Source organism: Schistocerca cancellata, chromosome 1 (assembly GCF_023864275.1).
Source record: "Schistocerca cancellata isolate TAMUIC-IGC-003103 chromosome 1, iqSchCanc2.1, whole genome shotgun sequence".
Taxonomy (NCBI): domain Eukaryota; kingdom Metazoa; phylum Arthropoda; class Insecta; order Orthoptera; family Acrididae; genus Schistocerca; species Schistocerca cancellata.
The window spans coordinates 89401751-89978466 of NC_064626.1; the positions used below are offsets into that span (position 1 = coordinate 89401751).

At 44.3% G+C, this 576716-nt stretch overlaps 1 protein-coding gene across 1 annotated transcript; it reads left to right on the forward strand.

The window, feature by feature from the left end:
• Nucleotides 1–2078: 2078 nt before the first annotated feature.
• LOC126166000 (estradiol 17-beta-dehydrogenase 2-like) lies at nucleotides 2079–415398 on the forward strand. The gene is made up of 7 exons (XM_049920367.1): nucleotides 2079–2202; nucleotides 314175–314269; nucleotides 322622–322804; nucleotides 346779–346911; nucleotides 377889–378000; nucleotides 393348–393440; nucleotides 415132–415398. Exons 3-7 carry the CDS (start codon nucleotides 322669–322671, stop codon nucleotides 415252–415254), a joined length of 597 nt encoding a protein of 198 aa, XP_049776324.1. The 5' UTR covers nucleotides 2079–2202; nucleotides 314175–314269; nucleotides 322622–322668; the 3' UTR covers nucleotides 415255–415398.
• The last annotated feature ends 161318 nt before the right edge of the window (nucleotides 415399–576716 follow it).

Below are 576716 nucleotides of genomic sequence, written 5' to 3' on the forward strand. Positions count from 1 at the left end.
ACATTTTATATCCTCTCTACTTCGACCATCATCAGTTATTTTGCTCCCCAAATAGCAAAACTCCTTTAGTACTTTAAGTGTCTCATTTCCTAATCTAATTCTCTCAGCATCACACGACTTAATTCGACTACATTCCGTTATCATCGTTTTGCTTTTGTTGATGTTCATCTTATATCCTCCTTTCAAGACACTGTCCATTCCGTTCAACTGCTCTTCCAAGTCCTTTGCTGTCTGGCAGAATTACAATGTCTTCGGCGAACCTCAAGGTTCTTATTTCTTCTCCATCGATTTTAATACCTACACCGAATTTTTCTTTTGTTTCCTTCACTGTTTGCTCAATATAACAGATTGAATAACATCGGGGATAGGCTGCAACCCTGTCTCACTCCCTTACCAACCACCGCTTCCCTTTCATGTCCCTCGACTCTCATAACTGCCATCTGGTTTCTGTACAAATTGTAAATAGCCTTTCGCTTCCTGTATTTTACCCCTGCCACATTCAGAATTTGAAAGAGAATATTCCAGTCAACGTTGTCAAAAGCTTTCTCTACGTCTATAAATTCTAGAAACGTAGGTTTGCCTTTCCTTAATCTATTTTCTAACGTAAGTCGTAGGGTCAGTTTTGCCTCATGTGTTCCAACATTTCTACGGAATCCAAACTGATCTTCTCCGAGGTCGGCTTCTACCAGTTTTTCCATTCGTCTGTAAGGAATTCGCGTTAGTAATTACAGACGGCTATACGCAAAATGGTTCAATATTTCTGCATGGATCTTCCAACGACTTGGTAAGGATATGCCACATCGAGTTGCTGCACTACTCCAGGCAGAAGGATATTAAGAGGTATCCCGTGACTTATGTCATCCGTGTGCATTAATTCAAGTCGTGTGGTAGGGACACTGGAGTTCACGAAAACCTCTGAAGTATGTTAAGGAAGAGAGCTGTAGAATGGAGACTTCTAAGTACTTGGGTCTCTCAGTTGAGGAAGGAATATATTTTTAACGAGACTAGAAAGTTTATTGTAAGAAACGCGACGACAAGGTAGTTGTGGCATATCTCTTACTATAAATGTTGGCTCTGACAAGGGGAACTCCCCATCGCACTCCCCTCAGGTTTAGTGGTGAAATTACCCAATGAACAGCCCGTCAAAAACAGAGCATAGATCAACCATGAAAACAGGAAGAAAGTATACTGAACAGTGAAAAAGAAAACTTTACCCTCCAAGTTCAGCACATGTATCATCGAATAAAGTGCAACAGCCGCCCTGTCGTGGTTCGGTGGTCACGATGTTCGGTTGCAATGCGGGAGAACCACGTTCAATTCTTCTTTGTGCTTTTTTTTTAATTACAAAATTGTGAACTGTCCGTCTGGATATTGACGTGTCTGTTCTCCTTCTTTAGTTTTGAAAATTGTCATATTGAACAATAGTTACAGAATATGAGTCACGTGGTAGAGTATTTTACCGTGGCAAGTAAATGTGATGAATAGGGAGACCAGGCTAGATGTCCTAGACCTCTCGCAGAAATTAAAACAACAAATAAACGGTTTTAAACTACGTTACAACAGAGAAATTCAAGAGTTAAAACTTCCAAAACGAAACGAAGACTCATAACATGTGGTAGTTGTGTAGTAGAAATAGGAGGTACGTTCGTCTGCAGATCCTTTCCTTACACATTCCTGTTGCAAACGGGCGTTACACCACGGCACAGACACAAATTTGAATACGGCGAACAGAGACGTCGATGACCGGACAGACAGTTCATAATATTGTGAAAGAAAAAGAAAATTAAGGGGCACAAGGGAGTTCTGAACATAGATCTCACGCTTTGGAGACCAACGCCGTAACCACACGAGCTACGCTCGATGGAAATAATCTTGAACTTAGACCACTGAATGTTTCTATTTTGCTTCTTTTCTCATAGTTCAGTATACCCTCTTCCTGTTTTCATGCGTGATCTGCGTTCGATTTTTTGACCGGCTATCCTCTGGTCCGTCTTAGCACTAAATCTGAGGGAGGTGTGATGAGGAGTTTGCCTCGTGAGCAGCGGCATATTTTCTAATTCTGAGCTGCTGCGCAGGCTGCGACTCGGGCCTCGGGCACGAACTAGCGCGCCGCCTGGACGCTCTGGGAGTGCCAGTGTTCGCGGGCTGCCTGTTCCCTGAGGGTCCCGGTGCGCGCAGACTCGCCGCAGACTGCTCCTCCAGGTTGCGAGTGCTGCCGCTAGACGTCACATCAGACCAGCAGGTGGCCGACGCCGTCGCCTCCGTCCAAGCAGCACTTTCGGCCGCGTCAGGCACAGGTATCTCAGAACAATAGGACGAGTATTGCAAATATAGAATACTTTTCAAATACCGCCAGTAAGATATCTCTCCTAAGACAATGCTCTTTATTAAATGTTACTATTTTCGGAAGGTTAATGGTTCATGTTCAGAGATTTTGTAGTGAAAAACTACCGCCATTTGGCAAAGGATAAGCCACCTGTCCCCAGTTTAGCTTACTGCCGCGTCTCAAATAAATTTTGCTCGGAAGGTGAGTGTTGTCATGATCCCCACTTTGATTATTCTCTTTTCCCCACTGTCATGGAACGTGCTGATACCTCGGTCGCTCCACTTGCTCCTAGTCTCCAGTACTTGGGGCTGTTTCCCCCCTCTGACATAAACACTCCCATCACAGCACACGACATTAAACTTATCCTCCGGTCCAAACGCAACACGACCTCTGGTCATGACTGTGTCACCTACCATCACCTTCGAGAAAGCCCCTATTCCTTCCTGACTGTCCTCGCCCATCTCTAGAATGTCATCCTGTCTACTGGCTTCTACCCTGACCTATGGAAGACTTCCCGCGTCCTCTTATTCCTCAAACCCAACAAACCCCCTTCTGCCACCTATTCCTATCGTCCCATCTGCCTCACCTCTGTCTTCAGTAAGGTCCTTGAATCCATCCTCTCCCACTGTATCCATCAGCACCTTGCTCAACACCACCTCCTCCTCCTTACCCACTGTGGCTTCCAACCCTCCTTCTCTGCTGAAGACCAACTCCTCAACCTTGTTCACCTTCTGTCCCTCCAGCTCAACTCCCATCACTCCGCCATTTTTATTTCCCTTGACCTCCAAAATGCCTATGACCATGTATGGCATCCCGGTCTCCTCTTTAAACTCCAAACCTACGCCCTGCCTATCAATTTCGTCCATCTGGTCGCTTCCTTCCTCTCGCGCCGTCCTTCCTATGTCACCCTCCACAACACCAACTCACGTATCTTTTATCCCATGGCTGGCGTCCCCCAGGGTTCTGTCCTCTCCCCTCTCCTTTATCTCTTGTATATCGCTGATATGCCCAAGCCCCCCCCCCCCACCAGTCCTCCTTCTCCAGTATGCTGATGACACTGCCTTCCTGGCTCTCTATCCTACCCTTCAAAGGTCTCAATGTACCATCCAAACCCACCTTAACCAGTTCATCACTTGGTGTAACCAGTGGTTCCTCCGTCTCAACCCCTCCAAAACCCAGGCAATCATCATAGACCGCACCACTCTCTCCTTTCGCCTCCATGATTTCTACCTCACCCTTTATGGTCGTCCCATCCAGCTCACCCCCACCCTGAAATACCTTGGCCTCACCCTCAACCGACACCTCACCTGGACCCCTCATCAGACCGTCCAGCAGAAAGCCCATTCCCGCCTCTGCCTTCTGAAACTCCTGTCTGGCCGGACATGGGGATTGCATCCTTCTACCATCCTCCTCACCTACAAATCCCTCATCCATCCTATCCTCTGTTATGCCAGGATTGCCTGGATCTCTGCCCCCACCCACTTTTACAAGGCCCTCCAAATCCTTGAACGCCATGCGCTCCGCCTTGCCTTCTGTATCCGCCTTCCTTCCCCCACACAGCTCCTGTATGAACTGATCCCCTTCCCCCACCTCCTCCTGTTCCTCCAACATCTCCGCATTCTTTACATTCTCCGCAGGCTTGATCCCCCCCACCCTCTGGTTTCCTCCTTCCTCTCCACCCCCTGCCCGTTGCCGTGCCTCTATCGCTGTATCCCTCCCTCTCTCCACCTCCACACCCTCCATCTCCTTCATCAGGGCAATTTCCAACGCCTCCCCCTCCCGGATGACGAACTTCGCCGTGACATCTACCCTTCCTTCCAACTATAACCTGGCCTTCTTCCTCCCCCCCTCCCCAGGGCCCCCTTTTTTCCTCTTCCCTCCTTCTCCCAGAGCGGATTTTCCTCCTTCCCCTCCCCCTCCCCTGAGACCCTGTACCCCATACTTGCCTCTTTCCTTCCCACCTTGCCTCTTTCCTGGCCCTCTTCAGCGCGCCCCCCGCTCATCTCCCCCATCTCTTCCCCTCCCTCCCTTCTTCCGGTCTCCCTCATCTCCTTGCGCCTGGCAGATCCTCTGTTTTGATCATCGCCAATGTGCTATGTCAGTGTTGTGTTTAGTGCTGTTTCTCCTGTGCATCAAGAGGTGTGATTTTAATTGTGTACTGCCTTGAGGTTCGCCGTCAGTGTTTGTTATGTGCTACGCCATCCGTCGATACCTTTTATGCTCCAGTCATACAGTGCCTTGTGTTCTTTTAATTGTCGCAGTGTGTGGCTTTTTGTGTGGGCTACTTTTAAACAGTTTTTATCTCCATTTTACGGTCACCCCATTTATTTTGTCTATTGCCTTCCATGATGTGCCCCCTTTTTTATATCTATGTTCACCATATTCTCTCCTTTGTTATTTTAAATGTCTTCTATTGTTTGTTCTATGTCTTTCGGCTGAAGAGCAGCGCATATGCTGCTGCCAGCCCGCCCCGGTGGGGAATTGAAATACAATAAAGAAAAAAAAAAGAGTGTTGTCTCCCTCTTATCCAGTGTGGCTTCCGACCCTCCTTCTCTTCCAAAGACCAACTCCTTAACCTCGTTTACCTTCTGTCCATCCAGCTTAACTCCGGTCGCTCCGCCATTTTGGCTTCCCTCGATCTCCAAAATGCCTATGACCGTGTATGGCATCCCAGTCTCCTCTTTAAACTCCAAACCTAAGCCCTGCCTATCAACTTTGTCTGTCTGGTCGCTTCCTTCCTCTCGCACCGTCCTTCCGATATCACCCTCTACAACACCAAGTCCCAACCCTTTTATCCAATAGCTGGCGTCCCCCCAAGCTTTGTCCTCTCCCCCTCCTTTATCTATTGTACACGGCTGATATGCCCTAGCCACCCCCAACAGTCCACCTTCTCCAAAATGCTGATGCCACTGCCTTCATGGTTCTCTATCCTACCCTTCAATGGTCCCAACTCACCCTCCAAACCCACCTTGACCAGTCCATCCTATGCTATGCTATGCCAGTGTTGTGCCTGGATCTCGCCCCCACCCCACCTTCCCCCACCCTCTTTTATAAGCCCCCTTCCTTCCCCCCCCCCCACAGTCCTCTGATGCGTCCCTGCCCATCTCCCCTTTCTCCCCACTCCCTCCCTTCTCCCTCATCTGTAACCAGTGGTTCCTTTGTCTCAACCACTCCAGAACCCGGGCAACCGTCATAGGCCACACCACCCGCTCCTTTGCCTCCGTGATTCCTACCTCACCCTTTATGGTCATCCCATCCAGCTCATCCCCACCCTGAGATACCTTGGCCTCGCCCTCGACCGTTACCTCACCTTGACCCCTCACCTCCTGACCATCCAGCAGAAAGCCCATTCCCACCTCCACCTCCTGAAACTCATGTCTGGCTGGACAAGGGGATTGCATCTTTCCACCTTCCTCCACACCTACAAATCCTTCATCCATCCTATGCTATGCTATGCCAGTGTTGTGCCTGGATCTCGCCCCCCCACCTCCCCCACCCTCTTTTATAAGTCCCTCCAAATCCTAGAACGCCACACACTCTGCCTTGTCTTCTGTATCCACCTTCCTTCCCCCACACGACTCCTGTATGACCCATCCCCTTTCCCCACCTACTCCTTTTCCTCCAACATCTCTGCATCCTTTACACTGTCCACAGGCTTGATCACCCATTGGTTTCATCCTTCCTCTCCACCCCCCACCTGTTGCCGCACCACTATCACTGTATCCCTCTGCCTATCCACCTCCACACACTCCACACCCTTCATCAGGGCGATTTCCAGCACTCCCCCTCCCAGATGTTGAACACTGTGACATATACCTATCCTTCCAACTGTAACCTGGCCTTGCTCCCTCCCGTTTTTCGTTCTCTCCTTGTCCCAGAGCGGATTTTCCTCCTTTCCTGCTTGAGTCCCTCCTCAACTGTGTCCCTCCCACTTCCTCCCCCCCCCCCCAGTCCTCTGACGCATCCCTGCCCATCTCCCCTTTCTCCCCCCTCCCTCTGTTCTCCCTCATCTCCATGCCCCAGGCAGATCCTGTGATTTTCTCATCGTCATCAGTGTGCTACATCAGTGTTGTGTTTGGTGCTGTTCTCCTGTGAGTCGAGAGGTGTGATTTTACTTGTGTGCTGGACTTGTACCTAGTGTTACTGTCAGTGATTGTTATGTGCTATGCCATCTGTCGATTCTTTTGTGCTCCGGTCATACTTCGCTTTGTTCTTTTAATTGTCCCAGTGTGTGGTTTTTTTTGTGCGCTACTTTTTTACGGTATTTATCTCCGTTTTACAGTCACCCCTTTTTGTCTATTGTCTTCCATAATGTTCCCTTCTTTTATATCTCTCTACACCATGTTTTCTCCTTTATGTTATTTTTAAATGTCTTCTATTGTATGTTTTATGTCTTTTGGCTGAAGAGCAGCGCATATGCCACTGCCAGCCCGCTATGATGGGGAACTGAAATACCATAAAGAAAGGAAAAAAAGTAAGTGTTGTCAATACGACCACGTTTTTATGTCCGTTTCGTACAATCACTAGCAATGACTTGTTCTCGTCCAGACACCTTTTTCCTTCGCCGTAGAGTTCGAGCATTACCGCAACCCTCCTCTGTACTTCTGCCGTCGGAGGGTTGCACGGAACTTAAAGTTCCACCGCCATTCTTTCAAAGTGCTATGCTCGGCTGTTATCCAGCCGTTGCGTTGAGTCTCCTCTCACTTGTCCATCGAGACAGTTGCCCGAATCTGAAGTGGTGACGCTGTGTAACAGTAAACTGCCACAAAAAAGAGTGTTGTGTTGCACTTACGTTTGTTTCATCATAACCGACAAGAAAATCGTCTCTAGTACGCAATTCTATCGTCCATCCCTTACTTGAGATGGCTGAATGGGTGCGCTCCTAAAGTCGTGTTAAAAGCGAAAAGTAAATAAAAAAGTAAATTTTGGGGGAGGGAGCTTATCCTTTGCCAGATTTTTGTAATTTTTCTCCATAAAAAGCTCGAATATTTAGTATTAATCCTCTGAAACTAGTAGCATTTATACATAATTTACAGAACATTCAAGCAGCACAATTCAGATGTTCAAATGAGCACAGCTGATAAACATATAACTGATTAAAAGCTCGTTGATCCACTGTAGCTGTATTTATTGTAGTTCCTGTAGAATCACACTAGCAGTTTCACACAGTTTTTAATCGCGTCTTCTGGTGCATCTCTGTACAAAAATTAACAGTACTTTTATAACATCGAAAAAGTAATTACATAGTCGCAATAGATTATATGTGGATTGACTAATTTCAAAAACGTATGAAACTGGACATACATTAACCAACGTGCATTATGAGCCTCTGTCACAAGCAAGTTTATCATATTGATTGTGAATATATATTGGTGTGTTGCGGACCTATTCACATTGCTATTACATGTAGCTACTGCCGTTTACGGCTGACAAGGTGTAATGGTAGACGTCGTTCCGCAATATCCTTCGCAGATGTGAAAACTGGAACTTGCGTGACCACCTTTGATGTGTCTATCATTGCAGCAGGAACCACTACAAAGTGATAAAATTGACTTACGTTGATGTAAAAACACATACAGGTTAGTCACCTGAAAATGAATTAAACATAGCTTAAAACCAGAACAATTGAATATCAAATGTGTAGATGCTCTATGCAAAGAAGAGCAATACTGTTGTAACATGTAAATAACGTCAATGGCCTTATAACAAAACTTCTGTTGTAAGATGGTAACTACACTCATGCTCATAAATTAAGGATAATTGCAGAATGTGGTCCACACAACGTGCCACTACACAAAACTGGCACTAATAGCATAGGCGCATAGGGAACACACACGACACAGATCTGTAAGTCCACGGTATTGGTGATAAGTTGAGAAAATCGTGCCGAAACACATGTGCTACAAAACGCCACTGTTACCTGCTCATGTACCCAGACATCAATATGGGATGTGATCACCATGTACACGTACATAGGCCGCACAACGGGTTGGCATACTCTGGATCAGATGGTCGAGATGCTTCTGGGGTATAGCCTCCCCTTCTTGCTCCAGTGCCTATCGGAGCTCCTGAAGTGTCGTAGGGGTTTGAAGACGTGCAGCGATACGTCGACCGAGAGCATCCCAGACGTGCTCGATGGGATTTAGGTCTGCAGAACAGGCAGGCCACGCCATTCGCCTGATATCTTCTGTTTCAAGGTACTCCTCCAAGATGGCAGTTCGGTGGAGTCGTGTGTTATCATCTATCAGGAGGAAGGTGGGACCCACTGCACCTCTGAAAAGGCGGACATACTGGTGCAAAATGACTTCTCGATACACCTGACCTATTACAGTTTCTCTGTCAAAGACATACAGGGGTGTATGGGCACCAGTCATAATGCCACCCAACACCATCAAACCACGACCTCCATACAGGTCCCTTTCAAGGACATTAAGGGGTTGGTATATGGTTCCTGGTTCACGCTAGATGAAAACCCGGCGAGAATCACTGTTCATGCTACACCTGGACTCGTCCGTGAACATAACCTGGGACCACTGTTCTAATGACCATGTACTGTCTTCTTGACACCAGCTTTTACAGGCTCTCCTGTGAACAGGGGTCAGTGGAATGCACTTTGCAGGTCTCTGGGTGAATAAACCATGTCTGTTCAGTCGTCTGTAGACTGTGTGTCTGGAGACAACTGTTCCAGTGGCTGCGGTAAGGTCCCGAGCAGGGCTACCAGCGGTTCTCCGTGACCGTCTGCGGGCACTGATGGTGAGATATCGGTCTTCTTGTGGTGTTGTACACTGTGGACGTCCCGTACTGTAGCGCCTGGACACGTTTCCTGTCTGCTGGAATCGTTGCCATAATCCTGAGATCACTCTTTATGGCACACGGAGGGCCCGTGCTACGACATGTTGTGTTTGACCAGCCTCCAGTCGCCCTAGTATTCTACTACTCATAACGTCATCAATATGTGTTCTTTGAGCCATTTTCAACACACAGTCACCATTAGCACGTCTGAAAAGTCTACACACTTACTCGCTGCACCGTACTGTGACATGCACCAACACACTCCTGCTTGTGTGGACTGCTGCCAGCGCCACTGTGGGACGACCGCTTGTCAGATGCACAGCATGGTCATGCCCCGAGGTGATTTAAACCCGCAAACCGCCCACCAGAGCATTGTTTCACCTTGTATCAGCATTATCCTTAATTTATGAGCATGAGTGTATAATGGATAATGTGCTAAATGAGAATTTGAACAGCATTAATGCTACAACCAGGATAAACATACTGAACTGAACTTACTAATTGGCGGTGCTATGATGAGAATCGATTAATAATTTTTGAGAGCATTTCTCATGGGGAAATGAGATCTGGTAAAAAGTACTTTAAAAATGAACACGCATAGTCTTGACCGCAAAAAAACATTTATTTTTTAACAAAAGGAAATTCAAATAAATGTCAATTAACAGCACGTTTATCTATAAAATTCAGTTCGACAGTTGTATCTCTCTTTTATTTGATGGGAAAAGCTGATCATTCTCTGCTGTTTCGGAAGGTGCAGGTCATGTAAAATATAAAATACACTACTGGCCTTTAAAACTGCTACACCACGAAGATGACGTGCTACAGACGCGAAATTTAACCAACAGGTAGACGATGCTGTGATATGCAAATGATTAGCTTTTCATAGCATTCACACAAGGTTTCCAACCGATTTCTCATACGCAAACAGCAGTTGACCGGCGTTGCCTGTTGAAACGTTGTTGTGATGCCTCGTGTAAGGAGGAGAAATGCGTATCATCACGTTTCCGACTTTGATAAAGGTCGGATTGTAGCCTATCGCGATTGCGGTTAATCGTATCGCGACATAGCTGCTCGCGTTGGTCAAGATCCAATGACTGTTAGCAGAATATGCAATCGGTGGGTTCAGGAGACTAATACGGAATGCCGTTCTGGATCCCAATGGCCTCGTATCACTAGCAGTTGAGATGACAGACATCTTATCCGCATAGCTGTAACGGATCGTGCAGCCACGTCTCGATCCCTGAGTCAACAGATGGGGACGTTTTCAAGACAACAACCATCTGCACGAATAGTTCGACGACATTTGCAGCAGCATGGACTATCAACTCGGAGACCATGGCTGCGGTAACCCTTGACGCTGCATCACAGACACGAGCGCCTGCGATGGTGTACTCAACGACGAACCTGGGTGCACGAATGGCAAAACGTCCTTTTTCCGGGTTAATCCAGGTTCTGTTTACAGCATCATGATGGTCGCATCCGTTTCTGGCAACATATCGGTGAACGCACATTGGAAGCGTGTATTCGTCATCGCCATACTGTCGTATCACCTGGCGTGATGGTATGGGGTGCCAATGGTTACATGTCTCGGTCACTTCTTGTTCACATTGGCTGTACTTTGAACAGTGGACGTTACATTTCAGATGTGTTACGACCCGTGGCTCTACCCTTCATTCGATGCCTGCGAAATCCTGCATTTCAGCAGGATAATGCACGACCGCATGTTGCAGGTACTGTACGGGCCTTTCTGGATACAGAAAATGTTCGACTGCTGCCCTGACTAGCACATTCTCCAGATCTCTCACCAATTGAAAACGTCTGGTCAGTGGTGGCCGAGCAACTGGCTTGTCACAGTACTCCAGTCACTACTCTTGATGAACTGTGGTGTCGTGTTGAAGTTGCATGGGCAACTGTACTGTACACGCCATCGAAGCTCTGACTCAATACCCAGGCGTATCAGGGCCGTTATTACGTCCAGAGGTGGTTGTTCTGGGTACTGATTTCTCAGGATCTATGCAGCCAAACTGCGTGAAAATGTAATCACATGTCAGTTCTTCTTGGTGTAGCAATTTTAATGGCCAGTAGTGTACATCGAAAGAAGTGACCAAATATATTGCTTTTTTCCGATTGCGCAAGGAACGCTGTAACAAAACTGACGTCAACATAAATCATCATACATAATTATATTGAGGAAAAATTTATAATCACGTCTTCGCACCAACCGCAGGACAGACACGCCGGTATGGACATTGTATCTTCACGTGCGTATGTGATGGCCGCTTTGCTGCGCTGCACCGCGCCCAGTATCCAAGAGTCCGCACCGCAACGGCTGGGTGCCCAGCAACCAGTGTCGGCCGCCGTATCGCTAGCCGTCTCGCCCTGTCAGCACATGCCAAGTCGCTACTTCCTGTCGCTTGTCACTGCTTGGGAGAATTCCGACCAACTTGTCCAAACCAGCACATCCTATTGTCTAAGAATACTGTGCTCTTTTTTTGGGGCGGTGGGGGGGGGGGGAGGGGGGGTTGGAGGGTGTAACGGAACATATTAAAGGCTTTACTTTACCGAAGTATGCGATACCCTCCAAATTCAACCAGTTTAATGAGTATTTATGATTATAGAAAAGTTATTGTGTATGTTAACAATGATTGCATAACATGTCTGCATAAACAGTCAACCCATTAAATTATACTGAATAGCTGACCCACACAAAAGTTTATATCACTTGATCACTGATACAGCAAATGTCATCATGTAAAAACACTGAGTTCATCTTAAATAATTAATATGAAGTACGAAAAATAGTGGACAACTTAGCTATTTTGGATCTCCTTAAATAAAAATCACCCAGTGAAACCTATTTGTTCACTAGGAGCGTTTTCACTCAGTATTCACGTAAACAATCATATTTTAGACGAAAACCAATGTAATTCTTAATGATTCATGTTATTTACTTATTTATGCAAATTAGAGAAGTCAATTGACGAACTTCTAAAAAACGGCCTTTTTGTAACAAAGAATTATTCTGTCAAGTCAACAAATCTGTCTGTCATTTTAATAACATGTTAAATTATGTCACTCGATGCAAATTAATAACTTTTCTGCACAAATTATGATAACAGATGTACATGTGACTTATAAACTATATCTCTTTTTAGTAGTTCTTTGACAATGTTATAAATACGAGCAGCAAGAAAGGTCGAGAGGCAGTCGGAATGTCACTTTGGTAAAGTGTGTTTGTGTGTTATTGTTTGAGGTGGATAAACAATGCAAAGAACATGTAACGGAAGTACTACTTTGTGTTGAGTCATGGTCTTTGGTGGACAGTGGAATTAAGATGGCCACCAGAGTAACAAATATTTGAAGTTTACATATTTGTTGGTTTCGCTCATTCTTTATCATCAAAAGCACATAAAAAACACGGGACCTCATGTTTTTAACCCTAGATAACCAGATTTAGAGCCAGCATCAGCATCGAGACACAGCAGCGATCCAGCAAGTAGCAGCGATTACCACAACACAATGCATTTTAATGGCGCCAACCTAACATCAAGTGCTAACAAGCTCCGTAAATGGGAGTGCAATAGTGCGATTATAGCAATTAGCTATATCTACGACTAGGCGACCATTACAAGGGGCGTCCAACATCTAGGTAATACCCACATCCGCGACCCCCTTTGGACAAGGCGGCATCCTTGGCCACCTCAAGCAGCTAATTCTGGCTGCAGCACCTGTACAAGCTGCTTCAAAACACACATCTTGCATACCAGGTCGGTGGAATAAGCTGCTGTATGTGCTCGCCCTGCAGTGCAGATAGCAAGTGAGCTAGTTCGTAATACCACCAGCAGAGGACGATGGGAGAAGGGACCTCCCCACCCCTCATCCCTCCATGCAAGCCCTTCCTCCCATCACATATCGCCCCTCTGGTTATTTCCTGTTGAACAAAGCATTCGGTGACAGAACTCTTTGATACTGATACCTGAGAAATTCCTGTCGAAGCACATGTTCTCAACCTCTGCCCCTCCCTCCCTCCCTGCCCCCCCTCTCTCTCTCAATGGGCTGCTTCCTGCCGAGCAAGCATCTGTCATGTGCCGAAATAATCACTCTGTTGTCCTGAACATAGTATTGGATACCTGATAAATCACAAGCTGTGGATGTCTTGGAAACATTCTCTCATTCTATTAGATTGTTTCACTAATTACTTAAATAGGTACCCTCAGCATGGGACAGTTTTTCCTTGCATCATATTGGTGTATACTAGAATGGGAAATTCAGAGATTCAATCATGCAACTGTCAGTTTCCAAACCCTACTCTTCCCACTTCAGGATTTTCTCCCTACCTCCAATTGGTGGTTACAGACACAGTTAAGTAGTTAGGTAGGAAGTTAATTAAATAGGAAGTATCTGAGAAATCAAAATTTCAGCTCAGTTGCGCCACGTCCTCAAAAAGTTTGCAGGAGGGGCCGGACAGATGTTTGTTCGCAATACAGCCATCGGAAACAATAAATTTATCAGTCCGGAATTTGACGGTGCGATTCGGTTTTTAAAAGACCAGAGAACGCCTGCTACATTCAGAAGGAGGCGGAAGTACCTATTGTGTAATAGGATATAGACGACAACAAATACCACCGCAAGGCAGAGTCCACAGTAATGTACTGACAACCACTAAACACAACAAACGTACACCATGATCCAATCTGCAGTAGTAGTTGTTGTGGGTAGATGTCACAATGTAATGTCCTGCAGTCGGCAGGAAAGAACTAACAATCAAGTCTGAACACACTTTATTATAATTAAAACAAAAATGCCTTCTTGGCATGCATTAATTTTCAAACGCTATAACAGCAAAGAAACCCCACAATTCTTGTGGTGGCGAAACCAGATAAGAGAACAAGGCAATGAAAGAGACTAACGACCAAAATCTACTGTACCAGTTACAAAGATACAACGTACTACAGAATGCTATGGCGAGTGCCTACTATGCTGCAGCCAGCACAAGTATTGGCCAGAGCTGTTCTAGTGCCATGTACACACTGCCGGTCTGATTCCTCCTGGCGTGCTTATAACGCCGATTCAGTGGAGTGCTACATGTAGTCACATGAGTTCCAATTGGTGGAACACTATCACATGACTTTTCGCGAAGTAGTTCCGTGTTTATTCGGAAAACTTGTTATTGTTTACATCCACTAGCGATGTTTCGATCTGAGCTCTTGAAGAGAGGTCGGCAGTCCATCTTGCTTGTCTATTGTGCGGGCCCTCTAACTGATAAGGGGCCGCTACGACACAGAGATTGCTGGAACTGTCGCACATACCGTGCAGTCATGTCCGGAGGTCCACATGGAGTGCCCCAGGTCAGATGTAACACACCGGCAGTTATCACTCTGGACACGTGTCTCAGTTATTGTGTTCAGTCTACAGCTGAGCTTCGCCCACCAGAGAGGACCGTCAGTTGTGGGGGCCAGCCAGGATGAGTGACGTGGTTGGAGTTTGGATGTTATCAATCAGTCCAGCACTAACACTCACTATATGGAATCTTCTCAAAATTCCACATAAAAATTCGAGAATACTCACAACACATGCGAACACGAAGGCTGCCCAATACATACTGAGTAATAGCTCATTGTCCACCCGACCAGAGGGTGACATGGATGAGTCAACTGCATGCCCATTCCCCACCTAACTGGTTCAGAGACTCAGTGAAGGGCCCACCTTAAGCCGGAAATGTCAATTCATTCCACTCACCAGCTACTCTGCCATTCATCTGCACCCCATCCAGAATCGCCCTGGGAAACCATCCAATTATTCATCAGTGCAAAACTCTTTAGATGTTTTAAACCCTAACAAACACTGTTTACAATGTACACCTCTGTACTCAGTACCAATCGCAACCATTGGATGTCTACTAAGAAATATCTTACATGACAGTAACTACATGGTTTTTAACAAAATTCTGCTGTATATCTGTTGAGGTAATTGGGATGCATGCAAGTTGCCTGCTGTCTTTGATGCTTTCCTGGAAGAGAGAACCCTCTGCCTCTGAATTGACATGGATCTGCATTAAAGGATGATAGAAAGTAGATGTAGTGATTGGTTGAGAGGATTTGTAATGAGGTACGATTTAACGGTAGATTGGAGATGTATTCTAGAGGGATAGTGATCTTGCTGCAGGTAATGTATCACACATTTAACCAGTTTTTCCGTTGTTCTTTCGGGGTGCATCAGTTGTGTGATACAACTTGCGTTGACTCGTATACAGTCGAGTGTTCTGTGCGAGACTTAGAGCGCCATCTGCCTGAAATCATTAACAGCAAACCTGTCCATACCTAATTCAGCAGAGGACTCCCAATGCATGCGTGATGAATCATGACCATCGATGGGAAAGCCGTTCCAGCACACTCCTACAGATGAACATAGATGTATGCCAAGTACTCTATTTCTTTGCCACCTCTTGGACATAAATCGAGGCTTCAGTTTCATAACTACAGTGATTCTAAATTAATGACAGGGGTTTGTGACGTACTGCAATCCATGTGTATGCATTTGCTTGATAAACATTGTGTTTTTGTGGAAGAGTTCTGTTCATGGAGTTAGTGCAGCATGGTGTATAATTTCACATATCAAACACTGCTGCTACGCATTTGTCTTCATGTTCTATGATCAGTTCTCTCTTCTGATCAAATTCTTGGTATGTAATTCAGACACTACAACAATTCTACAGAGTTGATAGCACAAGTGATTTACTTAAAATGTTTCACACTCATTCCATCTGGAGCTCCATCATACATAATGCAAAAGTTTATTTTTCTTCTTCTTAATCGTCTGTTATATCATCACAACAGTCTCAAATTATCAGGCTCCTATCTACTACACACTAATATGGAGCACTAAACTCGTCAGCACGTTAGCATCTAGAGAGATCGTGTGTAATTGGGCAGGTGCCATAAGGCGTGTTCCCAGCACGGTTGTAACATTACATATTGAAACCAGTCGCCAGCCTAATTAGGCATCCTTGTGTCAAGCAAAATGATAAAGCAGAAGGCATTGCTAAGTCTAATCTAACCTTCCTTGACACACATACTAAACTCTTTCCTCACAGCTGTTCCTACTACTACACAGTAACCTAACCTTACAGATAAATGTGCTAGTTACAAACAAATGGCCACAGAGATATGCCTCTCAACAACACGTACCTTTATTAAACCAATTACAGACAAACATGAAACTAGTAGCAATACTGAACAGGGAAAAGCTTGAAATCATTCTGAATTTAAGTCAGTGGGTCTGATAATGCTCATGATCTATAACTTCATTGCTTAGTACAGGGTCTCTATGACTGTGCATTAACCAACCTGCATTTAAAACAGTAAACAGTTCTTCCTTAAACTCGGTGTGACGCAACTAAACAGAATGCAAAGGTAACTATACTGGCTCTGAAGGAGCCTTTGCATTGCTTCATTAACTAACTAGCCTAGTGCATGAGGACCCTTGAACTTTCATGGTTCGAAGAACCATGCTCATTAACAAAACTACACCAGTGCGTATGAGAAATGGTAAGTATTCTTATCATTAATTATTAATTAAGTAAAGCACAACAAACTAATTTTTTTTTTGGTCATCAGTCTACTGACTCGTTTGATGCGGCCCGCCACGAATTCCTTTCCTGTGCTAACCTCTTCATCTCAGAGAAGCACTTGCAACCTGCGTCCTCAATTATTTGCTTGACGTATTCCAATCTCTGTCTTCCTCTACAGTTTTTGCCCTCCACACCTCCCTCTAGTACCATGGAAGTCATTCCCTCATGTCTTAGCAGATGTCCTATCATCCTGTCCCTTCTCCTTATCACTGTTTTTCACATATTCCTTTCCTCTCCGATTCTGCGTAGAACCTCCTCATTCCTTACCTTATCAGTCCACCTAATTTTCAACATTCGTCTATAGCACCACATCTCAAATGCTTCGATTCTCTTCTGTTCCGGTTTTCCCACAGTCCATGTTTCACTACCATACAATGCTGTACTCCAGACGTACATCCTCAGAAATTTCTTCCTCAAGTTAAGGCCACTATTTGATATTAGTAGACTTCTCTTGGCCAGAAATGCCTTTTTTGCCATAGCGAGTCTGCTTTTGATGTCCTCCTTGCTCCGTCCGTCATTGGTTATTTTACTGCCTAGGTAGCAGAATTCCTTAACTTCATTGACTTCGTGACCATCAATCCTGATGTTAAGTTTCTCGCTGTTCTCATTTCTACTACTTCTCATTACCTTCGTCTTTCTTCGATTTACTCTCAAACCATACTGTGTACTCATTAGACAGTTCATTCCGTTCAGCAGATCATTTAATTCTTCTTCACTTTCACTCGGGATAGCAATGTCATCAGCGAATCGTATCATTGATATCCTTTCACTTTGTATTTTAATTCCACTCCTGAACCTTTCTTTTATTTCCATCATTGCTTCCTCGATTTACAGATTGAAGAATAGGGGCGAAAGGCTACAGCCGTGTCTTACACCCTTCTTAATACGAGCACTTCGTTCTTGATCGTCCACTCTTATTATTCCCTCTTGGTTGTTGTACATATTGTATATGACCCGTCTCTGCCTATAGCATACCCCTACTTTTTTCAGAATCTCGAACAGCTTGCACCATTTTATATTGTCGAACGCTTTTTCCAGGTCGACAAATCCTATGAAAGTGTCTTGATTTTTATTTAGCCTTGCTTCCATTATTAGCCGTAACGTCAGAATTGCCTCTCTCGTCCCTTTACTTTTCCTAAAGCCAAACTGATCGTCACCTAGCGCATTCTCAAACTATAGCTCTTTAAATAACAAATGTGCTTTCATAAGCAGTCTTTTGTCCTACTCATAAGTATAATTGGCTTTGCGGATGACAACACAACATTAAATTCAAGTTTTTACCACTTTCTCAAAATAAATTAGGACGCTCGGAATTAAATTCATTAGTATAGCATTCCTGTCCCGGTTTGTGATTTGGGATAATCGTGGGTGTAAGGTAGATATTTTGGCAACACCACAATTATTATTATAAAATCAACCGGATCTCACAAATACCTGGGCCATTTACAGAATGCCAAATATAAACAATTTTGTGGAAGGCTGGAGGTATTGGTGGCGTAATTTGCAGTGGCTATTAATCTGGCGGCGATGCAATCATAGCAATACGATCATAGTAATACTGTTGGCCTCGCCCTGTTACATTTATTCTTGGCGTCGGAATGATATTTATAGGGCCAAAAACCATGCCATGGTAATGGTATCATCAAATGCAGCATCCGGGGCCCATAAAAACTTCCATTAAGCTCTTCTGGCCTCAAACCTCCAGAAGTATCAGCCACAATGATCCGCTACTGCTAACGAGATGTTAACCACAGCACTGCTCAGCCCAGACTCCTTACCTGTCACAAAGGACGCGTTGCCAATTGGGCGCCAACCACACTTTTTCCACTCTACTTTACTACTTCCAGGCTACTTCCGTAGCTGCGGCGCTTCTCCACATCTTCTACATTCCATCATATGTTCCCTAACTATGGACCAAGTAATTTACAGTACATTATGTAACAATCATTTCAGTAGTTATTTAAATTCACAAGCACAATTTAAACAACATCGTTCAAAATTTCAGATAACCGCAACATGTACACATAGTCAAAGAACTTCCATGGGAGATACAACGTTATACAGGGTTATTGCAAATGACTGAAGCGATTTCACAGCTCTACAATAACTTTATTATTTGAGATATTTTCACAATGCTTTGCACACACATACAAAAACTCAAAAAGTTTTTTTAGGCATTCACAAATGTTCGATATGTGCCCCTTTAGTGATTCGGCAGACATCAAGCCGATAATCAAGTTCCTCCCACACTCGGCGCAGCATGTCCCCATCAATGAGTTCGAAACGGTAAGGCTTCTGCTTTAGCCTTTTCCGTAAGATTTTCCAAACCGTCGGCTGTGGTACGTTTAGCTCCCTGCCTGCTTTATTCGTCGACTTCCGCGGGCTACGCGTGAAACTTGCCCGCACGCGTTCAACCGTTTCTTCGCTCACTGCAGGCGGACCCGTTGATTTCCCCTTACAGAGGCATCCAGAAGCTTTAAACTGCGCATACCATCGCCGAATTGAGTTAGCAGTTGGTGGATCTTTGTTGAACTTCGTCCTGAAGTGTCGTTGCACTGTTATGACTGACTGATGTGAGTGCATTTCAAGCACGACATACGCTTTCTCGGCTCCTGTCGCCATTTTGTCTCACTGCGCTCTCGAGCGCTCTGGCGGCAGAAACCTGGTGTGCGACTTCAGCCGAACAAAACTTTATGAGTTTTTCTGCGTATCTGTAGTGTGTCGTGACCATATGTCAATGAATGGAGCTACAGTGATTTTATGAAATCGCTTCAATCATTTGTAATAGCCCTGTACATAAGCAACACTACAAATTGACATAAAAATATCGATACAGATACAAAATAGGTCAAAAATAGGTGTTACAAGCTATTTTTAACATCTCTTGAATCTGTGGTGAAGCTCTCTTTGTTTACGAACAGTTTTCTAACACGGCTATTAAAACAATGCGGGTCTTAAGATGTTGCTCGGAACAAAGTTGTCTAAGGCATGTTGAATGATGCTTTGGCATTTTTTTCCATTTGTGTTCCCCATTTTCGTCCTCAGTAGTGAATACTTAACATTGACTACTCATACTCTATAATTTGTATGCTGTCAGTAAGCAAAAATATTTTCCTACCTTTCCTAACACTTTTTGTACACCCGTAGACATAGTTGATATCACAGACATAAGGTCACTGATACCTTCGTCTTCATTAACTGATTCGATAAGTTCAGGTCTGACATGTAGTAATACCTTGGAAATCGTAAAATAAAGTTTTTAGCGATGAAGACGTTCCCAAGGATTCTCTACATGCAAAGTCTGAATTGTCGCATCCCTTAAAAATGGGTGACAGTGGGTGGCTTCGTTACATTTAAGAATTTCAGGTCTGCTTGATGCTATGACGTATAGAGGGTCGGTTCCATGAGTCGGTTCTGTAATTATCTGCTCGAAGTAATTTTCGGAGAAGACATTCACAATGGTGATGGAATAATACGTCCAAACTGATCATTTGCGTGTCCTGAGATTTAAATGTGCGTTGACGGAAAAAAAAAAGTTGTTGTGTGACACAAATGAAGGCGCTAAGTATGAGTAGGGGAGAGAGGAGAGTGTCACCCCCAACGTGCGGGTTAGCGCCCCTTCAGGGGCAGTGTGCAGATTGCCACCCTTAAGGGGCATTGACGTCAGCTGATGACGCGAGCACGTGATGTCACGTGACGTCAGCTCGTGACGCGATTGACGTCATTCAAGATGGCGGCCGTGACGTCAGCTGATGACGTGGTTACCGTTGTTTAAGATGGCGGCTTTTTTCGGAAAGTTTGAATTTTGGCGGGAAATTGAGTTATGTGCTTCTACGGGTAACCTTTCAGCCCCCAACCATCCCCCCTTTCCGACTTTTTGCAATATGGCGCATGGAAAACGGGCAGTAAATCTGAATTTTTTAGGGAATTTAGCTCTAAGTCCTTACTCTCACAGCTGAGGTTAGTTAGTGCAGTGTTGCTGTCACCAGAGTGTGCTAGTGGCGCCAATGGCGGGAAACAAGAGCCTGAGTTGTCAGTGCTTGTTGAGCTGCTGGCGAGAAAGGATCATGTGTTCGATCATCGAGATGAATGTGAAGGATAGGGCAGCTATCAATAGCTGCATGTCATGTACACATTTGGAGGAGGACTGCAGCCACAGTTCACAACATGAGGTATGGAAGAGTATGATAATGGTAGATATCGAAATACACTCCTGGAAATGGAAAAACGAACACATTGACACCGATGTGTCAGACCCACCATACTTGATCCGGACACTGCGAGAGGGCTGTACAAGCAATGATCACACGCACGGCACAGCGGACACACCAGGAACCGCGGTGTTGGCCGTCGAATGGCGCTAGCTGCGCAGCATTTGTGCACCGCCGCCGTCATTGTCAGCCAGTTTGCCGTGGCATACGGAGCTCCATCGCAGTCTTTAACACTGGTAGCATGCCGCGACAGCGTGGACGTGAACCGTATGTGCAGTTGACGGACTTTGAGCGAGGGCGTATAGTGGGCATGCGGGAGGCCGGGTGGACGTACCGCCGAATTGCTCAACACGTGGGGCGTGAGGTCTCCACAGTACATCGATGTTGTCGCCAGTGGTCGGCGGAAGGTGCACGTGCCCGTCGACCTGGGACCGGACCGCAGCGACGCACGGATGCACGCCAAGACCGTAGGATCCTACGCAGTGCCGTAGGGGACCGCACCGCCACTTCCCAGCAAATTAGGGACACTGTTGCTCCTGGGGTATCGGCGAGGACCATTCGCAACCGTCACCATGAAGCTGGGCTACGGTCCCGCACACCGTTAGGCCGTCTTCCGCTCACGCCCCAACATCGTGCAGCCCCCCTCCAGTGGTGTCGCGACAGGCGTGAATGGAGGGACGAATGGAGACGTGTCGTCTTCAGCGATGAGAGTCGCTTCTGCCTTGGTGCCAATGATGGTCGTATGCGTGTTTGGCGCCGTGAAGGTGAGCGCCACAATCAGGACTGCATACGACCGAGGCACACAGGGCCAACACCCGGCCTCATGGTGTGGGGAGCGATCTCCTACACTGGCCGTACACCACTGGTGATCGTCGAGGGGACACTGAATAGTGAACGGTACATCCAAATCGTCATCGAACCCATCGTTCTACCATTCCTAGACCGGCAAGGGAACTTGCTGTTCCAACAGGACAATACACGTCCGCATGTATCCCGTGCCACCCAACGTGCTCTAGAAGGTGTAAGTCAACTACCCTGGCCAGCAAGATCTCCGGATCTGTCCCCCATTGAGCATGTTTGGGACTGGATGAAGCGTCGTCTCACGCGGTCTGCACGTCCAGCACGAACGCTGGTCCAACTGAGGCGCCAGGTGGAAATGGCATGGCAAGCCGTTCCACAGGACTACATCCAGCATCTCTACGATCGTCTCCATGGGAGAATAGCAGCCTGCATTGCTGCGAAAGGTGGATATACACTGTACTAGTGCCGACATTGTGCATGCTCTGTTGCCTGTGTCTATGTGCCTGTGGTTCTGTCAGTGTGATCATGTGATGTATCTGACCCCAGGAATGTGTCAATAAAGTTTCCCCTTCCTGGGACAATGAATTCACGGTGTTCTTATTTCAATTTCCAGGTGTGTAGATGACAGAGGAATAGAAAAACAATTAAAATCGCTCGAAAGAGGAAAGGCCGCTGGACATGATGGGAGACCAGTTCGATTTTACACAGAGCACGCGAAGGAACTTGCCCCCCTTCAAAAATGGTTCAAATGGCTCTGAACACTATGGGACTCAACATCTTAGGTCATAAGTCCCCTAGAACTTAGAACTACTTAAACCTAACTAACCTAAGGACATCACACACACCCATGCCCGAGGCAGGATTCGAACCTGCGACCGTAGAAGTCCCGCGGTTCCGGACTGCAGCGCCAGAACCGCTAGACCACCGCGGCCGGCTGCCCCCCTTCTTGCAGCGGTGTACTGTAGGTCTCTAAAAGAGCGTAGCGTTCCAAAGGATTGGAAAAAGGCACATGTCCTCCCCGTTTTCAAGCAGGGATCAGTTGTAGAATTTTGGAACACGTATTATGTTCGAGTATAATGAATTTTCTGGAGAACCAGCATGGGTTTCGAAAAGACGATCGTGTGAAACCCAGCTCGCGCTATTCGTCCACGAGACTCAGAGGGCCATAGACACGGGTTCACAGGTAGATGCCGTGTTTCTTCACTCCCGCAAGACGTTCGATACAGTTTCCCACAGTCGTTTAATGAACAAAGTAAGAGCATATGGACTATCAGACCAATTGTGTGATTGGATTGAAGAGTTCCTAGATAACAGAATGTAGTATGTCATTCTCAATGGAGAAAAGTCTTCCGAAGTAAGAATGATTTCAGGTGTGCCGTAGGGGAGTGTCATAGGACCGTTGCTATTGACAATATACGTAAATGACCTTGTGGATAACATTGGAAGTTCACTGAGGCTGTTTGCGAATGATGCTGTAGTATATCGAGAGGTTGTAACAATGGAAAATTGTACTGAAATGCAGGAGGATCTGCAGCGAATTGACGCATGGTGCATGGAATGACAATTGAATCTAGGGTGCGTTTCTTTTTTTTTGTCACTATTTGTGTTTTTTTTTCTTTTTTTTTCTTTAAATATTTGAATCTCTTATTTTTTCTTGTTTTAAAAAATTTTAAAATTTCTTATTTTGTTTCCAAAAGTTTTATTCTTGCTTATTTATTCACTTTTTCTTTGTATTATATGTAAGTTTTGTTAAACTAAATGTTCTATTTACACAAGTGTGATGTGCTGCGAATACATAGAAAGAAAGATCCTTTATCATTTAGCTACAATATATTAGGTCAGCAACTGGAAGCAGTTAATTCCATAAATTATCTGAGAGTACGCATTAGGAGTGATTTAAAATGGAATGATTATATAAAGTTGATCGTCGGTAAAGCAGATGCCAGACTGAGATTCATTGGAAGAACCCTAAGGAAATGCAAACCGAAAACAAAGGAAGTAGGTTACAGTACACTTGTTCACCCACTACTTGAATATTGCTCACCAGTGTGGGGTCCGTACCAGATAGGGTTGATAGAAGAGATAGAGAAGATCCAACGGAGAGCAGCGCGCTTCCTTACAGGATCATGTAGTAATTGCGAAGACGTTACGGAGATGATAGATAAACTCCATTGGAAGACTCTGCAGGAGAGACGCTCTGTAGCTCGGTACGGGCTTTTGTTAAAGTTTCGAGAACATACCTTCACCGAGGAGTCAAGCAGTATATTGCTCCCTCCTACGTATATCTCGCGAAGAGACCATGAGGATAAAATCAGAGAGATTAGAGCCCACACAGAGGCATACTGACGATCTTTCTTTCCACGAACGATACGAGACTGGAATAGAAGTGAGAACCGATAGAGGTACTCAAGGTACCCTCCGCCACACACCGTCAGGTGGCTTGTGGAGTATGCATATAGATGTAGATGTACATGTATATGTAGAAGAGTGTAGAAGCAGAAAAATTCAGTTCAGCAGATTGCGACAGTGCAGAGGGATGGAGCCGAGATGCATGTCGTGACCGATTCACGCTCTTGCACATGCGCAACTGTCGAGATATCCAACATGAAACATTCACTCTCCCAAAATGGAAAAGGTGGACAATTCACTTCAGTGGAAGCATATTCGAATACACAATATATACCATTGAAGAGCAGCTGTCCGTTCCCATGCTTGTGACTGATCAGAATGTATTCTATCGAGGAGCTATTGGTGTCTGACTGGGAGGAGTTCAGCAGCCATGTTGCTTGTAAGCATACAGCCAACAACTGTCCTCATAGCCTCCTACATGTAGAATAGAAGTGATCATTAATTCTTGAACACATGAAGAGGAAGAATACAGCCCTGAAAATAAATGTTTTGCATCGAGATGCATTAAAGATGCATTACACAACTCATGCAAACATCTGTCTCTGTTGGAACTGTCTGTCATTTCTAAAAGCTCCCACCCCACAAGGGACAACTGCCTCTGATCCAGCATGCTGAGAAACTGCGCTAGAGGGTCCTGCATTGTACTGGTCTCCATCGTATGCACCTTCCGTTGAGCAATCCATAAGAGACATTCCAGCTTCAGTGCAAGATCAGATGGGTAACCGCGCTGGTGTGGATGTTGTGGATGAGATGATACCAACCTCCAGTGCACCGCCACATTCACTATTCGACTCATGGTATGTGTTAACGGTTAGCGATTCAAAACGTCTTCATGTAGGAATTGAAGTTTCACGCTCCATCGTATGCACCTTCCATTGAGCAATGCACAAGAGACATTCCAGCTTCAGTGCAAGATCAGATGGGTAACCGCGCTGGTGTGGATGTTGTGGATGAGATGATACCAACCTCCAGTGCACCGCCACATTCACTATTCGCCTCATGGTATGTGTTAACGGTTAGCGATTCAAAACGTCTTCATGTAGGAATTGAAGTTTCACAAGTTTTCCAACAGTGTTAGTGCTCTAAAATGTGCCGAAAAATATTAAAGTGCGGTTTTCGACTACGAGTGGGATGAACTCTGTCACGCAAAAACATACACCAAGAAGCATATGACTATAGAATATGTTCCGTCCCACTGCTACCAGGACATCTACTGTGGCGGTCTAATAAGTAAATCGTGAATAAACAAATGTATTCATAATCTCAAATTTGTGTTTGTGTTATTTCTCTAGACAAAATTATCCTACACAGAAATTTCACGCATGTTTACGCACGTAAATGCATGTTTACAAACGTTTACGCTCGCATTTTGTGACAAAATGATCCTACATAAAATCCTCTTGCACGCCAGTACCTAACTCAGAAGGTATCAAGCAGGCTGGGTCAAACAACCTTGTCGCAAGCACTTTGTTTTAGGTGACTGGTCTTGCGAAGATGATGAAGATCCTGCTTGGAAAAAAATTTCGCAATACCACTTCAAACTTACGTAAATATCGATCCTAATTACGTAATTAATCACAAATATCGGTCCTAATTACACAACTATATACATAGCGCTGCACAAGGAAAGCCTAAAATCGTAAAAACAGACTATAACATACATCTGGTGTTATCCTGCTGGGAAAAAATTATACCACTCCAAACTTACTCAGATATAGATATTAATTACAGAATTAGTCACAAAGATAGGTCCTAATTACACAACTATTTGCATAGAGCTTCACAAGGACGACAATACTCCGCAAAAACTGACAACTGGTGTTATCCTGCTGGGGAAAAAAATCTCGCAATACCACTCGAAACCAGCGACACAAACACTCAAACTCTACCCTACACCTATCAGCTAGGGAGAAAAAGTCTAGGGTGTAAGGTACAATATTTATTCTTTTTGGTGGGAAATACGTTCAACTGACTAGATGCTGGTGTTGGACAGAGATGAGTTTTAAAAAAAAAGTGTGTTACCTGTAACCATATACCATCTATCCCTGTTTGACGTCAGAGTTCACTACACATGCCTACTAAAAATCACCATCAGCTAACCGAAACAAATACACGCTATCACAGGTGATGGAAAAAATGCCTCACAGTTATAATTACACTTCGAAATTGTCGCGAAAAAAAAAAACAAAAAACAAAACGGCACTCATATTGAACATGTCATAAAGCATCACAAGTACTGGGGGAAATTGTCGTCGTAAAAGACTGCGTTCTCATCCATGTACAATCACAAACTACCGAAAATCAACCTACAGGATGGAGCTACTCAGCCAAAAGCCTCGCGGTCGTGCTGACCGCCGCCTGCAATACAGTAGCCGGTATGGCTTTCCCCAAATGCATCTTCATCGTCTAAATTATAGTGATGCAGTCATCCCCTAATGGCCAGGATAAGTCGCTGTGACAGACTAGACAGGTCTCCTACCGCCTCTCATGTATCATCACGTAGGACGCTCCAGCAGGGACCAGATGAGAGCCACAGTATCATGGAGAATACAACCGATATTCTCCGAGGGATTATTTAACATCGTCCTCGACTCCTATGATAAATGGCTCTAAGCACTATTGGACTTAACATCTGAGGTCATCAGTCCCCTAGACTTAGAACAACTTAAACCTAAGTAACCTAAGGACATCACACATATCCATGCTCGAGGCAGAATGCGAACCTGCGACCGTAGCAGCAGCGTGGTTCCGGACTGAAGCGCCTAGAACCGCTCGTCCACAGCGGCCGGCTCCTATATTTAAGCAACTATTAACAAAAGGCGAAAAAACGTTCGTCACTATAATAAATGTTCTTTTTCCCCGAAAATAGACGAAGTCCAATTTCATTTAGCTTTATGAGCAAAATCGGTATAGTTTTTTATGTTCGACTGAGAAACTTGTCATGTCAGCAAAGACATTTACGTGGAAACTCGAAAAACAAAATAGAAGTAACCGATATTTACACTCACGAATACCAATGTTGGTAATGTAGCAGATTTCAAATCACTCCCTTTTGATTTAAAAAGTCAAATAAAGTCTTTCTCATATCTAGAGAACTGGCAAATGTGTCTTCCACCTGCTAGATGCACACACCACAATCGATCTTCTCTCAAGTAAATGAAGAACTCAAATGCGAAGAAGCAGTCAATGGAATGATTTACACGGGAGGGAATAATGGCCCAGCGCAAACACATATTCATATTGAATCTTGTCAAATTTCCGCATGATCACCAAAGCTGTCCAACAAAAAGTAACTATTAGTTCGCTATTCAGCCGTCTAGAGGACAACACAGTTAAGTTAACTACATTCCCGCATTGCAACAGCTCTCTCCATGCGGACGGTCCCAGCTGTTAGCAGGAAACGTGATTCATTCCAGCCGCGCGACTGCTACGGTCGCAGGTTCGAATCCTGCCTCGGGCATGGATGTGTGTGATGTCCTTAGGTTAGTTAGGTTTAAGCAGTTCTAAGTTCTAAGGGACTTATGATCACAGCAGTTGAGTCCCATAGTGCTCAGAGCCATTTGAACCATTTTGAATCATTCCCACCACAGGCGATGCATAGACAGAATCATCCTACGAAATCGGTCACATATATACACTCCTGGAAATGGAAAAAAGAACACATTGACACCGGTGTGTCAGACCCACCATACTTGCTCCGGACACTGCGAGAGGGCTGTACAAGCAATGATCACACGCACGGCACAGCGGACACACCAGGAACCGCGGTGTTGGCCGTCGAATGGCGCTAGCTGCGCAGCATTTGTGCACCGCCGCCGTCAGTGTCAGCCAGTTTGCCGTGGCATACGGAGCTCCATCGCAGTCTTTAACACTGGTGGCATGCCGCGACAGCGTGGACGTGAACCGTATGTGCAGTTGACGGACTTTGATCGAGGGCGTATAGTGGGCATGCGGGAGGCCGGGTGGACGTACCGCCGAATTGCTCAACACGTGGGGCGTGAGGTCTCCACAGTACATCGATGTTGTCGCCAGTGGTCGGCGGAAGGTGCACGTGCCCGTCGACCTGGGACCGGACCGCAGCGACGCACGGATGCACGCCAAGACCGTAGGATCCTACGCAGTGCCGTAGGGGACCGCACCGCCACTTCCCAGCAAATTAGGGACACTGTTGCTCCTGGGGTATCGGCGAGGACCATTCGCAACCGTATCCATGAAGCTGGGCTACGGTCCCGCACACCGTTAGGCCGTCTTCCGCTCACGCCCCAACATCGTGCAGCCCGCCTCCAGTGGTGTCGCGACAGGCGTGAATGGAGGGACGAATGGAGACGTGTCGTCTTCAGCGATGAGAGTCGCATCTGCCTTGGTGCCAATGATGGTCGTATGCGTGTTTGGCGCCGTGCAGGTGAGCGCCACAATCAGGACTACATACGACCGAGGCACACAGGGCCAACACCCGGCATCATGGTGTGGGGAGCGATCTCTTACACTGGCCGTACACCACTGGTGATCGTCGAGGGGACACTGAATAGTGCACGGTACATCCAAACCGTCATCGAACCCATCGTTCTACCATTCCTAGACCGGCAAGGGAACTTGCTGTTCCAACAGGACAATGCACGTCCGCATGTATCCCGTGCCACCCAACGTGCTCTAGAAGGTGTAATTCAACCACCCTGGCCAGCAAGATCTCCGGATCTGTCCCCCATTGAGCATGTTTGGGACTGGATGAAGCGTCGTCTCACGCGGTCTGCACGTCCAGCACGAACGCTGGTCCAACTGAGGCGCCAGGTGGAAATGGCATGGCAAGCCGTTCCACAGGACTACATCCAGCATCTCTACGATCGTCTCCATGGGAGAATAGCAGCCTGCATTGCTGCGAAAGGTGGATATACACTGTACTAGTGCCGACATTGTGCATGCTCTGTTGCCTGTGTCTATGTGCCTGTGGTTCTGTCAGTGTGATCATGTGATGTATCTGACCCCAGGAATGTGTCAATAAAGTTTCCCCTTCCTGGGACAATGAATTCACGGTGTTCTTATTTCAATTTCCAGGAGTGTATTTGATCGCTATACTTACAATTAAATGTTAGGATTGCGGTTTCAGTTGAATGACATTCGACAGTGAGCGAAGTATCGGAAATACACCCTGCTGACGGCTGTGGCTCTGGAAATAGAAATATCCGTACCATTCTTTTGATATGACATACTCCTCCCTTCGCCATCAGAGTATTCCACGTCAAATCCATACCTTTCTTACGACTGTACATAATCATTTCCTATGTACATGTCTGAAAACGAACGCATACTTTATAAACCTAATTCTCAAGGCAAACCTGTCACACATCCCTTACTACTGAGTATAATACTCCGTCAATAACTGATTGCCGGCGATACGATACATGTCTCATAACTTTTCTTGTGAGTGGTACCAGTGTGTCCTAGAAAGAGAGGCATAATCGTCTTACAACAGCGAGATGTTAAAAAACACAACCATATTACCATCACAAGTGGTCTTGGTGCGTACAAGCATCAATGTTAAAAGCTATACCTGCTTTACAAATCGTGGTGCAACATTACCTCTGAATCAGGTGGTTTTTTTGTCCAGACAAATACCGTGACACCGAATATAGGAGGTGATCACTGGAGTATATAGTATCAGACCAACAGTGCTCCTACACTTCACCAACGGCGCAAACCTCATAATAAATATATTCAATTTAGAAAGTGATTCGGTTAAGTAAAGTGGTATCAACCGGTATTTGCAACTCCCTCACGCCACCGCCGCTAGATATTTCTCCAGTATTTGTAACGCATTCTGTGTCGATGCCATGTAAGTTCGGTGATATATCGACTGGGCTACAGGCGATGGTTGATTGAGAAAGATGACAATCAGTGGATGGTGTGCTGATTCAGTTCGTAAGAAATGTACATTAGCTTATCAGATCTCTAGTTCTATGCTATCCGCTAGAAATGTTGTCTGGGATACGGAATCAAGTCTCCCCATTCAGGCAGAGATCTGCGTTGGATCTTATGGAGAAGTCCTTTATTGATTACAGCCACTAGTGAATCACATTTCTGGCGCTCTCATACCTCTAAACGAGTCACCTTTCTCGAACCTATCTGCTGGAGTAAAATTCCAGCCTCGTTTTAGGTAGTCCCTTTGCATCTTGCAGCTGCTGCCATTTCTGCAGCTTTATGCACATGATCGTTCCAGTTTAAGTCGGGACTGAGTAGGAGTCAGAGGATACTATATCTTCCACATTCTGCATTCCATGTAGAAACAGGCTAAGCTGCGTTACTACGACAGGACTGTGTTCTGACCATTCATGGAAACGGGAACTGCAAGAAGGACAAGGATTTTTGCTACTGCACTGTGATGCGTCCCCAAACTACATACAAGTACTACAGATCCAAGTCCATTCACATCTATCTTCCCGACATGCTAACTTCGTTATTTTGTACCATCCAGCAGAGAAAAACTACGAACTTTAAAAGCTCCACTAACTTCATCCGATAGAGAACTCGATAAGATTTTTACTGCATCTCGCTCATCCCATATATCGAAAACAAATACCGCATGCATGCAGGCATCGAGCACATGCGACGATCTTATTAAATATACAGGTATTGATCAACTGCACAGACCAGTTTAAAGTTTCATCACCCGTACTGTAGGAGGATGATTGTATCCCATGGACTACATTGTAAGTCGTAGGAGATGCTCCCTGTGACCCTGTCTCTTTGATTAGAAACATACTTTTTTTCTGCTCTAACACAGCATCGATTTCTATCACGTAAGCCAGAACAGAACCACGTCTCAGACGCGACGCAGTCAAGTCATCTGTGCTACAGAGGCTCTACCTTTCTGCTGTGTCAGTGCAGTTACGCCTCTGACCTCTCTAGTTGGCTACAACATGTGATATCTGTGTCGAAGCCTTGTGTAACAGTACTTTCCATATCAGCAAGTAGACCATGATGTAACTGCATCTGGTCGGCTCATGTGTTAGCCAGGGCAGCATCGTGATATTACTCAGTCATGTGAAGAGATAATGGTAGCGCTATCTCACATTGCGATTCGCACGTGTGATCTGGGTCTCTGTTAATCAGTGCACGAATGTTGAATCCACTATTATACTCCCACTTCACATCGAAGTCTTAACTTTGTCAAATAACTTCAAAGTCCAACAATTCCTGCATAAAATCACTCCTTACAATCTGAAATCATCCTAAGGCCAGCAACAGCTGGAAATCTTTAGTCCAATCTCAGCTGAAATATTTCTAACAAGGGAACCTCCACATCGCACCCCCTTCAGATTTAGTTATAAGTTGGCACAGTGGATAGGCCTTGAGAAACTGAACACATATCAGTCGAGAAAACAGGAAGAAGTTGTATGGAACTATGAAAAAAAATTTATAAAATATACAAACTGAGCGCTCCATGCGCAACATAAGCAACATTCAGGAGAACCTGAGCTCAGCAGCGTCGTGGTCCTGTGGTTAGCGTGAGTAGCTGCGAAGCGAGATGTCCTTGGTTCAAGTCTTTCCCCGAGTGAACGTTTTATTTTCTTTATTTTCGCAAAGTTATGATCTGTCCGTTCGTTCATTAACGTCTCTGTTCACTGTAATAAGTTTAGTGTATGTGTTTTCCGACCGCACCGCAAAACCGTGCGATTAGTAGACGAAAGGACGTGCCTCTCCAATGGGAACCGAAAACATTTGATCGCAAGGTCATAGGTCAACCGATTCCTCCACAGGGAAACACGTCTGATATATTCTATACGACACTGGTGACGGCATGTGCGTCACATGACAGGAATATGTTGTCGGCCCACCTAACTTGTACACTTAGCGAATGGGTAAAAAGATTCTTCTACCTTGCCCGATTTAGGTTTTCTTGTGGATGTGATAATTACTCCCAAAAAAGTGATGAAAAAATAAGAATTTGGCACATAAACTGAAAATAAAAAATTAAACTTTTCACTCGAGGGAAGACTTGAACCTAGGACCTCTCTTTCCGTAGCTGCTCTCGCTAACCACGGGGCCACGGCGCTCCTTGACTACGCGTCTCCTTGATGTTGCCTATCTTGTAATGGACTACTTAGTTTGTATATTTTACTAATTTTTTTCATAGTTCCACACAACTTCTTCCTGTTTTCTCGATTGATCTGTGTTCAGTTTTTCAAGGCCTATCCACTGTGCCAACTTATAACTAAATCTGAGGGGGGTGCGATGGGGAGGTTCCCTTGTAAGTTTCACATCCTAGCAACATTTCTCCAACAGTGTGGCAGTTACATCACTAATCTCCAAACACTTCTCGCTTACACATATCGTATTGCTGCTGGTTAGCAAGAGACTCCCCGCTTCACTCATTAGCAGAGGCTGAGCACTGGCTAGCGCACTGGACTCCCATTCGGGAGGGGGGAGACTGATCAAACAGCGTCCAGCCATCTAGATTTAACTTTCCCATGATTTCCCTGAATCGCTTCAGGCAAATGTCGGGATGGTCTCTGTGAAAGGGCACAGCTGATTTCCTTCCACATACTTGACTCTATCAAAGCTTATGCTCCATCTCTAATGACCTCGATGTCGACAGGAAGTTACCCAATCATCCTTTCCTCCTTTACTCAATAGCACAGGATTTCCACCAGCTCTATCAAAGGACTCGTCCTAGATTGCTCTTTCCGCTGATTTTTTTTTTTTTTTTAGTCGCGACGACTGTTTTTCCAAGCCATGGTAACATGATTTCACTTGGTCTGTCTTCCCAGCGAGCATTCTGCTTTGTGTTTACAAATTTTATTTCTGTATTAATTATCCCACTGTCTTTAAAATACTGTAGTGGAACCACAGTTTAAGATAGGGAAGTTACATTTGGTGCAGTATTTCGGAGTGCACAAGTTACAGCCGGGCGTGGGCTGGATTGCAGTAAGTTACGCTGACCAGCAGTTGCGAAGTGGAATGCAGGCCATAGGGGTCATTGAACCGCCGAAAAGCGTAAACGCAGCGGTTCGCATGTCGCAAGCTATAGGAAGAAGGGGCCCGCTGGCGCAACCGTGGTCTGGGGCGTACGTGACTCGGAGAAATGCGTTAGCGAAACAGAACCGCGAAGCCGAGTATAAATAGTTGCCGTTTTCTAACGAGATTCGTCCAAGTGCGGCAGCTCTCCTGGATGGCGGCGCGTGTCACACTACCGGCGACACACGGCAACAGATGGGGCGACAGCGTCCCAGTCCACGGCGGGTCGTTGGTTCGACCCTCTGAGGCCGACGCGGGGTTTGCAGCCACTCTTCGGGTCGCTACCGCGGACAGTCGTCTCGGCTCCCGACACACGCGGGATACTTAAGCCCTGTCCACACGCAACGATCTGTCTGCGCAGACATCGGCGCAGATGTCTGTACATGCAAAAGATCGCTGCAAATGTGGTGTGTTCACACGACACAAACCCCAATCTACTACTCGCCCGCCATCTGTCGGTGTAGAAAAGAAATATCAGTGGCAAACGATTACGCTCACCTTAAACGTCAAAAATTTAATTCAGTTATTTTGAAATATAGAAATGTAGGAAGTTCTATTGTGGTCTGTGTTCGCAGCTTGTGTTGCAAAAAACATTCAGACCAACCGCAGGAAACAGAGAAAGTGGTCAAAATGGTGTAGACAGTGGCTGCTAAAGCGAAAGCAGTTTTCTCACGTACATTTAGTGCGAGAGTTGCAGGGCTAACCTGATTTGTTTTACATTACTTCGTGTTCCATTTCCTGGCACATTGACACTCCAATTTCATCTTCAGTTGTACTCCTGCTTGGTCTTGGCGTTTCTTGATCACTAAGAAAGCCAAGCAGATCAAAATACCATAACATTGGCTGGTATACTTGATCTACTCTTACACCAGATCTTCTATATTTCTGAACTTTGGATAACTCTTTTCGGTAAACAGTTCGCTGACAGACTTAATTTACTTGACTTGCCTTCATGAATCATCCTTCAGGAAAGCATAAATAGCTTCAAGTGTGTTGGGTATTATTTTACTCGACGCTTGTTTCGATATTGCAGTTGAAAATTCCAAATCCTTGTAGCTCCTTCCTGTTGCTAGGAATCTTAATGTTACCGCCAGCCGTTCATGAGGAGAAATTGCCCTTCTCATACAAGTATTTTTTCTCATAATATGAGGGGTTACAAGCTTTAAGAGATAATTATAAGTTTCGACATCCATCCGCAAATAATTTCGCCAGTTCGCAACGAATTTTTTTTTTAATTACCGTTTCTCTGTTTGCCGAGGCGTCAACTGCCCGCAATATTTCAATTAGAGCATTGTATGCTGCTGTCTTTTTGTCTCGGTCACTATATTCTTTACTTTTAATCTTCCACAAACATGGGTGGTTTCTATATATTTCAATGAATTCACTTACAAACTCTCGAGAACACTGACGAGTATCAGCCATTTTAATGCCCTGTACGCACAAATACAAACACTAGACTGAGTAAACAGCTGTTTCGCGCCAGATTTGCGGCGATCTCCTGTACACACGCTCCAACTTGTCTGTGCAGATGTGGTTTGAACCCACAGATTTGAGAGGTTTCGCTCAAACTTCCAACTCCAACTTCCAGGTTTGCACACACCTCAGGTTGGTGCAAATCTTCTGTCCACACGCAACGATCTGTCTGCGCAGATGTGATGTGTGCAGACACTTGCGCAGGCAGATCGTTGCGTGTGGACGGGCCTTTACAAGGCGACGGCCGCAGGTTCGGACGGCGGAACGGGAGCGGTCATTACCGCCGCATTCCCAGCTACGCCAGCCGAGGAAGAAGCAGCAGCGCGGCCGGCCTACGGCATCCGGCGGAGCAGTGCGGAGTCAACGAGGACTGTGGCCGCTGAGACGGTTGCTAGCGCAGCCATCCTGACGTAATTGGAACTCTGGAGCTGGCGTACAAGGCCGGCTCGACACAGTGCGTTGCACAGGCCACTGGGGGTGGTACTACCTCAGCAATGCGGCGGGGGGGGGGGGGGGGACGAGTTTTAATACGACACCTCCTGGCACCCACCCACTACAATACCAATAGTACTCTTAAGCCCGTCTCACACGGAGCAAGATTCGCTGTAAGTTTCCTTGCTGGCTCGCGCGGCGGCTACCTTGCGGGCTCCGTCGTCTGATAGCGGGCTACCTTGCTGGGAACCTTGTAAGATTTCCAGGATAGGTCCGGTGCTATTTTTCTTGCAAGGTTCCCTGCGTGCTACCTGCGTTGGCCAATCATGAGGCGTTTCGTTTGTGACGTCAGACGCGGAAAGCTTGGGCGGGAAGCCTATGTTGATAGTCGCTTTTCTGCTGTTGTGAGGTGCGGTAGGAAGTTCTTATAATTAATAAATAATGGCCCGGCAGTGGTCCAAGGAAGCGATTGAAGCATTGATATGCACTTACAGGGAAGAACAGTGCCTGTACGTCGTGAAAAGCGCGAACTATTATAATAAACGCTTGCGTGCAGAAGCACTCGAAAGAGTTGCAAGTGCCGTGTGTCTTGTTCGACCATATACGACGAGCAAGGAGTGCTATAGCAAAATGCACAATTTTGCGTACTCAATTGAAAGTGGAGTACGCCAAAGTAAAATCATCGAAAAGCAGTGGCGCTGGGACGAACGGCGTAAGTACAAAGCTACGAATTTTGTGTTGAATGTAGAAACCTACTACTTGCAAAAATCGGACACATTTAAGACTATTTCCTAGAAATATCACACTGAATATTCACACGATTTTTGAAACGACATAATCTTGAATGGTAATGGATTACGATGTAGCTTTCTTCTGAATCAGAGGCGAAACCATGCAAAGCAGTTCTTCAAATACCAATACATCCATTCGTATAAAATTTGCTAAGGATGTACAACCTTGTATCCTATAAAATAAAGTCGTATATAACAGTCTTTGTTGGTATATTTATTAAGTCCAACAGTAATGAAATGGTGATACTTTTCAAGCAAAAGTAGGTTTATGGGAACCAACCTCAACTCTTTGTGAAGCATGGAGAGCACACCTTTTCCAACGTTTCTCCTCTTAATCCAGTTTTTCGTCCATTCTTTCTTTCTTTCTTCTTCACTCATTAGCATGCATTTCTGCATCGTTTAGCACCGGCTGGGTCGGAGATTTTCTCCGCTCAGGGACTGGGTGTTGTGTTGTCCTAATCGTCATCATTTCATCCCCATCGACGCGCAGGTCGCCGAAGTGGCGTCAAATCGAAAGACCTGCACCAGGCGAACGGCATTTCAGCACCAAAACAGCTAATAACGCCAGTTTGCTCTGAACATCTGTACCTGAAGCAGCCATCTTCGTTCGATACAACTTGCAGCCGATCACAACACAACCAGCTGGCGATCTTGCACCGTGGGAGAGCTTCGGCATGCAAGATAGCCGCCTCCTTTCCCTGCAAGCCGGCAGGCATGCACGCCATCTCGCAAACTTGCGGCGAACCTTGCTCCGTGTGAGACGGGCTTTAGCAGCAAATAAACTCATGCAAAGATGACTTTCTTAAAATTAGAACAAAACTGTTACATTCTCACATGCTAAGAAAGGGTTGGTCACTAGCTTTTATGTGGTGGTTGTTATTGAGAACAGGTGCTGTTTTAAGAGTTGACTAGCGCGACCGCATTTCTTGATACGGCTCAACGTCCACTTTCCAGTCGGACTTAGGTGTACCGGAGGCTGTGGATCAACTTCCTCGTGCTGCTGCGGGTTTCTTACTTGTATCTGTCATACACAACATTTTTCTATAATTACGTGCAAAATACAAAAAAAAATTCTAATAATATATGAATTTATATTGACAGTTTTGATGTAAGATTAGGGTTGTACTGCCATAGATTTCACGGTCTTCCCTGCAACGATGGAGCGAATGTTGTGGGGAAGTTTCTTGTTCTGCTGTCGCTTGATGATCGAAAAGTTTGGTAGGAAGAGAATGAGTTTATACAAGGGAGCAATATGATGGAAATGATTAATCTGTGTGGCCAAATGCCGGCCGAAGTGGCCGCGCGGTTCTGGCGCTGCAGTCTGGAACCGCGAGACCGCTACGGTCGCAGGTTCGAATCCTGCCTCGGGCATGGATGTGTGTGATGTCCTTAGGTTAGTTAGGTTTAACTAGTTCTAAGTTCTAGGGGACTAATGACCTCAGCAGTTGAGTCCCATAGTGCTCAGAGCCATTTTTGTGTGGCCAAATCAGATATTACGTACTCGCAAGTTATGTTGAGTAATGTGTATGACCAAGGCTACAGCTGATAAAAACGGAACTTAACAGAAAGTTCTTTCGCAGTACAACAATTATTATGATTTCGCTGTGTTTCTTAACAGAGCACTACCAGGTCTATGTGACGATATTTTCGTTCTTATTCTAGAGCTATGGACGGTGGTAAACAACGCAGGGATCAGCGACGTGGGCGAAGTGGATGTCATGCCACTAGAGAAATTCCAGCAGGTGCTGGACGTAAACACGATGGGCGCCATAAGGGTCTCCAAGGCGTTCCTGCCGCTCCTCAAGAAGTCCAAGGGCCGCCTCATCAACGTTACCAGCCCTTTAGGTAAGTAGGGTAGTTGAATATGTGAGGGGCACGTTGACTCAGCACCAGTAAAAACAGAAAGACGTTGACAAAGTAAGGTACAAAAAGCAAACTGCTGAGAAAGGAGGTTGTTCACTGCAGAAAGTTTAATTAGGATCAGATGGTATCTTTTGCGAAGTGATGATTTCAGTTTCTGTGAGCATTTCCAGAAAGACCAGTTTTACATAGTATAATGTGAAGTTGAGGCTTCATCCAAGAGCACGTAATCGGCGGCTGTAGTGAATAAACTGCAGCTGATGAAATACATAAATTAAACAGGACACACTTTTTTTAGCAAACGTGATTACAACACCACAAGAAGAACGAGCAAGTAAGTTTGACATTCACATCACACACAGTTGTTGAGAGGGCCATTAGCGGTATTTAGACTCTAGTGTCCTGTCGACGATGAGGTCATGTGTGACGGACTACAGTCACGGATTGTGAAAGAATTGAGAACGAAACCAGCAGTGTCCTTTCCAAAGGAACTGAAAACTGATTGGTAGGTACTCACAGACCGCACAAGAGAAGGTTACTATTGTGGATGGGGCCGTAGACAGTTACTGTTTACATTAGTTTTAGTTATGTCATGTTCCGTAGATCATTTTCCCGATTATTTTATCGATATGATGTGTAAAAAGTCAGATTACTCTGACTACATATATATATATATATATATATATATATATATATATATATATATATATATATATATATATATATATATATATACGAATAGTGCTAACATTACTGAAATTTTTACTTCTACACATGCAACTACATTTAGAGGTACAATTTTTTTTTCACTAGTTCTGAAACAGAAACTCGTCCATGGAATAGAAGGAGTTGTCCAAAAGAAATGATTTTAAGCTAGATTTAAAACTTGATGTGCTACCTACCAGACACTTTATGCTGTTGGGAAATGATCAAAGATTTTTGATACTGAATAATGTACTCCTTTTTGAGCAACTGACAGCTTCAATAACGGATAGGGAAGGTCAATTTTCCCTTTAGTGTTGTACGTATGAACATCACTGTTCTTCGAGAATTGAGATGGATTATTTATAAAGAATTTCGTTGGCGAATATCTGTACTCTGATGGTGCAGTTACAAAAACCTAACTACTTGAAAAGGTGCCTACGAGACGTCCTTGGGTGAACTCCACGAATTATTCTCACTGCTCTCTTTTGTGCAATCAATAGTTTATGTCTAAGTGGTGAGTTACGCCAGAAAACTATTCTATAAGACATTATTGAATTAAATATGCGTTAGGAGGCTAATCTGTTTATTATCAAGACTAGCGATTATATGAAGAGCAAAAGAAGCTGAACTTAGTTGTTTGAGAAGCTCAGTGATATGCTGCTTCCAGTTCAAACCGAGTGAGGTTAGGCAGTGGTAGCACACTGGATTCGCATTCGGGAGCACGACGGTTCAATCCCACGTCCGGCCATCCTGATTTAGGTTTTCCGTAATTTCCCTAAATCACTCCAGGTAAATACTGGGATGGTTCCTTTGAAAGGGTATGGCCGACTTCCTTCCTCATTCTTTCCTAATTCTATGAGACCGATGACTTCGCTGTTTGGTCTCTTCCCCCAACCCAACTCATCCAGTTCAAGTTGTCATCAATGTGAACACCCAAAAATTTGGAGAAATCTACCTTGTTAACTGAGCCATGTTCATATACTACATTAACTGTCGTTATGACTCTATTCGGTGTACGGAACTGGATATAGTGAGCTTTTTCAAAATTAAGGGAGTGTCCATTTTCTGAGAACCACCTAATAATTCTTTGAAAGACATCCTTAAGAATATCTTCAGCTGCTTTTTCTGGAATGGGATTTATTATAACACTCGTTTCATCTGCAAGAAGTACGAGTTTCGCTTGCTGAACGTTAAGTGTGAGATCATTCACATGAATAAGGAACAGCAGAGGACCTAAAATTGAACCCTGTGGGACTCCCTCTGTGATAACTCCACTAGAATTTACCACCCTCCCAACATTATTTGTGCTATTCAGCACAACTTTTTGCTTCCTGTTCATTAAGTATGATTAAAACCAGCCCTGTTTATAGCCTTCAATTCCATGAAGCCTGAGTTTTTCTAAGAGTGTGACATGATCCACACAGTCAAATGCCTTGGAAAGATCACAAAAATACCATCTGGCGATAATTTGTTATTTAGGGCCTGTACTATTTGATGGGTAAATGTGTAGATAGCATTCTCAGTCGAGTAACACTTCCGTAATCCGAAATGTGACGTGCTGAGTAACTTATTTTCACTTAAATGTGAAACTACACCTTAATACATAATTTTTTCGAATATTTTAGAAAATGAAGTCAGCAATGAGTTTGGTCTATAATTATTGAAGTCACTCTTGTCTCCTTTCTTATGAAGAGGTTTGACAATTGCATATTTCAATCTGTCTGGAAAAATTCCTTGTGCTAGCAAAGCATTACAGATATCGCTAAGGATTCCACTTATTACAACAACACTTCAAAATTCTGTTAGAGACTCCATCAACACCACATGAGTTCTTGTTTTTCAGTATATTTATAATTCCCTTAATTTCAGTGGGGGATGTTGGTGCTATTTCTAAAGGCCTTAAGTCCTGGGAAATGACATTTTTAACATATTTTTTGCTTCTTCAACTGAACCCTTTAACCCTATTTTTGCTGCTACATTCAAGAAGTGATTGTCAAAAATACTTGCAACTTGTGAATTATCGCTCACAACATCATCATTTAGCTTTATTGCTATGGTATGCTGTGCATTGTCAGGCTGCCCTGTCATCCGTTTGACAATATTCCATATAGTTTTAATCTTATTATCCGCATTATTAATTTCTGTCAGAACACACAACCTTCTCGACTTCTTAATGACTTTCCTTAAAATATTACAGTATCTTTTGTAGTAAGCAAGTAATGTCGGATCCTGACTTATTCTGGCCTGTCTGTATATTTCCCTTTTCCTCTTACACGATAACTTAATTCCCTTAGTAATTCATGGCTTATTTGACTTTGTAATGGCTTTTTTGAATAACGTTTCAGGAAAGCAACTCTCAAATACTGAGACAAATTTACGGTGAAATAACATGAACTAGGCATCAGCATCATTTTCTGTGTATACTTCATTCCATTCTACCTCTTCTAGACTGCACTTAAAACTCTGTGTCCTGTTCGCATTAACAAGCCTCCCTGGCTTGTATGAACCTGCCTGAATCTTGTAAGGTGCTATATGTGTTATTTCCATTAACTGCGCATCATGATCAGATAGCCCATTAACAACTGGGTAGACATTGTTTCCTGCTCAGCACTGTCTATGGAAATGTTATCGATAAGTGACCTACTATCCTGCTGCATACGAGTTGGAAAATTTACTACAGATACTAGATTGCAACAACCAAACAAAGATTCTAGCTCATTTTTCCTATTTGTATCTTTTAAGAAATCTACATTAAAATCACCACAAACTGCTTTTTGTCAGACAGGTAGCTCAATAATGCCTCAAGATTTTTCATGAATAGCTGAATGTTACCTTGAGGGGATCTGTGGATTGTTACGATTACTATAGAAGTATATTGCAGCAGCAACTCACAAGCACATATTTGAAGGATCTGATCTACACAAAAACTATTTGTTTCAATATTTTTGACTTTGTGTCCAGTTTTTATATAAGTAACAACTCCTCCTTTTTCCATGTTAACTCTACATGAATAAGATCTAATCGGCAATACCTTAAATTTAACTTCTTTATCCCTGCGGTTACATGGTGTTCAGAGAGACACAAAACATTTATACCTTCAGAATTTACCCCATTTTCTAGGTATACAAGAAGCTCAGCTATCTTCTTTTTCAGTCATCTAATGTTCTGATGAAACAAACAAATTTTATTAATTTGGATACTGCTAAAGACATTATGGCACTGATCTGTTTTAATCTCTTTCTATACTCTCTGTCTGTAACCTGATTCTAATCTACAAAATGCGTCCCTCTGACTCCAGTAAACACAGGTATTTTGTTTTGTGTGCATGTGGCCCCCCTTACATTTTCTGCAAGAAGAGCAACTTCTCTATCCTTCCCCCTCCTATTCAGGTGCAGGCCATGACTAGTGTAACCCCACCTCCCAATTGCATCAACAGGCACAGCACAGATCAAATGGCTCTGAGCACTATGGGACTCAACATCTGTGGTCATCAGTCCCCTAGAACTTAGAACTACTTAAACCTAACTAACCTAAGGACATCACACACATCCATGCCCGAGGCAGGATTCTAACCTGGGACCGTAGCGGTCACGCGGTTCCAGACTGAAGCGCCTAGAACCGCATGGTCACACCGGCCGGCCACAGCACAGATACGAGATTTAGTTTCTGCCAACAGTAACCCCCGCAGCTCTGTTAACACGTCTGACAGCCGTATTAACCCAGGGCTGGTCATGGCGCTGCAAATCATCCACGAACCCCACACGAGTGTGAGCTGTTGCTGCACCTATTGCATCCAGGTCACAACTAATACTATCGTCCGAATTGCTAGCCAGGCTGTTTCCTGCTCCTTCTACTATAAGAACATGGTACTCGCCATCTAAATCTTTGCACTAGGTCCCCTAGGTTTTCTGTAACCGAGCTAAGCTTAGCACTAGGTTTCACAATGCTTGTGACCTGGTACTCGACTTCTAGCCTGGCCTTTAGCAACTGGCCTACACCTCTCCCGTGACTGTTACCTAACAGCAGTACTCTTTTCTTTCTGCTTGACTTTACTCCCGACCTAGCATTTCAGATGTTACTACGAGTCTGCTGCTCCCTACTTTGCTCAAAAACTGATTCAGGCTCTTCTACTTCAGGTAACAAATCAAATTGATTGCTCACTGGAATCTGAAAAGTGATTCCTGGGGTTTTCTCCTTCTGACTACGACTTGTTACCTGTTCCCAGCTCCCATTGTCTTTTTCCCGCTTCAACCTGTCTAATTCAGAGTACACTATTTCTAGTTCAGCCTGAAGGGCAGAAATATTTTTTCAATTATTCAAAATGACAGTCACAATCGCATTATTCATTTTGCCGCCAACCGGTTTCAACCCGCGATGGGGTCATCTTCAGGGCAGTTTACACCATTTGGTCACTCGCTGGAGCCGTCACCCTGCCTGCGCATGGTTGGCGGCAAAATAAATAATGCCATTGTGACTGTCATTTTGCATAATTGATTATAAGTAAATTGATCGCTGTTTATCTCCATACATCTATGTTGTGTAAAAAAAAATCTTTTTTTTCCTGTTCCACAATTTTCTTGTCACGGTTACATAATCTACAACTCCATTGGCGAGCCTCATACTGCACTATAACAGCGTCCCCGCTACAATCTCACCAGTGAAACACCAACCCACAATCCTGACATTTCATTCCCGTGCTCCCTAATCTACGACAACGTCCACATTTGTCACACATGACAGCAGATTAAACAATAAAAATTACACTACAAACAAACAACACAAATACAAACAATACAAATTACACTACAAACAATTCCCCTACACCAATTAATAATTCGCAGAAAGCAACTTAGCTTGCGGTGAGATGAGCAGAGAACTTCTGGACGTCAGGCGAATGTAGCAGTCGGCGAATGTAAACAGCGCGAAGTTAATTGGTGGCGTAGGTTATAACGGCGGAAATCACGAAACGAGTAAGAAACTGAAGAGGCTCGATATTTTCTAACGACAAATTTGAACAGGTGCTTTCACTGAATTATGTATAAATACTCTAATGGAAACAGAAACAACACATTAATGACTTCACTGCACAATATGGAAAATTAACTGTACGGAAGTATAGAAACACGGAAAACACGAACCGAATGCAAACTATACACACACGATACTCTTCACAATAAAGCTACACAGACACTACCCGGAAATTACTACACAATCAAACACACAACTTTATTTTTTCTAAGAACCACTTATTTACACATTCCTTAAAAGATCACAATTAGACAATATGGTTCAAGGCCTAGTTAATGAAAACTTGAGATGCTTTCTGGGCTGAAGGCCCAAAACCACATAAAAAACAAGAACGGCTGAAGGCCTGGCTTACAAATTAAAAGCAATTAAAAACAGAAGGTAAATTTTTAAAAAACGTGAAATTGAAAACAATTAGCGGCTGAAGGCCTACACTACACGTCTGAAGGACAACTATAATGTAAACGCATTAATAAACAGTTTTTTTCTAACCAAGAAATTTCTTTTTAAACTTTCAACAGAATGACCAAAAGCCTAGTTATGAAATGTTAACTTATTGCACGGCTGAAGGCCACAAACAAACTTGAAACAAGGGCTGAAGGCCTGAACACCAAGTCAGATAAACAATTCTTAAAAAAAATCTCCTTTAAAGAGTACACAGGGCTGAACGTCTTATTAAAAGGGATTCACGTAAATCCTCGGCTGTAGGCCACACATAAAAGATCGAACAACTAACGGATTAGGGCCTGGATTACAAACAATTGCAAATAGAACAAATTTTAAGAGAAAAATATTTTTTTTAAATAAATTCAATCTTCAAAATTTTAATTTAACACTGCCGAAGGCCTTTATGTATAATTTAAAGGAACTGAATTAATACACGGCCGAAGGCCTCCCACAATACTTCAAACTAAAATGAAAATCACAATCTAAAACAAACAGAACAAGTGGTGCTCAGAAGTGTTCCAAGGGTCGGCCTGAGTAGGTACCTCAAACGTAAGGTGAGGTGAGACGCCGGCCGGGGTGGCCGTGCGGTTCTAGGCACTACAGTCTGGAACCGAGCGACCGCTACGGTCGCAGGTTAGAATCCTGCCTCGGGCATGGATGTGTGTGATGTCCTTGGGTTAGTTACGTTTAATTAGTTCCAAGTTCTAGGCGACTGATGACCTCAGAAGTTAAGTCGCATAGTGCTCAGAGCCATTTGAACCATTTTTGAGGTGAGACAGGCAGCCAAGAATTGAAGTTAAGTAATCGGATGGCAACCCAAACTTGGGACGGTCCAATGAGTGACCAACAAATTACCCAACTCCCTTCCGTCCGACCAACGGCACAACGATGGAAAATATCGACTGAGGACGAGAATACGAACAGCACTACGTCTTCAGACATTGGCGTGTAAAACAGCCAAGGGAACAATAACCACTCTAAGCAAAATGTGAACCAAACAACTTCAAAAGCTGTCAAACTACACGCTATGTCAGACAGCATCAACACAACGAGGAAAGGCACACCGCAGGAAATCCACGCTAACGATCAGGGCACGTAACTGGGGCGTTAACGGCCACAGGGCAGAAAATACCGCTGGTGCACTTCACTGGCAAGTAACAGTCAATTTAATAATTAATCACAATATAGGAAGACAGCTGCAAGAATTCGCCAACTCCAACACATCATACATTGTTGCTAGCCCGAACAGCTCATGGAGCAACAACACGCAAATGAATCATGTCACAATAGTTGACGTTTCAGAACAGGTTAATTGATCACTCAACTTCAGGGTCCAAGTTCGGTGGGCAACGAAATTTGTCGCTCTCGCCATCTGTATACGTGCATATACACGCATGCTCATAAATTAAGGATAATTGCAGTCTGTGATGACACACAACGTGGCACTACACGAAACTGGCACTAATGGCATAGGCACATAGGGAACACACAGGACACAGATCTGTAAGACCACGGTATTGGTGATAAGTTCAGAAAACCGTCCCGAAACGCATCTGCTACGAAACGCCACTGTTTCCTGCGCATGTACACTGAAATCAATATGGAACGTGATCACCATGAACACGTACACAGGCCGCACAACGGGTTGGCATACTCTGGATCAGGTGGTCGAGGAGCTGCTGGGGTACAGCCTCCCATTATTGCACCAGTGCCTGTCGGAGCTCCTGAAGTGTCGTAGGGATCTGAAGACGTGCAGCGATACGTCGACCGAGAACGTCCCAGACGTACTCGATGGGGTTTAGGTCTGGAGAACAGGCAGGCCACTCCATTCGCCTGATATCTTCTGTTTCAAGGTACTCCTCCACGATGGCAGCTCGGTGGGGTCGTGCGTTATCATCCATCAGGAGGAAGGTGGGACACACTGCACCCCTGAAAAGGCAAAATGACGTCCAAATACACCTGAGCTGTTACAGTTCCTCTGTCAAGGACATGCAGTAGTGTACGTGCACCAATCATAATCCCACCCCACACCGTCAAACCACGACCTCCATACAGGTCCCGTTCACGGACATTAAGGGGTTGGTATCTGGTTTCTGGTTCACGCGAGATGAAAACCCGGCGAGAATCACTGTTCAGACAATACTCGGACTCGTCCGTGAACATAACCTGGGACCACTGTTCCAATGACCATGTACTGTGTTCTTCAGGCTTTACGGGCTCTCCTGTGACCAGGGGTTAGTGGAATGCACCTTGCAGGTCTCCGGGCGAATAAACCATGTCTGTTCAGTCGTCTGTAGATTGTGTGTCTGGATACAACTGTTCCAGTGGCTGCAGTAAGGTCCCGAGCAAAGCTATCTGCAGTACTCCGTGGCTGTCTGCGTGCACTGATGATGAGATATCTGACTTCTTGTGGTGTTGTACTCAGTGGACGTCCCGTACTGTAGCGCCTGGACACGTTTCTTGTCTGCTGGAATCGTTGCTATAATCTTGAGATCACACTTTGCGACACACGGAACGGCCCGTGCTACGACATGTTTTGTTTGACCAGCCTCCAGTCGCCCTAGTATTCTACCGCTCATAACGTCATCAATATGTGTCCTTTGAGCCATTTTCAACACACAGTCACCATTAGCACATCTGAAAACGTCTACGCACTTACTCGCTGCACCGTACTCTGACATGCAGCAACACACCTCTACGTATGTGGACTGCTGCCAGCGCTACCGTGCGACGACCACAGGTCAAATGCACCGCATGGCCGTACCCCGAGGTGACTTAAACCCGCAAACCATCCACCAGAGCGTTGTTTCACCATGTATCAGCATTATCTTTAATTTATGATCATGTGTGTAGTTATCCCATGACTTTTGTCATCTCCATGTGTATTATGCCTACAAGTCATGGACAAGTATAGTAAATATGATTCTTTAAACTACTCAGTGTTAGTCTCCATGTCGTTATTCAGGATAAGCAACGAGCATAAGCATAAATGTACATTGATATTTGCGCTTAGTCACTTGAACATTAATTATCATGTAATAAAAGGACGCCATTAATTATTTAATCGCCGGCCTTGATGGCCGAGCGGTTCTAGGCGCTTCAGTCGGGAACCACGCGGCTGATGCGGCCGCAGGTTCGAATCTTGCCTTGGGCATGGATGTGTGTGAAGTCCTTAGTTTAGTTAGGTTTAAGTACACTACTGGCTACACCAAGAAGAAATGCAGATGATAAACGGGTATTCATTGGACAGATATATTATACTAGAAGTGACATGTGATTACATTTTCACGCAATTTGGTGCACAGATCCTGAGAAATCAGTACCCAGAACAACCACCTCTGGCCGTAATGACGGCCTTGATACCCCTGGGCATTGAGTCAAATAAGCTTGGATGGCGTGTACAGGTAGAGCTGCCCATGCAGCTTCAACACGATACCACAGTTCATGAAGAGTAGTGACTGGCGTATTGTGACGAGCCAGTTGCTCGGCCACCATTGACCAGACGTTTTCAGTTAGTGAGAGATCTGGAGAATGTGCTGTCCAGGGAAGCAGTCGAACATTTGCTGTAGCCAGAAAGACCCGCACAGGACCTGCAACATGCGGTCGTCCATTATCCTGCTGAAATGTATGGTTTCGCAGGGATCGAATGAAGGGTAGGGAAACGGGTCGAAACACATCTGAAATGTAAAGTCCACTGTTCAAAGTGCCGTCAATGCGAACAAGAGGTGACCGAGACGTGTAACCAATGGCACCCCATACCATCACGCCGGGTGATTCGCAAGAATGGCGATGACGAATACACGCTTCCAGTGTGCGTTCACCGCGATGTCGCATGACACGGATGCGACCATCATGATGCTGTAAACAGAACCTGGATTAATACGAAAAAATGACATTTTGCCATTCGTGCACCCAGGTTCGTCGTTGAGTACACCATCGCAGACGCTCGTGTGTGTGATGCAGCGTCAAGGGTAATCGCAGCCATGGTCTCCGAGCTGATAGTCCATGCTGCTGCAAACGTCGTCGAACTGTTTGTGCAGACGGTTGTTGTCTTGCAAACGTCCGCATCTGTTGACTCAGGTATCGAGACTTGGCTGCACGATCCGATACAGCCACGCGGATAAGATGCCTGTCATCTCGACTGTTAGTGATACGAGGTCATTGGGATCCAGCACGGCGTTCCGTATTACCCTCCTGAGCCCACCGATTCCATATTCCGCTAACATCATTGGATCTCGGCCAACGCGATAGCAATCTCGCGATACGATAAACCGATAAACCACAATCGTGATAGGCTACAATCCGACCTTTATCAGTGTCGGAAAAAGATGGTACGCGTTTCTCCTCTTTACACGAGGCATCACAACAACGTTTCACCAGGCAACGCCGGTCAACTGCTGTTTGTGTATGAGAAATCGGCTGGAAACTTTCGTCATGTCAGCACGTTGTAGGTGTCACCACCGGCGCCAACCTTGTGTGAATGCTGTGAAAAGCTAATCATTTGCATATCACAGCATCTCTTTCCTGTCGGTTAAATTTCGCGTCTGTAGGACGTCATCGTCATGGCGTAGCAATTCTAATGGCCAGTAGTGTAGTGCTAAGTCCTGAGGACTGATGACCTCAGATGTTAAGTCCCTTAGTGCTTGTTGTGAATTGGCAAGAGAGCCAACCCGGTATGAGAAGAAGCCGAAAGGCACGCGTTTAAGCTCACGCAGGCTGGCGTGAGGTCTGGAACAGGTCAAGGAAATTAGAGTAGCAAAAAAGGACGTAGCTGTGGGATACTTATCTTTAATCCATAAATGGTGAACATCGCTCGTGACGGTACATGTTTTACAGCATCAATAGTAACTGGTAATGGCGCCTTGCTAGGTCGTAGCAAATGACGTAGCTGAAGGCTATGCTAACTATCGTCTCGGAAAATGAGAGCGTATTTTGTCAGTGAACCATCGCTAGCAAAGTCGGCTGTACAACTGGGCGAGTGCTAGGAAGTCTCTCTAGACCTGCCGTGTGGCGGCGCTCGGTCTGCAATCACTGATAGTGGCGACACGCGGGTCCGACGTATACTAGCGGACCGCGGCCTATTTAAAGGCTACCACCTAGCAAGTGTGTTGTCTGGCGGTGACACCACAGTGCTTACAGCCATTTGAATCATTATTTAATCGAACGTTACTGAAAGGCAATAACAAAAAATTACCGCAGGTATCAATGCGTATTTACTGTCTTTTTTTGGTTATACTATTATATTCCTCACGCATACTCACTTCTTCTGAGTATCTGCTCACTTCTTCCTGAACTGGACTCCAGTATAGCAGTGTATTGGCAACGGCGCCACCGCCCTAGCTCACATTTCCCGATACTCACAAGTCACCGAACAGTACCGATTCTATTGTTTCAGCTGTCAGCCCTGAGATGAACTGGTCCGGGACGGGATCCCACTTCCGAAAACGCCACGAAGTTGATTGTCATCATGTTCATTTATGCTCGTGTTCATTTTCAACTGTGTAGTACTTTCTTTTATGTAATATTCCTATATGAATAATAATACTAATAATAATAAGAACAGAAACTTTAACACCAAGTTTGTGAAATTCCAGGCAGATGGCCAACTCCGATGGGTAGTGCATACTGCCTGTCCAAAAGTGCGCTGATAATGTTTAGCAACGTCTTGAGAATGGAAATGAAGCAATGGTCCGTCGCTGTCTGTACTGTGGATCCTTGTGCTTGTGAGTAAGTGTGTTATAGATTAAACTATGTGTACAGAGTTCAGTGTATCAATTCATTAGTGAAAAATAAACAGTACTCCCTAATGCCACAGCCTCGCATACAATGTAATGAGCAGCAGGAAAATGCACCTATCGGTTAAAGGCGCTGCAGTCTGGAACCGCAAGACCGCTACGGTCGCAGGTTCGAATCCTGCCTCGGGCATGGTTGTTTGTGATGTCCTTAGGTTAGTTAGGTTTAACTAGTTCTAAGTTCTAGGGGACTAATGACCTCAGCAGTTGAGTCCCATAGTGCTCAGAGCCATTTAAACCATTTTGAATGCACGTATCGGATCATTAAAAAGGCGAATATACTCCTGTTTAGAAGACTCAGACTGAAAAGTGGGGTACCAGCTGCCTCATTCCACCTTCCTCAGCATCTTTAAAATTTTTCCCAAGAAGTTTGGCACGCAACATATTCGCATTCTTTTCTACATGCAGTTCACCTCCTACTTCCACAAATTCACCTAACTGTACCTCACATCCAGTAGGTCATCCACTCCCAGTTGCCCAGTCTCACTCGCTCATTCAGACCAGCCCACTGTCATTGTCTCTTTGTGCCTTCTCTGTCTCCCATCTCAGAGCCACAGTCTCATTCTTTCTGTCCCACTACTACTGTCACATCTCACTGGCACTCCCTCTTTCTCTCTCTTACTGCTGCTATCTCAATTATTCCTTCCCACTGCTGCTGTCTCTTCTCTCTGATACCTTCTCTCTTACTCGTTGTCATTGTCAGAGACTGTGTTCTTCACTATCACTGTGTCTCACCTACGTCCAATTTCTCGTTCTTTTTATTCTTGTCCCACTGACATTGTGTCTTGTACTCTTTTCCTAGCGCTGTTATGTCACTGTCAATTATGTACCGATGATACTGTATCTCTCTCTTTCTCTCATACTGCCCTTGTCCCCTTCGCTCTTTCTATACCACAACCATTTTCTACTATCGTCCCGTATTTTTTAATCTTCTTTCTTCTCTCTCAGGAAAAAAGCACAAATATTTTCGCATGCCAAAATGTTTGGGGCAGTTTTTAAAGATGCTGAGGAAGGCAGAATGAGGCAGCTGGTACTCTACTTTTGAGTCAGAGTATTTTAAACGGTAGCAAAAAATTTTTCAAATGTGTATGAAATCTTATGGGCTTAACTGCGAAGGTCATGAATCCCTAAGCTTACACACTACTTAACCTAAATTATCCTAAGGACAAACACACACTCCCATGTCCGAGGGAGTACGCGAACCTCCGCCAGGAGGTCCATGACTATAGCGCCTGAGGCCGCTCGGCTAATCCCGCGCGGCTAAACGGTAGCATATTACCTTTTTTGTGCACCAATAGTAATAGTTTCCTCTTGATTCTCTTCTTTTTGCTGCCACAGTAGTGCATGTCACTCATATGGAAATTACTTTATGAGTCGCTAAAATGTTGGTAGTTTACTTAGGTGAAATTGAAATAACACAGCCGGCCACAGTGGCCGAGCGGTTCTAGGCGCTACAGTCCGGAACCGCGCGACCGCTACGGTCGCAGGTTCGAATCCTGCCTCGGGCATGGATGTGTGTGATGTCGTTAGGTTAGTTAGGTTTATGTGGTTCTAAGTTCTAGGGGACTGATGACCTCAGATGTTAAGTCCCATAGTGCTCAGAGCCATTTGAACCATTTGAAATAACACAAAACTAATTTTACATCTCAAACCGAATTTTACGTGCACAAGTTTTTGCGTGCACTTGAATATTATAACATGGGTCTCTTAGGCACTTTCTGATCATAATGGAGACATTTTACAGTTACGTCTTTTTATAAATTGTTATTCTTTTCACACAGTATTTTGCACGAGTAGTTTGTGTGTAGACATAGGGTAAGTTCAACCTCTGCATCTCGAAAGCAGGTTAAGTCTTTGTAGTGATCTCGAGAAATTATTTTGTGACATCAGATACCATGAAAATTACCAACCAGGTCGCCCTACGTTGGGCGCCAAAAATGAAGTGAACTGGAAAAACATTTCTCTCTTTGCTGTCGAACATGAAATGACGAGTAGATGTCTAATGAGCTTGTCACATATTAGGAGCCAACAATTATTTGATATCAGTAATTAAATGATATCAATACCAATTGTTAATAATGATGGGGTTGATGTATGAATGTAAAAGATTGCTTATATGATCAAAACATGAAAGAAATGTATTTATTATCGTGCCGTTTACACAAACCAAAACAAAATTATTAATCTCAGCGCAGATTTCACTGGACGTGGACACGACTCTGTTATTAAGGGAAAGGAGGAGAGAATAAATTGCCGCGCTATTATTTGTTATCGTTGGTCGTGTAGTGCTGTCGGCGGCAGGCGCTGCGTCGGTTCAGCGCGTCACCTCGGGGTTGTGCTGCGCGAGTCGGTTGCCCTCATCGGCAGTCGCGGCTTTGCGACGAGGCCCAGCTACGACCTCCACTTTGTCTGACAGTTGTCAGTCGCGTGTCCGAAGCTGTGCTATCACGGTGTCGGAAGGCTTCCGTGGTGTCTCCACGACTCCCCACAGCGCTTCTCCTCCATCTCTCAGCCCAACTCCTCTTCGAAATATTCTGTCTTTCGGCGTTGTCATTGGCGGACAAAATTTTCAATGCAGCCCCATGACATATCGTCGTTCCAGAGCCACGCCTCTCCATACGGGGTGGAAATTTCCTATCTGGTGTGGGCTGGTGTGTGCCTCATGAATTGGCATCTTTCTCACGATTTCACATTCTTATATCGTTTTCCCGCATTTCAAGGCTGTTAGCAGCTACACAACTGTTCTTTATAACAGCTCTCTCTGTGTGAGGCCTGGACAGACTCATGTTTGGGCTTCGTCTCAAAAGCTGTCAGCATCCGTGATTTATAAGGAATGTCCTTGGAAGGGGTTTCAAAAATGGCTCTGAGCACTATGGGACTCAACTGCTGTGGTCATAAGTCCCCTAGAACTTAGAACTACTTAAACCTAACTAACCTAAGGACAGCACACAACACCCAGCCATCACGAGGCAGAGAAAATCCCTGACCCCGCCGGGAATCTAACCCGGGAACCCGGGCGTGGGAAGCGAGAACGCTACCGCACGACCACGAGATGCGGGCTGGAAGGGGTTTATTTCAATAAATGATGATTAGGGATCCTAGGCGGGTCCGGCAAATGTGGGTGGGTTTTAACAAGAATGCTTTTACTTGTTCACTTTCCCTACTGGATCAGGTCGTTGGCTCTGGCTGAAGGCCTGTTATGAGACCCAACCTGTTAATTAAAACTGCCCCTTTAGTAATTTTGATTAATATTTAATAATTAAATAGTGTTCAGGAAACTGATCAGTACTAAACAAACAAGGATAGCATTGAAAACATTTATTGAACAATAATCTTCCTAACATCAAACTGAACAATGACATACATTTATAAGTGATAAAATGAAGTTAGTAATGGCATGTTGTTGTTGTTGTTGTGGTCTTCAGTCCTGAGACTGGTTTGATGCAGCTCTCCAAGCTACTCTATCCTGTGCAAACTTCTTCATCTCCCAGTACCTACTGCAACCTACATCCCTCTGAATCTGCTTAGTGTATTCATCTCTTGGTCTCCCCCTACGATTTTTACCCTCCACGCTGCCCTCCAATACTAAATTGGTGATCCCTTGGTGCCTCAGAACATGTCCTACCAACCGATCCCTTCTTCTGGTCAAGTTGTGCCACAAACTTCTCTTCTCCCCAATCCTATTCAATACTTCCTCATTAGTTATGTGATCTACCCATCTAATCTTCAGCATTCTTCTGTAGCACCACATTTCGAAAGCTTCTATTCTCTTCTTGTCCAAACTGGTTATCGTCCATGTTTCACTTAAATACACGGCTTCACTCCATACAAATACTTTCAGAAACGACTTCCTGACACTTAAATCTATACTCGGTGTTAACAAATTTCTCTTCTTCAGAAACGCTTTCCTTGCCATTGCCAGTCTACATTTTATATCCTCTCTACTTCGACCATCATCAGTTATTTTGCTCTCCAAATAGCAAAAATCCTTTACCGCTTTAAGTGTCTCATTTCCTAATCTAATTCCCTCAGCATCACCCGACTTAATTGGACTACGTTCCATTATCCTCGTTTTGCTTTTGTTGATGTTCATCTTATACCCTCCTTTCAAGACACTGTCCATACCGTTCAACTGCTCTTCCAAGTCCCTTGCTGTCTCTGACAGAATTACAATGTCATCAGCGAACCTCAACGTTTTTATTTCTACTCCATGGATTTTAATACCTACTCCGAATTTTTCTTTTGTTTCCTTTACTGCTTGCTCAATATACATATTGAATAGCATCGGGGAGAGGCTACAACCCTGTCTTACTCCCTTCCCAACCACTGCTTCTCTTTCATGCCCCTCGATTCTTATAACTGCCATCTGGTTTCTGTACAAATTGTAAATAGCCTTTCACTCCCTGTATTTTACCCCTGGCACCTTTAGAATTTGAAAGAGAGTATTCCAGTTAACATTGTCAAAAGCTTTCTCTAAGTCTACAAATGCTAGAAACGTAGGTTTGCCTTTCCTTAATCTTTCTTCTAAGATAAGTCGTAAGGTCAGTATTGCCTCACGTGTTCCAGTATTTCTACGGAATCCAAACTGATCTTCCGCGAGGTCGGCTTCTACCAGTTTTTCCATTCGTCTGTAAAGAATTCGTGTTAGTATTTTGCAGCTGTGGCTTATTAAACTGATTGTTCGGTAATTTTCACATCTGTCAACACCTGCTTTCTTTGGGATTGGAATTATTATATTCTTCCTGAAGTCTGAGGGTATTTCGCCTGTTTCATACATCTTGCTCACCAGATGGTAGAGTTTTGTCAGGACTGGTCCCATCTCCTTAAATTCCCACCTTTTTGCAGTTTCTTCAGTTTTAATCTACAGCTCATAACCAATAGATTGTGGTGAGAGTCCACATCTGCCCCTGGAAATGTCTTACAATTTAAAACCTGGTTCCTAAATCTCTGTCTTACCATTATATAATCTATCTGATTATATATATAATGGCAATGGACCTTAAATTCCAAAACTAACTCTTAAGGTCAGATAGTGCATCTGTACTTGTTATTTTCTACTCCTCCCCTTGTCAGACGGCATAAAATACGTCAGACAAACCTACTTCAATTACCAAATTCTCAATAAGAGCGTGGCTGGAGTACTGAGCTCTGGTGATCACAAGCGTGCGTAATACCGGATTAAATGCCGAAGCCGAGCATCACGTTACCAAATGCAGCGTCGTGGACAGGTCAACAAGCTGCCGATGGCGTCTGCGTTGTCGAGGAGCCTCAGTTGTAACAAAAATGAATTTAATTTCGGGAACAGGCTTCCTGTTCGTAAACTCCTATTCAAAAGCTAATTCTGCTTTCTTTCCAATTGTCTCGCACTCGTTAAGACGGGACTCACCAGCCCAAAGGCGGAATCCAGTAACGTCTTTAATAAAGTTTGGCTCAAGGAAATTGCTCTGCTCCTGTCTGCTTTCTGTGGGACTGTATTCCCAACCGTAATTGGCGGAATCATCCTGTTTCTAAGAGTAAAACACGACAGTTCCCCTAACTGAATACTAGTTTCAGTTGCAGCTGGCAGACTAATTCAAAGTCCTGCACAGCACACTGGAAAGAATTTACTCACCTACAGCAGAGCCGAAAGCACGACGTCCGCTCGCTACAGAAGCTGAGACGCTTCTCCTCGATAACAGCTCCAAAAGCTTCCCTCTGCAAAAATCAGCACCCCCCACGCTATTTTTCGAGCTGGCCAATCCCGTGGCTCTACACCAGCACAGTTCGCTCCCGCTATTATTTGCTGACTTCTTCCAGCCAATCAAAACATTCCGCGCCTTACTGCGCCTAGGTTGTTCTGGAACAAACTGAAACTCCGTTCAAAATTGAACTCACCAATCGCCGGCCCTAGTGGCCGAGCGGTTCTAGGCGCTACAGTCTGGAAGCGCGCGACCGATACGATCGCAGGTTCGAATGCTGCCTCGGGCATGGATGTGTGTGATGTCCTTAGGTTAGTTAGGTTTAAGAAGTTCTAAGTTCTAGGGGACTGATGACCACAGCAGTTAAGCCCCATAAGGCTCAGAGCCATTTGAACCATTTGAACCCACCAATCGTGTCTCTCTGTTCGCCCTCGCGTGGGAAAAGGTCATTGCACTAGCTTAACCCCGCGTTTCTTAGAAAGCCCCAGAAAACGTTTAGACTCGTGGGAAGGCTCGTCTCTACATAGTGGTGTCGGTGTAACGCCCAGCGCCAACGAGGTGCCGTCCCTCTAAAGGCCCGTCCACGCGCAACGATCTGCCTGCGCAAATGTCTGCGCACATCACGTCTGCGTAGACAGATCGTTGCGTGTGGACAGAAGATTTGCACCAACCTGAGGTGTGTGCAAACCTGGAAGTTGGAGTTGGAGGTTTGAGCGAAACCTCTCAAATCTGTGGGTTCAAACCACATCTGCACAGACAAGTTGGAGCGTGTGTACAGGAGATCGCCGCAAATCTGGCGTGAAACAGCTGTTTGCTCAGTCTAGTGTTTGTATTTGTGCGTACAGGGCATTAAAATGGCTGATACTCGTCAGTGTTCTCGAGAGTTTGTAAGTGAATTCATTGAAATATATAGAAACCACCCATGTTTGTGGAAGATTAAAAGTAAAGAATATAGTGCCCGAGACAAAAAGACAGGAGCATACAATGCTCTAATTGAAATATTGCGGGCAGTTGACGCCTCGGCAAACAGAGAAACGGTAATAAAAAAAAAATTCGTTGCGAACTGGCGAAATTATTTGCGGATGGATGTCGAAACTTATAATTATCTCTTAAAGCTTGTAACCCCTCATATTATGAGAAAAAATACTTGTATGAGAAGGGCAATTTCTCCTCATGAACGGCTGGCGGTAACATTAAGATTCCTAGCAACGGGAAGGAGCTACAAGGATTTGGAATTTTCAACTGCAATATCGAAACAAGCGTCGAGTAAAATAACACCCAACACATTTGAAGCTATTTACGCTCTCCTGAAGGATGATTCATGAAGGCAAGTCAAGTAAATTAAGTCTGTCAGCGAACTGTTTACCGAAAAGAGTTATCCAAAGTTCAGAAATCTAGAAGATCTGGTGTAAGAGTAGATCAAGTATACCAGCCAATGTTGTGGTATTTTGATCTGATTGGCTTTCTTAGTGATCAAGAAACGCCAAGACCAAGCAGGAGTACAATTGAAGATGAAATTGGAGTGTCGATGTGCCAGGAAATGGAACACGAAGTAATGTAAAACAAAACAGGTTCGCCCTGCAACTCTCGCACTAAATGTACGTGAGAAAACTGCTTTCGCTTTAGCAGCCACTGTCTACACCATTTTGACCACTTTCCCTGTTTCCTGCGGTTGGTCTGAATGTTTTTTGCAACACAAGCTGCTAACACAGACCACAATAGAACTTCCTACATTTCTATATTTCAAAATAACTTGAATTAAATTTTTGACTTTTAAGGTGAGCGTAATCGTTTGCCACTGATATTTCTTTTCTACACCGACAGACGGCGGGCGAGTAGTAGATTGGGGTTTGTGTCGTGTGAACACACCACATTTGCGGCGATCTTTTGCATGTACAGACATCTGCGCCGATGTCTGCGCAGACAGATCGCTGCGTGTGGACCGGGCTTAAGGCGTGCCTCTGTTGTCCGCGCAATGGGTGCCTACCTGCACCGGCGGCCCGTCTCCCCCAGTGGGACGCTTCCCCATGCCGACTCGTAATGGTCGGTTGTAAACTTCCGCACCTCTCTACCCTGCCTTTGAGCAGTGCTGCTCGTCCGCTCCAGCCAAACTCCGTGAAAATATTACGTGAACCCCGACTTCCTGCAACGTACGAATTTCTTAAAATTAATACGCGTCTTATGCCGTCTGATACTCCCTATATGAATTTCAATAGGCTGATTGCCTGATAAATAACATAATAACCGATATCTAACTCGTCATTCCAACAATTATCATATTAAAGTAAGGCGCAAAATACTGCTACCTATAGAAAACAAATGGCAGTTATAAGAGTCGAGGGACATGAAAGGGAAGCAGTGGTTGGGAAGGGAGTAAGACAGGGTTTTAGCCTCTCCCCGATGCTATTCAATCTGTATATTGAGCAAGCAGTAAAGGAAACAAAAGAAAAATTCGGAGTAGGTATTAAAATCCATGGAGAAGAAATAAAAACGTTGAGGTTCGCCGATGACATTGTAATTCTGTCAGAGACAGCAAAGGACTTGGAAGCGCAGTTGAACGGAATGGATGGTGTCTTGAAGGGAGGATATAAGATGAACATCAACAAAAACAAAACGAGGATAATGGAATGTAGTCGAATTAAGTCGGGTGATGTTGAGGGTATTAGATTAGGAAATGAGACACTTAAAGTAGTAAAGGAGTTTTGCTATTTGGGGAGCAAAATAACTGATAATGGTCGAAGTAGAGAGGATATAAAATGTAGACTGGCAATGGCAAGGAAAGCGTTTCTGAAGAAAAGAAATTTGTTAACATCGAGTATAGATTTAAGTGTCAGGAAGTCATTTCTCAAAGTATTTGTATGGAGTGTAGCCATGTATGGAAGTGAAACATGGACGGTAAATAGTTTGGACAAGAAGGGAATAGAAGCTTTCGAAAAGTGGTGCTACAGAAGAATGCTGAAGATTAGATGGGTAGATCACATAACTAATGAGGAAGTATTGAATAGGATTGGGGAGAAGAGAAGTTTGTGGCACAACTTGACCAGAAGAAGGGATCGGTTGGTAGGACATGTTCTGAGGCATCAAGGGATCACCAATTTAGTATTGGAGGGCAGCGTGGAGGGTAAAACTCGTAGGGGGAGACCAAGAGATGAATACACTAAGCAGATTCAGAAGCATGTAGGTTGCAGTAGGTACTGGGAGATGAAGAAGCTTGCACAGGATAGAGTAGCATGGAGAGCTGCATCAAACCAGTCTCAGGACTGAAGACCACAACAACAACAACAACAACATCCTTACTGTCGAGAAAAATATCTTCTTAAGAACATTGACTTATTTCACACACCTGTGTGAGACCAATTCCCCGCACTTTTTGGACGCACCTCCCTGTGCCCGTGGGATGCTGGAATTTTCGGCACATCCCTGCTTTCTAAGGTAGATAAAATGACTGCCCTCTGGCCTGAAGAATTCACAAGTCTTCATGCATACGTTCTTGGCGTTTCTTCCCAATGGCTGCAGGTGTCCAACAGTTCTCGGCACACTTCTCTTTGTCAGACAGGCCCTTTGCAGTGTTTCCCTCCTCGAGTCAGGCGAGAGCTTCTGCCTGGCTCCCCGTTGTGTGCTTGCAGAATGACTGCAGTGTCCTCTCCTCGGGTGCTCGCCCCAATGTGTCCGGTTCCCTCATCCTCGTTGGGCGCTCGCGGCGAGTTGTGGCGAAAGTGACCGCGGGCGGACGTAATACAATATCGACAAAAGTTTCAACGCTGTTTGTTATCAGGATCGTAGGAATGTCCTAAAAATTACACCCATTTGATGTGCATAGCCGTATTAGAATCTGCGACTCGGTTTTGATCCCCAAATTTCTTTATTTTGGGATAAAGATTTTTGAAAAATCGTAGATGGTATTTCTAGACAAATTCCTGGAGAATATAACGTTATTATTTAGATCTGAAAAGACAAAAATATCAAGAAAATTTGAAAGTTCTTGGAAACTGGGATCCTAGGAGTACTTGGTAAAAATTTCAGATATTTACTTTGGATAGCCGTCTTGGAATCCACGACTCGGTTTTAGTGCAAAAGAGTGGAACATAAAACCTCTTTTTTGAGTTTTCCGAAGTAACCGCCCCTGAACTAATGGTGGCACCATAAAATCCCCTAAAGCGCACCGTAGGCCACATAAAATATAAGAAGAGCCAACCGATTTGTAGCATTTACCTCAGGAGGAAGTGTGTAATATTCATACTTTGATCATTTACTGTAAGGCGACTGATGGCCTCAGACGTTAAGTTCCGTAGTGCTCAGAGCCATTTGAACCATCATTTACTGTAAGTGAGTGACAATAAAACGATCCTTCTGTTGGGTATACGAAGGGCTATTCAAAACCACCCAACCTTTCTATCACCAACAGAAACTGAGGTATGAGCCCTGAGAAAATGTCGTTTCTATGTACAGCGTTTTGGAACATATTAGGTACCGCACGTAGTCGCATGCATACCGCTAAAGGTAGTACGCTGTATAGGGGCTGCAATAAAAAGTCTGATGCCTGTGGATAGATTGCCCCGAGAAACTACTTCATTGTACTGTGTAGCTTCCTGTTCATAGCAACGATAATTGAGCTGTCATATATCATCTTGGTCGCCTTCTCCTGTAGTCGTACTTGTTCGAAGTATTTTGCCGGCAATGAGTAACATTCGATAATGAACAGTTGCGATGTTATTACTCGCCAAGGATGTTAAGAGACACCTTATTTTGTTGTGAATGAAATCTCTTTCGCTCTGCAAAGTGTATGCTACATTGATTAAACGTGACAAAATGAAACTCTGTGCCAGACCGACAGAGTGTGAAGGTGTTGTCAGACATGCATCATTCAGCTACCACACAGACAGTACCCACCGAATGCCGAATATGAGGAGTGCCGCCATGGAGTGTTCACGAGAAGGTGGGCTTTTTGAAGCATACACTGAAGTGACAAAAGCCCTAACATCATGTCGCGTCTCTTTTAGCGCGGAGTAGTGCACCAACTCGATGTGGCAAGAACTCAGCAAGTCCGATTGTAAATCACGGCAAAGTATGTAGATGAGTATTTGTAAGGTGCGAAATTATAGCCACCTTACAACCATCTCCAGTGTCCATAACTTTAAAATCCTATGGGTCATCAATGCCTGAGCTATTGTCCCTACTTGCTGGTTTGGCACATCAGTCATAGAGAAATAGTGAGAACAACGGTTTATTATAGTTCAGATATATCAGTTCCCCACCAGAGTCTGTGAAAAAGGTCTGTGGATGTTTTTCACATATTGTTCTATGCCTTGGTGGCACATTTTTCAGTAATAATTTTCTAGAGTGCGTCACTCAGTGGTAAGACAACCGCTATGCACAGCTAAAGTAGAGTCACGGGCTGCCTCAACACTCTGTCACATAAAATTGCTCCCTGCTCCCTGCCGCCGTTGGATAAGCAGCTGCAGCAGCAAATCGTATACTCCTAGCTCACTCATTTGTTACATAGTTTAATTCTTAATTTCTTTGCGTGTTTTTGGTACTTGCATTGTTTAATTCATAAATTTCGGGCGTATTATAGTATTTGAGAGTTGTAGCATCGCGTTTTAGTACCTGAATAGTGTAAATTCGCGTATTCTCCTTCCGCCGCCGAGCAGTGTGTCAGCAGTGCACAAGTGGCAACATTACTGCATTTACTAGGCAATCTCGTATTTTAATAACTGTTTAAATTTTGTGTCGATTTGTTTGCGCTCTCTGTAGATTACTTCAGACGTTCTTTGCACAACAGTTTTTAGCATGGATAGGGACTGCAACTGCTGTGTTCGGATGCAGGCTGAGTTGGCATCCCTTCGCTCCCAGCTTCAGGCAGTGTTGGCTTCGGTCACACAGCTTGAGGCTGTTGCCAATGGGCATCACTGTGGGGGTCCGGATGGGGGTTTGTCGGGGACGGCCAGCTCGTCCCACGCATCCCCCGATCGGGCTACAGCTGTGGTTGCCCGGGATACTGCCCGCATTGAGGCTGATCCCTCACCTGTTGTAAAGTGGGAGGTCGTCTCAAGGTGTGGCAGGGGGCGAAAGACATTCCGGAGGGCTGAACGGACGAACAGGTTTCAGGCTCTGTCTCAGGCTGATACTGATCTTCGGCCTGACATGGCTGCTTGTCCTGTTCCAGAGGTTGCCCCTCAGTCTGCAAGATCCGGGCACTCGCAGAGGGTGGGCTTACTGGTAGTTGGGAGCTCCAACGTCAGGCGCGTAATGGGGCCCCTTAGGGATATGGCAGCAAGGGAGGGGAAGAAAACCAAAGTGCACTCCGTGTGGATACCGGGGGGAGTCATTCCAGATGTGGAAAGGGTCCTTCCGGATGCCATGAAGGGTACAGGGTGCACCCATCTGCAGGTGGTCGCTCATGTCGGCACCAATGATGTGTGTCGCTATGGATCGGAGGAAATCCTCTCTGGCTTCCGGCGGCTATCTGATTTGGTGAAGACTGCCAGTCTCGCTAGCGGGATGAAAGCAGAGCTCACCATCTGCAGCATCGTCGACAGGACTGACTGCGGACCTTTGGTACAGAGCCGAGTGGAGGGTCTGAATCAGAGGCTGAGACGGTTCTGCGACCGTGTGGGCTGCAGATTCCTCGACTTGCTTCATAGGGTGGTGGGGTTTCGGGTTCCGCTGGATAGGTCAGGAGTCCACTACACGCAACAAGCGGCTACACGGGTAGCAGAGGTTGTGTGGCGTGGGCTGGGCGGTTTTTTAGGTTAGATGGCCTCGGGCAAGTACAGAAAGGGCAACAGCCTCAACAGGTGCGGGGCAAAGTCAGGACATGCGGGGACCAAGCAGCAATCGGTATTGTAATTGTAAACTGTCGAAGCTGCGTTGGTAAAGTACCGGAACTTCAAGCGCTGATAGAAATCACCGAAGCTGAAATCGTTATAGGTACAGAAAGCTGGCTGAAGCCAGAGATAAATTCTGCCGAAATTTTTACAAAGGTACAGACGGTGTTTAGAAAGGATAGATTGCATGCAACCGGTGGTGGAGTGTTCGTCGCTGTTAGTAGTAGTTTATCCTGTAGTGAAGTAGAAGTGGATAGTTCCTGTGAATTATTATGGGTGGAGGTTACACTCAACAACCGAGCTAGGTTAATAATTGGCTCCTTTTACCGACCCCCCGACTCAGCAGCATTAGTGGCAGAACAACTGAGAGAAAATTTGGAATACATTTCACATAAATTTTCTCAGCATGTTATAGTCTTAGGTGGAGATTTCAATTTACCAGATATAGACTGGGACACTCAGATGTTTAGGACGGGTGGTAGGGACAGAGCATCGAGTGACATTATACTGAGTGCACTATCCGAAAATTACCTCGAGCAATTAAACAGAGAACCGACTCGTGGAGATAACATCTTGGACCTACTGATAACAAACAGACCCGAACTTTTCGACTCTGTAAGTGCAGAACAGGGAATCAGTGATCATAAGGCCGTTGCAGCATCCTTGAATATGGAAGTTAATAGGAATATAAAAAAAGGGAGGAAGGTTTATCTGTTTAGCAAGAGTAATAGAAGGCAGATTTCAGACTACCTAACAGATCAAAACGAAAATTTCTGTTCCGACACTGACAATGTTGAGTGTTTATGGAAAAAGTTCAAGGCAATCGTAAAATGCGTTTTAGACAGGTACGTGCCGAGTAAAACTGTGAGGGACGGGAAAAACCCACCGTGGTACAACAACAAAGTTAGGAAACTACTGCGAAAGCAAAGAGAGCTTCATTCAAAGTTTAAACGCAGCCAGAACCTCTCAGACAAACAGAAGCTAAACGATGTCAAAGTTAGCGTAAGGAGGGCTATGCGTGAAGCGTTCAGTGAATTCGAAAGTAAAATACTAGGTACCGACTTGACAGAAAATCCTAGGAAGTTCTGGTCTTACGTTAAATGTGTAAGTGGCTCGAAACAGCGTGTCCAGACACTCCGGGATGATGATGGCATTGAAACAGAGGATAACAAGCGTAAAGCTGAAATACTAAACACCTTTTTCCAAAGCTGTTTCACAGAGGAAGACCGCACTGCGGTTCCTTCTCTAAATCCTCGCACAAACGAAAAAATGGCTGACATCGAAATAAGTGTCCAAGGAATAGAAAAGCAACTGGAATCACTCAACAGAGGAAAGTCCACTGGACCTGACGGGATACCAATTCGATTCTACACAGAGTACGCGAAAGAACTTGCCCCCCTTCTAACAGCCGTGTACCGCAAGTCTCTAGAGGAACGGAAGGTTCCAAATGATTGGAAAAGAGCACAGGTAGTCTCAGTCTTCAAGAAGGGTCGTCGAGCAGATGCGCAAAACTATAGACCTATATCTCTGACATCGTTCTGTTGTAGAATTTTAGAACATGTCTTTTGCTCGAATATCATGTCATTTTTGGAAACTCAGAATCTACTATGTAGGAATCAACATGGATTCCGGAAACAGCGATCGTGTGAGACCCAACTCGCTTTATTTGTTCATGAGACCCGGAAAATATTAGATACAGGCTCCCAGGTAGATGCTATTTTCCTTGACTTCCGGAAGGCGTTCGATACAGTTCCGCACTGTCGCCTGATAAACAAAGTAAGAGCCTACGGAATATCAGACCAGCTGTGTGGCTGGATTGAAGAGTTTTTAGCAAACAGAACACAGCATGTTGTTATCAACGGAGATACGTCTACAGACGTTAAAGTAACCTCTGGCGTGCCACAGGGGAGTGTTATATATAAATGACCTAGTAGATAGTGTCGGAAGTTCCATGCGGCTTTTCGCGGATGATGCTGTAGTATACAGAGAAGTTGCAGCATTAGAAAATTGTAGCGAAATGCAGGAAGATCTGCAGCGGATAGGCACTTGGTGCAGGGAGTGGCAACTGACCCTTAACATAGACAAATGTAATGTATTGCGAATACATAGAAAGAAGGATCCTTTATTGTATGATTATATGATAGCGGAACAAACACTGGTAGCAGTTACTTCTGTAAAATATCTGGGAGTATGCGTACGGAACGATTTGAAGTGGAATGATCATATAAAATTAATTGTTGGTAAGGCGGGTACCAGGTTGAGATTCATTGGGAGAGTCCTTAGAAAATGTAGTCCATCAACAAAGGAGGTGGCTTACAAAACACTCGTTCGACCTATACTTGAGTATTGCTCATCATTGTGGGATCCGTACCAGATCGGGTTGACGGAGGAGATAGAGAAGATTCAAAGAAGAGCGGCGCGTTTCGTCACAGGGTTATTTGGTAACCGTGATAGCGTTACGGAGATGTTTAACAAACTCAAGTGGCAGACTCTGCAAGAGAGGCGCTCTGCATCGCGGTGTAGCTTGCTCGCCAGGTTTCGAGAGGGTGCGTTTCTGGATGAGGTATCGGGTATATTGCTTCCCCCCTACTTATACCTCCCGAGGAGATCACGAATGTAAAATTAGAGAGATTAGAGCGCGCACAGAGGCTTTCAGACAGTCGTTCTTCCCGCGAACCATACGCGACTGGAACAGGAAAGGGAGGTAATGACAGTGGCACGTAAAGTGCCCTCCGCCACACACCGTTGGGTGGCTTGCGAAGTATAAATGTAGATGTAGATGTAGAAAATTGCCATCCTGACTAAATGTCACTCCACCATCAGCACACAACTGGGCTTGTGTCACAAACTTCCGACAGTCTCAGCCAGCAATCTCAGCCTTAAACCACGCATCTCCAGAAATATCAACATGTTCCATCGTGGGTACATTGTGACCTAGTTCATCAGCATTGCCTTGTGTATTCCCTAAGCGGTATACTACTTCAAAATCAAAAGTCACTCAGCTGTGGGTCCCATCAGGTTAAGCGTTTAGTCTGGTATGTAAAGCACATCAGTTGTTTTGTCGCTGCATGATCTGTTGCGATTTTGAAACACCAACCATACAGCTAGCAATGGAAATATGTGATACAATGTATCAGGATGAGCATCTTCTTCTCTGTAGTTGAGAATTGTTTTCTGATTCATTTAGCTGTCTCAAAACACATGCTATTGGTGTGATCTGGCCTGTCTATTTACTGTCTTAACACACACCCCAAGGGTGGATCCTGGCAACACATGATAGCACAAACCATCCTTGATAATCCAAGAATTCTCCCAAACACTCAAAGGCCTACTCACAACCCTCAAGCATTGAAACTTCGCTATCTTTCTTAACAGATAATGTAAGAGGCCTTCATACTTCTGCAAAGTTTGGTACGAAGTTCCTTTAACTATTAACCAAAGCTAAAAGGAACAAAATTACTTTATACACAACTTGTACAAAGCACAGGTTGTTTGCACACTATCCTCGCCGATAAAAGGGCCCAAATAGTCAACTTCTGTCAACAGAAAATGACGTCTCTCGAAACTAGGCGTTGCTTGTGCCACTCACAGTCGACTTAGGAAATTAAACAATGTACCATGTGTTCATGGATATCTTTAGAAAACACTGTAATACGGATGTGTAGGATGTACTGTAATAGTGTCTAAGAACACTACACACTATTTCGGATTTAGGGCTTGTAACAGCTAGTCCAATAGATATTAGAATATCGCCGGAACCTTAAATTCAGTCTTAGGTACGTCTTCCAGTGTTACCTTCAACTCATGGTAGCACTTTGGGAATTCATAGTTGTAAAGTAATGACAGTGTTCCAGGTTATCCAAGGTTTCTATGATATTTGGTATTTGCTGTGCGTAGTTACAAAAGATTGTTGATACAATATCTACTGGTGTCCTACCAACCCTCTCCAGGTTGGTATTCCTATTATTCCATTACAGAATAATTGGGTTATAAATTCTTCCATGACCGATTGCAGGTAATGTGGAATTCAGTGGGGCTTCCCATACACTGGCATTTCATTGACAGTTATCGTCCTGTGGTGTGTACAACTTTTCCATTACCTCCATATCATTTCCTTGCAAATGCGACACATTGCTCTGCAGTGAGACTAAACCAGCAGACTGTCGTGGCTTAGAATACTTCACTCTGAATTATTCTTCCTCTACCACTTACAGGTTGACTAGCAGTGCAGAAACAACAAAATATGGTGTATAACGCACTTTGCTGTGTCAGTTCCTCATTTTTTGCTGAAGGTTCAACTGGACATAAACTGTTAACTGGCAAATGTGCAGCTACAGCCACCCAAACTATCTTCCTTGTACATTTCGCTATTTTAATCTTTGAATCGAGTCTAACGGCATGTGCACACAGTTTAGTTGGCTTTCCCAATGTGTCGGGCATTGCAGTTTTCTTGGCTGTAAAAACTAAACAGAACAGGGCGTGATGTCTGCTTAGGAAATTCAATCCAAATACACACATCGAAAAAAGTTTTGCATCGCCTCGGTTACAAGACTTCCGGAACCTGTACAGAAAATTGGAATAGTGTTCAATATAAACATCATTTACGCCCATTTTATTGCTAGTGAAAACCACACATTGCATGTTGTACCTCCATACAGCGAGACCTTCAGAGGTGGTGGTCCAGATTGCTGTACACAGCGGTACCTTTCATAGCCAGTAGCACGACCTCCGGCAATGATGCATGCCTGTATTCGTCGTGGCATACTATCAAGTTCATCACGGAACTGTCGGTCCAGATTGTCTCACTCCTCAACGGCGATTTGGCCTAGATCCCTCAGAGTGGTTGGTGGGCCACGTCGTCCATATACAGCCCTTTCCAATCTGCCCCAGGCATGTTTGATAGGGTAAATGTCTGGAGAATATTCTAGCCACTCTAGTCGAGCGAATTCGTTATCCTGAAGGAAGTCATTCACATAGCCGTATTAGAATCTGCGACTCGGTTTTGATCCCCAAATACCTTTCTTTTGGGATAAAGATTTTTGAAAAATCGTAGATGGTATTTCTAGACAAATTCCTGGAGAATATAACGTTATTATTTAGATCTGAAAAGACAAAAATATCAAGAAAATTTGAAAGTTCTTGGAAACTGGGATCCTAGGAGTACTTGGTAAAAATTTCAGATTTTACTTTGGATAGCCGTCTTGGAATCCACGACTCGGTTTTAGTACAAAAGAGTGGAACATAAAACCTCTTTTTTGAGTTTTCCGAAGTAACCGCCCCTGAACTAATGGTGGCACCATAAAATCCCCTAAAGCGCATTGTCATACACGAAGACGCATGCCTCGACAATATGCTGCCGATATGGTTGCACTATCGGTCGAATGATGGCATTCACGTAAAGTACAGCCGTTACGGCGCCTTCCGTTACCACCAGCGGCGTACGTCGGCCCCACATAATGCCACCCCAAAACATCAGGGAACCTTCACTTTGGTGCACTCGCTGGACCGTGTAAGGCATTCGGCCTGGCCTCGTTGTCTCGAAATACGTCTCCGTCGATTGTCTGGTTGAGGGCACATGCGACACACTTCGGTGAAGAGAACGTGATGCCAATCCGGAGCTGTCCATTCGGCATGTTGTTGGGCCCATCTGTACCGTGCTGCATGGGGTCGTGATTGGGAAGATGGATCTCGCCGTGGACGTCTGGAGTGAAGTTGCGGATCATTCAGCCTATTGCACACAGTTTGAGTCGTAACACGACGTCATGCGGCTGCCCGAAAAGCATTGTTCAACATGGTGGCGTCGGTGTCAGGGTTCCTCCGAGCCATAATCCGTAGTCAGCGGCCATCGCCTGCAGTAGTAGCCCTTGGGCGGCCTGAGCGAGGCATGTCATCGACAGCTCCTGTCTCTCTGTATCTGCTCCATGGCCGAACAACATCGCTTTGGTTCTCCCAGAGACGCCTGGACAGTTTCCTTGTTGAGAGCCCTTCCTGGCAAAAAGTAACAATGCGAACGCGATCGAACCGCGGTATTGAGTGTCCAGGCATGGTTGAACTACAGGCAACACGAGCCGTGTACCTCCTTTCTGGTGGAATGACTGAAACTGATCGGCTGTCGGACCTCCTCCGACTAATAGGCGCTGCTCATGCATGGTTGTTTACATCTCAGGGCGGGTTTGGGGACATCTCTGAACAGCCAAAGGGCCTGCGTCTGTGATACAATATCCACAGTCAACGTTTATATTCAGGAGTTCTGGGAACCGGTGTGATGCAAAATTTTTTGATGTATGTGTGGTGTGTAGCTTTCGCTATCCTGAGAAAGTACTTCCTCACAAGTCTGGAAGTCCTTCTCTCCCACGTAATTCGTAATGGGACGCCATCTTTTGACTGTAAATAAACACATAAGTTGAAAAAACAGTACTCTTCTGTATCTTTGAGTTACAAGCTGCAATCACGTACTGTAATATCGAGTCTCAGTCAATGCGGTTACTACTTACAAAGTAACTCAACGTTTTTCCGATTATTCTGTGCACTCTTCCTGTTCTCCCATTCGCTTGTTGGTATAGTGCACTCACTGTTTCTTAATTTTAGAATTTGTAGAATTTCTTACTTTTATTAAGTCTGACGTGAAACTGGTTCACTGGTACCCTAATCAGTTGTCACCATCTCCAGTGACCCTCATTCCAAAATGTAACGGTTCATCAATGGCTGAGCTGTTGTCCGTGTCCCTGCCAAACAGAGTGAATGAATACAGTCCCCACCTACACCACTTAATGAAGCCATTGCTTCTGCGAACATCAAACCATTGCGCATTTCACCAACACTTCTGAAACTACTTGCAGAGGGTTTGGATGTGCTCTGTTAGAGGATGGTGGGGTCTCATGAGTCGAAAGATGCTCGGTAACAGAATCCCTTTATTATAAAAGTGACCAGTATCCACGTCTGGTGTGCCCTGAGAGGTAGGCATCCACCAAAACACCTCGACAGTGAAGCGTTGCTTTGAAGATTCCTGAAGCTGCTGTGTCCAGTGCAGGCCAAGTGAGGCGCAACTATGCGACCGGCGGCCGAACTATGTCAGGAGCTGACGCAGTATAGGGGCACAGACAGGCCGAGAGGGGGGACGGGCTGAGAGCCTGTCCCAGTCGTGGCTGGTGTTTACTTTTCCAGGGAGCGAACCCCGGTCTGGCGTCTGGATGGCGGCGTCTGGAGCAGGTCGACTGCCAGTGGCTCTGTGACTAGGAGAGCCTCAGTTCGATCCTCGGCCCTTCAAAGCGACATACTCTGCGTGATGAAGTGTCCCTGGTTCCGGGAACTAGCCAGGCCTCGACTGCAGGGGGGGAGGCGGCGCCATGTGGGTGTCGCACCACATATTGTGGCACGTGCTCTGTTTGTGGTGTCTAACCCTTTTGCGTATGCTTTCAGCATTACTTGTACATATTCCAAAACCACGTGCTCAGACTGCTTTCCCCTGGCCAGTGGCAACGCTGTGATATGGTGTCCTTTCGGACATGTATCCATTTAAGTACATAGTTCTGGCAACACCGGCCATGACCATCTTCTTCTGTGCGGATGCGCACATATTCCCAGAAATCTTACGGGACTTGGTAAGAATGTCTTCCACGAGTAGTGAGTGTGTTGGGGTGGGACAGTACGAATGTAGTGTGTGGACATACAAGGCTAGAATGTGGGTCTCGCTGGAGGCGTGCGCGAGATAGTCGCTGCAGTCGCGCTATCCTCTGTGCCCTCGGTGGCTCAGGTGGATTGACCGTCTGCCATGTAAGCCGGAGATCCCGGATTCGAGTCCCGGTCGGGGCACACATTTTCATCTGTCCCCTTTGATATACAGGGTGTTACAAAATGGTACGGCCAAACTTTCAGGAAACATTCCTCACACACAATTAAAGAAAATATGTTATGTGGAAACGCTTAATTTCCATGTTAGAGCTCATTTTAGTTTCGTCAGTATGTACTGTTCTTCCTCGATTCACGGCCAGTTGGCCCAATTGAAGGAAGGTAATGTTGACTTCGGTGCTTGTGTTGACATGCGACCCATTGCTCTACAGTACTAGCATCAAGCACATCAGTACGTAGCATCAACAGGTTAGTGTTCATCACGAACGTGGTTTTGCAGTCAGTGCAATGTTTACAAATGCGGAGTTGGCAGATGCCCATTTGATGTATGGATTAGCACGGGGCAATAGCCGTGGCGCGGTATGTTTGTATCGAGACAGATTTCCAGAACGAAAGTGTCCCGACAGGGAGACGTTCGAAGCAATTGATCGGCGTCTTAGGGAGCACGCAACATTCCAGACTATGACTCGCGACTGGGGAAGACCTAGAACGACGAGGACACCTGCAATGGACGAGGCAATTCTTCGTGCAGTTGACGATAACCCTAATGTCAGCGTCAGAGAAGTTGCTGCTGTACAAGGTAACGTTGACCACGTCACTGTGTGGAGAGTGCTACGGGAGAACCAGTCGTTTCCGTACCATGTATAGCGTGTGCAGGCACTATCAGCAGCTGATTGGCCTCCGCGGGTACACTTCTGCGAATGGTTCATCCAACAATGTGTCAATCCTCATTTCAATGCAAATGTTCTCTTTACGGGTGAGGTTTCATTCCAACGTGATCAAATTGTAAATTTTCACAATCAACATGTATAGGCTGACGAGAATCCGCACGCAATTGTGCAATCACGTCATCAACACAGATTTTCTGTGAACGTTTGGGCAGGTATTGTTGGTGATGTCTTGACTGGGCCCCATGTTCTTCCACCTACGGTCAATGGAGCACGTTATCATGATTTCATACGGGATACTCTACCTGTGCTGCTAGAACATGTGCCTTTACAAGTACGACACAACATGTGGTTCATGCACGATGGAGCTCCTGCACATTTCAGTCGAAGTGTTCGTACGCTTCTCAACAACAGATTCGGTGACCGATGGATTGGTAGAGGCGGACCAATTCCGTTCTGTGAACGTTTGGGCAGGCATTGTTGGTGATGTCTTGATTGGGCCCCATGTGCTTCCACCTACGCTCAAAGGAGCACGTTATCATGATTTCATACGGGATACTCTACCTGTGCTGCTAGAACATGTGCCTTTACAAGTACGACACAACATGTGGTTCATGCACGATGGAGCTCCTGCACATTTGAGTCGAAGTATTCGTCCGCTTCTCAACAACAGATTCGGTGACCGATGGATTGGTAGAGGAGGACCAATTCCATGGACTCCACGCTCTCCTGACCTCAACCCTCTTGACTTTCATTTATGGGGGCATTTGAAAGCTCTTGTCTACGCAACCCCGGTACCAAATGTAGAGACTCTTCGTGCTCGTATTGTGGACGGCTGTGATACAATACGCCATTCTCCAGGGCTGCATCAGCGCATCAGGGATTCCATGCGACGGAGGGAGGATGCATGTATCCTCGTTAACGGAGGACATTTTGAACGTTTCCTGTAACAAAGTGTTTGAAGTCACGCTGGTACGTTCTATTGCTGTGTGTTTCCATTCCATGATTAATGTGATTTGAAGAGAAGTAATAAAATGATCTCTAACATGGAAAGTAAGTGTTTCCGGACACATGTCCACATAACTTCTTTTCTTTCTTTGTGTGTGAGGAATGTTTCCTGAAAGTTTGGCCGTGCCTTTTTGTAACACCCTGTATATCAACGCTCACTAGCAGCTGAAAGTATTAATATATAATTCTAATTTCTTTCTGTGCGGGTGCGTTAAAGGAGAGCGTGTACCGTGGTGTGCCTACAACCCCAGAGGATATGAAACATCGTATTGAGGCAACGTACGGCAACATTAGACCAGATATACTGCATCGTGTAAGACATTCATTACGCGGTAGATTGCAAATGTGTGCAGCAAATGATGGGCATCGCTTTGAACGTTTATTGGCCTGAAACGTCAGGACACACTCATTTACATTCTGTAATTTAAAACAAAAAACAAATTTGCAAGTTTAACTAAATTCTCGTGTAAATGTACATTTTCTTCTAACAAATCTGCGGACTTAACGTGCTGTTCAAGTCTCTTGTGTTTTCTGTTCTTTTTGTATCACTAATTAATTGGGTTCTCTCCGATACACAAGACTGAACTGCTGAGGAGTTACTGAAGCGTAAATTTTACGTTAAAAATTACTCTGGATATACTTAACATTTTACAATGTAACAAACGGCATTAACTATTTTTTTTCTATTCTCAGTCGTGCTAAAAATAATAACAGGTATCCATTTAAAAAAAAACATAGGTGTGCGTTGAAAATCAGACTTCCGTGCGTTTCTCAGTGGTTTGTATTAACCAATTGCACAGGCCCTTCTCCTCACTTTCGACCTGCTTAATTGGTTATTTCGTGTTTGTTGCGGTTTGGGAGGTGTTTCCAGTGGTAATGTTAGGTGATTCACCTGTTTCCCTGGTGGAATATATAGCGAACTAATAAGAAGGCTGTCTGCTATATATGGTAGCCAGCCAACATCAGCCATTCATCACTGGTATTCAGTTCACGTGTCAAACTGATCGCGATGACGAATGTTTCTGTTTCTCGCACCATATTTATGACTGCAGCTGTGTATCTTTCCACCATCCGCCTTCTTATTATTTCCATCATCGGCCTTCTTATTAGTTCGTTAGTTCGCTACTTCATTACATCTCTCAATAAAATTAAAATTATTCTGGAGATAACATTATCTCTACTAAAAATCCAGGAGTCCCATAGACTTTTGCGATAACTGCTCTGTTGAAAATATTTTACTTTTAATATGTGAAGGACGAATATTTTCTTATTATTGACCTCTCAGCCCGTAACAACTACTGTGGAAGCTGTTTTTCTCGTCAATTGCTTTGTTCATTTTTTGTCAATCGTATTAATATAATCAAAATGCCTGAACTCAGGCTACAATGCACAATTGGCTATAAAGCACACAACATGAATATATATGCACCATTAAAGTTCATTTTCATTGTACAGGCACATATTCATAAGTCCTGAAAATGCTTCAGGTTTTTTAGCGTAAATTTTCTCTTTTTCTCTGTTACGTTGAGATCATTCACCTCTTATTTCCTTATGTCTTTGTTTCTTTCAGGACACATATAACAGAAACAGAGTGTTTGAAACTGAAGTACTTTGGAAATATTGAGAAGACTTTTCCGGATGATAAAGAAAGTGTTCGACAGGAAAGAAAAAAGAATTGTGAGGTAAGCTGATACGCAGTCTGAAAATTCAAAAGGCACGAAACACAGAGCTATTAGCATGTATGCCTATTCTTTGCTACTGTTATGGCAATTAATCTTTTCGCTAACGCATAGCACACCGCAAGCGAAATTTATTTCCAAGCTTCCTGTAACATGTTGTATAGAAGCAGCTGGGACTATGTGGGAGTTGAGTCGTCATGTAACGTACACTCTAGTTTGCAAAAAAACCATTAGATAGCGAGAAGTGCCGTGATGTTTCGGAAGCGACCAGGGCTTACATCCCTTCCGATTCCTTAAGGCAAATGTCGTGATGGTTACTTCGCAAAGGACACGACCATTTTGCTACACCGTACTTTATCAGTCCCAGTTCCTGCTTTGTCTCAGATGACCTTGCTACCAAGGAACTGTTGAGCCCCACTCTTCCTTCAAAGCTCGGATGGTCGGAGGGGTGTTTCCCTGGTGGAAACGCGAGCACTTGAACCCAGGTAGCGCCCTAGCTGAGCGAGGTAAGGTGGTGTCTTCAGTGGCAGAATATGGAATTGAAACTGCAGTACTCACCGAAAATGTATGAAGTGCCTTACAGACATACTATGAGATAAGTACATACCGTGTATGAACCGTAACAGTGAGACGAATTGCAAACTGCAGATTGAACCAAGCTTGTAAATAAATTATTCATAAAGTTTATAGCATTTGTAATTATTATACTTTATAAGATTCATCACAGAAAGGGAGCAGACAGACGTAGAATAAAACAACACGTCAATTAAAAGTTGATGATGCCAGAAATCGCGATAACACCTCACTTTTGTAATTAAACAAATCAATAAGCACTTACAAACAATTTATTTAAATATGGGCAAAGATGTGCGTAGACGACGATCTGTCAGCGTTAATACATGGTATCACGTATGACCAGTCCCGTTCCTTATCCAACTGATTACTAAGTTTATTTCACTATAATGCAACTTATATAATGCATTCAAAGCTGATGGTTTGACTAGAGTTAGTGCTGCAGTGCCGGATGTAGCAAGAATTTCATAATGTTATTTATTATTATGAAGTTTACATTCTAATATTCCATTACGCGGTAGCAGATAGACTCAGAGTACTGAGCAATTATTTGAATACGTATGTATGTGCAATTTGTCTATAAGTTTCTTGATTGGTGGTCATGAAAGAAAGAAGGCTGGATAACGAAGTGGTCATCTGATCAAATCATTAAAACAGCTCGCAGAGCATTGCTCTTGCTCTTTTTGTTGGCTTTAGTCAGTTCGGCAAGATCCGTATCGAGTTTGGGGGGGGGAGAGGGGGGGGGGCGGCAAACAGTCGTTGGGGTTTCAGACTGTATTAGAAGGACTTAGAATATTTTTCATCATAGCGAGATGGACAGTCAGAAATTTTTCAAGACGATAAATACGGCTGGAATTTCAAGTCGCTTTCAGTGATTAATTCTTTTTCTTTTACGTGAACTTTATCGCTCTTCAACTGTTTGTAAGCAGTTGTGATTCTGCTGCATAAATTGTCGATTTAAATTGTGTGACGAAATTACTCTGTATTAGTGACAAAAATCTTGATGATTTCGCTTTGAATACTAGCGAAATTTTGCCCTGTCGAAATTTTAAGAGCTGATACTACATATCTAACTGATCTGAAAAATTTTCACTTAATTTATCAATATGATATGAGACTACCGATCACATATATGTGCTTATTTAAAATTATTTCTGGTTAAAATTCAAAACATTGTGCTGTAGACAACGTCATTACCTTAGGCGATCCTTTTCACATATTTACTTTCCCTCTTAATTGATCATTTCGTGTTTCATTTCGCTATTCTCAGTACTAGCAAAAAGGCTTCAGAATTAGTTTTTGTTACGTTTCGTGCTTAAGAGCATCGGTGATTTTAGAGAGGCACACTGAAATATTAGGCCGTGCTTTGTCAAAAGCAGTCTGTTTGTGCAGTCACAGTGACGCGTCATCAGCTGGTGCAACTTGAGGCATAAAGCCTATCCCGTTATAATATTAATACTGCTATAAACAATGGTTCAAATGGCTCCGAGCACTATGGGACTTAACATCTGAGGTCATCAGTCCCCTAGAACTTAGCACTACTTAAACCTGACTAACCTAAGGACATCACACACATCCATGCCCGAGGCAGGATTCGAACCTGCAACCGTAGCGGTCACGCGGTTCCAGACTGTAGCGCCTAGAACCGCTCGGCCACAACGGACGGCCGAATGCATAGTTAAAAAGTTTTTTGGACGTAATGATGCTCTGATCGTGGACTGAAATCGATCATCTCTAATAAAATGTAATGTTACAGCTGTCTGATGCATAATGCAGTTCTATACTTTCATTAAAGCTGTACAACGCCGCCTCCATAAAATTAGAGATTTATTACTTTGGATCTTAGACCTGCTTTGAGGTTATGTTTCACTGGTCATACAGAGACAGGAAGGCTATGATACTTACCGAACAGAACCATGATGCCAAGGTTCTCTAAAAAGTTTTCAGACTGTTTCTTCTTTCCTTATCACAATCACCTATTAACCCTTCTAATACCGAGTATTTTTTGTTACACTGAGTACCATTGGGGTCTTTAGTGACCCCAACGGAATTTAAGTTTTATTGAGGATAGTTTTAATAATGGTTGAATAAAATCACATTCCTTATTTTTTCTACAATCTAAAACATGATGTCAGTGACATTACATTAAATTAAAATGCATATTTTTTTAAATTATTTATTTGCGTAAAATTTACAAGCGATTCTCATGAAATTACAAACATTTTTGATTAAATTCCTAACTGACATTTATGACGCATTACACTTACAGCAATAAATTGCAGAATGGTTTATTCACACAGAACATCCACATTTTGAACATTTATCGGCGAATTATCTATCCTCAGACCTTTTACAAAACGGACACCTTCCTCTTTATTTTGTCTGTACTGTTGATGGAAGTACTAGGGAAATAATTTTGTCTGGCTTTCTTCCGACGAACTGCTTTCCTAATTCTATGACAAATACTCGTCCCTTGTAGTTGGTCCTTTCTGCCCAGTCTGGTGTAAGATGTAGCCATATGATAAATGCATTCAGTGCACTGATATCAATCATGTTGTAAAATAATACCATTGGCCACCTTCTGCTCAACCTTTTTGTAGTGTACGTTCTAACCAGCTTGTCCATGGTATCTACTGCTGATTTTGTTTTATTATAATCCAGAATCATTACTGGCTTGCATTCTTCACGATCTTCCACTTCCTCCCTTGAATGCATTGTACTGAGAAAAGCTACAACTTTTCCCTTTTTCGGAGAATATGAAACAATTGAAGCATGCTCTTGGAATCGAAAAATAGATGAATATTTGACTCGACCTTTGGTCTGAGTGAAAGCTTGTGGTAGTTCTCCTTTATTTTTTCTAATTGTTCCTAGGAGTGTGACATTGATTTTCAGAAGTTCTCTCGCCAAACTAAGGCTAGTGTAAACTTGTGTATTGAGAACGTAAGACGTTGCACTATCACATCCAGCCCATAATTTCAACCTATATTTTCCTGGTTTTGAAGGAATATATTGCCGAAATGGACATCTACCACGAAATGCTACAAGTTGTTCAGCAATTGTTACGTTGCTGTGAGGAACATATGCTTCTTGAAATGTGAGTACCTTCATTTCAAATACTTCTATAATGGGAGTCAGCTTGTCAGGAGCACGGTTGTGAAGTCTCACATCTGCGTCATCAAATCGGATGCACCTTTAAATTTGCGTAAAGCGATTTCTAGCCATTGCTTCACTAAAAATGGGTCTACCATCCTCATTGTTCCACAGATGTGTAACTACTTCATTATGGGCCTTGTAAGCACCTGCTAGGCTCAAAATACCGATAAAGCACTTCAGTTCAATGGCATCTACTGGTTTCCATTTACTACCGTAAACAAGACTACCCTCTTTGTTAGTCCACTTTAGAATTGCATCAACAATGTTTCTCCTAAGAAACAACTGAAACGCTGATTCTATGGAGTCTACATTTTTCACTGCGAATTTTGTTGGACCTGGCTTTACTCGCATTACGTTCCATCTCTCTTCTCTTCCAAAAGCTCTTCTCGGCTCGTGTTTGTGCCACAATTCTTTTTTGTTTTTAGACCTATACAAAATAAAAAAAAAAAAATACAAAGGGTATATCTTGGCGCTAGACCATAACGTACATTTACAAAAATACAATGTGTAGTTACATATAACAGTCAGAAATATGTGTTACTTCCTGTTCAGGCTGGACATCTGCGCTGTCCTAATCTTCTTCTGAACTTCCGTCTGATTGAGGAATATTCTAAGACGTCAATTTTTCTATCGCTGCATGAGACATCAGAAACCATATCGCTGATATCACTATTTGATTCTACAGACAGAGAATTATCCTACAGTAATATTTCAAGCACTTCATCTTCGGAAAGGTGACGAAACATTTTCCACTAAATGTAATACACACAATACAAGTCTCCGCTTGTATGGAACAAATAACTGTCGGCTTATAAAGTATTGGCAACAATCACACGTTACAACAATATTTACAAGAATAAAAGAAAGGAAATACAGCAACAGTTACGGATTCAACGCAGCATTATTGGGTAATAATACCGCAAGAGAGAAATGGGGTCGCATTTAACCCCAATGGTATTCAGTATTTCTCTCTTGATTTTCTGCAAAACTAAATATTTTCAAAAAGTTATATTAATATATTACGAACCCATTACTTAATTCAGGAAAAGTCTGAATTTTTCATAGTTTTTAGGTGTGGTGTCACCGCCAGACCGACACCCCCGGGATAACAAGGCCGCCCAGCAGTGTTAGTGACGTCACACTAAGCGGCCCATAGCCGACGCAGCAGTCCACGGACACCTCCGTACAGACGCGCCTGATGCTAACGATCTTCTGTCCGTCATACAGAAAGGAGCGAACTATAATTCGAACCAAAGACCAAATTATATATATTCTTGTAAACAGCATAAAGGTTCATAACGAAATACCGATTACATATACGGGCAGGAATAGGTTCTAGAACTCCTCTGAAAAGTGTTTATCTTCAGTACCAGAATGAACATCAAATTGTCAGGTTTTCTAAATAGAAAAGCACTTTGTTAGTAACAGACAGCAATAATGAGACTTGCAGTTGGTGATTTCTACGTGGAAAAGGAAATAAGCTGTAGAGAGATTGAAAATGGTAAGTAAAGAGAGCCTCAGCCTTTTGCTCACATTTTTACATGTAATGCACTTGGTTGTTTTTCATTCCCTTACCTTTCATAACATTTTTAATATTGTTTCAAGAAGTGTATCTTCAATAGCAGAGTGAACTTCAAATTGTCAGGGTTTTCTTAAAGGAAAGAGCAGTCACTTAGTATCACAGTGCAAGACAGAATCTTGTGTTCAGTGATGTCTATGTTAAAAGGAGAATATTTGATATCTATCTTTTGTTTCCATTCTTTATTACTGGGGATACACTTGTAAAAATTCTTGAAAAGAGCTGTCACCATGAACATATGAGTAAATTCACAATAGTCATGTGTTTTATGAGATAAAGCGAACTCTTGTTACCTTATTGTAAACGAAAGTTGTGAGGGTTTTGCTACGTATGACAGTGTTTAAGATAATTTACTTTCAGTGTAATAGCTTGAAAACGTTAAGTCCTGCTGTCAGTTGGCGTTTGTCACCACCTGTATGCGAGTTTTAAAGCTAAATAGTGTTCTGACAATTATAAAATAGTGGAAAAGTTCCTCAATCGATTAAATTTATTCCTGCCCGTATATGTAATCGGTATTTCGTTATGAACCTTTATGCTGTTTACAAGAATATATATAATTTGGTCTTTGGTTCGAATTATAGTTCGCTCCTTTCTGTATGACGGACAGAAGATCGTTAGCATCAGGCGCGTCTGTACGGAGGTGTGCGTGGACTGCTGCGTCGGCTATGGGCCGCTTAGTGTGACGTCGCTAGCACTGCTGGGCGGCCTTGTTATCCCGGGGGTGTCGGCCAGACACCACACTTGCTAGGTGGTAGCTTTAAATCGGCCGCGGTCCATTAGTACATGTCGGACCCGCGTGTCGCCACTGTCAGTAATTGCAGACCGAGCGCCACCACACGGCAGGTCTAGAGAGACTGACTAGCACCCGCCCCCAGTTGTACGACGACGTTGCTAGCGAGTATACTGACGAAGCCTTTCTCTCATTTGCCGAGAGATAGTTAGAATAGCGTTCAGCTACGTCCATGGCTACGACCTAGCAAGGCGCCATTAACCATATCTAGAGAGAGTCTCACTTGTATCATCAAGAATGCTGTATACAAATGATGGATTAAAGTTAAGTATTACAGAAGCTACGTACTTTTCTTTATAGCATTCATTACGTATCCTGTTTCAAACCTCACGCCAGCCGGCGTGTGTAACGCGTGCATTTCGGCTACTTCCGAGTGGCGTGGCTGTCGTGATACGCCACAACATTAGGAATAGGAAATAAGTTATATTTTACAGAAAAATTATGGCCTGGCGTCATTATAGACCCCACTGTATTAGGAGGGTTAAATACTGTAATACCAAGAAATAGCTCCAAGATAACGTCTATGACATGTTTATCTCCGACGTCAGATTTCCCGACAGTTTAGCACAACAAATCATACAAAAAATGACGCTTTCAAGAGAGCTCTTTAATGTGGTGTATGGCAAACTGCATATTTTCGTAACGGAAGTGTAACTACGAATTTTAGCTTCAGAAACATCTAAAACACAAAGGCTGCTCAGTTTGCGTCTATCAACTAATCGCAGAGCAAGATTGTAACATGAAGAAAACATCTACTATCGCTGTTTCGTCTTACAAACTCATAAACACTGCAGAATCTTCCCGATATTCTGGTGGAATTTTTTGTACAGCTTTGCCACATCAGTAAACGTATGGTCATTAAACGTAGTTATTCCGTCAGTTTTAAACTCTGTAAGCTGCTTTCCTGTTGTCAGAGGCTCAATGTCGAGACCATCCCCTTTAAATACGATGTAACCATAACTTTTAAACAGGTACAAACGTGAAGTGAGGTTTATAGAGAGAGTTTTGGAATATCCTCTATTGTAGTGAACATCGTAGGATCTGTCGTTTTCTGTGGGTACTTAAACATATGACCAATTTCCACTGTGTTAACAGTAAATGCTGACAATCTTGTATTCCCCAGTCACATACAGGTTTTTCTATGTACCATGTTTAACATTAGAAGAAGCAATCCGTTAATTTGATGGATGCCGTTTTATTTGGTATTTTTAGAATGGTAGACAAATATGGATATATACCAATCTATTTCCTATTGTTTATACAGTCTACCAGAATAGGTTCTCTTTTTTCTGAAGAATTATTTGGTACAATGAACATTTGATACCTAACAATTACTGAAAATATGTATGATAACAAAATGTAAAAGTGGTTAATTTCCCTTAGCAGAAACATGTGTGTTAACTTAGTTTTGAATAGCATAATACACAGTAGGGAAAACCTTTGTGGCCCTGATTTCGCTCATCCAGTGACACCTAAGACATGTGTATTCATCAACTTAAATGTGTTCCACGAACACATTTCTGGACTCTATACATAAATGCTTGCTCCTGTTCTTCCCTCCATATCCTCCAATTTGACAAATCTTGCGAATGATGATACGTTGCGGTACAGCATTAGGAAGCGAATTTTATACCCTTGTGGCCTTTTATGCTGAAGCAAACTCTTCTTCCAGCTAATATATGAACATATTTTTGGTTACTTTTTCACCTGTTACTTCCTTACAGAGTGACCATGCATTAATAACTACCAAATCAAATACACTGAAAAAAAGACATGCATGGCCATCTGCGAGATCCATTCATCAAAAGAAGCTCGTTTTTGGTCTCTTTCCCCAGACAGCATGTTACTCACGCCACGTGAGTTGTGTACAAATGTGCTACAGCAGATTTTGGTGACTGTGGGATTTCCCTTTTAGATTTCTTCATAGTACTTACAATTCTTGCACTCTTACATTACAAACTTACTGCAAGTCATTTGGTTATGGAAAAATTGTCACATGTAATATGTTTTCCTGTGGATAACAAGGGTTGCAAGAGAAACATATGTGGGACTCTGCCCATCTTTATATAGGTAAGGAAAACCACTCACCAAATACGTAGAATTTGTATCAATTTCAAGCCAAAACTTTATTCCAAATTTGTCTGTTTATTGGTAATATATTGAATTAAAGAGTATCTAGGACTAAATGGAAACAGTTACTCAACCGCAGTGATATTGTCAGTTAGACTTTAACTCTCCGAAGAACTGGCAGTGAAAGGACTCCAGACAGTGGCAGGAGGTGCAAAGCGATCTGTTCTTATTCCTTTGGAACAAGTGTCCTTTTCATAAAATGGCATAAACCAACCACAGAATTTCTGGAAAAATTGTGGTCTTCACATATTCGACCATGACAACTTCAACGGGTAGTTTGTTTCTCGTAAACATATAGTGGCTTCTATTGTATCCAGTCATCATCATTCAGTTTTAGACGGGCTCTATTTTCTGTACACCTCTTTATGTTTTGAAGTATGCTATCATCAATTAGTAGCCTCCATGTAATAGAACATATACGTTTTCTGACAGACTCCTTCGCGAAGTTGTAGGTCCCATTGCTACCTTAAAAATGTTCTATCGTGTCTGTCTTCCAGGAAAGTTTGTGTCGGTGCTATAATCGTTAGCTGTTTTACAACTTTCAGTGAAATGACTTCCTTTCACCTGAGATTTTGTTTCCTTCTAATGTTGTTAGCTGGCGGTAATGGCACAGTGTTGTTTAACATACCTGAAAAATACGTTATAGAATAATTCAGTTAGAACTTAAATAACGAATTTCAAATTATTATACAGCGAAATCTTAGGAAACCTTATAAAACTTCTCGAAATTTGAGTAGAAATACAGTAGTACTCTTACTGTTGTTACTATTACTACTACTACTACTACTACTACTACTACTACAATTACTCTAAATCTACGTCTACATGGTTACTCTGCAATTCACACTTAAGTGCCTGGCAGAGGGTTCATCGAAACATTTTCATACTACTTCTCTACCATTCCACTCTCGAATGGTGCGTGGGAAAAAGGAACTCCTAAATTTTTCCGTTCGAGCTCTGATTTCTCTTATTTTATTATGATGATCGTTTCTCCCTACGTAGGTGGGTATCAACAAAGTATTTTCGCATTCAGAAGAGAAAGTTCGTGATTAAAATTTCGTAAATAGATCTCGCCCCAAAGGAAACCGCCTTTGTTTCAGTTACTGCCACCCCAAATCGCGTATCATATCAGTGACACCTCACCCCTATTGCGCGATAACACGAAACGGGCTACCCTTCTTTGCACTTTATCGATGCCCTCCGTCAATCCTACCTGGTAAGGATCCCACACCATGCAGCAATATTCCAGCAGAGGACGGACAAGTGTAATGTAGGCTGTCTCTTTAGTGGATTTGTCGCATCTTCTAAGTGTTCTGAGAGTAATAATAATAATAATGTAAATGCTATACAGACACATATGCTTTAGGTAAAGCAATATTGGTATATTTATCTTCGGCCTGTCCCTGTCCGTTAAGAACAACGCCGCTGTCTGCGAAGTCACTAATTTCATCGATGAGAGTGATATATTCATCATCATCACTAGCGTTTGCGGCGTCATATTCTTGTAATTTGTCGATTTCACTAATATTACAACAATTTTCAGCTTAGGAATCATCATTTTACAATGAAATAAAATATTTTAAAATTTTTTCATTAGGGACACCAAGTCTGGGAAACGCCATTATGAAACAACTGAAACATGGTCAACACAAACTGCATCACTTGACCAGTAAAGCTTCCTTCCACATCGACAAAGGGTCTGCAGAATGCCAAAAACCAGCAAGGCAAACAGTAGTACCTATCAAAATAATGGATGGCAGACGTTCTAGTACGTGTTCATTGAGCCACTTTTCAGAAAGGTCGTAAATGTGCAGTTCTTTGCAGACGTGTACCTCAAACGTTTTCATTAAAAGGCATATAAAATGGGTTGTTGTTGTTGTTGTGGTCTTCAGTCCTGAGACTGGTTTGATGCAGCTACTCTATCCTGTGCAAGCTTCTTCATCTCCCAGTACCTACTGCAGCCTACATCCATCTGAATCTGCTTAGTGTATTCATCTCTTGGTCTCCCTCTACGATTTTTACCCTCCACGCTGCCCTCCAATACTAAATTGGTGATCCCTCGATGTCTCAGAATATGTCCTACTAACCGATCCCTTCTTCTAGTCAAGTTGTGCCACAAGCTCCTCTTCTCCCCAATTCTATTCAATACCTCCTCATTAGGTATGTGATCTACCCATCTAATCTTCAGCATTCTTCTGTAGTACCACATTTCGAAAGCTTCTATTCTCTTTTTGTCTAAACTCTTTATCGTCCACGTTTCACTTCCATACATGGCTACACTCCATACAATTACTTTAAGAAACAACTTCCTGACATTTAAATCTATACTCGATGATAACAAATTTTTCTTCTACAGAAACGCTTTCCTTGCCATTGCTAGTCTACATTTTATATCCTCTCTACTTCGACCATCATCAGTTATTTTGCTCCCCAAATAGCAAAAATCCTTTACTGCTTTAAGTGTCTCATTTCCTAATCTAATTCCCTCAGCATCACCCGACTTAATTGGACTACGTTCCATTATCCTCGTTTTGCTTTTGTTGATGTTCATCTTATACCCTCCTTTCAAGACACTGTCCATACCGTTCAACTGCTCATCCAAGTCCCTTGCTGTCTCTGACAGAATTACAATGTCATCAGCGAACCTCAAAGTTTTTATTTCTTCTCCATAGATTTTAATACCTACTCAGAACTTTTCTTTTGTTTCCTTTATTGCTTGCTCAATATACAGATTGAATAACATGGGAGATAGGCTACAACCCTGTCTCGCTCCCTTCCCAGCCACTGCTTCCCTTTCATACCCCTCGACTCTTATAACTGCCATCTGGTTTCTGTACAAATTGTAAATAACCTTTCGCTACCTGTATTTTACCCCTGCCACCTTCAGAGAGCATTCCAATTAACATTGTCAAAAGCTTTCTCTAAGTCTACAAATGCTAGAAACGTAGGTTTGCCTTTCCTTAATCTTTCTTCTAAGATAAGTCGTAGAGTCAGTATTGCCTCACGTGTTTCAACATTTCTACGGAATCCAAACTGATCTTCCCCGAGGTCGGCTTCTACCAGTTTTTCCATTCGTCTGTAAAGAATTCGTGTTAGTATTTTACAGCTGTGACTTATTAAACTGATAGTTCGGTAATTTTCACATCTGTCAACACCTACTTTCTTTGGGATTGGTATTATTATATTCTTCTTGAAGTCTGAGGGTATTTCGCCTGTCTCGTACATCTTGCTCACCAGACGGTAGAGTTTTGTCAGGACTGGCTCTCCCAAGGTTGTCAGTAGTTCTAATGGAATGTTATCTACTCCGGGGGCCTTGTTTCGACTCAGGTCTTTCAGTGCTCTGTCAAACTCTTCACGCAGTATCATATCTCCCATTTCATCTTCATCTACATCCTCTTCCATTTCCATAATATTGTCCACAAGTACATCGCCCTTGTATAGACCCTCTATATACTCCTTCCACCTTTCTGCTTTCCCTTCTTTGCTTAGAACTGGGTTTCCATCTGAGCTCTTGATATTCATACAAGTGGTTCCCTTTCCTCAAAGGTCTCTTTAATTTTTCTGTAGGCAGTATCTTTCATACCCCTAGTGAGATAAGCCTCTACATCCTTACATTTGTCCTCTAGCCATTCCTGCTTAGCCATTTTGCACTTCCTGTCAATCTCATTTTTGAGACGTTTGTATTCCTTTTTGCCTGCTTCATTTACTGCATTTTTATATTTTCTCCTTTCATCAATTAAATTCAATATTTCTTCTGATACGTCTTTTTATATATTTGATCCTATGCTGCCTTCACAATCCATCCCTCAAAGCTGCCCATTCTTCTTCTACTGTATTTCTTTACCCCATTCCTGTGAATTGTTCCCTTATGGTCTCCCTGAAATTCTGTACAACCTCTGGTTTTTGCAGTTTATCCAGGTCCCATCTCCTTAAATTCCCACCTTTTTGCAGCTTCTTCAGTTTTAATCTACAGTTCATAACCAATAGTTTGTGGTCAGAGTCCACAGCTGCACCTGGAAATGTCTTACAATTTAAAACCTGGTTCCTGAACCTCTGTCTTACCATTATATAACATGATACCTTTTAGTATCTCCAGGGTTCTTCCATGTATACAGCCTTCTTTCATGATTCTTGAACCAAGTGTTAGCTATGATTAAGTTATGCTCTGCACAAAATTCTACTAGGCGGCTTCCTCTTTCATTTCTTAGCCCAAATCCATATTCACCTACTATGTTTCCTTCTCTCCCTTTTCCTACTCTCGAATTCCAGTCACCCATGACTATTAAATTTTCGTCTCCCTTCACTACCTGAATAATTTCTTTTATCTCATCGTACATTTCATCAATTTCTTCATCATCTGCAGAGCTAGTTGGCATATAAACTTGTACTTCTGTAGTCGGAGTGGGCTTCGTGTCTATCTTGGCCACAATAATGCGTTCACTATGCTGTTTGTAGTAGCTTACCCGTGCTCCTATTTTCTTATTCATTATTAAACCTACTCCTGCATTACCCCTGTCTGACTTTGTATTTATAACCCTGTATTCACATTCCACGCTCCGATCCGTAGAACGTCAGTTTTCTTTCTCCTGATAACGACGTCCTCTTGAGTAGTCCCAGCCCGGAGATCCGAATGGGGTACTATTTTACCTCCGGAATATTTTACCCAAGAGGACGCCATCATCATTTAACCATACAGTAAAGCTGCATGCCCTCGGGAAAAATTACGGCTGTAGTTTCCTCTTGCCTTCAGCCGTTCGCAGTACCAGAACAGCAACGCCATTTTGGTTAGTGTTACAAGGCCAGATCAGTCGATCATCCAGACTGTTGACCCTGAAACTACTGAAAAGGCTGCTGCTCCTCTTCAGGAACCACATGTTTGTCTGGCATCTCAACAGATACTCCTCCGTTGTGGTTGCACCTGCGGCACGGCTTTCTGTATCGTTGAGGCACGCAAGCCTCCCCACCAACTCCAAGTTCCATGGTTTATCGGTGGGATAAAATGGGTATTGTAGAAAAAAATCAAGCAGATCAGCCGGCCGAAGTGGCCGTGCGGTTAAAGGTGCTGCAGTCTGGAACCGCAAGACCGCTAAGGTCGCAGGTTCGAATCATGCCTCGGGCATGGATGTTTGTGATGTCCTTAGGTTAGTTAGGCTTAACTAGTTCTAAGTCCTAGGGGACTAATGACCTCAGAAGTTGAGTCCCATAGTGCTCAGAGCCATTTGAACCATTTGAAAGCAGATCAGCTCTCAAAATAATGAGTGTAGCCCTTCTAGTGTCACAATAATTTGTAAGCCTTAATTACACATATGCAATGACTTACGTTTTGTTCGTTCATAGCAATTGCTTTTATCCGAAAATTCCAGTTGGTGTTTTTTCCACTTTGACCTCTATTTCCTGTTTTCTTTTGCATACACACAACAGTACATTTGCTGGACTAAAATGAGTAATTCCTGTAATACAAAATAGTATAGAAGGAAGTCAGCGTTGGCCATAATTTTGATAATTTATTGACAGCAAAATCGACTTTAAATCACATAGTGATCATCTATGAGTTTAATTTGTACAGTACAGCACTGAAGATGATCACTATGTGAGTGAAAGTCGATTTTGCTATCAATAAACCATCAAAATTACGGCCAAAGCTGACCTTCCTTCTAATTTCACGTATATGGTCGTTGTACACACAGCACTCTATGGAGTCGCCAATCAACAAAATAGTTTACCTGATAAATACATTGCTTCTTTTTCTTAAAACCTTTGGAATGACATTAATCGTGAGAGCCATTCATAATTGGCAATAACTATAATTTATGCTGTTGCAGAGTAAAATATCCTGGTTGGCAAAAACATGTTGCTCCAGTTTTGATACAACACTTCTGTTGTCCTTGCTGCAGCTTGTGTTAACCATTTCCATTTAGTTTCCAAGAAACTAATTAAAACTACAGGCAAACAGAACGGAGCCTATAGCTCACTGTCTTCACTATCTAGAAGGTATGCTTGTACACTAGTCAACTTTTATTCTATCTCACTGCCCCAATAGACCCTTTGCGGAACACTGTTAAGCATAACACAGTAATTGTTCAGTAATTGTTCGATAGTTTACATCACATAATGGAAGTGATTGGCAGAGACTATAGTGGAGTACATTGGAAATATTGTTTGTTGCCATTTAATATACTTAGTCTTCCACAGGGTCAAGCAAACCATTCATTTCGTAGGTATTAATCGTAGCATCCATTCTAGCTATACTATGTTCTCTAGTCAAAGAGGACATAAAATTTATTCTAGGCAAATATCAGACCACCTTATAGAATCGATAAGATAGTTCCCGATATCATTGCTCAATCCTGGTACCATGATTTGACATATAAATTTGTCATTTATCTTTATCCTACAACTGACGCTGACTCACATTAAACCTTAAACACCCTATCCTATTTTTCTTGTCGTTGTTCACGCTGTTACATTGGTAGTCTTCTTATAAAGAGAAGTCATGATTTGATTTTAAGTAACCTCACATCTCCATTTGGAAAAAAAAAAACCAGAAAAATCTTATGTTTTATCCAGGCCTATAAGATAATAATCGTTTATACAGAGTTTCTACAATATCCCAGGCATATATTCTGTTATTTACCTTGCAGAAAACTATTAAATGCACCTCACCTTTCTTTCTGTAATTGCTCTTGATAGTCACTGGTACTCAATTGCCCCCTTTGGCACCAACCTGGTAGATGTTCTGCTCACACCTATATAATACGACCAATAAGGCATGTCCAAGTTTCAGCATATCAATAAGTTTCGAGTTGCATGGGGACTTGCTGACTAAGTATAGGTGTACCGGTACACGCTAGGCAGTCTCCCTGATGTCACACACATGTGGCGTGGAGGGAAGTGGAGAGATCGAGAGGAGGACCACATGGATTTGATATATAAGTAAGTTTATTCAGTAAGATCTCAGACAAGTCAAGTAATGATGTCGTGTTTTAACTTGCGTAAGTTTTACTTCTCATGGTGTTTTAGTGTAAGTACAATTAGAGCAGGGGATGGTCTGTAACGTAAAAGAATAAAATGTGTAGTGTATCTACAGTTATCTATGTGGTAAATTCTCCAGGATAAGCTCTCTGGGAAATTGCAATGGTTCCATGTAGACGAGTGTTGCCTAGTGGACGGGGCCGTAATGAAGATTTTGTTGGGATTTCTGATAAAATGTAAATGTGTGATTACCTAATATCACATCACACCAGGATCTCTTTGTGCAAAACGACAAGCAAGGAGACAATAACAGTATTGGTAACAATGATAATAAAGTTGGAGTGGTCACTTTAATGTGTCTGATCTAAATTGGTCTTATCGTGGGTGAGCTAGAATTGTGGAATAAAGATAAATAACAAGTTTATGTGTCAAATTACAAGTCCAGGAATGAAAAATGATAACAGTAATCACCTTACTGATTTAGCAAGAAACTTTTACGTTTTCTGAAATTAAAATCTTCTGTCTTACAAGTCGCATCATATTTTTTTCAAACAATCGACGTTTAAGCCCCTCTGCCGGGATCTTGTGGTGTCCACTGTAGATTGGACACTGTCAGATACCAGTGCAGCCTTCTCTTTTAGAGGGGAGTTTTCCCGCGCTTGCGCTGGAGAGATCGGATTATTGGGGAAAAACCCTATGGTGCCACTGGCAGCCCATCGTCATTAGATAGTAAGAGCTTTCCCGCGCGTATGTCGAAGAAGGAGGTTATTGGCTAAAACTCCTGTGGCTGCCACTGGTGGACCAGCGTTACTGGTTAGAAAGGAATGTTTTCCCGCACTTACGATGGAAAAGAGTTACTGGTTAAAATTCCTCCTGCTGCCATTGGTGGGCCCATATCATTGGCAAGAAGCGAAACGGACAGATCATGAGAGCAGGAATGCTTGTCCAAAATATTATTGTCCGCCGAGTTCGCTTCCAGGGCGTTGGTTGCATTGCTCACACGTCGCGGCCGCGTATTCGCTTTATTTATGACGGGGAGCCACGATGCTGGAAGCCTATAGCCGTCCTCCCTATTGAAACTACATGCGCTCTTAGAAATTTCATCCGCTTCTCCGACTCCTCTTCTATAAATGTTGGTTTCCTTAGTCACCACACGCACGTTATTGAAATCGATGTCAACAGCACAATTCTTGTGATGTTTTACTACTGCCTATTTCAAACATTGTTTTAGCAGCATGTGGCGTTCTTGCTACTTTCAGTTTCGCCTATACTCACTTTGCCGTAGGCATACCTCATTTCATACATGCCCGCAATGTGGAGACCATCAGGGGCATACATTTTTCATCGGAAAAACACTTTTACTTTAGTTCGACTGAATAACACTTTTCCTGTGAATCCAAAAAAGGTAACTTAAAGTGAGAATATGGTACCGCGTCTTTTCTATTAAAATAATTAATATTTCACTTAAAAGCCTTGTATGTGGACAAACCGAGTAGCCATTGGCCTTCACTGTCGTCCTTAAAAAATTCAATTCCGATTCCAAGTTGTTGAGGACAGAGTGTTGAGCACAGCTTGCTTCTGGGCTGGCTGGTGGTGCGAAGTGGCTTCTAAATATTTGTCTCAGTAGGCTTTCTATACACACTGTGTCCTAGATTTTTTTTTCTTTATTGATTTTCAATTCCTCCCGAAGGGGGCGGGCTGGCAGCAGCTTAGTACGCTGCTCTACGGCCTACAGACTTTTTTAAAAACGGAAGAAGAAAAGAAACAAGAAAAACAGGAGATAAAACGGTGACTTAAAGTGTAAAATGGCGGAAAATGCGGAAAGTTAAAACAGAAAGCAAAGGGGTTGGCAATGTTAATAAAATACACAGGAATCAGACAATTAACATAGTAGACACACAATTAAAAAAAAACATGGCGACAGTTTGGTTTCTGTTCGCAAGAGATAAAAAATCACACCCAGCGACAGTATGATGGCCGTTCGCAACACTTCCCAAAAGACACAACACGGAACACTCACTGTAAAACACTGCACGAAAATGGCGGCACAAAGATGACCATCCCGAGCCAAAGGCAGATGAGGCGGGGGGGGGGGGGGAGGGGGGAGACCTGGAGGAGGGGGAAAAACTAGGAGGGAGGAGAGGAAAAAACGAAAGGGGGGGAACCATGGAGGTAGAGGACTCATAAGGGGGAGAGGGGCAGGGCAGATGCGGAGAGAATGAGAAAAGGCAGAGGAGGGAAATGCAAAAGGACTTGGGGGAGAGAAGGGGGCAGAGATTAGGGGAGGTGGGGAAAAAAGAGGATGGAAGGGGGGGAGAGGGAGCACAGGAAAAGGACAGAGAAAAGGAGGGGGAGTGAGGATCAGAGTGGATACGAGGGATAAATGGAGGGAGTTGATGGAAGCCACCTTGGGAAAGGAGATGAAGGGTGTAGAGATGGAGGGTAGGGGGGACACAACAGTGAAGACGTGGCAGGGGGCGAGGATGGGAGAGGAGAGGAGCAACCAGGGGGTGAGGGGGATCAAGGCGGCGGGAGGTGCAGAGGATGCGGATATGTTCGAGGAATAGGAGCAGATGGGGGAATGAGGTCATAGAGGATCCGCGTGGGGGATGGGAGGCGCATACGGAAGGCGACGCAGAGTGCATGACGCTCAAGGACCTGGAGGGACTTACAGAATTTTGGGGGTGTGTCCTAGAGTTTTTTTTTTCCTTATTGTTATTTTAAAACCTGTACAACAGGCAGGCTGTCAGCAGCATTCTACGCTGCTCTTCAGCCATAGAATAGACAGTGAGAAAACAACAGAAAGAATACACATAAGTTACGTAACAGTGGGTAATAAAACAGTAGACACATAAAGACAAACATGGAGCCGTTCACACTCGACGATAACCCACACTACAAACTGATGTCACGATGCACTAACACTGAAGATGGCGATGGCACAGATTAACGATGGAGTGTGACGGTGAACACTGAACACTAAACACGACGGCACATACGAGACACTGATGGCGATGATCTCCGGCGTGCGAATGTCCACTTAGCGTGTGCGAGTCTGGGGACCTGCCAAGAGGGGAAGAAGGGTGAGGTGGGGGAGAGGGGAGGACAAAGATGCCAATGGCTGAGGGGATGGGGGGAGGAGGAGAGGGACAGGGGAGGGGAAGCCCAAGGGAGGAGTGGGGAGAAATGGAGGAGGGAGGGAAGAGGGAGAGAAGGGTGGGAGGGTGCCCAAAGGAGCAAAAATCAGGAAGAGGGAGGGAGGATCAAAGTTGGTAGGAGGGGTAGATGAAGGGGAGGAGGGCATCATCAGGGAGAGGGAGTTGGCGGAAGCCACCTTGGGAGAGAATAAGAAGGGTGGAGAGATGGAGACCGGGTGGGACGTGGGAATACAGGTGCGGCAGCAGGCGGGGGTGGGAGAGGATGGACGAGAGAAGCGGGTGAGGAGGATCAAGTTTGCGGGAGATGTACAGGATCTGTATCCTTTCAAGGTAAAGGAGGAGGTGGGTGAACAGAATGAGATCGTACAGGATCTGCGTGGTGGAGGGGAGATGGATGTGATAGGCGAGGCGGAGAGCATGGTGTTCAAGGATTTGAAGGGATTTATAAAACGTAAGGTAGGCGGAGATCCAGGCCGGATGGGCATAACAAAGGATAGAGCAGATGAGGGATTTATAGGTGTGATGGTGTAGGTGCCCAGACCCCACGTACGGGAGGAAAGGAGCTTGAGGAGATGGAGTCGGGAGCGTGCCTTGGCTTGGATTGTCCGGAGATGGGGGGTCCAGGAGAGTCGACGATCGAGGGTGACGCCAAGGTACTTAAGGGTGGAGATGAGGGCGATAGGACGGCCATAGATGGTGAGATAGAAATCAAGGCGGAAGGATGGGGTGGTCTTGCCTACAATGATCGCCTGGATTTTGGAGGGATTGACCTTGAGCAACCACTGGTTGCACCAAGCGGTGAACCGGTCAAGATGTGATTGGAGAAGGCATTGGGAGCACTGCAGGGTGGGGGCAAGGGCAAGGAAGGCGGTGTCATCGGCAAACTGGAGAAGGTGGACGGGGGGTGACGGCAGCGGCATGTCCGCCATATATAAAAGGTACAGAAGGGGAGAGAGGACGGAGCCTTGGGGCACACCGGCGGAGGGTAAAAGGTGTAGGAATCCGTGTTATGGATGGTGACGTAGGAAGGACGGTGGGAGTGAAAGTAGCCGATCAGACGGACGTAGTTAATGGGAAGGGCGAAGGTTTGGAGCTTGAAGAGGAGACCAGAATGCCACACATGGTCATAAGCACGTTCGAGGTCCAGGGAGAGGAAGATTGCAGAGTGACGGGAATTAAGCTGTTCGGAAAGGAGATGAGTGACGTGAAGGAGAAGGTCGTCAGAAGAGAAGGACGGCCAAAAGCCACACTGGGTAACGGGAAGGAGGCGGTGCTGGTGGAGATGCTGGTGGATGCGTCGGGTGAGGATAGATTCCAGGACCTTGCTGAAGACCGAGGTAAGGCTGATGGGATGGTAGGAGGAGACGGCGGACGACGATTTACCAGATTTAAGGAACATCAGGATATGGGAAGTTTTCCACAGATTGGGGTAGTAACCGGTGGACAGGACTACATTGTAGAGCCTGGCCAGGGTGGAGAGGAAAGAGACAGGAGCTTCACAAACGTGACGGTAGGTGACACGATCATGACCAGGAGTGGTGTTGGTTTCATGCGGAGTGTAGCAATGAGATCCTGTGTAGTGATAAGGGCATTGAGTTCCGTGTGTGCAATGTTGTCCAAGTACTGGAAACCAGGTGTGAGGGGAGGGACAGAGGTGTCAGTTCGATTGCGGACATCCGGGAAGAGGGAGTAATCGAACTGAGGATCATCGGGGATGGAAAGGACATCAGAGAGGTAAGAGGCAAAGTGATTGGCCTTACTAAGGGTGATCATCATGGAGAAGAGGATAGTGTGGGGAGGGTTTAGTTCCAGTAAGGTGATGGAAGGCTGACCAGAACTTGGAAGAGTTTATAGGTAGGGTAGCATTTAAACGGGTGCATGTCTGTCGCCAGTTCCGGCGTTTCTTAGCCGCGAGCAAATTTCGAACATGTCGCTGGAGTTTCCGGTGGCGTCGGAGTGTGTCCGGGTCACGTGTGTGGAGGATGGCACGGTAGAGACGGCGGGATTTACGGAGGAGGAGGACGGCCTGTGGGGGTAAGGTAGGATGGTGGGGGTGGATGGCGACAGTAGGGATGTGGGCCTCCACGGTCTCAGACAAGGTCTGCTGGAGATAGGAGGCGGCGTGGGTTACATTATCAGGGTGGTGGTAGGTGACCTGGGTGGAGAGGGTATTCCGGTAGGCATCCCAGTTGGCACGGGAATAGTTATGGACGTACTTTGGGGGAGGGTCATTGCGAGGGTCGGGGTGGGGGCGACGACCGTCTGAAATGGTGTGGAGGACAGGGAGATGGTCGCTACCAATAGGTTCCAGGACATCCACCTTTAAGCGGCCAAGGAGGTTAGGGGAGGAAAGGATAACTTCGGGAGTGGAGTTGGATTCAGGATGGGTGTGCTGGGGGATGGGGATGAGGTCGCCTTGAAGGGAGGAGAAGAACCGATGCCATCGCCGTAACTGGGCGGCGGAACGACTATGGATGTTGAGGTCGGCGGCGATCACATAGGAGGAGAAGGTACGGTCAATGTGGGAGAGGAAGTCGAAGGGAATAGGGACGTTAGGGCGGACATAGATGGTGGCGCAGGTGACGGTAAGGCCAGGGAAGAAGAGACTAAGGAACAGGTGTTCGGTGGGGTCGGGAAGGAGAGGTTGGAGCTGAACTGGGATCTGGCAGTGGTGACCAATGGCAACTCCGCCACGCGCAATCGGGAGGGTATTATCGGAGTGGTGAAGGAGGCAGGGCGATGTGTGGATGGTGTGGTGGGGTTGGAGGAAAGTTTCACTGAGGAGGAAGGCATCCACGCAGTGGGTGGCAAGGGTGTGCAGGAAGAGGATCTTATTGGCGGGAAGGGAGCGGATGTTGTTGAAAAGGATACGGTGCTGTCGCGCCATGACAGGGAATTAGACAAGGGTGTCAAGACAGGAGAAGGTGAAATGGGCCTGGTTGTTGGAGTGGGTGGCATACATTTTTAAGTGGAAAATGGAACGGGCGGGGAGGGATACCTGTTGCAGGGTGTGAGGGCACTGGAAAGGGTGGACGTTTTGTAAGACAATGGTGAGGAACCTGATGATGTCCTCAGCGGTGGGGGGGGGGGGGGGACGAAGGAAATTGCCAGGAGGGGTGGGGGCGTCCAGAGGATGGACATGGACGGTGAGTTTAGGAGTCGTCGGTGGGGGTCGGGCTTTACACTTTTGGGAGTAGGTGGGATGGGGGAGATGGCCGGTATTACAGGAGGGAGGGGATTGAAGGTTAGGGCACTGCCGGAGGGAGTGCACTTGCCTACAGTGTGGGCAGGTGGGGGCCTTGGGGCACTCGGCTGTTGGGTGTGCATTATAGTGCAGACACCTCTGGCAGCACAGGGATTGAGGAGGGGAACGGGAGGGGTCGACCTTATAGCACTGGTTGAAGAGGAGGGCACCCTCCATCAGGAGATGGTCAATGGTGGGGGCGTCCTCGGAGAAAACCTGCATACCGCGGGTGGGGCCGGCCGAGTTGAAAATGCGGTGTACCGTCTGCACCTCCAGTGTGGGATGCGCCTTGAGCTCCGCCAACACCTCCTCCTCCGTGAGCGAAGGACTGATTTGAGTGATCACGGTGGTGAGCGTCGGCGGGCGACGCGGGGGTTGGGGTTGGCGGGTAGGAGATGGAGAAGAGCAGGGGTGTGTGAGGCGTTGGGGCCAAAATGGGTGATGGGGAGGCGGGAGAGGATGTCAGTATGGAGGATGGGGCTGTGGGACGAGATGAGAACGGAATCCCGTCTGGGAGTGGCGAGAGAGATAGGGGCACCAGGGAAGTGTTGGCGGAGGAGGAGGGAGAGATTCCGGGCCTCAAGAAGGAAAGGATTGGGGCAGGATACGAGGTATTTGTATAGAGAGAGGGGGGAGGAGGAAGAGGAGGAGGAGGAGGAGGAGGAGGCAGAGGCAGAGGCAGAGGGAGCAGGGCGAGGCGGGGAGACATCCATGGCATCCTGGGGGGGAAGGAAGATCGGGCAGGTCCTTTTTGGGAGCGGAGGAGGTGGTGGTGCCACTAGGGCGTTTAACGGCGGCAGAAGGGTGGGTGGTGACATGAGGGATGGGAGCTATAGAGAGGTGGCGGGAAGGGGCAGGTCCCGACGTGGACGTAGCAGTTGGCGCCGGAGATGGTGTCGGTGAAGGCGACGGCGACGGTGGTGGCGGTGATGGCGTATTCGATGGGGAGAGTTGGGCATGGGCAGTGGCCCGATGGGAGCTGTAGTGACAGGCTGGGGGAGTGGGGGGAAAGGATCAGAGGGAGAGGAGTGGGAGGAAGAAGCTGGAGAGGGGACGACAAAGAGTGAGGGTGAAGGGAGAGTGAGAAGAGGATGGATGGAAAGAGGGGTGTGTGACTGGGCACACCATGTAATAGTGGTGGTGGTGGCAGAGGGGGAGGTACAAACTATGGCTGTGGTGATAGTGGTGGTAGTGGTGGTGGGGGCTGACATAACGACAGGGATAAACAAAAACGCACAGGACGAAAAAGAAAGGACAAAAACTGGGGACAGATGAAGACGAAGACAGATGAAGACGAAGACAGATGAAGACGAAGACGGAAGAAGACCAGAGTCCAACGCTGCTGGCGCTGGCGCTGGCGCTGACGGCGACGACGGGTGGCAGGAATGCCGCAGCTGCTGCTGCTGGAGGGCTGGCTGGCTGGACCGCTGCTGCTGGAGGGCTGGCTGGCTACTGCTGCTTCTTGGCTGGACCGCTGCTGCTCGGCTGGCTGGCTGGCTGGCTGGCTGGCTGGGTGGCTGCCTGGCACCTGAAAACCTAGCGCTTCGATTAGTGCTGGAATGGCACAATCGAAGGGCGGTATCCTTGTGGAGTACTGCCGGAGATGTGTCCTAGAGTGTTTTTGAAACTTTTATGTACCAACACATCTAGGGATGGGAGACAGAGAAATTGTGCAATCCATGAAGCTCTTCTTTGTGGCTATACAGGGTGATCCATTGATCGTTACCGGGCCAAATATCACACGAAATAAGCGTCAAACGGAAAAACTACAAAGAACGGAACTCGTCTAGCTTGAAAGGAGAAACCAGATGGCGCTATGGTTGCCCCGCTAGATGGCGCTACCATAGGTCAAACGGATATCAACTGCGTTTGTTTAAATAGGAGCCACCATATGTTTTAGTTGGATCACTTTTTTCGCTGTGTGATAGATGGAGCTGTAGTAATCACAAAAATATGGCTTACAATTTTAGACGAACAGGTAACAGGTAGGGTTTTTAAATTAAAATACAGAACGTAGGTACGTTTGAACAATTTATTTCGGTTGTTCCAATGTGATACATGTACCTTTGTGAACTTATCATTTCTGAGAACGCATGCTGAACACAGCGTGATTACCTGTAAATACCACATTAATGCAATAAATGCTTGAAATGATGTCCATCAACCTCAATGCATTTGGCAATACGTGTAACAACATTCCTCTCAACAGCGAGTAGTTCGCCTTCCGTAATGTTCGCACATGCATTGACAATGCGCTAACGCATGTTGTCAGGCATTGTCGGTGAATCACGATTTCAAATATCCAACTTCCCCACAGAAAGAAATCTGGGAACGTCAGATCCGGTCAAAGTGCGGGTCATGGTATGGTGCTTCGACGACCACTCCACCTTGAAACGACCCTTAGGAAAATTATACATGACTGTGCTTAAACTGACACACAATATTTTTAGCGCAACTCCATCTGACTATCAAAAATCCCTACAAAAGAATGGCCCTGACTAACATTAAACTATACCTTTCACAAATCACTTACCTCACAAAAATCGTCATTACTCGAACTACTGCAATACAGCGAGCACCACTACTGCCAGCTAAATAAAAGATTCAAACTACGGAAGGCACTAACTACTGATAGGCATAGTTAGCAAATGAAAGATTTTAATAGAGAACAAACAATGTATTTACCTTAATAATCATAACATATATAGCAGTTCATGCCATCCAGTCTTACAAATTTCAAATCTCCGCCATTTCTCTCCCCACATCCACCACTGCTGGCGGCTCACCTCCAACTGTGCAACGCTACGCGCTGTAACATCCAGCTGCCCAACTCTACAATAGCCAACAACAATGCAAATCAGCCACAGACTGCACACAGCACAACCAGTGATTTTCATACAGAGCGCTATTTGGCGTTACCAATAAAAAAACCTATAAAACCTATACAGTCTACTTACATACACTGGCTGTGAAGAAATTCTCCATCACATGACCGACAAGAAAGAAATTATGAAATCTACCGACATGACGACAGACGAGATAATCATAATGACAGACCTGAATTTCATCAGAACTGGCGGGATTCAAACAGAGCAGGGCACTTTCGACAACGTGAATTTGTAGAAGCTAGGTCTCCTAATCCCAATAACGACGCGCGCCAACAAAGGAACAGACAATGACTCGCACCGCAGGCAGCCGCGTGCGCCGGCTGGCTCAGAGAAAAATAACATGACGCTAACCTTGAGAAAAATTTTAGCATTCCTCACCGACGTATACCGCATGATAATTCCGTTCAAGTTGAACCTCTGCGTACTAGGAAGAGTAAAGGTTTACACCACATTTCACATGTAAAACCGTTTATTGAAAGATAATCTGCTTTTTAACTTTGTCTTTGCCATAAAACTCTTCACTTCACATTTCTACTATGCTTTGTCAGACTTAGAATCTGTTAACATGCAACAATGTCTGAAGTTAAATATCCAGTCAAGAACCAAGAGAACTTATTTAAATAGAAATTACGAATGCTTTGTTATTGCGAACAGACGACACAGTGTAATGGTGTGTGTACATTCTTGCTTGTTAGTTGCACGATTATGTAACGATTATAAGGCTCACATACTTAGAACATTTGCCAGTACTGCTAATGAGATTTTAATGCAACATTTTGGTTTCACTTGAAAATACATTCTGGATTTGAAGTACTTTCAGTGAGATACCAGATGACACAGTGGTTAGTTTATGTGACAACTACACGATTTTATCCCGATGCTACTAATGAGTGACAATATACAATGTTGCTTTTGCGGTGTATCTGTTTTATATCTGCACAGTTTTTCTGAATTCTTCTGTAAAGTAAAACATGTTTTAGTAGTAACTTTTGTGGTATAGCTACAATGAGACTGCCTTTTTTGTAGCACAACAGTACGTTACAGCACAGTACTTTCATCACTACAGCAATAAGCGTAATAACTAAGATATCCATACGCAAAGCATTTCACTTTTGTTTATCATGAGGTAAGTACAATGACTTTTGCAGAAATTAGCTTTCACAGGACGATAAATACGACACTTCCACAGAGATTATCTTACAGCAAGACGCACATTTAGCGCTACAGGACACGCATTTGAGTGCTTAATTTTGTACTTAAACCATTTATTTTTCAAGATTTTTGAATTACAAAGAAAGTTTTCCATGATACATTTCATTCCATTGCTGTAATCTGTAACACCTGAGGGTATAATTACATTAATCCTCAGGGGGTACACGCTTACTTTTGTGTACCATGTGTTTGACAAGCACAAGGAGCCCTAGCTAATATGGTATTTGCTTATACAACTTTACACATCAGTACCATATTTCTCTAACACATAATTACATAGCTATCTGATCATTTAACTGAGAGAGACAAACTTTTTTACTACGGCAGTGACAGATGTTTACATATCTACACTCTTGGATAACTTCACACTTACGAAATTGTATTTTGTCTGTACTTTGTGAACCGTTCATATTTTTTTGGACCCATTGTGATATTATGAGAGCTTTGAATTATATATTTGGTATGGGATCACGATTTTTAAAGTACGTTTGAGGTAGATGACACTTTTGACATGAGCAGAGAATTTTTTTTAGGTTTTGAAATTATTGGAGGAAGCTACGACGATTTTGAGAGTTGACTGAGGTGTTATGATGTTATTATTACGATGACTATGTGTATTATGCTGTTGTGGTATGTTTATGATCAATAAGCTGATGCTATATGAGTTATTTGAGTACGCTACGTATCTGTTATGATGAAATATTGAAGAAATGACGACGAATAAGGTAAGGAATAATGAGTAGTGGTTAGGGACTCTGGTTTGTGAAAAAGGTTGTTGGAAACCAAGAATCGTACTTTAAGAGTTATGAAATGTATGTAAATGCGTGAATGTATTACAATGCCAACAAAAATTTTTTGGACTCTGTTACGTCAATAGGATTTTGTCTCTACAGATTTGTAACACAAATTCTTGACCTGTGAAATATTTTTATATGAGACTGTCACTGTAGCGGAAACTGCTGTCGTAAATATTTCCGTAAGAAAGTTAAGTGACCACCTGCTGTGTCAGACGCCTGGAAAAAAAGCCATTAGTGTGGGCCTTTTCAGAGACACAGAAAAAAAGGGGGGCCATTATCCTCGCTATTGACATTTCTTTGTAGAAAGCATCACAAATACGACACACTCAAACTTGAAAACATATGATAACACTGTGGAGCTCTTAATTTATGATATTTACTGAAATGCCTAATGAATTGACGACAAATATTTTTATGTCTATACACCTGATTATGACTGCTGTCTTTCTAGTTGAGAGATTTTTCTACTAAGTTATGAAATGCCTCATGACTACTGAATGATGTTCTTATGCTTTACTTTGTACATAGTTGCTTATTTCATTTGATATCTGGTTTCCAGCTGTCTTGCAGCATTGGTTTCATAAAATAAAATTAAATGCATTTGCTAATGTGAACACTTTCTGTCAACAGATCTATTAACTAATTATTTTATGATCCACATTCTTCGAAAAAGGAGCTCTCGGAATGGAAAGAACAATAAGAAGGGACTAATAACAGTATCTGTATATATAATTTTCTTTTCGAGTACTTGATAATTTTTTGTAGAATTCGATTTTGTGGTGCACCATTTTAATTACATAGATATTAAGATGTGAATATACATTTCCCTTGTCTGCACTGTTGTCTTTAGTGTAATTTTTTTTCTGCTTGAGCCATGTCGTGTTTAGATATCAGTTATTTCATTTGCTGCTGCTGTTTGCCAGGCATAGTGCCACTAAATTTCACTTTACATTACTCTGTTAAACCAGTTTTACTACTGATTTATTTTTCTTGTTTGCTGCTCATTGCCTTCTATTAGTTGTAATAATGCAATTGCTTTGACAATTTGCATTTTTGTCATTGCTGTTTGTGTTAGTTTGTTTTGCGCTGCTGCATTGCCTCATCCCTTTGTTTATGCATCTGAGCTCAGTAGATTTAAGTTAGCTTAACGGGGGGTAGGGTATATAAGAGAATGACTTGCGATGAATTGGAAGAAATGCATTGAGAAGTTACATGAAAAAAGTACAGAAAGCAGGTATTGATAGGACTTTTGGGAATAATGATGAACGAAGGGAGATCTCCAAGAAGCAAAGAAAGTTTTGTTTGCAAAAACACTGCAGTGAAACAAACCCTGTCCTTTCCTTTTGTGTCATTTCACTATGTGTCTGTGTACCTTGTGTATTTGTGTATTTGTGTTCTTCCTGTCTTTATGTGTTTATCTGATAAGACTTATGTTGTAGAATTTTTCTTATACTCAGCTACATTCACTATGATGGGGAATACTGTTATCCTCAAATATAATTTGCATTTATAATATGTTATTTACTTTGTAAAGATGTTTAGACATTATTTATTCTGTTCTGTTTCAATGCTCATGTGTGAAATTAATGTTTCGAAAACTATTCTCATTATTTTATACATTTACTTATGTCATAATTCCTGTAACACTGATGTATATGTTTATTTCTATTCTTTTGTAAAGCCTGTGTTACTAGAAATGTTATCTATATTGTTATGTTCTTTAATGGTGTATTTTGTACCTTTGTTATTGTATTCTTATGTTATAAAATTGTAATTGACACCAGTTCATCAAATTAAGTAACTTGTAAGGTACATTTCACTGCACATGTTTCTGTTGGTCATAGTATAGGCACAATATGTGAGAAGTAGGGACTGTTTGCACGTGTGTTAATAATTCAACAAGGGACTGGATAACAGCATTGCTGGTTCTAAGGACAATTCCAAAAACTTTGTGAGTGCACAATTGGTGGTTATGGACTTGCTATATTATCCACAAGAATCTTCAATGGTGATTGTGCACCCGCTATAATGGCACCTCTTATTACTAGGCTAATTACTATTTAGCTCTACAGGGCCTTTATACTGAAATGGTTCTCCACACCACCTAGTACTGTCTTTCTATGTGTGTGAGTAACTGTTTGTTCACTGTTGTGGGTAAATACATACAGCGTACACAGGGCGGTGTGTGAAACTGATAGCGATTACACTCTTCCGCTGTTGTAGAAATCTGCTCCAAATGCTGCAGATACCGTGTTGAGCTGGAAGTGGTAACCAAAGTATGGAGAAATATCCTTCGGGGCTCTGTTGCATAGCAATCAGATTGCTTTCAGTTCTGAGAAATGTCCAGTTACTATTGTGGATTTGAATGATCCATGAAGTGACTTCTTTTCCGAAGAAAACATCGAACTATTTCACTAGAACTGAACGCTCCCGTCAGAACTGTTCTCAGCTGGTGTTTATTAGTAGATCACAATAGCAGTATATCGCTGGGTGTATAATAAGACGTACCTTCTTGAAATGAACAATATTTTATTGTTCTATTAACTGATTTCCTTCCATATGCACTTATATTTTACAATGTGAATAAAAAAACTCGCAATGGCGTCGATTTTTTACATCACAAGAATGGCTCTCCTCTCCTCAAAATTACTCTTCACAAGAACAAACCAAAAACTATATCCTAAGAATAATTATGTAAGCGCTGACCGCCACAGAGTAATAAACAATATCTTTGTCTCTCTCTCGCACTGTCACAGCAAGTTACGCTGCATGATACATCATATATGCCCCTCTTGTGGACGAACGTTTTTGGGCAAAAACAAACACGAGCGTTCACACAACACTATATCGGTGATTGTTTATGACGCTGTATTAAAGTCCACTAGAGTATTAATGTCCACTGTATTTCTTATGATATTTTGGTATTAGTGAATGACTATCTAAATGTAATTTATAGATTTGGGTGCATATACTGCTGACAAAGGCTGTGCTGAATTCCTGATGCAGCATATATGCATAGCTTACATGCTTGCTTTTATTCATTTGTCGAGGATGGCATGAGATGTGATCAGAAACCTTTTTTATCATCACTCAAAGCTTCTGTCACTCGCCTTGGGATGTCTCAAACGGATAATCTAGCCATTCACCCAAGCCCCACAAAGGAAAACCAAGGAAAACCTCGGGGTAGATTTACCATCCTCATATTTCTCATTTGCAAAGATAATTAATTGAATTACAATGGAAAATAAAAAAAAATATTTACAATATGGATTTTTTTTTGTTGAATGAATTTAAACACTGCTCACAAGAAACACAACACTGTTAATCTTCTGTGTCTTGAGGTGAACCGTTGATACGTTGGTTTACGTCCATCTACGATTCCCTTCTATCAGTGATCTCCAGGTAACTGATTGAATTCTATTCCCATTTCACCGTCTCCTCGTGGGTATTATGGTTTTCCGCATATGGTTAACATGAAAATAAGAGTCAGTGTATGTTCCGTGGAAAAGGTGTTTGATCTATGCTGAGCTGAAATAGAATCTAATCTAAAGTTCTTTCTAATTCTCTGTCCTGAATTCGAAATATTCGGAAGTCGTAAGGTGTTCTTCATTTCTATCAACAACCCTAGAATGCACTATACACAAATCCAACTGGAGCTGCCATGTCAACTTATGTTCGTTATCTTTCAGATGGACTTTAACACTTGTTGATGTGCTTGTAACTGAAAGGCATTCGCTCAGTTGGTAACTTCGCGAGCAACAATTGATATAACATAATTTACATACACAGGTATGTTACAACAATAGCACAATTCTAAAGACAATGTTCATCACAAAAGATTGAAACAAAGTGATATGAGTCCTTTTAAAACTGAGAACGGGTTACCCCTTCCGAACAGCATGACTTCAGCTCAGCGAGTAAAAAAGCAAATACAAACATACATTGAGATTGTTAAATTGACATAAGAAAAAATATCTTGCCATAGACCAGATTCATTTGAGTCACTAACCCATGGTGATTATGCATAGTGAAACCTGATTGAAGTTACTATCAACTAAATAAAAAAAATTTTAAAAGAAATCATTCATATTATAGGTAAATTCTCTGCATACTGAAAAGAAAACTTATCTTTACAGTGGAAAACAAATACATAATGTCTGCATATCTCTCGTACATTATGCCTGAAAAGAAAAACTAACTACAAAATTGCAAAAAGAAAGAAACTATCCTAAGTATGATTCATAGGTTTGATGAAAATTTTCTAATCAATATTATTTGATAAGACTAGTATTTTCAATCTTCAGAATCTTCAGTCATCATGAAATTGCTTTAACAAGTGATGAGGATACATTCCTTTCACCCTTCCATTCTTCACATCCTTCAAAACATAAGTTCCTGGATGGGGTATTTTGGTAATCACAAATGGTCCTTGATACAATAATTGCCATTTTGTGTTCTTCCTCTGTGTAAGTGAAGCCTTAGGATGAGTTTTTACTAAAACTTGGTCTTTCACTTTATATGTTTTTATTTTTCCAAGTCGATTGTCAAAATATATTTTCCTTTTTCTTGCCTTGTCCATTATATTAAGTAAGGATTGTCGTACTTTATTTTGTAGGTCTAGTTTGTTAATAACTACTTTAGGAATTGCTCGAATCCAGTCATTCTGTTCCTGTTTTCCAAACATCAGTTCGTATGGGGTGTATTCTGTCGTAGTATGTGGCATATTGTTTACAATTTCCTGAAAATCGTGAAGATAATCGATCCATTTGGGTTGCTGGTTGTGGCAATATGTTCTCATGAACCGGTTTAATTCACGAAAAATTCGTTCCACGGGATTCGCTGAAGGGTGGTACACTGATGTTAGAATTTGTTTTATATCACAACTGGCTAATGTTTGCCTCCAACGAAATCCAGTGAACATTGACCCATTGTCAGAAAGAATAGCCTCTGGTTTGCCAACCTTGACTATATAATCCTTGACCAGCTTCTTGGCTATGGATGCAGCAGTAGCTGATTTTAATGGATAAAGTTTTGACACACTTAGTAAATATATCAAGAAAAGCTACAATATATTTGCATCCTCCCTTTGATGATGGTAGAGGACCACAGACGTCGACCGAAATGATTGACAGCGGTTTAGTGGGAATAATAGGATGGAGGAAATCTTTCACACAAAAATTTCCTGGTTTGGCTAGCTGACAAATTTTACATTTCCTTAACTGTCTGTGCACTTTCCTGCGAATGTTTGGGAAGTAGCAATATGCTTGAATCTTCCGAGCACACTTTAATACTCCAAAATGTCCCCAAGTGATGTGCGTGTGCAAAATTAAGTCATTCCCATTCTTCTCGGGAATACACACCTTCCAATTATCTGAATCAAGATGCCCTTTGAAAAATAAGACGTCGTCCTCAACTTTGTACAGTCTCTTCAGATCATCGTTTCCAGGCTTTGCTAAAGTTTCCTTTATTGAATGCCAACGAGGATCTTCATTCTGAAGTTTTTCCATGTTCTTACACATGTCAAGAAAATGTTTCCTATATATTCTATCAGTCATTATAAGAACATTAAATTCGGACGGATTGTCCGTGATGTTGATAGTTGACAAATCTCCATCTGGCATTCTAGACAGTGCATCAGCGATGAAATTATCCTGTCCGCTTAGGTATTTAATTTCAAATTGAAACTCTTGGAGTGAGAGCGTCCATCTTGCTAATCTTGGATGTAATAATTTACATGTTTGCAAAAAACTTAACGCTTTGTGGTCACAGTATACTGTTGTCTTCGTTCCATATAAGTAATAGTAAAATTTCTTAAATGACCAGACTACAGCCAATGCTTCCCTTTCGGTAGTCGTATATGTTCTTTCACAAGCAGTTAAGAGTCGGCTAGCAAAGGCTATTGGACAGAAAGTTGATTTTCTGTCTATCATCTTTACTTGAAAGAGGCATGAACCTATTCCAATTTCCGAAGCATCTGCCATTAAACCGAATTCTTGGCTCATATCTGGATGATATAATATTTGTGAATTGACTAAGGCATGTTTTATTGCTTCAAATGCTTTCTGACATTGTTGCGTCCACACCCACGGAGTATTTTTGCGCAACAAGCTGTACAACGGTTCTGCAGTAATAGAGTGGTCGTGAATGAAACGCCTGCAGAAAGAGACAACTCCGAGGAAGCCCTTTAACTGCCTTTTTGTTGTTGGAAGTGGCAAGTTTTTGATTGCCTTTAGTTTCTCGGAGTCCGGTAAGGTGCCTTTTCCATTTATAAGATGACCCAAAAATTTGATTTTATCTCGAGCAAAGTGGGACTTTTGCAGATTTGCGGTTATGCCTGCTTCCTTGAAACGTTCTAACACTCTTCTCAATAAATCAACGTGCTCCTCCCATGTGGTCGTAGCTATGAGCATGTCGTCCACAAACAAAGTTAAATTGCTTCGAAGTGCAGGTCCCAATGCATAATATAGAGAATTTATAAAAACTCCTGAGCTCACGTTTAGCCCGAAAGGTAAAACCTTAAATTGATAGCTTCTACCTGCATGTACAAATGCGGTGTACTTTTTTGATGGTTCGTCTAGAGCCACCTGCCAAAATGAACTTCTCAAATCAATATTTGTTAAGTATTTCATCCCCTCGAACTTTTGAATTAGCTCATCGATATTTTCTGGATGAGTTCGCACGGGCACGATAATCTTATTTATCTGCCGCGCGTCTAGCACGAGACGAACTTTTCCTCCCTTTTTCGAGACAACATGAAGCGGACTACAGTATGGACTCGTCGAAGGTTCGATCAGATCCCATTCAAGCATCTGGTGGATTTCCGCATCAACTGCCTTTCGTTGGTGCCACGGTACTGGATAAAAAATACGGCAGAAAACTTGGTGTGGTATCACATCTAAATGGCATGTGTATCCCTTGATTACACCAGGTCTTTCTTGAAAGACTTCATGATATTCCTGTAGAAGATCATATAATTGCTTTCTATGGTGTTGTTGCAAATATTCAGGTTCTTGTACCTTTTCATATACCATATCTTCAGGGTTTAAAACTGGTTGCAAGTAATTAATTTGGTAATACCGTACAGGTTTGCTATGTATCCACTTTATTTGCAGCTTTCGTCCCTGACAATACTTCCCATGGGTACTATATTCCCTGTGAAGATTCACTTGATGTTTCTGATCCATTATTGTAAAACTGACACGGCCTAGAGAAAAATCGATATGCCAATTTCTCTCTCTAAATTCATCTATACCCAGGATACAGTCCTCAACCAATTTTTCTATTACAAGGAACGTGCAATTTATAGCTACATTTCCTATATCTAACTGGAGTTGAGTCTGCACTTTAACCTGAGAAGACTTATGACCAGTAGGACCTACAATTCTACAACATTGAACAGGAAAAATCGGTGGATTTGCTTTCTGAAGTATTCTTTGAAATAACTTCTCAGAAACGACATTTACTGCTGCTCCTGTATCTAAAGTAACTTGCACAGTAATGCCTTCAATTGCCGCCTGAATTTTCGCAACAGGTTCAGTGATATGTTCCTCTTGACAAGGCATCATATCCTGCTGAAGTTATTCTATTAATAATTTGCCATCATTGTACCGAAAGAAATTGACGCTTGAATTTTCGCCCCTGAAAACTTCCTCGACTGCACCGTCGGGGCTTCTGACAGTCGAGTTTAGTTTGACGATTGTCCATTGTTAGTAGATGTCTGCTCCGTTACGTCGGTTATTATTGGTGGTTGATTTCTCCATTCATTTGCATTATCATTTGGTATCCAACCTGAAGTTTGTGGTTGGTTGTGATATTCTTGGGTTGGTTGCTGATATCGGCGTTTTTGCTGATAATTCCCTTCTTGATAGTATCCTTTCCTCTTCTTCTTATTATTCCTCCATTTCTGTTTATATGTTTGTTCACATTGTTGGTCATGATTACACTGGTCGGGATTTTCGTTACCAAATTTCACGTTTTTCTGGAAATAATTCACCTGTGGGTTTGGTGAATTGTGTGCAAAAGGTTTGTTTCCATACTGTTTGTTGTTACTATTGTATTTGTTAGGTTGGTAACTTGGCTGGTTATAGCGCACACGTAATTCTTCGAACAGAATGTCTATGGAATCCAATGTGGCTAGAAAATCTTCCACATGTTGTTCAGGCACATGTAGAAGTTTTTCCTTAACTTCAAGTGGAAGTTTGCCCTTTAATATTCCAATGATAACCTGCGTCAGGATTGGTTCATTCCAGTATTTACTTTTATTTATATACTTCTCGAAATACTTTCTTAAAGATCCATTTTTGAAAGAAAAAGGTTGTGGGTCAAATACTTCCTTACGTAGTCTTTCTTGTACTCCCTTATTCCAGTATTTGTGCAAGAAAGCGCGTTCAAATTGGTCATAATCTTGACACCAATCGGATGCTTCTGACGCCCACATCGATCCATCTCCATGTATGAATCCTACAACGTACATAATTTTTTGTTGCTCAGTCCACATTCGCGGCAATATCCCTTTAAATTGCTTGGTAAATACCACGGGATTGATCGACTTCCTTTCGGGAATAAATATCTGGAATTGACGATATTTAAGCATTTTTTCTTCATTCATGGTCACAGGTGTATTCTGGTGGCTACTTCGCGGCGAATGATAATCTCGATAATTTGTTTCTGGTTGATTACGTAAATATGCACCAATGCATGGATATTGTTGCATGGATTCGGTTTCACTGGTTTCATCAGGAATAATGTCTGCCTTTGATAAATCGCAAGTAGTATGTGCCCCTCTAGTGTTAACTAGACCTTGCTGGCATGCTTTTAATGTATTTTCTATCTTTGCTTTCCAAGCAGAAAATTCATCTCCTATATTCTCCTTAATCTCTTTAACTTCTGCCTTAAGTTGTTCTTGTGCAGCTTCGTTGTTAACTTGCACGTTAGAAACCGTTTCTTTCGAGGTTTTGTCAACATAATTTCGCACTGTCTCGGTTTGCTCTTTCGCCCAAACTTCAATGTCCTTAGAGAATGCGATCTTACGTTCATTGAAAAGTTTCTCTATGTGTTTCTCGCCTTCGAGACTGAGAGTGTCTATCCTCCGAGTAAGCTCAATGACAGCTTGCTCGTTATCGTGCTTAATTGTATTCACGTCTTGCGCAATAGTGTTCTGTACATGAATAACTTCCTGCAGTTGATGATTTAGTGTATCTTGACGACATAAGATGTCTTTGTATTTGTTTGTTAATTCCTGATACTGTTGTTCTTGTGTAACTATGAGTTGTGCCTGACTGGTAATCAAGTGACTCTGCTTTGTTTCCAAACTCTGGAATTTTTCAGTAATCTTATCATTTATTTCTTTTAGTTTATTAGACTGCTCCTGAACCAAATTAAATTGCGCACTCTCCAATACTTGGAATCTACGATTCATGTCGTTTGCAAACGTGGATTGTGCCGTTGCAAGATTAGATTGCGATGTTTCCAATGCCTTAATCCCTTGTGTTATGACAGTCAAACTTGACATCAGCTGGGATAACAAATCGGTATTCTCAGCAATTGGCGATTGCACTGGGCTTAATGAGGATTGTACCGACACAATTTTCGGTACAGTCATTTCGTTTTCGCACGCGTCTGTGTCAGAGATGAAATTCATGTTGTTTGTTTGTTGGTTGCTGCATATTTCTCTGGACTTTTTTCGACATATGAATGTCGGAACTAGCAACCGTTTGTGTCGACGGCGTGAGCGCATTAATTATTGCTGGTTGCTCAGCCGTAATCGACATATCGCTAACTACGGCGGTATTAAATTCTGTGGCACTAGTTGACGATGCATTCATACTATTTAATTCATTTTGTGGCAGTGTGATGCGTGCTTGCTTATTGGCTTTGAACATAGATCTAGTTATCACCATGTAAATGAGCATTTGACAGTTTCTCCTCTAAATAAGTTCTACAAAAGTGACTATTGAACTTTTACACACGCAAAAAACGTTAATGTCCTAATGCTGTCAATGTACACTTTACAATGTGACACAAACACAGTACATAGATAACACATAAAATATTGTCATACTATATCTACTGAAATACAGGAATTCTAGTAAAAGAAATATATCAACACTTTTTATACTTAGAAAATTAATAGATTAAAGGTCACTAAATGCATAAATGCTCAAGAAAGCTAGTAATTCAAATGTTCTGGCCTTTTTGAAGTTTCTGCTCGGCTGCTGGGACGGCGTACTCGTTCTCTTCACAAGATACTCCCGCACGTTCAGTTAGCATTAAACATACACAGGACCATAATGTAGTTACTCTATAAAACTAGACATATATACACACAATGAAACATTAATTACTAAATTGCTAACATGGTTATATTTCATGTTCACTATGAATGTTGTATCAGGATCGAGTCCTGTCTAACGGTAGACATGTATAATGGCACCTCTTATTACTAGGCTAATTACTATTTAGCTCTACAGGGCCTTTATACTGAAAAGGTTCTCCACACCACCTAGTACTGTCTTTCTATGTGTGTGAGTAACTGTTTGGTCACTGTTGTGGGTAAATACATACAGCGTACACAGGGCGGTGTGTGAAACTGATAGCGATTACACTCTTCCGCTGTTGTAGAAATCTGCTCCAGATGCTGCAGATACCGTGTTGAGCTGAAAGTGGTAACCAAAGTACGGAGAAATATCCTTCGGGGCTCTGTTGCATAGCAATCAGATTGCTTTCAGTTCTGAGAAATGTCCAGTTACTATTGTGGATTTGAATGATCCATGAAGTGACTTCTTTTCCGAAGAAAACATCGAACTATTTCACTAGAACTGAACGCTCCCGTCGGAACTGTTCTCAGCTGGTGTTTATTAGTAGATCACAATAGCAGTATATCGCTGGGTGTATAATAAGACGTACCTTCTTGAAATGAACAATATTTTATTGTTCTATTAACTGATTTCCTTCCATATGCACTTATATTTTACAATGTGAATAAAAAACTCGCAATGGCGTCGATTTTTTACATCACAAGAATGGCTCTCCTCTCCTCAAAATTACTCTTCACAAGAACAAACCAAAAACTATATCCTAAGAATAATTATGTGAGCGCTGACCGCCACAGAGTAATAAACAATATCTTTGTCTCTCTCTCACACTGTCACAGCAAGTTACGCTGCATGATACATCATACCGCACAGTCACAACAGATGGCTGTTGGCCATCTCTACAAGGACTACAGTGGATCTGCATATTTGATGACCCACCAATACCATTATTTCTACAAGGACTACAGTGGGTATACACCATTGATGACTCACCAGTACCATTACTTCTACAAGGACTTCAGTGGGTCTGCACCTCTGGTGACCCACCAATACCACAATCTCTACCAGGACTACAGTGGGTCTACTCTGTGATGACCTACCTACCAATATTCTTCAAAACTTCGAATGACTCTGCTGTGGGTTTGCTCTGCTGTGGCCCATTACCTGTCTGCATGTCGAGAGTCAGCACTGTCTTTCCGTTGGAAGGACAACACTACTTCTTCAAGACTGGAAATTCACTACTTCCGTGTGCATTGTCTTTTACTACTGAGACTTTGAGAAAAGAAACGGCAGTTTTACTGTGATGAATGATCAGGAGTGTCTTTATGGACTGTGATAAAATTTTAGCTTTTGACCCAAATTGTTGCAATAAGTGTGTGCATTTGATATCTTTGTTATTGTAATTATGAAAAATTTTATCAAATCATTATTGGCCACTGCTCAAAACAATTTGTAAAATTTTTTGTGGGGGCTAATATGAAAAGTCCCCTTAGAACAATTTCAGAATTACTGTGCTGATAAACCTCTTACATTATTTGCTTTTCAAACAGCTGAGCAAAACTGAACGTACTCAAACATTCACTAAAGTGACACACAATATTTTTAGCGCAACGCAATCTGACTTTCAAAAATCCCTACAAAAGAATGGCCCTGACTAACATTAACCTATACCTTTCACAAATCACTTACCTCACAAAAATCGTCATTACTCAAGCTACAGCAATACAGCGAGCGCCACTACTGCCAGCTAAATAACAGATTCAAACTACAGAAGGCACTAACTACTAGTAGGCATAGTTAGCAAATGAAAGATTTTAATAGAGAACAAACAATGTACTTACCTTAATAGTCATCAAAAGTCATAATACACTCCTGGAAATGGAAAAAAGAACACATTGACACCGGTGTGTCAGACCCACCATACTTGCTCCGGACACTGCGAGAGGGCTGTACAAGCAATGATCACACGCACGGCACAGCGGACACACCAGGAACCGCGGTGTTGGCCGTCGAATGGCGCTAGCTGCGCAGCATTTGTGCACCGCCGCCGTCAGTGTCAGCCAGTTTGCCGTGGCATACGGAGCTCCATCGCAGTCTTTAACACTGGTAGCATGCCGCGACAGCGTGGACGTGAACCGTATGCGCAGTTGACGGACTTTGAGCGAGGGCGTATAGTGGGCATGCGGGAGGCCGGGTGGACGTACCGCCGAATTGCTCAACACGTGGGGCGTGAGGTCTCCACAGTACATCGATGTTGTCGCCAGTGGTCGGCGGAAGGTGCACGTGCCCGTCGACCTGGGACCGGACCGCAGCGACGCACGGATGCACGCCAAGACCGTAGGATCCTACGCAGTGCCGTAGGGGACCGCACCGCCACTTCCCAGCAAATTAGGGACACTGTTGCTCGTGGGGTATCGGCGAGGACCATTCGCAACCGTCTCCATGAAGCTGGGCTACGGTCCCGCACACCGTTAGGCCGTCTTCCGCTCACGCCCCAACATCGTGCAGCCCGCCTCCAGTGGTGTCGCGACAGGCGTGAATGGAGGGACGAATGCAGACGTGTCGTCTTCAGCGATGAGAGTCGCTTCTGCCTTGGTGCCAATGATGGTCGTATTTGTGGTTGGCACCGTGCAGGTGAGCGCCACAATCAGGACTCCATACGACCGAGGCACACAGGGCCAACACCCGGCATCATGGTGTGGGTAGCGATCTCCTACACTGGCCGTACACCACTGGTGATCGTCGAGGGGACACTGAATAGTGCACGGTACATCCAAACCGTCATCGAACCCATCGTTCTACCATTCCTAGACCGGCAAGGGAACTTACTGTTCCAACAGGACAATGCACGTCCGGATGTATCCTGTGCCACCCAACGTGCTCTAGAAGGTGTAAGTCAACTACCCTGGCCAGCAAGATCTCCGGATCTGTCCCCCATTGAGCATGTTTGGGACTGGATGAAGCGTCGTCTCACGCAGTCTGCACGTCCAGCACGAACGCTGGTCCAACTGAGGCGCCAGGTGGAAATGGCATGGCAAGCCGTTCCACAGGACTACATCCAGCATCTCTACGATCGTCTCCATGGGAGAATAGCAGCCTGCATTGCTGCGAAAGGTGGATATACACTGTACTAGTGCCGACATTGTGCATCCTTTGTTGCCTGTGTCTATGTGCCTGTGGTTCTGTCAGTGTGATCATGTGATGTATCTGACCCCAGGAATGTGTCAATAAAGTTTCCCCTTTTTGGGACAATGAATTCACGGTGTTCTTATTTCAATTTCCAGGAGTGTATATACAGCAGTTCATGACATCCATTTTTACAAATTTCAAAACTCTGCCATTTCTCTCCCCACATCCACCACTGCTGGCGGCTCACCTCCAACTGCGCAACGCTACGCGCTGTTAACATGCAGCTGCCCAACACTACAATGGCAGACAACAATGCAAACTGGCCACAGACTCCACACAGCACAGCCAGTGATTTTCATACAGAGCGCTACGTAACGTTGCCAATAAGAAAACATAAACAGCCTACTTACATAGCCCCCATGCTCCGCACAAAAAATTTTACAAATTGTTTTGGGCACTGGCCAATACAGATTTGAAAAATTTTTCATAATTATAATTACAATAACAAATAAATCAAATACACACACTTATTGATACAATGTTAGTCAAAAGCTAAAATTTTCTCACAGTCCATAAAGACAGTCCTGATTATTCATCACAGTGAAACTGCCGTTTCTTTTCTCAAAGTCTGAGCAGTAAAAGAAAATGCACACGGACGTAGAGGATGTCCATGCAGTCTTAAAGAAGTAGTGTTATCCTTCCAGTAGAAAGACAGTGCTGACTCTCGACATGCAGACAGGTAATGGGCCACAACAGAGTAAACCCACAGCAGAGTCATTCGAAGTTTTGAAGAATAGTGGTAGGTAGGCCATCACAGAGCAGACCCACTGTAGTCCTGGTAGAGATTACGGTAATGGTGGGCCACCAGAGCTGCAGACCCACTGCAGTCCTTGTAGAAGTAATGGTATTGGTGAGTCATCAAAGGTGTAGACCCACTGTAGTCCTTGTAGAGATGGCCAGCAGCCATCTGCTGTGACTGTGTAGGTGCACAATCACCATCGAAGAGTCTTGCGGACAATGTAGCAAGTCCATAAACCACCACTTGTGCACTCACAAAGTTTTTGGAATTGTCCTTAGAACCAGCAATGCTGTTATCCAGTCCCTTGCTGATTTATCAACACACGTGCAAACACTAACAATCCCTACTTTTCACATATTGTCCATATACTATGACCAACAGAAACGTGTGCAGTGAAATGTAACTTACAAGTTACTTAATTTGATGAACTGGTGTCAATTACAATTTTACAACATAAGAATACAATTACAAAGGTACAAAATACATCATTAAAGAACATAACAGTACAGATAACATTTGTAGTAGAACAGGCTTTACAAAAGAATAGAAATAATCATATACATCAGTATTACAGGAATTATGACATAAGTACATACGTAAAAGATCAGAATAACTTTCGAAACATCACTTCACACATGAGCATTAAAACAAAACAGAATTAATAATGTCTAAACATCTTTACAAAGTAAATAACATAGTATTAGAAAAATTCTACAACATAACAACATCAGCCAAACACATAAAGACAGGAAAACCACAAATACACAAGGGTACAAAAACACATAGAGGGATATGACAAAAGGAAAGGACAGGGTTTGTTTTACTGCAGTATTTTGCATGGAGATCTCCCTTCGTTCATCATTATTCTCAAAAAGTCCTATCTAAGCCTGCTTTCTGTGTTCTGTTCACATCCTCTTTCAAAAATAGTTTTTCTCCACTGTACACTACCTTTTTTTTTGCCAAACCATTTTCTTATAGCTTCTCAATGCATTTCTTATAAATTCATCATAGTTAGTTTCTTATATAGTCTAGCCCATCTTAAGCTAACTTAAATCTACTGAGCTCAGATGCTAAACTAAGGGACGAGGCAATGCAGCAGCAATTTGTCTGCTACTGATGTACGGATTTTCCGCGACAGCAGCCCCTACTTGGTCATCATCATTTGTTGCAGGTCGTGGTTGACGTTTCACATGTGGCTGAATTATTTTTTCCTTTATTGAGTTTCAATTCCCCCCAAAGGGGGCGGGCTGGCAGCAGCTTATTACGCCGCTCTTCAGCCTACAGAGTTTGTTTTAAAAAGATGAAGATAATAAAAATAATAACAGTTGGCGATAAAATCGGTGACTGAAAGGTAAAATGGCAGAAAATACTGGAGCTTAAAACATAAAACACAGGGTGGATGATGCTAATAAAATACACAGGAAGCAGAAAAAATAAGAGACAGACAATTAAAAAACATGGCGACAGTCTGGTTTCTGTTCGCAAGAGAGAGGCTGAAACTTCCTGTTTCCTTAAATAACGTAACTATCCGCCGAACGATCCGGACACTTGGATGATGTCGTCCAGGATACCGAGCAGCATCCATAGCACACGTCCGTTGGGCATTTGTATCACAATAGCCTTACATCAACATGATACCGAGCTATTCCGAAATTGGTAAACGGTCCATTTAAACACGGGTAATGTATCACGAAGCAAATACCGTCCGCACTGGCGGAATGTTGCATGATACCACGTACTTATATGTTTGTGACTATTACAGCGCCATCTGTCACAAAGCGAAAAAACTGGTCCAACTAAAACACCCACCTTTCTTTACGTACTACACGAATATGTAATAAAAAGGAGGGTTCCTATTTTTAAAAAAGGCAGTTTATATCTGTTTGAGCTATGGCAGCGCCATCTAGCGTGCCAACCATAGCGCCATCTGGTTTCCCCCCTTCAAGCTAGACGAGTTTCGTTCTTTGTAGTTTTTTCATTTGATGCTTATTTCTTGAGATATTTGGCCAGTTCACTATCAATGGACCATCCTGTATAACAAATGTGTCATTCATATAACGTATTCAACAAGGAGGCTTAAAAGGAGCGCTACTTAATGCATGTTCCATAAAACTGTCAGCTGCTACTGACAAGAAGGGTGACCCAAAGCAAGCAAAAGGAAGTTGGCAAGTTTATCCCATTCAGGTCTCAAAGGAACGGATTCTTTGTATATCTTCTGTATTCCATACATTCTGAGACAGGTATTAGAGGCGTTAGATTATTTGTAATAAAGCTATCGATTCTGGAGTCTGATATCACATTTTTCGCTTTCCGAACGATTTTGTTTGTCGGACCGTTCTTTAACTTTAGGTGCGCAGGATCAGCTAATAGTTGCTCCATCTTCTTGTGGTAGTCCACAGCGTTCATAATACGAATTCGTCACAACGATGCTTTTCCTTCTCTTGAGTTCATTAAGAGCTTTCCTTTCCTGAACCGAAAACTTCCACTTCCGTAGAAGTTACGTCACATCTTGCCTTACTTCTTCGGCCTCCATCTTCAGAAGACAAAATAAAGATTCTTCGACGACACTTACGATTTTTTCAAAAGTAAACCTCTTTGACGTAGTTGCGAAATTTAGACCTATGCTCAGTACTGAAACACTGCTTCATCGAGTACCTCTGACTAGAGGTTCACCTCTACTCGATTCGAATCCACAATGACGACTTTCTTGGACACTTTATCCGTTAGTTCTAAGAAATTCTCCTTTTGTTTCATAGCACCGAAGTCCGAAAATCTAGCTGAATGATAAAACGTTATTCTATCTACCTTATCCCAGACATGAGGTGAATATGTTGTCGCCAGTGAGCTCCTGTAACAACGGCCACGAAAGCCTGCAGATTTATATGTTTTACCTCTTCTTTGACTAAAGAACATGTCAAGCTAGACGCAACAGATTATAACTGCAGAATGAATAATGTACACTCCTGGAAATGGAAAAAAGAACACATTGACACCGGTGTGTCAGACCCACCATACTTGCTCCGGACACTGCGAGAGGGCTGTACAAGCAATGATCACACGCACGGCACAGCGGACACACCAGGAACCGCGGTGTTGGCCGTCGGATGGCGCTAGCTGCGCAGCATTTGTGCACCGCCGCCGTCAGTGTCAGCCAGTTTGCCATGGCATACGGAGCTCCATCGCAGTCTTTAACACTGGTAGCATGCCGCGACAGCGTGGACGTGAACCGTATGTGCAGTTGACGGACTTTGAGCGAGGGCGTATAGTGGGCATGCGGGAGGCCGGGTGGACGTACCGCCGAATTGCTCAACACGTGGGGCGTGAGGTCTCCACAGTACATCGATGTTGTCGCCAGTGGTCGGCGGAAGGTGCACGTGCCCGTCGACCTGGGACCGGACCGCAGCGACGCACGGATGCACGCCAAGACCGTAGGATCCTACGCAGTGCCGTAGGGGACCGCACCGCCACTTCCCCGCAAATTAGGAACACTGTTGCTCCTGGGGTATCGGCGAGGACCATTCGCAACCGTCTCTATGAAGCTGGGCTACGGTCCCGCACACCGTTAGGCCGTCTTCCGCTCACGCCCCAACATCGTGCAGCCCGGCTCCAGTGGTGACGCGACAGGCGTGAATGGAGGGACGAATGGAGACGTGTCATCTTCAGCGATGAGAGTCGCTTCTGCCTTGGTGCCAATGATGGTCGTATGCGTGTTTGGCGCCGTGCAGGTGAGCGCCACAATCAGGAGTGCATACGACCGAGGCACACAGGGCCAACACCCGGCATCATGGTGTGAGGAGCGATATCCTACACTGGCCGTACACCACTGGTGATCGTCGAGGGGACACTGAATAGTACACGGTACATCCAAACCGTAATCGAACCCATCGTTCTACCATTCCTAGACCGGCAAGGGAACTTGCTGTTCCAACAGGACAATGCACGTCCGCATGTATCCCGTGCCACCCAACGTGCTCTAAAAGGTGTAAGTCAACTACCCTGGCCAGCAAGATCTCCGGATCTGTCCCCCATTGAGCATGTTTGGGACTGGATGAAGCGTCGTCTCACGCGGTCTGCACGTCCAGCACGAACGCTGGTCCAACTGAGGCGCCAGGTGGAAATGGCATGGCAAGCCGTTCCACAGGACTACATCCAGCATCTCTACGATCGTCTCCATGGGAGAATAGCAGCCTGCATTGCTGCGAAAGGTGGATATACACTGTACTAGTGCCGACATTGTGCATGCTCTGTTGCCTGTGTCTATGTGCCTGTGGTTCTGTCAGTGTGATCATGTGATGTATCTGACCCCAGCAATGTGTCAATAAAGTTTCCCCTTCCTGGGACAATGTATTCACGGTGTTCTTATTTCAATTTCCAGGAGTGTATTTAACCCTGTGGAAAATCAGAAACACCTCTGTAGAAAAGAGAAGCAGCGGTTCAAACATCGCGAAGTCAGATAGTAAGCAAGTACGAAGCCAAGATAGGAAATCTGAAACAGGAATGAATATATGGAATGACTATACGAAGGAAATGAACTGGAAGACAATATTATGAAAAGTGTGAAGGAAAGTAGATGAAGAAGAGATAAGTGATACTGCGAGAAGAATTTGACAGAGCACTAGAGATCAAAGTCGAAACAAGACACATGAAGTATACAATGATGAGTCAGAACTTTATAACAACGTACCCAAATTATAGTAGGCGTCAGTGAAGTGAAATGAAAAGAAGACAAGGATTTCTGGTCCGATGAGTATAGGGTAATATCAACAGCAAGCAGAAAATGGTATAACGGGAGTGGGATTTGTTATGAATAGGAAGGTAGGGCAGAGAGTATGTTACTCTGAACAGCCCGGTGACAGTGCTGTTCTTATCAGAGTCATCAGCAAACCAATACTGACAACGATAGTTTAGGTACATACACTCCTGGAAATGGAAAAAAGAACACATTGACACCGGTGTGTCAGACCCACCATACTTGCTCCGGACACTGCGAGAAGGCTGTACAAGCAATGATCACACGCACGGCACAGCGGACACACCAGGAACCGCGGTGTTGGCCGTCGAATGGCGCTAGCTGCGCAGCATTTGTGCACCGCCGCCGTCAGTGTCAGCCAGTTTGCCGTGGCATACGGAGCTCCATCGCAGTCTTTAACACTGGTAGCATGCCGCGACAGCGTGGACGTGAACCGTATGTGCAGTTGACGGACTTTGAGCGAGGGCGTATAGTGGGCATGCGGGAGGCCGGGTGGACGTACCGCCGAATTGCTCAACACGTGGGGCGTGAGGTCTCCACAGTACATCGATGTTGTCGCCAGTGGTCGGCGGAAGGTGCACGTGCCCGTCGACCTGGGATCGGACCGCAGCGACGCACGGATGCACGCCAAGACCGTAGGATCCTACGCAGTGCCGTAGGGGACCGCACGGCCACTTCCCAGCAAATTAGGGACACTGTTGCTCCTGGGGTATCGGCGAGGACCATTCGCAACCGTCTCCATGAAGCTGGGCTACGGTCCCGCACACCGTTAGGCCGTCATCCGCTCACGCCCCAACATCGTGCAGCCCGCCTCCAGTGGTGTCGCGACAGGCGTGAATGGAGGGACGAATGGAGACGTGTCGTCTTCAGCGATGAGAGTCGCTTCTGCCTTGGTGCCAATGATGGTCGTATGCGTGTTTGGCGCCGTGCAGGTGAGCGCCACAATCAGGACTGCATACGACCGAGGCACACAGGGCCAACACCCGGCGTCATGGTGTGGGGAGCGATCTCCTACACTGGCCGTACACCACTGGTGATCGTCGAGGGGACACTGAATAGTGCACGGTACATCCAAACCGTCATCGAACCCATCGTTCTACCATTCCTAGACCGGCAAGGGAACTTGCTGTTCCAACAGGACAATGCACGTCCGCATGTATCCCGTGCCACCCAACGTGCTCTAGAAGGTGTAAGTCAACTACCCTGGCCAGCAAGATCTCCGGATCTGTCCCCCATTGAGCATGTTTGGGACTGGATGAAGCGTCGTCTCACGCGGTCTGCACGTTCAGCACGAACGCTGGTCCAGCTGAGGCGCCAGGTGGAAATGGCATGGCAAGCCGTTCCACAGGACTACATCCAGCATCTCTACGATCGTCTCCATGGGAGAATAGCAGCCTGCATTGCTGCGAAAGGTGGATATACACTGTACTAGTGCCGACATTGTGCATGCTCTGTTGCCTGTGTCTATGTGCCTGTGGTTCTGTCAGTGTGATCATGTGATGTATCTGACTCCAGGAATGTGTCAATAAAGTTTCCCCTTCCTGGGACAATGAATTCACGGTGTTCTTATTTCAATTTCCAGGAGTGTATATCAGGCTATTGAAAGTATAATACTGTACGTAAAGGGAGATGAAAATCTAATAGTCGTGGGGGCTGGAATGCAGTTGTAGGGAAAGGAGTGGAAGAAACGTTCCAGGAGAATATCGACTTGGGGCAAGGAATGAGAGAGGAGAAAGACCAACTGAGTTCTGTAATAAATTTCAGCAAGTAATAGCGAATACTCTGTTCAAGAATCACAAGAGGAGGAGGTATATTTTGCAAAAAGCCGTGTGATACGGGAAGATTTCATTTAGATTACATCATGGTCAGACAGAGATTCCAAAATCAGATACTGGATTGTAAGACGTGCCCTGGAGCAGGTATAGACTCAGATTACAATATAGTAGTGATGAATAGCAGGCTGAAGTTTAAGAAGAATCAATACGCAAAGAAGTGGGGTACGGAAGCACTAAGCAATGACGAGGCACAATTAAAGTTCTATAAGGCTATAGATATAGCAATAAAGAATAGCTCAGTAGGCAGTACAGTTGAAGAGGAATGGATATCTCTAAAAAAGGCAATGACAGAAGTTGAAAACATGGGTACAAAGAAGGTAACTTCGAAGAAACCATAGCTAACAGAAGAAATACTTCAGTTGATCGATGAAAGAAGGAAGTACAAAAATGTTTAGGGAAATTCAGGAATACAGAAATACAAGTCGCTGAGGAATGAAATAAATGGGAAGTGCAGGGAAGGTAAGACGAAATGGCTGCATGAAAATGTGAAGAAATCTAAAAACAAATGATTTTTGGAAGAACTGACTGAGCATATAGGAAAGTCGAAAGAACTTTCGGTGAAATTAAAAGCAAGGGTAACATTAAGACTGCAACAGGAATTCTACTGTTAAATGCAGAGGAGAGAGGGGATAGATGGAAAGAGTACACTGAAGGCCTCTATGAGGGGGAAGATTTGTCTAACGTGATAGAAGAAGAAGCAGGAGTCGAATTAGAAGAGACAGGGGATCCAGTATTAGAATCAGAAATTAAGAGAGCTTTGGAGGACTTAAAGCAGAAGAGATGACCAACATTCCATCAGAATTCCTAAAATAATTGGGGGGAATGACAACAAAACAACTATTCACTTTGGTGTGTAGAATATATGAATCTGGCTACATACCATTTGACTTTCGGAAAAATATCATCCACACAATTCCGAAGAATGCAAGAGCTGACATGTGCAAGAATTCTCTCAGAATCAGCTTAACGCATCATCCATCCAAGTTGCTTTGAAGAAAAATATACAGAAGAATGGAAAAGAAACTTGGGAGCGTGTTAGATGACGATCAGTATGGCTTTAGGAAAGGTAAAGGCACTAGACACGCAGTTCTAACGTTGCGGTTGACAATGGAAACAAGACTAAACAACACAAGTTCACAAGAGTTATCGACCTGGAAAAAGCATTCGACAGTATAAAATGATGCAAAATGTTCGAAATTCTGACAAAAATAGTTGTAAGCTATAGAGAGAGAGACCATTAATAAACAATATGTGCAAGATCCAAGAGGGAAAAATAGGAGTGGACGACCAAGAAAGAGGCGCTCGGACTAAAAACAGTGTAAGACACGGATGTAATCATTGCCTCCCTGTTATTCAATCCGTACATCGAAGAAGCAATGATGAAAATAAAAGCAAGGTTCAGGAGTGGAATCAAAATTCAAGGTGAAAGTATATCAGTGATACGATTCGTTGATGACATTGCCATCCTTTGTGAGAGTGAAGAACAATTACAGGATCTGCTGAATGGAATGAACAGTCTGATAAGTACAGAATGTAGGCTGAGAGTAAATCAAGAAAGGCGAAAGTATTGAGAAGTAGTAGAAATGAGAACAGCGAGAAACTCAACATCAGGACTGAAGGCCTCGAAGTAGATGAAGTTAAGGAATTCTGCTACCTAGGCAACAAAATAACCAATGACGGGCAAGGAAGACATCAACAGCAGACTAGCACTGGCAGAAAGGACATTCCTGGCCAAGAGAAGTCTACTAGTATCTAACATAGGGCTTGATTTAAGAAAGAAATTTCTGAGAATCTACGTTTGGAGCACAGCATTGTATGTGTGTGAAACTGGACTGTTGTAAAACCAGAGCAAAATAGGACCGAAGCATTTGAGATGAGGTACTTCAGACGAATGTTGAAAATTAGGAGGACTAATAAGGTAAGGAATGAGGAGGTTCTGTGCAGAATCAGAGAGGAAAGGAAATGTGGAAAAGACTGACCAGGATTAGGAACAGGATGATAGGACATCTGTTAAGGTATGAGGGAATAACTTCCATGGTACTAGAGGGAACTGTAGAGGGGAAAAACGTAGGAGGAAAGTAGAGATTAGAATACATCCAGCATGTAATTGAGAACATTGGTTGCAAATGCTACTCTGAAATGAAGAGATTGGCACATAAGACGAATTCATGGCGGGCCTCATCACACCAGTCAGAAGGCTGATTAGTCAATAAATAGATAAATACAATAAACCGAAATGCCGGTATGTCCACCTTTGGCACGGATTACAGCGACGACGCGCCGTGTCATGGAAGCAAAAAGGCCTTGGTATGTTGCTGGAGGGAGATGGCACCACATCTTCACACACAAGTCGACTAATTCTGCGGAGGGGGACGATGAGCTCTGACACCATGTCACATCCCAGGTGTGTTCGACTGGGTTCAGATCTGGCGAGTTGGGGGGCTAGCACACCAACTGGAACTCGCCACTGTGTTCCTCGAGTCACTCCGTCACTCACCTGGCCTTTGATATTGCGCATTATCTTGCAGAAAAATGCCACTGCCGCTGGGAAACATGATAGTCATGAAGGGGCGTACGTGGTCCCCAGCTAGTGTACGTTACACATTGGCCGTCATGCTGCCTTGCATGAGCTCCACTGGACCCATGGATGCCCACGTGAATGTCCCCAAGAAAATAATGGAGCCGCCGCAACTTTTTCCCGTCCTGCAGTAGAGGTGTGAAGAAGCTGTCCCCCTGGAAGATCGCGCCCTCCCATCGTCATGATGAAGAAGATATCGGCAACGCTCTGCCACTGCGCCAACGTCCACAGCCGATGGTCATATCCCCATTTCCGTTGTAGTTGCCGATGTCGTGGTGTTGACACTGGTACATGCACAGGGCGTCGGCTGTGGAAGCCCATCGGCGCACTGTGTGCTCAGATACACTTGTACTCTGCCCAGCATTAAAGTCTGCTGTTATTTCCACCACAAATCACTTGTTTTACCAGTCTGCCCAGTCTACAACATCCAACTTCTGTAATGAGGGGTGGCCACTCAACACCAAGACTTCTGGACGTGGTTTCACCCTGGTTTCGCCAAGTGTTGAAGACATCAAGGCACCCGATTTTCGGTATGGTCTACATCAGCATTACCTGGAAAAAGCTTATGGCTACGGTCGCAGGTTCGAATCCTGCCTCGGGCATGGATGTGTATGATGTCCTTAGGTTAGTTAGGTTTAAGTGGTTCTAAGTTCTAGGGGACTGATGACCTCCGAAGTTACGTCCCATGGTGCTCAGAGCCATTTGAACCATTTTTTGCTGAAACAGTAGTGTTTGGAGGGCTATTACAACTATTGGTGCCAGAGACCATAGGAGGAGGTCGATCTACGCAGCAATATTATAAAAGGAGACTGGAAGGTGTAGTGTAGAGGATCTCTTTTAGGCACGCCTATCACCTAGAGGCTGTAAACCACATCTCTGGGACGAGATGTACGCAATGGGTTTGTTTCTAAAACGTACAACTTTTTTTCTTGCATCAGCCTCTATTTTCTTTTTTAAATAGAGACAGCAGTAGCACATTTACGATTTTTTTATAATATATGTGTCACCTTCTTTCTTTGCAGAAGAATCATTGACAAAATAACTTTCAGTCATGATAATCTTTACTAAATAAAAACCACATAGCGATGGTAGATGAATTAGACATAAAATTGTGTAGTGCAAGGGGCAAGTATATGACGTAAGCACCTGCTGTCAAACGTGATTACACTACAATATATAAAAAGGAGATAGAATGTTAATAATGTCTCACATCTGGAAATATTTCAGAGATGTTGGAGCATATTTAAGACTGATGGCGGCCCTCTGTGCAAGCAGCCTCTGGTGGCTGGTGCAAAGAGATGGCCTAGCTCCTCCTGCTGCTGCTGGGTGGAACACGTACTTTATACCTCTTTATCCAGGTGCCCGGCGTTAGCTTTGAGCCGTTACCCCACGGATCCGCTGCCTGCACTACTGAGAATTCTTCCACACTCCATCTTTGACTTGCCTGGATGTGGAGGCTTGGGCAAGGTACTGCTCGTTAAGCCTCCTGTACTGGGAATTACAAAGCCACGATGGCCAAAGCACATGTGGTTGCAGTTATGATGAAACATGGGACTAGGGAAAGGCAGGATTCGGTGTGGACGGGGCCTTACACAGTTACCGTTGGTTGCTCAGGTCTTTTTTTTTTAATTTGGCATACACTTTATTTGGAACCAATCGCAAATGACAATAAGGAACAATTATCAAATTTGGCTATTAATACCCAATGTCTGAATAAAAATATTTCTTAAGCAAGTTGCACTCACGGCTTAAGGCCTTATTGACCAGAAATTCAAATTGTTTGTTGGCTGAAGACCCCAATAGTAATAACTCAAAAACCATTTGACGGCTGAAGGCCTGGACAGCAAATTCTTACTAAAATATTATAAAAAGGACAATCATATTAAGAGACAATATCTAATTAAAAATTCTTAAGACAAAATGCATTCACTGCTGAAGGCCTCATTGACTGTCATCACAATCTGATTAAAACAAGAAAGAAGGGGGCCTCAGACAGTGCTCCAAGAATCGACCTGGGAAAGTAGCTCAATTTCGTAAACGATGAGACGGGCAGCCAAGAGTTGTATTCACTTAACCGGATGGCAACTCAAACCAGTGACAATTTAAACGCTGGCCAACACTCTTGCAACATCCACCTAACGCCTGAAAAACAACACAACCATGGAGTAACCCAGGCAAGGCGGAACCGGCGGACAGCACTGCGTCTTCTGAATCCGGTGTTAGAAGATCCATCAGTCCGAAAGAAACAAATATCCGAACCACAATCGAGGAAGGTGTCTAACTACATGACTTACTGGACAACAGTGGCAAGGTGAGGAAAGGTACACTGCTGTGAAAATACGCCAAACTCCAGGGCAGGTAAAAGGCGCGTTATCGGTCACTAGGCAGAAACATACCACTGGTTGAACTTCAACAATTAGCACAATAAATTCAAGGATTAATATGAAGCGGAGGACGGCTAACTGATTTCGCGACTCGCTCTTCGTCTCAGCGACCCTGCGAGCAGCAATGCGCGAACCAGTGGTGTGATCTCAAAATAGTGGAGGTTTCACTACTGGGTTAATGTTCACTCAACTCAAATGTCTTGGGTCCCCTCGATCTGGCAGTGCCTGCGTTCCGCCAGCGGTCCCGGCATGTCCCCTAACTGCCGGATCTCTCTGCTGCTCCGTCCCAACCGGAAAACACTTGATGTCCTTCCAAAGACAGTGTCACGGTACTACATATTGATAACCGCTGCTGCTGCCATTCACGGACAGACAACGCTAGCAAACGTAGTGGCGCCAGTAACCACAAGAAGAAAACGAGACGCCACTATCCCTATTACACGATGTCAACGTATCAGCGGCACCAACGCGAGCCGCAACACGGCTCATATGACTACACCATCGCACAGGCTATGGATGACATCCTCACGCAATTTGTTTAAAGGAACATTTAAATTTTCTTGTTTTCTGTCTCCATGGATGTGGTAACAGTTTGTTGTTGTTGTGGTCTTCAGTCCTGAGACTGGTTTGATGCAGCTCTCCATGCTACTCTATCCTGTGCAAGCTTCTTCATCTCCCAGTACCTACTGCAACCTACATCCTTCTGAATCTGCTTAGTGTATTCATCTCTTGGTCTCCCCCTACGATTTTTACCCTCCACGCTGCCCTCCAATACTAAATTGGTGATCCCTTGATGCCTCAGAACATGTCCTACCAACCGATCCCTTCTTCTCGTCAAGTTGTACCACAAATTTCTCTTCTCCCCAATCCTATTCAATACTTCCTCATTAGTTATGTGATCTACCCATCTAATCTTCAGCATTCTTCTGTAGCACCACATTTCGAAAGCTTCTATTCTATTCTTGTCCAAACTATTTACCGTCCATGTTTCACTTCCATACATGGCTACACTCCATACAAATACTTTCAGAAATGACTTCCTGACACTTAAATCTATACTCGATGTTAACAAATTTCTCTTCTTCAGAAACGATTTCCTTGCTATTGCCAATCTACATTTTATATCCTCTCTACTTCGACCATCATCAGTTATTTTGCTCCCCAAATAGCAAAACTCCTTTACTACTTTAAGTGTCTCATTTCCTAATCTAATTCCCTCAGCATCACCCGACTTAATTCAACTACATTCCATTATCCTCGTTTTGCTTTTGTTGATGTTCATCTTATATCCTCCCTTCGAGACACCATCCATTCCGTTCAACTGCTCTTCCAAGTTCTTTGCTGTCTCTGACAGAATTACAATGTCATCGGCGAACCTCAACGTTTTTATTTCTTCTCCATGGATTTTCATACCTACTCCGAATTTTTCTTTTGTTTCCTTTACTGCTTGCTCAATATACAGATTGAATAGCATCGGGGAGAGGCTACAACCCTGTCTTACTCCCTTCCCAACCACTGCTTCCCTTTCATGTCCCTCGACTCTTATAACTGCCATCTGGTTTCTGTACAAATTGTAAATAGCCTTTCGCTCCCTGTATTTTACCCCTGCCACCTTTAGAATTTGAAAGAGAGTATTCCAGTCAACATTGTCAAAAGCTTTCTCTAAGTTTACAAATGCTAGAAATGTAGGTTTGCCTTTCCTTAATCTTTCTTCTAAGATAAGTCGTAAGGTCAGTATTGCCTCACGTGTTGCAGTATTTCTACGGAATCCAAACTGATCTTCCCCGAGGTCGGCTTCTACTAGTTTTTCCATTCGTCTGTAAAGAATTCGTGTTAGTATTTTGCAGCTGTGGTAACAGTACAAGTGTAGAAAATTGTTTAAATATGGAATATCAGTGTATACTGATGATGTCGTTTGGGTTTTTAATGTACGATCGTGGTTTGAAAAGTTCTCAGAATAGAGTAGAAAAGAAGCACTTACATCACTGAAACTTTTTTTTTATTTTTCAATGTAGTCTCCTTGTAGATTAATGCACTTGGTCCAACGATGTTCCAGTACCTTGATCACATTTCGAAAATGAGCTTCCTCCAGGCCTGCTGAATAGCTGTCAACTCCGGCTGTCAATTCTTCATCTGCAGTGAATCATCGTCCGTCAAGAAAAATTTTCAGTTGTGGGAAGAGATGGAAATCTGACGGAGCCATATCAGATGAATAAGGCGGGTGTGGTAACAATTCATACCTTAGTTCGTGTAATTGTGCCATGGCGACTGCACATGTGTGCGGGCGCGCATTGTCTTGATGGGAGATGACTTTCTTCCTTGCTAAACCTGCCCTTTTTCACATACCTTTTGTTGCAATTTGTCCAGGAGGTTAGCATAGTATTCTCCAGTAATTGTTTGCTCAGTGGGGAGATAATCTACAAACAGATCCTCTTCGCGTCCCAGAACATGACCGTTCCCGCCGAAGTATTTTTGCTTTCTTTGGTGGCGGAGAATCAGAATTTTTCCACTGCTTTGACTGTTGTTTTGTCTCCGGGGTATAATAGTGCACCCAAGTTTCATCCGTGGTCACAAACCGGCGCAAAAAATCTTGTCCGTTTCTCCTAAAACGGGCCAAACATTGCTCCGATATGTCCATTCTCATGCGTTTTTGATTCAGCGTCAAGAGTCGCGGCACCTATCTTGCAGATAATTTTTTCATTTCTAATTCTTCAGTTAAAATGTGATATACCCTTTCAGATGACATCTGGCAAGCGTGAGCAATTTCACACACTTTCAATAACTGAGATAAGAGTGACAGAAATATAGATACAACCAAGTTTTGATTGTGACATGTTTATACTAATTAAGACAAGAATAGCTCAGACTTCTAGTGGCGTTTCTTTCGGCGATAATTAAGATAAGGCAAGAGATAGAGGAATTTGTGTTTCGGTAGCAGCATCCATTTACAGTAATAAATTATAGCAATTAAGTAAGGAAGGTCGCAAATTATAGTCATTAAGACAAGATAACATAAATATACAGGGTAATCAGAACAGTCTGAAAATCATGTAAGGATATCGCAGAGTAATTTGTGCGGAGAAATAATTGTTAAGAAAAAATTCTATACTTTCCCCGTTTCTAAGTATTAATTAGCATTGAAGTTAGCCAACCAGGCCGCTTAGTGTGCAGATTCAAGTGGCCCAACAGATACAGTGAGTGTCAGTCGTTCTCATAGCGTACATGACAGTGCACGAGTCTGCTCAGCCTTTGGCTCGGGTATGATCCTTACTAACATCCCATGCCTAGCTTTTGCATCACTCTCTCATCGGTTTTGGGAAACCAAACGAAGAATATATTTGGCGACACCGCCTCTTGCGCGCAGCTTGAATTTGCGCGCGCAGCGCCTGTAGTGGCTAACTTCAGTGCTGCTTAGCTCGGAAACAGCGCAACGTACCGAATTTTTTTCTTAACAGTTATTTCTCTGCATCATCTACATTGCATCTCCGTCACTATCATTTCAGACTGTTTCTGGCCACCCCATAGAGGTAACCTTGTTTTGATAACGGGTCATAAATTATATCCAAATAAATACTAGATGTTGTGGGTTGGCAAGAGAGCCAACCCGTAACTACTAGAGGAAGCCGAAAGGCACGCGTTTTAGCTCACGCAGGCTGGCGTGAGGTCTGGAACAAGACAAGGAAATTAGACTTAGAAAAATCTGACGTAGCTGGTGGAATACTTAACTTTAATCCATAAATGGTGAACGTCGCTCTTGACGGTACATGTTTTACAGTATCAATAGTAACTGGTAATGGCGCCTTGCTAGGTCGTAGCAAATGACGTAGCTGAAGGCTATGCTAACTATTGTCTAGGCAAATGAGAGCGTATTTTGTCAGTGAACCATCGCTAGCAAAGTCGGTTGAATAACTGGGGCGAGTGCTAGGAAGTCTCTCTAGAACTGCCGTGTAGCGGCGCTCGGTCTGCAATCACTGATAGTGGCGACAAGCGGGTCCGACGTATACTAACGGACCGCGGCCGATTTAAAGGCTACCACCTAGCAAGTGTGGTGTCTGGCTGTGACACCACATTAGATAAGAACGTAACTGGGCTTCTGGGAGAGTGGAGACGGTAGGGGGTCCTTGAAAGTGACAGATGGGGTTTGTTTACATAGGGGTCATAAATCATTGCGACAAGACTGACACTGATCCAGCTGTTACGAAATACACATGGTGACAGAAAGGCAACAAGACAAAACAAAAATAGTAGGCAATTAGGCAGCCAAGCCTGTCCTTTGGGATGGACCAGTAGATAATACAAAATGAACAACATTTCTGCACGAAGTTAAATTTCGCTCAGGCCTCAAACCCGGAATTCACGCTTTTATAGATGGTATGTCACTTATTACGTCTCGTGGAGTGTCTTATGTTGTAACTTCTGGTTCCGAGATGGATTGAGCCTTCCTCTTATGTTGCTGGACTATCACGGCTGGGAGGAAGGATACGTCGGGTAATTTGACTGGGCCACGTACGGTATGTGTCAGGTGCATGGATAATGCACTGGGCAGTGCAATGCGAGGTGTTCCCAGGTTCGAGTTGAAATCCTGCACACGAGCGTAATTAACTCAAAAAATGTTAATGTACTACACAGCGAGTAAGATGTGGCTAACTTAGTATAGTTGTTCATTTTTCAGCTTTTTAATCTGAGTACTAATACCTTGTCTATGTTTCCAGGTAACGCTACAAGTTATGAAGTGGTTAACTAGGGGCGACTTTTCACAGGTGATCGACGAGATGGTAAGAGCCTGCGTCGGGAAGAATGCACAGGTATGTACTTGAGAAAATCACCATATGTCAAAATCATTTTCATCTCTATGAAAGACGTATATTGATAATAACCATCTGCCTTAAATCTCATGATTTTCGTAAGATAGACGCCTCATGGTTCGCATCAAAGTCCTAACCGCTCTGGTTGAGGTGTCTTATGGTTTTAGACGATCACTTTTACTGGTTGTTTGTTTCGGTTTTCTGGCTAGCTACTGCGCACTGAATGTGAGCACGCGACAGTGTGTCAAACGTTATCTAGACCAGTGGTTCAATTCTCTGAGCCTCAGGGCGTGCTTCGGAGGCTGCGACGACATGTCGGTATCAGGCATTTGCGTTACTGTAGTGATGCTGAGAAGACGAATAAAAATCCGTTGACTTATCTTCGCGAGCCCTTGTAATGCATGAACCATACATTTCTGACCAACGTAATAACAAATATATATGTACTAAATGTACATTTCTGCTGTGGAAGCAAAGCACAAATGAAGCAGTGAATTCAAAAATAGTAAAAGTACACTTATCATAGATCTGCCATAATTTTCTGGTCTATATATTACAAGGTGTTTGTGTCTTGCAAAATATTGAAGCAAAACAATCACTCGCTTCAAGAGTAAAAAAAGAAGATAAAAATTGTGTTTTTTAGCTGATTTGGTAATCATTTGAGTTCGTTTAAACATTATGCCTATTAATTTGTGTCTAACTGCACGCAAATACATGGCGAAACTTGAAATCGTATTCACAAAGATGTCAGAACATACAAGACACTAATAATTTAAAGTCTGAGACGTAGGCTTCACTTTGTGATGCATCGCTATCATTGCCTTGAGTTGCCATAGTGTGGTTTAGGTTGAAATGGCTCTAAGCACTATGGGACTTAAACACCTGAGGTCATCAGTCCCATAGAAATAGAACTACTTAAACCTAACTAACCTAAGAACATCACACACATCCACGCCCGAGGCAGGATTCGAACCTGCGACCGTAGTAGCAGCGCGGTTCCGGACTGAAGCACCTAGAACCGCTCGGCCACAGCGGCCGGCTACGGTCTAGGGGTAGCATCTTTTGCTCGTAATGGAAACGTTCTGGGCCCCGAGTTCGAACTTCGACACTGTTTGAACTTTGAATACAAATCATCAGCAGTGGCATCTGTGGACTTCCAGCGTAATAAGTAATCGTCGTCCTGCCATCGGACTTGACAAAGACGGCGAAAATGGGGACAGAGGTTCAGGGCAACCTCTTGCCCTTGGGGTGGGGAACTGCCCCTAAAATGGGAGAGAATCAGCAACGATCAAGGGCATGAGGCTGCAGAAGGCAGTGGAAACCACTGCATTAGAGACACGTAACTTGTATCCACAGGACATGTGGCCTGTAACTGAAGAAGTGTCATGATGAGCTCTCCGTTGGCAAAAGATTCCGAAATAGTCTCCCACTCGGATCTCCGGGAGGTGACCATGAGGAAAAGAGTGAATAGTCAACGAAAGGATGACGTTCTACGAGTCGGGTCGCGGTATGTCAGAAGCTTGAACGTGGTAGGAAAACTAGAACATCTGAAAAGGAAAGTGCTAAGGCTCAATCGAGATATAGTGGGGGCCAGTGGAGTGAAATGGACGGAAAAAAGATATCTGGTCAAACGAATATAGGGTAATATCAACAGCAGCGGAAATGGTACGACGGGAGTTGGATTCGCTGTGAGTAGGAAGACAGGGCAGGGAGTGAATTCTACATCTACATCTACATTTATACTCCGCAAGCCACCCAACGGTGTGTGGCGGAGGGCACTTTACGTGCCACTGTCATTACCTCCCTTTCCTGTTCCAGTCGCGTATGGTTCGCGGGAAGAACGACTGTCTGAAAGCCTCTGTGCGCGCTCTAATCTCTCTAATTTTACATTCGTGATCTCCTCGGGAGGTATAAGTTGGAGGAAGCAATATATTCGATACCTCATCCAGAAACGCACCCTCTCGAAACCTGGCGAGCAAGCTACACCGCGATGCAGAGCGCCTCTCTTGCAGAGTCTGCCACTTGAGTTTGTTAAACATCTCCGTAACGCTATCACGGTTACCAAATAACCCTGTGACGAAACGCGCCGCTCTTCTTTGGATCTTCTCTATCTCCTCCGTCAACCCGATCTGGTGCGGATCCCACACTGATGAGCAATACTCAAGTATAGGTCGAACGAGTGTTTTGTAAGCCACCTCCTTTGTTGATGGACTACATTTTCTAAGGACTCTCCCAATGAATCTCAACCTGGTACCCGCCTTACCAACAATTAATTTTATATGATCATTCCACTTCAAATCGTTCCGCACGCATACTCCCAGATATTTTACAGAAGTAACTGCTACCAGTGTTTGTTTCGCTATCATATAATCATACAATAAAGGATCCTTCTTTTTATGTATTCTCAATACATTACATTTGTCTATGTTAAGGGTCAGTTGCCACTCCCTGCACCAAGTGCCTATCCGCTGCAGATCTTCCTGCATTTCGCTACAATTTTCTAATGCTGCAACTTCTCTGTATACTACAGCATCATCCGCGAAAAGCCGCATGGAACTTCCGACACTATCTACTAAGTCATTTATATATATTGTGAAAAGCAATGGTCCCATAACACTCCCCTGTGGCACGCCAGAGGTTACTTTAACGTCTGTAGACGTCTCTCCGTTGATAACAACATGCTGTGTTCTGTTCGCTAAAAACTCTTCAATCCAGCCACACAGCCATATTCCGTAGGCTCTTACTTTGTTTATCAGGCGACAGTGCGGAACTGTATCGAACGCCTTCCGAAAGTCAAGAAAAATAGCGTCTACCTGGGAGCCTGTATCTAATATTTTCTGGGTCTCATGAATAAATAGAGCGAGTTGGGTCTCACACGATCGCTGTTTCCGGAATCCATGTTGATTCCTACATAGTAGATTCTGAGTTTCCAAAAACGACATGATACTCGAGCAAAAAAACATGTTCTAAAATTCTACAACAGATCGACGTCAGAGATATAGGTCTATAGTTTTGCGCATCTGCTCGACGACCCTTCTTGAAGACTGGGACTACCTGTGCTCTTTTCCAATCATTTGGAACCTTCCGTTCCTCTAGAGATTTGCGGTACACGGCTGTTAGAAGGGGGGCAAGTTCTTTCGCGTACTCTGTGTAGAATCGAATTGGTATTACTGCGATCAGGTCAGCGACAGGGTGTCATCATCAGAATAGACAGAAAGGCAACTCAGACAACAATAGTTCAGGCATACATTCTGACGACGCAAGCAGAAAATGAAGAGGTAGAGAAAGTATAAAACAAAAGTGAAAGAATGATTCAGTATGTAAAGGGTGATTACAGTCTAGTGGTCACGGGGGATTGGAATGCGGTTGTAGGGAAAGGAGTAGAAGAAGCGATTATGGGAGAATGTAGGTTTGGTACTAGGAATAGGAGAACAGAAAGACTAATTGAGTTCTCCAATAAATTTCGGCACAGTCCGGCAGATATTCGCAACCAGATAATGGAATGTACGGCGTACCTCGGAGCAGACATAGACTCAGATCACAACTCAGTAATGACGAGAAGAAGACTGAAGTTTAAGAGACTAGTCAGGAAGAATCACTGGGCTAAGAAGTGGGATACGGAACTGGTACGGAAGGAAGAGATACGCTTGAAGTTCTCTGAAACTATAGATGCTGCGGTGATGAATATGTTAGTAGACAGTACAGTTGCAGAGGAACGGACATCCTTAAAAAGGGCAATCACATAAGTTGGAAAGAAAAACATAGGTACAGGGAACGTAACGGCGAAGAAACCATGCGTAAGAAAAGAAATACTTCAACTGATCGACGAAAGAAGGAAATACAAAAATGTCTAATTTAGACGAACGTAATATCTCCAGGATTGTTAATCTTTTACAGAAGCTCGAAATTTAGCGTGTATTTCGATGCGAGATGCCTGTAATAGTTTCATCAACGACACTGTATCTCCAAACCTGGCAGAAAATCCAAAGAGATTCTGGTCGTATGTAGAATACACTAGCGGCAAGACACAGCCAATGCCCTCTCTGCACTATAGCAATGGAAATACTGTCGATGAAAGTGCTGACAAAGCAGAGTTTCTAAACACAGCCTTCCTAAATTCCTTCGCCAAAGAAGGCGAAATAAATATTCCAGAATTCGAATAAAGAATGGCTGCCAACATGAGTAACTTAGAAGGAGATATCCTCGGAGTAGTGAAGTAACTTAAATCATTCAATAAAAGCAAGTCTTCTGGACTAGACTGTACATCAATTAGGTTCTTTTCAGAGTATGCTAATGCAATTGCTCCAACTTAACGAAATACACAACCGCTCGCTCGACGAGAGATTCGTACCCAAAGACTGGAAAGATGCACAGGTCACACTAATATTCAAGAAAGGCAGTAGGAGTAATCCACTAAATTACAGGTCTATATTATTAACGTTGATATGCAGCAGGATGTTGGAACATATATTGCGTTCAGAAGCCCGCATCTCGTGGTCGTGCGGTAGCGTTCTCGCTTCCCACGCCCGGGTTCCGGGTTCGATTCCCGGCAGGGTCAGGGATTTTCTCTGCCTCGTGATGGCTGGGTGTTGTGTGCTGTCCTTAGGTTAGTTAGGTTTAAGTAGTTCTAAGTTCTAGGGGACTGATGACCATAGATGTTAAGTACCATAGTGCTCAGAGCCATTTGAACCGTTTTTGCGTTCAAAAAATGTGAATTACCTCGAAGAGACACAGTCAACACGAATTTAGATAACATCGTTCTTGTGAAACACAACTACCTCTTTACTCACACGAAGTGATAGTGCTATTGACAAGGGATTGCAAATTGATTCTGTATTTCTATATTTCCAGGATTCTTGACGGTATACCTCGCAAGTAGATTGTAGTCAGCTTGTGTACTTACGGAATATCGTCTCAGTTATGTACATTCGTGATATTGCTGTCAGAGAGGTCACAGTTCGTAATAATTGATGGAAAGTCTTCGAGTAAAACAGAACTGATTTTTGTCGTTCCCCAAGGTAATGTTACAGGCGATCTACTAATCCTTTTCTATATAAACGATTTAGGAGACAATTGAGCAGCCGTCTTAGGGTGTTTGCAGATGATGCTGCCGTTTCGCGTCTGCTGAAGTTATCATAAATCAAAACAAATTGCAAAACGATTTAGGAAACATATCTGTATAGTGAGAACATTGACAATTGAAACTAAATAATGAAAAGAGTGAGGTCATTCACATGAGTGCTAAAATATGAAAGGCAACTTGTTAGGACTATTTAATTGATTGAGAATGATGGCAAAATTAAGTGCGCTAACAACATTTATTTTTCCAAACAAGACATAAATTATACTAAACAAGTTATAGATTAAATTCCGTAAACAACCAACAGACGATTAAACACTCCACTGGGTGGCGACTGGTTGGCAAAGACAGTTTAACTAGTTGATCAGGTAGTCAAGTACTCTGGCCCTAAAAATGTAGATAACGCAAGCTGAATTGATCTGACGCTGAGCAGACTTTGACTGATCAGATCTACTGAAGTTTCTCTACATACGTGCAGGTGAGAGCAAGTGGCGATTGAGATCTGTACTCGCTGGCAATGCCGGAGCGGCAGTACATTACCCTGTTTACTTTGTGCAGCCACGTGACTTGCAACTGGCGAGATGTGTGCGGCGGAGGAGGTGAATATTGGAGGCGGCACCTGTGAATCGATCGCGACCATGAAATAAATGCAAAAATCTCATTGTCTAGCGATCAGGCAGACGGATCGCAATTTACTCTCTACCAGAGCCCTGAAATCACAGTAGATTTCAGTGTGTGACACACCCGTTCGCTGGTCGTACCAAGGACCAATTTGGCTCACTTATAAGACAGAGCACACAAAGATACCAACGTCAAGACTGGTAAATCAAAAATGAATAAGTGTACCGTCAGCAAACGAGTAGTCTGAGACGTTTGAAGTCACACTGTCGGTACAGTAAGAACTTCACCACAGGCTCCCCAGTCTAAACTACACGCAAGTGAAGCCAGTTTCAGGAGTTTTGGGAGTACCAACCACACATGCCAGAGCTTCGACCAGAACAGCTCAATAGACCCCAGTCCCCGCACCTGAGAGCTTCCCAGCTATCCAGAAAAAAAAAAAATCCGTTTCCCCGCAAAGTGCCCGAACGACACCGCCTTCACACCGTCTTGAGCCAATTACAAGATTCTAGAGGCTCTAAATCTCCCCTCCAACATGACAGAACAAACCCACGTCGAACCAGGGCAAGCCTTAAGAAATCTGCGTCTCTGAAAAAAAAAGAAAACAGAAATCGTCAATTACTGGCTTTTTTAAGTTTTTGTAGAAGGGGAAAAGATGATTTTCCCCAAATTCATGACGCTTCCCGTGGCACCAAGCGAACAGATCTTTATCTAAATCGCCTGTGCCTTGGAGCCTGTTAGTCCTAGCTATGAGATGCAATAAAGATACCATCTCTAAACGTTTCTCAGTTTTGTGGCGGCGTTCGTAGCGACAAACACTTCGCTGTAGAAACGACTTACGGAGTCACCGCCACACTTTTAATAGCGGGCCGACCGGTCCGCTGGAACAGTGAACAGAAAGATGAAAACCGAAACACTCTGATTAAATAAAAGTCGGTACTTATCTTTATTAACGAAGATACTGAAACACAGTAGTGAACTCCGTGTCTACAGAAATCTGTCTAGTTCGAGTCGGAGCGGCTAGCTCAGCGTCGGCTGACGACAAACAACAACTCTGCTGCGATGAACACACAACTGACTAGCAAGTACACAAATCGGTGGCGAGTATACAACTGAGCGGCGAATACAGAACTGTCCTAGCGCTCGCGACTCCAGCGCTTAAGAAGCCAGAAGCCAGCAGTGGCGCGCGCAGACTTGTGGCGATTTCCTGTATCGCTGGCGCTGCTTATGCGGACAGCGTCCGGACTTTGATGCTGCCAACCTTTTGGCAACGGGCTCGGTTGGCATTACTGGCTAGGATATAACACTCAGATGCCAGAGTTTTCTTATACAGTGGGGGCAACCAAGGGAAGTGGCTCACTGGCCTTCTTGCAATATCGGTGAACACGAAAACAGGTGTATTTTTATTAGACTTGGCTCTGCACACAATGCCCGGTTTACGACTCCACTGTGTAGACACGTTCCTTTAGACCGTCACCCCAGCCCAGGCTTCTGCTGGCGCTGCAGCAGGTATCATGGCATTGTCCTGCTGGAGCCCTGTCCTGACGAGGGGCTGCCTTGTCTGCCCTGTACGGCTGTGGACCTGTCCGGCAAGATTTATTAAGGGATGGGCTCAACGCCAATTGCTTTCAACTCCCAACAAGCCGTTTCTACAAGCTAAGAATCATAAAAATAGCTCGTGCTTTTAGCGTCCTACCAGGCTCGATTAACGTCTGCTCTGGCCGTTAACATTCTGGAGTCTTGCACCAGGTGTGTCAGATTGTAATAAAATCTTTAGTAATTTTCTGTATACGAAAAATAGATGATAGAGTAACTTCTCCTCTCTCAAAGGAATTCGGTTACATGATAGTCTAACCTAAATGCCATGTATTCAACTAAATACCTAGGGATTACAATTATGAACAACTTAAATTAGCAAATTTACACAGAAAATGTTATGAGGAAGGCGAACCAAAGACTGTGTTTCATTGGCAGAAAACTTAGAAGATACAAACAGATCTAGGAAAGAGACTGTGTATACTACACTTGCCCATCCTGGTTTTGAGTACTGCTGTACAGTGTGTGATTAACGGAGTTCATCGAGAAAGTTCAAAGAAAAGCAGCACGTTTTGTATTATTGAGGAATAGGGAGAGAGTGCCATTGACATGAGACAGGATTTGGGGTGGACATTGTTAAAACCAAGCCGTTTTTCGTTGCAGAGGAATGTTCTCACGGTTTTTTAATCACCAATTTTCTCCTCTGAATGGGACAATATTTTTTTGATGCTGACCTACATAAGAAGAAACGACCATCAACATAAAATAAGGGAAGTCAGAGATATAAGTGTTCGTTTTTTCCACGTGCATTTCGAGTTTGGAATAATAGGGAATTATTTTGAAGGTGATTCAATGAACCCTCTGCCAGGCGCTTAAGTGTAATTTGCAGGCTATCAAAGGTAGATGTAGATGTTCAGGGGAATTCGGGAATACAGAAACAAAACCCACTTAGGTATGAAGTGGGTATGAAGTGGAGGATAACTAAAGTGAAATGGCTACATGACGACTGAGGAAATCTAAAAAGAAATTATAGTCAAGTGGACTAACTCAACATAGAGAAAAGTCAAAACAACCTTCTGCGAAATGGATGCAAAGGCGGTAACATTAAGAGTGTAATGTAAATCTCAGTGTTAAATGATAAAGGGAACAATACAGGTGGAAGATCGAGAATGAAGTGCACGGATTAGATAGGGTGTACAACAGAAATGTAGTCTTTCGGCTCTGCTGTTGAATCCATACGTCTAAGACGCAATGGCGGTAATAAGAGGGAGCTTCAAGAATGGGATGGACATTCAAGGCTAAAGATATCAATGTCAAGATTCGCGGATGACATTGTTAGCCCCAGTGAAAGTGAAGAAGAATTACATGATCTGTTGAATGGAATGAACAGTCTTTTCAGTACAGAATATGGATTGTGAGTAAATCGAGAAAAGGTGAAAGTAACGAGAAGTGGCAGAAATCAGAACAGCGAGAGACTTAATATCAGATATTTACTATCAAAAACAGTCTTGATCACAAATTATTTATTTATCACAGAATTGTATGGCAGTGAGATATGGACTGTGGGAAAATCGGAACATAAGAGAATCTAAGCATTTGAGATGTGGTGCTACACAAGAATGTTGAAAATAGGTAGAACGATAAGGTAAAGAATGAGGAGGTTCTCTGCACAATCAATGAGGAGAGGAATATATGGAAAACTCTGTCAATAAGAGGGGACAGGATAATAGGACATCCGCTAAGACGTCAGGGAATAACTTCCATGGTAATAAAGGGAGCTGTGGGAACATGAAACTATAGAGGAAGGCTGAGGTTGGAATACATTCAGGAAATACAGGGTGTTTCAAAAATGACCGGTATATTTGAAACGGCAATAAAAACTAAACGAGCAGCGATAGAAATACACCGTTTGTTGCAATATGCTTGGGACAACAGTACATTTTCAGGCGGACAAACTTTCGAAATTACAGTAGTTACAATTTTCAACAACAGATGGCGCTGCAAGTCATGTGAAAGATATAGAACACAACGCAGTCTGTGGGTGCGCCATTCTGTATGTCGTCTTTTTGCTGTAAGCGTGTGCTGTTCACAACGTGCAAGTGTGCTGTAGACAACATGGTTTATTCCTTAGAACAGAGGATTTTTCTGGTGTTGGAATTCCACCGCCTAGAACACAATGTTGTTGCAACAAGACGAAGTTTTCAACGGAGGTTTAATGTAACCAAAGGACCGAAAAGCGATACAATAAAGGATCTGTTTGAAAAATTTCAATGGACTGGGAACGTGATGGATGAACATGCTGGAAAGGTAGGGCGACTGCGTACGGCAACCACAGAGGGCAACGCGCAGCTAGTGCAGCAGGTGATCCAACAGCGGCCTCGGGTTTCCGTTCGCCGTGTTGCAGCTGCGGTCCAAATGACGCCAACGTCCACGTATCGTCTCATGCGCCAGAGTTTACACCTCTATCCATACAAAATTCAAACGCGGCAACTCCTCAGCGCCACTACCATTGCTGCACGAGAGACATTCGCTAACGATATAGTGCACAGGATTGATGACGGCGATATGCATGTGGGCAGCATTTGGTTTACTGACGAAGCTTATTTTTACCTGGACGGCTTCGTCAATAAACAGAACTGGCGCATATGGGGAACCGAAAAGCCCCATGTTGCAGTCCCATCGTCCCTGCATCCTCAAAAAGTACTGGTCTGGGCCGCCATTTCTTCCAAAGGAATCATTGGCCCATTTTTCAGATCCGAAACGATTACTGCATCACGCTATCTGGACATTCTTCGTGAATTTGTGGCGGTACAAACTGCCTTAGACGACACTGCGAACACCTCATGGTTTATGCAAGATGGTGCCCGGCCACATCGCACGGCCGACGTCTTTAATTTCCTGAATGAATATTTCGATGATCGTGTGATTGCTTTGGGCTATCCGAAACATACAGGAGGCGGCGTGGATTGGCCTCCCTATTCGCCAGACATGAACCTCTGTCACTTCTTTCTGTGGGACACTTGAAAGACCAGGTGTACCGCCAGAATCCAGAAACAATTGAACAGCTGAACTAGTACATCTCATCTGCATGTGAAGCCATTCCGCCAGACACGTTGTCAAAGGTTTCGGGTAATTTCATTCAGAGACTACGCCATATTATTGCTACGCATGGTGGATATGTGGAAAATATCGTACTATAGAGTTTCCCAGACCGCAGCGCCATCTGTTGTTGAAAATTGTAACTACTGTAATTTCGAAAGTTTGTCTGCCTGAAAATGTACTGTTGTCCCAAGCATATTGCAACAAACGGTGTATTTCTATCGCTGCTCGTTTAGTTTTTATTGCCGTTTCAAATATACCGGTTATTTTTGAAACACCCTGTAATTGACAACGTAAGGTGTAAGTGGTAGTGGGAGACGAAAAGGGTAGTATAGGAAAGGAATTGGTGGTTGGCCGGATCAGACCAGTCAAAAGACTGATGACTCAGAGACAGTGATTTAATAGCGGAAAGATGGTGCATTCTACAGTAAAAAGGAAGAGACATGATGATACAAGACGACATTGTTATACTACCATTGTTTACATGTGCCTGAGGAAACGCTAATGTTATTTTATTCCGAACGCTGTGGCACCAGTAGGTGTGTATATATATATATATATATATATATATATATATATATAATAGTAACAAATATTTGGATGCACTGTAAAGCTATACGTATACCTGTAGATCACATTTTGACGTTATCAGAGATCATCTTAAGAGAAGCTTGCTGATAGATGGTAAAAGGGTCTCTGGACTGCATAATTTTTTTCTACATGACTTAGATTAGCATCTAATACTATTGCTCGTCGTTTTTTAAAACCATTTATCCCACGTTTAACTATTTTCGATTGAAACCTTGGGCTGTCGTGTGTTCTGCCGGATATCAGCGTCGTACCTGCATGGTATTTCGATAATGTAGCTCGTAACCTTCAACAGATGCGACCTGAGACTTCTGCTCGAGTGTTTTTTTTTTTCATTTTTTATTCTCTTCCCTGATGGGGGAGAGCGGGGGTGTTTTAAGGCTCGCATTGCCCTTTTCAGCCATACTAGGATATACAGTACATTAATTTCTTGATTTAAGATTTAATAACTTTCTCGCAGTTCGTTTACAAAATTGCATTGTCATAATGTTTACAATACATATCATTGCAGTTGGATTTATAATTAGTAAGAAAATTTTAATATTTCGGAGACCATGCACTTGGAGGAATGTTGGGCCTAGGAAACCATCCATTTCTGTCGTTACTTAAAGCGTTACTGGCACACATGCAACTGATGGATTTTATAGAGTAATACATACTGAAAAAAGCCAAGCTTCAAGATATATTTTTCAAATTTAGTTTAGTTCGTCGATAGATCACAATCGCAGAAAGTATAATTATTTTCCCAAGACGAAAATGTGAGGCGAGTTACTGAGCAAATTTCTTCCTCTTGAGCTTCCGAAATTACTTGCTCACTCAAAAAATGTGACGTAGTTGTAGCAGGATTACAGAGTACTGCGGAACCTATCGAGTACACGTAAAACATTACGTCAGTGATCATACTGGCTCAGACATTAATGACAGTAGCTGTTGCATTCCGCTCAGTCCGGAACCGCGCGACTGCTGCGGTCGCAGGTTCGAATCCTGCCTCGGGCATGGATGTGTGTGATGTCCTTAGGTTCGTTAGCTTTAAGTAGTTCTAAGTTCTAGTGGACTGATGACCACAGATGTTAAGTCCCACAGTGCTCAGAGCCATTCACTGTTTTCTTTCCGAAATAATTCTAGAAATGGACAAAACAGGGCCTCACGAGTCAAGAGGCGGGTAGCAAGACTTCCGTACATTCAGTAATTAAAACTTCCGGGCCAAGAGGCCGTGGTCCAATAGTAGAATTACTTCTCCCTGACGTCAGGGAGAATTATACAACAATACAACGATAACAACAATGTACGGAAGTCATAGCGTGTAGGCTTTCACGGCTGGCGTCTTCAGTAATTAAAACTTCCGGGCCATGAGGCCGTGGTCCAATAGTAGAATTACTTCTCCCTGACATCAGGGAGAATTATACAACAATACAACAATAACAACAATGTACGGAAGTCATAGCGTGTAGGCTTTCACGGCCGGCGTCTTCAGTAATTAAAACTTCCGGGCCATGAGGCCGTGGTCCAATAGTAGAATTACTTCTCCCTGACGTCAGGGAGAATTATTTCTACTATTGGACCACGGCCTCTTGGGCCGGAAGTTTTAATTACTGAAGACGCCGGCCGTGAAAGCCTACACGCTATGACTTCCGTACATTGTTGTTATTTGAAATGAGTCCAGTTTTAAACCGACAAGTGGCTCGCGCGTCGAGAAAATCGCAGCCCGACCTCTACTCGGGCACGGCCCTTGTAAACAGTCGCGGCGCAAGCTGTGTTCAGGCTTGGTGTTCAAGGTGTCAATCTACGGAAATTAATCTACATAATACAATATTTAAAATGCACTGTCGTTATGTGTACATTACATTTAATTGAAGTTGGTTTTATAATTTGTTGGACAATCTTTTTCTACGAAATTTAATCTACATACATGTATACAACATTTTACATAAGTTTTGGTTCGGGGTGTACATATGGAGATACTTTGTACTTATTTTGTTTTGGGTTTTTCAAGATTTACATACATCTACATTTGTTACTTAATACTTCTTGGGTAATATATGGTGATATTTGGTGTACGCAAGGATGGTTGTGTGGTGGCACAGACAGGTGCCTTACTTTGTGTGTGTGTGTGTGCGAGCGCTCGCGCACGCGCATGCCGAGTGTTTTGTTTTGTTTTAATGTTGTGCGTTTTGGGTTCCTTTGTTTGTGTATCTTGCAGTGTTTCACGGCTCTGTTCGTTCGTCTAGGTGTGGGTATTGCGCCAAGTTTTGTGTTTTAGGCTCCATGGTGGGGGCGGTTTCTGGGAATATTTTCGATGTGTTATGTGCTACTGTACACGCCGGTATTATGTATTTGTGTCGAGGTTCTGTTTTGGTCGGCGGTCTAGTTGTGATTATGTCTTCCACGTTGGGGCGTCTTTGTAGGATGTGTGTGCCATAGTTCGCTCTGAGTCGGGTAAGTCTTGTCTGTAGGGGTTCTGTTTTTGTGATTCGGTATACGTCGTTGCTAGGAGTTAGTGGGGGTAGTCTTCGTATACTTCGAAGCAGTCGTCTTTTGGTTCCGTACAGTCGGTTTGCGACTGGTCTTGATATGCCACCTAGGGACGCTGTGACGTATTGCATTAGTGATTTGATGACTGTCTTGTATGTATGTATCGCCGCCTTGTTGTCGCATCCATGGAAGCGTCCTTGGCTTAGTCTTATTAGGTTTTGTCCGTTTCTTATTTTGTCTAATAGGTGCGTCGAATGGGTGTTCCAGTTCATCCGTGTACACTCACAGGTAATTTTGCTGTTATATTTAGTGGTGCGTCCCACAGTGTTAGCCGAATGCCTTCGTGTAATTGTGTTCGTTTCTGTGTCATGTTTCTATGTCTCGAAAGGATTGTTTGTGTTTTAGTGGGGTTTGGTTTTATCCGCCATTTTGCCATTCATCCATGTCTCTAATTTTCGGAGATAAGCTTCTACCTTCTGTTGCATTGTTGTTGTTCTCAGTCCAGTGCATCAGCATGCGGTATCGCCTGCATACATTGCTACCGTCTCGTCAGGCGTCGAGGTTTTTGGTACATCTGTAGTGTGTAGCGTGTACAGTAGCGTGATAGTACTCTTCCTTGGGGGACACCTGCTTGTGGAGTCTCCTACGCGCATCTTGCACGTTTTGTTGCTTAAGTAGGCATTAATTATTCGGATAATTCTGGTTGGTATTCCTAGTTGCTACAGTCTGAATAGCGGGCCCCGATGCCACAGCTTATCAAAGGCACGAGTGAGGATAAGAGCGAGTGAGCATTTTTCTGTATTTCCTGTATCCTTTTGTCACAGCGTTTGTCAGTTTAAATAGCGGTTTGTTTCTCGAGGGATTCGGTCGGAAGCCAGATCGTATCGTCGGGTGTAGATCTTTGTTTCCTATGTGTTTTTTGAGTCTGTCCGTGATGATGCGTTCATATGTCTTTCCGATGACGTCTAACAGAGAGATCGGTCGGTAATATTTCGGGTCTGGGCGTGGTTTGTCTGGTTTTAGTAGTATTATTGTTTTACTTGTCTTCCATGTAATGGGGATGGTCTCGTTTATCATGCAGTAGTTAAACATTATTGCTAATATCAATGTCAGTATGTGAAGTGGTGCTTTTTGTAAACGTATGAGTCGGATGTCGTCTTCACCTGCTGTGGAGTTTTTCCCTGAGAATATAGCATTTGTTATTTCCTCGTTTCTCATATGTCCTGTTAGTTGTTGCTCGTCTTCGGTTTCAGTTGTTGATGTGGTGAGTATTTGTTGTAGTCTTAGGTCTACGAATCGTTTGAAGTCATTGTTGAATGTCGTGTCTTGGGGAAATGTGTATACGTCCTGTAACACCTTCTTGAATATGTTCGCTTGTTCTTTTCTGTCGGTCGTTGGTTCCCTATTGTCTGTTAGGGTCATGTCCGTTTTTTGTTTCTGTCCTATTAGTGCTCTGAACCTTCTCCAGTATCGTCCGGCTTGTCTGCAGTTAAGTTCGCTGCATTTCTGATCCCACTGTCGTTGTTTGTGTTCGGATATGATGCGCTTGATGCACGCACTGAATGTGTTCCAGACTTGTTCTAAGTCGGGATTGTCGGTATGTTTGATCTCTTTGTACAGTCTTTTCTTCTGTCTTAAGTGGTCTAGGGCTTCTTGCGATATGGTAGGTTTCGCGTCTTTTGTGATAAGGCTTCGTCTATGGCTTGTCTGAAGGTGTTTTCGAGTATTTTGGTTACCTGTTCTAGGTTGTGGTCATCTGTTATGGTGATTGGGATGGAGAACTCGCGTGTTAGGATATCTTTGTACTTATGCTCCTCGAGTTTTCTTTTTTTTTTTTCAACAAGAGGTGGAGTCCCTCCACGCCCACACCGGCATGATGGCCAACACAAAAGGTCTACCGCCATCTCTGCATAAGGGTTAGTATTCACTAAAGTGAGGTGTCGCAGGATGTGGGTACTGCGTTGTTTGCGTACGTCTGGTTAGGATTAACCATTAATACGCGCTCATCTGGAGATAGATTGGTCGAAATCTGACGAAGGGTAGCGGTTTGAAGGGCAGAGGAAAAAAAGTGCCAAGGCAAGAGCCAAGGGAAAAAAAAAAACCTCTGCGAAAGTTAGGTCAGGCGGCAAGAGCAGTAGCGGTTGTCTTGCTGCCTGCGATAGGTTGTGCAAGGATAGGCTGTGTTAGTAGTGGGTATCATGCATGTCGATACCTTGACGTTGTGCGTTTGTGCTGCTCGGCGGCTGGCGCTGGGTGCTGGTACAGAGTCCTCGTTCAGCGTCAGCAACCTGCAACAGTTAGGTTTGTTATCGATCTTGTGTCCGATAGGTCATATACCGGAGGCACAGTGTGAGGGAATGTTGGTGGATTGTTTGTGCGTCTGTGGGCGAGCTCGTCGGTGTCCCTGCTGTGGCCTGTTGGTCGGCTCTAATAGCAGCTGGTAGTTGCCAGTCAGTGTTGCTGATATGCAGGGGCTTGACGACATTTGTCGCTGTTTGCGTATGTTAGTTTACCATAGGTGGCTATGCCCTAGCTAGCAGTGTCTTTGGTCGCTTGTGCTTCCACCTGTGGTTGTGATCGTAGTTTCCCAGAGTGAGGATGAAAGGATTGTTCGAGTGTGTCGAGTTCCTGTATAGTCGTGTGGCGTGTTTTTTGAATACTTCCTTGAGGGTATCAAGGCGGTATTCATGGTGAAGATCCACGGTGCGTGTGTAGCGTGGAGCGTTGCTGATGATTCGTAGCACCTTGTTCCGTATGATCTGCAGGCGGCGCAGTCGTGTAGGAGCTGCATATCCCCAGACGGGAGCTGCGTACGTCATCAGGGGCCTAATCAGTGTCATGTTTAAGGACGTCGACACCCTCCTATTCAGTGTGCTTTCGCTGTTGAGCATTGGGTAGAGCTGTTTGAGCCTCGCGTGCGCTCGGTTGGCAACGTATTCGATGTGGTCCCCCCATGTAAGTTTCCGGTCCAGCCAGACACCAAGGTACCTGACTTTCTCTCGGAAACGTATTGGGCGTGCATGTAGTGTTATTGGTCTACAGTGTTGGTGTTTGCGCAGTAGTTTCGGTCTGCGTGTGAACAGAACTGCTTCGCACTTGTCGACGTTTACTTTAATACGCCATCGCTCCAACCAAGACTCAGCTGTTCTGAGTGCTGTCTGTATTCGTGAATTGATGTTCGACGGTTTCCAGTCTTGCGCGAGGATGGCTGTGTCATCCGCGTAGACGGCTAACGTCGTGTTTTGTGTCGCTGGGAAGTCATTAATGTACAGGTTAAACAAGATGGGCCCTAGGATGCTCCCTTGGGGTACTCCAGCTTGGATACTGTGTTGTGTTGATTGTTTATCCTGCACGTTAGTGTTGAAATAAGTGTTCGTGAGATATGAGTGTATGAGACGTACGAGTCCGTCCGGGAAACCAGCTTCGCTTAGTTTGCGTATGAGTCCGTTGTGCCAGAGACGATCGAAAGCCTTTTCGATGTCTAGGAACACGGCCCCTGTGGCTTTGTTCATGTTGTAGCCGTGTGTTATATGTTCGACTACGCGGAGGAGTTGTTGTGTTGTCGAGTGGTGATTCCTAAAGCCGAATTGCTCCGGTCTTAGGGTGTCGTTGGCGATGCAATGCCTAGTGATACGTTTTAGTATTACCTACTCAACAATCTTGCTGAGCGAACACAGCAGACTGATGGGTCGGTAATTTTGTGGGAGGGAGTGGTCTTTCCCTGGCTTCCTGAACATCAGGACCTTGGCCGCCTTCCAAAAGTCAGGGAAGTGTTGGTGTGTCAGGATGGCATTCGTTAAGTGTGTGAGGTATTCTACGGCTTTATCCGTGAACTCCTGGAGGACACGGTTTTGAATGCCATCAGGCCCAGGGGCTTTTCTAGCGTTGGTGTGCTTGATAGCCCATGTGACTTCATTTGTGCTAGTACGTCTTATTTCGTTGCGCGAGGGCTGGGCTACAAGTCGTGTAACCTCCTGGTCCGTTTCAAGTGTGAATGCTGGGTCTGAAGGAACCAGATTCGGCATGAAGGACGCTGCAAGTGTTGTGGCCATAAGCTCTGCCTTTTCCGTCGCGGAGTAGGCCGGGCCGTCTGGTCCTTGTAACGTGGGAATGTAATGTTTCTCCCTGGTGAAGTGTCTGGCCAGCTGCCACACGCCAGGACGTGCGGTATCCAGCCCAGCGAGTTTCTGTCCGCATTGCTCGTATCTGAATGTTTGTATTTTACTCCGTATTATGCCCTGGAGTCTGTTGACGTGCAGTTTATAGAACGGGCGCCTGGTACGCTGCCAGTATCTCCTGAGGCGGTTCCTCACTGAGATAAGGCCCAGGATTTCCTGGGGCAGGGCCGTCGAGTGTTGTCTTGGTGTTGTAAATGGAATGGCGTCAGTCATTGCGTCTTCGACGGCAGTTGTGAGAGCCTCCACAGCCTCATCGATTTGCTGTGTGTTGTTAATTTCGTGTCAGGTATGCGACTATCAAGCGTTTCCTTGAACAGTGTCCAATTCGCACGCTTGTAGTTAAGCATCCTGCGTGGTTCGATGTCCTGCAGTGTCTCTTCCATGTGCAGTATTACAGGCATGTGCTCCTCGAGTGGACCTGGTCCAGTATTTATGTCTGTGGCCCTCCCCCTCCACCGACGGCTGCAGGCATTCCCTCTGCGGTGCACGCCCGCTCGCTGCGATCTTCTAGAACGGTGCCAATCAGTTTTCCGTCCGCTGCTGTTCTGGATGTTCCCTCTGCGGTCTGCGCCCGTCGGATCCGCTCCTGGACGTTGCACGCTCCGTCCGCTGCGCCTGGCACAGGTGTACAGCTGTGCGCGTTGCTCCTTTAACAATTCCAGAGCAGGATCTCAGGCATTACTTAACTGGTATCCCATGACGCGGTTCATGACATTGCCAGTTACTTTTATCTCAATAGATTCCCCTGTAACACTTGTAACCTCCCCCTCTCTTATCGACCTTAATGACAGTGAAAAATTAAACCGCGTGTACCTAATGGAAATTTGGGAAAAGCGATCGTCACCGAGGTTAATTTGTCGGTAAAGAGGGAGGAAAGGGTTACATCTAAATGAAAGGAAAAATGCTAATGAAACTGGTGGAAATTAATTTTGAAATAGGGGTAAAGTTAATAAAGAAAGTAAATGTGCGGCCGTTACGTTAACAATCAACTAGCGATAATTAGATATTTGAGATTTGGGGGAAATTACGGTCGCCAGTACTAAGGACAATTACTATAGTAACTGAAAAAGAAAGATTATTACACATATAATTAGCACTAGAAGCTTGGCAACTGAAGGTTGACAAGTGTAGTGTGAAAACTGAAAGTTTGTCAGAAGTAATAAATTTCGCTACACTCTGACTTAATTTAGCAAAAGAATTAATAAAACCGGAAAATCGAAAGTTAATTTAGTGACTAAAGTTAATAGTGAGCTTTCTTTCTGAAGCACATCGAAATTCAGTAAAATACGGTTAGTCTTGGACTACCTCAACAATCATTTCAAAAGCTACTTGAATCTACGCAATTTAGAAATAAGAGATTTAACTTTGAACTTGAATTAAATGATTCTGAACAATTAACAATCGTAAAATTTAGTATGTACCAAGCTGAGCTGCAGTCACAGGTAAGCTAAAATACGGTAACAAAACTCGCACTCTTAATTCGTGCTTGTGTAATCTAAATATTGTAGCCAGCTATGAATGCCTTAACTTAACTTTGAAATTAAAGCAGTGAAATCGTATTATGTTACTTTAATGCTGGCGTTTGAATTCCAACGACACTCAGGTTCATTTCGGAAAAGGAAGGGACCCTGCTTGGCAATGCAATTGGGACAATGAGCAACAAAAGTTTATGCTAAGTTGCTGTAATTTTGTGATGCAACAATTTTAAAAGTTTGAAAAGCTGCGGTCTGCCATACAGTTCTAAAACTTTACGTGCTTCCAGTCTTCCTTGTTGGTTGATTGAAGGTTTGAAGCCGTCGACCGAGGAGGTGGCGACAGTCACTCATTGTCGGCCGTCGCTGTTGCAGAAGCTGGATGTTGGTGCGCCTTCTTCTCGACACGGTCATCAGACGAAACGGGCTCTTGATGTGCGCCAGCTAATGCTTCCCATCCGCGACACCATGTCAGAAACTATCATCGCAAGTCGAGCGCAATTACATGCTGCCAAACCCCGAAAGCGCGGCAACTCGCGGGAGCGTCGCACAACACACCTGCTCCACTGCACCACCCAAGCCAGACCCCCTCTGCCCGCTCTCCACGCGGCAGAGTTAACTACCAAAGATCCTACACACTTTGATTCTTCACACGACCTATCGATGTAATCGTTCGATAGCAGTTTTCCCTAGGCAAGACCCAGCGTAAAAATACAAATAATATTTACGAAACAAACCAATTATACATCGACATAAACGCATAAATATATATATATATATATACAAATAGTAAAACAATTACAATATGTAAAGACACAGAAATGTCATATATTCAGGTAACAAAAATAAGGAAAACAAATTTATAGTACAATAGATGGAAATAAGAGGATATGCATTTCCGGCGTTACACACTGTCCAAAAATCTGGGTGTCTGTGCTAGAATTTTGGTTCCCTCATAATAAATGGCATGATCTGGTTCTAGACAGTGTTCAGAAATGTGTCTCTGATGTTCTTTGCACCTGATATCCACTGTTCCTGTCATCTGGCCAATGTAGGACATACCACACTGACAAGATATAAGTCCCTGGTTTCCGTAACCCCATGTCGTCTTTAACACTCCCCAAAAGTCTCCCAATCTTACTGGATGGACAGAAAACACACTTGATATTGTTTTTACGGTGAATCCTACGGATTCAGGCAGGAACAGGACCAGCATAGAGCAGATACGCCATGTTCTTTGCTTCACCTTGCTCTGCTTCTGGAACCTGTGGTGTAGTGTCTGGTTGGGGTGCCCTCTCAGTTTGTTTGGTGGTGTATCCATTTTTGCAGAACACAGTTTTAATATGATCTATTTCTGTCGATAGACTCTCTTGGTCTGACAGGGTACATGTTCTGTGGACCAATGTCTTAAGTACCCCGTTCTTCTGCGCAGGGTGGTGACAGCTGCTGGCCTGCAGATATAAATCAGTGTGTAAGGGTTTTCGATACACACTGTGGCCAACAGATCCATCTGCTTTCCTTTTGACTAGTTCGTCCAGAAACGGCAGCTGGCCATCCTTCTCCAGTTCTCTGGGGGAGTTGATATTTGGGTGCATGAGTTAAGATGTTCAAGAAAATCATTGATTGAGCCTATCCTTCCCAAGAGGCCAGATCACGGCTGTCTCTAATGCCCTCAAATCTCTCCATAAACATGTTGGTAACCACATGAGACAGTGAACTGGCCGTAGCTACACCTTCAGGTTGCTTGTAATATTGGTTCCCACACAGGAAATGTCAGTATATGCCTGAATAGGTCCAACAGAGCACCATAAAATTTGTCCGCAACCAGTTCTAGTGAGTCTTTCAGTGGGACGCTAGTGAGCAGCGTTATCACATCAAAACTAACCATGATATCTGAATCTGTGATGCATAGTTGCTTGAGGCGTTGCAGGAAGTCTTCTGAGTTTCGGATGTGGTCAACACATTTCCCCACATACGGAGACAGCAGATTTTTCAAGTACTTGGCTGTTGCGTACATAGGTGCCCCAATGTTACTGACAAATGGGCGTAGTGGCACACCGTCCTTGTGTAACTTAGCCAGACCATATAGTCTAGGTGACACTGGTGCTTTTGTCCGTAGTTATCTGATGGTCTTATTAGGCATCTGTGTTTCCTTCAGGAAAGCCCTGGTCTTCTTCTCCACTTGTGAGTGGGGAGCAGACCACGGAGGGAGCGACGGCAGGACACCTGACAATCCAAGATGTCATTAGATCGCCGGGAAAGCCTGAAGAGTTACATCAAAAGACTCCACGGGTAGGAGATGTATCAGAATATCAAGCAGCTGGACAAGCTTCGTCAGAGGAGAGGGACGATGCTGAGTTCTCTCAGCTTTTTGCTGAGATTTCCAAATGGAGAGGTGCTACCAGTATTTGGCATATTTAAATATCACATCAACTCCAGAGCGGCGAACAAGATAAAATGGAGAGCAAGCATGGCACTGGTGAGAGAGGGGATTCGAGATATGCGCCACAGGATAGATGTTGCAGCGACGAAGCTGTTACACCTTCATCCGTATATGGCTGCCGCCGTAATTGGGGAAGATTGGGTCTAGTTAGAACGTGGCTCCTGGTCTTTAGCGGAGTGCGCCAGGAAGAATGCCTCATCTTACCAATCTGTATAGTTTGAGCGCTTGAGTAAGAAAGCACAGCATATTTTTCGATTGTTTTCTCTGACATTGTCATTTGTGGGGATTTTACTGCTTTGGACACATTTACAATTGAGTGCTTTGGAGGATAGTGAGTGCACGTTGGCGATGTATGGTGGAAATTATAGTCAGTTCAGGTATTGCATCGTGTCTATCACCATGTTAGGTCAGGTCAGGTTAGGTTAGACGCAGCTGTATCGTCCGGGTCGTCTGATTTCTATCTATCATCCTGCAATCTCCTGTCTCCATCATCTGTTAACGTTTTACAGTCATACGTTATTATTATTTAAATAAGCAATTGTTCTGTTTCTATAAAATCTCTGCATGTCTTTCAAGTGCATTTACTTTGTTAGTATGCGTTTCGGGTAATGTGTTGTTTACAAAAAAAAAAAAAAAAAAAATTCTCATTCAACCCTAACCTGAGCCTTAGCGTTTCTCGTTACAGCACACACGAAAAAGATTACAATTACGTCCGCACTTAGAAGCTATGACTCATAGTGCTGGCACGTCCAGTGCATGATGCTAGACCGACGTTCCACCGCACTGGCCCCGGGATAGCAGTGTCGCAGATTACACGAAGTAGTGAATTAGATTGCAATTCCGTTCACATTCATAAGGTATGGCCAGAACGTCTTGTGACTCATCGTGAGGTTATCATGGACTCAACCAGGTGATCCACTGCAACTAGAGTGAATAATCGTTATTAGTGAAAAGGATTTGTGTTGGTGGTCTTATTGCTAAGTTGAGACGAATTCCAATGTTTGTCCTACACTATCTCGAATGCAAAAGCACGCTGACGTGGGATCTAAACCACAATTTCTGGAGAATTAAAGTAAATACTGTCGAGGGGTATGGCTTTCTTTGTATGCACTACAGGCAGCCAGGACCGATTATTGGTTGTAAAACTATGTTCTATATGTCCATAATTTTAATTATTTGAATTGGGAATTGATTATATTAACTACCAAACTGCAATGCTGACAGATCTACTGTGTACTATTTCTGGGTTGGATGGCTGTCTATTTCTCGTAAGCAAACCAGTATGGGCTACAATGCCTTCCCAAAGGTATTCTTTGTTAGTGTGAACAACATAGAAAATAATAACGACAGAAAATAACTACAACTATACATCTGTAGAGGACCTGATTGTCTTGCTGTCAGAGATATACAACAAATTATACTTCACCGATACGCAAAGGAGCCAATATGTGTCAAGAGTCTTAGGCCAATTCCTGTTAAATTTTCTGCATACGCTGTCCTAAGGTCGTTCTGCAATATGTCTATTTTGGAAGTAATACTAGCTTGTATGTTGTTTATCATGACGTTTCTACTCGTTGTGGCTCCTAAAATTGGAATACGTAAGTGTTATATTTTTAGGTGAATTTGTACATGTTGTGGAAGGCTGAAGTTTTAATGGATAATACGTTAAAGGCAGGATGCAACACAATATCTAAATACTATTCTTAAAAAATAACAGTCAGAACCTATAGTGGCTACTCTGCCTGGTAACTAACGATTTCGTGTGCCCCCGTTGCTTTCTATAGAAGCTAGACTGGGAAACAATGCTTTATTATGCACTCGCAGGTTTGGCTGACATAAAACATATCTCCCTCAGATGTCTTGTGGTCATTCGTTTTTAACTTTTGTCCGAACTCTAGATCGTTTATAAGTAGATCATGCGATTATGATGTCTATTCCTAAACTATTTTCGAAGGCATACACATACACTCCTGGAAATTGAAATAAGAACACCGTGAATTCATTGTCCCAGGAAGGGGAAACTTTATTGACACATTCCTGGGGTCAGATACATCACATGATCACACTGACAGAACCACAGGCACATAGACACAGGCAACAGAGCATGCACAATGTCGGCACTAGTACAGTGTATATCCACCTTTCGCAGCAATGCAGGCTGCTATTCTCCCATGGAGACGATCGTAGAGATGCTGGATGTAGTCCTGTGGAACGGCTTGCCATGCCATTCCCACCTGGCGCCTCAGTTGGACCAGCGTTCGTGCTGGACGTGCAGACCGCGTGAGACGACGCTTCATCCAGTCCCAAACATGCTCAATGGGGGACAGATCCGGAGATCTTGCTGGCCAGGGTAGTTGACTTACACCTTCTAGAGCACGTTGGGTGGCACGGGATACATGCGGACGTGCATTGTCCTGTTGGAACAGCAAGTTCCCTTGCCGGTCTAGGAATGGTAGAACGATGGGTTCGATGACGGTTTGGATGTACCGTGCACTATTCAGTGTCCCCTCGACGATCACCAGTGGTGTACGGCCAGTGTAGGAGATCGCTCCCCACACCATGATGCCGGGTGTTGGCCCTGTGTGCCTCGGTCGTATGCAGTCCTGATTGTGGCGCTCATCTGCACGGCGCCAAACACGCATACGACCATCATTGGCACCAAGGCAGAAGCGACTCTCATCGCTGAAGACGACACGTCTCCATTCGTCCCTCCATTCACGCCTGACGGGACACCACTGGAGGCGGGCTGCACGATGTTGGGGCGTGAGCGGAAGACGGCCTAACGGTGTGCGGGCCCGTAGCCCAGCTTCGTGGAGACGGTTGCGAATGGTCCTCGCCGATACCCCAGGAGCAACAGTGTCCCTAATTTGCTGGGAAGTGGCGGTGCGGTCCCCTACGGCACTGCGTAGGATCCTACGGTATTGGCGTGCATCCGTGCGTCGCTGCGGTCCGGTCCCAGGTCGACGGGCACGTGCACCTTCCGCCGACCACTGGCGACAACATCGATGTACTGTGGAGACCTCACGCCCCACGTGTTGAGCAATTCGGCGGTACGTCCACCCGGCCTCCCGCATGCCCACTATACGCCCTCGCTCAAAGTCCGTCAACTGCACATACGGTTCACGTCCACGCTGTCGCGGCATGCTACCAGTGTTAAAGACTGCGATGGAGCTCCGTATGCCACGGCAAACTGGCTGACACTGACGGCAGCGGTGCACAAATGCTGCGCAGCTAGCGCCATTCGACGGCCAACACCGCGGTTCCTGGTGTGTCCGCTGTGCCGTGCGTGTGATCATTGCTTGTACAGCCCTCTCGCAGTGTCCGGAGCAAGTATGGTGGGTCTGACACACCGGTGTCAATGTGTTCTTTTTTCCATTTCCAGGAGTGTATTCCGTATATCACCATGTAGCAGTCACAAAAAAGAATGTAGAGAGGGAGAGAGAAAGGTGCCCTAATTTCTTATATTTTACATTACCTGTGATTTTCTGTGTGTTAATCGAATCTAGTGGTAACGAGTACAGCATTACGTTATTTGTTTTGAGAGAATTCTTCTTCTTAGTGAGGAGTGTATAGCAGCTTTTCTGTAAACATGAAAACATACACTGCTATGAAGTGTGGACAACAACCTTATAAGACAAATTGTGGGATTTTTTGTTAGTCTCAGACCCAAATCAGTTTGGATTAATACATGTGGGATATAATTATCACACACCCTCTTAAGTTTAAGTCCCCTAAACAAATTTTCTGTCACAGTGCTGTAAGAGGAATACATCAGATGCAGGCATTATAGGCATTTTACAAACGATTAGTCGTGTTTATCACCGTGAAACAGGCCAAAAAAGAAGTGTTAGTAATGTTCTATCTACTAACGTTTCCATTGTGCAGCATTCGTCTCTCAACATGACGCCAGTATTAGCTTATTTATGCTTCATCACCAAAGACAGTGTTGTAGATGGAGTATTGTCCGTGACTTAACTACATGTGAGGAGCAGAAGGGACGTGAATTCGTGGGAAAATGTTAACGTTCAACGTTTTACGCATGATGATATTGTTGTAGCGAGTATATGTAGGGGCGTTCTTGCTACTAAATACACTACTGGCCATTGAAATTGCTACACCAAGAAGCAATGCAGATGATCAATGGGTATTCAGTGGACAAATGTATTATACTAGAACTGACATGTGATTACATTTTCACGCAATTTGGGTTCATAGATCCTGAGAAATCAGTACCCAGAACAATCACCTCTGGCCGTAATAAGGGCCGTGATACGCCTGGACATTGAGTCAAAGAGAGCTTGGATGACGTGTACAGGTACAGCCGCCCATACAGCTTCAACACGATACCACAGTTCATCAAGAGTAGTGACTGGCGTATTGTGACGAGCCAGTTGCTCGGCCATCATTGACCAGACGTATTCAATTGGTGAGAGATCTGGAGAATGTACTGGTCAGGGCAGCAGTCGAACATTTTCTGTATCCAGAAAGGCCCGTACAAGACCTGTAACATGCGGTCGTGCATTAACCTGCTGAAATGTAGAGTTTCGCAGGGATCGAATGAAGGGTAGAACCACGGGTCGTAACACATCTGAAATGTAACGTCCACTTTTCAAAATGTCGTCAATGCGAACAAGAGGTGATCAATGGCACCCCATACCATCACGCCGGGTGATACGCCAGTATGGCGATAACGAATACACGCTTCCAATGTGCGTTCCCCGAGATGTCGCCGAACACGGATGCGACCATCATGATGCTGTAAACAGAACCTGGATTCATCCGAAAAAATGACGTTTTACCTTTTGTGCAGCCAGGTTCGTCGTTGAGTACATCATCGCAGGCGCTCCTGTCTATGATGCAGCGTCACGGATAACCGCAGCCCATGGTCTCCCAGCTGATAGTCCGTGCTGCTGCAAACGTCGTCGAACTGTTCGTGCAGATAGTTGTCTTGCAAACTTCCCCATCTGTTGACTCAGTGATCGAGACGTGGCTGCACGATCCGTTACAGCCATTCGGATAAGATGCCTGTCATCTCGACTGCTAGTGATACGAGGCCGTTGGGATCCAGCACGGCGTTCGGTATTACCCTCCTGAACCCACCGATTCCATATTCTGCTAACAGTCATTGGATCTCGACCAACGCGAGCAGCAATGTCGCGATACGATAAACCGTAATCCAGCCTTTATCAAAGTCGGAAACGTGATGGTACGCATTTCTCCTCCTTACACGTGGCATCACAACAACGTTTCACCAGGCAACGCCGGACAACTGCTGATTGTGTATGAGAAATCGGTTGGAAACTTTCCTCATGTCAGCAAGTTGTAGATGTCGCCACCGGCGCCAACCTTGAGCGAATTCTCTAAAAAGCTTAACATTTGCATATCACAGCATCTTCTTCCTGTCGGTTAAATTTCGCGTCTGTAGCACGTCATCTTCGTGTTGTAGCAATTTTAATGGCCAGTAGTGTAATTTTTTTTTTGTTAATAAGGTCATGTCGGTGAATCTATCAGCTCACAGACCAAAATAATTTTAGAGCGTTTTTATTCTTACAGCTTCCACTGGCTGTAACTAGCTTTTGCGATGCGACACACTGCAAACCTTCTAAAGCACCAGCTTTAAATACACTCCTGGAAATGGTCAAAAGAACACATTGACACCGGTGTGTCAGACCCACCATACTTGCTCCGGACACTGCGAGAGGGCTGTACAAGCAATGATCACACGCATGGCACAGCGGACACACCAGGAACCGCGGTGTTGGCCGTCGGATGGCGCTAGCTCCGCAGCAGTTGTGCACCGCCGCCGTCAGTGTCAGCCAGTTTGCCGTGGCAGTTTGCCGTGGCATACGGAGCTCCATCGCAGTCTTTAACACTGGTAGCATGCCGCGACAGCGTGGATGTGCAGTTGACGGACTTTGAGCGAGGGCGTATAGTGGGCATGCGGGAGGCCGGGTGGACGTACCGCCGAATTGCTCAACACGTGGGACGTGAGGTCTCCACAATACATCGATGTTGTCGCTAGTGGTCGGCGGAAGGTGCACGTGCCCGTCGACCTGGGACCGGACCGCAGCGACGCACGGATGCACGCCAAGACCGTAGGATCCTACGCAGTGCCGTAGGGGACCGCACCGCCACTTCCCAGCAAATTAGGGACACTGTTGCTCCTGGGGTATCGGCGAGGACCATTCGCAACCGTCTCCATGAAGCTGGGCTACGGTCCCGCACACCGTTAGGCCGTCTTCTGCTCACGCCCCAACATCGTGCAGCCCGCCTCCAGTGGTGTCGCGACAGGCGTGAATGGAGGGACGAATGGAGACGTGTCGTCTTCAGCGATGAGAGTCGCTTCTGCCTTGGTGCCAATGATGGTCGTATGCGTGTTTGGCGCCGTGCAGGTGAGCGCCACAATCAGGACTGCATACGACCGAGGCACACAGGGCCAACACCCGGCATCATGGTATGGGGAGCGATCTCCTACACTGGCCGTACACCACTGGTGATCGTCGAGGGGACACTGAATAGTGCACGGTACATCCAAACCGTCATCGAACCCATCGTTCTACCATTCCTAGACCGGCAAGGGAACTTGCTGTTCCAACAGGACAATGCACGTCCGCATGTATCCCGTGCCACCCAACGTGCTCTAGAAGGTGTAAGTCAACTACCCTGGCCAGCAAGATCTCCGGATCTGTCCCCCATTGATCATGTTTGGGACTGGATGAAGCGTCGTCTCACGCGGTCTGCACGTCCAGCACGAACGCTGGTCCAACTGAGGCGCCAGGTGGAAATGGCATGGCAAGCCGTTCCACAGGACTACATCCAGCATTTCTACGATCGTCTCCATGGGAGAATAGCAGCCTGCATTGCTGCGAAAGGTGGATATACACTGTACTAGTGCCGACATTGTGCATGCTCTGTTGCCTGTGTCTATGTGCCCGTGGTTCTGTCAGTGTGATCATGTGATGTATCTGACCCCAGGAATGTGTCAGTAAAGTTTCCCCTTCCTGGAACAATGAATTCACGGTGTTCTTATTTCAATTTCCAGGAGTGTAATTTTAGAGCGTTTTTATTCCTACAGCTTCCACTGGCTGTAACAAGCTTTTGCGAAGCGACTCACTGCAAACCTTCTAAAGCAGCAGCCTTCCCTGATACCGAAGGTGTGCGTGCTGGGCGCAGCTCAGGTCTCGTTTCTGTAACAGTCACGGGCAGGCCGTCGGAAGAGGCGGTGTGAGTTACCAGGCGATGGGGGTTGCACTCGTTGGTAGCTGTTGAAGTGATCGTTAGTAAGGCAGGCACACAGGCCGGTGATTCCCTCCTCCCACCACTTATCTCCGTGGAGGATATTACTTGGTCCTAATCAGATAGTGATACTCGTGTGGGCTGGCGGCCGCGTGTACGGAGAGGTGTTGAGTGCCGCTGTCACCCAGTATCCCAGCTCTGGTTCCACCGAAGTTGCTACCCGTGCTTGGCCTCCGGTTCCTCTGCTGCAAGGGCAGCTCCTCCAGAGAGACACGCAGTTTCTCGTTCGAAATTTTTTTTTGAGGCTTACCGACAGACGGCGTCTGAATGATGCAGCTCTCTCTATGACTGTATTTTATCACATATCGGCAGAGTCACCGCGACCTCTGACTTGATAAGTAGAAATAGTTTATTTTTTGCTGCACTGCGGACATAGCACTGTCTCATTTCTGTGGTGTGGATATGTATATATTGTGAGAGGTACACGCCTTTTTATTCCGTCTGCGAGTCCTAGCAGATCTAACGCACATCGTCAGTGTACTTGAAGGCTTGGATATTGTCACTAATTTGTTCCTGATACACCCAGATGGCCCATGTGTAGGGGGAGATTATAGCAGTTTCAGCACAGCACAGCACTCCTGCACACGTTTGAAGGAAGCCCCAGACTAACCTCAACAGTGTGATGATTGGTATCCCTAATACTCGAATGTTTCAAGTGTCTTCTAGCAATGATACACACACACCCTGTCTAATAATTATGCAGTAGTTTATATTGTGTTATGTGTCTTCATTTCCTCTGAGCTCTGGCGGACCGAAGCTGACATCTCCCGAGGATGGTTCCGAACAGTATAGAAAAAAAGTACACTACTGGCCATTAAAATTATAACACCACGAAGATGACGTGCTACAGGCGCGAAATTTAACCGACAGAAAGAAGATGCTGCGATTTGCAAATGATTAGCTTTTCAGAGCATTCACATAAGGCTGGCGCCGGTGGTGAGACCTACAACGTGCTGACATGAGGAACGTTTCCAACAGATTTCTCATACACAAACAGCAGTTCGCCGGCGTTGCCTGGTGAAACGTTGCTGTGATGCATCGTGTACGGAGGAGAAATGCATATCATCACGTGTCCGACTTTGAATAAGGTCGGATTGTAGCCTATCGCGATTGCGGTTTATCGTATCGCGACATTGCTGCTCGTGTTGGTCGAGATGACTGTTAGCAGAATATGGAATCGGTGGGTAATACGGAACACCGTGCTCGATCCCAACGGCCTCGTATCACTAGCAGTCGAGATGACAGTCATCTTATCCTCATGGCTGTAACGGATCGTGCAGCCACGTCTCGATCCCAGACTCAACAGGTGGGAACGTTTGCAGGACAACAACCATCTGCACGAACAGTTCTACGACGTTTGCAGCAGCATCGGCTATCAGCTCGGAGACCATGGCAGCGGATACCCTTGACGCTACATCACAGACAGGAGCGCCTGCGATGGTGTACTCAACGACGAACCTGGGTGCAAGGAATGGCAAAACGTCATTTTTTCGAATGAATCCAGGTTCTGTTTACAGCATCATGGTGGTCGCATCCGTGTTTGGCGACATCGCGGTGAACGCACATTGGAAGCCTGTATTCGTCGTCACCATACTGGCGTATCACCCGGCGTGATGATATGGGGTGCCATTGGTCACCTCTTGTTCGCACCGACGACATTTTGAACAGTGGACGGTACATTTCAGATGTGTTACGACCCCTGGCTCTACCCTTCATTCGATCCGTGCGAAACCCTACATTTCAGCAGGATAATGCACGACCGCATGTTGCAGGTCCTGTACTGGCCTTTCTGGATACAGAAAATGTTTGGCCAACACATTCTCCAGATCTCTCACCAACTGAAAACGTCTGGTCAATGGTGGCCGAGCAGCTGGCTCGTCACAATGCGCCAGTCACTATTCTTGATGAAGTGTGGTATCGTGTTGAAGCTGCATGGGCAGCTGTACCTGTACACGCCATCGAAGCTCTCTTTGACTCAATGCCCAGGCGTATCAAGGCCGTTATTACGGCCAGAGGTGGTTATTCTGGGTACTGATTTCTCAGGATCTATGCACCCAAATTGCGTGAAAATGAAATCACGTGTCAGTTCTAGTATAATATCTTTGTCTAATGAATACCCGTTTATCATCTGCATTTCTTCTTGGTGTAGCAATTTTAATGGCCAGTAGTGTACTTACATCGCTGAAACGTTTTTAATTTTTCAATGTAATCTCCTTGAAGATTAATACACTCGGTCCAATAATGTTCCATTGCCCATCTCGACAATGAGTTTCTTCCAGGCCTGCAAAATAGTTGTGAACTCCAGCTATCAATTCTTCGTTTTGAAGTGAATCTTCGTCCACCAAGAAAACTTTTCAGTTTTGGGAAGAGGTCGGAGCCATATCAGGTAAATAAGGCGGGTGTGGCAACGATTCATACCTTAGTTCGTGTAATTTTGCCATGTGTGCGGGAGCTCGTTGTGTTAATGGAAGATGACTTTCTTTCTTGCTGAACCTGGCCTCTTTTCGTGTATCTTTTGTTGTAATTTGTCCAGGAGGTTAGCATAGTGCTCTCCAGTAACTGTTTGCTCAGTGGGGAGATAATCTACAGAATCCCCTTCGCATCCCAGAACACTGATGCCATGACTTATCCCTCCAAAGGAATTGTCTTTGCTTTCTTTGATGTCGAAGAAACAGCATGTTTCCACTGCTTTGACTGTTGCTTTGACTCTGCGGTATAGTAGTGCACCCAAGTTTCATCTGTGGTCACAAACCGGTGCAAAAAATCTTGTTCGTTTCTCCTAAAACGGACCAAACATTGTTCCGATATGTGAATTCTCACGCTTTTTTGATCCAGTGTCAAGAGTCGCGCCACCCATATTGCAGATAATTTTTTTTCGTTTCTAATTCTTGTTAAAATACACTCCTGGAAATGGAAAAAAGAACACATTGACACCGGTGTGTCAGACCCACCATACTTGCTCCGGACACTGCGAGAGGGCTGTACAAGCAATGATCACACGCACGGCACAGCGGACACACCAGGAACCGCGGTGTTGGACGTCGAATGACGCTAGCTGCGCAGCATTTGTGCACCGCCGCCGTCAGTGTCAGCCAGTTTGCCGTGGCATACGGAGCCCCATCGCAGTCTTTAACACTGGTAGCATGCCGCGACAGCGTGGACGTGAACCGTATGTGCAGTTGACGGACTTTGAGCGAGGGCGTATAGTGGGCATGCGGGAGGCCGGGTGGACGTACCGCCGAATTGCTCAACACGTGGGGCGTGAGGTCTCCACAGTACATCGATGTTGTCGCCAGTGGTCGGCGGAAGGTGCACGTGCCCGTCGACCTGGGACCGGACCGCAGTGACGCACGGATGCACGCCAAGACCGTAGGATCCTACGCAGTGCCGTAGGGGACCGCACCGCCACTTCCCAGCAAATTAGGGATACTGTTGCTCCTGGGGTATCGGCGAGGACCATTCGCAACCGTCTCCATGAAGCTGGGCTACGGTCCCGCACACCGTTAGGCCGTCTTCCGCTCACGCCCCAACATCGTGCAGCCCGCCTCCAGTGGTGTCGCGACCGGCGTGAATGGAGGGACGAATGGAGACGTGTCGTCTTCAGCGATGAGAGACGCTTCTGCCTTGGTGCCAATGATGGTCGTATGCGTGTTTGGCGCCGTGCAGGTGAGCGCCACAATCAGGACTGCATACGACCGAGGCACACAGGGCCAACACCCGGCATCATGGTGTGGGGAGCGATCTCCTACACTGGCCGTACACCACTGGTGATCGTCGAGGGGACACTGAATAGTGCACGGTACATCCAAACCGTCATCGAACCCATCGTTCTACCATTCCTAGACCGGCAAGGGAACTTGCTGTTCCAACAGGACAATACACGTCCGCATGTATCCCGTACCACCCAACGTGCTCTAGAAGGTGTAAGTCAACTACCCTGGCCAACAAGATCTCCGTATCTGTCCCCCATTGAGCATGTTTGGGACTGGATGAAGCGTCGTCTCACGCGGTCTGCACGTCCAGCACGAAGGCTGGTCCAACTGAGGCGCCAGGTGGAAATGGCATGGCAAGCCGTTCCACAGGACTACATCCAGCATCTCTACGATCGTCTCCATGGGAGAATAGCAGCCTGCATTGCTGCGAAAGGTGGATATACACTGTACTAGTGCCGACATTGTGCATGCTCTGTTGCCTGTGTCTATGTGCCTGTGGTTCTGTCAGTGTGATCATGTGATGTATCTGACCCCAGGAATGTGTCAATAAAGTTTCCCCTTCCTGGGACAATGAATTCACGGTGTTCTTATTTCAATTTCCAGGAGTGTATGTTATGTCCTTTCAGATGACATCTGGCAAGCGTGAGCAATTTCATGCACCTGCAATCGGCGATCCTCCATGACTATTTTGTGCACTTTTGCAAAGATTTCTGGAGTAGTGACACATCTTGGTCGACCACTGCGTCGATCATCATGTAAGCTCTCCCAACAAAATTTAAAATCGTTTGTCCACATGACAACAGTTGAATATGAAGGAGCAGAGTTCCCCAGTCTGGTGTGGAAATCGGCATGAATATCCTTAGTTTTTATACCTTTCTTTACGAAGTACTTAATCTCTGCTCGAATCTCGATTTTTCCACTACGTGGCAATAACAACACAGCCGCGCCACCGCCACAGCTCTCTTCTAAGAGCACTGACGTGGCACGTGTTTCAGGCAACAGGCCAATGAGAATCGCGTGAACAACTCGTTACGCTAGTATTGACCTCTCGTTGTGATTCCGAGAACTTTTCAAATCACCCTCGTAGTTTTAAAAATACACTCCTGGAAATTGAAATAAGAACACCGTGAATTCATTGTCCCAGGAAGGGGAAACTTTATTGACACATTCCTGGGGTCAGATACATCACATGATCACACTGACAGATCCACAGGTACATAGACACAGGCAACAGAGCATGCACAATGTCGGCACTAGTACAGTGTATATCCACCTTTCGCAGCAATGCAGGCTGCTATTCTACCATGGAGACGATCGTAGAGATGCTGGATGTAGTCCTGTGGAACGGCTTGGCATGCCATTTCCACCTGGCGCCTCAGTTGGACCAGCGTTCGTGCTGGACGTGCAGACCGCGTGAGACGACGCTTCATCCAGTCCCAAACATGCTCAATGGGGGACAGATCCGGAGATCTTGCTGGCCAGGGTAGTTGACTTACACCTTCTAGAGCACGTTGGGTGGCACGGGATACATGCGGACGTGCATTGTCCTGTTGGAACAGCAAGTTCCCTTGACGGACTAGGAATGGTAGAACGATGGGTTCGAAGACGGTTTGGATGTACCGTGCACTATTCAGTGTCCCCTCGACGATTACCAGTGGTGTACGGCCAGTGTAGGAGATCGCTCCCCACACCATGATGCCGGGTGTTGGCCCTGTGTGCCTCGGTCGTATGCAGTCCTGATTGTGGCGCTCACCTGCACGGCGCCAAACACGCATACGACCATCATTGGCACCAAGGCAGAAACGACTCTCATCGCTGAAGACGACACGTCTCCATTCGTCCCTCCATTCACGCCTGTCGCGACACCACTGGAGGCGGGCTGCACGATGTTGGGGCGTGAGCGGAAGACGGCCTAACGGTGTGCGGGACCGTAGCCCAGCTTCATGGAGACGGTTGCGAATGGTCCTCGCCGATACCCCAGGAGCAACAGTGTCCCTAATTTGCTGGGAAGTGGCGGTGCGGTCCCCTACGGCACTGCGTAGGATCCTACGGTCTTGGCGTGCATCCGTGCGTCGCTGCGGTCCGGTCCCAGGTCGACGGGCACGTGCACCTTCCGCCGACCACTGGCGACAACATCGATGTACTGTGGAGACCTCACGCCCCACGTGTTGAGCAATTCGGCGGTACGTCCACCCGGCCTCCCGCATGCCCACTATACGCCCTCGCTCAAAGTCCGTCAACTGCACATACGGTTCACGTCCACGCTGTCGCGGCATGCTACCAGTGTTAAAGACTGCGATGGAGCTCCGTATGCCACGGCAAACTGGCTGACACTGACGGCGGCGGTGCACAAATGCTGCGCAGCTAGCGCCATTCGACGGCCAACACCGCGGTTCCTGGTGTGTCCGCTGTGCCGTGCGTGTGATCATTGCTTGTACAGCCTTCTCGCAGTGTCCGGAGCAAGTATGGTGGGTCTGACACACCGGTGTCAATGTGTTCTTTTTTCCATTTCCAGGAGTGTATGATGGTTGGGAAAAGACGGGGAGCTTATTTCTTATTAGTACAAGAAGAAAGAGGGAGGGGAGCGCTTCGCTTTTAAACTGTTAGCAACTTATAACCGCGAAAGTGGCCCCTCAGATTTCCGCAGTGTAACGTCTAGACGTCAGCGAGTTGTGATAGGTTCACTGTAGCGGGAAGCTACCTCTCCTAATCCCAGCTAGCTGTGGCGGCCATCACAGACGATATTGATACATATTGACTGGTAATGCAAATTTATCTACCATGTGTGGTGAGATGATCTGACTTACTGTTGGACGGACATGTGAAGTTCCCTTGTTCGTGGCCCTCGGCCAGAACTGATATAGCAGAATCAGGGATTTTTTCCTCCAGGTCGGATTTCCCTGTAATTACACATCTTCTTGATATTTGTTAGCGTTGCGTTCACTGCAACGTCGGGGTCTGATGGTTGGGCTATCCTGCAGGTGACGTGTTTTTCGCTGCAGTGGTTGCACTTACTAGTCGATTCTAACTCTAGGAGCGTATTTTTTGTAGTATTGTGCTAGAAATACAGTACCTTCGGTTGTTGTTGTTGTCGAGGTCTTCAGTCCATAGACTGCTTTGATGCAGCTCTCCATGCTACTGTATCCTGTGCAAGCTTCTTCATCTCCAAGTACCTACTCAGATGTACACCCTTCTGAATCTGCTTAGTGTACTAATCTCTTGGACTCCCTCTACGGCCGCGCGGGATTAGCCGAGCGGTCTTAGGCGCTTCAGTCATGGACTGTGCGGCTGGTCCCGGCGGAGGTTCGAGTCCTCCCTCGAGCATGGGTGTGTGTGATTGTCCTTAGGATAATATAGGTTATGTAGTGTGTAAGCTTAGGGACTGATGACCTTAGCAGTTAAGTCCCATAAGATTCCACACACACTCCCTCTACGATTTTGATCCTCCATGCTGTCCTCCCATACTAAACTGGTGATCCCTTGATGCCTCAGAACATGTCCTACCAACCGATCCCTTCTTCTAATCAAGTTGTACCACAAATTCCTCTTCTCCCTAATTCTATTCAGTACCTCCTCATCAGTTACCCGATCTACCCATCTAATCTTCAGCATTCTTCTGTAGCACCACATTTCGAAAGCTTCTATTCTATTGTTGTCTAAACTGTTTATCGTCCATGTTTCACTTCCATACATGACTACACCCCATACAAATAGTTTCAGACAAGACTTACTGACGCATAATCTATACTCGATGTTAACAAATTTCTCTTCTTCAGAAACGCTTTCCTTACCATAGCCAGTATAAATTTTATATTCTCTCTACTTCGACCATCACAGCTGTTTTCCTCCCCAAGTAGCGAAACTCATTTACCACTTTAAGTATCTCATTTCCTAACCTAATTACCACAGCATCACCTGATTTAATTTGACTACATTCCATTATCCTCGTTTTGCTTTTGTTGATGTTCATCTTACCTTTCAAGATACTGTCCATTCCGTTCAACTGCTCTTCCAGGTCCTTTACTGTTTCTGAAAGAATTACAATATCATCGGCAAACCTCTAAGTATTTATTTCTTCTCCATGAATTTCAATTGCTACTCCGTATTTTTATTTTGTTTCTTTTACTACTTGCTCAATATACGGATTGATTGGTTGGGTTTGGTTTGTGGGATTAAAGGGACCAGACTGCAACGGTCATCGGTCCCTCGTTCCAAAACGTAAAAACACCCACGCAGAGTAAAAAACTGATAATGGACACAACAGACGACACAGGATAAGAAAAACTCAGACAAAGAAAAGACAAAACGAATTAAAATCTCACAGAGGGTGACAGTGGTTGGCCGACCACAGAGACAAAAAAGGAAAAGCCAACCACTGAGAACTCATTAAAAATTCAGACTATAACCGTAGGCCAAAGGCCAGACTCGACACAAAATATAGACAAACATTTAGATCATGTGATAAAAAAAACCTGCCCGAATAAAAAGCAAAACTAAGTCCGCCATGGCAGAGACATCTGTATCTGTTAAAAGGGCAGGGCGCGTATCAGGCAGCGCTAACGTCTGCCTGAGCACAGCTAAAAGGCGACACTCCAACAAAATGTGGACCACAGACAAAACGGAGCCGCAGCGACACAGAGGGGTTCCTCACGGCGCAATAAGTGGCCGTGCGTCAGCCAAGTGTGCCCAATGCGCAACCAGCAGAGGACAACAGACTCCTTGCGGGAGACCCGCATGGATGACCGCCACACAGTCGTCGTCTCCTAGATAGGACGGAGTTTGTTTGGCACGGGCAGGTTGCGCCATTCTGTGTCCCATAAATCGAAGATTGCCCGCAAATCAGTCGCCGGCCAGCCGGCAATGAACGTTGTTCGGAATGGTCCCCTAGGGTTAGAGCATAACCAACACGACCAGCATCCATCGAACCGTCAGTGTAAACAACGCCAGAGCCCTGATACGTGGCGAGGATGGAATAAAAGCGGCGGCGGAAGGACTCTGGAGGAACTGAGTCCTTCCGGCCCTGTGCTAAGTCGAGCCGAAGGCAAGGGCGGGGCACACACCACGGGGGTGAACGCAGAGGGGTCCGGAAAGGAGGTGGAACAGGGAACACCCCAAGCCTGGAGAGAAGCTCTCGGACGCGGACCGCAATCGTACAACCCGACCGGGGCCGACGTTCTGGGAGATGGACGACTGACTGCGGGAACAGGAGACGATCATGTGGATGCCCGGGGAAGCTACGAACATGGGCAGCACATGAGGCCAGTAAATGTTGGCGCCTTAACCGCAGTGGAGGGACACCTGCCTCCGCAAGTATGCTGTCCACAGGGCTGGTCCGGAAGGCACCAGTGGCAAGTCGTATTCCGCTGTGTAGGATTGGGTCCAGCACCCGCAACGCAGATGGGGATGCTGAGCCATAAGCCAGGCTCCCATAATCCAGACGAGACTGGATTAACGCCTGGTAGAGCCGTAAGAGGGTAGATCGGTCGGCGCCCCAGCTGGTGTCGCTCAAGCATCGCAGAGCATTTAGATGCCGCCAACACATCTGTTTAAGCTGCCGAATATGAGGCGTCCAAGTCAACTGAGCATCAAAAACCACACCTAAAAACCTATGTGACTCCACCACAGCAAGAAGTTCGCCACCAAGGTAAAGCCGCGGATCCGGATGAACAGTGCGTCGCCGGCAGAAATGCATAACGCAGGTCTTGGCAGCCGAAAACTGAAAGCCATGCGCTACAGCCCAAGACTGCGCCTTGTGGATAGCGCCCTGCAGCTGACGTTGAGCAGTTGCAATGCCATTAGAGCTATAGTAAAGGCAGAAGTCGTCAGCATACAAGGACGCTGAGACAGACGTTGCCACCTCCGCAGGGAGCCCGTTAATTGCTATTAAAAACAGGCAGAAACTAAAACAGATCCCTGTGGCACCCCGTTCTCCTAAACTCGGGAGAAACTATGAGAGGCCGCGACTTGCAAGCGGAAGGTACGATGCGCCAGAAAATTGCGTATGGAAATCGGCAGGGGACCCCGAAGACCCCAATCATGAAGTGTAAAGAGGATGTGATGGCGCCACGTAGTATCATACGACTTCCGCATGTCGAAAAAGACAGCGACCAGGTGCTGACGGCGGGCAAAGGCCGTACGGATGGCTGACTCCAGGCTCACCAGATTGTCGGCGGCAGAGCGGCCTTTACGGAACACACCATGAGATGGAGCCAGGAGGCCCCGTGACTCCAGTACCCAACTCAATCGCCGGCTCACCATCCGTTCGAGCAACTTGCAAAGAACGTTAGTGAGGCTAATGGCGCGGTAGCTGTCCACCTCCAAAGGGTTCTTCCCAGGTTTCAAAACGGGGATAACAATGCTTTCCCGCCATTGCGACGGAAACTCACCCTCGACCCAGAGACGGTTGTAAAGGTCGAGGAGCCGTCGCTGGCAGTCCACTGAAAGGTGTTTCAGCATCTGACAGTGGATGCGATCTGGCCCAGGAGCGGTAGCCCAAGCGGCTAGGGCACTGTGAAATTCCCACTCACTGAATGAAACATTGTAGGATTCAGGATGGTGGGTGCGAAATGAAAGGCTCCGACGTTCCATCCGCTCCTTAATGGAGCAGAAGGCCAGTGGGTAATTCGCAGAAGCGGAACTCAGAGCGAAATGCTCTGCCAAGCTGTTGGCAATTACGTCGGAGTCAGTACAAACTGCTCCATTCAGTGAGAGCGCAGGGACGCTGACAGGGGTCCGATAGCCATAGAGGCGTCGAATCTTGGCCCAGACCTACGACCCCCCAGGGGGTCCACAACTCTTTTGTGGATACGTGCGTGGTGAGCACGGGGCCCTGAGCCATTGCAGCCTTCTTTCTCTCCAGGGCTGCATTTGCTTTCCCTTCCCCTCCTTTCCCCTCCATGCTCCTTTCCCCTCGCCCTCTCCTCTCCCTCTCTTGGTGTCCTTGCTTATGTTGGCCCCCGCTATCCGCCTGCTTCTGTTGGTTTTCCAATTCGGCTTTGTTGCATAATCATCTCCTCCTTTTGGCATTCCTTGGTCCCCCTCTGGGGTTTGACCTCCATTACAAAATTTCTCCTCCATAGTGTGAGCCATTTGGGGAAGAGCACCTTACCTAGTGTCTCCGACGTGCTCCCTCCTAGTACATTCCACCTTTTCTTTCACGTCGTTGTCTGATACTAGAGTGCATAGCCAGCATGGTAGCCAGCCCATGTGGTGGGGTCGCTATGTACCCTTTTGGTTGAGCCCCCTGAACACACAGGGATCACACTTCTGATACCTGAGCTGTGACCTCCTCATGCATGCCTTGGAGTGGTTGCTCGTCATCCTGGAGCATCGGAACTCCCGGCAATGGCCACTGTGCCAGACGGCATTTGCTGTGGCTGGGTGGCGCCCGTGAGGAGAGCCCCTGATCGGAGTGGGTGGTATCAGGGCGGACGCTATGCAAATGAAACGCATACGGGTCCAGAACTCTTGCCGTTCTTCTGCGGTCGTCTCTCTGCGTGGAACTGATTCCTCAAGTGCTGCTTCTCTTGCCCCTTCGGCCTTCCCTTCCATGGCTACCCCTGGGAAGAGGGTCAGGCCCATCGGCTAGGGGCAAAACCTTTCCCCCATTATCTAGTTTGCACCAGAACTGATGGAGATACTTTCACCAATACCAAACCTTTATTCTTTGTGGAACACATTGAAGACAAGTTTGGCGAAGTGGACTCCCTAAGCAAGATGCGGTCGGGTTCGTTGCTGATAAAAACTGCTTCAGCTGCCCAATCTGTGGCCCTTCGTGCCTGTACCCATCTTGGCGCAATACCTGTGTCCATTACCCCCCACCAGTCTCTAAATATGGTACAAGGTGTGATTTTTCACAGGGACCTAATCCTTCAAACTGATGAGGAACTTCGGGACAACCTCGGACAGCGGGGTGTTCACTTTGTTCGGCGTGTTCAGAAGGGCCCTAAAGACAATCGTATTGATACTGGTGCCTTTATCCTGGCCTTTGAAGGGGATACCCTCCCTGGTCTATCGCTGTGATGTGAAGCCGTACACCCCACCTCCTATGAGGTGTTTTAAGTGCTTGCGTTTTGGACACATGTCTTCCCGCTGTTCACAGGTCCCTCTCTTTGGTGACTGTGGACGTCCACTCCATGAGGGGAGTCCCTGTGTTCCCCCTCCTGTCTGCGTAAATTGTCATGGTAGTCATTCTCCACGTTCACCAGATTGCCCAGTATATAAGAAGGAAAAAAAGATACAGGAGTATAAGTCCCTCGATAGTTTAACCTACACAGAGGCCCGTAAGAAATATACACGACTCCACCCTGTGTCCATGACATCTAGTTACGCCTTGGTTACATCTTCACCCCTTCCTCCCCCTTCCTTACCCCCATCCCGGACCCCTCTCCTCCCCCCCTCCCCTGCACCTCCCACACCTTCTCCTATTGGCGCTGCTCCCCCTCCCCAGCCGGAGAAGTGTCCCACTCCTTCGGCGTCTGCCGGTCAAGGGCACCTCTCCTGGGATGCCCCATCCCAGCACCTTCCAGGCCAAAGGTCTGCTGCCGCGCGATGACCGCGAGAGCCGCGGTCTGTCGGCCCCCGGGTCGCCCGGTCTCTTTCTGTTCCTGATCTTGCTGCAGCTGGCTCCTTCATGCCACACAGCCCTCCTCGATCTCAGCCTGAACGGAAGAAGAAACAGAAGTCCCAGGACAAAGAGCCTCTGGTGTCACCGGAGGTCCCTTCCCCGACTTCACAACCTGATTCTGACCTGTCGTTCATGGATGTCGCCCCCTCCTTGTCGGTAACGGGTGGGGACCCGGTGGTATGACTGGATTTAAAGTGTTCAGCCCCTATTTAAACCATCGTTCTGTGATTCTCCAATGGAATTGTAATGGATACTATCGTCATCTTCCGGAATTGAAATCCCTTCTTTCGTCCTACTCTGCAGCTTGTGTGGTTCTCCAGGAATCTCATTTTTGTGATGCTCACTCACCGACCCTCCGTGGGTTCCGTGTTTTCTGTCAAAATTGGGTTGGACCCCTGCAGGCTTCTGGTGGCGTTTGTACATTGGTCCGTACAGACATTGCTAGCACGTGGATTCCTCTTCAAACTACATTGGAAGCGGTTGCTGTTAGGGTCCACTTCGACTCTGCAATCACAGTTTGCAATCTTTATCTCCCTCCTGACAGGACTCTTACACCTGCTACCTTAACCATCCTTCTTCAGCAACTTCCTCCTCCCTTCCTCCTCCTTGGGGATTTTAATGCTCATCATCCTTCGTGGGGCAGTGCCTTTCCATCTAGACGAGGTCTTCTTATAGACCAAATTATTACAGACCACGACCTGTGCCTTCTTAATGATGAATCCCCTACTCATTTCAGTGCCGGTCATGGTACCTTTTCTGCCATTGATCTTTCTCTTTCTTCTCCCTCTCTCCTCCCTTCATTACACTGGTCGCCACACGACGACCTTTGTGATAGTGACCATTTCCCGTTGATTATCACGCTCCCTTCCCGCTCCCCGATGGACAGGTTGCCTCGTTGGTCTTTCCAACGCGCCGATTGGCCTCTATACACTGCACAGGTCGCGTTTTCTCCCTCTTTGTCGGGTTGTATCGATGACGTCCTACGTGACGTGTTTGACGCGATTGTTCTCGCTGCTAGCTTTGCTGTCCCGCGCTTATCTGGACTATTTCGTCACCGGCAAGTCCTGTGGTGGAGTACGGCTATTGCCACTGCCATCCGTAATCGCCGTCGACCTTTGCAACACTTTAAGAGGCACCCATCCGTAGCCAGCCTTACTACCTTTAAACGCCTTCACGCTAAAGCCCGTTATTTAATCAAACAGAGCAAGCGGATATGTTGGGAACGATTTGTTTCTTCCCTTGGTTCTACTGTCCCTCTGTCACGGGTATGGGCTACACTTCGCTCTCCCCAAGGTTGCCATCGGCAGTCCACCCTCGCAGGCCTTCACCTCCCAGATGGCATATGTATGGACCCATTAGTTCTTGTAGAACATCTAGCGACCCATTTTGCAGTGGCATCAGCGTCAGCCTCCTATCCAGCTGCTTTCCTTCATAAAAAACAGCAGGCTGAAGCTTCCACCTTATGTTTCACTCCTTGTGAGTCAGAATCTTACAGCGAACCTTTTACTGAATGGGAATTTCTTTCTGCTCTATCTTCTTCTCATGATACGGCCCCTGTCCCAGATTCCATTCATAACCAACTGCTTCAACATCTCAGTGCTCCACAACGGCAACATCTTCTTCAGGTGTTTAACCGTATCTGGCTCCGGGGTGACTTCCCTTCTCAGTGGAGGGATAGCATTGTGGTTCCTCTCCTTAAGCCTGGTAAGAACCCCCTATCTGTTGACAGCTATCGGCCAATTAGTTTGACCAATGTTGTTTGTAAGTTACTTGAACGGATGGTAGCCCGTCAGCTCAATTGGGTCCTCGAATCTCGGGATCTATTGTCCCCTTACCAGTGTGGCTTTCGAGAGGGACGGTCTCCAATCGATCATTTACTCCGCTTGGAGTCCGCAGTCCGGCAGGCTTTTTCCCAGCGCCGCCATTTGGTTGCAGTGTTTTTTGACCTTCGCAAGGCCTATGACACGGCCTGGCGCCATCACATCTTACTTACCCTTCATCAGTGGGGTCTTCGGGGCCCACTCCCGATTTTTATCCGCCAGTTCCGGATCCATCGGTCATTCAGAATCCGAGTTGGTACTACTTTTAGTTCTCCACGGACCCAGGAGACGGGCATCCCACAGGGTTCTGTCTTGAGTGTCCTTCTTTTCCTCATTGCTATCGATGGACTTGTGGCCTCTGTCGGTCCCTTGGTCGCCCCAGCCCTGTATGTGGATGATTTCTGCATTTGGGTTAGTTCCTCCTCGATGGCATCTGCAGAACGGCAGCTCCAGGTAGCTATACGGCGTGCCTCTGCATGGACCCTCTCACACGGGTTTCAATTCTCTCCTTTAAAATCGCGAGTGGTCCACTTCTGTCGCCGTACTACGATCCACCCTGATCCAGAGCTCTATCTCGCTGCACAAAGATTGTCTGTGGTCCCACAGTTTCGTTTCTTGGGTCTTCTTTTCGACAACAAGCTCACTTGGCTGCCCCATATCAGACTCCTGAAGGTAGGATGTTTCCGTAAACTCAATGTCCTTCGCTTACTTGCCCACTCCTCTTCGGGTGCGGACCATTCCCTCCTCCTCCGTCTTTATCGTGCTCTAGTTCTGTATCGCTTGGACTATGGTCGTCAAGTTTATGGTTCAGCTGCTCCTTCCACACTGCACGTGCTGGATCCAGTCCACCATCATGGTATCCGTTTGGCCACCGGTGCTTTCCCTACTAGCCCTGTTGATAGTCTCCTGGTTGAAGCTGGGATCCCCCCCCCCCTTTCTGTTCGGCGGGCCCATCTTCTGGTGTCTTATGCACTCACTATCCGTTCCTCTCCCACTCATCCTTCCTATTCTATCCTGTTCCCAGACCATGGACGTCACCCACCCGACTCCCGCCCTCAGGCGGGTTTACCATTTGGGCTGCGCCTTGCGTCTCTTTGCCGTGATTTTCAGCTTCCTTCTTTGTCCTGTCTTCCTCGCTCCCTTCCCTCTACCCCTCCTTGGTTAGTTCCTTGGCCTCGAATTCGGATGGATCTCCGCCGAGGTCCGAAAGATTCCATCCCCCCGGTGGTGTTCCGTTCCTTTTTCCGCCAAACTTTATGGGAGTTTCGGGATGCTGTTGTTTTTTACACTGATGGCTCTAAATCTGCTGATCATGTTGGGTATGCCTTCACGTCCTCTGTTGGAAGGGAAAGTCATCTGCTGCCACCTACATGTGGGGTGTTTACTGTGGAATTGATGGCAATTTCCCAGCCCCTTACCTTTATTAAACAGTCCCAACACAACCGCGTTTTGTTATGTACGGACTCGATGAGTGGCCTTCTTGCTATTGACCGGTGTTTTTCGCGCCATCCCTTGGTCTCTGCCATCCATGACCATCTCGCTGATATTCACCGTGCTGCTTGTTCCATTGACTTCCTTTGGGTCCCTGGCCATGTGGGTATCCCGGGTAATGAGCTCGCTGATCGTTTGGCTGGGGGAGCAGTTACTTACCCCCCTTTTCTGTAACCCCTCCTGCAGCGGATTTACGGCTTCACATCAAATCCCGCTTCACACAGTCATGGGCCAATTCTTGGGAGGCTACTCCCCTGTCTAATAAACTTCGTGCAATTAAGGTGACACCAGGCCCGTGGAGTTCTTCCTTTCGCCTCTCCTGAAAGGACTCAACCACACTGTGTCGTCTCTGCATTGGCCATACCAGGCTGACCCATGGTTTCCTTTTGTGTGATGAGCCACCCCCACTATGTGGTTGTGGAGCCTTCCAGTCAGTAGCCCACATTTTGGTTGAATGCCCCATTCTTTTGGCTCTGCGTGCTAGGTACAGACTCCCCCGCACTTTACCTTCGATGTTGGCTGACGATTCCCGGATGGTCTCTCTGGTTCTCGGTTTCCTCCGGGAAAGTGGTTTTTATTCTCAGTTTTAAGGTTTTTAATCTCTCTCTGGTGTTGGGGCAGGGCGGTGAGTGTTTGGGTGTCTCCCACTGTATGCAGTGTTCGGCGATTCCCGATTCCCCTCCCTGACCGAAATCCTCTTTTCTTCCCCTTTTACTCTGTTTTTACCCTTTTTTTAAGGCTTGGTTAGTCTTTCTATTCCCATACATACTTTCTACATTCTAGCAGTTGTACCTTTTACGTCACAGGTGGTCTTGCCTATGCTGCTTCAGCATAGTGTTGGGTTCGTTCTCTTGCCGACTTCCCTCATTTTGTTTTTTACCAATGACAACATGACTGCCCTTTTACGTTTTTACCTTTTTCCGTTTCATTTTTCTGACTTTCCTGAGATGTCCCATTAGCGGAATGGAGCCTATTTGAAACAAGGGACTGATGACCTTGCTGTTTGGTCCCTTAAACTTCAAACAACCAACCAACCAACCAACCAGACCTACGATGGAGTGACACGGAGGCCAAAGGTGGACACATACCGCTCCCAGCACTCCTGCTTGCGTTGGCGGATAAGGCGGTGGGCTCGCGCACGCAGCCGTTTGAAGGCGATGAGGTGTTCTATGGAAGGATGTCGCTTGTGACGCTGGAGCGCCCGCCGGCGATCTTTAATCGCTTCAGCGATCTCAGGCGACCACCAGGGCACAGTCCTCCGCCGAGGGGACCCAGAAGACCGGGGAATGGCAGATTCTGCGGCAGTAACGATGCCGGTGGTGACCGAGTGAACCACCACATCAATGTCGTCATTAGAGAGAGGTTCAATAGCGGCAGTGGAGGAGAACAAGTCCCAGTCAGCCTTATTCATAGCCCACCTGCAAGGACGCCCAGAAGACTGACGCTGTGGCAGTGACAGAAGATCGGAAAGTGGTTACTACCACACAGGTCGTCATGCACTCTCCATTGGACAGACGGTAAGAGGCTAGGGCTGCAGATCGAAAGGTCGATGGTGGAGTACGTGCCGTGTGCCACACTGAAATGTGTGAAGGCACCATCATTTAAAATGGAAAGATAGAGCTGTGTCAATACATGCTCAATGGTAGCGCCTCGACCTGTTGCCACTGACCCACCCCACGGAGGGTTATGGGCATTTAAGTCGCCCAGTAACAAGAAAGGTGGCGGCAATTGGGCTATCAGTGCAGCCAGGACATGCTGCGCGACATCACCATCTGGTGGAAGGTAAAGACTGCAGACGGTAACAGCCTGTGGCGTCCACACCCGAACAGCGACAGTCTCTAAAGGTGTTTGTAGAGGGACAGACTCGCTGTGAAGTGAGTGAAGGACATAGATGCAGACGCCACCAGACACCCTTTCATAAGCTGCCCGGTTCTTATAATAACCCCAATAGCCACAGAGGGCGGGGGTTCGCATCGCTGGAAACCAAGTTTCCTGAAGAGCAATGCAGAAGAAAGGGTGAAGGCTGATAAGTTGTTGGAGCTCAGCTAGATGGTGGAAGAAACTGCTGCAGTTCCACTGGAGGATGATATTGTCCATGGCTCAGAAAGGTGTGAAGGGACTGGAGAAGCAGATTACGCCACTGGGTCACCTGCTGCCTCCAATGGAGCACCTGTGCAAGTGCTATCCATTGCGTCAGAGGGACCGGCGAGTTTGAGGTCCTCAGTAGACGCAAGAATCTCATCCTCAGATGCAGAGCGTGTAGGTAGAGGTGGAGTAGGTGCCACCGCAGGTGCCTTGGTCTTACAGGTCTTCAATTTCGCTTTCTCTCGCTGTTCCTTAGGTTGCCGTTGCAGGGAGGGCTTATTGGAGTCAGTCTCTGGGACTGAAGATGAGCGCAAAGCCCGACGACCAGCGACCTGTGGCTTCTTCAGCCACTGGTGGGTGTCTGCTGTGCTGCTGGTAGGAACCTGGGAAGGGAGTGATCCAAGGGATCCCTTCCGAGCGAGAGAAGCCGAAGAAGACTTAAACTTCTCCGGCTTAGAAGTTGGGACTGGCGTCCCCGATGGTTAGGGGGGGGGGGGGTGTTGCTCCTGAAGTAGATGGAGCAGGAGCAACAGGGAGTGAAGTGGCCCCCACAATCAAGGGGGCCCGTGGGTGCTGACTGATCTTAGAGCCAACCATATGGGATGATGGGAGAACCGTTGTTGCAGCAGCGGCATAGGTCAACAACATTGGCACAGGATGGAGCCTCTCATATTTCCGTTTAGCCTCGGTGTAGGTCAGGCGGTCCAGGGTCTTATATTCCATTATCTTCTTTCTGGAAGACCCGGCAGTCCGGCGAACAGGGGGAATGGTGTTCTCCACAGTTAACACAGACAGGAGGTGGGATACATGCAGTATTGGAATGCGAAGGACGTTCACAATATCGACACGTGCTGCCGGAAGTACAGTGGGATGACATGTGCCCGAAATTCCAGCATTTAAAACACCACATCGGAGGAGGGATATATGGCTTCACATCACAACGGTAAACCATCACCTTAACATTTACGGGTAAGACATCACCCTTGAAGGCCAAGATGAAGGCACCGGTGGCTACCTGATTATCCCTCGGACCCTGATGTACACGCCGGATGAAGTTAACAGCTCGTCATTCTAGGTTGGCGCGCAGTTCATCGTCGGACTTCCCTGTGGAAGATAATACCCTGTACCATGTTGAGACTCTTATGGGGTGTGATGCTAACTGAAACATCCCCCAACTTGTCACAAGCGAGCAACTTCCGTGACTGGGCAGAGGATGCTGTTTCGATGAGAACTGAACCAGAGCGCATTTTGGACAAGCCCTCCACCTCCCCGAACTTGTCCTCTAAATGCTCCACAAAAAACTGAGGCTTGTTCGGCATAAATGATTCACCATCAATTCGCATACTGACTAGATACCGGGGTGAATAATCGGCACAGCTGTCTTTAGCCATACATTCCTCCCATGGAGTGGCCAGGGAGGGAAATGATCCCGTTGAGGTTAGACCTCGATCGCTTAGAGACTGCTGGTGGAGGCCCACCAGCGAGAGATGATGTACCACGTTTCATTGTGGGTCATCCGCCCTGATGCCACCCACTCCAACCAGGGGCTTTCCCCACGGGCGCCACCCAGCCACAGCAAAGACCACCTCGCAGGATGGCCTTTGCCGGGAGTCCCGATGCCCTAAAGGGATAGGCGTCTACTCCTAGGCGTACATGGGGAGGTAGCAGCTCTGGCATCAGCAGTGCGATCCCTGTGTAGTCAGGGAGCTACCACCAAGAGGGAACATGACGACCCCGCCACAACGGACTGGCTACTGTGCTGGATGTCGGGTGTCGAATATCCATATGTGTCATGAGGGCGAAGATGGAAGTGCATAATGGAGGGCATGTATGCTACCCAGAACACAGTGCAGCTGATGTGGCCGGAAGCTCGGTGTAAGGCCAACTCCATGACAATATCGGGTGTGCCAGATCTTAGGGCAAGATAGATATCGAATGCACCATGTAAGGCGTCCTTCCCCAGATGGTACGCACTAACGGAAAATTTTGAAATGTAGTGGTCAAACCCCGGAGGGAACCATTACATTAAGGCCGAAACGTTGGAGACACCTTTTAGTCGCCTCTTACGACAGGCAGGAATACCGCGGGCCTATTCTTACCCCCGAACCCGCTTCTGGCCTTTTTCAAATATACCACCTCCTCTTGTGATTCTTAAGAGCAGTTCTCATTCTTAGTACCAATCCGGTATTCTGCTCCCAGCTCTTTCTTTTACTCCTTTCCCCTATAACCGAATTACAATTCTAAATGATTATTGGATTTTCATCTCCCTTTACGTGCTGAATTGCCCGTTCAATATCCTCATATACTTGATCTCTTCATATTCTGTTTGTGTCGTTGTTGTCGGTGTTGGTATGCCGTCGACTCACATGAGAACAACCCTATCACAGAACTATTCATAAAGATTGCTACTCACGTTATACCGTTATCTGATACTACCACTGTCTGATATTTCCCTATACTCATCTGGTGAAAAATCTTTGTCTTCTTTCCATTCCACGTCAGTGACTTTCACAATATCTAGATTGAGCCTTAGCATTCCCCTTCCCTATCGCTTTCAAAGTCTTGACATTCCACGCCGAGAGCGTTATCGTTTCGTTGATTATTCAACCTTTATCTCACGATGACCTCCCGCTTGGCAGCCCCCTCCGCGAGATCAGAGTGAGGGACTAGCCTAGAATCATTTGCCAATGGAACGATCATCATGAAACTTTGTCAGTTACAGGCCCCATATTCTGTGGATAACATTGTGTTTTTAATGCAGTGGTTTCCATCGTTTTCTGTATCCTGATGCCGTTGATCACCGCTGATTATTCCTCCTTTTAGGAGCTGTTTCCCAACAGAGTAGCCGTCTTAGATTGTTTGCAGATGATGCTGTCATTTACCGTCTTGTAAAGTCATCACATGAGCAAAACGACTTGTAAAATGATTTAGATAAGATATCTGTATGGTGCGAAGTGGCAATTGACCCTGAATAAAGAAAAGTGCGAAGTTATTCACATGAGTACTAAAAGAAATCAGCTAAATTTCGATTATGCGATAAGTCACACAAATCGGAGGGCTGTAAATTCAACTAAATACTTAGGGATTACAATTACAAATAACCTAAATTGGAACGATCGCATAGATAGTATAGTGGGTAGAGCAAACCAAAGACTGCGATTCAATGGCAGAACACTTAGAAGGTGCAACAGGTCTACCAAAGAGACTGCTTACACTACACGTGTCCTCCCTATTCTGGAGTACTGCTGTGCGGTGTGGGATCCGCATCAGGTGGGAATAACGGATGACATCGAAAAAGTACAAAGAACGGCAGCTCGTTTTGTATTATCGCGAAATAGGGGAGACAGTGTCACAGACATGATACGTGAATTGGAGTGGCAATCATTAAAACAAAGGCGTTTTTCGTTGCGACGGGATCTTCTCATGAAATTTCAATCACCAGTTTTCTCCTCCGATTGCGAAAACATTCTGTTGGCACCCACCAACATAGGGAGAAATGATCATCACGATAAAATAAGAGAAATCAGGGCTCGCACGGAAAAAATTTAATGCTCGTTTTTCCCGCGTGCCGTTCGAGAGTGGAACGGTAGAGAGACAGCATGAAGGTGGTTCATTGAACCCTCTGCTAGGCTCTTTATTGTGAATAGCAGAGTAATCAGATGTAGATGTAGATGTAGATGTAGAGTGCCCTGCACGTCTTGTCCGTTCTTCCGCCCTACTCGACAAGGCCTCTGGCAGAGCGACGGTGACTTCTCGTGTCGGAATTCTTCGGCCGCCATTGCTTTTATTCAAAATTTAAGCAGTGGCTGGATTCTAACCTGGAACTGAATGTTTTGATTACTAGCGAGAGACGACACACCCAGACCACGAGTCCTAATTTTGTACGCACAAGTTGGGGCAAATAAATGTGAACTGGAGAACAGGGTTCCAGAGTACAAAGAAACACAGCAGAGGAAATGAAATACAGTTCCAACCCGACTATAGCAATTGCTGGAAGTGACCACCATTCATCTCTTGGCGCTTCTGGGCCCTGGTCAGCTAGGTGCTGGAGGCATATCGAAGCTGCGCTGCTAGAATTGCTACAGTCTCATCCGAAATGTTCTGCTGCAGTTCTTGAAGACTAAAAGGGCTGTTGCGATACACCTTAGACTTGAGAGTTCCCCACGCAAATTTATCGCACACTGACAGATCAGGTGACCTGGGTGGCCAGCTAGAGCGGCGACCAGACCGCAGGGTCAAGAATAGTATTCAACCGCATATTCGACGTGATACGCTGGTCTCTTGCGAAAAGCGTCGGGTTCATTTGGTAGGACTCTGAAGCTTTTTCTGGTAAACTGGAGCCACATTTTCTGGAGTGCAGGCACGCTTCGTACTGTTTTTTGACTTGTTCAAAACAGATCCTGTCTGATGCCATTTTTGGACTCCTGGCACTTTTTTAAGACACTTAGACACCACTAAACTTCTCAGCAAACAACTTGGCACACTATTCACATTTATTGTGTCACGTATCTTGCCGCAGTGTACAACGGTTGTTGCACTGTGAATACCATCGTCCCCTGTGCACTGCTCCATTCTCTCTGACACACCCGCCCCCTACGCTGTGAACCTTCCCGCCCGGTTGGCCTGGTCCCCGGCACGAATCCGCCCGGCGGACTTGTGTCGAGGTCCGGTGAACCGGCCAGTCTGTGGATGGTTTTTAGGTGGTTTTCCATCTGCCTCCGGGAATGCGGACTGGTTCCCCTTATTCCACCTCAATTACACAATGTCGGCGATTGCTGCGCAGATAAGTTCTCCACGTACGCGTACACCACCATTACTCTACCACGCAAACATAGGGGTTACACTCGTCTGGTGTAAGACGTTCCCTGGCGGGGTCCACCGGGGGCCGAACCGCACAATAACCCTGGCTTCGGTATGGGGCGGCGGAGGGGTGAAGTGGACTGCGGTAGTCGTCGTGGGGTTGTGGACCATGCGGCTGCGGCGGCGACGAAGCCCCTCCGTCGTTTCTAGGTCTTTGGTTAAAATACAATACAATATAATACAATACAATACAATCACTGTGAACCGGTGTTGATCCCGTGGCGGCGTACGCGTGGCGTACACGTCACGGAGTGCGGTTATGCGCATACATTCACGTCTAATCGTATCCACTCGTCCGGGACACGTATTTGTCCCGCCCCCTACATTCAGTGTTATGTGGATACAGTTTGAAGTAAAATGTAAATGTCGTGTGACTAGGGCCTCCCGTCGGGTAGACCGTTCGCCGGGTGTAAGTATTTCGATTTGACGCCACTTCAGCGACTTGCGCGTCGATGGGGATGAAATGATGATGATTAAGACAACACAACACCCAGTTCTTGAGAGGAGAAAATCTCCGACCCAGCCGGGAATCGAACCCGGGCCCTTAAGATTGACATTCTGTCGCGCTGACCACTCAGCTACCGGGGGTGGACACTGTTTGAAGTATGAGTTGTGAATAGAGTTACTAGTAAACAGGTATTAAATTAAAACATTGTGCCTCATACTGAAGTTTACGGCATTAACGGTGAAAATGTAGTAAATGACAAACTGTTTTTTTTTTTTCCTTTCATTAATTTCTGAGGGTGTAAGCGTGTGAAAACTTCGTAAAGGTTTGAAATTATATGTAATGTTTGCTAAAAGACGATAAATGCTCTCATTTTCAAATAGTCGATGAATATAGACTGGCAAATTTGTACGCCCTAAGTTGCGTTGGACGGCACATACAAAATTCTAGTATTAGTACTTGACTTACTGTGTTAAACCTTTAGCGTATGGTTATACCTCTTAATTAGTAGATTATGACAGCATTTTAAATTTTGAAATTCGATCAGTAAGTATAAGGGACACTAAAAATCGAATTTATGTTGCCTCTGGAGGCTGTTTTCAATATTCGTTCGTGAGGAAAATTATTTGAAGAGAGTAATTTGCCACTGCTTGCATTTTTTATTTTTAGAATTAAACTCAGTTTATACATTGTTGTCTCTCATTTGCAAATGATACAGAGACACTATGACTCATCTCATCTTAAACCAATAAGTGCGAATAAAAAATCTGAATGAGATGAACGAAAAATCTTTTTTAAACATATCATAAAAATCAAAACATTAAAAGTTTCTCGTCACGGTCTCTGAGCTGTAAAGGACAGTAAAATTCATCTACAATTACACACGGTAATAATTCTTCTTCCTGAAGGAGGTTTATAAAGAACAACTCAGAATGGAAACAAAACAATTGTTCAATTGCGTATCACATCTGCCAGAGTTGTAACACGTGGACGTGATTTAATCGATTTTTAATGGAAAAATAGCAATCAGACTTGGTATTAAACACACCTTTACTTGTTGCTGACCTCTAATTTTTTTGTGTTTGTTCTCAGGTACTTGACTTCGACATTCTAACTACAGCATACAGTTGTTTTCTGTGTTTTCAGAGAAGACACACGGCTGGTTTCATGGACACTATTCTATTTGATACAATTAACATGGCACCAGAGTTTATAAACGGGCTATTCTGGACGATTGTCAACATAATATACCGATAAGAAAGTTGCCAACATATCGTCGGAGGAAGAACGTTCCGAGGTGGATGAGGAGGGTGCGATGAAGCAGAAAGCCTTTGTGTGTTATTACTATCCAGACACATGTATCAGTATGTACTTTTCCCTTCCTGAGTGAATTATTTGTATTGACTTTACAATAAAGTTTTTAAAAAATATTGATACCTTTTATTAACTGATACAGCTCTTCTAACAATTGTTTCGCTACTACTAAGATCCATGTAGCGTCGACCAAGAAGACAAGTAATGAAGAGATATGTTCGAAAACTAAAGTCGAATACATGTAGAAAACATAATGTGCTCTGCCAAGTGTCTTCGGTCATTACGCACTTAAGAAAAAACTATAATAAATCAGTAATGACAGTGTTTGAATTTACCATCTAATTTCGTATGAATTTTATCCTTAGTCAACTCCTAAAGTAACAGAGAAACAGATATGTGGAAACCATCGTACACTCAGATTGACACCAAACGCGTACAAGTGGCTGGCAGTAATATACAAATGTGAAAATATATTACGCCTTGATTTTACTGTATTCGCACGTTCCGGCAACGTAAGAACACACATAAAATTCGATTTTCATTCCATATTTTTGCCTATCTGTCCACAAATTTTCCTCAGTATTTCTTATTGTAACTAATGTCTGAATACCTAGAATCCATTTGACTGGTAGTCCTACTCTTTTCTTCCTGCTAGGACTCCCATTCTGTGATTCGTCAAGGCAATCTCTCCTCTGACATCATTTTGTAGAGTGAGGTGACAAAATCCAGGAGACAGCGGTATGCACCTATTAGACGACAGTAGTATCGCGTATACAAGGTACGAGTGGTGTCCAGAAAGTAAGTTCCGATCGGTGGCGAAATGGAAACCACAATGAAAATCCGATAAAGCTTTGCACAGATGTGTTGGGCAGAGTCTCTAGTACGACCCTACATAGCATCACGTCGCTCTTCTCATTTCTGAGTTCACAGTGAGCGCGTAATGAGGTCTAGAAAATAGTGTCTCCCGCCAAGTACGAGGGCCTGGTGAAAAATTTCGCCTGAAGCTATGCAGCCAACGTTACGTAACTGTCGCGCGGTTTCTTCTTCAAGACAATTCTCAGCCGCATTCTGCAGGGGCAATGAAGACGCTCCTGCATCGTTTTCAATTGAAAATGTTTGATTACCTACAATACAGCCCGTAATTGTATCCCTCTGACTTTCATCTCTGGTCACATGAACCGTTGGCTATGAAGACATTTTGGTACAGACAACGACCCGTAGGCCAGCATAGAGAATTGGCGGAGAGCACTGGCGGCTGCCTTCCATTATGAGGGCATTGGAAAGTTGGTACAACGCTACGACGAATGTCTAAGTCAGAACGGCGACTACGTAGAGAAGTAGCTGGAAGGTGTAGCTAACTGTTACAAATAAAACATTTCTGATTTTCAATGTGGTTTCCATTTCGCGATCAATCTGAACTCACTTTCTGGACAGCCCTCGTATAAAAGCGCAGTGCATTGACGGAGCTGTCATTTGTAGACAAGTGATTCATGTGAAAAGGTTTCCGGCATAATTACGTCAGCACGACGGAAAACAGACTCTGAACACGGAATGGTAGATGGAGCTAGAGGCATGGGACAATCCATTTAGGAAATGCTTCGGGAATTCAGTGTTCAGAGATCCATAGTGTCAAGAGTGTGCCGAGAATACAAAACTTCAGGCTTTAACTCTCACTACCAAAATGCCGGCCGGTGTGGCCGTGCGGTTCTAGGCGCTTCAGTCTGGAACCGCGTGACCGCTACGGCCGCTGGTTCGAATCCTGCCTCTGGCATGGATGTGTGTAACGTCCTTAGGTTAGGTTTAAGTAGTTCTAAGTTCTAGGGGACTGATGACCATAGATGTTAAGTCCCATAGTGCTCAGAGCCATTTGAACCATTTGAACTACAAAAATGGGTTATGGCAATAGACGAGCTAGGCGAGTGCTTTTCCTATCAGCGCCTGCAGTGCCTCTGCTGGGCTAGTGATCGGATGGGCACAAGGCGACTTGAAAACTGTGGCCTGGTCAGATGACTCCCGATTTCAGTTGGTGAGAGCTGATGGTAAGTTGGAGTGTGGCGCAGACCTCCCATGGACCCAGGTTGTCAACAATGCATTGTGCAAGCTGGTGGTGATCCTATAATCGCATGGTCTACGTTTACATGAACTGGATTGGGTCTTCGGGTATGTTCGGTTACATGGAGACCATTTGCAGCCATTCATGGACTTTATGTTCCCAAGCGACAATGTAATTTTTATGGTTGACAATGCCCCATGTCACCTGGACACAGTTGTTCGCGATTGGTTTGAAAGGCGTTCTGAACAATTCGAGCGAAAGATTTGCCCACCCTGTACGCCCGACATGAATCCCAAAGAACATTTATGGGACGTAATGTCGAGGTCAGTTCGTTCACAAAATCCTGCACCAGCAACACCTTCGCGGTTGTAGACGGCTATAGAGGCAGCATGGCTCAATATTTCTGCAGGGGATTCCAACGACGTATTGAGTTCATGCTACGTCGAAAGGCTGCACTGTGCCGTGCAAAAGGGGGTCTGGCACGATATTAGGACTTTTGTCACCTCAGTGTGTGTTCGTACCGTGTGACCTGTTTGTCTTCCAAAAAATCAATAATTAGACCAGTGACATCCATTTCCTTGCAGGCAATATGAGGTGCAAAATTTTTATCTTGATCACCAACAGGACAATCAAAATAAAATGTATATGCCTTCTTAAACAAATGAGTTGTTGGGTTTCTATGGGCTTTTGGGGTGAATTTCCCACACACATGACAAAAGTTTTCGGGGTGGTTTAGACAGCAACGAAATTTACTGTTGTTGTTGTGGTCTTCAGTCCAGAGACTGGTTTGATGCAGCTCTCCATGCTACTATATCCTGTGCAAGCTTCTTCATCTCCCAGTACCTACTGCAACCTACATCCTTCGGAATCTGCTTAGTGTATTCATCTCTTGGTCTCCCTCTACGATTTTTACCCTCCACGCTGCCCTCTAATACTAAATTGATAATCACTTGTTGACTCAGAACATGTCCTACCAACCGATCCCTTCTTCTAGTCAAGGTGTGCCACAAATTTCTCTTCTCCCTAATTCTGTTCAATACCTCCTCATTAATTATGTTATCTACTCGTCTAATCTTCAGCATTCTGCTGTAGCACCACATTTCGAAAGCTTCTATTCTCTTCTTGTCCAAACTATTTATCGTCCACGTTTCACTTCCATACATGGCCACACTCCAGACAAATACTTTCAGAAACGACTTGCTGACACTTAAATCTATACTCGAAGTTAACAAATTTCTCTTCTTCAGAAACGCTTTCCTTGCCAGTTTTCTTAGTGTAAGTTTTAAACACAAAAAGTTTGCACTATCTTTCACACGAAACACTCACTGAGAATCTCTTTCACACCACTGGATTACCACACCAACCTTTTACTGACGATTTGTAGGTATTATAGCTCTCCTCTGCAAATCAAAAACAAACAAACATCAGAACAGAAGAACGGCAAAAAGCGAAATACGGCAATACGAAAAACAAAAAACCTTTAAAAACTCCAAAATGGTACGTGCTAGAACATTTTGAAAGCTATATTCGGATTCTACACACCAAATTACATACTAGTTGATGTATCACATCCCAGATGCAAAATGGCTGTTGACTGCAGCTATCGAGCGTGCAGGGTGCAGTCGTATGCAAGTTGTGGCTCAAGTCGACACCAACGATGCTTGTCGCTTGGGTTCTTAGGCCATCCTCAGATTACAGCTGCTGCTGGCGAAGTTGATAAAAGCTGCTGGCTTTACAAGCCGGTTTCAAGCCGATATATCAATTTGCAACATTGTTCTCAGAGTCGATTGGGGTCCTTTGGATTGAGCCTGAAGATATATTGCCCATTTGAGACAGGAGGAGGGGAAAGAGTAAATCCTCTTTAGGTAACCTTCGTTTACCTGATCCAGGTGGTAGCCCTTCGTGAAGGCCCCTAGCCAGGCTTACGGTGAAGACTTCAACGGCAGTCAAGGTGGAGATGGAGACCGTCAAAACGGCTGAGCTGTCAGATGAAGCAACCCTGCTTTTAGGAGATGGAAAAGTGTTAAATAAAGTTCGGGGCGGTTACAAAGGCGACTGTTCTCTCAGTCAGGGGTGACCTAAAGTTAACTCTGAGGGTTGGATGCTTTCGATCTTCGTTTTAAATCTGAGGACTCGGCCGTACTCACCCTCTTAGCTATCTCAACCTTGAGGCATGTTGGCAAAACTTTCGGTAAAGATAATTCCAGGAGGTAACCGGAAATGAAAATCGTCCACCGCCTCGAACGGTGCAACTAGGCCTTCGGTTTCTGGGGAGCCTGGAATATTACGAAGGGAAGAAACGGAGTTTCCCAGAACATCAGCGTAGAAGATACGAGCCAAACGAACACATCTGCTCCGAAGCCTAAACATCAATACGCTCTTGAAAAATTAAAGCAATTGATCATTGTTTTGGAAGAGAGAAACATCTACAGACGAGCTTTGCGAGAGACCAGGTACCTGGATTAATAGCCAATAGATTCAGAAAGGTACAGAATTTATAAAGGAAAACCTGCAGTAAAAAATTGTTCAAACATAACTGTCCTAGAAACAGCCTTTGTCGTCAAGAAGAACATTAATGAATCCATCGTCAATTTTACGTCACCATCAGAGAGAAATTTCTTTCTTTCCCGTGATTCTGCAAATAAAGTGTACTCTGTTATCAATGAGCATGCTCCTATAAATGAATATAACAAGTGAAACCCATAAAAAGTGGACATCTTTTGAGAAACTCTAAGATGCAGCAGCGAAAATTCCTCATCATCATACTCAATAAAAATTTTCTGGGTTTGTGACCGCATTGTGTCAATATGTAAAACTACCGACTTTTCGGTCACTGTTGCAAGTGACCTTCTTGACTGTGACAATGGCCACGGAAGCCTACGTTTATACCTTCTTCATCATGTTAAAATCGGTCATTTTAATACCCGAGATGTTAGGAAAAAGGAATATAGAACAGTAGTGGAGAATAAACGGCACATATCAGAATCAATAAAAATGGGGAGGGACTTATCACCTTTTGCAGACATTTCAACCTACAGCTAACGTCCGCATTCTTCAAAACCCTTAAAAGGAAACGTGAGTTTCTCCCAACAAAATAATAAGGATGCTCCTAATTGACCACATTTCAATAACAGCTAGAAATCGAAAAGATACACTAAATGCCAAAGTACGAAAGACCCTTACCTCTCAGAGATCAAAATAAGATTTCAGCAGAAGAGACCCAAACCGAGGATAAAAAAGAAATCTAGAATCAACACAGAGACACTGAAACAAAACAAAGGTAAGTACCTTAAAGTACTGTCGATTATGTGGTTGAACAGCTGGGAAGAAAATAAAAAAGCCTAACCAAGGAGCCGGCCGATGTGGCCGAGCGGTTCAAGGCGCTTCAGTCCGGAGCCGCGCTGCTGCTACGGTCGTCGGTTCGAATCCTGCTTCGGGCATGGATGTGTGTGTGCCTTTAGGTTAGTTAGATTTAAGTAGTTCTAAGTCTAGGGGACTGATGACCACAGATGTTAAGACCCATAGTACTTAAAGCCATTTGAACCTTAGCCAAGAGGTCCGAAGGTTTGGTAGGACTTCCGAAGAAACGGAAGCAAAGATGGAATGGAAAGTTTGACGAAGCACTTGAAAGAACATTAAAATGATGGAATAGGGCTAGCTCTAGCAAGACCGAAGACAAATGGGAAGACTAAAAGAACTAAAGGAAAGAAACAATCAAGATTATAAGAGCAGAGAAGACGAATATGACAAAAGTAAAGTATAAACCGTGGAAGAAGAGTTCAAAGTACAACACCAAGGAGTTTTCCAGAACCTTCAAAGAGGAGATGCAGAAATATCAACCACAAAATCTGAACTTTAGGCGAACGGATAGGAACGTAGTTACAGATAATGAAGAAAACTACCACCTCTTGGCAGACTATTTCAAAGTGCTGATAAACTTTTAAGAGCCTCAGGAAAGACTGGATGCTCAGAAACAAGCCCTCAATAAGTTAGATTCCAAACGTCTAAGCCTCAGTGAAATTAGGCAGGTAATCAAGGAGCTCAACGATAATACGACACCGGGTGAAGTTGGTACTGGCGCATAAATGTGAAAGATTGGAGATAAAGTCGCTGCAGATGTAATACAACGTCTTATAGGAGAAATATGGAAAACTGAAAAGATACCGACAGCCGGATTGATATTCTCACTGGAGAATATCAATCCTGCTCCGAAAAGACAGATCATGCATTGCATAGATATCAACCACAAGACACTCAGAGAAGTAGAGCAATAAGAAGCCCAAACACAGTAGTAATTTTTTGACGTTTAGAGGAATTCGAAACTGATAGAACAACGGGGGAAATCGTAAAACAGACCTTGACAGTCACCAGCTCAGAAATTAATTATTTTAGGAAATCTCTAAGCCATTTGAAACAAAGGGTAAATGAAAAAGGCAACAGTACGGATGCGAACAACTACAGAGGGAACTCGTTACTTTCATTTGCGTATAAGGTTCTCTCCACAGTCTTCTTTACTGAAAAGAGTTAAAGAATAGACTGGTCACCTCACTGGAGAATATCAATCCTGCTCCGAAAAGACAGATCATGCATCGCATAGATATCAACCACAAGACACTCAGAGAAGTAGAGCAATAAGAAGCCCAAACACAGTAGTAATTTTTTGACGTTTAGAGGAATTCGAAACTGATAGAACAACGGGGGAAATCGTAAAACAGACCTTGACAGTCACCAGCTCAGAAATTAATTATTTTAGGAAATCTCTAAGCCATTTGAAACAAAGGGTAAATTTAGGCAGACAGTAGCGCACTAGCTGTTTACTTACTTGTTTTTAAGTGCCAGGTACCGTTTGTTTTGAAACTAGTAGGCGTCAGTCAGGCTCCTAGTGCCCCCTGGTACAACCCAGAAAGGCCAAGTTACGTATGTAGCTTCTTTTGTGTTTTCTTAGTAGTATACTTCTTAAATTTCATGTGTGTTTTTACTCTATATAAGTGGTTATTCTCGCTTATTGTAATTAAGTGTAAATTCAGGCCATCAGTAGCGCAATAGTTGTTACCTTGCTTGTTTGGAGCCTTGTGCCTTGCAAGCGTGTCAGGCTCCTACTGCCATCTGGTACTCATACATGGAAAGGGCAAGTTATGTATTTTGAAGAGCAAGTGACGTTTCTGCAACACCTGTACTGAAGGCACGGAAGCAGACTAACCAAACACATGTTCAGCAACCTCTGGAAAAAAAGGTATGGATTAGTAAAAAATCTCAGAATGCCTAATGTTACAGAGAGATACATTTGGGAGAATATAAAATTGGGAAGATTTCAAGCTGAAGGAAGAAAGAAAACCCTCCAGTGTGGGCAATAGAACAGAAGTAACAGGCTAGCTGAAAAGATAACAGAAACAAAGGAAAATTTTAAGAGTAACCCTTTGCATGTAGTGACGGACACTGTCAAACATATCTGTGACGATCTTGTGCTGATTACATAAAGCAGTGACGAAGAACACCGGTATCATCTGGTTCTTCCCATTCAACTTGATAAGAGCTTCACGCAGAAGCTGAAACCAGACGTAAACAGTAATGAAATCCTAAACTCAGATTGGAATGTATACCGTAGAGACAGGCTGAACAGTGAAGGGGGAGGCGTGTTTATAGCGATAAGAAGTGCAATAGTATCGAAGGAAATTGACGGAGATGCGAAATGTGAAATGATTTGGGTGAAGGTCACGGTTAAAGCAGGCTCAGACATGGTAATTGGATGTCTCTATAGGCCCCCTGGCTCAACAGCTGTTGTGGCTGAGCACCTGAAGGATAATTTGGAAAATATTTCGAGTAGATTTCCCCGCCATGTTATAGTTCTGGGTGGAGATTTTAATTTGCCAGATATAGAGTGGGAGACTCAAACGTTCATAACGGGTGGCAGGGACAAAGAATCCTGTGAAATTTTTTTAAGTGCTTTATCTGAAAACTACCTTGAGCAGTTAAACAGAGAACCGACTCGTGGGGATAACATATTAGACCTTCTGGTGACAAACAGACCCGAACTATTTGAAAAAGTTAACGCAGAACAGGGAATCAGCGATCATAAAGCGGTTACGGCATCGATGATTTCAGCCGTAAATAGGAATATTAAAAAGGGTAGGAAGATTTTTCTGTTTAGAAAAAGTGACAAAAAGCAGATTTCAGAGTACCTGTTGGCTCAACACAAAAGTTTTGTCTCAAGTACAGATAGTGTTGAGGATCAGTGGACAAAGTTCAAAACCGTCGTACATTATGCGTTAGATGAGTATGTGCCAAGCAAGATCGTAAGAGATGGAAAAGAGCCACAGTGGTACAACAACCGAGTTAGAAAACTGCTGCGGAAGCAAAGGGAACTTCACAGCAAACATATAGCCAAAGCCTTGCAGACAAACAAAAATTACGCGAAGCGAAATGTAGTGTGAGGAGGGCTATGCGAGAGGCGTTCAATGAATTCGAAAGTAAAGTTCTATGTACTGACTTGGCAGAAAATCCTAAGAAATTTTGGTCTTATGTCAAAGCGGTAGGTGGATCAAAACAAAATGTCCAGACACTCTGTGACCAAAATGGTACTGAAACAGAGGATGACAGACTAAAGGCCGAAATACTAAATGTCTTTTCCAAAGTTGTTTCACAGAGGAAGATTGCACTGTAGTTCCTTCTCTAGATTGTCGCACAGACAGAGGGATAGAGAAACTATTAAAATCGCTCAAAAGAGGAAAGGCCTCTGGACCTGATGGGATACCAGTTCAATTTTACATAGAGTACGCGAAGGAACTTGCCCCCCTTCTTGCAGCGGTGTAGCGTAGGTCTCTAGAAGAGCGTAGCGTTCCAAAGGATTGGAAAAGGGCACAGGTCATCCCCGTTTTCAAGAAGGGACGTCGAACAGATGTGCAGAACTATAGACCTATATCTCTAACGTCGATCAGTTGCAGAATTTTGGAACACGTATTGTGTTCGAGTGTAATGACTTTTCTGGAGACTAGAAATCTACTCTGTAGGAATCAGCATGGGTTTCGAAAAAGACGGTCATGTGAAACCCAGCTCGCGCTATTCGTCCACGAGACTCAGAGGGCCATAGACACGGTTCCACAGGTAGATGCCGTGTTTCTTGACTTCCGCAAGGCGATCGATACAGTTCCCCACAGTCGTTTAATGAACAAAGTAAGAGCATATGGACTATCAGACCAATTGTGTGATTGGATTGAGGAGTTCCTAGATAACAGGACGCAGCATGTTATTCTCAATGGAGAGAAGTCTTCCGAAGTAAGAGTGATTTCAGGTGTGCCGCAGGGGAGTGTCATAGGACCGTTGCTATTCACAATATACATAAATGACCTGGTGGATGACATCGGAAGTTCACTGAGGCTTTTTGCAGATGATGCTGTGGTGTACCGAGAGGTTGTAACAATGGAAAATTGTACTGAAATGCAGGAGGATCTGCAGCGAATTGACGCATGGTGCAGGGAATGGCAATTGAATCTCAATGTAGACAAGTGTAATGTGCTGCGAATATACAGAAAGATAGATCCTTTATCATTTAGCTACAAAATAGCAGGTCAGCAACTGGAAGCAGTTAATACCATAAATTATCTGGGACTACGCATTAGGAGTGATTTAAAATGGAATGATCATCTAATGTTGATCGTCGGTAAAGCAGATGCCAGACTGAGATTCATTGGAAGAATCCTAAGGAAATGCAATCCGAAAACAAAGGAAGTAGGTTACAGTACGCTTGTTCGCCCACTGCTTGAATACTGCTCAGCAGTGTGGGATCCGTACCAGATAGGGTTGATAGAAGAGATAGAGAAGATCCAACGGAGAGCAGCGCGCTTCGTTACAGGATCATTTAGTAATCGCGAAAGCGTTACGGAGATGATAGATAAACTCCAGTGGAAGACTCTGCAGGAGAGACGCTCAGTAGCTCGGTACGGGCTTTTATTGAAGTTTCGAGAACATACCTTCACCGAAGAGTCAAGCAGTATATTGCTCCCTCCTACGTATATCTCGCGAAGAGACCATGAGGATAAAATCAGAGAGATTAGAGCCCACACAGAGGCATACCGACAATCCTTCTTTCCACGAACAATACGAGACTGGAATAGAAGGGAGAACCGATAGAGGTACTGAAGGTACCCTCCGCCACACACCGTCAGGTGGCTTGGGGAGTATGGATGTAGATGTAGATGTAGAAGAATAACACGTCAGTAGGCTGACAGCCGTGTAAGCGATATCCTATGTTACGCCTTCCCTGTCAGAATTCTTGAAACAGCACCAGAATTTTTAATTTTGAAATAATTAATGAACAGTCTGAAAGATGCTTAATTACTTGACATGGTCCCGCTACATGTGATACACACCATCTGTCCAAAACTTTTCCAAACTGATTTTATTCGTGGCGCTTAAGTGACGTCAGAGCCGTAACTAAAGTGCCAGCTTGAAATAAGAGCCGTAAACAGCATACATACATGCAGTTGACCACTCAGCTGTGAGCAGGTATATCTGTGTTATCTTCCTAGTATATTTCTTAAATTTCGTGCCAGTTTTTGTCTGTATTTCAGAGGTTTCTTCTCATGTGTTTGTGACTGCAAAATGTTGTCAGGAAGTCTGTAGCAAGTTGCATATCTAGGTTTCAGTATGTGCTTTTATAATCAGTTCTTAAGTTAGCAACACTGGGATGGGTAAGATGTGTGCAGGCTGTGTGTGGACGCAGAAGCTGGCCGCAGTTCGCGGAAAGCTGGATGGCCTTTCGGTTACCGTCAGTTGTCTTTAGGCTGCTGCCCCAGGGTGTAGCGGTGGCAGAGAATCTGGTTAATCGCACGAAACACCTCAGCTGTCGCTTTTTTCTGCCATGGGCTCTGCTGCCGAGGCACTTCCCAGTGTACCCAATGTAGTGGATCTTCCCTCACAGGAGGATGATGAATGGCCGCTGGAAACGCCTTCTCATCGTTCGTTGCACAGGGCCAATGTGTAGGATGCCCGTGTGACCTCGCCCGTTCACCCTGTGAGTGGATTGGTGGCCAAACCTTCAGCAAGGTCCGAGCAGGCACACGGGGGGAGAGGTTTACTAGTTATTGGGAGCTCCAACATTAGGCGCGTAATAGAGCCCCTAGGGCAGATAACATTCAGCGCCAGAGAGAAAGACAATGTGCACTCGGTATGTATGCCGGCGGGCCGCATCCGAGAAGTGGCGGAGGTCTTGCCTGCGACCACACAAGTTAACAAATTTAATTTTTTTCTGCATCTGGTTTGTAAAGGGGTCAATTTACTTAATTTTGGGGTGATGAATACATTGGTAAAATCAGTTTTTCTCTATGAAGTCACATTTCCTAGATACACAGAAGAATAAAAATTGGTAACAGCGAAAATTGACACAATTAAGGGGCTCCGGAACGCCCTATACCTGCAATGTTAAAATAACGCTTATAAATTACATATTTCCTCACAAAGTATTTGAGGTAGGAAGTTGAACTTTTTACAGATTATTTATTGGAATATGGGCTACAACTTAACACAGGGATTGTACAAAATTTTAGTTCAGTTATTAAAGATGTTTTTTTTTTCAATTGTAATGAAAATTCACAATATTTTTTGCAATTTTTTATTTATATATTCAAAAATATACAGTTCTTTGGAAAAAGGCTGTGTTAAATTATGCAGAATGTACTGTGTAACATTTACTGAAACTTTGAAACATATGTTTGGAAGATCCTTAGAAAACATGTAATTAGTATGAGAAAATAAAAGTTTTGGGAATCGAGCGACAAAGATTGGATTAACTTTTTAGTGCATTCCAGGTCCATAGGATGGATTATCTTCATCCTCTGCAAACTCCTCCTCCAGCTTCCTCTTGTTCCTCCTCCTGTTTACTCTTGCTTGTATTTCTAGACTCTTTACAGCCCTGTCTGCAGCCCGAAGGCGTTCCTTGTCTAAAGCAAGCATCGCTCGTACCATGTTAGAATGATATTATTTACAGTAATAACACATACCTTTGGCTTTCCAACATTTCTCCTTTTCTTAAAAGCCTTCAGAGGATTTCTAATAACTTTACTTTTACTCATTATTATACTTCAACAAAACAGAGACTCAAGAAACAGAATTAATTACGAATATTTTCGAGATAACGACAGAGTAAATAAACATGAAACAATCGACAATCACACCAGCGATATATATTGAACCATCACAGGTTAGCCACAACACATACTTTATCTCACATCACTAAAATGTACCTGATGAACACGGACGTTAATAATAACACCATTTGACAGCAGTTTAACAGCACCACAGTGGGTCACGCCCATGTAGAACACATTTCAAAAAAAATTTAAAAATAGTTGTAGTCTTCGGAATTGGATAAATTATATATCTATTAAAAGGTAATAGTCTGCAGATTCAGAAAACGCAAAAAAGTAAAAATTGAACTTTTCATGATTTTGAGCCTTTCCGGAGCCCCTTAAGTCAAACAAATACACATTCAGAACGTTGAAATCAAAACTATTTTGTATGTATATAGGCATGATGCCAATGAAAGATCCAAATTAGTTCAGAAGCGATTTTCACCCTTAATCGGCTTTGGTTTTTGAAAAATGCGACGACGGAGCTCTTCTTTTGTTTGCGTTTCATCACTCTCCCTAACAAGACCCCAGCAGTAGTCATCCAACATCGAAGGGTTCCAGTGGCCTTGGTAACCGGGTTCCATGGTAAGAATGTCTTGGTGAAAGCGTTCACCATGCTCATCGCTTACGGCCCCCAAATTGTTCGGGAAGAAATCAAGGTGAGAATGTAAAAAGTGAATTTTAAGCGACATTCTACACCTTATGTTCTTATAGTTGTTCAACAGATCTTTCACAATGGTAACATAGTTTTTGTCTTTTCTGTTACCCAAAAAGCCCTTCGCAATTGCTTTAAAAGAAAACCAATCAGCTAAATGGATATCTGTGAGTTTGATATCAAAGGTTAGATATTTCAGCAGTTTTCTTATTTGTGGTCCAACAAATATACCCTCTTGCAGCTTTGCCTCGCTTAATTTGGGAAATTTCTCTTTTAAATGATCGAAGGACTCACCTTCTTTATCCAGAGCTTTTACAAAGTTCTTGATAAGGCCCAACTTGATACGGGGAGGCAAAATGATTTTATCGGGCTCAACCAGTGGGGTGTTGTTCACATTTACGTTTCCAGGAACATATGACTTCCTTATAGGCCACTTCTTGACTGTATAGTGGTTCTTGGTGTCACGGCTGTCCTGAAGGCACAAAAAGCAGCAGTGTTTCGTGAATCCAGCCTGTAAACCTGTAAGGAGTGCAACAACTTTTAAATCACAGCAAAGCTACCATTCATGATCCTTATATTTGATTGCTTCTAGTACCAAAGCCATGGCTTCATAAGTTTCTTCCATGTCTACTGTGTAAGTCAAAGGTACCGATGGAAATGCATTGCCATTATGCAGTAGTACTGCTTTCAAGCTGGTTTTACTGGAGCCAATAAATGGTCGCTACTCCTGTGGATTATGTTGCACACCTAGCTGCATATTCAGACCATTGACATCTCCACATACACACATTGGATTCTGCATATCCAAATACTGAGCGAAGGAAGCATCTCTTGATCTGAAATAGGAAATTTTTGTCCCTGGAGCTAGAAGGTTCCGTTGTTGCAGTATCTACCCCAAGAGTACAGCTTGCTGTTTCGAAAGTTATATATGGCGAACCAAATCGTTCAATTCCTATTGATTAAAGAGCTGAGGCGAAGTGTCATGATGGTGAGAGCAGTACTCTTCTATATGTTCAATACTTTCTGATTCACTTGACATGGTGTCTAGTTCCATGGCTTTCAAGTTACAGCAGGAACAGGCAACCCCTCATCGCAGTGCACAGGCAAATGCACTAACATTACATTTGGATACTTTATTTTATGTCTAATTTTGCTTAAATGTCCCGAAATGTCTGTAAAACTGAAGTAGCAGTCTCAATAATGGTCTTGAGGCTCACACCTCACCATCGGAACAGCGAATGGCATGGCTCGGCGCTTTCCTTTCAACCACTCGGTTAAGGTTGCAGTACTGGTTATGCAGGCAATATGAGGTGCAAAATATTTATCTTGATCACCAACAGGACAATCAAAATACAATTTATATGCCTTCTTAAGCAAATTAGTGGTTGGTTTTCTTTCGGATTTTGGAGCGAATTTCCCACACATGTAACAAAACTTGTCGGGGTGGTTTAGACAGCAATGAGATTCACTATTTGCCATTTTTCTTAGTGTACACAAAAAGTTGGCACTATCTTCGACAGGAAAAACTCACTGAGAATCTCTTTCACACCACTGGATTACCACACCAACCATTTACTGACGATTTGTATATCTTCTAGCTCTCCTCTGCAAATCAAACACAAACAATTTAACATCAAAACAGAAGAAAGAACAGCAAAAAGCGAAATACTGAATACGAAAAATAAAAAAACCTTTAAAAACTCAAAAATGGTACGTGCTAGAACATTTTGAAAGCTATATTCGGATTCTACACACCAAATTACATACTAGTTGATGTACACACCCCAGATGCAAAGTGATTTCCCTAAATCACTCCAGGCAAATACCGGGATGGTTCCTCTGAAAGGGCACGGCCGACTTCCTTCCCTAATCCGATGAGACCGATGACCACGCTGTCTGGTCTCCTTCCCCAAACCAACCAACCAACCAGATGCAAAATGACTGTTGACTAGTGCTACCGAGTGTGCAGGGTGCAGTCGTATGGAAGTTGTGACTCAAGTCGACACCAACGATGCTTGTCGCTTGTGTTCTGAGGCCATCCTCAGTTCACAGATGCTGCTGGCGATGTTGATGAAGGCTGCTGCCTTTAAAAGCCGGGTACAAGCAGAGATATCAATTTGCAATATTGTTCTCAGAGTCGATTGGAGTCCTTTGGATTGAGCCAGAAACTTCATTGACTCTGTGACGGTCTCGGCTGCAGATTTCTGGACATGTATTTTTGGCTGGGTAGTTGTAGGATTCCCCTTTACAGATGCACTACACAAAGGAAGAAGCTACACGGATAGCAGAGTTATTTTGGATTGCACATGGGAATATTTAGGCTAGGCGGTAATTTGAGGTTCTCTGAAGAACGCTCACCAAACGACACGCAGATAGGAAAATCAGACCACGGTCAGAGTAAAAACACTTTGAAATTCAAAATGTTATCAGTAAATTGTCGAAGTAACGAAATTCCCAAATTTACTGCCCTCCAGAAATCTTCTCACCCGAAGTAGGAAGCTCTGAGATATATAGCGGTTCATGGACGCATATCGAAAAAAAAACAGATTCACGACATAGAAGGGGAAAGGTTCACTGCAGTCGATAAAAGAATTTTGTATATCGAGGTCCAAATTGAATCTGATTCTGATCTGGACGTTTGTAGCAGATCTACACTCCTGGAAATTGAAATAAGAACACCGTGAATTCATTGTCCCAGGAAGGGGAAACTTTATTGACACATTCCTGGGGTCAGATACATCACATGATCACACTGACAGAACCACAGGCACATAGACACAGGCAACAGAGCATGCACAATGTCGGCACTAGTACAGTGTATATCCACCTTTCGCAGCAATGCAGGCTGCTATTCTCCCATGGAGACGATCGTAGATATGCTGGATGTAGTCCTGTGGAACGGCTTGCCATGCCATTTCCACCTGGCGCCTCAGTTGGACCAGCGTTCGTGCTGGACGTGCAGACCGCGTGAGACGACGCTTCATCCAGTCCCAAACATGCTCAATGGGGGACAGATCCGGAGATCTTGCTGGCCAGGGTAGTTGACTTACACCTTCTAGAGCACGTTGGGTGGCACGGGATACATGCGGACGTGCATTGTCCTGTTGGAACAGCAAGTTCCCTTGCCGGTCTAGGAATGGTAGAACGATGGGTTCGATGACGGTTTGGATGTACCGTGCACTATTCAGTGTCCCCTCGACGATCACCAGTGGTGTACGGCCAGTGTAGGAGATCGCTCCCCACACCATGATGCCGGGTGTTGGCCCTGTGTGCCTCGTCGTATGCAGTCCTGATTGTGGCGCTCACCTGCACGGCGCCAAACACGCATACGACCATCATTGGCACCAAGGCAGAAGCGGCTCTCATCGCTGAAGACGTCACGTCTCCATTCGTCCCTCCATTCACGCCTGTCGCGACACCACTGGAGGCGGGCTGCACGATGTTGGGGCGTGAGCGGAAGACGGCCTAACGGTGTGCGGGACCGTAGCCCAGCTTCATGGAGACGGTTGCGAATGGTCCTCGCCGATACCCCAGGAGCAACAGTGTCCCTAATTTGCTGGGAAGTGGCGGTGCGGTCCCCTACGGCACTGCGTAGGATCCTATGGTCTTGGCGTGCATCCGTGCGTCGCTGCGGTCCGGTCCCAGGTCGACGGGCACGTGCACCTTCCGCCGACCACTGGCGACAACATCGATGTACTGTGGAGACCTCACGCCCCACGTGTTGAGCAATTCGGCGGTACGTCCACCCGGCCTCCCGCATGCCCACTATACGCCCTCGCTCAAAGTCCGTCAACTGCACATACGGTTCACGTCCACGCTGTCGCGGCATGCTACCAGTGTTAAAGACTGCGATGGAGCTCCGTACGCCACGGCAAACTGGCTGACACTGACGGCGGCGGTGCACAAATGCTGCGCAGCTAGCGTCATTCGACGGCCAACACCGCGGTTCCTGGTGTGTCCGCTGTGCCGTGCGTGTGATCATTGCTTGTACAGCCCTCTCGCAGTGTCCGGAGCAAGTATGGTGGGTCTGACACACCGGTGTCAATGTGTTCTTTTTTCCATTTCCAGGAGTGTAGGTGAACTCAGGTTAATTATCGGATTTTTTATCGGCCACCCGATTCATCCGAGACACTCACAGAATCATTGAAAGAAAGTGGCGCAAAATTACCCAGATCATGTAGCAACTACTACTAGCTGAAGACGACTTCAACCTATCGATTATAGACTGGGGCGTCTATTGATTCGTGGCAGGTGGTATGCACAAGCTGCCTTGTGAAGAACTTGTGAACACGTTTTCCGGAAACTTTCTTGAGTATCTAATTCGACACCTTATATGCTGCAGAAATATGTAAGATCTCGTAGCTACAAACAAGCCTGAGCTGTTCTGCGGCGTCAGTATAGAGACAGGGATTAGTGACGTTGTTGTCATCATAGCTACTTTAGTTACTAAAGCTAATAAGTCAGTCAAGAAGACTAGGACAGTATATCTGCCGCAAAGAGCAAACTGACAGTTGTTAGCATCTAACTTAAACAGTGTATTGGCATCATTTAATTCGAGTACGATGCAGATGAAATATGGGCAAATTTTGAAAGGACTGTAAATCATTTTCTGGAGAAGTATGGGTCGAATAAGTGAATTAAGAACGGAAAAAAACCAACTAGATTTAACAACCAAATGCGAATAATGTTGAGGAAGCAGAGGCTATTGCGCTCTCGGTTGAAAAGAGAATGTGCAAATGACGAGAGGCCAAAGTTAATGAAAAATCGTGCCATCTGTAAAATCAACCGCCACCCTCCTACCTGAGCAGTAGATCTTGCCACGAACCGAGAAAATTCCGGCCCTACGTAAAATCGCTAAGTGGTCCTAAGGCACTCGTTGAACAGTCTTGTGTGGCAGTAGAAGACAGCGAAAGTAAAGTCGAAGTATTAAATTTCGCGTTTAAGAAGTCGTTCGCACAGGAGAATCGTACAAACATACCGTCGTTTGGCTATCGCACCATCGCACAGACTCCCCTGTGCAGGATATAGTTATAAGCATCGCTGATGTAGGGAATCAGCTGAAAGAGTTGAAAGGTAATAAGTAGCCATGTCTGATAGAATTCCATTTCGGTTTTGCAAAGATTACTCTACAGCACTGGTCCCTTACCCAGCTTACATTTGTCGCCGAACTCTCGCCCAGCGCAGAGTCAAAAGCGACCGGAAAAAAGGGCAGATGACTCGTGTCTATAAAAACGGGTAAAATAACGAACCTGCGCAATTACAGACCAATTTCTTTAACATCGGTTTGCTGCAGATTCCTGGAACATATGTCAGTTCGAGTGTAAAACTTCTACTTGAGACGGAAAAGCTTTTGTCCACAAATCAACACGGTATTAGAAATCATCGCTCGTGCGAAACGCAGCTTGCCCTTTTCTCACATGGGCTCATGCAATCCATGAAGGACAACAGGCATATTTCATATTCCTCGATTTCCGTAAAGCACTTCACACGGTGCCACACTGTCGCCTGTTAACGAAGGTATAAGCATACGGAATAGGTTCCCAGGTATATAAGTGGCTCGAAGACTCCTTAAATAACAGAACCCAGTATGGTGCTCTCGACGGCGAGTCTTAATAAGAGGCAAATGTATCGTCAGGGAAGCGTGATACGACCGCTACTATTTTCCCCATATATAAAAGACCTGGCGGTGCGATTAAGCAGCTGTCTGCGGCTATTTACTGATGATACCGTGGTGTGGGGAAGGTGTAGTCGTTGAGTGACGGTAGGAGGCTACAAGAGGACTTACAGAAAATTTCTAGTTTATGTTATGAATGGCAGCTGACTCTAAGTGTAGAAAAACGTAAGTTAATGCAGATGAGCAGGAAAAAATAAAGAGATGATGTTCGAATACAGTATTAATAGTGTGCTGTCTTACACAGTCGCATCAGTTAAATACGTAGGCGGAACGTTTCAAAGCGATAAAAAATGGAATGAGCATTGAAGTACTGTAGTACGGAACGAGAATGGTCGACTTCGGTTTATTGTGAGAATTTTAGGGAAGTATGGTTCATCTGGAAAGGAGACCGCATGTAGGATACCAGTGCCACCCATTATCGAGTACTGTTTGACTGTTTCCGATCCACAGCCCGCATCACGTGGTCGAGCGGTAGCGTTCTCGCTTCCCACGCCCGGTTTCCCGGGTTCGATTCCCGGTGGGGTCAGGGATTTTCTCTGCCTCGTGATGGCTGTCCTTAGGTTAGTTAGGTTTAAGTAGTTCTAAGTTCTAGGGGACTGATGACCATAGATGTTAAGTCCCATAGTGCTCAGAGCCATTTGAACCATTTTTCCGATCCACATGTAGTTGAAGCAAGACATCGAAGCAATTCAGAGGCGGGCTGCTAGATTGCAAGCCGGGGTGGCCGAGCGGTTCTAGGCGCTACAGTCTGGAACAACGCGACCGCTACGGTCGCAGGTTCGAATCCTGCCTAGGGCATGGGTGTGTGTGATGTCCTTAGGTTAGTTAGGTTTAAGTAGTTCTAAGTTCTAGGGGACTGATGACCTCAGAAGTTAAGTCCCATAGTGCTCAGAGCCATTTGAGCCATTTGAGCTGCTAGATTTGTTATCGCTAGCTCAGAACCACAGCCAGTAGTTATGGAAATGCTTCGGGAACTCAAACGGGAATCACTGGGGGGAAGAAGACGTTCTTTTCGAGCACACTGTTGAGAAAATTTAGAGAACCGGCATTTGAGGCTGACTGCAGAGCTAGCGTACATTCCGAGTAAGAACAATAAAGAATGGAGAGGTCAGAGCTCATACGGAGACATACAGACTGTCGTTTTGCACTCGCTCTGTATATGAATGGAACAGCAAAGGAAATGACTAGTATTGCTACAGTGTACCCTGTATTCTCTGCCACACTCCATACGGTGGCTTCCTGACCTATGTATGTAGATGTAGAAAGACAGAGGGCAGGCAACGAGACGGATTATCCCCAGCTATCTTTATTATCCTCCTGGAGAAAATAATGAGAACCTGTGAAGAAGCTGTGAAGTTGGAAGGAATAAGTGTAGTATACCTTGGGTAGAAAAGAAACAACTTGGAAATCAGGTGTTTAACTTTTGCCGATGACCTTGCCCTTTTAACCACAAACCGGAAAGACGGAAATCTTGCATGAAGACGGATCTCAAAGTCTCATACGAAGTGACGAAATATATGGAACACAGACACCAAAGAGAAAAATACTTGGAGGTAAAATATGGAAAGATTCGAAGAACAGGTAAATTCAAATACTTAATACAAAGAATCCAACACAGTGAATTGGATAAAGAGGCACTCGAAGGAAGAGCCAGAATATTAGGCCTTTCTTGCAAACTAACACAGAACAGGTACAACAAACGAATTACATCCTACAATAAAAAAACAGGCACTACAATTCAGGTATAAAACCAGAAGGGTCAGTCAGGCATCAGTAGCCGACCGAGACCGACGCAGCAACAGGGAAGTAACCGTTTTTGTGTCATTTACGAGTTCCTAACCAGGAGCTAATTTTATTGTATCGTCTGCGTGTTTTAATAGTTTAGTTTCTTGAGTTTCTGCGCGTAAATTTAATATGTAATAGCCACAATTGTCGCGTTTACGTTTGCTTCGGAAAGTAAACCGATTTTGTGGCATATTACAAGTTCCTAATCAGGGGCAAATTATTTAGTTTCACCTGAGTGCTTCGGTAGTTAGGTTTTCGAATATCTGCGTATTACTGGACACAGTTCCCACGTTTCCGTCAGGGTTTAGAATAGAGTTGCGTAGCACGTGCCGATGGACAGTTAATTTGCATAGTATAGTTTTCCACGGTCTTTAGTATTGACAGGGACTGCGACAGTTGTGTGTGGATGCGAGCCGAGTTGGTGACACTTCGCTCTCAGCTTCAGGCTGTGATGGCTTCGGTTACACAGCTTGAGGCTGCAGTGGATGGGCACCACTGTTCTGGGCCGGCCGTGGGGATCCAACGGACGTTCAAGACGTCAGAGTCCTCCGATCGGTCCTCACCGGTGGCCAACCCAGTTACTGCTCGCACTGAGGTTGACCCCTCACCTGTGGTCGTGTGGGAGGTCGCCCCGGGGCGAAGCGGGCGGCGAAAGACTTCCCAGACAGCCGCACGTACGGCCTCACCGGTTTGTCTGACAAACAGATTCCAGGTGCTGCCTGTGGCTGACTCTGCCGCTGAGCCAAATGCTGTCGCCTGTCCTCTTTCAGAGGAAACCTCTCAGCCTGCAAGATCGGGCAGTTGCAGAGGGTGGGACTATTGGTAGTTGAGAGCTCCAACGTTAGGCGCGTTATGGGGCCCCTTAGGGACTTGGCTAACAAGAAGGGTAAGAAAACCAATGTGCACTCCGTGTGTGGAAAAGGTCCTCCCGGATGCCATGAAGATCAGAGGGTGCAGCCAGCTGCAGGAGGTTGCTCACGTCGGTACCAATGATGTGTGTCACTTTGGATGAGAAGAGATTCTCTCTGGTTCCGAGCAGCCAACAGGAGTGGTAAAGGCTGCCAGTCTTGATTGCAAGATGAAAGCAGAGCTGACTATTTGCAGCATAGTCGACAGGACCGATTGCGGACCTCTGGTACAGAGCCGAGAGGAGGATCTGAACCAGACGCGCAGATGGTTCTTCGACCATGTAGGCTGCAGATTCCTCGACTTGCGCCAAAGGGTGACTGGGTTTCGGGTTCCGAGGAGGTCAGGTATCCACTATACGCAGAAGGCGGCTACACGGGTAGCAGGGGCTGTGTGGCGTGGACTGGGCGGTTTTTTTAGGTTAGAAGGTCTCGGGAAAACACAAGAAGGGCTTCAGTCACAAAGGGTGCAGGCTGAACACAGGAAGAACGTAGATACAGGAACCGTTGGTATAACAGGTGTAAATTGTCGTAGCTTTGTTGGGAAAGTACCAGAGCTCCAAGCGCTAATAGAAAGCACTGATGCTCAAATCATTATAGGCACTGAAAGCTGGCTGAAGCAGGTTATAAGCTCGGCCGAAATTTTTGCGAAGAACCTAACGGTGTACAAAAAGTATAGGCTAAACACGGTTGGCGGTGGCGTGTTTGTTGCTCTCAGAAGTAGTTTATCTTGTCGCGAAATTGTAGTAGATACTTCCTGTGAGTTAGTATGGGCAGAGATCATTGTTGGCAACCGGAATAAAATAATAATTGGATCCTTTTACCGACCACCCAATTCAGATGATACAGTTGCTGAAAGGTTCAAAGAAAACTTGAGTTTGATTTCAAACACGTACCCGACTCATACAATAATAGTCGGTGGTGACTTTAATTAACCCTCGATATGTTGGCGAAAATACATGTTTAATTCCGGAGGTACGCATAAAATATCACCCGAAATTGTGATAAACGCATTCGAGCATCATTTCATGAGCCCACGCGAATAGTAAACGGTTATCAAAACACACTTGACCTCTTAGCAACAAATAATCCTGAGTTAATAACGAACATCAAAACCGATTCAGGGATTAGTGAACACAGAGTTGTCGTAGCGAGATTGAATATTGTAATCCCCAAATCCTCGAAAAATAAGCGAAAAATATACCTATTCAAAAAATCAGATAAAAATTCACTTGACGCCTTCCTGAGAGACAATCTCCATTCATTCCAAGTTAATAATATAAGTGTAGACCAGATGTGGCTTAAATTCAAAGAAATAGTATCGGAAACAATTGAGAGATTTATCCCAAATAAATTAACAAACGACGGAGCTGATCGTCCTTGGTACACAAAACGGGTTAGAACACTGTTGCAGAAACAACGAAACAAACATGCAAAATTTAAACAGACGCAAAATCCCCAAGATTGGCGATCTTTTACAGAAGCTCGAAGTTTAGCGCGGACTTAAATGCGAGATGCCTATAACAGTTCTCACAACGAAACTTATCTCGAAACCTGGCAGAAAATCCAAAGAGATTCTGGTCGTATGTGAAGAATGTTAGCGTCAAGAACCAACAAATACCTTCTCTGCGCGATAGCAATGGACGTACTATCGAAGACAGTGCTGCCAAAGCAGAGTTACTAAACACAGCCTTTCGAAATGCCTTCACAAAAGAAGACGAAGTTAATATCCCAGAATTCGAATCGAGAACAGCTGCCAACATGAGTAACGTGGAAGTAAATATCTTCGGAGTAGTGAAGCAACTTAAATCACTTAATAAAAGTAGGTCTTCTGGTCCAGACTGTATACCATTTACGTTCTTTTCGGAGTATGCTGATGCATTAGCTCCATACTTAACAATCATATACAACCGTTCGCTCGACGAAAGATCCGTACCCAAAGACTGGAAAGTTGCACAGGTCACACCAATATTCAAAAAAGGTAGTAGGAGTAATCCACTAAATTACAGGCCCATATCGTCGATATGCAGCAGGATTTTAGAACATATATTGTGTTCGAACATTATGAATTACCTCGAAGTAAACGGTCTATTGACACACAGTCAACATTGGTTTACAAAACAACGTTCCTGTGAAACACAACCAGCTCTTTATTCGCATGAAGTGTTGAGTGCTGTTGACAAGGGATTTCAGATCGATTCCATATTTCTGGATTTCCGGAAGGCTTTTGACACTGTACCACACAAGCGGCTCGTAGTGAAATTGCGTGCTTATGGAATATCGTCTCAGTTATGTGACTGGATTTGTGATTTCCTGTCAGAGAGGTCGCAGTTCGTAGTAACTGACGGAAAGTCATCGAGCAAAACAGAAGTGATTTCTGGCGTTCCCCAAGGTAGTGTTATAGGCCCTTTGCTGTTCTATATATATATACGATTTTGGAGACAATCTGAGCAGCCGTTTTGTTTGCATATGAGGCTGTCGTTTATCGACTAATAAAGTCATCAGAAGATCAAAACAAATTGCAAAACGATTTAGAAAAGATATGTGAATAGTGCATAAAGTGGCAGGTGACCCTAAATAATGAAAAGTGTGAGGTCATCCACATGAATGCTAAAAGGAACTCAAACTTTGGTTACACGATAAATCAGTCTAATATAAAAGCCGTACATTCAACTAAATACCTAGGTATTACAATTACGAACAACTTAAATTGGAAGGAACGCATAGAAAATGTTGTAGTGAAGACTAACCAAATACTGCGTTTTATTGGCAGGACACTTAGAAAAGGTAAGAGACCTACTAAGGAGACTGCTTACACTACGCTTGTCTGTCCTCTTGTAGAATACTGCTGCGCGGTGTGGGATCCTTACCAGATAGGACTGACGGAGTACATCGAAAAAGTTCAAAGAAAGGCAGCACGTTTTGTATTATCGCAAAATGTGGGAGAGAGTGTCACAGAAATTATACAGGATTTGGGCTGGAAATCATTAAAAGAAAGGCGTTTTTCGTTGCGACGGAATCTTCTCACGAAATCCCAATCATCAACTTTCTTCTCCGAATGCGAAAATATTTTGTTGACACCGACCTATATAGGGAGGAACGACCACCACGATAAAATAAGGGAAATCGGAGCTCGTACGGAAAGATATAGGTGTTCATTCTTTTCGCGCGCTATACGAGATTGGAATAATAGAGAATTGTGAAGGTGGTTCGATGAACCCTCTGCTAGCCACTTGAATGTGATTTGCAGAGTATTCATGTAGATGCAGATGTAGAAAGTCAGGGAACACTTTCAATTATTTATTGCACAAGAACTAAACATTGTACTAATGTCATACAAATTGCAATTTGAAGAGAAACACTGAAAGGTTTTTTTTCTCGTGTTCTCTCCCTCTCTCTGCTACATCACGTGGTAGAGGCGGTACATACACCAGATCTTTAATGTCCCCCACAGAAGAAAGTCACACGGAGTGAGATCTGGTGATCGGGGAGGCTATTGGCCGATCCACGCTTCTGCACTAGCTCCAATTTGAATGGTTTCATAGACAGCTTCTGTCGCAGGACTTTCCACACTATCATTGGAGCCATTTCGAGTTCACGGGATGCACGACGCACCGATTTCTTTGGACTCATGATGTCTCTCGTACACGCTCCAGATTCACTTCATTCACACTGGGACGTCCGCTTCTCTTCGCGGGACACAAGCAACCCGTCGTAATGAATTTTTTGTGCCAGTGATAAATGGCCTTCTTTGTCGGTGGTTTCTTACCGTACTTGGTTCTAAACATCCGTTGAACAGCTGTAGCACACTTGTTTTTGTCGAACTCCAACACACAGAAAGCTCGCTCCGCACCTGAACTCGGAAAAAACTTTCAGTGTTTCTCTTCAAAATAACATATGTATGATATCTGTATAATGTTTGGTTCTTGTGCAATAAATAATTGAAAGTGTTCCCGGACTCTATGCACACTCTGTATTTAATGTGGTAGGCATATACAATCAAAAACCCAAATGTATGACCACGTCTTTGGAACCAGTTAGATGCAAACTGTAAGTGAATGAAAAGTTATTAAACCAGTAATGACGTTTAAATATCTTGTAATTGAACTGTCCAGCCGTGTAAATGTCGTAAAGGAAGTTAGAGAACAACTAGCAAAAGCAAACAAAGCGGCAGTGTGTTTAAATCATACTATTTGGAAAAACGAGCATATAGGAAAAGTTGCAAAGGCAAGGATATGTAAATCAGTGGTGAGACAAATTTTGAAATACATAGCTGAGGCAAGATCGGAAACCATATAAAGGAAAAATATTGCAAAGGATTATAGAACAGATACAGAGAGAAATGAAAGCATTAGAAAAGGATGTAAAGTGGACTCCATTAATGAGTGGGCACATAAGAGAAAACACGAATGGAACGAACACATAGAAAGGATGGGTGAACGGAAGATTGTGAAAATCGTAAGAAATAAATTACCGACTAATGACGGAAATATTGGCTGTCCTCGGATAAGTTGGACTGACAGTCTCTGGGTACACTGACGGGTACTGAAGGAAACAGGCTTTAGCCTAGAAAGAAAGGAAAGAGAAGAAAAAGAAACTACTTCATAAGACTATTTGTCCCTGCGTTTACTGACAAAAAAGGTAGCTTTTTGCAAAGCTTGTTTACACAAAGAAAACACTTTTATAAATGAACATAAAAATTAAGTGGCCAGTTATTCCGAAACGTCGACGTCCTTGCACCTATTTCCTGCATAATGTACACTCGACAGTACAAAAAGCGTGCCACCCCTCAATTCCAAACTGTAGGCCGCACATGACTGTATGCAACTAGCACACCATAGCTGTGTCGCAGGTTCTCTAAACCCTGTGCTGTACAGTCATTTGGCTCAACACAATGGGTACCACAAGAGACTGCTAGGAACACAGTCCTTTATGACAGTCAATCCAGATATAAGCCAATACCACCCTAGAACAAATATTATAAAACACGTAGTTAGAGAAGAGACGGTCCTTAATGCTTGTCAATTGAACTTCATTACAATAACTGACACTTCAGAATGTAACGTCACGAGTCAATACGCAATAGCATTTATTACTCTACTTTACAGTACGGGCTCGTAGCTTTGGAGCCTTTGGCGGTGATTCAAACAGCTGCTTTTATCTTAGCGTGACTCATTCGCACCTGTCTCTATGCTAGCCGTGGGAAGCGGTATCTGTGTCACTTCGAGTGACTGAATATTCAAACCCCCAAGAATCTAAATAAACTATATTAAATATTATTTAATATTGTTCAAAGTCGATACACTGCCTTTTATTATTCAAGAGATTTTGACATAAAAATTTCAGCCTTCTATCTGGCATTCTTTCAGAGTTAGAGAAAATTATCTAAAACACCCCGAATCGACACATGTAAGATTAAAGTCAGTTAGGATTCGTAACAGTTTGTCTTTCAGTATCATTTGGAATCATTACTGGAGTTCACAAATTGTCAGGTCAATTTATTTGGATTTTCGTATTATAAACGTTAACTACTTTACATTTTCGTAATATCAAAAATCAGACAAAATTATTATTTATGTCCAATATTGTTGTGGGAGTAAATGAGAGTGAGTGAGAGTGTGCATGTGGCACATAAGTTAAATTTCAAGATCAAATTTATGTAGTACATAACGTAATCATAGCGTTGGAAAGATGTTTGTGCCCACTTTGCTGATGACGTATGTGTAAGTGTACTTGCTTTTGTAAGAAGACAGCCAGAATAGCCATTTGCAGAGTAACAGTTTTCTAAAGTTATTTCGAGATTAGTTTTGTGAATGTATGCTTTCCCGGCGTACACAGCTGGCGAAGAGTACTCGGGCTTCCAGCCGGGTGGCGGTGTCTTCAAACTGCGACGTTTCGACGAGTGACATACTCATCATCTTCTGGCGAAACGTCGAAACGTCGCAGTTTGAAGACACCGCCACCCGGCTGGAAGCCCGAGAACTCTTCGCCAAGATTAGTTTTCTTTTCGTTTGGTTTTGTTAAAAATTTTATTAATATTTGCATGATGAAGTGACGTAAATGCATCTGTGAATGTTGATTGGCGTAAGACAGTTTTTGCGCGAGAAAGAACTCGAAGGATTATTTTGATTGGCTGGTCATTTTGGAGAACCAATCAGAGTTAAGCATATCGCGTGCATTTCAAGTAGTTACAGGCCCTGGAAGGAACGGCAGTGAGGAGTCGCTAGTCAGCTATCGGACGTGCAGGTCATGTTATATGCGTCCGTCTTTATTATGTATAAAATGAAGAAATAATTGGCTTCTCGCGTCAAGATTGTGTGGCCATAATAGCAGTTGCATTTACGGACAGTTATGTGAAGTTTGGAATTTCTAGAATTGTTTTGTTGGAATGATAACCGCATGTGAACTTTCGACCTTTGTAAAATTCCGCGTGGCATGTTTCATATTCGTCTATGGAATATTCGGCGAGCAATTTCTTTATTAGAAATCCACTGAAAAAGGACCGAGTGTGAAACTCGTATACTGTAGCAGAGTAATGACTGTTAATCGCATAATAATTCGGGTCGGACTTAAGTACATTCCTGGCTGCCTTGTGTGTGTACTGGGTTGCATGAACTGTGAGATGGCGACAGAAATATTATTCGTCAAATACGGGCTGATGGCAAGTGTTTTATTCTGAACCTAAAGAAATAAAAGAACTCGTTGCAGAATTTTGCCATTTTTCTAAAGCGATGAAGCAATCGCCCTCCACCCGAAATTTGTTATAAAATATTACAGGATAGTTTGCTACCAGAGTTTACGTGGACTTTGCAAACGTAAGTATTGACGGCGTCTTTCTTCAACGCTGCTTTTAACATCGTCTGGGCAGTATCTACTTATGCAGAGAAACGGGCTGATGATCAAATAAAGAAACTGTAGTTGGACAATACGCACGAGTGAAATGAACTTTCACCAAGAAACGGCAGCAATTGTAACGTGGTGCCAGACGATGTCAGCGACCATTGAACTACCAGAGACGGCGTGTCTACTGCAGCGGACCGGTATCTGAAGCAGTGGGTAGCCGTGGCGGAAGCGGTGGCCCGTGTTCTGATCAAACGTAGGCAGAGCCTGGGGGATGGACCTGCAGTTTGATCTCGCCGTGCAGTCAATCGGATGAGGCCAAGTGTTCTACTTAAAGTTTTGTGTGTGTGTGTGCCAAAAAACTTTGCAGAATGAGCGGAAACATTCAGGGAATGGTAGATGAAAAACTGGAAGCAGATTTGGAGACAGTTAAAGTTGAAAATGATTCCATGAGAAGTGGTTTCAGTTTTGATGTATCACAAGCTAAAAGAGATGCAGTTTGCCAGATTCAGTGTATGCAAATTATGGGACTGATAGTAAACAAAATGTATCGGAACCCAGTGTCCCGTTTATGGTTCAAATGGCTCTGAGCACTATGGGACTTAACATCTACGGTCATCAGTCCCATAGAACTTAGAACTACTTAAACCTAACTAGCCTAAGGACATCATACACATCCATGCTCGAGGCAGGATTCAGGCTCAAAATATAGAAAAAACGCTGTGAAGATAGGCATGTTACCTTGGAAAGAAAAATGAAAGAAAGAAAAGAAATGTACTGTTTGGTTTACAAGTGACAAGTAAATTTACTAACACAGAATCTAACATCCATCGGTTTCATGCAAATGTGAATGAGCAGTTATGTAACACATCGACAATATTTGAAATTTGATCCAAGTAGTAATGTTCATCCAAAAGAATTTTGGATGAACTTTGAGGATGTGTTGCTCAAAAGTATGGAATGACAAACAAAAAATAGGGTTTATTACTTCCAATCTAATGGGAGAAGCTAGAAACTGAGGTAATTTAGCTTCAGATAAATATGACCGATTAGTGGAGTTCAAAGAGGCTTTTTTCCATGAGTTTTGGGGAAAAAGAAAACAAATGGAGGTTTTAAATAAGTTTTGGTCTGGATAGAAGTATGATCCCAAGGGAGAAAGTGTTAAAAGATTTGTACAAAAATGGGTTACGTCTTTGTCCTATTTGAATTCTAAAACAGAAACAGAGAAATTTATTATGGGGATTGAGAACAAGTTGCCGTTATATTGGCGAAATAAGATCATATCAGCACCGAGGGATGACATTGACCAGTTTGTTCATTATTTGGAAAGAGTTGAGAACCTTTTGAATGAGGAAGAGAGTGCTAGGAGAGAATATAGGCCTCCCACTAGACCTAATGAAAACAGAGCGGACGTCAATATAAACATGGTCGGCGTGCCGCGACCGAACAGTTATACAGGAAGAGGGGGAAGAGGAGGTACTGGTGGGGGCAGGTTCATTGACCAAGCCCGGTATTTCGAGTCCAGTCAGCTGCAGGCCGATGACGTAAAGGGGAGGTGCGGCCTGACAGGTGATAGAGACGTCAGAGGCAATGACGTGACAGGAAAACTGTCTGTGATGACGCCAGCATTTACAGACTGAACCCGTTCAAAGTAAATCCGCTAGCGATGCCCAAGGTAAGAACGGTACCTACACAACGTTTTGAAAGTAATGTTAGTGAAAACAGTAGGGCAGAGGAGAGTGACGCTGAAAAACAGTTTGATTATCCAATAAGTTCAGTAGCTTTTTGTGAGAGGGGAAGTTCAGATAGAGATCACAGGAACCATTTTAAGGAGGAACCAGATACAGAAAAATACTCAGATCAGGAGGTGGTGGTGAATCAGCACTGCGAAACAGATGAGAGGCTACCTATAGACTATGGAATTAGTACTATAAAAATACAGGAGGGAGAGGATGAAAGTGTTAAGGAATTTTTGAATAAAGTGAGTAGAGTAAATTCAGAAACTGAAGACAGAGAATCAGGAGAGGAAGAAGAATGGGGTAACATAAATAGTTCTGCCAACACTATAGGAAGGGTTGCAGAAACAGTGTATATTTCAGATGAGGAGGAGGAAGAAGAGTACGGTGATGCTTTTTGCGTTTTGGTGAAAGCTGCTAGCAATAAAAATAAGACGCAAGAGGATCTTGTAAATGTACATTTAATTTCCACAGGAGGGGTAGGTTTCGACAGCCGAGAGATGGTGCAGGATTTGCTAAACGAGCCTGAGTCTAAATATCTAAAAATAAATCCAAGACAACCAATAACTGAGGTAACAGTTTTTAATGAAAAACTTGAGTGTTTAATAGACAGTGGCTCCGAAGTGTGTGCAGTGTCACAGGAATTTGTAAGTGCTCTTCCAGAAAGTAAAGAAGTAACTATTACGCCAGTAAGTGGGTTTAAAATAATTGTGGCCACTGGCAGAACAAAAAGGTAGTAAAACAAGAGTTAACGATATCCATTACTATAGGTGGTGTTCAGATTGTACAGAATTTTTTGATTATTAATGGACTTAGTGTTGAAATATTGGTAGGGGCCGATTTCCTACATAAATACAAAGGAGGGTTAGACTTTGGAAACCTTGAGGCCGTAACAAATGTACAAGGTGAAATTGTATCCATTCCTTTTGTTGCAGAAAAAGGATTTATTGTCAAAGATCTGCCTATACGTTATAACAGGACCATGGTAAACATCGAAGAGAGAGATGATAATGTAGAAGGGAAAGAAGCAGGTCATTCTGGGACAGGAGAAAATCATTCAAGCTGTTAGGAATCAAAAACATACTGGACCTGAAAAGATGCTTAAAGGAGCAGCAATTAAACAGCAGTAACTAAGAAACCTCAGGGGGCACACATTCTTTGCATCGTCAGGTGTTTGACGAACACCACACGTCCCGAGTTTTTGGCAATACTATTTCCTTTTCTTTTCGTGTTGTCAACCTTCCTCTTCATCATTCAGAACTTCTGCTATCATCTTTCCTTCTTCCCTATCAGTAAATAATGTTCATAGTGTAGTAAAAATAATAGAGAGGCAGGAGAAAGCTAGTGTTTCAGTAGATGACTAAAGCACTAATTAGAATGAGACACAAATGAAAATGATATGGTAAAGCATACAGTAACGTGATTAATTTTCCGAAGTCTGTGACATGTTGTAAGAAATGCGTTCAAGGCAAGAGAGGATTGCCTGCATAATGAATAAATCAAATGGTATATCAGGTGTTTTGAAAGCCACAGAGAGGTTGGCTTAAGTGTATTTAATAATTTCAGTAATGTGTAATTTTCTTTAATATTGTGTACGAGATGGATTTGAGAGTCACATAAGTTGGCGTGACTCATGTTTAGTATTTTTATATAACGACCTTTTATATTTACTGTCTATATATTGTGTATTTTAGTATATGAGATAATGAAGAGCCGTAGTAGTTGGCTAGTAAGGCGTATTTGCAGAGCCACATAAGTTGGCATGAGTAATGTTTCAGTAATTTTGTAAAATTGTTTTGTAATCTTTGTACATAATGTATATAGGAGGGGTTGCAGAACTGCAGTAAGTGGCCTGAATAATTTTCAGAGGATTAATATGAAAATGTTACTACAGTAAAGTTTGAAAAAAAAATAAGAAAAAAAGAAAATGTTTTGAAAAAATTCTTTGAAGAAATTTTTACTTTTGAATCTGAGAGTCAAGCTTTGAGATATATTATTTATTAGGAATAAATGTGTGTGTTAGGTTAGGATGTAAATACTGAGGATGGACTCTTAGACGTACCGTATATTGCAGGTACGACAAAGGTGACAGAACCAGATATGGTACTGAAAGAGAACCCAATGTCGAGACGGAGCCGGACGCTGTATCCCAGTGACGAGCCCTTGTGTAATCAAGGTGTAAGTGTTTGTGAACTGTACCCATTTGCTTCACCTGTGAAAGTAGTCAAAAAGCCCAATTTGTTGTTACAACAGTGTTAAAAAATTAGAGACAACCCCCACATCGCCGTCTAAGATTTAGAAAGGACACAATTTGTAGTGCCTGAATTATATTTCAGTAAAGTTCTTGGACGCCGCTTAAATGACGAAATAGAATTGTTGTTTTTGGTTAAATATTATGCGGAAAATGCAAAAGTTTGATTAGAAAAGAGGTTGTTGTTGTTGTTTCAAGAACTTATGTAAAAAAATCCCTTATATGAATGTTTGGTAAATTTAAATGTAAAAGTACATTCCTGGCTGCCTTGTGTGTGTACTAGGTTGTATCAACTGTGAGCTGGGGACAGTGATATTATTCGTCAATTATATCCGGGCTGACGGTAAGTGTTTGATTTTGGACCTAAAGAAATAAAACAACTCGTTGCAGAATTTTGCCACTTTTCTAAAGAGATCGCACTCCAACCGAAATTTGTTATAAGATAGTACAGGATATTTCCAGAATGAGATTTTCACTCTGCAGCGGAGTGTGCGCTGATATGAAACTTCCTGGCAGATTAAAACTGTGTGCCCGACCGAGACTCGAACTCGGGACCTTTGCCTTTCGCGGGCAAGTGCTCTACCAACTGAGCTACCGAAGCACGACTCACGCCCGGTACTCACAGCTTTACTTCTGCCAGTACCTCGTCTCCTACCTTCCAAACTTTACAGAAGCTCTCCTGCGAACCTTGCAGAACTAGCACTCCTGAAAGAAAGGATATTGCGGAGACATGGCTTAGCCACAGCCTGGGGGATGTTTCCAGAATGAGATTTTCACTCTGCAGCGGAGTGTGCGCTGATATGAAACTTCCTGGCAGATTAAAACTGTGTGCCCGACCGAGACTCGAACTCGGGACCTTTGCCTTTCGCGGGCAAGTGCTCTACCAACTGAGCTACCGAAGCACGACTCACGCCCGGTACTCACAGCTTTACTTCTGCCAGTACCTCGTCTCCTACCTTCCAAACTTTACAGAAGCTCTCCTGCGAACCTTGCAGAACTAGCACTCCTGAAAGAAAGGATATTGCGGAGACATGGCTTAGCCACAGCCTGGGGGATGTTTCCAGAATGAGATTTTCACTCTGCAGCGGAGTGTGCGCTGATATGAAACTTCCTGGCAGATTAAAACTGTGTGCCCGACCGAGACTCGAACTCGGGACCTTTGCCTTTCGCGGGCAAGTGCTCTACCAACTGAGCTACCGAAGCACGACTCACGCCCGGTACTCACAGCTTTACTTCTGCCAGTACCTCGTCTCCTACCTTCCAAACTTTACAGAAGCTCTCCTGCGAACCTTGCAGAACTAGCACTCCTGAAAGAAAGGATATTGCGGAGACATGGCTTAGCCACAGCCTGGGGGATGTTTCCAGAATGAGATTTTCACTCTGCAGCGGAGTGTGCGCTGATATGAAACTTCCTGGCAGATTAAAACTGTGTGCCCGACCGAGACTCGAACTCGGGACCTTTGCCTTTCGCGGGCAAGTGCTCTACCAACTGAGCTACCGAAGCACGACTCACGCCCGGTACTCACAGCTTTACTTCTGCCAGTACCTCGTCTCCTACCTTCCAAACTTTACAGAAGCTCTCCTGCGAACCTTGCAGAACTAGCACTCCTGAAAGAAAGGATATTGCGGAGACATGGCTTAGCCACAGCCTGGGGGATGTTTCCAGAATGAGATTTTCACTCTGCAGCGGAGTGTGCGCTGATATGAAACTTCCTGGCAGATTAAAACTGTGTGCCCGACCGAGACTCGAACTCGGGACCTTTGCCTTTCGCGGGCAAGTGCTCTACCAACTGAGCTACCGAAGCACGACTCACGCCCGGTACTCACAGCTTTACTTCTGCCAGTACCTCGTCTCCTACCTTCCAAACTTTACAGAAGCTCTCCTGCGAACCTTGCAGAACTAGCACTCCTGAAAGAAAGGATATTGCGGAGACATGGCTTAGCCACAGGCTGTGGCAGAGAAACGGGCTGGTGATCAGAGGCCGTACCGAGGTAGGTGGAACTTTTGTAGTGTACAATACGACGAGGGACAGTGATCAAAACATTTACGCCACCCAACTAAACCCGCCCCGCCGCAAGAAGACTTATCACATTCATTAAATGATGTGACGAGTTGTTGTTCGTGATTCGAAACTGAACCCAGAGTTAACCAAACAAAGCTTGTGTGTTTGATCGAGACTCTAGTAGGTATGAAGAGACGTAAAATATCGAAGCTTTCACCAGTATCAATTTGCAAGGCCAAATGTCCGGACCTGGAAATAAATGACGATACGTTTTTGCACTACACGGGGAACCACATGAAGCTTATATTGCCACTGACAAGTAATATCGAAAGGTATGTAATAAAGTGCAATACACAACTGTGGTAGGCCACTAAGTGAAGCTGTGGTGATGGACAGGCTCTAGAACATAGGATATACACTCCTGGAAATTGAAATAAGAACACCGTGAATTCATTGTCCCAGGAAGGGGAAACTTTATTGACACATTCCTGGGGTCAGATACATCACATGATCACACTGACAGAACCACAGGCACATAGACACAGGCAACAGAGCATGCACAATGTCGGCACTAGTACAGTGTATATCCACCTTTCGCAGCAATGCAGGCTGCTATTCTCCCATGGAGACGATCGTAGAGATGCTGGATGTAGTCCTGTGGAACGGCTTGCCATGCCATTTCCACCTGGCGCCTCAGTTGGACCAGCGTTCGTGCTGGACGTGCAGACCGCGTGAGACGACGCTTCATCCAGTCCCAAACATGCTCAATGGGGGACAGATCCGGAGATCTTGCTGGCCAGGGTAGTTGACTTACACCTTCTAGAGCACGTTGGGTGGCACGGGATACATGCGGACGTGCATTGTCCTGTTGGAACAGCAAGTTCCCTTGCCGGTCTAGGAATGGTAGAACGATGGGTTCGATGACGGTTTGGATGTACCGTGCACTATTCAGTGTCCCCTCGACGATCACCAGTGGTGTACGGCCAGTGTAGGAGATCGCTCCCCACACCATGATGCCGGGTGTTGGCCCTGTGTGCCTCAGTCGTATGCAGCCCTGATTGTGGCGCTCACCTGCACGGCGCCAAACACGCATACGACCATCATTGGCACCAAGGCAGAAGCGACTCTCATCGCTGAAGACGACACGTCTCCATTCGTGCCTCCATTCACGCCTGTCGCGACACCACTGGAGGCGGGCTGCACGATGTTGGGACGTGAGCGAAAGACGGCCTAACGGTGTGCGGGACCGTAGCCCAGCTTCATGGAGACGGTTGCGAATGGTCCTCGCCGATACCCCAGGAGCAACAGTGTCCCTAATTTGCTGGGAAGTGGCGGTACGGTCCCCTACGGCACTGCGTAGGATCCTACGGTCTTGGCGTGCATCCGTGCGTGGCTGCGGTCCGGTCCCAGGTCGACGGGCACGTGCACCTTCCGCCGACCACTGGCGACAACATCGATGTACTGTGGAGACCTCACGCCCCACGTGTTGAGCAATTCGGCGGTACGTCCACCCGGCCTCCCGGATGCCCACTATACGCCCTCGCTCAAAGTCCGTCAACTGCACACGCCCACGCTGTCGCGGCATGCTACCAGTGTTAAAGACTGCGATGGAGCTCCGTATGCCACGGCAAACTGGCTGACACTGACGGCGGCGGTGCACAAATGCTGCGCAGCTAGCGCCATTCGACGGCCAACACCGCGGTTCCTGGTGTGTCCGCTGTGCCGTGCGTGTGATCATTGCTTGTACAGCCCTCTCGCAGTGTCCGGAGCAAGTATGGTGGGTCTGACACACCGGTGTCAATGTGTTCTTTTTTCCATTTCCAGGAGTGTATATCAATTGTTAACTAAGCACAATCAGATGCCACAAATTAAATATGTTTACCAATAGTGTGATACTGTAACCTGAAACGACGATACAAATTATTTTTGCACAGCGGGGACTGTAACCCAGCACCTTTTGGAGGAGGTTCTATGCATTTCGTCGGACGAAGATGATGAGCCGGGTTCGCCGTGCACGTCCGAGGCGTTGGATACGCCGACGGAACATTCTGACTAGGCCGTATTTCGGGCGGATGTGTAAATGGTGGACAGAGTATACGCAGTCCGATGGTCTTCGATTTGAAAATGGGAAAATGGGTGCTACAGAGAAATATGATGAAAACACTTTGAACTTTACTACACCTAAGCATTATGACATTACGGATGAGTTTAATTTCTTTGCAAACAAATATGCTTCTGTAATTATTAATAAAATAGTAACATATGTGTATAGGATTAATGTAAGAGTAGAGAGACTAACACTTGATGACAGGGCAAATAAGAAAAATTTTGAGGATCAAGGTGCATTGGAGAAAGTAAGGCTTGCTTGTAGTAATAAGTTAGGTCCGTTTAGTTTAAGGCCTGAACGGTCTTCAGGTGTTCCTTGGCGCAAGTACAGTAGACGTAATCGATTTAAATTTGTTACATATTGTAAGCCGGAGACAAGTGCTGATATAACTAAAGTAAAGTCATGGACTGATTTGGAGAATCAATGTAAATGTAAGAACAAATTGTTTCAAGGTGTCAATCCATTTTATTTGGGATTGGAGATAGCTGGAGATGAGCCTGTTAAGAATGATGTTGTTCAGAGTGAAGTAAAATATGTAACCTTTGTAGTTAGGAACAGAGTGTATATGACGTTTTGTAAACGAAAAGGTACGGTCACATTTTAAATAAAGATTATTGTTTACAGCTAATGTCTGCGTTGGAATTTTTTTATGGAAACTGGGACCATATCAGAAACTATCCTGACGACCTGCGCCTGGCCTTCTTTGTTCCTACGTCACAGCAACGAATCGACGATTTAGCTTTAACATTCTATGGAAATAAGATTAATTACTCAGCTGCTGTAATTGTTTTAGAAGAATTGTGGTACTACAAACCTAATTTGCAACAACTTATCGCACAATTTAGGGATGCATACAGAGAGTTTGTGTTCATGCCTAACGGTATAAGGTGTGCCCATCGTTACTACGACTTTAGGCAAGTATTAGTATTACGAACCATTTGGGACCGAAAGGCCTCATTGTACCAACGGACCACGCGCCCCGCCCAGCCATTGTAGTTCAAATGACACTCCGTAAGTGCACGAAACACACGCTTCTTAGCCTGAAACGATTCAAAATATTTTTCTATAAACCTTACACGTGACCAATTATTCACTAGAAATGAATCAGTATAATCAATATACTCCGTCCGTTCAGCCAATCTACGAAGCCGAACATTAAATGACAAGGCGGAGTCATTACAATTTGAAATTGCTGGCACTGGCTTATAGCTATGAAAACACATGAAATGTGTGTCGTTTCTTCACCAGTAGTGAAATGAACACATCTTCGGCTCGATGTAACGCAACGAAATGTTCTCTGCTGCACGGACTCCAACACCACGCATATCGTCGTTGTTGGCGCCACACAAATAGGTGTCAACTATCAAACTCCCTTTCAGTATTAGTTAGCGTCGCGCCATTCGTAGAGGCCTGGAGGAGTTTGTCATCGTGAGGAACCAACGAAACGATAGAACAGTATCATCTCGAAGGGTTAAAAACATTAGTATCGGAACTAGAATCCCAGTCCAGAGTCAACATTTTCGAAATCTCAGTAACACATAAAATAAGAAATGAAGGTGCTATGACCTTACATAATCACTAGTTCATGAACTAAAATAAGATTACTAGTGTAAGAAAGCTTACTAGAGACAAAGGTTCTTCAAGCAGCGACTTCCGCCTCAGACAACCAAAACTAATCCAACTCTGTTCCAGTCAGTAGCGAATAGACATATTTAATGTTGATCTGGCACCACGGCACAGTACTGCGTTTTTTACTTTGCTTTACTGGAAGTGAAGAGGATATGTTTATGGCTGTTAAAAACTGGTACCCCCAAGTGAAATCGAACCCACCCCTCGGCCGTTTCAAGTTAGCCTCAGTTCAACCAACCACCGAATTTCATATGTGTCAGCATTAAGTTTTTGCCATAATTGGGCACGCAGCACACGGTACGAGGAGTCTTGGCTTCCACTTGAACTGCCGTTCTGATTAACCTATTTGTGTCTTTTAGTCAACGTCGCTCTATCAACGCAAAGCTGTGATATCAAACCCACTCTTTTCCTTACTTTTTTAAGCCGTATTCCGTCTGTCTGCTAGGCGCACCAAGGTCAGAGACAGTTTCGTTCATTTTGTAACCAGCCAGTAATAGAAAAATCTTATGGAAACATGTTTGGGAAAGGGCCCAAGAGCGTCTATCATTGTAATGTCAATTTGAGCGCCATCAGCCAGTGGCCGATTGATACAGACCTGGGTCCATCCAAGTGATCGCGGTACATTGGGCGTAGAGCCTATGGTCTCCAGTGGCCTTTTATACCCTCGAATCAGCATGTATAACATTATGTAACGTGGTTTTTGATATATTACGTTGTTTCAGCATGTTTCGTGGCGATTTTGTATGGAATGTAGCATAAAGTGTATTTAACTATGGTCTTGTTTCGTTCACGTTTGTGGTACATCTCATTCCATTACAACTTCAATATTTCTCATCTTTGACGTTATGAGGAGCGTCGTATACGCATTGGAAAACGGAGTCATAAACGGAGTAAAGTCTAGCATTTGCGACACTGTGTTCTGCTTCTGTTTAATAAAAGGGTGAAAGCAGTGGAGGCAATTCAAAACTGTGGTGTGACCGCCAGACACCACACTTGCTAGGTGGTAGCTTTTAAATCGGCCGCGGTCCGCTAGTATACGACGGACACGCGTGTCGCCACTGTCAGTGATTGCAGACCGAGCGCCGCCACACGGCAGGTCTAGTGAGACGTACTAGCACTCGCCCCAGTTGTACAGCCGACTTAGCCAGAGATGGATCACTGACAACTACGCTCTCATTTGCCGAGACGATAGTTAGCATAGCCTTCAGCTACGTCAATTGCTACGACCTAGCAAGGCGCCATAGCATTTGATAATTATTATTGTGAAGCCAGTTGTACAGTAACGAGAGATGTTCAATTATGGATTAAAGTTAAGTATTATATTAACTACGTACTTTATTTGCTACTATTAATTCGCTTAACTGTTCCAGACCTCACGCCAGTCAGCGTGTAATTAAACGCGTGCATTTCGGCCTACTATAGCAACACCGTGTTGGCTCTTCTGCCAACACTTCAGAAACACCTGTGCCCTGTATGGAGTGAGTGCTCGCCACAAAGTCAAGTTGTACCGCTTCAGGTACGATCATTTTGAGATATAAATAATCACATTCAGGGAGCTAAAAGGGCGTTAATCGAGGATGTTTCTGCGATTTACTACTCTGGTTAATGACAATGTATCAAATAACTGGCAAGCGTGTCAACCAATTAACCTTCGTCCGACACTTGCCTTCAGTAGTCGTATTGAGGTTGAAAGAAAGGACGGAGGATTACGGTACAACGTCTCGTCGGAAACGAGTTTAGATGCGAAGCAGAATCTCGAAGTAGGATTGATCCTGGCATTTGTTAATACATTTAAGGAGTTCGTCATAAAACTGAATACGGCTGGCTTGATGGCGATCTGAAGTACTGTATGGTAAATTCATAGCGAGAAAAGACCTTGTTAAAAAAAGAACTAAAATCCTCTGTGCTTAGAAATTCGTGCTTAATAGAACGTTAAATGATGTACAGGGTGATTATAATTAAACTTTCAAACCACTGTAGAAATAACACCAATGGTGAGAATGACATCAAGTTGCAGCGTAATATTATCTGAGAAGGGGGAAAAGTATCGCAGAAGAAAAGAAAATAGTTACAAAATGTAGCAATAGATAGCGCTGTAAGCATCATAATTTAATAGTGAATGTAACTCCATCTTCTGGTGGAGTACGGGACTATGGCTGTTAAATGTTCAAGAAAAAAGAATATCAATCGCCGTTGTATAGGTTGCACGGAAATAAACCTATACAACGGCGATTGGTATTGTTTTTTTTTGGGCGGGGGTAATTTGATAGTGGTCGACTGCAAATGACGAATGAATCATACAGCAGTGCTTCAGGCGTACGTTTGACTTTAAACAAACTGTGCTACTCAGTGTGCATGGGTGGGAAAGGATTTCGTACTGTTAGTTACGTAAGCCCATCCACCACGGCGAAGTCATATCACATCAAGGAGAAAATCGGTTTTTAATTGTCCTGAGGCCAAAAATCGCATAAAAAGCATCTATCAAAGTAAAATCGGATTATTAATTTTCGTGTGACTTGCGCAAAACATGTTCAACATGCTGTTTACCGTTTTCTGCAACAAGTTGAAATCGAGAAACAGCATGTTACACAACTGATCGAAGTGTTTCCATGGTCACGTTCAGAATGTGTTGCGCAATGCATGACTTCAATGCAGCTAAGTTTGCAATCGAAACACTGAACCTGGGCCCGGCGGAGGTTCGAGTCCTCCCTCGGGCTTGGGTGTGTGTGTCTGTCCTCAGGATAATTTAGGTTAAGTAGTGTGTAAGCTTAGTGACTGATGACCTTAGCAGTTAAGTCCCATAAGCTTTCACACACATTTCAACATTTTTTGAAACACTGAACACAACATCTTTCAGATAGCCCCACAGCCAGATGTCACACAGACTAAGATCAGGTTATCGGGACGGCCAGGCTGTAGGGAAATTGCGGCTGATAATTCTAGCATTTCCGAAATAGCGCTTCAGCAGCTGCTTAACTGGATTTGCAATGTGTGGAGGTGCGCCATCTTGCATAAAAATGATCCCATCCACGTATCCACGCCACTGGAGATCTGGAATGACGAGTTTGCCAAAAGACACTCATAGCGCTTACCACTGACTGTGCAGGTAACAGGACCGGAAGCACCTGTCTCTTCGGAAAAATATGGCCCTATGATAAATGATGCCGTAACCCCACACCGCACAATGACTTTTTCAGGATGAAGTGGTACTGTTTGGTTTGCGTGTGTATTTTCCGTTTCCCATATTCGACAATTCTGTGTACTGACATATCCTGTGAGGTGGAAGTGGGCTTCATCTGTCCAAAAAATCTTCCGCAGCCAATCATTGTCCACTTCCATGCGAACAAGAAATTCTAAGGCAAAGGTGTCTCTTGCTGTCAGTTCAACAGGAAGCACCTCGTGCGCATGGGTAATTTTGAATGGATAGCAAAGAGAAGGATGTTTCGTAGGACTTTACGCACTGTGCTCACGGTTATGTCCAATGTTCGGGCAATTCCCCGTGCAGTACACGTTTGCACACCACCGCTCGTCTCCTCCTGCATCGCTGTCCCTACTGCTTCCACTGATGTCGAATCAATTCGTTTCCTCCCTCTACCAGGTTGCACACCAAAAGAACCCGTCTTTTCGAATTTCCCAGTCATTTTCTCCAGACCTACGACAGTCATCGGACCAACGCCTTTCTTCAAACCCTTCAGTGTCCACAACTTCTGCAAAGCGTCGTGTGTACAATCACCATTCTTGTAATACAACTATACCAGCAGAGCGCGATCCTGCATTGAGACAGTCATGGCGAAAATCGCAGACGTGAAAGGAGGAAAAGCCGTGTACCCGGCGTGTTTATGCCAATTTCAATGGGTCGTGCGCATGACAGGTGTTTTCATTTACATATTCTGACACATACAGCGCCATCTATTGATCAATTTTCACACTATTTTTTTCTTCTGGCATACGTTTTCCCCATTATCTGATAATATTCCGTCGCAATTTGACGTCATTTTGAGCAGTGGTGTTATTTCTACAGCGTTTTGAAAGTTTAACTTTAATTATAATCATCCTGTACATCATTTGTTAACAACCCAACATTAATGATGAACGTAATACAGAAAACTGAACACAGCACAGCAAGACACTGCAATATACACAGTGGTAGTCAGGGGAAGGCGGGATTCGGTTACGATTGTGGACGGGCCGTAATCAGTTACTATTGGTTGCCTCTTTTAGTTACACACATTTATTTTTTTTAAAACAATAATTCCAGACTCAACAATAAATAAAAAATACCACACGTTATTTACGAAGAAATAAACAACTGTGTAAATAATAGTGTTTGAAGTGCATTACAATTTAGCAAACCTAAAATACAGATACAGATAATGTTAAAAAAAAAAAAGAAAAAGAAACAAGCCACTGTGATCCGGCTGAAGGCCTTACACGCCAAGAATGGCAATAAATTAAGAATGTTCAAGAACTCGCTGCAATTACAACTTACAGGTATTGGAATATTAAAAGGTAAGTGCCCACAAACACAGCAGAAGATATCAGACGCCAGGAATGGCAGTAAATAAGGTTTTAAGGCTTACTGCTACAACACCAATACAAATTAGAATTTTAAGGCAAATGACCACAATCACGGCTAAAGGCCTTACACGCCAGGATCGGCAATAATATCAAAAAAAATATTGAAACCTTCTGTAAAACAGCAAATACAATAGCAAAAGTTAATTTAAAAAACCAAGAAACTAATCCAGACGGTGCTCCAGGAATCGACCTCTGAGAAGGTCCAGCAACAAATACTTTCGCGAGCTGTGAGATAGGACCCAAGAGTTGCATTCACTTCGCAAGATAGTAACACAGACTAGTGGCAGTTTAACAAATGACTAATGATAATCTTGCTGCAGCTACCTGACGTCCAATAAACTAAATGCAACGATGGAACAATACGCCAAAGCCGGAACCGGCGGTCTGCACTACGTCCCCAGAATACTATATTTAGAGCACCCTAACAAGAAAGAAACCACCACCAGATTTCCGTCCGATTCCACAAACCCAAAAATCTGAACAAACAAGTCACAGTACAGAACACCAGACAAACCAACAGTAACTAAAACCCTACTTGGTTCTGCGTGCGAGGCAAAACCTAAACGTAACCAGCCACACATCATTACAGATGTGGTGTCACCGCCAGACACCACACTTGCTGGGTGGTAGCTTTAAATCGGCCGCGGTCCATTAGTACATGTCGGACCCGCGTGTCGCCACTGTCAGTAATTGCAGACCGAGCGCCACCACACGACAGGTCTAGAGAGACGTACTAGGACTCGGCCCAGTTGTACGACGACTTTGCTAGCGACTACACTGACGAAGCCTTTCTCTCATTTGCCGAGAGATAGTTAGAATAGCCTTCAGCTAAGTCCATGGCTACGACCTAGCAAGGCGCCATTAACCATTTCTAGAGAGAGTCTCACTCGTATCATCAAGAATGCTGTATAAAAATGATGGATTAAAGTTAAGTATTCCAGCAGCTACGTACTTTTCTTTATAGCATTCATTACGTATCCTGTTTGAGACCTAACGCCAGCGTGTGTAAACGCGTGCCTTTCGGTTACCCGTCACTGTGGACTGGCTGTCTTGTCAGTCCACAACAGCAGAAACAATCGTAAAGAAAACCTAAACCAAGTACCAAATGAGTGACATCAAATTCATTAGGCACACAAACGCCCACTGAACTCGCTGTGACAACTCTGACAAAGATTGGTAGAATGAAACAAATCTCTTCACCGCTTTATTAATTCACAGTCGAGTAACCACAGGGTCTAATCACTGAGCCAAGTGCTTTTAACACATTAGGGTCTTCAAGTAATAAGTGGTACGCAGATCCAACAAACTGCACATGATGGCGCGATGGTAATCTGTTAAACATCACAAATGTACTACGGGGCCCACACGGGTGACTGACTCTGCTCTACTTAGATTTGAAATGCACTCATCTTAAAGCTTGCTGGATTCCGTTTACGAGGAGGTCGCGCACCCACGTGACCACAGCCCCTCCATCAGGCAGTCCATGTGTGCCGCCAGTGGTACCGGCGTGTTCTGGCGCTGCACGGACCTGTCGCCTCCTGAGTCCCCAACCAAACTGCCACAGTCACACACTCGCAGCTAACGTAGTATTAAGTAAAAAAAAGAAAGCTCTGTAAGAGAAAAACTATGAAGCTTTACAAAAACAAACAGACAAAGCAACAGAAATATATAAGGAAAAATGGAATGAAGAGAAAAGTATTTTAAGGAGATTTTACTAAGAGTTATAGAATGCTTAAGCATCTAGCTAGTGAACAAAGAGATGTAGAAAATATAAATGTAATAGTAGAAGAACAATGGATACAACATTATGGAGATTTGTGTTCTAACAACTTCCTAGAAAAAGAAGAAGAAAGCAATGGGCCTATTTATGGAAATGTAGATCCCATTATCTTAGAGGAATTATACAAACAGCATTAAAAAAATGAAGAATAAGGAGGCTATAGGAGAAGATGGAATAAATGAATAATTATTGAGATATGGCTGGACAATACTAAATCAGAAATTTCTGAATTTATTCAATAGATGTTGGCATGGATAAATATTCCAGGATCCTGGTCACATGCTCAGGTTATGCTTGTATTTAAAAATGGTGCTAGAAATAGGTGTGAAAATTATAGGGGAATAAGTACTCTGAACACAGGATATAAAAGATGTGCAAAGGTATAGAGTAAAAGAGTATAAGCCATCACATATGTTTCATTACTAGAACAAAACGGCTTTGGAAAGGGACGATCCTGTATACATGCCACTTTCACAGTTACGCTGGTAACAGAAAAAAAGGGGTTTCACTCATAACTTTTATTGATTATGAAAAAGAGTTTGGCCAGGTAGGTAGGGAAAACTTATGGAAATTCTTGAAGTAAAGAGGATACGCGAATCACTTTATTAAAGTACGAAAATGAATATATAAACACAATCATCAGCGTGTATGTCGGAAACGGAAAATACAGTAAAAAGATACATATAAAACAAGGTGTATGGTAGGGTTGTAGCTTGTCTCCTATTTTGGTTACAATCAATACAGATGATCTGATCCAACAATGGATGTACTCGTATGTAATTAATGGAGGCATTTGTATTGCATCAAATTTTACACATAACATGGGTAGAGTAGAGAGTTTCAGGGAGAGCATTAGGGAACGATTGACAAGAATAGGAGAAAGAAATGTTGTAGAAGAAGAACGGGTAGCTTTGAGAGATGAAATAGTAAAGGCAGCAGAAGGTCGAGTAGGTAAAAAGACGAGGACTAGTAAGAATCACTGGGTAACAGAAGAAATATTAAATTTAATTGATGAAAGGAGAAAATATAAAAATGCAGTAAATGAAGCAGGCAAAAAGGAATACAAACGTCTCAAAAATGAGCACGACAGGAAGTGCAAAATGGCTAAGCAGTGATGGCTAGAGGACAAATGTAAGGATGTCAAGGAATATATTAATAGCGGTAAGATGGATACTGCCTACAGGAAAATTGAGGTGAAGAGCATCACTTGTATGAATATCAAGTGCTCAGATGGAAACCCAGTTCTAAGCAATGAAGGGAAAGCAGAAAGGTGGAAGGAGTATATAGAGGGTCTATACAAGCCGATGTACTTGAGGACAATATTACGGAAATGGAAGAGCAAAACGAGGATAATGGAATGTAGTTGAATTAAATCGGGTGATGCTGAGGGAAGTAGATTAGGAAATGAGACACTTAAAGTAGTAAAGGAGTTTTGCAATTTGGGGGGCAAAATAACTGATGGTGGTCGAAGTAGAGACGATATAAAATGTAGACTGGCAACGACAGGGAAAGTGTTTCTGAAGAAGAGAAATTTGTTAACATCGAGTATAGATTTAAACGTCAGGAAGTCGTTTCTGAAAGTATTTGTGTGGAGTTGTAGCCTTGTATGGAAGTGAAACATGGACGATAAATAGTTTAGACAAGAAGAGAACAGAAGCTTTCGAAATGTGGTGCTACAGAAGAATGCTGAAGATTATATTGGTAGACCACATAACTAATGAAGTATTGAACAGAATTGGAGAGAAGAAAAATTTGTGGCACAACTTGACTAGAAGAAGGGATCGGTTGGTAGGACAAGTTCTGAGGCATCCAGGGATCACCAGTTTAGTACTGGAGGGCAGCGTGGAGGGTAAAAATCGTAGAGGGAGACCAAGAGATGAATACACTAAGCAGATTCAGAAGGATGTAGGTTGCAGTAGGTACTGGGAGATGAAGAGCTTGCACAGGATAGAGTAGCAGGGATAGCTGCATCAAACCAGTCTCAGGACTGAAGACCACAACAACAACAATGATGCTATTGAGTGGCGACCAGATTATTATATGTAAAACTGAAGACCAGGTTCAAAGAGCAGTTTATATGTTACAGAAGTTACGTAAGAATTATAGTTTTAAAATTTGCATAAATAAGGTAAAAATGGCCTTCAGAAGTAGATATAGTGTTAGAACCAAAAGTGAATCGATGAGTTGGAAAAGGAATCATGTTCACTTCTTTTTTTCAAGTTACTTTTACCGGAGATTTCTGATCTTTATATTTGTACGCATCGTTTAGTATAAGAAGGTATCATGTGCCAACAAAAAAATCCTTGTTAGAAGAGTGCTGAGAGAGGGGGCCGTGTCCGTATAGACAACCTTGTAGTGAACCTGTTCTAATGAAAACGAAGACAGTGGACTATGTTAACAAAATTCTGCGATACATTCCTGACGAGGAGAATCAGTTTTATAGCAGTATATGCCAGTGGCCAGCGAAGGATGGAGCATCTCACCATTATCCGTTTTGCTGTACTTTGCTTGTGGTTGTGTTTTTCATAGATTATGAATAAACCTGTATGCTCTTAACACGCTCTTTTATTGCTATAATCAATATGAATAATATAAACTTGCATAACACAGTCATTCCCATGCAAACAGAATGCTAGTTGCCTCATCAAAATCTTCTGGTTCGATAAAGGGTCATCGCTAGGATATTCAAACTGTATTTCTGACCACACTCTATGGCTAAAATCTGTTTTAATTGTGCATACCGTTTCACCCTGGGTCCATCTACTACATGGCAACTCCACCACGACACCATTCTTAAACTCACAGCCTAGTAAAACGAGGTTTTGTTTCACCTAAAAATTTACTTTCTGGGACATGTCTCCTTTTGAGACTCACCGATTCAGTCGTAATCAATGACACTATATTAGAACATCTTACGGGTTTTAATGACTTAGGGACGCACGTCAGTTATAAAATATGAAAAAGATTTTAGAAAAAATTACCTACGTTCCAGGAACATGCGGTACAATAAATAGAAGCCCAAAAACTAAAACTAAAAAAGAAACAGGTATGAAGCTCTGCGCCTATTTTTCTCTGTGGATCTGAAACATGGATATTGATTAAAGCTGATAAAAGCAAGACAAACGCTGCCGAAATGACATTCTTGAAAACAGGATCGACACTTTTAGATAAAATTTCGGATGAAAAAATAAGGGAAGAGTCAGGAATAAACTATTTGCAAGAAAAAAATTGTAAACTATGGAAATGACTGTAAACAGCAAGTTGACAGTATGTCGAAGGAGAGGATTCCAAGAAGAATGTTCTAATACAGCTTAAGGAAACAAGATACTCAAGAAGACCAAGAAAGCGATGGTTAGATATGTTTTGAAGCAATATTCCCTAATTCATGAAAGTGATGGTTAGGTATGTTTTGAAGCAATATTCCCTAATCCATGGAGCGCAGAAGAAGAAGAAGTTTTATCTACGTATAACAATGATGACTAATACAGTCACTTACATCTCTGTTATGAGAAGTGGAAGTCAGCTGTACCGAACATTGATGAGACGACCTGGGACGGGTTTACCATAATGTGTCGTCAGTCATCACCAGAAAATCAACAAGTAACAGAAGGATATAGTCGAAGGCTTTGACAACTCTGCTCAAACTTTGTTTGTTAAAGTAGGTTTCGGGAACAAGACACTATTCAAAATCATCAATCATGTACGTGAAACTGCTATTTGTTGCAATTAATTAGCTTCTTTATTTCACTTTATGAATTACGCACACGTTAGTTCTGTGTTGACGTTTTCATCCTCTTTAGGTTTGACGATTGTTCATAGCAAGCAGGAGGTATTCACTTACGCAATACTGCATGTACAGTTCGTATTTTTCTGACAGTTTTCCTTCTTTCCTTACCATAATGTTTCAAAATGTCTCTTACAAGACGAAGATGGAATGAAATGCATTAATATTTATTCAAAGCATAGAAGTGGCTGCCTTGTAATCACACTATTTACGTTCCTTTTGATTGAACCAATATGCTAAATATTTTATCCGTTCTTCAGGTTTTCTTTCTCTTTTATGGACGTTTGACCGTCGTCATGCAACAACTTGGTAGCACCACTCCGCACAGCGTTGATAATTTCGGAGTATACATTAGAGCCAAATAATAAATACATAACCATACTGAATGAGAGACCAACACGTAATAATGTCGTCAAATAGTCATCGTATAAACTAGCTAAAAATCCTTTACACAGGGTGTCGCTGGGGAATGGTCAGTATTCTGTCAGTATGACAGAAAAGATCATTCTAAGCAAAATAGTCTAGTAAATATGTGCTCTACAACGCTTACCTTAATAGCTATGACCACTTGTTCAGTAGAACGTATGTGTTTCGCAGTAGCCGAGATGAACAAGTGCTCATAGCTCTTAAGGCATGCATTAAGGAGCACGTTTACTAGACTATTTAGCTTAGAATGATCTTTTCTATCATACTGACAGGATACTGACCATTCCCCCAGCGACACCCTGTATACGCCCCAGAACAAACATCTTTAAAAGATTAGACGTCATGTAAAATACGAGGATTGGAACTTTAATAGCGGAACTATTTATTTACAGCTCGTACAAAATAGATACGTGCTTCAAAGTTTTCCTGATCATCAAAGTAGTCACTAGAATTGTGTATAACCCGTTGTCAGCGATGTGGAAGTCGTAGGATACTCTTAGCAGTGCCAGTTGTGTTGATATTTCGAGTGGCGCGGTCTATTACCCGACGAATTTGTAGCAGTTCTGAAGCGAATGCCGTGAACTGTTTCCTTCAGTTTATAAACCGAGTTGACCTCACTAGGGCTTAAGTCAAGGGAGTGCAGTAGGTGGTATAGCACTTAGCAGCCCCGTCAGTCAAACAAATCAGTTACAGCTTGCACTGTACGTGCTTGAGCATTGTCCTGCAAAATGATGGCCAGGTCCTGCAGAAAGTGTCATCACTTCTGTCTCTAAGCTGGTCGTAGGGTTTGTTCCAAAAATGAACAGCATAGAGACAGAAGTGATAACACTTTGTGCAGGAATCGTTTGTTGAAGATGTCTTCAGTCCTACCCGTAACCGTAACCGGTAGGTTTGAAGTTTACTTTCGTTCAGTCACAGACGGACAATCATGTTATATTAGGAATGATAACTAAATGTGATTTTTTTTTAAATCTTGCTTACCATAATGCACCTCCTTCATTACCTTTGTTGTGCATTTTTCAGTAGTTGAATTTATTATTAAGCTCAGATTATCTAGATAAGGAAGTTCAAAAAAATGGTTCAAATGGCTCTGAGTACTATGGGACACAACTGCTGTGGTCATAAGTCCCCTAGAACTTAGAACTACTGAAACCTAACTAACCCAAGGACAGCACACAACACCCAGCCATCACGAGGCAGAGAAAATCCCTGACCCCGCGGGAATCGAACCCGGGAACCCGGGCGTGGGAAGCGAGAACGCTACCGCACGACCACGAGATGCGGGCAAATAAGGAAGTCCGTCGTTTAAGATTACATATCAGGTTAAAGCTTGTTTGGCTGAACTACCCATTGTTCCATTACGAAATAGTCTACTATGCCACGGAATCTAACAGAACTAACTCATATTCTTGAGTATTCGTAGTAACTTCTATATTACGTCAGTAATTTTGAGAATTATTTTTTTTTTTAGTTGGTACTCTGAATTCTCTTCAACATGCTTAGAAAATCGGTTCTTACTACAATGATTTTCCGTATCCGAAAGGTGTAACATTTTACTGCTACCTAATCGCAGTATAATTTGCGCAGTTTATTGTTTATACCTCGTTAGACAGATAAAACAGAACCTGAAGATTTCCTGCGGGGTTTTTTAGAGCCTACTTCTCCGCTAACTGCGATCTTCACTCCATCCGTATAAAACATCGTCGACCCTGGGAGGACGGTAGTAAACAAGACGTAGATTTAAAAGATTAATTTTAGGGCATCTTTGTTGTGGTTGGAACACTAGTAGCTTTTCATCTCGTCTAGTAGCCATTCATTTTCCGGAAAGAACTGAGGACCGTATTGCAGTTGTTATCAAAACATGCTTGCTGTCATGTCCAGCAGGTGAGAAGTGGGAACTAAACTCTAACCGCATGACTTTACACAAACCGGTTGCACGCGTCGTGGAGGAGAGCCTTGGGCAATCCACGTGGAGCTATTTGTGAGACGTAAACTCTCGTCGCATGGCAACACAAACCGGTTGCACGCGTTGTGGATGAGACAGCTGGGGCAGTGCAGCCTCGGACTTCGGCCGGCTAACAGCAGGACACAACACACGAACGCAGTGGCCGGGAATCCGCTGTGTCCCGAGGTCTTCTCAGCTAAGCGAAGGTAAGTCAAACGCTTATTTCGATACAGCGTATTCCTTAACTTTGCAGTCAAGTCACAAGGGATGTATGAACTTGCCACCCAGCGAGGTGGTACAGTGGGGAATCATGATCACAAAGGTAAACATCCCCCCCGTCTGATCCTACGTTTTACGTGGTTCAGACAGGGATTTTAAGATGTGGCAAATACGTTTATGATTTGTTAAAGAGGAACGCTAATGGTTTCCTCTCTCTTGACGACGAGACGCTAAGCTCTAACATAACTTCCTTTCTTTTAGTGAGTTGTGGGAGTGAACTGGGTGTATTGCAGGTCGCCTTCAGCCTTGACTGCAAGAGTTGAGTCACCAAAGTGAAAATTATGCAATAGTACACTTAACAGTTTGATTTTTGATGACGACAGCGCTGTGTGTATCGTGCTTAGAACTGAGAAATGTACTTGTAATTATGCCGCTACCCCGTGTCAAACGCTTTCTCCAGTTCGATAAATTCTATGAACTTGTCACGATTTTTGTTTAGTCTTGTTTGCAGTATCAACCGCAGCGTAAGAATTGCCTCTCTGGTGCCATTACCTTTCCTAAAGCCAAACTGATCTCATCTAACAAATCCTCAGTTTTCTTTTCCATTCCTCTGCATATTATTCTTGTCAGCAACTTTGATGATTCAGTGTTAAGCTAATTGTGCGGCTATCCTCGAAATTGTTCGTTCTTGCAATCTTCGGAATTGTGTGGATGATATTTTTCGAAAAGTCCAGTGGTTTATCGGCAGTCTGATATACTCTACACACCAATATCAATAGTCGTCTTGCAAACACTTCCTCCAAAGATTTTACATATTCCGACTGAATGTTATCTATCTCTTCTGTTTTATTTGACCTTAATTCGTCCAAAGCTCTTTCAAATTCTGACTCTAATACTGGATTCCCCATCTCTTCCCTGTTGACTCCTGTTTTCTTCTATCACGCCATCAGACAATTTCCCCTCCCCCTCGTAGAGGGTTTCAGTGTACTCTTTGCACCGATTCACACTCTCCTCTGCATTTAAAAGCGTATTTCCCGTTGCACTCTTAATGTTACCAACTTTGTTTTTAATATCGCTGCAGAATGTTTTGAGTTTCTTATATGCTAAGTTAGTCCTTCCGACAATCTTTTGTTTTTCGATTTCTTCACTTTTTCATGCAGCCGCTTCGCCTTAGCTTCCCTGTACTTCGTATTTATTTTATTCCTGTCTCCTCGTATTTCTGTATGCCTGGATTTCCATGAACTTTTCTTTTACTTCATTCTTTCGTTGATCAACTCAAGTATATCTCTCATTAGCCATGGTTTCTTCCTAGTTACATTCCTTGTACCTATTTTTTTTCTTCCCAACATCTTTGATTGCCCTTTTTAGAGATGTCCAATCTTCTTCAACCGAACTACGTACCGAGCTACTCCTTATTGAAATATCTATATCCTCAGAGGACTTCAAGAGTCTCTCTTCATTCCTTAGTACTTCCATATCCCACTTCTTTGCACATTTATGCTTCCCCACTAGTGTCAAACTTCAGCCTACTGTTCATCAATACTAAACTGTGTTCTAAGTCTATATCTGCTCTTGGGTATTCTCTACAGCCACTATCTAATTCCGCTATCTGTGCCTGACCATGATGTAATTTAACCCGAATCTTGCTCTATCTCCCAGCCGTTTCCAAGTGTACCTCCTCCTCTTGTGAATAATGAACAGAGTATTCACTATTACTAAGTGAAATTTATTGCAGAACTCAATGAATCTTTCTCCTCTCTCGATATTACTACCAAGATCAGATTCATCTGTAATTCTCTCTTCTACTCCTGCCCCTACAATCGCATTCCAAGCTCCCACGACAATTAGATTTTCGTCTCCTTTTACATACTGAATTACCCATTCAGTATACTTATATACTCTCTCTATTTCTTCACCTTCCGCTTGCGATGTAGGTACGTATACCTGTACTATTGTTGACGGTATTGCTTTGCTGTCGATTCTGATGAGAACAAACCTATCACTGAACTGTTCACAATAACTCACTGTCTGCACTACATTCGTATTCATAACGAAACCTACTCCCGTTACATAATTTTCTGCTGCTGTTGCCATTACCCGGTACACGTCTGACCAGAAATCACTGTCTTCTTTCCGTTTCACTAACCGCACTATATCCAGATTGAGTTTTAGCATTTACTTTTCAGATTTTCTAGGTTTCCTGCCAGATTCAAACTTTTGATATTCCACGGTCCGACTCATAGATAGGAGTCCCCTCCCGGAGATCCCAAGATCCCAAGTGGCGACCTGTCAGGAATCTTTTACTAATGGAGAGATCATCATAACACCTTTTCATTTAGAGACCACATGTCCTACGAAATATTCTACTATGTCATGGAATCCGTCAGAACTAACTTATGTTCTTGAGTATTCGTAGTAACTTCTATATTACGTCAGTACTTTCGAGATTTTTTTTTTTGCAGTTGGTACTCTGGATGGTCTTAAACATGCTTAGATTATCGGTTAATACTACAACGATTATCCGTATCCGAAAGGTATAACATTTTACTGCTACCTAATCGCAGTATAATCTGCAGAGTTTATTGTTTATACATCGTTAGAGAGATAAAATAGAACATGAAGATGTCCTGCGGGGTTTTCTATAGCCTACTTTTCCGTCAACTGCGATCTTTACTCTACCCGCTTAAAACATCGTCGACGCTTGGAGGACGGTAGTAAACAAAAAGTTGATTTAAAAGGTTAATTTTCAGGGCATCTTTGTTATGGTTGACATTATGGAACACCAGTAGCTTTTCATCTCGTCTAGTAGCCATTCATTTTCCGGAAAGTGCTGAGGACTATATTGCAGCTGTTATCAAAACACGCTTTCTGTCATGTCCAGCCACATTACGTGTGTTTAACGCAGTGGTTTCCATTGCTTTCTGCACCCTCATGTCGTTGATCATTGCTGATTCTTCCGCCTTTGTAGGAACTGTTTCCCACCCCACGTGTAAGAGAGTGCTCTGAAACTCTACTCCGTCCTCCGACCTCCTTGACACGGTCATTGGCAGAATGAGGTTTTCGTCTGCCGCCACTGCTGAAGATTTTTACTGAAAATTTAAGCACTGGCGAGATTCGAATCCAGGACCCAAATCTCTTTTGTAATTATACTTAGATACCACACGTAGACCACGGGATATAACGTGATGGCGTCTCCTATAAGGTTGTATCGCAGTGTGTAATACTTGCTTTACGCTTTTACTTGCAGCATATACACTAAAGCTATATTTGAGAGCCTGTAGCAAGGCTACGAAGTGAGTATGGAATGTACCACAACATTAATTCGTGAATGAAAAGGTACTAAGCGTTAAAACCTAGACAGTAATTGTATATTGAATCAAATGCAGGATGACTCACATTGCAATACGTAATGTCAAACAACGTGCAAGCGCTTATGAAATAAAGTAATTATAAGTAATTCGTGCCTAGAGACACACTAAAAATTGCGATGTTAAAATCGCGATGTTAAATCGATAGCACACTGCCTGGTATATTTGTTAAGAGTGCCTAGCAGTTTCGCAATACGCACGTTAGGTGACACTCAAATACAGTGTACACCATCACAAAACACACTGAACACAATTAAATACTGATGATTGCTTAGCTTAACTATTTTATCGCTCTTACTGAGCCTTCATATGGGAGACTAAGCACTTACAGAATCGAATATTTGTCTTGTTGTTGTCCGCAGCTCGTGGTCGTGCGGTAGAGTTCTCGCTTCCCACGCCCGGGTTCCCGGGTTCGATTCCCGGCGGGGTCAGGGATTTTCTCTGCCTCCTGATGACTGGGTGTTGTGTGATGTCCTTAGGTTAGTTAGGTTTAAGTAGTTCTAAGTTCTAGGGGACTGATGACCATAGATGTTAAGTCCCATAGTGCTCAGAGCCATTTGAACATTTTTGAACTTGTCCTGTTGTACGCGAAACACATAACCTAAGCAAGGAAGACACTTTCTGCCTCACCAGTGGTACATCTAGAAGCAGACTGATATTCTCAGCATTTCGAAAGGTGTCACGTCAACCGACCTGTAACAGCTCAGCTTTAAAGTCCAGCCAATCGGCGTTTATGAGACTGACCACCACCAGACAAGCAGCCTCTTCTCATTATGCGCTGTTCACTTCACTTTTATTTTCCTTCGTAAGAATGTAAACGATTCGCTATCTACTGAGACAGAATCTGGCCGGTTCATTTCATTAATAGGTCGCTCACCAAGTGCATTATTTATATGTACGTAAATGGTAGTTTCGGACTAAGTTTTCTTCCCACGTAGTTCTCTGTTAGTGCAAAACTTGGTACTCCCACGCTAAAAGATGGCTGGAGAGCAGTATTTGTTGTCCTGGAACTGAGAAAGCGTCAGATCTTCCCCACTGGAGCAAGTCCTGAACAGTTCACCACTATGATCTGGCCACCGCCGTCCAACGTCAAAAGAAATCGCAGCTGAGCGCCTCGGACAAAATGATGCAGTGGAAATGAGCGTTTGTCGTCATTGGCCGGGAGGCCCCTTTCGGCGCAAGTCCGGCCGCCTTGGTGCAGGTCTTACTACATTCAACGCCACATTGGGCGACCTGCGCGCCGGATGGGGATGAAACGATGATGAAGACAGTACAACACCCAGTCCCTGAGCAGGAAAAATTCTCGACCGAGCCGGGAATCGAAACCGGGCCCGTAGGACGGCTGACCACTCAGCTATCGGGGCGGACAACGCTACAGTTATGTTTATTTATTTTAGCTTACGGTCTCGCGGTCTGCGTTCTCGGTTACGGCCTTTGGTCCGTTGTGACAAAAGATGGGAGTCGCATGGAACATTAAGGGGCTCCGGAACGCACTATACTTGCAATGTTAAAATAACGCTTATAAATTACATCTTTCCTCACAAAGTATTTGAGGTAGGAAGTTGAACTTTTTACAGATTATTTATTGGAATATGGGCTACAACTTAACACAGGGATTTTACAAAATTTTAGTTCAGTTATTAAAGATGATTTTTTTTAAATTGTAATTTTGCAATTTTTTATGTATATATTCAAAAATATACAGTTTTTTGGAAAAAGGCTGTGTTAAATTATGCAGAAGGTACTGTGTAACATTTACTGAAAGTTTGAAACAAATATGTTCGGAAGATCCTTAGAAAACATGTAATTAGTATGAGAAAATAAAAGTTTTGGGAATCGAGCGACAAAGATTGGATTAACTTTTTAGTGCATTCCAGGTCCATAGGATGGATTATCTTCATCCTCTGAAAACTCCTCCTCCAGCTTCCTCTTGTTCCTCCTCCTGTTTACTCTTGCTTGTATTTCTAGACTCTTTACAGCCCTGCCTGCAGCCCGAAGGCGTTCCTTGTCTAAAGCAAGCATCGCTCGTACCATGTTAGAACCTATCTTCATTCCCATATTTCTAAATACCTTGCACTTTACAATGTTGCCATCATTGAAAGTCTCAACAGCATCATACACACCAAAGTGAAGTGTTTCTATTCCAACAAATACAGTCTTGGGGATTCTCGACCATATAACACTATTTACACTTTCATTGGGGTTTTGAGTTTTTCCGTGAATACACTTTTTCAACAGTTCAGGTGCTGCTAAGTGTCTGAAAATAGGTTTTATCACCTCCATTATTGCATGAGGCAGACTATGCTTATGAGTGTACACTTCACCAGTTAGCAATCCTTTGTTATAACACCATTTGACAGCAGTTTAACAGCGTCACAGTGGGTCACGCCCATGTAGAGCACACTTCAAAAAAAAATTAAAAATAGTTGTAGTCTTCGGAATTGAATAAATTATATATCTATTAAAAGGTAATAGTCTGCAGATTCAGAAAACGCAAAAAAGTAGAAATTGAACTTTTCATGATATTGAGCCTTTCCGGAGCCTCCTAAACGCTAAGGTAAAATCCGCGCCTCTGTGGCCACTAACAGTTCTACAGCAAGCTCCCATTATGTACTATAATTAGTTGAGACAAGATGTTGAGATATTTATGCCATTCATTTCATAGGGTCATGTCTCTGCGATTATGACAACGTACAGCGTAGATTACACCGCGTGTACTTAAAACTCACCGACAAAATTTCTGAGGTTGTTCAGTGATATGTAATGAGTGTTTTGGTGTAAGCCAGGTGCGGTCTTCGGTGGATCATTACAGAGTAGTAGTAGTACTAGTAGTAGTAGTAGTTGCTTATTTTAAGTTGAACAAAATGAAATACTTAATGTTGTATAGCTAGAGAAGGCCGAAATACACGCGTTAAACTCAAGCAGGCGAGCGTGAGGTCTGAAACAGGATACGTAATGAATGCTATAAAGAAAAGTACGTAGCTTCTGGAATACTTAACTTTAATCCACATTTGTAGAACATTGCTCTTGATGATACAGAAGTATTATAGCAATTGAATACGGCGCCTTGTTAGGTCGTAGCAAATGACGTAGCTGAAGGCTATGCTAACTATCGTCTCGGCAAATGAGAGCGTAATTCTCAGTGAACCATGGCTAGCAACGTCGGCTGTACAACTGGGGCGAGTGCTAGTACGTCTCACCAGACCTGCCGTGTGGTGGCGCTCGGTCTGCAATTACTGACAGCGGCGACACGCGGGTCCGTCGTATACTAGCGGACCGCGGCCGATTTAAAAGCTACCACCTAGCAAGTGTGGTGTCTGGCGGTGACACCACACTTAACTTTGAAACAACCCATTGCCACAGGAATCTCATGTAGGGTTACATTAATTTGTTATTAACTCTGAGTACTAACGTATCAGTTGATACAGTTCAACATAATAGTCTCTTCTCCCCGAGCACAACTCACTACAAACTTAGCTGAAATTCTGTCGAATACAACTCTCGCACTGCTGACTGTAGAGAGACGACGCTGTCGCCTTCGGCGATGACTGCTGACTGGGCTTAGCGGATCTCCGCCCTGGCATAAACAAGCACCCTCCAAAGGTGTCTCTCATTCGTCGTCGCGTCTAGTAGCGCTTGTGCTCACTTGTGGTTGCGTCACGAGGTCCCAACTTGTCGCGGGACTCCTTCTGCAGATGGCACCACAGCAACAAAAATAGCAAAATTTATTTTTGTATCGGCGTTTACATGCAGGCCCAGTTGCATTTTCTTTGATTTCTTATCCTCATTTATCCTTCAATACGGCAATGAAAATGCCTACAGTACAGTGACGCTATCGGCGTTAAACGAGGGCAGTTCAATAAGTAATGCAACACATTTTTTTTCTCGGCCAATTTTGGTTGAAAAAACCGGAAATTTCTTGTGGAATATTTTCAAACATTCCGCTGCGTCTCGTATAGTTTCATTGACATCCGACAGGTGGCAGCGCTGTACGGAGCTGTTAAAATGGCGTCTGTAACGGATGTGCGTTGGCAAGCAACGGGCAGTGATCGAGTTTCTTTTGGCGGAAAACCAGGGCATCTCAGATATTCATAGGCGCTTGCAGAATGTCTACGGTGATCTGGCAGTGGACAAAAGCACGGTGAGTCATCACTTCGAACCTGAAACAAAACGGCAATCAATAGAGTGGCGCCACACCCACTCCCCTACCAAGAAAAGTTTAAAGCCATACCCTCAGCCGGTAAAGTCATGGTTACAGTCTTCTGGGACGCTGAAGGGGTTATTCTGTTCGATGTCCTTCCCCATGGTCAAACGATCAACTCTGAAGTGTATTGTGCTACTCTTCAGAAATTGAAGAAACGACTTCAGCGTGTTCGTAGGCACAAATATCTGAACGAACTTCTCCTTCTTCATGACAACGCAAGACCTCACACAAGTCTTCGCACCCGAGAGGAGCTCACAAAACTTCAGTGGACTGTTCTTCCTCATGCACCCTACAGCCCCGATCTCGCACCGTCGGATTTCCATATGTTTGGCTCAATGAAGGACGCAATCCGTGGGAGGCACTACGCGGATGATGAAGTTATTGATGCAGTACGACGTTGGCTCCGACATCGATCAGTGGAATGGTACCGTGCAGGCATACAGGCCCTCATTTCAAGGTGGCGTAAGGCCGTAGCATTGAAAGGAGATTACGTTGAAAAATAGTGTTGTGTAGCTAAAAGATTGGGGAATAACCTGGTGTATTTCAATGCTGAATAAAACAACCCCTGTTTCAGAAAAAAATGTGTTGCATTACTTATTGAACTGCCCTCGTATGATGTGTGTCATGTTTGGAACGAACTTGTTCCTGTCACTCACGGTGCTGTAGGTTGATATGAGTAATAAGCCCTCAAGCTTGTACTATGGGTAATGTCGTTGATGACGAGTTGGTCGATACGCACGTGAATGCAGTGGCAGGATAGCGCAACGGCACTATGCTCAGCTGTTCCCGCATAGACAGCAATCAAATCACTGTACTTTTGCGTCTGTCGGTTGTTGCACAATTCTGTATTTCGTTTTGTACGTTTTGGTGATTGTATGTTACAGATTTTTCATTGATGTGAAGGTGTGTGCACAGGAACAAAATTCGTTGGCTAACAGATCGCATACGCTATAGTTACACTGTAAGCAGGCTCGCGACACGCCGGCTCCGTCGTACCAAAACACTCACGAGGAACTGCTCGAGTGCGAGTTGAAAGTTCTGTCTTTGTTAAGGGGCTCCGGAAAGGCTAAAAAATAATGAAAAGTTCAATTTTTACTTTTTTGCGTTTTCTGAATCTGCAGACTATTACCTTTTAATAGATATATAATTTATTCAATTCTGAAGACTACAACTATTTTTAATTTTTTTTTTAAATGTGTTCTACATGGGCGTGACCCACTGTGGCGCTGTTAAACTGCTGTCAAATGGTGTTATTATTAACGTCCGTGTTCATCAGGTACATTTCAGTGATGTGAGATAAAGTATGTGTTGTGGCTAACCTGTGATGGTTCAATATATATCGCTGGTGTGATTGTCGATTGTTTCATGTTTATTTACTCTGTCGTTATCTCGAAAATATTCGTAATTAATTCTGTTTCTTGAGTCTCTGTCTTGTTGAAGTATAATAATGAGTAAAAGTAAAGTTATTAAAAATCCTCTGAAGGCTTTTAAGAAAAGGAGAAATGTTGGAAAGCCAAAGGTATGTGTTATTACTGTAATCCCCAACATAGCTTGTGTCCCAAAGAAGAAGACAGTTGGTGTAAATATAACAAAGGATTGCTAACTGGTGAAGTGTACACTCATAAGCATAGTCTGCCTCATGCAATAATGGAGGTGATAAAACCTATTTTCAGAGACTTAGCATCACCTGAACTGTTGAAAAAGTGTATTCACGGAAAAACGCAAAACCCCAATGAAAGTGTAAATAGTGTTATATGGTCGAGAATCCCCAAGACTGTATTTGTTGGAATAGAAACACTTCACTTTGGTGTGTATGATGCTGTTGCGACTTTCAATGATGGCAACATTGTAAGGTGCAAGGTATTTAGAAATATGGGAATGAAGATAGGTTCTATCATGGTACGAGCGATGCTTGCTTTAGACAAGGAACGCCTTCGGGCTGCAGACAGGGCTGTAAAGAGTCTAGAAATACAAGCAAGAGTAAACAGGAGGAGGAACAAGAGGAAGCTGGAGGAGGAGTTTGCAGAGGATGAAGATAATCCATCCTATGGACCTGGAATGCACTAAAAAGTTAATCCAATCTTTGTCGCTCAGTTCCCAAAACTTTTATTTTCTCATACTAATTACATGTTTTCTAAGGATCTTCCAAACATATTTGTTTCAAACTTTCAGTAAATGTTACACGGTACCTTCTGCATAATTTAACACAGCCTTTTTCCAAAAAACTGTATATTTTTGAATATATAAATAAAAAATTGCAACAAAATGTTGTGAATTTTCATTACAATTGAAAAAAAATCATCTTTAATAACTGAACTACAATTTTGTAAAATCCCTGTGTTAAGTTGTAGCCCATGTTCCAATAAATAATCTGTAAAAAGTTCAACTTCCTACCTCAAATACTTTGTGAGGAAAGATGTAATTTAGAAGCGTTATTTTAACATTGCAAGTATAGGGCGTTCCGGAGCCCCTTAAGGTTCGTTTGAAAGTGATAACAATTATGACAGGTACAATATTAGCTGGAAATGACTCACCCTGTGCATCAGGAGGGCGACGGAAAATGAGCGTCCGGGAGGTGCAGAGATCAACGTTCTATGGGATCTCACACTTCACAAAATGGACATCGTCGAAATTCAAGGAATGTTCCAAATAAACCATTAACTTACACCATGAAACCCGAGTCAAAAATGGCGCGCCACAGTGATCACAAAAGTTCAAACCACCAAGATAGAAGGCGGACTCCTGAGGAATTGCGAACTGTGCAGAGCGTTCCACTCTCAAAGAATCCATATAGACTCAGGCTGGTGTAATGGGATTATGAGAACAAATGGAATGTGATGGCATGCAACCGAAGGCGAATCAGTCTATCTTGGAGCTTATCGTGAAACTGGCTATCCTTTAAGGCGTAGCTCCAGATGGTACAATAATATATTTTATAGGCACGAGGAAAATAGACATCCAGAGCCAGAATTTGTCCAGTGGTTCCAGTTGGTGTGAACTGCAATGTCACACACTTTCCAAAAAAATGTTCAAATGTGTGTGACTTGATAAGGGACCAAACAGGTAAGGTCATGCCCGAGGGAGGTCTCGCACAATTTTCAGGAGGGATAATTTGCTCTAAAGGAGTATGATTTTTATCCGCAGCTAGAAATTAAGTAAAAGCAAGTTATTTTGGCCAGCTATTGGCCAGAAGCGCTGCTCATATCATAGTTGTGGTTATCTTACGCCCAATTTCCTACTCTAGCTTCTTGTGACGTAAATACACTACTGGCCATTAAAATTTCTACACCACGCCACGAAGATGACGTGCTACAGACGCGAAATTTAACAGACAGCAAGAAGATGCTGTGATGTGCAAAGATTAGCTTTTCAGAGCATTCACACAAGGTTGGCGCCGGTGGCGACACCTATAACATGCTGACATGAGGAAAGTTTCCAATCGATTTCTCATACACAAACAGCAGTTGATCGGCGTTGCCTGGTGAAACGTTGTTGTGATGCCTCGTGTAAGGAGGAGAAATGCGTACCATCATGTTTCCGACTTTGATAAAGGTCGGATTGTAGACTATCGCCATTGCGGTTTATCGTATCGCGACATTGCTGCTCGCGTTGGTCGAGATCCAATGACTGTTAGTACAATATGGAATCGGTGGGTTCAGGAGGGTAATACGGAACGCCGTGCTGGATTCCAACGGCCTAGTATCACTAGCAGTCGAGATGACAGTCATCTTATACGCATGGCTGTAACGGATAATGCAGCCACGTCTCGATCCCTGAGTCAACAGATCGGGAAGTTTGCAAGAGAACAATAGTCTGCACGAACAGTTCGCCGAAGTTTGCAGCAGCATGGACTATCAGCTCGGAGACTATGGCTGCGGTTACCCTTGACGCTGCATCACAGACAGGAGCACCTGCGATGGTGTACTCAACGACAAACCTGGGTGCACGAATGGGAAAACGTCATTTTTTCGGATGAATCCAGGTTCTGTTTACAGCATCATGGTGGTCGCATCCGTGTTTGGCGACATCGCGGTGAACGCACATTGGAAGCGTGTATTCGTCAGCGCCATTCTGGCGTATCACCCGGCGTGATGGTATGGGGTGCCGTTGGTTACACGTCTCGGTCACCTGTTGTTCGCATTGACGGCACTTCGAACAGTGTACGTTACATTTCAGATGCGTAACGATCCGTGGCTCTATCCTTCATTCGATCCCTGCGAAACCCTACATTTCAGCAGGATAATTCACGACCGCATGTTGCAGGTCCTCTACGGACCTTTCTGGATACAGAAAATGTTCGACTGCTGCCCTGGGCAGCACATTCTCCAGATCTCTCACCAACTGAAAACGTCTGGTCAATGGTGGCCGAGCAACTGGCTCGTCACAATACGCCAGTCACTATTCTTGATGAACTGTGGTATCGTGTTGAAGCTGCATGGGCTGCTGGACCTGTACACGCCATCCAAGCTCTGTTTGTCTCAATTCCCAGGCGTATCAAGGCCGTTGTTAAGGCCAGAGGTGGTTGTTCTGGGTACTTATTTCTAGGATCTATGCACTCAAATTGCGCGAAAATGTAATCACATGTCAGTTCTAGTATAATATATTTGTCCAATGAATACCCGTTTATCATCTGCATTTCTTCTTGGTGTAGCAATTTTAATGGCCAGCAGTGTATACCATACTGCCTTTGCTAGATCATTCACACGAGAAAGAACAGTAAGCAGCAGACCACCTCCAACTTCTCGCACAACAAGAAATAACTTTCCAGTGAATTTACCATCCAGATTAACAGTCGGTATAATTGTATACGAAAGCGTTAAGGCACCGATGTTAGCTGACCTCTAATTTCGAGGGCCCCTTCCATACGCACTTCCATATCAAACCCCGACTGGTCGAAGTTGGAAACAAATTCCTTACTAAACGATAGGCTGAGTTTGTTTATTTTATCTACAAATTTTCGGGCCGATTCCACAGTTTGCTGAACATCGTCGACTCTTTGTCTGAAATTTCGTTACCTTACGTCTTGCAATACTGTAACAGTGAAGTTATGCAGTCATTCACTGCTTCTCTTGAAAGCAAAGCAATCTACGCCGCGCGCAGTTGGATGTGAATAACGTAACAGGTCACTATGACTCACATCCTGTAAATTGCATCGAGTATCCTTTAAATGCGCACACATCGGTTTTTTATAACATGTGAGCCTTGTTCTTCCTTGAATATCTTATGTTTTTCTTATACACTGCACGGTCATGTTGCTGCGGACTTACCTGTTCACCTTTTTTTTCATGTACGCAATTAAGTTTAGTACCTGCTCCTTGGACGATGCTTGTCCTTTCCTACGTTTCATTGGAGACAGGATTTGTGGCTCTCTGCTGATGAATTACATGGCTCGACACCTGTTTCAGTATCACTTTCACTTGTTATGCACGTGTCGTCATCACTGCACTCATGTACAGGGCTATTACAAATGATTGAAGCGATTTCATAAATTCACTGTAGCTCCATTCATTGACATGTGGTCACGACACACTACAGATACGTAGAAAAACTCATAAAGTTTTGTTCGGCTGAAGCCGCACTTCAGGTTTCTGCCGCCAGAGCGCTCGAGAGCGCAGTGAGACAAAATGACGACAGGAGCCGAGAAAGCGTATGTCGTGCTTGAAATGCACTCACATCAGTCAGTCATAACAGTGCAACGACACTTCAGGGCGAAGTTCAACGAAGATCCACCAACTGCTAACTCCATTCGGCGATGGTATGCGCAGTTTAAAGCTTCTGGATGCCTCTGTAAGGGGAAATCAACGTGTCGGCCTGCACTGAGCGAAGAAATGGTTAAACGCGTGCGGGCAAGTTTCACGCTCAGCCCGCGGAAGTCGACGAATAAAGCAAGCAGGGAGGTAAACGTACCACTGCCGACGGTTTGTAAAATCTTACGGAAAAGGCTAAAGCAGAAGCCTTACCGTTTACAATTGCTACAAGCCATGACACCCGATGACAAAGTCAAACGCTTTGAATTTTCGGCGCGGTTGCAACAGCTCATGGAAGAGGATGCGTTCAGTGCGAAACTTGTTTTCAGTGATGAAGCAACATTTTTTCTTAATGATGAAGTGAACAGACACAATGTGCGAATCTGGACGGTAGAGAATCCTCACGCATTCGTGCAGCAAATTCGCAATTCACCAAAAGTTAACGTGTTTTGTACAATCTCACGGTTTAAAGTTTACGGCCCCTTTTTCTTCTGCGAAAAAAAAACGTTACAGGACACGTGTACCTGGAAATGCTGGAAAATTGGCTCATGCCACAACTGGAGACCGACAGCGCCGACTTCATCTTTCAACAGGATGGTGCTCCACCGCACTTCCATCATGATGTTCGGCATTTATTAAACAGGAGATTGGAAAACCGATGGATCGGTCGTGGTGGAGATCATGATAAGCAATTCATGTCAAGGCCTCCACGCTCTCCCGACTTAACCCCATGCGATTTCTTTCTGTGGGGTTATGTGAAAGATTCAGTGTTTAAACCTCCTCTACCAAGAAACGTGCCAGAACTGCAAGCTCGCATCAAGGATGCTTTCGAACTCATTGATGGGGACATGCTGCGCCGAGTGTGGGAGGAACTTGATTATCGGCTTGATGTCTGCCGAATCACTAAAGGGGCACATATCAAACATTTGTGAATGCCTAAAAAACTTTTTGAGTCTTTGTATGTGTGTGCAAACCATTTTGAAAATATCTCAAATAATAAAGTTATTGTAGAGCTGTGAAATCGCTTCAATCATTTGTAATAACCCTGTATATTGTCCGCACAGTCGAGCGTATATGACATCACCTATTCCACTGACTTATGTTGGAGAAACACTAATATTTCATGTGCGACTCTGCGAAATTCCTTTGGTCCATTTATGACGAAATATTAACTTAGGCAACTGTTGTCTCAGGTGTAATGCAATGTTTGCTTTGTTTGTCCTTGCCATTGCTCTGCTTTGTATCAACTCCACTCGTACTGTAGGTCTATATCTACATCTACATCTACATCCATACTCCGCAAGCCACCTGACGGTGTGTGGCGGAGGGTACCTTGAGTACCTCTATCGGTTCTCCCTTCTATTCCAGTCTCGTATTGTCCGTGGAAAGGAGGATTGTCGATATGCCTCTGTGTGGGCTCTAATGTCTCTGATTTTATCCTCATGGTCTCTTCGCGAGATATACGTAGGAGGGAGCAATATACTGCTCGACTCTTCGGTGAAGGTATGTTCTCGAAACTTTGACAAAAGCCCGTACCGAGCTACTGATCGTCTCTCCTGCAGAGTCTTCCACTGGAGTTTATCTACCATCTCCGTAACGCTTTCGCGATTACTAAATGATCCTGTAACGAAGCGCGCTGCTCTCCGTTGGATCTTCTCTATATCTTCTATCAACCCTATCTGGTACGGATCCCACACTGCTGAGCAGTATTCAAGCAGTGGGCGAACAAGCGTACTGTAACCTACTTCCTTTGTTTTCGGATTGCATTTCCTTAGGATTCTTCCAATGAATCTCAGTCTGGCATCTGCTTTACCGACGATCAACATTATATGATCATTCCATTTTAAATCACTCCTAATGCGTACTCCCAGATAATTTATGGTATTAACTGCTTCCAGTTGCTGACCTGCTATTTTGTAGCTAAATGATAAAGGATCTATCTTTCTGTGTATTCGCAGCACATTACACTTGTCTACATTGAGATTCAATTGCCATTCTCTGCACCATGCGTAAATTCGCTGCAGATCCTCCTGCTGTGAGTTACTTGCCGACAAAGCAGTTCAACTACCCTCCGTAGCCTCGTGCTGTGCGCATCATTGGATACCTCCAGTGCCGTCTCCCATTAGCGTTAGTAGCCGGTTTTGTGCTTGCAGGGTAGACAATATGCGGAGCGTCGAATGCCGTAAACGTCGTCGGCCGTTTGCGACCTCGCGCTCAAGGAATTCCTTGTCACAAAACAGCGCTCCAGAATTTGATCCTCTATAGCATTTATTCCTATACCTCACATGGAAACACCTTTCAGTACGTGTACTACTCGTATTCCAGCATTCGATCTCCTAGATGAAGTTTCTGGATTCTTTAATGTGGACAGTCTGCCACCAAAACTTTACAATCCGTCGATTTCTTCTGAAATGGGGTTGTGTTGTTGTGGTCTTCAGTCCGAAGACTGGTTTGGTGCAGCTCTCCATGTTAGTCTATCCTGCGAAAGCCTCTTCATCTCCGATTAACTACTGTAACCTACATCCTTCTGAATCTGCTTACTGTACTCATCTCTTGGTTTCCCTCTAAGAATTTTACCCTGTACACTTCCCTCCAATACTAAATTCGTGGTCCCTTAATGTCTCGGAATGTGTCCGATCCACCAATCCCTTCTTCTAGGCAGGTTGTGGCACAAATTTATTTTTTTTACCAGTTCTGTTCAGTGCCTTCTCATTAATTACATGATTTACCCATCCGATCTTCAGCATTCTTCTGTAGCACCACATTTCGAAAGCTTCTATGCTCTTCTTTTCTGAACTGTTTTCCATGTATCACTTCCACACATGGTTACATTCAAGACCAAGACTTTCAAAAACAGGCTTCCTACGACTTAAATCTACACTCCTGGAAATAGAAAAAAGAACACATTGACACCGGTGTGTCAGACCCACCATACTTGCTCCGCACACTGCGAGAGGGCTGTACAAGCAATGATCACACGCACGGCACAGCGGACACACCAGGAACCGCGGTGTTGGCCGTCGAATGGCGCTAGCTGCGCAGCATTTGTGCACCGCCGCCGTCAGTGTCAGCCAGTTTGCCGTGGCATACGGAGCTCCATCGCAGTCTTTAACACTGGTAGCATGCCGCGACAGCGTGGACGTGAACCGTATGTGCAGTTGACGGACTTTGAGCGAGGGCGTATAGTGGGCATGCGGGAGGCCGGGTGGACGTACCGCCGAATTGCTCAACACGTGGGGCGTGAGGTCTCCACAGTACATCGATGTTGTCGCCAGTGGTCGGCGGAAGGTGCACGTGCCCGTCGACCTGGGACCGGACCGCAGCGACGCACGGATGCACGCCAAGACCGTAGGATACTACGCAGTGCCGTAGGGGACCGCACCGCCACTTCACAGCAAATTAGGGACACTGTTGCTCCTGGGGTATCGGCGAGGACCATTCGCAACCGTCTCCATGAAGCTGGGCTGCAGTCCCGCACACCGTTAGGCCGTCTTCCGCTCACGCCCCAACATCGTGCAGCCCGCCTCCAGTGGTGTCGCGACAGGCGTGAATGGAGGGACGAATGGAGACGTGTCGTCTTCAGCGATGAGAGTCGCTTCTGCCTTGGTGCCAATGATGGTCGTATGCGTGTTTGGCGCCGTGCAGGTGAGCGCCACAATCAGGACTGCATACGACCGAGGCACACAGGGCCAACACCCGGCATCATGGTGTGGGGAGCGATCTCCTACACTGCTGTTCCAACAGGACAATGCACGTCCGCATGTATCCCGTGCCTCCCAACGTGCTCTAGAAGGTGTAAGTCAACTACCCTGGCCAGCAAGGTCTCCGGATCTGTCCCCCATTGAGCATGTTTGGGACTGGATGAAGCGTCGTCTCACGCGGTCTGCACGTCCAGCACGAACGCTGGTCCAACTGAGGCGCCAGGTGGAAATGGCATGGCAAGCCGTACCACAGGACTACATCCAGCATCTCTACGATCGTCTCCATGGGAGAATAGCAGCCTGTATTGCTGCGAAAGGTGGATATACATTGTACTAGTGCCGACATTGTGCATGCTCTGTTGCCTGTGTCTATGTGCCTGTGGTTCTGTCAGTGTGATCATGTGATGTATCTGACCCCAGGAATGTGTCAATAAAGTTTCCCCTTCCTGGGACAATGAATTCACGGTGTTCTTATTTCAATTTCCAGGAGTGTATATTCGATGTTAACGAAATTCTTTTCTTCAGAAACACTTTCCTTGGCATTGCCAGTCTACATTTTAGATCCTCTCTATATCGGCCACCATCAGATATTATACTGCCCAATTGGAAAAACTCATCAACTGCTTTAAGTGTTTCGCAGTGAACACATAGTGTGTTGTGGGGCGATCATTCTGTTGCATAAATAATTCAAAAGCGAAGATCGTTTAAACACTGTTTACTAGGTGACAGGTTTCAACACGCTAAAGGTCGCAGAAATAAAAACTCATATTTTATATATCTGATGAAATAGAATGACCAAGAGAGCAGTTGTTTTTTAATTATTATTTCTGCGACAATGATTTTATATCAGGTGGTCTGCCTCATGTAACGTTATATCGAAATGATTTATGCATGTTAAACTACATCCAGATCCCATGATGGCACGTTTAATGTGTTGAAACCAGTCATCTAGTAAACAGTGTTTAAGCGATCTTGGCTTTTGAATTATTTATGCTTTAAGTGTCTCGTTTCCTAATCTTATTCCCTTAACTTCACCTGGTTCAACTCGACTGTATTCCATTATCCTTGTCTTGCTTTTGTTGGTGTTCATCTTATATCCATCTGTCAAGACATTGTCCATTCGGTTCAACTGCTCTTCCAACACCTTTGCGTCGGCCGGAGTGGCCGTGCGGTTCTAGGCGCTACAGTCTGGAACCGAGCGACCGCTACGGTCGCAGGTTCGAATCTTGCCTCGGGCACGGATGTGTGTGATGTCCTTAGGTTAGTTAGGTTTAATTAGTTCTAAGTTCTAGGCGACTGATGACCTCAGAAGTTGAGTCGCATAGTGGTCAGAGCCATTTGAACCAACACCTTTGTTGTCTCTGACAGAGTTACATATGTCACTGGTGAACCTCAAAGTTTTTATTTGTTCTCCCTGAACTTTTATTCCTTCTCCAAATTTTTCTTTTGTCTCTTTTACTGCTTATTCAAAGTACAAACTGAATAAATGGGGTATGTTTCGAAAGACTGCCAGTCATCGCCGACAGGTAGTGCGTTTACCAGCTCATAGTTAACCACTTTCTCCAACCCACTTGATGTCGATGCAGCCCAGCTAGGAAGTCGTCCTGTGGCCATGGAGGCGACTGTGAAATAGGCCACGGCGCGTTATTGTGACATAAGCATCCGGGGCTGCGAGGCGATAGGTGAGGTGAGCTTCGCCGCTGGCATTGTACTACAGAAACAGGTAAATACCGCAGCCTAACGAGGCTAGGGCACTCTCCGGCGTTCCATGAAATCTCAATTATTGGCCAAAGCGGATAGTTATAGTTCAAGTTTGTTTATTTATTGTTCGTGAATTGAACTACTCATTGGATGGATTGATCACGCTATACAAAAACCTGTGCTTTATTCTGTACTTCGTACTGGCCGGCCGTTCACTACGTGAACTAGTCATTAACGACCGCCCGCAAGTTGCTGTTTGTTCCCGTAGTTTCTGTGTCACCTTCTCTGTGTTTGATCTACAACCTTGTTGCTGCCCATTTCCTTATAAAATATAAAACATATGCACCTAAAATCATCAGCCTTGCAGAAAGAATTGGTGGAAAAAATTGCCGATTTCTGACAGGTACAAAGGGAAGTCATGTTGCCAGTTATCGTGCTTCTGTCCATATATTAGAGGTTGTAGCCGCACCACCGTATAGGATAGGGAAAGTTAGTTTTGTGCGATATACTGAGCACAAGTTGCAGCCAGGTGTGGGCCAGATTGCAGTGAGTTATGTGTACCAGCAGTTGCGAAGGAGAGGCCACAGGGGCTAGAACCGCCAGAGAGGGCACAAACATCAGTTTTCATGGCGCAAATCACAAGCAAAAGGGGGCCACTGGCCAACCTGTTATGTGTATGAGACACAAAGCGGTGCGTTAGCAAAACAGAGGCGCACAGCCAAGTATAAATAGGTGTCGTTTTCTAATGAGATTCATTGAAGTGTGACAGTTCTCCCGGATGCCGGGGCGAGTCACACCACCAGTTACACACGGCAGGTCACTGGTCATTGGTTCTACCCTCTGAGGCCACTCCACAGCTCGCTAACGCAGGCAGTCATCCTGGCTTCCAACACACCCCAGAGGCATCCCGAGGCGAGGGCCGCTGATTCTGACACCACATCACGGGCGCTTGTCGTCGCTGCGATCTCAGCCATGCCGGCAAAAATAAAGACACAGCTGGCCGCCTGCAGCTCATACTGAGCGGCGTTGAGTCGCCAGGTACGCGGATCGCTGAGTCAACTCCTGGCATCCTGACGACGCTGCAACTCCACTGGCGTCCAAGGCCAGCTCGACACAACCTTGCATTTCACACGCCGCTGGGGTGCTTCCTCAGCATTGCAGGGCCCTGTGACGCAGACCGAGAGGAACGAAGGCACTGTAGCCAAAAAAAAAAAAAAAAACAATAAATCACTTGGAAAGCTCAGGCCGAGTTTTAATACAGCACCTCCTGGCACCCATCCGATACAACGTGAAGCCACACAGTAGTGCCAAAGGAACGAGAGTGAAAAACTTCAATCAGTGGTCAAGGCCCCTAGCTCTGACAACGATTGGCGCCACTGACGGGGCAAAGCAGTGGTGAGGTATATGACAATGGAGCGGGAACACGCTGCAGTTTTACTATTCTACTTGCGGTAATCTAAATGAAGACTTCTCAGAATTTCGAAGAAGCGAATTAATGAAAAATAGAAAGTTTAAGACTGCATTTCCGATGAGTTTAGAAGTCGTTCTTTAGGATGTTGTTCAACATTTGCCTCACATTGGCATCAGTGTCGGTCAAAGCGCTGACCCTCTGTGTAAAGTTCTGTACTTGTCGTTTTGTGGTAAGCTTGTGTCGACAAAATGCTGTCGCGTCACACACGATATCTTTTCCCAGAATAGAATTGTCCACGTTTTGCATTTCAGTCAAATCACAGCAGGCATCCATGCGTCGTTGTTTTTGTTCGGCAGTCAAGGTGCACGGCATGAACATTCCGCACTTTTTTTTTCTGTTCCTACAAACGTTCTAGAGAATATCTTTACAACTTGATTCAGAGACATTGCTTCATTGCGATTTTGACACAACTACTCTGACACAATATGGCCACACTTTCACAACTTAATACTGCCGGCTGACAACTGACTGGCCGGCCGGAGTGGCCGTGCGGTTCTAGGCGCTACAGTCTGAAACCGAGCGACCGCTACGGTCGCAGGTTCGAATCCTGCCTCGGGCATGGACGTGTGTGCTGTCCTTAGGTTAGTTAGGTTTAATTAGTTCTAAGTTCTAGGCGACTGATGACCTCAGAAGTTAAGTCGCATAGTGCTCAGAGCCATTTTGACAACTGACTGATCGCATGCACAATTGTTGATTACAGGTGTTAGTTCGTTCTGCCTCTGTAGTTACTGCACGTAGGTCACTTATACACTAGTAATAAAATTTTTTGGTACTTTTTCGACGGGCCGGCCGCGGTGGCCGCGTGGTTCTAGGCGCTTCAGTCCAGAACCGCGCGACTGCTACGGCCGCAGGTTCGAATCCTGCCTCGCGCATGGATGTGTTTGATGCCCTTAGGTCCGTTAGGTTTAAGTAGTTCTAAGTTCTAGGGGACAGATGACCTCAGATGTTAAATCCCATAGTGTTCAGAGCCATTTGAACCTTTTTTTTTTTTTTGTCGGCCGACAGTGTACATCACTCGACATTTTCAGCTGTGCCTTCTTCTCGTGTGGCTATTCACAAGGAAAATCACCAACCTGAAACTATTTTAAGCAAAGAAAAAGCACACTTGAGAGATGTCATCCCCGGCTATGTACCCCCCGAGTATAAATTTGGGACATGTTTGTAATAGAAAGCGGTTAAAACTTTCTCAAAGTACAGGTTTTAAATTTTCGTGCGCGCCAATTATTTGTCCTTGTCCTCCCCCACTGCAACCGCCTAGCGTCCGGGAGCGATGTAGTGTATTGCGCAGTGACAACCAGTGCGATGCTATTTGTCGGATGTTGATGGCGAGGGAAGGGGATTTGGGAGGGGGCCACGTGAACCAAATATGTTTTGAAATACCGTTCGAGAATACTTCTACGTTAAAAATAGTAATACGAGTACGTAATACGCCAGCCTCGCACATATGTACCTTCAATGTTATTTTAAGAATATTGTCGTACTGATATTCTGCAGCTACATATACTCCTCTAAATCAAAATGAATAAACCTAAGCGACTGCATAATTATTAAGAAATGAAGTTAATCATTTTAAATTTACAATTTAATCATGCAAATCACCCTCCAAATGTACTTCACTTTAACAGTGCTAGCTTCAAAATACAAAGAAAATAACGCACATCAGCTATATTAATAATCAAACAGCGCTTCGCTGCTTTTTTAATTGCACAGTAATTCGTTTCATTCATTTACATTCCATTTGGGAAGGGCAACATAAAAATGTTCAAATGAGAGAGATCTCCGGCACCAACTACAGATTAGAAGCTGCGCAACCTAACACAGTGAACAAAGCATGTTATCAATGTCAGGACAGTATTTCACCAGTCTCTTACTTTGTCCATTGCAGAGTAGCGGCTGCAATGGAGAGGATCGAGTGACAAACAAGCGGTGCGCGATGAAGTTTAAAAACTGTGTTTCCAGAAGGTCATAGCTGTGTCCTATCAGCATTATGTCCAAAATTTTTATGCGGGTACAATTGATAGATATATCTTGCAAGTGTGCTTTCTTCTTCTTAAAATATTACGTCAGATGTTTTTCGGCACATATGTGCTACTCTTTGCGCGTGTCACTATATTTCTACATTCCGCTACACGTCTATACAAATACACTCCTGGAAATTGAAATAAGAACACCGTGATTTCATTGTCCCAGGAAGGGGAAACTTTATTGACACATTCCTGGGGTCAGATACATCACATGATCACACTGACAGAACCACAGGCACATAGAGACAGGCAACAGAGCATGCACAATGTCGGCACTAGTACAGTGTATATCCACCTTTCGCAGCAATGCAGGCTGCTATTCTCCCATGGAGACGATCGTAGAGATGCTGGATGTAGTCCTGTGGAACGGCTTGCCATGCCATTTCCACCTGGCGCCTCAGTTGGACCAGCGTTCGTGCTGGACGTGCAGACCGCGTGAGACGACGCTTCATCCAGTCCCAAACATGCTCAATGGGGGACAGATCCGGAGATCTTGCTGGCCAGGGTAGTTGACTTACACCTTCTAGAGCACGTTGGGTGGCACGGGATACATGCGGACGTGCGTTGTCCTGTTGGAACAGCAAGTTCCCTTGCCGGTCTAGGAATGGTAGAACGATGGGTTCGATGACGGTTTGGATGTACCGTGCACTATTCAGTGTCCCCTCGACGATCACCAGTGGTGTACGGCCAGTGTAGGAGATCGCTCCCCACACCATGATGCCGGGTGTTGGCCCTGTGTGCCTCGGTCGTATGCAGTCCTGATTGTGGCGCTCACCTGCACGGCGCCAAACACGCATACAACCATCATTGGCACCAAGGCAGAAGCGACTCTTATCGCTGAAGACGACACGTCTCCATTCGTCCCTCCATTCACGCCTGTCGCGACACCACTGGAGGCAGGCTGCACGATGTTGGGGCGTGAGCGGAAGACGGCCTAACGGTGTGCGGGACCGGAGCCCAGCTTCATGGAGACGGTTGCGAATGGTCCTCGCCGATACCCCAGGAGCAACAGTGTCCCTAATTTGCTGGGAAGTGGCGGTGCGGTCCCCTACGGCACTGCGTAGGATCCTACGGTCTTGGCGTGCATCCGTGCGTCGCTGCGGTCCGGTCCCAGGTCGACGGGCACGTGCACCTTCCGCCGACCACTGGCGACAACATCGATGTACTGTGGAAACCTCACGCCCCACGTGTTGAGCAATTCGGCGGTACGTCCACCCGGCCTCCCGCATGCCCACTATACGCCCTCGCTCAAAGTCCGTCAACTGCACATACGGTTCACGTCCACGCTGTCGCGGCATGCTACCAGTGTTACAGACTGCGATGGAGCTCCGTATGCCACGGCAAACTGGCTGACACTGACGGCGGCGGTGCACAAATGCTGCGCAGCTAGCGCCATTCGACGGCCAACACCGCGGTTTCTGGTGTGTCCGCTGTGCCGTGCGTGTGATCATTGCTTGTACAGCCCTCTCGCAGTGTCCGGAGCAAGTATGGTGGGTCTGACACACCGGTGTCAATGTGTTCTTTTTTCCATTTCCAGGAGTGTATCTTACAGGTACAACTACTTTAGGATATTTCTACTCTTTCCATAAGCTATCACATTTCCGTCTCGTTCTGTTGTTAGTTGATCATAACTTGTATTTAACCGGATGGCATATTGCAAAAAAATAATGGCTGGCGATATGACATCTTCACAGTAGTGGTTTAATAGTCATTTTTATTCGCAGAACATTATTTACATAGAAAGATTTGCCACAGTAATTCTAGTCATCAGAATTTACTTTTATTTTCTCCATTATTATTCTTTCTTTTTGCGAAAGGAGAAGCCGGGGGGGGGGGGGGGGAGGTGTGAAACATTCGTTCCGTTTCAGCTATAAAACCACTTTACTGTTGCCCTTACTTCAACTTATATACCGAGATATGTATGAAGGAAATATTTGACAGTCTTCACCTTTACCGAATCGTGTCACTGTAAATAAAAGCAAGACGATATAAGACGAGAATAGTAGCAGTGGCCAAACATCTCTGTTTTCTTGTGTCGTCACATAATCTCCTCATGCTGTATGTCGAATTCTGGAGTCATCCCCATTTGTGATATTTATATATACAACCTATTAATACGTGTATTGTTGAATGGAATGTGAATGTGGGATTCTATTATTTTATTTTATTTTATTTTTGTTTCGCTGTAAAGCTATGCGAAGACACGGATCGTTCTTAGATTTTACTTACACAAAAATGTAGCGTGAGATCCTGTATGATTACTGAAGTTAGACGAATCCGGGCTCAAAAACAGTTAATCATTATTGGCTATATACACACACAGAATAGTATTTCACCATTTTCAATACGTAAGGACCTACGTGTGATTTAATTTCGTCTTAGTGCAGGCCAAGTCTGTGTCCTATTTCATGTAACGTAAATCATCTGAATAAACCGTTAAGTACTTCGGAAACATCAGTTTCCTACAGATCATAAATGAAAGAAATAATATCAACCTGTGAAAATAACGGGATTATAATGACGATAATTTGAAACTGTCGCCGTCCAGCGATGTTCAGCTTGCTGCCGGAGCGGCGTCTGAAATTCTTCTAAAATGATGGGATAAGTAAACGGGATATATGGTGCAGGCTACAGTTAAAATTAACAACACCAATACCTTAGGCTATTATTGGAGCTCACTGTTCAAATAAAACATGTACACACCGCATTATGTAGACTACGCACAATGGCGTCTTATCAGAGCAAGACAAACCAACAGAGAGTCTGGTGCTTTTTGTTTCACGCCGATATGAAAAAGAACAAAGATGATAATAATAACACCTATGTTACAGATAAGTTTTTGTTTATAATCCCTTTCTTCCTTGACTTTCAGCACAGTTTCTTTCACATATGACAAATATAATTGCTTAATATCGTGGGAAAATGTTTAATAATTTATAGTTCTCATAATCTTGGCCATGGGACGTCATACATTGCTTCTCTCCAAGTAACTATTCGACGGGGAGATCTTCGGAAACCGAACTGAGCAAAAAAAAAAAAAAAATGCAACTTCACAATATAATGATATTGGGCACAATAAGCAGAATGTCTACTGTTGGCCTGCCCGTTCCCTTATGTGGATGACAATATAATACTGAATAAAAAGTTTTTTGTAGGCAAAAGAAAGTAATGGGGCGTGGTTATTAATGCACTGGGTACGCAGTGAAGTTGACCCCAAAGCGTTTGCCTCGCTGAGTCAGCTGACAACAACAGCGGTTTGGAAGGAGGCGGAAATTACTCAATTACGACCTATAGCCCAGCGGAGCCAAACCCGGCGATAAGATAAGCACTGTACCATGGTATTGTAATCCAAAAGAAAAACAAATGCAGCTGTTCGTGTTGTCAGGAGAAATGAGCAGCTACGAACATTTGTGGTCAACATTTACTTCCCTCTGGAGCTTCTAACTGTGCACTGTTTCAATCAATGGCCCACTAATCAAAATTAACTCTCTGTCCAAGACTAACGGGTATTTACCACTTTATGAAAATAACATTAACTGAGTAAAACGAGAATACAATAGAAAACCTAATCATCCCAAAATTGCAATCATCCTGAATGACTTCCGTTATTTAAATTCAACTACAGTTTTTTTCTGCGTCTTTGTGGTCCAATATTAACACTAACAATACCAACACATTTTCCATATTGTAATACCAAAGAAGGGGGAAGGGGTTACTTTGTATCCACAATAAATAATTAAGAAAACACAAATTTACTTAATTGTCGTTGATTCGGTCCACTACATGCATTTTAAATCTATAAAGATGTGTAAGAACTATCGTGAACCTGAAAATATGGATATGATATTTGTTGTGAAAAGTCACATTCCCTATGAAACGTTATTTGGTTCAAATTTTACTGAAACACTCAAAACAGGTACGTAAACTGATATAACAAACCAAAAATTTTACGAAATTTTAAAATACCAAACTAGATTACGAAATTTTCGAAAGGTGTGCACAAAGTTACCGCCCCCCCCCCCTTCCCCAACTTGGTATTTCAAGCGTCAAATATGATTATCTCGCCATTGTCATTTGAAAAACTAACTTTTTTCAAACATATTTTTCACAAAAGTCGCCTCTCCATTTCATGAAAACCAAACATAGTATGTACAATACGGTGTCCATCCAGATTACATCCACTATCTGTAATCTTTCAAATACGGCCTCGTCATGAGATGTGCTCTCTCCAAGAACTAACTTACAAAACGCTGATCTGGCAAAATCATGTTATGTGAATTCAAGATGAAGGGGGAGAAAGGAAAGGAAAGGAAATGATGATATCAACTGCATTGGGACTTCATGTGAAATCAGTAGCGATGAGTGAAAATGTGTGCCGGAAAGTACTCGAACCTGAGATGTCCTGCTTACGTTTTTTTTAAATTTATTTATAAGGGAATTACGAAAAAAATATCTACTTGCCATCGCCGCTTGTGTCTCAACGAAAACGAAAACTGCACCTGTTTAATCATCGCTAACCGCTTTTGTATCGTCTCGTCTCTGTAGAGCTGTAGCATGGGAAGCAAGGAGAGGATGTTGGTTAGTGGCCGCTATCCTCGTTCCATAACACAAACTGCACGCAATTAATAACTGAGTTTTTTATTCATAAATGAAGAGCTACTTAACTTGAGCTTCCACGTGCTGCGGTACAAGCTCTCCTACATAGGCTGGTTTAGCCCCACTGCTGTTGAAGTACAAAGTCCACTATGAGCACTGTTATGTTCGCTATGTGCTGCTTGATTCTAAGCTAGAGGCTGTGACTGCGGCTCCGTCTCGGTGACACGCTGGAACTCACACAGAGTACAGACTCGAACTAACTCGAACGAACTATCTGGCCCTCCGATCCACAGCGGCGATCCTAAATACTGGCAGCTGAGAGAGCGTCGGCGGCGCGTTTCCAGCGAGTCTATCATTGGCCTCGATCGATCTTCTTGTGACCTCTATGCCGCATGGTGTGCTGGGCACTTTACGCCAGCACAGCACCTCTTGCGGCGTCGACGCCTATCTACACAGATCAAAAAATGCCTCACCTCGGTTCCAAGAGTTCCAGAACCCGTACAGAAAATGGGAATAGAGATCAACATAAACATCATTTCCGCCCTTTTTTATAACTCATCGAAACAATACATTGCATCATACAATGAAGGCTTTCACAACCGGATGTTTCAGCTGCTGAAAATTTTTCCAGGTTGTATGGCCGTGGTCCATGGAACTCTTCAATCCCTGACGTTTCGTCTAAGGCTACGTTGGACATCTTCGGAGGTGCTCCTCGTTGTGCTGAGTCTTGCCGGCAAGACTCAGCACAACTTATTCGAAATCCCGTAACTATCTCGCATTGTGACGCAGAAGTTCGAAATTTGATTCAACGGTGCTAACAACCTGTTGTGTCTAGACAAGACAGCCTAGACACAATGAGAGGAAGCCGAAAGGCACGCGCTTAAACTCACGCAGGCTGGCGTGAGGTCTGAAACAGGATACGTAATGAATGCTATAAAGAAAATTACGTAGCTTCTGGAATACTTAACTTTAATCCACATTTGTAGAACATCGCTCTTGATGATACATTAATAGAATCTCAATATCTATACTGGTAATGGCGCCTTGCTAAGTCGTAGTAAATGTAGCTGAAGGCTATGCTAACTATCGTCTCGGCAAATGAGAGCGTAATTCTCAGTGAACCATGGCTAGCAACGTCGGCTGTACAACTGGGCTGAGTGCTAGTACGTCTCTCTAGACCTGCCGTGTGGTGGCGCTCGGTCTGCAATTACTGACAGTGGCGACACGCGGGTCCGTCGTATACTAGCGGACCGCGGCCGATTTAAAAGCTACCACCTAGCAAGTGTGGTGTCTGGCGGTGGCACCACACAACCTTCCTATGAAATAGTGCGAAAGCGAGGCATCCGGTGACGTCACTCTCGGGCTAAGTGACGCTTCAAACAACAACGCGCGGACACATGCGAAAAAAATGAGTAATACGCTAAATGACAGACCCCTATTACCAATGTTCATTTCAGCAGGATTTGGGACTGGGATTCGTGGTTTCCTGCCAGAAAAGTCACGGTTCGTAATAATCGACGAAAGCTATTGAAGAAAACAGAAGTAATGTCTGGCGCTCCCCAAAAATGATGATGATGTTTGGTTCGTCGGACGCTCAATTGCGCGGTTATCAGCGCCCGTACAAATTACCAAATTTGCTCAGTCCAGTCTCACCACTTTCATGAATGATGATGACTGATGCATCTAGAGGCAGGTGAAAATCTCTGATTTACAGAAGGCTTTCGACACCATTTCTCACAAGCGTCTTCTAACCAAACTGCGTGCCTTCGAAGTATCGCCTCAGTTGTGCGACTGGATTCGTGATTTCCTGTCAGAAAGGTCACAGTAATAGACGGAAAGTCACCGAGTAAAACAGAATTAATATCCGGCGTTCCCCAAGGAAGTGTTATAGGCCCCCTATTGTTCCTGATCTATATTAACGACATAAGAGACAATCTGAGTAGCCGTCTTAGATTCTTTGCAGATGATGCTGTAATTTACCGTCTTGTAAGCTCATCAGGTGACCAAAACGACTTGCAAAATGATTTAGATAACTGTATGGTGTGAAAAGTGGCAATTGACCCTGAATAAAGAAAAATGTGAAGTTATTCACATGAGTACTAAAAGAAATCGGCTAAATATCGATTACGCGATAAGTCACACAAATCTGAAGGCTCTAAATTCAGCTAAATACATAGGGATCACAATTACAAATAATCTAAATTGGAACGATCACATAGATAATTTTGTGGGCAGAGGAAACCAAAGACTGCGATTCATTGCCAGAACACTTAGAAGGTCTACTAAATAGACTGCGTACACCACGCTTGTCCGCCCTATTCTGGAGTATTGCTGTGCGGTGTGGGATCCGTATCAGGTGGGACTGACGGATGACATCGAAAAAGTACACAGAAGGGCAGCTCGTTTTGTATTATTGCGAAATAGGGGAGACAGTGTCACAGACATGATACGTGAATTGGAGTGGCAATCATTAAAACAAAGGCGTTTTTCGTTGCGACGGGATCTTCTCATGAAATTTCAGTCACCAGTTTTCTGCTCCGATTGCGAAAGCATTCTGTTGGCACCCACCTACATAGGGAGAAATGATCATCACGATAAAATGAGAGAAATCAGGGTTCGCACAGAAAAATTTAAGTGCTCGTTTTTCCCGCGTGCCGTTCGAGAGTGGAACGGTACAGAGACAGCTTGAAGGTGGTTCATTGAACCCTCTGCCAGGCACTTTATTGTGAACAGCAGAGAAATCACGTAGATGTAGACCCCGGCGGGAAGCGAGAACGCGACCGCAAGACCACGATCTGTGGACGTTCCCCTACGAAGTGGTATAGGCCCTCTGGCAGTCGTATTAGATTGTTTGCAGATGATGCTGTCGTTTGCCGTCTTGTTGAGTCACCAGATAGTCAAAAACAATTGCAAAGTGATTTAGTCGCGATAGTTGTACGGTGCGAAAAGTGGCGAGTGACTCTCAATAATGAAAAGTGTGAAGTCATCCATAAGAGTACTGAAAGGTATCCGGTATACAGTACTTGGGTTACAAGATAAATCACACAAATCTAAAGGCTGTGAATGCTGCTAAATACTTAGGGATTACGATTACGAGTAACTTAAACTGGAACGATCACATAGATAATGTTGTGGGGAGAGCGAAGAAATGTAAGAGCACCTAGGAAAGGCAACGTGTCTACTAAAAGAGACTGCCTACACTACTCTTGTCCATCCACTTCTGGAGTACTGCTTTAAGGTGTAGGATCCCAATCTGATAGGGCTGACAGAGGACGCAGAAAATGATTAAAAAACAAAAGGCAGATCGTTTTGTACTGTCGCCAAAAAGGGAAGAGAGTGATGATGTTTGGTTTGTGGGGCGCTCAACTGCGTGGTTATCAGCGCCCGTACAATTTCCCAACCTTTGCTCAGTCCAATTTCGCCACTTTCCTGGATGATGATGAAATGATAAGGACAACACAAACACCCAGTCATCTCGAGGCAGGTGAAAATCCCTGACCCCGCCGGGAATCGAACCCGGGACTCCGTGCTCGGGAAGCGAGAACGCTACCGCGAGACCACGAGCGGCGGACAAGGGAAGAGAGTGCCACAGATATGTTACGAACTGGAGTGACAATCACTAAAAGCCGTTTCTCGTTGCAGCAGCATCTTCTCATGAAACTTCACTCAACAGCTGTTTTCTCCGAATGCGAAAATACTATGTTGGAGCCCATCTACGTAGGGAACAATGACCATCGTAACAAGATGAGTCCGAACTCGCACAGAAATATTTAAGTCTTCTTTTATTCCATGTGCTTTTCGAGAGTGGAATGGTAGAGAAATAGCTTGAAGGTTGCTTGATGAACCTTCTGGCAGAGGGTAATCGTGTAGATGTAGATGCAGATGTACACGTGAAGCTCCGTTTGGCAACACCTTCGATACCGCTTGTCCATCTTCACCTCAAAAATTTACCTGTACGGAGACAGCCTCTCATTGATTCCTAGGCGCTGGTGTGGTGGCGACCATTTCAACATCCGTCAGTTCAGTGGCGCTAGGTCGCTCACTTAACACTTGCTGGCCATCTGCGAAATCTAAGGCCGCTTAGAAATCAGTGACTGGCTCTCTCTGTAAGGGAACATGTTTAAAGTGCCCAATAAAGATGAAGCAGGGAAATGCAGAACGAAGCACGGAACACCGTCCTGCTTCCATACGTACAAGGCGTCACTGAACGTCAGGGCAAAATTCTCCGTCGTGGAGGTATTAAGCCGATTTTTCGTAGCAACAACGAAGTAAAAGACTTTCTGGGCTCGACGAAAGATACAATTGACAAGTTTCATGCAGCCGGAGTTTATGAAATCGGGTGCGAATGTGGACTGGTATATGTATTCCAGACTGGGCGTCCAACAAGCAAAAAGTTATCTGAACACGAGACATATATCCGCCTCAGACAATACAACAAATCAGCAGTGGCAGAACACCAGGATCAGTGCAGGATGAAGATCGAATTACGAGAGGCTCGCGTACTGGCGAAACAGCCGTTTAGCTTGAGGAGGAAGACTAGAGAGGCTATAGAAATAGCCAAGCGACCCGACAACTTGAATAGAAAAGACGGGTACGAACTTCCAGCGTCTTGGCTGCTAGCTGTGACAGCTTTGCGGAAGGACAGCTCTCGCCAAGCAACAGGCGTGTCGTAGGCCACAGCGGCGGAGGGTACACGGAGTGCTGACGCGCCCTAGCCGACACTAGGCAGATAGTAAACAGCGCTACGCTGCAGTCGCCGCTCAGTATCCTATTCGCCGATTTCCACCAATGGCAAGCAATAAAGGTACGTCCAATGGAAAACGCCAATTTCCGCCAATGACAAGACGCAATGCAAAGACCATACCTTTCCTCCACACCCTCATATCCAATGACAGCACTTCTCAATAGTACAGGGTGTTTCAAAATGACCGGTATATTTGAAACGGCAATACAAACTAAACGAGCAGCGATAGAAATACACCGTTTGTTGCAATATGCTTGGGACAACAGTACATTTTCAGGCAGACAAACTTTCGAAATTACAGTAGTTACAATTGTCAACAACAGATGGCGCTGCGGTCTGGCAAACTCTATAGTACGATATTTTCCACATATCCACCATGCGTAGCCATAATATGGCGTAGTCTCTGAATGAAATTACCCGAAACCTTTGACAAAGTGTCTGGCGGAATGGCTTCACATGCAGATGAGATGTACTGCTTCAGCTGTTCAATTGTTTCTGGATTCTGGCGGTACACCTGGTCTTTCAAGTGTCCCCACAGAAAGAAGTCACAGGGGTTCATGTCTGGCGAATAGGGAGGCCAATCCACGCCGCCTCCTGTATGTTTCGGATAGCCCAAAGAAATCACACGATCATCGAAATACTCATTCAGGAAATTAAAGACGTCGGCCGTGCGATGTGGCCGGGCACCATCCTGCATAAACCACGAGGTGTTCGCAGTGTCGTCTAAGGCAGTTTGTACCGCCACAAATTCACGAAGAATGTCCAGATAGCGTGATGCAGTAATCGTTTCGGATCTGAAAAATGGGCCAATGATTCCTTTGGAAGAAATGGCGGCCCAGACCAGTACTTTTTGAGGATGCAGGGACGATGGGACTGCAACATGGGGCTTTTCGGTTCCACATATGCGCCAGTTCTGTTTATTGACGAAGCCGTCCAGGTAAAAATAAGCTTCGTCAGTAAACCAAATGCTGCCCACATGCATATCGCCGTCATCAATCCTGTGCACTATATCGTTAGCGAATGTCTCTCGTGCAGCAATGGTAGCGGCGCTGAGGGGTTGCCGCGTTTGAATTTTGTATGGATAGAGGTGTAAACTCTGGCGCATGAGACGATACGTGGACGTTGGCGTCATTTGGACCGCAGCTGCAACACGGCGAACGGAAACCCGAGGCCGCTGTCGGATCACCTGCTGCACTAGCTGCGCGTTGCCCTCTGTGGTTGCCGTACGCGGTCGCCCTACCTTTCCGGCACGTTCGTCCGTCACGTTCCCAGTCCGTTGAAATTTTTCAAACAGATCGTTTATTGTATCGCTTTTCGGTCCTTTGGTTACATCAAACCTCCGTTGAAAACTTCGTCTTGTTGCAACAACACTGTGTTCTAGGCGGTGGAATTCCAACACCAGAAAAATCCTCTGTTCTAAGGAATAAACCATGTTGTCCACAGCACACTTGCACGTTGTGAACAGCACACGCTTACAGCAGAAAGACGACGTACAGAATGGCGCACCACAGACTGCGTTGTCTTCTATATCTTTCACATCACTTGCAGCGCCATCCGTTGTTGAAAATTGTAACTACTGTCATTTCGAAAGTTTGTCCGCCTGAAAATGTACTGTTGTCCCAAGCATATTGCAACAAACGGTGTATTTCTATCGCTGCTCGTTTAGTTTTTATTGCCGTTTGAAATATACCGGTCATTTTTGAAACACCCTGTATATAAACAAGCGCCCATTCAGCAGTTAGCAATACACCCTGAGGAAAGCGTCTTGCAGTTGTCGCCGACACGTCGAAATTTTATTGTTGGCAATACGGTCATAAACCCAGGAGAATTTTATGGGCTGTGATAAAGGCCGCGCAAGCCTACGTTTACATTCATTTAGTAACTCTGCTTCAGTGGCACTGTTGTCAGTAACATCGTAACTGTTATCGCACAGTGGAGATAGTGGTTGTGTCTTTTCTCTGGTATACTTAACGTACAACCTCAATTTCTTTGGAAATTTTGTGTACAGTTCTGCCACTGAGCACAAGAGAAATTACGGGACGATGATAGATTTTTCGCACGCGTTCTATATAGCGACGCAGCGTCATTCACCAACAACGGTAACGTAAACCGGCATAATATGCACTATTTGACAACGGAAAATCCACAACGGCTGCGACAAGTGGAACATCAGCGACCTTGGCGGTTTAATGTATGGTGCGTCATTATGAGAGGCCCAATTTTATCGATGGCAGTCTAAATGGTGCAATGTATGCTGATTTCCTACGTAATGTTCTACCAATTTTACTACAAGATGTTTCACTGCATGACAGAATGGCGATGTACTACCAACTTGATGGATGTACGGCACATAGCTCGCGTGCGCTTGAAGCGGTATTGAATAGCATATTTCGTGACAGGTGGTTTGGTCGTCGAAGCACCATACCATGGCCCGCACGTTCACCAGATCTGACGTCCCCGGATTTCTTTCTGTGGGGAAAGTTGAAGGATATTTGCTGTCGTGATCCACCGACAACTCCTGACAACATGTGTCAGCGCATTGTCAATGCATGTGCGAACATTACGGTAGGCGAACTACTCGCTGTTGAGAGGAATGTCGTTAGACGTATTGCCAAATGACGGGCATCATTTTGAGAATTTATTGCATTAATGTGGTATTTACAGGTAATCACGCTGTAACAGCACGCGTTCTCAGAAACGATAAGTTCACAAAGGTATATGTATAACATTGGAACAACCGAAATAAAATGTTCAAACGTCCCTGCGTTCTGTATTTTAATTTAGAAAACCTACCTGTTACCAAGTGTTCGTCTAGTATTGTGAGTCATATGTTTGTGACTATTACAGCGCCATCCATCACAAAGCGAAAAAAGTGGCCCCACTAAAACATCCATATTTCTTTACGTACTACACGAATGTTTAATAACAATATGGGTTCCTATTTACAAAAACGCAGTTGATATCCGTTTGACCTATGGCAGCGCCATCTAGCGGCCCAATCATAGTGCCGTCTGGTTTCCCCCTTCAAGCTAGACAAGTTTCGTTCTTTGTAGTTTTTTCGTTTGACGCTTATTTCGTGAGATATTTGGCCCGGTCACGATCAATGGACCACCCTGTACAGCCAGATTGGGAGTAATGGAGACAATCTCATACGAAGATGTCAGGAAAATTTTTATCTGCTTTTTTAAATAGTTGTATTTTGGGATTATTTTTGGTGGGTTTGGATATTAACGTATTCAGACTAGCTACAACCACCTTGTGGTCACAAATCCCTGTATCTGTCATAATGCTCCTTATTTGGTCAGGATTATTTGATACCAAGAGCTCAAGTATTTTTTCGGAACCATTTTAACTTCGAGTAAACTCCTGAATTAACTGTTCAAAATAATTTTCTGGGAACGCATTGAGGTCGACTACTGACGACGTCCTATGCCTACACACGCATTTTCAGTAACATATGGAGGGTAGATTGTGGGATATCTATTTGAAATGACACTAAAATTTTCTTTGAACTGTTCATTAACCGTATCACCTGAGTCGGGGGATCGGTAAAATGAACCAATTTAGTGTTCAGATTGTCAAGTGTAACCTCTGCCAATACTAACTCACAGGAATTATACAATTTCAAATGGTTCAAATGGCTCTAAGCTTTATGGGTCTTAACATCTGCCCGCATCTCGTGGTCGTGCGGTAGCGTTCTCGCTTCCCACGCCCGGGTTCCCGGGTTCGATTCCCGGCGGGGTCAGGGATTTTCTCTGCCTCGTGATGGCTGGGTGTTGTGTGCTGTCCTTAGGTTAGTTTGGTTTAAGTTGTTCTAAGTTCTAGGGGACTTATGACCACAGCAGTTGAGTCCCATAGTGCCCAGAGCCATTTGAACTTAACATCTGAGGTCATCAGTCCCCTAGACTTAGAACTACTTAAACCTAACTAACCTAAGGACATCACACACACCCATGCCCTAAGCAGGATTCGAACCAGAGACCGTAGCCGCAGCTCGGTTCCGGACTGAAGCGCTTAGAAGCGCTCGTATACGATTTCACTACAAGGCAAACCACTTCTGACAGCAATTAACATTCTGCCACCAACTGTATTTAGTTTATCGTTTCTTAACACGGTTAGGTCCTTTGTAAAAAAATTCGGCTGAACTTATTTCCAGCTTTAGCCACATTTCAGTACCTATAACGATTTGAGATTCCGTGATTTCTATTAGCGCTTGGAACTCTGGTTCTTTTGCAACACGGCTACGACGATACTGATTGTTCTTATATCTTTCTGTGACCACAGAAAGGCAAAGAAGCATAATATTATTGCATGATGGAGCCTATGCTAATCAAGTATCCACAGCAATTTCATTACTAATGGAGCCATAATAATTTCGTCGCCAGCACCAACAAACTGCCGCTGACGTCGTGACGCAACGTCTATAAACAGATAAGCTTCAACGACAAGCGAATTCCCCTATAAAGACTCAATGCGTTTCAATCTGTTTCAATTGTAATTTCTTTCGTGTTTTGCAACTAACTTTCTTCAGTATTTACATTACTAATAATAAAGAAAATTTTTGTAAAATCTTGACAATGACGAGACCACCCTTAATAGTAGTTACTACTTTTTATTTTCTCTCTCTTATTCATTTATTTTATTGTAGCTGTTATTGTATGTGGTATTGCGTATTCTTTTTGGGGGTGTATTTTTATGTATCTGGACATTCTATTAGCAGGTGAATTTACTTATTTATCGTGGTATATGGCATCCAGCGTAAATTGTGGCCTCTGCCATTAGATTCTGAGCGCCAATCAATCATAGTTAAGCTGCTCGCTCGCTATTGGAGCAAGGCGTGCTGCCAGCGAAAAGTTTCATTTTGACAGCTGCCAACTACATAAACTGTGTTTACATTCAATAACAAGTTATATTAGGGCAATCTCATTACCAGTTTCCAATTTATTTAGCTCTTTCAGTTATAACTGAATAAAATTATAGCCGTTTCCTCAATTACTTATGAATTAATTTACGGGAGTTTTCTGCTATATGTTCTTTTGATGTTGCCAAATTCTGACGTGGCTACTTTCGTTAAGTGCAAGTTAAACGGGTTTTTTTAGATTTAAATAATCGAAAAACACTATCAAATTACGCAAAGTAGATCTCTGAGAATCGTTTTCTTCAGAGCGCTCCAAACAGAGTCAATAAAATTAAAAAAGGTATTCATGTAACTTTACAGAGATCAGTATCAGATTATATGCTCGCAGTTTCAAGACCGATTAATACAACCAAAATTGTACATTACATGTGTTAGAATTGTTTGATTATATACAGGGTGAGTCACCTAACATTACCGCTGGATATATTTCGTAAACCACATCAAATACTGACGAATCAATTCCACAGACCGAACGTGAGGAGAGGGGCTAGTGTAATTGGTTAATACAAACCATAACAAAATGCACGGAAGTATGTTTTTTTAACACAAAACTACGTTTTTTTAATGGAACTCCGTTACTTTTGTTAGCACATATGAAGATATAAACAAATACGTAATCAGTGCCGTTTGGTGCATTGTAAAATGTTAATTGCATCCGGAGATATTGTAACCTAAAGTTGACGCTTGAGTACCACTCCTCCGCTGTTCGATCGTGTGTATCGGAGAGCATCGAATTACGTAGGGATCCAAAGGGAGCGGTGATGGACCTTAGGTACAGAAGAGACTGGAACAGCACATTACGTCCACATGCTAAACCTTTTTATTGGTCTTTTTCACTGACGCACATGTACATTACCATGAGGGGTGAGGTACATGTACACACGTGGTTTCCGTTTTCAATTACAGAGTGGAATATAGTGTGTCCCGACATGTCAGGCCAATAGATGTTCAATGTGGTGACCATCATTTGGTGCACACAATTGCAATCTCTGGCGTAATGAATGTCGTACACGCCGCATTACATCTGGTGTAATGTCGCCGCAGGCTGCCACAATACGTTGTTTCATATCCTCTGGGGTTGTAGGCACATCACGGTACACATTCTCTTTTAACGTACCCCACAGAAAGAAGTCCAGAGGTGTAAAATCAGGAGAACGGGCTGGCAAATTTATGCGTCCTCCACGTCCTATGAAACGCCCGTCGAACATCCTGTCAAGGGTCAGCCTAGTGTTAATTGCTGAACGTGCAGGTGCACCATCATGCTGATACCACATACGTCGACGCGTTTCCAGTGGGACATTTTCAGCAACGTTGGCAGATCATCCTGTAGAAACGCGATGTATGTTGCAGCTGTCTGGGCCCCTGCAATGAAGTGAGGACCAATGAGGTGGTCGCCAATGATTCCGCACCCTACACTTACAGTCCACGGTTGCTGTCGCTCTACCTGTCTGAGCCAGCGAGGATTATCCACGGACCAGTAATGCATGTTCCGTAGATTCACTGCCCCGTGGTTTGTGAAACCCGCTTCATCGGTAAACAGGTAGAACTGCAACGCATTCTCTGTTAATGCCCATTGACAGAATTGCACTCGATGATTAAAGTCATCACCATGTAATTGCTGATGTAGCGACACATGAAACGGGTGAAAGCGGTGACGATGCAGTATGCACATGACACTACTTTGACACAGTCCACCGGCTCTCGCAATGTCCCGTGTACTGATGTGTGGGTTCATGGCAACAGCAGCTAACACACCAACTGCACCCGCTTCTCCTGTGACGGGCCTGTTACGGACCCGTTTGCGTGCTACGACCATACCTGTTGCATACAGTTGGCGGTAGATGTTTTGCAATGTGCGGCACGTTGGATGCTCTCTCTCCGATTACCGTTCTGCATACACACTGCAGGCTTCAGCTGCATTTCGTCGACAATCGCCATAGATGAGTATCATGTCCGCCTTTTCAGAGTTCGAATACACCATGGTCACAGTTCCTACAACACTACACTATCACAGACGTCTGGTAACACGGTGTACTACAGCTGGTCTGCGTGCGGAGACGAATGCAGAATAAAAATAGCAGCAAGCGCTACGTGCGGACACTGAGACAGCTAGACCAAACCCCAACAGTGCACTACAGCCACACTCGTAAACACGGTCGTCATCGTAAACATGTCCCTGCAGATGCTGCTCGCCGACCGTGGCCCGTGTTTGTTACAACACGCAACTGAACGTCGGAGGTTTCAAGCGTCAACTTTAGGTTACAATATCTCCGGATGTAATTAACATTTTACAATGCACCAAACGGCACTGATTACGTATTTGTTTATATGTTCAGATGTGCTAACAAAACTAACGGGGTTCCATTTAAAAAAACTTAGGTTTGTGTTAAAAAACATACTTCCGTGCATTTTTGTATGGTTTGTATTAAACAGTTACACTAGCCCCTCTCCTCACGTTCGGTCTGTGGAATCGATTCCGTCAGTATTTGATGTGGTTTACGAAATATATCAAGCGGTAACGTTAGGTGACTCACCCGGTATATTAAAGTTCCATCTTATTAGTGGACACAGTACTACAGTTTCTCGATTCTGATGATGGAAATTATCGGGTGAAAAGTACAATAGTCGTGTTCCCTGTTGATGGTCTCAGATTTTCAAGTTGTACTTTGACGCTGTTTGTAGCCTTATCTAAACCGACAAAGCGACTATACGCACAGCAATAGTAGGAACTAACTTGGTCACATGAGAGGTGCTCACATACCCCGGTCCAAAGTAGTGGACGTCGTTAGGTCGCAGCGTAAACACAGAAAACGATCGCTGGAAGTGCTTCCGTCATGACTTTCTTTTAAAGTCATTTAGTTTATTAACGATGACGAAAGGATGGAAAAGTCTATGGAATGTGCCTGTAAAATGATAAAATCAATTACATCGTGTGAAAATTACAGCAGCAGGGAACGATGTAGAACGCAGTGGTATTCAGGTATGTAAAAGCAAAGTGTACACAATAAATATCGCATCGGCGATTTGGTTAAAAATATCATTAGGCAGTAACGTATGCAATACAGAGCCGCGCGGGGTAGCCGCGTTGTCTTAGGTGCCTTGCCACGGTTCGCGCGGCTCGCCCCGTCGGAGGTTCGAGTCCTCCCTCGGACATGTGTGTGTGTGTGTGTGTGTGTGTGTGTGTGTGTGTGTGTGTGTGTGTGTGTGTTGTCCTTAGCATAAGTTAGTTTAAGTTAGATTAAGTAGTGTGTAAGCCTAGGAACCGATGACCTCAGCAGTTTGGTCCCATAGGAACTTACCACAAATTTCCAAATTTATGTGATGTAATGAATGGCTCAAATAGTATTAGATTTTTGTGAACTTCATAGCTCTAATGATTCTTCAGTTTCTCCCGGCGTATTTCTTGCTCGAACGGTCCACGAGTGTACTGCCGTTCCGTAGTGTCCAACGGGCAGAATACTTCGGCAATCAGACACGTAGGTGCCCTAATGTTGCTGACAATTGGGGGTAACGGCACCCCTTCTTTGTGGACTTTAGGGAGTCCATAAAGTCTTGGCGGTACAGGTCCTTGAGGTGTCAATTTCTTGGCGACACTCTCTGCTAAATCTGCGTCCTTGAGAATAGCTCCAGTCTTGTTCTCCACTGTATTTGCCAGCAAAATACCTGGCAGCTTTTATGTGGGTAAATGCCCTTATCACGTTCGTAATTCTGTGGATTTCGTAAAACGTCTCGACAACTTCAAGCTGAAAGACTCAGATACTCTGGCGACTTTTGACGTTGTTTCATTAGTCTTCGAGAGTCAGTTGAGCTTATTGCACAGAAATTTGACGAGGAGACAACCGACCTTTTCAAGCACGTTCTGACCTCCACGTATTTTCTCTTTAATGGAGAACGCTATGAACAAACAGAAGGAGTCGCAATGAGGAGCCCACTCTCGCCTGTGCTCGCGAATTTCTATATGGAGTACTTCGAGAAGGGAGCTTTGGCGTCATCCAAATGGAAACCTACTTGTTTTCTACGTTACGTGAATGACACGCTCGTGATCTGGCCCCATGAAGGGGACAAGCTCCTAGACTTCCTTACACAACTGAACTCCATACATCCGAACATAAAATTCACAATGGAGATCGAAGCAGAAGGAAGATTACAATTCCTGGACGTCATGTTCAAAAAAAGAGCGGATGGCACCCTGGGCCACGGGGTATACAGGAAGAAAACGTACACCGACCTGTATCTGCAAGCGGATAGCTGCCACCACCCTGGGCAGAGGAATGGGGTGCTAAAAACACTGGAGCACAGAGCGCGCACCATCTCTGACGGAGAGAGTCTGCCCCAAGAGCTGGAACACCTCAAAACTGTATTCCGGAAAAACGGGTACTCAGAATGGCAGATCAGATACGCTCTCCGCCCACCTCTACAGTACAGCGTGTGGAGACGGAAGAAGTCACGGAGAAAGAGATAGCCACTGCATATGTACCGTATACTGGCGCATTATCGGGGAAAATAGGACGAATATTGTGGAAACTGTGGTGTCACCGCCAGACACCACACTTGCTAGGTGGTAGCTTTAAATCGGCCGCGGTCCATTAGTACATGTCGGACCCGCGTGTCGCCACTGTCAGTAATTGCAGACCGAGCGCCACCACACGGCAGGTCTAGAGAGACGTACTAGGACTCGTCCCAGTTGTACGACGACTTTGCTAGCGACTACACTGACGAAGCCTTTCTCTCATTAGCCGAGAGACAGTTAGAATAGCCTTCAGCTAAGTCCATGGCTACGACCTAGCAAGGCGCCATTAACCATTTCTAGAGAGAGTCTCACTTGTATCATCAAGAATGCTGTATATAAATTATGGATTAAAGTTAAGTATTCCAGCAGCTACGTACTTTTCTTTATAGCATTCATTAAGTATCCTGTTTCAGACCTAACGCCAGCCGGCGTGTGTAAACGCGTGCCTTTCGGTTACCCGTCACTGTGGACTGGCTGTCTTGTCAGTCCACTACATAGCCACTGCCTATATACCGTATACTGGCGCATTATCGGGGAAAATAGAACGGATATTGTGGAAACACCGAGTAGGAACTGTCTTTTGCCCACCAAATAAAACGCGAGCATTATTGGGAAGTGTCAAAGACGATCTCGGTTTGCGGAATGCCGGCATATACCAGATTCCGTGTCAATGTTGGGAGACTTATATTGGACAGACAGAGAGCACCATCGAAGATCGTTGTCAAGAACATCAAAGGCACACTCGACTTGGGTACCCCAACAAGTCGGCGGTCGCAGAGCACTGATTGTCCGAAAATGACGAAAGGAACTACCAACGCACCAGGGCCCTGGCACAGACATCCAAATACTTGTACAGCGTCGTTAGAGAGGCTATCGAAATTCGTACCAGGGACGGACTCATCAACCGAGATTGCGGTACAACCTCAGCAGGGCATGGGAACCAGCCATGAGTCCAATTAAAAAGACGCTGCCGGCCGCGGTGGTCTAGCGGTTCTAGGCGCTCAGTCCGGAGCCGCGCGACTGCTACGTTCGCAGGTTCGAATCCTGCCTCGGGCATGGATGTGTGTGATGTCTTTAGGTTTAAGTAGTTCTAAGTTCTAGGGGACTGATGACCATAGATGTTAAGTCCCATAGTGCTCAGAGCCATTTTTTTGAAAAAGACGCTCAGCAAAGGAAACAAACGGGCGACTAGGGCGGACGAAGCAATTACACCGATGCCACCACAGACGCCGACGCCAGCGTCTCACCGACCACTGACGCGCGGGCGCGGACTGCGGGGAGAACGCCTCGCGAGGGGACAGGATTTAAGACGGCGACCCGCCCTCAGGAGCTCAGTTCGTCAGCGCACCTGACGATGGTGACATGTCTGATCGCCGAAATATTGTGACCGTTGGACATTATGGGCCGGCAGTATAACCGTGGACTGTTCGAGTTCATAGCTCTTGTTCCACAGAACCGGCTTAAAAAAAAGTTCTGTGTATGGGACTTTTAGAAATTACCAGTAATGTTTCAGATTTCGAGGTAGAATGGGATAGGAATGAGTATGGAAATAGGATCACATTTGAGGAAGTGGAAAAAATGGTCAATAGATTGCAGTGCAATAAAGCGGATGGGGTGGATGAAATTAAGTCGGAACTCATCAAATACAGTGGAATGTCAGGTCTTAAATGGCTACACAGGATAATTGAAATGGCCTGGGAGTCGGGACAGGTTCCATCAGACTGGACAAAAGCAGTAATCATACCAATCTTTAAACATCGAAACAGAAAAGATTGTAACAACTACAGAGGTATCTCTTTAATCAGCGTTGTGGGTAAATTCTTCGCAGGTATTGTTGAAAGGAAAGTGCGAGTATTAGTTGAGGACCAATTGGATGAAAATCAGTGTGGGTTTAGGCCTCTTAGAGGTTGTCAGGACCAGATCTTTAGCTTACGGCAAATAATGGAGAAGTGTTATGAGTGGAACAGGGAATTGTATCTATGCTTTATAGATCTAGAAAAGGCATATGACCGGGTTCCTAGGAGGAAGTTATTGTCTGTTCTACAAGATTATGGAATAGGAGGCAAACTTTTGCAAGCAATTAAAGCTCTTTACATGGACAGTCAGGCAGCAGTTAGAGTTGACGGTAAACTGAGTTCATGGTTCAGAGTAGTTTCAGGGGTAAGACAAGGCTGCAACCTGTCTCCACTGTTGTTCATATTATTTATGGATCATATGTTGAAAACAATAGACTGGCTGGGTGAGATTAAGACTGTGAACACAAAATAAGCAGTCTTGCATATGCGGATGACTTAGTTGTGATGGCAGATTCGATTGAAAGTTTGCAAAGTAATATTTCAGAGCTAGATCAGAAATGTAAGGACTATGGTATGAAGATTAGCATCTCCAAAACGAAAGTGGGAAAGAAATACAAACTGATTGAGTGCCAAATAGGAGGAACAAAGTTAGAACAGGTGGACGGTTTCAAGTACTTAGGATGCATATTTTCACAGGATGGCAACATAGTGAAAGAACTGGAAGCGAGGTGTAGCAAAGCTAATGCAGTGAGCGCTCAGCTACCATCTACTCTCTTCTGCAAGAAGGAAGTCAGTACCAAGACTAAGTTATCTGTGCACCGTTCAATCTTTCGACCAACTTTGTTGTATGGGAGCGAAAGCTGGGTAGATTCAGGTTACCTTATCAACAAGGTTCAGGTTACGGATATGAAAGTAGCTAGGATGATTGCAGGTACTAGTAGATGGGAACAATGGCAGGAGGGTGTCCACAATGAGGAAATCAAAGAAAAACTGGGAATGAACTCTATAGATGTAACAGTCAGGGCGAACAGGCTTAGATGGTGGGGTCATGTTACACGCATGAGAGAAGCAAGGTTACCCAAGAGACTCATGGATTCCGCAGTAGAGGGTAGGAGGAGTCGGGGCAGACCGAGGAGAAGGTACCTGGATTCGGTTAAGAATGATTTAGAAGTAATAGGTTTAACATTAGAAGAGGCACCAATGTTAGCACTGAATAGGGGATCATGGAGGAACTGTGTAAGGGGGGCTATGCTCCAGACTGAACGCTGAAAGGCATAATCAGTCTTAAATGATGATGATGATGATGATGAAACGAGTCATCATGTGTGTGAACGTGACTATGTAGTTTCTGGAAAGGCATGTTACATCAGATTTTTAAGAAAAAATTAAGTATTGTGATGAAAGCAACACGTGGTTTATTCAAGCGAAGCCTGGATTCAGACACGCCAAACTGTGATTGATAGTGTACTAGGAGCACAGTCGCACATCTACAACTACATCTACATTTATACTCCGTAAGCCACACAACGGTGTGTGGCGGAGGGCACTTTACGTGCCACTATGATTACCTCCCTTTCCTGTTCCAGTCGGCCGACCGCGGTGGCCTCGCGGTTCTAGGCGCTGCAGTCCGGAACCGCGCGACTGCTACGGTCGCAGGTTCGAATCCTGCCTCAGGCATGGATGTGTGTGATGTCCGTAGGTTAGTTAGGTTTAATTAGTTCTGAGTTCTAGGGGACTGATGACCTCAGATTATAACACTCCCCGTCTGCTAACTACTGTACCATAACCTCAATGCCAGAAGCAGGTTGTAACATAAAACAATTTTGTAAAAGTAACTATGGCACAAAGCAACAGAGCAGTGTTACCCTCTGAGAGGAATTTTGTTAAGTTGACCGTATTGTTCCTAATGGAAGTGGCTTATCGGAAATGAAAGTCAGAATTACATTAATATTGGAATAGTGACAAACAAAATTTTGCCTAGCTATACTGTTTATAGAATAAGGGAAACGGTCGCCAGCCTAATTAGGCAAGAGAAAGATTAACATTCTCGTTTATGAAAGTAGGTATAAGTAACTATAATGGACAACATGACAGACACAACCTAGACTTAGCAACACGCGAGTGCAATGAACTCTAACACACATATGTTTTAAGATTGAAGCTAACAGTTAGAGCAGCAGGAACTATTTTCAAAATTATAACAGGTACAGAAAAACACTATCACTTTCAGGGTTTACACAAACTGAGTGTTCTTTATACTGTTAATGCACACAAGAGAGACAAACACTTGGCATACATGAGAATGTAACGTTTCACAACTGCAGCTTTCTCACTTTTACTACAACGAAACACATGTTGACAAAATTGCAAGAAACTGACTCTCCTTTTTAAAATTTACTACAGACAACAACGTGATCATTTACTTTATAAGACTCAGCCTAAAGTTTGAAGTTGGTAACAGCACTTTAAATAACAGTTTCAATAGGCATTATTTAACAAAGCTCTAGGCTTCAACGTACTTTCAGTAAGGGCACTCGGTAATCACTTTACTTCAAACGGAGAGGACCCTGAGAGGTGTTATAATGAGGAGTAAAATCAAGGTAGGTAAATAAATTCCGATATGAATTACCTTATATTTCAGCACACTAACACATCCATTAGGCTGATCCTTCACTGTACATCAATATAGTATTACGTTACAGTGATTGCGCAATGTGGTGGCAACTGCATGTTGGTAGGTGGAATTACAGGTAGAATTGCCGGACTTTATCGTATCTTCATGGCGATGATTCATACAAATTCCAGAATAGATCCAGCTATTTATCCACCCATCCGAGGCATTGGAAAGAAGCAGTAAAAGCCTCTCTCTGAATCAGCATGATATGCACCTTTACATTGACAGTGCACAGACTGGTAGCTCGTCTCCGACTGGTGGCTCGTCTCCGACTGACTATCAGTTCCACCTTTTCCACCTATGCCAACCACAATTTGCGCGCTCTGCACATTTCCGTTCCCGAGGGGAACCACTACACCTTTTACATACAGAATAACTAAGAGCCCTAAGTGAGGATCAGCAATTTACATAACAGCAAACAAATACATTAAATAGAACAGAACATTTTCACATATTAACACTTCAACAAAAAAATTATTCACACAAAATTACAATTACCTACAATAAGTTCTGTTCCCTCCAAATGGGACAAAGAATATAAATTGCAGATACACTACTTTGCATAGAATCAAATCACGACATCAAAGGTTTGACAAAGAAAAGAATACACAATTTTATGTTATCGATTTAAACACATTTACAGAAGATCAACAACGTAACATTAAATAAAGCAAAAGCAAAATAAATTCATACAGCATAAGAGCTGTGGTGTTACACATGCCCCATGTTTCGTTGAAATTTCCTGTAAGGGATACTTCAAGGAAACATCTATAACACCTAAGTGGTGCTGGCTGCAAAAAAAAATTATTCCATCCAACTTTAGTTGGGAGAAAAAAAAAACACACACATTACAAATATACAGTATATACACTAAGAAATTGCATACATTTCTTCCAAAAGATTTTCAAAATAAGACATTTACAGAAATTTTCATATTCACACTAATTTAAGGAAACTAATTTTCATCATTACACAAAATATCTTTAAGCATGTTCATTTCATACACACACACAGTTCAATTAATAGTCAATCAGTACAGAATTAATCTGCATATTAGTAGCAAAGGTATAGCCTTCAACATAAAATAAAAGAATAAACACATATACAATAGCACAGAACATTTTAACTTAACAAAACGGAAGTTTGTCTCTCAATAATTTTAAAAGAATGTAAAAGTATATTAATATATACACAAGTATATTAATGATCACAGTACATTTTACAAGGTTCAGCAATTAATGAAATATTGAAAATATCAGTTTGCATCCACATATGTACAAATATTTACACAAACAGCTATGGAAACCTTTTCCAACTGACTCCTTAAATACCAAAGTAACTTTGCAAGGTTTTTTTTTCAAATTAATTAACTTTAAAGCTGCTCTTCATTAATAGCAGTCCAAAATATTTGTTACACATAAACACACTAACATATTCAGAGCCTATCTTTAATCATCACTGCTGTGTTTTAAAACAAGGCAGTCCAAAACCTTAAGTTATAAAAAAAAAAACTTAGTCTCAAAAATATCTACATCCATTTAAATAAGAATGCATATATATTTTATAATAGCTTTTCACTGACTTCAATAAGAATAGTCAGTTTATAACATATTGCTCAAAAAACCTAACTTAATTCACTGCTTGCCTCAGCACTAGCAGTCCATGTTACACATTCTGCCCATTATTGGTTTAGCAGTCTTTTTGGATACACATTTAGGCACAAATACACAATTTAGATAAAGACTAAAAAAAAACACCTTTTTAAGCTGACACACTGCCCCATCCTCTAGGTTTGGCAGTTTGTGACCACTTATCATCTTCTTGCCCCACAATGGCAAGTCTTTTGGCTACTGCTCACATAGTATATTTTGTAGTCCTTAGCTCCAGGACCACAGCATTCTTATTCTTTTGTCTTGTTTTGCTGCCCAACAACATATTTTTGAGCAGTTTATTGTCATCATCTTTAAGCTTTTTCATCATTATGTCACATCTTTGGTAAAATTTGCATTAATGGTATAAAACATAAACCCTGCAACTTTGAAACAGCAATTAGACACTGGCAACAAAATCATTTCTTTTTCAAATGACACAATCAGGTAACATATACATTAAAGAAGAAATTTTTAAATGTCATACTTGGGATCAAGTCAGGATTAAGAATTTCTTACTACTCCTTTATCATTGCTTTTCCACACACAGTTAGGTCATTACATACATCAAGATCAGGACAATAATTTCATATCCTATTGCAAGTGATTTCTGCCAACTCTTCTTGTGGCACAAGACATAAACATCTCATATCTACTTTACACATACCTTAGCCAGGTTCATCTCCTCAGTTTTAAACACATATACAGTTTTCAATATCATATTTGCCCCTTTTCTTTTTCAAAAACATTTACATTTAATTATATTATGGCATTCATTTACCTTTTCTTTTTAATATTCTTACCTTTTCTCATCCATATTCCTCTTTCCAATTGCTTTTCCATTACATTTTTCCTTTACAGTACCCACTATACTTTCATTATTCTTGGTCATTTTCTAGTGTACCCACAGTATTCTACATTATTTCCACAAACAATACACAGTACATTAATATTATTGCCACACTATTCAATACACTCTGATAGAGAAGAAGAAAGAAGATAGTAAAAGTTCTGAATGATGAAGAGGAAGGTTGGCAGCACGAAAAGAAATGGAAGTAGTGCTGACAACAACTTGGGTCCCTGGTGTTCGTCAGGCACCTGACAATGCAAAGAGTGCATGTCCCCTGAGGGTTAAACAAACCTCATCTGAGGACATGTACCTTTAAATACACAACATGGTGCAAACATAAGCCCTTTCTGATCTTTAAGTATATTAGAAATTAATTATTATCTTGTGGAGTTCTTTGCACTCTCGTTAAGTTACCATAATCATCATTAGTCATAAAGTTTTCAGGTTTCTCACACTACATTGCCCTGTCTTCATAATTAGACTGGCAACAGTAAGTATTCAATTGAAAATAAACAGTTTCTAAGCAAAGTTAAACAGTACACTACAATAAATAAGCAACCTGCCCCAGGCCTCAAGATCAACAAAACAATAATCCACTTTCAGGTAACACTCAGATACAATATTAAGTCATGCATTATATTAACAGTGTATGTACATACAATGTCCTGCCCCCACTCTCTTTATTAACAAGGCAGTCTTTTATGGTTCATAAACAGTCACTTAAATCTGGTGGCTTTTTAGGCCTCCTGTTTGCTACATCTTTCACTAACCCATTCAGATCTTGCCAACGTTTTGTTTCATCAGGTGGCTTTTTAGGTTTTGGAATTTCAAAGTCTTTAGCAAGATACAACATCTCCTGTTTTGCTATTGTTGTATCAGGCGGTTCTTTTTGTTCCTGTGCCTCACACTTACTCAAAACATTAGTTAAAGCTTGCCCCAATATAGTGTTATCAGGAGGTTCTTTCTGCAAATTATGCACCTGTGTTACATTACTTAATAATTCATTCGGTTTTTGCCCAGATTCACTTTCTGTATCTTGCCTTGGAAAAATGTCACTAATTTTCTCATACCCCCTTTCAGTAAAAGTATATTCGCTTTCGTCTACACCTGAAAATTCATCTTCACTGGAATCATTACTACTCTCTTCCTCACTATCAGATTCATTTAAGTACTCGACTTTTGAACAATAGGGAAAGTTATTATATTCATTCTTATCTTTACTCATATATCCGTCATCATCTGAACTATCACTGATTTCACTTTCGTCATCAGATTCGAGCAATAAGGCAACTTTTAAACAGTGAAGCAGATTATCACTAGATGTTTCAGTCACTTCGTTTTTCGACTCATTTTCTACACACTGCACATGGTTTGGAGACTCGGGCACTTCGGTTATATCACTTTGAACGATTTCAGCCTTAACTTCATACTTAATATAATCGTCACATACTTCAATAACTTTCATTTCATTTCCTTCCATGCTGTCATTTTCAGGTAATCGTGCGAAATTCTTACTAGGCCCTTCTGCATCAAAACTATTAAACACCTTTCCATCAACAATAATTTCATCTGCACTGCTCATAATGTCATGATTACTAACGTCCTCTTCTACATCTTTTTTACCTATTATTAATTGTGCACACGTCTTTTGCGTGGCATATTCTACCTCCCTTTCCTCTTTATTCATCACAACCTCCCCCACATTTACGTCTTTTACTTCATACACATCATTAACAGTACAAATGTTCTCCTTTCCACTCGCCTTTTCTGGCTCCCTTTCATTCTTTAAAAAAGTCTTTTCACACGATTCCGATACCGAGTTATCATTATCATATGACATATTAACTTTATTTTCATCTCTACATTCATCTACTACTGAAACCGGCCGTCGGAAGTGTCCGATCCCGCCTCTTCTGTCTCTCTCTACGGCAGCCATCTTGTTCCGACGTCTGCCATTTGTGTCTGCTGCCAAGTGCAATGTACGCTGCTTCGGCAACGGCTGGCCCGAGCACAAACCGTCACGTGACTTCGCACTGGGAACGCCACTATGTATCATTCCGCGCCCGTCTGCTATAGGCGCGCCCTTAACCTTCCTGCCCCGTAGTTCACGTCTTTCCTTCTCGAATCTAATATTTGGCATCTTTTCTTTGGGCCCAAAACCGGTTTCCGCGTGAATCCGGCCCGTAACACACGCGGTCTTTAGTTTTCCATTTCGTCTCTAGTTTGGGAATTTCGTGCTATGTATCCTCTGCCGCGCGTCGTATAATTTCCTCTACCTCTCGCACGACCTCTTTGTATCGTGTTTACACGAAATCTATCGTTTTCCTGTCGTTCAGCTTGGTCATTACTTTCTCGCGAATAATTATTGTTATTATGGGGACGGTACTCGCGATTTCTTCGCCAGTGATCTTCATCCTCTACCCTTTCCAAGAACGCAGAAAAACTACTGTGTGTACTCCCAACATATCGTTTCGAATCCTCAGGCAGTTTCTGCCAAAGAACCCAAACGATCTCAGCTTCAGTTCTTCTAGCCTTCAAATGTATCAGTTTTCTGTACCATGATTCGCAGAATTCTTTCATGGTTTGCCTACCTCTGATGTCATACAACCTGGCCATTAGAAATTCACGCCACAACTGGTCTTGTTTTTGTTCTGACCAGTATTCGTCAATAAATTTTTGTTTAAACGTTTCAAAATACATCTGGTTAGTATCAAGATTCAACCCCCACCTTTTTGCTTCTCCCGTTAATGCACTGATTACAACATTAATTTTTTCCTGATCAGACAAATATTCAGGAAAATTTCTTTCGCAGTTCTTTACAAAGTCTAGGGGGTGCCATCCGTTATGCCTCTTTGCAGGGTCGAATTTCTCTTCGCCCTCTAATATTTTACTGAGAGGCATTCTTTCAGTAAAATGTGTAGGTCCGGTTTGTATTTTCCTTTCCAAGTCATACACTTTGCCTTGGATTTGTGAAGTGTTATGTTCACACTTCTTTTCGCAAGTAAGAATCTGTTTGGTTAGAGCTCTGCTTGTTTCTGTTACAGATTGTTTAATCTGGGCAAATTCCGGGTTACATTCTGTTTGTATTTCGGATTTAATACCGAATACCTTTTCGTCTACTTTAGTGACGACTAAGGGTTCTATTTGATCTTGAATTTTAATTACTTCAGTGTCAAATCTTTCGTTAATGTCATCAATTTGTCCTTGTACATTGGCAATATTGCCATTGATGACAGTAATTTCGCTTTTAATACTTTTGATTTCATTACTCACTGTTCCTACCCTTGAGTTGACTTCTTCAATTTGTTTACTAAGTCTGGTACCCTGCTCTTGCATTTGTTTACTAATATCACTACTCTGTGTTGTAATTAACTGTCTTTGTTCTACATTTTGTTGCCCTAGTGCTGCAATTAGCTGTCTTTGTTCTACATTTTGTTGCCCTAGTGCTGCGATTTGTGCCTTAATATTGTCATTTTGTGCAGCATTTTGTTGCCCCTGTGCTGCAATTTGTGCAGACAACATTTTTAACAAATCAGTTACATCTGGTGTCTTTTCACTTTTAGATTCTATTGCCTTTTCGTGTTCAGATCCTACACCCCTTTCTGGTTTTGGTGATTCAAACATATCCCTTGATTCATCAGCATAGCCACTGTCTTCGACAACATCGCCTACCTTGTCTTGCTTATTACGCGCTACACACATAGCTTCGATCTGTTTATTAACGTCTGCGTGATAACGTACGTAATTAAACTCGCGCGTCATGCCATCTGTTGGTGTGCTGCCTGAACTGCTCTCGGTTGCATTCTGCTCTCGCGCGTCTAGACTTATTTCTAATTTCCTGTCCATTTTAGCTATTATTACGTACTGATACCTTTTATTTTTAATTTAAACTGAACTTTCACTACTAGTTCTGTCAAGTTATGTACAGGTTCGTGCCGCTGGACGTTTTATGTTCACTCAACGTTTGTAAAATGCTAACTACTTATAATTTTTTCCGTCTGTAGGTGCAAACTGAACAACGTCCTGTCACGCGGCGCCACGTATAACACTCCCCGTCTGCTAACTACTGTACCATAACCTCAATGCCAGAAGCAGGTTGTAACATAAAACAATTTTGTAAAAGTAACTATGGCACAAAGCAACAGAGCAGTGTTACCCTCTGAGAGGAATTTTGTTAAGTTGACCGTATTGTTCCTAATGGAAGTGGCTTATCGGAAATGAAAGTCAGAATTACATTAATATTGGAATAGTGACAAACAAAATTTTGCCTAGCTATACTGTTTATAGAATAAGGGAAACGGTCGCCAGCCTAATTAGGCAAGAGAAAGATTAACATTCTCGTTTATGAAAGTAGGTATAAGTAACTATAATGGACAACACGACAGACACAACCTAGACTTAGCAACACGCGAGTGCAATGAACTCTAACACACATATGTTTTAAGATTGAAGCTAACAGTTAGAGCAGCAGGAACTATTTTCAAAATTATAACAGGTACAGAAAAACACTATCACTTTCAGGGTTTACACAAACTGAGTGGTCTTTATACTGTTAATGCACACAAGAGAGACAAACACTTGGCATACATGAGAATGTAACGTTTCACAACTGCAGCTTTCTCACTTTTACTACAACGAAACACATGTTGACAAAATTGCAAGAAACTGACTCTCCTTTTTAAAATTTACTACAGACAACAACGTGATCATTTACTTTATAAGACTCAGCCTAAAGTTTGAAGTTGGTAACAGCACTTTAAATAACAGTTTCAATAGGCATTATTTAACAAAGCTCTAGGCTTCAACGTACTTTCAGTAAGGGCACTCGGTAATCACTTTACTTCAAACGGAGAGGACCCTGAGAGGTGTTATAATGAGGAGTAAAATCAAGGTAGGTAAATAAATTCCGATATGAATTACCTTATATTTCAGCACACTAACACATCCATTAGGCTGATCCTTCACTGTACATCAATATAGTATTACGTTACAGTGATTGCGCAATGTGGTGGCAACTGCATGTTGGTAGGTGGAATTACAGGTAGAATTGCCGGACTTTATCGTATCTTCATGGCGATGATTCATACAAATTCCAGAATAGATCCAGCTATTTATCCACCCATCCGAGGCATTGGAAAGAAGCAGTAAAAGCCTCTCTCTGAATCAGCATGATATGCACCTTTACATTGACAGTGCACAGACTGGTAGCTCGTCTCCGACTGGTGGCTCGTCTCCGACTGACTATCAGTTCCACCTTTTCCACCTATGCCAACCACAATTTGCGCGCTCTGCACATTTCCGTTCCCGAGGGGAACCACTACACCTTTTACATACAGAATAACTAAGAGCCCTAAGTGAGGATCAGCAATTTACATAACAGCAAACAAATACATTAAATAGAACAGAACATTTTCTCATATTAACACTTCAACAAAAAAATTATTCACACAAAATTACAATTACCTACAATAAGTTCTGTTCCCTCCAAATGGGACAAAGAATATAAATTGCAGATACACTACTTTGCATAGAATCAAATCACGACATCAAAGGTTTGACAAAGAAAAGAATACACAATTTTATGTTATCGATTTAAACACATTTACAGAAGATCAACAACGTAACATTAAATAAAGCAAAAGCAAAATAAATTCATACAGCATAAGAGCTGTGGTGTTACAAGATGTTAAGTCCCATAGTGCTCAGAGCCATTTGAACCATTTGAACCTGTTCCAGTCGCGTACGGTTCGCGGGAAGAACGACTGCCGGAAAGCCTCCGTGCGAGCTCGAATCTCTCTAATTTTACATCCGTGATATCCTCGGGAGGTATAAGTAGGGGGAAGCAATATATTCGATACCTCATCCAGCAACGCACCCTCTCGAAACCTGGACAGCAAGCTACACCCTGATGGAGAGCGCCTCTCTTGCAGAGTCTGCCACTTGAGTTTGCTAAACATCTCCGTAACGCTATCACACTTCCCAAATAACCCTGTGACGAAACGCGCTGCTCTTCTTTGGATCTTCTCTATCTCCTCTGTCAACCCGACCTGGTACGGATCCCACACTGATGAGCACTACTCAAGTATAGGTCGAACGTGTGTTTTGTAAGCAACCTCCTTTGTTCAAAAAAAAAAAAATGGTTCAAATGGCTCTGAGCACTATGGGACTTAACATCTGAGGTCATCAGTCCCCTAGAACTTAGAACTACTTAAACCTAACTAACCTAAGGACATCACACACATCCATGCCCGAGGCAGGATTCGAACCTGAGACCGTAAGGGTCACGCGGTTCTAGACTGTAGCGCCTAGAACAGCACGGCCACTCCAGCCGGCCCTCCTTTGTTGATGGACTACATTTTCTAAGCACCCTCCCAACGAATCTCAACCTGGTACCCGCCTTACCAACAATTAATTTTATATGATCATTCCACTTGAAATCATTCCGCACGCATACTCCCAGATATTTTACAGAAGTAACTGCTACCAGTGTTTGTTCCGCTTTCATATAATCATACAATAAAGGATTCTTCTTCCTATGTATTCGCAATACATTACATTTGTCTATGTTAAGGGTCAGTTGCCACTCCCTGCACCAAGTGTCTATCCGCAGCAGATCTTCCCGCATTTCGCTGCAATTTTCTAATGATGCAACTTCTCTGTATACTACAGCATCATACGCGAAAAACCACATGGAACTTCCGACACACAAAATTGGATTTTAGTGTTTAATCGATGCGCTACGAGACATCGGCATATAGTGTAACATGTGACAGTGGTCTATTGCTAAGGATGTTAGACTGTACGCTGTTACTGCTTCCTCTCCCTGCTACTCGTGCATCAATACTATAGTGCTGCCACCCTGTTGGGTCACAGGTCCGCTTCGTCGAGTAACGCTCTCCCTTTAGCCTTAGTCTTGCTTCGTGTATCAGCGAGTAGCTGTTCAGTACCGCAAACGGTGAGGGTGGCCGTGTTCCCATGTTTTTTCCTGTTGTAGCAGGAATAGGAGGACCGATGTTGGCAGCACTGGTGGCTGTGTGCCAGTGGGTGGGCGCCGTGGTGCTGGCGTCGCTCGTGGGCTGGATGGCCAGTGTCGCCCTGGACAAGCTGAGGCCGCTGCGGCTGCTGGACCGCCTGCAGTCGCGAGCCGTCCTCATCACAGGTCAGCAACCAGCTCACCTAACGGCAACATTTCTCAGACTATGGCGTCACATACACTGATGAACCATAAAATTACATAATTTTTAACATTTTTATGCAGCGACAGCAACTGATATTTTTTATATAAGAATATACAGCCTACAGTTGCAGGTTAGCTTTATCGTTTACCTAGGTTTCAACGCTAGTAATAACGTCTTCTTCAGAACCTGTTTTTCTTCTTTATTGTGATTTTAACCACCTTATACAAGGGCGGGCTGTCAGCAGCACAGTACGCCGCTCTTCAGCCTTGAGTTTCACAATAAGCAGTACATATAGGTGTTACAGAGAATACAGTCAAAAAGGCGAGCAAAAAATGGAGACACTAAAAAACCAAAAACATGGAGTCGTTCACGCTGGACGAGAAACATCACTAACGCTAGTTCACACGGCGCACATAACATGGACGATGGCGACGGCACAAGTGAACGGTGGTGGCGTGACGGCGAACAAACACTAAACACAAACGAAGGCACACACACGAAACACTGATGGCGATGATCTCCGGCGCTCGAATGTTCACTGAGCGTGTGCGAGTCCAGGGACCTGCCAAGAGAGGAGGAGGAGGAAGGGGAATGGGAGAGGCAGAGGGGAGAGCAGAGATGCCATAGGCAGGGGAGAGAGGGGGAGGGAGGAAGGGGGAGGGGAAGCCCAAGGGGAGAGGGGTCTAGGGAGGGGACAGGGGAAAAGGAAAGAGAAGGGAGGGAGGGTGCCTAAAGTGAAGGACACAGGAAATGGAGGGGGAGGATCAAAGTTGATAGGAGGTGTAGATGGAGGGGAGGAGGACATCATCAGGGACGGGGAGCTAGCCGAAGCCACCGTGGGAGAGGGTAAGGAGAGTGGAGAGATAGAGACCGGGTGGGACATGGGAATACAGGCGTGGCAGCGGGCGGCAGTTGGAGAAGATGGGGGGACTAGCGGGTGAGGAGGATCGAGTTTGCGGGAGGTGTACAGGATCCATATCCCTTCAAGGAAAAGGAGGAGGTGGGGGAAGGGGATGAGATCGTACAGGATCTGCATGGGGGAGGGGAGACGGATGCGATAGGCGAGGGGAAGAGCTTGGCGTTCAAGGATTTGGAGGGATTTATAAAAGGTAGGAGGGGCGGAGATCCAAGCCGGATGGGCGTAACAAAGGATAGGGTGGATGAGGGATTTATAGGTGTGGAGGATGGTGGAGGGGTCCAGACCCCATGTACGGCCAGAAAGGTTGAGGACACGGTGTCAGGAGCGTGCCTTGGCTTGGATTGTCCAGAGATGGGGAGTCCAGGAGAGGCGACGGTCGAGGGTGACGCCAAGGTACTTAAGGGTGGGAGTGAGGGCGATAGGAAGGCCATAGATGGTGAGATAGAAATCAAGGAGGCGGAAGGAAGGGGTGGTTTTGCCTACAATGATCGCCTGGGTTTTGAAGGGATTGACCTTGCGCAACCACTGGTTGCACCAAGCGGTGAACTGGTCAAGATGGGATTGGAGAAGGTGTTGGGAGCGCTGCAGGGTGGGGGCAAGGGCAAGGAAGACAATGTCATCGGCAAACTGGAGAAGGTGGATGGGGGGTGATGGACGCCGCATGTCCGCCATGTACAAAAGGTACAGAAGGGGGGAGAGGACGGAGCCTTGGGGCACACCGGCGGAGGGGAAAAAGGTGTAGGAATCTGCGTTATGGATGGTGACATAGGAAGGACGGCTGCAGAGAAAGGAGCCGATCAGACGGACGTAGTTAATGGGAAGGGCAAAGGTTTGGAGCTTGAAGAGGATTCTTCAGAACCTGTTTTTTTTTCTTTATTGTCATTTTGAAACCTCTATTACAGGCAGGCCATGCAGCAGCAGACGACGCCGCTCTTTAGCCGCAGAGAACACAAATATACAAATGAAGACATTTAAAGAAAAAATATGGTGGACATATAAACGGAGACAAAACACTTTTTAAAATACAAGGTGCCGTTCACGGGCATAGAGTCCAAGATAAAATTGTTCAGACACTTCGACACAGACAGAGACGAAAATTGTCACACGTGAACGTAGGGGCAGAAAACGAATAACACTGAATCACTGAAGCACAAAACGACGGCACACACAGAACACGAGGCGTTGATCTCCGGCGCGCGAATGTTCACTATCTGAGTCCGAGGACCTGCCAAGAGCGGAGAAGGGGGGGGTGGGAGAAGGAGAGGTGATAGCAGATGCCATGGGCAGGGGAGATAGGGGGAGGGAGGAAGGGGGAGGGGAAGCCTGGGGGAGGAGGGAGGGGATGGGGAAAAAGGAAAGAGAAGGGAGGGAGGGTGCCTAATGGAAAGGACACAGGATGTGGGGGGGAGGATCAAAGTTGATAGGAGGGGTAGATGGAGGGGAGGAGGACATCATCAGGGAGGGGGAGCTGGCCGAAGCCACCTTGAGAGAGGGTGAGGACCGTGGAGAGATGGAGACCGGGTGGGACGTGGGAATACAGGCGCGGCAGCGGGCGGGGGTGGGAGAGGATCGGGGACACGAGCGGGTGAGGAGGATCGAGTTTGCGGGAGGTGTACAGGATCCGTATCTTTTCAAGGAAAACGAGGAGGTGGGGGAAGGGGATGAGATCATACAGGATCCACATGGGGGAGGGGAGATGGATGCGATAGGCAAGGCGGAGAGCATGGCGTTCTAGGATTTGGAGGGATTTATAAAAGGGAGGGGGGCGGAGATCCAGGCTGGATGGGCGTAACAAAGGATAGGGCGGATGAGGGATTTATAGGTGTGGAGGATGGTGGAGGGGTCCAGACCCCACGTACGGCCGGAAAGGAGCTTGAGGACACGGAGTCGGGAGCGTGCCTTGGCTTGGATTGTCCAGAGATGGAGAGTCCAGGAGAGGCGACGGTCGAGGGTGACGCCAAGGTACTTAAGGGTGGGAGTGAGGGCGATAGGACGGCCATAGATGGTGAGATAGAAATCAAGGAGGCGGAAGGAAGGGGTGGTTTTGCCAACAATGATCGCCTGGGTTTTGAAGGGATTGAACTTGAGCAACCACTGGTTGCACCAAGCGGTGAACCGGTCAAGGTGGGATTGGAGAAGGTGTTGGGAGCGCTGCAGGGTGGGGGCAAGGGTAAGGAAGGCGGTGTCATCGGCAAACTGGAGAAGGTGGACGGGGGGTGACGGAGGCGGCATGTCCGCCATGTACAAAAGGTACAGAAGGGGAGAGAGGACGGAGCCTTGGGGCACACCGGCGGCGGGGAAAAAGGTGTAGGAATCTGCGTTATGGATGGTGACATAGGAAGGACGGCTGCAGAGAAAGGAGCCGATCAGACGGACGTAGTTAATGGGAAGGGCGAAGGTTTGGAGGTTGAAGAGGACTCTTCAGAACCTGCAACAAGTTAATATTATAATGCGCTAGTAAATTATATTAGATATGGTCATCCTACAGGATGCAACGTGTAGTACTTACATAAAATATTATTTAAAAGTTTGCCTAAAACAGGCCATGTCCTAAGTCAACTTCATAAAACTTGGTGCATAACCATAAGGTTTTGTCACTTCATTAAACAAGCTGTAGCAGATTCACTTTAAGTCCGTTGTATGGGCCTCGTCGTGTGACTAGAGACTGCGGACCGCGAGGGCTTCACGGTCTGCCTGACAGAGGGCGGCGCGCATGTGCGAGACGTATAGAATCAAACTCTTTATCATGCACGCGTCAGATAACCTTTTTGCTATGAATTAATTTTATTTTTTACTATTGTAAGTTAATTACAGTATCCAGCATGACTACGTTTTAAATTCTAATACAGAGCCTTATAAACGGACCAACAATTCTCGTATGAAACTGTAGGAAAGGATCTATTATTCTACATACTGCGAGGTCACATGCATTATGAATTATTGTAAACCTAGTATAGGCTGGAAGCCTTCGAAGTATGCCCTATTTTTGAGATACAGTTGATCGTTCAGTAAATTGCCTCTATCTGTAATTAGGTGTGCATAAATTTGTAGTTCCTCAAGCTTGTCGAGTCTATATCCCTTAACTTCATGATGTAGTAGCTCTTTGTCACGTAAAGGTTTAGGTGTATGAGCCATTTGCACCAGGTGTTCTTACGCCCTTTATTGGAAGATGTTCTTTAAACCTTACTGCTATAGCTCTGCCTGTTTGGCCTATGTAATAACATGGGCAATCATCACACATAATCTTATACAGGGTGTTACAAAAAGGTACGGCCAAACTTTCAGGAAACATTCCTCACACACAAAGAAAGAAAATATGTTATGTGGACATGTGTCCGGAAACGCTTACTTTCCATGTTAGAGCTCATTTTATTACTTCTCTTCAAATCACATTAATCATGGAATGGAAACACACAGCAACAGAACGTACCAGCGTGACTTCAAACACTTTGTCACAGGAAATGTTCAAAATGTCCTCCGTTAGCGAGGATACATGTATCCACCCTCCGTCGTATGGAATCTCTGATGCGCTGATGCAGCCCTGGAGAATGACGTATTGTATCACAGCCGTCCACAATACGAGCACGAAGAGTCTCTACATTTGGTACCGGGGTTGCGTAGACAAGAGTTTTCAAATGCCCCCATAAATGAAAGTCAAGAGGGTTGAGGTCAGGAGAGCGTAGAGGCCATGCAATTGGTCCGCCTCTACCAATCCATCGGTCACCGAATCTGTTGTTGAGAAGCGTACGAACACTTCGACTGAAATGTGCAGGAGCTCCATCGTGCATGAACCACATGTTGTGTCGTACTTGTAAAGGCACATGTTCTAGCAGCACAGGTAGAGTATCCCGTATGAAATCATGATAAAGTGCTCCATTGAGCGTAGGTGGAAGAACATGGGGCCCAATCAAGACATCATCAACAATGCGTGCCCAAACGTTCACATAAAATCTGTGTTGATGACGTGATTGCACAATTGCGTGCGGATTCTCGTCAGCCCACACATGTTGATTGTGAAAATTTACAATTTGATCACGTTGAATCGAGGAAGTACAGTACATACTGACGAAACTAAAATGAGCTCTAACTTCGAAATTAAGCGTTTCCGGACACATGTCCACATAACGTCTTTTCTTTATTTGTGTGTGAGGAACGTTTCCTGAAAGTTTGGCCGTATCTTTTTGTAACACCCTGTATAGGCCTGATTTCGCTGACTTGTCACCGTCTTTCTCAAGGGAATGAACCAAATTTTGCTTTAAACTATTACTCGTCGAGTAGGAAACCTGAATTTTTCAACAGGCGCCCTATCTTGTAGGAGACATTACCTATATAAGGAACCGACAACCATTTCTTGGTCTGATCTTGGGTTTGAGTATTTGTGTTTCCTAAAGTCGTTGTCCTTTTTCCCGTTTTCTTATGATATACCTGCCTCACTATCTTTGGATCATAGCCGTTATTCTGTGCAACACTCTCGAGAATTTCTAATTCTTTTTCGAGGTTGACATTTGACAACGGAATAGAAATAGCCCGATGGATACTAAGAATAGAAAAACGCCATTTTATGCGCTTGGGGGTGGGCAGCATCCTGTAGGATGACCATATCTAATATAATTTACTAGCGCATTATAATATTAACTTGTTGCAGGTTCTGAAGAAGACATTATTACTAACGTTGAAACCTAGGTAAACGATAAAGTTAACCTGCAACTGTAGGCTGTACAGGGTTATTACAAATGATTGAAGCGATTTCACAGCTCTACAATAACTTTATTATTTGAGATATTTTCACAATGCTTTGCACACACATACAAAAACTCAGAAAGTTTTTTTAGGCATTCACAAATGTCGATATGTGCCCCTTTAGTGATTCGGCAGACATCAAGCCGATAATCAAGTTCCTCCCACACTCGGCCAGCATGTCCCCATCAATGAGTTCGAAACGATAAGGCTTCTGCTTTAGCCTTTTCCGTAAGATTTTCCAAACCGTCGGCTGTGGTACGTTTAGCTCCCTGCTTGCTTTATTCGTCGACTTCCACGGGCTACGCGTGAAACTTGCCCGCACGCGTTCAACCGTTTCTTCGCTCACTGCAGGCCGACCCGTTGATTTCCCCTTACAGAGGCATCCAGAAGCTTTAAACTGCGCATACCATCGCCGAATGGAGTTGGCAGTTGGTGGATCTTTGTTGAACTTCGTCCTGAAGTGTCGTTGCACTGTTATGACTGACTGATGTGAGTGCATTTCAAGCACGACATACACTTTCTCGGCTCCTGTCGCCATTTTGTCTCACTGCGCTCTCGAGCGCTCTGGCGGCAGAAACCTGAACTGCGGCTTCAGCCGAACAAAACTTCATGAGTTTTTCTACGTACCTGTAGTGTGTCGTGACCATATGTCAATGAATGGTGCTACAGTGAATTTATGAAATCGCTTCAATCATTTGTGATAGCCCTGTATATTCTTACATAACATTATAGCCACGGAACTTACCATCGAAATAAACCCGTCCAGGCGATAGCAGCATCACCCAGTGAGGGATAACTGCCAGTCAGACCACACGCAAACTGCGTGTAGTGTGAGTGAGCGTGCTGGTCGCGTGTAGGATAGTGAAGGAGGCGCAGTCGATCTGAATTTGACCGGGCGCGGATTGTGATGGCGGGAGGCCCGGCACGAGCGTTTCAGATTTGCTGTTCCAGGAGTACTGTGGTCAGTGTCTTCAGCACGTGGCGTAATCAAGGTGAAGCCACGTAGAGATGTCACGGGCAGGGACGGCCACTCCTCACTGCAGGTGTCGAACGTCGTAGACTGGGCAGTCTTATAAAACAGGACAGGCGGCGAACTGTGGCGAAACCAACGTAAGACTTTAAGGGGCTCCGGAAAGGCTCAAAATCATGAAAAGTTCAATTTTTACTTTTTTGCGTTTTCTGAATCTGCAGACTATTACCTTTTAATAGATATACAATTTATTCAATTCCGAAGACTACAACTATTTTTAAATTTTTTTTTTGAAATGTGTTCTACATGGGCGTGACCCACTGTGGCGCTGTTAAACTGCTGTCAAATGGTGTTATTATTAACGTCCGTGTTCATCAGGTACATTTTAGTGATGTGAGATAAAGTACGTGTTGTGGCTAACCTGTGATGGTTCAATATATACCGCTGGTGTGATTGTCGATTGTTTCATGTTTATTTACTCTGTCGTTATCTCGAAAATATTCGTAATTGATTCTGTTTCTTGAGTCTCTGTTTTGTTGAAGTATAATAATGAGTAAAAGTAAAGTTGCTGTTGCGACTTTCAATGATGGCATTATTGTAAGGTGCAAGGTATTTAGAAATATGGGAATGAAGATAGGTTCTAACATGGTACGAGCGATGCTTGCTTTAGACAAGGAACGCCTTCGGGCTGCAGACAGGGCTGTAAAGAGTCTAGAAATACAAGCAAGAGTAAACAGGAGGAGGAACAAGAGGAAGCTGGAGGAGGAGTTTGCAGAGGATGAAGATAATCCATCCCATGGACCTGGAATGCACTAAAAAGTTAATCCAATCTTTGTCGCTCGAGTCCCAAAACCTTTATTTTCTCATACTAATTACATGTTTTCTAAGGATCTTCCAAACATATTTGTTTCAAACTTTCAGTAACTGTTACACAGTACCTTCTGCATAATTTAACACAGCTTTTTTCCAAAAAACTGTATATTTTTGAATATATAAATAAAAAATTGCAAAAAAATGTTGTGAATTTTCATTACAATTGAAAAAACATCATCTTTAATAACTGAACTAAAATTTTGTAAAATCCTTGTGTTAAGTTGTAGCCCATATTCCAATAAATAATCTGTAAAAAGTTCAACTTCCTACCTCAAATACTTTGTGAGGAAAGATGTAATTTATAAGCGTTATTTTAACATTGCAAGTATACGGCGTTCCGGAGCCCCTTAAGGTGGGCAGAGTACAAGTGAGTCTGAACACACAGCGCACCGAACACTCCTAATGACGAGTCTGCACCTCATTTGGCGCGGTTTCAGAGCGTTGCATGGTCTGATGAATCGCGGTACCTTCTTCATTATGCCGATGGGAGGGCGCGAATCCGTCGTCTTCCAGGGGAACAGCTCCTTGAAGCTGGCGGCGGTCCCATTTTGCGCTGGGGGGCATGCACGTGTCCATCCATGGGTCCAGTGGAGCTCGTGCGATGCATCATGACGGCCAAGGAATATCGTACACTGGTTGCAAACCACGTACACTCCCTTCATCACGATCATGTTTCCCGGCAGCACTTGCATTTTTCGATAAGGTAATGTACGGGTAGTATAGGGACAGACGGGTCATATACAACATGTACAACAACCAAGAGGGAATAATAAGTGTGGACGATCACGAACGAAGTGCTCGCATTAAGAAGGGTGTAAGACAAGGCTGTAGCCTTTCGCCCCTACTCTTCAATCTGTACATCGAGGAAGCAATGATGGAAATAAAAGAAAGGTTCAGGAGTGGAATTAAAATACAAGGTGAAAGGATATCAATGATACGATTCGCTGATGACATTGCTATCCTGAGTGAAAGTGAAGAAGAATTAAATGATCTGCTGAACGGAATGAACAGTCTAATGAGTACACAGTATGGTTTGAGAGTAAATCGGAGAAAGACGAAGGTAATGAGACGTAGTAGAAATGAGAACAGCGAGAAACTTAACATCAGGATTGATGGTCACGAAGTCAATGAAGTTAAGGAATTCTGTTACCTATGCAGTAGAATAACCAATGACGGACGGAGCAAGGAGGACATCAAAAGCAGACTCGCTATGGCAAAAAAGGCATTTCTGGCCAAGAGAAGTCTACTAATATCAAATACCGGTCTTAATTTGAGGAAGAAATTTCTGAGGATGTACGTCTGGAGTACAGCATTGTATGGTAGTGAAACATAGACTGTGGGAAAACCGGAACAGAAGAGAATCGAAGCATTTGAGTTGTGGTGCTATAGACGAATGTTGAAAATTAGGTGGACTGATAAGGTAAGGAATGAGGAGGTTCTACGCAGAATCGGAGAGGAAAGGAATATGTGGAAAACACTGATAAGGAGAAGGGACAGGATGACAGGACATCTTTCTAAGACATGAGGGAATGACTTCCATGGTACTAGAGGGAGCTGTAGAGGGCAAAAACTGTAGGAATTCATGGCGGGCCGCATCAAACCAGTCAGTAGACTGATGACCAAAAAAAAAAAAAAGTGCCATGTGACAAGGCCAGGAGCGTGAAGGAGTTGTTCGAAGAAAACAATGGCGAGTTCCAATTGATGTGCTGTTCCCCCAACTCGCCAGACCTGAAAGGATGTGATTGAACGTAGCGTCAGACCTCATCGCCCCCCTTCCGGAATTTACGGGGATTAACTGGCCTGTGTGTGCAGGTGTGCTGTCTACCAAGGCCTCATTGCTTCCATGCGACAAAGCGTCGCCCCTGTTACCCGTGCCAAAGATAGACACACTGGCTGTTAGCTAGGTGGTCGTAATATTCTGGCTGGTCAGTGTACATTGTATATACGTGTGCCCACAGTAAATGGATATAATTTATTTTCCAGGATGAATTTTCTCTCTGCGCTGTTTTGAAACTTCCTGGGAGATTAAAACTGTGTGTCGGGCCAAGACTGAAACTTAGGATCTTTGTCTTTCGCGGACAACTGCTCTGTCGCCAGAACTATCCGCTTTAGTAGGAGAGTCACTAGCGGAAGCTGAGTTGTGATATCAGGTCATGAATGGTGCCTGGACAGCTCCGTCCGCGCCACAGAGTCCTGACCTGAATCCTATAGAACACCTTTGGTATGTTTTGGAACGCCTTTGTGCCAGGCCTCACCGATTGACATCGATACCTTTCCTCAGTGCAGCACTCTGTGAAGAATGGGCTGCAATTCCCCAAGAAACCTTCCAGCACCTGTTGAACGTATGGCTGCGAGAGTGAAAGCTGTGATCAGGGCTCAGCGTGGGCCAACGTCGTATTGAATTCGAGCATTACCGATGGAGGACGTCACGAACTTGAAAGTCATTTTCAGCCAGGTGTCTTGATACTTTTGACCACAGAGTGTATATTATTTTATTCTAGCACGCCAGCAGCATGAGTTTATGTAACCGATTTCCACGTTAAATAATCGGAAGTATAGAATGAAGTTTACGTTCTGCAGCCTAGTGCTCATATGAAACTTCCTGGCAGATTAAAACTGAGTGCCGGACCGAGACTGGAAGTCGGGACATCTGCCTATTTTTTTGAGGGCAGAGAAATATGAAACTTTCTGACAGATTAAAACTGTACTGGACCGAGACTGGATGTCGGGACGTTTGCCTTTTTCGGGCGGAACGAAAACTATGTTCTGGAGATAACCCCAAAGCTGTAGCCAAGCCATGTCTCTCCTTTCTTCCAGTATTGGTAGTCCCTCAAGTTTCACAGGAAAAATCATGTGGAATTTGAAAGGTAAGAGACAAGGTATTGATGAAAGTACGTCCTGAGGATGGTTTATGGGTCATGCTTGGCTAGCTCAGTTGGTAGAGCTGTTGCTCCTGGAAGGCAAACTTCCTAATTTCCAGTGTTGACCTGGCTCAGTGTTTTAATCTGCCAGGAAAATTCAATTTAAATTACAAACAGGGGGATAATGTTAGATTAGCACATTTCAAAATGTTCAAATGTGTGCGAAATCTTATGGGACTTAACTGCTAAGGTCATCAGTCCCTAAACATACACACTACTTAACCTAAATTATCCTAAGGACAAACACACACACACACACACACACACACACACACACACACACACACACACATGCCCGAGGGAGGACTCGAACCTCCGCCGGGACCAGCCTAGCACTTTTCAAACACATTTTACTAAGTTATTTGTATCGGTAGCAAAAACCTCTGTGCAAAGACGCAGAACAGCAGCACTTTCGGTTATACACTACAAGTGTGAATGTAGTTACACTTTTCTGTGTGTGTACAGTGACGTGGATACCCCAGGGCTAGGGGTAGGGTGGATGTGAATTTCTTGTACCCATAGTGTTACCCAATACATCAAAACTCATACTAATGGCGGAACGTCATTTTGAACTGTCTTCCAGAGCCGCTTTATAACAAGAGCGTAACTGCTTATTTAAAAAAAAATTAATAATGCATGATATTAAAATGTTAAAGATTGAAAAACTATAGGACCATGACAGGATCTTGCAGGCTGGCAGATATAGCTATCGGGAGACCTTGTCCAGGGAACGGTGATGAGCATAACCTTCCTCACCGTAGCAATTAGAGATATGAACAGCACTCGAGCTGAAAGCACCCCAGACTCCTCTCTCTCCTGTGTGTGACAAGTTTCCTCCAAAGCAGCCAATGTACATGTGTCGAAAGCAGTCTAAGCCCCATAACTGATACAGCCTAAGAGAACAATCGGAGAGTCCGCAGCTCGTGGTCGTGCGGTAGCGTTCTCGGTTCCCACGCCCGGGATCCCGGGTTCGATTCCCGGCGGGGTCAGGGATTTTCTCTGTCTCGGGATGACTGGGTGTTGTGTGCTGTCCTTAGGTTAGTTAGGTTTAAGTAGTTCTAAGTTCTAGGGGACTGATGACCATAGATGTTAAGTCCCATAGTGCTCAGAGCCATTTGAACCATTTGAACAATCGGAGAAATGGTTAAAAGTAAATAAAATCATTAAAAAATTAGACAAGCAGTAGTATTATTAGATTATATAACACATCTAAATAGGATGTATGCTATCCATGATGTGTGCAGAGCCCTCTTATCCTCTGTAAGCAAGCTTCTCGTAACTTCATCTACAGTAGTGACAATACGTGATCTACGTACGTCGCTTTTTACGATTCCAAATATGTATGCCTTGCAACTTGCATGTATTGGGAGGGAATACCAAAGGATTCGGAATCCAAGTAAGAGAACGTTATCGGTTTCTCATGCACAGGACCAGGTACAGAAAGCTGGCTAAAGCCTGAAATAAGTTCTGCAGAAATTTTTACGAAGTCTCAGACGGTGTTCAGGAAAGATAGATTAGGCAGAATTGGTGGTGGAGTGTTTGTGTCTGTCAGTAGTGGTTAATCTTGTAGTGAAGTCGAAGTAGATACTCAGTGCGAATTGGAATGGGTGGAGGTTATACTTAACAGCCGAACTAAGTTAATAATTGGCTCCTTCTACCGACCCCCGGACTCCGATGACATAGTTGCTGAACAGTTCAGAGAAAATTTGAGTCTCGTAACAAATAAATACCCCACTCATACGGTTATAGTTGGTGGGGACTTCAACCTTCCCTCGATATGTTGGCAAAAATACTTGTTCAAAACCGGTGGTAGGCAGAAATCATCTTCCGAGATTGTCCTAAATGCTTTCTCCGAAAATTATTTCGAGCAGTTAGTTCACGAACCCACGCGAATTGTAAATGGTTGCGAAAACACACTTGACCTCTTAGCCACAAACAATCCAGAGCTGATAGAGAGCATCATGACTGATACAGGGATTAGTGATCACAAGGTCGTTGTAGCTAGGCTCAGTACCGTTTTTTCCAAATCCACCAGAAACAAATGCAAAATAATTTTATTTAAAAAAGCGGATGAAGTGTCACTAGAAGCCTTCCTAAGAGACAATCACCATTCCTTCCGAACTGTCTATGCAAATGTAGACGAGATGTGGCTCAAATTCAAAGATATAGTAGCAACAGCAATTGATAGATTCATACCTCATAAACTGGTAATAGATGGAACTGATCCCCCGTGGTACACAAAACAGGTCCGAACGCTGTTGCAGAGGCAACGGAAAAAGCATGCGAAGTTCACAAGAACGCGAAATCCCGAAGATTGGCTAAAATTTACAGACGCGCGAAATTTGGCACGGACTTTAATAGGTTCCACAACTAAACATTGTCTCGAAATTTGGTAGAAAATCCGAAGAAATTCTGGTCGTATGTAAAGTAAACAAGCGGCAAGACGCAGTCAATACCTTCGCTGCGCAGTGCCGATGGTACTGTTACCGACGACTGTGCCGCTAAAGCGGAGTTATTGAACGCAGTTTTCCGAAATTCCTTCACCAGGGAAGACGAATGGAATATTCCAGAATTTGAAACACGAACAGCTGCTAGCATGAGTTTCTTAGAAGTAGATACCTCAGGGGTTGCGAAGCAACTCAAATCGCTTGATACGGGCAAGTCTTCAAATCCAGATTGTATACCGATTAGGTTCCTTTCAGATTACGCTGATACAATAGCTCCCTACTTAGCAATCATATACAACCGCTCATTCACCGATAGATCTGTACCTACAGATTGGAAAATTGCGCAGGTCGCACCAGTGTTTAAGAAGGGTAGTAGGAGTAATCCATCGAACTACAGACCTATATCATTGACGTCGGTTTGCAGTAGAGTTTTGGAGCATATACTATATTCAAACATTATGAATCACCTCGAAGGGAACGATCTATTGATACGTAATCAGCATGGCTTCAGAAAACATCGTTCTTGTGCAACGCAGCTAGCTCTTTATTCGCACGAAGTAATGGCCGCTATCGACAGCGGATCTCAAGTTCATTCCGTATTTCTAGATTTCCGAAAAGCTTTTAACTCCGTTCCTCACAAGCGACTTCTAATCAAGCTGCGGGCCTATGGGGTATCGTCTCAGTTGTGCGACTGGATGCGTGATTTCCTGTCAGGAAGGTCGCAGTTCGTAGTAATAGACGGCAAATCATCGAGTAAAACTGAAGTGATATCAGGTGTTCCCCAGGGAAGCGTCCTGGGACCTCTGCTGTTCCTGATCTATATAAATGACCTGGGTGACAATCTGAGCAGTTCTCTTAGGTTGTTCGCAGATGATGCTGTAATTTACCGTCTAGTAAGGTCATCCGAAGACCAGTATCAGTTGCAAAGCGATTTAGAAAGGATTGCTGTATGGTGTGGTAGGTCGCAGTTGACGCTAAATAACGAAAAGTGTGAGGTGATCCACATGAGTTCCAAAAGAAATCCGTTGGAATTCGATTACTCGATAAATAGTACAATTCTCAAGGCTGTCAATTCAACTAGGTACCTGGGTGTTAAAATCACGAAAAACTTCAGTTGGAAAGACCACATAGATAATATTGTGGGGAAGGCGAGCCAAAGGTTGCGTTTCATTGGCAGGACACTTAGAAGATGCAACAAGTCCACTAAAGAGACAGCTTACACTACACTCGTTCGTCCTCTGTTAGAATATTGCTGCGCGGTGTGGGATCCTTACTAGGTGGGATCGACGGAGGACATCGAAAGGGTGCAAAAAAGGGCAGCTCGTTTTGTATTATCACGTAATAGGAGAGAGAGTGTGGCAGATATGATACGCGAATTGGGATGGAAGTCATTAAAGCAGAGACGTTTTTCGTCGCAGCGAGATCTATTTACGAAATTTCAGTCACCAACTTTTCTTCCGAATGCGAAAATATTTTGTTGAGTCCAACCTACATAGGTAGGAATGATCATCAAAATAAAATAAGAGAAATTAGAGCTCGAACAGAAATGTTTAGGTGTTCGTTTTTCCCGCGCGCTGTTCGGGAGTGGAATGGTAGAGAGATAGTATGATTGTGGTTCGATGAACCCTCTGCGAAGCACGTAAATGTGAATTACAGAGTAGTCATGTAGATGTAGATGTAGATGTAGAGAGCATGACAGTTTCGTCTTGTCACCATGGCTCTACATTGTCAGTCCATCAGATAACTAGTCGCAACTTCAAGAAACTACAGTCTCTGCCCATGTGTACAATATTCTATTATTTCTAAACATATGGGTGTGACGTCACGTCTGTTTCGTACAAACGAACTCCACATATTTTTTCAATGGAGGTCTGTAACCTCTCTCATTCTTTACTACTGATCTCGGTCATTATGGGAGCAGGTTGTACTCTGATTCTAATAGTTCTCTTTCTTCGTACAAAGCTGTAGCTTTCTAGGAAAGTATCCAAGAGATCTACAGACACTTTGATCTAGTGCTTACGCCACGGATTTCGACTACTTCCTATGGATAGCTAAAGATACCCTCTACGACCATGTCGTATGCGTATTCTACCTCGTTTTTTACTTTTTTTATCGTCTCTCCATATTTCTCCACATTTTTGTTCCATTTTTCCGTTTTTCCTTATATTTTTTCCACTTTTCCGATTTTTTCATATTTTTCCATAGTCTATATGTATATGTGCAAGTGTATATACGCTCGTATTGCTTACATTATCAGGCATGGGTTGCTATTTTTTTTACCATCCAACTGTGATACATAGACCCATCCCAACCAGTGCGACTACAAATTATAGTCCCTCCAAATGTCAGCCCACGTAACACTAAGTGCCAAAGCCAACGCTAAAACCCACGCGCTGTCAAAATATTTGAATGCCTTGTAGAGCGGTGTAATTCCATAAACATAAAGCGATACACATGGATCACATATTTAACTTGGAAATTAATTGTACACATTCATTCTTTTGGCGTTCTCGTATGAAATAATGAATTCTGAGACGTTTGCTACTAATGAAGGAGCAAAAGTGGAGGAATGTGCGCCTAAGTCTAGATTAAACGTATTATTCTATCAAAGTATGGATTTTAGTTCTATTTAAAGCGCTGTCAAAGTCATCCGTACATTATGACAACCCTCCATGCTGGGGTAACATTGTCATTTCTTTCGTACGGCTGTCAGGGCTGGCGGTTGGGAGTTGTACCACGCATTCCTTATAGACATCAGGGCTGATATTTTAGTAAATACACGCCGTTAAGTATGCGTTTTTGGTGTGCAGCTTAACACCATGCACAAAAACAAAACACAAGCATGTTGTTTGTCATGGCTGGACATACACACCTGACGAGCCTGTGGTATCCACGTTTCAGCACGCTCAAAATAGTGTAACTGGATTCCACGTCAAATCAGATTTAGAAGGTATGACCAGAAGATAATGTCGGTGGACGTGTTTCATCGTGTCCTTTACCCGAAGATTTTTGTAACTGGTAAGAATAATCACAGCAAAAACCATTTGCTGTTGGCCGGCATAACATTGATATGCTGAATTGCATTCCAGTGTTTGTGAACAGGTAGGGGGAGCTCATATCTGGTAGTAATGAAGTGCTGAGCCTAAATAAAAATATTGAAAAAATAATTATTTTATCACAGAGCCATATCTTTCACGTGCCAAAATAAGTAAAACTGATTCCAAACAACGGGCGAACTTTTGATTACGAAGATTAGACAGCTGAAAACAAATCTTTATATTCCGATAAATTTACAAGAATTTAACAAAGATTTTATCAACAGTTCCCGTGATAAACAGTAACAGACAGCTGATACTTAAGGCCCTACATATGTCTGTGATGCAGTCAGTGAAGCCATAAACGGAAAATAATTTTTAAAAGCGCCAAAAATTGCTCCTGTCTGTGAAGCAGACACAACAGTGCGTTCAGAACTTACCAAAGCACACGACTGAAACCATTACTGCTCAACATTTAAAAGCCACAACATATTATACACATCTGTGAAGCAGAGAGTGAAACCATTAATCCAAAGGTTTTAAAAGAGAACCTTTTGTACGCGTCTATGAAGTAATCAAAGTAGAAAGTCCTCTGATCAATACTAAAAGAAACAAGTAAATCAAAGGCTTACAAAAGAAACGAACCATACCCGTCTGTGAAGTAGGCAAAACCAGGGCGTTAATAAAAATATTTTATAGAAAAACAAACTAAGCCTGCCCATGAAACGGACGAAGCAGAATGATGCAATAAAACTGAAACCTATCAGTTGAGCTGCTCGGCATTAAACAGTGGTAAGGGACAGTCTGCGGGAAACGGAGATATTAATTGTAAAATATCATAGATGGCATGTTTGATTCACATTAGTAAAAAGTTTCACGAAAAACCGATAGATGGCACCATTTTGTCAACTTTCAGATTTTCGCTGTTGGCAGCTTTCTCGATTCGTGTGCAAGTGAATAGTGGTAAGTGCCCAATACAGGCGGCAAGTGAGAGTGAAGTGTCCAATGTTCGTGTGGAAAACAAGCTTTTCAGTGAGTTTTTGAACGTGTGTGGAGATGACCTGGATACCTATGACTCTAATAAAGATCTGGAATACGTTGCTGAAGATGAAAGCACCTGCAGAGTTGTTGATAATCAGGTAAATACGAATATTTATTTCTGCAAGTAAACAGCGTTAAGTTGCGTCCCTTAACATTATTTGCATGAATTTACTTGACAGTGTGATGCCAATAATGTTAAGGGCCAACCTTAACACTGCTTACTTGCCGTAGTAAGACCTCCAGATCAGTCTTTCCTCGGGCTGGACATACCTAGTGACAGAGACTTTGAAGCCATTTTGACTATTTCTCGACCGTAACTGTCTCAAGAAGTATGTAAAGGTTTTTTTTAAATTACCGCTACCAGTCACAAACTTTGTCAACAATTGTATTACTTATTTATTTAGCAAAATGTTTCGAGGGAATACCTCATCTTCAGGCTAAATGGCACTACAAAAAATTTTGTAATGTCATTTACCCTGAAGAGGTATTCCCTCGAAACATATCGCTAAATAGATAAGTAATACAATAGTTGACAAAGTTTGTGTCTGGTAGCGGTAATTTAAAAAAACCTTTTCGTATGACAGAGACTTTGCTCAGGTGGAGAAAAATGTCACCTCACATTATTCAAGTGTTTATGGACCTGATCATTGGGAAGAAGTTCTAAGAACATCCCAGCGAAAGAAGCCATTCAAGGTAACTAGTATGACTCAAGAGTGTTTCTGCAGCTTCCCTGCACTGAAACAGCTGTTCCACCAACCACAAACAGCAACTGCTCAAAGCGAATTCAGTATTAGAAATTGTGTTAGACTCGTATATTCTGCTGAGCTACAAAGTCCCACCCCAACGTTAATATTAAGTGAGACTTATAATGGTTGCCTAGAATCTGTTGCCTTATCAAAACGTGGAAGACCTGCAAGCAGTTCTTTCCCGACAGAGCTTAAACCGAAGTATTCAGGGTCTCTTCCTATTAAAGGAAACAAGCTAAGAAACATTCTCTCAAGCTTAAAATACCTCCTGTATACCGTGGTTGGTCCAACTCACTTCAAGCAGAGGGAGGTACTGCGCTTCAGCAACAAGAAGACGAAGAAGAAAGATAGACAATCATGTACTGAGAAAACAATGTTTTAAGTAAAATAATCATGTTAAGTACATGCATTGAAAATAAAATGTTTTCATGAAAAAATGTTAAGTAAGTGGGTTGAGACTAAAATGTTTTGAGTAAATAATGTTAAGTACGTGTATCTGAAATTTAGAAATTTTTTTTTCGAGTTGATATTACATACTAAAAATATGTAACTACTGATGCTGTGTAATAAAGGTATGCTGTACCCGAAAAAAAATAATTTTTTACGTGTTTCAGATATCTGATTTATGGGATTTTATTAAAATATTTGTGGTGCGGTTTCTCAGAACTACTGTTTATGCCTTACCATTTTTTTTACTGCTGAGCCCTTCAGTTATTAACAAAAGCTTTACTTTTAGGAGTCCAGGTGATTGCTTGATTCATAAAAGCTACTGGAACGTACAGATTACAAGTTAGATTTACATAGCAAATAAATAACAAATCATAGACAGGTCCCTTAAACACAACACTGACATGTGAACATGCAACAGCAATACTTAAATAAGTGAAATGATATTTACATCAGCAAACACATGTACAAATCGCGCAAATTAAAGATAAATAAAGTTTTGACTTGTAAATAGAAAGAGACCATTACACTACGCTTCAACCTTGCAATTACGAAAAGATGTTACTGCCTGCTTCGGTGAACACTGTACAGAATTAGTATGTATTGTCTAATATACACTCAGAACGATAATCGGGTAGCAAGTTAAAGGAGCACACAGGCCTCCCCCAAAACAGTGGAAATAGAGCACCAGTCTTAAACTTGCGAGTAAGTGTTTGACTTCAGGAACACAAAATACTTAAATTCACAAATGTATACTCCAATAGGGGAAGGCGAGAATTACAATCAAGTGAGCGTTAGGCTTAATGACGTTCAGGATGCTGATCCAGTTTTAGCACGTCAGACAAACTATGGCGACTTGAATGATCGGACAAGTACGACAAACGGTAATTAATGGTGCCGGAGTAGATGTTTGAGTAACAAATAGCGTCTAACACATGAACACCCACATATTATGGAGATGACCATGGTTCCTGTATTAAGCCAAAGTCAATCATGGATGATGTAGCGTTCCACGCCCACCAACCAAGACAGCAGGGAACTCACCAAAACGATCTGCAGCGTGTAGCTTCGTCACCCCCGTGACACAGTAAGACATAACTCTCCAGCAGGCAAAGGCATAATACGCGAAATAAACACGGGAGATCCAAATACAGGAGCAGGTCAGCACGACATCTCGGCACAAGCCACGATTCCGAGCACCGCTCCGTCCACGGACTTCCAGCCGATGGCTCCATGAGCCGACTGCCTAGCCACTAGCTGTGCGCGCACTTAACTCATCCTCACGTTGCTGCTATGGTCCACCGCAGTGTAGCCTGAGAAACCATAACTTTGCAACGCAACCAAAAAGGTCCAACGACTACCAGAATCGATATCAATGTGCGTGCGTGGCTCAGTTTATCCTGCACATTTACAAATATTAAGACAGACTGGCATCGTAGTCAGCATCTTCCGGAGATTTAAAGATAATACTTTTGATGGTAATTTCCAAAAATGATTGCCTGTCGAAGTTGCGGGGTCCAAACGACACATATCGAACATGCGATTGTAAATCGATCATGCGAGTCTCGTCGCGGGCGTTATGAGTATGTTTACGGTGGTCGCTACAGCAACGGCAAAAGAAGAGCGTTAAAAAAACACTTCTAATTACAAAGAAGACAACTTAGCTTAGTCGTCATCGGTGCTGTCGTCATGTGAAAGTCCATGTGATGTGTACGCTACAGGGACAATTCCCTTTTTGCCATAGCCTGGGTGATCTCTCCCAATGACACGCAAGAATATCAGCAGAGTGTCACATGCGTTAACTTTTCCCTGCAAACGCAAGTTGTGGAAATACAGATACTGAACAGTACAGTTCGTCTCTTTGTCCTGGACGCCCTTCTCTTTTAATGGAAGACTTCACAAATTTCCATAGCCGCTCGATATTCTGCGTGTGCACACTAGCATCATCCAAAGACACGAACTCTACAGATTGGTTGACGAATTCGTGGTCGAATCCTTCAGCTTTCAGAGTCTTGTAGGACTGAAACCTGTCTGTAATGACTTTAGTACCAGGGAGTATGAAGTGCTTATCAGACCCACTAAAGTGACCTTGTCTCGGAACAATACTCTCACAACGAAACACTTCCGGAACTCTCTTTCTGTACCCAAATATGATTGATTTCACTCTTTGAAAGTTGTCCTCTCTGGTTCTTCCTTCTAGCTATATGAGATTCCACAACTTTACTCGGTCCACCAATCGGTACACTGTCGTTTTTCACTACCACGTAACAGACTTCTCTGCAAAACCCAAAATAGTCACACACGGTATTAGCAGATAACTCAGTTTCCTATGCTGTTACTTGCAAGGTATAGTCTCGAATCCAGCAAGATAGAAGAAATCCGCTGGTCTGGATGGATAATTTGGAAGAGCCAAACCACGTATTCCTCCTGAAACTCGTTAGTTTTCCGCACTGTCTTCAATGAAATAGAAACGGTATTTCAGCATCGAAACACCTCTTATGAAGTTTTACACACTTCGCGTCACCACAGTCCATACAGTCCCTCCTTTTGTCGTCCGGTAGTACTCCATATTTTCGACAGGAATTAGATTTTTTCATGTGAGAGAATCCGCCGAAGATGCGTCACGAACACCAGACATCACACTCACTATCGACAAAATCGTCTGGGTTTCCCAAGCAACTCACAAATAATTGGCGAAGGAATGTAATTTAGAGCAACTAAAGGAACGACGGAAAACAGATAAAAATGACGATCACAAGTAATTGATCCTAACGCCCGCCACGAGACTCGCGTGATCGATTTAGAATCGCACGTTCGATATGTGTCGTTTGGACCACGCGAATTCGACATGCAATCATTCTTGGAAATTACCATTTTGATCTGCAAGTACAAACATTACAGCTGATCAGGACCGATAACTGGTTAATCAAGTGTGCTCTGTATGATTCTGGCTTTAATTATTAAACGTGGAACGCGATTACATGAACTACCAAATAGTGATGCTGATAGCCCTACTGTAGACTCTATCTTGGTAGTATTCTACAGTATGTTGTACACATGGCTGACTGTTCGTCGTATGCAAATCATATTTCAGGATCAGTAAGGGGTACAATACCTACCCAGAGCTTTTGTGTTATTGCTAAGAATATGGAAAATTCTACAGACAGTAATTCTGAAAATGTAAACAACAGCTATACATATGTGGATGTCTGCCATCTTCCTGGCAAAGATGTAGAACAAACTACGCCTCCCTGGTACGTAAAGCAGGCAATGTGTCGATCAGATTTAGAGCATTATCCATTAAAGCTTTCGTTTATGTAGTCCCAAAGTCGCTCTGCAATTTGTCTACTGGGAGGCAATACGGCCTCATATGTTGATTGGTTGATCATAACATTTTTTCGTTTATGATGCCTAAAATCAGAATACAATAGTGTTATATTTTAGTTAGGTGCGTACATGATGTGGAATTCTGTAGTTATTCGTTAACAGTAGTAGGCAGTACCACACATCGATAGTCTACTTAAAGAAAAAGACCATCAGGAGCGATAATGGATTATGAAACTATCCACTGCACGTCCATAGTTTTAATTATTTAAAGTAGAAATTGATTGCACATACAACCTACTGTAATTCTGTGCTACTCTTCTACGTGTCCGACTGTTCATTTAATCAAGAGACATCAGATGCCTCTTGTAGAACCAGGACAGGGAAAAACGTTTTATTATGCGCCTGCAGCTATGGCTGGCAGAAACATTACGTTCCCATATACGTTGCTAAACTAATGATCTAACACTACAACAAATAGCTATATATGTTAAAATGCGTTTCGGTTCCACCACGCTTCTCTGCTCTCAGTGTATGTCGCAAATAAATACTTACGACTAGGCATTGAATCTATAATTATGTATCACTTGCATGCCTCGTTTCAGGGATTTATTCAGATTTTCAGGTGCTTTGGTCAAGGATGTATAACTAATAACTATTTATCATTCATAAGCAATTATTCTGAAGAGGGGATGTGAAAGATTCTCATTGTATCGTGGAAAGAAACCTCACTGGGACAGCGAAGTTCAACAAGTCTAATGACAGGATGGAGACTGAGTCGCAAGATTACAGACTAATGCATGCACCTATATCTCTAGCCTTACAATTCGTCGTCTATGTATCGTAATTTTACCATGTGATCATGACGTAACTTCTAGTCATGGCTCTTAAGAAAAATATGACTGCTTCTTGATACTGCGGGTAAAAATTGTGTAACATGGTTGTTTGGGTCAGTGTGTCTGTGTGTGTTGTTTTAGGCACTTCTATCTGGAGCTGTATGGCAGTTCCACAGTCTCCTTATGTTTCCTCATGTGTTTTTTACACTTCCGGAATGATGTGTCATTTCAGTGACCAGTTACATAGATTAGTGAAAAGCTCAGTATTTTTTGGAGAGATAGGTGCAAAATTGGTCCTGACTTGCCAGAAATTCATACTGAACATGTGGCTATTTATTCTTTGGCTACCTTGAATGTTTCCCCGTAATCGACATTACCAATGTCAAGTGTTGGTCATGTTTTCTATTGGCTCCTGATTCTCACTGAAATTCGTTTTTATGAAATTTTCAGATATTCCAGTGAAGTTGCTGTTGAATGTGTTTTCAGCTCCACTATACTCTGTAACTTTTGTGTGTGTGTGTAACAAGACTGGATTCCTATTGGTTTTATTTTATTTATCCATTTTGATTTGTGTAATGTGCCAGATATCTTTCATTTACTTGTATAACTTTTTATGTACATATGATTATGCATTCTTCTAGCTCTAATATTTGCCACCTTGAGAGGGAAGGCACTATCAAAATGCTGCAATACTTTTTGTTGATATGTGTATTCAGCCTTCCAATTCCTTTGACAGCAGGCAAATCTTAACTATTCAATAATAGATTAATGTGGTTTATGATATTCTAATGAAAATTGTTGCATTTTTTTTACTTTGGTATAGTGTTTGCTTGTTCTGCATTAACAATAGTGATAAGTTTCGAAGCCTTATGGTCGCTGAAAAATGTACACTTTTACCACTCACTTACATTTCGTTACCAGACACGTTTTGGTCCAATCCTGCCTGACTGATTGGCAATGTTTATTGTGATAGTAAGATTATGTGGCTTTTTGGAGGTTGACTAGAGTGGCTCTGCTAGCATTTAATGAGAAAGTCAATTTTATAGCGATTACAAGCTATGGCCCAACATTTTGTTGCATTGGAGGGCCACACTGGAATCGATTTCACGCATTGCAAACAAATGAACGACATTCCAATATCGCATGTCCAATGGCGTCGGAAGAAGTTAAGTATTTTTTCCAGCTACACCGTGAAAGGCTACCATGTCTAGTGAGGTCAGGTTGTATGGTGACCTGACAGACATTCGCCGTGCATCGTAGTATTGAGAACGCATAGATTTAGATCAGAGTGCGCATGTGATTTCATGTTTTCAATGAGTCGTTTGAGTTACATGAAGGCAGTCAGTATTTTTTGTTGGTCAGCATTACAGGAGTATCGATGCGATGGAGTTTTGATGCATGTCCTACTGGACGTGATAAAAGAGAGGTAATGAGGAAGATAAGTTTCCAAGTTGAGGAAATGACCGTGTTTCGATATGAATGCACAGTTTACCATAAAGTTTACAACGGCCGGCCGGTGTGACCGAGCGGTTCTAGGCGCTTCAGTCTGGAAGCGCACGACTACTACGGTCGCAGGTTCGAATCCTGCCTCGGGCATGGATGTGTGTGATGTCCTTAGTTTAGTTAGGTTTAAGTAGTTCTAAGTTCTAGGGGACTGATGACCTCACATGTTAAGTCTCATAGTGCTCAGAGCCATTTGAACCATTTGACAAATTACAACGGAAAAAAGGTGGGCAATCGAAGTTCCTGGCAGATTAAAACTGTGTGCTTGACCGACACTGGAAATCGGATCTTTCACTGGCAACTCCTCTGCCGACTGAGTTACCCGAGCCCGGCTAACAAGCCTTACTCACAGCTTTACTTCCGCCAGTACCTCGTCTCCTACTTTCCAAACATCACAAAAATTCTCCTAGTAAGACTAGCACTCCTGGAAAGAGGAATAATGTGGAGACATGATTTATTTACAGCATGGAGGACGTTTCCAGAACGGATTTTCACTATTCAGCAGCTCCACAGCTCGTGGTCTAGTGGCTAGCATTGTTGGTTCAGGATCACGGGGTCCCGGGTTCGATTCCCGGCCGGGTTAGTGATTTTCTCGGCCTGGGGACTGGGTGTTTGTGCTGTCCTCATCATTTCATCATCATTGACAGCGGCTGGACTGGATTGTGTTACAATTGGACTGTGTAAAAATTGGGGCTTTGTACGGGCGCTGATGACCGCGCAGTTGAGCGTCCCACAAACCAAACATCATCATCATAGACTCTTCAGCAGAGTGTGCGCAGATACGATTCTGCCTGGCAGACTAATATTGGCAAAGGTCCTGAGGCTTGGTACGGCACACAGTTCGAATCGGCCAGGAAGTTTCATATCAGCGCACACTCCACTGCAGAGTGAAAATTTCAGTCTGGTAGTTGTGAAATGTTTGTGAATGCAAATATTGGCAGTCAGGAGCGGCATATTTTCTAGTTCTGAGGTGCTGCGCAGGTTGTGACTCTGGCTTCGGGCACGAACTGGCGCGCCGTCTGGACGCTCTGGGTGTGCCTGTGTTCGCCGGCTGCCTGTTCCCTGAGGGTTCCGGTGCGCGCAGACTCGCCGCAGACTGCTCCTCCAGGTTGCGCGTGCTGCCGCTAGATGTCACCTCAGACCAGCAGGTGGCCGATGCCTCCGTCTCCGTACAGGCGGCACTCCAGGACGCATCAGGCACAGGTATCAGGAAACGACGAGAAGGTATTGCAAATATGAAACACTTTTAAAATTCAGTCAAGAAGACTCTACTTCTCCAACAGTGCCCTTTTTTAAATGCTACTAATCTCGGAGGATTAATCCACAATCTTGAGAGATTTTATGGTGGAAAACTACCGCAATTACTTTTACCTGCTGCCACACCTTAAATAAATTTTGAAGCTGATAGCTTATACCTTGTTACGTAGCTGTAATTTTCCACTATCAACTGACTGAAGATTTAGAATGAATCCCCGGAAACTAGTAGTACACTACTGGCCATTAAAATTGCTACACCAAGAAGAAATGCAGATGATAAACGGGTATTGATTGGACAAATATATTATACTAGAACTGACATGTGATAACATTTTCACGCAATTTGGGTGCATAGATCCTAAGAAATCAGTGCCCAGAACAACCACCTCTGGCCGTAATAACGGCCTTGATACGCCTGGGCATTGAGTCAGAGCTTGGATTGCGTGTACAGGTACAGCTGCCCATGCAGCTTCAACACGATACCACAGTTCATCAAGAGCAGTGACTGGCGTATTGTGACGAGCCAGTCGCTCGATCACCATTGACCAGACTTTTCAGTTGGTGAGATATGTCGAGAATGTGCTGGCCAGGGCAGCAGTCGAACATTTTCTGTATCCAGAAAGGACCGTACAGGACCTGAAACATTCGGTCGTGCATTATCCTGATGAAATGTAGGGTTTCGCAGGGATCGAATGAAGGGTAGAGTCACGGGTCGTAACACATCTGAAATGTAACGTCCAGTGTTCAAAGTGTCGTCAATGCGAGCAAGAGGTGACCGAGGCGTGTAACCAATGGCACCCCATACCATCACGCCGGGCGATACGCCAGTACGGCGATGACGAATACACGCTTCCAATGTGCGTTCACAGCGATGTCGCCAAACACGGATGCGACCATCATGATGCTGTAAACAGAACCTGGATTCATCTGCAAAAATGACGTTTTGCCATTCGTGCACCCAGGTTCGTCGTTGAGTACACCATCGCAGGCGCTCCTGTCTGTGATGCAGCGTCAAGGGTAACCGCAGCCATGGTCTCCGAGCTGATAGCCCATGCTGCTGCAAACGTCGTCGAACTGTTCGTGCAGTTGGTTATTGTCTTGGAAACGTCCCCATCTGTTGACTCAGGGATCGATACGTGGCTGCACGATCCGTTACAGCCATGCGGATAAGATGCCTGTCATCTCAACTGCTAGTGATACGAGGCTGTTGGGATCCAGCACGGCGTACCGTACTACCCTCCTGAACTCATTGATTCCATATTCTATTAACAGTCATTGGATCTCGACCAACGCGAGCACCAATGTCGCGATACGATAAACCGCAATCACGATAGGCTACAATCCGACCTTTATCAAAGTCGGAAACGTGATGGTACCCATTTCTCCTCCTTACACGAGGCATCACAACAACATTTCATCAGGCAATGTCGGTCAACTGTTGTTTGTGTATGAGAAATCGGTTGGAAACTTTCTTCTTGTCAGCACATTGTAGATGTCGCCACAATGCTCTGAAAAGCTTATCATTCGCATATCACAATATCTTCTTCCTGTCGGTTAAATTTCGCGTCTGTAGCACGTCATCTTCGTGGTGTAGTAATTTTAATGGCCAGTAGTGTATTTCCGCAACATAATACCCACCCGCGCATGGCGAGAGTTCTCCTCCTTGCCTCGTGCTTGCCAGACACTACCATGGTCAACAAGGTCGCCGTATCTCTCCCAGTTGAGAACGTTTGGAACAATATGGGCAGGGTCCCCCAACTATCTCGTGATTTTGACAATCTAAGGCGCCATTTGGACGAATTTGGCACGATATCCCTCAGGAGGGCATCCAACAACTATCAGTCAATGGCAAGCCGAATACCTGCTTGCATATGGGCCAGAAGTTGACCAATGCGTTATTGATTTTTTGAATTGGTGAACCTCTTTGTCTTGAATAACTCATTCAATTTTTTCTGAAATTGTATTAGCTTGTTTGTCTGTTTATGAACGTCGCATAATTCCTTCATACGTCATTTCTTTTTTTCTGAAATAGTGTTTCTTTCTTGTCTGGACTGTTTGTAGTTAACTTTTTACTTCCGTCAAATACCTTCAGAAAATACTTCCTGACGTTTAAATTTATATTCATGTTAACAAATTTCCCTTCTCAAAAAATGCGTTTCTTGCTATCGCCAGTTTGTTTTTATCTCCTCTCTACTTCGACCATAGTGCTTACTTCGTTCCCAAAACAATAAAACTCATCTACTACATTGAGTGTCTGGTTTCCTTAATCAATTTTGTCAACGTTCATTTTTAACAGGTTTTAAAGACTCTGTCCATCCTGAATGCAGAGTCTCGCGGCGATAATATTGAATAAAATGTCCTCGGATTTCCAACCGTGTCAATTGCTTAAAACTACACGAGCTTTCGGCCAAGCACTCCTTGGCCATTGTCAAGTGGTATGACTGCCAGTGGGCTGTTGGTGCGCCCTTATATACGCTAGCTGCCGGCTGTGACGTCACTGGTGCCCGTGACATCGTCTTATATGGGCATGTTTTGAGTCGGCGTTGGATTTGCCCCGTTCAACAGAGTCGGCGTTGGATGTGCCCCCTTCAACAGCGCGATCACTGGATCCCACGCAGCGGTGTTTGCGGTAATTTTTATTTCAATAGCTTCCTTTATTAAACTGCCCCAGAAGCCGTTAGTGCGAGCCACGACAGAGGTCAAATTTTATGTGGCGACCGTTTTCTAACGCATGTTCAGCTAACGCAGATTTCTCTGGATACCGTAGGCGATAATTCCTCTCATGTTCTTTCCTGCGTTGTTCCATAGTGCGCACTGTTTGTCCGATGTACTTCTGGCCACACTCACAAGGTATTTCGTAGACTCCAGGTGTTCTGAGACCTACAGCGTCTTTAACTGGTCTCAAGAATTGACGGATTTTTGTTGGAGGCCTGAAGATTGATTTGATCTTGCGTCTTTTCAACAGGCGGCTTATCTTGCCCGACACAGAGCCACAGAATGCCAGCAAAGCAAGTTTCTTTTCCTGCTCTTCGTCGGTGGTCTTATTCTGATATTTTCCAGAAATCACTTCTTTCACTTGATAAGCTGTAGCCGTTATTCCTGAAAACCTTGCGTAGGTGGCTCAGTTCATGGGGCAGGTTATCGTCGTCTGATATTACTCTTGCACGATGCACAATGTAATATTGTGCGCTTCTGTGCTGGATGATGATGGCTGGTGGCGTTCAGGTACAGGTCTGTGTGAGTGGGTTTTCTGTAGACGCTGTGGCCAAGGCACCCATTTCGTTTACGGTGGACAAGGACGTCGAGGAAGTGCAATGCGTTATCTTTTTCCACCTCCATGGTGAACTGGATATTACCGTTGATGCCATTGAGGTGTTCCGAAAACTCGTCTAGTTTCTCGCGTACGTGTGACCAAATGACGAACGTGTCGTCAACGTATCGCAAGAAACACTTTGGCTTCAATGGCGCAGTATCTTTGGCAATATCCTCAAAATTCTCCATGAAGAGGTTTACAATTGACGCTGTTGGAAACCCGAGAACATTTCATTCTATCCATCCTGTTCTAACAGCCACAAATTTACGGTTAACTTACAGAACTAGCGGCAAACCTCAAAGTTTTGTTTCTTCTTCGTGAACTTAAATTCCCTTCCCAAATTTCTCCTTCGTTTCCTTCACAGCTGGCTCACTGTACGGACCGAATAATAGCGGGCATAGGCTATAAACTTCCGTCACTTACGTTTCAATTACTGCTTTCCTTTAATGTATTTTGACGCTTTTTATTAAATCCTGGTATCTGTTCAAATCATTCACTGTAATAATTCGCTGTAATCGTCAGTGAACCTTACCATCAACATGTTGTTGCCGACGACAGTGTAAGTTGGCGGCAGTGGTCTTTCCCAAATCCAGCCATTCGTGGTACACACTTGGCATGTGAGAAAATAAGTTCTTGCGTAACCTCATAAACAGACTGTCCTATGCACTAGGTACCACTAACCTGACGGCTAGTACGAGAGAATGACGTCTCTGTCTCATCATAAGCCGAACTGTTACATTCGCCAGCAGTAATGCTTAGAAGGAGAACGCGCCTACCCCCGTCATCACCGATTTGGTACAAATATGTGGCGCATGCAGAGCTTGGCCAGAAATGAAAGTAACAGAAGTGGAAGTTCCAGATGTGTTGGGTTGGGTTGTTGTGGGGGAGGAGACCAGACAGAGAGGTCATTGGTCTCATCGGAGTAGGGAAGTACGGGGAAGGAAGTCGGCCGTGCCCTTTCAAAGGAACCATCCCGGCATTTGCCTGTAGCAATTTAGGGAAATCACAATCAGGATGGCCGGACACGGGACTGAACCGTCGTCCTCCCGAATGCGAAGTTCCAGATGGTCAATCGTTCAAAAATCTTGGCATTTTTTGGCGCCGTCGGGCGGAGTATGAGTAATTTATGTTAGCATAGTTTTTAGGCAGCGACTGACATAGCGAAAATAGTGCACAACTGTAGTACGAAGATTTCACTTCCTTTATTTTCAACTTTTACGTTGATTACACTAAAAATAAATCGACATAGCGCTCAGTATACTGTGTTTATTAACATTTTCATAAAAGCCATGAAAAGGAAAGACCAACGGAAACTAGGGACTACAAAAAAATTTCCAAGAAAGGATTGTATGAAGGTCATTCAATAATAAAAGAGACAAATTGATCTGGGGAAAAACTGTTAGTAGGCCAAGTTGGGTACTTTTATGGCTTTAAGTTGGCATCACTGGGATGAGCCCTGATCAGCTGATGTATCATCATTGTTTTATTTATAACCTCAAAAATACATTTGAAGATGGCGAGTCCGCATGAAACGTCCACATTAGCTGAACAAAGTTATGTTATTCGTTTTTTACTTGCTGAAGGCGAGAAACCAATGAATATATACTGTAGGATGTCTAAAATTTATGGTGAATGTTGTATTAATCGTGTCAATTTTTACAGATGGGTAGAGCAGTTCAAAAATGGCCGCGACTCAGTGACTGACGAACACCGTTCTGGCCGACCAGTTGCAGTTTCACCTCCCTCACTTGAAAGTCGAATTGAAGACATTATTCGTGCCGACCGGCATTTGTCTGTGGAAATGATAGTTGATAAGGTTCAAGTTAGTATGGTACAGTTCATAACATTATCTGTAACAAGCTGAAGTAACGCAGAAAAAATGCAAGATGGGTCCCAAAGGAGTTAACGTGGCTACACAAGAAACCAAAGTTGAGAGTGTGCACAGAGCTAATGGGACGTTATGAAAGAGAAGATGAGCACTTTCTCAACATTTTAACTTATGATGAAACTTGGGTCCACTATTATGAGCCAGAATCAGAAAGATAAAGTATGGAGTGGAAGCACACCTACTCACATGTCTAGGAAAAATTCGAAACCCAAGCATCAGCAGGAAAAGTCATGTTGACGGTGTTTCGGGATGCTGAAGGTCCAGTTTTTTGTGATTATCTCGAAGAGGAGTGTACAATGAACAGCCAATACTACTCGGTTTTGTATCCTGCTTGGATGGGCAGTGCGTGTGTCTGCTCCTGTGAACTGCTTCTGTAATATACGACGCGAGTGAAGAAAGCGAGTGGGAGAAAGGGGAGGTGAAGCACTTCGGTTCTGCAGGTAACTTTAACACTTTTATTAGAGTCAAAAAACACAGGTAAATATCAAATGCATACATAACTTTGGTTGTGATGAGCACGTAGGTGTGAAGCCGCAGTCCAAGTCTAAGCCTATGAAGTTAGGATGACCTTTCTGTATAATCTCAAAATCTAACAAATACTCTTTGCTGTTAAAACTTTAACTGAGCGTAACTAATACAAAGTCTCAATATCAAGCTAGCCCTCTCGGTAGTAGAAGCGATATTTCCAGGCCGTCTGCTCTTGATGAAAATGGGCAAAAATCAAGACGGCACTCGCTGAGCTGCATGGTGTCGGCCAAGAGGCGTGCACCTACGTTGTGGCATCGTAACTATCGACGCCATACTGGGATTTGCTTTTAAATAAGGTGAAGTCTGCCATGAGAGAGAGACATCGTGGATCTCAGAGGAGATTCTCCATCAAGACAACGCACGTCCTCATATTGGTCAACTAACTCATGAAAACATCAATAAAATGGGCTGGGAAGTACAGCCTGTTCCCCCTTAAAGTCCTGATTTGGCACCCAGTGATTTCCATTTGTTTGGTGCACTGAATGAGGCATTACGTGGGAAGAGGTTCCAGGGCAACGAGGAATTGAAAAAGTTTGTGGGAAATTCGTTCAAACATCAATATAAAGAGTTCTTTGCAGCCGGAATAAAAAAAGCTTTTAGCCCTTTGGGACAAGTGCATAAATTTTCATGGGGATTATGTTGAAAAGTAGAAAAAGTATTGATTTGTAAAAATAAACGCTTTTTTCTCCAGACCAATTTGTCACTTTACTTACTGAATGATCCTGTACTCGCAGCGTCCTCGAGGGCCCTGCAAATAATTTTCAAAGAAGGGGTTGTAATTAAAGCGTACAGGACTTCGTATTCCATTAGTTTCATTTTGCCTCTCGAGCAGCCCTTGATACCTGTACGCGAATGTAGGTTCCCCGTGCGGTTACGACTACAGAATTCATTCGATGTCGCAGCTCGTGGTCTAGGGGCTAGCTGGATTACGGGGTCCTGGGTTCGGTTTCCGGCCGGGTTGGGGCTTTTCTCTGCCCGGGGTCTCAGTGTTTGTGTTGTCATCGAATGGTTCGAATGGCTCTGAGCACTATGGGACTTAACTTCTGAGGTCATCAGTCCCCTAGAACTGAGAACTACTTAAACCTAACTAACCTAAGGACATCACACACATCCATGCCCGAGGCAGGACTCGAACCTGCGACCGTAGCAGTCACGCGGTTCCGGACTGAAGCGCCTAGAACAGCTCGGTCACGGCGGCCGGCTGAACAACACGATATCGACCTTTACCGCAATTGGTAAACGGTCCATTTTAACACGGGTAATGTATCACGAAGCAAATACCGTCCGCAGTGGCGGAATATTACGTGATACCACGTACTTATAGGTCTGTGACTATAACAGCGCCATCTATCACAAAGCGAAAAAGTGGTCCAACTAAAACATTCATATTTCTTTACGTACTACACGAATATGTAATAAAAAATGGGGGTTCCTATTTAAAAAAACGCAGTTGATATCCGTTTTACTTATGGCAGCGCCATCTAGCGGGGCAACCATAGCGCCATCTGGTTTCCGCCTTCAAGCTAGACAAGTTTCGTTCTTTGTAGTTTTTTCGTTTGACGCTTATTTCGTGATATATTTGGCCCGGTCACGATCAATGGACCACCCTGTATATCCTCCGCTGCTAATACTGCCACTTGCCGTCTGTGAGTGGTACTTGCACGTTGACATCGAACACAGGCGGTGGTCACATTAATGTGATTGGACCGTGTATTTTCTGTTATCAGTAGATGGCGGACGGTACTTTATACCGTTATTAGTAACTTTATTTCTTTTTGCACTCGCAAAGGGGGCCTCACAAGGATCCTCACGTCGTTGTTATGATTAAAACGTGAGGTGTGTGTCAGAGGCATTTGAAATTGTTTGACTTCTGCCTCAATTATTGTCTCTCTAAACTCGTCAAAAAGCATTGAACGAAAAAGAACATCGGCTTTCTTGCAAAGATTCTCGTGTAGCCTTCCTCAGCATGTCCTTAAAATTCTGTGACTGCCTGAACCAGCGTGCTGTAATTCCAGAAAAGTCTTTTGAATTACTTCATGTCTCTCAGTTCAACAGATAATTTTCACATACATTTCACATCATTACTCAGGAGTAGACCACTGGCTGGTTGCACGGTTAAAGTAAAGACGATAGTACTGGGAATGATGGTATGTTATAGTCAGTTTACTTAGGGAACAAAAATGTGGCATTACCGCAGAGGAAGTTGTGTGTGTTCAGAGCCGTCTAGGCGATGATGGGGCGAAATTTGTGGGGAGCTTTGTTGTTCTGCTGTCGTCATGATTGGAAGGTCTGGGGGACATAAAAGGAGTTCAGGTAAGGGAGAAAGTAGGTGGAAACATTAATTGTCTGTCCAAATCAGATTCATTCAGCACAATGATAATACACTTCATTACATTTTGCCTTACGCAGTTACCTTCTGACGAGTGTATATTGAGCATGGTTACCATTACAGCTGGTCAAAGCTAAACTTTCCGGGAAGTTCTTTCACAACATAACACATTCTGACTTTTCCTTGTGTTGACACGAGAAAAATATAACTCTGTGAGCGACATTTTCGTTCCCATTTTAGAGTTGTGGGCGGTGGTAAACAACGCAGGAATTACCGACTTCGGCGAAATGGACGTCACGCCACTGGAGAAATTCAAGCAAGTTCTGGAAGTAAACACGGTGGGCGCCATAAGGGTCTCCAAGGCGTTCCTGCCGCTCCTCAAGAAGTCCAAGGGCCGCCTCATCAACGTCACCAGTCCTTTCGGTAAGTACAGTAATGGATAACTGTTGGAACAGACTAGATTCAGCACTCGTAAAAACAGAGACTAGTAACAAACGATTTACAGAAAGTTTGATTGGATTCATATACAAACACGTTCTGATGAGATGGTATCTTGCATTGATCCCGCCCTCTGGGAAGTTGGCTGCATATGGTGACAGCTCTATTCCCCTCAGAGGTCAGCATTTCCAGCATTTCGACAGTGAATGCTGCAACAGCAAGAAAGATAACTTTTGTACGAAAATGTATTACAATCGCGAAAAATTTTAATACTTCTTTGTGAAATTTTGTAATTATCGCAATTTCAGCTCAAAATTTTTGTATAAACACTTACACAGCAGTTGCTCCAAGCTTGGCCGTTTCCTATCACCACTGCCACTGGCATTGCTACTGGCTGACAAAAAAAACATGGCTCTGAGCACTATGGGACTTAACATCTGTGGTCATCAGTCCCCTAGAACTTAGAACTACTCAAACCTAACTAACCTAAGGACATCACACACATCCATGCCCGAGGCAGGATTCGAACCAGCGCCGTAGCAGTCGCGCGGTTCCGGACTGAGCGCCTAGAACCGCGAGACCACCGCGGCCGGCTACTGGCTGACAGTTTCATCTTGCGACGACTACATGAACACTACTAGGCATTGTCAGAGGGCAGTAGGAGTAATCCATCGAACTACAGACCTACATCATTGACGTCGGTTTGCAGTAGGGTTTCGGAGCATATACTGTATTCAAACATTATGAATCACCTCGAAGGGAACGATCTATTGATACGTAATCAGCATGGTTTCAGACAACATCCTTCTTGTGCAACGCAGCTAGCTCTTTATTCGCACGAAGTAATGGCCGTTATCGACAGGGGATCTCAAGTTGATTCCGTATTTCTTGATTTCCGGAAAGCTTTTGACACCGTTCCTCACAAGCGACTTCTAATCAACCTGCGGGCCTATGGGGTATCGTCTCAGTTGTGCGATTGGATTCGTGATTTCCCGTCAGGAAGGTCGCAGTTCGTAGAAATAGACGGCAAATCATCGAGTAAAACTGAAGTGATATCAGGTGTTCCCCAGAGAAGCGTCCTGGGACCTCTGCTGTTCCTGATTATATAAATGACCTGGGTGACAATCTGGGCAGTTCTCTTAGGTTGTTCGCAGATGATGCTGTAATTTACTGTCTAGTAAAATCATCCGAAGACCAGTATCAGTTGCAAAGCGATTTAGAAAAGATTGCTGTATGGTGTGGCAGGCGGCAGTTGACGCTAAATAACGAAAAGTGTGAGGTGATCCACATGAGTTCCAAAAGAAATCCGTTGGAATTCAATTATTCGATAAATAGTACAATTCTCAAGGCTGTCAATTCAACTAAGTACCTGGGTCTTAAAATTACGAACAACTTCAGTTGGATAGACCACATAGATAATATTGTGGGGAAGGCGAGCCAAAGGTTGCGTTTCATTGGCAGGACACTTAGAAGATGGAACAAGTCTATTAAAGAGTGCGGTGTGGGATCCTTACCAGGTGGGATTGACGGAGGACATCGAAAGGGTGCAAAAAAGGGCAGCTCGTTTTGTATTATCACGTAATAGGGGAGAGAGAGTGGCAGTTATGATACGCGAGCTGGGATGGAAGTCATTAAAGCAAAGACGTTTTTCGTCGCGGCGAGATCTATTTACGAAGTTTCAGTCACCAACTTTCTCTGCCGAATGCGAAAATATTTTGTTGAGCCCAACCTACACAGGTAGGAATGATCATCAAAATAAAATAAGAGAAATCAGAGCTCGAACAGAAAGGTTTAGGTGTTCGTTTTTCCCGCGCGCTGTTCGGGAGTGGAATGGTAGAGAGGTAGTATGATCGTGGTTCGATGAACCCTCTGCCAAGCACTTAAATGTGAATTGCGGAGTAGACATGTAGTAGTAGTAGTAGTAGTAGAAGAGGCTGATGATGATTGGGGGGGTAGGGTCGGACTTTATGTACCTTCAGGCTCCACCCTATATTTTGTGGAGGACCAATAGGAACCCAGAATGCCGTATAAGCGAGTTAGAATGTGCCTTCTTTTTGTTCAGTCAGTTGGAGCAGGATTGGCTCAGTTGGCTGAGAAATAGAACCCTGCTGTGGGGAATAAAAAATTTTTGGGACAATATCCTTTGTTTGCTCACAAGTGACTGCATGTGGCTGGAAAATAGGACACAGCTGCTATCCCTTTGATAGCTTGGCTCTTCTGGCGTCAGCTGCAGACTTCGAAATACATGTTGTTGTTCATCAGGACAAAATTGTGGGAGGAAGACTCTAATCTTCGAAAAAATCTGTTGTTCACTCTAGAGGAAGTGGCAGGCACCCACCGCCACGCGCCTCGGGAATAGTAGTTCACATTACAATCATCTGTTAATTCCCTTTGACCGCTGGCTGGCCGCAGGACATCTGCGGCCCCATGCGGCTCAGCACTGAGCAATAGTGGGTGTGGGGAGGGTGGCCAAGAGTCGGTGGGAGGAAGGCGCTGAGCAGGAGTGGGGGGACAGGGGAAGCGGCCCAGTGCGTGAGGGCCAAGCTCTCAAGATTGTGCAAGAGAGCTGCGGTGTAGTCTGATGTCGGGCGGGCAGCACGGGTCCGATGGTTCTGGTGCAGGCCGCCACAAGCTGCGTCAAGTGGAGCGCGTTGCGCGACGTACTGAGTGCTCATTCAACTACAGAACACCGCACGAATCACACCCCTCACACTACAGCCGCGACTGCTTGGCACAGCACGCTGCGCAGTAAAATACGAGTGCTGTGTGTAGCTCCTGGCGGTGCACTATAGAGCATCTTAACAGCTATAGCACAGTATACGATATGATCAAAAGTTAAACAAGAGTATCCCTGTCATACGAAATCTATTTTTGTCCTCTGCAGCACATAATTTGCCAATTTCCCATCCTCTGAGTTTTTTCGATTTCTATTACCTATTGCCATTTCACAAACAATTTCCATTAACAATCACCAACAACAATTTTCGTTAATATTATGTCCTCTGAATTGACAGCCGAATTTTATGGCGAAAATTCTATTTTGCTGGAAACATTCAGAAGTCCCACAAAAATACAAAATCCCCACCAGTAGGGTAAGTGGAAGATGGTGAGGGGGAGGGGTGGGGAGGGTAAGGAGGTGGGGACCATAACACTGGCTCAGGAAAGCACTTGACATGGAGGTAGGGGTTAATTAATTGATGAGCTTAATTAATCTGAATATCAATTTGATATCAAAAGTTCACCAGCACAGCCATTACCTTGCTACTTTGTATAAGCTACTTTTCTTTATTACACAACGAATTTTTAATTAAATCTTAAAATTTACATTCCATTTCCACATTAGGCATTGTCTGATTTATACAGAAAATTAGTTCATATAGGTGTACTGAATGTGTCAAGATTAAAATACTTGTATCATTTGGGCAGCTTTCAGAGTTAAACATGTTCCACTTTGACCAAGTTTTACTATATAAACTTATTTAATACTGATTCACATTTTTAATGATAGGCTTCACAGTGACTGCAATAATTTTCTGTGTCTTTTACTACTGTATCACATGTCTACTGTATGTATAATTAGCTTTAATATGCCTATTTATAATTGGTGTCAAGTATGTAATTTGGGCTCAGTAATGGGTGACATCACAGAGAACATTTAATGAAGAGTGGGAGCATGCTTATGAGTTTTTGCTGCTCATCATACTTTGTATACTGTCTTTTGGAAGAGGCCGGTGTTGATGTTTATGTTGAGGGAACAGAGCAGGAAGCAACAACAAATTGTTTGGGCTTAGGGCAAGTAAACGACATAACGTTTATAGGACTTAGAATATTTGACATATTTTTCACTGATCTATTTTTGCGTGTCTACCCTAATTTTAATTTGATTTATGGGTCTGCAGGCACCAGTGAATTATGATCATTTGCAGCAGTTGATACTATATACATGTGTAATGAATTTATTGCATATCTTTCATATTCATTATTCAGAAAAATCAACTTAAATTCACATCGAGAAAGCAAGTGTATACATCTAGACTTTGAATGAGTCCTTTGATTTTTATGAATTATTCTACAGTTAAATGAACTTTGCCCATACGAGTTTCTGTTGACAGTGCTCTGCTCATCTAACTGTCTTTATTTCAATCTGCAAGTGTATGTGATTCCACATTCCTCATTTGTGTCCACGCTTTAAGTCATAAACATTACTGGTTTGAACTTTAAATACCTAGATTGATCCTTAACATTATCCTAAAGGATCAAAAATTCTTATGGTGATTATAAAATGCCTGTAATGTATACTGGCAAAGAAACAGCAAAAAAAAAAATTAGTTGAAATGTTGAAACAAGGATCTAGAAATATTGCTGAAATACATAATGGAAATATTCCAATGATAACTATAAATGTACATAAAATCAATTTTAAAAATAAAAAACTTAGTTTATTTGTGAAAAAGAACTAATTAAAGGAGAACAAATGTAAGTGATCATTGTCATTTTACAGGAAAAGATTGAAAAGTTGCATATGAGGATTCTAAACTTAACTATCAAAAGCCTAAATTATTCCTGTTAATATTCATAATTTAACAAATTACGTCAGTCATTTGCTTATCAAACGATAAGAAGATACTAATACTATTCCAAATAATGAACAAAAACATATTTATTCAAGCAAAACAAATGGAAGTGGATTAAAATTTTCGATATGTTCAATTTTATGGACTCATATATTGATCTTATAAAAGGACAATTCAGAGAAAGAACAAAATATTTTAAAGGTGAACATTTAGGTTCAATAATTAAAAAAGCCATTTATCTTTACAATTATATCGATTCTCAAGAACATTACAGAAGCAAAGCAACCTAAACAACGAAGTTTTTAAACACTACTTAATAAAACAAATATTTATAATGAAGATTATAATTGCACCAAACTAGTTTGGAAAAAATTCAATATTAAAAATTTATAACATTATAAAAAATTATATAATAAACCTGATATATTAATATTAGGGATATTTTCTAAATTTTTAAAGGTACTTGTATTAAATCTTCTAAACTCAATACAGACTGGTATTTTACAGCATCAGGGGTATCTTGGGATTGTATGCTAAAAATGACAAAAATTTAATTAGATTTATTTACAATAATGACAAGATTTTGTTTCTTGACAAACTATTCTGAGATGGAATTTCTCGAAGCATTATTAGATGTCCTAAATCAAGTAATAAATATATGAACTATTTAGCCAGAAAATATTATATTGCACATTTTGACGCAAATATCTTATATAGTTATGTAATGTTCCAATTCTTAACATTCAAAAATTTCGAGTCGTTACATTCAAAATATTTTAATTCTGGAACAATATTTGAAACACCAGATGATAGTGAATGTGGTTATATTTTAGAAGTTGATTTAAAATATACAAAAGTATTAAATTATTTCCTTAATAATTTACCATTATTACCAGAAGGATATAACAATTAACAACATAAAATAACAAAGAAAAATATATTTTACATGATAGAAATTTAAACAGTGTTTATGTTGGAATTATGTAATACATTTATATCGGATATGAGAAAGTTCCAGAACATCGTTCTAGAATAAGTTATATCGAGTATGTTCGAGAAGTATCGATTGTGGTGACAGCTATGTTTGTGTATATATGTGTGAGTGATGAGGCACAATAGACAGTCTTCGTGCGTCTATTGTTAAGTTAACATGTGTATATTTTAATAAAGTATTTTATAAGTAAAAGTGTGAACGTGATTCAAAACATGGTAGCAGAGTGTGGTTGTTGAAAAGAAAAGTAGAAGTTAAATATTATATTGTGGCCATCGCGTGTTATTCAGAAAGTTCGACATGGCTGATATAACTATTCCTGTATTTGATGGCGAGGACTATGGGAACTGGAAGCAGCAGATAATCATGTACCTAAAAATGAAGAAATGCCATACAGTGACTATGAGGGCAAAAGTGAGTTCAGACAACGAAACGTGGGATGAAGAGGACTTGAAGGCTATCAACTATATTTATGGTGCAATCACAAATAAGCAACTAGAATTCGTGAGTGACAGAGAAAGTGCTTTCGAGATCATGAAGAAATTTGATGAATTATATTCGAAAGAGTCCACAGCCCTTCAAATATTATGCAGAAACAAGTTGGACAAATTGAGGTTAAGTGATTACAGTGATACGGGGACATTTTTCAGTGCATTTGAAAAAACTGTAAATGAGCTGAAATCTGCAGGTGCTAAAGTAACGGAAAAGGAGAAGTTAAATTATATGCTGCGAACGTTACCAGAGTCAATGAGCTATATTGGGGACTTAGTGGACGTCTTGAAGGAAGAGGACCAGACAGTTGAATACGTTAAAAGTAAGATTCAATTATTGAATGCAAAAACTGGAAATGAAGAGGTAAAATCAAATGCATTTCACACAGAAAGAAAATTGAATTCAAGAAATCAGGAGCAAGTATGTTATCGATGCGGCAAAGCAGGTCACTTCAAACGTGATTGTAACCAGGGAAGAACAAGTAACAGAGGCACATGGCATCGTGAAGTACATTTTCAAAGCAGCGACAGAGGTAATGGAAATATGCAGCGTGGAGGCTATAGTAATATACAGCGTGGAAATTACGGCAACATGCAGCGTGGAGGTTATGGCAGCAGGCAACGTGGTCGAGGAGAGCAGCATGGTTTTAGCAGTTGTCGGTATCACAGCAAGCAAGGTTACCATCAGAGTGATCATGGTATGAGTAGTTTTATAACAGAGGTTAATTCTATAATAGGTCAAAATAAAACAGTAGAGTCAAGTAACAACAATCAAATTCAAATTAATTGGTTATTAGACAGTGGCTGTACTGATCATGTTATTAATAATGAGGAATATTTTTCTAAGAGTATAACTTTAAAACAACCTATAAATGTAAAAATTGCTGATGGAAAAATTTTGCAAGCTACTAAAGTTGGTAATGTAATTAGTAATTTTCCTGTCTATGATCAAATGGTTCCAATTAATATGCGAAATGTTTTCTTTGTAAAAGACATAGACAAAAACTTGATCAGTTATGCTAAAATTACAGATAATCACAAAATTGTATCGGTAGGGAATAATGCTAAAATTTTTAATAAAGCTAACGGATTGATTGCGATTGCATGGAAAGAGGGTCGGTTGTATAAAATGAGTAGTACTATTAATAAAGGAGAAGTTAATGTTAATGTTATGAGTAAAGACAATAATATGACAGCAAAGGAAAAATGGCACCGCATTTTGGGACATGTTATTTCAATTACCTAAATACTTTATGTAAACATCAATTGTTAGATGGGGTTCCTTCAGAACTAGAATCAGAATTTATGAAATGTAAAATCTGTATCGAAAACAAAATGCATAATGTTCCTTTTAAAAATAATAGAACCAAAGCAAAAGAAATCTTAGAAATTGCTCACACAGATCTAAATGGGCATCACTCAACTACTGGAATGCATGGGGAAAGATATTTCCTTTCTTTCATTGATGATTACAGTAAGGCAGCTCGTGTTTACACCATAAAATCTAAAGATCAAGTATACAAATGTTTTGTAGAGTATATTAATGAAGTTGAGAATCTCACTGGGAAAACTGTTAAAAAGATAAGATGTGACAATGGGAAAGAATATTTAAATGAAAATGTCTAAGAACTTGTGAGACAAAAAGGAATTGTATTGAATACTTGTCCACCTTATGTGCATGAGCTTAATGGTACTGCTGAAAGGTATAACAGATCCAGCATGGACATGACACGGTGTCTGCTAGCCGAAGTGCGAGTAGACACGAGATTTTGGCCTGAAGTGGTTTGTGCAGCAGCGTACCTCAAAAACAGAACTTTAGCTAATACCATTGAAAAGAAAACTCCTTATGAGATATTACTGGGGAAAAGACCTAATGTTAATCATTTGAAGTTGTCTGGGAGTACAGTTTTTGTAAGACTACCTGAGCAACTGAGAAAGTCGAAATGGGATAGGAAAGCCGATTTGGGGGTTTTAACGGGTTATTGTGAAGTAGGCTACAGAGTGCTAATAAATAATAAGATAGTTGTTGCTCGACATGTGGACATTGTTGAAAGTGGTGATAAATGTATTGGGTTTAAAGATTATGATTCAGTAATTGAATATTCTAGTGATTCTGAACACGAAAGTATAGAAAATGAAACTGAACTAATAGAAAAACAGAAGGAAATTGAGAAAAATGAAAACCTTTCTGAAATCATGAATCAGAGAAAGTACTTGAGTTGAGGAGATCATCTAGAGAAAGAAAACCAAAAATATTAAATGATTATGTTTACAGCAATTTTATTTATGTAAACTTTTGCAGTGCAAATAGTCCGGAAAGCTTTGAGGAGGCGATTAACAGCGCCGAATCAAATTATTGGGAAAAAGCGATTAATAAGGAAATTGATTGTTTGAACAAAAACAAAATATGGGAATTAGTAGATAAACCAGTTGATAAAGAAGCCATTGATGTAAAGTGGGTTTTCACAAAGAAATCAGAAAGTGTTTACAAAGCAAGATTAGTTGTCAGGGGGTTTCAACAAAAAGAAATCGTTGAGGATATTTATTCTCCAGTAATCAATATGCAAACATCAAAGATTTTGTTGTCATACTGTTGTCAAGAAGGTTTGGTTATAGAACAAATGGACGTAGAGACTGTATTTCTAAATTGTAAAGTTTTATCTGAAGTTTATGTAAAGCAGCCAAGAGGATATGATGATGGTACGGATAGAGTCTGTAAATTGTATAAAGCATTGTATGGTTTGCGAGAAAGCTCACGAGCTTGGTACAATTGTCTTGACGAGTTTTTAAGAAGTTTAGGTTTTAAAAGGAGTAAATATGATTATTGTCTTTATGTATTGCGAGTAGGAGATGTCTTGATTTATTTGATTATTTTTGTCGACGATTTGCTCATTTGCTGTGTGAGAGAAGAAAAAATTGTTAAGTTTAAGAACTTATTGTCAAAGCGATTTAATATTAAAGATTTAGGTGAGGTAAAAAGATGTCTTGGCATCGATATTAATTATGATTATGAAACAAGGGTTATGAGTTTGAGTCAAGAAAAATACATTGATTCGTTAGCTGCGAAATATAAAATTGAAGATTCGATCTTGTACAAAACTCCAATGGAAGTAAATTTAAAGTTAGAACCAGCGTATGAAGATTGTAATGACGTTAGATATAGAAACTTGATAGGTGCACTCTTGTACATAAGTTCGGGTACTAGACCAGATATTAGTTATAGTGTGAATTACTTGAGCAGATTCCAAAGTTGTTACAGTAGTACTCATTTTGAATATGCTTTGAGAATTTTGAAATATTTATATTTAACTAAAGATTTGAAATTAAACTATTGTAGGAATGAAAGTGCTGTAATATTAGATTGTTTTGTGGATTCAGATTGGGCAGGTGATAGTGTGGATAGAAAGTCAACTTATGGTTATGTAATTAGATTATTTGGTAATGTTGTATTTTGGAAGTCAAGAAAACAAGCGAGTGTCACAAAGGCTTCAACTTTCGCAGAATATGTAGAATTGTCTGAAGCTGTAAGCAAGGTGAAACTTGTACATGATATTTTAGACATTTTTAATGTTAAATTTGAAAAACCTATTGTCATATATGAAGATAATTCAGGAGCATTAATTATAGCGAAGTTTGGTAATTTTACAAAGAATTCAAAATATATAGAAGTACATTACCATTTTGTGAATGAGTATTATTTACAGAGACTCATTGATATTGTTAAAGTAGATTCAAATGAAAATGTTGCAGATATATTCACAAAGTCGTTATGCAAAGAAAAATTCATTAAAATTAGGAATATGTTAAACATCGCGATATAAATGTAAGGAGGCTTGTTGGAATTATGTAATACATTTATATCGGATATGAGAAAGTTCCAGAACATTGTTCTAGAATAAGTTATACCGAGTATGTTCGAGAAGTATCGATTGTGGTGACAGCTATGTTTGTGTATATATGTGTGAGTGATGAGGTGAAATAGACAGTCTTCGTGCGTCTATTGTAAAGTTAACATGTGTAAATTTTAATAAAGTATTTTATAAGTAAAAGTGTGAACATGATTCAAAACAGTTTAAATCTTAGTTTAACATTAGTAGAGTCTTGTCATCTGAACAACCAGACTGGTGAAAAAATACATCAATTTTAACATAGAAATGAGAAAAATGCATGTAACAAAATTGAAACAGGTTTTTTATAAACTAATGAATAACTCTCTTTTTCGTAAAACAATGTAAAATATTAGAAACAGGCAGGATATGAAAAAAATAACGAATCCAGATCAAAATGTGCACTTTATTTCAAATCAGATTATGAACATACTACAGTGTTTCCAAAAACTCTAGCAGCTGTTCCTGTTAAAGAAATACTAAAATTTTAGAAAGCAATTTACATTGGAATGAATATTCTAGAAATTTCAAAAATAAAAATTCACAATTTTCATTATATCAGACACAAATATGGTCAAAATATTGATTTATGTTATATGGATACAGATTCTTGCATTTAAGGTATAAGAACCGAAGATTTTTATACAATTATGAAATCTATGATAAACGAATTGGCACAAGCGATTGTTCAAACCACAGTAATTATGAAATTCCACATTAAAACAAGAAAGTTGTATGAAAAAGGAAATATGAAAACTGTGGGAAAATTATTACAGAACACATTTGTTTATGACCGAAAATCTATGCTCATAATGCAGAAAATCAAGAACATAAAAATCTAAAGGAGTTAAAAAATCTGTTGTAAAAAGTGAAAATACATTTGATAATTACAGAATTTTTGTAGATGACAAAATTATACAATATAGAAAAATGAATTTAATTACATCTTTTAAATGCAAATTGCTTACAGTAGAATGCAATAAAATTATTTAACTTACTGACAATGATAAATGGATTGTATTACACGATGGAATAAATACTTTACCATACATTCATCATAAAATTAATCAGTTAATGTGAGAATAATTAACTTAACTGATCAGTTTTTAATATTTCTTATGATATCCAAATTGTAAAGTGTTTTCATATGTACTTTAAAAATAAATACAAATAAATACAAAAACCTTTTGATAATACTTCTATATATGTTTCTGTTAATCAAAGGCTTCTTTCTCCTTTTGAATCACATCTATGAATATGTTTAGAAGAATTTTTGACTTCTATTTTACATCTGTCACAACAAAAAGCTTTTCACTCCAGTTATTGTTAAGTTTTTTCGTATTTTCTGATTTATTTTCTCAATATTGTTTTGGTTTCATTCTTACATAATCAATACAGTCAATTCCTCAAAACATATTTTTAATTGTAATTCTTAACTCTTTATGAACTTCTCTTTTTTAATTACACAGTGAACAAATCACATTATTTACACTTTCCAATTAGAAAGAAAAAATTGATTAAAATTACGAAATTACATTTTAATTAATTTTATTATACATAAATGGGTAAATTATCAGATATTAAAAATAACAAACATATATTGACAATAAAAAAGTGTGATGAATGTAATATTCCATGATTTAAAGCCAAGGATGTATGTGATATTTTGGGTTATTCAGATTCTGGAAATGATTTAGATGATAATGTTAAAAATAAATACATAAAAATTAAAGTGTAACCAGCAGTTACATGTATATTCAATATTTATGTATGAACTAGGATTATATTTTTAAATTATGAAATCAAAACTCAAACAAGCTGAAGATTTTCAAGACCAGATTTATGAAGAAGTTTTAACATCTATTCATGAACATGGAGAACATAAAGACAGAATAGATATGATAGATATCTGTGGAAACCACTTTTACAAGTTTAAATAAAGTTAAGGATTATCATATAAAAAGATCTGCTGAAATATATGACAGAACTATAGAAATTTTGCATGAAGGTCTTGAAAAAATAACTAGTATATTACCAAATGTTGTTCAATAAAATGATGAAAAACTAAGATTTCCTTTTGTTATTTTTAAATTAAATGATTAATATATTTAAAAATGTTTGAAATCATATTACTTTCGAAGAATGAACGGAAGATTGGTTATTGCTTGCCGTCGAAATTGTTTTGAATAATTATTTTCAAGATCAATTGTATACTGATATAATTAAACCTGTGTTCGTTTCTGAGAAAAAAACTGAATATACAAGAGCATTTTTCATTTTATAAATTGTTACTACATTCATAATGATTTTTATATACATCTAATAAATTTAAACTATCAAAACCGTCTTATTCAAGTGATTCAAATTAAAAGTTTCAGATTATTCCCTCATATGGACACTCTTATTCAGTTTTTTCAGTATTAAAATATGCGCTATTTTATACAGTAAAACAAGAAACATAATGAACATAACATTATAAACAAAACATATTTAAATTTTCAGTATCTAACTCCATTCATATAAAAATATTGAAAGATCAATTTTGGAACATAAAACAATTTTATTTTTTCCAATCTAATTTGTCCTTAAATTCTCTCATAAAATTTTCAAATAATTTTTGATTACAAAGGAACTTTATCTTGAAATTCTCTAATCCAATCTTCTGACAATTTTTGGACTATTCCAATATTTAACTAGTTAATTTTATCTTGAAATTATCTGATAAAATCTTCTGATAAAATGTGCTTACCTAAAATATCATCGCGATTTAACTTTAACTTTAAATTCACTCACAAATCTTCTGACAGTTTTTTACTACATAATATAATTGACCAAACAATTTTATTTTGAAATTCTCTTATAAAATCTTCAGGTCATTCCTGATGCTTCGATTTTCCAGTCTGATTTGTCCTGAAATTCTCTTATAAAATATTCAGATAATTCTTGAAACATTGATATATATCTCTCCAATGTTATTCGTTAAATGGATTTTCCTATCTAATATAATCAGTAATGATAGTAATTCATTTCTTGAATGCCATATATATGTAAATGTTAAAAATTTTAGAATAGAAGAATTATATGACACATTATTTCACTATTACTGTTAGTAAGATCGATAAGTGGTTTTTTACTGAGTTTATGACATCCTTTATTTCCTAGTTGTAGTTGCACAGTTTTTAGATTTTCTATTTATATAGAATCATTTTATAAAGCAGTCCCATTTTTACTTAATTACTACATGAATTATGAAGTCCTAACCATATAATATGTACATAATTTCTCTTCTTTTTTAAAACTTTTTCAACGAGATAAACATCTGGAAATTGTGTTTTCAGTAGTTCTTGTTCATAAAAATTTGCTTTTAATTCTTTACAATTAAATCTTTTAATTTACATGAGAAATTTATATGTGATTTGATTAGAATGATTTACATCTTCAGCCTGAAAATTTATGTTGCACAATTTGCAGTATATCTTTTTCGAACATTCCTCCTAATTTACTTTTTCTTACTTTATCATCAATTTTATATTCCGTATTACTTTCTACCTAATTAGTTAGCTAAAGAGTTTTCACTCAGATATTTACATTTCCTTCATTTACATCTTTTGGTCCCACTCATATTATTGAATGTTTTATGTTACTATATGCAATAAAAGGATCTTCCTTTAATTCTTCTAACAAATCTTTCAGCAACATACGCTTTTAAATCAGAAAATATTCAATAATGATTAATATAACTTTTTTATTAATTCTTGAAATTCCTTATTATAAAGTCCTTTGCCATTATCTGTTGGTGAATTTCTTAGTGATCGCTTTCTAAATATTATTTCACGAGACTCATCAATATTTTACCTGTTTTATCTGTAACTGGAATACCACAAGCAAATTTTGAAGAAATGTCAATAATGGCTAACAAATATATAAATATATACTTTCCTTATTTTTGAAACTCCTCAATCAATTTCCACCAGATCAGCTTGCCATAAATAATCAATACCGAAAAAATTACATATTTTTCATTTAAGATTTTTTCTCATTGGTTTATGTAAGTCATGAATAATTTCTTCACGAATGTTAGGTTGTGCAACGAAACAGCTTGTAACAAATTTACTTTTTTTAATTTAAGAAATTGAAAAAGCAATTCTATGCTTTGTTTTCCTTTTTTTTGTTGTTACTCTGAAGGATTCTGAACTTCAGTAAATTTTTTTTCACTTCAAGCAGCATCTTTGATTGCGGTTCTCTATTTATATGGAATAAAAAATCACCAAATTTTAATTTCACCTAATGTAATTAATCAACATCTGTTGGTACAATTTTAATGGGCTCTTTTAATCTTGAGGGTACAAAATTTCATTTATGTACCATTATTAATTAATTACTGTTATTTATTTCATATAGATCACTAGATACACTTACAGTGATATCAGATGCATCAAATTTTGGATCTTTGTTAATATTCTTCCCAACATCAATAATTATTTTATGTCTAAAATTGTATTCAAAACTGTGAATTTTTTGTATACCTTAGTCATGAATGTGAATGCACTAATTTGTTTCCATATATTTCATCATTCAGATAACTGAATTCATTTTAGTATTGAGTTAAATTTAGTTTTTAGGAAATAATCTGGAAACCTTTTTCTACTTCCTTTATTGTAAAGCAGTTTGATACATTAGTATTATTAAGTTCATTAACCTTTTCATTAAAATTGCCTTAGAATAATTGTGTATTCAGATTTTTTTAACAAGTTTTGAGAAATCCTTTTATAAGTACTGTTTCATATCTGCATCATAGCCTCTTATTAGATCTTTTAAATCTACTGGTCTTCTACCTTTAAAAGTAATTTAATGTTTCATTGATTTAAAAATTTAACTACTTCTTTGTGGAACTGCTTGATTGTACCACTTACTTTTGGGTTTATTCATAACCAAAAACATAAAATATCTTTAATTATTTTCTTTTGGCTCTGATGATTGTTTTCTTTTTTAATTTCAGACACTAATTCTTCCTTCATTTTAGGATGTATCGATAAATGTGTATCTTTGAGGTTTTTCTAATTCTCCAGTGTTTTTCGCATATCCCTTATTTCCAAAAGTGTCCATTTATTAACTTTAAAATTCATTAAAGGTGTAACTGTTTGATAATAGATCGAGACAAATAAGTATAAATGAGAGAAAATAAATTCGTTTGAGGTCTGAATTATTTCAGCATACAATATATGACATTTTTCCCAAATAGTTAACTAGTTGTTTTGGCATATTACTACCAAATGAATCAAAAAATTTTTATATCTTTGTTCTTATGATAACATGTCCAGTGAGAACCAAGATGATCAGATGTATCTAAAGTTACTATTCCAGATTCTTATTCTTTAGAATGACTTGGTAATTCATCAGTCATGAATGCATGATGAAAAGTTTGATATTTAATTGTGTAACTAATTTTTGTAATTTTTTCCCCTTCTCCTTTTTTCTCCATTGTTTCTTTATGTCTTTTCTTTTCTTCTAATTATTTATCATTCTTTGTTCATCATGAACTGATTTTGTAATTGCTGTTAACCGCCAGCTAAGGAACCAATTTCACCTAATGTAAGAAGTAAAACTGGTAAAAATCCACCTTCATGTTTTGAACCTTCTTCCTTTTTAGTGAGATATTCAATAATTTTTTCACAACTGGAATACCTGATGTAATAAGTAAAATAACACCAGTTTTCTTATCTCCCTCTCTTTTTTATTTGGCTTGCCATTAGGTAGCAATGTATAATCAATGCTAAAGGTTTTTTATATAGATTAGAAAGTCATAAGGAATTTTTTATAAACCCCAACCATTGTCATCAACATTTAATCCCATTCCTAATTTTCGTTTTCTGTACAACATTCCTCTAACTACAGTTGCAGCTAATTTTTCATAAATGGAAGCATCTGAAGAATGCATTCTACCTTTTGAAATTAACTGAAGTTCTTTATGTGCTTTGAGTCTTTCTTCTTAAATCTTTATTATCTCTATAACCAATATCACGTTTTTTTACAAACTTCATCCAATGGATTTATTCCTTGATCTCCTCCAGATAATCATTCTTCTAATTGTGTTCCAGGACCACAGTAATTATAACCAGAAAGATTCATTTCATAAGGCAATTTATCAACTAATATATGTACAAATCCTTTACCCTTCCAGGATTTTTCTCATTTACAAAACATGTGGATAAGATTGCTCAAAAAATAATTAAACGTGGAAATTTTCTTGGATTATCAATAATAAAATCACCAAATTTATTTGTGAACGTTTGTGCTATTCCACATATTTCATTGTAATAATTTTTATTTCCAGCTAATTCTTCACCATGAATCTGTTAATCTATCTGTTATATCTCTAATATAATTCAACCAAACATGTTTGGTGGCTTTTTCTGTATATTTTTCATAAAACCTACATCAGCTATTTGAAATGAATCTCTAAAATTTCTTTCTAAAAAACTGGGAAAATAATTGTCATCCATTGTTTTTATCAAATTACTATGTTTATTTCCTTTACTTGATTTTATTTTATTTGGATTTCTTTTATTATATACAGCTTATGAGTCTATAAAATCTGGCATAATTTTGTAAATCAACAGAAACAAATTCATCACCTAAATCATCCATAGCAATTTGTTGTTAAGTTAACAGATTCATTAATCCATCAGTACCTTCATATCCTTTTTCCCCAAATTTTTAATTTATTACCACTGAATTCAACAGGATATTTACCAACATGTTTAAAATTACCAACAGGTCTTAATCCAAAGAGAGTGTTTTCACTATAATTGATAAATTCTAATATTCTTTCACTTGCATTTATTTTTTAACATCTTTGTCTTTTAATCTTTTCTTTCTTTTTCATTATTCTCTAACAAATTATAAATTTCTGATATACTTAATGTATAATCTCTTTTATCACTATCATACTGATTAACTGTTGAAGGATCATTAAACTCTTCTAAATAATGTTGATTATAAGGAATTATTTATGTTTCAGCTTGTGTACTTCATTCAGTACCTTTTATCACATTGTACTCTGATCCTTCAATTCTTTACTTAACCTGTGCAACTGCACCAAAACTGGTTGATCTTTTTAAAATTTTTCTTATTCCATTCTTAGTTGTTTTTTCTTCGTTGTTTCAGTTGTTTTTGTCTTAATCTTTTCGTTTAATTGTTCTTTTACTCATCTAATTCGCCTAGCTTTTTTAACAAACTCTGACTTGGATTTTGGAACATTTATTAAAGGTTAAAAGAATGTCATTTTTAGATCAGTTTATCATTTATGTTCATTGTTGATGTTCAGTGTCTATGTCCTATGTTGATGTTCATCTTATGTTCAGCATTTATGTGTGTCACTATGTTTAACATTTATGTTCGTTATTTATGTTCAACATCTGTGTTTAATGTGTAGAGTTATTCCAGCATTTACTACATGTTTCTTTAAAATCATAGAAAGTTAAATCATGACAATCAAATTCATGATAACAATGATCTCAATTTGTATTATCTTCTCCGAAAACATTTTAAAAATTGAGATTATCACATAATAATTATTTCATTATTTTTGGATTTGTCTGACTTTAATAATAAATCCATTGATTTGTGTCTATTTCTAGTGAAATATTCTAGGACTGTATCTTGAGTTTCAAGAATGATATCATCAAAAACTATAACTGAACTATTTTCACATTCATCTAATGGAATAAGTTCATCCTTATTTTCAGTAAAAGTAGCAATCTTTTCATTAATTTTATCAACACATTTTTCACATCTTTTTATAAATAGTTGATATTTGGACTGATCTGTACTAATATAATAAATATACAAATGATTAATTTTTCTCCAGTTTAACTGTCTTAGAGATAGAGTATAATAATCAATCTTTAACATTGCTTTTTCTCAACCGCCAATGCTATTATTGAACATCAAATAAAATTTGGTAAAAAGGTCACTGTGTTTATTTTTAATTTCTTTTCTAGAATTCTCATTATCCATTCCCACTCAGTCATATATTTACATAAATTTTATTAATATAAATGAGTAGATTTTTTCATTTGAGTGATAATTCATCTGTTCTGCAAAAACAGTTAGCTCTACAAATATGAGAACCATTAAAAATGTATTACTGCTTAGATGTTATTAACATTTTAACTCCCGATATTACATCAACAAATAAAAAACTTTTGTAACAAAGAACAGATTCCTGTTGGTCAGTATAGTTTAAAAAGTTCAGAAAAATTTATTCAATCAAAAAAACCTCATACACATCGTAAAACAGATCAGTTTTAAACAGAGTAATTATTGAGAGTGGTGTTAAATTATTTCTGGGTAAAGTAGGTTGTATTGCAAGAGATTTACGATTTAATAATCAAATTATTGAAGCTAATTGGTAAACTATTGCTAACGATGTTCCTAAGATTATTCCATTTGAATTAATAAATATAAATTTTACTTTGGTTGATGGGGCATTTGCTAAACGTACTGATCATTTTCATAGAGGAACTAATATTATTTTTTCATTTAAACCAAATGCCGAGTATGGAGGACCAATAATTTATGAATCAAATTATCCCACATATATTCCAATTTTTAATCCTATTCAGAATTTAGAAATAACTGTAACTGATGAAAATGATAATTTCATTGATGTCAATGGTGACAGTGTAACAGTAATTTTAAAATGAAATTAATAAATTTTTCCTTAATAAATCATGAACAGAATCGAGAATTTCCAATTTTACTCATTTCTGGTTAAAAAAAGACAAAAGATAATTTAAATAGTGTCAACAAGGAAACAGTAATTACTGTTGAATTCATCCTAATTATTCACAGCTTTATATGCATATGATGTCATTCACACAGATAGAACAGATTTTTCAGTGTATGATGGAAAATCAAATATTAAACTAATTGATAATTATGTGTTGAAGTTATCTGACATTCTTAAATTAGAAAAGAAATAACTATTTGGTCTACAACAGAAGATCATTTAATCTGTCATTAACTCTTTTTCGATTAACTTCATCTCTTTCAAATGAATTAACTGTGGAAGGACATTCTTGGCAATGGTAAATTGAAGACAAACAAAATGAAGTACTTCATCATTTAGAATTATTGGAGTACTTTTAAACATTTCAAAGAAATAATTCGTGATGGAAATTTAACAGGTTTTCACTTGGAGTTCAAGAAAAGATCAAGAAGATTCTAATCTTAGATGGGCTAGTAATGATGATAATATTACACTTTCAGAAGAAAAGAAAATTGTTACTAAAAGTATGGAAATTCGTGTTCCCGTTATTAAATATGAACCAGAATACTCACTTCCACTAGAAAAAGAAAGATTGAAAAATCCAAAAATTCAAATTTCTTGTTTTGTACCACAAACAATTGAAATTGCAGGATTAAATGGAAAAACAAATTTTGAACTAGATATTACTAATTATAATAATTCTGCTGAATTTGATGTATCATACCTTAGTTTTGTTGTTTTCTAAACTCATCAACAAAACAATCAGTTAAATGATTCTTCTTTATTTGCTCATGTTAAATTATAAAATATCTAAGTAAAAAAATGGATAAAATGAAATTTTTCCTCAAGAATTTTGAAAACTTGATCCACTGAGTAATTATCTAAAAGTTACGAATAAAGTTTAAGAATAACACATTTAAACAACGATGTCAGTGTAAGTCCATTCAATTTTATTCCAAACTATACATTCTAGATTATAAATATGTCTAGAAGATTGAATGTTTTAAGGAATTTAACTTGTGATTCACTATATACATTATTATCTGAACATTTTGAAATACAAAAATTTATAAAAATTAAAAAAAGATTTAAAGAAGTTAACTTTATGTTTACATTTCCTTTTGAAGTCTTTCCAGAAACATAGAGGGTACAAAAACAGAAAAATTTAGATTTTAAAAATTAAAACCTTTGATAAATATAGATTTAAATAATAAAAACATTTGATAGAAGCTTTAATTTTTTTAAATCTAATTTTTTTCTATGTAACTAAAAGCAAAACAAAATGAACATGGATGGCAGTGTTGAAAATTTAGTAACTGAACTTAACAATTATAGCAATAGTTATGCAAGAAATAATCTTACAATATTTCAAAAGCTGAAATTTTGGTGAGCAAATATGGTCAAACAGTTATATTATTACTTTTAGATGATAACATGAAATAACTCTTCCAGACTGTTACACTGAAATATTTTCAGAAGACAATGATAAATTAGAGAAAAATTGTTGGATTAAATTTTATGTATAAGAGGTGTTCAAAAGTTAACGAGCTGAAGGCATAATTACAGAAACCAATACCTCTATGTTAGAAGTATTGACCCTGGCTGTTGAGACACTTGTCCCACTGTGACACAAGACAGTGAATGGCTGTCTCATAAAATTCCTGGGGCTGTGATGTTAACCATTTCCACATGTACAGCTGGACATCGTCATCAGAGGTGAATTGTTTGCCTCTCAGAACCTTTTTAAAGGGGCATAATCACAAGGAGAGAGGTACGGACTGTACGGAGGTTGACTGAGAACCTCCCATTTGAATTTCTGCAGGAGTTCCGCTACTGCATTTGCTGTATACGCTTTGCACTGTCATGGAGCAGAATAATCCCACAGATGAGATTGCCTACTCGTTTTGATTTAATCGCTTGGCGAAGAGTGGTCAAGGTTTGCAAGTAACACTGGACACTCACTGTTGTCCCATGGTGCAGAAAGTGAATGAGAAGGGGCCCATCTTGGTCAAAGAAGAACATCGACAAAGCCTTTCCTGCACTCGTGTGGAAAATGATATCCAGCAGTACGTGTGGAAGTGGTTAACATAGCAGCCCCAGAAATTTTATGAGACACTCATTCACCACCTTCCGTCACAGTGGGACAAGCCAGGGTCAATACTTCTAACATGCAGGTACTGCTTTTTGTAATTATGCCTCCAGATCGTTTCTTTTTGAACGCCCTTGTGTTAAGTAAAAAACAAAGGAAAGATCATTCATTTCATGTCATTGTGTTTAAATAAAATTAAGAATTTTCGTATTTTTTAAATCTTTAACTGATTAAATGTAGCTTGTAGAATACTAAATTTTAACAAAATAATTTTCATTTTTTAATTAAATGAAAATATTGTTCGTGGGTAAAGATAAATTTTTAGCTGGAAGATCTTGGTTTTAAAACAGGAAATTTTTAAAAAATGTGCTCTTCATGAAATAAAAACATTATTTAATTTTCGTATGCCACCAGTTCCGGTATGTGAATGTATGTGATTGTGAAATAAAAATATTATTTAATTTTCGTATGCTACCAGTTCCTGTATGTGAATGATCAACGTTAACTGTCGACTGTCGGACTCTTGGCGAACAGTCCCAGCAATTTAAAGGCAGGCAATAAATGTGTGAGGTAGGGTGGGTTTATAGTAAGTTGGTTGATATATGAATAGTGCTGGGCATGTGGTACTTGTAGGCGCTAGTTTTCTGTTAAGAGTGAATGGTGTAAGTCATGTAAAATTTTAACTATTGATAACCGAAATCTCAGTTTTTTAGAAAATTTTGGATCTGAAAGGGATAGGACCGCCAACTCCTGATTTAAACGTTGTACAGATTCAAAGTGCGTGCAAAAGTCGTTTTACCAGATTATTTACCACTACTTTACATAAACATGCGGACTGGCTGTATGGATATGAAATATGAAATGCTTTCTTCTGTCACCAGTGTCAGATAATGAATGTTACAGAACGTCCTTGGATGTGTAAAAGACATTAAACACATAGCTGACAAAGTTAAAAAAACATAAATTAAATGAACTACACATAAACAGTAGCATCGAATTCACTACGCTTGGCAAAGCTGATATAAGATGTCAGCTGGATACAACTTACGGAGTGAGGACAGAGAAATTTAATGAAGAGATTTCTATGAATCGCTACATCCTTAGTTGGTCAACTGTATCCAAGTTCTAGAATAGCTCTGGAATAAAGCTCAACATAAACATCATTTCCGCCCTTTTTATTGCTCATGAAAACCACACATTGCATGTTGTACCACCATACAGCGAGACCTTCAGAGGTGGTGGTCCAGATTGCTGTACACACCAGTACCTCTAATACCCAGTAGCACGTTCTCTTGCACTGATGCATGCCTGTATTCATCGCGACATACTATCATAAGTTGACCAATGCACTGTTGGTGCGAATTGTCCCTCCTCAATGGCGATTCGGCGTAGATCCCTCAGAGTGGTTGGTGGGTCACGTCGTCCATAAATAGCCCTTTTCAATCTATCCCAGGCATGTTCGATAGGGTTCATGTCTCGAGAATATGCTGGCCACAATGTCGTTATCCTGAAGGAAGTCATTCACAAGATGTGTGTGATGTTCTTAGGTTAGTTAGGTTTAATTAGTTTTAAGTCTAGGGGACTGATGACCTCAGATGTTATGTCCCATAGTACTAAGAGCCGTTTGAACTAACGTAACTATGCCGGTGTGTGAGAAATAGCGTACTGTAACCAAGTTTCTAATTACAAAAAACGTGCCTCCAATGAAAATCCACACAAGAATGAAAGCTGTCTACGATGATGACTGTGTCGACATCAGTTACGTGCAGCGTTGTGTTGTTGGTGTTTGTAATGATCGGAACGATGGGGCTAACCTCAACGTATGTACAGAGATATTTGTTTTGCAAATAAAACCACCTCTTTTTGCTGCAACTGCAGTTTATTTCTCCCAGCCAAGTTGCGCCTTTTCTTTTCTTTTCTTTTTTTTTTACTCTGTGGCATCTACAGTGGGATCTGGAACAATATAGTTTTGTTCTACCATGTGTTATTTTTATATTATCAAACAGCTCACGTCGCGTTTTAAAGACGTAAATATTGTGAGTGCATTACGTATTTCCTCCTGTTCGGATTGTCTACCATGATGAACTCACAATATTTACGTCTTTAAGAGCACAGTGTTCGAGCAAATATCTGTAACTAGTGGCAAAAGAGTAATAGTGCACCACAAAAATAAGGATAAACATGTTGAACAGTGCGAAAGAAAAAGTACGGAATATAAAAACGAGCGTTTGTTTCGGAAATGAAGTGGTAGGGCGACCTTCAGACCAGATGAGAGGAAACGCAGGTGCCAACAAACTGTAACTGATTACTTATTCACATAAAAAGACGACGGTAACTGTTTCATAATATAAAAATAAAACATGTTAAAAAATTATATCGTTCTAGATCCCACAAAAAAGGCGAAAGGAATCTGGGAGAAATAAATTACAGTTGCAGCAAGAAAAGGCGGTTTTATTTACAAAACACACATTTCTGTGTATGCTGTGGAACATGGCCACGCAAACAAACTTTTATGTACAGAGGTCAGAGTGTTTTCAAAACTTAAAGAACACCTTGGAGGACTTCACTTTGATAGTGATGAAGCGGTACAAGCACAGGTGAGGCTCCTTCAACAAACAGGGTACAGCGACGATATCAACAAACTGATCCCTCTTTTGAAGAATTTTATTCGTCATCAGGATGACTATGTTGAGAAATAAATATATTGATATGAAGAAAAAAGATGTTGAATGTTAATGAAGTTTGTTTCATTTAAAAATCTTCAAGAGATTACTTTACAGCGCGCCTTCCTATATAACAGGTATACAGCGTTAATAATTCTTTATTCACAAAAAGATATATAAAATCGTAAACATAAAAGCTGTAGTACGCAATCGACATTAACAAGTCATATTTTTCCGAATATATTATACCTACAAGAAATTGATAAACGTAGTAGGTGACTATGAACTAAGCAGGTTAACTCGTAGCAAATGTTGTGTGCTGTCCTTAGGTTAGTTAGGTTTAAGTAGTTCTAAATTCTAGGGGACTGATGACCATAGATGTTAAGTCCCATAGTGCTCAGAGCCATCTTAACTCGTAGCAATAATAACACAATAATAACTACGAAACAAAGATGAACGATGACTTTAAGACGAAGTTTCTGACGTTACAGGAAGAGTGCCAATCCCGATGCAGAGTCCCTACTGCCTATCCAAAAGCGCACTGATAATGTTTACTGACGTGCTGAGAATGGAAATGAAGAAATGGTCCGTCACGGTCTGTTCTGTCCAACCGACTTTGTATGGGTGAGTATATTATGGTACGTACCACCTGCAAGTTTTCCGGTGCATTAGACAGGAAATCATGTGTACCGAATCAAGTGTATTACCCCATTAATGATAAGTTAACCCTGTCCTCTTACGCAGTGTTCTAAAATTATCAAATTTTGTTCAATAATATTATACAAGTTGTACGCTACGTATGGTCGCATTAGCAAGGTCATAGATCGTGGCTGGACAACAATTTCAGTATACTGTAGAGCTACATATAGATAAATACAATGGTAGCGATGGTTAGTTGGGTTGGTGCATAACTTCGCAGCGTTTACCCATAAGTTTAAAACAGAACATATATACATAACAGAGAGTGTAATCAATATCACTACATCACTATTTACAACAGTCTGCCAACACTGGGACAACTTCTCGGTTCCGCGACTGTAGAAAACACGCGGTTTGAGGAAAACTCGTCGAGCCTTGTTCATAGGCATCTTTATCCGGAAAGGAAATTCCGTGAAGGTCATTCAACAGAGAGTGGAAAAGCGGAAATTCTGAGGGTGCAAGATTAGGAGAATAAGGTGTGCGTAGAATGACTTCCCGACCCAACTCTTGTATAGTGTTTTTTGTCAGTCTAGCATTCTGCTACAATGTGGGCGAGAGTTATAGTAGAGTAACATCACTTCACGTAGTCTTCCTGGTCGTTGTTCTTGGACTGCGTCTCGTCTCAGTTGTTGACAACAATTGTCAGCGGTGATAGTCACACCTCGGGGAAGCAATTCGCAGTACACCACACGGTCGCTATTCCACCAGATGCATGACATGTTTTGTGGATGCGCGAAGGTCTTTGTACAGGGAGTTGTTACTTTGTTCAGGCTCAACCATACCTTTATTTTCCTTATGTTAGCGTAAAGATACCATTTTTCTTCACCAGTAACTGTACAGAATAGAAATCTTCAGTTGAAACTTCCGGGCTGAGAGGCCGTGGTCGATGTATAAAATTTCTACCTAACGTTTCGTCTCCATCTGCGGGAGACATCTTCTAAGGTCATCCGGCTACTGCCACTGGAGGCTCCAGGTACTCTCGCATTTATAGAGCGCATAGAGGGCACCATCATTCGTCACGTGATGCCGACGGTATGCCTATCTTGGAAGGCGTCATCATTCTCGATTAAGAGTAATCGATTGTCATTCTGCTGGCGTAACGTCGACATCCATATTTTGTCCAACTTTAAAACTTCCTCTTTTCTATTAAATGCGATTTCCTGGATGTGTCGGTAATTAAACGGGTGGATGGCACGCTGGGCCACAAGGTATATAGAAAGAACACTCACACGGATCGATACCTCTACAAGGAATCCAACCATCATCCTAGGCAAAAGAGAGGTGTCATGGAAACCTTGGTGGACGGAGCCAACAAAATCTGCGAGCCCGCTCACTTACAGGATGAACTGGATCACCTACGGTAAGCCTTTATGAAAAACGGATATACCAGCAAGGAAATTGATCGAGCCCTCCATCAAAGAAGAAATGAAGCCAGAAGTCCAGAGCAACAACAGTCACCTACTGGAAAAGTTTTCATTAATAAGTACCGGAAAGTTCTGGCCAAGTATGGGATCGAAACAATCTTCAGACCCACCAAGAAGAGTAAGGAATATTTAAGAACTGCAAAAGACGCCCGACATCCCCTAGCAACACCTGGGGTACACAAAATTCCATGCAGTTGTGGACAGCATATATTGGAACAACGAAAAGAAGTGTAAACACCCGCTTAGCCGAACATAAAAGAAACTGTCAGGACACATCGAAAAATCGGCCGTAGCTGAGCATGTTTTTCGACATGGGAATCACGAAATTAAATTTAACGAGACAAGCGTTCTAGCACGAACATCCCATTATCATGCGCGCATGTGTAGAGAAGCAACAGAAATTCACAAACACCATAACAATTTTAATAGAAAGGAGGAAGTTTTAAAGTTGGACAAAATACGGATTCGACGTTGCGCCAGCAGAATGACAATCGATTACTCTTAATCGAGAATGATGACGCCTTCCAAAGATAGGCATACCGTAGGCATCACGTGACGAATGGTGGTGCCCTCTATGCGCTCTATAAATGCGAGAGTACCTGGAGCCTCAATGGCAGTAGCCGGATGACCTCAGAAGATGTCTCCCGCAGATGGAGGCGAAACGTTAGGTAGAAATTTTATACATCGATCACCGCCTCTCAGCCCGGAAGTTTCAACTGAAGACAACACCGGTCGTGAAAGCCTACATTGTAAGAATAGAAATCGTCGGCGTTGTTCATGAATCAATGGATGACGCGCAAGCGGAGATGCACATAGGCCCACCCGCTGATTTTTGTGATTTTGGCTTAGAGAATACAGTACCCACATACCAGATTTGTGAACCGTCCCCATTGCATGCAAATGTCACACGTGGTAGAACGGTCACATTTCATCTCATCCGCCAGTACTCGAATACACTGACAGGGATCATTGTGGATTAAAGCATTTCAATATATTCACCAAACGCCGAAGGTCTTCCTAGACGTGCAAAGTCACTAATGTCAAAACGATCCTCCTTTAAGCGAGAAAACCATTTTCATACCGTGCTCTGTCCAATGGCATCATCGTCATGCACGGCGTAAATATTTCTGGCTGCCTCCACTGATGTCACCCCTCTATTGAACTCCTGTTCTACCGTCCACAGCTCCACTCACTATCTACAAACGACAAAATGACAGTATGTAAATCCAAATACCAAAAGTGAACCAAAAATAAAAAATTACAATCGATTAAAAAAAAGCATTGCAGCCGGAATACCAACAAGCAAAACAGAAACGCTATGAACGTATGCCCCATCCGAATAGTTTTGTCGCGTGTTATCTTGATAGAGTGTATTCAACACTACCTTCCTCTGTAGTCGTATTTTGTCGAGGTGTTCTGCCAGCAGTGTATATTTTCATACAATGATCGCTTTCACGACCGGATATTTCAGCTGCCGAGATTTCTTCCGGATTGTATGGCTGTGGTCCATGGATATCTACGGAGGTGCTCCTGCTTGTGCTGAGTCTTACCGACTCGCAACAGTTTTCGCAACAACGAACACTTCTGATGCCGGTACTGGCCGTGGGTGTTGCCAAACAACGTACTTTGTCGAGAATGAATTCTCTCCTGCTCTGACACGCGTACGCTACGTCGATTGGCAAACTGAAACTATGCGCCCGACCGACATTCGTGCCTGGATACTCCGCAGGGTGTGATGGCGACGCCTGACACGGGGTATTCGACAAGCATAGGGCTTATGCTTGCCGAATGCGATGCATGCCAAGTGCTCGCCGAGGTGTCGAGGAGTACTGTACTCACTAGACAGCGAGCGCCTTGAACGAGATATGCGGGTAACCTCGCGAACATCAAATAGTCGCCGTTTAGTAGCTCTTTAGAATGTAAAACGGTTCGCTGCTCGTAATTAGAGCTGCTGCTTCTGTAGTGCTGTCATGAGCAGTACGTTAAGAAAGAAGAGGAATCGGGGTCGAAGAAGATAATGGATGTTGTGGCGTAGCAAGACAGCCACGCCACTCGGAAGTAGCCGAAATGCACGCGTTACACACGCCGGCTGGCGTGAGGTCTGAAACAGGATACGTAATGAATGCTATAAAGAAAAGTACGTAGCTTCTTTAATACTTAACTTTAATCCATCATTTGTATACAGCATTCTTGATGATACAAGTGAGACTCTCTCTATATATGGTTAATGGCGCCTTGCTAGGTCGTAGCCATGGACTTAGCTGAAGGCTGTTCTAACTGTCTCTCGGCAAATGAGAGAAAGGATTCGCCAGTGTAGTCGCTAGCAACGTCGTCGAACAACTGGGGCGAGTGCTAGTACGTCTCATCTAGACCTGCCGTGTGGTGGCGCTCGGTCTGCGATCACTGACAGTGGCGACACGCGGGTCCGACATCTACTAATGGACCGCGGCCGATTTAAAGCTACCACCTAGCAAGTGTGATATCTGGCGGTGACACCACAATGGACGGTATCAATTAAAGGAGAGAAACATTAGTATTTATTAGTTGCAAGTAAAGTTCTGTTCCTTACTAGCTTTTCCAAATTTAACTTTATTGTTTTGCTATGTAGATACTAACACGAATTCTTTACAGACGAATGGAAAAACTAGTAGAAGTCGATCTCGGGGAAGATCAGTTTGGATTCCGTAGAAATACTGGAACACGTGAGGCAATACTGACCTTACGACTTATCTTAGAAGAAAGATTAAGGAAAGACAAACCTACGTTTCTAGCATTTGTAGACTTAGAGAAAGCTTTTGACAATGTTGACTGGAATACTCTCTTTCAAATTCTAAAGGTGGCAGGGGTAAAATACAGGGAGCGAAAGGCTATTTACAATTTGTACAGAAACCAGATGGCAGTTATAAGAGTCGAGGGACATGAAAGGGAAGCAGTGGTTGGGAAGGGAGTAAGGCAGGGTTGTAGCCTCTCCCCGATGTTATTCAATCTGTATATTGAGCAAGCAGTAAAGGAAACAAAAGAAAATTTCGGAGTAGGTATTAAAATCCATGGACAAGAAATAAAAACTTTGAGGTTCGCCGATGACATTGTAATTCTGTCAGAGACAGCAAAGGACTTGGAAGAACAGTTGAATGGAATGGACAGTGTCTTGAAAGGAGGATATAAGATGAACATCAACAAAAGCAAAACGAGGATAATGGAATGTAGTCGAATTAAGTCGGGTGATGCTGAGGGAATTAGATTAGGAAATGAGACACTTAAAGTAGTAAAGGAGTTTTGCTATTTGGGGAGCAAAATAACTGATGATGGTCGAAGTAGAGAGGATATAAAATGTAGACTGGCAATGGCAAGGAAAGCGTTTCTGAAGAAGAGAAATTTATTAACATCGAGTATAGATTTAAGTGTCAGGAAGTCATTTCTGAAAGTATTTGTATGGAGTGTAGCCATGTATGGAAGTGAAACATGGACGGTAAATAGTTTGGACAAGAAGAGAATAGAAGCTTTCGAAATGTGGTGCTACAGAAGAATGCTGAAGATTAGATGGGTAGATCACATAACTAATGAGGAAGTATTGAATAGGATTGGGGAGAAGAGAAGTTTGTGGCACAACTTGACCAGAAGAAGGGATCGGTTGGTAGGACATGTTCTGAGGCATCAAGGGATCACCAACTTAGTATTGGAGGGCAGAGTGGCGGGTAAAAATCGTAGGGGGAGACCAAGAGATGAATACACTAAGCAGATTCAGAAGGATGTAGGTTGCAGTAGGTACTGGGAGATGAAGAAGCTTGCACAGGATAGAGTAGCATGGAGAGCTGCATCAAACCAGTCTCAGGACTTAAGACCACAACAACAACATGTAGATGTATTTGAGAATTTGTAGTTGTTGCCGTGCGTGTAGCATCACAATCTTAACAGCAGACATCAGAAAGTTTCGTGAATACCCAACACCAAGAACAATTTGTGCGAGATAAACGAAAGTTAACGTCTAATCAAGTTTCGTGCCAGTCACAGAAGAGTGGCGGTAGTATAGCGCCACTCTGATGATGCAGATCAGGTTTGCTTTAAATACGCGCTGTAACGGCCGTGAGCGTTAAGTTACCTTTGAGATTTGCGTTTGTCAAGAATTCCTTTAAGACGACGAACACGCCACCTCAGCGAGTTTGAACGAGAACCTGGAGGTTCCTTCCACGATACTGCGAAAAAACTTGGCAGGAATGTGGCCTCTGCACACTATTGCTAGCAGTCGTGGTCACCTGAAGGTACTGAAACGTCCCCTTAGAACAATTTTAGAATTACTGTGCTGATAAACCTCTTACATTTTTTACTTTTCAAACAGCTGAGCAAAACTGAACGTACTCAAACATTCACTAAAGTGACACACAATATTTTTTAGCGCGACGCAATCTGACTTTCAATAATCCCTACAAAAGAATGGCCCTGACTAACATTAACATTTCACAAATCGCTTACCTCACAAAAATCTTGGTTACTCGAACTACTGCAATACAGCGAGCGCCACTACTGCCAGCTAAATAAAAGATTCAAACTACGGAAGGCACTAACTACTGATAGGGATAGTTAGCAAATGAAAGATTTTAATAGAGAACAAACAATGTATTTACCTTAATATCAAAAATGGTTCAAATGGCTCTGAGCACTATGGGACTCAACTGCTGTGGTCATAAGTCCCCTAGAACTTAGAACTACTTAAACCTACCTAACCTAAGGACAGCACACAACACCCAGCCATCACGAGGCAGAGAAAATCCCTGACCACGCCGGGAATCGAACCCGGGAACCCGGGCGTGGGAAGCGAGAACGCTACCGCACGACCACGAGATGGCTACCTTCACTTACCTAACTCCACCACCCTTCCTTTTTTCTTCCCCTCCCCATCCTCTCCATCCCCTCACCTCCACTCCCCCATCTAGAAATTGGCAGGAAAAGAACTCAGTCTTTTCTGGGCAGCCAAATAAGACAAAGATAAGTGTTTATTTTGTATATATTGCTGCATCTTCCCTCCTCCTCCTCCTGTGACGTAATCCAAGATCGGGGCCCAGGGAAAAATGGCTGGAAATTCGCTCAGTCTGTGTCTAGCTGCTGGACTGGGAGGATGGGCTATTGTGTTCAATGGATTAGATGCCTGTGCTGGAGAAGAAGGAGTTTAATGGGCATGTTATCTGAAATCACACAGTTGAGGATTGTTTCCATAGCCACTTGCACCATGCTTGGAAAGCGATGATAATTGGTGAATGTATGAAGAAGACAAATATGCTTCATCAAATAGTGAAGATGCAGCAGGATGGGGCTAAGTTACACTTCGCAGTTCATGCTGATAAGTGTGTGTGCTGGAATTATAGATCATTCGATAAAAGTCCAGTCAGTCTTCTGAAGTGCAAGAAGCAAGAAGCTTGCCCACTCTGGCACAAGCATCCATGTGTACAATTGATGAACAGTGATGAGCAGGGGTAAAATTAATAAGTGTACTATATACAAGCATATGGCTGAGGACTGTACCCTAGAATCCCACACAACGAGTGGAAAGAAAACATAATGGATGAGTTTGGGTTGAATACTTTTCAATATGGCAATGTAGTGGATGGCGTGAAGATCCATTTCAGTGCTCATGGAGATAGATGCTTGTGCTGTAAGTGTCAAGCTTTTCGAAATTGCGTAACACCCCACATCAACTTCACTGCATTCCACAATGAAGCATAGGTGTTCACCTTGAGGTTTGTAGGCGAGATGACCACACTACCACCAGAGGGTGCTGTTGGCCCTCCTCCACTCCCCTCCCCTTTTCTCTCCCCTCCCACAAGGTAATACAAGATGACAGTTCACAAAAAAGGGGCAGGAACCAGTACAAACGCTGAATCTAGTCACGTGATAGGTTTCAGCCAATAGGATGGTAATATCTGCTAACATCATCAGAGGAGATAGATGGTGGACTCAGGATCTCCACAGCATCAGGCTCACTGAGTCAGCCAGCAGCAGCAGAAGAACTATGAAGCATCAGCAACAGCAGTCGAGATCCAGCACAGCCCTGCAGAACAGTATGAAGTGGAAACGTAAGTATCCCATACCACATCTTTGTCTGTAGTTAGTTTTATTATTGTTTGTTTTCATGTCTTGGTCTGAACATAACACTTCCTCCTCCCTCTTCAGAAGCAGCCTTCGACATGTGAAGGGCTGCATGGGAAAGCACCACAATGTCAGCATCTGTCACATCCCCACACGCAGCAACCTCAGCTGCCATCATGTTGAGACCTGCACTGACCTCTGTACCTCTAGTAGCAAAAACCTCCATAATGTATAAACCTGTAGCGATCACCTGGGATCCTGTAGCACACGTTATCCCACATGCTGGAGCGGGATATGAAGCTGTTGTTGTCTGTCCTATTCATCGATTTGGGTGATGGGGACGCCCAGCCTGCTCCGGACATCTCAAATGCTGCTGGCGGTCCTAAACAATAGCATGATGGAGGTCAGTACTGGTCACCAAAATATGATCCATCCCACCAGAACATTCCTGTGGCAGCGTAGGGGCAGAGTGCAGATGCTGTGGATAAGAAGATTCCACAAATAGCCCACTTGCTGGAGCAGGACAAGGAGCTGTTATTATCTGTTTCACTCATTGATTTGTGTGATTGAGGACTCGCGGGCTGTTCCTAATGTCTCGAGTGCTGTTGGTGGTCCTAAAAAACAAGATGGAGGACAGTACTAGTCACCGACGTATGCCCCTTCCAGTGGAACATCCCTGTGCTAGCGCAGGGGCAAGGTGCAGACGCTATGGATAAGAAGGGTTCAAATATGCCCATGCTTTTCAGCTCTACATACAATTTAACTTCTAGTGGAACAAAGCATGTAAATATGGGTACAGAAGCACATAATAACTGGGTGTTTCATGTGAGGATAGAAACTGAAAACGCGTCGAGGAGTGTTAAAGTGTCTATTTCTTGGACAATATCGTGCAGAGCATTACATCAATCAGTAGATGACCACAAAGTATTATCCAAGTCGTACCTCTCTGGACATTCACCTTGCTAGTGTGACACTGTCTATTACAACAGTGTATGATGACTCTCCATTAAGTGTGAAATCGGGTGAGAAGTGTGTTTACCTATGGCATGCCGTAGTTATGAACATATGCGATATGGAGAGTGAGTTATGGTTTGCATTGGAGAGATTGAGTCGGTGGTTGCCAAGGATAGACTCCAGATACAATGATGTTGTAAACTTTCTATGTGTGCATAGTGTACATGTTGATGATTTGGAACAGTACCTTTCTTTCCGCAATAACACAGAGCTGGAAGAGAAACAGGTTAAATGTGCATGTGAAAAATCAGAGTATTGTAATGTGCCCAGATGTTCAAAGGAGATATGTGTGGAATTCATTGCATAACAGAAAGCTTTATTTGGGAAATACTGTAAAGGTGCATAGAAGATAAAGAAAGAGTCTGATGATTTTTTTACATACTATGTCGATGAGGATATTTAAATAAATAATATGTGTATAATCTCAAACTGTATGTGTGTCTTATTTCATACCTCTCTCATTATAGTCCAAGTATTACACTTATAATATCATCCGCCCCCAGTAGGTGAGTGGTCAGCGCGACAGACTGTCAATCCTAAGGGCCCGGGTTCGATTCCCGGCTGTGTTGGAGATTTTATCCGCTTAGCGACTGGGTGTTGTGTTGTCATAATCATCATCATTTCATCCCCATCGACGCGCAAGTCGCCGAAGTGGCGTCAAATCGAAAGACTTGCACCAGGCGAGCGGTCTAGCCGACGGGAGGCCCTCGTCACACGCCATTATTAATATCGTTATTTTCAATGCTGTGGCTATAGTCATACAGCAGCAGACAGTTGCCATTCTCTGTTTAGGCAATGTAGCTCAGTTGGTTAGGTGGCTACACATATTATTACCATCCTCACAAGTGTGTCTTTCTATATGTGCCCACTACTTGCCGATACCTGACATACTCGGCATCATGGGAGGGTGGGTGAAACATCCACGTCAGAAGGACCTTGTTGTAGGTGACTAGTCCTGTGAAGATGCAAAAGAAGACCTGAAGAAGAAGAAGTAGAAGAATGGAATCCTCCTTCCTTACAATATACGAGCAATTACTGTAGGCCCATCCTATTGTGGCAAGACTAATGCTCTCACGACGTTGCTAACACATGTACATGGAGACCGATTTGAACATGTTTGTGTATTTTCAAAAACGCTGTTTCACCCCAAGTATCAGCTTTACAGGGGATACTGCGCAATCTAAAAGGCGTTACAATCACGACATTCAGTCAAAGCAATGATATCCATCCACTGGAAAAAGTAAAGCCAAACACAGTGTTATATTTGATGTATCTGTGGAAAACCAAGACCAAATTCGAAAATATTGCTGTTTCGGTTGTCACATGGATGCTGAGGTACTTTATCAAAAACAAATATGATTCTTGAGTTTCTCCCGGCGTATTTGATAGTCAAAATATCCGCGGGTGTACTGTCGGTCTACAGTGTCCAACGGGCACAATATTTCGGCGATCATACATGTCGCCTTTTCAGGTGCACTGACGGACTGAGCTCCTGTGAACGTGCCGGCACGGAGATCCGTACGCTATGGCTGCTCAGGGAGAACTGGCTTCAGTTGCGGCGGCGGCCGATTTAAATACCCTCCGCCCGCGGCGCACTCCCTCCGCCGTCCGCGCCCCGCGCTACGGTCACGCGGTGGAACAGATTTCGACGGCGTCTGGGATGACGTCGGTGTGATGGCTCTGTCGGCCGTGGTTGTCACAACTATGCGTTTGCCCGATTTACTCTTGATTAACCCAATCGCTGGTTCCCAAGCCTTGCTAAGATTATAGTCACAGTCACGGTTTATGAGGTCGTCATTGGTGCGAATTTCGATGGCCTCTCTAACAACGCTGTCCCAGTATCTCGACATCTGTACCAGAATCCTCGTGCGTTCATTCTCCATAGCGTGATTTTCTGACAAACAATGTTCAGCGACCGCCGACTTGCTCGGATACATCAGTCGAGTGTGCCTCTGGTGTTCACGGCATCGATCCTCGACGGTACGCATCGTCTGACCAATATACGACTTGCCACATTGACACGGAATCTGGTACACGCCGGCTTTCCTCAGACCGAGGCGCGCTCCCCACCAGTGCACGAGTTTTATTCGGAGGACAAAACACACTTCCGACCCGGTGTTTCTTCAAAATGCGGACGATTTTCCCCGAGAGTGCGCCTGTATATGGAATAAACGCAGTGCCTACCTCCTCCCTCGTGATTTCATCTATCTTCACAGGTTGTGCTGTACTGGTTGGGCAGAGAGCACGTTGAATCTGCCACTCTGAGTGCCCATTTTTTCGAAATACAGTTTTCAGATGTTCCATTTCCTGGGGTAGACTCTCTGCGTCAGAGATAGTGCGCGCCCTATGTACTAGAGTTTTAAGTACCCCATTCCTCTGTGAGGGGTGGTGGCAGCTGTCTGCGTGCAAATACAGATCAGTGTGAGTTGTCTTCCGATACACCCCATGACCTAGGGTGCCGTCAGCCCTTCTTTTGACACAGATTTACCGGAGGGTGACGCTAAGAAATTGTTACCGCAACGTCCGGTACCACCTAGACTATATGGGCTCCCGAAGGTTCACAAAGAGGGGGTACCATCACGCCCCATTGTCAGAAACATCAGGGCAACTCCGCCACGGGCGGAGGGTACTTAAATCGGCCGCTGCCGCGACCGAAGCCAGTTCCCCCTGAGCAGCCATAGCGTACGGATCTCCATACGTTCACAGGAGCTCAGTCCGTCAGTTCACCTGATGATGGCGACATGTATGATCGCCGTAATGTTGTGCCCGTTGGACACTGGTAGACCGGCAGTACACCCGTGGATATTTTGATTAAAAACAAATTTATTCCAGAATTCCAAAACAGTTGGTTAGGGATAGTGCAAACCTCACAAACCTTATTATAGCCTTCAAACAAGAAAATCTGAATTTAAAACACATTTACGAAGCACTTGTAGGAACTGACATGTCGTTTAATGATTTTGTAGAGATATGTGTTGATTGCTGGAATCATTCACCATATAGGTTTCTCGTTATTGATAAAACAAGAAAACTGAGTGGTTGCAGGAATAGGCGAAGATTCCAAGAGTTTCAGTACATATAGCCCATTAAGAGAAGTGAGTACATCAGTATAACCAGCACCATGAACAAATTCGTGTGCATGTCTGGCTCTCAACCCGAGAGAATGGGTGTATATAGACAGAACATTCGCTTGTACACGGATGCAAAAATTCAAGCTTTCAAGCATAAATATGAAGATAGTAACTGTTCTCGAAAGAACCGTGCCGCTTCTCTAGAATAAATGATAATTAATTGAAACCATCAACTGCCGACAGGTGTTGATATACCTCGATGGGGACCGCTGAAAATGTGTGCCCCCCACTGGGACTCATACCCGGGATCTCCTGCTTACATGGCAGATGCTCTATCCACCTGAGCCATCGAGGACCCAGATGGCTCTAAATGGCTCTGAGCACTATGGGACTTAACATCTATGGTCATCAGTCCCCTAGAACTTAGAACTACTTAAACCTAACTAACCTAAGGACAGCACACAACACCCAGCCATCACGAGGCAGAGAAAATCCCTGACCCCGCCGGGAATCGAACCCGGGAACCCGGGCGTGGGAAGCGAGAACGCTACCGCACGACCACGAGATGCGTGCGACCCAGATGAATAGCGCGACTGCCATGTACGCAGGAGGTCCCAGGGTTGAGTCCCAGTCGGGGCACACATTTTCAGCTGTCCCCCTCGAGGTATGTCTACACCTGTCGGCAACTAACAGTTTCAATTAATTATCATTTGTTCTAGAAAAGCTGCACGGTCATCAATGGTGTCTGTTCTTCTGTTCTTTCGCGAACAGTCACTATCTTCACACACACACACACACACACACACACACACACACACATATATATATATATATATATATATATATATATATATATATATATATATATATATATATACAGGGTGAGTCACCTAACATTACCGCTGGATATATTTAGTAAACCACATCAAATACTGACGAATCGATTCCACAGACCGAACGTGAGGAGAGGGGCTGTGTAATTGGTTAATACAAACCATAAAAAAATGCACGGAAGTATGTTTTTTAACACAAACCTACGTTTTTTAAAATGGAACCCCGTTAGTTTTGTTAGCACATCTGAACATATAAACAAATACGTAATCAGTGCCGTTCGTTGCATTGTAAAATGTTAATTACATCCGGAGATATTGTAACCTAAAGTTGACGCTTGAGTACCACTCCTCCGCTGTTCGATCGTGTGTATCGGAGAGCACCGAATTACGTAGGGATCCAAAGGGAACGGTGATGGACCTTAGGTACAGAAGAGACTGGAACAGCACATTACGTCCACATGCTAACACCTTTTTATTGGTCTTTTTCTCTGATATATATATATATATATATATATATATATATATATATATATATATATATATATATATATATAGTTAAAGGCAACCCAGCCATTGACCTTTGTCTTTGCGAATGCACACATGTTGCCTGAACTCTTACGGGAATCGTCACCTTAGTGTGCGTGAGAAAGGAGTGGATGGGCAAATATCTCTTAGAAGCATTACGTATGTAGATTGTGAGTCTCACGGGAAGCGTGCAAGGGATATGTCCCTGCAGTCACGCTATTCATCTGTGTCCTCGGTAACTCAGATGGGTAGAGCATCTGCCATGTAAGCAGGAGAACCCAGGTTCGAGTCCCGGTCGGGTCACATATTTTCAGCTGTCCCCATCAAGGTATATCAACAACACCTGTCGCCAGCTGTGGGTTTCAATTACTTAACATTTATTCTAGAGAAGCTTCACAGTCATCAATGGTATCTGTTCTTTTGACAACAGTTACTATCTTCATATATATATATAGTTAAAGGCTACCTAACCATTGACCTTCGTCTGTGCTAATGCACACAGGTTGCCTGAACGCTTGCGGGAATCGTCACCTTAGTGTGCGCTTGTAAGGAGTGGATGGTCAAATATCTATTAGGTACATTACGTATGTAGATTGTGGACAATTGGGAATGTGGGTCTCACGGGAAGCGTGCAAGGGACACGTTCCTGCAGTCGCGCTATTCATCTGTGTCCACGTTGGCTCAGATGGGCGATGCCACGGTAGCTCAGCGTGTTCGGTCGGAGTGTTAGCTGCCCTCTGTAATAAGTAAACTGAGTTGATCGATCAACAACGAACTTAAATGGATGTCTTACGACGTCCGCCCTAAGCAGATGCTACGAACAAAAGCGAACAAAATGAGATTAACTCAGCATGTTCGGTCAGAGAGCTGGTTAGCCTCTGTAATAAAAAACTGAGTGGAAGGATCAACAAACGAACTTTAACGGATGTCATGTGACGTATACAACGATCAACAACGAACGAAATGCAAAAAAAAAAAAAAAAAAAAGAGATGGATATAGCGTGCGCCATGTAAACAGGAGATCCCAGGTTCAAGTCCCGGTCGGGCCACACATTTACAGCTGTCCCCATCGAGGTATATCAAGAACACCTGTCGGCAGCTAAGGGTTTCAATTAACTAACAATTATTCTAGAGAAGCTGTACGGTCATCAATGGTATCTGTTCTTTCGAGAACAGTTATTATCGGGTTATTACAAATGATTGAAGCGATTTCACAGCTCTACAATAACTTTATTATTTGAGATATTTTCACAATGCTTTGCACACACATACAAAAACTCAAAATGTTTTTTTAGGCATTCACAAATGTTCGATATGTGCCCCTTTAGTGATTCGGCAGACATCAAGCCGATAATCAAGTTCCTCCCACACTCGGCGCAGCATGTCCCCATCAATGAGTTCGAAAGCATCGTTCATGCGAGCTCGCAGTTCTGGCACGTTTCTTGGTAGAGGAGGTTTAAACACTGAATCTTTCACATAACTCCACAGAAAGGAATCGCATGGGGTTAAGTCGGGAGAGCGTGGAGGCCATGACATGAATTGCTAATCATGATCTCCACCACGACCGATCCATCGGTTTTCCAATCTCCTGTTTAAGAAATGCCGAACATCATGACGGAAGTGCGGTGGAGCACCATCCTGTTGAAAGATGAAATCGGCGCTGTCGATCTCCAGTTGTGGCATGAGCCAATTTTCCAGCATGTCCAGATACACGTGTCCTGTAACGTTTTTTTCGCAGAAGAAACAGGGGAGATTGCATAAAACATGTTAACTTTTGGTGAATTGCGAATTTGCTGCACGAATGCGTGAGGATTCTCTACCGCCCAGATTCGCACATTGTGTCTGTTCACTTCACCATTAAGAAAAAATGTTGCTTCATCACTGAAAACAAGTTTCGCATCGAACGCATCCTCTTCCACGAGCTGTTGCAACCGCGCCGAAAATTCAAAGCGTTTGACTTTGTCATCGGGTGTCAGGGCTTGTAGCAATTGTAAACGGTAAGGCTTCTGCTTTAGCCTTTTCCGTAAGATTTTCCACACGGTCGGCTGTGGTACGTTTAGCTCCCTGCTTGCTTTATTCGTCGACTTACGCGGGCTACGCGTGAAACTTGCCCGCACGCGTTCAACCGTTTCTTCGCTCACTGCAGGCCGACCCGTTGATTTCCCCTTACAGAGGCATTCAGAAGCTTTAAACTGCGCATACCATCGCCGAATGGAGTTAGCAGTTGGTGGATCTTTGTTGAACTTCGTCCTGAAGTGTCGTTGCACTGTTATGACTGACTGATGTGAGTGCATTTCAAGCACGACATACGCTTTCTCGGCTCCTGTCGTCATTTTGTCTCACTGCGCTCTCGAGCGCTCTGGCGGCAGAAACCTGAAGTGCGGCTTCAGCCGAACAAAACTTTATGAGTTTTTCTACGTATCTGTAGTGTGTCGTGACCATATGTCAATGAATGGAGCTACAGTGAATTTATGAAATCGCTTCAATCATTTGTAATAGCCCTGTATACTGGTCGTTAAAATTGCTACACCACGCAGAGACGTGCTACAGACGCGAAATTTAACCAACAGGAAGAAGATGCTGTGATATGCAAATGATTAGCTTTTCAGAGCATTCACACAAGGTTGGCGCCGGTGGTGACACCTACAACGTGCTAACATGAGGAAAGTTTCCAGCCAATTTCTCATACACAAACAGCAATTGACCAGCGTTGCCTGGTGAAACGTTGTTGTGATGCCTCGTGTAAGGAGGATAAATGCGTATCTTCACGTTTCCGATTTGATAAATGTCGGATTGTAGCCTATCGCGATTGCGGTTTATCGTATCGCGACTGAGCCGTGGTAAAAATTGCTGTTTTGAAGAGCGCACCGCAGCGCGCAGTGTGAAGCAGTCGCCCTCCGTTTCTGGCGGTGGGGCCGCTGTGGCAATCGCAGCTTTGGTGTCTCCCCCTGGTGGGAAATGGGGGGAAAGGTTGCCTGTTCACGTGCATTTAAGGGGCGCTATGAACTCGCCAGTCGGTCAGTCTGGATCAGTCTCTCGTCCCCAGCTTGCTAGTCTGTATCTCGTCCGAATTTGTGAGACAATTAGTGTCTGTCTGTCGTCTGGAGTGCTAGTATGTCTTTCGTTCGGATCAATCTTTAGAGCCGGATAAATGAGAGTCTATCCACTCTGCCAATAAGAGAACTCAGCGAGTGGTCGCCCGGTCGGGGCTTAGTTCCTGCATCTGAGTCTGCGCGTTAGGCCGCCAGTCTGGTCGAGTTGCTCGGGCAATGGTCATTGGCGGTTGGTCGGTCGCTCACTGAGACACGAGATGACTTGTCCGCCTTGAGCGTCGGCGCTTGTGAGGTCGCCACGTGAGTCCAGTAGGCCGCGCCGTATAACGAGGGGTAGTGGCTTCGCGGTCGACACGAGAGCAACAGGAGTCAACCCACGACATCGGTCTGGCCGGTGCGAGCTGCGACGCCGTGAGACAGGAGATCGGCGCGCCTTCCTGCGTCCGCTGAAGCGGCTGGCAGCGGACGATTCGGGAGAGCGATTTGGGGGTGCTGCGCCAGGTCTTCTCCAGAAATCGCAGTTTATTAGAAGTTAAGTGATTGGTGATACGTTGTTTCATTTACTAGTTAAATTATACTTGTTTTCTTGGTGAGGTCACCAGCCGCTTTGTTTGGAGGTCGTCCCATCATTCTTCTCCGTTTGCCCACCCGCGAGAAGGTGGTTATTTATGAATTAGGTGGTCCACTTTTCCCTTGTGGAGTAGGGGCGGGTTAGAGCAACCTGCGGTTCGGGTTGTTCTGTAATCTCCCTATCAATCTGCCGTACGTTAGTAGCTGCCTCTGTCATACTTGTCGGTTTCGGCGTGTTAACGAATTTATTGCTTGAAGTGTAACAGCCTAATTCCTGAAACATGTTTTGATCTTGCCTATCATCTTGAGAGGCGGTATCTGTGTACTGTAGAGCATGTTTACTTGTTTGGCCGACCTTGTAGAATTTTATTTAAGAAAGCATTTCATGGGCTTTTATTTAAATGACCATTTTAGTATATAAAGTTGCCACCCTTCCACTGTAAGACTTTTCTTAGAAGTTAAAATCAAGTTGCACCTTCGGAGGCAATGTTACATTTTTAATTTTAGTGTTTTGTACCATTTACATCCCTCCTACGGGGCGCATAGTTTGTGTGCTTGTGTGAATTGTTAAAACTTTTAGTTTAAAGTAATCTGGTGTGTTGCAGATTTGCACCAGTGTAGCCTTTCAGAGGTTGTTGTGAGCGGTCGTAACTACGGCCATGTCAAAAGGGAGTGACAAAGTTCTCAGCCCGAAAGCTCATATAGTCAAAAATTTGTTTCTTTCTGCCTCTGAATAAATTGTAACTTGATATTTAGAGGGTGCTTTCTGATTATAATTTTAAATGTGTTTCTTTTAAAAAATGCTTTAGGCACCATTAAAGCGAATAAATTAACCATTTGTTATAAAGGAATTTGCTTGTGATTTTATCAGTTACTCCCTGGCAACTACTTCCTCGCTCACATAGTGTGATGAAATGTGTTAATGTTCTTGATGAATCGCTAGTAAGTAGAATAAATTCTCAAGAAAATTCTTTGAAAATAGATCACGGTTCAGCTACATTGCTGCTCCCGTTGGTCGAGATCCAATGACTGTTAGCAGAATTTGGAATTGGTGGGTTCAGGAGACTAATACGGAATGCCGTTCTGGATCCCAATGGCCTCGTATCACTAGCAGTCGAGATATTAGGCATCTAATCCGCATGGCTGTAATGGATCGCTCAGTCACGTCTCAATCCCTGAGTCAACAGATGGGGACGTTTGCAAGACAACAACCATCTGCACTAATAGTTCGACGGCATGTCCAGCAGCATGGACTATCAGCTCATTGACCATGGCTGCGGTTACCCTTGACGCTGCATCACAGACAGGAGCACCTGCGATGGTGTACTCAACGACTAACCTGGGTGCGCGAATGGCATACCGTCATTTTTTCGGATGAATCCAGGTTCTGTTTACAGCATCATGATGGTCGCATCCGTGTTTGGCGACAACGCGGTGAACGCACATTGGAAACGTGTATTCGTCATCGCCAGACTGGCGTATCACCCGGCGTGATGGTATGGGGTGCCATTGGTTACACGTCTCGCTCACCTCTTGTTCGCATTGACGGCACATTGAACAGTGGACGTTTCATTTCAGATGTGTTACCACCCGTGACTCTGTCCTTCATTCGATCCCTGCGAAACCCTACATTTCAGCAGGATAATGCACGACCGAATATTGCAGGTCCTGTACGGGCCTTTCTGGATACAGAAAATGTTCGACTGCTCCCCTGGCCAGCACATTCTCCAGATCTCTCCCCAACTGAAAACGTCTGGTCAATGATGGCCGAACAACTGGCTCGTCACAATACGCCAGTCACTATTCTTGATGAACTGTGTTATCATGTTGAAGCCGCATGGGCAGCTGTACCTGTACACGCCATCTAAGCTCTGTGTGACTCAATGCCCAGGCGTATCAAGGCCGTTATTATGCCAGAGGTGGTGCTTCTGGGTACTGATTTCTCAGGATCTATGCACCCAAATTGCGTGAAAATGTAATCACATGTCAGTCCTAGTATAATATATTTGTCCAATGAATACTGGTTTATCATCTGCATTTCTTCTTGGTGTAGCAATTTTAATGGCCAGTAGTGTAGTTAAAGGCTACCTAACCAATGACCTTCATCTGTGCGAATGCGCACAGGTTGCCCGAACGCTTATGGGAGTCATCACCTCATTGTGCGCGAGTAAGGAGTGGATGGGCAAATATCTATTAGAAGCATTACGTATGTAGATTGTGGACAGTTGGGAATGTGGGTCTCACGGGAAGCATGCAAGGGATAAGTCCCTGCAGTAGCGCTATTCATCTGTGTCTTCGGTGGCTCAGATGTGATGTGGTTCGAGTCCTGGCCACGGCACACATTTTCAACTGTCCCCGTTGGTGTATATCAACGTCTGTCGACAGCCTAGGGTTTTGATTTAGTTATCATTTCACTTTGCACTGATGTAACAAAAGCCATAGGATAGCGACATGCACATACACAGATAAAGAACACAGTAGCTGCGACTACAACAGAAGAAAGCCGACCTGCGCCCACTGCAGTGGGCCCCATATCGCCAACTGGCGCGGTTACCTGGCCCTCTCTAGGCACAACAGTGCTGTGGATAAGAAGACCAAGGAAAAGGAAATGCGCAGTCAAAGAAGAAAGCGCTGAAAGACGCCAGCACCCAAGACTAGTCAACAAAGTGGAAAGCTGGCAACACCTGAGAGGCGACCGATAGGCGCGAACACCAGCGTGTGGCGAAGTGCATCTCCACCCCCCCCCCACCCCCCCAGTAAGATTGGGGATGAGAAGGCAGCGGAGTGGGGCAGCTCGACGCCACACACAACAGCACCGATCACCGAACAGTCAGCATTGTGCGCTGGCCCACTGGTGGCAGAGGTCGCATAGGCTGTCACGTCATTAATGAAGAAATCAGTGCCAAAATTCGTACTACTAAGACGTTTGCAGCTGCAGAACGAGCTGCAACAAACCAAGAGAAAACCGCAGCCATGCCATAGCGTGTCCTTGACGAAGAGGAGCAGCATTTTCGTAGAGCTGTCAGTGCTAACAGACAAGCAAATGTGGATGAAATACACTCCTGGAAATTGAAATAAGAACACCGTGAATTCATTGTCCCAGGAAGGGGAAACTTTATTGACAAATTCCTGGGGTCAGATACATCACATGATCACACTGACAGAACCACAGGCACATAGACACAGGCAACAGAGCATGCACAATGTCGGCACTAGTACAGTGTATATCCACCTTTCGCAGCAATGCAGGCTGCTATTCTCCCATGGAGACGATCGTAGAGATGCTGGATGTAGTCCTGTGGAACGGCTTGCCATGCCATTTCCACCTGGCGCCTCAGTTGGACCAGCGTTCGTGCTGGACGTGCAGACCGCGTGAGACGACGCTTCATCCAGTCCCAAACATGCTCAATGGGGGACAGATCCGGAGATCTTGCTGGCCAGGGTAGTTGACTTACACCTTCTAGAGCACGTTGGGTGGCACGGGATACATGCGGACGTGCACTGTCCTGTTGGAACAGCAAGTTCCCTTGCCGGTCTAGGAATGGTAGAACGATGGGTTCGATGACGGTTTGGATGTACCGTGCACTATTCAGTGTCCCCTCGACGATCACCAGTGGTGTACGGCCAGTGTAGGAGATCGCTCCCCACACCATGATGCCGGGTGTTGGCCCTGTGTGCCTCGGTCGTATGCAGTCCTGATTGTGGCGCTTACCTGCACGGCGCCAAACACGCATACGACCATCATTGGCACCAAGGCAGAAGCGACTCTCATCGCTGAAGACGACACGTCTCCATTCGTCCCTCCATTCACGCCTGTCGCGACACCACTGGAGGCGGGCTGCACGATGTTGGGGCGTGAGCGGAAGACGGCCTAACGGTGTGCGGGACCGTAGCCCAGCTTCATGGAGACGGTTGCGAATGGTCCTCGCCGATACCCCAGGAGCAACAGTGTCCCTAATTTGCTGGGAAGTGGCGGTGCGGTCCCCTACGGCACTGCGTAGGATTCTACGGTCTTGGCGTGCATCCGTGCGTCGCTGCGGTCCGGTCCCAGGTCGACGGGCACGTGCACCTTCCGCCGACCACTGGCGACAACATCGATGTACTGTGGAGACCTCACGCCCCACGTGTTGAGCAATTCGGCGGTACGTCCACCCGGCCTCCCGCATGCCCACTATACGCCCTCGCTTAAAGTCCGTCAACTGCACATACGGTTCACGTCCACGCTGTCGCGGCATGCTACCAGTGTTAAAGACTGCGATGGAGCTCCGTATGCCACGGCAAACTGGCTGACACTGACGGCGGCGGTGCACAAATGCTGCGCAGCTAGCGCCATTCGACGGCCAACACCGCGGTTCCTGGTGTGTCCGCTGTGCCGTGCGTGTGATCATTGCTTGTACAGCCCTCTCGCAGTGTCCGGAGCAAGTATGGTGGGTCTGACACACCGGTGTCAATGTGTTCTTTTTTCCATTTCCAGGAGTGTAGCTTTGTAGAGGTATCAGTGCTAACAGACAAGCAACTCAGCATGAAATAGCCATTGAAATCAGTGTTAGACTCGACGAACGTATCTGTAAGACCAGTGCAGCGAAATTTGGGGCGAATGTGACATGGCAGCAGACGGCCGATGCGAGTGTGTTTGCTAACACCACGACATCATCTGCAACACCAGCTCGTGACCTAGACGGCTGAAAACCGGTCTGATGAGTCCTGATTTCGGTTGGTAAGAGCCGATGGGAGGATTCGAGTATGGCACAGACCACGCAAAGCCATGGATGCAAGTTGTCAACAAGGCACAACGCAAGCTGGTGGTGGCTCCACAAAGGTGTGGGCCGACTTCACATGAAATGGAATGTGTCCTCTTATACAGCTGAACAGATCATTGACTGTAATCTGTTACGTTCGGCTACTTGCAGACTATTCGCTTCCATTCATGGACTCCACGTTCCCAAACAACGATTCGCTATTTTATCATGCCTTGGCCGTTCACTATTGGTTTGAAGAACATTCTGGACAGCTCGAGCAAATGATTTAGCCACCCAGAGCGCCCAACAGGAATCCATCACACGTTTCTGGCACATTATCGATAAGTCATTTCATACACAAAATTCTACACTGGCTACATTTTGGCAATTATGGCAGCTATAGAGGCAGATGGTTCAATGGTTCAGGGACTTCCATCGACTTGTTGAGTCAATATCATGAGGAGTTGCTGCACCACGCCGGGAAAAAGGTGATATAACACGATATTTTGAGGTATTCCATGACTTTTGTTACCTCTGTGTAATCTTAGAGCAAACGCTGCGCGCCTTAGTACTATAAGAGCACATAAAATCTGCAGCACTAGCAGCAGACCAATATTTCTTGGCAGTTGTTGTCGCCAAACGAGAATCGATGTTGCATTTTACTACGAAGCGAGGAAAACCAGTGGTAAAGAGAATGCATTCGGATTCGAGAAGCCAGAAACTTCCATCCTCAGCCCATCAAACAGATATAGGTTTTTGTATTTTCTCTAAGTCGCTTAAGACATGTGCTGGGCTGTTTCCTTTGAAAAGGAGACGACCTATTTTCTTTCCCAATTCGAGCTTGTTTCCCGCCTCCAATAATCTCGTTTTCAGTTGAACATTAACCACTATTGTTCCTTGTATTTTAGTCCTCGCAGTGCGACAGGATTGCTTATGGCCAAAATATTGGCCGTTGGAAAGAAGAAATAGTATATTTCTACGAGTATTTTCCAGATATTATTATACAACTTCTAAAGCTGGAGAGAATTCAGGGTCAGCTAAATCTTAGGTACGCACTGCACTTTCTACGTGCATCCATTAAATTTCGGAAAGACATATTAGTCAGTTCAACAGTTTTCTGCCAGGCTGTCAAAAGATTTCTTACAGGGGCTTCCTACAACGGAAATTCGACCCAGATTGCCTTACATAATATTCACTTGCCTAAAGAAATTCGGAATGATCATAGACGCTTTCCAGTAAGAACTGGCGTATTACTTACCTGTTATAAATGTTACAGCTTAGTCTTAAACATAATGTAATTGGTATCATGGACAGGAGCCAGAATATTTTTGTTTTCAGGAGTATCATTCGATCTAGAACCAAATATGATTGCAGTCTCCTGAGAAGTAATCAGTTTTTAAACGGGAAAGAAATGCGGATTCGACGTGCTAGGACCAGCATAGGAGTTGTGCATATGAAGCGAACAACTAACGAACTGGTGGTGGAAACTGCATAGACGTCCAGATGAAATAAAAATTCGTATTCTTGTTAAAAGTACGTTCTACGCTAGACAATCAAATAATACAGAAATTGGGAATATTGTCTCTGTGGTAATAGGAGGTATAAAAACCTTGTACTGCTTTAGACCTTCCAGACGTAATAACTGTTTCACTGGCGTCACGCCGGATAATGTTGTGGCAGTTGTTCGTAATCTTCAGGTGCTTACTGACGTGTTGCTGCAGAAGCTCGCCAATATATGCACCGTCTCGCTAGAAAAGCGCAGGCCCCAAGGGGTTGGGGTACAACGTCATCGTAGACAAATCACAGAGGACGGCGATATCCAGTGTCTCTTGCCTGAGGAACGGGCCACGGTCTTCTCATGCGCAACGCGGGAAAAGCGAGGCCGCGAAACGCGTCCCAGCGCGCTCGCGAGCAAAATATTGGCGCCTAATTTAAGTGTCCGGTCTCCGATTCCCCGTCTGCGTTTTCTCGGATTCGTTCATCAGCAGCCGACGATGCCTTAGTACCGCCAGTGTTGGTCCTCATGTTTTGCTAAGCTCGAATCTCACATCGCTGTTAGTCAGGTCGTTACTTTCGAGCGCTTCTTTAGTGATGAAGTCTCAGACCGTGGTAGCGTATATCCTTAAGGTTATGGCACGTCTGGCCAGTGTTAGGTTTCCCACACTGTCTCCTTAGATCTTGTCCTTAAAAGAACCCAGCGAAGTTTGCATTCGCGTTGGGGAGCCGGAAGACACATTTTATTTTATGTTTCTTCAACAGCCTGCCGATATTAAAAGCCGTGGCACCAACATATGATAGAAAAACCATCCTTGTGGAACTCTCCGTTCCTTCTAGCTGTTCTTGAGGTTTAGTGCGTTGCAGGCTTTCAAGAATCAGAGCTGAAATATTAAAAGTTTTGGTTGATTTCGTTGACTAGTTGGCGCATTACAAGCCAAATACTGCTGAGTCTATAGTATACATTATTAATATACACATGAATCGAATGGTCGAAGGTTCTTATCACTCGGCACTTGCAAATTTTGAATGTAACATAGAAATTTATAAATGAAAGATTGCAATTAAATAAAATCTGCAGGTAGTACTTTTAACGACTTTAAAAGATGAGTGCAATAGCAGAAGTACTTTTACGAATGCCGCTTATTACTGCAAAACACTTATTGGTGTCGATGGTCCATCAATGAAATAAAATATAAGTTGAATAACAGGGAAACAACAGGTTCCTACTTCACGTAATTAGTTATGAACAACAAAATAGCTCATGAGATTTTCACTTCTAAATGCTTACTACGTCTTCACTGCAGAAGCTACGGAAATCTCACAAATCGGCACTACGAAATATTTCTATCTCCCGCGACCACGCGCAAACTCTCAATCCTCCCTAAGTCTTCCCTGCGACCGTCCATCACGCCTTCTGTCCAGCACTTCCCCACATCCTCTGCCACCCGATGCTCCTCCCCCACATCCATACAGTCTCTCCACTGCCTTTGGTAATCGCCCACCGTAGTACCCGGTGCTGGGATTGGCTAGAGCAGTCCCGCCATGTCTCCAAGCCAACGCACACTCACAAACATATTGAAACACATATGAAATACTGGATTTACATTTAAATAACCTAAAATTAAATAAATATTCCTACGGCTGGACCATAAACACGCTCTAACACACATTATTAAGTACATAAACAAATAAAATAAATATGTATCAAAGGAACAGAAACAAAAGTAGGCCAGTAGGCTAATGTCTCTGTGTTTTCTAAAACAGTAAATATTTGACCAATTTCTTCATGAATAGTATATATCGGATCTAAACAAAGACATAGACCAATAAACATATTTATAAACATGCTGCTACTGTTTTTTCGTGTAGCTGTGGAGTACTTATGGCCTGAGGCGATCAATAGTAATCGGCCACTGTGACCTCCAATAACTCATGTACTATTCAAGTTACATGCCAGTAATTCATACCAATTTATGTTTACACTAATAGCTTTCTAAAGACACGTCGATCGACAAAATCGGATGAACCGTTTAGAGTTTGGAAATTCGTTGCTGGGTGTTACTTGTACAATTTACCAGTCAAATACTAAACTTTAAACTAATAAAGATATTGAAAATCTGATTACACCCGGAGAATTGTCGTGCAGATAATGGTAATGTACATGTTTCTTTTTAAGGTATCATGATTCCTCTGGCTATTATTAATCTCTACATGAACTGTGAAATGCCTGCCTTTATGGTTTCACAAAGTCCGCCATCTTCGGCACTCTGTAATACAAATCTCCTTCATCGACACAAAGCCCATTCCTCGACACAGCGTCAACATGAAATTCCCAGCCACGTGGTCGGCCTGCACCACGTGCTGGCGCTACCCCTCCTGCTCCAGCTAATGTTCGGAACCATGTGGCCGCCGACGATCCCTGGCTTGCCAAGCGGTCCGTCCGGCCACGCCAACTCCAAACTTAGAATGTTTTCAGGACGCCACAACTCCCTCGTTACCTCACAGCATGCAAGCTGAAATGCAATACGAATCTGTTTATCAGAGCCCCATTTTTTTTACAAAAACAAAGCGAAGATGGCTAAGCTCTGATGATAAGCTCCCTGCATCTGAGGTAGCTCTAGCGCTGTGAACTAGAGCCCGTAATGCGCCACTGCATTGAGATACGTGATGGCAGCTAGTGGATATAGATTAGTGTTAGTTGGTTTCTGGAACACACTGCAGCTCGAGGAACTGCTTCTTCTCCACGGACCATGACAGCTAGGAATGGGAGATCTCCATTTTTCTCCACTTCCATGGTGAAGCAAATGCTTGGATGGAGGGAGTTAAGGTGTTCCATCAATGCAAGAAGCGTGGTCATACTACAAAGATGTCATCCACATATCTCCAGAAAAATTTAGGTTTCAACATTGCCGACTGAAATGTTTTTTCCTCGGGAACATACATGCACAAAATTTTAATTTTTGTCTGAAATAATCACGACATTCTACCAGAAACAGATTAAAATAGTTTCAGCTCCTTAGTTCCGGTCTAGGTTGTCGGAATGCATCTTTGGTTCGTCAGGCAAATATCAGAACTAGTAAGCCACTCCCATTTGTTCCCAAATGGAGACTCCCATTATAAGTTCGCCTGGTATTGGCTGAACAGAACCGCGAGTCTATAATTGGTCGGATCTACTCCCAGGAGTGGAGAATGGAAAGTGCAGGTAGAAAAGAAAAAGGAAACCGAATCCCTAAATCCCTTTAAGTGTCGAGCAAGTCGTCGATTTTTCTCAGTATGCACACGAACAACACACGTTCAAGTAGACTAGCCTTAATAAATTTTTGTCACGGACAAATTAAATTAAAAATAGTTCCCATCCATCTGGTATGTTCAAGTTTTTCCTTGGATGTAAGGCAAGTGCCGAAGCTGGAAATCCCTCCTAGATGTCCTCAACTGGGGTTCCCTCAGGCTGGTATTTGGCTCAAAAATTCCAGGCTCTTATATGGATTGTTACTAGAACAGCTCTCTCTACCCTTAGCGGTAAGGAATGAAGGGTTCCGTATACGCCACGTCACATTATACTGACCTACTTACGACATGACATACTTGCACCTACAACCACGCATACACAAAATTATAATTTCGCCTCTGATGACAGATAACATCGTCCGAGCAGTAAATGAAAATGGTCCCAATCTTCTTTCACTTACTTCCTTTCCTCGGATTTGGCCCTAGATAACTTTTCCAAGTACCGACATAGACCTCCTCCTGACAGTCGCCTCAAATCTCTTCAGAATTTTGCCCGACGATACTTTTTTGTAGTGGTTATGTTCCAGCGTAACGACAAGCACCGGCACCAAGATCAAGAACGATACAGCACAGAGGGCTGTGAGGCGACGTCAGCCAATAGCACGCTGACTGGGACGTCACCACGACAGGAGCGGCACCTATACGAAGAGAATAAAAGCGATGTGCCGCAAGGCCTCGGCGCACTAGTAGACAAGGACTAGAAGAGAGGCACTAGAAAACGCACTAGAACCCCTCTGCAGGTGTGCCCCAGGGCTCTGTCCTCTCCCCTCTCCTCTACCTCCTGTACATGGCAGATATGCCCCAGCCCCTCCCCCCCTCCAGTACACCTCTTGCAATATGCTGATGACACCGCATTCCTCGCCCTCGCTCCTACCCTCCAACGGTCCCAACGCCTTCTCCAGCATCACCTTGACCTTTTTGCTGCATGGTGTAACCAGTGGCTCCTGAAACTCAATCCTTCCAAGACCCAGGCAATCATCGTAGGTCGTACCACTCGCTCCTTCCGGCTCCTGGATTTCTCCCTTACTGTCTGCGCACGTCCTGTCCGCCTCACCCCCACCCTCACCTACCTTGGCCTCACCATTGACCGTCACCTCACCTGGATCCCTCATCTCCGCTCCATCCAATCCAAAGCCCACAACCGCCTCTGACTCCTCAAACTCCTCTCTGGCCGGACGTGGGGGTTGCACCCCTCTACCATCCTCCACACCTACAAATCCGTAATCCATCCCATCCTCTGTTAAGCCAGTCCTGCCTGGATATCTGCCCCCCCCCCCAAATTCTATAATTCCCTCCAAATCCTTGAGCATCATGCACTCCGCCTCGCCTTCCGTATATGCCTCCCGTCCCCCACGCGGATCCTCTATGATCTCATTCCTTTCCCCCATCTGCTCCTATTCCTCGAACACATCCGCATCATCTACACCTCCCGCCGTCTTGAACCCCCTCACCCCCTGGTTGCTCCTCTCCTCTCCCATCCCCGCCCCCTGCCACGTCTTCACCGTTGTGTCCCCCCCCCCTACCCTCCATCTCTACACCCTACATCTCCATTCCCAAGGTGGCTTCCATCAGCTCCCCCTCCCGGATGATGCCCTCTCTCCCTCCATTTATCCTTCCTATCAACTCTGATCCTCAACCCCCCCCCCTCCTTTCCTCCGTCCTTTCCCTGGGCTCCCTCTTCCTCCCCCCTTCCATCCTGTGTTTTCTCCCCGCCTATCATCTCCTTTCTCTCCCCCCCCCCCCCGAGTCCTTTTGTACTCCCCTCCTCTGCCTTCCCCAATCCCTGGCCCGTCTGCTCAGCACCCCCCACCCCTCTTATGGATCCTCCTCTTCCATTGGCTCCTTTCCCCCCCTCCCCCTTCACTTTTCCTCTCCTTCCCCGCCCCCTTTTTCCCGTCATCTGACCAGTTTCCCCCCACCTGCTCTCGGGTGTGGTATGTGGTATTTGTGCCAACTTTTAGCGCAGTGTTTAAGTGAGTGTTCGGTGTTGTGCGTCCTTCCACAGTGTTGCAAACAGAAATCATGCTGTCGCTGGGTGTGCTTTTTATATCTCTTGCGAACAGAACCCAGACTGTCGCCGTGTTTTTTTAATTGTCTGTCTATTGTTTTTCTGCTTCCTGTGTGTTTTATTAGCTTCATCGACCCTGTGTTTTATGTTTTATGCTCCAGAATTTTCTGCCATTTTTACCTTTAAGTCACCGATTTTATCGCCAACTGTTAATATTTTTTATTATCTTCATCTTTTTAAAACAAATTCTGTAGGCTGAAGAGCGGCGTAATAAACTGCTGCCAGCCCGCCCCCTTTAGGGGGAATCGAAACCCAATAAAGGAAAAAAAACGCACTAGAAGAACTGCAGTGATATTAACGATAGCAGTGACTTATGAACTTGTGTGATCTGTTATTCACTGCTTACATGAAAATTCTATACGTTGAAGGACGTTGATTATTTGCATGTCGCCAATTGCTTGCGACAACTCGTGGAAATACAAAGTATTATCAGTTCAATTACTGTAATAAACACTGTTAATATGATTTGCTTATATGTTGTCTAGCTATCCGAGAAAACAGCGTCCAAAAATGTTCAAATGTGTGTGAAATCTTATGGGACTTAACTGTTAAGGTCATCAGTCCATAAGCTTACACACTACTTAACCCAAATTATCCTAAGGACAAACACACACACACCCATGCCCGAGGGAGGACTCGAACCTCCGCCGGGACTAGCCGCACAGTCCATGACTACAGCGCCTGACACCGCTCGGCTAATCCCGCGCGGCGAAAACAGCTTCCTAGGAACCCTAAAAGATACGAGTGGGCAGGATTCCACAGGTTAATATACAAGGTGATCACAAACTGTGCGGTAAGCTTTTGAGAGTACTGCAGGGAAGGTTATGCGAGAAATAATTGTTAAGGAAAAATGCAATACGTTGCGCCGTTTCCATGTTATTTAGCATTGAAGTTAGCCAGTCAGATCGCTGCCCGCGCAAATTCAAGTAGCCTGCCAGAGTTGCCAAACGTGTTCTTCGTTTGGTTTTCTCAAACTGAGCAATGTAACTTTTGCTCACCTAGCTTAAATTTATTACTTCCAAAAACGGCTCATTTTCATTGGTAATGAGACGTTCGACAAGTGGATACACACGGACCACTCATGTCTGTGCGTAATCGCATTTTAGCGCTTACAGGTTTGGCATTTGCACGTGCAACGATCTGACTAGCCAGTCAGTGCTAAATAACGTGGAAACGGTGCAACATACTTAATTTTTTTCTTAACAATTATTTCTTAGCACAACCTTCCCTCAAACACCCTCAAAAGCTTTTCGGACTTTTTCTGATCATCCTGCAGGGCCAAACGGTACTTTCGATTTGACGGTGTCGAGCGTTCTCTGACTTCCTCAGTTCCTACTGTCTTGCTATCCTCCAACCGGGTGCGCACATCTTCTCGTAGAAGAAGAAAGACTGAAAAGCGCAGAATATCCTCGAGTTCATCCTACTGTATCGCAACATACACTACCAAACAACCAGAAGGTCTTAATGGAATGTAGGAGCGAACTAGGAATTGGTTTATTCACATCGCTTGAGGAGTGGTTCTCTAATGTCTCTCACCGTATGATGCAGTCAATTACGTGTTTTAGTACCTCGAAAGAGCAGTAAAATGACACTAGAAAACGTGATCCCTTCAGCATTTTAGCTCTACTCCCAAGGTGGCATAGCAAATGTCGTTATTTAAGTACTATGAATGGTACAATATTCTTCTACGATATGGTTTTGTGATCCTTAAGCAGTTTTAGAAATGTGGACTTCATTGCTACCCATAAACCTAATCACATGTGATGATCAAGCAGTGAAGGACTGAGGATACGACCCATTCAGTCCAGTGGTTATCCAGACTTCTGGCGGAGACGAACAAAATATGGCTACCAACGACAGCGACAGCGCCCTCTTCTTCTTAGAACACCACGATAACATTGCAAGAGTCATTAAACACAGTTCAAACGAAAATCATCGTTGATGTTCAGTCCACACTCCAAACTGAAGAATGGTTTGGTTCGTCGCGCCTAGATGTGTCTGCCACTGTATATCTTTCCATCATCTGACTTCTCATAAGTTCGCCACTCTACTATATCTCTCAACAAAATTAAAACTATTCTGCAAATAACGTAATCTGCACTAGAACACGTATGTGTTTATATAGAGTTACGTAGTAACTGTATTTGCGCTACTGAAAATTTCTTAATGTGTGAAAGAAAAAGGTTTTTTTATTATTGCTTGGTCAGTCTCTAAAAACTAATGCGGTGGCTACTTTTCCCATCCATTGCTTCGTTCTTTTCTATTCATCCGCATTAATACAATCGGAATGCCTGAAGGAAGGTCAACTCAGGCTCTACAGTGAAATAAAAAATTGAATACAGCTATAAAACACAGACAACAAGAATGTAAATACGCCATGAAATCTCACTGGACTCGCATTCGGGAGGACGACGGTTCAATCCCGCGTCCGGCCATCCTGATTTAGGTTTTCCGTGATTTTCCTAAATCACTACAGGCAAATGCCGGGATGGTTCCTTTGGAAGGGCACGGTCGACGTCCTTCCCTGAGCCGATGAGACCGATGACCTTGCTGTTTGGTCTCTTCCCCCAAACAGTCCAATCCAATCCAACACCATGAAATCTATTTTCCATTATACAGTCACATACTTCATATTTCCGGAAATGTCGTCTTATGTTCCATCGTAGTTTTTCTCTTTTTTGTGTTGTCTTGGGATATCCAGTACATATTTTCATTTTCTAATGTCTTGGTTTCTTGCAGAACTGCTATTTCTGACGTAGAGCGCTTGCAGGCGAAGTACTTTGAAAACAGTGAGAAGACTCTGTCCGATGAAAGAGAAGGCATTCAACAGGCGGCAAGAAAGAATTGTGAGGTAAGCTGATCTGCATTCTGTGTAATATATCCTATCACCAGAAGTCTCCGAATCCTGACTGTTGTTCATTCCAAAGACACGAAACGTGAAATTAATAACTTGTAGGCATCCTTTTCCTACGACTACAGTCTTTAATCTTTTACTCTAATATATGATACGCTGAACGCGGAATTTGTTCCTACTGTCCCTGTAGCATGTCGAATAGAAATTAGTGGGGTTATGAACGAACTGACTGTCAGTCAGTAGCGAGGCAGTGGGTGTGTTGGATCTTCCATCGAGCTACGGACCCCCTTGAAGATGTCTCCCGCAGTCTGAGACGAAACGCTGGGAATTGACACAGAATTCATCAATCGACCACGGCACGTCAGCCCGGATAATTATAATGGACATGATATTTCCGGCCGTGAAAGTCTACATTTTAGTATCAGTACTTCTGCTGTCAGGCCGGCAGGAGTGGCCGTGCGGTTCTAGGCGCTTCAGCCCGGAACCGAGCGACCGCTACTGTCGCAGGTTCGAATCCTGCCTCGGGCATGGATGTGTGTGATGTCCTTAGGTTAGTTAGGTTTAATTAGTTCCAAGTTCTAGGCGACTGATGACCTCAGAAGTTAAGTCGCATAGTGCTCAGAGCTATTTGAACCATTTTTTCTGCTGTCAAACGAAATCGCCCCCTGGACAATAGCTCCAGGCGTAGGTCCAGATGTCTAGCACGCAGGCTGGTTGGGTGCACGTCCTCAACTGCCCTCCTAACCAACACACGTCCGCAGCTCGTGGTCTCGCGGTAGCGTTCTCGCTTCCCGAGCTCGGGGTCCGGGACTCGATTCCCGGCGGGGTCAAGGATTTTCACCTGCCTCGAGATGACTGAGTATCTGTGTTGTCCTCATCATTTCATCATCATTCATCTTCGTGGCAAGACTGGCCTGAGAAAAGGTTGGGAATTTGTCCGGGCGCTGATAACCGCGCAGTTGAGCGCCCCACAATCCAAACATCATCATCATCTAACCAACACGCGGCCATCGCTGGCACCGAGGCAGAACCAACTTTCACCAGAAAATACAGCAGGTCTCCACCTCGCCTTCAACAGGCTCTCCCTTGGCACCACTGAAGTCGCAACTGGAGGTGCTTTTGGAGTCAGTGGAATGGACGCTACACGGCTCTGGCTCGGAGCTGTCCTTGAAGCAATAGGTTTGTAACAGTTCGTTGCGGCACTGTTGTACCAACCGCTACTTCTCGCGGTAGCGCTCTCGCTTCCCGAGCACGGGATCCCGGGTTCGATTCCCGGCGGGGTCAGGGATTTTCACCTGCCTCGAGATGACTGGGTGTTTGTGTTGTCCTCATCATTTCAACATCATCCAGGAAAGTGGCGAAATTGGACTGAGCAAAGATTGGGTAATTGCACGGGCGCTGATAACCACGCAGTTGAGCGCCCCACAAACCAAACATCATCATCATCATCATCACCAACCGCTACTCAAATTATCAGATGCAATCTGACGTGCCATAGCACATGATTTTCTGCCAACTCGGTAGTACCACGTGGCCGTCCGGAACCCGGTCTTTTTGCGACTGTACATTCTCGTCACCATCGCTGTCAGCAATCATGTACGGTGGCCAAATTGGTGCCAAGCCGTTCTGCACAGAAGGAGCATCCAGTTTCTCGTAGCCCTACTACACGATCTCGTTCAAACTCAGTGAGGTGTTGGTGCCTTTGTCTCCTTAAATGCGTTCTTGACTAGCATCAGTTCATCACGTCCAATCTCACGGCCGTTACAACGTGTCTTAAAAATAAACCTGATATGTATTCACGTAGTGGCGCACTTGCGACACTCTTCAACGACTGGTGCGAAATTTGAAGAGACATCAGGTTTCAGATGTAGAAACACGTCTACCAACTTTCGTCTACGTCGCACAGCTCGTTCTTGGTGTTGCGATCTTTCTCCGTCAATGTATTATTGTTTTTACTGTTTCTGTCATAACGATTTCTACACTTTGGATTCCATTCCAAAAGTAAAGCCTGTTATTGTGGTGTCACCGCCAGACACCACACTTGCTAGGTGGTAGCTTTAAATCGGCCGCGGTCCATTAGTACATGTCGGACCCGCGTGTCGCCACTGTCAGTAATTGCAGACCAAGCGCCACCACACGGCAGGTCTAGAGAGACGTACTAGCACTCGCCCCAGTTGTACGAACGACTTGCTAGCGACTACACTGACGAAGCCTTTATCTCATTTGCCGAGAGACAGTTAGAATAGCCTTCAGCTAAGTCCATGGCTATGACCTAGCAAGGCGCCATTAACCATTTCTAGAGAGAGTCTCACTTGTATCATCCAGAATGCTGTATACAAATGATGGATTAAAGTTAAGTATTTCAGCAGATACGTACTTTTCTTTATAGCATTCATTACGTATCCTGTTTCAGACCTAACGCCAGCCGGCGTGTGTAAACGCGTGCCTTTCGGTTACCCGTCACTGTGGACTGGCTGTCTTGTCAGTCCACAACAGTTATATCAAGTGTGTCACTGTAAATGTAATGAAAATTGTGGAAAATTCTTTGCTCGACGAAACAAAGAGACTTAAGGTGCTAATCATGTCATGATAAAAACACAGTAAGTAAATAAAATGTGGTGACTGTGCTACAGAAGAATCAAAAAAATTGGTTCAAATGGCTCTGAGCACTATGGGACTTAACATCTATGGTCTCCTAGAACTTAGAACTATTTAAACCTAACTAACCTAAGGACATTACACAACATCCAGTCATCACGAGGCAGAGAAAATCCCTGACCCCGCCGGGAATCGAACCCGGGAACCCGGGCGCGGGAAGCGAGAACGCTACCGCACGACCACGAGCTGCGAACCAGAAGAATCGGCCTCACACGAAATTAACCGGATTTCTGGTCTCTACAACTCACTAGCGGGATATGACGATCGCCAAGCTATCTTCAAGCACCCACACAATCCCACAAGTACCATCTCTTGAACGTTCACTCAGCGCTGCATATAACGGTATTCCACTGCTCCACTAAGCAATAAAATTGCTATTCGTATCATTCTAAGAGAAGATGCACATTTTTTAGCTTACAGGCACCAGTGTATATGAAACCTAGTACTGTGCTCTTTCGTTCGTAACTAATTTACGTATTTAAGCTGCAACGAACGTACTCTCGACCACTTGACGGGGCTGTTAGACAATTTATTTGTACAGTGCACTTTAGAGCTCGACAGTTCCCATTATTTTTGTCCAGGGTCCGCAGGAATGTCTAGAGGAGAAATGCAAAGGTGTTGACGCATGCATGATTATTGGAGAAATAGATGCGACGTATGTGAAAATTATAAAAAACAATCGCAGAATTAGGAAACAGCTCTTTCAATATCAAACGCCCCAATGGGAAGGAATCTACGCAAAGAAGGGAAAGGTGAAACGTGGCTGAAATATACAGATTGGACATACAAAGGAAACGAATTTAAATATGAAATTATGAAAATCAATACGAGAAACAAAATGAACAAGGCTTGGAATAAGTTATACTGTAAGAAGAATTTTACATAGTGCTGAAAGGCGAAAGTCCAAACAAGGCGCCTGAAGTAAAAGACATTCTCTCAGAATTATTGTCACCCTTGAGACAGCCAACACTGACAATTTTTCGATTCTTTGCGGTATGCAAGATATGTAAGACTATCAAACCAACCTCAGACTTCAAGAAGATAATGATAATTATGTCAAATATAAATGCTTATTCGCATGATTATCACCTGTCAGCCTAATAAGTTACGGTTGCAAAACACTGTTACGAATTATTTACAGAAGAATGGAAACGCTGATCGAATCCATCTCAGGGGAGAACATTTCGTGTTGTAGTGGAATGTAGTAACGCGAGGCTATACTGACCCTACGACCGAAGATAAGTTGATGAAAGGTAAACCTACGTTATAACATTTGTAGATTTTGAGAATGTTGACTGCAGCACACTCTTTGTAATCCTAAGCTAGCAGGTGCAAAATACAGACAGCTAAAAGTTGTCCACTACTTCACAGCCTGCAGCTATATGAGTAGAAGGACAACGAGGAACGAGGTAGACTCGGTTGTAGCCTAACCCCAGAGTTATTCAATCTGTACAGTGAGACAGCGGCAAAGAAAACGAAAGAAATATTTGGAAAGAGAAGTAAAGTTCAACGAGAATAAATCAGGCGCTGCTAAGGGACTTAGTCTGGGAAATGAGACACTGAAAATAAGAGAGACGATCAAAAGGTTTTCGTTTGAGAGCGTTGCTGCCGCGTATATGCAACACGATTCGGGTACAAGTATACAGTAGAAGCACCGACATGTAGCCTTGGAGTTCGTGTGGCATTCGTGTCTTCCCGACGATCGTGCAGTAAATGTGGAAACGTGGACTGTAGCGATGTTATTACCAACTATCTCCAGATAGGTACATCTACACTATGTGATCAAAAGCTGAAAATGACTTACAAGTTCGTGGCGCCCTCCACCGGTAATGCTGGAATTCAATGTGGTGTTCGCCCACCCTTAGCCTCGATGACAACTTCCACTCTCGTAGGCATACGTTCAATCAGGTGCTCGAAGATATGAAACTTCCTGGCAGATTAAAACTGTGTGCCCGACCGAGACTCGACCTCGTGACCTTTGCCTTTCGCGGGCAAGTGCTCTGCAAGGTTCGCAGGAGAGCTTCTGTAAAGTTTGGAAGGTAGGAGACGGATACTGGCAGAAGTAAAGCTGTGAGTACCGGGCGGGAGTCGTGCTTCGGTAGCTCAGATGGTAGAGCACTTTCCCGCGAAAGGCAAAGGTCCCGAGTTCGAGTCTCGGTCGGGCACACAGTTTTAATCTGCCAGGAAGTTTCATATCAGCGCACACTCCGCTGCAGAGTGAAAATTTCATTCAGGTGCTCGAAGGTTTATTGGGGAATGGCAGCCCATTCTTCACGGGGTGCTGCACTGAGGAGAGGTATCGATGTCGGTCGAAGAGACCTGGCACGAAGTCGGCGTTCCCAAACATCCCAAAGGTGTTCTAAACGAGTCAGGTCAGGACTCTGTGCAGGCCAGTCCATTACAGGGATGTTACTGTCGTCTAACCACTCCGCCACAGGCCGTGCATTATGAACAGGTGCTCGATCGTGTTGAAAGATGAAATCGCCATCCCCGAACTGCTCTTCAACAGTGGGAAGCAAGAAGATGCTTAAAACATCAATGTGGGCCTGTTCTGTGATAGTGCCACCCAAAACAACAAGGGGTGCAAGTCCCCGCCATGAAAAACACGACCACACCATAACACCAACGCCTCCGAATTTCACAGTTTGCACTACACACGCTGAAGATGACTTTCACCGGGCATTCGCCATAACCACACCCTGTCATCGGATCGCCACATTGCGTACCGTAATTCGTCACACGTTTTTACACAGTTCAATCGTCCAATTTTTACGCTCCTTACACCAAGCGAGGCGTCGTTTGGCCTTTACCGGTTTGATGTGTGGCTTATGAGCAGTCGCTCGATCATGAAATCCAAGTTTTCTCACCTCCCGCCTAACTGTTGTAGTACTTGCAGTGCATCCTGATACAGTCTGAAATTCCTGTCTGGATAGATGTCTGCCTATTACACATTACGACCCTCTTCAGCCGTCGGCGCTTTCTATCAGTCAACAGAAGAGGTCGGCCTATACGCTTTCGTGCTGTACGTATCCCTTCACGTTTCCGTTTCACTACCACATCGGAAAAAGCGGACCTAGGGATGTTTAGGAGATTGGAAATCTCGCATACAGACGTATGACACAAGTGATACCGAATCACCTGACGACATTCGATGTCCGTGAGTTCCGGGGAGCGCCCCATTCTGCTCTCTCACGATGTCTAATGACTACTGAGGTCGCGATACAGAGTACCTGGCAACAGGTGGCACCACAATACACCAAATATGAAAAACGTATGTTTTTGGGTGTGTCCGAATACTTTTTATCACATAGTGTAGCTGTTATTCTTTTCTTGACAGTCGAAGGGAAAACACCGGTAGAAATCCAGCGGAGAATGAAGAATTGTTATAGGGCAGCATGTCTGTCGAAGGTAACCATTGTGGAAAATTGTGCCCCGGGATGCTTACGTTTGATATAATTTTTAGGTTCTTCTTGAAGTCAGAGGGTGTTTTGGTAGTCCAAGCTGTCTTGCATATGAGATGGAATATTTTGCCGTAGTTGGGTGTCTCAGAGATCTCATTAATTCTGAGGGAATGTCGCTTATGTCGTTTACTCCAGGCGGCTTGTTTCGACTTTCGTCTTTCAGCACCATGAAATTCTTCCACATATAGCAAGTGTCGTATCGCAGAAGTTACGCCGGAGACACACGAGCAACCGCCCTATAGTTCTGATGACCCCGCGCGATTATCGCACCTTCGGCCCCTTAAAAAAGTCCTTGAAGGGTCGACGATTCCCGTTGGACGAGGAAGTGCAGCAGGAAGTTACGAACTTCTGGATGCAGCATGACTCGGCGTTTTATCAAACGGGTATCTTCACCGTTGTGCGTTGGTGACATGATTGCCTCAGTGCTCACGGCGATTTCGCTTAATTGACATGCCGACGCTGAACTGTGGGGCATTCGAAGAGAAACTTTTTGATCGCACCTTATAGCAGCAAGAATTAAGCTATTTTAATGGCGAAATACACTCCTGGAAATGGAAAAAAGAACACATTGACACCGGTGTGTCAGACCCACCATACTTGCTCCGGACACTGCGAGAGGGCTGTACAAGCAATGATCACACGCACGGCACAGCGGTGTTGGCCGTCGAATGGCGCTAGCTGCGCAGCATTTGTGCACCGCCGCCGTCAGTGTCAGCCAGTTTGCCGTGGCATACGGAGCTCCATCGCAGTCTTTAACACTGGTAGCATGCCGCGACAGCGTGGACGTGAACCGTATGTGCAGTTGACGGACTTTGAGCGAGGGCGTATAGTGGGCATGCGGGAGGCCGGGTGGACGTACCGCCGAATTGCTCAACACGTGGGGCGTGAGGTCTCCACAGTACATCGATGTTGTCGCCAGTGGTCGGCGGAAGGTGCACGTGCCCGTCGACCTGGGACCGGACCGCAGCGACGCACGGATGCACGCCAAGACCGTAGGATCCTACGCAGTGCCGTAGGGGACCGCACCGCCACTTCCCAGCAAATTAGGGACACTGTTGCTCCTGGGGTATCGGCGAGGACCATTCGCAACCGTCTCCATGAAGCTGGGCTACGGTCCCGCACACCGTTAGGCCGTCTTCCGCTCACGCCCCAACATCGTGCAGCCCGCCTCCAGTGGTGTCGCGACAGGCGTGAATGGAGGGACGAATGGAGACGTGTCGTCTTCAGCGATGAGAGTCGCTTCTGCCTTGGTGCCAATGATGGTCGTATGCGTGTTTGGCGCCGTGCAGGTGAGCGCCACAATCAGGACTGCATACGACCGAGGCACACAGGGCCAACACCCGGCATCATGGTGTGGGGAGCGATCTCCTACACTGGCCGTACACCACTGGTGATCGTCGAGGGGACACTGAATAGTGCACGGTACATCCAAACCGTCATCGAACCCATCGTTCTACCATTCCTAGACCGACAAGGGAACTTGCTGTTCCAACAGGACAATGCACGTCCGCATGTATCCCGTGCCACCCAACGTGCTCTAGAAGGTGTAAGTCAACTACCCTGGCCAGCAAGATCTCCGGATCTGTCCCCCATTGAGCATGTTTGGGACTGGATGAAGCGTCGTCTTACGCGGTCTGCACGTCCAGCACGAACGCTGGTCCAACTGAGGCGCCAGGTGGAAATGGCATGGCAAGCCGTTCCACAGGACTACATCCAGCATCTCTACGATCGTCTCCATGGGAGAATAGCAGCCTGCATTGCTGCGAAAGGTGGATATACACTGTACTAGTGCCGACATTGTGCATGCTCTGTTGCCTGTGTCTATGTGCCTGTGGTTCTGTCAGTGTGATCATGTGATGTATCTGACCCCAGGAATGTGTCAATAAAGTTTCCCCTTCCTGGGACAATGAATTCACGGTGTTCTTATTTCAATTTCCAGGAGTGTACCTGAAGATGGTAGGCTGGCAAAAGCAAGAAAACGTTTCTAAAAATGTAATTTGTTAACGTTGAATATAAATTCCAGTGATAGGAAATTGCTCAGGGACTAGGTGTTATTATTTATTTATTTATTTATGTACACGCCAAGTTCCGTAGGATAAAACTGAGGAGCAAATCTGCAACGTCATGGAACGCGTCAGTACATGAAATTACAACATAAAGCCCGCCCGGTTAGCCGTCGGTCTAACGCACGGCTTTCCGGAGCGGGAAGGAGCGCCTGGTCCCCGGCACGAATCCGCCTGGCGGACTTGTGTCGAGGTCCGGTGAGCCAGCCAGTCTGTGGATGGTTTTTAGGCGGTTTTCCATCTGCCTCGACAAATGCGGGCTGGTTCCCCTTAGTCCGACTCAGCTACACTATATCGGCGATTGCTGCGCAAAATGGCTCTGAGCACTATGGGACTTAACTTCTGAGGTCATCAGTCCTCTAGAACTTAGAACTACTTACCCTAACTAACCTAAGGACATCACACACATCCATGCCTGAGGCAAGATTCGAACCTGCGACCGTAGCGGTAGCGCGGTTCCAGAGATTGCTGCGCAAACACGTTCTCCACGTACGCGTACACCACCATTACTCTACCACGCAAACATAGGGGTTACACTCGTCTGGTGTGAGACGTTCCATGGGGGGGGGGGAAGGGGGGGGGTCCACCGGGGGCCGAACTGCACAATAACACTGAAAGAGTGGTTCGGTGTAGGGCGGCGGACGGGTAAAGAAGTGGTCTGCAAAGTCGTCGTGGTGTTGTGGACCACTGCGGCTGCGGCGGGGACGGAGCCTCTCCGTCGTTTCTATGTCCCCAGTTAACATACAATACGATACAATACATTACGACATAAAAATAATAACAGATAAAAATAAAATGTTCATGAATCCAAAAAAAGTCAAGCCATAACTTTCAGTAAACGCAGCCAACAATATAGCATAGGAATTAGCTTAACTATTCAAGGAACTCCTCAACAGAATATGAGAAGTGACCCATGAGGAAAGTCTTCATTTTAGATTTGAAAGCGCGTGGATTACTGCTAAGAGTTTAGTTTTCTTGTGTTAGCTTATTGAAAATGGATGCAGCAGTATACTGCACACCTTTCTGCACAAGAGTTAAGGAAGTCCGATCTAAATGCATGTTGGATTTCTGCTGAGTATTAACTGAGTGGAAGCTGCTTATTCTTGGAAATAAGCTGATATTTTAACAAGAAACGACAGTAAAGAATATATATTGCGAGGCCAATGTGAGAACACCCAGACTTGTGAACAGAGATCGACATATGCTTCGCCAAATGACACCACTTATTGCCTGAACCGCCCGTTTCTGAGCCAAAAATATCCTTTTAGAATGGGAAGAGTTACCCAAAAATATAATACCATATGACATAAGCGAATGAAAATAAGCAAAGTAGAATAATTTTCGTGTCGAACGATCACTTACTTCAGGTTTTGTTGAATTGTGTGTTAGAAACTAAGTCTTACTGTGATTTAGCTTTTGTTTATTTTCTACAACCAATGAACTTATTTCATGAACTGCACTGTTTGGAACTGAGCCAATCCTTTACTACCAAGTTAGTGTCATCGGCAAACAGAAATATTTTAGAGTTATCCATAATATTAGGGGGCATATCATTTATACACTCCTGGAAATGGAAAAAAGAACACATTGACACCGGTGTGTCAGACCCACCATACTTGCTCCGGACACTGCGAGAGGGCTGTACAAGCAATGATCACACGCACGGCACAGCGGACACACCAGGAACCGCGGTGTTGGCCGTCGAATGGCGCTAGCTGCGCAGCATTTGTGCACCGCCGCCGTCAGTGGCAGCCAGTTTGCCGTGGCATACGGAACTCCATCGCAGTCTTTAACACTGGTAGCATGCCGCGACAGCGTGGACGTGAACCGTATGTGCAGTTGACGGACTTTGAGCGAGGGCGTATAGTGGGCATGCGGGAGGCCGGGTGGACGTACCGCCGAATTGCTCAACACGTGGGGCGTGAGGTCTCCACAGTACATCGATGTTGTCGCCAGTGGTCGGCGGAAGGTGCACGTGCCCGTCGACCTGGGACCGGACCGCAGCGACGCACGGATGCACGCCAAGACCGTAGGATCCTACGCAGTGCCGTAGGGGACCGCACCGCCACTTCCCAGCAAATTAGGGACACTGTTGCTCCTGGGGTATCGGCGAGGACCATTCGCAACCGTCTCCATGAAGCTGGGCTACGGTCCCGCACACCGTTAGGCCGTCTTCCGCTCACGCCCCAACATCGTGCAGCCCGCCTCCAGTGGTGTCGCGACAGGCGTGAATGGAGGGACGAATGGAGACGTGTCGTCTGCAGCGATGAGAGTCGCTTCTGCCTTGCTGCCAATGATGGTCGTATGCGTGTTTGGCGCCGTGCAGGTGAGCGCCACAATCAGGACTGCATACGACTGAGGCACACAGGGCCAACACCCGGCATCATGGTGTGGGGAGCGATCTCCTACACTGGCCGTACACCGCTGGTGATCGTCGAGGGGACACTGAATAGTGCACGGTACATCCAAACCGTCATCGATCCCATCGTTCTACCATTCCTAGACCGGCAAGGGAACTTGCTGTTCCAACAGGACAATGCACGTCCGCATGTATCCCGTGCCACCCAACGTGCTCTAGAAGGTGTAAGTCAACTACCCTGGCCAGCAAGATCTCCGGATCTGTCCCCCATTGAGCATGTTTGGGACTGGATGAAGCGTCGTCTCACGCGGTCTGCACGTCCAGCACGAACGCTGGTCGAACTGAGGCGCCAGGTGGAAATGGCATGGCAAGCCGTTCCACAGGACTACATCCAGCATCTCTACGATCGTCTCCATGGGAGAATAGCAGCCTGCATTGCTGCGAAAGGTGGATATACACTGTACTAGTGCCGACATTGTGCATGCTCTGTTGCCTGTGTCTATGTGCCTGTGGTTCTGTCAGTGTGATCATGTGATGTATCTGACCCCAGGAATGTGTCATTAAAGTTTCCCCTTCCTGGGACAATGAATTCACAGTGTTCTTACTTCAGTTTCCAGGAGTGTATAAATAAGGAACAGAAGTGGCCCCAACCCCACTTCTCTTCCCATTCTAAAAGGATATTTTTGGCTCAGAAACGAGCGTTTCGGGCCATAAGTGGTGTAATTTCGCGAACTTTATATCGATTCCTGTTCACTAGTCTGGGTATTCTCACATTGGCCTCTCCATATATATGTTCTTTATTGTCGTTTCTTGTTAACAATATCAGCTTATTTCCAAGAAACCCCACTCAGACCACACATCACAGACATTCTAAACACTGTGAATAATGACATTTTGCTATCTGTTTTGATGTAAACGGTGAACCAATTGTGAGCTTCTCCTCATATTCCGTAACGGTCCAACTTCTGGAGCAATATTTTGTGATTAACACAATCAAATACCTTAGTTAAATCATCACCATTTCTTCATCGTCGACACGTAAGTCGTCGAAGTGGCGTCAAAGAAAAAGGTTTGCACAAGATGGCCAAACTCCCAGAAAGACGATTTGCGGTAAAATATTCCATATGCACTTTCCGTTTTTTATCCAGTGTGTGTAGCCTTGAACGGAAGCGAAACGTGGAGTGTGAAGAGTTCAGTCAAGAATAGAATAGCAGATTTTCAAATGTAATGGCATGGACGAATTATGACGCTTAGATGGGTACTAAACTGCAATAGGGAGAAAAGAAAGAATCTTCAGTTTGATAATGGTGGGAGGTGCGGGAGGGGGGGGGGGGGAGGGTTAAAATCGCGGAGGCAGCTGAAGTTTTGAGTACATTAGGCAGGTTCATTGAAAAGGCAGGGCCGGACGTACAGTTTTCTCCCAGGGCATTTCAGGAGTGTGGCCTCCTGAAGATTCCGATGCTCGACAGTGGTATCGTAGCGCTTTAAGTCTTGCGAGGCGCTTTGAGGAGCGAGACCAGCGACACGACGCCAGGCTATCTTTCCTGACAACACTCAGCTCGTCTCAAACAATGAAAACGATTATTTTGACTGAATAACTTCAAGTGGGCCGTATAATGTGACTTTGAGTGGAAAAGTTTAACACCAGTCTCATTGTAGCGAGGTAGTCTGTCGTTCTGATGAGTGCCATCGTTTAGTTTAGTGCAGATCGATGGTAAGATCACAAATAGCTCGCGGAAGTCATGTAATAATTCCTGTGCAACATGACACGTCTATTTAAAGCTTCTGTATGTACGTAATACAGATAGTAAAAACTATTTAATGGTTTTATGAAGTCATCATTTTTATTAATTTTGCAATGGAAATGTGCGATATACGAGGTGCATTCAAGTTCTAAGGCCTCCGATTTTTTTTTTCTAATTAACTACTCACCCGAAATCGATAAAACTGGCGTTACTCTCGACGTAATCGCCCTGCAGACGTACACATTTTTCACAACGCTGACGCCATGATTCCATGGCAGCGGCGAAGGCTTCTTTAGGAGTCTGTTTTGACCACTGGAAAATCGCTGAGGCAATAGCAGCACGGCTGGTGAATGTGCGGCCACGGAGAGTGTCTTTCATTGTTGGAAAAAGCCGAAAGTCACTAGGAGCCACGTCAGGTGAGTAGGGAGCATGAGGAATCACTTCAAAGTTGTTATCACTAAGAAACTGTTGCGTAACGTTAGCTCGATGTGCGGGTGCGTTGTCTTGGTGAAACAGCACACGCGCAGCCCTTCCCGGACGTTTTTGTAGCAGTGCAGGAAGGAATTTGTTCTTCAAAACGTTTTTGTAGGATGCACCTGTTTCCGTAGTGCACTTTGGAACGCAATGCGTAAGGATTACGCCCTCGCTGTTCCAGAACATGCATACCATCATTTTTTCAGCACTGGCGGTTACCCGAAATTTTTTTGGTTGCGGTGAATTGGTGTCCTTCCATTGAGCTGACTGGCGCTTTGTTTCTGGAATGAAAAATGGCATCCACGTCTCATCCATTACACAACCGACGAAAAGAAAGTCCCATTCATGCTGTCGTTTCGCGTCAACATTGCTTGGCAACATGCCACAAGGGCAACCATGTGGTCGTCCGTCAGCATTCGTAGCACCCACCTGGATGACACTTTTCGCATTTTCAGGTCGTCATGCAGGATTGTGTGCACAGAAGCCACAGAAATGCCAACTCTGGAGGCAATCTGTTCAACAGTCATTCGGCGATCCCGCAAAACAATTCTCTCCACTTTCTCGATCATGTCGTCAGACCGGCTTGTGCGAGCCTGAGGTTGTTTCGATTTGTTGTCACACGATGTTCTGCCTTCATTAAACTGTCGCACCCACGAACGCACTTTCGACACATCCATAACTCCATCACCACATGTCTCCTTCAACTGTTGATGAATTTCAATTGGTTTCACACCACGCAAATTCAGAAAACGAATGATTGCACACTGTTCAAGTAAGGAAAACGTCGCAATTTTAAGTATTTAAAACAGTTCTCATTCTCGCCGCTGGCGGTAAAATTCCATCTGCTGTATGGTGCTGCCATCTCTGGGACGTATTGACAATGAACGCGGCCTCATTTTAAAACAATGCGCATGTTTCTATCTCTTTCCAGTCCGGAGAAAAAAAATCGGAGGCCTTAGAACTTGAATGCACCTTGTACAATCTACATTGGATAACAGGCTGGAAGATTAGTTCGGAATAAGTACTTATATAAATAACGTACCGTATGACATCTTCTCCACGTTTGGTTATTACCACCTACCCTCCTTTTGGCAGAGATGTGCTGACGTTGAAAATATCCTCCACCATCAGGATTCAAAATGGTTACCTCCTGGTGGACAGTCACAACACAAGGGTGCGTTAATGACCGGCGACGTGTAAGAATTTTAGGTAGGAAATTTTGGCGCCGGTATCTATATCTAACAGACAAACGTCTCCAAATCCTTTGCTGAACTTGCTTCGGGTGACGTCGGGTTGAGGGAACCTGATTAGTAATTACTGAAACAACATGCATCGTAGACATGTCTGCTTTGCGAAATGCGTCAACGGAGATCCGAGAGGCGCTATGAACTCGAGTATTCCATCCGAGAAAGTTCTACGAATCCCGCGACCGGCCATCCTGATTTAGGTTTTCCGTGATTTCCCTGAATCGCACTAGGCAAATGCCGGGATGATTCCTTTGAAAGGTCACGGCTGACTTCCATCCCCGTCCTTCCCTAATCCTATGAGACCGATTACCTCGCTGTTAGGTCCCTTCCCACAACAACCGTTAACCAGTTCTAAGAAATTACTTGCCATCAAGTCCAGCGTTTTGATGTGACCAGAAAGTGCAAAAGTTTGGCAATAACTAACCTGGGTCATCGCCTGAGTGCTGCTATTGCCGTGGTCTGCAGTCTGAAGACTGGTTTTATGCAACTCATAATGTTAATCTATCCCGTGCAATCCTCTTCATTTATACATAACTACTGCAACCTACTCACTGGAATCACCCCCCCCCCCCCCCCGTGTTAGTTGTACTTCTACTGGCAATAGCTCAAATGGCTCTGAGCACTATGGGACTTATGGGACTCAACATCTGAGGTCATCAGTCCCCTAAAACTTAGAACTACTTAAACCTAACTAACCTAAGGACATCACACACACACATCCATGCCCGAGGCAGGATTCCGACCTGCGACCGTAGCGGTCGCGCGGTTCCAGGCTGAAACGCCTAGAACCGCTCGGCCACATTGACCGGCTACTGGCAATATTTCTCCTTTTGTAGCGGTCGCTTCTCCACAGTGTCTCATGGAGTGAGGGCATTAGCATTCCTGATTACGATTTGTCCGTCAAATGGAGCCATTACGCTCTGCGTCCACTTTGGTGCTATTGGGCAGGAGATTCGACTATATGCCATCATGAATTTCAGTCTTTTGCTTGTCAACGCAAACATATCACTAGAATAACCACACACCTCATCACGTAATCTTCACTTAATACATACGTAACACTCATACTAGGCAAAGGAAAGATGCCGAGTGCACCAAGAGCAACAAAACGTTTCGAGTTAGGCAGGTAAACCTACTCTTGAGGGTAGACCAGCCAAAAACATCAAATGATCAAAATGTTTGCGTAACTTTAAAATTGTGTGATGCTTGTTATTTAATCCTGGTAACCCTGCTTTCGCATGTACTACGCATCGACTAAAAAAATCATATGTCTTTCTGCAGCTTTTCATTTTTCACTGTTTTTGATCTGAAAACTAATACACTGTCTGTCCTACCAGGTAATTCTCAGAGCGTCCAAGGCGATCGCTTTGAAGAACATCTCAGAGGTGATTGACGAGATGGTGTCAGCCTGCGTCGGCCGTAATACACAGGTTTGTACTTGAGAAAATCGGCGTTTCTCAAAATCCTTTCCAAAGGCGCTAAAAGAAGTGCACAGAGCCAATGGCAAACATTCTTCCAGCATATCTATCTGCATTAAAACTCAAGACTCTCGCAAGAGAGACACCACAATATTCGCATCAAATTATATTTGGTCATAACTGCTCTGGTCGTTATTTGGAAGTACCGTAGTTTCAGACGTTGTGTTAAATGTATGTTCATCATCGGTAGTGTTTTCCCGGTTGTTTCTTCTGGTGTTCCAGCTAGCTATTTCACTATCTATTATGACCGGGTTGTAATGTGTCAAAATTCCCTTGTACAGTGGTTCCCACACTGCGCATCCCGCGGCATGCTACACAGTCAGCGCGATCATATTCCTGTAATAAACACCTTCTGTTACTATAGTCATGCTGAACAAAAAAGATAAAAAAAATAAAAAATTCGTTGACTCATCTTCACGACTAGTTGTACGGAAAGGAACATGCTGTTCTAATCGACATGATGGCGAGTGCGTATTTCAGAAAGTTTCATTTCTCTTGAAGAGGAAGAGAATTAATGTGTTCCTTGGCGAGTAAAATGACTGTAGGAGCGCCACCACACAGATCTAGCAGCATCCACTAGTCACACATGCAGTCCCGTCGCTGAAGTCGAAGGAAAACTAAAATCCTAAGATTTCAGACGGCGGTAAATCCGCAAATCCAAAATGGCGTAAGCAGGAAATTGCAAAGTGCAAGATGATGTTGGCAGCAAACTAAAAAATTCAATATGATGGGAAAACATAAAAAATTAAAAACTAGATAAAAATCTTTGAAAGTTCCAAAATACTGGAGATGCCAGAATTACATCACTTGCGATTGTGTCCATTATGGTGCCTTGTTCTAAAATATCCATACCATCTGATATTTGCGTCATGTTCAAAAGCATCCAAACGACCTGAAAATAGCACCATGTTCAAAAATCTTCAACGATCAGATACTTTCTGCCATGGTAAAAAGCATTAGAAAGCTTTGAATGTTTTGAGTCATGTCCAAAAATATTCATTCAAAAAAAATTACGCAAATAGTATAACTTGCCGTATTTCCACATGTAATACACGCACTAACAGAAAAAAACGCACCACGAAGGAATCATCCAAATGGGTCGGAAATTGACAGATGAGACGCACATCTGCAGACAAAAAATGATTACAATTTCAGAAAAAATCGATAATTTTTTCAAGGGAAGGAGCCTCACAAACTAAGCACGCCTATAACACGTTAGTCGACTGCTGCCCCTTATACATACAGTTATTAGGCTTGGCTTGGCATTGATTGATAGGGTTATTTGCAGTTGTTGGATGTGCTCCTGATGGACATCGTGCCAAATTCTGTCAAATTGGAGCATTAGATTGACAAAACCGTAAACAGGTTGGCAAGATCTGCCTGTAATGCTAGAAATGTTCTCAATTCGGAAGAGATCTGCAGGCCCCGCTGGCAAACGTAGGGTTTGGCAAACACAAAGACAAGCAGCAGAAACTCTCGCCGTGTGCGGAAGGGCGTTATCTTGCTGAAATGTAAGCCCAGGATGACTTGCCACGAAGGGCAACAAATACCGTCGATGTACGGATGTGGTGTAAGGGTGCCGCAGATCACAACCAAAGAGGCCTGGTGTGGAATTAAATGGTACCCGAGACCATCATTCCTGATTGTCAGATCGCATGGTGAGTGACAGTCAGGTTGTTATCCTGCCACTGTCCTGGACGTCTGCAGACAAGTCTTCACTGGTCATCGAGCCCCGGAATCTCATTGACTGAAACAGAATTTTCTTCAGTGGTGAGTCCAGCTTCCAATTGAGTTCCGATAACCAACAAAGACATGTCTGTAAATGCACTGTACAGTGGTGGGGTAAAAAGTTGATTGTTACCCATTATATGGCCAGACAACCAGGAGTAATGGTCTGGGGTGTCATTTCATATCATAGCAGGACTCCTTTGGCTGTCGTCCGCCCCACTCTTAAGCAAAGTTGTACGTCAACGATATTCTGCTCCCCGTTTTGTTGTCCTTCATGGCAAGCCATTCCTGGACTTATATTTCATCAAGACAATGCCCGTCAACAAATGCCGAGAAATTCTCTGGCATGTTTTTGTGACTGCCAAGCCCTAACTTGGCCAGCAAGGTCACCAGATCTTCCACTAACTGACAACGTTTGGGACATTATGAGCAGGGCCCTCCAACCATCTTGCGATTTTGACAATGTGATACACTCTGTACACATGGTCTAGCGGTAGCGTCTCTGGTTAGTAAACAAAACGTCCTCGGTTCTGAGTTGGAACGCCGCCAGCTCTTGAATTTTAAATAAAAATCAACATTGGCAGCCGAAGACTTCTGGCATAAGAAGCGAACCTCATTCTGGCAACGGCCCTGTCAAAGAGGGCGGTGGAGCGGACAGAAGTTCAGGGCACTCTCTTGCCCTTGGGGTGGGAAACTGCCCCTACAGGAGAAGGAATCAGCAATGGTCAAAGAAATGAGGATGCAGAACGATATTGAAACCACTGTATTAAAGACACTTAATGTGTACCCACAGACATGTGGCCTGTAGCTGAAAAACTGTCATGATGATCTCTCCATTGGCAACAGATTCCGGAATAGGCCCCCTTTCGATCTCCGGGACGGGACTGCCAAGGGGTGGGGGTGGGGGGGGGAACCAACGAAAGGATAACAGTCTACGAGTCGGGCTGTGGAACGTCAGAAGCTTGAACTTGGTACAGACGCTAGATAATCTGAAAAGCGAAATGCGAAGGCTGAGTCTAGGTTGGGGGGGGGGGGGGGGTCAGTGAAGTGAAATGGAAAGAAGACAAGGATTTCTGATCAGATGAGTATAGATAATATCAACATGAGCAGGAAATGGCATAACGGGCGCAAGATTCGTTATGAATAAGAAGGTAGGACAGAGAGTGTGTTTCTGTGAACAGTTAGGTTTTTCTCATCAGAAACGACAGCAAATCAACAGCGTTACATCATGGTGAGACAAAGATTCCGAAACCAGATACTGCATTGTAAGGCGTACTCAGGAGCAGATATGGACTCAGATCACAATTGTATTAGTGTGATGAAGAGAAGGCTGAAGTTTAAGACGTTAGTCAGGGTGAATCAGTACGCAAAGAAGTGGGATATGGAATTACTAAGGAATGAAGAGACATAATTAAATTCCTTAAAGGATATAGATATTGCGATAAGAAATAGTTCAATAAGCAGTTCAGCTGAAGAAGAGTGGTCGTTTCTAACAAGGACAATCACAGAAATTGGAAAGAAAGTCATAGATACAAAGAAAGTAACTGCGAAGAAACAAAGGATAACAGAAGAAAGACTTCAGTTGGCCGATGAAAGAAGAAAGTACAAAAATGTTCAGGGGAGTTAAGTAATACAGAAACACTGAGTCATGAAATAAATAGGAAGTACAGGGAAGCTAAGACGAAATGGCTGCATGAAAAATGTGAAGAAATGGAAAAAGAAATGATTGTCGAAAGGCCTGACTCAGAATAATGAAAAATCAATGGTTGTACCGCTAAGAGTGCATCGGGAATTCCACTATTGCAGAGGAGAGAGCGGACAGGTGGGGAGATTACACTGAAGGCTTCTGTGAGGGGGAAGATTGTCTGACGTGATAGAAGAAGAAACTAAGTCGATTTAGAAGAGATAAGGATCCAGTACTGGTAACAGAATTTAAAAGAGTTTTTGGAAGACTTAAGATACGGCAAAGGGGTAGATCGCATTCCATCAGAATTTCGAAAATCATTAGGAGAAGTGGCAACGAAACGACTATCCACGTTGGTGTGCAGAGTCAGTAAGTCTGGCGATATTCCATCTGACTTTCGGAAAAGTATAATCCACACAATTCCGAGGACTCCAAGAGCGGTAAAGTACGAAAATTAAAGCGTTATCAGCTTAACAGCTCAGGCATCCAAGTTTTTAACGAGAATAATATACAGAAGGATGGAAAAGAAAGTGTTAGATGACAATCAGTTTGACTATAGGAAAGGTAAAGGCACCACAGAGGCAAGTCTAACGCTGCGCTTCGTAATGGAAGCAAGACTAAAGAAAACTCAAGACACGTTCATAGGATTTGTCAGCCTGGGAAGGGCGTTCAACAGTGTCAAATGTATGCAAGATGTTCGAAATTCTGAGAAAAATAGGGTAAGCTATAGGAAGAGACAGGTAATATACAACGAGTACAGGAGCCAAGGGGGAATAATAAGAATGGAAGATCACAAACGAGGTGCTCGTATTAAAAAGGAGGTAAGATAGGGATATAGTCTTCGATCTGTAGATCGAAGAAGCAATGATGGAAATAAAGATAGGTTCAGGAGTGAAATTAAAATTCAAGGTGAAAGGGTATCAATGATACGATTCGCTGATGATATTGCTATCGTCAGAGAAAGTGAAAAAGAATTACATGATCTGCTGAATGGAACGAACAGTCTAATGAGTACAGAATAAGGACTGAGAGTAAATCGAAGGAAGACGAAGGTAATGAGATGTAACAGAAATGATAACAGCTATAAACTTAAGATTAGGATCGATGGTCACAAAGTAGATGAAGTTAAGGAATTCTTCTACTTAGGCGGCAAAATAACCAATGACGGGCGGAGCAAGGAGGACATAAAAAGCAGAGCAGCACTGGCAAGGAGGACACTCCTGGCCTAGAGAAGTCTACTAGTATCAAACCTAGGCCTTGATTTGAGAAAGAAATTTCTGAGAATGCACTTTCTGAGACAGATTTGCATGACAGTGAAACATGGACTGTGGGAAAGCAGGAACAGAAGAGAATCGAAGTATTCGGTACGTGGTGATAAAGATGAATGTTGAAAATTTGGTAGACTGATAATAAGGAATGAGAAGGTTCTGCGCAGAATCGGAGAGGAAAGGAATACGTGGAAAACACTGACAAGAGTAAGGAACAAGATGATGGGACTTCTGTTACGACATTAGGGAATAACTTACATGGTACTAGAAGGTGCGCTGTAGAGGGCAAAAACTGTATAGGAGGACAGAGATCGGGATACATCCAGCAGATAATTGAGGACGTAGGTTGGAAGTGGTACTCTGAGATGAAGAGGTTGGTACAGGAGAGGAAATAGCGGCGGGCCGCATCATACCAGTCAGACGACCGATAGGGTGAAGAAAACGCACTTACTGGACGGAATTTGGAACGACATCCCTCAGGAGCACATCCAACAACTCTGTCAATCAATGCCAAGCCGATTAATTGCTTGCATAAGGGCGAAAGGTTTGCCATTGCGTTACTGATTTGACCAATTTCTGACGATCCTTCTCTTGAATAAACCATCCAATATTTCTGAAATTCTAATCATTTGTTTGTCTGTGTCACATCTACCGAACCCCGTCCCATTTGGATAATTCTTTCGCGATGCGTCCACACACACACACACACACACACACACACACACACACACACACACACACACATCTGTCAAAATTAGTAGCTAAAACATGATGGTGAGCTCACAAAGTGCCCCAATGCTACTCGTATTCTCATGCCTAAATTATCACAAAACGCATGTGGCTCAAAAACAACATCCTAAGCACAAAACACATGTGACTCAAAACATCCTTAACAGGTAGTTGACATTCTGTCTTTAGGACTAAATAAGGTGATGTACCAAAACGAACCTGTCAGGGCCTGTAAGTGCGCAAAACAAATATTGGCTAAAATACTACGCTAAATAGGCAATTATTGGCAGCTACAGGAAGAATGCAATTAATGTGGCCCAAAGCAAAAATGGGTTTATGGACAAACACAAACCTGGACAAACAACATTTTAAGAGGGAAGAAGATAATGGATGATGTACAAAACTAGAAAAACAAAATCTGTAATATTCACTAGCCAACGTCGATTTTTAGTACATTCTATGTAGGCCCAATTGTAGTTACGTACTTACAAACTTTCAAAAAAGGCTATTACATTTATTGTTTTCAGTTGTGATGGCCGGCCTGACTAAAAACGTTTACGTCTTGTACTTGCATAATCAAAATTAAATAATACCAAGAATTAACCGTAATGTTCATAAAAACCATATGTACACGACATAGGCAAAGACAAACGATCTGACCAAAGATAAGATGTATATTTTCGTATTAAGCACGGATTCCTTCCTAATGCACAGAATACGAAATGTTTACGTACAACATGGTCAAAAACACTGGTGGAACAAGACTCCACACACAGAGATGGAAAATTTGTAACTCGAAAATATAGTATTTCACCACAAAAATTCAATTTTGCACCAAAATAAAATTATTTGTTAAAAAAATAAATGATTTCAAGTACAAAAACGCACACACAAGTTTCTTAGGTGTAATGCTCAAACATAATTGCAGATTTATGACTGTGAACAAAAATTCGATCTTTCCACAAAAATTTTTAGAAGTCTCAAAATATGTAGTATTTCGGCCATAATAGTAATCTGCCGGCTAAGTCCACTTCACGAACACTCTAAGCCACTGCTCTCTTATTTTTTGTCTGTCAGCAAAATCTGGTTAAGAAAAAGGAAATTTCTAAGACGTAACTACAACAGTCTGGTCAGCGTTTGCGTTCCATGCAGTCGCCATATTCGCCATTTTCCAAATAAGAAATATATGTCATCCGAGAATATAAGTGTGTCAAGTTTTGTTTCCATTAATGAACATGGTTTGAATGGTTAAAATACACTCCTAGAACAAAAAACGAGGCACCACAGAGGAATTATCTGAATGGGATGGAAATCACGGATGACAACCAAAGGGGTCTTGCTACGAGAAGAAATGGCACCCCAGACCATCTCTCCTGATTGACGTGCTGTATGGCATGTGACAGTCAGGTTGGTACTCCAGCGCTGTCAGGAGCATTTCCAGTCAGATCTTCGGGCTGTAATATCACTGACTGGAATAGAATTGTCTTCAGAGATGTGTCCCACTTCGAACTGAATCCCAATGGCCAGAAAAGACTCTACAAGATTTAAAAAAAAAATGATTAGTATATTGGCGCTACTAATAATACATAGAGGTTAAGGTACAATGGCAATGACCAGTGTTCATTTATTCTTCCACACCTTCTAAACACAATAAACAATCAAATTAAATATATCAAAATCTAAATTATCTATATTACTCGTTATAATACACATGGTTCCCTTATTGTCACCAATTAAATAAGTTATACATTAGTTGACAACAACAATTTGATCTTTGTGTCACGCATTAAAGGGACCAAAGTACATAAAAATTCGTTCTGTAACACTGCAAAACGTACATGGGCACTGCTACTGATCTAATTTAAAGAAAACTTACTGATGAGGATAATTTGATTATTTTTATAAAGGTAAACAATGTTATCGCACATCTAAATTTGTTAAAAACTCGCCTCTAATACCGATATAAAAGTCAGCGAACATTATAGTGACCCTCCATGCTGGTGTAGTGACCTATTTCTGACAATCGATCCCCACAAGTGTACAGTGCTTCATAAACATTCCGTGAAGTGTTAATTTACGTGCAGTGATATAGTTATTCATTGACTTAGCTTTTGTTAGTTATTCCGTGATGTTCATGTCTACACAATTCAGTCACGTGTGTAGTGTTAAGTTATTGCTAAATATATGTGGGAATAAAGGAATTGCTTTCTCCAACACCCACATTTGGCGACTCCGACGAACTACGTTAACATCCGCGTCGGCTTCAGCGTTTAACGAAGTTCCGCAACGTTCACGTTTGTAACTTCCGCGCCAGCCGCGTCGCGCTCGTTTCAGCACGGTAATGACCGATTCGCCAGTCTCAATTCAACCTGAAGCTAGCAGAGCAATTAACAGGGGTGACGATAAAACCACCACCATTCTGGTTACATAATCCTCTATTGTGGTTTGCCCAGTTAGAAAGCCAGTTCGTCCTCGCACAAATATCGGCGGACGAAACAAAGTACAGCTACAGGGTGTTTCAAAAATGACCGGTATATTTGAAACGGCAATAAAAACTAAACGAGCAGCGATAGAAATACACCGTTTGTTGCAATATGCTTGGGACAACAGTACATTTTCAGGCAGACAAACTTTCGAAATTACAGTAGTTACAATTTTCAACAACAGATGGCGCTGCGGTCTGGGAAACTCTATAGTACGATATTTTCCACATATCCACCATGCGTAGCAATAATATGGGGTAGTCTCTGAATGAAATTACCCGAAAGCTTTGACAACGTGTCTGGCGGAATGGCTTCACATGCAGATGAGATGTACTGCTTCAGCTGTTCAATTGTTTCTGGATTCTGGCGGTACACCTGGTCTTTCAAGTGTCCCCACAGAAAGAAGTCACAGGGGTTCATGTCTGGCGAATAGGGAGGCCAATCCACGCCGCCTCCTCTATGTTTCGGATAGCCCAAAGCAATCACACAATCATCGAAATATTCATTCAGGAAATTAAAGACGTCGGCCGTGCGATGTGGCCGGGCACCATCTTGCATAAACCACGAGGTGTTCGCAGTGTCGTCTAAGGCAGTTTGTACCGCCACAAATTCACGAAAAATGTCCAGATAGCGTGATGCAGTAAACGTTTCGGATCTGAAAAATGGGCCAATGATTCCTTTGGAAGAAATGGCGGCCCAGACCAGTACTTTTTGAGGATGCAGGGACGATGGGACTGCAACATGGGGCTTTTCGGTTTCCCATATGCGCCAGTTCTGTTTATTGACGAAGCCGTCCAGGTAAAAATAAGCTTCGTCAGTAAACCAAATGCTGCCCACATGCATATCGCCGTCATCAATCCTGTGCACTATATCGTTAGCGAATGTCTCTCGTGCAGCAATGGTAGCAGCGCTGAGGGGTTGCCGCGTTTGAATTTTGTACGGATAGAGGTGTAAACTCTGGCGCATGAGACGATACGTGGACGTTGGCGACATTTGGACCGCAGCTGCAACACGGCGAACGGAAACCCGAGGCCGCTGTTGGATCACCTGCTGCACTAGCTGCGCGTTGCCCTCTGTGGTTCCCGTACGCGGTCGCCCTACCTTTCCAGCACGTTCATCCGTCACGTTCCCAGTCCATTGAAATTTTTCAAACAGATCCTTTATTGTATCGCTTTTCGGTCCTTTGGTTACATTAAACCTCCGTTGAAAACTTCGTCGTGTTGCAACAACACTGTGTTCTAGGCGGTGGAATTCCAACACCAGAAAAATCCTCTGTTCTAAGGAATAAACCATGTTGTCTACAGCACACTTGCACGTTGTGAACAGCACACGCTTACAGCAGAAAGACGACGTACAGAATGGCGCACCCACAGACTGCGTTGTCTTCTATATCTTTCACATCACTTGCAGCGCCATCTGTTGTTGAAAATTGTAACTACTGTAATTTCGAAAGTTTGTCCGCCTGAAAATGTACTGTTGTCCCAAGCATATTGCAACAAACGGTGTATTTCTATCGCTGCTCGTTTAGTTTTTATTGCCGTTTCAAATATACCGGTAATTTTTGAAACACCCTGTATGTGGTTGCAGCACTTACAGAATATCTAGCAGCAGAAGTACAAGATATCTTAGCCGCACCACCGGATACCGATCGTTATGCATCCATTTAAAACACATTAATAACGCGTTTGTCACAATCAGAGGCAAAACGGCTAGAGAAGCTACTACGCACTGAAGAACTCGGAGATCGCACTCCATCACAACTGTTACGACGTTTGCGTACACTGTAACTGATGATGTGCTACGAAATATATGGTTGTCTCGCTTGCCGTCAGATACTCATAACACTCTCACGTTATGTGCAGGCGATTTAAACGCACTGGCAAAAACGGCCGACAGGTTAACTGAAATGTATCCCACACCAAGTGTCTCAGCATTAACGCCAAAACAAGAAAATTCGCCCACAGTGACGCTAGTCTCCCTACAATCACAACTGGCAGAGTTGACCGCACAGGTAGCCGCATTACAAACAACGCACAACCGTCAACGGCCACGCCGCCGACGGTCACGAAGTCGCAATCGATCACCATCACTACAGAACTTATGCTGGTACCACAAGTACCACCTTGCAAGTGGAAACATGAAGCAGACACCGTAGCAGCGATAACTTCCAGTGCAAACACTCGCCGACTTTTTGTGGCAGACCGCGGAACAAAACTACAGTTTGTCGTCGATACAGGCGCAGAAGTATCCTTATATCCAGCAAACCGCCTATCACGCCGGAGCTGCGACGACTGTTATCTGTTCGCCGCCAATGACTCCAAAATTAGAACATACGGTCGAGTAACATTATTCCTTTTGGAGCTACGCCGTGTGTTTGAATGGCAATTTACAGTGGCAGATATATCACAGCCTATTATCGGAGCAGATTTTTTGTCCTTCTACAACTTACTGCCAGATCTGCGACGTCAGCGACTAATGTATTTGACTACTAGTCTGCATACAACAGGAAAAGTCCGTTCTATCACACCACTAGAGGTACGCACAGTCACAGGCGACACACCATATATACGATTACTGAAAGGATACCCCGAGATCACACAGCAATCGCCTACTCTCCCACCAGTCAAGCATACAACCGTCCACCACATTTTGACCACGCCAGAGCCACCAACTCACGCTCGGCCTAGACGTTTAACGGCAGAAAAGCTAAAAGTGGTAAAGCAGGAAATTCGCAGCATGCTGTCACAAGGTATCTGCAGAGTTTCTAGTAGCAGTTGGGCATCCCCAATTCACATCGTGCCTAAAAAGAAGAATGCATGGCGCCCCTGCGGTGACTATCGCCAACTCAATGCAAGGACCATTCCAGACCGGTACCCAGTTCCACATATAGAAGACTTTTCAGCAAATGTTCACGGTAAGACTATATTTTCTACCATTGATCTAGTTCGAACTTACTATCAGATCCCTATAGCTGCAGAAGACATTCCTAAAACAGCGGTGACAACACCATTCGGTCTATTTGAATTCACCCGAATGCCATTCGGACTATGTAATGCCGCCCAGACCTTCCAACGTTTTATGGATGAGGTTACAAGAGATTTAGATTTTTGCTATGTGTATATAGATGATTTATTGTTGATGTCTGCATCGGAAGAGGACCACTTACAGCATTTGGCACAAGTGTTTGACCGCCTACGCACACATGGACTAGTAATTAATCCTGCCAAGTGTGTTTTTGGTGAGAAAGAGGTCCACTTTCTAGGATATTTGGTGAATGCACAGGGTATTCGACCGCCACACAGTAAAGTAGAGGCCATAAACAAATACCCCCGCCATGTCACAGTCAGAGAATTACGACGATTCATTGGAGTAGTGAATTTCTACCAACGCTTCATTCGCAATCATGCACTGATAACTGCACCATTGAATGAACTACTTAAAAGCGCACCTAAACCTAACCACAGTGTGCATTGGACTATCGAGACGGACACCGCGTTTCGCGCCAAAGAAAATGCTATAGCAGAGGCCGCACAATTAGCACACCCGGTCGCGCATGCTCCACTCGCTCTCATGGTTGATACTTCGTCCACTGCCATTGGTGTCGTACTTCAGCAACAAATTGATCAGTTATGGCAGCCCATTGCATTCTATAGTCATAAGTTATCACCATCTCAGCAACGTTGGGCAACATATTACCGCCGCTTATGCGGCAGTAAAAAGATTCAGACACGCATTAGAAGAGCGACAGTTCGCGATTTACACAGATCATAAAACGCTTACCTATGCCTTTAAGGTAAAGCCAGAGAAAGCATCGCCCAGGAAGCTGCGACACTTAGACTATATCAGCCAGTTCACGACCAGCATTGTGTATGTGGAAAGGAAGCTAAATGTTCCAGCTGATGCACTTTCTCGCATAGAAGCAGTGTCCACAGTAGCAGATGACATCGCACAGGTGGAAGCGGTCACAAAGGCCATTGATTACGACGCCCTCGCGCATGCGCGACAATGTGATAGTGAGTTGCGTGATCTATTGCAACAAGAGAAAGGATTGAAGCTACAGCTCGTGACATTTCCCGAAGCAAGCATTGAGTTGTACTGTGACGTAGCAAGAGGAAAGATACGTCCATTTGTGCCACAGCAATTCAGAACACAGGCAGTTGCATCAGTGCACAATCTGTCGCGCCCAGGAGTAAGAGCCACACTCAGATTGGTCAAACAAAAATTTGTATGGCCATGTATGCACACAGACGATAAAACATTTGTGAAGCAATGTTTGGCGTGCCAGAGGAATAAAATCACACAGCACGTCAGGGCACCATTAGGCACATTTCTTCCACCAAATCAGCGTTTTGACCTTGTGCATGTTGACATCATCGGCCCACTCTCGACATCGGAAGGCTACAGTTATTGTCTCACGGTGATTGACAGATTTACTAGGTGGCCTGAGGCATTTATAATGAAGGACATCACTGCAGAAACTATAGCTCGAACATTTTTTCGTGGTTGGATTGCCCGGTTTGGAGTTCCACTGAAAATTACAACTGATCAAGGACGACAATTTGAAGCCTACGTTTTCAAAGCATTGGCTACGTTATTAACTACGAAACGCATACGCACCACGGCATACCACCCCGCATCAAATGGCATGGTTGAGCGTCTTCATCGACAGTTAAAGGCAGCACTGAGACGTCACGCAACACCGAATTGGACAGAGACACTACCTATCGTACTTTTGGGTCTACGAACGTCATTCAAAAGTGATCTGAAAGCAACAGTAGCAGAACTGGTGTGTGGACAAACGTTACGCCTACCTGGAGAATTTCTGCACAGCAAGGCAGATGATAAAAATCACAGCCTCAGAATTCGCCACATGATTAAGAGAGCATATACGCCAATTGAGACCAACAATGCCCGGAAACCAGCTTGGGAGACAGTCGTTCGTTTTTGCGGAGCTAGACAAGTGCACGCATGTATTCTTACGCAGTGATACTGTGCGTAAACCACTGCAGCCACCGTATGACGGACCATATCTGGTAGTCAGTAGGGATACCAATACTTTCCGCATAATAATTAACGCTACACCCACCACAGTTGCAGTGGACCGCATCAAGCCTGCATTTCTGCACGCAACAGACACCACAGCTACCACTGAACACAAACCAGAGAAGACAGGAGAAGCTACAAGGTGTGTCCCTGTACCCCATGAACACCACAACGCTCAGCGAACACCAGTCACTGCAACACCAAGACCGACGTCGAGGACTACTACACCACTTCCTGACACAAACACTGACACACGTGACGCACCGCCCGGTTTCAAGAAAGAAGTAGTTACAAGAGCTGGACGGCGTGTGAAATTTAATCTGCGGTATCGTTAGCATTAAAGGGGGGAGTCATGTAGTGACCTATTTCTGACAATCGATCCCTACAAGTGTACAGTGTTTCATAAACATTCCGTGAAGTGTTAATTTACGTGCAGTGATATAGTTATTCTTTGACTTAGCTTGTGTTAGTTATTCCGTGCTGTTCATGTCTACACAATTCATTCATGTCTGCAGTGTTTAAGTTATTGCTAAATATATGTGTGGGAATAAAGGAATTGTTTTCTCCAACACCCACACTGGCATATTAAGCAGTTGAGCATGTTTGTCATGTTCTGCTTATGATACTAAATCAAGCTGTCACACTTTGGACACTACATGTGATTATGATAAAACAGCATATTGAACAATACTAATCACATTCAAGTTGGACTGAAATAAAGCTCACTTGCTTTCAGTTCACCACTTTCAGAGTCAGTCAAACATTACAGGATAGCCATGTTATAGAGGTATGGTAACGAACAGACTCATAAAGCGACATGTTACGACATATTTATAACATATTTGCCCACATTACAGCAGAAGTCTAACAGTTTGTCTCACGCATCAGCATGTTACAGCAAAATTGCAATACAGTTATAATTTGCCCCTACTTCACCAACTAAGCAGGCTGAGACGTGGCTGGCCAGTTGGAAATAGATCCAACAAGCAGAAACAAACATTCAGGAAGTCGAAATTTAACAAGTCAAGACTTGTTCCAGAAGCAAAACTCTTACAAGTAAACCTACCAAAAGGATACACTTCGAATTCTGATTGACTTTGAATATGTTTATAAGTCCCACATGGCCATTAATCGGATGAAATACCCCTTGAAAGAAATTGAGTTTAATATTTTTGAATGAATATCATTGAAATGGTAACAGATATAAAAAACTTCAAATAAAAGTTCTATCGTTTTTAATATACATTACAACGATACACCCAGATTTTTGAATTTCACTCCCCTGCTTACTATTTTATTTCTAATTTCGACATTTGACGAAGAACAAAACGAATAGCACCGTTAATACCAAATGCAGTCATTTGTGATGAACTGGTATTGTAAAAATGCATATGTTAGAAATAAGCTAAAAATATCTCCATACCACTATATGTGCACCCAAATGTGTCTGCTTCCATACCAGTTGTCATGTTGAATTGTGTAATTAGTATTTCCCACATAAATATATTCTGAAAGTATATTCTACACACATTGCTCAATATTTATTTTTTCTTTTATTTTTCATTTAATCTTTTATTGTATTTGTGTTTTCTTTTTACATTTGCTGTATTTTTTCACGTTGTATCGTTTTCAATTTTAAGTAGTTTATGTATGTAACTGTTTGTACATTATTGTTCTAACATTATTGTAAATCTGCACAATAATGAGGAAGTACACAATCGTTCAGGTCAAAAAATGCTGAATGCGCTTTGATTTTGAGCACCAAGCATAAAGGATTTCGAAAACAATTACTTTTTTCACAAAACAGATTAAATATAATAGAACTTTAACTGTTTGTACATTATTGTTCTAACATTATTGTAAATCTGCACAATAATGAGGAAGTACACAATCGTTCAGGTCAAAAAATGCTGAATGCGCTTTGATTTTGAGCACCAAGCATAAAGGATTTCGAAAACAATTACTTTTTTCACAAAGCAGATTAAATATAATAGAACTTTTATTTGAAGGTTTTTTTGTATCTGTTACCATTTCGACAGTATTCATTCAGAAATATTAAACTCAGTGTCTTCAAAGGGATGTTTCACATCTTAAATCCTCTGGTCATATATAAAAAGTATGTGTCTCTTATTTACCTCTACACTGCAACACATTCAAAGCCAATCAGAATCGGTAGATTTAATTTTTAATCAGATTCGCGACGCCATGTGTGTGCAGGTCACTACCATATCCAAGATATCACAAGCCACATCAAGTGTTATGACATCATGATAACATCACATGAGGGTCGTTGACCTCGACTGCATGATGTTCTAATCCAAGATCGGAGAATCCATTATGTCACTGTTGTGTTATATGGGTCATTAAAATGAAACACCCAAGCATAGTGCAATAGTTACCAGCCAAAAAAAAAACCAATTGTTAACATCACATAAACCGACCATCATTGGCCGCCAGAGATAATGGTAGTCATCTTGTAAAATGACTGTCACTTTCAAACCTGTCATCATTGTCACCAACCAACAGTATCTGGGATAATAAAGGTCACCCCATAAATTGAACTTCACTGCCCTCAGCATTATTGCTCCGGGCACCTTGTGAACTGACCATTATTGTCCTCCAGAGGGTAATGGTGCTCCTCTTCCAAACTGAGCATCATTGCTACCTTCAGGGGATAATGGTGGTCACCAGGTAAACTGACCATCATTGTCTTATGAGTACAGATGGTCGGGCTTTAAATTAAATCATAGTGTCCAACGATAATTGCAGTCATCCTGTAAATGAACCATCATTGTCCCAAGGATAATGATGGTCACCTTGTAAACTGACCATCATTGTCCCCACTGGGCAGTTTACTATATTTTTGCTATAACATCGTGATGTTTAGGGCATTTCGTTTCAATTTTGCTGTAACATTGAGCTGTATGGCGTAATTCGTTACATTTTTGCTGTAAAATGGCGATGTATGGGGTTAAGCGGCATGTAATCTCCACTGTGCATTAACAGACGGTGACAAACTTTTGTACTGCGAGATAAAGTTAATACTCCAGCATGAGGTTTCTGTAACGATTGACTACGAAAAAACTGAATCGGAAAGAAGCAAGTTTTATTTCAGACCAATACAAAAGTGTATTAGTATTGTGAATACGCCGTTTCGTTGCAGTGGCATGCAGTTTCCACAGTGTGACAGTGTGATATAGTATTATTAGCAGAATATGAAAAACATGTTAAACTGCAAGATGAAGTTAATACATTAGCACAGAGGGACACTAAGATGTTTGACTGACCTTGATATCGGTTTTACAGAACAGTTTTTGACAAGTAGGTGTGTAAATATGATTGTTTACTTTGACATAAATGATCAAACTATTCTCGTTGATAAGTTCCCTTTAGACTGTAAGTTAGATGAGCAGCAGTGGATATGTGTGATTTGTAATGTTCTAGAACTGAACTTAAAGTTTCTTTCAGTAGTGCCAAGCAGTAAGCTGTGCATATTTTAATAAGTTCTACGGACATTTCAGATTTGAAAATATTTAATTTGAGAGTCCATTGTGCTCAGATGGAGTGGTACAGTTATTGAACTTTGGTAGTCACCAGTCAAGCGAAAAATGCAATTTTTATGAGTAGCTCCAATATGCTAGCGATGCGAGTATCTTTTTAAGCTTATGGAACTATCAAGTCTTGACAGCAGTCCCAATATGTTTGTTGCTCAGAATCTTAAATATTTTGAGAATTATTTCAGTTTTAGTGCAAAGATCGGATTTTTGTTAACGATCAGAAACCTGTAACTAAAATTCCTTACAACAATAAGCAACCCGTGTGTTATTGTACTCAAAATCTGTATTTAGTCTGATAAATAATTTGATTTTAGTGCAAAGATCGAATTCGTATGATGATTGAGTGTATTTTCAAGATATTAACGCCGCACGGAGTGGCCGCGAGGTCTAGGGCGCCATGTCACGGATTGCGCGTCTCCTCCCACCGGAGATTCGAATCCTCCCTTGGGCATTGGTGTGTGTGTGTGTTGTTCTTAGCATAAATTAGTTTAAGTAGTGTTTAAATCTAGGGACCGATGACCTCAGCAGTTTCGTCCCGTAGGAATTCGCTCACATTTGAAGATTTTGCAGAAGATATTAACCTTTCATCTGTGTCTGTGAAACCATATTCTACCATTGTTTTTATCCATATTGAATGTAAACATTTTGTATTCCATTTCATATTACGAAAACATGCAGTTTAAGTGTTGCATCACAGTGAAGATCTTCTCAAAACACTTCCTTTCCATCCTAAAATGGCGCACAATCAGTTCGTTTGTCTTTGACCATGTTGAGTATTTACATCTGCTATTTTGAATCACTGCTATTAGATCTTGGTATTATCTATTGCTTGATTATATGAATATAGCCTTTATGCGTTTTAGAGAGCCCTGGTACCATAGTTCCGACTGGCAATGTGGCAGGTTTCCTTGAATGTTTGCCTCGTGCATAACTTCAAATATGCCTGGATCGAATGTACGAGGATCATTCAGTAATCAAAGAGAGAAATTGGTCTGGAGAAAAAAGCTTTTATTTTTGCAAAACAATACTTTTTCCGCTTTTCAACATACGCTTCTTGAATACTTATGCACTTGTTCCAACGGACCACAAGCTTTTTTGTTCCAGCTCCATAGAACTCTTTATCTTGATGTTTGAATCAATTTCCCACAATCTTTTTAACATCCACCCTGTCCTGGAACCTCTTCCCGCGTAATGCCTCCTTCCGTGCACCAAACAAATAGAAATCACTACATGCTAAATCAGCACTGTAAAGGGGATCAGGCAATTCTTCCCAGCCCATTTTGTCGATGGTTTCACGGGTTAGTTGAGCAATATGAGGACGTGCTTTGTCTTGCTGGAGGATCACATCTCTCCTCTGAGATCCACGACGTCTCTCTCTCATGGCTGGCTTCACCTTGTTTAAAAGCAAATTCGAATAGTATTGGCTGTTCATTGTACGCTCCTCTTCGAGATAATCACAAAAAACTGGACCTTCAGCATCCCTAAACACCATCAACATGACTTTTACTGCTGATGCTTGGGTTCTGAATTTTTCTAGACACGTGAGTTGGTGTGGTTCCTCTACATGCTTTGTCTTTTTGATTCTGGCCCATAATAGTGAACCCAAGTTTCATCATAACTTAAATTGTTGATGAGAAAGTGCTCACCTTCCCTTTAATGACGTTCCTTTAGCTCTGTGCTCTCTCTCAACCTCGTTTCCCTGTGTAGCCGCGTTAACTCCTTTGGGACCCATCTTGCACATATTTTGCGGTACTTCAGCTTGTTACAGGTAATGTTATGAACTGTAGCAGTACTAACTTGAACCTCACCAACTATCATTTCCACAGTCACAAGCGGTCGGCACGATTAATGTCATCAGTTCGACTTTCAAATCAAGAGTTAAAACTGCTACTGGTCGGACGGAACAGTGTTCGTCAGTCACTAAGTCGCGACCATTTTTGAACTGCTCTACCGACTTGTAAATATTTGCACGATTCATATAACCTACATCATAAACTTTAGACATTCTATAGTATACAAGGTGTAAATTTTAAATTGACAAACCAGAATAACTCGAAAAATAAGCTTCACACGAAAAAATGTGTAGAAACCATAGTTGATTATCCTCGAGGGGGATATCCACTGGTGCTAAAATTAGCACTCCACCCCAGCCCCCTGGGGGTGGGGCGGGAGGCAACTTTAAAATTTCAAATGGGAGCCTCCATTTTTTTATTGATGAATCAGATTCTACATAAAAAACTACCTACATTTTGTCTTAAACATCTGTTTTGATTCTTGGTAGTTGGCGCTGTCATTCAAGAGAACCCATGTTCTCATTTTTGCGTGGAAAATGGTTATGGATAAATAAAAAATTCTTACTTACTTCGTAAATTTTGATTCGCTAACAGGGTGGAGTTTGAGAGAGGAATTAGAGTTTTACAAATATTAACCCACATATTAATTTTTATTATAAAAAATTAGGTTCGTGACTGAGTTTTTTAGTTAATGAGTTCACTCGTTAGTAAGTAGGATATTTGGTTAGTCAGTTAGCTAGTCAGATGATTTGTTTGATAATTAATAGTTGTGTGGTCTCATGACCACGAAACAAACAAAACTTATCCGAATCTGCGGAAGAAATTAAGTGCACTCCTTCACTAAGGGTAGCTAAATGTTCAGCGCGTCTGACTGCCAAGCAGTGGACCTCGATTCGATTCCCGGTCAGGTTGGAAATTTCTCCTCTTGGAGAGTGGTTATTGTGTTGTCCTCATCATGATCGATACATAAGTCGTCCAACTGAGAAGACTTGCAACTCGGCGGCCGTGAAAAGCATGAAACCGCAATACATTTAATCTTCCAATGCGAAGCATTCTAAGTTAAAAGTCACAGAATATTTGGTTAATCATATCTTGAAGAAATTGTGTCTAATAAAGACTTGGTAAAGGGTCTCCTATTGGCTTGCCTTACTGTAATAACGGAGAGGGAAATCACACAGTAAACAGTTTTGGTACAGGCAACAGCGGGCTAAAGCCACTTTTGCTTTGTCTCTCTGTGTAAATCAGTCCCATTTACTAATGTCACAGACAAATGGTAACATCTCATCTAAACCAGAAACAATCAGTAAAAAAATCTGACTCAGGTGTAAACAGCTTTTTTTAAACGTGACATGAAGAATAAAACAATATAGATTCTTGTGGCAGTTTCATAGACCTACTGGACCGTAAAATACATCTACAGATACACATGTTGGTAACTCTTCAGTCGTAGAAAGGGTAACATCGCTTCTGAACTGAATTGTAGGGATATAACTGATGAGCCACAGGTAGCAAGCATATTTAATAATCCTTCCTTAAATAGAGAAGAAAGTATAAAGAAAACAGTTTAAGAGAAAAATCACAGCAGTATGTTGGGGAAAAAACTCTCATAAAATGCTTTCATATGGATGTGTCACCAACATCTCCTACTAAAATGAAGAAAATTATGTATTCTCTCAAAAATAAAAGCTCCCGGGATTTCATGGTATTTCCGATCGAGTATTATAGATTTGTTCTCATATAATAAACCCTCTCTTATCTGAAATTTGTAACACATCAACAGTCAAGATGTTTTTCCACAAAGATTGAAATATGCCTTTGCTAAACCTGTCTTTAAGAAAGATGGTAAGAGAGATGTCATTAACTACTGATCTGATCGCTATTGACATCATTTTACAAACTTTTTGAGAAAATGACGTATTGTAGAATAGTATCTCACCTGAGCAACAACCATATCCTCACAAAATTACATTTGGATTTCAAAAGAGTTACTGACAATTCCAATTACATGTTCCGTCATCAAGTTTTACAAGCATTAAATAAAAACATATTGATGGCTGGTATTTCCTGTATCATATCTAAGATCTTTAAGTGTGTGAATCAATATTCTTCTAGATATGTTGAGGGTTTGTGGGATTGATGATATAGCCAACCAAGAGATAATGTCATATCTGACCAAAATAATGCAGAAAGTTGTACTTAGTAATTCAACCAAGGTAGTCCAGAGGCATTATTATAACTGCGGAAAAATCACGTATGTCTATCTCTAAGCATCAACCTTAGGCCCAGTATTGTTCCTCCTGTATGTAAACAATCTTTTCTGTAATATACAACAAGCGAGTTCAGCTCTTTTTGCAGGTGACCGGTTATCTGCAAATCGTCCCACCCTCGACTTAAAAAAGCCACAACATATCCAGTTCTGCACATCTAAGGGTACTACACGGACAATAAGTGTAACACAGGATGAGAAAATAATAAATGGGATGGAAGTGGCCACACTGATGATAATTTAAACATGACAAAGCACATTCTGGAAATCCAAAAAAAAACTTAATTCAGCCACATTTGCACTTACAGTCATTGCAAATCTTTGGGAGAGACAAATTAGTAATCTGACATATTTTGCATATTTTCTTTCAGTATTCTCACATGGAATGATGTTCTGGGGTAAATTCATTGGCCAAAGCATGCTGTAAGAATGACACGTGCTCACCCAAGAACATCTTGTAGACATCTACTTGTGGATGTACACATTTTGACCACTGCTTCACTGTACATTTGTTCCCTCATGAAGTTTGTTACAAATAACCCAAATCAGTTCAAAACTAATAACGACGCAAGAAAAAGCTGCATAATGCTGCAATCAAAAATTTGTTCACTTGTCCAATGATTTAAAATGTCTGACAGCAAAGTAAAAACTGAAAATGAACTGAACAAGTTTCGCCTTGACCACTGCTTGAATTTCGTAGGAAAATTTCTGTTATTGTAATGTGTAAAAGATGATGTGTGGGAATTACTAACTCACTCCTGCATGTCTTCTGTTTTATTTAATATAAATTAATTAAACACCTAATCAATGATCAGCATAAAGGTGTATTTTCAAAATAATTTGTGATGTGTACTTATCCAGCATAGAACATGAGAGTAACTATTTCATCCAGTTGGAGGATATGAAGTAGAATTCAGACCGGAAACAGAAAATACCGATTCAATGGCGCAACACATCCGCAATAGTTGCACAGCATTAACGTTTTTATGTCGATTTTTAATTCGAACAGTAGCAGTCATACTTATTAGCAAATAGACCATTACATTTTAGTGTTTTTCATATTTCTATTCATTTGCTTTCATCTGATTTCAGAGAGTACACATGCCTGGTTTCATACCGACAATAATAATGACGGTAGCTGCCAACCTACCAGACTGGCTGAGAGAGATCCTATCCCAGGCATGCCTGACGATAATAAAAATAATATGGGGATAAGAAAGTTGTTGACACAACGTCTGAAGGAAGAACGTTCTTAGGTGGATGAGAAGGGCGTCCAGACAGAGGTGCAAAGAGTCCCGTCAGTACTTGTCGTGTGGACGCGGAAAACACTTGTCAGTAACGTTACTCGATTATGTACTTCCTATTACGTATGTGAAATACTATTAATTAACAATAAATTTTTAATTTAATGTTGTCTTTTATTTACTGGTATATTTCTGAAGAAAACTGTTGCCCTTCCTCAGATACACGTACCGCCGACCGATTGTGAAGAGGTCTCTTTGAAATTGGAAGTCGCATACAAGTAGAAAATAGAAACTATGACATGTGTTTTCGGTCTTTATGCAGAAGAGCATTTATGAACACTCATTTAATAATCCTATACTGTCAATATCTGAATTCATTTTCAAACAAATTTTCTCTACAAACACACAAGCAAATTTTATTGTTTGGGTATACAACCAGCACGGGTCAAAAAAACTCAGGAGAAAAAACTTGCAGTCGAAAGGAATTTTCAGTAGCCCTCTGTACTGTCCTAATACCCTTGGACGTGTACCACCTGGCCTTTTCATGCGTTCTGGATTTTTCCCTAGATTTCTATTTTCATGCATTACTTTGGAGTTTCATTTGTGCGCCCAAAATTTAGCATTCTCCTGCACTTCACCATTTCAAGTGCTTCGAGTTTGATGTAAGTTTTTTCCCACTGATCACGTTTGATCAAAGAATACAGCACTGTCCTATAGATGCACTGCCTCCGAAACACTCTGTTTTCGGTCTCTGGTCGTCACCGATACTATATCTTTTGATGATAAATGCTTGCTTTCCAAACTTTGTCTCACGGCAACAGTCTTGTAATACATACGTCACACGACACCCTTTCACGCATATTAATAAAAGAGATTCTGTTGTAGCAAATGGTATTTTTATGAAATAGTCATTTTTATATTTCGTTGCCAAACACATAATTACGCATTAAACTACTTTTCCCAATACAGAACATTTCAATACTATTATAAATTCAGGGACTCACGTAAGCCTGACGTGCATTACAAACCCCTCTTACGTTAGCTCGAATGTAGAACAAATTCACACCAACTTCCTCATCTAATTACCACATTTAATTGTTTTTGTAATTATTGATTATATAAAATGCACTTTCACATGAATATGTTGTAGAAAACCGAAGCAAAACTATTAGTGCTCTTTTACATAGGTGAGAGTAATCTTGCTGAACTGAAATACTGACGTTGCGTGTATCTGATTCTTAATACTTAGCTTTTAAAGTGCGGTTGTTCGTCAGGTCTGCTAAATCTTCCTCTTCAACAGGTTGAAGTTCACAAGCGCTGAAAAGAGCGAAAGGTTATCTTAACTAGTGTTACCTGTTTATACCTAGTGTTGGGAAATATCCATCTCTGTCAGTTATACTAATTGGTCATGAGTCAATGGTTGTATTTTATTACTAACTGCACGTTTAGATATCAATGGTCAAAAATTACTTTGTTTTGTTTTTCCTCAACGATACCTCGACGTTATCTCTTAAGGTTCACATTTTGTCTGAGGCGACAAGGAGATCTGCACCCTTACCTTTCAGATTAGCATTTATCTGGTTGAGTATTTCAAACAAATCAGAAAGGAAAGCTAGCTGCGTGTTCCAGAGCTCATCTTTTAATGCATCCACAAACTCGGTTTTGTTTTCTTGCACAAATCAGCAATACAGCCATCAGCTCATACACACGACTAAGTATTCTTCTACTGGCGAGCTAGCTAGTGGAATTCTGTTATCAACTGAACTACCCGAGCGTACTGGCGGAAGTAAACCTGTGAGAATGGCTCGTGAGTCCTGCCCGGTTAGCTCAGCAGGTTGAGCACCTGCTTGCAAAAGGCAAAGGTCCCGAGTTCGTGTCCTGCTCTGGCACACAGTTTTAATCTACCAGGAAGTTTCATATCAGTGCACACTCCCCTACAGAGCGAAAATTCATTCTGGGAAGTCTGCTGATTCTTCTGTCTTAGAGTTTCTTTGAAATAGTCAAAACTATCCCTTGCAGTTTGTGTTTTGTTGAGCTACGGCGCAGTGATTTTTTCTGTACCATACTTGCACTGGAAAGTTTTTCTGCATATACCACATGCTCCGATATAGGACATCCTTCATCTCTACACCACGTGAACCCCGTTTTTAAGTATGAGTATTTTTCATTGTAAAGCCTCAATTTCATGTTCTTGCTACTGCGTGATGGCGTGGAACAAACAATGATTTGAGACACACTATTTGATTGTTGTTCTGTATCTACTGAAGTTACAGACACTTTGCTTGACTGTTGCTCTGCATCTGATCTTTCACAAACTTCCACAGATCTCATTCTAACAATAAATTTACCTATTTATGACGCTCCTGTAACAATAGAGAACGCCAATGTACAGCAGTAGACATGAGACATATTGTACCATAATTGCAAGTTACAGACACAAACTAGTGGAACTCAACACGCCCATCTTTCGCTTTGTATGTGTTATATGGTATGGTTACCCAGTACGAAGAGAAAGTTGTTTTGCATTATTTTATCACATGTTTTTTTTCATTATTTTCTTTTACATTCTGAATTTACTAGTCTCATGACATTCTTAGTTCTATTATTCAACATTCTGGTGCGTCGGTACACACAGTTCGGAAATCTCTGCTCTACATTCTATCTCCCATAGGGTGTCAACCATAATATGCAATTTTGGACCTCTGATAGACGTATTCCGTTTCTTGCTATGTACACTTACCAACTGTTTACTACATTTACGTTACCATATGTATTCTAAAACAATAACGTTCAGTAAAAAAACCTCAAATTCAAAGACAATATATTATGAAAATACAGGCGGGAGGAGAGACAGCACTTTTTTGTGTTTTATGTCCTTCATTTCTGGTTTGAAAATCTAATTCTGCAAACGTGTCTCAAAACTACTCTCATATTTGATTAAGACGTGACTTTCTTTCGTCTTAATTGAATACCCCACTTAATTCCTATTGTGCGAACGTGTCTCCAAACTACTCTCAGATTTGATTAAGACGTGACTTCCTTTCGTCTTAATTTGATACCCCACTTAATTCCTATTGATGTGTGTTGAAATCAAATTGATTCAGAATCTCTTCAATGTTTATATCTAGTCCTGTAGCATTTACCTGCTCTCACTTCCTTAGGTACTGTAATCCAGTAAAGCGCAATTATCCGTCACATTGGATCGTCGCTTAAGGGGCTCCGGAAAGGCTCAAAATCATGAAAAGTTCAATTTTTAGTTTTTTGCGTTTTCTGAATCTGCAGACTATTACCTTTTAATAGATATATAATTTATTCAATTCCGAAGACTACAACTATTTTTAAATTTTTTTTGAAATGTGTTCTACATGGGCGTGACCCACTGTGGCGCTGTTAAACTGCTGTCAAATGGTGTTATTATTAACGTCCGTGTTCATCAGGTACATTTTAGTGATGTGAGATAAAGTATGTGTTGTGGCTAACCTGTGATGGTTCAATATATATCGCTGGAGTGATTGTCGATTGTTTCATGTTTATTTACTCTGTCGTTATATCGAAAATATTCGTAATTAATTCTGTTTCTTGAGTCTCTGTTTTGTTGAAGTATAATAATGAGTAAAACTAAAGTTATTAGAAATCCTCTGAAGGCTTTTCAGAAAAGGAAAAATGTTGGAAAGCCAAAGGGATGTGTTATTACTGTAAATAATAACATTCTAAAATGGTACGAGCGATGCTTGCTTTAGACAAGGAACGCCTTCGGGCTGCAGACAGGGCTGTAAAGAGTCTAGAAATACAAGCAAGAGTAAACAGGAGGAGGAACAAGAGGAAGCTGGAGGAGGAGTTTGCAGAAGATGAAGATAATCCATCCTATGGACCTGGAATGCACTAAAAAGTTAATCCAATCTTTGTCGCTCGATTCCCAAAACTTTTATTTTCTCATACTAATTACATGTTTTCTAAGGATCTTCCAAACATATTTGTTTCAAACTTTCAGTAAATGTTACACAGTACCTTCTGCATAATTTAACACAGCCTTTTTCCAAAAAACTGTATATTTTTGAATATATAAATAAAAATTGCAAAAAAATGTTGTGAATTTTCATTACAATTGAAAAAAATCATCTTTAATAACTGAACTAAAATTTTGTAAGATCCCTGTGTTAAGTTGTAGCCCATATTCCAATAAATAATCTGTAAAAAGTTCAACTTCCTATCTCAAATACTTTGTGAGGAAAGATGTAAATTATAAGCGTTATTTTAACATTGCAAGTATAGGGCGTTCCGGAGCCCCTTAAGAAGTCCCAAAGACTACCAGAATAAAATTTCGAATTACTGTTAAGTTAAAACTGTCGATTTTTTTAAAATTGTTATTTGCTATCAAACATGACAGATAGGGTCGAGATCACTCCTTCAGAATTAAAAAAAAAGTTGGAAAAGATCCAAATAATTGTTTAAGTTCGCTTCTAGAAACTATGAGGTTGGAGGTATACCATCGAACTTAAGATTATTATTCCTGTACAACCCATTAAATAGCAGAAAACGTATATGTCAAAACCACGGTACACTCAGCTTAACAGTAAATGCATCCAAGTGGTTGATAATAACACACAAATGAATGAAAAAAGAAATTATAATTATGTTAGATAAAAATGTTTGGTGCTGAAAGAAGGAACATATTTAGTGATCTATCAATGATCACGCCATACTGGGGATGGACAGGGAGGGAAATCAGCCGTCAGCTTTCAAAGGAACAATCCCAGCACTTGCGTTAAGCTGTTTAGGGAAGTTATAATTTTAACTAAGATTGGTTAATCTTTCCAGTACGCTGAATCAGTTTGTGACGACTCTCTCTCTCTCTCTCTCTCTCTCTCTCTCTCTCTCTCTCTCTCTGTGTGTGTGTGTGTGTGTGTGTGTGTGTGTGTGTGTGTGTGAGAGAGAGAGAGAGAGTGTGTGTTTTAAAAACTGAGCTACTATCACGGGCAGTTGCTTAAAGCCCTGAATTGTTATGGTACAGTAAAATATGAACTTTTATGCTCCAGAAAACAAACTGGAAACCTTATCTCACCGCAAATATGTAACAGAATAGTCACATATACACATTCTTACATAATTACATAATCTAACCGAAACTAAAATGAATTTTTGATGGCTGCTGTTCAAACTGAAACGTCCCCTTAGAAAAATTATACATGACTGTCCTTAAACTGACACACAATATTTTTAGCGCAACGCAATCTGACTTTCAAAAATCCCTACAAAAGAATGGCCCTGACTAACATTAACCTATACCTTTCACAAATCACTTACCTCACCAAAAATCTTCGTTATTCGAACTACTGCAATACAGCGAGCCCCACTACTGCCAGCTAAATAAAAGATTCAAACTACTGAAGGCACTAACTACTGATAGGCATAGTTAGCAAATGAAATATTTTGATAGAGAACAAACAATGTATTTACCTTAATAGTGTTGAAAAATCATAATATACATAGCAGTTCATGACATCCAGTCTTACAAATTTCAAAACTCCGCCATCTCTCTCCCCACATCCACCACTGCTGGCGGCTCACCTCCAACTGCGCAACGCTACGCGCTGTTAACAGCCAACAGCCCAACACTACAATAGCAGACAACAATGCAAACTTGCCACAGACCGCACACAGCACGGCCAGTCATTTTTCATACAGAACGCTACGTGGCGTTACCAATAAAAAAAACCTAAACAGCCTACTTACATAGCCCCTATGCTCCCCACAAAAAATTTTACAAATTGTTTTGGGCACTGGCCAGATTTGAAAAAATTTTTCATAATTACAGTAAGAAAGATATCAAATGCACACACTTATTAATACAATGTTGGTCAAAAGCTAAAATTTTCTCACAGTCCATAAAGACAGTCCTGATCATTCATCACAGTAAAAGTGCCGTTTCTTTTCTCAAAGTCTGAGCAGTAAAAGACAATGCACACGGAAGTAGTGGATTTCCATGCAGTCTTGAAGAAGTAGTGTTCTCCTTCCAACGGAAAGACAGTGCTGACTCTCGACATGCAGACAGGTAATGGGCCACAACAGAGCAAACCCACAGAAGAGTCATTCGACGTTTTGAAGAATAGGTCATCCCAGAGCAGACTCACTATAGTCTTGGTAGAGTGTATGGTATAGGTGGGCCACCAGAGGTGCAGACCCACTACAGTCCTTGTAGAAATTACGGTATTGGTGGGCCACCAGAGGTGCAGACCCACTGCAGTCCTTGTAAAAATAATGGTATTGATGGATCATCAAAGGTGTAGACCCACTGTAGTCCTTGTAGAGATGGCCAGCAGCCATCTGCTGCGACTGTGCAGGTGCACAATCACCATCGAAGAGTCTTGCACACAATATAGCAAGTCCATAACCACCACTTGTGCACTCACAAAGTTTTTGGAATTGTCCTTAGAACCAGCAATGCTGTTATCCAGTCCCTTGCTGAATTTTTAACACACGTGCAAACACTAACAGTCCCTACTGCTCACATATTGTCCATATACTATGACCAACAGAAATGTGTCTAGTGAAATGTAACTTACAAGTTACTTAATTTGATGAACTGGTGTCAATTACCATTTTATAACACAAGAATACAATAATAATGGTACAAAATACATCATTAAAAACATAACAGTACAGATAACATTTGTAGTAACACGGACTTTACAAAAGAATAGAAATAAACATATACATCAGTGTTACAAGAATTATGACATAGGTAAATAAATAAAATAATGAGAATAGTTTTCGAAACATTAATTTCACACATGAGAATTGAAACAGAACAGAATTAATAATGTGTAAACATCTTTACAAAGAAAATGACATATTATAAATGCAAATTATATTTGAGGATAACAGTATTCCTCGTCATTAGTGAATGTAGCTTAGTACCAGAAAAATTCTACAACATAAATCATATTAGCTAAACATATAAAGAAATTTTCACGATGCTGAAATAAGTTTAGAGAAAGAAGGTAGGTCAATAGCTTTGAAATTTGAAGATTGGCTCTCAAACCATGACGAAGAAATTGATCGGCTTTACCTCCTGTTAGACAACAGTTCGGAATTTTCGACGGAACTTGACACTAACAATCACTCTGCAAGTACTGACAGGGATGATATCGACAGCGCATTTGATACTAATGAGTTAATTCAGAATAAAATTCAAACAATAGAGAATTGTAATGACAGTCATAGGCAAGACCTTTTTGAGATTTTACAAGCACATTCCACAGTTTTTACTCACAAAACAGGAACAATCAAGGGATTTCAATACCAATTTCGTGTTCGTGAACATACTAAATTTTGTGTTAGACCATACGTAATTCCAGCACATTATAGGGACCGTGTTAGAACAGAAATACAATGTATGCTTGACGAGGGCATTATTGAGCCTGCAGTAAGCTCATACAACAATCCATTACATGTTGTTGAGAAGAAAAATGGATCGATCAGGCTTGTCTTAGATTCGAGACAAATCAATACTATCATCATTCCTGAAACAGACAGGCCGCAAACGTTAGAAAAACTTCTTCAAAATTTTAATCGTGTAAAAGTGTTGTCTTCTATTGATCTCAGGTCCAGCTTTTATCAGGTCGAACTTCATCCAGAATGTAGAAAATACACAGCTTTCCTTTGTTTCGGCGTTTGTTATCAGTTTCGGAAACTTCCTTTTGGTTTGAACATTTCTTCGGCAGCATTCATTCGCGGGCTAAATTCCATATTACCTGAGTTCTTAAAACGTCACATCACCTTATATGTGGACGATATTCTGATAGCAGAAGCCTCGTGGGAACAACACAATCGCATACTCTACAGCGTGTTACATATTTTTGCTGAATCTGGAATTATAGTTAACTTGGAAAAGTCTGAATTCGGTAGGACAAAGGTGAAGTTTTTGGGACATATTATTTCTTCTGAAGGCATTCAGCCGGATCCTGAAAAGTTAGAAGCAATCAGAGCCATTCCAGTTCCATCCACAAAAAAACAAGTCCGCAGTTTTCTAAAACTATTTGGAACTGGGACGAACAAGCATGGTCGTGTATAATTTTTCAAAAGGGGACGTTTCATATGTCGACCCTTAGCCGTCACCGGAATCTTCTGATTTTTTTCTTGTAGTTTGTGTAATTAGTGTAGCTATTGTTTATTGCTAGCGCGTAATTGTAGAGAGAATCTCCTTTGTAGCTGCAGTCTTTCATTGTTGTACAGTAAAACAGGTGTGGCACACATGTAAATTTGCACCAAGTATTTCGCAGCTGCGCTTGCAATTAACTAGGTACTATTTTCAGTGCTATGTTAATGTGTTTTCTTATTTTTGCTCTTCAAATTGTGCTTTTCTGTGTTATCGTGTGAAATATTGTGACAATAATGGCGTGTGAAAAACGTAACACTAGGCTCCAAAGTAAACTGAGAAATAATAGTGACGACGAGCGTAGATTACCAGCACCACTGTGTAATGAATTAACAGACATTCAAAGTAGTAATTTGGTAATTGTGCATAGGGAAATGGAGCGGGCGGCCAATAATGGCCTAGACAGTGAAACAATTAGTGAACAGCGAAGCATTATCGATCGATCGGTCGGCAACAGCTCGCCTCAGGAATCCGAAATGACAGGACGCAGTCTTGCAAATACTGTAGATTCAGGTTTTGCGTCCTCACCGTTTTCTCAAATAAGTCAAAACACATTTTCTGCTTGTCAAAATGTGAATGCTGCCGGTGCAAATGCACTGCCGAAATGCATAGAGGAACAGATTCCAGACACTAATACATTATTACTGCAATTAATGCAGCAGATGAAACAAAATCAGAGACAAACACAGCAACAGTTAGACACAATGGAACAAAATCTTCAAAAGTTAGACACAATGGAACAACACCAGAGGCAAACACAGCAACAGTTAGACGCAATGGAACAAAAGCTTCAAAAGTTAGACTCAGTGGAACATAAGCTTGAACAAACACGTGAAGATTTAACTACTGAGTTACATAACATTGAATCGAAATGTCAAAAAGTCTGTAATGACGTAAAAACACAAATTTGTGAGCATTTTCAACCTATTTTTTCGCGGCATGATAATGCATTACAGAATCACGAAGCAGCCATAAAAGAACTGCAAACTATTGTTCATGAAAATCACGAGACCTTGCAAGCTAAAATTGACTCAGTTGCATCTACCGATTCGGTTACGCAACTTGCAAAAACTCAGGAAAACTTAAAGGACACAGTAGATACTCTGAAAATTGGTTCAGAAAGACACATGGAGGAAATTAGTTCATTATCAGAGAAAGTAGTAGAACTTTCGGATCAGCTAAATAATTTATCTACGAAGGTAGATGATAATCTGAATGACACAAAACCGGTAGTCTTTAATGACACGGAAGAGTGCGAACAAATTAGGAAATTCAAACAAAATCAGAATCAAATTAATACGCAACACCAAAGAGAAATCCGGGAAGTACAAGATCAGCTGACACAGGTAATACAAGAATTACGCATTTCAGAGGACACTCGCGCCCCAGTACGGGAAGAGGGACATAGAAATACGGAACAGCCACAAAATAATAACACAGCGCATTTCGGAAATTATGAAAGAAATTGGCAAGGTGGACCGAATTTTGAGATGGAACCGCCGGAACGACGTAACAATGACCGACATGTGACTCGCCGACATGATGATTTTGACTATAAGCTGTTCATTACTACACGTAAATTCAAAACATTTAAGAATTCTGGCAACGACATTCATCCACAAGCATGGCTCCATCAATTATCTCATTGTTTTCCTCCCAACTGGTCATTAGAGCACAGATTAGAATTTATGTGTGGCTACTTAGAGAATGAACCAGCTGTAAGAATGCGATCTGTCATTCACGATTGTCACAGTGAAGGAGAATTTTACCATGCGTTCCTCTCAGCATATTGGTCTCAAGCTACACAAGACTGAGTAAAACATAGCATCATGATGATGAAACACTTTGAACAATCTGAATTTTCCAGTCTTGTGAAATATTTTGAAGACATGTTGCACAAGAATCAGTACCTGTCAAACCCATACAGCCCCTCAGAACTCATCCGCATTTGCTTAATCAAATTACCTGAACATTTACGACATATTATTTTGGCAGGACGTTACAAAGACGACATTGAAGCTTTTCAGGGACTCTTACAAGAATTAGAAATTGACACTGACAATCGCGGAACGCGAAAACAGGAACACAACAATTACAGGTCACATCCGTCGCAATTCCGCGATGAAAGAAATAATAACTGGACACGACAAGACTATTCTCACAACACAAATCGTGACCAAAACAGACACCACCCGTATGACAACCGTTGGCAGAGTAGTAATAATTACAGGGAAAGATCACCTCTCTGCGGTAGTGACTATCGCAGAGACAATCAGAGAAACAGACAATATGGGAACCAAAATAATTATTATCAAGGGAGACAGAATAACTTTAAACGCAACGGTCCAGCGCGCAGTTACGATTCAGGGAGAAATTCTCCACCACGTGACCGACAAGAAAGAAACTACGGAATCTACCGACATGACGACAGACGATATGATCGTAATGACAGAGCTGAATTGCATCAGAACTGGCGGGATTCAAACAGAGCAGGGCCATTCTTTTGTAGGGATTTTTGAATGTCAGATTGCGTTGCGCTAAAAATGTTGTGTGTCAGTTTAGTGTTGATCAGAATAGGTAAAGAGCGAAATGTCTGAGTGCGTTCAGTTCTGCTCAGCTGTTTGAAAAGCAAATAATGTAAGAGGTTTATCAGCACAGTAATTCATAAATTTTTCTAAGGGGACGTTTCATATTGTGTGTCAGTTTAAGCACAGTCATGTAAAATTGTTCAAAGGGGACGTTTCAAAACATTAAATAGTAAGTAATGATTCATTACGAATATCTCGAAAAATTGAATATTGTGTATATTTCTCGGCATCTGTTACTCGAGGTTTCTTTGCAATTACATTCCTTGTACCTATATACGTACATTCAACTATCGTGGTTGCATTTTTCGAAGATGTCCATTCCTCTTCAGCCGAACTGTCTATTGAGGTATTAATTATCGCAGTATCTACAGTACTGTTGATTTATCGCGTCTACCCTCGCGCCATACGCCCCTTGTAGTCGCAAAATAAGGGCGCCATACATGGCAGATCTTCAAGTGGGACATCCCTTGCCATGATTTTGGGTCATTTTATTTATTTTACTTGACAAAAATGAAAGTCTACTTTTCAGGCGTGAAGCTTGTAGAAAGATTATCTCCGACTGAAACACTGAACTTCAATGGGACTCTAACCAAAGTTGTGCCCCTTTATGGACGATAGTAAATGTAATGCCGCGATAGCTGTAGTTCCATATTTGAGTCTAGCTCTGCCTCAGTTTTAATCTATTACAAAGATTTACTGTTCGTGGCTGCTACAGCACAAAAAATGGCTCTAATCACTATGGGACGTAACATCTGAGGTCATCAGTCCCCTACACTTAGAACCACTTAAATCTAACTAACGAAAGGACATCACACACATCCATACCCGAGGCAGGATTCGAACCTGCGACCCTAGCAGCAGCGCGGTTCCGGACTGAAGCGCCTAGAACCGCTCGGCCACAGCGGCCGGCTGCTACACCACAGAATGGAAGGAGCGCTGTAGGTAACCAACATCTGAAACCGAAATAGAATCAGGAAAATTTTACACTCCTGGAAATGGAAAAAAGAACACATTGACACCGGTGTGTCAGACCCACCATACTTGCTCCGGACACTGCGACAGCGCTGTACAAGCAATGATCACACGCACGGCACAGCAGACACACCAGGAACCGCGGTGTTGGCCGTCGAATGGCGCTAGCTGCGCAGCATTTGTGCACCGCCGCCGTCAGTGTCAGCCAGTTTGCCGTGGCATACGGAGCTCCATCGCAGTCTTTAACACTGGTAGCATGCCGCGACAGCGTGGACGTGAACCGTATGTGCAGTTGACGGACTTTGAGCGAGGGCGTATAGTGGGCATGCGGGAGGCCGGGTGGACGTACCGCCGAATTGCCCAACACGTGGGGCGTGAGGTCTCCACAGTACATCGATGTTGTCGCCAGTGGTCGGCGGAAGGTGCACGTGCCCGTCGACCTGGGACCGGACCGCAGCGACGCACGGATGCACGCCAAGACCGTAGGATCCTACGCAGTGCCGTAGGGGACCACACCGCCACTTCCCAGCAAATTAGGGACACTGTTGCTCCTGGGGTATCGGCGAGGACCATTCGCAACCGTCTCCATGAAGCTGGGCTACGGTCCCGCACACCGTTAGGCCGTCTTCCGCTCACGCCCCAACATCGTGCAGCCCGCCTCCAGTGGTGTCGCGACAGGCGTGAATGGAGGGACGAATGGAGACGTGTCGTCTTCAGCGATGAGAGTCGCTTCTGCCTTGGTGCCAATGATGGTCGTATGCGTGTTTGGCGCCGTGCAGGTGAGCGCCACAATCAGGACTGCATACGACCGAGGCACACAGGGCCAACACCCGGCATCATGGTGTGGGGAGCGATCTCCTACACTGGCCGTCCACCACTGGTGATCGTCGAGGGGACACTGAATAGTGCACGGTACATCCAAACCGTCATCGAACCCATCGTTCTACCATTCCTAGACCGGCAAGGGAACTTGCTGTTCCAACAGGACAATGCACGTCCGCATGTATCCCGTGCCACCCAACGTGCTCTAGAAGGTGTAAGTCAACTACCCTGGCCAGCAAGACCTCCGGATCTTTCCCCCATTGAGCGTGTTTGGGACTGGATGAAGCGTCGTCTCACGCGGTCTGCACGTCCAGCACGAACGCTGGTCCAACTGAGGCGCCAGGTGGAAATGGCATGGCAAGCCGTTCCACAGGACTACATCCAGCATCTCTACGATCGTCTCCATGGGAGAATAGCAGCCTGCATTGCTGCGAAAGGTGGATATACACTGTACTAGTGCCGACATTGGGCATGCTCTGTTGCCTGTGTCTATGTGCCTGTGGTTCTGTCAGTGTGATCATGTGATGTATCTGACCCCAGGAATGTGTCAATAAAGTTTCCCCTTCCTGGGACAATGAATTCACGGTGTTCTTATTTCAATTTCCAGGAGTGTATGTTAGTTTCACGTTGAAAAAGACTTTGCTGCTCTATAATACACTTTTGATGATATGCAGCCAGTTAAAAAGTATGATACGGCAATGGTCAGATACTGACGCAGTTACGTAGTAACATTAGTTCGCCTAACGAATGGGTTATTTCCAATACGCATTAAGTAAATCAAAGACTTTATTCCTTTTAACGCGTTACGCACATGCGAGCATCTCCTCGAATGCCCAAACTCTCTCTCCACTGAGATTTGGCTAAAGATAATGGACAGTTCTCGAGCGACCTGCCGTGTTAAATTCGGTAAGAAATGAACTGTGTACAAAAAATTATTTCCTACTCTTTTGGCTACAAATCATAATTTTTCAACGTAATCTCCGCACGTACTGCTTCCCGTGGAGTGCAGCCTTCGTTGGGACAAACAGATGGAGGCTGGATGAGGAAGAGCACTCCAGCGAAGTTTTTTGAGTTTCTCTCCGGTACGCAGCACTACCAACAGAGACGTCCAGTTGAGTGGCGAAGTGTTTGGTTGTGATCCGTCGATCACCTCGAATGAGAGTGTCTGCACGTTCCACCACTGCAAGAGTCACGGCAGTGTATGGCCGGCCGGCATGCAGGAGATCGGAGAGGTTTGTGCGATTTTGTTGCGATGATGACAGGCGCCTCGCCCAACGACTCACCGTGCTTTTGTTGATAGGTCTCCGTAGACATTCTGCAAGCGCCTATGACGATCTGCAAAAAGAAACTCAGTGACAGATGTCTAATTGGAACACACCTCCTTTATAGACGCCATTCTGAAGGCTACTTACAGCAGTGCCATCCATTGGAACTTCATGTTATAGAGACTGAAGCAGGAATATTCCACGGCGTCCTGCAACAAATTTATCATTTTTTCAACCGAAATTAACAGAAAAAAAAATGTGTTGCGTTATTTGTTGAACGCCCCTCGTAATTCACCCATCCCAAACAGAAACAAAAACAAAAATGTGACATACGCTCAATACAGAAAATAGCAGTCTTAATGTGGTAAATATAACCACTCCGTCTTCAGGTCACGAGTGGCCTACCGGGACCATCCGACCGCCATGTCATCCTCAGTGGAGGATGCGTATAGGAGGGGCGTGGGGTCAGCACACCGCTCTCCCGGTCGTTATGATGGTATTCGTGATCGAAGCCGCTACTATTCGGTCGAGTAGCTCCTCAATCGTCATCACGACGCTGAGGGCACCCCGAAAAATGGCAACAGCAAATGGCAGCCTGGATGGTCACCCATCCAAGTGCCGGCCACGCCCGGCAGCGCTTAACTTCGGTGATCTCTCGGGAACCGGTGTATCCACTGCGGCAAGGCCGTTGCCCAATGTCGTAAATATAGGATAGAAAAAGCTTGTTCCTCTGAAAAACTTGGCAAAGCGTACCCTTACTGGAACTGATAAATAATTCATAAGTGTTAGTGCACGCAGAACATTAACATCGTAGGTGTAGCTGCCTAATCAGACGTTACAGCTCTAGCGTCCTACTGAGTACTCAACAACATCTTTCAGTTGTTCCTGCAGCGTAGGTGCAATAGAATCACAAAAGGAGCTAAAACGATTATATCGACATTTGACAGTGTTACGTATAACGATTCAAAAACGGACACAATGTCGCACAATAAGGGTTACGGCTGACGGTCAAGTAAGTCATATGAGAATAACAAAATTCTTCGGGAAGTTAGAAAAATACAGAAAGATGAGGACTCTAGGATAGAAAACCTAAATGGCAGCACGCTATGGAAATGATCCACGAGAGAATTTAACTTTCGTGTGTTTATACATACGAATCTTACTGGCAATTAGCAATCCATCTTATTGAAAGTAGGTACTACCACTACTAGTGGTTGAGACCCACACCAAAAGTGCATTAACGATCTATCTAATTGATCGTAGACCTGAAATAAATTAACAATCAATTTGCGAAATCGAATCTCTCTGCGCGCCTGTCCTATATTCTGTAGACTCATATATCGACAAACTTACCACACTCAATGGAAAAGAAATTCTATATTCGCAGATTCTTCGCGAAAACACGGGCATAAAATGGCAACAAGAATGTAATATTAATAGCCGGCCGCGGTGGTCTCGTGGTTCTAGGCGCGCAGTCCGGAACAGCGCGACTGCTACGGTCGCAGGTTCGAATCCTGCCTCGGGCATGGATGTGTGTGATGTCCTTACGCTAGTTAGGTTTAAGTAGTTCTAAGTTCTAGGGGACTGATAACCACAGCTGTTAAGTCCCATAGTGCTCAGAGCCATTAATATGAATATGAATATTGCGTCCCGATCCAATACATCGACCTCCAGCCGACTTGTTTCCATGGGTCTATTGCTGCCTCGGGCACCTTATGGTCGTTCTCCTGAGAGTCTATATTTTCGAATCCGACGCAATAATGACATTTAATTCTAACGTTCCGACCCTGCTAACGACGAAGGTACACACAAATTGCGTCCCGATTCAATACATCTTCCTCAAGCCGACTTGTCTCCATCGGTCTATTGCTGTCTCGGATACCTTATGATCGTTCTCCTGTGCGTCTAGATTATCGAATGGGACGCAAAATTGATAGTTAATTGTAACGTTCAGGGCCTCCTAATGACGATGGAACACTCATATTGCGTCCCGATTCAATACATCGTCCTCCAGCCGACTTCTCTCCATGGGTCTATTGCTGCCTCAGGCACCTTATGGTCTTTCTCCTGTCAGTCTAGATTATCGAATCGGACGCAAAACTGATAGTTAATTGTAAAGTTCAGGGCCTCCTAATGACGATGGAACACTCAAATTGCCTCCCGATTCAATACATCGTCATCCAGTCGACTTGTCTCCATGGGGCTATTGCTGCTCCGGGCACCTTATGTTCGTTCTCCTGTGAGTCTAGATTATCGAATCGGACGCAAAACTGATAGTTAATTGTAACGTTCAGGGCCTCCTAATGACGATGGAACACTCACATTGCATCCCGAATCAATACATCGTCCTCCAGCCGACTTTGTTCCAATGGTCTATTGCTGCCTGAGGCACCTTATGTTCGTTCTCCTGTGAGACTAGATTTTCGAATGCGACGCAAATCTGACATTTAATTCTAACGTTACGACCCTGCTAACGACGATGGAACACACAAATTGCGTCCCAATTCAATACATCGTCCTCCAGCCGATTTGCTCCATGGGTCTATTGCTGCCTCGGGCACCTTATGGTCGTTCTCCTGAGAGTCTAGATTTTCGAATCCGACTCAATACTGACATTTAATTCTAACGTTCCAACCCTGCTAACGACGATGGAACACACAAATTGCGTCCCGATTCAATACATCATCCTCAAGCCGACTTGTCTCCATGGGTCTATTACTGCCTCGGGCACCTTATGGTCGCTCTCCTGTGAGTCTAGATTAGCGAATCGGACGCAAAACTGATAGTTAATTTTAAAGTTCAGGGCCTCCTAATGACGATGGATCACTCAAATTGCCTCCCGATTCAATACATCGTCATCCAGTCGACTTGTCTCCATGGGGGTATTGCTTCTCCGGGCACCTTATGGTCGTTCTCCTGTGAGTCTAGATTATCGAATCGGACGCAAAACTGATAGTTAATTGTAACGTTCAGGGCCTCACATTGCGTCGAGATTCAATGCATCGTGCTCCAGCCGACTAGTCTCCAAGGGTCTATTGCTGCCTCGAGCATCTTATGATCGTTCTCCTGTGAGTCTAGATTTTCGAATCCGACGCAAAACTGATAGTTAATTGTAACGTTCAGGTCCTCCTAATGACGATGGAACACTCAAATTGCGTACCGATTTAATACATCGTCCTCCAGCCGACTTGTCTCCATGGGTCTATTGCTGCCTCGGGCACCTTATGGCCGTTCTCCAGTGAGTCTAGATTATCGAATCGGACGACAAACTGATAAATAATTGTAACGTTCAGGGCCACCTAATTACGATGGAACAAACAAATTGCGTCCCGATTCAATACATCGTCCTCCAGCCGACTTGTCTCCATGGGTCTATTGCTGCCTCGGGCAACTTATGGTAGTTCTCCTGTGAGTCTAGATTATCGTATTGGACGCAAAACTTTCAGGGACTCCTAATGACGATGGAACACTCATATTGCGTCCCGATTCAATACATCGACCTCCAGCCGACTTGTCTCCATGGGTCTATTGCCGCCTCGCGCACCTTAAGTTCGTTCTCCTGTGAGTCTAGATTATGGAAGCGGACGTAAAACTGACAGTTAATTGTAACGTTCAGGGCCTCCTAATGACGATGGAACACTCACATTGCTTCGAGATTCAATACATCGTCCTCCAGCCGACTTGTCTCCAAGGGTCTATTGCTGCCTCGGGCACCTTATGGTCGTTCTCCTGAGAGTCTAGATTTTCCAATCCGACGCAATACTGACATTTAATTCTAACGTTCCGACGCTGCTAACGACGATGGAACACACAAATTGCACCCCAATTCAATACATTGTATTCAAGCAGACTTGTGTCCATCAGTCTATTGCTGCCTCGGGCACCTTATGGTCGTTCTCCTGTGAGTCCAGATTATCGAATCAGACGCAAAACTGATAGTTAATTGTAACGTTCAGGGCCTCCTAATGACGATGGAACACTCAAGATGCGTCCCGATTCAATACATCGTCCTCCAGCCGACTTGTCTCCAAGGTTCTAATGCTGCCTCGGGCACCTTATGGTCGTTCTCCTGTGAGTCTAGATTATTGAATCGGACGCAAAACTGATAATTAATTCTAACGTTCAGGGCTTCCTAATGAAGATGGAACACTCATATTGCGTCCCGATTCAATACATCGACCTCCAGCCGAATTGTTTCTATGGGCCTATTGCTGCCTCGGGCAACTTATGTACGTTCTCCTGTGAGTCTAGATTATTGAATTGGACGCAAAACTGATAGTTAATTGTAACATTCACGTCCTGCTAATGACGATGGAACACTCACATTGCGTCGAGATTCATTACATCGTCCTTCGGCCGACTTGTCTCCAAGAGGAAATTGCTGCCTCTGGCAAATTATGGTCCGTCTCCTGTGAGTCTAGATTTTCGAATCGGACGCAAAACTGATTGTTAATTGTAACGTTCAGGGCCTCCTAATGACGATGTATCTCTCACATTGGGTCCCGATTTAATACATCATCCTCAAGCCGACTTGTCTCCATGGGTCTATTGCTGCCTCGGGCACCTTTTGGTCGTTCTCCTGTGAGTCTAGATTTTCGAATCCGACGCAAAACTGATAGATAATTGTAACGTTCAGGGCCTCCTAATGACGTTGGAACACACAAATTGCGTCCCGATTCAATACATCGTCCTCCAGCCGACTTCCTTCCAATGGTCTATTGCTGCTTGAGGCACCTTATGTTCGTTCTCCTGTGAGACTAGATTTTCGAATGCGACCCAATTCTGAAATTTAATTCTAACTTTCCGACTCTGGTAACGACGATGGAACACACAAATTGCGTCCCGATTCAATACATCGTCCTCAAGCCGACTTGTCTCCATGGGTTTATTGCTGCCTCGGGCACCTTATGGTCGTTCTCCTGTGAGTCTAGATTATCGAATCGGACGCAAAACTGATAGTTAATTGTAACGTTCAGGGCCTCCTAATGACGATGTAACTCTCACATTGCGTCGAGATTCAATACATCGTCCTCCAGCCGATTTGTCTCCAAGGGTCTATTGCTGCCTCGAGCATCTTATGGTCGTTCTCCTGTGAGTCTAGATTTTCGAATCCGACGCAAAACTGATAGTTAATTGTAACGTTCAGGGCCTCCTAATGCCGATGGAACCGTCACATTGCTTCGAGATTCAATACATCGTCCTCCAGCCGACTTGTCTCCAAGGGCGTATAGCAGCCTCGGGCACCTTATGCTCGTACTCCTGAGAGTCTAGATTTTCGAATCCGACTCAATACTGATATTTAATTCTAACGTTCCGACCCTACTAACGACGATGGAACACACAAATTGCGTCCCAATTCAATACATCATTCTCAAGCCGAATTGTCTCCAAAGGGCAAATGCTGCCTCGGGCACCTATTGGTCGTTCTCCGGTGAGTCTAGATTTTCGAATCGGACGCAAAACAGATAATTAATTGTAACGTTCAGGGCCTCCTAATGCCTATGGAACACACAAATTGCCTCTCGATTCAATATACAGTCATCCAGTCGACTTGTCTCCATGGGGCTATTGCTACCTCGGGCACCTTATGGTCGTTCTCCTGTGAGTCTAGATTATCGAATCGGACGCAAAACTGATAGTTAATTGTAACGTCCAGGGCCTCCTAATGACAATGCAACACTCAAATTGCGTCCCGTTTCAATACATCGACCTCCAGCCGAATTGTCTCCATGGGTCTATTGCTGCCTCGGGCACCTTATGTACGTTCTCCTATGAGTCTAGATTATCGAATCGGGCGCAAAACTGATAGATAATTCTAACGTTCAGGGCCTCCTAATGGCGATGTATCTCTCACATTGCGTCGAGATTTAATACATCGTCCTCCAGCCCACTTGTCTCCAAGGGTTTATTGCAGCCTCGAGCATCATATGGTCGTTCTCGTGTGAGTCTAGATTTTCGAATCCGACTCAAAACTGATAGATAATTGTAACGTTCACGGCCTCCTAATGCCGATGGAACCGTCACATAGCGTCGTGATTCAATACATCATCCTCCAGCCGACTTGTCTTCAAGGGTCTATTGCAGCCTCGGGCACCTTATGGTCGTTCTCCTGAGAGTCTAGGTTTTCGAATCCGACTCAATACTGACATTTAATTCTAACGTTCCGACCCTGCTAACGACGATGGAACACACAAATTGCGTCCCGATTCAATATATCATTCTCAAGCCGACTTGTCTATACGGGTCTAATGCTGACTCGGGCACCCATTGGTCGTTCTCCGGTGATACTAGGTTTTCGAATCGGACGCAAAACAGATAGTTAGATGTAACGTTCGGGGCCTCCTAATGACGATGGAACACTCAAATTGCCTCCCGATTCAATACATCGTCATCCAGACGACTTGTCTCCATGGGACTGTTGCTGCTCCGGGCACCTTATGGTCGTTCTCCTGTGAGTCTAGATAATCGAATCGGATGCAAAACTGATAGTTAATTGCAACGTTCAGGGCCTCCTAATGACGATGGAACACTCAAATTGCGTCCCGATCCAATACATCGTCCACCAGCCGACATCTTTCCAATGGTCTATTGCTGCCTGACGCACCTTATGTTCGTTCTCCTGTGAGACTAGATTATCGAATGCGATGCAAATCTGACTGATTCTAACGTTTCGACCCTGCTAACGAGGATGGAACACACAAATTGCGTCCCGATTAAATACATCATTCTCAAGCCGACTTTTCTCCATGGGTCTATTGCTGCCTCGGGCGCCTTACGGTCGTTCTCCTGTGAGTCTAGATTATCGAATCGGACGCAAAACTGATAGTTAATTGTAACGTTCAGGGCCTCAGAATGACGATGTATCTCTCAGATTGCGTCGAGATTTAATACATCGTGCTCCAGCCGACTAGTCTCCAAGGGTCTATTGCTGCCTCGAGCATCTTATGGTCGTTCTCCTGTGAGTCTAGATTTTCGAATCCGACGCTAAACTGATAGTTAATTGTAACGTTCAGGGCCTCCTAATGACGATGGAACACTCAAGATGCGTCCCGATTCAATACATCGTCCTCCAGCCGACTTGACTCCATGGGTCTAATGCTGCCTCGGGCACCTATTGGTCGTTCTCCTGTGAGTCTAGATTTTCGAATCGGACGCAAAACAGATAGTTAATTGTAACGTTCAGGGCCTCCTAATGACGATGGAACACTCAAATTGCCACCCGATTCAATACGTCGTCATCGAGCCGACTTGTCTCCATGGATCTATTGCTGCCTCGGGCACCTTATAGTCGTCCTCCTGTGACTCTAGATTATCGAATCGGACGCAAAACTGATAGTTAATTGTAACGTTCAGGGCATCCTAGCGACGATGGAACACTCAAATTGCGTCGAGATTCATTACATCGTCTTCCGGACGACTTGTCTCCAAGAGGAAATTGCTGCCTCGGGCACATCATAGTCCGTGTCCTTTGAGTCTAGATTATCGAATAGGACGCAAAACTGATTGTTAATTGTAACGTTCAGGGCCTCCTAATGACGATGGATCACCCAAATTGCGTCCCGATTGAATACATCGTCCTCCAGCCGACTTGTCTCCATGGGTCTATTGCTGCCTCGGGCACCTTACGGTCGTTCTCCTGTGAGTCTAGAATATCGAATCGGACGCAAAACTGATAGTTAATTGTAACGTTCAGGGCCTCAGAATGACGATGTAACTCTCAGATTGCGTCGAGATTTAATACATCGTGCTCCAGCCGACTAGTCTCCAAGGGTCTATTGCTGCCTCGAGCATCTTATGATCGTTCTCCTGAGAGTCTAGATTTTCGAATCCGACGCAAAACTGATAGTTAATTGTAACGTTCAGGGCCTCCTAATGACGATGGAACACTCAAATTGCCACCCGATTCAATACGTCGTCATCGAGCCGACTTGTCTCCATGGATCTATTGCTGCCTCGGGCACCTTATAGTCGTCCTCCTGTGACTCTAGATTATCGAATCGGACGCAAAACTGATAAATAATTGTAACGTTCAGGGCCTCCTAATGACGAAGGAACACTCAAATTGCGCCCCGATTCAATACATCGTCCTCCAGCCATATGGTCTAATGGGTCTATTGCTGCGTCGGGCACCTTATGGTCGTTCTCCTGTGAGTCTAGATTATTGAACCGGACGCAAAACTGATAATTAATTGTAACCTTCAGGGCTTCCTAATGAAGATGGAACACTCATATTTCGTCCCGATTCAATACATCGACCTCCAGACGACTTGTCTCCATGGGTCTATTGCAGCATCGGGCACCTTATGGTCGATCTCCTGTGAGTCCAAAGTATCGAATCAGACGCAAAACTGATAAATATTTGTAACGTTCAGGGCCTCCTAATGACGATGGAACACTCAAATTGCGACCCGATTCAATACATCGTCCTCCAGCCGACTTGTCTCCATGGGTCTATTGATGCGTCGGGCACCTTATGGTCGTTCTCCTGTGAGTCTAAATTATTGAATCGGACTCAACACTGATAGTTAATTGTAACGTTCAGGGCTTCCTAATGACGATGGAACACTCATATTGCGTCCCGATTCAATACATCGACCTCCAGCCGAATTGTTTCTATGGGTCTATTGCTGCCTCGGGCAACTTATGTACGTTCTCCTGTGAGTCTAGATTATCGAATCGGACGCAAAACTGATAGATAATTGTAACGTTCAGGGCCTCCTAATGACGATGGAACACTCAAATTGCGTCCCGATTCAATACATCGTCCTCCAGCCGACTTGTCTCCATGGGTCTATTGCTGCCTCAGGCACCTATTGGTCGTTCTCCTGTGAGTCTAGATTATTGAATTGGACGCAAAACTGTAGTTAATTGTAACATTCACGTCCTCCTAATGACGATGGAACACTCATATTGCGTCGAGATTCATTACATCGTCCTTCGGCCGACTTGTCTCCAAGAGGAATCTGCTGCCTCTGGCAAATTATGTTCCGTCTCCTGTGAGTCTAGATTTTCGAATCGGACGCAAAACTGATTGTTAATTGTAACGTTCAGTGCCTTCTAATGACGATGTATCTCTCACATTGCGTCGAGATTTAATACATCGTCCTCCAGCCGACTTGTCTCCAAGGGTTTATTGCTGCCTCGAGCATCATATGGTCGTTCTCCTGTGAGTCTAGATTTTCGAATCCGACGCAAAACTGATAGATAATTGTAACGTTCAGGGGCTCCTAATGACGATGGAACACACAAATTGCGTCCCGATTCAATACATCGTCCTCCAGCCGACTTCCTTCCAATGGTCTATTGCTGCTTGAGGCACCTTATGTTCGTTCTCCTGTGAGACTTGATTTTCGAATGCGACCCAAATCTGAAATTTAATTCTAACGTTCCGACTCTGGTAACGACGATGGAACACACAAATTGCGTCCCGATTCAATACATCGTCCTCAAGCCGACTTGTCTCCATGGGTTTATTGCTGCCTCGGGCACCTTATGGTCGTTCTCCTGTGAGTCTAGATTATCGAATCGGACGCAAAACTGCTAGTTAATTGTAACGTTCAGGTCCTCCTAATGACGATGTAACTCTCACATTGCGTCGAGATTCAATACATCGTCCTCCAGCCGACTTGTCTCCAAGGGTCTATTGCTGCCTCGAGCATCTTAAGGTCGTTCTCCTGTGAGTCTAAATTTTCGAATCCGACGCAAATCTGAAAGTTAATTGTAACGTTCAGGGCCTCCTAATGCCGATGGAACCGTCACATTGCGTCGAGATTCAATACATCATCCTCCAGCCGACTTGTCTCCAAGGGTCTATTGCAGCCTCGGGCACCTTATGGTCGTACTCCTGAGAGTCTAGATTTTCGAATCCGACTCAATACTGACATTTAATTCTAACGTTCCGTCCCTACTAACGACGATGGAACACACAAATTGCGTCCCAATTCAATACATCATTCTCAAGCCGAATTGTCTCCAAAGGTCTAATGCTGCCTCGGGCACCTATTGGTCGTTCTCCGGTGAGTCCAGATTTTCGAATCGGACGCAAAACAGATAATTAGTTGTAACGTTCAGGGCCTCCTAATGACGATGGAACACTCAAATTGCGTCCCGATCCAATACATCGTCCACCAGTCGCCATCTTTCCGATGGTCTATTGCTGCCTGAGGCACCTTATGTTCGTTCTCCTGTGAAACTAGATTTAAGAATGCGACGCAAATCTGACTGTTTCTAACGTTTCGCCCCTGCTAACGACGATGGAACACACAAATCATCCTCAAGCCGACTTGTCTCCATGGGACTATCGCTACCTCGGGCACCTTACGGTCGTCCTCCTGTGAGTCTAGATTATCGAATCGGACGCAAAATTGATAGTTAATTGTAACGTTCAGGGCCTCCTAATGACAATGGAACACTCAAATTACGTCCCGTTTCAATACATCGACCTCCAGCCGAATTGTCTCCATGGGTCTATTGCTGCCTCGGGCACCTTATGGTCGTTCTCCTGTGAGTCTAGATAATCGAATCGGATGCAAAACTGATAGTTAATTGTAACGTTCATGGCCTCCTAATGACGATGGAACACTCAAATTGCGTCCCGATCCAATACATCGTCCACCAGCCGACATCTTTCCAATGGTCTATTGCTGCCTGAGGCACCTTATGTTCGTTCTCCTGTGAGTCTAGATTATCGAATCGGACGGAAAACTGATAGTTAATTATAACGTTCAGGGCCCCCAAATGACGATGGAACACTCAAATTGCCTCCCGATTCAATACATCGTCATCCAGACGACTTGACTCCATGGGGCTATAGCTGCTCCGGGCACCTTATGTTCGTTCTCCTATGAGACTAGATTTTCGTATGCGACGCAATTCTGACATTTAATTCTAACGTTTCGACCCTGCTAACGACGATGGAACACACAAATTGCGTCCCGATTCAATTCATCATCCTCAAACCGACTTGTCTCCATGGGTCTATTGCTGCCTCGGGCACCTTATGGTCGTTCTCCTGTGAGTCTAGATTATCGAATCGGACGCAAAACTGATAGTTAATTGTAACGTTCAGGGCCTCTTAATGACGATGGAACACTCAAATTGCGTCGAGATACATTACAACGTCCTCCAGCCGACTTATCTCCAAGGGTCGATGGCTGCCTCGGGCACCTTATGGTCGCTCTCCTGTGAGTCTAAATTATCGAATCGGACGCGAAACTGATAAATATTTGTAACGTTCAGGGCCTCCTAATGACGATGGAACACTCAAATTGCGTCCCGATTCAATACATCGTACTCCAGCCGACTTGTCTCCATGGGTCTATTGCTGCCTCGGGCACCTTATGGCCGTTCTACTTTAACTCTAGATTATAGAATCAGACGCAAAACTGATTGTTAAATGTAACGTTCAGGGCCTCCTAATGACGATGGAACGCCCAAATTGCGTCCCGATTCAATTAATCGTCCTCCAGCCGACTTGTCTCGATGGGTCTATTGGTGCGTCGGACACTTTATGGTCGTTCTCCTGTGAGTCTAGATTATCGAATCGGACGCAAAACTGATAGTTAATTGTAACGTTCAGGGCCTCGTAAAGACGATGGAACACTCAAATTGCGTCCCGATTCAATTTATCGTCTTCCAGCCGACTTGTCCCATGGGTCTATTGCTGCCTCGTGCACCTTATGGTAGTTTTCCTTTGAGTCTAGATTATAGAATCGGACGCAAAACTGATAGTTAATTGTAACGATCAGGGCCTCCTATTGACGATGGAACACTCAAATTGCGTCCCGATTCAATACCTCGTCCTCCAGCCGACTTTCTCCATGGGTCTATTGCTGCCTCGGGCACCTTATGGTCGTTCTCCTGTGAGTCTAGATTTTCGAATCGGACGTAAACTGATACTTAATTGTATCGTTCAGGATCTCCTAATGACGATGGAACACTCAAACTGCCTCCCGATTCAATACATCGTCCTCCAGCCGACTTGTCTCCATGGGTCTATTGCTGTCTCGGGCTCCTTATGGTCGTTCTTCTGTGAGTCTAGATTATCGAATCGGACGCAAAACTGATAGTTAATTGTAACGTTCATGGCCTCCTAATGACGATGGGACACTCAAATTGCGTTCCGTCTCAATACATCATCCTCCAGCCGACTTGTCTCCATTGGTCTATTGCTGCTTCGGGCACCTTATGGTCGTTCTCCTGTGAGTGTAGAATATCGAATCGGACGCAAAACTGATAGTTAATTGTAACGTTCCGGGCCTCCTAATGACGATGGAACACTCAAATTGCGTCGAGGTTCAATACATCGTCCTCCAGCCGAATTGTCTCCATGGGTCTATTGCTGCCACGGGCACATTATTGTCCGTCTCCTTTGAGTGTAGATTATCGAATCGGACGCAAAACTGATTGTTAATTATAACGTTCAGGGCCTCCTAATGACGATGGAACACTCCTCCAGCCGACTTGTCTCCATTGGTCTATTGCTGCCTCGGGCACCTTATGGTCGTTCTCCTGTGAGTCTAGATTATCGAATCGGACGCTAAACTGACAAATAATTGTAACGTTCAGGGCCCCCTAATGACGATGGAACACTCAAATTGCGTCCCGATTCAATACATCGTCCTCCAGCCGAATGGTCTCCATGGGTCTGTTGCTGCGTCGAGCACCTTATGGTCGTTCTCCTGTGAGTCTAGATTATTGAATCGGACGCAAAACTGATAATTAATTGTAACGTTCAGGGCCTCCTAATTACGATGGAACACTCATATTGGGTCCCGATTCAATACATCGACCTCCATACTACTTGTCTCCATGGGTTTATAGCTGCCTCGGGCACCTTATGGTCGTTCTCCTGTGAGTCTAAAATATCGAATCGGACGCCAAACTGATAAATATTTGTAACGTTCAGGGCCTCATAATGACGATGGAACACTCAAATTGCGTCCGCACTCAATACATCGTCCTCCAGCCGACTTGTCTCCATGGGTCTATTGCTTCGTCGGGAACCTTATGGTCGTTCTCCTGTGAGTCTAGATTATCGAATCGGACGGAAAACTAATTGTTAATTGTAACATTCAGGGTCTCCTAAGGACGATGGAACAATCAAATTGCGTCCCGATTCAATACATCGTCCCCCAGCCGACTTGTCTCCATGGGTCTATTGCTGAGTCGGGCACCTTACGGTCGTTCTCCTGTGAGTCTAGATTATCGAATCGGACGCAAAACTGATAGTTAATTGTAACGTTCAGGGCCTCCTAATGACGATGGAACACTCAAATTGCGTCGAGATTCTTTACATCGTCCTCCGGCCGACTTGTGTCCAAGAGGAAATTGCTACCTCGGGCACATTATGGTCCGTCTCCTGTGAGTCTAGATTTACGAATCGGACGCAAAACTGATAGATAATTGTAACGTTCAGGGCCTCCTAATGACGATGTAACTCATACATTGCGTCGAGATTCAATACATCGTCCTCCAGCCGACTTGTCTCCAAGTTTCTTTTGCTGCCTCGAGCATCTTATGGTCGTACTCCTGTGAGTCTAGATTTTTGAATCCGACGCAAAACTGACCTTTAATTGTAACGTTCAGGTCCTCCTAATGACGATGGAACACTCAAATTGCGTCCCGATTCTATACATCGTCCTCCAGCCGACTTGTCTCCATGGGTCTATTGCTGCCTCCGGCACCTTATGGTCGTTCTCCTGTGAGTCTAGATTATCGAATCGGATGCAATACTGATAGTTAATTGTAACGTTCAAGGCCTCCTAATGACGATGGAACACTCACATTGCGTCGAGATTCATTACATCATCCTCCGGATGACTTGTCTCCAAGGGTCTATTGCTGCCTCGGGCACATTATGTTCGTTCTCCAGCCAGTCTAGGTTATCGAATCGGACGCAAAACTGATAGTTAATTGTAACGTTCAGGGCCTCTTAATGACTATGGAACACTCAAATTGCGTCGAGATTCATTACATCGTCCTCCGGAGGTTTTGTGTCCAAGAGGAAATTGCTGCCTAGGGCATATTATGGTCCGTCTCCTGTGAGTCTAGATTTTCGAATCGGACGCAAAACTGATAACAAATTGTAACGTTCAGGGCCTCCTAATGACGATGTAACTCTCACATTGCGTCGAGATTCAATACATCGTCCTCCAGCCGACTTGTCTCCAAGGGTCTATTGCTGCCTCGAGCATCTTATGGTTTTTCTCCTTTGAGTCTAGATTTTCGAATCCGACGCAAAACTGATAGTTAATTGTAACGTTTGGTGCCTCCTATTGACGATGGATCACTCAAATTGCGTCCCAATTCAATTCATCGTCCTCCAGCCGACTTTCTCCATGGGTCTATTGCTGACTCGGGCACCTAATGGTCGTTCTTCTGTGAGTCTAGATTATCGAATCGGACGCAAAACTGATAGTTAATTGTAACGTTCAGGGCCTCCTAATGACGATGTAACTCTCACATTGCGTCGAGATTCAATACATTGTCCTCCAGCCGACTTGTCTCCAAGGGTCTATTGCTGCCTCGAGCATCTTATGGTTTTTCTCCTTTGAGTCTAGATTATCGAATCGGACGCAAAACTCATAGTTAACTCCAACGTTCAGGGCCTCCTAATGACGATGGAACACTCAAATTGCGTCGAGATTCAATACATCGTCCACCAGCCGACTTGTATCCAAGGGTCTATTGCTGCCTCTAGCACCTTATGTTCATGCTCCTGTGAGTCTAGATTTTCGAATCGGACGCTAAACTGATAGTTAATTGTAACGTTCAGGGCCTCCTAATGACGATGTAACTCTCACATTGCGTCGAGATTCAATACATCGTCCTCCAGCCGACTTGTCTCCAAGGGTCTATTGCTGCCTCGAGCATGTTATGGTTTTTCTCCTTTGAGTCTAGATTATCGAATCCGACGCAAAACTGATAGTTAACTCTATCGTTCAGGGCCTCCTAATGACGATGGAACACTCAAATTGCGTCAAGATTCAATACATCGTCCTCGAGCTGTCTTGTCTCCATGGGTCTATTATTGCCTCGGGCACGTTATAGTTGTTCTCCTGTGAGTATAGATTTTCGAATCGGACGTAAACTGATACTTAATTGTATCGTTCAGGATCTCCTAATGACGATGGAACACTCAAACTGCCTCCCGATTCAATACATCGTCCTCCAGCCGACTTGTCTCCATGGGTCTACTGCTGCCTCGGGCACTTTATGGTCGTTCTCCTGTGAGTCTAGATTATCGAATCGGACGCAAAACTGATGGTTAATTGTAACGTTCAGGGCCTCCTAATGACGATGGAACACATAAATTGCGTCGAGGTTCTATACATCGTCCTCCAGCCGACTTGTCTCCATGGGTCTATTGCTGCCTCGGGCACGTTATGGTTGTTCTCCTGTGAGTATGGATTTGCGAATCGGACGTAAACTGATACTTATTTGTATCGTTCAGGATCTCCTAATGACGATGGAACACTCAAATTGCGTCGAGATTCAATACATCGTCCTCGAGCCGTCTTGCCTCCATGGGTCTATTATTGCCTCGGGCACGTTATGGTCGTTCTCCTGTGAGTCTAGATTATCGAATCGCACGCAAAACTGATACTTAATTGTAACGTTCAGGGCCTCCTAACGACGATGGAACACTCAAATTGCGTCGAGATTCAATACATCGTCCTCGAGCTGTCTTGTCTCCATGGGTCTATTATTGCCTCGGGCACGTTATGGTTGTTCTCCTGTGAGTATAGATTTTCGAATCGGACGTAAACTGATACTTACTTGTATCGTTCAGGATCTCCTAATGACGATGGAACACTTAAATTGCGTCCCGATTCAATGCATCGTCCTCCAGCCGACTTGTCTATATGGGTCTATTTCTGCGTCGGGCACCTTATGGTCGTTCTCCTGTGAGTCTAGATTATCGAATCGGACGCAAAACTGATAGTTAATTGTAACGTTCAGGGCCTCCTAATGACGATGGAACACTCATATTGCGTACCGATTCAATACATCGACCTCCAGACGACTTGTCTCCATGGGTCTATTGCTGCCTCGGGCACCTTATGGTCGTTCTCCTGTGAGTCTAGATTATCGAATCGGACGCAAAACTGATAGTTAATTGTAACGTTCAGGGCCTCGTAAAGACGATGGAACACTTAAATTGCGTCCCGATTCAATACATCGTCCCAAAGCCGACTTGTCTCCATGGGTCTATTGCTGCCTCGGGTACCTTATGGTCGTTCTCCTGTGAGTCTAGATTATCGAATCGGAAGCAAAACTGATAAATAATTGTAACGTTCAGGGCCTCCTAATGACGATGGAACACTCATATTGCGTACCGATTCAATACATCGACCTCCAGACGACTTGTCTCCATGGGTCTATTGCTGAGTCGGGCACCTTATGGTCGTTCTCCTGTGAGTCTAGATTATCGAATCGGACGCAAAAGTGATAGTTAATTCTAACGTTCAGGGCCTCCTAATAACAATGGAACACTCAAATTGCGTCCCGATTCAATACATCGTCCTCCAGCCGACTTGTCTCCATGGGTCTATTGCTAAGTCGGGCACCTTATGGTCGTTCTCCTGTGAGTCTAGATTATCAAATCGGACGCAAAACTGATAGTTAATTCCAACGTTCAGGGCCTCCTAATGACGATGGAACATTCAAATTGCGTCGAGATTCTTTACATCGTCCTCCGGCCGTCTTGTGTCCAAGAGGAAATTGCTATCTCGGGCACATTATGGTGCGTCTCCTGCGAGTCTAGATTTACGAATCGGACGCAAAACTGATAGTTAATTGTAACGTTCAGGCCCTCCTAATGACGATGTAACTCTCACATTGCGTCGAGATTCAATGCATCGTCCTCAAGCCGACTTGTCTCCATGGGTATATTGCTGCCTCGGGCACCTTATGGTTGTTCTCCTGTGAGTCTAGATTATCGAATCGGACGCAAAACTGATAGTTAATTGTAACGTTCAGGGCCTCGTAAAGACGATGGAACACTCAAATTGCGTCCCGATTCAATACATCGTCCTCCAGCCGACTTGTCTCCATGGGTCTATTGCTGAGTCGGGCACCTTATGGTCGTTCTCCTGTGAGTCTAGATTATCGAATCGGACGCAAAACTGATAGTTAATTGTAACGTTCAGGGCCTCCTAATGACGATGTAACTTTCACAATGCGTCCCGATTCAATACATCGACCTCCAGACGACTTGTCTCCATGGGTCTATTGCTGCCTCGGGCACCTTATGGTCGTTCTCCTGTGAGTCTAGCTTATCGAATCGGACGCAAAACAGATAGTTAATTGTAACTTTCAGGGCCTCGTAAAGACGATGGAACACTCAAATTGCGTCCCGATTCAATACATCGTCCTCCAGCCGACTTGTCTCCATGGGTCTATTGCTGAGTCGGGCACCTTATGGTCGTTCTCCTGTGAGTCTAGATTATCGAATCGGACGCAAAACTGATAGTTAATTGTAACGTTAAGGGCCTCCTAATGACGATGTAACTCTCACATTGCTTCCCGATTCAATACATCGACCTCCAGACGACTTGTCTCCATGGGTCTATTGCTGCCTCGGGCACCTTATGGTCGTTCTCCTGTGAGTCTAGATTATCGAATCGGACGCAAAAATGATAGTTAATTGTAACGTTCAGGGCCTTCTAATGGCGATGTAACTCTCACATTGCGTCCCGATTCAATACATCGACCTCCAGACGACTTGTCTCCATGGGTCTATTGCTGCCTCGGGCACCTTATGGTCGTTCACCTGTGAGTCTAGATTATCGAATCGGACGCAAAACTGATAGTTAATTGTAACGTTCAGGGCCTCCTAATGACGATGTAACTCTCACATTGCGTCGAGATTCAATACATCGTCCTCCAGCCGACTTGTCTCCAAGGGTCTATTGCTGCCTCGAGCATGTTATGGTTTTTCTCCTTTGAGTCTAGATTATCGAATCCGACGCAAAACTGATAGTTAACTCTATCGTTCAGGGCCTCCTAATGACGATGGAACACTCAAATTGCGTCGAGATTCAATACATCGTCCTCGAGCTGTCTTGTCTCCATGGGTCTATTATTGCCTCGGGCACGTTATAGTTGTTCTCCTGTGAGTATAGATTTTCGAATCGGACGAAAACTGATACTTAATTGTACCGTTCAGGATCTCCTAATGACGATGGAACACTCAAACTGCCTCCCGATTCAATACATCGTCCTCCAGCCGACTTGTCTCCATGGGTCTACTGCTGCCTCGGGCACTTTATGGTCGTTCTCCTGTGAGTCTAGATTATCGAATCGGACGCAAAACTGATGGTTAATTGTAACGTTCAGGGCCTCCTAATGACGATGGAACACATAAATTGCGTCGAGGTTCTATACATCGTCCTCCAGCCGACTTGTCTCCATGGGTCTATTGCTGCCTCGGGCACGTTATGGTTGTTCTCCTGTGAGTATGGATTTGCGAATCGGACGTAAACTGATACTTATTTGTATCGTTCAGGATCTCCTAATGACGATGGAACACTCAAATTGCGTCGAGATTCAATACATCGTCCTCGAGCCGTCTTGCCTCCATGGGTCTATTATTGCCTCGGGCACGTTATGGTCGTTCTCCTGTGAGTCTAGATTATCGAATCGCACGCAAAACTGATACTTAATTGTAACGTTCAGGGCCTCCTAACGACGATGGAACACTCAAATTGCGTCGAGATTCAATACATCGTCCTCGAGCTGTCTTGTCTCCATGGGTCTATTATTGCCTCGGGCACGTTATGGTTGTTCTCCTGTGAGTATAGATTTTCGAATCGGACGTAAACTGATACTTACTTGTATCGTTCAGGATCTCCTAATGACGATGGAACACTTAAATTGCGTCCCGATTCAATGCATCGTCCTCCAGCCGACTTGTCTATATGGGTCTATTTCTGCGTCGGGCACCTTATGGTCGTTCTCCTGTGAGTCTAGATTATCGAATCGGACGCAAAACTGATAGTTAATTGTAACGTTCAGGGCCTCCTAATGACGATGGAACACTCATATTGCGTACCGATTCAATACATCGACCTCCAGACGACTTGTCTCCATGGGTCTATTGCTGCCTCGGGCACCTTATGGTCGTTCTCCTGTGAGTCTAGATTATCGAATCGGACGCAAAACTGATAGTTAATTGTAACGTTCAGGGCCTCGTAAAGACGATGGAACACTTAAATTGCGTCCCGATTCAATACATCGTCCCAAAGCCGACTTGTCTCCATGGGTCTATTGCTGCCTCGGGTACCTTATGGTCGTTCTCCTGTGAGTCTAGATTATCGAATCGGAAGCAAAACTGATAAATAATTGTAACGTTCAGGGCCTCCTAATGACGATGGAACACTCATATTGCGTACCGATTCAATACATCGACCTCCAGACGACTTGTCTCCATGGGTCTATTGCTGAGTCGGGCACCTTATGGTCGTTCTCCTGTGAGTCTAGATTATCGAATCGGACGCAAAAGTGATAGTTAATTCTAACGTTCAGGGCCTCCTAATAACAATGGAACACTCAAATTGCGTCCCGATTCAATACATCGTCCTCCAGCCGACTTGTCTCCATGGGTCTATTGCTAAGTCGGGCACCTTATGGTCGTTCTCCTGTGAGTCTAGATTATCAAATCGGACGCAAAACTGATAGTTAATTCCAACGTTCAGGGCCTCCTAATGACGATGGAACATTCAAATTGCGTCGAGATTCTTTACATCGTCCTCCGGCCGTCTTGTGTCCAAGAGGAAATTGCTATCTCGGGCACATTATGGTCCGTCTCCTGCGAGTCTAGATTTACGAATCGGACGCAAAACTGATAGTTAATTGTAACGTTCAGGCCCTCCTAATGACGATGTAACTCTCATATTGCGTCGAGATTCAATGCATCGTCCTCAAGCCGACTTGTCTCCATGGGTATATTGCTGCCTCGGGCACCTTATGGTTGTTCTCCTGTGAGTCTAGATTATCGAATCGGACGCAAAACTGATAGTTAATTGTAACGTTCAGGGCCTCGTAAAGACGATGGAACACTCAAATTGCGTCCCGATTCAATACATCGTCCTCCAGCCGACTTGTCTCCATGGGTCTATTGCTGAGTCGGGCACCTTATGGTCGTTCTCCTGTGAGTCTAGATTATCGAATCGGACGCAAAACTGATAGTTAATTGTAACGTTCAGGGCCTCCTAATGACGATGTAACTTTCACAATGCGTCCCGATTCAATACATCGACCTCCAGACGACTTGTCTCCATGGGTCTATTGCTGCCTCGGGCACCTTATGGTCGTTCTCCTGTGAGTCTAGCTTATCGAATCGGACGCAAAACAGATAGTTAATTGTAACTTTCAGGGCCTCGTAAAGACGATGGAACACTCAAATTGCGTCCCGATTCAATACATCGTCCTCCAGCCGACTTGTCTCCATGGGTCTATTGCTGAGTCGGGCACCTTATGGTCGTTCTCCTGTGAGTCTAGATTATCGAATCGGACGCAAAACTGATAGTTAATTGTAACGTTAAGGGCCTCCTAATGACGATGTAACTCTCACATTGCTTCCCGATTCAATACATCGACCTCCAGACGACTTGTCTCCATGGGTCTATTGCTGCCTCGGGCACCTTATGGTCGTTCTCCTGTGAGTCTAGATTATCGAATCGGACGCAAAAATGATAGTTAATTGTAACGTTCAGGGCCTTCTAATGGCGATGTAACTCTCACATTGCGTCCCGATTCAATACATCGACCTCCAGACGACTTGTCTCCATGGGTCTATTGCTGCCTCGGGCACCTTATGGTCGTTCACCTGTGAGTCTAGATTATCGAATCGGACGCAAAACTGATAGTTAATTGTAACGTTCAGGGCCTCCTAATGACGATGTAACTCTCACATTGCGTCCCGATTCAATACATCGACCTCCAGACGACTTGTCTCCAAGGGTCTATTGCTGCCTCGGGCACCTTATGGTCGTTCGCCTGTGAGTCTAGTTTATCGAATCGGACGCAAAACTGATAGTTAATTGTAACGTTCAGGGCCTCGTAAAGACGATGTAACTCTCACATTGCGTCCCAATTCAATACATCGTCCTCCAGACGACTTGTCTCTATGGGTCTATTGCTGCCTCGGGCACCTTATGGTCGTTCTCCTGTGAGTTTAGATTATCGAATCGGACGCAAAACTGATAGTTAATTGTAACGTTCAGGGCCTCGTAAAGACGATGTAACTCTCACATTGCGTCCCGATTCAATACATCGACCTCCAGACGACTTGTCTCCATGGGTCTATTGCTGCCTCGGGCACCTTATGTACGTTCTCCTGTGAGTCTAGATTATCGAATCGGACGCAAAACTGATAGTTAATTGTAACGTTCAGGGCCTCCTAATGACGATGTAACTCTCACATTGCGTCCCGATTCAATACATCGACCTCCAGACGACTTGTCTCCATGGGTCTATTGCTGCCTCGGGCACCTTATGGTCGTTCTCCTGTGAGTCTAGATTATCGAATCGGACGCAAAACAGATAGTTAATTGTAACGTTCAGGGACTCGTAAAGACGATAGAACACTCAAATTGCGTCCCGATCCAATACATCGTCCTCCAGCCGACTTGTCCCCATGAGTCTATTGCTGAGTCGGGCACCTTATGGTCGATCTCCTGTGAGTCTAGATCATCGAATCGGACGCAAAACTGATAGTTAATTGTAACGTTAAGGGCCTCCTAATGACGATGTAACTCTCACATTGCGTCCCGATTCAATACATCGACCTCCAGACGACTTATCTCCATGGGTCTATTGCTAACTCGGGCACCTTATGGTCGTTCTCCTTTGAGTCTAGATTATCGAATCGGACGCAAAACTGATAGTTAATTGTAACGTTTAGGGCCTCGTAAAGACGACGGAACACTCAAATTGCGTCCCGATTCAATACATCGTCCTCCAGCCGACTTGTCTCCATGGGTCTATTGCTGAGTCGGGCACCTTATGGTCCTTCTCCTGTGAGTCTAGATTATCGAATCGGACGCAAAACTGATAGTTAATTGTAACTCTCAGGGCCTCCTAATGACGATGTAACTCTCACATTGCGTCCCGATTCAATACATCGACCTCCAGACGACTTGTCTCCATGGGTCTATTGCTGCCTCGGGCTCCTTATGGTCGTTCTCCTGTGAGTCTAGATTATCGAATCGGACGCAAAACTGATAGTTAATTGTGCCGTTGAGGGCCTGGTAAAGACGATGGAACACTCAAATTGCGTCCCGATTCAATACATCGTCCTCCAGCCGACTTGTCTCCATGGGTCTATTACTGAGTCGGGCACCTTATGGTCGTTCTCCTGTGAGTCTAGATTATCGAATCGGACGCAAAACTGATAGTTATTTGTAACGTTCAGGGCCTCCTAATGACGATGGAACACTCATATTGCGTCCCGATTCAATACATCGACCTCCAGCCGACTTGTCTCCATGGGTCTATTGCTGAGTCGGGCACCTTATGGTCTTTCTCCTGTGAGTCTAGATTATCGAATCGGACGCAAAACTGATAGTTAATTGTAACGTTCAGGGCCTCGTAAAGACGATGGAACACTCAAATTGCGTCCCGATTCAATACATCGTCCTCCAGCCGACTTGTCTCCATGGGTCTATTGCTGAGTCGGGCACCTTATGGTCGTCCTCCTGTGAGTCTAGATTATCGAATCGGACGCAAAACTGATAGTTAATTCTAACGTTCAGGGCCTCCTAATGACGATGGAACACTCAAATTGCGTCCCGATTCAATACATCGACCTCCAGCCGACATGTCTCCATGGGTCTATTGCTGAGTCGGGCACCTTACGGTCGTTCTCCTGTGAGTCTAGATTATCGAATCGGACGCAAAACTGATAGTTAATTGTAACGTTCAGGGCCTCCTAATGACGATGGAACACTCAAATTGCGTCGAGATTCTTTACATCGTCCTCCGGCCGACTTGTGTCCAAGAGGAAATTGCTACCTCGGGCACATTATGGTCCGTCTCCTGTGAGTCTAGATTTACGAATCGGACGCAAAACTGATAGTTAATTGTAACGTTCAGGGCCTCCTAATGACGATGTAACTCTCACATTGCGTCGAGATACAATACATCGTCCTCCAGCCGACTTGTCACCATGGGTCTATTGCTGCCTTGGGCACCTTATGGTCGTTCTCCTGTGAGTCTAGATTTTCGAATCGGACGCAAAACTGATAGTTAATTTAAACGTTCTGGACTTCCTAATGACGATGGAACACTCAAATTTCGTCCCGTTTCAATACATCGTCCTCCAGCCGACTTGTCTCCATTGGTCTATTGCTGCTTCGGGCACCTTATGGTCGTTCTCCTGTGAGTCTAGATTTAAAAAACGGACGCAAAACTGTTAGTTAAATGTAACGTTCAGGGCCTCCTAATGACGATGGAACACTCAAATTGCGTCCCGACTCAATACATCATCCTCCAACCCACTTGTCTCCATGGGTCTATTGCTGCCTCGGGCACCTTATGGTCGTTCTCCTGTGAGTCTAGATTATCGAATCGGACGCAAAACTGATAGTCAATTGTAACGTTCAGGGCCTGCTAATGACGATGGAACACTCAAATTGCGTCCCGATTCAATACATCGTCCTCCAGCCGACTTGTCTCCATGGGTCTATTGCTGCCTCGGGCACATTATGGTCGTTCTCCTGTGAGTCTAGATTATCGAATCGGACGCAAAACTGATAATTAATTGTAACGTTCAGGGCCTCCTGATGACGATGGAACACTCAAATTGCGTCCCGATTCAAAACATCGTCCTCCAGCCGACTTGTCTGCATGGGTCTATTGCTGCCTCGGGCACCTTATGTTCGTTCTCCATTGAGTCTAGATTATCGAATCGGACGCAAAACTGATAGTTAATTGTAACGTTCAGGGCCTCCTAATGACGATGGAACATTCAATATGCGTCGAGATTCAATATATAGTCCTCCAGCCGACTTCTTTCCAATGGTCTATTGCTGCCTCGGGCACCTTATGGTCGTTCTCCTGTGAGTCTAGATTATCGAATCGGACGCAAAACTGATAGTCAATTGTAACGTTCAGGGCCTGCTAATGACGATGGAACACTCAAATTGCGTCCCGATTCAATACATCGTCCTCCAGCCGACTTGTCTCCATGGGTCTATTGCTGCCTCGGGCACATTATGGTCGTTCTCCTGTGAGTCTAGATTATCGAATCTGACGCAAAACTGATAATTAATTGTAACGTTCAGGGCCTCCTGATGACGATGGAACACTCAAATTGCGTCCCGATTCAAAACATCGTCCTCCAGCCGACTTGTCTGCATGGGTCTATTGCTGCCTCGGGCACCTTATGTTCGTTCTCCATTGAGTCTAGATTATCGAATCGGACGCAAAACTGATAGTTAATTGTAACGTTCAGGGCCTCCTAATGACGATGGAACATTCAATATGCGTCGAGATTCAATATATAGTCCTCCAGCCGACTTCTTTCCAATGGTCTATTGCTGCCTGAGGCACGTTATGTTCGTTCTCCTGTGAGATTAGATATTCGAATGCGACGCAAAACTGACATTTAATTCTAACGTTCCGACCCTGCTAACGACGATGGAACACACAAATTGCGTCCCGATTCAATACATCATCCTCAAGCCGACTTGTCTCCATGGGTCTATTGCTGCCTCGGGCACCTTATGGTCGTTCTCATGTCAGTCTAGATTATCGAATCGGACGCAAAACTGATAGTTAATTGTTACGTTCAGGGCCTCCTATTGACGATGGAACACTCAAATTGCGTCCCGATTCAATACATCGACCTCCAGACGACTTGTCTCCATGGGTCTATTGCTGCCTCGGGCACCTTATATCCGTTCTCCTGTGACTCTAGATTATCGAATCGGACGCAAAACTGATAGTTAATTGTAACGTACAGGGCCTCCTAATGACGATGTAGTTCTCACATTGCGTCCCGATTCAATACATCGACCTCCAGACGACTTGTCTCCATGGGTCTATTGCTGCCTCGGGCACCTTATGGTCGTTCTCCTGTGAGTCTAGATTATCGAATCCGACGCAAAACTGATAGTTAATTGTAACGTTCAGGGCCTCGTAAAGACGATGGAACACTCAAATTCCGTCCCGATTCAATACATCGTCCTCCAGCCGACTTGTCTCCATGGGTCTATTGCTGCCTCGGGCACCTTATGGTCGTTCTCCTGTGAGTCTAGATTATCGAATCGGACGCAAAACTGATAGTTAATTGTAACGCTCAGGGCCTCCTAATGACGATGTAACTCTCACATTGCGTCCCGATTCAATACATCGACCTCCAGACGACTTGTCTCCATGGGTCTATTGCTGCCTCGGGCTCCTTATGGTCGTTCTCCTGTGAGTCTAGATTATCGAATCGGACGCAAAACTGATAGTTAATTGTGCCGTTGAGGGCCTGGTAAAGACGATGGAACACTCAAATTGCGTCCCGATTCAATACATCGTCCTCCAGCCGACTTGTCTCCATGGGTCTATTACTGAGTCGGGCACCTTATGGTCGTTCTCCTGTGAGTCAAGATTATCGAATCGGACGCAAAACTGATAGTTATTTGTAACGTTCAGGGCCTCCTAATGACGATGGAACACTCATATTGCGTCCCGATTCAATACATCGACCTCCAGCCGACTTGTCTCCATGGGTCTATTGCTGAGTCGGGCACCTTATGGTCTTTCTCCTGTGAGTCTAGATTATCGAATCGGACGCAAAACTGATAGTTAATTGTATCGTTCAGGGCCTCGTAAAGACGATGGAACACTCAAATTGCGTCCCGATTCAATACATCGTCCTCCAGCCGACTTGTCTCCATGGGTCTATTGCTGAGTCGGGCACCTTATGGTCGTTCTCCTGTGAGTCTAGATTATCGAATCGGACGCAAAACTGATAGTTAATTCTAACGTTCAGGGCCTCCTAATGACGATGGAACACTCAAATTGCGTCCCGATTCAATACATCGACCTCCAGCCGACTTGTCTCCATGGGTCTATTGCTGAGTCGGGCACCTTACGGTCGTTCTCCTGTGAGTCTAGATTATCGAATCGGACGCAAAACTGATAGTTAATTGTAACGTTCAGGGCCTCCTAATGACGATGGAACACTCAAATTGCGTCGAGATTCTTTACATCGTCCTCCGGCCGACTTGTGTCCAAGAGGAAATTGCTACCTCGGGCACATTATGGTCCGTCTCCTGTGAGTCTAGATTTACGAATCGGACGCAAAACTGATAGATAATTGTAACGTTCAGGGCCTCCTAATGACGATGTAACTCTCACATTGCGTCGAGATACAATACATCGTCCTCCAGCCGACTTGTCACCATGGGTCTATTGCTGCCTTGGGCACCTTATGGTCGCTCTCCTGTGAGTCTAGATTTTCGAATCGGACGCAAAACTGATAGTTAATTTAAACGTTCTGGACTTCCTAATGACGATGGAACACTCAAATTTCGTCCCGTTTCAATACATCGTCCTCCAGCCGACTTGTCTCCATGGGTCTATTGCTGCTTCGGGCACCTTATTGTCGTTCTCCTGTGAGTCTAGATTTAAAAAACGGACGCAAAACTGTTAGTTAAATGTAACGTTCAGGGCCTCCTAATGACGATGGAACACTCAAATTGCGTCCCGACTCAATACATCATCCTCCAACCCACTTGTCTCCATGGGTCTATTGCTGCCTCGGGCACCTTATGGTCGTTCTCCTGTGAGTCTAGATTATCGAATCGGACGCAAAACTGATAGTCAATTGTAACGTTCAGGGCCTGCTAATGACGATGGAACACTCAAATTGCCTCCCGATTCAATACATCGTCCTCCAGCCGACTTGTCTCCATGGGTCTATTGCTGCCTCGGGCACATTATGGTCGTTCTCCTGTGAGTCTAGATTATCGAATCGGACGCAAAACTGATAATTAATTGTAACGTTCAGGGCCTCCTGATGACGATGGAACACTCAAATTGCGTCCCGATTCAAAACATCGTCCTCCAGCCGACTTGTCTGCATGGGTCTATTGCTGCCTCGGGCACCTTATGTTCGTTCTCCATTGAGTCTAGATTATCGAATCGGACGCAAAACTGATAGTTAATTGTAACGTTCAGGGCCTCCTAATGACGATGGAACATTCAATATGCGTCGAGATTCAATATATAGTCCTCCAGCCGACTTCTTTCCAATGGTCTATTGCTGCCTCGGGCACCTTATGGTCGCGCGTCCGCCGCTCGTGGTCTCGCGGTAGCGTTCTCGCTTCCCGAGCACGGGGTCCCGGGTTCGATTCCCGGCGGGGTCAGGGATTTTCACCTGCCTCGAGATGACTGGGTGTTTGTGTTGTCCTCATCATTTCATCATCATCCAGGAAAGTGGCGCAATTGGACTGAGCAAAGATTGGGTAATTGTACGGGCGCTGATAACCACGCTGTTGAGCGCCCCACCAACCAAACATCATCATCACCTTATGGTCGTTCTCCTGTGAGTCTAGATTATCGAATCGGACGCAAAACTGATAGTCAATTGTAACGTTCAGGGCCTGCTAATGACGATGGAACACTCAAATTGCGTCCCGATTCAATACATCGTCCTCCAGCCGACTTGTCTCCATGGGTCTATTGCTGCCTCGGGCACATTATGGTCGTTCTCCTGTGAGTCTAGATTATCGAATCGGACGCAAAACTGATAATTAATTGTAACGTTCAGGGCCTCCTGATGACGATGGAACACTCAAATTGCGTCCCGATTCAAAACATCGTCCTCCAGCCGACTTGTCTGCATGGGTCTATTGCTGCCTCGGGCACCTTATGTTCGTTCTCCATTGAGTCTAGATTATCGAATCGGACGCAAAACTGATAGTTAATTGTAACGTTCAGGGCCTCCTAATGACGATGGAACATTCAATATGCGTCGAGATTCAATATATAGTCCTCCAGCCGACTTCTTTCCAATGGTCTATTGCTGCCTGAGGCACGTTATGTTCGTTCTCCTGTGAGATTAGATATTCGAATGCGACGCAAAACTGACATTTAATTCTAACGTTCCGACCCTGCTAACGACGATGGAACACACAAATTGCGTCCCGATTCAATACATCATCCTCAAGCCGACTTGTCTCCATGGGTCTATTGCTGCCTCGGGCACCTTATGGTCGTTCTCATGTCAGTCTAGATTATCGAATCGGACGCAAAACTGATAGTTAATTGTTACGTTCAGGGCCTCCTATTGACGATGGAACACTCAAATTGCGTCCCGATTCAATACATCGACCTCCAGACGACTTGTCTCCATGGGTCTATTGCTGCCTCGGGCTCCTTATTTCCGTTCTCCTGTGACTCTAGATTATCGAATCGGACGCAAAACTGATAGTTAATTGTAACGTACAGGGCCTCCTAATGACGATGTAGTTCTCACATTGCGTCACGATTCAATACATCGACCTCCAGACGACTTGTCTCCATGGGTCTATTGCTGCCTCGGGCACCTTATGGTCGTTCTCCTGTAAGTCTAGATTATCGAATCCGACGCAAAACTGATAGTTAATTGTAACGTTCAGGGCCTCGTAAAGACGATGGAACACTCAAATTCCGTCCCGATTCAATACATCGTCCTCCAGCCGACTTGTCTCCATGGGTCTATTGCTGCCTCGGGCACCTTATGGTCGTTCTCCTGTGAGTCTAGATTATCGAATCGGACGCAAAAATGATAGTTAATTGTAACGTTCAGGGCCTCCTAATGACGATGTAACTCTCACATTGCGTCCCGATTCAATACATCGAAGTCCAGACGACTTGACTCCATGGGTCTATTGCTGCCTCGGGCACCTTATGGTCGTTCTCCTGTGAGTCTAGATTATCGAATCGGACGCAAAACTGATAGTTAATTGTAACGTTCAGGGCCTGGTAAAGACGATGGAACACCCAAATTGCGTCCCGATTCAATACATCGTCCTCCAGCAGACGTGGCTCCATGTGTCTATTACTGAGTCGGGCACCTTATGGTCGTTCTCCTGTGAGTCTAGATTATCGAATCGAACGCAAAACTGATAGTTAATTGTAACGTTCAGGGCCTCCTAATGACGATGGAACACTCATATTGCGTCCCGATTCAATACATTGACCTCCAGCCGACTTGTCTCCATGGGACTATTGCTGAGTCGGGCACCTCATGGTCGTTCTCCTGTGAGTCTAGATTATCGAATCGGACGCAAAACTGATAGTTTATTCCAACGTTCAGGGCCTCCTAAATACGATGGAACACTCAAATTGCGTCCCGATTCAATACATCGACCTCCAGCCGACTTGTCTCCATTGGTCTATTGCTGAGTCGGGCACCTTATGGTCGTTCTCCTGTGAGTCTAGATTATCGAATCGGACGCAAAACTGATAGTTAATTGTAACGTTCAGGGCCTCCTAATGACGATGGAACACTCAAATTGCGTCGAGATTCTTTACATCGTCCTCCGGCCGACTTGTGTCCAAGAGGAAAATGCTACCTCGGGCACATTATGGTCCGTCTCCTGTGAGTCTAGACTTTCGAATCGGACGCAAAACTTGTAGTTAATTGTAACGTTCAGGGCCTCCTAATGACGATGTAACTCTCACATTGCGTCGAGATTCAATACATCGTCCTCCAGCCGACTTGTCTCCATGCTTCTATTGCTGCCTCGAGCATCTTATGGTCGTTCTCCTGTGAGTCTAGATTTTCGAATCCGACGCAAAACTGATAGTTAATTCTAACGTTCAGTGACTCGTAATGACGATGGAACACTTAAATTGCGTCGAGATACAATACATCGTCCTCCAGCCGACTTGTCTCCATGGTTCTATTGCTGCCTGGGGCACCATATGGTCGTTCTCCTGTGAGTCTAGATTATCGAATCGGACGCAAAACTGATAGTTAATTGAACGTTCAGGGCCTCCTAATGACGATGGAACACTCAAATTGCGTCGAGGTTCAATACATCGTCCTCCAGCCGACTTGTCTCCATGGGTCTATTGCTGCATCGGGCACCTTATGGTCGTTCTCCTGTGAGTCTAGATTATCGAATCGTACGCAAAACTGATAGTTAATTGTAACGTTCATCGGCTCTTCATGACGATGGAACACTCAAATTGCGTCCCGATTCAATACATCGTCATCCAGCCGACTTGTCTGCATGGGTCTAATGCTGCCTTGGGCACCTATAGGTCGTTCTCCTGTGAGTCTAGATTTTCGAATCGGACGCAAAACTGATAGTTAATTTAAACGTTCAGGACTTCCTAATGACGATGGAACACTCAAATATCGTCCCGTTTCAATACATCGTCCTCCAGCCGACTTGTCTCCATGGGTCTATTGCTGCTTCGGGCACCTTATGGTCGTTCTCCTGTGAGTCTAGATTTAAAAAACGGACGCAAAACTGATAGTTAAATGTAACGTTCAGGGCCTCCTAATGACGATGGAACACTCAAATTGCGTCCCGACTCAATACATCATCCTCCAACCGACTTGTCTCTATGGGTCTATTGCTGCCTCGGGCACCTTATGGTCGTTCTCCTGTGAGTCTAGATTATCGAATCGGACGCAAAACTGATAGTCAATTGTAAATTTCAGGGCCTCCTAATGACGATGGAACACTCAAATTGCGTCCCGATTCAAAACATCGTCCTCCAGCCGACTTGTCTCCATGGGTCTATTGCTGCGTCGGGCACATAATGGTCGTTCTCCTGTGAGTCTAGATTATCGAATCGGACGCAAAACTGATAGTTAATTGTAACGTTCAGGGACTCCTAATGACGATGGAAGACTCAAATTGCGTCCCGATTCAAAACATCGTCCTCCAGCCGACTTGTCTGCATGGGTCTATTGCTGCCTCGGGCACCTTATGTTCGTTCTCCATTGAGTCTAGATTATCGAATCGGACGCAAAACTGATAGTTAATTGTAACGTTCAGGGCCTCCTAATGACGATGGAACATTCAATATGCGTCGAGATTCAATATATAGTCCTCCAGCCAACTTCTTTCCAATGGTCTATTGCTGCCTGAGGCACCTTATGTTCGTTCTCCTGTGAGATTAGATATTCGAATGCGACGCAAAACTGACATTTAATTCTAACGTTCCGACCCTGCTAACTACGATGGAACACACAAATTGCGTCCCGATTTAATACATCATCCTCAAGCCGACTTGTCTCCATGGGTCTATTGCTGCCTCGGGCACCTAATGGTCGTTCTCATGTCAGTCTAGATTATCGAATCGGACGCAAAACTGATAGTTAATTGTTACGTTCAGGGCCTCCTATTGACGATGGAACACTCGCGTCCCGATTCAATACATCGTCCTCCAGCCGACTCGTCTCCATGGGTCTATTGCTGCCTCGCGCACCTTATTTCCGTTCTCCTGTGAGTCTAGATTATCGAATCGGACGCAAACCTGATAGTTAATTGTAAGGTTCAGGGCCTCCTAATGACGATGGAACACTCAAATTTGCGTCCCGATTCAATACATCGTCCTCCAGCCGACTTGTCTCCATGGGTCTATTGCTGCTTCGCGCACCTTATTTCCGTTCTCCTGTGAGTCTAGATTATCGAATCGGACGCAAAACTGATAGTTAATTGTAACGTTCAGGGCTTCCTAAAGACGATGGAACACTCAAATTGCGTCGAGATTCTTTACATCGTCCTCCGGCCGACTTGTGTCAAAGAGGAAATTGCTACCTCGGGCACATTATGGTCCGTCTCCTGTGAGTCTACATTTACGAATCGGACGCATAACTGATAGTTAATTGTAACGTTCAGGGCCTCCTAATGACGATGTAACTCTCACATTGCGTCGAGATTCAATACATCGTCCTCCAGCCGACTTGTCTCCAAGGATCTATTGCTGCCTCGAGCATCTTATGATCGTTCTCCTGTGAGTCTAGATTTTCGAATCCGACTCAAAACTGATAGTTTATTCTAACGTTCAATGACTCGTAATGACGATGGAACACTGAAATTGCGTCGAGATACAATACATCGTCCTCCTGCCGACTTGTCTGCATGGTTCTATTGCTGCCTCGGGCACCTTATGGTCGTTCTCCTGTGAGTCTAGATTATCGAATCGGACGCAAAACTGATAGTTAATTGAACGTTCAGGGCCTCCTATTGACGATGGAACACTCAAATTGCGTCCTGATTCAATACATCGTCCTCCAGCCGACTTTCTCCATGGGTCTATTGCTGCCTCGGGCACCATATGGTCGTTCTCTTGTGAGTCTAGATGTTCGAATCGGACTTAAACTGATAGTTAATTGTATCGTTCAGGATCTCCTAATGACGATGGAACACTCAAACTGCCTCCCGATTCAATACATCGTCCTCCAGCCGACTTGTTTCCATGGGTCTATTGCTGCCTCGGGCTCCTTATGGTCGTTCTTCTGTGAGTCTAGATTATCGAATCGGACGCAAAACTGATAGTTAATTGTAACCTTCAGAGCCTCCTAATGACGATGGAACACTCAAATTGCGTCCTGATTCAATACATCGTCCTCCAGCCGACTTTCTCCATGGGTCTATTGCTGCCTCGGGCACCTGATGGTCGTTCTCCTGTGAGTCTAGATTATCGAATCGGACGCAAAAATGATAGTTAATTGTAACGTTCAGCGGCTCTCAATGACGATTGAAAACTCAAATTGCGTCCCGATTCAATACATCGTCATCCAGCCGACTTGTCTGCAAGGGTCTAATGCTGCATTGGGCACCTATAGGTCGATCTCCTGTGAGTCTAGATTTTCGAATCGGACGCAAAACTGACAGTTAATTGGAACGTTCAGGACTTCCTAATGACGATGGAACACTCAAATTTCGTCCCGTTTCAATACATCGTCCTCCAGCCGACTTGTCTCCTTGGGTCTATTGCTGCTTCAGGCACCTTATGGTCGATCTCCTGTGAGTCTAGATTTAAAAAAGGGACGCAAAACCGATAGTTAAATGTAACGTTCAGGGCCTCCTAATGACGATGGAACACTCAAATTGCGTCCCGACTCAATACATCATCCCCCAACCGACTTGTCTCCATGGGTCTATTGCTGCCTCGGGCACCCTAAGGTCGTTCTCCTGTGAGTCTAAATTATCGAATCGGACGCAAAACTGATAGTTAATTGTAACGTTCAGGGCCTCCTAATGACGATGGAACACTCAAATTGCGTCCCGAATCAAAACATCGTCCTCCAGCCGACTTGTCTGCATGGGTCTATTGCTGCCTCGGGCACCTTATGTTCGTTCTCCATTGAGTCTAGATTATCGAATCGGACGCAAAACTGATAGTTAATTGTAACGTTCAGGGCCTCCTAATGACGATGGAACACTCAATATGCGTCGAGATTCAATATATAGTCCTCCAGCCGAATACTTTCCAATGGTCTATTGCTGCCTGAGGCACCTTATGTTCGTTTTCCTGTGAGATTAGATATTCGAATGCGACGCAAAACTGACATTTAATTCCAACGTTTCGATCCTGCTAACGACGATGGAACACACAAATTGCGTCCCGATTCAATACATCATCCTCAAACCGACTTGTCACCATGGGTCTATTGCTGCCTCGGGCACCTAATGGTCGTTCTCATGTCAGTCTAGATTATCGAATCGGACGCAAAACTGATAGTCAATTGTTACGTTCAGGGCCTCCTATTGACGATGGAACACTCAAATTGCGTCCCGATCCAATACATCGTCCTCTAGCAGACTTTCTCCATGGGTCTATTGCTGCCTCGGGCACCTTATGGTCGTTCTCCTGTGAGTATAGATTTTTGAATCGGACGCAAAACTAATAGTTAATTGTATCGTTCAGGACCTCCTAATGACGATGAAACAATCAAACTGCCTCCCGTTTCAATACATCGTCCTCCAGCCGTCTTGTCTCCATGGGTCTATTGCTGCCTCGGGCACCTTATGGTCGTTCTCCTGTGAGTCTAGATTATCGAATCGTACGCAAAACTGATAGTTAAATGTAACGTTCAGGGCCTCCTAATGACGATGGAACAATCAAATTGCGTCCCGATTCAAAACATCGTCCTCCAGCCGACTTGTCTGCATGGGTCTATTGCTGCGTCGGCACCTTATGGTCGTTCTCCTGTGAGTCTAGATTATCGAATCGGACGCAAAACTGATAGTTAATTGTAACGTTTAGGGCCTCCTAATGACGAAGGAACACTCAAATTGCGTCGAGATTCAGTACGTCGTCCTCCAGCCGACTACTCTCCATGGGTCTATGGCTGCCTCGGGCACCTATTGATCGTTCTCGTGTGAGTCTAGATTTTCGAATCGGACGAAAAACAGATAGTTAATTGTAACGTTCAGGGCCTCGTAATGACGATGGAACACTCAAATTGCGTCCCGATTCAATACATCGTCATCCAGCCGACTTGTCTAAATAGGTCTATTGCTGAGTCGGGCACCTTATGTTCGTTCTCCTGTGAGTCTAGATTATCGAATCGGACGCAAAACTGATAGTTAATTGTAACGTTCAGGGCCTCGTAAAGACGATGGAACTTTCAAATTGCGTCCCGACTCAATACATCGTCATCCAGCCGACTTGTCTCCATGGGTCTATTGCTGCCTCGGGCACCTTATGGTCGTTTTCCTGTGAGTCTAGATTATCGAATCGGACGCAAAACTGATAGTTAATTGTAACGTTCAGGGCCTCCTAATGACGATGTAACTCTCACATTGCGTCCCGATTCAATACATCGACTTCCAGACGACTTGTCTCCATGGGTCTATTGCTGCATCGGGCACCTTATGGTCGTTCTCCTGTGAGTCTAGACTTTCGAATCCGACGCAAAACTGATAGTTAATTGTAACGTTCAGAGCCTCCTAATGACGATGGAACACTCAAATTGCGTCGAGGTTCAATACATCGTCCTCCAGCCGACTTGTCTCCATGGGTCTATTGCTGCCTCGGGCACTTTATGGTCGTTCTCCTGTGAGTCTAGATTATCCAATCGGACGCAAAACTGATAGTTAATTGTAACGTTCAGGGCCTCCTAATGACGATGGAACACTCAAATTGCGTCCCGATTCAATACATCGACCTCCAGCCGACTTGTCTCCATGGGTCTATCGCTGCCTCGGCCACCTTATGGTCGTTCTCCTGTGAGTCTAGATTATCGAATCGTACGCTAAACTGATAGTAAATTGTAACGTTCAGCGGCTCTTAATGACGATGGAACACTCAAATTGCGTCCCGATTCAATACATCGTCATCCAGCCGACTTGTCTGCATGGGTCTAATGCTGCCTTTGGCACCTATAGGTCGTTCTCCTGTGAGTCTAGATTTTCGAATCGGACGCAAAACTGATAGTTAATTGTAATGTTCAGGACTTCCTAATGACGATGGAACACTCAAATTTCGTCCCGTTTCAATACATCGTCCTCCAGCCGACTTGTCTCCATGGGTCTATTGCTGCTTCGGGCACCTTATGGTCGTTCTTCTGTGAGTCTAGATTTAAAAAACGGACGCAAAACTGATAGTTAAATGTAACGTTCAGGGCCTCCTTAGGACGAAGGATCACTCAAATTGCGTCATGATTCAAAACATCGTCCTCCAGCCGACTTGTCTGCATGGGTCTATTGCTGCCTCGGCACCTTATGGTCGTTCTCCTGTGAGTCTAGATTACCGAATCGGACGCAAAACTGATAGTTAATTGTAACGTTCAGGGCCTTCTAATGACGATGGAACACTCAAATTGCGTCCCGACTCAATACATTATCCTCCAGGCAACTTGTCTCCATTTGTCTATTGCTGCTTCGGGCACCTTATGTTCGTTCTCATGAGAGTCTAGATTTTGGAATCCGTCGCAATACTGACATTTAATTCTAATTTTCCGACCCTGCGAACAACGATGTAACACAAAAATTGCGTCGCGATTCAATACATCGTAGTCCAGTCGTCTTGTCTCCAAGGGTTTATTGCTGCCTCGGGCACATTATGGTCCGTCTCCTGTGAGTCTAGATTTCGATTCGGCCGCAAAACTGATAGTCAATTGCAACTTTCAGGGCTTCCTAATGACGATGGAACACTCAAATTGCGTCCCGATTCAATACATCGTCCTCCAGCCGACTTGCCTCCAAGGTTCTAATGCTGCCTCGGGCACCTTATGGTCGTTCGATTATCGAATCGGACACAAAACTGATAGTAAATTGTAAGGTTCAGGGCCTCCTAATGACGATGGAACACTCATATTCGTCCCGATTTAATACATCGGCCTTCAGCCGACTTGTCTCCATGGGTCTATTGCTGCTTCGGGCACCTTATGTTCGTTCTCTTGTGAGTCAAGATTATCGAATCGGACGCTAAACTGATAGTTAATTGTAACGTTCAGGGCCCCCTAATGACGATGGAACACTCAAATTGCGTCGAGATTCAATACATAGTCCTCCAGCCGACTTCTTTCCAATGGTCTAATGCTGCCTGAGGCACCTTATGTTCGTTCTCCTGTGAGTCTAGATTATCGAATCGGACGAAAAACAGATAGTTAATTGTAACGTTCAGGGCCTCCTAAAGACGATGGAACACTCAAATTGCCTCCTGATTCAATACATCGTCATCCAGCCGACTTGTCTCCATGGGTCTATTGCTGCCTCGGGCACCTTATGGTGGTTCTCCTGTGAGTATAGATTATCGAATCGGACGCAAAACTGATAGTTAATTGTAACGTTCAGGGCCTCTTAATGATGATGGAACACTCAAATTGCGTCGAGGTTCATTACATCGTCCTCCGGCCGACTTGTCTCCAAGAGGAAATTGCTGCCTCGGGCACATTATGTTCCGTCTCCTTTGAGTCTAGATAATCGAATCGGACGCAAAACTGATTGTTAATTGTAACGTTCACGGCCTCCTAATGACGATGGAACACCCGAATTGCGTCCCGATTCAATACATCGTCCTCCAGCCAACTTGTCTCCAAGGGTCTATTGCTGCCTCGGGCACCTTATGTTCGTTCTCCTGTGAGACTAGATTTACGAATACGACGCAAAACTGACATTTAATTCCAACGTCCCGACCCAGCTAACGACGATGGAACACACAAATTGCGTCCCGACTCAATACATCATCATCAAGCCGACTTGTCTCCATGGGTATATTGCTCCCTCGGTCACCTTATGGTCGTTCCCTGTGAGTCTAGATTATCGAATCGGACGCAAAACTGATAGTTAATTGTAACGTTCAGGGCCCCCTAATGACGATGGAACAATCAAATTGCGTGCCGATTCAATACATCGTCCTCCAGCCGACTTGTTCCATGGGTCTATTGCTGCCTCGGGCACCCTTTGTTCGTTCTCCATTGAGTCTAGATTACCGAATCGGACGCAAAACTGATTGTTAACTGTAACGTTCAGGGCCTCCTAATGACGATGGAACACCCTAATTGCGTCCCGATTCAATACATCGTCCTCCAGCCGACTTATCTCCATGGGTCTATTGCTGCGTCGGGCACCTTATGTTCGTTGCCCTGTGAGTCTCGATTATCGAACGGACGCAATACTGATAGTTAATTGTAACGTTCAGGGTCTCCTAATGACGATGTATCACTGAAATTGCGTCGAGATTCATTACATTGTCCTCCGGCCGACTTGTCTCCAAGAGGAAACTGGTGCCTCGGGAACATAATGGTCCGTCTGCCGTGCGTCTAGATTTTCGAATCGGACGCAAAACTGATAGTTAATTGTAACTTTCATGGCCTCTTAATGACGACGTAACTCTCACATTGCGTCGAAATTCAATACATAGTCCTCCAGCCGACTTGTCTCCATGGGTCTATTGCTGCCTCGAGCATCTTATGGTCGATCTCCTGTGAGTCTAGAATTTCGAATCCGACGCAAAACTGATAGTTAATTGTAACGTTCAAGGCCTCCTAATGATGATGGAACAGTCACATTGCGTCGAGATTCAATACATCGTCCTCCAGCCGACTTGTCTCCAAGGGTCTATTGCTGCCTCGGGCACCTTATGGTCGTTCCCCTGAGAGTCTAGATTATCGAGTCGGACGCAATACTGATAGTTAATTGTAACGTTCAGGGCCCCCTAATGACGATGGAACACTCAAATTGCGTCCCGCTTCAATATATCGTCCTGCAGCCGACTTGTTCCATGGGTCTATTGCTGCCTCGGGCACCCTTTGGTCGTTCTCCATTGAGTCTAGACTAACGAATCGGACGCAAAAATGATTGTTAATTGTAACGTTCAGGGCCTCCTAATGACGATGGAACACCCAAACTGTGTCCCGATTCAATACATCGTCCTACAGCTGACTTGTCTCCAAGGGTCTATTGCTGCCTCGTGCACCATGTGGTCGTTCCCTGTGAGTCTAGATTATCGAATCAGACGCAAAACTGATAGTTAATTGTAACGTTCAGGGCCTCCTAATGACGATGGAACACTCAAATTGCGTCCCGATTCAATACATCGTCCGCCAGCCGACTTGTCTTCATGGGTCTATGGCTGCCTCGCGCACCTATTGGTCGTTCTCCTGTGAGTCTAGATTTTTGAATCGGACGCAAAACTGATAGTTAATTGTAACGTTCAGGGCCTCCTAATGACGATGGAACACTCAAATTGCGTCCCGATTCAATACATCGTCCTCCAGCCGACTTATCTCCATGGGTCTATTGCTGCCTCGGGCACCTTATGTTCGTTGCCCTGTGAGTCTCGATTATCGATCGGACGCAATACTGTTAGTTAATTGTAACGTTCAGGGTCTCCTAATGACGATGTGTCACTGAAATTGCGTCGAGATTCATTACATTGTCCTCCGGCCGACTTGTCTCCAAGAGGAAATTGGTGCCTCGGGAACATAATGGTCCGTCTCCCGTGCGTCTAGATTTTCGAATCGGACGCAAAACTGATAGTTAATTGTAACTTTCATGTCCTCTTAATGACGACGTAACTCTCACATTGCGTCGAGATTCAATACATAGTCCTCCAGCCGACTTGTCTCCATGGGTCTATTGCTGCCTCGAGCATCTTATGGTCGATCTCCTGTGAGTCTAGAATTTCGAATCCGACGCAAAACTGATAGTTAATTGTAACGTTCTAGGCCTCCTAATGATGATGGAACAGTCACATTGCGTCGAGATTCAATACATCGTCCTCCAGCCGACTTGTCTCCAAGGGTCTATTGCTGCCTCGGGCACCTTATGGTCGTTCTCCTGAGAGTCTAGATTATCGAGTCGGACGCAATACTGATAGTTAATTGTAACGTTCAGGGCCCCCTAATGACGAGGGAACACTCAAATTGCGTCCCGCTTCAATACATCGTCCTGCAGCCGACTTGTTCCATGGGTCTATTGCTGCCTCGGGCACCCTTTGGTCGTTCTCCATTGAGTCTAGACTAACGAATCGGACGCAAAACTGATTGTTAATTGTAACGTTCAGGGCCTCCTAATGACGATGGAACACTCAAATTGCGTCCCGATTCAATACATCGTCCGCCAGCCGACTTGTCTCCATGGGTCTATGGCTGCCTTGCGCACCTATTGGTCGTTCTCCTGTGAGTCTAGATTTTCGAATCGGACGCAAAACTGATAGTTAATTGTAACGTTCAGGGCCTCCTAATGACGATGGAACACTCATATTGCGTCCCGATTCAATACATCGACCTCCAGCCGACTTGACTCCATGGGTCTATTGCTGCCTCAGGCACCTTATGTTCGTTCTCCTGTGAGTCTAGATTATCGAATCAGACGCAATACTGATAGTTAATTACAACGTTCAGGGCCTCCTAATGACGATGTAACACTCAAATTGCGTCGAGATTCATTACATCGTCCTCCGGCCGACTTGTCTCCAAGAGGAAATTGCTGCCTCGGGCACATTATGGTCCGTCTCCTGTGAGTCTAGATTTTCGAATCGGACGCAAAATTGATAGTTAATTGTAACTTTCAGGGCCTCTGAATGACAACGTAACTCTCACATTGCGTCGAGATTCAATACATCTTCCTCCAGCCGACTTGTCTCCATGGGTCTATTGCTGCCTCGAGCATCTTATGGTCGTTCTCCTGTGAGTCTAGAATCTCGTATCCGACGCAAAACTGATAGTTACTTGTAACGTTCAGGGCCTTCTAATGACGATGGAACACTCAAATTGCGTCGAGATTCAATACATAGTCCTCCAGCCGACTTCTTTCCAATGGTCTATTGCTGCTTGAGGCCCCCTTATGTTCGTTCTCCTGTGAGACTAAATTTTCGAATGCGACGCAAAACTGACATTTAATTCTAACGTTCCGACCCTGCTATCGACGATGGAACACACAAATTGCGTCCCGATTGAATACATCATCCTCAAGCCTACTGGTCTCCATGGGTCTATTGCTGCCCCAGGCACATTATGGTCGTTCTCCTGTGAGTCTAGATTATCGAATCGGCCGCAAAACTGATAGTTAATTGTAACGTTCAGGGCATCCTAATGACGATGGAACACTCAAATTGCGTCCCGATTCAATACATCGTCCTCCAGCCGACTTCTTCCCAATGGTCCATTGCTGCCTGAGGCACCTTATGTTCGTTCACCTGTGAGACTAGATTTTCGAATGCGACGCAAAAGTGACATTTAATTCTAACGTTCCGAATCTGCTAACGACAATGGAACACACAAATTGCGTCCCGATACAATACATTATACTCAAGCCGACTCGTGTCCATGGGTCTATTGCTGCCTCGTGCACCTTATGGTCGTTCTCCTGTGAGTCTAGATTATCGAATCGGACGCAAAACTGATAGTTATTTGGAACGTTCATGGCCTTCTAATGACGATGGAACACTCAAATTGCCTCCCGATTCAATACATCGTCATCGAGCCGACTTGTCTCCAGTGGTCTATTGCTGCCTCGGGCACCTTATGGTCGTTCTCCTGTGAGTCTTGATTATAGAATCGGACGCAAAACTGAAAGTTAATTGTAACGTTCAGGGCCTCCCAATGACGATGGAACACTGAAATTGCGTCGAGTTTCATTACATCGTCCTCCGGCCGACTTGTCTCCAAGAGGAAATTGCTGCGTCGGGCACATTATGTTCTGTCTGCTTTGAGTCTAGATAATCGAATCGGACGCAAAACTGATTATTATTTGTAACGTTCAGGGCCTCCTAATGACGATGAAACACTCAAATTGCGTCGAGATTCAATACATATTCCTCCAGGCGACTTCTTTTCAATGGTCTATTGCTGCCAGAGGAGCCTTATCTTCGTTCTCCTATGAGACTAAATTTTCGAATGCGACGCAAAACTGAAATTTAATTCTAACTTTCCGACCCTGCTAACGACGATGGAACACACAAATTGCGTCCCGATTCAATACATCATCCTCAAGCCGACTTGTCTCCATGGGTCTATTGCTGCCTCGGGGACCTTATGGTCGTTCTCCTGTGAGTCTAGATTATCCAATCGGACACAAAACTGATAGTTAATTGTAACGTTCAGGGCCTCCTAATGAGGATGGATGACTTTTATTCGTCCCGATTTATTACGTCGACCTCCAGCCGTCTTGCCTCCATGGGTCTATTGCTGCCTCGGGCACCTTATGGTCATTCTTGTATGAGTCTAGATTATCAAATCGGACGCAAAACTGAAAGTTAATTGTAACGCTCTGGGCTTCATAATAACGATGGAGCACTCAAATTGCGTCCCGACTCAATACATCATCCTCCAGCCGACTTGTTTCCATGGGTCTATTGCTGCCTCGGGCACCTTATGGTCGTTCTCCTGTGAGTCTAGATTATCGAATCGGACACAAAACTGATAGTTAATTGTAATGTTCAGGGCCTCCTAATGACGGTGGAACACTAATATTCGTCCCGATTTAATACATCGACCTCCAGCCGACTTGTCTCTATGGGTCTATTGCTGCCTCGGGCACCTTATGATTGTTCTCCTGTGGGTCTAGATTATCGAATCGGCCGCAAAACTGATAGTTAATTGTAACGTTGAGGGCCTCCTAATGACGATGGAACGCTCAAATTGCGTCGAGATTCAATACATAGTCCTCCAGCCGACGTCTTTCCAATGGTCTATTGCTGCCTAAAGCAACCTTACGTTCGTTCACCTGTGAGACTAAATTTTCGAATGCGACGCAAAACTGACATTTAATTCTAACGTTCCGACCCTGCTAACGACGATGGAACACACAAATTTCGTCCCGATTCAATACATCATCCTCAAGCCGACTTGTCTCCATGGGTCTATTGCAGCCTCGGGCACCCATTGGTCGTTCTCCTGTGAGATTTGATTTTCGAATCGCACGCAAAACTGATAGTTAATTGTAACGTTCAGCACCTCCTAATGACGATGGAACACTCAAATTGCCTCCCGACTCAATACATAGTCCTCCAGCAGACTTGTCTCCATGGGTCTAATGCTGTCTTGGGCAACCTATGGTCGTTCTCCTGTTACTCTAGGTTATCGAATCGGACACAAAACTGATAGTTAATTGTAACGTTCAGGGCGTCCTAATGACGATGGAACACTTAAATTGCGTCAAGATTCATTACATCGTCCTCCGGCCGACTTGTCTCCAAGAGGAAATTGCTGCCTCGGGCACATTGTGTTCTGTCTCCTGTGAGTCTATATTTTCGAATCGGACGGAAAACTGATAGTTAATTGTAACGTTCAGGGCCACCTAATGGCGATGGGACATTCAAATTGCGTCCCGATTCAATACATCGTCCTCCAGCCGACTTGTCTCCAAGGGTCTATTGCTGCCTCGAGCATCTTATGGTCGTTCTCCTGTGAGTCTAGATTTTCGAATCGGATGCAAAACTGATAGTTAATTGTAACGTTCAGGGCCTCCTAATGACGATGGAACACTCAAATAGCGTCCCGATTCAATACATCCTCCTCCAGCTGACTTGTCTCCATTGGTCTATTGCTGCCTCGAGCACCTTATGGTCGTTCTTCTTTGAGTTTAGATTATCGAATCGGACGCAAAACTGATTGTTAATTGTAACGGTCAGGGCCTCCTAATGACGATGGAACACCCAAATTGCGTCCCGATTCAATGCTTCGTCCTCCAGCCGACTTGTCTAAAAAGGTCTATTGCTGCCTCGGGCACCTAATGGTCGTTCTCCTGAGACACTAGATTTTCGAATCCGACGCAATACTGACATTTAGTTCTAATTTTACGACCCTGCGAACGACGATGGAACACACAAATTGCGTCCCGATTCAATACACCGTCCTCCAGCCGATTTGTCTCCACGGTTCTATTGCTGCCTCTGGCACCTTATGGTCGTTCACCTGTGAGTCTAGATTATCGAATCGGACGCAAAACTGATAGTTAATTGTAACGTTCAGGGCCTCCTAATGACGATGGAACAGTCAAATTGCGTCTCGATTCAATACACCGTCCTCCAGCCGACTTGCCTCCAAGTTTCTATTGCTGAATCCGGCGCCTCATGGTCGTTCTCCTGTGAGTCTAGATTATCGAATCGGACGCAAAACTGATAGTTAATTGTAACGTTCAGGGCCTCCTAATGACGATGGAACACTCAAATTGCGTCCCGACTCAATACATCATCCTGTAGCCGACTTGTCTCCATGGGTCTATTGCTGCCTCGGGGACCTTATGGTCGTTCTCCAGTATGTCTAGATTATCGAATCGGACGCAAAACTGATAGTTAATTGTAACGTTCAGGGCCTCCTAATGACGATGGAACACTCAAATTGCGTCCCGATTCAATACATCATCCTCCAGCCTACATGCATCCAAGTTTCTATTGCTGCCTCGGGTACCTATTGGTCGTTCCCTGTGAGTCTAGATTTTCGAATCGGGCTCAAAACTGATAGTTAATTGTAACGTTCAGGGCCTCCTAATGACGATGGAACACTCAAATTGCCTCCCGATTGAATACATCGTCCTCCAGCCGACTTGTCTCCACGGTTCTATTGCTGCCTCTGGCACCTTATGGTCGTTCACTTGTGAGTCTAGATTATCGAATCGGACGCAAAACTGATAGTTAATTGTAACGTTCAGGGCCTCCTAATGACGATGGAACACTCAAATTGCCTCCCGATTGAATACATCGTCCTCCAGCCGACTTGTCTCCATGGGACTAATGCTGCCTCAGGCACCAATTGGTCGTTCTCCTGTGAGTCTAGATTTTCGAAATGGACGCAAAACTGATAGTTAATTGTAACGTTCAGGGCCTCCTAATGACGATGGAACACTCAAATTGCGTCCCGACTCAATACATCATCCTCTAGCCGACTTGTCTCCGTGGGTCTATTGCTGCCTCGGGCACCTTATGGTCGTTCTCCAGTGTGTCTAGATTATCGAATCGGACGCAAAACTGATAGTTAATTGTAACGTTCAGGGCCTCCTAATGACGATGGAACACTCAAATTGCGTCCCGATTCAATACATCATCCTCCAGCCTACATGCATTCAAGTTTCTATTGCTGCCTCGGGTACCTATTGGTCGTTCCCTGCTAGTCTAGATTTTCGAATCGGGCTCAAAACTGATAGTTAATTGTAACGTTCAGGGCCTCCTAATGACGATGGTACACTCAAATTGCGTCCCGACTCAATATATCATTCTTTAGCCGACTTGTCTCCATGGGTCTATTGCTGCCTCGGGCACCTTAAGGTGGTTCTCCTGTGAGTCTAGATTTACGAATCTGAAGCAAAACTGATAGTTAATTGAAACGTTCAGGGCCTCCTAATGACGAAGGAACACTCAAATTGCGTCCCGATTCAATACATCGTCCTCCAGCCGACTTGCCTCCAAGTTTCTATTGCTGATTCGGGCAACTCATGGTCGTTCTCCTGTGAGTCGAGATTATCGAATCGGACGCAAACCTGATAGTTAATAGTAACGTTCAGGGCCTCCTAATGACGATGGAACACTCAAATTGCCTCCCGATTGAATACATCGTCCTCCAGCCGACTTGTCTCAATGGGTCTAATGCTGCCTCAGGCACCAATTGGTCGTTCTCCTGTGAGCCTACATTTTCGAATCGGACGCAAAACTGATATTTAATTGTAACGTTCAGGGCCTCCTAATGACGATGGAACAGTCAAATTGCGTCCCGATTCAATACATCGTCCTCCAGCCGACTTGTCTCCATGGGTCTATTGCTGCCTTGAGCTCCTTATCGTCGTTCACCTGTGAGTCTAGATTATCGAATCGGACGCAAAACTGATAGTTAATTGTAACGTTCAGGGCCTCCTAATGACGATGGAACAGTTAAATTGCGTCCCGATTCAATACATCGTCCTCCAGCCGACTTGTCTCCAGGGGTCTTTGCTGTTTCGGGCACATTATGGTCATTCTCCTGTGAGACTTGATTTATGAATGCGAAGCAAAACTGACATTTAATTCTACCGTTCCGACCCTGCTAACGACGATGGATCACACAAATTGCGTCCGATTCTATACATCGTCCACCAGCCGACTTGTCTCCATCGGTCTATTGCTGCCTCAGGCACCTTAAGGACGTTCTCCTAGAAGTCTAGATTATTGAATCGGACGCAAAACTGATAGTTAATTGTAACGTTCAGCTCCTCCTAATGACGATGGAACACTCAAATTGCGTCCCGATTCAAAAGACCGTCCACCAGCCGATCTGTCCCCATGGGTCTACTGCTGCCTCGGGCACCTATTGGTCGTTCTCCTGTGAGTCTAGATTATCGAATCGGACGCAAAACTGATAGTTATTTGTAACGTTCAGGGCCTTTAAATGACGATGGAACACTCAAATTGCGTCACGATTCAATACATCGCCCTCCAGCCGACTTGTTTCCATGGGTCTATTGCTGCCTCGGGCACCTGATGGTCGTTCTCCTGTGAGTCTAGATTATCGAATCTGTCGCAAAACTGATAGTTAATTGTAAAGTTCAAGGCCTCCTAATGACGATGGAACATTAAAATTGCGTCTCGATTCAATACATCGTCCTCCAGCCGACTTGTCTCCATGGGTCAAATTCTGCCTCGGGCACCTATTAGTCGTTGTCCTGCGAGTCTAGATTTTCGAATCGGACGCAAAACTAATAGTTTATTGTAACGTTAAGGGCCTCCTAACGACGATGGAACACTCACATTGCGTCGAGAATCAATACTTCGTCCTCCAGCCGACTTGTCTCCAAGGATCTATTGCTGCCTCGGGCTCCTTATGGTCGTTCTCCTGAGAGACTAGATTTTCGAATCCGACGGAATGCTGACATTTAATTCTAATTTTACGACCCTGCGAACGACGATGGAACACACAAATTGCGTCGCGATTCAATACATCGTCCTCCATTCGTCTTGCCTCCAAGGGTCTAATGCTGCCTCGGGCACATTATGGTCCGTCTCCTGTGAGTCTAGATTTTCGAATCGCACGCAAAAATGATAGTTATTTGTAACTTTCAGGGCCTCCTAATGACGAAAGAACACTCAAATTGCATCCCGAATCAATACATCGTCCTCCAGCCGACTTGCCTCCAAGTTTCTATTGCTGATTCGGGCACCTCATGGTCGTTCTCCTGTGAATCGAGATTATCGAATCGGACGCAAAACTGATAGTTAATTGTAACTTTCAGGGCCTCCTAATGACGATGGAACACTCAAATTGCCTCCCGATTGAATACATCGTCCTCCAGCCGACTTGTCTCCATGGGTCTAATGCTGCCTCAGGCACCAATTGGTCGTTCTCCTGTGAGGCTAGATTTTCGAAATGGGCGCAAAACTGATAGTTAATTGTAACGTTCAGGGCCTCCTAATGACGATGGAACACTCAAATTGCGTCCCGACTCAATACATCATCCTCTAGCCGACTTGTCTCCATGGGTCTATTGCTGCCTCGGGCACCTTATGGTCGTTCTCCTGTGTGTCTAGATTATCGAATCGGACGCAAAACTGATAGTTAATTGTAACGTTCAGGGCCTCCTAATGACGATGGAACACCCAAATTGCGTCGAGATTCAATATATGGTCCTCCAGCCGACTTGTCTCCATGGGTCTATTGCTGCCTCGGGCACCTTATGGTCGTTCTCCTGTGAGTATAGATTATCGAATCGGACGCAAAACTGATAGTTAATTGTAACGTTCAGGGCCTTTTAATGACGATGGAACACTCAAATTGCGTCCCGATTCAATACATCGTCCTCCAGCTGACTTGTCTCCATGGGACTATTGCTGCCTCGGGAACCTTATGGTCGTTCTCCTTTGAGTCTAGATTATCGAATCGGACGCAAAACTGATTGTTAATTGTAACGGTCAGGCACTCCTAATGACGATGGAACACTCAAATTGCGTCCCGATTCAATACATCATCCTCCAGCCTACATGCATCCAAGTTTCTATTGCTGCCTCGGGTACCTATTGGTCGTTCCCTGTGAGTCTAGATTTACGAATCCGACGCAAAACAGATAGTTAATTGAAACGTTCAGGGCCTCCTAATGACGATGGAACACTCAAATTACGTCCCGATTCAATACATCGTCCTCAAGCCGTCTTGTCTCCATGGGTCTATTGCTGCCTCGGCCACCTTATGGTCGTTCTCCTGTGAGTCTAGATTATCGAATCGGACGCAAAACTGATAGTTAATTGTAACGTTCAGGGCTACCTAATGACGATGGAACACTCAAATTGCGTCCCGATTCAATACATCGTCCTCCAGCCGACTTGCCTCCAAGGGTCTATTGCTGCCTCGGGAACCTTATGGTCGTTCTCCTGTGAGTCTACATTATCGAATCAGACGCAAAACTGATAGTTAATTGTAATGTTCAGGGCCTCCTAATGACGATGGAACACTCAAATTGCGTCCCGATTCAATACATCGTCCTTCAGCCGACTTGACTCCATGGGTCTATTGCTGCCTCGGGCACCATATGGTCGTTCTCCTGTGAGTCTAGATTATCGAAACGGACGCAAAACTGATAGTTAATTGTAACGTTCAGGGCCTCCTAATGACGATGGAACACTCAAATTGCGTCCCGATTCAATACATCGTCCTTCAGCCCACTTGTCTCCATGGGATTATTGCTGCCTCGTGCACCTTATGGTCGTTCTCCTGTGAGTCTAGATTATCGAATCGGAAGCAAAACTGATTGTTAATTGTAACGTTCAGGGCCTCTTAATGAAATGGAACACCCAAATTGCGTCCCGATTCAATACATCGTCCTCCAGCCGACTTGCCTCCAAGGGTCTATTGCTGCCTCTGGCACCTTATGTTCGTGCTCCTGTGAGCCTAGATTTTCGAATCGGACGCAAAACTGATAGTTAATTGTAACCTTCAGGGCCTCCTAATGACGATGGAACACTCAAATTGCGTCCCGATTCAATACATCGTCCTCCAGCCGACTTGTCTCCATGGGTCTATTGCAGCCTCGGGCACGTTATGATCGTTCTCCTGTGAGTCTAGATTATCGAATCGGACGCAAAACTGATTGTTAATTGTAACGGTCAGGGCCTCCTAATGACGATGGAACACCCAAATTGCGTCCCGATTCAATACTTCGTCCTCCAGCCGACTTGTCTCCAAGGGTCTATTGCTGCCTCGGGCACCTTATGGTCGTTCTCCTGAGAGACTAGATTTTCGAATCCGACGGAATGCTGACATTTAATTCTAATTTTACGACCCTGCGAACGACGATGGAACACACAAATTGCGTCGCGATTCAATACATCGTCCTCCATTCGTCTTGCCTCCAAGGGTCTAATGCTGCCACGGGCACATTATGGTCCGTCTCCTGTGAGTCTAGATTTTCGAATCGCACGCAAAGATGATAGTTATTTGTAACTTTCAGGGCCACCTAATGACGAAAGAACACTCAAATTGCATCCCGATTCAATACATCGTCCTCCAGCCGACTTGCCTCCAAGTTTCTATTGCTGATTCGGGCACCTCATGGTCGTTCTCCTGTGAATCGAGATTATCGAATCGGACGCAAAACTGATAGTTAATTGTAACTTTCAGGGCCTCATAATGACGATGGAACACTCAAATTGCGTCCCGATTCAATACATTGTCCTCCAGCCGACTTGTCTCCATGGGTCTATTACTGCCTCGGGCAACTTATGGTCGTTCTCCTTTGAGTCTTGATTATCGAATCGGACGCAAAACTGATTGTTAATTGTAACGTTCAGGGCCTCCTAATGACGATGGAACAGTCAAATTGCGTCCCGATTCAATACATCGTCCTCCAGCCGACTTGTCTCCATGGGTCTTTTGCTGCCTCGGGCACCTTATGGTCGTTCACCTGTGAGTCTAGATTATCGAATCGGACGCAAAACTGATAAATAATTGTAATGTTCAGGGCCTCCTAATGACGATGGAACATTCAAATTGCGTCCCGATTCAATACATCGTCCTCCAGCCGACTTGTCTCCATGGGTCTATTGCTGCCTCGGCCACCTTATGGTCGTTCTCCTGTGAGTCTAGATTATCGAATCGGACGCAAAACTGATTGTTAATTGTAACGGTCAGGCACACCTAATGACGATGGAACACTCAAATTGCGTCCCGATTCAATACATCATCCTCCAGCCTACATGCATCCAAGTTTCTATTGCTGCCTCGGGTACTTATTGGTCGTTCCCTGTGAGTCTAGATTTTCGAATCGGGCTCAAAACTGATAGTTAATTGTAACGTTCAGGGCCTCCTAATGACGATGGTACACTCAAATTGCGTCCCGACTCAATATATCATCCTTCAGCCGACTTGTCTCCATGGGTCTATTGCTGCCTCGGGCACCTTGAGGTGGTTCTCCAGTGAGTCTAGATTATCGAATCGGACGCAAAACTGATAGTTAATTGTAACGTTCAGGGCCACCTAATGACGATGGAACACTCAAATTGCGTCCCGATTCAATACATTGTCCTCCAGCCGACTTGTCTCCATGGGTCTATTACTGCCTCGGGCACCTTATGGTCGTTCTCCTTTGAGTCTTGATTATCGAATCGGACGCAAAACTGATTGTTAATTGTAACATTCAAGGCCTCCTAATGACGATGGAACAGTCAAATTGCGTCCCGATTCGATACATCGTCCTCCAGCCGACTTGTCTCCATGGGTCTTTTGCTGCCTCGGGCACCTTATGGTCGTTCACCTGTGAGTCTAGATTATCGAATCGGACGCAAAACTGATAAATAATTGTAATGTTCAGGGTCTCCTAATGACGATGGAACATTCAAATTGCGTCCCGATTCAATACATCGTCCCCCAGCCGACTTGTATCGAAGGGTCTATTGCTGCCTCGAGCATCTGATGGTCGTTCTCCTGTGAGTCTAGATTTTCGAATCGGACTTAAAACTGATAGTTAATTGTAACGTTCAGGGCCACCTAATGACAATGGAGCACTCAAATTGCCTCCCGATTCAATACATCGTCCTTCAGCCGACTTGTCTCCATGGGATTATTGCTGCCTCGGGCACCTTATGGTCGTTCTCCTGTGAGTCTAGATTATCGAATCGGAAGCAAAACTGATTGTTAATTGTAACGTTCAGGGCCTCTTAATGAAATGGAACACCCAAATTGCGTCCCGATTCAATACATCGTCCTCCAGCCGACTTGCCTCCAAGGGTCTACTGCTGCCTCTGGCACCTTATGTTCGTGCACCTGTGAGCCTAGATTTTCGAATCGGACGCAAAACTGATAGTTAATTGTAACGTTCAGGGCCTCCTAATGACGATGGAACACTCAAATTGCGTCCCGATTCAATACATCGTCCTCCAGCCGACTTGTCTCCATGGGTCTATTGCAGCCTAGGGCACGTTATGGTCGTTCTCCTGTGAGTCTAGATTATCGAATCGGACGCAAAACTGATTGTTAATTGTAACGGTCAGGGCCTCCTAATGACGATGGAACACCCAAATTGCGTCCCGATTCAATACTTCGTCCTCTATCCGACTTGTCTCCAAAGGTCCATTGCTGCCTCGGGCACCAAATGGTCGTTCTCCTGAGACACTAGATTTTCGAATCCGACGCAATACTGACATTTAATTCTAATTTTACGAGCCTGCGAACGACGATGGAACACTCAAATTGCGTCCCGATTCAATACATCGTCCTCCAGCCGAATTCTTGCCAATGGTCTATTGCTGCCTGAGGCACCTTACGCTCGTTGTCCTGTGAGACTAGATTATCAATTGCGACGCAAAACTGACATTCAATTCTAACGTTCTGACCCTGCTAACGATGATGGAACACATAAATTGCGCCCCGATTCAATACATCGTCCTTAAGCCCACTTGTCTCCATGGGTCTATTGCTGCCTCATGCACCTTATGGTCGTGCTCCTGTGAGTCTAGATTATCGAATCGATCGTAAAACCGATAGTTAATTGCAAGGTTCAGGGCCTCCTAATGACGATGGAACACTCAAATTGCGTCGAGATTCAATACATCATCCTCCAGCCGACTTGTCTCGATGGGTCTATTGCTGCCTCGGGCACCTTATGGTCGTTCTCCTGTGAGTCTAGATTATCGAATCAGACGCAAAACTGATAGTTAATTGTAATGTTCAGGGCCTCCTAATGACGATGGAACACTCAAATTGCGTCCCGATTCAATACATCGTCCTTCAGCCGACTTGACTCCATGGGTCTATTGCTGCCTCGGGCACCATATGGTCGTTCTCCTGTGAGTCTAGATTATCGAAACGGACGCAAAACTGATAGTTAATTGTAACGTTCAGGACCTCCTAATGACGATGGAACACTCAAATTGCGTCCCGATTCAATACATCGTCCTTCAGCCGACTTGACTCCATGGGTCTATTGCTGCCTCGGGCACCTTATTGTCGTTCTCCTGTGAGTCTAGATTATCGAATCGGACGCAAAACTGATAGTTAATTGTAACCTTCAGGGCCTCCTAATGACGATGGAACACTCAAATTGCGTCCTGATTCAGTACATCGTCCTCCACCCGACTTCTTTCCAATGGTCTATTGCTGCCTGAGGCACCTTACGCTCGTTGTCCTGTGAGACTAGATTTTCAATTGCGACGCAAAACTGACATTTAATTCTAACGTTCTGACCCTGCTAACGATGATGGAACACATAAATTGCGCCCCGATTCAATACATCGTCCTCAAGCCGACTTGTCTCCATGGGTCTATTGCTGCCTCGGGCACCTTATGGTCGTTCTACTATTGAATCGGACGCAAAACTGATAGTTAATTGTAACTTTCAGGGCCTCCTAATGACGATGGAACACTCAAATTGCGTCCCGATTAAATACATCGTCCTCCAGCAGGCTTGTCACCATGGGTCTATTACTGCCTCGGGCACTTTATGGTCGTTCTCCTGTGAGACTATATTATCGAATCGGACGCAAAACTGATAGTTAATTGTAACGTTCAGGGCCTCCTAATGACGATGGAACACTCAAATTGCGTCCCGACTCAATACATCATCATCCAGCCGACTTGCCTCCATGGGTCTATTGCTGCCTCGGGCACCTTATGGTCGTTCCCTGCGAGTCTAGATTATCGAATCGGACACGAAACTGATAGTTAATTGTAATGTTCAGGGCCTGCTAATGACGATGGAACACTCAAATTGCGCCGAGATTCAATACGTCGTCCTCCAGCCGACTTGTTCCATGGGTCTATTGCTGCCTCGGGCACCTTATGGTCGTTCTCATGTGAGTCTAGATTATTGAATCGGACGCAAAACTGATAGTTAATTGTAACGTTCAGGGCCTCCTAATGACGATTGAACACTCAAATTGTGTCCCGATTTAATACATCGTCCTCCAGCCGACTTGTCTCCATGGGTCTATTGCTGCCTCGGGCACCTTATGGTCGTTCTCCTGTGTGTCTAGATTATCGAATCGGACGCAAAACTGATAGTTAATTGTTACTTTCAGGGCCTCCTAATGACGACGGAACACTCAAATTGCGTCCCGATTCAATACATCGTCCTCCAGCCGACTTGTCTCCATGGGTCTATTACTGCCTCGGGCACCTTATGGTCGTTCTCCTTTGAGTCTTGATTATCGAATCGGACGCAAAACTGATTGTTAATTGTAACATTCAGGGCCTCCTAATGACGATGGAACAGTCAAATTGCGTCCCGATTCAACACATCGTCCTCCAGCCGACTTGTCTCCATGGGTCTTTTGCTGCTTCGGGCACCTTATGGTCGTTCACCTGTGAGTCTAGATTATCGAATCGGACGCAAAACTGATAAATAATTGTAATGTTCAGGGCCTCCTAATGACGATGGAACATTCAAATTGCGTCCCGATTCAATACATCGTCCTCCAGCCGACTTGTATCGAAGGGTCTATTGCTGCCTCGAGCATCTGATGGTCGTTCTCCTGTGAGTCTAGATTTTCGAATCGGACTTAAAACTGATAGTTAATTGTAACGTTCAGGGCCACCTAATGACAATGGAGCACTCAAATTGCCTCCCGATTCAATACATCGTCCTTCAGCCGACTTGTCTCCATGGGATTATTGCTGCCTCGGGCACCTTATGGTCGTTCTCCTGTGAGTCTAGATTATCGAATCGGAAGCAAAACTGATTGTTAATTGTAACGTTCAGGGCCTCTTAATGAAATGGAACACCCAAATTGCGTCCCGATTCAATACATCGTCCTCCAGCCGACTTGCCTCCAAGGGTCTATTGCTGCCTCTGGCACCTTATGTTCGTGCTCCTGTGAGCCTAGATTTTCGAATCGGACGCAAAACTGATAGTTAATTGTAACGTTCAGGGCCTCCTAATGACGATGGAACACTCAAATTGCGTCCCGATTCAATACATCGTCCTCCAGCCGACTTGTCTCCATGGGTCTATTGCATCCTCGGGCACGTTATGGTCGTTCTCCTGTGAGTCTAGATTATCGAATCGGACGCAAAACTGATTGTTAATTGTAACGGTCAGGGCCTCCTAATGACGATGGAACACCCAAATTGCGTCCCGATTCAATACTTCGTCCTCTAGCCGACTTGTCTCCAAAGGTCCATTGCTGCCTCGGGCACCAAATGGTCGTTCTCCTGAGACACTAGATTTTCGAATCCGACGCAATACTGACATTTAATTCTAATTTTACGAGCCTGCGAACGACGATGGAACACTCAAATTGCGTCCCGATTCAATACATCGTCCTCCAGCCGAATTCTTGCCAATGGTCTATTGCTGCCTGAGGCACCTTACGCTCGTTGTCCTGTGAGACTAGATTTTCAATTGCGACGCAAAACTGACATTTAATTCTAACGTTCTGACCCTGCTAACGATGATGGAACACATAAATTGCGCCCCGATTCAATACATCGTCCTTAAGCCCATTTGTCTCCATGGGTCTATTGCTGCCTCATGCACCTTATGGTCGTGCTCCTGTGAGTCTAGATTATCGAATCGATCGTAAAACCGATAGTTAATTGCAAGGTTCAGGGCCTCCTAATGACGATGGAACACTCAAATTGCGTCGAGATTCAATACATCATCCTACAGCCGACTTGTCTCGATGGGTCTATTGCTGCCTCGGGCACCTTATGGTCGTTCTCCTGTGAGTCTAGATTATCGAATCAGACGCAAAACTGATAGTTAATTGTAATGTTCAGGGCCTCCTAATGACGATGGAACTCTCAAATTGCGTCCCGATTCAATACATCGTCCTTCAGCCGACTTGACTCCATGGGTCTATTGCTGCCTCGGGCACCATATGGTCGTTCTCCTGTGAGTCTAGATTATCGAAACGGACGCAAAACTGATAGTTAATTGTAACGTTCAGGGCCTCCTAATGACGATGGAACACTCAAATTGCGTCCCGATTCAATACATCGTCCTTCAGCCGACTTGAATCCATGGGTCTATTGCTGCCTCGGGCACCTTATTGTCGTTCTCCTGTGAGTCTAGATTATCGAATCGGACGCAAAACTGATAGTTAATTGTAACGTTCAGGGCCTCCTAATGACGATGGAACACTCAAATTGCGTCCTGATTCAGTACATCGTCCTCCAGCCGACTTCTTTCCAATGGTCTATTGCTGCCTGAGGCACCTTACGCTCGTTGTCCTGTGAGACTAGATTTTCAATTGCGACGCAAAACTGACATTTAATTCTAACGTTCTGACCCTGCTAACGATGATGGAACACATAAATTGCGCCCCGATTCAATACATCGTCCTCAAGCCGACTTGTCTCCATGGGTCTATTGCTGCCTCGGGCACCTTATGGTCGTTCTACTATTGAATCGGACGCAAAACTGATAGTTAATTGTAACTTTCAGGGCCTCCTAATGACGATGGAACACTCAAATTGCGTCCCGATTAAATACATCGTCCTCCAGCAGGCTTGTCACCATGGGTCTATTACTGCCTCGGGCACTTTATGGTCGTTCTCCTGTGAGACTATATTATCGAATCGGACGCAAAACTGTTAGTTAATTGTAACGTTCAGGGCCTCCTAATGACGATGGAACACTCAAATTGCGTCCCGACTCAATACATCATCATCCAGCCGACTTGCCTCCATGGGTCTATTGCTGCCTCGGGCACCTTATGGTCGTTCCCTGCGAGTCTAGATTATCGAATCGGACACGAAACTGATAGTTAATTGTAATGTTCAGGGCCTGCTAATGACGATGGAACACTCAAATTGCGCCGAGATTCAATACGGCGTCCTCCAGCCGACTTGCTCCATGGGTCTATTGCTGCCTCGGGCACCTTATGGTCGTTCTCCTGTGAGTCTAGATTATTGAATCGGACGCAAAACTGATAGTTAATTGTAACGTTCAAGGCCTCCTAATGACGATTGAACACTCAAATTGCGTCCCGATTTAATACATCGTCCTCCAGCCGACTTGTCTCCATGGGTCTATTGCTGCCTCGGGCACCTTATGGTCGTTCTCCTGTGTGTCTAGATTATCGAATCAGACGCAAAACTGATAGTTAATTGTTACGTTCAGGGCCTCCTAATGACGATGGAACACTCAAATTGCGTCCCGATTCAATACATCGTCCTCCAGCCGACTTGTCTCCATGAGTCTATTACTGCCTCGGGCACCTTATGGTCGTTCTCCTTTGAGTCTTGATTATCGAATCGGACGCAAAACTGATTGTTAATTGTAACATTCAGGGCCTCCTAATGACGATGGAACAGTCAAATTGCGTCCCGATTCAATACATCGTCCTCCAGCCGACTTGTCTCCATGGGTCTTTTGCTGCTTCGGGCACCTTATGGTCGTTCACCTGTGAGTCTAGATTATCGAATCGGACGCAAAACTGATAAATAATTGTAATGTTCAGGGCCTCCTAATGACGATGGAACATTCAAATTGCGTCCCGATTCAATACATCGTCCTCCAGCCGACTTGTATCGAAGGGTCTATTGCTGCCTCGAGCATCTGATGGTCGTTCTCCTGTGAGTCTAGATTTTCGAATCGGACTTAAAACTGATAGTTAATTGTAACGTTCAGGGCCACCTAATGACAATGGAGCACTCAAATTGCCTCCCGATTCAATATATCGTCCTTCAGCCGACTTGTCTCCATGGGATTATTGCTGCCTCGGGCACCTTATGGTCGTTCTCCTGTGAGTCTAGATTATCGAATCGGAAGCAAAACTGATTGTTAATTGTAACGTTCAGGGCCTCTTAATGAAATGGAACACCCAAATTGCGTCCCGATTCAATACATCGTCCTCCAGCCGACTTGCCTCCAAGGGTCTATTGCTGCCTCTGGCACCTTATGTTCGTGCTCCTGTGAGCCTAGATTTTCGAATCGGACGCAAAACTGATAGTTAATTGTAACGTTCAGGGCCTCCTAATGACGATGGAACACTCAAATTGCGTCCCGATTCAATACATCGTCCTCCAGCCGACTTGTCTCCATGGGTCTATTGCAGCCTCGGGCACGTTATGGTCGTTCTCCTGTGAGTCTAGATTATCGAATCGGACGCAAAACTGATTGTTAATTGTAACGGTCAGGGCCTCCTAATGACGATGGAACACCCAAATTGCGTCCCGATTCAATACTTCGTCCTCTAGCCGACTTGTCTCCAAAGGTCCATTGCTGCCTCGGGCACCAAATGGTCGTTCTCCTGAGACACTAGATTTTCGAATCCGACGCAATACTGACATTTAATTCTAATTTTACGAGCCTGCGAACGACGATGGAACACTCAAATTGCGTCCCGATTCAATACATCGTCCTCCAGCCGAATTCTTGCCAATGGTCTATTGCTGCCTGAGGCACCTTACGCTCGTTGTCCTGTGAGACTAGATTTTCAATTGCGACGCAAAACTGACATTTAATTCTAACGTTCTGACCCTGCTAACGATGATGGAACACATAAATTGCGCCCCGATTCAATACATCGTCCTTAAGCCCATTTGTCTCCATGGGTCTATTGCTGCCTCATGCACCTTATGGTCGTGCTCCTGTGAGTCTAGATTATCGAATCGATCGTAAAACCGATAGTTAATTGCAAGGTTCAGGGCCTCCTAATGACGATGGAACACTCAAATTGCGTCGAGATTCAATACATCATCCTACAGCCGACTTGTCTCGATGGGTCTATTGCTGCCTCGGGCACCTTATGGTCGTTCTCCTGTGAGTCTAGATTATCGAATCAGACGCAAAACTGATAGTTAATTGTAATGTTCAGGGCCTCCTAATGACGATGGAACACTCAAATTGCGTCCCGATTCAATACATCGTCCTTCAGCCGACTTGACTCCATGGGTCTATTGCTGCCTCGGGCACCATATGGTCGTTCTCCTGTGAGTCTAGATTATCGAAACGGACGCAAAACTGATAGTTAATTGTAACGTTCAGGGCCTCCTAATGACGATGGAACACTCAAATTGCGTCCCGATTCAATACATCGTCCTTCAGCCGACTTGACTCCATGGGTCTATTGCTGCCTCGGGCACCTTATTGTCGTTCTCCTGTGAGTCTAGATTATCGAATCGGACGCAAAACTGATAGTTAATTGTAACCTTCAGGGCCTCCTAATGACGATGGAACACTCAAATTGCGTCCTGATTCAGTACATCGTCCTCCAGCCGACTTCTTTCCAATGGTCTATTGCTGCCTGAGGCACCTTACGCTCGTTGTCCTGTGAGACTAGATTTTCAATTGCGACGCAAAACTGACATTTAATTCTAACGTTCTGACCCTGCTAACGATGATGGAACACATAAATTGCGCCCCGATTCAATACATCGTCCTCAAGCCGACTTGTCTCCATGGGTCTATTGCTGCCTCGGGCACCTTATGGTCGTTCTACTATTGAATCGGACGCAAAACTGATAGTTAATTGTAACTTTCAGGGCCTCCTAATGACGATGGAACACTCAAATTGCGTCCCGATTAAATACATCGTCCTCCAGCAGGCTTGTCACCATGGGTCTATTACTGCCTCGGGCACTTTATGGTCGTTCTCCTGTGAGACTATATTATCGAATCGGACGCAAAACTGTTAGTTAATTGTAACGTTCAGGGCCTCCTAATGACGATGGAACACTCAAATTGCGTCCCGACTCAATACATCATCATCCAGCCGACTTGCCTCCATGGGTCTATTGCTGCCTCGGGCACCTTATGGTCGTTCCCTGCGAGTCTAGATTATCGAATCGGACACGAAACTGATAGTTAATTGTAATGTTCAGGGCCTGCTAATGACGATGGAACACTCAAATTGCGCCGAGATTCAATACGTCGTCCTCCAGCCGACTTGCTCCATGGGTCTATTGCTGCCTCGGGCACCTTATGGTCGTTCTCCTGTGAGTCTAGATTATTGAATCGGACGCAAAACTGATAGTTAATTGTAACGTTCAGGGCCTCCTAATGACGATTGAACACTCAAATTGCGTCCCGATTTAATACATCGTCCTCCAGCCGACTTGTCTCCATGGGTCTATTGCTGCCTCGGGCACCTTATGGTCGTTCTCCTGTGTGTCTAGATTATCGAATCGGACGCAAAACTGATAGTTAATTGTTACGTTCAGGGCCTCCTAATGACGATGGAACACTCAAATTGCGTCCCGATTCAATACATCGTCCTCCAGCCGACTTGTCTCCATGGGTCTCTTGCTCCCTCGGGCACCTTATGGTCGTTCTCCTGTGAGTCTAGACTATCGGATCTGAGGCAAAATTGTTAGTTAATTGTAACGTTCAGGGCCTCCTAATGACGATGGAACACTCAAATTGCTTCCCGATTCAATACATCGTCCACCAGCCGACTTCTTTCCATTGGTCTATTGCTGCCGGAGGCACTTTACGCTCGTTGTCCTGCGAGACTAGATTTTCGAATGCGTCGCAAAACTGACATTTAATTCTAACGTTCTGACCCTGCTAATGACGATGGAACACACAAATTGCGTTCCGATTCAATACATCATCCTCAAGCCGACTTGTCTCCATGGGTCAATTGCTCCCTCGGGCACCTTATGGTCGTTCTCCTGTGAGTCTAGATTATCGAATCGGACGCAAAACTGATAGTTAATTGTAACGTTCAAGGCCTCCTAATGGCGATGGATTACTCAAATTGCGTCCCGATTCAATACATCGTCCTCCAGCCGACTTATTTCCAATGGTCTATTGCTGCCTGTGGCACCTTACGCTTGTTGTCCTGCTAGAGTAGATTTTCGAATGCGACGCAAAACTGACATTTAATTCTAACGTTCTGACCCTGCTAACGACGATGGAACACACAAATTGCGTCCCGATTCAATACATCGTCCTCAAGCCGACTTGTCTCCATGGGTCTATTGCTGCCTCATGCGCCTTATGGTCGTTCTCCTGGGAGTCTAGATTATCGAATCGATCGCAAAACTGATAGTTAATTGTAACGTTCAGGGCCTCCTAATGACGATGGAACACTCAAATTGCGTCCCGACTAAATACATCATCCTCCAGCCGACTTGTCTCCATGGGTCTATTGCTGCCTCGGGCACCTTATGGTCGTTCTTCTGTGAGTCTAAACTATCGAATCGGACGTAAAACTGATAGTTAATTGTAACGTTCAGGGCCTCCTAATGACGATGGAACACTCAAATTGCGTCCCGATTCAATACATCGTCCTCCAGCAGGCTTGTCACCATGGGTCTATTGCTGCCTCGGGCACTTTATGGTCGTTCTCCTGTGAGACTATATTATCGAATCGGATACGAAACTGATAGTTAACTGTAATGTTCAGGGCCTCTTAATGACGATGGAACACTCAAATTGCGTCGAGATTCAATACATCGTCACCCAGCCGACTTGTCCCGATGGGTCTATTGCTGCCTCGGGCACCTTAAGGTCGTTCTCCTGTTAGTCTATATTATTGAATCGGACGCAAAACTGATAGTTAATTGTAACGTTCAGGGCCTCCTAAAGACGATTGAACACTCAAATTGCGTCCCGATTCAATACATCGTCCTCCAGCCGACTTGTCTCCATGGGTCTATTGCTGCCTCGGGCACCTTATGGTCGTTCTCCTGTGTGTCTAGATTATCGAATCGGACGCAAAACTGATAGTTAATTGTAACGTGCAGTGCCTCCTAATGACGATGGGACACGCAAATTGCGTCCCGATTCAATACATCGTCCTCCAGCCGACTTCTTTCCATTGGTCTATTGCTGCCGGAGGCACCTTACGCTCGTTGTCCTGTGAGACTAGATTTTCGAATGCGTCGCAAAACTGACATTTAATTCTAACTTTCTGACCCTGCTAATGACGATGGAACACACAAATTGCGTCCCGATTCAATACATCGTCCTCACATCTACATCTACATCTACATCTATACTCCGCGAGCCACCTTACGGTGTGTGGCGGAGGGTACTTATTGTACCACTATCTGATCCCCCCTTCCCTGTTGCATTCACGAATTGTGCGTGGGAAGAACGACTGCTTGTAAGGCTCCGTATTTTCTCTAATTTCTCGGATCTTTTCGTTGTGATCATTACGCGAGATATATGTGGGCGGTAGTAATATGTTGCCCATCTCTTCCCGGAATGTGCTCTCTCGTAATTTCGATAATAAACCTCTCCGTATTGCGTAACGCCTTTCTTGAAGTGTCCGCCACTGGAGCTTGTTCAGCATCTCCGTAACGCTCTCGCGCTGACTAAATGTCCCCATGACGAATCGCGCTGCTTTTCGCTGGATCATGTCTATCTCTTCTATTAATCCAACCTGGTAAGGGTCCCATACTGATGAGCAATACTCAAGAATCGGACGAAAAAGCGTTTTGTAAGCTACTTCTTTTGTCGATGAGTCACATTTTCTTAGAATTCTTCCTATGAATCTCAACCTGGCGCCTGCTTTTCCCACTATTTGTTTTATGTGATCATTCCACTTCAGATCGCTCCGGATAGTAACTCCTAAGTATTTTACGGTCGTTACCGCTTCCAATGTTTTACCACCTATGGCATAATCGTACTGGAATGGATTTCTGCCCCTATGTATGCGCATTATATTACATTTATCTACGTTTAGGGAAAGCTGCCAGCTGTCGCACCATGCATTAGTCCTCTGCAGGTCTTCCTGGAGTACGTACGAGTCTTCTGATGTTGCTACTTTCTTGTAGACAACCGTGTCATCTGCAAATAGCCTCACGGAAATACCGATGTTGTCAACTAAGTCATTTATGTATATTGTAAACAATAAAGGACCTATCACGCTTCCTTGCGGTACTCCCGAAATTACCTCTACATCTGCAGATTTTGAACCGTTAAGAATGACATGTTGTGTTCTTTCTTCCTCAAGCCGACTTGTCTCCATGGGTCTATTGCTGCCTCGGGCACCTTATGGTCGTTCTTCTGTGAGTCTAAACTATCGAATCGGACGCAAAACTGATAGTTAATTGTAACGTTCAGGGCCTCCTAATGACGATGGAACACTCAAATTGCGTCCCGATTCAATACATCGTCCTCCAGCAGGCTTGTAACCATGGGTCTATAGCTGCCTCGGGCAATTTATGGTCGTTCTGCTGTGACACTATATTATCGAATCGGACACGAAACTGATAGTTAATTGTAATGTTAAGGGCCTCCTAATGACGATGGAACACTCAAATTGCGTCGAGATTCAATACATCGTCCCCCAGCCGACTTGTCTCCATGGGTCTATTGCTGCCTCGGGCACCTTATGGTCGTTCTCCTGTGTGTCTAGATTGTCGAATCGGACGCAAAACTGATAGTTAATTGTAACGTTCAATGCCTCCTAATGACGATGGAACACTCAAATTGCGTCCCGATTCAATACATCGTCCTCCAGCCGACTTCTTTCCATTGGTCTATTGCTGCCGGAGGCACCTTACGCTCGTTGTCCTGTGAGACTAGATTTTCGAATGCGTCGCAAAACTGACATTTAATTCTAACGTCCTGACCCTGCTAATGACGATGGAACACACAAATTGCGTCCCGATTCAATACATCGTCCTCAAGCCGACTTGTCTCCATGGGTCTATTCCTGCCTCGGGCACCTTATGGTCGTTCTCCTGTGAGTCTAGATTATCGAATCGGACGCAAAACTGATAGTTAATTGTAACGTTCAGGGCCTCCTAATGGCGATGGAACACTCAAATTGCGTCCCGATTCAATACATCGTTCTCCAGCCGACTTCTTTCCAATGGTCTATTGCTGCCTGTGGCCCTTACGCTCGTTGTCCTGCTAGAGTAGATTTCCGAATGCGACGCAAAACTGACATTTAATTCTAACGTTCTGACCCTGCTAACGACGATGGAACACACAAATTGCGTCCCGATTCAATTCATCGTCCTAAAGCCGACTTGTCTCCATGGGTCTATTGCTGCCTCATGCACCTTATGGTCGTTCTCCTGGGAGTCTAGATTATCGAATCGATCGCGAAACTGATAGTTAATTGTAACGTTCAGGGCCTCCTAATGACGATGGAACACTCAAATTGCGTCCCGACTCAATCCATCATCCTCCAGCTGACTTGTCTCCATGGGTCTATTGCTATCTCGGGCACCTTATGGTCGTTCCCTGAGAGTCTAGATTATCGAATCGGACACGAAACTGATAGTTAATAGTAATGTTCAGGGCCTCCTAATGACGATGGAACACTCAAATTGCGTCGAGATTCAATACATCGTCCTCCAGCCGACTTGTCTCGATGGGTCTAATGCTGCCTCGGCCACCTTATGGTCGTTCTCCTGTGAGTCTAGATTATCGAATCAGACCCAAAACTGATAGTTAAATTAACGTTCAGGGCCTCCTAATGACGATGGAACACTCAAATTGCGTCCCGATTCAATACATCGTCCTTCAGCCGACTCGTCTCCATGGGTCTATTGCTGCCTCGGGCACCTTATGGTCATTCTCCTGTGAGTCTAGATTATCGAATCGGACGCAAAACTGAAAGTTAATTGTAACGTTCAGGGCCTCCTAATGGCGATGGAACACTCAAATTGCGTCCCGAGTCAATACATCGTCCTCCAGCCGACTTCTTTCCAATGGTCTATTGCTGCCTGAGGCACCTTACGCTCGTTGTCCTGTGAGACTAGATTTTCGAATGCGACGCAAAACTGATATTTAATTCTAACTTTCTGACCCTGCTAACGACGATGGAACACTCAAATTGCGTCCCGATTCAATACATCGTCCTTCAGCCGACTCGTCTCCATGGGTCTATTGCTGCCTCGGGCACCTTATGGTCGTTCTTCTGTGAGTCTAAAATATCGAATCGGACGTAAAACTGATAGTTAATTGTAACGTTCAGGGCCTCCTAATGACGATGGAACACTAAAATTGCGTCCCGATTCAATACATCGTCCTCCAGCAGGCTTGTCACCATGGGTCTATTGCTGCCTCGGGCACTTTATGGTCGTTCTCCTGTGAGATTATATTATCGAATCGGACACGAAACTGATAGTTAATTGTAACGTTCAGGGCCTCCTAATGACGATGGAACACTCAAATTGCGTCGAGATTCAATACATCGGCCCCCAGCCGACTTGTCTCCATGTGCCTATTGCTGCCTCGGGCACCTTATGGTCGTTCTCCTGTTAGTGTATATTATTGAATCGGACGGAAAACTGATAGTTAATTGTAACATTCAGGGCCTCCTAATGACGATTGAACACTCAAATTGCGTCCCGATTCAATACATCGTCCTCCAGCTTACTTGTCTTCATGGGTCTATTGCTGCGTCGGGCACCTTATGGTCGTTCTCCTGTGTGTCTAGATTATCGAATCGGACGCAAAACTGATAATTAATTGTAACGTTCAGGGCCTCCTAATGACGATGGAACACTCAAATTGCGTCCCGATTCAATACATCGTCCTCCAGCCGACTTCTTTCCATTGGTCTATTGCTGCAAGAGGCACCTTACGCTCGTTGTCCTGTGAGACTAGATTTTCGAATGCGTCGCAAAACTGACATCTAATTCTAACTTTCTGACCCTGCTAATGACGATGGAACACACAAATTGCGTCCCGATTCAATACATCGGCCTCAAGCCGACTTGTCTCCATGGGTCTATTGCTGCCTCGGGCACCTTATGGTCGTTCTTCTGTGAGTCTAAACTATCGAATCGGACACGAAACTGATAGTTAATTGTAACGTTCAGGGCCTCCTAATGACGATGGAACACTCAAATTGCGTCCCGATTCAATACATCGTCCTCCAGCAGGCTTGTCACCATGGGTCTATAGCTGCCTCGGGCACTTTATGGTCGTTCTGCTGTGACACTATATTATCGAATCGGACACGAAACTGATAGTTAATTGTAATGTTCAGGGCCTCCTAATGACGATGGAACACTCAAATTGCGTCCCGATTCAATACATCGTCCTCCAGCAGGCTTGTCACCATGGGTCTATAGCTGCCTCGGGCACTTTATGGTCGTTCTGCTGTGACACTATATTATCGAATCGGACACGAAACTGATAGTTAATTGTAATGTTCAGGGCCTCCTAATGACGATGGAACACTCACATTGCGTCCCGATTCAATACATCGTCCCCCAGCCGACTTGTCTCCATGTGTCTATTGCTGCCTCGGGCACCTTATGGTCGTTCTCCTGTGTGTCTAGATTATCGAATCGGACGCAAAACTGATAGTTAATTGTAACGTTCAGGGCCTCCCAATGACGATGGAACACTCAGTTTGCGTCCCGATTCAATACATCGTCCTCCAGCCGACTTCTTTCCATTGGTCTTTTGCTGCCGGAGGCACCTTACGCTCGTTGTCCTGTGAGACTAGATTTTCGAATGCGTCGCTAAACTGACATTTAATTCTAACATTCTGACCCTGCTAATGACGATGGAACACACAAATTGCGTCCCGATTCAATACATCGTCCTCAAGCCGACTTGCCTCCATGGGTCGATTGCAGCCTCGGGCACCTTACGCTCGCTGTCCTGTGAGACTAGATTTTCGAATGCGTCGCAAAACTGACATTTAATTCTAACGTCCTGACCCTGCTAATGACGATGGAACACACAAATTGCGTCCCGATTCAATACATCGTCCTCAAGCCGACTTGTCTCCATGGGTCTATTGCTGTCTCGGGCACATTATGGTGGTTCTCCTGTGAGTCTATATTATCGAATCGGACGCAAAACTGATAGTTAATTGTAACGTTCAGGGCCTCCTAATGACGATGGAACACTCAAATTGCGTCCCAACTCAATACATCATCCTCCAGCCGACTTGTCTCCATGGGTCTATTGCTGCCTCGGGCACCTTATGGTCGTTCCCTGCGAGTCTAGATTATCGAATCGGACACGAAACTGATAGTTAATTGTAATGTTCAGGGCCTCCTAATGTCGATGGAACACTCAAATTGCGTCGAGATTCAATACATCATCCTCCAGCCGACTTGTCTCGATGGGTGTATTGCTGCCTCGGGCACCTTATGGTCGTTCTCCTGTGTGTCTAGATTATCGAATCGGACGCAAAACTGATAGTTAATTGTTACGTTCAGGGCCTCCTAATGACGATGGAACACTCAAATTGCGTCCCGATTCAATACATCGTCCTCCAGCCGACTTCTCTCCAATGGTCTATTGCTGCCGGAGGCACCTTACGCTCGTTGTCCTGTGAGACTAGATTTTCGAATGCGTCGCAAAACTGATATTTAATTCTAACGTTCTGACCCTGCTAATAACGATGGAACACACAAATTGCGTCCCGATTCAATACATCGTCCTCAAGCCGACTTGTCTCCATGGGTCTATTGCTGCCTCAGGCACCTTATGGTCGTTCTCCTGCAGGTATAGATTATCTAATCGGTCGCAAAACTTATAGTTAATTGTAACGTTCAGCGCCTCCTAAAGACGATGGAACACTCAAATTGCGTCCCGATTCAATACATCGTCCTCCAGCCGACTTGTCTCCATGGGTCTAATGCTGACTCGGGTACCTATTGGTCGTTCTCTTGTGGGTCTAGATTTTCGAATCGGACGCAAAACTGATAGTTAATTGAAACGTTCAGGGCCTCCTAATGACGATGGAACACTCAAATTGCATCCCGATTCAATACATCGTCCTCCAGCCGACTTGTCTCCATGGGTCTCTTGCTCCCTCGGGCACCTTATGGTCGTTCTCCTGTGAGTCTAGACTATCGGATCTGAGGCAAAATTGTTAGTTAATTGTAACGTTCAGGGCATCCTAATGACGATGGAACACTCAAATTGCGTCCCGTCTCAGTACATCATCCTCCAGCCGACTGGTCTCCATGGGTCTATTGCTGCCTCGGGCACCTTATGGTCGTTCTCCTGTGAGTCTAGATTATCGAATCGGACGCAAAACTGATAGTTAATTGTAACGTTCAGGGCCTCCTAATGGCGATGGAACACTCAAATTGCGTCCCGACTCAATCCATCATCCTCCAGCTGACTTGTCTCCATGGGTCTATTGCTATCTCGGGCACCTTATGGTCGTTCCCTGAGAGTCTAGATTATTGAATCGGACACGAAACTGATAGTTAATAGTAATGTTCAGGGCCTCCTAATGACGATGGAACACTCAAATTGCGTCGAGATTCAATACATCGTCCTCCAGCCGACTTGTCTCGATGGGTCTAATGCTGCCTCGGCCACCTTATGGTCGTTCTCCTGTGAGTCTAGATTATCGAATCAGACCCAAAACTGATAGTTAAATTAACGTTCAGGGCCTCCTAATGACGATGGAACACTCAAATTGCGTCCCGATTCAATACATCGTCCTTCAGCCGACTCGTCTCCATGGGTCTATTGCTGCCTCGGGCACCTTATGGTCATTCTCCTGTGAGTCTAGATTATCGAATCGGACGCAAAACTGAAAGTTAATTGTAACGTTCAGGGCCTCCTAATGGCGATGGAACACTCAAATTGCGTCCCGAGTCAATACATCGTCCTCCAGCCGACTTCTTTCCAATGGTCTATTGCTGCCTGAGGCACCTTACGCTCGTTGTCCTGTGAGACTAGATTTTCGAATGCGACGCAAAACTGATATTTAATTCTAACTTTCTGACCCTGCTAACGACGATGGAACACACAAATTGCGTGCCGATTTAATACATCGTCCTCAAGCCGACTTGTCTCCGTGGGTCTATTGCTCCCTCGGGCACCTTATGGTCGTTCTTCTGTGAGTCTAAAATATCGAATCGGACGTAAAACTGATAGTTAATTGTAACGTTCAGGGCCTCCTAATGACGATGGAACACTAAAATTGCGTCCCGATTCAATACATCGTCCTCCAGCAGGCTTGTCACCATGGGTCTATTGCTGCCTCGGGCACTTTATGGTCGTTCTCCTGTGAGATTATATTATCGAATCGGACACGAAACTGATAGTTAATTGTAATGTTCACGGCCTCTTAATGACGAGGGAACACTCAAATTGCGTCGAGATTCAATACATCGGCCCCCAGCCGACTTGTCTCCATGTGCCTATTGCTGCCTCGGGCACCTTATGGTCGTTCTCCTGTTAGTGTATATTATTGAATCGGACGGAAAACTGATAGTTAATTGTAACGTTCAGGGCCTCCTAATGACGATTGAACACTCAAATTGCGTCCCGATTCAATACATCGTCCTCCAGCTTACTTGTCTTCATGGGTCTATTGCTGCGTCGGGCACCTTATGGTCGTTCTCCTGTGTGTCTAGATTATCGAATCGGACGCAAAACTGATAATTAATTGTAACGTTCAGGGCCTCCTAATGACGATGGAACACTCAAATTGCGTCCCGATTCAATACATCGTCCTCCAGCCGACTTCTTTCCATTGGTCTATTGCTGCAAGAGGCACCTTACGCTCGTTGTCCTGTGAGACTAGATTTTCGAATGCGTCGCAAAACTGACATTTAATTCTAACTTTCTGACCCTGCTAATGACGATGGAACACACAAATTGCGTCCCGATTCAATACATCGGCCTCAAGCCGACTTGTCTCCATGGGTCTATTGCTGCCTCGGGCACCTTATGGTCGTTCTTCTGTGAGTCTAAACTATCGAATCGGACACGAAACTGATAGTTAATTGTAACGTTCAGGGCCTCCTAATGACGATGGAACACTCAAATTGCGTCCCGATTCAATACATCGTCCTCCAGCAGGCTTGTCACCATGGGTCTATAGCTGCCTCGGGCACTTTATGGTCGTTCTGCTGTGACACTATATTATCGAATCGGACACGAAACTGATAGTTAATTGTAATGTTCAGGGCCTCCTAATGACGATGGAACACTCAAATTGCGTCCCGATTCAATACATCGTCCTCCAGCAGGCTTGTCACCATGGGTCTATAGCTGCCTCGGGCACTTTATGGTCGTTCTGCTGTGACACTATATTATCGAATCGGACACGAAACTGATAGTTAATTGTAATGTTCAGGGCCTCCTAATGACGATGGAACACTCACATTGCGTCCCGATTCAATACATCGTCCCCCAGCCGACTTGTCTCCATGTGTCTATTGCTGCCTCGGGCACCTTATGGTCGTTCTCCTGTGTGTCTAGATTATCGAATCGGACGCAAAACTGATAGTTAATTGTAACGTTCAGGGCCTCCTAATGACGATGGAACACTCAAATTGCGTCCCAACTCAATACATCATCCTCCAGCCGACTTGTCTCCATGGGTCTATTGCTGCCTCGGGCACCTTATGGTCGTTCCCTGCGAGTCTAGATTATCGAATCGGACACGAAACTGATAGTTAATTGTAATGTTCAGGGCCTCCTAATGTCGATGGAACACTCAAATTGCGTCGAGATTCAATACATCATCCTCCAGCCGACTTGTCTCGATGGGTGTATTGCTGCCTCGGGCACCTTATGGTCGTTCTCCTGTGTGTCTAGATTATCGAATCGGACGCAAAACTGATAGTTAATTGTTACGTTCAGGGCCTCCTAATGACGATGGAACACTCAAATTGCGTCCCGATTCAATACATCGTCCTCCAGCCGACTTCTCTCCAATGGTCTATTGCTGCCGGAGGCACCTTACGCTCGTTGTCCTGTGAGACTAGATTTTCGAATGCGTCGCAAAACTGATATTTAATTCTAACGTTCTGACCCTGCTAATAACGATGGAACACACAAATTGCGTCCCGATTCAATACATCGTCCTCAAGCCGACTTGTCTCCATGGGTCTATTGCTGCCTCGGGCACCTTATGGTCGTTCTCCTGCAGGTATAGATTATCTAATCGGTCGCAAAACTTATAGTTAATTGTAACGTTCAGCGCCTCCTAAAGACGATGGAACACTCAAATTGCGTCCCGATTCAATACATCGTCCTCCAGCCGACTTGTCTCCATGGGTCTAATGCTGCCTCGGGTACCTATTGGTCGTTCTCTTGTGGGTCTAGATTTTCGAATCGGACGCAAAACTGATAGTTAATTGAAACGTTCAGGGCCTCCTAATGACGATGGAACACTCAAATTGCATCGCGATTCAATACATCGTCCTCCAGCCGACTTGTCTCCATGGGTCTCTTGCTCCCTCGGGCACCTTATGGTCGTTCTCCTGTGAGTCTAGACTATCGGATCTGAGGCAAAATTGTTAGTTAATTGTAACGTTCAGGGCATCCTAATGACGATGGAACACTCAAATTGCGTCCCGTCTCAGTACATCATCCTCCAGCCGACTGGTCTCCATGGGTCTATTGCTGCCTCGGACACCTTATGTTCGTTCTCCTGTGAGTCTAGATTATCGAATCAGACGAAAACTGATAGTTAATTGTAACGTTCAGGGCCTCCTAATGACGATGGAACACTCAAATTGCTTCCCGATTCAATACATCGTCCACCAGCCGACTTCTTTCCATTGGTCTATTGCTGCCGGAGGCACCTTACGCTCGTTGTCCTGCGAGACTAGATTTTCGAATGCGTCGCAAAACTGACATTTAATTCTAACGTTCTGACCCTGCTAATGACGATGGAACACACAAATTGCGTTCCGATTCAATACATCATCCTCAAGCCGACTTGTCTCCATGGGTCAATTGCTCCCTCGGGCACCTTATGGTCGTTCTCCTGTGAGTCTAGATTATCGAATCGGACGCAAAACTGATAGTTAATTGTAACGTTCAAGGCCTCCTAATGGCGATGGATTACTCAAATTGCGTCCCGATTCAATACATCGTCCTCCAGCCGACTTATTTCCAATGGTCTATTGCTGCCTGTGGCACCTTACGCTTGTTGTCCTGCTAGAGTAGATTTTCGAATGCGACGCAAAACTGACATTTAATTCTAACGTTCTGACCCTGCTAACGACGATGGAACACACAAATTGCGTCCCGATTCAATACATCGTCCTCAAGCCGTCTTGTCTCCATGGGTCTATTGCTGCCTCATGCGCCTTATGGTCGTTCTCCTGGGAGTCTAGATTATCGAATCGATCGCAAAACTGATAGTTAATTGTAACGTTCAGGGCCTCCTAATGACGATGGAACACTCAAATTGCGTCCCGACTAAATACATCATCCTCCAGCCGACTTGTCTCCATGGGTCTATTGCTGCCTCGGGCACCTTATGGTCGTTCTTCTGTGAGTCTAAACTATCGAATCGGACGTAAAACTGATAGTTAATTGTAACGTTCAGGGCCTCCTAATGACGATGGAACACTCAAATTGCGTCCCGATTCAATACATCGTCCTCCAGCAGGCTTGTCACCATGGGTCTATTGCTGCCTCGGGCACTTTATGGTCGTTCTCCTGTGAGACTATATTATCGAATCGGATACGAAACTGATAGTTAACTGTAATGTTCAGGGCCTCTTAATGACGATGGAACACTCAAATTGCGTCGAGATTCAATACATCGTCACCCAGCCGACTTGTCTCGATGGGTCTATTGCTGCCTCGGGCACCTTAAGGTCGTTCTCCTGTTAGTCTATATTATTGAATCGGACGCAAAACTGATAGTTAATTGTAACGTTCAGGGCCTCCTAAAGACGATTGAACACTCAAATTGCGTCCCGATTCAATACATCGTCCTCCAGCCGACTTGTCTCCATGGGTCTATTGCTGTCTCGGGCACCTTATGGTCGTTCTCCTGTGTGTCTAGATTATCGAATCGGACGCAAAACTGATAGTTAATTGTAACGTGCAGGGCCTCCTAATGACGATGGGACACGCAAATTGCGTCCCGATTCAATACATCGTCCTCCAGCCGACTTCTTTCCATTGGTCTATTGCTGCCGGAGGCACCTTACGCTCGTTGTCCTGTGAGACTAGATTTTCGAATGCGTCGCAAAACTGACATTTAATTCTAACTTTCTGACCCTGCTAATGACGATGGAACACACAAATTGCGTCCCGATTCAATACATCGTCCTCACATCTACATCTACATCTACATCTATACTCCGCGAGCCACCTTACGGTGTGTGGCGGAGGGTACTTATTGTACCACTATCTGATCCCCCCTTCCCTGTTGCATTCACGAATTGTGCGTGGGAAGAACGACTGCTTGTAAGGCTCCGTATTTTCTCTAATTTCTCGGATCTTTTCGTTGTGATCATTACGCGAGATATATGTGGGCGGTAGTAATATGTTGCCCATCTCTTCCCGGAATGTGCTCTCTCGTAATTTCGATAATAAACCTCTCCGTATTGCGTAACGCCTTTCTTGAAGTGTCCGCCACTGGAGCTTGTTCAGCATCTCCGTAACGCTCTCGCGCTGACTAAATGTCCCCATGACGAATCGCGCTGCTTTTCGCTGGATCATGTCTATCTCTTCTATTAATCCAACCTGGTAATGGTCCCATACTGATGAGCAATACTCAAGAATCGGACGAAAAAGCGTTTTGTAAGCTACTTCTTTTGTCGATGAGTCACATTTTCTTAGAATTCTTCCTATGAATCTCAACCTGGCGCCTGCGTTTCCCACTATTTGTTTTATGTGATCATTCCACTTCAGATCGCTCCGGATAGTAACTCCTAAGTATTTTACGGTCGTTACCGCTTCCAATGTTTTACCACCTATGGCATAATCGTACTGGAATGGATTTCTGCCCCTATGTATGCGCATTATATTACATTTATCTACGTTTAGGGAAAGCTGCCAGCTGTCGCACCATGCATTAGTCCTCTGCAGGTCTTCCTGGAGTACGTACGAGTCTTCTGATGTTGCTACTTTCTTGTAGACAACCGTGTCATCTGCAAATAGCCTCACGGAAATACCGATGTTGTCAACTAAGTCATTTATGTATATTGTAAACAATAAAGGACCTATCACGCTTCCTTGAGGTACTCCCGAAATTACCTCTACATCTGCAGATTTTGAACCGTTAAGAATGACATGTTGTGTTCTTTCTTCCTCAAGCCGACTTGTCTCCATGGGTCTATTGCTGCCTCGGGCACCTTATGGTCGTTCTTCTGTGAGTCTAAACTATCGAATCGGACGCAAAACTGATAGTTAATTGTAACGTTCAGGGCCTCCTAATGACGATGGAACACTCAAATTGCGTCCCGATTCAATACATCGTCCTCCAGCAGGCTTGTAACCATGGGTCTATAGCTGCCTCGGGCAATTTATGGTCGTTCTGCTGTGACACTATATTATCGAATCGGACACGAAACTGATAGTTAATTGTAATGTTAAGGGCCTCCTAATGACGATGGAACACTCAAATTGCGTCGAGATTCAATACATCGTCCCCCAGCCGACTTGTCTCCATGGGTCTATTGCTGCCTCGGGCACCTTATGGTCGTTCTCCTGTGTGTCTAGATTGTCGAATCGGACGCAAAACTGATAGTTAATTGTAACGTTCAGGGCCTCCTAATGACGATGGAACACTCAAATTGCGTCCCGATTCAATACATCGTCGTCCAGCCGACTTGTCTCCATGGGTCTATTGCTGCCTCGAGCACCTTATGGTCGTTCTCCTGTGTGTCTAGATTATCGAATCGGACGCAAAACTGATAGTTAATTGTAACGTTCAATGCCTCCTAATGACGATGGAACACTCAAATTCGTCCCGATTCAATACATCGTCCTCCAGCCGACTTCTTTCCATTGGTCTATTGCTGCCGGAGGCACCTTACGCTCGTTGTCCTGTGAGACTAGATTTTCGAATGCGTCGCAAAACTGACATTTAATTCTAACGTCCTGACCCTGCTAATGACGATGGAACACACAAATTGAGTCCCGATTCAATACATCGTCCTCAAGCCGACTTGTCTCCATGGGTCTATTGCTGCCTCGGGCATCTTATGGTCGTTCTCCTGTGAGTCTAGATTATCGAATAGGACGCAAAACTGATAGTTAATTGTAACGTTCAGGGCCTCCTAATGGCGATGGAACACTCAAATTGCGTCCCGATTCAATACATCGTTCTCCAGCCGACTTCTTTCCAATGGTCTATTGCTGCCTGTGGCACCTTACGCTCGTTGTCCTGCTAGAGTAGATTTCCGAATGCGACGCAAAACTGACATTTAATTCTAACGTTCTGACCCTGCTAACGATGATGGAACACACAAATTGCGTCCCGATTCAATTCATCGTCCTAAAGCCGACTTGTCTCCATGGGTCTATTGCTGCCTCATGCACCTTATGGTCGTTCTCCTGGGAGTCTAGATTATCGAATCGATCGCGAAACTGATAGTTAATTGTAACGTTCAGGGCCTCCTAATGACGATGGAACACTCAAATTGCGTCCCGACTCAATCCATCATCCTCCAGCTGACTTGTCTCCATGGGTCTATTGCTATCTCGGGCACCTTATGGTCGTTCCCTGAGAGTCTAGATTATCGAATCGGACACGAAACTGATAGTTAATAGTAATGTTCAGGGCCTCCTAATGACGATGGAACACTCAAATTGCGTCCCGATTCAATACATCGTCCTTCAGCCGACTCTTCTCCATGGGTCTATTGCTGCCTCGGGCACCTTATGGTCGTTCTCCTGTGAGTCTAGATTATCGAATCGGACGCAAAACTGAAAGTTAATTGTAACGTTCAGGGCCTCCTAATGGCGATGGAACACTCAAATTGCGTCCCGAGTCAATACATCGTCCTCCAGCCGACTTCTTTCCAATGGTCTATTGCTGCCTGAGGCACCTTACGCTCGTTGTCCTGTGAGACTAGATTTTCGAATGCGACGCAAAACTGATATTTAATTCTAACTTTCTGACCCTGCTAACGACGATGGAACACACAAATTGCGTGCCGATTTAATACATCGTCCTCAAGCCGACTTGTCTCCGTGGGTCTATTGCTGCCTCGGGCACCTTATGGTCGTTCTTCTGTGAGTCTAAAATATCGAATCGGACGTAAAACTGATAGTTAATTGTAACGTTCAGGGCCTCCTAATGACGATGGAACACTAAAATTGCGTCCCGATTCAATACATCGTCCTCCAGCAGGCTTGTCACCATGGGTCTATTGCTGCCTCGGGCACTTTATGGTCGTTCTCCTGTGAGATTATATTATCGAATCGGACACGAAACTGATAGTTAATTGTAATGTTCACGGCCTCTTAATGACGAGGGAACACTCAAATTGCGTCGAGATTCAATACATCGGCCCCCAGCCGACTTGTCTCCATGGGCCTATTGCTGCCTCGGGCACCTTATGGTCGTTCTTCTGTGAGTCTAAACTATCGAATCGGACGCAAAACTGATAGTTAATTGTAACGTTCAGGGCCTCCTAATGACGATGGAACACTCAAATTGCGTCCCGATTCAATACATCGTCCTCCAGCAGGCTTGTCACCATGGGTCTATAGCTGCCTCGGGCACTTTATGGTCGTTCTGCTGTGACACTATATTATCGAATCGGACGCAAAACTGATAGTTAATTGTAACGTTCAGGGCCTCCCAATGACGATGGAACACTCAGTTTGCGTCCCGATTCAATACATCGTCCTCCAGCCGACTTCTTTGCATTGGTCTTTTGCTGCCGGAGGCACCTTACGCTCGTTGTCCTGTGAGACTAGATTTTCGAATGCGTCGCTAAACTGACATTTAATTCTAACATTCTGACCCTGCTAATGACGATGGAACACACAAATTGCGTCCCGATTCAATACATCGTCCTCAAGCCGACTTGCCTCCATGGGTCGATTGCAGCCTCGGGCACCTAACGCTCGCTGTCCTGTGAGACTAGATTTTCGAATGCGTCGCAAAACTGACATTTAATTCTAACGTCCTGACCCTGCTAATGACGATGGAACACACAAATTGCGTCCCGATTCAATACATCGTCCTCAAGCCGACTTGTCTCCATGGGTCTACTGCTGTCTCGGGCACCTTATGGTCGTTCTCCTGTGAGTCTATATTATCGAATCGGACGCAAAACTGATAGTTAATTGTAACGTTCAGGGCCTCCTAATGACGATGGAACACTCAAATTGCGTCCCAACTCAATACATCATCCTCCAGCCGACTTGTCTCCATGGGTCTATTGCTGCCTCGGGCACCTTATGGTCGTTCCCTGCGAGTCTAGATTATCGAATCGGACACGAAACTGATAGTTAATTGTAATGTTCAGGGCCTCCTAATGTCGATGGAACACTCAAATTGCGTCGAGATTCAATACATCGTCCTCCAGCCGACTTGTCTCGATGGGTGTATTGCTGCCTCGGGCACCTTATGGTCGTTCTCCTGTGAGTCTAGATTATCGAATCAGACCCAAATCTGATAGTTAATTGTAAAGTTCAGGGCCTCCTAATGACGATGGAACACTCAAATTGCGTCCCGATTCAATACATCGTCCTTCAGCCGACTTGTCTCCATGGGTCTATTGCTGCCTCGGGCACCTTATGGTCGTTCTCCTGTGAGTCTAGATTATCGAATCGGACGCAAAACTGATAGTTAATTGTAACGTTCCGGGCCTCCTAATGACGATGGAACACTCAAATTGCGTCCCGATCCAATGCATCGTCCTCCAGCTGACTTCTTTCCAATGGTCTATTGCTGCCTGAGGCACCTTACGCTCGTTGTCCTGTGAGACTAGATTTTCGAATGCGACGCAAAAATGACATTTAATTCTAACTTTCTGACCCAGCTAACGGCGATGGAACACACTAATTGCGTTCCGATTCAATACATCGTCCTCAAGCCGACTTGTCTCCATGGGTCTATTGCTGCCTCGGGCACTTTATGGTCGTTCTCATGTGAGACTATATTATCGAATCGGACACGTAACTGATAGTTTATTGTAATGTTCAGGGCCTCCTAATGACGATGGAACACTCAAATTGCGTCGAGATTCAATACACCGTCCCCCAGCCGACTTGTCTCCATGGGTCTATTGCTGCCTCGGGCACCTTATGGTCGTTCTCCTGTGAGTCTATATTATTGAATCGGACGCAAAACTGATAGTTAATTGTAACGTTCAGGGCCTCCTAATGACGATTGAACACTCAAAGTCCGTCCCGATTCAATACATCGTCCTCCAGCAGACTTGTCTCCATGGGTCTATTGCTGCCTCGGGCACATTGTGGTCGTTCTCCTGTGTGTCTAGATTATCGAATCGGACGCAAAACTGATAATTAATTGTAATGTTCAGGGCCTCCTAATGACGATGGAACACTCAAATTGCGTCCCGATTCAATACATCGTCCTCCAGCCGATTTCTTTCCATTGGTCTATTGCTGCCGGAGGCACCTTACGCACGTTGTCCTGTGAGACTAGATTTTCGAATGCGTCGTAAAACTGACATTTAATTCTAACTTTCTGACCCTGCTAAAGACGATGGAACACACAAATTGCGTCCCGATTCAATACATCGTCCTCAAGCCCACTTGCCTCCATGGGTCTATTGCTGCCTCGGCACCTCATGGTCGTTCTCCTGTGAGTCTAGATTATTGAATCGGACGAAAAACAGATAGTTAATTGTAACGTTCAGGGCCTCCTAATGACGATTCAACACTCAAATTGCGTCCCGATTCAATACATCGTCGTCCAGCCGACATGCCTCCATGGGTGTATTGCTGCCTCGGGCACCTTATGGTCGTTCTCCTTTGAGTCTAGATTATCGAATCGGACGCAAAACTGATAGTTAATTGTAACGTTCAGGGCCTCCTAATGACGATGGAACACTCAAATTGCGTCCAGATTCAATACATCGTCCTCCAGCCGACTTCATCCATTGGTCTATTGCTGCCAGAGGCACCTTACGCTCGTTGTCCTGTGAGACTAGATTTTCGAATGCGTCGCAAAACTGACATTTAATTCTAACGTTCTGACCCTGCTAATGACGATGGAACACACAAATTGCATCCCAATTCATTACATCGTCCTCAAGCCGACTTGTCTCCATGGGTCTATTGCTGCCTCGGGCACCTTATGGTCGTTCCCCTGTGAGTCTAGATTATCGAATCGGATGCAAAACTGATAGTTAATTGTAACGTTCAGCGCCTCCTAATGACTATGGAACACTCAAATTGCGTCCCGTCACAATACATCATCCTCCAGGCGACTTGTCTCCATGGGTCTATTGCTGCCTCGGGCACCTTATGTTCGTCCTCCTCTGAGTCTAGATTATCGAATCGGACGCAAAACTGATAGTTAATTGTAACGTTCAGCGCCTCCTAATGACGATGGAACACTCAAATTGCGTCCCGTCTCAATACATCATTTTCCAGGCGACTTGTCTCCATGGGTCTATTGCTGCCTCGGGCACCTTATGGTCGTTCTCCTGTGAGTCTAGATTATCGAATCGGACGCAAAACTGATAGTTAATTACAACGTTCAGGGCCTCCTAATGACGATGGAACACTCAAATTGCGTCCCGATTCAATACATCGTCCACCAGCCGACTTGACACCATGGGTCTATTGCTGCCTCGGGCACTTTATGGTCGTTCTCCTATGAGGCTGTATTATCGAATCGGACGCAAAACTGATAATTAATTGTAACGTTCAGGGCCTCCTAATGACGATGGAACACTCAAATTGCGTCCCGACTCAATACATCATCTTCCAGCCGTCTTGTATCCATGGGACGATTGCTGCCTCGGGCACCTTATGGTCGTTCTCCTTCGAGTCTAGATTATAGAATCGGACGCGAAATTGATAGTTAATTGTAATGTTCAGGGCCTCCTAATGACGATGGAACACTCAAATTGCGTCCCGATTCAATACATCGTCCACCAGCCGACTTGACACCATGGGTCTATTGCTGCCTCGGGCACTTTATGGTCGTTCTCCTATGAGGCTGTATTATCGAATCGGACGCAAAACTGATAATTAATTGTAACGTTCAGGGCCTCCTAATGACGATGGAACACCCAAATTGCGTCCCGATTCAATACATCGTCCTCCAGCCGACTTGTCTCCATGGGTCTAATGCTACCTCGGGTACATATTGGTCGTTCTCCTTTGGGTCTAGATTTTCTAATCGGACGCAAAACTGATAGTTAATTGTAACGTTCTTACCCTGCTAACGACGATGGAACACACAAATTGCGTCCCGATTCAATACATCGTCCTCAAGCCGACTTGTTTTCATGGGTCTCTTGCTGCCTCGGGCACCTTATGGTCGTTCTCCTGCAGGTCTAGATTATCGAATCGGTCGCAAAACTTATAGTTAATTGCAACGTTCAGAGCCTCCTAATGACGATGGAACACTCAAATTGCGTCCCGATTCAATACATCGTCCTCAAGCCGACTTGCCTCCATGGGTCTATTGCTGCCTCGGCACCTTATGGTCGTTCTCCTGTGAGTCTAGATTTTTGAATCGGACGAAAAACTGATAGTTAATTGTAATGTTCAGGGCCTCCCAATGACGATTGAACACTCAAATTGCGTCCCGATTCAATACATCGTCCTCCAGACGACATGTCACCATGGGTCTATTGCTGCCTCGGGCACCTTATGGTCGTTCTCCTTTGAGTCTAGATTATCGAATCGGACCCAAAACTGATAGTTAATTGTAACGTTCAGGGCCTCCTAATGACGATGGAACACTCAAATTGCGTCCAGATTCAACACATCGTCCTTCAGCCGACTTCTTTCCATTGGTCTATTGCTGCCTGAGGCACCTTACGCTCGTTGTCCTGTGAGACTAGATTTTTGAATGCGTTTCAAAACTGACATTTAATTCTAACGTTCTGACCCTGCTAATGACGATGGAACACACAAATTGCGTCCCGATTCATTACATCGTCCTCAAGCCGACTTGTCTCAATGGGTCTATTGCTGCCTCGGGCACCTTATGGTCGTTCTCCTGTGAGTCTAGATTATCGAATCGGATGCAAAACTGATAGTTAATTGTAACGTTCTGACCCTGCTAACGACGATGGAACACTCAAATTGCGTCCCGTCTCAATACATCATCCTCCAGCCGACTTGTCTCCATGGGTCTATTGCTGCCTCGGGCACCTTATGTTCGTCCTCCTGTGAGTCTAGATTATCGAATCGGACGCAAAACTGATAGTTAATTGTAACGTTCAGGGCCTCCTAAAGACGATGGAACACTCAAATTGCGTCCCGATTCAATACATCGTCCACTAGCCGACTTGTCTCCATGGGTCTATTGCTGCCTCGGGCACCTTATGGTCGTTCTCCTGTGAGTCTAGATTATCGAATCGGACGCAAAACTGGTAGTTAATTGTAACGTTCACGGCCTCCTCATGAACATGGAACTATCAAATTGCGTCCCGAATCAATACATCGTCCTCCAGCCGACTTGTATCCATGGGTCTATTGCTGCCTCGGGCACCTTATGGCCGCACTCCTGTGAATCTAGATTATCGAAACGGACGCAAAACTTATAGTTAATTGTAACGTTCAGGGCCTCCTAATGACGATGGAACACTCAAATTGCGTCCCGACTCAATACATCATCTTCCAGCCGACTTGTCTACATGGGTCGATTGCTGCCTCGGGCACCTTATGGTCGTTCTCCTTCGAGTCTAGATTATAGAATCGGACGCGAAATTGATAGTTAATTGTAATGTTCAGGGCCTCCTAATAACGATGGAACACTCAAATTGCGTCGAGACTCAATACATCGTCCTCCATCCGACTTGTCTCCATGGGTCTATTGCTGCCTCGGGTACCTATTGGTCGTTCTCATGTGGGTCTAGATTTTCGAATCAGACGCAAAACTGATAGTTAATTGTAACGTTCAGGGCCTCCTAATGACGATGGAACACTCAAATTGCCTCCCGATTCAATACATCGTCCTTCAGGAGACTTGTCTCCATGGGTCTATTGCTCCCTCGGGCACCTTATGGTCGTTCTCCTGTGAGTCTAGACTATCGGATCTGACGCAAAACTGATAGTTAATTGTAACATTCAGGGCCTCCTAATGACGATGGAACACTCAAATTGCGTCCCGATTCAATACATCGTCCTCCAGCCGACTTCTTTCCATTGGTCCATTGCTGCCGGAGGCACCTTACGCTCGTTGTCCTGTGAGACTAGATTTTCGAATGCGTCGCAAAACTGACATTTAATTCCAACTTTCTGACCCTGCTAATGACGATGGAACACACAAATTGCGTCCCGATTCAATACATCGTCCTCAAGCCGACTTGTCTCCATGGGTCTATTGCTGCCTCGGGCACTTTATGGTCGTTCTCCTGTGAGTCTAGATTATTGAATCGGACGCAAAACTGATAGTTAATTGTAACGTTCAGGGCTTCCTAATGACGATTGAACACTCAAATTGCGTCCCGATTTAATACATCGTCTTCTAGCCGACTTGTATCCATGGGTCTATTGCTGCCTCGGGCACCTTATGGTCGTTCTCCTGTGTGTCTAGATTATCGAATCGGACGCAAAACTGATAGTTAATTGTAACGTTCAGGGCCTCCTAATGACGATGGAACACTCAAATTGCGTCCCGATTCAATAGATTGTCCTCCAGCCGACTTCTTTCCATTGGTCTATTGCTGCCGGAGGCACCTTACGCTCGTTGTCTTGTGAGACTAGATTTTCGAATGCGTCGCAAAACTGACATTTAATTCTAACTTTCTGACCCTGCTAACGGCGATGGAACACACAAATTGCGTCCCGATTCAATACATCGTCCTCAAGTCGGCTTGTCTCCATGGGTCTATTGCTGCCTTATGGTCGTTCTTCTGTGAGTCTAAACTATCGAATCGGACGCAAAACTGATAGATAATTGTAACGTTCAGGGCCTCCTAATGACGATGGAAGACTCAAATTGCTTCCCGATTCAATACATCGTCCTCCAGCCGACTTCTTTCCAATGGTCTATTGCTGCCTGAGTCACCTTACGCTCGTTGTCCTGTGAGACTAGATTTTCGAATGCGACGCAAAACTGACATTTAATTCTAACTTTCTGACCCTGCTAACGGCGATGGAACACACAAATTGCGTCCCGATTCAATACATCGTCCTCAAGCCGACTTGTCTCCATGGGTCTATTGCTGCCTCGGGCACCTTATGGACGTTCTTCTGTGAGTCTAAACTATCGAATCGGACGCAAAACTGATAGATAATTGTAACGTTGAGGGCCTTCTAATGACGATGGAACACTCAAATTGCGTCCCGATTCAATACATCGTCCTCCAGCCGACTTTTTTCCATTGGTTTATTGCTGCCGGAGGCACCTTACGCTCGTTGTCCTGTGAGACTAGATTTTCGAATGCGTCGTAAAACTGACACTTAATTTTCACTTTCTGACCCTGCTAATGACGATGGAACACACAAATTGCGTCCCGATTCAATACATCGTCATCAAGCCGACTTGTCTCCATGGGTCTATTGCTGCCGCGGGCACCTTATGGTCGTTCTCCTGTGAGTCTAGACTATTGATTCGGACGAAAAACTGATAGTTAATTGTAACGTTCAGGGCCTCCTAATGACGATTGAACACTCAAATTGCGTCCCGATTCAATACATCGTCCTCCAGCCGACTTGTCCCCATGGGTCTATTGCTGCCTCGGGCACCTTATGGTCGTTCACCTGTGTGTCTAGATTATCGAATCGGACGCAAAACTGATAGTTAATTGTAACGTTCAGGGCCTCCTAATGACGATGCAACACTGAAATTGCGTCCAGATTCAATACATCGTCCTCCAGCCGACTTCTTTCCATTGGTCTATTGCTGCCAGAGGCAACTTACGCTCGTTGTCCTGAGAGACTAGATTTTCGAATGCATCGCAAAACTGACATTTAATTCTATCGTTCTGACCCTTCTAATGACGATGGTACACACAAATTGCGTCCTGATTCAATACATCGTCCTCAAGCCGACTTGTCTCCATGGGTCTATTGCTGCCTCGGGCACCTTATGGTCGTTCCCCTGTGAGTCTAGATTATCGAATCGGATGCAAAACTGATAGTTAATTGTAACGTTCAGGGCCTCCTAATGACGATGGAACACTCAAATTGCGTCACGTCTCAATACATCATCGTCCAGCCAACTTGTCTCCATGGGTCTATTGCTGCCTCGGGCACCTTATGTTCGTTCTCCTGTGAGTCTAGATTATCGAATCGGACGCAAAACTGATAGTAAATTGTAACATTCAGGGCCTCCTAAAGACGATGGAACACTCAAATTGCGTCCCGATTCAATACATCGTCCACCAGCCAACTTGTCTCCATGGGTCTATTGCTGCCTCGGGCACCTTATGGTCGTTCTCCTGTGAGTCTAGATTATCGAATCGGACGCAAAACTGATAGTTAATTATAACGTTCAGCGCCTCCTAATGACGATGGAACACTCAAATTGCGTCCCGATTCAATACATCGTCCTCCAGCAGACTTGTCACCATGAGTCTTTTGCTGCCTCGGGCACTTTATGGTCGTTCTCCTATGAGGCCATATTATCGAATCGGACGCAAAACTGATAGTTAATTGTAACGTTGAGGGCCTCCTAATGACGATGGAACACTCAAATTGCGTCCCGACTCAATACATCATCTTCCAGCCGACTTGTCCCCATGGGTCGATTGCTGCCTCGGGCACCTTATGGTCGTTCTCCTTCGAGTCTAGATTATCGAATCGGACGCGAAATTGATAGTTAATTGTAATGTTCAGGGCCTCCTAATGACGATGGAACACTCAAATTGCGTCGAGATTCAATACATGGTCCTCCAGCCGACTTGTCTCCATGGGTCTATTGCTGCCTCGGGCACCTTATGGTCGTTCTCCTGTGAGTCTAGATTATCGAATCGGACGAAAAACTGATAGTTAATTGTAACGTTCAGGGCCTCCTAATGACGATGGAACACTCAAATTGGGTCCCGACTCAATACACCATCTTCCAGCCAACTTGTCTCCATGGGTCTAGTGCTGCCTCGGGCACCTTATGGTCGTTCTCCTATGAGTCTAGATTATTGAATCGGACGAAAAACTGATAGTTAATTATAACGTTCAGGGGCTCCTAATGACGATGGAACACTCAAATCGCGTCCCGATTCAATACACTGTCCTCCTGCCGACTTGTCTCCATGGGTCGATTGCTGCCTCGGGCACCTTATGGTCGTTCTCCTTCGAGTCTAGATTATCGAATCGGACGCGAAATTGATAGTTAATTGTAATGTTCAGGACGTTCTAATGACGATGGAACACTCAAATTGCGTCCCGATTCAATACATCGTCCTCCAGCCGCCTTCTTTCCATTGGTCTATTGCTGCCGGAGGCACCTTACGCTCGTTGTCCTGTGAGACTAGATTTTCGAATGCGTCGCAAAACCGAGATTTAATTCTAATGTTCTGACCCTGCTAATGACGATGGAACACACAAATTGCGTCCCGATTCAATACATCGTCTTCAAGCCGACTTGTCTCCATGGGTCTATTGCTGCCTCGGGCACCTTATGGTCATTCTCCTGTGAGTCTAGATTATCGAATCGGATGCAAAACTGATAGTTAATTGTAACGTTCAGGGCCTCCTAATGACGATGGAACACTCAAATTGCATCCCGTCTCATTACATCATCCTCCAGCCGACTTGTCTCCATGGGTCTATTGCTGCCTCGGGCACCTTATGTTCGTTCTCCTGTGAGTCTAGATTATCGAATCGGACGCAAAACTGATAGTTAATTATGACGTTCAGGGGCTCCTAATGACGATGGAACACTCAAATTGCGTCCCGACTCAATACACCATCTTGCAGCCGACTTGTCTCCATGGGTCTACTGCTGCCTCGGGCACCCTATGGTCGTTCTCCTGTGAGACTAGATTACTGAATCGGACGAAAAACTGATAGTTAATTATAACGTTCAAGGCCTCCTAATGACGATTGAACACTCAAATTGCGTCCCGATTCAATACATCGTCCTCCAGCCGACTTTTCTCCATGGGTCTATTGATGCCTCGGGCACCTTATGGTCGTTCTCCTGTGTGTCTAGATTATCGAATCGGACGCAAAACTGATAGTTAATTGTAACGTCCAGGGCCTCCTAGTGACGATGGAACACTCAAATTGCGTACCGACTCAATACATCATCTTCCAGCCGACTTGTCTCCATGGGTCGATTGCTGCCTCGGGCACCTTATGGTCGTTGTCCTTCGAGTCTAGATTATCGAATCGGACGCGAAATTGATAGTTAAATGTAATGTTCAGGGCCTCCTAATGACGATGGAACACTAAAATAGCGTCGAGATTCAATACATCGTCCTCCAGCCGATTTGTCTCCATGGGTCTATTGCTGCCTCGTGTACCTATTGGTCGTTCTCCTGTGGGTCTAGATTTTCGAATCGGACGCAAAACTGATAGTTAATTATAACGTTCAGGTGCTCCTAATAACGATGGAACACTCAAATTGCGTCCCGACTCAATACATCATCTTCCAGCCGACTTGTCTCCATGGGTCGATTGCTGCCTCGGGCACCTTTTGGTCGTTGTCCTTCGAGTCTAGATTATCGAATCGGACGCGAAATTGATAGTTAAATGTAATGTTCAGGGCCTCCTAATGACGATGGAACACTCAAATTGCGTCCCGATTCAATACATCGTCCTCCAGCCGACTTGCCTCCATGGGTCTCTTGCTGCCTCAGGCACCTTATGGTCGTTCTCCTGCAGGTATACATTATCGAATCGGTCGCAAAACTTATAGCTAATTGTAACGTTCAGCGCCTCCTAATGACGATGGAACACTCAAATTGCGTCCCGATTCAATACATCGTCCTCCAGCCGACTTGCCTCCATGGGTCTAATGCTGCCTCGTGTACCTATTGGTCGTTCTCCTGTGGGTCTAGATTTTCGAATCGGACGCAAAACTGATAGTTAATTGTAACGTTCAGGGCCTCCTAATGACGATGGAACACTCAAATTGCATCCCGATTCATTACATCGTCCTCCAGGAGACTTGTCACCATGGGTCTATTGCTCCCTCGGGCACCTTATAGTCGTTCTCCTGTGAGTCTAGACTATCGGATCTGACGCAAAACTGATAGTTAATTGTAACGTTCAGGGCCTCCTAATGACGATGGAACACTCAAATTGCCTCCTGTCTCAGTACATCGTCCACCAGCCAACTTGTCTCCATGGGGCTATTGCTGCCTCGGGCACCTTATTGTCGTTATCCTGTGTGTCTAGATTATCGAATCGGACGCAAAACTGATAGTTAATTGTAACGTTCAGGGCCTCCTAATGACGATGGAACACTCAAATTGCGGCCCGATACAATACATCGTCCTCCAGACGACTTCTTTCCATTGGTCTACTGCTGCCGGAAGCACCTTACGCTCTTTGTCCTGTGAGACTAGATTTTCGAATGCGTCGCAAAACTGACATTTAATTCCAACTTTCTGACCCTGCTAATGACGATGGAACACACAAATTGCGTCCCGAATCAATACATCGTCCTCAAGCCGACTTGTCTCCATGGGTCTATTGTTGCCACGGGCACCTTATGGTCGTTCTCCTGTGAGTCTAGATTATTGAATCGGACGCAAAACTGATAGTTAATTGTAACCTTCAGGGCTTCCTAATGACGATTGAACACTCAAATTGCGTCCCGATTCAATACATCGTCCTTTAGCCGACTTCTTTCCATTGGTCTATTGCTGCCGGTGGCCCCTTACGCTCGTTGTCCTGTGAGACTAGATTTTCGAATGCGTCGCAAAACTGACATTTAATTCTAACGTTCTGACCCTGCTAATGACGATGGAACACACAAATTGAGTCCCGATTCAATACATCGTCTTCAAGCTGACTTGTCTCCATGGGTCTATTGCTGCCTCGGGCACCTTATGGTCATTCTCCTGTAAGTCTAGATTATCGAATCGGATGCAAAACTGATAGTTAATTGTAACGTTCAGGGCCTCCTTATGACGATGGAACACTCAAATTGCGTCCCGTCTCAATACATCATCCTCCAGCCGACTTGTCTCCATGGGTCTATTGCTGCCTCGGGCACCTTATGTTCGTTCTCCTGTGAGTCTAGATTATCGAATCGGACGCAAAACTGATAGTTAATTGTAACGTTCAGGGGCTCCTAATGACGATGGAGCACTCAAATTGCGTCCCGAATCAATACATCGTCCTCCAGCCGACTTGTCTCCATGGGTCTATTGCTCCATCGGGCACCTTATGGTCGTTCTCCTGTGAGTTTATACTATCGGATCTGACGCAAAACTGATAGTTAATTGTAACGTTCAGGGCCTCCTAATGACGATGGAACACTCAAATTGCGTCCCGTCTCAGTACATCATCCTCCAGCCGACTTGTCTCCATGGGTCTATTGCTGCCTCGGGCACCTTATGGTCGTTCTCCTGTGAGTCTAGATTATTGAATCGGACGCAAAACTGATAGTTAATTGTAACGTTCAGGGCCTCCTAATGACGATTGAACACTCAAATTGGGTCCCGATTCATTACATCGTCCTCCAGCCGACTTGTCTCCATGGGTCTATTGCTGATTCGGGCACCTTATGGTCGTTCTCCTGTGTGTCTAGATTATCGAATCGGACGCAAAACTGATAGTTTATTGTAACGTTCAGGGCCTCCTAATGACGATGGAACACTCAAATAGCGTCCCAATTCAATACATCGTCCTCCAGCAGACTTGTCACCATGGGTCTATTGCTGCCTCAGGGCACCATATGGTCGTTCTCCTTTGAGACTATATTATCGAATCGGACGCAAAACTGATAGTTGATTATAACGTTCAGGGCCTCCTAATGACGATGGAACACTCAAATTGCGACCCGATTCAATACATCGTCCACCAGCCGACTTGTCTCCATGGGTATATTGCTGCCTCGGGCACCTTATGGTCGTTCTCCTGTGTGTCTAGATTATCGAATCGGACGCAAAACTGATAGTTAATTGTAACGTTCAGGGCCTCCTAATGACGATGGAACACTCAAATTACGTCCCGTCTCAATACATCATCCTCCAGCCGACTTGTCTCCATGGGTCTATTGCTGCCTCGGGCACCTTATGTTCGTTCTCCTGTGAATCTAGATTATCGAATCGGACGCAAAACTGATAGTTAATTGTACCGTTCAGGGCCTCCTAAAGACGATGGAACACTCAAATTGCGTCCCGATTCAATACATCGTCCACCAGCCGACTTGTCTCCATGGGTCTATTGCTACCTAGGGCACCTTATGGTCGTTCTCCTGTGAGCCTAGATTATCGAAACGGACGCAAAACTGATAGTTAATTATAACGTTCAGATCCTCCTAATGACGATGGAACACTCAAATAGCGTCCCAATTCAATACATCGTCCTCCAGCAGACTTGTCACCATGGGTCTATTGCTGCCTCAGGGCACCATATGGTCGTTCTCCTATGAGACTATATTATCGAATCGGACGCAAAACTGATAGTTAATTGTATAGTTCAGGGCCTCCTAATGACGATGGAACACTCAAATTGCGTCCCGACTCAATACATCATCTTCCAGCCGACTTGTCTCCATGCGTCGATTGCTGCCTCGGGCACCTTATGGTCGTACTCCTGTGAGTCTAGATTTTCGAATCGGACGCAAAACAGATAGTTGATTGTAACGTTCAGGACCTCCTAATGACAATGGAACACTCAAATTGCGTCGAGATTCATTACTTCGTCCTCCGGCAGACTTGTCTCTCGAGGAAATTGCTGCCTCGGGCACATTATGGTCCGTCTCCTGTGAGTCTAGATTTTCGAATCGGACGCAAAAGTGATAGTTAATTGTAACGTTTGTGACCTCCTAATGACGATGGAACACTCAAATTGCGTCGAAATTCAATACATCGTCCACCAGCCGACTTGTCTCCATGGGTCTATTGATGCCTCGGTCACCTTATGGTCGTTCTCCTGTGAGTCAAGATTATCGAATCGGACGCAAAACTGATAGTTAATTGTAACGTTCAGGGCCTCCTAATGACGATGGAACACTGAAATTGCGTCCCGATTCAATACATCGTCCTCCTGCCGATTTGTCTCCTTGGGTCTATTGCTGCCTCGGGTACCTTATGGACGTTCTCCTGTGAGACTAGATTATCGAATCGGACGCAAAACTGATAGTTAATTGTAAGGTTCAGCGCCTGCTAATGACGATGGAACACTTAAATATCGTCCCGATTCAATACATCGTCCTCCCGCCGAGTTGTCTCCATGGGTGTAATGCTGGCTCGGGCACCTATTGGTCGTTCTCCTGTGAGTCTAGATTTTCGAATCGGACGCAAAACTGATAGTTAATTGTAACGTTCAGGGCCTCCTAATGTCGATGGAACACTCAAATTGCGTCCCGACTCAATACATCATCCTCCAGGCGACTTGCCTCCATGGGTCTATTGCTGCCTCGGGCACATTATGGTCGATCTCCTGTGAGTTTAGATTATCGAATCGACGCAAAACTGATAGTTAATTGTACCGTTCAGGGCCTGCTAATGACGATGAAACACTCAAATATCGTCCCGATTCAATACATCGTCCTCCCGCCGACTTGTCCATATGGGTCTATGACTGCCTCAGGCACCTATTGGACGTTCTCCTGTGAGTCTAGATGTTTGAATCGGACGCAAAACAGATAGTTAATTGTTACGTTCAGTTGGTCCTAATGACGATGGAACACTCAAATTGCCTCCCGATTCAATACATCGTCATCCAGCCGACTTGTCTCCACGGGTCTATTGCTACCTCGGGCACCTTATGGTCGGTCTCCTGTGAGTCTAGATTATCGAATCGGACGCAAAACTGATGGTTAACTGTAACGTTCTGGGCCTCCTAATGAAGATGGAACACTCAAATTGCGTCCCGATTTAATACATCGTCATCCCGCCAACTTGTCTCCACGGGTCTATTGCTACCTCGGGCACCTTATGGTCGGTCTCCTGTGCGTCTAGATTATCGAATCGGACGCAAAACTGATAGTTAATTGTAACGTTCAATGCTTCCTAATGACGATGGGACACTCAAATTGCGTCGAGATTCAATACATCGTCCTCCAGCCGACTTGTCTCCATGGGTCTATTGCTGCCTCGGACAACTTATGGTCGTTCTCCTGTGAGTCTAGATTATCGAATCGGACGCAATACTGATGGTTAATTGTAACGTTCAGGGCCTCCTAATGACGTTGGATCACTCAAGTTGCGTCCCGATTCAATACATCGTCCTCCTGCCGACTTGTCTCCATGGGTCTATTGCTGCCTCGGGCAACTTATGGACGTTCTCCTGTGAGTCTAGATTATCGAATCGGACGCAAAACTGATGGTTAATTGTAACGCTCTGGGCCTCCTAATGACAATGGAATACTCAAATTGCGTCCCGATTCAATACATCGTCATCCAGCCGATTTGTCTCCACGGGTCTATTGCTACCTCGGGCACCATATGTTCGGTCTCCTGTGAGTCTAGATTATCGAATCGGACGGAAAACTGATAGTTAATTGTAACGTTAAATGCCTCCTAATGACGATGGGACACTCAAATTGCGTCGAGATTCAATACATCGCCCTCCAGCCGACTTGTCTCCATGGGTCTATTGCTGCCTCGGGCAACTTATGGTCGTTCTCCTGTGAGTCTAGATTATCGAATCGGACGCAAAACTGATGGTTAATTGTAACGTTAAGGGCCTCCTAATGACGATGGATCACTCAAGTTTCGTCCCGATTCAATACATCGTCATTTAGGCGACTTGTCTCCATGGGCCTATAGCTGCCTCAGGCACCTTATGGTCGTTCTCCTGTGAGTCTAGATTATCGTCTCGGACGCTAAACTGATAGATAATTGTAACGTTTGTGGCCTCCTAATGACGATGGAACAATCAAATTGCGTCCCGATTCAATACATCGTCCTCCAGCCGATTTGTCTCCATAAGTCTATTGCTGCCTCGGGCACCTTATGGTCGTTCTCCTGTGAGCCTAGATTATCGAATCGGACGCAAAACTGATAGTTAATTGTAATTTTCAGGGCCTCCTAATACGATGGAACACTCAAATTGCCTCCCGATTCAATACATCGTCATCCAGGCGACTTGTCTCCATGGGCCTATAGCTGCCTCAGGCACCTTATGGTCGTTCTCCTGTGAGTCTAGATTATCGTCTCGGACGCTAAACTGATAGATAATTGTAACGTTTGTGGCCTCCTAATGACGATGGAACAATCAAATTGCGTCCCGATTCAATACATCGTCCTCCAGCCGATTTGTCTCCATAAGTCTATTGCTGCCTCGGGCACCTTATGGTCGTTCTCCTGTGATTCTAGATTATCGAATCGACGCAAAACTGACAGTTAATTGTATCGTTCAGGGCCTCCTAATGGCGATGGAACACTCAAATTTCGTCGAGATTCAATACATCGTCCTCCAGCCGACTTCTTTCCAATGGTCTATTTCTGCCTGAGGCACCTTATGTTCCTCCTCCTGTGAGACTAGATTTTCGAATGCGACGTAAAACTGACATTTAATTCTAACGTTCCGACCCTGCCAACGACGATGGAACACACAAATTTCGTCCCGATTTAATACATCGTCCTCAAGCCGACGTGTCTCCATGGGTCTATTGCTGCCTCGGGCACATCATGGTCGTTCTCCTGTGAGTGTAGATTATCGAATCGGACGCAAAACTGATAGTTAATTGTAACTTTCAGGGCCTCCTAAAGACGATGGAACACTCAAATTGCCTCCCGATTCAATACATCGTCATCCAGGCGACTTGTCTCCATGGGACTATTGCTGCCTCAGGCACCTTATGGTCGTTCTCCTGTGAGTCTAGATTATCGTTTCGGACGCTAAACTGATAGTTAATTGTAACGTTCAGGGCCTCCTGATGACGATGGAACAATCTAATTCCGTCGAGATTCATTACATCGTCCTCCAGCCAACTTGTCTCCATGGGTTTATTGCTGCCTCGGGAACTTTATGGTCGTTCTCCTGTGAGTCTAGATTATCGAATCGGACGCAAAACTGATAGCTAATTGAAACGCTCAGGGCCTCCTAATGACGATGGAACACTCAAATTGCGTCCCGATTCAATACATCGTCATCCAGCCGACTTGTCTCCACGGGTCTTTTGCTACATCGGACACCTTATGGTCGGTCTCCTGTGAGTCTAGATTATCGAATCGGACGCAAAACTGATAGTTAATAGTATTGTTCAATGCCTCCTAATGACGATGGGACACTCAAATTGCGTCGAGATTCATTACATCGTCCTCCAGCCGACTTGTCTCCATGGGTCTATTGCTGCCTCGGGCACTTTATGGTCGTTGTCCTGTGAGTCTAGATTATCGAATCGGACGCAAAACTGATAGTTTATTGTAACTTTCAGGGCCTCCTAATGACGATAGATCACTCAAAATGCGTCCCGATTCAATACATCATCCTCCAGCCGACTTGTCTCCATGGGTCTATTGCTGCCTCGGGCACCTTATGGTCGTTCTCCTGTGAGTCTAGATTATCGAATCGGACGCAAAACTGATAGTTAATTGTAACGTTCTTGGCCTCCTAATGACGATGGAACACTCAAATTGCGTCCCGATTCAATACATCGTCCACCAGCCGATTAGTCTCCATAAGTCTATTGCTGCCTCGGGCACCTTATGGGCGTTCTCCTGTGAGCTTAGATTATCGAATCGGACTCAAAACTAATAGTTAATTGTAACTTTCTTGGCCTCCTAATGACGATGGAACACTCAAATTGCGTCCCGATTCAATACATCGTCCACCAGCCGATTTGTCTCCATAAGTCTATTGCTACCTCGGGCACCTTATGTCGTTCTCCTGTGAGTCTAGATTATCGAATCAGACGCATAACTGATATTTAATTGTAACGTTCAGGGCCTCCTAATGACGATGGAACACTCAAATTGCGTCGAGATTCAATATATCGTCCTCCAGCCGATTTGTCTCCATGGGTCTATTGCTGCCTCGGGCACCTTATGGTCGATCGCCTGTGAGTCTAGATTATCGAATCGGACGCAAAACTGATTGTTAATTGTAAGGTTCAGCGCCACCTAATGACGATGGAACACTCAAATATCGTCCCGATTCAATACATCGTCCTCCCGCCGACTTGTCTCCATGGGTGTAATGCTGGCTCGGGCACCTCTTGGTCGTTCTCCTGTGAGTCTAGATTTTCGAATCGGACGCAAAACTGATAGTTAATTGTAACGCTCAGGGCCTCCTAATGACGATGGAACACTTGAATTGCCTCCCAATTCAATACATCGTCCTCCAGCTGTCTTACCTCCATGGGTCTATTGCTCCCTCGGGCACCTTATGGTCGTTCTCCTGTGAGTCTAGATTATCGAATCGGACGCAAAACTGATAGTTAATTGTAATTTTCAGGGCCACGTAATGACGATGGAACACTCAAATTGCCTCCCGATTCAATACATCGTCATCCAGGCGACTTGCCTCCAAGGTTCTATTGCTGCCTCGGGCACCTTATGTTCGTTCTCCTGTGAGTCTAGATTATCGAATCAGACGCATAACTGATATTTAATTGTAACGTTCAGGGCCTCCTATTGACGATGGAACACTCAAATTGCGTCGAGATTCAATACATCGTCCTCCAGCCGACTTGTCTCCATGGGTCTATTGCTGCCTCGGGTACCTTATGGTCGATCGCCTGTGAGTCTAGATTATCGAATCGGACGCAAAACTGATAGTTAATTGTAATTTTCAGGGCCTCGTAATGACGATGGAACACTCAAATTGCCTCCCGATTCAATACATCGTCATCCAGGCGACTTGTCTCCATGGGACTATTGCTGCCTCAGGCACCTTATGGTCGTTCTCCTGTGAGTCTAGATTATCGTTTCGGACGCTAAACTGATAGTTAATTGTAACGTTCAGGGCCTCCTGATGACGATGGAACAATCTAATTCCGTCGAGATTCATTACATCGTCCTCCAGCCAACTTGTCTCCATGGGTTTATTGCTGCCTCGGGAACTTTATGGTCGTTCTCCTGTGAGTCTAGATTATCGAATCAGACGCATAACTGATATTTAATTGTAACGTTCAGGGCCTCCTAATGACGATGGAACACTCAAATTGCGTCGAGATTCAATATATCGTCCTCCAGCCGATTTTTCTCCATGGGTCTATTGCTGCCTCGGGCACCTTATGGTCGATCGCCTGTGAGTCTAGATTATCGAATCGGACGCAAAACTGATAGTTAATTGTAAGGTTCAGCGCCACCTAATGACGATGGAACACTCAAATATCGTCCCGATTCAATACATCGTCCTCCCGCCGACTTGTCTCCATGGGTGTAATGCTGGCTCGGGCACCTCTTGGTCGTTCTCCTGTGAGTCTAGATTTTCGAATCGGACGCAAAACTGATAGTTAATTGTAACGCTCAGGGCCTCCTAATGACGATGGAACACTTGAATTGCCTCCCAATTCAATACATCGTCCTCCAGCTGTCTTACCTCCATGGGTCTATTGCTCCCTCGGGCACCTTATGGTCGTTCTCCTGTGAGTCTAGATTATCGAATCGGACGCAAAACTGATAGTTAATTGTAATTTTCAGGGCCACGTAATGACGATGGAACACTCAAATTGCCTCCCGATTCAATACATCGTCATCCAGGCGACTTGCCTCCAAGGTTCTATTCCTGCCTCGGGCACCTTATGTTCGTTCTCCTGTGAGTCTAGATTATCGAATCAGACGCATAACTGATATTTAATTGTAACGTTCAGGGCCTCCTATTGACGATGGAACACTCAAATTGCGTCGAGATTCAATACATCGTCCTCCAGCCGACTTGTCTCCATGGGTCTATTGCTGCCTCGGGTACCTTATGGTCGATCGCCTGTGAGTCTAGATTATCGAATCGGACGCAAAACTGATAGTTAATTGTAATTTTCAGGGCCTCGTAATGACGATGGAACACTCAAATTGCCTCCCGATTCAATACATCGTCATCCAGGCGACTTGTCTCCATGGGTCTATTGCTGCCTCAGGCACCTTATGGTCGTTCTCCTGTGAGTCTAGATTATCGTCTCGGACGCTAAACTGATAGTTAATTGTAACGCTTGTGGCCTCCTAATGAAGATGGAACAATCAAATTGCGTCGAAACTCAATACATCGTCCTCCAGCCGACTTGTCTCCATGCGTTTATTGCTGCCTCGGGCACCTTATAGTCGTTCTCCTGTGATTCTAGATTATCGAATCGGACGCAAAACTGATAGTTATTTGTATCGTTCAGGGCCTCCTAATGGCGATGGAACACTCAAATTTCGTCGAGATTCAATACTTCGTCCTCTAGCCGACTTCTTTCCAATGGTCTATTTCTGCCTGAGGCACCTTATGTTCGTCCTCCTGTGAGACTAGATTTTCGAATGCGACGCAAAACTGACATTTAATTCTAACGTTCCGACCCTGCCAACGACGATGGAACACACAAATTTCGTCCCGATTCAATACATCGTCCTCAAGCCGACTTGTCTCCATGGGTCTATTGCTGCCTCTGGCACATCATGGTCGTTCTCCTGTGAGTGTAGATTATCGAATCGGACGCAAAACTGATAGTTAATTGTAACTTTCAGGGCCTCCTAAAGACGATGGAACACTCAAATTGCCTCCCGATTCAATACATCGTCATCCAGGCGACTTGTCTCCATGGGACTATTGCTGCCTCAGGCACCTTATGGTCGGTCTCCTGTGAGTCTAGATTATCATCTCGGACGCTAAACTGATAGTTAATTGTAACGTTCAGGGCCTCCTAATGACGATGGAACACTCAAATTGCGTCGAGGTTCAATACATCGTCCTCCAGCCGACTTTCTCCATGGGTATATTGCTGCCTCGGGCACCTTATGGTCGATCGCCTGTGAGTCTAGATTATCGAATCGGACGGAAAACTGATAGTTAATTGTAATTTTCAGGGCCTCGTAATGACGATGGAACACTCAAATTGCCTCCCGATTCAATACATCGTCATCCAGGCGACTTGTCTCCATGGGTCTATTGCTGCCTCAGGCACCTTATGGTCGTTCTCCTGTGAGTCTAGATTATCGTCTCCGACGCTAAACTGATAATTTATTGTAACGTTTGTGGCCTCCTAATGACGATGGAACAATCAAATTGCGTCGAGACTCAATACATCGTCCTCCAGCCGACTTGTCTCCATGCGTTTATTGCTGCCTCGGGCACCTTATGGTCGTTCTCCTGTGATTCTAGATTATCGAATCGACGCAAAACTGACAGTTAATTGTATCGTTCAGGGCCTCCTAATGGCGATGGAACACTCAAATTGCGTCGAGATTCAATACATCGTCCTCCAGCCGACTTGTCTCCATGGGTCTATTGCTGCCTCGGGTACCTTATGGTCGATCGCCTGTGAGTCTAGATTATCGAATCGGACGCAAAACTGATAGTTAATTGTAATTTTCAGGGCCTCGTAATGACGATGGAACACTCAAATTGCCTCCCGATTCAATACATCGTCATCCAGGCGACTTGTCTCCATGGGACTATTGCTGCCTCAGGCACCTTATGGTCGTTCTCCTGTGAGTCTAGATTATCAATTCGGACGCTAAACTGATAGTTAATTGTAACGTTCAGGGCCTCCTGATGACGATGGAACACTCAAATTGCCTCCCGATTCAATACATCGTCATCCAGGCGACTTGTCTCCATGGGACTATTGCTGCCTCAGGCACCTTATGGTCGTTCTCCTGTGAGTCTAGATTATCGTTTCGGACGCTAAACTGATAGTTAATTGTAACGTTCAGGGCCTCCTGATGACGATGGAACAATCTAATTCCGTCGAGATTCATTACATCGTCCTCCAGCCAACTTGTCTCCATGGGTTTATTGCTGCCTCGGGAACTTTATGGTCGTTCTCCTGTGAGTCTAGATTATCGAATCGGACGCAAAACTGATAGCTAATTGAAACGCTCAGGGCCTCCTAATGACGATGGAACACTCAAATTGCGTCCCGATTCAATACATCGTCATCCAGCCGACTTGTCTCCACGGGTCTTTTGCTACATCGGACACCTTATGGTCGGTCTCCTGTGAGTCTAGATTATCGAATCGGACGCAAAACTGATAGTTAATAGTATTGTTCAATGCCTCCTAATGACGATGGGACACTCAAATTGCGTCGAGATTCATTACATCGTCCTCCAGCCGACTTGTCTCCATGGGTCTATTGCTGCCTCGGGCACTTTATGGTCGTTGTCCTGTGAGTCTAGATTATCGAATCGGACGCAAAACTGATAGTTTATTGTAACTTTCAGGGCCTCCTAATGACGATAGATCACTCAAAATGCGTCCCGATTCAATACATCATCCTCCAGCCGACTTGTCTCCATGGGTCTATTGCTGCCTCGGGCACCTTATGGTCGTTCTCCTGTGAGTCTAGATTATCGAATCGGACGCAAAACTGATAGTTAATTGTAACGTTCTTGGCCTCCTAATGACGATGGAACACTCAAATTGCGTCCCGATTCAATACATCGTCCACCAGCCGATTAGTCTCCATAAGTCTATTGCTGCCTCGGGCACCTTATGGGCGTTCTCCTGTGAGCCTAGATTATCGAATCGGACTCAAAACTAATAGTTAATTGTAATTTTCAGGGCCTCCTAATGACGAAGGAACACTCAAATTGCAACCCGATTCAATACGTAGTCATCCAGGCGACTTGTCTCCATGGGTCTATTGCTGCCTCAGGCACCTTATGGTCGTTCTCCTGTGAGTCTAGATTATCGTCTCGGACGCTAAACTGATAGTTAATTGTAACGTTTGTGGCCTCCTAATGACGATGGAACAATCAAATTGCGTCGAGATTATTTACATCGTCCTCCAGCCGACTTGTCTCCATGCGTTTATTGCTGCCTCGGGCACCTTATGGTCGTTTTCCTGTGAGTCTAGATTATCGAATCGGACGCAAAACTGATAGTTAATTGTAACTTTCTTGGCCTCCTAATGACGATGGAACACTCAAATTGCGTCCCGATTCAATACATCGTCCACCAGCCGATTTGTCTCCATAAGTCTATTGCTACCTCGGGCACCTTATGTCGTTCTCCTGTGAGTCTAGATTATCGAATCAGACGCATAACTGATATTTAATTGTAACGTTCAGGGCCTCCTAATGACGATGGAACACTCAAATTGCGTCGAGATTCAATATATCGTCCTCCAGCCGATTTGTCTCCATGGGTCTATTGCTGCCTCGGGCACCTTATGGTCGATCGCCTGTGAGTCTAGATTATCGAATCGGACGCAAAACTGATAGTTAATTGTAAGGTTCAGCGCCACCTAATGACGATGGAACACTCAAATATCGTCCCGATTCAATACATCGTCCTCCCGCCGACTTGTCTCCATGGGTGTAATGCTGGCTCGGGCACCTCTTGGTCGTTCTCCTGTGAGTCTAGATTTTCGAATCGGACGCAAAACTGATAGTTAATTGTAACGCTCAGGGCCTCCTAATGACGATGGAACACTTGAATTGCCTCCCAATTCAATACATCGTCCTCCAGCTGTCTTACCTCCATGGGTCTATTGCTCCCTCGGGCACCTTATGGTCGTTCTCCTGTGAGTCTAGATTATCGAATCGGACGCAAAACTGATAGTTAATTGTAATTTTCAGGGCCACGTAATGACGATGGAACACTCAAATTGCCTCCCGATTCAATACATCGTCATCCAGGCGACTTGCCTCCAAGGTTCTATTGCTGCCTCGGGCACCTTATGGTCGTTCTCCTGTGAGTCTAGATTATCGTCTCGGACGCTAAACTGATAGTTAATTGTAACGCTTGTGGCCTCCTAATGAAGATGGAACAATCAAATTGCGTCGAAACTCAATACATCGTCCTCCAGCCGACTTGTCTCCATGCGTTTATTGCTGCCTCGGGCACCTTATAGTCGTTCTCCTGTGATTCTAGATTATCGAATCGGACGCAAAACTGATAGTTATTTGTATCGTTCAGGGCCTCCTAATGGCGATGGAACACTCAAATTTCGTCGAGATTCAATACTTCGTCCTCTAGCCGACTTCTTTCCAATGGTCTATTTCTGCCTGAGGCACCTTATGTTCGTCCTCCTGTGAGACTAGATTTTCGAATGCGACGCAAAACTGACATTTAATACTAACGTTCCGACCCTGCCAACGACGATGGAACACACAAATTTCGTCCTGATTCAATACATCGTCCTCAAGCCGACTTGTCTCCATGGGTCTATTGCTGCCTCGGGCACATCATGGTCGTTCTCCTGTGAGTGTAGATTATCGAATCGGACGCAAAACTGATAGTTAATTGTAACTTTCAGGGCCTCCTAAAGACGATGGAACACTCAAATTGCCTCCCGATTCAATACATCGTCATCCAGGCGACTTGTCTCCATGGGACTATTGCTGCCTCAGGCACCTTATGGTCGGTCTCCTGTGAGTCTAGATTATCGTCTCGGACGCTAAACTGATAGTTAATTGTAACGCTCAGGGCCTCCTAATGACGATGGAACACTCAAATTGCCTCCCAATTCAATACATCGTCCTCCAGCTGACTTACCTCCATGGGTCTATTGCTCCCTCGGGCACCTTATGGTCGTTCTCCTGTGAGTCTAGATTATCGAATCGGACGCAAAACTGATAGTTAATTGTAACGTTCAGGGCCTCCTAATGACGATGGAACACTCAAATTGCGTCGAGATTCAATACATCGTCCTCCAGCCGACTTGTCTCCATGGGTCTATTGCTGCCTCGGGCACCTTATGGTCGATCTCCTGTGAGTCTAAATCATTGAATCGGACGCAAAACTGATAGTTAATTGTAACGTTCAGGGCCTCCTAATGACGATGAAACACTCCAATATCGTCCCGATTCAATACATCGTCCTCCCGCCGACTTGTGTCCATGGGTCTATGGCTGCCTCGGGCACCTATTGGTCGTTCTTCTGTGAGTCTAGATTTTCGAATCGGACACAAAACAGATAGTTAATTGTTACGTTCAGTTGTTCCTAATGTGTTGTCCTTGTCACGAGCGCGTACGGACGTGTCTCTCGCGCGCTCCCGCAACTACGGTCTTTTTTGTCGGTTCTATCGGGAACAATCACGCCAGTGAACGAAAAAACAGTGATCAGTGATGGATAATAGTGAAGTGAAGCAGTCCTACAAAATTTTCTCGTGTTTAGACTAGAGAAATAGTGCATTAGTGACTTCGCGGGCACGTTTACAGCATGTCGGACCTCATCAAAGGTATTTCACTACAACTAACATCCAAAAACACTACTAATACGATTAGGAACGCTTGACATTACTAACATTACTAACCGAAGTGCTGTGAAAGTGTTAAAAACAATATGAAAGGAAAGTTACCGTGTGACGAATTATCAAAGTAACGTATGGTAGGATTTTTCTCCGTAATTAGACGTTAAATATCCACCAAACTCACGATAACATGTTAGAACAGTGAAGGGTAGCTTCCAAAAGTGTCCCGAATAAAAAACTGATAATAACGGACTTAGACTAAAACCGAAGACTAACATATGGTAGCAAATCTCGCAGAAAAGACTAGCTTAATATGAAGAAAACCAGTGTGAACAATACCCATACAGTGAAGGGAAACGATCATAATTCTGAATTATAGACATATTATAGGTAAAAGTCATAAACTGTCGATAGTGAAGAAAATTGATTACGAGTAACGTAAAGCGATACGCCGAGCGTCGGAACGCAAAGTCCCGAGAGTAGGTCGCAGTGCGCCAGCTGACACGCACTACGCGTGAGTTTCGCAAGTAGGCCAAACTGCGCTGGCCGCAGCGAACCGGTGTTGCTAAGCACGTCTCGTGTTTCCGCGCCCAACCGCGGGAGTCAGCAGCTTACGCGAGCTCACAGTCCCCACCTGGTCCCGCGAAGCACGTGGCCGGCTGACTTGCGGAGCTGACCGCGGCGCTCGGTGTCGATCGGACATCGCCGGCGAAGCCACCTAGCCCACATTCGGCCTCGTTCTGTGACGTATCGCTTTTGGGACTTACGTATCCCAATGTGGTGCCGCACACGCAACACCTACCAAATAACGGTCACTCTTTAAGAACAATAACACAGATCCGCAATCCTGGATCGAGCACGCCAACTAAGTGGTGCCAACACCACACCCAAGTCCACGAAAGGGACGCTTAGTAGAGCGCAGAGCAGCACCAGTTGCAAAGTATCGCCTATAGGCATGGCGTCTGGTGTCCACGAATATGCCGTCATGTCACCGAGCCAGAAGATCGCTGCAATTGACGAGTTATTAAATGACATTGGGGCGGAATTAAAGGCCAAACACGTATCGAGTAGCGTACTGAATACGATAAGGAATAAAATATTCCCTTTGGCTTTTCAACTCACGTCAGCAGAAGCAAAGGTCGAGCTGCTGCAAGAGCAGAACAAAGATCTACTGCGCGAACTTCAGCACTCAGCTGACCCAGTTAAGGACCTTAGAATTGAGTCTCTCACAGAACAGGTCAACAAACTCGAGGAAGACAATACAAAACTCGCTGAAATAAACCAAGAGCTCAGGGACCAAATTAGGGATCTGACAGGAAAGGTTACTGAACAGGCACAGCAACAGGCCAAGACACTAACATACGCTGCGGCACTCTCCACCGCACCCAAAGAACATAAACGCATTGAGGTGGCAAAAGCCAAGCAGGCAACCACTCTCTTCATAAAGTCTACCAACAACCAAGACACGAAAACAATAAAACAAACGTTGACAAAAAACATCAACCCAAGACGAGACAACCTACACATTAAGTCAATAAGAAACACGAAGACAGCTGTGATTGTCGAAGCAGCAACACAGGAGGACTGTAGGAAAATAATAGAAAAGACGAAAGATATTGAGAATATCGCGTGTGAGGGGCCCAGAAAGCGGCAACCTTTGGTGATAGTCTATCGAGTGACAGACACTATCTCGGATAGAGAATTTCTTGAGTGTTTATACGACCAAAATCTTAGTGACGATTTCACAAAAGACGAATTCGACAAAGACGTGAAAATCAGATTCCGCACAGGGCCCAAAGGAAAGGGATACAACCACCAAGTGTTGGAAGTCACACCAAGAATTTATTGGTACCTCACCAAAAAAGGAAGGGTGTACATAGACTTCCAATCCCTATCTGTCAAAGACTTTACGTCAGTGAGCCAGTGTTACAACTGTTGTGACCTTGGCCATACAACCAAAGCCTGCGCAGACACAGGTACGACCTGTTCAAGGTGTGGCAAAAAGGGCCACAAACGCGCGGACTGTCGAGCATCAGAGCCCATCGATTGCATCCCGTGTAGGAACAGAAACCGAATCTGCAATAAGAGCAGGGGTGGCGTCTGCCAGACCTACAAACAGCTGCTTGATAGACTAATTGACAGTACTGACTATGGCAACTGAACACCCCCCTGAGTCAAACAACATGCTCCATAAATCAACCCCTGTAAAAATAAGATCATACAAGTCACCATCCACCAGGCACAGAAACCATCTACGTGCAATACTCTGGCGTAAGAGGCAAAAACTATTACCTGACGACTACCCCAACAATGGTCACATTCCAGGCTTGATACACAATACAAACCTGGAGGACAGCCATCATGCAATCAATGAATACATAGACGACCTAACACTCACAGGACAAATGTCACCAGAAGCCGCCAAACTAATCAAAAGACAAATAATGTACTGGATGACATTCCAGACGACCCTTATGAACAGGATAGACGAACTCGAAGACGAACTACTGAGAATAGACATGATAACCCCAAATCCTGATACCGACAGACCAGAAAACCATACCACACATGACCAACCAAAGCAACTGCACAAAACAGCGTTGCTAACCACTCAAGACCACCCATCCACTCCAGCACAACGACGCACATACGACACTACAAAATGCGAAGGACGCATCAAACCAATCAAATTCATACAAGGTGAGACCTTGAACCCAACGGTGCTAAACACAACCGTAACGCAAGCCAGCACAACTGGAGCCGAAACGGAAAACATGGACAAATCAAACACCTCAGACTGTAATCAAATCAAACGCAAAATAACTCTCTCTGACTCACTGACAGAGGAAGAAGACGACGTCTATTATTGCCCTTACGCCAGAGATTGTAGTGTTCATAACAATGATATTCGAAACCGTAATACCGACCTTGAACAGGCCACAGCGCCGGCAGACACCACGAATGCCACACAAAAAGCCGCAGCAACAACCGCAACAAAAGTTTGCGGAGGGTCTGGCAACAGAGGCGACAGCGGGCATAACATACCAAAAGCTGTTATGTCTGTCACAGGTAGCGCAGACGAGCAGTCAAGTGGGAACCAAATCACGTAAAATCAATGCAGAATGGGGGCACAAACAACCAACACATCTGATACACATCAAGACTGCACAAACGAAACACACACAAAAAACAAAAGAATCATCGCAGCCTTTAGGAAACTAAAACCGCATAGAAAACCCAAACAGCCTAAGAGAGTCCCGAAAGTGAAAGCGTGTGACGACCAATCTCGGCAATCGCTGGCTGCCTCAAAACCTAGTGATACGAAAGTGCATACCCCTGATGATACCAACACCTTCGCAACCCCCCAACCAACAGCCTCAATGCCGACGCCCAAGGAAACCCTCACAACAACCAACGAGGAAGCCAATCCAGCGCCCCCGGCAGAGGTGCACAACAACGCCACTACACCATCACGACACGTCACGGCTGCAGAGACGCCAACACACGCCATCGACACCGATAGTTTTAGTTACGATAAGCTAGATATAAATGTAAAATTAAGTAGGCTAGAAAAAAGAGACATCTTAGAGACGGCACAGCGGATGCTCATCCGCACCCTACACCCGTACGGCCAATCTGTTTGTTTCCGTACATCAGAGCAAACCGATAGAGTGATTCTCAAAACGGAGAATATTCCAACAGATCCAGACAGCCTACTAGACCTGCTCATGCAAGTGTGCGCCCGCAGGGAGGAACCATTCGATATGGACAAGCTTTACAAGGATCACGTAAGGGCTTATGGGAGAACATACTTCGATTACAGTCAAACTGGCAGCAAGTGCTACGCCACAGTTAAACACCCAAACTGCTAATAGCACAGCTTAATGCTATGCGGAGTATACTTGTAAATTCGGAGCTCCCACGGGTCCTACGTGAACTAAAAAGTGACATTCTGTGCATACAGGAGCCCTACACTAGACAAGGGCATATCCCCAACTTTCCTCCAAGTGCGGTGACGGTTGCGGAGGGGACAGGCTGCATGGCATCTGTCATAATCCTAAACAAAGAAATACATCCAGTCAAAATTACAGAACTCTGTTCCGAGCACCTAGTTACAGTTGAAGTCACACACAAGGGGGATACTTGGATCATCGCGTCGCTTTACGCCCAATTCTGTCATTGCATCAAACCATACGCAGACCTCATCAGAGATGTTGCGCAATACGCTGGCAACAAAAAACTTCTCATCTGTGCAGACATAAATGCCAGATCAACCCTGTGGCATTCAGACAGAACTGACGACAGAGGTAGAATAATAAATGACATCATCCAAGAAAACAGACTACACGTACTCAACAAGGAAGGACATCACCCGACTCACATCGGACACAACGGTCATTCATCAAACATAGACATCACCCTCGTTAATAACGCCGCCATCAACCACGTACGAGACTGGACCGTACATGACCAGATCACTGCTAGCGACCACAACATCATCACACTAACCTTAAGTGGCACACCAAACGTCAACACAGAAACACTACCAAAAAGACTATTATTTGACAAAACAGATTGGGACAGGGTCAGACAAAAAATACATGAGCACAAACCGCAAGACATCACCGGCAGTGTTGATTACAGAGCACACATGCTGACAGATATCATCACACACATACAGAACACCTGCATACCCACAAAAAGAATGACAAAACACCAAAATATTCCCTGGACTACACAATTAACACGACTCAAACAAGACTCAAAACGTAAACGTAAACTTTACCAACGAGCAATTTCAGATAGAGAAAGACAATTACGACTACACGACTACCGGCTTGCCAAGGATAAATATAAACTTGAGCTGAATAAGACCAGGAAAGACCATTGGAACAGCCATGTAGCAGCACAAACACAACTAAACATTTGGGGGGAACCATACAAAATCGTGACAGAGAAAATTAAGAGCCCACTGGTTCTGGGAACGCTGCGACAGGAGGATGGTGAGATGACTAAGGGCTGGAGACGCACAGCGGAGTTCCTGCTGAGCAAACTCCTGCCCGACGACATCGCAGACACAGACACACCACAACATGCAGCGGTGAGACGCGAAGTAGACACAGTATACACCACACCAACCGTCACCTGTCCATTTGCGCAGGAAGAAGTGGCGACAGCGATCTCAGAACTCAAAAACAAAAAGGCGCCTGGAGCGGAAGGTATCCACTCTGAGGTACTGAAACAAATTGCACCGCAGATCATCCCGTTTCTCACAACGTTGTTAAACGATGCATTAAGGCTGGGCCGTGTGCCTGCAGTGTGGAAGACCTCGAAGGCGGTTATCATCAAAAAGGCTCCAGACAAAGACACATCAGACCCCAAGTCATACAGACCAATTTGCCTTATCAATACACTCGGTAAAGTACAAGAAAAACTACTCTGCAAAAGACTACAAGCACACCGAACACTACGGGGACTGACACCACACCAATATGGCTTCAGGGAAGGGAAATCTATAGACGACGCAATTAACAGAGCACTCCAAATAGTACACGACACACCCTCCAAATACACACTTGCAATTATGATAGACATCTCAGGTGCCTTCGACAACCTCTGGTGGCCGGCCTTGTTCAAGAGGCTCAGACACCTGCAGGTACCGGAGTCTCTGTATAATAGTTTCATGGACTACTGCAGAGACAGAACGGTCGTTTGGCAAATGAACAACCAGAAAGTGATTAAACGAATTACAAAAGGCTGTCCACAAGGGTCGATCTGCGGCCCCGTCTTCTGGGGCATAGTTATAGAACCGCTCCTACTGTTACTAGAGGAGCACATCTTGACAGATGGAGCTGTCGCTTATGCTGATGATCTACTCGTCGTAGTTTCAGCAAATAACCGTGCCCAGCTAGAAGAAAGAGCCAATGGAACACTTAGGACAATAACCCAATGGTGCACAGATAATAAATTAAAGATAGCAGGAAACAAAACAACTTATACATTGCTAAAGGGTATCCTGCGCAGGAACCCAATAGTCAAAATCGGGGACACTAACATAAAAAGACTAGCAGTCACACGCTATCTAGGAGTATACGTTGATGAACGATTGAACTTCCACGAACACATGCGAATATGCACAAACAAAGCAGAAAAGATACTACACAAACTGGCTAGGCTAAATTCGGAACAATTCAGACTACCCCTGTCAGTGACACGAACATACCATTGCGCTCTCTTCGAGTCAGTACTATGCTTTGCTGCCAGTACGTGGGCCCACAGGTTAAATCTCTCAACCAACAGAACCATTGTACGTCGAGGCCAAAGAAGTGTTCTACTTCGACTAACAGGGGCATTTAACACAACATCAAATGACGCACTATGTGTCGTCATGGGAATTTTCCCCATAGATATCACCATCAGGTACCGCGCAGCAATGTACTGGCTTAGGATGGGGAGAATAGACCAGGTTCGGCAGATCACTGGTGTACCGATTGAGACAACACGCCAACTCAGAGCATGGCGAGTGGATACCTGGCAGAGCGAGTGGGCCAACAGCGATAAGGGCCGCCGTGTATACAACTTCTTCCATGACATCCGGGAAAGACTAAAACTAAAACATATTGATCCCAGCCGCGGTATGGTACATTTCATCACAGGACATGGCCCTTATCCCACGCACCTGTACCGCGTGAGTCTGCAGCAGACTAATAGATGCACATGCGGGGAAGAAGGTTCCCCTGAACATACTGTCTTCTTCTGCGGACACCGCACGAACATAAGACACACAGTACACATAAATCGCCTGAACACACAGAACGAACTACATGCCATAATACGCGACCCGGAAAGGTGGACTGAACTCAACAAACTAACGGACGAAATCTCGAAGATCCAACAAATAGAATACTTGCGCAACAGACCCTACCGAAGGCAAGTCGGTCCAAACAGACGTCACGATGCCCAGGGGGACACAGATACGATTAGCACCACGAGTGATGAAGAAGAAACAGATACAGACCAGGACACCAACACAGATATTGAAGCGTCCAGCGCGGATGATCCATAGTGTCAACCAAGTTAAATTCAAAGAATAGAGTGGAACAACCGACAAGAGGTGCACAAGTCACACACAATCCTAAAAACAGATTGCACCTTATATATAAACAGTTAACAGCATCTCCATGTTCAATAATAGCTTAAAGCCAGGTACCTCTTCAAGGGACCTACGCCTTCCGCTAAGAGGCAGCGCACAGTCTGTATGGAAGGATCTTAATTGTGGTCCCTCTCTTTTGAGCCCAACCCGACGGATACCTATGGTAGATCGGGGAAAACCACCGCTCAGGCTGTGTTGCTGGCGGGGCCGGAAGGTGCTAACTGCCACACCACGTATCATTGTAAGTCTCATTGGCTCAGTGTGAACTTTTTGTACAACTAACCTACACAGCCTATACCTCAACCTCCACTATACTAAGAACTTCTCATCTGAAGCTTAAAGTTGGGCACCTCTTCAAGGGACCCACGCCCCCCTGGTAAGAGGCGGCGCACGTCCTGGATGGAAGGATCTTAATTGTGGTTCCTCTCTTTTGAGCCCAACCCGACGGATACCTATGGTAGATCGGGGAAAACCACCGTTCAGGTCGTGTTGTCGGCGGGGCCGGGAGGTGCTTGCACCTGATGTACTCTACAAGGAGCCTTGTAGGCTCAACACAAACCGTTAGCGTCATTACCTTATTACTTTTACTACGAGTACCCTTTCATTAGCAACTTTGAGCCAAGCACAAAATCAGTTACCTCTCTATTGTATATCGTAAATAGTTTAGTAGGCTGGACATGGAGGTCTTAGTCTTAGTTTCTAGCTTTAACGTATCGTAATCTCTTCTAGTTAAGATAGTTTTTAGGATAGTAGATGTTAAAGGCATGGTGAGCAACGGCCAGCGTCTTGAGGTTCATTCCAAGACCCGGGCCGCCGCCCACAACCAGGTGACGGGCAATATTATACCCATAACTTCTCTATTCAGTTCTCTTCCTTCCTTCTTTCTAAATATTTAATTTCGTTTTGTTTATTAATTTCTTACTTGATTTTGTATTAGTTATACGTTTTTCTATTGCTGCACAAAAAAAAAAAAATAGATATCAAATGGATCTAAACAGAGCCCGCCTCCACGTGGCGGGACACGGGCAACGGTGTGAGTGGGGACGGGAGCCGGTGTGGTGTAACTTTCAGTCACTGCGGACCCCGGACCCAGTCACAGCGGCTAAGTGGCAATATACGACCCACCATAAGAAATTAGACGGTGGGTCATAAAATATAAGCAGGTAGTGAAAAAAAAAAAAAACAAAAAAAAAAAGTGTTCCTAATGACGATGGAACACTCAAATTGCCTCCCGATTCAATACATTGTCATCCAGCCGACTTGTCTCCACGGGTCTTTTGCTACCTCGGGCACCTTATGGTCGGTCTCCTGTGAGTCTAGATTATCGAATCGGACGCAAAACTGATAGTTAATAGTAACGTTCAATGCCTCCTAATGACGATGGGACACTCAAATTGCGTCGAGATTCAATACATCGTCCTCCAGCCGACTTGTCTCCATGGGTCTATTGCTGCCTCGGGCACTTTATGGTCGTTGTCCTGTGAGTCTAGATTATCGAATCGGACGCAAAACTGATAGTTTATTGTAACGTTCAGGGCCTCCTAATGACGATGGATCACTCAAATTGCGTCCCGATTCAATACATCATTCTCCAGCCGACTTGTCTCCATGGGTCTATTGCTACCTCGGGCACCTTATCGTCGTTCTCCTGTAAGTCTAGATTATCGAATCGGACGCAAAACTGATAGTTAATTGTAACGTTCTTGGCCTCCTAATGACGATGGAACACTCAAATTGCGTCCCGATTCAATACATCGTCCACCAGCCGATTTGTCTCCATAAGTCTATTGCTGCCTCGGGCACCTTATGGTCGTTCTCCTGTGAGCCTAGATTATCGAATCGGACTCAAAACTGATAGTTAATTGTAATTTTCAGGGCCTCCTAATGACGAAGGAACACTCAAATTGCCTCCCGATTCAATACGTAGTCATCCAGGCGACTTGTCTCCATGGGTCTATTGCTGCCTCAGGCACCTTATGGTCGTTCTCCTGTGAGTCTAGATTATCGTCTCGGACGCTAAACTGATAGTTTAATTGTAACGGTTGTGGCCTCCTAATGACGATGGAACAATCAAATTGCGTCGAGATTCATTACATCGTCCTCCAGCCGACTTGTCTCCATGCGTTTATTGCTGCCTCGGGCACCTTTTGGTCCTTCTCCTGTGAGTCTAGATTATCGAATCGGACGCAAAACTGTTACCTAATTGTAACGCTCAGGGCCTCCTAATGACGATGGAACACTCAAATTGCGTCCCGATTCAATACATCGTCCTCCAGCCGACTTGCCTCCAAGGTTCTTTTGCTGCCTCGGGCATTTTATGGTCGTTCTCCTGTGAGTCTAGATTATCGAATCAGACGCATAACTGATATTTAATTGTAACGTTCAGGGCCTCCTAATGACGATGGAACACTCAAATTGCGTCGAGATTCAAACATCGTCCTCCAGCCGATTTGTCTCCATGGATCTATTGCTGCCTCGGGCACCTTATGGTCGATCGCCTGTGAGTCTAGATTATCGAATTGGACGCAAAACTGATAGTCAATTGCAACGTTCAGGGCCTCCTAATGACGATGAAACACTCCAATATCGTCCCGATTCAATACATCGTCCTCCCGCCAACTTGTCTCCATTGATCTATGGCTGCCTCGGGCACCTATTGGTCGTTCTCCTGTGAGTCTAGATTTTCGAATCGGACGCAAAACAGATAGTTAATTGTTACGTTCAGTTGGTCCTAATGACGATGGAACACTCAAATTGCCTCCCGATTCAATACATCGTCATCCAGCCGACTTGTCTCCACGGGTCTATTGCTACCTCGGGCACCTTGTGGTCGGTCTCCTGTGAGTCTAGTTTATCGAATCGGACGCAAAACTGATAGTTAATTGTAACGTTCAGCGCCTCCTAATGACGATGGAGCACTCAAATATCGTCCCGATTCAATACATCGTCCTCCCGTCGACATGTCTCCATGGGTGTAATGCTGGCTCGGGCACCTATTGGTCGTTCTCCTGTGAGTCTAGATTCTCGAATCGGACGCAAAACTGATAGTTAATTGAAACGTTCAGTGCCTCGTAATGACGATGGAACACTCAAATTGCGTCCCGACTCAATACATCATCCTCCAGCCGACTTGCTCCCATGGGTCTATTGCTGCCTCGGGCACCTTATGGTCGTTCTCCTGTGAGTCTAGACTGTCGAATCGGACGCAAAACTGATAGTTAATTGTAACGTTCAGGGCCTCCTAATGACGATGAAACACTCAAATATCGTCCCGATTCAATACATCGTCCTCCCGCCGACTTGTCTCTGTTGGTCTATGGCTGCCTCGGGCACCTATTGTTCGTTCTCCTGTGAGTCTAGATTTTCGAATCGGACGCAAAACAGATAGTTAATTGTTACGTTCAGTTGGTCCTAATGACGATGGAACACCCAAATTGCCTCCCGATTCAATACATCGTCATCCAGCCGACTTGTCTCCATGGGTCTATTGCTACCTCGGGCACCTTATGGTCGGTCTCCTGTGAGTCTAGATTATCGAATCGGACGCAAAACTCATAGTTAATTGTAACGTTCAATGCCTCCTAATGACGATGGGACACTCAAATTGCGTCGAGATTCAATACATCTTCCTCCAGCCGACTTGTCTCCATGGGTCTATTGCTGCCTCGGGCACCTTATGGTCGTTGTCCTGTGCGTCTAGATTATCGAATCGGACGCAAATATGATAGTTAATTACAACGTTCGGGGCCTCCTAATGATGATGGAACACTCAAATTGCGTCCCGATTCAATACATCGTCCTCAAGCCGCCTTGCCTCCATGGGTCTATTGCTGCCTCGGGCACTTTATGGTCGTTATCCTGTGAGTCTAGATTGTCGAATCGGACGCAAAACTGATAGTTAATTGTAACGTTCAGGGCCTCCTAATGACGATGGAACACTCAAATTGCGTCCCGATTCAATACATCGTGTCCAGCAGACTTGTCACCATGGGTCTATTGCTGCCTCGGGCACTTTGTGGTCGTTCTCCTGTTAGACTATATTATCGAATCGGACGCAAAACTGATAGTTAATTGTAACGTTCAGGGCCTCCTAATGACGATGTAACACTCAAATTGCGTCCCGACTCAATACATCATCCTCCAGCCGACTTGTCTCCATGGGTGTATTGCTGCCTCTGGCACCTTATAGTCGTTCCCTGCGAGTCCAGATTATCGATTCGGACACGAAACTGATAGTTAATTGTAATCTTCAGTGCCTCCCAATGACGATTGAACACTCAAATTGTGTCGAGATTCAATACATTGTCCTCCAGCCGACTTGTCTCCATGGGTCTATTGCTGCCTCAGGCACCTTATGGTCGTTCTCCTGTGAGTCTAGATTATCGAATCGGACGAAAAACTGATAGATAATTGTAAAGTTCAGGGCCTCCTAATGACGATGGAACACTCAAATTGCGTCCCGATTCAATAAATCGTCCTCCAGCCGACTTGTCTCCATGCGTCTATTGCTGCCTCGGGCACCTTTTGGTAGTTCTCCTGTGAGTCTAGATTATCGAATCGGACGCAAAACTGATAGTTTAATTGTAACGTTTGTGGCCTCCTAATGACGATGGAACACTAAAATTGCGTCCAGATTCAATACATCGTCCTCCCGCCGACTTGTCTGCATGGGTCTATGGCTGCCTCGGGCCCCTTATGGTCGTTCTCCTGTGAGCCTAGATTATCGAATCGGACTCAAAACTGATAGTTAATTGTAATTTTCAGGGCCTCCTAATGACGAAGGAACACTCAAATTGCCTCCCGATTCAATACGTAGTCATCCAGGCGACTTGTCTCCATGGGTCTATTGCTGCCTCAGGCACCTTATGGTCGTTCTCCTGTGAGTCTAGATTATCGTCTCGGACGCTATACTGATAGTTTAATTGTAACGTTTGTGGCCTCCTAATGACGATGGAACAATCAAATTGCGTCGAGATTCATTACATCGTCCTCCAGCCGACTTGTCTCCATGCGTTTATTGCTGCCTCGGGCACCTTATGGTCCTTTTCCTGTGAGTCTAGATTATCGAATCGGACGCAAAACTGTTACCTAATTGTAACGCTCAGGTCCTCCTAATGACGATGGAACACTCAAATTGCGTCCCGATTCAATACATCGTCCTCCAGCCAACTTGCCTCCAAGGTTCTTTTGCTGCCTCGGGCACCTTATGGTCATTCTCCTGTGAGTCTAGATTATCGAATCAGACGCATAACTGATATTTAATTGTAACGTTCAGGGCCTCCTAATGACGATGGAACACTCAAATTGCGTCGAGATTCAATACATCGTCCTCCAGCCGATTTGTCTCCATGGATCTATTGCTGCCTCGGGCACCTTATGGTCGATCGCCTGTGAGTCTAAATTATCGAATTGGACGCAAAACTGATAGTCAATTGCAACGTTCAGGGCCTCCTAATGACGATGAAACACTCTAATATCGTCCCGATTCAATACATCGTCCTCCCGCGGACTTGTCTCCATGGATCTATGGCTGCCTCGGGCACCGATTGGTCGTTCTCCTGTGAGTCTAGATTTTCGAATCGGACGCAAAACAGATAGTTAATTGTTACGTTCAGTTGGTCCTAATGACGATGGAACACTCAAATTGCCTCCCGATTCAATACATCGTCATCCAGCCGACTTGTCTCCACGGGTCTATTGCTACCTCGGGCACCTTGTGGTCGGTCTCCTGTGAGTCTAGATTATCGAATCGGACGCAAAACTGATAGTTAATTGTAACGTTCAATGCCTCCTAATGACGATGGGACACTCAAAATGCGTCGAGATTAAATACATCGTCCTCCAGTCGACTTGTGTCCATGTTTCTATTGCTGCCTCGGGCACCTTATGGTCGTTGTCCTGTGAGTCTAGATTATCGAATCGGACGCAAAACTGATAGTTTATTGTAACGTTCAGGGCCTCCTAATGACGATGGATCACTCAAATTGCGTCCCGATTCAATACATCGTCCTCCAGCCGACTTGTCTCCATGCGTTTATTGCTGCCTCGGGCACCTTATGGTCGTTCTCCTGTGAGTCTAGATTATCGAATCGGACGCAAAACTGATAGTTAATTGTAACGTTCAATGCCTCCTAATGACGATGGGACACTCAAAATGCGTCGAGATTAAATACATCGTCATCCAGGCGACTTGTCTCCATGGGTCTATTGCTGCCTCGGGCACCTTATGGTCGTTCTCCTGTGAGTCTAGATTATCGTCTCGGACGCTAAACTGATAGTTTAATTGTAACGGTTGTGGCCTCCTAATGACGATGGAACAATCAAATTGCGTCGAGATTCATTACATCGTCCTCCAGCCGACTTGTCTCCATGCGTTTATTGCTGCCTCGGGCACCTTATGGTCCTTCTCCTGTGAGTCTAGATTATCGAATCGGACGCAAAACTGTTACCTAATTGTAACGCTCAGGGCCTCCTAATGACGATGGAACACTCAAATTGCGTCCCGATTCAATACATCGTCCTCCAGCCGACTTGCCTCCAAGGTTCTTTTGCTGCCTCGGGCATTTTATGGTCGTTCTCCTGTGAGTCTAGATTATCGAATCAGACGCATAACTGATATTTAATTGTAACGTTCAGGGCCTCCTAATGACGATGGAACACTCAAATTGCGTCGAGATTCAAACATCGTCCTCCAGCCGATTTGTCTCCATGGATCTATTGCTGCCTCGGGCACCTTATGGTCGATCGCCTGTGAGTCTAGATTATCGAATTGGACGCAAAACTGATAGTCAATTGCAACGTTCAGGGCCTCCTAATGACGATGAAACACTCCAATATCGTCCCGATTCAATACATCGTCCTCCCGCCGACTTGTCTCCATTGATCTATGGCTGCCTCGGGCACCTATTGGTCGTTCTCCTGTGAGTCTAGATTTTCGAATCGGACGCAAAACAGATAGTTAATTGTTACGTTCAGTTGGTCCTAATGACGATGGAACACTCAAATTGCCTCCCGATTCAATACATCGTCATCCAGCCGACTTGTCTCCACGGGTCTATTGCTACCTCGGGCACCTTGTGGTCGGTCTCCTGTGAGTCTAGTTTATCGAATCGGACGCAAAACTGATAGTTAATTGTAACGTTCAGCGCCTCCTAATGACGATGGAGCACTCAAATATCGTCCCGATTCAATACATCGTCCTCCCGTCGACATGTCTCCATGGGTGTAATGCTGGCTCGGGCACCTATTGGTCGTTCTCCTGTGAGTCTAGATTTTCGAATCGGACGCAAAACTGATAGTTAATTGAAACGTTCAGTGCCTCGTAATGACGATGGAACACTCAAATTGCGTCCCGACTCAATACATCATCCTCCAGCCGACTTGCTCCCATGGGTCTATTGCTGCCTCGGGCACCTTATGGTCGTTCTCCTGTGAGTCTAGACTGTCGAATCGGACGCAAAACTGATAGTTAATTGTAACGTTCAGGGCCTCCTAATGACGATGAAACACTCAAATATCGTCCCGATTCAATACATCGTCCTCCCGCCGACTTGTCTCTGTTGGTCTATGGCTGCCTTGGGCACCTATTGTTCGTTCTCCTGTGAGTCTAGATTTTCGAATCGGACGCAAAACAGATAGTTAATTGTTACGTTCAGTTGGTCCTAATGACGATGGAACACTCAAATTGCCTCCCGATTCAATACATCGTCATCCAGCCGACTTGTCTCCATGGGTCTATTGCTACCTCGGGCACCTTATGGTCGTTCTCCTGTGAGTCTAGATTATCGAATCGGACGCAAAACTCATAGTTAATTGTAACGTTCAATGCCTCCTAAAGACGATGGGACACTCAAATTGCGTCGAGATTCAATACATCTTCCTCCAGCCGACTTGTCTCCATGGGTCTATTGCTGCCTCGGGCACCTTATGGTCGTTGTCCTGTGCGTCTAGATTATCGAATCGGACGCAAATATGATAGTTAATTACAACGTTCGGGGCCTCCTAATGATGATGGAACACTCAAATTGCGTCCCGATTCAATACATCGTCCTCAAGCCGCCTTGCCTCCATGGGTCTATTGCTGCCTCGGGCACTTTATGGTCGTTATCCTGTGAGTCTAGATTGTCGAATCGGACGCAAAACTGATAGTTAATTGTAACGTTCAGGGCCTCCTAATGACGATGGAACACTCAAATTGCGTCCCGATTCAATACATCGTGTCCAGCAGACTTGTCACCATGGGTCTATTGCTGCCTCGGGCACTTTGTGGTCGTTCTCCTGTTAGACTATGTTATCGAATCGGACGCAAAACTGATAGTTAATTGTAACGTTCAGGGCCTCCTAATGACGATGTAACACTCAAATTGCGTCCCGACTCAATACATCATCCTCCAGCCGACTTGTCTCCATGGGTGTATTGCTGCCTCTGGCACCTTATAGTCGTTCCCTGCGAGTCCAGATTATCGATTCGGACACGAAACTGATAGTTAATTGTAATCTTCAGGGCCTCCCAATGACGATTGAACAATCAAATTGTGTCGAGATTCAATACATTGTCCTCCAGCCGACTTGTCTCCATGGGTCTATTGCTGCCTCAGGCACCTTATGGTCGTTCTCCTGTGAGTCTAGATTATCGAATCGGACGAAAAACTGATAGATAATTGTAAAGTTCAGGGCCTCCTAATGACGATGGAACACTCAAATTGCGTCCAGATTCAATAAATCGTCCTCCAGCCGACTTGCCTCCATGCGTCTATTGCTGCCTCGGGCACCTTTTGGTAGTTCTCCTGTGAGTCTAGATTATCGAATCGGACGCAAAACTGATAGTTTAATTGTAACGTTTGTGGCCTCCTAATGACGATGGAACACTAAAATTGCGTCCAGATTCAATACATCGTCCTCCCGCCGACTTGTCTGCATGGGTCTATGGCTGCCTCGGGCCCCTTATGGTCGTTCTCCTGTGAGCCTAGATTATCGAATCGGACTCAAAACTGATAGTTAATTGTAATTTTCAGGGCCTCCTAATGACGAAGGAACACTCAAATTGCCTCCCGATTCAATACGTAGTCATCCAGGCGACTTGTCTCCATGGGTCTATTGCTGCCTCAGGCACCTTATGGTCGTTCTCCTGTGAGTCTAGATTATCGTCTCGGACGCTAAACTGATAGTTTAATTGTAACGTTTGTGGCCTCCTAATGACGATGGAACAATCAAATTGCGTCGAGATTCATTTCATCGTCCTCCAGCCGACTTGTCTCCATGGATCTATTGCTGCCTCGGGCACCTTATGGTCCATCGCCTGTGAGTCTAGATTATCGAATTGGACGCAAAACTGATAGTCAATTGCAACGTTCAGGGCCTCCTAATGACGATGAAACACTCTAATATCGTCCCGATTCAATACATCGTCCTCCCGCGGATTTGTCTCCATGGATTTATGGCTGCCTCGGGCACCGATTGGTCGTTCTCCTGTGAGTCTAGATTTTCGAATCGGACGCAAAAGAGATAATTGTTACGTTCAGTTGGTCGTAATGACGATGGAACACTCAAATTGCCTCCCGATTCAATACATCGTCATCCAGCCGACTTGTCTCCACGGGTCTATTGCTACCTCGGGCACCTTGTGGTCGGTCTCCTGTGAGTCTAGATTATCGAATCGGACGCAAAACTGAAAGTTAATTGTAACGTTCAATGCCTCCTAATGACGATGGGACACTCAAAATGCGTCGAGATTAAATACATCGTCCTCCAGTCGACTTGTGTCCATGTTTCTATTGCTGCCTCGGGCACCTTATGGTCGTTGTCCTGTGAGTCTAGATTATCGAATCGGACGCAAAACTGATAGTTTATTGTAACGTTCAGGGCCTCCTAATGACGATGGATCACTCAAATTGCGTCCCGATTCAATACATCGTCCTCCAGCCGACTTGTCTCCATGCGTTTATTGCTGCCTCGGGCACCTTATGGTCGTTCTCCTGTGAGTCTAGATTATCGAATCGGACGCAAAACTGATAGCTAATTGTAACGCTCAGGACCTCCTAATGACGATGGAACACTCAAATTGCGTCCCGATTCAATACATCGTCCTCAAGCCGACTTGTCTCCATGGGTTAATTGCTGCCTCGGGCACCTTATGGTCGTTCTCCTGTGAGTCTAGATTATCGAATCGGACGCAAAACTAATAGTTAATTGTAACGTTCAGCGCCTCCTAATGACGATGGAACACTCAAATATCGTCCCGATTCAATACATCGTCCTCCCGTCGACATGTCTCCATGGGTGTAATATTGGCTCGGGCACCTATTGGTCGTTCTCGTGTGAGTCTAGATTTTCGAATCGGACGCAAAACTGATAGTTAATTGAAACGTTCAGTGCCTCGTAATGACGATGGAACACTCAAATTGCGTCCCGACTCAATACATCATCCTCCAGCCGACTTGCCTCCATGGGTCTATTGCTGCCTCGGGCACCTTATGGTCGTTCTCCTGTGAGTCTAGACTATCGAATCGTACGCAAAACTGATAGTTAATTGTAACGTTCATGGCCTCCTAATGACGATGGAACACTCAATTTTCGTCGAGATTCAATACATCATCCTCCAGCCGATTTGTCTCCATGGGTCTATTGCTGCCTCGGGCACTTTGTGGTCGTTCTCCTGTTAGACTATATTATCGAATCGGACGCAAAACTGATAGTTAATTGTAACGTTCAGGGCCTCCTAATGACGATGTAACACTCAAATTGCGTCCCGATTCAATAAATCGTCCTCCAGCCGACTTGTCTCCATGGGTCTATTGCTCCCTCGGGGACATTATGGTCATTCTCCTGTGAGTCTAGATTATCGAATCGGACGCAAAACTGATAGTTAATTGTGACGTTCAGGGTCTCCTAATGACGATGGAACACTGAAATTGCGTCCCGATTCAATACATCGTCCTCCAGCCGACTTCTATCCAATGGTCTATTGCTGCCTTACGCTCGTTGTCCTGTGAGACTAGATTTTTGAATGCGACGCAAAACTGACATTTAATTCTAACGTTCTGACCCTGCTAACGACAATGGAATACACAAACTGCGTCTCGTTTCAATACATCGTTCTCCAGCCGACTTGTCTCCATGGGTCTAATGCTGCCTCGGGCACCTATTGGTCGTTCTCCTGTGAGTCTAGATTTTCAAATCGGACCCAAAACTGATAGTTACTTGTAACGTTCAGGGCTTCCTATTGACGATGGAACAGTGAAATTGCGTCCCGATTCAATACATCGTCCTCCAGCCGACTTGTCTCCGTGGGTCTATTGCTGCCTCGGGCACCTTATGGTCGTTCTCCTGTGAGTCTAAACTATCGAATCGGACGCAAAACTGATAGTTAATTGTAACGTTCAGGGCCTCCTAATGACGATGGAACACTCAAATTGCCTCCCGTCTCAATACATCATCCTCCAGCCGACTTGTCTCCATGGGTCTATTGCTCCTTCGGGCACCATATTTTCGTTCTCGTGTGAGTCTAGATTGTCGAATCGGACGCAAAACTGATAGTTAATTGTAACGTTCAGGGCCTCCTAATGCCGATGGAACACTCAAATTGCGTCCCGATTCAATACATCATACTCCAGCAGACTTGTCACCATGCTTCTATTGCTGCCTCGGGCACTTTGTGGTCGTTCTCCTGTGAGACTATATTATCGAATCGAACGCAAAACTGATAGTTAATTGTAACGTTCAGGGCCTCCTAATGACGATGGAACACTCAAATTGCGTCCCGACTCAATACATCATCCTCCATCCGACTTGTCTCCATGGGTGTATTGCTGCCTCGGGCACCTTATGGTCGTTCAATGCGAGTCTAGATTATCGATTCGGACACGAAACTGATAGTTAATTGTAACGTACAGGGCCTCCTAATGACGATGGAACACTCAAATTGCGTCGAGGTTTAATACATCGTCCTCCAGCCGACTTGTCTCCATCGGTCCATTGCTGCCTCGGGCACCTTATGGTCGTTCTCCTGTGAGTCTAGATTATCGAATCGGACGAAAAACTGATAGATAATTGTAAAGTTCAGGGCCTCCTAATGACGATGGAGCACTCAAATTGCGTCCCGATTCAATAAATCGTCCTCCAGCCGACTTGTCTCCATGCGTCTATTGCTGCCTCGGGCACCTTTTCGTAGTTCTCCTGTGAGTCTAGATTATCGAATCGGACGCAAAACTGATAGTTAATTGTAACGTTCAGGGCCTCCTAATGACGATGGAACAATCAAATTGCGTCCCGATTCAATACATCGTCCTCCTGCCGCCTTGTCTCCATGGGTCTATTGCTGCCTCGGGCACCTTATGGTCGTTCTCCTGTGAGTCTAGATTATCGAATCGGACGCAAAACTGATAGTTAATTGTAACGTTCAGGGCCTCCTAATGTCGATAAAAAACTCAAATATCGTCCCGATTCAATACATCGTCCTCCCGCCGACTTGTCTGCATGGGTCTATGGCTGCCTCGGGCACCTATTGGTCGTTCTCCGGTGAGTCTAGATTATCGAATCGGACGCAAAACTGTAAGTTAATTGTAACGTTCAGGGCGTCCTAATGACGATGGAACACTCAAATTGCGTCCCAATTCAATACATCGTGCTCCAGCAGACTTGTCACCATGGGTCTATTGCTGCCTCGGGCACTTTGTGGTCGTTCTCCTGTGAGTATAGATTATCGAATCAGACGCAAAACTGATAGTTAATTGTAACGTTCAGGGCCTCCTAATGACGATGAAACACTCAAATTGCGTCCCGACTCAATACATCATCCTCCAGCCGACTTGTCTCCATGGGTGTATTGCTGCCTCGGGCACCTTATGGTAGGTCTCCTGTGAGTCTAGATTATCGAATCGGACGCAAAACTAATAGTTAATTGTAACGTTCAGGGCCTCCTAATGACGATGGAACAATCAAATTGCGTCCCGATTCAATACATCGTCCTCCAGCCGACTTCTTTCCAATGGTATATTGCTGCCTGAGGCACCTTACGCTCGTTGTCCTGTGAGACTAGATTTTCGAATGCGACGCAAAACTGACATTTAATTCTAACGTTCTGACCCTGCTAACGACGATGGGACACACAAATTGCGTCCTGATTCAATACATCATCCTCAAGCCGACTTGTCTCCATGGGTCTATTGCTGCCTCGGGCACCTTATGGTCGTTCTCCTGTGAGTCTAGATTATCGAATCGGATGCAAAACTGATAGTTAATTGTAACGTTCAGGGCCTCCAAATGACGATGGAACACTGAAATTGCGTCCCGTCTTAATACATCATCCTCCAGCCGACTTGTCTCCATGGGTCTATTGCTGCCTCGCGCACCTTATGTTCGTTCTCCTGTGAGTCTAGATTATCGAATCGGACGCAAAACTGATAGTTAATTGTAACGTTCAGGGCCTCCTAATGACGATGGAACACTCAAATTGCGTCCCGATTCAATACACCGTCCTCCAGCAGACTTGTCACCATTGGTCTATTGCTGCCTCGGTCACTTTGTGGTCGTTCTCCTGTGAGACTATATTATCGAATCGGACTCAACACTGACAGTTAATTGTAACGTTCAGGGCCTCCTAATGACGATGGAACACTCAAATTGCGTCCTGACTCAATACATCATCCTCCAGCCGACTTGTCTCCTTGGGTCTATTGCTGCCTCGGGCACCATATGGTCGTTCCCTGCGAGTCTAGATTATCGAATCGGACACGAAACTGATAGTTAATTGCATATGTTCAGGGCCTCCTAATGACGATGGAACACTCAAATTGCATCGAGATTCAATACATCGTCCTCCAGCCGACTTGTCTCCATGGGTCTATTGCTGCCTCGGGCACCTTATGGTCGTTCTCCTGTGAGTCTAGATTATCGAATCGGACGAAAAACTGATAGATAATTGTAACGTTCAGGGCCTCCTAATAACGATGGAACACTCAAATTGCGTCCCGATTCAATAAATCATCCTCGAGCCGACTTGTCTCCATGTGTCTATTGCCGCCTCGGGCCCCTTATGGTAGTTCTCCTGTGAGTCTAGATTATCGAATCGGACGCAAAACTGATAGTTAATTGTAACGTTCAGGTCCTCCTAATGACGATGGAACACTCAAATTGCGTCCCGATTCAATACATCGTCCTCCAGCCGACTTCTTTCCAATGGTCTATTGCTGCCTGAGGCACCTTACGCTCGTTGTCCTGTGAGACTAGATTCTCGAATGCGACGCAAAACTGACATTTAATTCTAACGTTCTGACACTGCTAACGACGATCGAACACACAAATTGCGTCCCGATTCAATACATCATCCTCAAGCCGACTTGTCTCCATCGGTCTATTGCTGCCTCGGGCACCTTATGGTCGTTCTCCTGTGAGTCTAGATTATCGAATCGGATGAAAAACTGATAGTTAATTGTAACATTCAGAGCATCCTAATGATGATGGAACACTCAAATTGCGTCCCGTCTCAATACATCATCCTCCAGCCGACTTGTCTCCATGGGTCTATTGCTGCCTCGGGCACTTTATGTTCGTTCTCCTGTGAGTCTAGATTGTCGAATCGGACGCAAAACTGATAGTTAATTGTAACGTTCAGGGCCACCTAATGACGATGGAACACTCAAATTGCCTCCCGTCTCAATACATCATCCTCCAGCCGACTTGTCTCCATGGGTCTATTGCTGCCTCGGGCACCTTATGTTCGTTCTCCTGTGAGTCTAGATTGTCGAATCGGACGCAAAACTGATAGTTAATTGTAACGTTCAGGGCCTCCTAATGACGATGGAACACTCACATTGCGTCCCGATACAATACATCGTCCACCAGCCGACTTGTCTCCATGGGTCTATTGCTGCCTCGGGCACCTTATGGTCGTTCTCCAGTGAGTCTAGATTATCGAATCGGACGCAAAACTGATAGTTATTTGTAACGTTCAGGGGCTCCTAATGACGATGGAACACTCAAATTGCTTCCCAAATCAATACATCGTGCTCCAGGAGACTTGTCACCATGGGTCTATTGCTGCCTCGGGCACTTTGTGGTCGTCCTCCTGTGAGTCTAGATTATCGAATCGGACGAAAAACTGATAGTTAATTGTAACTTTCAGGGTCTCCTAATGACGATGGAACACTCAAATTGCGTCGAGATTCAATACATCGTCCTCCAGCCGACTTGTCTCCATGGGTCTATTGCTGCCTCAGGCACCTTAAAGTCGTTCTCCTGTGAGTCTAGATTATCGAATCGGACGAAAAACTGATAGATAATTGTAAAGTTCAGGGCCTCGTAATGACGATGGAACACTCAAATTGCGTCCCGATTCAATAAATCGTCCTCCAGCCGACTTGTCTCCATGCGTCTATTGCTGCCTCGGGCACCTTATGGTCGTTCTGCTGTGAGTCTATATTATCGAATCGGACGCAAAACTGATAGTTAATTGTAACGTTCAAGGCCTCCTAATGACGAAGAAACACTCAAATATCGTCCCGATTCAATACATCGTCCTCTCGCCGACTTGTCTCCATGGGTCTATGGCTGCCTCGGGCTCCTATTGGTCGTTCTCCTGTGAGTCTAGATTTTCTAATCGGACGCAAAACAGATAGTTAATTGTGACATACAGTTGGTCCTAATGACGATGGAACACTCAAATTGCCTCCCGATTCAATACATCGTCATCCAGCCGACTTATCTCCATGGGTCTATTGGTACCTCGGGGACCTTATGGTCGGTCACCTGTGAGTCTAGATTATCGTATCGATCGGAAAACTGATAGTTAATTGTAACGTTCAGGGTCTCCTAATGACGATGGAACACTGAAATTGCGTCCCGATTCAATACATCGTCCTCCAGCGGACTTCTTCCAATGGTCTATTGCTGCCTGAGGCACCTTACGATCGTTGTCCTGTGAGACTAGATTTTCGAATGCGACGCAAAACTGACATTTAATTCTAACGTTCTGACATTGGTAACGACGATGGAATACACAAACTGCGTCCCGTTTAAATACATCGTACTCCAGCCGACTTGTCTCCATGGGTCTAATGCTGCCTCCGGCACCTATTGGTCGTTCTCCTGTGAGTATAGATTTTCAAATCGGACCCAAAACTGATAGTTAATTGTAACGTTCAGGGCCTCCTAATGACGAGGGACAGTCTAATTGCGTCCCGATTCAATACATCGTCCTCCAGCCGACTTGTCTCCATGGGTCTATTGCTGCATCGGACACCTTATGGTCGTTCTCCTGTGAGTCTAAACTATCGAATCGGACGCAAAACTGATAGTTAATTGTAACGTTCAGGGCCTCCTAATGACGATGGAACACTCAAATTGCGTCCCGATTCAATACACCGTCCTCCAGCGGACTTGTCACCATTGGTCTATTGCTGCCTCGGGCACTTTGTGGTCGTTCTCCTGTGAGACTATATTATCGAATCGGACGCAACACTGATAGTTAATTGTAACGTTCAGGGCCTCCTAATGACGATGGAACACTCAAATTGCGTCCCGACTCAATACATCATCCTCCAGCCGACTTGTCTCCATGGGTCTATTGCTGCCTCGGGCACCATATGGTCGTTCCCTGCGAGTCTAGATTATCGAATCGGACACGAAACTGATAGTAAATTGCATATGTTCAGGGCCTCCTAATGACGATGGAACACTCAAATTGCGTCGAGATTCAATACATCGTCCTCCAGCCGACTTGTCTCCATGGGTCTATTGCTGCCTCGGGCACCTTATGGTCGTTCTCCTGTGAGTCTAGATTATCGAATCGGACGAAAAACTGATAGATAATTGTAACGTTCAGGGCCTCCTAATGACGATGGAACACTCAAATTGCGTCCCGATTCAATAAATCGTCCTCCAGCCGACTAGTCTCCATGTGTCTATTGCTGCCTCGGGCCCCTTATTGTAGTTCTCCTGTGAGTCTAGATTATCGAATCGGACGCAAAACTGATAGTTAATTGTAACGTTCAGGGCCTCCTAATGACGATGGAACACTCAAATTGCTTCCCAATTCAATACATCGTGCTCCAGGAGACTTGTCACCATGGGTCTATTGCTGCCTCGGGCACTTTGCGGTCGTTCTCCTGTGAGTCTAGATTATCGAATCGGACGCAAAACTGATAGTTAATTGTAACGTTCAGGGTCTCCTAATGACAATGGAACACTCAAATTGCGTCCCGACTCAATACATCATCCTCCAGCCGACTTGTCTCCATGGGTCTATTGCTGCCTCGGGCACCATATGGTCGTTCCCTGCGAGTCCAGATTATCGAATCGGACACGAAACTGATAGTAAATTGCATATGTTCAGGGCCTCCTAATGACGATGGAACACTCAAATTGCGTCCCGATTCTATACATCGTCCTCCAGCCGACTTCTTTCCAATGGTCTATTGCTGCCTGAGGCACCTTACGCTCGTTGTCCTGCGAGACTAGATTCTCGAATGCGACGCAAAACTGACATTTAATTCTAACGTTCTGACACTGCTAACGACGATGGAAAACACAAATTGCGTCCCGATTCAATACATCATCCTCAAGCCGACTTGTCTCCATGGGTCTATTGCTGCCTCGGGCACCTTATGGTCGTTCTCCTGTGAGTCTAAATTATCGAATCGGATGAAAAACTGATAGTTAATTGTAACGTTCAGAGCCTCCTAATGATGATGGAACACTCAAATTGCGTCCCGTGTCAATACATAATCCTCCAGCCGACTTGTCTCCATGGGTCAATTGCTGCTCGGGCACCTTATGTTCGTTCTCCTGTTAGTCTACATTGTCGAATCGGACGCAAAACTGATAGTTAATTGTAACGTTCAGGGCCTCCTAATGACGATGGAACACTCACATTGCGTCCTGATACAATACATCGTCCACCAGCCGACTTGTCTCCATGGGTCTATTGCTGCCTCGGGCACCTTATGGTCGTTCTCCTGTGAGTCTAGATTATCGAATCGGACGCAAAACTGATAATTAATTGTAACGTTCAGGGCCTCCTAATGACGATGGAACACTCAAATTGCTTCCAAATTCAATACATCGTGCTCCAGGAGACTTGTCACCATGGGTCTATTGCTGCCTCGGGCACTTTGTGGTCGTTCTGCTGTGAGTCTAGATTATCGAATCGGACGCAAAACTGATAGTTAATTGTAACGTTCAGGGTCTCCTAATGACGATGGAACACTCAAATTGCGTCCCGACTCAATACATCATCCTCCAGCCGACTTGTCTCCATGGGTGTATTGCTGCCTCGGGCACCTTATGGTCGTTCCCTGCGAGTCTAGATTATCGAATCGGACACGAAACTGATAGCTAATTGCAATGTTCAGGGCCTCCTAATGACGATGGAACACTCAAATTGCGTCGAGATTCAATACATCGTCCTCCAGCCGACTTGTCTCCATGGGTCTATTGCTGCCTCAGGCACCTTATGGTCGTTCTCCTGTGAGTCTAGATTATCAAATCGGACGAAAAACTGATAGATAATTGTAAAGTTCAGGGCCTCGTAATGACGATGGAACACTCAAATTGCGTCCCGATTCAATAAATCGTCCTCCAGCCGACTTGTCTCCATGCGTCTATTGCTGCCTCGGGCACCTTATGGTCGTTCTCCTGTGAGTCTAGATTATCGAATCGGACGCAAAACTGATAGTTAATTGTAACGTTCAGGGTCTCCTAATGACGATGGAACACTGACATTGCGTCCCGATTCAATACATCGTCCTCCAGCCGACTTCTTTCCAATGGTCTATTGCTGGCTGAGGCACCTTACGCTCGTTGTCCTGTGAGACTAGATTTTCGAATGCGACGCAAAACTGACATTTAATTCTAACGTTCTGACATTGCTAACGACGATGGAATACACAAATTGCGTCCCGTTTCAATACATCGTCCTCCAGCCGACTTGTCTCCATGGGTCTAATGCTACCTCGGGCACCTATTGGTCGTTCTCCTGTGAGTATAGATTTTCAAATCGGACCCAAAACTGATAGTTAATTGTAACGTTCAGGGCCTCCTAATGACGAGGGACAGTCAATCTGCGTCCCGATTCAATACATTGTCCTCCAGCCGACTTGTCTCCATGGGTCTATTGCTGCCTCAGACACCTTATGGTCGTTCTCCTGTGAGTCTAAACTATCGAATCGGACGCAAAACTGATAGTTAATTGTAACGTTCAGGGCCTCCTAATGACGATGGAACACTCAAATTGCCTCCAGTCTCAATACATCATCCTCCAGCCGACTTGTTTCCATGGGTCTATTGCTGCCTCGGGCACCTAATGTTCGTTCTCCTGTGAGTCTAGATTATCGAATCGGACGTAAAACTGTAAGTTAATTGTAACGTTCAGGGCATCCTAATGACGATGGAACACTCAAATTGCGTCCCGATTCAATACATCGTCCACCAGCCGACTTGTCTCCATGTGTCTATTGCTGCCTCGGGCACCTTATGGTCGTTCTCCTGTGAGTCTAGATTATCGAATCGGACGCATAACTGTTAGTTAATTGTAACTTTCAGGGACTCCTAATGACGATGGAACACTCAAATTGCGTCGAGATTCAATACATCGTCCTCCAGCCGACTTGTCTCCATGGGTCTAATGCTGCCTCGGGCACCTATTGGTCGTTCTCCTGTGAGTCTAGATTTTCGAATCGGACGCAAAACTGATAGCTAATTGTAACGTTCAGGGCCTCCTAATGACGATGGAACAGTCAAATTGCGTCCCAATTCAATACATCGTCCTCCAGCCGACTTGTCTCCATGGGTCTATTGCTGCCTCGGGCACCTTATGGTCGTTCTCATGTGAGTCTAAACTATCGAATCGGACGCAAAACTGATAGTTAATTGTAACGTTCAGGGCCTCCTAATGACGATGGAACACTCAAATAGCGTCCCGACTCAATACATCATCCTCCAGCCGACTTGTCTCCGTGGGTGTATTGCTGCCTCAGGCACCTAATGGTCGTTCTCCTGTGAGTCTAGATTATCGAATCGGCCGAAAAACTGATAGATAATTGTAAAGTTCAGGGCCTCGTAATGACGATGGAACACTCAAATTGCGTCCCGATTCAACAAATCGTCCTCCAACCGACTTGTCTCCATGCGTCTATTGCTGCCTCGGGCACCTTATGGTCGTTTTCCTGTGAGTCTAGATTATCGAATCGGACGCAAAACTGATAGTTAATTGTAACGTTCAAGGCCTCCTAATGACGATGAAACACTCAAATATCGTCCCGATTCAATACATCGCCCTCCCGCCGACTTGTCTCCATGGGTCTATGGCTGCCTCTGGCACCTATTGGTCGTTCTCCTGTGAGTCTAGATTTTCGAATCGGACGCAAAACAGATAGTTAATTGTGACATACAGTTGGTCCGAATGACGATGGAACACTCAAATTGCCTCCCGATTCAATACATCGTCATCCAGCCGACTTATCTCCATGGGTGTATTGGTACCTCGGGGACCTTATGGTCGGTCTCCTGTGAGTCTAGATTATCGTATCGATCGGAAAACTGATAGTTAATTGTAACGTTCAGGGTCTCCTAATGACGATGGAACACTGAAATTGCGTCCCGATTCAATACATCGTCCTCCAGCCGACTTGTCTCCATGGGTCTATTGCTGCCTCGGGCACCTTATGGTCGTTCTCCTGTGAGTCTAGATTATCGAACCGGATGAAAAACTGATAGTTAATTGTAACGTTCAGGGCCTCCTAATGACGATGGAACACTGAAATTGCCTCCCATCTCAATACATCATCCTCCAGCCGACTTGTCTCCATGGGTCGATTGCTGCCTCGGGCACCTTATGTTCGTTCTCCTGTGAGTCTAGATTGTCGAATCGGACGCAAAACTGATAGTTAATTGTAACGTTCAGGGCCTCCTAATGACGATGGAACACTCACATTGCGTCCCGATACAATACATCGTCCACCAGCCGACTTGTCTCCATGGGTCTATTGCTGCCTCGGGCACCTTATGGTCGTTCTTCTGTGAGTCTAGATTATCGAATCGGACGCAAAACTGATAGTTAATTGTAACGTTCAGGGCCTCCTAATGACGATGGAACACACTAATTGCGTCCCAATTCAATACATCGTGCTCCAGCAGACTTGTCACCATGGGTCTATTGCTGCCTCGGGCACTTTGTGGTCGTTCTCCTGTGAGTCTAGATTATCGAATCGGACGCAAAACTGATAGTTAATTGTAACGTTCAGGGCCTCCTAATGACGATGGAACACTCAAATAGCGTCCCGACTCAATACATCATCCTCCAGCCGATTTGTCACCATGGGTGTATTGCTGCCTCGGGCACCTTATGGTCGTTCCCTGCGAGTCTAGATTATCGAATCGGACACGAAACTGATAGTTAATTGCAATGTTCACGGCCTCCTAATGACGATGGAACACTCAAATTGCGTCGAGATTCAATACATCGTCCTCCAGACGACTTGTCTCCATGGGTCTATTGCTGCCTCAGGCACCCTATGGTCGTTCTCCTGTGAGTCTAGATTATCGAATCGGCCGATAAACTGATAGATAATTGTAAAGTTCAGGGCCTCGTAATGACGATGGAACACTCAAATTGCGTCCCGATTGAATAAATCGTCCTCCAGCCGACTTGTCTCCATGCGTCTATTGCTGCCTCGGGCACCTTATGGTCGTTTTCCTGTGAGTCTAGATTATCGAATCGGACGCAAAACTGATAGTTAATTGTAACGTTCAAGGCCTCCTAATGACGATGAAACACTCAAATATCGTCCCGATTCAATACATCGTATTCCCGCCGACTTATCTCCATGGGTCTATGGCTGCCTCGGGCACCTTTTGGTCGTCCTCCTGTGAGTCTAGATTTTCGAATCGGACGCAAAACAGATAGTTAATTGTGACATACAGTTGGTCCTAATGACGATGGAACACTCAAATTGCCTCCCGATTCAATACATCGTCATCCAGCCGACTTATCTCCATGGGTCTATTGGTACCTCGGGGACCTTATGGTAGGTCTCCTGTGAGTCCCGATTATCGTATCGATCGGAAAACTGATAGTTAATTGTAACGTTTAGGGTCTCCTAATGACGATGGAACACTGAAATTGCGTCCCGATTCAATACATCGTCCTCCAGCCGACTTCTTTCCAATGGTCTATTGCTGCCTGAGGCACCTTACGCTCGTTGTCCTGTGAGACTAGATTTTCGAATGTGACGCAAAACTGACATTTAATTCTAACGTTCTGACCCTGCTAACGACGATGGAATACACAAATTGCGTCCCGTTTCAATACATCGTCCTCCAGCCGACTTGTCTCCATGGGTCTAATGCTGCCTCGGGCACCAATTGGTCGTTCTCCTGTGAGTAGAGATTTTCAAATCGGACCCAAAACTGATAGTTAATTGTAACGTTCAGGGCCTCCTAATGACGGGGGAACAGTCAAATTGCGTCCCGATTCAATACATCGTCCTCCAGCCGACTTGTCTCCATGGGTCTATTACTGCCTCGGGCACCTTATGGTCGTTCTCCTGTGAGCGTAGATTATCGAATCGGACGAAAAACTGATAGTTAATTGTAACGTTCAGGGCCTCCTAATGACGATGGAACACTCAAATTGCCTCCAGTCTCAATACATCATCCTCGAGCCGACTTGTCTCCATGGGTCTATTGCTGCCTCGGGCACCTAATGTTCGTTCTCCTGTGAGTCTAGATTGTCGAGTCGGATGCAAAACTGATAGTTAATTGTAACGTTCAGGGCCTCCTAATGACGATGGAACACTGACATTGCGTCCCGATACAATACATCGTCCACCAGCCGACTTGTCTCCATGGGTCTATTACTGCCTCGGGCACCTCATGGTCGTTCTCCTGTGAGTCTAGATTATCGAATCAGACGCAAAACTGATAGTTAATTGTAACGTTCAGGGCCTCCTAATGACGATGGAGCACTCAAATTGCCTCCAGTCTCAATACATCATCCTCGAGCCGCCTTGTCTCCATGGGTCTATTGCTGCCTCGGGCACCTAATGATCGTTCTCCTGTGAGTCTAGATTGTCGAATCGGATGCAAAACTGATAGTTAATTGTAACGTTCAGGGCCTCCTAATGACGATGGAACACTGACATTGCGTCCCGATACAATACATCGTCCACCAGTCGACCTGTCTCCATGGGTCTATTACTGCCTCGGGCACCTTATGGTCGTTCTCCTGTGAGTCTAGATTATCGAATCGGACGCAAAACTGATAGTTAATTGTAACGTTCAGGGCCTCCTAATGACGATGGAAAACTCAAATTGCTTCCCGACTCAATACATCATCCTCCAGCAGACTTGTCTCCATGGGTGTATTGTTGCCTCTGGCACCTTATGGTCGTTCCCTGCGAGTCTACATTATCGAATCGGACACGAAACTGATAGTTAATTGCAATGTTCAGGGCCTCCTAATGACGATGGAAGAATCAAATTGCGTCCCGATTCAATACATCGTCCTCCAGCCGACTTCTTTCCAATGGTATATTGCTGCCTGAGGCACCTTTCGCTCGTTGTCCTGTGAGACTACATTTTCGAATGCGACGCAAAACTGACATTTAATTCTAACGTTCTGACCCTGCTAACGACGATGGAACATACAAATTGCGTCCCGATTCAATACATCATCCTCAAGGCGACTTGTCTCCATGGGTCTATTGCTGCCTCGGGCACCTTATGGTCGTTCTCCTGTGAGTCTAGATTATCGAATCGGATGCAAAACTGATAGTTAATTGTAACGTTCAGGGCCTCCTAATGACGATGGAACACTCAAATTGCGTCCCGTCTCAATACATAATCCTCCAGCGACTTGCCTCCATGGGTCTATTGCTGCCCCGCGCACCTTATGATCGTTCTCCTGTGAGTCTAGATTATCGAATCGGACGCAAAACTGATAGTTTATTGAAACGTTCAGGGCCTCCTAATGACGATCGAACACTCAAATTGCGTCCCGATTCAATACATCGTCCACCAGCCGACTTGTCTCCATGTGTCTATTGCTGCCTCGGGCACCTTATGGTCGTTCTCCTGAGAGTCTAGATTATCGAATCGGACGCAAAACTGATAGTTAATTGTAACGGTCAGGGACTCCTAATGACGATGGAACACTCAAATTGCGTCGAGATTCAATACATCGTCCTCCAGGCAACTTGTCTGCATGGGTCTATTGATGCCTCGGGCACCTATTGGTCGTTCTCCTGTGAGTCTAGATTTTCGAATCGGACGCAAAACTGATAGCTAATTGTAACGTTCAGGGCCTCCTAATGACGATGGAACAGTCAAATTGCGTCCCGATTCAATACATCGTCCTCCAGCCGACTTGTCTCCATGGGTATATTGCTGCCTCGGGCACCTTATGTTCGTTCTCCTGTGAGTCTAGATTGTCGAATCGGACGCAAAACTGATAGTTAATTGTAACGTTCAGGGCCTCCTAATGACGATGGAACACTCACATTGCGTCCTGATACAATACATCGTCCACCAGCCGACTTGTCTCCATGGGTCTATTGCTGCCTCGGGCACCTTATGGTCGTTCTCCTGTGAGTCTAGATTATCGAATCGGACGCAAAACTGATAGGTAATTGTAACGTTCAGGGCCTCCTAATGACGATGGAACACTCAAATTGCTTCCCAATTCAATACATCGTGCTCCAGGAGACTTGTCACCATGGGTCTATTGCTGCCTCGGGCACTTTGTGGTCGTTCTCCTGTGAGTCTAGATTATCGAATCGGACGCAAAACTGATAGTTAATTGTAACGTTCAGGGTCTCCTAATGACGATGGAACACTCAAATTGCGTCCCGACTCAATACATCATCCTCCAGCCGACTTGTCTCCATGGGTGTATTGCTGCCTCGGGCACCTTATGGTCGTTCCCTGCGAGTCTAGATTATCGAATCGGACACGAAACTGATAGCTAATTGCAATGTTCAGGGCCTCCTAATGACGATGGAACACTCAAATTGCGTCGAGATTCAATACATCGTCCTCCAGCCGACTTGTCTCCATGGGTCTATTGCTGCCTCAGGCACCTTATGGTCGTTCTCCTGTGAGTCTAGATTATCAAATCGGACGAAAAACTGATAGATAATTGTAAAGTTCAGGGCCTCGTAATGACGATGGAACACTCAAATTGCGTCCCGATTCAATAAATCGTCCTCCAGCCGACTTGTCTCCATGCGTCTATTGCTGCCTCGGGCACCTTATGGTCGTTCTCCTGTGAGTCTAGATTATCGAATCGGACGCAAAACTGATAGTTAATTGTAACGTTCAGGGTCTCCTAATGACGATGGAACACTGAAATTGCGTCCCGATTCAATGCATCGTCCTCCAGCCGACTTCTTTCCAATGGTCTATTGCTGCCTGAGGCACCTTACGCTCGTTGTCCTGTGAGACTAGATTTTCGAATGCGACGCAAAACTGACATTTAATTCTAACGATCTGACATTGCTAACGACGATGGAATACACAAATTGCGTCCCGTTTCAATACATCGTCCTCCAGCCGACTTGTCTCCATGGGTCTAATGCTACCTCGGGCACCCATTGGTCGTTCTCCTGTGAGTATAGATTTTCAAATCGGACCCAAAACTGATAGTTAATTGTAACGTTCAGGGCCTCCTAATGACGAGGGACAGTCAATCTGCGTCCCGATTCAATACATTGTCCTCCAGCCGACTTGTCTCCATGGGTCTATTGCTGCCTCGGACACCTTATGGTCGTTCTCCTGTGAGTCTAAACTATCGAATCGGACGCAAAACTGATAGTTAATTGTAACGTTCAGGGCCTCCTAATGACGATGGAACACTCAAATTGCCTCCAGTCTCAATACATCATCCTCCAGGCGACTTGTCTCCATGGGTCTATTGCTGCCTCGGGCACTTAATGTTCGTTCTCCTGTGAGTCTAGATTGTCGAATCGGACGCAAAACTGATACTTAATTGTAACGTTCAGGGCTTCCTAATGACGATGGAACACTCACATTGCGTCCCGATACAATACATCGTCCACCAGCCGACTTGTCTCCATGGGTCTATTACTGCCTCGGGCACCTTATGGTCGTTCTCCTGTCAGTCTAGATTATCGAATCGGACGTAAAACTGTAAGTTAATTGTAACGTTCAGGGCATCCTAATGACGATGGAACACTCAAATTGCGTCCCGATTCAATACATCGTCCACCAGCCGACTTGTCTCCATGTGTCTATTGCTGCCTCGGGCACCTTATGGTCGTTCTCCTGTGAGTCTAGATTATCGAATCGGACGCAAAACTGTTAGTTAATTGTAACTTTCAGGGACTCCTAATGACGATGGAACACTCAAATTGCGTCGAGATTCAATACATCGTCCTCCAGCCGACCTGTCTCCATGGGTCTAATGCTGCCTCGGGCACCTATTGGTCGTTCTCCTGTGAGTCTAGATTTTCGAATCGGACGCAAAACTGATAGCTAATTGTAACGTGCAGGGCCTCCTAATGACGATGGAACAGTCAAATTGCGTCCCAATTCAATACATCGTCCTCCAGCCGACTTGTCTCCATGGGTCTATTGCTGCCTCGGGCACCTTATGGTCGTTCTCATGTGAGTCTAGACTATCGAATCGGACGCAAAACTGATAGTTAATTGTAACGTTCAGGGCCTCCTAATGACGATGGAACACTCAAATAGCGTCCCGACTCAATACATCACCCTCCAGCCGACTTGTCTCCATGGGTGTATTGCTGCCTCAGGCACCTTATGGTCGTTCTCCTGTGAGTCTAGATTATCGAATCGGCCGAAAAGCTGATAGATAATTGTAAAGTTCAGGGCCTCGTAATGACGATGGAACACTCAAATTGCGTCCCGATTCAACAAATCGTCCTCCAGCCGACTTGTCTCCATGCGTCTATTGCTGCCTCGGGCACCTTATGGTCGTTTTCCTGTGAGTCTAGATTATCGAATCGGACGCAAAACTGATAGTTAATTGTAACGTTCAAGGCCTCCTAATGACGATGAAACACTCAAATATCGTCCCGATTCAATACATCGCCCTCCCGCCGACTTGTCTCCATGGGTCTACGGCTGCCTCTGGCACCTATTGGTCGTTCTCCTGTGAGTCTAGATTTTCGAATCGGACGCAAAACAGATAGTTAATTGTGACATACAGTTGGTCCGAATGACGATGGAACACTCAAATTGCCTCCCGATTCAATACATCGTCATCCAGCCGACTTATCTCCATGGGTGTATTGGTACCTCGGGGACCTTATGGTCGGTCTCCTGTGAGTCTAGATTATCGTATCGATCGGATAACTGATAGTTAATTGTAACGTTCATGGTCTCCTAATGACGATGGAACACTGAAATTGCGTCCCGATTCAATACATCGTCCTCCAGCCGACTTGTCTCCATGGGTCTATTGCTGCCTCGGGCACCTTATGGTCGTTCTCCTGTGAGTCTAGATTATCTAACCGGATGAAAAACTGATAGTGAATTGTAACGTTCAGGGCCTCCTAAAGACGATGGAACACTCAAATTGCCTCCCGTCTCAATACATCATCCTCCAGCCGACTTATCTCCATGGGTCTATTGCTGCCTCGGGCACCTTATGTTCGTTCTCCTGTGAGTCTAGATTGTCGAATCGGACGCAAAACTGATAGTTAATTGTAACGTTCAGGGCCTCCTAATGACGATGGAACACTCACATTGCGTCCCGATACAATACATCGTCCACCAGCCGACTTGTCTCCATGGGTCTATTGCTGCCTCGGGCACCTTATGGTCGTTCTCCTGTGAGTCTAGATTATCGAATCGGACGCAAAACTGATAGTTAATTGTAACGTTCAGGGCCTCCTAATGACGATGGAACACACTAATTGCGTCCCAAGTCAATACATCGTGCTCCAGCAGACTTGTCACCATGGGTCTATTGCTGCCTCGGGCACTTTGTGGTCGTTCTCCTGTGAGTCTAGATTATCGAATCGGACGCAAAACTGATAGTTAATTGTAACGTTCAGGGCCTCCTAATGACGATGGAACACTCAAATAGCGTCCCGACTCAATACATCATCCTCCAGCCGATTTGTCTCCATGGGTGTATTGCTGCCTCGGGCACCTTATGGTCGTTCCCTGCGAGTCTAGATTATCGAATCGGACACGAAACTGATAGTTAATTGCAATGTTCAGGGCCTCCTAATGACGATGGAACACTCAAATTGCGTCGAGATTCAATACATCGTCCTCCAGCCGACTTGTCTCCATGGGTCTATTGCTGCCTCAGGCACCTTATGGTCGTTCTCCTGTGAGTCTAGATTATCGAATCGGCCGAAAAACTGATAGATAATTGTAAAGTTCAGGGCCTCGTAATGACGATGGAACACTCAAATTGCGTCCCGATTGAATAAATCGTCCTCCAGCCGACTTGTCTCCATGCGTCTATTGCTGCCTCGGGCACCTTATGGTCGTTATCCTGTGAGTCTAGATTATCGAATCGGACGCAAAACTGATAGTTAATTGTAACGTTCAAGGCCTCCTAATGACGATGAAACACTCAAAAATCGTCCCGATTCAATACATCGTCCTCCCGCCGACTTGTCTCCATGGGACTATGGCTGCCTCGGGCACCTTATGGTCGTCCTCCTGTGAGTCTAGATTTTCGAATCGGACGCAAAACAGATAGTTAATTGTGACATACAGTTGGTCCTAATGACGATGGAACACTCAAATTGCCTCCCGATTCAATACATCGTCATCCAGCCGACTTATCTCCATGGGTCTATTGGTACCTCGGGGACCTTATGGTCGGTCTCCTGTGAGTCTAGATTATCGTATCGATCGGAAAACTGATAGTTAATTGTAACGTTTAGGGTCTCCTAATGACGATGGAACACTGAAATTGCGTCCCGATTCAATACATCGTCCTCCAGCCGACTTCTTTCCAATGGTCTATTGCTGCCTGAGGCACCTTACGCTCGTTGTCCTGTGAGACTAGATTTTCGAATGCGACGCAAAACTGACATTTAATTCTAACGTTCTGACCCTGCTAACGACGATGGAATACACAAATTGCGTCCCGTTTCAATACATCGTCCTCCAGCCGACTTGTCTCCATGGGTCTAATGCTGCCTCGGGCACCTATTGGTCGTTCTCCTGTGAGTATAGATTTTCAAATCGGACCCAAAACTGATAGTTAATTGTAACGTTCAGGGCCTCCTAATGACGAGGGAACAGTCAAATTGCGTCCCGATTCAACACATCGTCCTCCAGCCGACATGTCTCCATGGGTCTATTACTGCCTCGGGCACCTTATGGTCGTTCTCCTGTGAGCGTAGATTATCAAATCGGACGAAAAACTGATAGTTAATTGTAACGTTCAGGGCCTCCTAATGACGATGGAACACTCAAATTGCCTCCAGTCTCAATACATCATCCTCATGCCGACTTGTCTCCATGGGTCTATTGCTGCCTCGGGCACCTAATGTTCGTTCTCCTGTGAGTCTAGATTGTCGAGTCGGATGCAAAACTGATAGTTAATTGTAACGTTCAGGGCCTCCTAATGACGATGGAACACTGACATTGCGTCCCGATACAATACATCGTCCACCAGCCGACTTGTCTCCATGGGTCTATTACTGCCTCGGGCACCTTATGGTCGTTCTCCTGTGAGTCTAGATTATCGAATCAGACGCAAAACTGATAGTTAATTGTAACGTTCAGGGCCTCCTAATGACGATGGAACACTCAAATTGCCTCCAGTCTCAATACATCATCCTCGAGCCGCCTTGTCTCCATGGGTCTATTGCTGCCTCGGGCACCTAATGTTCGTTCTCCTGTGAGTCTAGATTGTCGAGTCGGATGCAAAACTAATAGTTAATTGTAACGTTCAGGGCCTCCTAATGACGATGGAACACTGACATTGCGTCCCGACACAATACATCGTCCACCAGCCGACCTGTCTCCATGGGTCTATTACTGCCTCGGGCACCTTATGGTCGTTCTCCTGTGAGTCTAGATTATCGAATCGGACGCAAAACAGATAGTTAATTGTAACGTTCAGGGCCTCCTAATGACGATGGAACACTCAAATTGCGTCCCGATACAATACATCGTCCACCAGCCGACCTGTCTCCATGGGTCTATTACTGCCTCGGGCACCTTATGGTCGTTCTCCTGTGAGTCTAGATTATCGAATCGGACGCAAAACTGATAGTTAATTGTAACGTTCAGGGCATCCTAATGACGATGGAAAACTCAAATTGCTTCCCGACTCAATACATCATCCTCCAGCCGACTTGTCTCCATGGGTGTATTGTTGCCTCTGGCACCTTATGGTCGTTCCCTGCGAGTCTACATTATCGAATCGGACACGAAACTGATAGTTAATTGCAATGTTCAGGGCCTCCTAATGACGATGGAACAATCAAATTGCGTCCCGATTCAATACATCGTCCTCCAGCCGACTTCTTTCCAATGGTATATTGCTGCCTGAGGCACCTTTCGCTCGTTGTCCTGTGAGACTACATTTTCGAATGCGACGCAAAACTGACATTTAATTCTAACGTTCTGACCCTGCTAACGACGATGGAACATACAAATTGCGTCCCGATTCAATACATCATCCTCAAGGCGACTTGTCTCCATGGGTCTATTGCTGCCTCGGGCACCTTATGGTCGTTCTCCTGTGAGTCTAGATTATCGAATCGGATGCAAAACTGATTGTTAATTGTAACGTTCAGGGCCTCCTAATGACGAGGGACAGTCAATCTGCGTCCCGATTCAATACATTGTCCTCCAGCCGACTTGCCTCCATGGGTCTATTGCTGCCCCGCGCACCTTATGATCGTTCTCCTGTGAGTCTAGATTATCGAATCGGACGCAAAACTGATAGTTTATTGAAACTTTCAGGGCCTCCTAATGACGATCGAACACTCAAATTGCGTCCCGATTCAATACATCGTCCACCAGCCGACTTGTCTCCATGTGTCTATTGCTGCCTCGGGCACCTTATGGTCGTTCTCCTGAGAGTCTAGATTATCGAATCGGACGCAAAACTGATAGTTAATTGTAACAGTCAGGGACTCCTAATGACGATGGAACACTCAAATTGCGTCGAGATTCAATACATCGTCCTCCAGGCAACTTGTCTGCATGGGTCTAATGATGCCTCGGGCACCTATTGGTCGTTCTCCTGTGAGTCTAGATTTTCGAATCGGACGCAAAACTGATAGCTAATTGTAACGTTCAGGGCCTCCTAATGACGATGGAACAGTCAAATTGCGTCCCGATTCAATACATCGTCCTCCAGCCGACTTGTCTCCATGGGTATATTGCTGCCTCGGGCACCTTATGTTCGTTCTCCTGTGAGTCTAGATTGTCGAATCGGACGCAAAACTGATAGTTAATTGTAACGTTCAGGGCCTCCTAAAGACGATGGAACACTCACATTGCGTCCTGATACAATACATCGTCCACCAGCCGACTTGTCTCCATGGGTCTATTGCTGCCTCGCGCACCTTATGGTCGTTCTCCTGTGAGTCTAGATTATCGAATCGGACGCAAAACTGATAGTTAATTGTAACGTTCAGGGCCTCCTAATGACGATGGAACACTCAAATTGCTTCCCAATTCAATACATCGTGCTTTAGGAGACTTGTCACCATGGGTCTATTGCTGCCTCGGGCACTTTGTGGTCGTTCTCCTGTGAGTCTAGATTATCGAATCGGACGCAAAACTGATAGTTAATTGTAACGTTCAGGGTCTCCTAATGACGATGGAACACTCAAATTGCGTCCCGACTCAATACATCATCCTCCAGCCGACTTGTCTCCATGGGTGTATTGCTGCCTCGGGCACCTTATGGTCGTTCCCTGCGAGTCTAGATTATCGAATCGGACACGAAACTGATAGCTAATTGCAATGTTCAGGGCCTCCTAATGACGATGGAACACTCAAATTGCGTCGAGATTCAATACATCGTCCTCCAGCCGACTTGTCTCCATGGGTCTATTGCTGCCTCAGGCACCTTATGGTCGTTCTCCTGTGAGTCTAGATTATCAAATCGGACGAAAAACTGATAGATAATTGTAAAGTTCAGGGCCTCGTAATGACGATGGAACACTCAAATTGCGTCCCGATTCAATAAATCGTCCTCCAGCCGACTTGTCTCCATGCGTCTATTGCTGCCTCGGGCACCTTATGGTCGTTCTCCTGTGAGTCTAGATTATCGAATCGGACGCAAAACTGATAGTTAATTGTAACGTTCAGGGTCTCCTAATGACGATGGAACACTGAAATTGCGTCCCGATTCAATACATCGTCCTCCAGCCGACTTCTTTCCAATGGTCTATTGCTGCCTGAGGCACCTTACGCTCGTTGTCCTGTGAGACTAGATTTTCGAATGCGACGCAAAACTGACATTTAATTCTAACGATCTGACATTGCTAACGACGATGGAATACACAAATTGCGTCCCGTTTCAATACATCGTCCTCCAGCCGACTTGTCTCCATGGGTCTAATGCTACCTCGGGCACCTATTGGTCGTTCTCCTGTGAGTATAGATTTTCAAATCGGACCCAAAACTGATAGTTAATTGTAACGTTCAGGGCCTCCTAATGACGAGGGACAGTCAATCTGCGTCCCGATTCAATACATTGTCCTCCAGCCGACTTGTCTCCATGGGTCTATTGCTGCCTCGGACACCTTATGGTCGTTCTCCTGTGAGTCTAAACTATCGAATCGGACGCAAAACTGATAGTTAATTGTAACGTTCAGGGCCTCCTAATGACGATGGAACACTCAAATTGCCTCCAGTCTCAATACATCATCCTCCAGCCGAATTGTCTCCATGGGTCTATTGCTGCCTCGGGCACCTAATGTTCGTTCTCCTGTGAGTCTAGATTGTCGAATCGGACGCAAAACTGATACTTAATTGTAACGTTCAGGGCTTCCTAATGACGATGGAACACTCACATTGCGTCCCGATACAATACATCGTCCACCAGCCGACTTGTCTCCATGGGTCTATTACTGCCTCGGGCACCTTATGGTCGTTCTCCTGTCAGTCTAGATTATCGAATCGGACGTAAAACTGTAAGTTAATTGTAACGTTCAGGGCATCCTAATGACGATGGAACACTCAAATTGCGTCCCGATTCAATACATCGTCCACCAGCCGACTTGTCTCCATGTGTCTATTGCTGCCTCGGGCACCTTATGGTCGTTCTCCTGTGAGTCTAGATTATCGAATCGGACGCAAAACTGTTAGTTAATTGTAACTTTCAGGGACTCCTAATGACGATGGAACACTCAAATTGCGTCGAGATTCAATACATCGTCCTCCAGCCGACCTGTCTCCATGGGTCTAATGCTGCCTCGGGCACCTATTGGTCGTTCTCCTGTGAGTCTAGATTTTCGAATCGGACGCAAAACTGATAGCTAATTGTAACGTGCAGGGCCTCCTAATGACGATGGAACAGTCAAATTGCGTCCCAATTCAATACATCGTCCTCCAGCCGACTTGTCTCCATGGGTCTATTGCTGCCTCGGGCACCTTATGGTCGTTCTCCTGTGAGTCTAGATTATCTAACCGGATGAAAAACTGATAGTTAATTGTAACGTTCAGGGCCTCCTAATGACGATGGAACACACTAATTGCGTCCCAATTCAATACATCGTGCTCCAGCAGACTTGTCACCATGGGTCTATTGCTGCCTCGGGCACTTTGTGGTCGTTCTCCTGTGAGTCTAGATTATCGAATCGGACGCAAAACTGATAGTTAATTGTAACGTTCAGGGCCTCCTAATGACGATGGAACACTCAAATAGCGTCCCGACTCAATACATCATCCTCCAGCCGATTTGTCTCCATGGGTGTATTGCTGCCTCGGGCACCTTATGGTCGTTCCCTGCGAGTCTAGATTATCGAATCGGACACGAAACTGATAGTTAATTGCAATGTTCAGGGCCTCCTAATGACGATGGAACACTCAAATTGCGTCGAGATTCAATACATCGTCCTCCAGCCGACTTGTCTCCATGGGTCTATTGCTGCCTCAGGCACCTTATGGTCGTTCTCCTGTGAGTCTAGATTATCGAATCGGCCGAAAAACTGATAGATAATTGTAAAGTTCAGGGCCTCGTAATGACGATGGAACACTCAAATTGCGTCCCGATTCAATAAATCGTCCTCCAGCCGACTTGTCTCCATGCGTCTATTGCTGCCTCGGGCACCTTATGGTCGTTATCCCGTAAGTCTAGATTATCGAATCGGACGCAAAACTGATAGTTAATTGTAACGTTCAAGGCCTCCTAATGACGATGAAACACTCAAAAATCGTCCCGATTCAAAACATCGTCCTCCCGCCGACTTGTCTCCATGGGACTATGGCTGCCTCGGGCACCTTATGGTCGTCCTCCTGTGAGTCTAGATTTTCGAATCGGACGCAAAACAGATAGTTGATTGTGACATACAGTTGGTCCTAATGACGATGGAACACTCAAATTGCCTCCCGATTCAATACATCGTCATCCAGCCGACTTATCTCCATTGGTCTATTGGTACCTCGGGGACCTTATGGTCGGTCTCCTGTGAGTCTAGATTATCGTATCGATCGGAAAACTGATAGTTAATTGTAACGTTTAGGGTCTCCTAATGACGATGGAACACTGAAATTGCGTCCCGATTCAATACATCGTCCTCCAGCCACTTCTTTCCAATGGTCTATTGCTGCCTGAGGCACCTTACGCTCGTTGTCCTGTGAGACTAGATTTTCGAATGCGACGCAAAACTGACATTTAATTCTAACGTTCTGACCCTGCTAACGACGATGGAATACACAAATTGTGTCCCGTTTCAACACATCGTCCTCCAGCCGACTTGTCTCCATGGGTCTAATGCTGCCTCGGGCACCTATTGGTCGTTCTCCTGTGAGTATAGATTTTCAAATCGGACCCAAAACTGATAGTTAATTGTAAAGTTCAGGGCCTCCTAATGTCGATGGAACACTCAAATTGCCTCCAGTCTCAATACATCATCCTCGAGCCGACTTGTCTCCATGGGTCTATTGCTGCCTCGGGCACCTAATGTTCGTTCTCCTGTGAGTCTAGATTGTCGAGTCGGATGAAAAACTGATAGTTAATTGTAACGTTCAGGGCCTCCTAATGACGATGGAACACTGACATTGCGTCCCGATACAATACATCGTCCACCAGCCGACTTGTCTCCATGGGTCTATTACTGCCTCGGGCACCTTATGGTCGTTCTCCTGTGAGTCTAGATTATCGAATCAGACGCAAAACTGATAGTTAATTGTAACGTTCAGGGCCTCCTAATGACGATGGAACACTCAAATTGCCTCCAGTCTCAATACATCATCCTCGAGCCGCCTTGTCTCCATGGGTCTATTGCTGCCTCGGGCACTTTGTGGTCGTTCTCCTGTGAGTCTAGATTGTCGAGTCGGATGCAAAACTAATAGTTAATTGTAACGTTCAGGGCCTCCTAATGACGATGGAACACTGACATTGCGTCCCGATACAATACATCGTCCACCAGCCGACCTGTCTCCATGGGTCTATTACTGCCTCGGGCACCTTATGGTCGTTCTCCTGTGAGTCTAGATTATCGAATCGGACGCAAAACTGATAGTTAATTGTAACGTTCAGGGCCTCCTAATGAGGATGGAACACTCAAATTGCGTCCCGATACAATACATCGTCCACCAGCCGACCTGTCTCCATGGGTCTATTACTGCCTCGGGCACCTTATGGTCGTTCTCCTGTGAGTCTAGATTATCGAATCGGACGCAAAACTGATAGTTAATTGTAACGTTCAGGGCCTCCTAATGACGATGGAAAACTCAAATTGCTTCCCGACTCAATACATCATCCTCCAGCCGACTTGTCTCCATGCGTCTATTGCTGCCTCGGGCACCTTATGGTCGTTCTCCTGTGAGTCTAGATTATCGAATCGGACGCAAAACTGATAGTTAATTGTAACGTTCAGGGTCTCCTAATGACGATGGAACACTGAAATTGCGTCCCGATTCAATACATCGTCCTCCAGCCGACTTCTTTCCAATGGTGTATTGCTGCCTGAGGCACCTTACGCTCGTTGTCCTGTGAGACTAGATTTTCGAATGCGACGCAAAACTGACATTTAATTCTAACGATCTGACATTGCTAACGACGATGGAATACACAAATTGCGTCCCGTTTCAATACATCGTCCTCCAGCCGACTTGTCTCCATGGGTCTAATGCTACCTCGGGCACCTATTGGTCGTTCTCCTGTGAGTATAGATTTTCAAATCGGACCCAAAACTGATAGTTAATTGTAACGTTCAGGGCCTCCTAATGACGAGGGACAGTCAATCTGCGTCCCGATTCAATACATTGTCCTCCAGCCGACTTGTCTCCATGGGTCTATTGCTGCCTCGGACACCTTATGGTCGTTCTCCTGTGAGTCTAACCTATCGAATCGGACGCAAAACTGATAGTTAATTGTAACGTTCTGGGCCTCCTAATGACGATGGAACACTCAAATTGCCTCCAGTCTCAATACATCATCCTCCAGCCGACTTGTCTCCATGGGTCTATTGCTGCCTCGGGCACCTAATGTTCGTTCTCCTGTGAGTCTAGATTGTCGAATCGGACGCAAAACTGATACTTAATTGTAACGTTCAGGGCTTCCTAATGACGATGGAACACTCACATTGCGTCCCGATACAATACATCGTCCACCAGCCGACTTGTCTCCATGGGTCTATTACTGCCTCGGGCACCTTATGGTCGTTCTCCTGTCAGTCTAGATTATCGAATCGGACGTAAAACTGTAAGTTAATTGTAACGTTCAGGGCATCCTAATGACGATGGAACACTCAAATTGCGTCCCGATTCAATACATCGTCCACCAGCCGACTTGTCTCCATGTGTCTATTGCTGCCTCGGGCACCTTATGGTCGTTCTCCTGTGAGTCTAGATTATCGAATCGGACGCAAAACTGTTAGTTAATTGTAACTTTCAGGGACTCCTAATGACGATGGAACACTCAAATTGCGTCGAGATTCAATACATCGTCCTCCAGCCGACCTGTCTCCATGGGTCTAATGCTGCCTCGGGCACCTATTGGTCGTTCTCCTGTGAGTCTAGATTTTCGAATCTGACGCAAAACTGATAGCTAATTGTAACGTGCAGGGCCTCCTAATGACGATGGAACAGTCAAATTGCGTCCCAATTCAATACATCGTCCTCCAGCCGACTTGTCTCCATGGGTCTATTGCTGCCTCGGGCACCTTATGGTCGTTCTCATGTGAGTCTAGGCTATCGAATCGGACGCAAAACAGATAGTTAATTGTGACATACAGTTGGTCCGAATGACGATGGAACACTCAAATTGCCTCCCGATTCAATACATCGTCATCCAGCCGACTTATCTCCATGGGTGTATTGGTACCTCGGGGACCTTATGGTCGGTCTCCTGTGAGTCTAGATTATCGTATCGATCGGAAAACTGATAGTTAATTGTAACGCTCATGGTCTCCTAATGACGATGGAACACTGAAATTGCGTCTCGATTCAATACATCGTCCTCCAGCCGACTTGACTCCATGGGTCTATTGCTGCCTCGGGCACCTTATGGTCGTTCTCCTGTGAGTCTAGATTATCTAACCGGATGAAAAACTGATAGTTAATTGTAACGTTCAGGGCCTCCTAATGACGATGGAACACTCACATTGCGTCCCGATACAATACATCGTCCACCAGCCGACTTGTCTCCATGGGTCTATTGCTGCCTCGGGCACCTTATGGTCGTTCTCCTGTGAGTCTAGATTATCGAATCGGACGCAAAACTGATAGTTAATTGTAACGTTCAGAGCCTCATAATGACGATGGAATACTCAAATTGCGTCGAGATTCAATACATCGTCCTTCAGCCGACTTGTCTCCATGGGTCTATTCCCGCCTCAGGCAGCTTATGGTCGTTCTCCTGTGAGTCTAGATTATCGAATCGGACGCAAAACTGATAGTTAATTGTAACGTTCAGGGCCTCCTAATGTTAATGGAACACTCAAATTGCGTCCCGATTCAATATATCGTCCTCCAGCTGACCTGTCTCCATATGTCCATCGCTGCCTCGGTCACCTTATGGTCGTTCTCCTGTGAGTCTAGATTATCGAATCGGACGCAAAACTGATAGTTAATTGTAACGTTCAGGGCCTCCTAATGACGATGGAACACACTAATTGCGTCCCAATTCAATACATCGTGCTCCAGCAGACTTGTCACCATGGGTCTATTGCTGCCTCGGGCACTTTGTGGTCGTTCTCCTGTGAGTCTAGATTATCGAATCGGACGCAAAACTGATAGTTAATTGTAACGTTCAGGGCCTCCTAATGACGATGGAACACTCAAATAGCGTCCCGACTCAATACATCATCCTCCAGCCGATTTGTCTCCATGGGTGTATTGCTGCCTCGGGCACCTTATGGTCGTTCCCTGCGAGTCTAGATTATCGAATCGGACACGAAACTGATAGTTAATTGCAATGTTCAGGGCCTCCTAATGACGATGGAACACTCAAATTGCGTCGAGATTCAATACATCGTCCTCCAGCCGACTTGTCTCCATGGGTCTATTGCTGCCTCAGGCACCTTATGGTCGTTCTCCTGTGAGTCTAGATTATCGAATCGGCCGAAAAACTGATAGATAATTGTAAAGTTCAGGGCCTCGTAATGACGATGGAACACTCAAATTGCGTCCCGATTCAATAAATCGTCCTCCAGCCGACTTGTCTCCATGGGTCTATTGCTGCCTCGGGCACCTTATGGTCGTTCTCCTGTGAGTCTAGATTATCGAATCGGATGCAAAACTGATAGTTAATTGTAACGTTCAGGGCCTCCTAATGACGATGGAACACTCAAATTGCGTCCCGTCTCAATACATAATCCTCCAGCCGACTTGCCTCCATGGGTCTATTGCTGCCCCGCGCACCTTATGATCGTTCTCCTGTTAGTCTAGATTATCGAAGCGGACGCAAAACTGATAGTTTATTGAAACGTTCAGGGCCTCCTAATGACGATCGAACACTCAAATTGCGTCCCGATTCAATACATCGTCCACCAGCCGACTTGTCTCCATGTGTCTATTGCTGCCTCGGGCACCTTATGGTCGTTCTCCTGAGAGTCTAGATTATCGAATCGGACGCAAAACTGATAGTTAATTGTAACGGTCAGGGACTCCTAATGACGATGGAACACTCAAATTGCGTCGAGATTCAATACATCGTCCTCCAGGCAACTTGTCTGCATGGGTCTAATGCTGCCTCGGGCACCTATTGGTCGTTCTCCTGTGAGTCTAGATTTTCGAATCGGACGCAAAACTGATAGCTAATTGTAACGTTCAGGGCCTCCTAATGACGATGGAACAGTCAAATTGCGTCCCGATTCAATACATCGTCCTCCAGCCGACTTGTCTCCATGGGTCTATTGCTGCCTCGGGCACCTTATGGTCGTTCTCATGTGAGTCTAAACTATCCAATCGGACGCAAAACTGATAGTTAATTGTAACGTTCAGGGCCTCCTAATGACGATGGAACACTCTAATTGCGTCCCGTCTCAATACATCATCCTCCAGCCGACTTGTTTCCATGGGTCTATTGCTGCCTCGGGCAACGTATGTTCGTTCTCCTGTGAGTCTAGATTGTCGAATCGGACGCAAAACTGATAGTTAAATGTAACGTTCAGGGCCTCCTAATGACGATGGAACACTCAAATTGCGTCCCGATACAATACATCGTCCACCAGCGGACTTGTCTCCATGGGTCTATTGCTGCCTCGGGCACCTTATGGTCGTTCTCCTGTGAGTATAGATTATCGAATCAGACGCTAAACTGATAGTTAATTGTAACGTTCAGGGCCTCCTAATGACAATGGAATACTCTAATTGCGTCCTGATTCAATACACCGTCCTCCAGCAGACTTGTCACCATTGGTCTATTGTTGCCTCGGGCACTTTGTGGTCGTTCTCCTGTGAGACTATATTATCGAATCGGACGCAAAACTGATAGTTAATTGTAACGTTCAGGGCCTCCTAATGACGATGGAACACTCAAATTGCGTCCCGACTCAATACATCATCCTCCAGCCGACTTGTCTCCAATGGTCTATTGCTGCCTCGGGCACCATATGGTCGTGCCCTGCGAGTATAGATAATCGAATCGGACACGAAACTGATAGTTAATTGCATATGTTCAGGGCCTCCTAATGACGATGGAACACTCAAATTGCGTCGAGATTCAATACATCGTCCTCCAGCCGACTTGTTTCCATGGGTCTATTGCTGCCTCGGGCTTCTTATGGTCGTTCTCCTGTGAGTCTAGATTATCGAATCGGACGAAAAACTGATAGATAATTGTAACGTTCAGGGCCTCCTAATGCCGATGGAACACTCAAATTGCGTCCCGATTCAATAAATCGTCCTCCAGCCGACTTGTCTCCATGCGTCTATTGCTGCCTCGAGCCCCTTATGGTAGTTCTCCTGTGAGTCTAG

Bases quoted from the DNA above. Each gene is read 5' to 3' on its own strand.
- LOC126166000 (XM_049920367.1), top strand. From the start codon at position 322,669: ATGGACGTCACGCCACTGGAGAAATTCAAGCAAGTTCTGGAAGTAAAC. The intron at 322,805-346,778 runs GTAAGTACAGTA...CTGACGTTACAG, and splicing joins CAACGTCACCAGTCCTTTCG to GAAGAGTGCCAATCCCGATG. The intron at 393,441-415,131 runs GTTTGTACTTGA...ATCTGATTTCAG, and splicing joins GCGTCGGCCGTAATACACAG to AGAGTACACATGCCTGGTTT.